Below are 452,000 nucleotides of genomic sequence, written 5' to 3'. Positions count from 1 at the left end.
GGTCAAGGTACATTTAATTAAAAAAATCCATATACGTGAGGACAGCAGCCGTATTGTGTTCCAAGAATCCAAGAATGATAGATGAAAAAAACACTGTTGTTCGGACGGTGTCGAAATCATCGCAACTAAATTTGGAGAATTAGCCGCTTTGCAGCAGATCAAACTTTGTGATTTTCTTACATTTTTCAGTTTTATACATTCCAGAAATCCTTTTCCTACTCTTTGTGATCGTCCTTCACTAGAGTACAACGTATCAACAAATTTTATTCATTTTAATTCATATTTTTACTCAATAATGTATCGTGCACTTATTTTTCAGTGTTACTAACAAGATTAATTCTCGGGTGAGTTTTAAAAAGCCGTAAGAGCCATTGTGACCTCTGACACTAATTTTCGTTTTTCTAGAAAATGAAACAAAATTTCATTTATTTTAAGTTTGGGGCACTTGAAGGACGTGTAGATGAACAATCTCGAGCATTTTGATATTGGTTTTCGTAAGTAGGTCGAATACCGATGCAAAAAGGACTTTGTTTAACAATGGCTCTTACGGCTTTTTGAAAAATAATCCGAGAATTGCATTTTCCTCTCGCTCCGTCGGAATCCAATTCTGCCCTTTACTGTGTGTCGTCATTGCTCTGTCCAGTGGGTTAACACAGAAATTCACTTCATTAATTTTTTTGAGCAGATAAACATTTGCGATTAAACTTCAGTTTCCTACAGTTTTATACAGTTAATTTTTGCTCAATTTGATGAAGATTATTTATGATGAAATATTATTTCAATAAATGGCCAGGTAGCAGTTATTGATCAGCCCGCCTGTGTGCTTCTAGCAGATGCGGCGAATGAAGCTGATGCAGGTAATCTCGAAAACACAAAACTTTAAAATTCGATATCTCTGGAACGAAACATATTCATTTCTGTCGATAGGTGATTCTTATGTAAAATTGGCCGGAGAACACGATGGTGAGGTCAAATAAAAAAAATAAGTTGGGGTGTTTTGAGATACGGCCGTTTAAAGTTTTCAATTGCGCAATACAGGTAGAAAAAATAAATTAATCAACATTTTGATCACGGAAATGGATTCTACGTCCAATTTCCTTCAAAATTGAGTCTAAGAACGACCTTCTGAGATTTGTGGTTCCTGAGCTATCGCCGTTTGAAACTAGGAGGTTTGGCCAAAAATCGTCAAAAAGTCGAATTTTTGGGGAGGTACAAAAATGGAGGGGGTGGTCCGATTTGGATGAAATTCGGGATTCTTGCATGTTTTGATAGTATCAACAGCTCTGCCAAATTTGAGCAGGATCGGAGAGGGTAATTTTCAAATGCTGTTCCGCTTCAGATGGAATGACCCATATTTAACATAATTTAATGAATTTGATTTCAAGATAAATATTAATAATTGGGCCTTTGCAAATATTTTTCATAGTTTATGTCGCCCCCCCCCCCCCTCCTTCAAAATTGATCTGAAAAATCAGGGGGCAAAAAAAATATTTTTCAAAGATCTTTAAAATTTCCATGAATATAGAAGTCTAATTAACTGAAAACAATCTAAAATGCATATATCTGCATTGATGATCATATTTAGCATGTTTGGTCTTGTTTAAAAATGTTTTGATTTTTTATGAAATTCTAAATCTGAGTTTATATGCTAAATTTGAATTATACAAAAAATCAGCTGAAATTGCAAAATAAATTTCAAACACCCTCCCACAAATTAAATCCAAACTTCGTACCCATTTTCCACAACCAAGTCACGCACATTTACGAAAAAAACGTTAAGGTCGAGCGGTTCGCCATTGTTGTTGTTGTTGTTTTAATACTCCCCTACTAAGTGGACAACACAGACATTTTGTTTATTTCCGGTTCTCACACGCAAATTCGTAAACATCAACTCGTGTTTCGGAATTCAACACGACTTCTGTTAGTCAGAATTCGACTTCGATTTCGCTTACTGGGTGCATACCTTTTTTGTTGGAAGATTGCTTTGGTTTAGGGTTCTTTACGTCTGCACCATGCAATGATGTCATCCCTTAACTTACGTCTGAAAACAACCCTAAAAAAGGTGTAACAACATCGTCAATTATCGCCGCAATTAAACTTGAAAGTGACGTCGATTGCTGGCAGGAGTTGGCGTTCGTGAGGCACGTTTTCGCCAATTTGTAACAAGTAGCAAAAAGAGGGTGACTTCAATCCCATTAAGTCTCACATGCGTCAAACGAAGCTCAAAGTCGCGTCGCGTCTTCATTTTTCATTTCAGCAAATCCCAGCTCGCTGGACGACCCTGGGTCGGTTCAAGTGTGTCATTATGGTAACCGCCTACGAAATCACCCTGGAGAGACTCACTCGACAGTCGTCACCACTTCTGTGCTCCCCATCGATTGGTGGAATGGATAGTCATTGGCCTACTCAAAGCTACTTAACCCTGTAATGACTTATTTTTAGATTTTTATTCTAATCTGGAAAAAATTATCAAGTCAACGTTGTTAAAAAAACTCAACTTATTTTCCTGAATTATGTACTTTCTTGTTAATTTTATTTATCAAACTTGAAACTGGCAGCCAAGGGTTACCCCAAAGGCTCAACGGGCTCAACGAATCTGCACGACCTCCGGAAGGCGCATTGTCCTCCCTCACCCCAGTTCTGCAGCGGGCAGGCAGCGTTGACCGATCGACTGACCGACCGAACCCGTCGCCGCTGCCGCTAGAGGCCACGAGCGGAAGTTTAGTGAACCAGGGGAACTCCGCCACGGTCAACAAGGTCTTCTCGCGCTCGCGGGATTGTGGATAAATATCACGCCCTCTCGCGCGCCAATCAGACACAGCGCCCAGTGGAATAATAACCCATAACTATAAACACAACGATGACCAAGACTCTGGTTTTTTTTTTGCTTCCTTGTGTGCAGATTGTTTGTTGCGAAATGTTCTAGAATGCAAATGGCAGATGCAGTGGCTGAGATAAGAAAGGTCACGACAAATCTAGGAGAACTGAAAAGTATTTTTAAGTTGCCGTCAATGTTCTTAAAACATTTGAACTTACTTGATATATGACTTACAGTGGACATTTAGATTTCTGAAATTTCTGATCGATGGTGTCTTTGGCAAAGTTATAGGTATTGATGAGGACTATTCAGAAAACAATAGTGCAGTTCTCTCAGATTTCGGTCATTCGATTTTTTTTTTGTATTTTTTAATCCGACTGAAACTTTTTTGGTGCCTTCGGTATGCCCAAAGAAGTCATTTTGCATCATTAGTTTGTCCATATAATTTTCCATACAAATTTAACAGCTGGCCATACAAAAATGATGTATGAAAATTCAAAAATCTGTATCTTTTGAAGGATTTTTTGATCGATTTGGTGTCTTCGGCAAAGTTGTAGGTATGGATATGGACTACACTGAAAAAAAATGATACACGGTAAAAAAAATTGGTGATTTTTTATTTAACTTTTTGTCACTAAAACTTGATTTGCAAAAAACACTATTTTTATTTTTTTTATTTTTTGATATGTTTTAGAGGACATCAAATGCCAACTATTCAGAAATTTACAGGTTGTGCAAACAATCTTTGAGCGAGTTATAAATTTTTGAATCAATACTGATTTTTTCAAAAAATCGAAAAATTGGTCGCAAAAATTTGTCGATGTAAAATCAAATTTGCAATCAAAAAGTACTTTAGAGAAATTTTGATAAAGTGCACCGTTTTCAAGTTAAATCCATTTTTAGATGACTTTTTTTGAAAATAGTCGAAGTTTTTAATTTTTTGAAATTAGTGCACATGTTTGCCCACTTTTGAAAAAATATTTTTGAAACGCTGAGAAAATTCTCTATATTTTGCAGGAAAATTGATGTTTTCTTAGTCCCACCCAAACAACACACCATTTTCTAATGTCGATATCTCAGCAACTAATGGTCCAATTTACAATGTTAAAATATGAAACATTCGTGAAATTTTCTATTTTTTTCGAAGAAATTATTTTTTCAAATAAACAACACTTCAAAAGGGCCAAACATTCAATATTACGCCCTTTTAAAATGTTAGTCTTGGTTTAAAAATCTTGAAAATATGCTTTTTTAATTTTTTGTTGAAATTCGCTTTATAAGAATGCCAAGTATCTCTGGGCCAATTTTCAGAAGGTTTGCTGATGTAGTTCTCAAGATACAGCCATTTTAAAATGTTATTTCCAACTTTTTTCTAAGAAAATCTATAAAATCAATACAATTTCAGAATTTTAAAGAATATGCAATTCGAGATAATGTCGAATTTCACTTCATAAGAATGCCAAGTATCTCTGAACCAAGTTTCAGAAGGTTTGCTGATGTAGTTCTCGAGTAACAACCATTTTAAAATGTTATTTCCGACTTTTTCTAAGAGTTTCTAAAAGTCGAAAATAACATTTTAAAATGGCTGTATCTCGAGAACTACATCAGCAAACCTTCTGAAATTTGGCCCAGAGATACTTGGCAGTCTTATGAAGCAAAATTCATCATTATCTCGAAATGCATATTCTTTAAAGTGCTGAAATTTTATAGTTTTTATAGATTTTCTTAGAAAAAGTCGGAAATAACATTTTAAAATGGCTGTATCTCGAGAACTACATCAGCAAGTCTTCTGAAACTTGGCCCAAAGATACTTTACAGTCAATTGAAGCAAAAAACATCATTATCTCGAATTGCATATTCTTTGAAATGCTAAAATTGAATAGATTGTTTTGGATTTCTTATTGAAAATCGGATGTAACATCTTTAAAGAGCTGCATCTCGAAAACTACATCAGCGAATGTTTTCATTTTCTGCACAGAGGTGCGCTATGGTGTAAGGAATGGATAGACCCCAACATCTCGGATTGCCAATTTTTTTTCATTATAACGGTATTTTGAGCACCGTGCAGCGCGTATATCGTTGGTAGTAACAGTATTCCTAATCCCAGTCATAAGCTCACCAAGTTGCGATGGCCCAGTGGTTAGCATTTTTGCTTATCAATCCAAAGGACGGGTGATCGAACCCCGACTCGAGCGACTTTGATTTTTCGTTCATGTTCAGAGTTTCAAGTTTTATATTTCCTGATCCTATACTTTCTCGTTGGGAACAGATGTGAATCGAACCCAGGACCATTCGCTTACAAAGCGAACACCGTAATCTGACAGCCACGGCCGCTCCTGCATTATAATGTTTCATTCGATTCGTCTAAAAAGACTCAGTTTAGTTTTTGGTTCTCAGATGTGTATATTTTGTTTTTTTTTGTTTCATATCAAAATAAATATTTTGAACCTTTCTTAACAAATTATTTATTATTTTTTTTATTTTAACGAAAAATAAAACAATCATATTTTTTTCTGATTCTTGGATTCTTTTTGATTATTTTTTTACTGTTTTAATTCTTAAAATTATCTGATGAAATTTGATTATTTTTTTGTGTTGATATGGTTTGGCATATGAATAAATAACATTTTATGTATTTTTATTTTTCAAGTTCCTAATTTCGTTGACGGAATGTTGTGCTTTTGCTCTGTTTGATCCGAACTTTTATATTGAACACTACTAACCTAAATATATCTACCAATCGTCAAAAAAAGAACTCAAAAAATTCCACCCATATTTCAAAACCGGATACCACCGCCTCCACCACGTGAACACTTAAAAAGTAACAAAATCGGATATTGTCGGAAGAGCAAACGACCCGACGACAGACAAAGTCGGTGGCAAAAAAACAATAAAAAAAACAGCAAAAAACAACATCAACAGGCAAAACACAGTCAGTCAGGGACGCGCACGTTCTCGTGCTATTGACACAGTCAAAATACACACACAACACATTAATACGAGCACGACTCCGAGTCTCTCTATACTGTATAGATATCTATATCTATCTGGAGGTGGTGCAGAGGTATAGCAGAGAAGACCTGCCTGGTCTGGTGGTCTGGCAGAGGTCGATGACAATGCACAATGCCAACGGTCGACACGCGCCGAGGTCGACCAGAAATGCGCCACTTCCCCCCAACCAAGTTCCAACTCTGGCGAAGAATCGGAAAGAACTCTTCATAAATCGGAGCTTGACTCCCCTTCCAGAGGGAGTCACTACACAATCGACCTACTTTAGGCCATGAACTGGTGGTTGAACGCCGCGCGTACAATTCTAAAAATATCAAGAAACGACGACGACTCCAAGTGGCCCGTGACCATCTCCCCGGGAAGAGAGGGGAGGGGGGAGCTGATAAGGACATTATTGGGCAGCAGACTCGAGAGTCTCGTGCGCAGCAGGAGAGAGTCAAAGCTGCGTCTAAGAACTCTGCACTGGACGCAGAGTACTAGCAAGAGAGATTGGAGGCCTTCGGAAGAATTGGTGATTTCTGATGCAACAGTACTTGTTTGTTTACGAAGAATTGGATTTTGTTTTTCTCGTGGGGATAAACAGGTTTTCCCGCCCTGATGCTGAGTAACCAAACTCGACCTTTCCAAATTCCGGCGAATCTCGAAAATTACCACTCTCCAACATCAGAGACAGACATTTCGCGGAATTCAACCAACGACCAAAACGATGACGCCATCGAGCAAAAACTCAAAGCAGAGCAAATTGTGCTTCAAAAAGTGCCAAAAGAAACCGCAAACAGACTCTTCGTGAGCAGTCAATATTGGCGAGGTGCAACCCGGGCGGAACAACGACGACGACCAGAAGTCCGACATCCGACTTGCATGGAAGTTTCCCAAGGCGGACACGTTGCACGTTGGTTGCATCGAATCTTGGCCGGACGGAGACAAACTTGGCAAGTCCTTGAGTCGTGGGAGTGGCAAACGTGACGCAACTGGCGTAAGCACGTTGTGGACTGACCGACCCCTCTTTGTCCGGGTTTTTGCTGCTATTATTGTTGGGCGGCGATTGAACGGATGATGAGTTGACATTATACTGGTTGAATCCCGTGGGTTTGTGAGTGTGACCGGGAGGAATTGGGTGTAAAATATCTATCGGGAAGATTCGAGGAAATGGATTACTTTACTGGTAGATTGGGCAAAAGCAACAAAATAATTGATTATGATCTGGATGTTTCAAGCGATTGACCAAATCGGAATTCAATCGTGTTGATTTTGTTGTATGGAGTTATTGCAAAAATTATTTCGAGATTTTATTTTTATATTTTTGATTTGAACAAATCTTTTTCAAATATGTGTCAAAAATGCCATTTTCATTATGTGATTTTCCATATACAAGTCTCCGTACTATTTTGCGGGCATGTCAATACATGTCACAAAATGGAAAAAAATGTATCTTGAGAAGGGATTTTTGATTGATTTGATTTGGCAAAAAAAAAACCAAAAAAAAATATAAATATTAAAATAACAAGCCATACATTCAACATTTGCATGTAAAAAGTTTTTTAAATGGGTAATTCTCTACCAACTCACACGAAATCGGGAAAAGTCGCCCCGACCCCTCTTCGATTTGCGTGAAACTTTGTCCTAAGGGGTAACTTTTGTCCCTGATCACGAAACCGAGGTCCGTTTTTTGATATCTCATGACGGAGGGGCGGTACGACCCCTTCCATTTTTGAACATGCGAAAAAAGAGGTGTTTTTCAATAATTTGCAGCCAGAAACGGTGATGAGAAAGAAATTCAAAGAAATTCAAAGGGACTTTTATGTAAAAAAAACGTATTTTTCATCGAAAAAAACACTAAAAAAGTGTTGAAAATTCTCCCATTTTCCTTTACTCGACTGTAAAATTTTTTGGAACATGTCATTTTATGGGAAATTTAATGTTCTTTTCGAATCTACATTTTGACCCAGACGGGTCATTTTTGCATTTAGAACAAAAATTTTCATTTTAAAATTTCGTGTTTTTTCTAACTTTGCAGGGTTATTTTTTAGAGTGTAACAATGTTCTACAAAGTAGTAGAACAGACAATTACAAAAATTTGAAAATATAGTCATAAGGAGTTTGCTTATAAACATCACGAGTTATTGCGATTTTACGAAAAAAAGTAAAAAAGTAAGTCGCGGGTGACCATGAACGGCCATGATCAACGACGACCAAAATTTTCAAAACTTTTTTACTTAAAATCGCCCTGCGGGCCAGATCTGATTTTTCTACAGCAGTGGCGGGCCGGAACTAATATTTGATAAAAGTTGAAAAAGTAAACAGATTTATTTCAATTGTATTTATGATTGGGTTCTTTTAAAGTAAATAAATAAAAAAACTTGTGTTGCAAATAAGATTCATATATCTTGATTTGAAGATTGGAAAACAAAGATAACTTTTAAAAATGTGTTTATTTGACTTATTTAAAATTTTGTTTGTTTAAAATTGCATAGTTATTGTTTTTGACGATTGCACTTAAATCTGTCTGTTCTACTTTTTGGCAAAAAACATTCCAATTTCAATGATCGTTGCAATTTTTTAACTTCAATTTTCTCAACACTACAATATAAAGAATCAATGAGACATGATATAATTTATTGAAACGAAATTTGCATTCGAATATCCTTTACAAAAATAACTTTTTGGGTTGTTGTTGTGCACCTTTATTCAAATTCAAATATTTCAAAACGATTTTTAACACACACTAAATTTAAAAAGTGTAAAAAATATGTATTAAATAATTTCAATTCGTTATTCTTAGAAATTTGAAGTTTATGAAAAAATATATTTTGTGTTCCCTGATATCATAACTCATTTTGAGAATCAAAATCAAATTATTCGCTCAACAGCATTGCCTTGGCGTTCTCGATTGCGAAATTCCTACTCGAAACTAGGGGAAATATACCCTTTCTAATCAAACACCTATCTTCGTCATATGGAGAGTTTGATGCTCGATTAAAGCTCAAAAAATACTGTTTAGGCTGTAAACTTACCAGCAACAGCACCGCATCGAGTAAGCACGCAAATTTATGCCATTTACTGGCCAAAAAGATCAAATTTAATGCACTTTGATCATAATTTCTATTTTGCGTGACCATTTCTCATCATTTTGGTGGCACACACATCCACTCCAAGATCAAAGGTTAACTGCTTAACGAAAGTCGCCATCAATATCTTTTCACTTGCGCTAACGATTTCAAAGCGCTTAAGATATAAAATTGCTTCCAAATACCGGCAACATGTTCTTTTGACCATTACTAAGTCACTCACTTGAAAAATAATCCCGAAACATGTAAATAATTAGCAAGCACCATCAAAAAAACAAACGCGCTAAGTCTTTTGACATTTCAATTTTGAATATCCATTCCAATCGAAGGCTGAAGAAACCGAGCGAGGAGCGAAAGCAAATAAAGAACAAAGGGTGGCCACCTACACCACCAACATGCTGGTGCAGCGCCTGTTAGAGTGAGCAAGTGATGCCAGGAAACTTTCTCAATGAATGCTACTTTTCGTGAGTGTTCACTTAAAATTTCATCATTTTTGGCAGCACTAAGCAGACCCAAAAGAGCGCTGGAAGAAAAAGAACTAAGCTGAAAATAGAAAAATGGGCGTGGCCCAATGCTCTCGACTGATTAGAATGCATTTTTGAAATATTTTTTTTAAATGCTTGTAAAAGGAATAGCATAACTTTCAATAAAAGTGAAAATAAACAGAAATGTTCACAAAAAAATGCACTACTCGTTGGTGTACTTGGTTTTAGTGAATTTCAAGGAGCAATCCAGATTATCCAGCATCATTCAAACACGACCGCTTATTAGGCTTAAAATGGGCATATTTCCCCTAAGTGTCCGAAGGCTTGATTGTTGAGGCAATTGCAAACCTCTTTTTAACACCTTAGCTTCCAACGACCTAACCTTTTTGGGTTAGTCCGGGGCCAACATTTACTTCCCGTCCGACGGAAGGCGTGATCAGACAAATCTCGTCTCAAAATTTGCCACCGGGACCTTCTGGGATCGAACCCAGGCCGACTGGGTGAGAGGCAATCACGCTTACCCCTACACCACGGTCCCGGCGACATTTTTTTAAGTTTTCTAAATATTTGCAACGATCTTTTTTCAGTATGAATATTTTGCTTTTTAAAGTTTTTTTTTCAAAATAAACTTTTTCACTGAAAAGTTGTTGTGGAAAAACACATATGTTTTTGCTTACTTGGAGCCTAACATTTCAAAAGGGCACATAACTTTTGTAAACTATAGTGTATCCCTTTTACTCAAATGACAGTTTACATAAGGTGTGAAAGGGACACACTCTTGGTTAAAAAAGTTATGTGCCCTATTGAAATGGCAATCACGACTTATTTATTTAGGAAAATCGAAAAACAACTTCATTTTGAAGTAAATACAGTTAAAACTGAAAGAAATTTAAATTTAGTGTCTTTTTGTACGTTTTGAGACAACAATCTAAGTTTTTTCATAGATTTTTCAATTTTACGAAATGGAAAATTTTGTTTTCTGGCACCATTTTCATTTAGAAAATATAAGAATTAAATTCAAACATGAAGAATATTGTTATGGTGTGTTAAAAATTGATCTGAAGCTAATTTTTTAATTCAGACAATCAATTTATTTATTTAATATTTCATGAACAGCCTTACGGGCCGGTCACTATTTTGAAAAGCCGTCGCGGGCCGGATGAAATGGCTTCACGGGCCGGACGTTGGGCAGGCCTGCTCTAAAAAATAACCCTGCAAAGTTAGAAAAATCACGAAATTTTAAAATGAAAATTTTTGTTCTAAATGAAAAAATGACCCTTCTGGGTCAATGAAGATTCCAAAAGTACATTAAATTTCCCATAAAATGACAAGTTCCAAAGTTTTTTACATTTAAGTAACGGAAAATGGGAGAATTTTTAAAACTTTTAGTGTTTTTTTCGATGAAAAATACGTTTTTTCGGAAATCTGAGTACGCCATCAAATCGAGCGTCTAATTTTACATAAAAGTCTCTTTGACACCAAATTTCCATCTCATCACCGTTTAGCTGCAAATTATTGAAAAACACCTCTTTTTTCGCATGTTCAAAAATGTTAGGGGTCGTACCGCCCCTCCGTCACGAGATATCAAAAAACGAACCTCGGATTCGTGATCAGGGACAAAAGTTACCCCTTAGGACGCAAATCGAAGAGGGGTCGGGGCAACTGCTGTGTGAGTTGGCGGAGAATTACCCAAATGCATTTCACATTAGTTCAGTTGTTTTGCAATCATAAGTTTTCAAAAAATAAAAAATTTACGAAAACAAAAATTTTAGCGAAAAACAAACTTTTTGCGATAATAAACATCGAAAATTTTCAAAAATTGAAAACATTTTCAAATCAACCCAAACATGCTAAAAATGATTCTTAATTGAGGCCGGAAGCCGGAAAATATTTTATAAAATCAAAATTGAAATAACAAGCCAGAGTTTCAACAGTTCTATGTAAAAAGGAATGGAAAAAGCGTAGTACTGCAGTACAGTCGGTTTGCAATCATTAGTTTTCAAAAATTCAAAGTTTTGAAGCATGCATTGTTTTTGCGGTGCTGGTCAACGAAAATTTACAAAAAAACTCCAAATATTGTTGAATGAACGAAACATGTTAAAATTGATTATAAATGCAGGGGAATGCACTTTACTCCGCACCATTTCAAGCGATTTTAGCTGGCTTGGGTGCAAACGAAAGGGTATTAGATAGGCTTTAAGGAAAAATAGTTCAATGATTCAAATATCTAATCTAACATTTGAAAAGGTCAAATAAAAACATAAAATGCTTTTTTGAGGGTTTCGGGACCAAAGAGCCTTTGTCTGAAAATATTTTTATCGGATTCCTCGGAGAATTTTACACAATATATTAAAAAATTGATACGATTTTTTGAAAATAAAAACTGGGGTTTTCGACGCGCCACGCGCACGAAAGGGAGAATAAAAAAGTCAACAGAAAATCGACATTTTTTACTAAAATTGCGATAACTTGAAAATTTCAGCGATAACGTATACATTTTTTGCGATTTCTTTATGCTCCATTTTGTGCGCGTGGCGCGTCGAAAAACCCAGTTTTTATTTTCAAAAATCGTTTTCCCGAAATATTAAAAACATAACTTTACAATTTTGACAAAGGACTTTTTTGATATGTTATGTAAAATTCTCCGAGGAATTCGATAAAATATGTTCAGACATAGGCTCTTTTGTCCCGAGACCCTCAAAAGAGCATTTTAAGTTTTCATTTGACCTTTTCAAATGTTAGATTAGATATTTGAATCATTGAACTATTTTTCCTCAAAGCCTATCTAATACCCTTTCGTTTGCGCCCAAGACAGCTAAAATCGGTTGAAATGGTGCGGAGTTATGATTTTTTGAAAAATGTGGTTTTTGCGAAAATCAGCGAAAATTGCCATTTTTGGACCACCCTAACATGGCGTAGGTCTTATTAATAGGCAAACAAAAAAATAAGGGTCTAATTATTTCGGCCAAAGAAACCCCAGGAAAATTTTAAGCCCGATCGGAGAACTTTTTTTAATCATACTGTTTTCGTGGGGATTTGCTGTATATTAAATCTCTCCATCCACTTCTTGATCACTGCAAAACAAATTACGCAACCCATAGATGTTGTCCAGCCAACCAAGAAAAACACATCTCAGAAGCCAGTATCTTCCAGATTGGTTCATTTATTTTCTAGTAAACAAAGAAAAGCGAAAACACTGCGTTCAAACTATTCCCCGTCCCACCCAGCCAACCCAAACCAAATCACGAGTTGTTTACTGTTTTCAATTCCTCAATAGCAGTTCCCAATCGCTGCGGCCGGGGCCAATGTTGTTGTTCAAATCATAATCGGATTCTACTCTCCGTGCTCTGGTTTGTCCAACGCCACCACTAACTGGACTGTACTGGACTCCCCGACACCACCACGCCTCGTTCACGTGATTCTCCCATCAGCACAAAATAGCAGCAGCAGCAGCAGCAGCGCAACTTTGGCGACGAACGCCGCGGACGTGGAGTTGATCGCGTAGGCCTACGACCTCGTACACGCTGGGGAGAATCTCGTGCTGGTGGATGAGCTCCCTACCCCGGCTTAAGCCATGAACATCAGCTGATAAGCGGAGCCGTGCCGCGAGCAGACGTGCCTGTTTTTGTTTACAAAACGTTGGTCGATTAGTGCCTCCCAGTGCCGCCCCCCTTTCGGATTAAGCCACCAGCGGACACGGCCGGGTTGCTGCAGCCGGTTATCGCGCGCCCAAGTCGAAGGTCGTATTGCGTTTTTAGCAAACTTTGACTCAGCTTAGCTCTGCTTGACGTCGGGATACCTCGGGGAACGTTCCAGACCTCGGAGGTGGTGGGAAAATTACGCAGTTCGAGCAAGTTACGCAATTGAACTCGTTTCGGTTCAAATCCTGCGTCCAAACCGAAGGGAGGACCGCCGTGAGGTTATCACGTAACGCAATCAAACGTACAGAACGATAGAGATAAGACGGGAGCTCGAAGGTTTGGCACGCCCTGACCGAGTGATCAGAGTTTCGCGTGACTAGCCCATTTTTTTTTTGCCCAGACTGGTTGGTTATCGAACGAGGAGGGGGAATGGTCTTATCTGGGTGGGTCATTTCGATTGCGATGCCGGGCGTCATCAGCAATATCTTTGTAAACAACTGGCGTGAAAAAGTTCACATGGCTTTTATCTGGGCAAAGACACTTACCCATTGCGTGCAAAGGCATTGATTGCGGGTTGATTGTGGTTTAATTCATAACGTGGGGTGTTATCTGGAGCTATTGTTTAAATTTTGCGTAAAAAGTACTGAATCATTTTTGAATGGGGTTCCCATATAATGGATTTTTCAATTTTATAATGGAAAAAAGCATTTATCCCTAATCTTCTATTCAAAAATAAATAAAAAAATTCGCATCAAAATATTGTTGGATTATCTTTACCTTTTGAAAAATGGTAAAGTTCCATTTTCAACTGCACAAGTTGTAGGTATTGATGAGGACTATGGAGAAAAAAATAGATACATTAAAAAAAAACTTGCAGATTTTTTAATCAACTTTTTCAGAAATGCTCAATTTCCCAAAATACGTATTTTTTTATTTAGTTTAGGGGACAAAAACCCGCAAACATTAAATATTACGCCCTTTTGAAATGTTAGTCTTGAAAAATGATATGTGAAAATTAAAAATCTGTATCTTTTGAAAGAATTTTCTGATCGATCGTGTCGTGTCTTCGGCAAAGTTGTAGGTATGGATATGAACTACACTGAAAAAAATGATGCTCGGTGATTTTTAATTTCACTTTTTGTCAATTCTATTTTTTTCTTTTTTTCTGATATTTTTTAGGGGACATAAAATTCCAACTTTTCAAAAATGATGATTGGTGATTTTTAATTTCACTTTTTATCAGTTCTTTTTTTTATTTTCTGATATTTTTTAGGAGACATAAAATACAAACTTTTCAAAAAATTCCAGAATGGGCAAAAAATCTTTGACCGAGCGCGATTAAAGTGGCTAGCCCTACTGCGTTGTGTTTACCGCAGAGAGGATTCTGAGAACTGTTCACATTTCACAGAATCTACAGGGGAGGTTTACAGTTTAATATGTGTTTTGTACTATTGATTATTGTGAGATAAAATAACGATTCTCCTTCGGTTTGATTGACAGGAGGTTAAAGCCGCCGAACTACCGCAGCGTAAAAATCTGCAAGTTGAACTAAAATTCCGTGTCAACTTGGTTTGTTTTTAATATTTTCCAAAAAGTCAGCTCAAAGCTCAAGGCAACCTTTGACAACAGTCGAAAATTTGTTCTGCGGCTGTCATGCGGTCATTCTTCTGCGGTTATATCTCCATTTGAAAAAGTGATAATTTTACATGGAAACCCAAAATATGACCAAAAATCGATTTTTCGACACTTTGGCTCAATTCTGAGGGCAGATTCAGATTCAGCGGGCAAAATTACATGGAAAAACATATATTTGGAAAAATTTCGAATTTTGTTAGGGTGGTCTCATATGGTTTTCCCTAGAAAATTAGACTTTTTCAAATGGAGATATCTCAAGTTTAAAGAAAAACACCCCTGAGATTTTTTCAGCGTTTGTAGTGCTCGATCTCTTCTTTCAAATGCAGCCTAGTGCTTAAAATTTGGCTTGCGCCTTTTCGAGATATTTAAGTTTTAAATTTGCATCTTTTTAACCTTAAAATCGCTGTAACTTTTGACCCTTAAGTCCAAATTGACTTGTCAGATAATAAAAATGTTTGTTTTTTAAAGCTCTAAAAGTGCTCCGAATACCACTTTTCTCTAAAACTTAACCCTGAATTGCTACGTTAAAAAAAACTGATTTTTGAAGGTTTGCTCAGATGCTTTTTCTAAATTTGGTCGTAGAAGGCGTAGATTGCGAGATAATTTTTTGGTGTCTTCGACAAAGTTGCTTGGATTGGTAAGCCCAACAACTTTTTAGAAGACAAAAAAATTCCCAAAAATATTCCTGAAAAGTTAGATTTTCAAAATCACCCTGATAGTGAATCACCCTAATTTTCAACCAAACCAAAAGTTGCCCCTTTCTATTTGCAACAACTCTTCTGAAGACACCAAAGCTCCAAAACTTTACCATTTTTCGGAAAATCAATTTTCCACTTAATTTTGCGATCTGGACCACTGTGCATTGGCAGTCAACCACTGAACGGGTCAAAATCTGATTTATGAGATATCATTTTCTAAAAAAAAATATTTTGAAAAATATCGGTACTGTGGGCAAAAAAATATGAACAATATTTAAAGCAAATTAATTTTACAATCAAAAAGTACATTACATTTTTTTAAATAAAATTTACCGTTTCGAGGTTGTAGCTATAAATTAGGTGTGTAATTTTTCGATTTTGTAGGTTTTTCGAGTTTAAAATAATTCTTGTAAGAAAAGCACCTCTGAAGAAAATATTTGATGTGCTGGGTCAATTTTCTAATAACCATCTCTCTGGGACTTTGAGAATTTGTCAGTTTCTTTTTCGAATCGATGAAAATTAATTTCTCTAAGTGTCACCTAATTAGCCTGCAATTTTCAGCAGACGATATATATGGTTCGGTTTGCAATGTTAAAAATTGAAACTTTTGTGAAATAATCAGTTTTTTTTTCTATAAAAGTATTAAGAAATATATTAGTTGCTCTAAAGCTCAAATTAAGGAAAATTATCTTTTTTAAGACCTTTTCAAAAGTTTCATTTTATAATATTGAAATTATTTTTATTGAGATGTTCATAAAATTTTGCATCGTTTCAATTTTTATCATTGCAAATAGGCACAATACGGAAAAAAGGACGAGAGAAGTCGAACGTGCACTACACGTCGTCGCGTTGTTCGGGAAAAAATCGCATTTATTTGGTTGAAAATTAAGTTTCAGCCAAGCCAAACTAGTGTCATTCGATTCATGACGATGGCATCTATGCAGAGATGATAAAGTTTAGTTGAAAAAAAGTGTTTTTATAGTGATTTTCGATAAAATTGTTTTCGATCATGCTCGTGGTGTTTGACGTTTCGAAGAAATTAAAGAAGAGAGTGAGAGTGAGAGCGTTGGAGTGTGTTGGTGTCTCTTGGCAAGAACGAAGAGCTGAGAATGGCACCCATTGAGTGCATATTTGGTTGGACGATGACACCGCAGGCTGGGAATTTGCATGAGTTAAAATAAGGCGTTTCGTTGTTGTTTAGAATGTGTCCAAATATGTTCTTGGTTTTTGTACTGCACCGATCATTCGATTTCGTAATTTTCCCGTCCCATCTGTATTCTGGGAACGTGTGCGGAAAAAGAGCCAAAATGTCAAAACGAACGAACGTCACAAGCGTCACTTTGACCAGTGTGTTTACCGTTGATTTGCAGACTTTTTTGTATTCGTGGCAGACTTCTGCTGTTTAGGGGAGATGAGTGTAATAATAGTCTTGGAAATTTGGTTTGGTTGATTGGACGACGGTGTATACGAAACGGGTTGAAAAACGTGAAAAATAGCGAAATTAGCGTGATCGAAGGGTGTAGCTGTTGCGCTAATTTTCCGGTGACGCAAGATAGCACTGGAAACGTCGCTTCATCTCATCTTTGAGTCTAGAGAGGAGGGACCCAAATAGGAAAAGCAGCATCATCGAGGAACTTGGTGAGGACTTTCCAATTACATTATATTATATTTTATATTATATTTATATTATATATTATTGTATAACCGCACACTAGACACACCATACACAACATGCAATCATAAATCGGAGCGTTTGGTACGGTATGTCCACGCATCCTTCCTCCCCTGTAGATTCTCTGAAATGTGATCCGTTCTCAGAATCCTCTCTGCGGTAAACACAACGTAGTAGGGCTGGCCGCTTTAATTTTTGTAATACATTTTCGGGTGTTCTCGGATGTACTTCAATTATTAATATTGACAAGAAAAGTGCTTGCGGCGTAATCTAATCACAAGACTTTCCAGCATGCTTTCATCGGACTGGCTACGTTTGTGTTAGATTAGATTAGATTAGATTAGCAAATAGGCACAATAGTATCCGAGCTATCATCAGTTGAAAATTACAGGCATATTAGGTGACATTTAAAGAAATTCATTTTGAGGCTGTATCTCAGACAGTAATTTTCATAGTTCGAGAATGAAAATTATTGGAATTTTTCTCAAATCTAGAATAATATTTTTTTTCAGAAGTGCTTCACTTACAAGATTTTTGAAAGCTACACAGCAAAAAAATGATGGTAATATTCATCAGGAAATGGTGACAGATTTTGTGGCAAAATAAATGATAAATTTTACCCCAGAAAATGATGAATTTTCATTAGTTTTTGATGAATATTCATCAGGTTCACATTTTTACACATTTTTTATGTAATATTACACAAATAAAAGGGGAATATTCAACCAACCAAATTTTCAACATTCCAAAATTCAACTTTTTTTCTGTGTAAAAAACCTATAAAACAATACACTACTTCATTAAAAAAATGTACACAGAAAAAAATGGTGGTAGTTTTCATCAGGAAATGGAGACAGATTTCGAGTTAAAAAGTGCAATATTACATTGGGAAATGATGGAGTTTCTGATGATTTTTCATCAGGTTCACATTTTTACACATGTTTTAAGTACACAGAAAAAAATTGAATTTTGGAATGTTGAAAATTTGGTAGGTTGAATATTACCTCTTTTTTTGTGTAATATTACATAAAGAATGTGTAAAAATGTAAACCTGATGAATATTCATCATTTTCTGGGGTAAAATTAATCATTTTTTTGCCACCAAATCTGTCACAATTTCCTGATGAATAGGCTTAGTGATTTTTCACTCTCGAAAATTGCAAATTTCACGGGGACCTCAATTTCAAAACACCAAATCTCACGCAAATTTCGCGGAACGTAAAACATGTGAAAAAAAATTCTGAAAATCTTATGCTTAAATCACAGAAACTATTTTTTATGCTTGATTATATAGTATTCTTCAATAAACTAAAACAAGCTTTAAAAAAATTTAACGTGACACAAGAAACAATTTCTTCTAATTAAAAAAAAAACTGGTTAATGGATGGGCTCTATATATATTTTGAATTAAAATGTAGGGCATGCGTATTCTCATTTATTGAACTGCTTTTTTGAATATTTTACTAATAAAGTTAAAAAGTTTTCGCTGATTTGCTTCATTTCAATTTGAAATTTGATTTCATATCAGAGCAAGATTTAACAATCTTGTCCAGCAAAAATTAGTGAAAAAAAAAATAATTTTTGCGACATTTAGCACATTGACATTTTTTAAGGTTTCCATCCCCCTTTTCAAAATTATAATTTTAAATCAAAAGCAAAAATAGTATAATTTGTAACGAAATCGAAATTTTTATTCAAAATGTTTTCACAACAACAAAAAAAGTAGTATTTTTTTTTTAAATTTCACAGGAATCGTCCACCCAAATATAAATTAAATATCGTTAAAATTAAACATAACTAAAAAAAGCTTGATTGTTTTAACTTTTTTTGAAAGTATATCTTTCAAATAAAATTGCCGTATTATTTTTATTACAGCGAGTGAAAAAAATACTAAAATTTGTTAGTTTCTAAAAAAACTGAAAATTCTGAACAATTCTTCAAATGGCTCATATCAAGCTTTTTAATTGAACACTAATCAAATTTACTTAAATAGTCTATATAGATGAAATATTTATCATGCTGTTATTTAAAAAAAAATATTTGAGAAAATTGATAAATTTCATGAATTCCACAAAATCCACGAAATCGGCAAAAATCACTAACCCTATGTTAGGAGTTAAACAAGGGTATTAACTCGCTTCATTCTACAGTAGTTCATAACATTATGTTTATTCCTATTTGAGTTTGATATATCATTTTGAGAAAAATCGTTTCAGTTTCACACAAATATAAAATTTCACGGAAAATTCCAAATGTCACGGAATTCACGCTGTCCGCGAAATCGTGAAATTTCACTAACCCTACTGATGAATATTACCATAATTTTTTTTTCTGTGTATTTCCAGTAAAATAACAATAAAATAATTTTCCAACATTTTTTTTTACGTTGCCTTACAAACATGGCGACTCCTCTTCCCGTCAAGGTCTTTTCCACCCTCCTCATCATCAACCATCAACCGGCAACAGGGTGGGCTGTTTGACGCCCGTTGCTGCTGCCGGCTCGTGGGGGCTGACGCAAAACCGTATTTGACCTCGATCTTGGAGTTTTGTGTGCGCGTGTTTGTGTGTGTGTGTGTGTGTGTGTGTGTGTGCGCGTGTTTGTGTGTGTGTGTATTTTTCACTCTCATTCCTCCTCCTGCCTCGCACCCCACATACTGGGCATATTTTGCGAACCCGTGCCTTACTCGCCGGCCGGTCCATCGCGAAACGTGGGCGTCGTCTCCCCGTTACAGCCTCCCGGAGAGTCCCGGAGAGCCGGCCGGAGCCTGGGTTCTAATGGCAGGCAGGTTGAACAACACGCGCCAAAAATGACTTTTCCTCAATCTCTATGCTGCTCTTTGCTCGTTCTCTCTGGATTCTGTTAGCCGGAAGAAGAACAGTATGGTGGCTCCATTCCCATGGCATGTGGGCTCGGGAACGGGTTCGAATGAGATCGGCAAAAAAAAATCCGGCCGGAATTTGGGCAGTTTATGGGCGGAAATGCAATTTTTGAGCTTGGCAATTCGCACGCTTTGAGCTGCCTGCGGGGAGAGAATTTACTTGGCGGAGGAATAATTGAAAATTGTGTGAATTTCAATCGATAAACGGTTTTTGATCAGTTGTTTGCAATAATTAAGCTCTTTCTTCACATTTGTTTTCAAGCAATCAAAATCAGGGTAAATGAATAATATAGACTTTGAAACAAGTAATTTATACATCAGGCCGGTGTAGTTGCAGATCTTTTGGGGATTGTTGAATTGGATTTGATGTAGTAGGTTTTAGGTTCCAAAGCTTTGAAAAATATTTGAACAAAATTCAAAAGTACCGACAGCTTTCAAACATTTATGTAAAACACTATATTGGTTCCTAGTAATTGCATTTTGTACAGTTGTGCTTACATATTAATTACAAACATGTTTGAAATAATTCTCTAAAAAAGTTTTTTGTTACAAAATTATAATTTATATAATATTTATCTTAGTGCATTTTGTTTTATTTTTATTCTATAGGTTTTTTTTAATAGATCAGATCTTTATGGTATTACTCAATACGGAATTGTATGCATCCTTTTCACAGAAGAGTCCTTAGCTAAAAAAAGATAAAAGTTGTTTAGAATTGTGTGGCTTGGTATTCCATTAGCGATGAGCAGCTTTTTTTTTGTTAAATTAAATAATCTGTGTGACTTTGGACTTTAGGATGTCGAAAGCAATTTAAATATTATTTGAAATTATTTAATTTCTGTGACTTTTGACTTTAGGATGTCGAAAGGAATTTAAAAAAAATATTTATCTTCAATTTTAAATTTATTGTGAATTTAAAAGTCGTCTATTTTTTTCCTTTTGAAAAAAAAACTACAAATAAATGTTTGTATTTTTAAATAAACTTTATGTAAATTTTAGGGTAGGTAAATTAAACGTTCCAACATTGATAAAAATTAAATTTTTCATAAAAATACCAATGTTTGTTGCCACCAATACCAATTTTGAAGCATACTTCAAAGGGGGGGGGGGGGGAATCGCGAAAGTCGGGAAAAAGTCGGGAATTCCCTAAAATCCACGAATAATCGGGAAAAAGTCTGGAATTTGTGATTATTTGTTAGAAACTCGGGAAAAGTCGGAAATCCCTAGCATCTTTGTTTAAAAAATATTTTCTAACTCTTGAGTAATTTTGAAATATTACGTACACCAGGCCTGCCCAACGTCCGGCCCGCGGGCCGGATCCGGCCCTTGAAGCCATTTCATCCGGCCCGCGACGGCTTTTCAAAATAATTCTATGACCGGCCCTAAGGCTCTTCATAAAATATTGAATAAATAAATTGATTGTCTGAATTAAAAAGAATAATCTTAAGATCAAATTTTACAATATTATAACAACATTCTTCATGTTTGAATTTAGTTCTTGTAATTTCTACATAGATATTTCCAAACTAGAAATTATGCAAGAAAACAAAATGATCCATTTCGTAAAATTGTGAAATTTATGAAAAAACTTGGATTGTTGTCCAAAAATGTACAAAAAGACACTAAATTTGAATTTCTTTCGGTTTTTACTGTGTTTACTTCAAATTGATTTTTTTTAAAAGGGATTTAAAAGGGATGTTTTTTAAAAGGGATATTCGAATCCAAATTTCGTTTGAATTTTTTTTATCGTGTCTCATTGATTTTTTATATCGTAGTGTTGAGGAAATTAAACTTAAAAAATTGCAACGACCATTGAAATTTGAATGTTTTTTTTTTAAATAAAAATTGCAATCGTTAAAAACAATAACTCTACAATTTTAAACAAACAAGAAATAAAATAACTCAAATAAACTCATTTTTGAATGTTATCCTTGTTTTTCATTCTTAAAATCAAGATTTAGGAATCTTATTTGCAATACTAGTTCTTTTATTTATTTTCTTTAAAAGAACCCAATAATAAAAATTTAACAAAAATGTGTTAACTTCTTCAGCTTTTATCAAATATTAGTTCTGGCCCGCCACTGCTTCAGAAACATCAGATCTGGCCCGCAGGGCCAAAAGGTTGGGCACCCCTGACGTACACCTTTGAAATTCATCTCACTCAACTCGTCTTCAGCAAATTTCAGGTTCCTTTCACTGTTTTAATCTATATAAGAATGAAATGGCTATTTAAAACCTAAGACTATACAAATCTCAATAAATATTGAATGATTATTTTGCCATGCATTTGACCCAATTTTTTATAATATTTTTTATGAATCAATAGATTGTTATTTATTTTTGACTATGTTTAACAACTAAAGGTAACTTTAAACAAAAACAAGCCAATTTAAAAAAGAGTTTAATTTGGACGATTACATCAGCGCATAGTTATGATTCATTTTGCCACATTGCTCAAATACTTCAACATCGAAAAAAAATCCAAAGGTTTTTCGTTCTGAATAAGAAAAGTTGATTTTTTTTACGCTCTGAATATATTCAAAGATTCTGAGATTGCAAACAAGGCTGGTAAAAAATTTATTCAAGTTTTTAAACCCTCAGATATCCTCAGTTTATCAATGAATTTACGAAAATATTGTTTTACTGAATTTTTACTTTTTTTTCCGATTTGTTCTCTCAAAATTCAACATTTGTTAAAAGTTTAAAAAGCCTTCATTTGATAATGCATTTATTAATAAACGTTATTTCATGTTTTCTATATAGCATGTAAAAGACAACATGTTTTTAAATGAGTTTTAAAATTTAAATACTGACACTTCGATAAATCGACATTGATTCAAAAACTTAAATATCAAAATTTTCCAAATTTTAAAGGATACATACTTAGTAAAAATATCTTTTAAACGAATTCATAGATATTTTTCAATTCTTTGAAAGAATAATAACAGTAAAGATTTGATTATAAATATAATCATAATGATGTTGTTGTATTTAATTTTGTCTTCACTGCCAGTTGAAACGAAGTTTAAAAAAAACTTTATGGTTGGTAATTTAAAAATAAACATTGAACTAACAGGTTTTGTTGAGCTTTCGGTTATTTTTCAAAGACTATTTTTTATGTTTTTAGGGGAACAGCATCTAATTCCAGCGTGCCTCTAATGTTGGCAGGTCAGAACTTTGACATTCAATTAAAGCTAATTAAAAGCGTTTTCAACTGAAATCGAGCGATAAATAGCTCGATAAGAAGTGAGCAAGCAAGTTTCTATCAAAAGTTTCGCAAAATTAGTTGGTTTAAACAGTGAAAATTGGCAAATTGCATGGAGTTAGGAGTGAGTGCTTAACCTGCCAAACATACGAGAATTTCCCCTACCCTGAAACAAAATGATGGTTTAATTTTTGAAATGAAGTTTTAAGGAATTTATAATTGAAATTCAAGTTTTTTAAATAAAACTGTTAATGATTTATTTTAGAAATTTTGTCCGATGGTTTATATTGTCTTTTTATAAAGAGTTTTTGATTTGAAATTATTCTTCAGATAAGAAATACATATTTATGAAGTCTGGAAAAGTTAGGAATTTGAAAATGGGATATGAGTGGTCATCCTGACTTCAAAAAAATAAATTACTAGAAAATTCTGAAGGTATTTTGGATTTCTGTTTCATTAGCACTTCACAACGTATTTTAAACAAACAGAATACTCATTTGAGCTGTTCTTAGCTTAGATTAAAATTGTCCAAAGAGTTTAATTTTGGAAATACAGGAAATAAAAAAAAAATATAAAAATTGAAATTACAGGCCATGGTTTCACTATATGAACGAAAAAAGTGTTTAGAAATGCAATTTATACCTGCCCAAATGTTTTGCATACTTTAGTTTTCAAAACATCTAAGTATTGACAAAATATGTTTGATCAATTTCAAACATGCTAAATATGATTTAAAACGCAGGAAAATGCATTTCACATTATTATCAGTTAATAAAACTTCTTTTTTGCAATTTCGTCGTGAAACTACTTACTTTTCCTGTCATTCTTGAACGACGAAATAGCCTACTTTTGTGTACCAAAAATAACAGAATCGAATAGCAACATTTTTCAAAATAAATGCCGAAAAGTTCTACTTTTCAGCACTCAAATGGGTGCTGAAAAGTTCAACTTTTCAGCACTTGTTTCGAAAAGTAACACTTTTCAACATTTTTTTGATTTAAACGATTTATTGACAAAATACATGAAAATTTGACTTAAAATTTCACTCAGTGTGTGTTTTTTGGAATTGCAAAAAAATGTATATGGAACTCGTTGCAAAACATGATTTTTTCAGCGCTCTTCGTATTTATCCAACTCGGTGAACCTCGTTGGATAAATGTACGCCTCGTGCTGAAAAAATCCTCTTTTTGCATAAACTACTATTACAATTAAAATTTTGAAGTTTTTTAAAAAAATATTTTTTGGGCGATATTTGCAACGGCCTTATTGAAAAAGAAATCTACTAATTTGTTTCTACAGATAAGGAAATCATAAAACAGTTTGTATTTGACCAAAAATTTAGAATGAAATAATTGACAAAGTATTTAAAATTAACTGATACACTTGTCTACTAAACGAATACGAATGATTCTAAATTCTAGTAGGTATGACCAAACTGTGTTCCATAAAGCATAAAAATATTAAACGGATTTTCAGGAAAAAAAAACAGGACATCAGCAAATATCCTGGCAAGCTCTTCCTTTTTCAATTTCCCACCCAAAATGTAACTTCCACCAGCATTCAACAAACGAAAAGCTCGCCAAACACTCACACATTCAAGCACAAACACTGACGCAAGCAGCCACTTTGTTCACAGCATTCCGTAAAATGTAAGCGAGAGAAAAAAGGAAAAATCAAAACAAAAAATTTCCCACAAACTCATTCACCAACGACCGACGACCGACGCTGTAAGAACATGTGACTCTTACTGTGTGTGTGTGTGTGTGCGCCCCAACTATCACGGCGTGGAGGCGTGTACACCCACGCGCGCGCCTGCTACGATGATATCCCGGCAATGACGTCAGCACGACGACCCTACCCCAAACCACTTCTTTTTGTCGAGAGTGGAGCGATTATTTTTAAATCGTGGCAGGCTGGAAAAGTGGAGAAAATTGCGGACACGTGTGCCAACGTGACGACCAACGGATTTTTTTTTTGATTCTTGGAAGACAGTATGGATTTTTGTGATAATTTAATCGGAATGATGAGACGAAAGATTTTTTGTTTTTAATTTGATAGTTTTTTGCTGTATTTTGCTTTTGTTTTGTAATTCTTTTCTCTTTTCGCGCTGACGCGCTTCCGCTTCGCTTAGTTGGTATGAACAAATAAAACAACTTTTTATATATATTACTAAACAGTTCAGTTTGAACAAACAGGTGAAACCTAAAACTTAAAAAGCTCGCGCGCTTCAAATAAGTTACTAAAACTTTACGCCGTTAGTATAGAACTCTCACTTTTCTCTCTCTTAATTGTAATGTAATTTTAAAACGATCACAGATGTATTTTATATTGATAATTGTTAGAAACAACAGAAACCTCAGAGAAGAAATTGTCCCTCTTGTAAACACAAACAACTCAGAGAAAACGAACGTTTTTTTTTTCTACGACACAACTTGGTACAGATAATACGATTCCTCTCTCTCACTTTTTTTCAGTGTGTAACCATTCCCTGTCCGAGAGTAAGAGTGTTTAAGTTTGTTTGCGTGTGTGTGTGTGTATTAACTTGGAATGACATCTCCGGAAAGTTTTTAAAAGGGACACCACAAACAATAGACAACACACGGTTAGTGCCAATTAACCGGCATGTTGCACAGAGGTTTTCTTTCGGAACGGCTGTGCAACATGCGGCTACTTGGATGCGTCAAAGGGGGGACGCGAAAAGGTTAAAATCTAGTCAGTTCCAGAAGTTGCGAGAAGTTGCACGGCGGTTGCACAAGCGTGCAACGCTTGTGAAACAGTTGTGCAACAAGCTGGCGCGGTTTGTATGTACAGAATCTTAAGAGCAGACTTAGTAGAGGGGCGCGGCCGTCGCGACGAACTGCACCGGAACCGGGTAGATGGGTTGGGGTTGGGCCGGTTGGACCTGCTGCTGGGACGGCTGCTGTCCCTTCTGGCTTTTGTCCTTGTTGTGACGTTTGACGTGCTTGGACAGGTGGTCCGAGCGCATGAAGCGCCGCTGGCAGACCGGGCAGACGAACTTCTTCTCGCCGGTGTGGGTGCGCTTGTGGCGGGACAGCTCGTCCGACCGGGAGAACCGGCGGCCGCAGTCGGCCCACTTGCAGATGAAGGGCCGCTCGCCGGTGTGGATGCGCTGGTGGGCCTTCAGGTGGCTGGATTTAAAGTAGTTTTTGCCACAGTTGGGATGCTCGCACTCGTAGATTCTTCGCCGCTCGGGCTTTTGGGGGGCTGGGACTGGGGCGGATTGAGCGAGGGATTGCTGGGACTGGTGTTGTACTAGGAGGGTCTTGCCGGAGGTGGTGGTCGCGCCGTTGGAGGCCAGCAGGTTTTGAGAGATTTGCGGCGGAACCAGGATGAAGCCGTTCTGGGTGGCCAGGATGATCTGGGGAATCTTAGGCGCTATCACAGGGAGCTTGGGCGCGGCCATTGGAGCAGGTACGGCGGAAGGAACGACAGGTACTGGGTACTTCTTCTGTTGCGGCTGCTGCTGCTGGGGCTGTGGCTCTAATACTCGACTAGGAATGGCGATGACCTCCTCCGGTTGCTCCGACTGTTGCTTCTCGAACGGCGAGCGCCGTCCCATCTTGTACTTGACGCACCGGAACACGTTCAGATTCGCTTCATCTTCTTTGGTTTGCTTGGGCGCGGCCGTACACGACCCGTCCTTGTTAATTCGCATAATGACCGACTCGCGCTGGGGCGGCGGAACCGCCAGTCCATTATCTTCAGCGGACTTGGTGTTCTCGTCCTCCGACCCGGACAGATCCGACGGGGGCGGGGTCATCGAGCTGGTCAACGTGTGATGGTAGTGCTGCTCCAGCTGTACCGGATCTCGCACGTACAGCCGCTTCCGCGGCGGCAGGTCAGATTCGTCCTCCGACTGATCCGAGTGAATCGGGGTCGTAAATCCTTTGGACAACATCTCCGAAGCCACCGCCGCCGCCTGGTGCTGTTCCAGTTTACGCTTAAGCGCCTGCTTAACCTCTCGCGAAGTCTGCAAAACAAACAGAAACACAAAAAAGGGCGTTAGACATTGGACTGTATCGCGGAAGCATCACACTACGCTCATCGAGGAAACAACCTTGTACAAAAAAAAAAAAAACAAATTTGAACCTACAGGGCCACCGAATGGGCAAAGTGCGCACCGCGGCCATCTTGGAAAGTGACCAAAACACGCGCTCAATCGGTCACGTACGCGCGCCCAAAGCAGGCCGCGCAAAATGGGTGTGTAACAACGCGCGCGCCAAGTCTGTTGTGTCATGGCTTACTGCGCCCCAGAGAGAGAACCGAACGCGCGCGCGACGTCATTGAGAAGGAACAGGAGAGCAGAGCTCAGCGGAGCTGAGCGCTGAAACCGCTCAGTCAACGAAACGACGACGACGACGGGTCCAAAGTACAAGTCCGCCTTTTAAACGCTCAGACTGGGGGCATGCACCGTTCACGTGAACACCAGCTGATTCCGTCCGCTCGGCTGCGTGATCCTAGCGTGATCAACGAGCGCGAACGGGACGGGTGCGGTTTGTGTTCAAACTTTGCACTGGTCAGAGCAGGCAGGCAAACAGCGACGACGACGACGACGGTTCATGGCCTGCTGCTGCCACACACCCTTCGCATTGCCAGCCTGGCCGTTTGACGTAGTTTGCCTGTGTTTGCTGGTAGTGAGGTTTGTACACACCACCACTCGCTGTGTTGTGTGTCTATTTCTGGGGTTTTTACTGTACTCTGTGCGCTTCGCGTGGATCGGGTATTGTAATTTGGGCTATTTTGCAATCTCATGGCACACTAAATTTAGCGCTGAATCGCGCCCGCACTATTTATAGCGCTGTTGAGAGAGATATTCTAGTTTCAGCGCAGCTGAAACGGTAGGGTAAAGCTGCCACCGCCGAGGTCCGACATCAGAAAAAATGTTCAAAAACTATGACTTGCACTAAGGTCTGGTGGAAAATTTTCCGTCGTGACATTCGGCGTAAAAATAGCCTACTGTGTGACGGTGCACTACTATAGTGGACACGTGAACTCCGGCTGGTCCGCGCCAACGTGTGCGGCGCAGTTGGCTGCACTTCTTCTCGAAGCTTGCGAAGTAGGCTGGGCCGCTGATCATGCTCCGGGCGGATGATATCCCGCTTGGATCTAAAGGACGCCCCGATTAATTTCGCAAGGTGACCGTCACTATTAATAGACACACCTTTTTTTGCTTGCACTTGCTGAAGTGTGAACTTTTGGGAAGATTTCTAGACTGAACGACACGTGACTACGTGTGCTCGCTGGCGATTGGCAGCGCTAGCGCAAGTCCGCCACTTCAAGTCCTAAGGCCTGCGGCTGGCAATCAGTCAAAGTTGGCAAGTGTGCAAGTCACCGTGTCCCAAGACCCCGCGCCTGCTGCTATCTCTCAGGTTGAACAATAACCTTCGCAGATAACGCGAATTCTCTCCTACGGTTCCGACGCTCTGATTAATTGTGGGAAATTTAAAATTACTCCATTCGTGGGAACCGTGGCCGTTATCTCCGGGGTTGAAGGCTGTTTCACAACTTGGCGTTGATCTCGCGAGTTCGTTCCAGAACAAATCCTTACCTTGGGGTCTTTGCCGGTGGGGTCCTGCAGGGGTGGAGTCGCCGGAGGCGACAGTAGTATTCCCGTGTCCCTCATCTTCACTGCTTCCATCACTGTCTGTGTCTTCTAAGTTTTGCTTAGTTCTTCTAGTTTATATCTCTTTCACGTAAGGATTCCCAAATCCTTTCACTGATACTCTGCTTTTTTTAGTTGCACTTGTCCGCACGGACTTCCGTTATCACTCTCGCAAGTTTTGGCGATTGCACACTTCCTCTTCCGAGCACTGAACTACAAGTGGCTTGCGCTACCACTGAACAACTTCCTTCATTCACTTTGACTTGGTACTAGTACTCTTGGCAAGGTAGCCCGAAATTTTTGCGCCACACTCACAGTTTTCACCGACTCTCGGATTTACACGTCCGCTTTCTTCGACGGCACAGAATGTTGTAAGCCTTTGTTTAGGGTTTACACTGCTCTTCATAGCTGCGGCGAGGTCCACCAACACACAGCCGAAGTGTGCACGAGCGTCGCTGTAGTGGTGGTGTGGAGTACGAATCGCGCGCCGCGCTCTTCTGCCCGAATCCCGGTGGTTCGGTGGTGTGAGTGGTAGACGCAGGGTGACTGCTCTTCGGGAGAAGCAGTAGGCGTTGGATGGTTTGTCGTGCTTTTTTGAATGACGTCATTGGAAGTTTGTTTTGAGGGTGTTTCCCGAACACGGACGTCGGAGGGGATATGCCTAGTGGTGACGTCTTGTCAGGACGAGGTGTTAAAGTGGATCCAGGTTGCTGCGATGGTGATGAATCGGTAAGTACTGTTTAGGTTTAAGTCTGTCAACTCTGTCATCTGTTTATACTGTCAATATTCATAGTTAAGTTAAGCAACCCATTTTTATGGGTTATTGTAAGATTTGCTTTAGATTAGAAACTATGCAACTTTATTGTAGTAGTTAATTCTATTGCACTTTCAACATAAGCTTCGATTGAAGATACGCTCTTCTATTACGGACATCAAAAGGAACGATCAAGGGAAGATGAAGTGATGTAATGAAAAGTTGAGGAGCCTAAGATTCAGTGTAGATTTATGTCGGTAAGTGCAATCTAAGCTTCGGATGAGCTTGTGCATCTCTATTACGGACTTCAAAAATTATATACTCAAAGGAATAAACCGGTGAAAATTGAGTGTTCAAGTGAAAAGTGATGCAGTGTAATGGTATACAGTGAAAAGTGATCCAGTGGAAAGTGATCCTGTGAATTGCTGAGTAGTGATGCCAACCCTGAGTGTTGAGAAGTTAGCAGTTTTGGTCTACGACTACCTTTGTGTACTTGGTTTTCCGTCCTGAAAAAGTAGTGAGCTAGCCCTCTTTAAATACTGAACTGTCAAAAGTGTTCAATCCTGTCAACCCTGTCACCAACATCCGACGTCAATCTGCATCGACGCCCGATTTGACTCCTTAAGCAGTCACCCTGCGCCATGTTTCACACAGCACAGGGTGCCCCACCAGTCTCAAACTGCCCACGGTTTCCACCGTACAAACCATTCGTTCGGCGATAGTGGGCTATCTTTAGGCTCCCTCCCAGCAGTGAGTACCGCAACTAAAAATACCACCAACCGAGACGGGATGAATGAGACTCCTCGTATCGCGGATCCGGATTTAGGGCGGGGTCGTGACCATCCTGCTCCCGGCCACAGGTCGCGGAATTTGACCGGATCGCGATCCCGTCGACGAGTGAATCTTGCTTACCGCGGGCAGCCATCCTGTCACGTTCGGGCCGAGTGATTCCCCGCTCAGATTCCGATTGACGTCATTTGGCGTAAACATTGGGCGGAACTTGCGAACCACCCGGTGATTCTGGTGGGCGCACAGCTTCGTGTGTGTGCGTGGCGCGCACACCCTTGGTCCACGCCATAGAACCGGCGTTGACGTCGTCTTCGTCTCTGTATTGGTCGGCATTCGGTGTTTTTATACTGATCACGCACTGAACATTCGACATCACTCGCTGTTCACGTGAACAGCGCCTGATACAAGTGCTGCCGGCCGGCCAATCAGAGGCCGGGGGCTCGCTTGCATTGGCAAATCCGTCGTCCGTCGTCGTCTTGTTGAGGCGAGGAGTCATCGATTGCGCGCGTTCCATGGCACGAAGTGGTGGAGGAGGAGGAAGTCGGACGACACGAAGCTCTCTCTCCGCTGAACAGTACTTGTTCACGTGTTCGCTGCTCGCTACCAGTTCAAGGTGACTGGCTGGCAGAGTAGAGTAGGTAGAGCAGCGTATGACGTCATTGGGTCGTCGTCGTCGTCGTCGATAGATGTGTGTTATTTGTCTGTTTCGCACTCCGGCAGCCGGCAGAGAAAGAACGGAGCGAGCAGGTCGGACTCGCGGTGGGGGTGTGTGAATGGAATCGGGGTTTTTTCTGTGACTGGATTTTCTCTGAACGCAGAGTGTTGGGAGAGAACAACGCAACGATGGGTGTGGGATGGCGCGTTGTTATCCTGTTTGAACAGGTTTGGCGCGCGTCAACAGGTTCGGGTGCGTTTGCGGGGCTGCTGATGAAATTGTTTTATTTGTTGTTCGGAACCGGCGCGAAGATCTTCTGACGTGAGTTGGTTCTTTGCGCGCTTATCGAGGGAAAGTGGCGAGATATCTGGGCGTGTGTGGCGAACAGCGCTGCGTGATATTATCGCAGACTGCTGCTGCTGCTTAAATATGTACATTCTTGATTGGTGGGGAAAGTGCTAGTAGTATCAGTAATGAGCTGAGTTACGGTCTCATCAATGACTAACTTGTTATTTTCGATATGGGTGGGTAGGTTGAACATGTTTCAACCTGTAGTGCTTCAAACTGCTTGGTTATTCTAGGAAATTTTATAGAACTGAGTGGTTGGTAGACCAGATAAGATTGATGATGAATTTCACAATGTTGTGAATATACATATATAGTGAGCTTTTCATTTGTTGGTCTAAAGTTCCTCCTACAGACCATTGTGCACAAAGCTGGTTAACACTGGAACTACAATCTCGCTGGTTCTCTGGCATATAACTCCGCGGTATTTTGAGCGATTTTTGCACTACTTTGAGTTCTGCAAAGTTGTAGTGGCATGACCAGGCACTGGCGGTATCTGTAAATGATCCCCTTACAAATCTAGAACACATTTCTGAGGCCCCCCTGGTACAGCTAGTGACTAGCAGGTAGTATTTTGTTCAGCTGCGAGCTAACCCGCGCACCAGGGCATATTTCGAGCTTCCATTTCATTAGGGAACATAACTTTTGAAAACAAGAGTTAATCCCTCTCACACCTTATGTAAACTGTAAATTGAGGGAAAAAGATGCACACTCGTTTACAAAAATTGTGTGCCCTTTTGAAATGTGAGGCTCCATTTAAAGTAATTATTAATCTCTAACATTGAAAATTCAATATCACGTAAACATATAATAATTTGGGTGTTTCTCCATACCCCTGACTCAAGCCTTTTTTTTTCAAGGCGGTTTCAAAAACACCCAAAAAGCAAAAAATAAAAAATGTATTTGACCTTAAAAAAAAACTCTTAAAACTTGCATTGGCCTGAAGATCCTAAAAAGGTTTTTGTTGAAAGTTTAAAAATTCAAACCAAGTAAGGCCACTGCAAATTTTATTCCCAGCAATTGACTGTAAAGTATATAAAATATACTATACAGCGTCTATTTTATGTATTTGTTTCAAAATGGGAACATGTGACTTTGGCGACCACACATGATATACAACTTTAGGATTTTTTTCTATTTAATAAATTCATTGATATTTAGCAAATTTCAGATGTATAAACCATTTTGTGATAGTTTTTGCGTATTTTTTTTGGAATTAGAAATCAATTTTAAATCAGTTTATTCAATTTCAATTCAATTCGGTTTTATTGGTGAATAATCATGATACAATGAGTTATTTTGCAGTGCATAACAGAGTTTTGGAGTTCCTTACAGCTGTGTGTTGCATCATAATCCATTTAGGAACAATTATTTCTTTAACTAAGGCACTAGCAAGAGTAAGAAAAAACTATAAAAAAAAAACTTACAGAAATTGCAAAGGAAAGGGGATAGAGGAAGAGAAAGCTTAAAACTAGATCACAGTTTTTTATCCTTTATAGATGTGTTTGATCATCAGTTCCCCAAGGGCCAGGAATTGTTCTGCCTTGTTCCGGCAGCTCCGAAACCGCGTCATCATCTCCCCCGCGAGAGCAAAGAACTCCGGCAGGGTGAAGAGATCTTCCCCGGTGACTTCTTGCTGGGCCGTACTGCCGCTACCGGCAGCGACCACGCTAGCGAACGAACGCCCCCAACCAGGAGGGAACGCTGAGTTTTCCGCAGGAACCGTACGCTGTCCAGCTGCAGGAACGGCTGCGCTCGTACTTCGCTGAGGAGGGTGGGACGCTTTCTTCTTCCTCTTTTCCTGCTCCTCGAGGTAGGCCTTGCGCGCGACGCATCCGCGGTAATTGCCGGTATGGTTGCCGTCACAGTTCGCGCACTTTACGCGCGGCTTGGTTTGTTCTGCCTTGTCCCCCAAGTCCGCCTTTCGTGGCAGTGCGCACGCCTCCGAGAGGTGTGACTCACCGCACTTCACGCAGCGGGGCCGGAGGTTGCAGTTCCGCGAGCCGTGGCCGAATTTCTGGCAACGGTGGCATTGCGCTACGTCCGTCGGGTTCTTGGTGTAAAACCGCCAGTTTACCCAAAAGCCGTCCAACGTCTTAGTCCGCCGCAGGTCTTGGATCTTGACGGTGCCGCGGTCGAAGTACAACAGGTACAGTGTGTGTGTACCTGTTACCGTTGTCTTGCGCGAGAGCACTTTAATCTCCCGCGGTTTTATTCCGGCGTCCGAAAGGTGACCCTTCAGGTCGGAGATCGGACGGTCTTGATAACCCTGCAAGACGACCTTAACAGGGGGCTTCTCGGGGTTGAATGTGTAGAAGTTGAAGTTGCTACGCTTCAATTCTTCAAACACCAGGTTGAAATTTTTTTTGGTCAGTGTGATCACTTGCACTGCCGACTTACCGATTTTCAGACAATATCCGAGGCCTTCCAGCAACTCGTCAACATCGTCCGCTAACGTGTCCAAAACAAAAATTGGAGGTGGTCTTCGTTCCGCTGGAGAGTTGTTCTTTTTTGACGTCGGCACTTTTTTCCGTGCACGACCATCATCGTCGTCGTCGTCGTCGGTAGTGCTGCTACCGTCAGAGTTGTTATTTTCTTCGTCGTCGCTCAGCATCTGGAACTCGTTCCTGATGGGGATGTTGGCGGATGTTGATGTGCCACTGGTCGTGGCACCGGAAGTACCGGAACGGGTTCGCACTGGTGATCTCGGAACATATCCGGGATGTAGTAACTTTTATCGATTCCATCTGCGCTGACGCTCCCTGCGCGATGGCGGCCGACACGGCGTTGGTTTGTTTACCTTTTTGCACACGGCCGGTAGACGAACTTCGCGGGTTTTCGAGGCCGCACTCGAACTGCCACGGCCACGGCCGGCCTTTGGCATGCTGGAGAAGCAAACTCGCGGGTAACCACAATCAATTACGGCGAAAAAAATCGAAAAAACGATGGAGCACTGAGCACTAGCTGCATGCTCTCGTGCGTACACGGAGGGAGCTGAATCAGTTTATTTGTAACTCAAATACTTACAAAATACAATGTTTGAGTCAAATCATTGTTGTTAAAAGTGCTAAGTTAAAAACAAAACAAGACAATTTAGATTTCGAATGGAAATAATTTAACCCTCCACAATCCAACCCTGCCTCTAGTCGGACTTCAATTTAAAAATAGCATAGCATAGCATAGCAGCATAGCATAACGGGTCTGCACCACGCTGTAGGGGGTGCCATAATGGTCAATGCAATATTCTTAGACAATTTGATTGCTGCCCGGTACAACCAAAAATATCTAAGAACGTAAAAGTCGGACTTCAATTTAAAAATACGCAAGAAAAAACAATCTTTTACGAATTTTCATTCTGCAACAAAGCAAACAGCTTGAAAAGAAAAACTTATGCTTTATAATTTGATTTGTTTTATGTTTCATTGCCAATAAACTTTGTTTTAAGTCAAAACTAGAACATTGGGTTTGTGGGTGAGATTGGGTCATACAAATTTCGCCAAATTTGTATGACCCAGTCTCACCCCCCAGACTCAATGCCATCCCTGAATGTCATTCAATAGCTAATGATAGATTTTAAAAACAAAATAGTGAAAAACACTAAAAACATTAAAAAAGTGACTAAAAAGGCGAAAACATAATATTGCGGGTCATAAAATAGGCAATATAAAAAAATGTATTTAAACTATCAGAAACAAATATAAACTATACATGATAAATGCGAATAAAAATACAAAAAGATAATACTAAATTGATTTGCGAAAAAAATAAATTTGGGCTGTAGAGGGTTGATATATTAATGGAAAAAAAAACTTTATTTCAAAAATATCTTTGTGAGTAAAATGAAGAACAAATGCTATGTGATGTTTTCGAAATTTTAAATTTTAATTCAAAATTACTGGTTTTTGCAACCAATAAACTAACCATATTTTGAATCAATGCCATTGCTGTGACATTTTGAGTTATTTAAGTTAAATTGGAATAAATTCTAGAGTTTTTTTTTTGAAAGGGTCATATAAACACTTAAAACACAATAGCTTTTACTGCCCATGTTCGCATAAATGTCCCAAATGCAAACATAGCTAACTGAGAAAAACGCATTTGAAATTTGTCTCACAAATACGTGTTAAGTTTTTGCGAAAAAAACCGGATTTTCTTCTGATTTATAGAAAAAAGTACTAGATGTTGTAGGCTCTTTTGAAAGTGCACACGATTTAGAACCAAACTGCATCAATAACTCAAAATCTATGAAAATGAATATGGGACATTTATGCGATCAGGGGCAGTATATCGAGGTTTTTAAGCGAAGATGGCGTTCGAATAGTGAACGCCCGAAATGTCAAAATCACGCAGTGGTACCAACATTACGGAACAAGTGTGCCATGGCATGACAGCCATATTTTTTTTCTGATGTTGGTGCTACTGCGCGATTTTGACATTTCGGACGTTCACCATTCGAGCGCCATCTTCGCTTAAAAACCTGGATAGGGCCTTTAAAAAACTCTAGAATTTATCATTTATTTTTGAAAAAATGTAATAATAAATAATGTACAGTATGTAAAAAAAGTATTTACGCCCCTTAGGCACTATGCACATTTTGTGATGAAACATGTAAACAATTTAATGTTGACAGAAACCTAGTACTACGTTTTGTTCAGAAACTCATGCCGAACATTTTGCTACAAATAGCTCATGAAAAGATGTTTTCTATAAAAAGTTATATAACAAATACTATTACAAAAATCAAAAAAGGTGCAAAATAAGTTTGTACACCTTTCGAAAAATTAACATAAATAAAGTTATTGTTGACAAATCACCATAAATCCAGTCTCCCAACTCCAAATAGGCATCCTTGACTAATTAAAAAATTATTTGGATTTGAATGTAAAGTTTACTAACTACTTAGTATAAAAGTTTATATAACTCTTGAAATTATATATAAAACTTATCTAAACTTAATTTTGCAAACTTTTAATTCAACTAAATGTCAATATATTACTATACAATTGCTAAATAAACGGTTAAGAGTGGGTATAACACCGTTTTGGGGTCTTTGTAACGATAGAATAGATTTTTCGTTGGAATTTCGTACCAACCCGGAATAACGTCGTCGGAAAATCCGCCGGCATCCGAACCGGTCCACAATTCACAAGTCAACCTATGTGGCATTGGAAAGGGCATAAAATTGCCGATCTTTTGATACCAATACATCTAGGGGTTCTATAAAACCCACGTTTTTAAATACCTGGGCAAAAAGTAAGTTTGATCCACGAGAACAAAAATTACGAAATTCCATACATTTTTGGCAGATTGCTCAAACGAAACCATAACAACGTTTTTGCCTAGGTATTTAAAAACGTGGGTTTTATAGAAAACCTAGATGTCTGGGTATCAAAAGATCGGAAATTTTATGCCCTTTCCGATGCCACATAGGTTGACTTGTGAATTGTGGACCGGTTCGGATACCGGCGGATTTTCCGACGACGTAATTTCGGGTTGGTACGAAATTCCAACGAAAAATCTATTCTATCGATACAAAGACCCCCGAAACGGTGTTATACCCACTCCAGAATGTTTATTTAGCATTTTTTTATATAGAATTTCCAGAGCTATATAAACTTTTATACTAAGTAATTAGTTAACTTTATATTCAATCCAAATTATTTTTTTAATCAGTCAAAGATGCCTATTTGGAGTTGGGGGACTGGATTTATGGTGATTTGTTAACAAATTTACTTTATTTATGTTAATTTTTCGAAAGGTGTACAAACTTTTTTTATTTTTGTAAAAGTATTTGTTATATAACTTTTTATAGAAAACATCTTTTCATGAGCTATTTGTAGCAAAATGAGCTTCTGAACAAAACGTAGTACTAGGTTCCTGTCAAACTTTAAATTTTTTATATGTTTCATCATAAACTGTGCATAGTACCCATGGGGTGTAAATACTTTTTTTACATACTGTAATAGGTGAGGCATAGGAGTAGTGCGGTGCCTGTGTGGACGCTCAGTCCTGTTTTTTTTTCGTGTTATTTTCCGTCTCTTTTGTGTCGCTGTTCGAGTGCATGGGGTGATTGGATTTCTTCTTCTTCTTTTTTCATTTATTTTTTGTTCGCGCGTTCGTTGGCCGATGAATTTTATTTTTGTTCTCTTTATATAGTTTTCGATAGAAACGATCCGATTTTTGTTTTTTGAGACAAGCAAGTCGTATTGCTGGATTAAGTCCTTTCCATATCATCGAGGATCGGAAGGCACGTCGACGGATATGTTTTAAGGCTTATGATATAAAATAATTTTAATGAATGAAGCCCTTCCTACATCACCGTTGATCGGAAGGCACGCCGACGGAGAATTTCTGGAGAATCGCGGTCGAATTAATACTATATTTAAATCCCTAGATAGGTATCTTTCCGCAGCCGGCTGCCTAAGATTTTTAAAATTTCAACCGATAAACAAATTGCTCATGGTCGCATCACCTACCACAGTGAATCCTGACCTCATACCCATCTTACTAACCCCTCAAAACTCATGTGATACTTTGTCGGAGACGCAGTCGATTTGGCGGTCCCATCACTCAAGTATCGGCTAACATTCCCATCCACTTCCTCGTGTCTTACCACTGGTCGTGGCCGGCGTCGGTATTGATCAGCACAATAGGGACCTTTGAAAATTGCGAAGGGGTGATGATTGGTTCCTACTTTTCATCTGTGGTCCACGGAGCAATGTTTGGGGGTCCTGGTCAATAACGAAGTAGCAGCTACGGGTAGACACCAATGCTATGCTATGCTATACTGTAATAGGTGAGGCATAGTGCTCATGTTTTTCAAAATTGTTTTTTTTTTTAATTCAAAGAGCTCATCAAGGATTTTTGAGATATTTTTTATAATAACGATATTTTTTAAAAACAAAAATGTCACTTTTTGGACCACAATGTTTCTGATAGAACCACCCTAATCGTCATACAAATAATACAAGTTCTAATTAGAAATGCAAGGAATTCCAATGCTAAATTCTAGATTAAATTTTCAAAAGGTCCTATCTGTATAGGAAACCTATGACGGATAGGTTGTTTTGAAAATTAATTTACTTTATTTTTGACTTCATGTTTTTTTTTGTTTTTATATTTATATGACATGTCATAAATGATGTTGCAGCTTGAAAAAAAAAATGTTAATAATAACGTCATGATTCGAATTCCCGGACGCTTCGAAACCCGGACACTTCATCTTGTTTTCTTAATTATTTGGATATAAGTTCGCATTATGAATGTCAAAACTGTGTTATTTGATGAATTCCAACATCATCTTTCATTTAAAGTTTGTTTGAACGCTGTAGTTAATGCCAACACAATTAAATACAATAAAATTATAAGTTTGCCAAAAATGCGAAACATTTCACTTGAAATATTTCATAGGCGTTCGTAGCACCGGGAAGGCAAAGCAGAAATTTATGGTTTCAATTTTCTTAAATTCTAGCAAATTTTTATATAAATATCGATTGTTTTGATGTAAACAGCTTATTTGAGACCTGAAGAATGACATTCACTAACATTTCAGTCCAAATTTGTGCGATTCATAAGTAAAATCGAGTGTCCGGAATTCGAAGCAAAAGTGTCCGGATTTCGAATCAGCTTTTATCAGTGTCCGGAATTCGAAGCACAACAAGTAATTTTAATTTTAAAATTCTGATGAAAAATTGTTAGAAAAGATATATTTTGCATGCATTTTCTTAAAACTGACTACATCCTCATGATACATATTTCTGCATTTGTAACTTATTACCTGATTTTTTGCCAGATATAACAAAAATGATATGCTACTAAGTGTCCGGATTTTGAATCATGACGTTACTGTTATAATTTAATCTTTTAAAGTTTTTCTGTAATGTTATATGAAAAGTTTTATTAATTTTGAAGTGTCAATTTTGTTTTTCTTGAAATATATTACATTTTGGGACATAGACAAAGTAATTGAAATGAAATGTTTCTAATTGTTATGTGTACGAATTTTTTCATGATTTGAAATAAACGATTTACAAGGACCGTCCCTTAAAATTTAATTGAAATCCAAAAGCAAACAATCTTTGCCATCATGCTACGCAGGTCCAGAAGCTTCATTCATAAATTCTCTACCAGTAGCGCCCACATCACCGATGTTCATTGACATTTCTATTCCCTGTCCTGAGAACGTCCCGCACACGGTGTGCACAAACAAAGTCAAAATGTGCAAAACAAGCAAACATTTTATGCTCGCTTTGCTTGTGTAATTAGATAAGATTAAACGGCATCTTGCTTGCGCTTTTAAAGGCAAACACATTCATTCAGAAGTCTTCGTCTTTTTTGGGTTCTTCGAAAAAATGTGCTCATTTTCAAATCAGTGATTCACGTCACCAAATCATAAACACTGTTTGATGTCCGTTGGTCCGTTAATCGCCGTGGTCTCACATGAAAATCCCACAATCAACGCGATACTCCTCTGAGTCATCACACATCGAACAGGTTGTAGCGCGGCGATAAGCTGTGTTGGTCCGATTTTCAGTGACGAAGCAAAATGAAAATTTTCATGTGTGACGAAATGCCTCTTGTAGTGGGTGGTTGTTTGATTCGATTGTTGGGTGAGTCATCGGATGTTATTTGTTTTAAAGTTGAGATATTTAGTTGTTATTGATAATTTTAGTAGTCAGTGTTGCTCAAATAACACATTATTGACTGTCAACCTGATCAAATGAGTAGACTGAATGATTTGCGTTGCACTTCCCAATCACAGACTTCAGAGTTGATATACCCAAGAGCAACCTATTATGAAAGTGAAGTGTTTGTTTTTTTATTGTTGTTGCTGTGGTAGCAGATAATCGGTAAGTATTCCTAATTTTAGTTCTGTCAATCCTGGTCAAAACAATAACAAACTTTCAATAGGGCCTAGTCTTAGTTGTAAACAAGTAGCTCACTGAATGCAAGTATTCTCAAGAGTGACTTTCTCTTATAGGCTTATTGGTTAAAAACATAGTGTACTCGTAGGTTGCTATTTTTGTCAACAGTCAATGCTGCCTAATCAGCATCAACATTCTAGTTCAGATCCTGTAAAAGCTAAAACTGGTCAGATGCCGGGGTTTCACAGAGCTCCTTTTATTAATAATTTGCGCCCCAGGTTAAAATTACAACCCCATGAATTCTTCATTTTTCGCCGGTCATCCCGGGCCGCGGCCGATTGACGTCGCTGGTAATAACGTCACCAAATGACAACGACGAGGACGAGGTTCAACCAGCAAGTTCGCACGCGGCAGGTGGCACGGTGGAATGGGTTGGAATTTCCAGCAAAATACACGTTCCGGACTCGTCTTTTTTTCTGCCTTCCAACCCAACTCCAACAGCAAACAACCTTTTTCTACCATGGAGCCCCAAAACGGCGCGGTGCTTACGTCAATGCTGAAGCCGAGAGAGAGGAGGGCGACCGCCCGGGTGAAATTGCGCTGTGCGGTTCTGTGAATGAACGGCTAGGCCGGCCGGCCGGGCCGACGACGCCGGGAGGGTGCGTAGAAGTGGCCATGACGCGAGCCCAATGTGAAGGTCGAAGTACCGAATCGACGCCGTTGACGTCATAGCCCGAGGACGACCACCGGGCTGGAGTGCGCATGTCCTCGGTTGGTCCTTCCGAGTCCTACTACGCGGCAGTCTCCATTCAGAAAAAGCAAAAGGCCGGGAATGTTCGTGAACTTGGGACGTGAAGTGGTGTGCGTAGAAACTCTGCCAAGCACCGGTTGTTTGTGTAGTCGGCGTGGGAGTCCTCCTCAGGTCCTTATTTTGGCATCGACCGGCTATGACGTCCGTCCGAGCGCCCGCCCGCAGGGAGTCACGCGCCCACGACGTGAGTTTCCGAAGAAATCCTCACGCCGATTCCCGGTAGCGAAAGCGTGATAATGCGATGCTGTAGCTTGTGTGTCTTGTACAAGTCGAGTACGGAATGCCCGGGAATTTTCATAGTACGGTCCTACACTCTTCTCGAACGAAAAAGAACAGAGAGCACAGATTGTGTGTGTGGGCCGTCGTTATCAACGACCCGCGTACACCCCAGCTACTCCGGGATTATCAACGCGCGCTCCAGCAGAGTCAGCTTCACAACTTGGTGGAGGTCGGACCGCGCCCGACGCCGGGGGGGAGGTCCTATTTTTGGCCCAGGGAGTCGTAGCCACGCCACTGCTGATTGTGATTAATTTCAAGTCCGGTTTGGACCCGGCCGGCCGGTATGAGCTGGTTCCTTCGTGGACTTACATTGTGGCAAGCTGCAGTTGCTTATCAGGGGCAGTTGAAAAATAGCGCTGCTGTGGCGTCGTAGAATTTTTTGCTTGTGGGCAGTTTGTTTCGATTTCGAGTGCATTGGGGTTTGATAGGGGGAGGTGGGAGAGCGTAGGTTATCAGCGCAGCTGATGTTTATCGCGATTCGCAGAAAAAGAAACTTCTGAGAGGGGTGTAGAATTATTGATATCATATCTGGAAATGTTTATATGGGCGTGGCAGATTAGAGAAAAACTTATCAACACGGAGAAAAAAGTGTTCATGAAAATGAGAATTTCGAACAAAGTGTTCAAACCCCATGGTACGATTTTGAAAAACGTACCATGAAATTTGAACACTTTGTTCGTGGTTCCCATTTTCATGAACGCTTGTTCACGATTTTGGGAACTCTTTTTTCTCCGTGAACAAAAATACTATAGAGTTATTCTCTGAGACTTCGGACAACGATAATAGGATCCTAAAGCACTATGTCAATTTTTATGAGCAGCGGTAAAAAATACGTTTAAAACCCATTTCTGATCACTTTTTTTATTTCAATGTATCTGTTCAATATGGGACCATCCATAAACTACGTGGACACTTTAGGGGGGGGGGGGGGGGGGTGTATGGAGATTGTCCACGCTCCATACAAAAAAGATTTTTTTTGTATGGACAATTGTCCACGAAGGGGGAGGGGGGGTTCGAGATTTCCAAAAAGTGTCCACGTGGTTTATGGATGGTCCCTATGGAAAATCTGCGATTTTGAACATGCAGTCTATCCCACTCTTATTTGACGTTAACTGTCACTTGAGCAAAAGGGACAGATTACCACGGAATTGACAAGACAACCTTTTTGCTGGATCAACTATGGTCCCCTTGGAACGAGCTGTCAAGTTGGGCCTTTTCTGTCAAGAAGGGCCGGGAAGTTGTTTTTTAAAAATTGATTTAAAAATCCATTTTAAATTCTTGGCGGTCGTACAATAAGCCATTGTACTCAGAAAAAATAGCTTTATCGGCGTGAACAATAATATCACAAATTTAAGCTTCATTTCAGGACCTCATTATTGTAGTTTTTAATTTGGATGAAACCTTGCGTGTACTTTTTTCTATTACCAAAGAATTCTTTCCACGATTATCAAAAATCATGATTTTTAAAAAAAAGAGAAATGCTGCCAAATGAGTTTTGACCAACTTGTGCCATTTAAAAAAAATACGTTCTTTAGATACAGATTTTTTTAAATATTTTTATAGCTTTTTTGTATGGATACTTTTAAAAATTGTATGGAAACTTGAAAGAAGTTTGCATACAAGTTTTCATACAAAATTGAAGAGTGGTAATTAGGGTGACAAGAAAAATTTAAAATTTCGGAAAATCGCAAGAGATACCCCCTGAATCGTTTCTTTAGGCAAAAACAAGTAACTGTGCCAATTTTGAGCCAAATCGGTTAAGGCTAAGGGGTCGCTTTTCATCGTTGAAGTTTATATGGGGAAAATCGCAAAAATGTATGGGGAAAAACATCGCTTCAGAATTTTTTGCAGCAGGTGGCGCAGTTCTCTCCCAAAATTTTCCAAGTGTGAGATTCTTGTAGGAAATTTAATTCCCTACAACTTTGTCGAAGGGTGCAAAACGATTCGAGTTGATCCTGATTTTTGGTGATTTTTCTAGAAAAAAATATTTTCTTATATACTTCCTATATACCCCTTGTATACTTTCAAGTATATAAGCCGATTTCTTTTCATCGCATTGCTAATAACTCATCAGGATCAACTCGGATCGTTTTGCACCCTTCGACAAAGTTGTAGGGAATTAAATTTCCTACAAGAATCTCACACTTGGACAATTTTGGGCGAGACCTGCGCCACCTGCTGCAAAAAATTCTGAAGCGATGTCTTTCCCCATACATTTTTGCGATTTTCCCCATATAAACTTCAACGATGAAAAGCGACCCCTTAGCCTTAACCGATTTGGCTCAAAATTGGCACTGTTACTTATTTTTGCATTAGGAATCGAGTCAGAGGGTATCTCTGATGTCGATTTTTTTATTGTCACCCTAGTGGTCATCCAAAAAATTGTGCAAAAGTCTGTATCATAAGAATAATTTTCCAATGGATATGGTTTCTTTGGCAAAAATGTAATTGGAATGTAATTGTACAGAAAAAAAAACTTTTTATCACAAAAATACAGCTTGCATAAATATTTTGTCTATATTTATTTTTTTTTTAATATTTTAGAAGAATGTAATTTTTTTAGCTCTTGAAAAAGTGAAAAAATAGTTCGCCCAAGTACCGCCAATTGGTTTGGGACGAATTGGGACTACAGTTTGACAAAAAAAATGAAACAATGAATTGTTTTAAATTTGGAAACCGATGTTCTTTTCTTCTCCTGCTGAAACCATTCCAAAGTATGAAAATATACACAGCAAATTTTGGATTGCCATTTCAGTAAAATAAATAACTGAATGCAGTTCAGTAATCACCACTTTTGCTGAAATTCGGTAATTAACAAAAACATTGCTGAAAAATCAGTAACTGCATATCTGTCAAACTGAAATGTCACTTATGACTTATTGTTTGGATGCTGCCGAGAGAAAATCCTCTTTCAAATGTGTTGTGTTTTTTTTTAAATTTTGTATTGTGATCTTGAGAAACCAATATAAGACAAATGTTAGTAAAAAATGCCTCGATGCTAACCACCTGTTTCTAAGGTTTGGCGATTGATGATATAAATGTAATAACAACAGTACTGAAACATTTTTAATGACAAGCAAAATAATATTCTGATAACTGAAATACCAGCAACGATTTCTGAATCTTCAGCAAATGATCTGTCAAACTGCCACAAGAAAATTACTGAATTTTCAACAAAATAATTTGACGTATCTTTTGCTGAAATTTCATTTGTTTTGACAACCATTTTACTGAAATTTCAGTAAATAATCTGTCAAAGTGACAAATATCAATTAACTGAGGATTCAGAAAAAAACTAAATTACTGAATCGTTTACTGAAATTTCAGTAGAGAACAATTCTCTACCAAAACCGCAAATGGATTTTATTTGTATTTTTTGTTTTGGCTCAAACTTTATGGGGGCCTTCCCTATGACCATACAACTTTGGCTGCTGTCCATACAAAAATGATACGTAAATATTCAAATAACTGTAACTTTTGAATGAATTTTCTGATTTATTTGGTGTCTTCGGCAAAGTTGTAGGTATTGTTGAGGACTATAAAAAAAGGGAATTTTTAATAAACATTTTTTTTTGATTTTTTAATAAACATTTTTTTCACAAAAACTCAATTTCCCAAAATACGCATTTTTTTTTATTTTCGAGATTTTTTGATATGTTTTAGGGGACAAAAACTCGCAACTTTTAAGCCATAGAGAAACATGGTCAAAAAATCAGCCGCCGAGTTATGAATTTTTGAAAAAAATAGTGATTTATGGAAAAAATCGAGAATTCATGCAAAAACAAATTTGATAGCCACCGAAAGTTCGATTTTAGCGAAATAATTGCAGTTTTTTTATTTTAAAAAATAGTGACCATGAGTGACCATTTCTAAAAATATTTTTTTTTTGAAAAGTTCAGAAAATTTGCTATAAAATTGTCTAAGAGACATTGAAGATTGGACCTCGGGTTGCTGAGATAGAGCCGCTTTAAGAAAAAGAAACACGAAAATTGAAGTTTTCTAAATCTCACCAAAACAACCCACCATTTTCAAATGACAATATCTCAGCAACTAATGTTCCAATTTTCAATGTTAATTCATCAAACACTCGTAAATTTTTTCGATCTTTTCGAAAAAAATATTTTGATTTTTTTAAATCAAGATAAGCATTTTAAATGGGCGTAATATTCAATGTTGGCCCTTTTAGAATGTTAGTCTTGATTAAAAAAAATATTTTTTTAAAAAAGATCGGAAAATTCGGAATCGGATCGGAATTGGTCATAGGGAAGGCCCCAACAAAGTTTGAGCCAAATAAAAAAATACAAATAAAATCCATTTCCGGTTTTGGTAGAGAATTGCCCGAATCTTTTTGAAAAAAAAAAAAAATATCCAGTTTCAAAATCATAACACTAATGACATTCACTCAGAATCATTTGATGGAATCTGCGTCATCAAAGGGGTGTGCGAGAACCGTGCTTCTGGCACATGTTCTACAGGGTGATCGTCGGCTTAATCAGCATACTCAAATGAACCGCTTGACTTTCACAAACATCAACACAAATATTTAATATTTTTTGTTTGCGCTCCCAGCCACAATTTATTGATAGGCAGTTAAAATTGTAAACAGTAAATATTGGGGTACAAAGTACGCTCCGCCAACATCGCACTTCTGCTTGATCGTATTTTTACTTTCTGCAGCTTGAATTATAATTATCAGTCAGCTGGGAAAGTTGTAAGTTCAAATGTTAAATCCCGTGAATTCCTGCTGAAATTAGAACCAATATCCGGATTTCAGCACCAAACAGCATTCGAGTGGATCACGGTATTACGAAACTTTTATTCCTGCTTTGCCGTACGTTTTAATTAGAAGCCTCCCAGAACGTGAATCCCCCGAATCATCGCCACACCTGATCACTTAATCCGCGGGGTGACGTCCTTCCACTCTCTGATATAATTACTTGTTCGTGATTCGATAGTAAACGCTCGCTACGTAAATCCGCCCCTTTGGGCTCGTTATTTACGTCGTAGTGCCAAAGGTCTGCCTGCAATCGAACGCTGACTGCACTCAGTCTGGTCGTGATCATCAATGAATCGTACGTCAACCGCGATCGAGTCGTCGTCGTCAGTCAGAGTCGGGTTCAAGACAAGACCAGGTATTGTTGTTCATGAGTCGTCGTTTGTTGATCCATTAATTGAACCCACCGAAGACGTGCGATCGCAGCGCGGTTGACGTCATGAGTTCACGGTGATGATGATCAATCGCGATCAGCTTTTTGGGGGATGATCGTTTATGCGATTTGTTGTTTATCTCCAAACAAGCGGACTGGGATTCACCGGTTGGAAGTGCGTCAACGCGATGACTGACGAGTTCCAACAAACAGCTGAAAAACACAGATTTTTGGGTGCTTCTCGAACCTGCTCGGAGTCTGTGTGCTCCACCACGCGGTAGTTGCTAGGGGGGTTCGCAGATAAACAGCTCTGTTTTTTTATAACATCCCGCACACACTCCCTCTCTTTATCATCTGTTTATCGCGGCCCCTCGGCAATGAAATAAGCAAATTGAAGCAAAAACCAAAACAACAAGAGAGCTACTGAAAATTTCCTCGATTTGTCCTATAAATACGCCCCCAAATCGGCGGTGTCGTGTCGCGTATGATCTTGTCCCACAACGCGGACGACGACGACGATCGGGATCATCCCAAGGCAACGTGCAACACCCCCCAGAAATCGCACGGTTGAGGTCGACGAAGGACGACGTCATCGTCAGCCGTTTCTGCGAATCAACGCGATGTCCGAAATTGAATTTTAGAAAAAAAAAATCCCCACCAGAAAAGTGGATGCGTCAGATGTTTTGAAGATTTGGTGAGGCTGGGCAGAGCATCTCGTAAATGTGGCTTAGCTTCCCGTAAAGTGAGCTTATCCAATGCGGTTGTCGTGTGGAGGTCGTTGGCAGGGAGTTGGTTGAGGAAGACTAACGTATGTAGACATTTATACTCATTTACATATGTAACGAATTAACGTTAAATCTAGCCTATGATGACTTCAGTTAGCTCCTTGATGGATCTTATGCAAAAAATTGTTGAGTCCAAAAACCTGTTCAAGACCTAAAAACTAAAAACTAAAATCTAAAAACTAAAAACTAAAAACTAAAAACTAAAAACTAAAAACTAAAAACTAAAAACTAAAAACTAAAAACTAAAAACAAGAAACACAAGAAACACAAGAAACACAAGAAACACAAGAAACACAAGAAACACAAGAAACACAAGAAACACAAGAAACACAAGAAACACAAAAAACACAAGAAACACAAGAAACACAAGAAACACAAGAAACACAAGAAACACAAGAAACACAAGAAACACAAGAAACACAAGAAACACAAGAAACACAAGAAACACAAGAAACACAAGAAACACAAGAAACACAAGAAACACAAGAAACACAAGAAACACAAGAAACACAAGAAACACAAGAAACACAAGAAACACAAGAAACACAAGAAACACAAGAAACACAAGAAACACAAGAAACACAAGAAACACAAGAAACACAAGAAACACAAGAAACACAAGAAACACAAGAAACACAAGAAACACAAGAAACACAAGAAACACAAGAAACACAAAAACACAAGAAACACAAGAAACACAAGAAACACAAGAAACACAAGAAACACAAGAAACACAAAAAACACAAGAAACACAAGAAACACAAAAAACACAAGAAACACAAGAAACACAAGAAACACAAGAAACACAAGAAACACAAGAAACGCAAGAAACACAAGAAACACAAGAAACACAAGAAACACAAGAAACACAAGAAACACAAGAAACACAAGAAACACAAGAAACACAAGAAACACAAGAAACACAAGAAACACAAGAAACACAAGAAACACAAGAAACACAAGAAACACAAGAAACACAAAAAACACAAGAAACACAAGTTATGTACCTTGATGAAAAAAGAAACAATGTGTTAAGTCGGCGCTTAGGAAGTTCACATTTTGCTTTGAAGTTCATTTTAAAAATATTTTAGAAACTCAGCATATTTTGGTTATCAAATAGTCTTGTCTTGAAATCACTATAATTTATGATTTCCAACTAAATTAATGTGAAGACCTTCTTCCCATGCTACGTGATCTACAGAATCTGCTAGTGACCCCTCTTTCTCGGAAGAAAACACCTCCTCTGAGAAAATCTATCCAAAGCGATAAAAACAACAGCAAAAATCTCCATTTTGCATGGCAACAGCTTCCGTTGTGTGTCGGTGATGATGTTTTTCGAGGATGGTCTCCTCACGATCCGGCTCGAACTGGTTTGACCGTCTGTTTTTGACCGCCGGTCGCCTTGACTCAATGCTCGATATCGTCGACCTACACTCGCGCCGATTGTGTCGTCTTCGAGGCATACTTTGTAGAGCGGGAGGAGTGGAGAGCAAACACTTTGTCGTTGACGTTGAAGAGTCGTGTGAAGTTCATGGTATCTTGTCTCTGAACCCTTTTGTCGATCCAGTTCGATAAACTTTGGTGCAATCTCTCTCTGATGACAAACTGACCTTAAAGATGACAAATTCTTCCACTTAATTTCCAAGAACTGCATCTTACTCATCGGTTCAACCCTGCATGCAACCAACATCTCAAACGCATTCGCCTTGTGTTCTATAAATAAACATTAGTAGTGACACACCTATTGCCGACCGTTTTTTGTTGCACTCCTCAGTGCACATTTCTTGTCCTCATCGCAGTTTATGTTCGCTCTGAACACAAAGTCCGAGCTTCTATCGCGATTCTTGCTTAGAGAGGAGGTGTGGATACCGGGACCGACTCTGACTCTGACCGACCGTCAACCCCAATCAAGTTGAACCAACCTACTCGGAAGCTACAGCGGAGAGCATAGCAACAAGTATCTGCAAAAATCTAGAAAAAAAATCAGACGAGATCACTGTTCTATCCAACCACGCTTCTTTTTATAGGTCAAGGAAGTCGAACGACCTACCCACCAGTACCTACTCTGTCTGCCTCTCTACCGCAACAGAGGCCTGAGATAAACTCAGCGGCGACGGATTGGTGATAGTGCGTAACGTTGTGGGCTGGTTTTGTTTGAGCAAAATATTCTGATGAAATTCAATTAGTCGAGCTGAGGAGGTGAAGGATATCCGATTCTCGAAAGTGGGACTATTTTTGAATCGCGCGCGCGATATGTTGCCACCGAATTGCGTCAGATTATTTCGTCGAAGAACCTTCTTTCCTCTCACCGCATCTGGGGGGTCAGTTGAGCCACAGACAATGTTGTACCCCTTTTTCCCGCCAAACGAGTACAACCGAGAATATGGTGAGAAAAGTGGGTTGGGGTGAACTCTTGTGGCGAGCACTGGTACTAAAAGGGAGGGTGAATGAAGCTTCGCTCAGTAAGCGTTGTGAATGAGAAAAAACACAGCTTCGAACTGTTGCTTTCGACATTCTCTGGTGAGAAGCTTTGAGTTTCGAATTGAATAGGAGCTTTGAAAGATTTCAAGCTTTAGTCTTTGAATGTTGGTTGAGTTTTGAAATATGTTTTGTTCGTTCGTTCGTCGTTTTTTTATTTTTGTTGTATTTTATTTGAAAAACAAAATCAAGTTATACTTTTCACACAAGTTTGTAATAACCGTCACAGAATCGAAAACTGAACAAATATCTGTTTGTCATTGATTAAAATTGACTTTTTCAAATGTTAAAGTAGATTTTTTAAACTTCTTAATATATTTCTCAAATAGCCAAACTAATCACCTTTATTTTGCGTCAAAGACAGCTAAAATCGGATGAAATGACGCGGAGATATGATTTTTGAATAAAGTGGTTTTAGGCCCTTTTCAAATAGAATTGCTGTATATTGAGAAGAGATTTTCAGGTCGTTTTGGTGTCTTCGGCAAAGATTTAAGGCGATGAAAAATAGACTCGAAAAAAAATCTACTATTTTACCGCTAAAACCTGAATTCCCAAAAAAAAAAATAACTTTTAAATTTTCAATGTTTTTTTTTTAGTGTTTTGGGGGACTTAAATGGAATCTATTATAAAAAAAAGTTTTTTGAAAAAAGAACATTTTTAAAATCACTCTTAAGGTAAAATCAACTTTCCAATCAAAGCTGAATAGGGTAGGGTAGTCATCAATGAGACACTTTTGGTTTTCAACTTTCAACGATTTTTCTAATTTTTTCATTAGCATGTTTTAATGAGCTTTTTGTTGCATTTTATTTCTTTTAGTGTGTTCAAACATTGACCAAAATATGAGATCGATCCGACATCTACAGCCAGAGTTATTCAACTATCTCATTGTAGACGCACTTGGCAGGAACAATGAGACAGCTGGGGAACAATGAGACACTCTACGAAAATCAATACTTTTCTAGTAAAACATGATGTTTTTGTATTGTTCCATTACAGGTGACTTGCCTTGAACATTTTAGAGCAATTTTGCCAACCTGAAACTTTAATCAACAAAAGTTATACTAAAAAGCATTTAAATTTTTTAAAATCCATATATTTATACCAAATAACTTTGTATGTCTGGTTAAATGGAGTTAAAACTCTATAAATATGCCAAAAATCACTTTCAATTCATGTTTTGAAAGATTTACATGGATTTTGAAATGTTTAATAAAGAAAAATCAAAGTGTCTCATTGTTACCCTTTGGCTAACATGAGTGGGGAACAATGAGACAGCCCTGGATTCTGGGTATATTCTCAATTTTGGTCAAATCTAATGAAAGGACATTGTAGCCCAACTCAATCCCTATGGAACGTCGAAAGAAATTTGAAGAAATATAAGTTTTGGTGTAAATGGCAGCCTACGAGCGAAAAAATATTTTTTGTCCATAATTTACTTTTACACCTCAGAATCAAACATTTATGAATAACTTTTCAAGGGAGCGTCCATAACCAAAGCCACTAATATTGCAGACGTGTATCCCGTGGACATACCTTTCCTCCAAATATGAGCCTGATTGGTTGAAACTACGACTTGTGAGAGCCATTTTATCATTGTTCCCCGTGTCTCATTGATGACTACTCTACCCTACACTTTTTTCATGGAAAAATGGAGGAATTTTTTTTTCACATAATATTAATTTTAGAGGACTGTATCTCGGCAGCCAGCCCTCCAATCGACAAAATCAAAAACTTTTCAGCATCTCTTCAAAAATATTTATTGGGTATTTTTCTTCATATTATCAATATAGCAAAAATAATATTTATTTATTTTTGGTTCAAACTTTTCCTATAAAATTTTGTGTCATTTGTTCACACATTCAAGTCTCCATACAATTTTTGCAGCTTTCAATACATACATGGTACGTTATTATTCGAAAGTATGCACCTTTTGAAGGAATTTTCTGATCAATTTTGTATCTTCGGCGAAGTTGTAGGTTACTTCACAAACATTTTGATAAAGTGGACCGTTTTCGTGGTATCGGATGTTAATTTGCAGTTTCAGACCATTTTTGAAAATATTACCTATTTCGAAAAAATCAGAAAGTTTCCTACAATTTCGTCTAAAAAAATTGGACCTCTGGTCCTCTGGTTCTTGAGATACAGCGAAAGGAAAAACAAACAAACAGGAAAATTTATGTTTTCAAAGAGAGTCCAAGCATCCTCTATTTTCAAATGTGAATACCTCAGCCGTTATTGGTCAATTTTTCAATGCTGAAAATGAAACATTTATGAAATGTAATGATCTTTTTGAAAACAAAAGTTTTATTATCAAGACTAACATTTTAAAAGAGCGTAATATTTAAGAAAAAAATATTAAGATGACAAAATATCAATTTTGAGATATTGTTTTTTTAAATGATTTGTTTTTTATTTATTTTTTAGTTACCTTATTTTTTTCTGAAAAGTCTTCATCAATATCCACAACATTGCTAAAGAAACAAATCAAACAGAAATTTTCTTCAAATATACAGATTATCGAACATTTACTGAAATAAATGGTCATAGGGAATGCCCCCAAAAAGTTTAAGAGCGAGTCCACGAACAGGGCATACCCCATTGTATGGGACGTCGTTTGGACCTCACCAATCTGCCTGAAATTTTCAGGGGTTGTTTGTACATATAAAACTAGCATATGGCCAAAATATGAGCACTCTAGGTCAACGGGAAGTGGGGCAAATCGGGACACAAAGTTTTAAGCTTCAAAAACGTCAAAAATCTTAAAAAGGTTATAACTCAGGCAAAATTCAATCTAATTTCAAAATTCAAAATGCCTCTGAAAGGCCTTGAAAAATGCAACAAAATGCAGGAAGAAGCATCCCAATCGGTTAAATCTAAAGGGAGTTATTGGCATTTTAGTGAAAAAATAGCATAATTTTCAAACTCAAATAAAAAAGTGTTCCATCCAGATATCAACTCGGTTCGACCTGCAGCTTGTAGAGGACATCTGGGACTACCATCTGAGACTGAGAACGCTTCGGGTAAGGCAGTTTAACATATTAAATAGACACTTTTACTTTTAGTGATTTTTTTGGTTGTAGATTTTTGCTCGGGGGACCCCTTAGATCAAATTTTCCGGTGGTAATTTTATCATATTCGTGTTTCTGAGACAATTTCACAATAGAAACATGCATACAAATATTTATTTTCATCCATTTTTACCCTTTGAAAAATAAAAGTTCAAAAAAAATCTTCGATTCACACTTATTGAAAATCAAGTTCGTTTCCAAGGATACTAGATGACACCAGAAAAAAGCAGCTTCTTAATTTTTTTAACTTTAATTTTTTAAAGGGTTAAAATTTATGAAAATAAACATTTTTAGGCATGTTTCTACTGTGAAATTGTCTCAGGAACACAAATATGATAAAATTACAACCGGAAAATTTGATCTAAGGGGTCCCCGAGCAAAAATCTACAACCAAAAAAATCACTAAAAGTAAAAGTGTCTTATTAATATGTTAAACTGCCTTACCCAAAGCGTTCTCAGTCTCAGATGGTAGTCCCAGATGTCCTCTACAAGCTGCAGGTCGAACCGAGTTGATATCTGGATGGAACACTTTTTTATTTGAGTTTGAAAATTATGCTATTTTTTCACTAAAATGCCAATAACTCCCTTTAGATTTAACCAATTGGGATGCTTCTTCCTGCATTATGTTGCATTTTTCAAGGCCTTTCAGAGGCATTTTGAATTTTGAAATTAGATTGAATTTTGCCTGAGTTATAACCTTTTTAAGATTTTTGACGTTTTTGAAGCTTAAAACTTTGTGTCCTGATTTGTTGACCTAGAGTGCTCATATTTTGGCCATATGCTAGTTTTATATGTACAAACAACCCCTGAAAATTTCAGGCAGATTGGTGAGGTCGATGTAAGATGGGTATGCTTCCATTTCCGGAATTCAGAGAGAATTGCTCATTTGTCGAAGCAATTTGCTCAAATGTATAAAATGGTTAAAAAAGGGAATAAGTAAGTGTTTCAATTCTGAAATTATATAGAAATCAAAATTGATAATAGTATTGTTTAAAGTTTTTGTTTCTCCACAAAATGCATTCCCCTGCGTTTAGAATAATTTTAAGCATGTTTGTGTAAAACTCCATAATCTTTCGAGTTTTTGAAAAAAAAATAGCTTTTACAGTCCAGACTCGGTTATCCGAAGGCTTTGGTACAATTTCACTTTGGATAATCGAATCACGAAAAAAATGTTTTTTTGTTGTCTTATTTTTGACTGCTAAGCTTTAGTACGACCCGTAAACTACTCTAAAGTGATTAAGAATTTTTAAATCCAAGATGGCGGCAATAATGGCGATGATGAAATATTGAAAAAAAAATATTTTTTTAATTTTTAATCCAAAGTTGACTAAAATGGGGTCGCAGAACTCAAATTTAATGCTTCAAGTAAGAAAATCATAAAAAAAATGGTCGTGATTCGATTATCCGAAGTCCCATTCAAACCTTCGGATAATCGAAACTTCAGGTAATCGAGGCTTCGGATGATCGAGTCTGGACTGTAATATGTTTTTATCGCTATTTTTTTAGAATTCAGATTTTTTGAAAACTAGCAGGTCCTTTTCATAGCATCTTTCCTCTAACGGCACGTCAACAGATAAAACATTATTGTTTCCATGAGTGTGAAATGTCCCGCCTGTGAACATCAAAAACGTGCTGGACGCATAATCCAGAGAAAGCTGGTTTGAATCCCGCGGTGGGCAACACAAAATTCTACGTTTAAATAGTATCCGGCGTATGCCTTGTGTCGTACTTTCGAAACATGAGAGTCTAGGACGGTAAATATTTTAATTTGTCTTTTGGTCCGACTTTTAAAAGCTTTTATAATAAAAATATACTTTCCAAATTTTAAAACAGCGATGCTCAAAGTTTTTGGAGGCTGGCCAAATTTGAAGCTCAAATGAGCTTGCGGGTCAAATTTACAAAATAGGTTGTTTAAAAAATTAACTTATGTTTCAAAAACAAAAAGAATATCTGTCAATTGAAGTTTTCTGAAAATTTTGTAATTTTTTGAACTATTTCGTTATTTAAAAATATTAGAACACAAAAAATGTCAGTATTCAATCAGTACTATTGATTTTATTGTTTAAAAAAATGTCGTCCCTCAACTCTGGCCTTGGTCGAGGGAATGCAGACAAAATAATATATAAGCTTAAAGCTTAAGCCAGAAGATCAACATTTCAATGAAAAAAAAATGTTGGAAAATGTTATATATACCCGTACAGTTGATATGCAATCATAATTCAAAAAAATGTATGATTTGACAAAAAAAATATTGTCCACATAAAATAATTGTGGTACTGTTTACCGAAAATTCACGAAAATTCAAATTGTTTTGAATAAACCCGAACATGCTCTGGTTCTAAACGCAGAGGTATTCATTTGTAATTGATTTCAACTAATAGGGAAGGTTTCTATGTGCAAAGTAAGTTTGAAGGTCAGTTCATAAAAAAGGGTAATTATTATTTTAAAATAATATGGAATACTTATATTTTTGCTATTATTACGGTAGAAACCTAAGTCAAATTTGAACGATTCTCAAACATTTTCCTAAAAGTATGATGAAAAAACGTGTGAATTTGTTTTAATTAGTAATAATTTTGTATAAAATATTTGTGTCATAAAATGAGGATCGCGGGTTATACTTAGGTCACCCCACATCTCACAATTACAGCCAAATCATTTGAATTCTCCTAACTGCAACTTTTATGTATCACTACAAAAAAAACATAACAACACAATCGTGATACATAGCTTTCGAAGCACGTGCTTTTCTCCACCACATAAGCACCGCTCCGCTGCAACATACCACCTCTTGCAACGTATCCATCACACCTACACAACCCTCCTCCCTCCACCCTTTCAACCCTTTATGTAAACCCCACACCGCCAGCGATGCATTCCGTCCCCTCCGAAAAAACCACGTGCTCGCTCGGCTCCCGTCCGCGCATGAAACAACCGACTGTTGCTTCAACCACGTTGCATCTAGTGTGCTCTGTTTCCCGTACGCTCGCAACACCCTTGCCTCACCGCTCGTCCCGCTCACTCTTTCATTTGTTTTCAAGCGGCCGCTCGCGCTCCGGTTGTCTCACTCTCGCCCATGCAACACATGATTTACGACCCGAGCTGGGCCCGAGCGCTGCTTGTTGCAATTTCCCGTGGCCGCATTCCGATGCCGAGTTCGGGGCGCGCGCGTGTTTTGATACATGTTTGCCGAAGACCGGCGTGTCGCGTGACGCGCGAGGGATGTTGCAGCAGAGTTGCACAAGTGTTGCACGGGGGGATTTGCGATTCTTTTCTTTTTTTCTGTGTGAAGATTCGTCTTTGGAGTCTGCTGCCCATCTGTTGGAGCTACCCGATTCTTGCTGTTTCCGCGTTTTATTGTCGTTTCCGACGTGTGTTGCACAAGCTGTTGTTGCGTGTTGTACAACACGACGTGTTGTGCTGCAGATCCGACCATTACGACCGCGGTGTCTCTTCTGGTGTTTTCGCCTGCCGACTCCGTCATCAGTTGTTTGGTTACGTTGGGTCAGGTTGAACGTGTCCGCTGGTGGCTCCACTGTCTCCACACTGTTGGTCTTCGGAAAGGTGGTCGTGGTCGTTTGGTTTGGTGAATGCGGTGCCGTGTTCTGACTCGACAACCTTGCCGAAAGTGTGTGTTGTACGAGGTTGCGCGAGTTTTGGCGATCGTGATCTTGCGAACCTTTTGGGTTCTTCGACTTTGCTGAATAAAGGGGGAGTTGTTCCCGGCATGGAGTTCGACTAATTGGGCGGTGATCGATGAGATTTCGGTGACAAGTGAAATTCTGAATGTTTTTAAAATAACTGTGAAGAGTTGTGAAGAATACTAAGAAAAATCGAAATTTAATGAAGATTGTTGAAAAGATCTAAAAAAATATTATCGAAGAAAAAAATCAAAAAGTGTCATAAAAGAAAAAGTGTTGATCGTGCGTGAGTGTGCTATAAGGTCAGTGTTTAGTGTTAGCGTGTTCGTGTTTGTTCCAGTAGCGTTAGCGCAGCAGAGTTGTAGCAGAGAACCCGGCAACAAGAGATTGTTTACCCGATCCGATGTGTGATTACATGACCATTCGGTGCTGAATGATAATGTCACGTAGGAAGCAGTCGAATCCAAAGCCTCTTCTTCAAAAAAGTAAGTAGTTATCCAAGTAACCGTATTCGAGCTGCGCAAAATTTAAATGTCGTCGCGTTGTTGCTGGGGTTTGCCCTCCAAGTTGAGCTGAGTCAAGTTGGCTGTTGAGGGGCAGGGCAAACCGAAAACGTGTTTGACGTTGTGGGACGTGTGGTTTTTCCAAAACACTACCTACCTGAGGGTTCAAGCACGATGATAGTTGCAGCAGCGTGTAAAGTTTCTTGCAAAAGGTGAATAAGGTGACATTTGTGTAATGTGGAGAATGTTGGTGAGTGAAAGATCGATGATCGCTTTTGTGAGTGGTTGGAAAGTTACCTGGTGTACGATCGCTGCCGACGGCAGAATGAGGTGATCGTTTCTTTAGCATTAAAATTTCGATCAGGTCTTTTTATTTAAGCCACCTCATCATATTAATTTATATCCTATCACCTTAAATCCAACTATATCTACCATGGATAGTTTGAAAAATCTTAACAAAAGAGGGCATCCATTAATTTAAATATATATTTTTTGAAATGGTTTTTATATTGATTATAAAAAAATAAAAACTGAAATAGTAGTTTATGCAACAAGTTGCAAAAAGAGGATTTTTTCAGCACGAGTCGTACATTTATCCAACGAGGTTCACCGAGTTGGATAAATACGAAGAGTTCTGAAAAAATCAAGTTTTGCAACGAGTTCCATACAACATTTTTTGAAATTCCGAAAAACACCCATTGAGTGAAATTTTAAGTCAAATTTTCATGTATTTTGTCAATAAATCGTTTAAATCAAAAAAATGTTGAAAAGTGTTACTTTTCGAAACAAGTGCTGAAAAGTTCAACTTTTCAGCACCCATTTCAGTGCTGAAAAGTAGAACTTTTCAGCATTTATTTTGAAAAGTGTTGCTATTCGATTTTGTTATTTTTGGTACAGAAAAGTAGGCTATTTCGTCGTTCAAGAATGACAGGAAAAGTGAGTAGTTTCACGACGGAATTGCAAAAAAACTATTTAAAAAACATTTAAAAAACTAATTTTAAAACTATTTAAACCATCAAAATCGAAACCAGGTCCGGAATACAAACAAAAAGTGCGAAGCTCAGCATTTTTAATTCAATTTGAAAACCATAAGTTTCGATTTTGTTGGCAAATTTGCAATAGAAACCATCATTTATCCAGCCTTTTATCGTATGTTTCATATTCTATTTTTTCAAATTTCAGTGTGTGTTAAGAAATCAAAAAAAGCATGATTTGTTTATGTAAGCTTTTTTCATCAAATCTTTCTTTCTTAAATTATTTGATCTAAAAATTACTGTTAAAAAACAGAATCAGAATATTGCAGACTCAACAAGAAAATACAAATAAGCTTAAAAGATAACTACGAAAAGCGCTATTTTCAACCATATTTATATCTATTGCACGATTTTTTGAAAATCGTTGTTTATTGCATCAAAAATGAAGGAATGGACACAAATTTACAAAAAAAAAATGACAATAGACATATGTTGGATTTTTCAATATATTGCATTTATATTTTGTTGTATTATATGTATTGAAATATTTACTGAATAAATTTTAACTGTAAAGTGACTGTAGTTTGAAAATGTTTGCTAAAGTTTTAAAAATGCAATTTTCATCTTTCTAACCATTATTTTAAGTTTTTTTTTTGTTTCAATAAAAAGCTGCTAATTTAAAAGACAATCTCTGTAAATACAAGTCGAAAGAATTTTGCAGTAATTTTTAAAAAAAAATCCAAAAATCTCATCAATGTATTCAAAGTCTTATAATCAAAACCATATTAAATCTGATTGATTTCATGATATTTTTTGGCATGATAAACAAGCTTTTGATTCAACGTCGTTTTTATCCTATGATAGGAATTTTAATTGAAAATATGAAATAAAAAAGCTCATAACATAGTTTATTTTACAGTAAGTTTTGAGCAGTTCTCTCAGATTTCGGTCATTCGATTTTTTTTTTGTATTTTTTAATCCGACTGAAACTTTTTTGGTGTTTTCGGTATGCCCAAAGAAGCCATTTTGCATCATTAGTTTGTCCATTTAATTTTCCATACAAATTTGGCAGCTGTCCATACAAAAATGATGTATGAAAATTCAAAAATCTGTATCTTTGGAAGGAATTTTTCGATCAATTTGGTGTCTTCGGCAAAGTTGTAGGTATGGATATAGACCACCACTGAAAAAAAATTATATACGGTAAAATTTTTTTTGGTGATTATTTATTTAACTTTTTGTCACTCAAACTTGATTTGCAAAAAAAAAACACTATTTTAATTTTTTTAATTTTGCAAACTTTTCAGAAATTTCCAGGTTGTGCAAAAAATCCTTGACCGAGTAATGAATTTTTTGATGACTACTGATTTTTTCAAAAAATCGAAGTATTGGTCGCAAATTTTTTTCAACTTCATTTTTCGATGTAAAATCAAATTTGCAATCATAAAGTACTTTAGTGAAATTTTGGTTAAGTGCACCGTTTTCAAGTTAAATCGATTTTTAGGTGACTTTTTTGAAAATAGTCGCAGTTTTTATTATTTTTTTGAATTAGTGCACATGTTTGTCCACTTTTAAAAAAAATATTTTTGAAAAGCTGAGAAAATTTTCTATATTTTGCATTTTCAAACTTTGTTGATACGACCCTTCGTTGCTGAGATATTGCCATGCAAAGGTTTAAGAACAGGAAAATTGATGTTTTCTAAGTCTCACCCAAACAACACACCATTTTCTAATGTCGATATCTCAGCAACTAATGGTCCGATTTTCAATGTTAAACTATGAAACATTCGTGAAATTTTCCGATCTTTTCGAAAAAAAATATTTTCAAAATTTTTAAACCAAGACTAACACTTTAAAAGGGCGTAAGATTCAAAAAAGATTTTGCTGATGAGTTTTCTTAGTTTATTTTAGTAAATTAATATTTGGACAGAAGGTAATTTATTTGATGGCTGAGTTTTTCTTATTTTTAAAACAGTTCATATTCTTAGTAAAACACAATTTTGAATTATTTATGATTGGGCTATAGCAAATTTTGTGTCTAGTTTTTGTCGCCCACCCTTTCTTCAAAAATTCCGCAAAAAATAAAGAATTTTAGTTCTTAATTGATAAAAATTAAAATTATCACTGAACATCATTGTAAACTATTTAAAATTCATTGCAGAATTATTTGTTTGTGTTTTAATCAAAGAGGTTCCTTTTTTATTTTTTTGAACCCGGTATCGGAAAAAGACATGAAAATTTTGTTTGATCAATTTATTGATATTTAGAAAATTTTCGGTAGCAGCATAACTGTGATAATACATTTTCAATTCTTGTCAATATGTCATGGTAAATATTTCTGAAATAAAATAAAACAGTATTATATTTGTGAAGAACTTATTAGTTTCCAAAATAATTCAAAAAGTAGTTAAAAATTCTAAACATAAAACAATAAAAAATATTGCGTTTCCGTATTGTTTCGCTGGAAATATACTACTATTTATTCAAGGTGTTCACTAATCAAAATCAACTTGCATTTTCGATCAAGCTGGTTCAAGCATTTTAGTGAAATGATCGTTTTTTACGTACTAGATGTGTTCACAAAAATGCTTAAAAATTATCATATTCAAAATGTTCATTTTTGAAAAACGGACAAGTACTATTGAAGGATGAGTTATTTATCCATAGTTTTTTTTTTAAAAAAAGGTCCTATAAGGTAATTGTTTCATATGTTTTAATGACCTTTTCAATCAAAAAAATGTGCCCGAAAAATAAGGCTGCAAAATTATTGTTATATTTTCAATTTTTTCTTAAATTTTAATGGAAATATTGATGCACTACTAAAAGTGCTATCAGTTTTTTTTATTTGAAAACTTATGATTGCATATCAACTGCACGGATGTTTAATACATTTTCCAGAAAAAATCGAGGTGTTGAAAGAGTGGTTATATCAATTTTTATATTTTTTTTGTTCGGATTTAAGATCATTTCTATGAACTGATTGTTCACCTCTTTTTACTCTTCCTCATTTTAATAAGAGTGTCATAATTGAAAATTTTATTTTTTTTTAAATTATTATTTCTTCTTTTCATTTAAATGTTGATAAAACTTAAACTTAAGCCCCATTTATCAAACATGCAAAATAAGGTATTAATACAGTTTACAATTGTTTGTACAAGTATGTTTTTTTTTTTTAATTTCAGCTATTAGCATTAATTTCTATTTTTGACTTCTTAAGAGTGTGCGTAAAAATCGTATTTTTTTACGAAACTGACAATAACCTTGAAACGATAGTTAGCTAAGATTTTCAAAAAGCATCTGAAAGTAGACATTCCAAAATTCTTATGCTGAAAATTTCATGAGGTTTGTTTGAAACACGAGCGAACACCAGAAATTCGAATTTGGAGTTAGGTTTGGCAAATCGTACAATGTTATATACTTTTGACCGGTACTGTACTTACTTGAATCCCGTGAATAGACTACAATTTTAATTAAATTCTTGTTAGGAATCTTTCTAGGTTTTGAGTCGAAATAAATTAAATTAAATAAAAGTTAAAAATGATGTGAATAGGCAATGTTTGAAAAAATCAACATCACGAAACATTAACACACTAAAATTCACTTTCATATTGCGTAAGATTCTTTTCCTTTATCTCACAAGCAATCGAACCAGAATTGCCATCAATGATAGCACGGAATAAAATCATTGCTAACCAATAAAATACAAGACCCATGATAATAACGCCCAACTCTCACTCTCCTGATCAACTTCCCGAGAGAGGATGGACGTATTATCGTTATCAAAACAACCTCAAACAGAGAGTGATAGATTGATGTCCACGTGCGATAACGCTTCGTCCAACGAAAACCTAGCGAAGATATCTTATCTTATCCGGTGTCTCACCTGGCAGCTTCGAGAAGAAATCAGCACAACTGGAGCACTTTTGATAAGAAACTTTGAAATGGTATGTTGTCGTGATATAATCTGATAAAGTGAGGCCCGTTATCACACACCAATTCAGTTGGATCAGTTGTAACTAATTGTTGGGATTTTATACGAATATTTAGGCTTTAAACATTTACGATGGGTTTTAATTGTTCTCATTGCTTTAACATTTGTGGGGAGAAAGTTATAAGTCTTAATTATTAAAAATGTGAGTTTTATTTTTGGCTTTTTTTAATCACTAAATAAAAAACTGGCATTGCAACCTTGCGATATCAATCAATCAGAAAAGAAAGCTCGTTTGGTTGGCAACATTTCAATTCAAGCCGCAAAAGCTCGTCCAAACACACGCCCACATGCAAATTTCGCTCAAAACCGTTTTAACGAGTCCAAAAGTCAACGGAGACAACGACACATAACACAAAAGAGGAGAAAAATAAAACCGGCTCCCAAAATCACATCATTCCGATCGCACTTGTTAATCGTTGTTGTACCATTATAGAAATATAAATATCTATCACCGGCCAACAATCAGATATTTATTTATACACGTATAAAAACATTTCGGAAAGTGGGTCCCGGCCAAACAGAAGCTCAATCGGCTGTCAAACGTCACCTTCCTTTTTTTATTCATTTTTATGTTATTTCACTCCCCTCACGCCCGTCACGAATTCTCTGTTTGGCTGTTGATTTGAAGTTCTTCATCTTTTTTCTCTCTCTCTCTGTTGATGTTGTTTCCTCAGAGTTTGAAACTGTTATTTTAGAAATTGATGCATAGATTAGCCTCGTTTTCGATTGCCTCCACCCCCCACTAAAAAACCTTCTTTCCTCCTCTCGAGAAGTTTCAGCCAAAATTCGCATCGAATGTTTTGGTTATAAATTTGGATACTTTTTTTTGCTCCTGTAAAGGAAAGAAAACAAAAATCTCACTTCCCTTCTGGTTCGGATCAGCTCTATTTGGTTTACTTTTGCATAGACTCGGGCCTTATCAGCAATCGAGAGACTCAAATTCGCCGCGAATTAAGCTGCAAGAGAGTTCTTGCGAGCAATCTGTAACAAGGTGTGTGTGTGTGTGTAAAGAGAGTAATCGCTCTAGGAGCTGTTCTTTTTATTGTGTGGCATTTAAAATTAGAATTTGATTATCGAATTGTATTCTTTTTTCTCAATTTGTAAAGATTTTTTTAAATAATATGTTTCTAATATTTACAAAAAAAAATATGACAAAAATTCTAAACTTTTTTGAAGCGATTGGAAGCGATCGATGGATAAAACTGAAGCCGTTGTAACAAATCTTTAGGAAATTCTCAAGCCATTGCAAGTAAATAGTTGTAATTATTATTGATCCATTTTGAAAAGATCTGCTATACCTGTTTTTGAAAATATTTGTTTTAAAATTATTGTACATGTTTTTTTACATCAAAATGGAGTTAAGATCGCGAAAATATTGCTCTAAATATCAACAACTTTGGGTATGAAATGCAATAATGTTGATGCAGTAGAACTTCAACTTTTAGTAAGTGTATTGCCCTGAAAGGTTTAGTTTTATTTTATAAAAAAAATTTAAACCGTTACCATTATTTTTGAAGGTTTATGCACCTTCTTCAAAATCTGGGTGAAAACTGAAAACTGTTTGAAATGCATTTTTCTTTGAACATTGAAAACAAGAAGTTATAAATTAAAAAATAAAGCTAAAAAGATTTTTAGTGATTTTTACACAAATTTGAGTGATGTCAATATTTTTTGGTAGTTATTTGTAATAGTTTACTCTTTTTTTGTTTTTTTTTTTAACTTGATTCATTTGCATTGTTAAAATTCTTTGATTTTATTCGTTATGAAACGTAATTTAAAACACAAAAAAAAAATTATCTCAGTTTGAAAATTCTAAAATAATCAATCACTGATAAGTGATTCTCAAAACATTTCATTGAATTTTTCTCACTATTAGAACTTTAAATTTAGTTTCCTTTTTCTGTGCATTTGAAGCCATCAATCCAAAAAAATAATATATATTTTTTCCCCGAAATAGAAAAATCTGTTTTTTGGTTCAAGTTTTCAACGGAATAAAACCATTGCAAATTTTATTTCAATTTTTTATACCAGTCCTTTCTCAAAAAATTGACCGAAAATTAGAGGAAAAAATAATTATTTAAGTTAAAATTGTCATTGAAAAACTGGTTAAAATCAATTTTGAACTATTCAGAATACATTTAATAATTCATGTTAATACTTTCTAGTCTTTTAACAAATTTTGAATTTTGGGATTACAGATCGGTAAAAGACGTAAAAGTTTATTAGATTTTTTTTCATTGATTCAATTCAATTGTGCAATGTGTTGAAAGAAGCACAACTGTAATAGTGTGTTTTAAAATCTCCAAAATTAGGCTTAAATTGGATTTTTATTATAAAGGCGGGCTTGATCTCGACCGTTAACGACCGAAATTTTTTAACATGATTATTATTTATTGGAAACAAACAAAAATGTATACAGCAATTGCATTTGAAAAGAGCCTAAACCGACAAAAAAGTTCTCTAATCAGGCTCAAAATTTTTCTGGGGGTTCCTTGGCCAAAATAATTAGACCCGTATTTTTTTGTTTGGCCATTAGGGTGACCTACACCGTGTTAGGGTGGTCCGAAAAATGGCAATTGTCGTCATTTTTCGCAAAAATCACTTTTTTCAAAAAATCATATCTCCGCGTCATTTCTTCCGATTTTAGCTGTAAGAGTTTTTTTTTGAAAAAAAAAAAAAATATCTAGTTTTATTTAATCTTTAAAAATAAAACAAAGTTAATCAGCAAAAAAACCTGTATTAAATTTATGTATTGCAACCTTGCTAACATTTACTTTTTCGCATTAAATACAACACGTTCTTCAGTGAGAATACCAAAAACCGACAACAAATCGCTCAAACCACCAGAGAGCAGATGCAAAATACTCCCAGCTCCCAGCTGTTATCAGTGGCTCTAGCAACAATTTTATCAAACTGACAGGATGAAGCGTTTCTGCGGGCAGTATTTTTCAAGATCTTCAGTCGACGTCGACCGGAGAGCCGGTCTGCTTTGGGGAGGTGATTGCAATTGTGAATAATTTGATAGGCCTCTCGGGTTGGGGAAGAAAAGTCGAAGGGGGAGAGGGGAGGACCAGATAGACCGCCCAGATGAAGTCATACGGCTTATTCTGGATTCGGAAAATAAGAAATTCTTATCACCTTTCCCTGTCCAGAGAGGGAGAAGGAGAGTGATGCTTTGAGTTGTTCATCTGGCTGTCTTGATGCGAAAGAAATTGGAAAGAAAGTTAAGAAATGTTGATTGTCGGAGTTCTTTTTTCACGATTTGACTGATTGTGGGCAAAGTTGAACAAAAAAATACTGGGAAGTTTGTTGCTAATCAAAATTGTTGCATAATATGATGGCGATAAGGATACTTTCAAAGACCATGCGACTCCTTGAATTCTTATTTAAAAGCATACAAATCTTAACTAAAAATTTAAACATAACTTAAATGTTGGCAGGTATTCAAAGAACAATTTGATACATGTTCTAGACCAAAGAGATAAGCAAAAAGTTCTTTTTTGTTTCCCCAAATGTTTTTAAAACTGCTGTTACTAGCCTACCTACTTCAAGCCAGCTATCAACGTCGATCCACCCAACAACGACAGAAGCTCACGAAATGTGTACAAACAACATTATAACCGTGAGTGTTGTACCACCCAACGTGTGTGTGTGTGTTCATTTGTTTCGTCGTGTATCGCGTTAAATATCTACATGTTGATAGTTTACTTTTCAAAACAATCACCTGGTCGTGTCGTGGTCGTGGTGTTTGACGGGAGGTCGTTTTTTGTATCTAGTTTTGATGAAGGGGGTTCGAGGGATTTTGCGTCATAATTTGGCCCTGAGGTGATTTGAACTATCAAATAAAAATGTTTTGTTATGACATGATTTTTAATAATTCAAGTGATCCAAAATCGATAATGTTCATTACAGGAAAATCATAATTCTGAGGCACATATTTTTTTATAATAACTGTCGTTTTACTTCAGTGTTGAAAAATAAGGAGCATAACATATATTTAATAAAATTTCAATTTTTTTTAAGTTAAAACGTTTTTTATACGTTTGGGCTATTTGTTTGTTAAGAAAGTTGCACATTATATCGATTTCGTGAGATTTCATTTTTTTTATTTGGCTAAACCTGTGACTAAAGAACATGCGACGGTTTGCCCATACAAGTTTCCATACAATTTTGCAAGCTATCCATACATAAATTTTATGTAAGTATTCGAACATCTTTATCTGATTGTCTGATCACTTTGGCGTCTTTAGCAAAGTTGTAAGCATTAGTTTGGACTATTTAAAAAAAAACAGTCGCACTCCTAAAAAATATAAATGTTTGATGATTATTTTTGAAGAAATTATTTTTTTTTTCAAAACGATTTTTATGCGAATAATTTTTTTTTCAATTTAAAGTTGAATTTTATATCGAAAAGGAGTTCACACAAAATAAAGGTAATTTCAAATCAAATTTTCTCTTTTCTGATTTTTGAAAAGATTGTTTCGAACATCTGAGATTTTTTTATAATTCGTTTTTGAATTATTAAGATTGGTCGTTTTTAAGGCGTCCAACTTTCCCGAGTTTTGGATTTTCTCGGTAATTCCCGGGATCCAGGGATATTTCAAAAAACTTAATAAAAGCCTGAAAATGGGAAGTTTAGAGTTTTACTTTCACATATTTGGTATAAAAAGCATAAAAGCGGCTAAGGAATGATTACAGAAATGATTCTGCTTAAAAAATATCAAAATATATTTTATTTAAATTTAAAATTTCTCATCTCAATCTTCAAAGTGCTACTTTTTAATTAAAAGGGAAAAATATAGGTTGAAAAAATGGTATGTATTTAGTTATTTTTAGAGTGTTCACAAAATAGCCTTCGTTTTATTATTTTTGTCAAATATTTTAAAATCGGGTTTATTAAGATAACATATTTAAAAACTACAGCGCTATTCAAAGAAAATCCAAATTTTCACATAACTACGTCTTTTCGAAAAAATACTCAAAATTTCAATTTTTACAATATGGGTATCAAACGATCGGGATTTTTTCATTCATTTCGAATGTAATAACAATATTTTTTGAAAATACTCAAAATTTTCACAAAACTACGTATTTTCGAAGAAAATACTCTAAATTTCCGTTTTTACATTGTGGGCATCAAACGATCGGAATTTTTTCATACATTTCGGATGTTATAATAAAATTTTTAGAAGATACTCCACATTTTCACTAAACTACGTTTTTTCGAAAAAATACTCAAAATTTCAATTTTTACAATATGGGTATCAAACGATCGGAAATTTTTCATACATTTCGAACGAATAACAACATATTTAGAAAATACTCAAAATTTTCACAAAACTACTTATTTTCGAAAAAAAAATACTCAAAATTTCCGTTTTGACAATGAAGGTATCGAACGATCGAGCTTTTTTCATACATTTCGAATGTAATAACAATATTCTTTGAAAATAATCCAAATTTTCACAAAACTACGTATTTTAGAAAAAATACTCAAAATTTCCGATTTTAAAAATGTGGGTATCAAGCGATCGAGATTTTTCATTCATTTCGAATGTAATAACATTTTTTTTGAAAATACTAAAAAAAATCACAAAACTACGTATTTTCGAAAAAAAAAAATTCAAAATTTCCGTTTTTACAAAGTGGGTATCAAACGATCGAAATTTTTTCATACATTTCGAATGTAATTACAGTATTTTTTGAAAATACTCAAAATTTTCACAAAACTACGTATTTTTGTAATTTTCTTCAAAACTTCATTTTTTACATTATGGGTATCAAATAATCAAATCATTTTTTTCAAAAATACGTAGTTTTGTGAAAATTTTGAGTAATTTCAAAAAATATTGTTATTACATTCGAAATGTATGAAAAAATCCCGATCGTTTGATACCCACATTGTAAAAACGGAAATTTTGAGTAATTTATTCAAAAATTCGTAGTTTTGTGAAAATTTTGAGTATTTTCTTAAAATGTTGTTATTACATTCGAAATATATGAAAAAATCCCGATCGTTTAATACCCACATTGTAAAAACGGAAATTTTGAGTTTTTTCTTCGAAAATACGTAGTTTTGTGAAAATTTTGAGTATTTTCAAAGAATATAGTTATTACATTCGAAATGTATGCAAAAATCCCGTTCGTTTGATACCCATATTGTAAAAATTGAAATGTTGAGTATTTTTTCGAAAAGACGTAGTTTTGTGAAAATTTGGAGTATTTTCTAAAAATTACATCCAAAATGTATGAAAAAACCTGATCATTTGATACCCATATTGCAATAATTATATATTTTTGGTTTCTTTAGAGAAAAAAAAACATTTACAAAATACAGGAAAAATACGTATTTTTGTGAAAATTTTAGCTGACATCATTCCGATTCCAAAACACTATAATTTTTGATGTTTGCATGATTTTTCATAAGATTAAAGCCAATGTCTCCCATATAGCCAAAATCCCATAAGCTCTGTGCCTCGCTTATGCACGCCTCGGTTTTGCATCCCCCATATGCGGTGCTAAACCGAGGCATGACTGTATTTGTTTACCAACATTTTCGTTTTTAAGTCTCAATGTTCTAAACCAAAACATTACAAAACATTCAAAATTATTTTTATTGGATTGTTCTCGATTGTACCACAATTTTTACAAAGAATTCATAAAGCATTAGAAAAAAAGTTCTTTGGGTTTTGCATTTCAATTAAAACGGGATAAAATAAGAAAAATCCCGGGAATTCTGTCCTGGGAATATTCCTGGGATATCACTTCTGAGATACAGCCACTCAAATTTACAGAAACAACAAACTGCACTCAATTTTTAAATGTTGATATCTTTGAAACTGAAAATATTCTATCCTCAGCAAAAATTGTAATTATAAAATTAGGGCTAATAAAATTACAACCTTTCGGAAAGTTGAAAGTGCTGAGTTTCAAAATTTCAAAATATGTTTTTCAAAGAGTTTGGAAAATTACACCATTGTTCCATTGATTTCCCCGATATCGTTATTTGAAGATTAATTGTTGTTTTTGAGACACTTAAAAAACTTCAATTTTATTTGTTCTATATTTTGGTTCATATTTCGAATCAACCTGATTGTTTGGAAACTATTTTTTTTAAATCGAAAAATTAATTATCTTTTTTTTCTCACAATTGAACCAAAAGTGACAATAATGTGAAAACGGTGCACTATTTTTACTGTGTAAAGTACTTTTTGATCGCAAAATCGATTTGAAACAAAACGTGAAAAAGATTGTGTGTGTAACATTCTGTTTTTAGTCGGTATTTCTTCAAATTAATTATTCGATATGACTTTAAAAAAATCGAAATCACATTTTGGGAAAGTTGAGTTTAAAATAAAAAATGGTAAATTTGTGGAGAGTTGAGCTTTTTTGTGGATAGTCCTAACCAATAACTACAACTTTGTTGAAGAACCAAATCGATTAGAAATTTCGAAAACTTAATATCTGCAAAAAAAAAATTGTATGGATGGAAAACTAATTATGTAAAATAGCTTTTTGGTCATAGCGAAGCTTACATAATGTTTAAAACAAATAAAAACAGTGTAATAATGTTGGCTTAAATGCATTTTACAACCCTTTTTGTTTTTCAAATTGTTGAAACCGCTTGAAATTTCAAAAATGTGACGTAAGTGAACCAAATCCTTTAACTGCTGATCATGAGGTATTATCCCCAACATACAGTTGTCCCAATACCAAGCTGTCCACCAGCGGTCAACCGTTTCGCTACCGTGCTTTCCCTGTCGTTCAACCAAACCTCCATCACAACAACGTTTCGGGGGCTTAGGTGATGATTGAAATCTCGCCATCTCGACACGATCCCCCCCTCGAAAATAACTCGGCCCTCCACTCCACTTTTGGTCCGAGGACCCGCCTCCTGGCCGCGATCTCTCGACGACCCGCGCGGAGGTGCCGCGATTCCGGCTCAAAAAACGGCGTGGATAGCAGGTGATTGAGAAAATTAAAATTTTGAATAATTAAATTTGAATTTTAATAACGCGATAACAGCCGCAAACTGCTACCTGATCTGGATCTCTCCGCGGCGGCGGAGAAAGCCCGGGCCTCACCTTTCTTCGAGAGTGTCGATGGCTTTTGGCTTGTGCCTTGTGCGCAGCAAGGCAAGTTTCTGGAGTCAGGTAGATCGTATCGCTGACTCTTCAAGGATTGAGGCTTTGGAATGCTGCGCGAGGCGCTTGACGCCTTTTTCGGGTTGTTATTAATCGATCTCGTTTCTTTTTGTCAGATTTTGATGGACGTATCACTCACTCCTGTATTTCTGCTTTTTTTTTAACTTGATTTGGTGCCGTTGCTTCTGGGGGAGCAAGAGGGGGAGAGCCGTTATAAGTCGTTGAGTTTTTGGTTCAAGTTGGTCAGTTTTGCTGTTCTTTTTTCTAAAGTTTAATAGTCTTGTTTTAAACTGTTCAAGTTTCTTCAAATTTATTTGTTTTATCAAACAAAACCTAGAAATTATAAATACTTTGCACAACCAACAAATATTTTTATTGGTGTGATTCACTAGGTGAATTGATCTTCTCCCCAAAAAAATATGAGTAGCAACACCAATCCTCTCTCTTTCTCTGCTCGCATGTTATGACATTTCTTCGGCTAATGTTTTCTTAACCGGTCCAAAGTGTTGTGCTGCCGAGGCAGCAGCTTTGAAAGCAGATCAGATTACAACCACGTGGGGCACCGCCACCTCTGATTGACTGACTGATGCTCAGTTGCTTCACCGCGATTTCGCTCCCTGTGTCAAAATATGTAGAACCATCAGACCTGATAGCGCGTGGTATTCTCTTCCCTCTAGCCTGGGCACTTGATAACGGCCGCCGAAGGTTTCGATGTTTCGAAATCTGTCCAGATTGTGATTGGAGCGTTGTTTGCGGGTCACTTTTTGGATGCTGGTGCGATCTTTGAGTTGTTGTCTGCCGTAAATGGGGGCGACATTGTTGGATTTTTTTTTTACAATTTGAATACCAATTATAAAAATTTTACAGATTTTTTGATTTTAGGTCGCGTTGTCCACAACTTCACAAAGAATTATACAATATAGCGAATAAAGTCACTCCAGATTACAGTTCCTCAAGCCGCAGAGATTGAGATAACCGCCGTTCCACCACCAATCCGCCAATCAGCGGCAGTGCTATTTTTGATCCACGTCGCAACAGAGCTGATGGTCGATTCTGGGATGGGAGGGAGGAAAAAAACACCCATCTCGGATCGACCGGCTCTGCTGAACTTCCCCGGAATCTTATCATCCCACTCTGACTCTGGTGGAGCATCAACGTGGCTCGCGATAGCGGAATCTGGTCCCGGTGTCAAATGTCAAGAGCGATTGGCCGCCCCATCCGATCGCGAAGAGCCACGTTCTGAAGCGCTATCAGTGGCCAACGTTGGCGATAATCGAATGTGCCGCTGGCCAAGGCACGAAATTCGTCGGAAATCTTAATTTGAAGCGTTCATTAAAAAGGGGCTTCCAAAATAACTTCATTGGTCATTAAACGGGTCGGCGTATCTTCACGATCAACAACACACAGGCCCAGCAGCCTAATCGAAACAAGAAAAACGAGAATCTCCTCCAATCGCACCTGAATCTGAACGTTTTTTATGGTTCTCCAACCCAAAACTAAAAAAAAACGAACTCGGTTGTTGGACGATGACGGAACAAATGTACGACAAAATGAACATTTTTGTTTGCGTTCTGGACAACCAAGAAAACGCAACGCACAACCGCAGATAAGCATCGAGAGAAACGATCAACGTGGGTTGAACGCCGTGGCCAGAATCATTTGTCCGCGTTGACGACCATCATCGAGATCAGGTCGTTGTGCGGAGAGAGGTGCAGATGGGTGCCAACACCTTACGGATCGTGTACGGAAGCCAACGGGGAATCAATCACTGTGGAATTTGCGTTGGGGATTTGCGCTTTAACTTTAATTTTCAAAACATTGAAAATAAAATGAGTGCAAATGTTTAAAAAAACGAGTTTACAAATGACTAAACCGAACTTGATCCTATTATAATACTGACATTTTTTCCATAAGGAAAACATTGTAGAAAAAGGCAAAAACTGCTCAAATGGAAGAAATGAAATTCCCGACTTTTGTTTTAATCTCACAAAATCGAAACTAATATTTCAACAGAGCCAAAAATTCAACAGAACCAAGTTTTAGAAAGTTAGTTTCGAGTTTGAAATCTTGAGGAAAAAAACAAAATTTAAGGGGATATGAAAATTTTACGATTGATTCATTTTTTGACATTGAAAATCGGACCATTAGTTTCAGAGATATTAAGGCATTGAAAAATTTAGTATAGTTTGGGTGACAAATCTTCAATATTTCTTTGATGATTTTCTTGGAAGTTTTCAGTTTTTTTGAAAACAATATTTTCAGACGTGGGATCTTGAGCACTTTTTTTTGGAAAAATACCAAGAAATTTCCTTTTTTTTTTCAAAATTTGAACTTAAAGTTGTTATAAATCGAAAGAGGTGCACTTTTTCGAAAAGTGTGAACAGTACTTTTCATTTATTAATTTGATTTTACATAAAAAAATTGAAAGTGATTTTTTTTTTCAAAATATCACGCTTTTTCAAAAAATTTAGCATAACTTTTCCATGGCTAAAAAGATGTCTTTGTTGATTCACATTTTGGTGACAAAGAAAAATGGAAATTGTGGAAAACCCCTTGGCCTTAATTGGCTTGATTCTTTATATAAAAATAAGTAACTTTGCCAATTTTGGGCTAATTCGGTTAAGATTTATGGGGCGCTATTGATCGTTGAAGTTTGTATGAGAAAAATCGAAAAAAATGTATGGAGAAAAGCAAACATTTTCGAGTCAGATCTTTGTTAAGTGTGAGACTCTTGAGTAAAATTGTATGACAATCAACTTTGGTCGAAGATCGCAAAGTGATCTGAGTTAACCATGACAAGTTATAAGGGATTAAAAGAAGTCGTTTTTGTATGATTTTTTTCATCAGCTTTAACGGTATATTGAAAATTTCTTCTTAAGATACAGCGACATAAACTTTGAAAAATATTTGCAATGGCATAAAAGAAAATACCAAAAATTGTTTGATAAATTTGTACACTGTCCAAAATTTGCAACATGTCAATGAATGCATGAAAACTAAATATTCCTTAAGTTTTACAAGCAATTCCAGCCCATTACAAGAATTTTTTAGGTACTTTTTTCTTGACCCTCTCCGATTTCAATGAAACTTTGTAGACAATTTCACTCGATAATGACATTTGAGAAGGGCGTAAGTGTTTTAAATATTTTTGTATTTCTTAATTTTAAAATTACTGTATCTCGAAGCCGTTGCATCAAAAAGTGGTCAAAAACAAACTTGAAGGAAATTTGACGGGCTTTCCGAAAAAAATACACTGAAGAAAAAAACACGCCACTTTTATAAGAAAAAAAAAACGGAATCGACGTAACACCTTATAATGTGGCCCTCTTAAACCTTGCGGTTTCGTCAACGGATCCACAGGCGTGTATCGTTCTTTTTGCGACAAGACTCCGCCTCCCGGGTCTCCTAAGTGTGAAGGTATGGGCACGGGGAGAGGGCACCGAATACCTTTATTTACACTTAGAATTTTTTGCGTCCGCCCCGGGATTCGAACCGGCGACCTCTGGATTGTGAGTCCAGTGCGCGGTCCGATTGATCCACACAGGCAGACACCACTTTTATAAGATGCTTTGATTTTTAAATTTAAAAGTTATTTTAAAAGTTTAAAAGCTCGTCCAATTTCCCATAACATTATTTTTGACCATTTTTCCAAATAACTCGTTTTTTTGATGATTTAAGCTAATTTACTATCCAGGTTACTACCATCCACTGAACTACACTGAAAAAAAAATTCAGTTTTCAGTTATGGGTAATTCTATACCAACTCACACGAAATCGGGAAAAGTTGCCCCGACCCCTCTTCAATTTGTGCGAAACTTTCTCCTTAGGGGTAACTTTTGTCCCTGATCACGAATCCGAGGTCCGTTTTTTGATATCTCGTGACGGAGGGGCGGTACGACCCCTTTCATTTTTGAACATTGAGGTGTTTTTCAATAATTTGCAGCCTGAAATGGTGATGAGGTAGAAATTTGGTGTCAAACGGACTTTTATGTAAAATTAAACGCCCGATTTGATGGCAAAAAACGTATTTTCCTAGAAAAAAAAAACACTAAAATTTTTTTAAAAACTTTGCCATTTTCCGTTACTCAACTGTAAAAAGTTTTGGAACATGTCATTATATGGGATATTTAATGTACTTTTCGAATCTACATTGTCCCAGAAGGGTCATTTTTTTATTAGAACAATTTTTTTCATTTTAAAATTTCGTGTTTTTTGCTTATAATTATCACGAGTTATCGCGATTCTACGAAAAAAAGTTTTGAAAAAGTTACTTTTTGCATTTCTCTTTGTTTCGTCGTCCGTGTCTGTCGCGGGTGACGATGAACGGCCATGATCGACGACGACCAACTTTTTCAAAACTTTTCTTCGTAAAATACTGCTTTTCTAAGAGTAATTACAGAAGATCTTGTCAAAAATAAAATATAACGACATTAAAAAAAATATAGATCTGAGTTTAAATTTTCAAATTTATTATTTCCAAGAGAGCAGAAAATTTTACCCAATTTTGACATTGAAGATAGGACCATTAGTTTCAAGAATATCGGCATTTAAAAATTATGTGCAGTTTGGGTGACTAAAAAAACATCATTTTTATTGTCTTTTTATATTTCAGTGGCTTCATATCAGGAATTGATAATGGATAAAAAGATGTTTTTAATGGTCTCGTTGAACACATTTTTTTGAAAATTTTATAATGACCGATTCTTCGGCTCCTTGTCAAAAAATTCCCAAGTTTTTTTCAGCGTTTTGGCTGTATTGGCACAATTAAAGAAGAAACCCCCCAATGTTATTACATATTTGAAAAGATAATTGAATTTCCAACATAGGGACCATCCATAAACCACGTGGACACTTTTTTGGGAATCTGTTACCCCCCCCCCTCGTGGACAATTGTCCATACAAAAAAAAAACTTTTTTGTATGGATCGTGGACAATCGCCATACCCCCTAAAGTGTCCACGTGGTTTATGGATGGTCCCATAGAAATGATATACATAATGAACAATATTATACCTGTGCTTCTCCTGAAATGAAAATGTAGCGTGACGGGACAACATCGTAAAACTGGAATTTTAAAAGGCACACCAAAAAAATCGACACAATTTTGCCAGATTGATATTTTAAAACTTTTGCTCTTCTACACATTATCACAAATTGAAAAACGAATCTTTTGCTCCTTGAACTGAAAGATTTGGTTGAGATTTGAGTTTTTGCCAGCCATTTCTTTTCGTGACGGGACAACGAAAGGAGCAGATTTATGAAAAAACTCCTCTCCTATTCAATGACTTGCAGACCTTATTTGGTCAATATTTTTGGCATTTCAGATAAGAAAACGCATTTAAAGCATATTGCAATTATTAGGTCAGAATTAAAATGAAATTTTTCATATAAAAAATCACATTGAAAAATTAAAAAAGTGACATTTTGGTGTAGCTTCGCTAAGAATCGGTCAAATACAGTTTCCTATCAACAAATTAAAAATCGAAAATTTTTCTTAGTCTCAATGTATTTGTTTTAGAAGAATTTTTTTTCCACCGTCTCTGTAGAATAAATCAGAATTTAATTTTTTGCTTATTTAAAAAATATTCAAAGAAAATATCACAAATTATTGTTTAATAAATGTGTAGGGGAGAGTGGGGAGACTTGATCCCCGGGGACACTTGATCCCAAGCCTGTATCTCGTCAGCATGTGGGTAAAACAATTAGCTTTGTTCTAGAAAATTGTGCGAAATTGACTAAAACTCATTGTAGAAAATAAAGAAAAAAATTAAAAAATGTTTGGATTGAGTTACACACATTTTTCTAAGAAGTGCTGCAAAAAACTTCCAAGAGATCTTTTTTCTTTGTTTTGATAAGTATAGAAAACACTCAAAAATTATTCAAGAAAATATTTTTTATACATGAATTGTTTGATAAACATATCAAATCCAAAACCCTTACGCATTTGACGTTAAATTTATCGTCATACTATTTTTACAATCAATTGTTTCAAAAAGTGCGTTAAGGGAGACTTGATCCCTGCATTTTTACAGTCACTGGAATCAGCCTCAAGATTAAATAATTTGGCTGGGTTTTCGTACATAGTTTCCTTTAGTATAGTTGTACATAACTAACTGCAGTTTGAACCATTTTTCAAAAGTTTTGTAAACAAAAATTACCAGCTTTTGTAAACATGCTCAATTTTGGTTTAAAAAAGAAAATTTTAAGTTTTTAAATATTTTACATGCTAAACTTGTTATATTTTGAACACAAACGTACAGGTTCAATTTAAAATTGCTGTATCTTATAGAAAATTAAAAGTTTGGATGATTAAGAAACATTTTGCTTAAGATTTCTTCAAAATGTTGAAAGGAGGATCAAATTACCCCCAACATTTTGAAAATGCCGGTTTAAAATATTTTTTTAAAAGGCTTGGCATTATTCGAAGAGTTTATCTGATGAAATACCCTTAACAGCCAAACATAGTTGAATGTTTAAGCTTTCAATTCATGCAAAAAGATCATAGTTTTGTGAGAAATTGACAGAGTTATGTGCGATACAAAAAAAAAGGGATCAAGTCTCCCCACTCTCCCCTACACTGTTCAAAATGTTTGAAAGTATAATTTGAGCGGAAATATAAAAATTTAAGATCTTCATTTCATTCTTAAATTATAACGACAAATTTGTGATGTTTTTGAGGGGATGTTGTAAAGGGGGATGCATGAACATTCATTTACTTTGGCTTCAATTTTTCAAATTAAATTATTATAGATTTTCAAATAAAATGTGTTTAACATGAGCTCAAATTGAAACAAATAGCACACAACTTCAAAACCAGTCAAAAGGTCAACCAGTGTTTGTACTACGCATTTAAGTGATGAATAAATCTTGTTTTTTTTTCGCTCTCTCTCCCTCGACACACGACCATTCGACACGTCAACAATCTAGTCAAATTAATCGCCATCACACACGCACAGACGTACAAACACTCACACATACACACAGAAGTGGCCTAACGCGCGCTGATCATCATCGGTGCTAGTTATAGGCACGTACGTGTACGAGCATTTGTCTAGTGTACAAGCACTAAATAAGCACGATTTTTAGTCTGTTAAGATCTGTTATCTGACTTCCGTTTACTAGAGGCAGTTTTGTGTGATTCCAACGAAGCGGGCAAGGGGTTGAAAAAAGTGTGATAAACGCTCAACTGTCCGACGTGTTGAAATTTGGCCAGGTCAAGCCTCTTCAGCAGATGCTTATCGTAATTTTGAACAAACTTTTAGGTCACTGGTTGGGGGTCATATTTCATCTGAATCGTTTAAATTTTAAGTAGTTACATGGAAAAATGAACCTTCGTGATGATGAATGATGTCACCCTGGCTGGGTGGAATCGGGTTAAAAAGGTTTGTTTGCTGGTCGCGCGCAATCCGGGCTCGGGGACTTTCCCAACCGCAGGACACAAAGATCAGCTGCTGGACACATTCCGGGTACTTCTACCGACTTCTCGTCGTACGTAACCCAGAGGGCGTTTCGGAGTGTAAAACTCGTACTGCTGCTGCGCTCTTGATTTTTATTGCAGATAAGGAAATTTATGTTAATTATTTATTGTGCACATTTTATAACCGTTCCGACGATATCATATGGGTTCGGTCGGTGGTGACCCTGGTGTGGAATCCGTAAGCCGCGGTGGAGATTGCTCGCGGATGGTGCGGTATGTCCGGTTGATTTGATGCATTGGACGCGATAAGAACCGCAGTTCAGGGTGTTGTTTCGAGCAGATTGTAGTTACTGGCGAAGTTCACGGGCAACTGCTCTTCGTTACACGCGGCAGTGACTAATTGGCGTATTATTCTTTGAGGGCACAAGTTGGTCACAGTTTGGCCGCGGTTTTGTGTGGCTCAGGGACTTCCAGAAGTTACATTTTACATTTTGGACTATTTTATGATTTTATAGATTTTTTGAATAAGAGATAATTTATTCCAAGACGTTTTCTGAACAATTGAAATCTTTTGCATTCGTCTTTTATTGAAAGAGCATCACAATTTCTGAAATTTTTTTGCTCATAATTGAAGAATTAAGGAAACTAATAAATCATAAATTTGTGTACTACTTTCTACAATCGGTACAGATCCCGATTCGGTCCAGAAGTACAATCAGATACCATCTCCTGCCATGTGGTCAACGCAATCAGAAGCTTTTTCCCCTTTGTATCAACCATTAACTGTTGTTGTCGTAGTAAGACGTTACCGGTCACTGCGGTCACTCTGCCCTCTTACAAAGAGAGAGACCTCCCCTGCAGCAGGGGGGGAAGCCAAAACAACATCCATAAAGTAACACGTTTAATTACTAATGGGTGACATTTACGACCGGCTCTCCGACACCTCTTTCTTCTCCTCCTCCGGTAGTGGGACATTCCAGCGTGGGCAGAGGCAGGTGAACCTGGTGCAGTCATAAAACTAGCGCTAACGAGCATCATCGCCTACCGTAGAGAAGGGGACAAGTCCTTTTTCAGCTCCAACATTGAATGGATATGAATGAATGAGTTGGTTCAAGAACAACACACACAAAAAAACACGTTGCGGAAACGCGGTCAACCAGGCCGGCGGTCTAGCGTAGAGTTCTGAACCCCCGCTTCCGTCGTCGTAGCGGGGATGATTCACCTTGGACAAGCTCAATTTATCATCGTAAACCGCGGAGTTGGTGCTCCAGCGCCACCACCAGCACCATCCGATTGTGAATCGATAAGGTCGGAAATATTTTCGGCGCCAAACCAATAAAATTTCCAGACAACACATCCCGAACGTCCACGGTCGAAAGGGTTAAGCAGCAGCAGCATCAGGAGGGAGGAACCACTGTCTCTTCTGGACAGAATGCCGAGAGTGAACCAGATTGATAAGCGCGCGCGCGGAGCGATTTCGAGCGGAGGTTGGCCACGCATCGAGTTTTGTGGTCGTCGATGCCACTGCCACCATGTGCCGGGGGCATTCCCCAGGCGCCGCTTTGGGATTCTCTGGGGTTTTGGAAGCTTTTTCAAAGTTACCTTCTTTCTGATAAACGCTAACTTGACGACGTTTTTATTCCCAATTTTAGTACTCGTAGATTTGGAACCACATAAACGGATTATTTTTGACACAAAAAAATATTTTGCTTTGTTTTCGAAAAACCAGATTCATATGCTTTAATTTCGAGAAAACTAAAACATCCAAATGTTCAAATTGTTGAATAAAAGTGAAATAGTTTGATATATGTTTTTTTATAAACGCTTTCAGGCCTGAATTTAAAAAAAAATCTTTTATGATGGGAAATGATTCTTACGACCATACGAAAATCATAGGCTAGTTTTGGAAATTTTTATTTTTGCCGTCAGGCCTGAAAAGGATAAGGCCCTCGGTGTTCTGGAGTTTTTTTTTTGAAAAGGTCCAATAAACCAATTTTTCAGTTTTTGCTTTTTGGGTGTTTTTTGATACCCCTGACTCAAGGCGGTTTCAAAAACACCCAAAAAGCAAAAACTGGAAATTTGGTTTATAGGACCTTTTCAAAAAAAACTTCACACATGAACATATTTTGCCTAGCATCTTTTTGTTATTCTTAACAGTTGAACAATTCTCATTTGATTTTTTTTTTGTATTTTTTAATCCGACTGAAACTTTTTTAAGTGCCTCCGGTATGCCCAAAGAAGCCATTTTGCATCATTAGTTTTTCCATATGGCAGCTGGCCATACAAAAATGATGCATGAAAATTCAAAAATCTGTATGTATTGAAGGAATTTTTTGATCTATTTGGTGTCTTCGGCAAAGTTGTAGGTATGTATATGGACTACACTGAAAAAAAAATGATACACGGTAAAAAAAATTTGGTGATTTTTTATTTATTTATTTGTCACTAAAACTTGATTTGCAAAAAAAACACTATTTTTAATTTTTTTAATTTTTTATATGTTTTAGAGGACATCAAATCGACGTCGTCGTGCTATCTTGTCGCACCCGCCATTTTGACGTTCCGAGAAAAACGCGTTTTAATGTTTGACCTTGAATATTCAAAAACGAGAGCACGCAATGTAAACAATTACAAACACGTTTTGTTTGGCTCACCATTCTGTGCATTGTCCCAAAGTTTGGTTGAAGTTGGTTGCTGGAGTCCCGAGTTATAATTACAAATGTTTACGGTAGTCTAGCTTGTACGTGCGACAAACGCATCCTGACTTTCCTGGCCTGAAATCCCTTTGGCCTTTTGTCGCACTTACATCAATTTTCATGGAGTGACAAGATAGCACGACAAGATTGAAACTACTTTCATATGTAAAGTGACAAAAATGCACGGAGTTTTTTCGGTTTTTGTTGAATATCTCAGGATTGAAATCGAATTTTGGGGATCTGTGAAGGTCAAAAGGTGAGGCATTGTGAGCTGCACAAAATGGCGTTCTTAACTCAATTTGGCCCAAAATGCACGTACGACAAGTTAGCACGATGGCGACGAAATGCCAACTTTTCAGAAATTTCCAGATTCTGCAAAAAATCTTTGAGCGAGTTATGAATTTTTGAATCAATGCTGTTTTTTTTTTTTCAAAAAATCGAAATAATGGTCGCAAAAATTTTTTCGATGTAAAATCAATTTTTTAATCAAAAAGTACTTAAACGAAATTTTATAAAGTGCACCGTTTTCAAGTTAAATCCATTTTTTGGTGACTTTTTTGAAAATAGTCGAAGTTTTTCATTTTTTTAAATAGTGCATATTTTTGAAAAGCTGAGAAAATTCTCTATATTTTACAGGAAAATTGATGTTTTCTAAGTCCCACCCAAACAACACACCATTTTCTAATGTCGATATCTCAGCAAGTAATGGTCCGATTTTCAATGTTAAAATATGAAACATTCGTGAAATTTACCGATCTTTTCGAAAAAAAAAATCATTTTTTTTAAACCAAGACTAACATTTCAAAAGGGCCAAACATTCAATATTACGCCCATACCGAAGGCACCAAAAAAGTTTCAGTCGGATTAAAAAATACAAAAATTAAAATTTAAGAAAAAAGACCGATTTTGTAGCGAATTGCCCCCCATTGCATTAGATTGCATTGAAACTCCACAAACGTTAAAGTGGCCAGGCCTACTGCGCATTTATTTTATTTTATTATGTATACAATATAACAAGATATTGTGAAACAAATTGCTAGTGAAGAACAGATACAACTAGCACATTACAACACCATCCATTTGAAAATGTCCAGTAACTTAGGGCAACTTGTTAAGATTTTTAAAAATAAAAATTTGGATTTTAAACCAAAAATTCTAAAAAGGTTGGTTACACGAAATTTGTAACCGTAAGGCCGGCACAAATTTTATTAAAAGCTTTTGTCACACCCCCTCCCCTTCCACCCCCCTCCCCTTCCTTGAAAGTTGGCCCGAAAAATCAGGGGGCAAAATAACATTTTTTTCAAAAAACTTCATAATTTCAATGGAAATTTAAGTGCAATCAGATGAAATTATTTTAAAATGCATTCCCCTGCGTTTGGGTTGATTAAAACATTTTTTGAATTTTTGCAAATTTTCGATGTTTAGTGTCGCAAAAAGTTTTTTTTTCGCTATTTTTTTCTGTTTTCGTCAAATCTTACGTTTATGAAAACTAATGATTGCAAAACAACTTAACTAGTGTAAAATGCATTTTGAAACACTTTTTGCATTCACTTGTTGAACTTTGGCTTGTTATTTCAATTTTTATATTTTTTTGTCCCCCCCCTCGACCCCGCCCAGAGCCGAGGGACAAAAATTTTGAAAAATATTTGCATTCAAAAAATGTTGAATTTTTTTTTTCAATTTTCATAAATTGCCTTTTTGGTCTATGGAATATGTTCAAACTAGAACAATTACCCTATAAATATAAATACCGTAAACTGGGGTGACTTTGATAGCCCGGGGTGACTTTGATAGGTTTTTCAAATGCCCGTCAAATAAGTATCTAAACATTTTTGAGAATTTTAAGTATGTAAGCATTAAGGGATAGCTTATTATCGAACATATATGCAAAAATGTGACTGTTACATTGGATGTATCAAAATTAGTGGCCAAATCAAATTTCTATCAATGTCACCCCGGGCTATCAAAGTCACCCCAGTTTACGGTATGTAAAATTCATTTCATTGCACTGCAATTTTGGAAAAAAGGCAATCAATAATAATAAAATGGCTAAAAAAATAAATTTAAATTTAATTTTCAAAGAAAGAATATCCAGCCAAAGAAATGTATTAAAATTCTAGAATTGTGTTTGACAATATAAATAAAATCGCTTAATTCAGGAAAAAGAATCTACCTACGATAATTCAAAATTTCACGGCTTTTCACGGGAATCGTCAAAGTAAATTTTACGGATTTCGTAGCTTTACTAGACCTAATGATCACAAATATTTTTGGCGAAAAAAAGTAGGCAATTTTGTTGTTTGAGAATTACATGAAAAGTAAGCAGTTTCACAACGAAATTATAAAAAAATAAAATACAGTCGACTCTCTGGCTGTCGATCTTCTCGATATCAATAATTCTCCATCTATCGATGAATTCTTCAGTCCCTTCAATCTGCATACTTCAATTATCTTCACTCCTCGATATTTTCCCTTGTTTGAAGGATCTTTTCCTCGAAGGTCCCTTGGATTCTGTTTGCTTTAAAAATCTCTTCCAGTTGTCAATAATTTCACTTTCTCATGCCTTGCATAGACATTTTTCTTTGCGAAACGAAGCTTTGAGGGGTGTTTGACATTAGTTTGTTTTTGTTTGATGGACGTTGCCATGATTCTCTCTCATAGCTGGGTATCAAGAAAAAAATAATTTCAATCGAGTCTTCATTTTGCATCGTTCTGTAAACTGATGATTCTCTTCCTCGACGGTCCCTTGGATATTGACAACCAGAGAGTCAAATGTAGAACAATATTTGAATGTTTTTTCAATTTTGTTTTTCACACAAAAATTTTAATGTTTATTTGTATTATAAATATATTTTAGAAAAAAATAAAACATAAAACCTCCTGAACGATTCAGGGAAATTGAATTAATTTTTCACTTTCATATGGAATTTCTCAAGACCATCATAGCCAGAAAATTGTAAACATTACACTAACCTACAAAAATTGACCAAAATTTCAGCGCAGGCTCAACTCGAGGGGAAGTGTAAAGTTTGGTGTCCCCAGAATTACGTGCACTTTGAATTTTTCAAAGTTTGTATGGATAATTAGGGTAGTTCGTCGTTGTTACATACAATACAACCAAAAAAATTGCATGCAATATGTAGGAGAACCGAACCGAAGCTTTTGAAGGCTGAATGTTGTTAATATTTGGACAAAAAAAAACTTATAGGAAGATAAAAAAGTTACTCCAAAACATTTGAGGATCTGACTATCATATGAAATGTTTTACCCAAAAATTGATGAATATTTTTAACAAACATGAATACAGCGATTCCACGTCAAATCAGCAGGACCTAAATTTAATGTTCTAAAAATTTGGAATTTTTTTTTTCAATATTTTATCTCTTAGAATTCTTAAAATAACCATCTAAGTTTAACCTTTTTTTGATACGATTTACAGCTGTGAGTTATTTGGTCTCGACCCCTTCATATCAGCAAATGCATTTTTCATTCGATCTACATATAAGCGTATTCAGCTATAATTTTAAAACTTATAAGAATTGTCCATAAAGTTCAACTTTGCACCTTCTTTTGCAACGCGTTGAGCTTGAATTGGTCCATCTGTTCTGCAGACATGATTAAAATACGCGGGAATTGTTGAAAAACGCGCTTCTTTTATCTCCCTATTGATTGTTCAAAATATTAAGATTTATGTTAGCTTAAGATTTTTTCAAATCTTGTAGTATATTTTACAATTTTAGATGTACCCAGATTGAAAAATAAATTAAAATACATCAAAATTTATACAAAGATGTTTTCTTAAGAATTTACCTCTCCGATTCTCAAATCGCACGTAAAGCACCCTTAATCAATGAATTAAATCACTTCTCTCTCGCTCACTCACTCTCCGCCGGAGAATATCGAATAAGAACATAGGTGTGCACGGCGTGTTTTCTGGGTAACCTTAAGAAGACAAAATAGTCATCGCTACTGTCAAATGTGTCTTATAGAAAATTTTCTCAGCTTTCCAATGCTTCTAAGAGCGAAATGTTTCATCGGAAAATTTCTGAGATATCCATTTTTTATGTTTTTTGTTCTAAATTCCTGTATTATTTATAGTAAACTTTATAATAACTATTCTGGAATCTTGTGAAATGATGTTTTTTATGTGTCATTTATTTATCAAAATGTGCAAAATAAGGCAAGAAACAACGTTGGAGAAATATTGCAAATCGCTAAACATTTTTAAAATTAAGTTTAATCGAGTTTTTGAATATATGGGATTTATTCTAAAATGGAAATCATTAAACCTTTTTAAAAATATTATTTAAAAGAATTAATAGATAATAATAAAATTTTTGTGCCCAAATATCACGTGTCTGCTGTTATTGAGCTGATACAATCGATTTTTTGCAGGGTTGAGATTGTTAAGTTTATTAATGGATTTTTATGAATAAATATGATACACACTTCTTAAAGCATACATGAACCGGGAACATGGATCCAAAAGATGATTTAAAATCAAAAATGTACTACCAATTACTGTTGCAAGGTTCAAAAGTCATATTCTCATGTGTATGAAATAATGAAAAAATAGTTTTAACTGTTGAAAATGCATTTAAATGTAGGAGTAAAATTTGTGTGTTTTAACTCTGAATGTTGAAAACACTGGCACATACATTTTTTTTGGTTTAAACAAAAATTAAATATTATGAAACAAAAAAATCTAACAGAGTCTTCCATTCCAAACTATTTAAACAAAATCTAAGTATTTTTAAAACGTTATAAAAAGATAAGATAAGACTTCTATAATATTACTGATTCCTTGATCATTTCATACAAAATAAAAATTATAAAAATCATTTCATACTCATGAAAAGTTTTTCTCCTGAAACTCGCCACAGTAATTTTTAGTCCAATTTTGAGTATATAACATGTTTTGTATCCATGCAATTGATTAATGTTTGGTTAAGGAAATATGTATGATATTTTTATTCATAAAAATCTAGTGATATCCTAACAAATCTCAAACTTGCAACAAAAAAATCGATTTTATCAGCTTAATTCAAGCTAAATCCGAGCAGAAACGTGATATTCGTACACAAAATTATGTTATTATCTTATGATTATTGTAAAACATATTTTTTAATACGGTTTTATGATTTTCATTTCTGAATAAATCTCATCTATTCAAAAACTCGGCTAAACTTAATTTTGAAAATATTTAGCAACTTGCAACCTTCTCCAAAGTTGTTTCTTGCATTTTTTTCAACAATTTGATGAGTAAATGACACATAAAAAACATCATTTAACAAGTTTCCAGAATAGTTATTACAAAGTTTACAATAAATAATACAGGAATTTAGAACAAATAACTTAAAAAATAGATATCTCAGAAATTTCCCGATGAAACATTTTGCTCTTAGAAGCATTGGAAAGCTGGGAAAATTTTCTATAAGACACATTTGACAGTAATGATGACTATTTTTTCTTGAAATGTTTGTTCTAGAAAACACGCCGTGTGTGGTTCCGCCGCGGCCACAAACAAAACGTTTGAAGCGCCACTCTCAACACACTAACGGCGATCGCTCAGGATCGCGGCGATAGAGAAACGTTCGCCCGCGATGATGAAAACCAGAGCAGTGCCCTTCATAATCCGGCTTCAACGAGAATCCACCGCCAAGATAATTTCCTCCAACGTCGTCCCACTCCTGTGATCTTGAAGCACAGGCTCACTTAAAAACAAAATTTATTGTACGAATGAAAATCAATGTCTGGAAGTAAAATAAATATATATAAGTTGAGAAATATGATAAGATTAAGATTTGGTTTTAATGGACGGTGGCGACGACGACGACGAGCACCAAGTCAGCGCCGGAGTAACTTTGTGTAGTTACTTCTCGAGACTTCTCGATCAGTTGAGCGAAAAAAAAAACTCGCAGATTTCGCATCGTGGTGTTTTCCCCCTCACATGCGTTCTCGGCACCGAATTTCCCCGCCTTTCTGGGAGCTGGCGCCAATTCTTTTGTTTCTAATCGAAATTTTCCCCTCATCTGGGAGGAAATTGGTGGTGACTCACTGAGGGCGACTGACTTAAGTGGGTCGATGGACTCACTACACTACTCGACAAAACAAAACTTGTGTCAAGGGATTGACGATATCTCATCGGTTCCTCAGAGAAAAGGCATCCCCGAATCCGATGCAATCGACAGAATTTGATTTTATGTCCACGCGGACTGACGAGAAGCTGGTAAATTTTTTAACATAAAAAAATCGAACAATTTAAAAAAAACTTGCGTCTCCTCCCAACTATATGAGCCATCTACAAAAATATGGAGGCGCCTGGTGCATAGCCATTTCCTTTAAGCACAACGGAAACAACCAATACAAATGTATAAAAAAGTTGTCAAGTTCGGGGGGTCCACAGCTAGCATTTTTTGTAAGATTATAAAAATAAATATTAAAAGTTTAAAATTAAAATATTTGAAAACATTTTTTTAAATATATTTGTTTACTAAAATTTTATGTTTCTCAAAGGTCTATGGGTACTTCGGGATGTCCATGGTAATCCAAGGACTCCCTAGAGTTAAGATCTATGAGTCTACCGCCGTAACAAGCAAGAGGTCGTCGGATTTTGACCCCGGATTATGTGCGTATAGCATCAGTGGATATGGTAGACTACTATATGAATGTAATGGGATGTACATGGTCATCCAAGGACTCCCTGGAGTTAAGATCTACGAGTCTACCGCCGTAACAAGCAAGAGGTCGTCGGATTTTGACCCCGGATTATGTGCGTATAGCATCAGTGGATATCGTAGACTACTATATGAATGTAATGGGATGTACATGGTCATCCAAGGACTCCCTGGAGTTAAGATCTACGAGTCTACCGCCGTAACAAGCAAGAGGTCGTCGGATTTTGACCCCGGATCATGTGCGTATAGCACCAGTGGATATGGTAGACTACTATATGAATGTAATGGGATGTACATGGTCATCCAAGGACTCCCTGGAGTTAAGATCTACGGGTCTACCGCCGTAACAAGCAAGAGGTCGTCGGATTTTGACCCCGGATTATGTGCGTATAGCATCAGTGGATATGGTAGACTACTATATGAATGTAATGGGATGTACATGGTCATCCAAGGACTCCCTGGAGTTAAGATCTACGAGTCTACCGCCGTAACAAGCAAGAGGTCGTCGGATTTTGACCCCGGATTATGTGCGTATAGCATCAGTGGATATGGTAGACTACTATATGAATGTAATGGGATGTACATGGTCATCCAAGGACTCCCTGGAGTTAAGATCTACGAGTCTACCGCCGTAACAAGCAAGAGGTCGTCGGATTTTGACCCCGGATTATGTGCGTATAGCATCAGTGGATATGGTAGACTACTATATGAATGTAATGGGATGTACATGGTCATCCAAGGACTCCTGGAGTTAAGATCTACGAGTCTACCGCCGTAACAAGCAAGAGGTCGTCGGATTTTGACCCCGGATTATGTGCGTATAGCATCAGTGGATATGGTAGACTACTATATGAATGTAATGGGATGTACATGGTCATCCAAGGACTCCCTGGAGTTAAGATCTACGAGTCTACCGCCGTAACAAGCAAGAGGTCGTCGGATTTTGACCCCGGATTATGTGCGTATAGCATCAGTGGATATGGTAGACTACTATATGAATGTAATGGGATGTACATGGTCATCCAAGGACTCCCTGGAGTTAAGATCTACGAGTCTACCGCCGTAACAAGCAAGAGGTCGTCGGATTTTGACCCCGGATTATGTGCGTATAGCATCAGTGGATATGGTAGACTACTATATGAATGTAATGGGATGTACATGGTCATCCAAGGACTCCCTGGAGTTAAGATCTACGAGTCTACCGCCGTAACAAGCAAGAGGTCGTCGGATTTTGACCCCGGATTATGTGCGTATAGCATCAGTGGATATGGTAGACTACTATATGAATGTAATGGGATGTACATGGTCATCCAAGGACTCCCTGGAGTTAAGATCTACGAGTCTACCGCCGTAACAAGCAAGAGGTCGTCGGATTTTGACCCCGGATTATGTGCGTATAGCATCAGTGGATATGGTAGACTACTATATGAATGTAATGGGATGTACATGGTCATCCAAGGACTCCCTGGAGTTAAGATCTACGAGTCTACCGCCGTAACAAGCAAGAGGTCGTCGGATTTTGACCCCGGATTATGTGCGTATAGCATCAGTGGATATGGTAGACTACTATATGAATGTAATGGGATGTCCATGGTCATCCAAGGACTCCCTGGAGTTAAGATCTACGAGTCTACCGCCGTAACAAGCAAGAGGTCGTCGGATTTTGACCCCGGATCATGTGCGTATAGCACCAGTGGATATGGTAGACTACTATATGAATGTAATGGGATGTACATGGTCATCCAAGGACTCCCTGGAGTTAAGATCTACGGGTCTACCGCCGTAACAAGCAAGAGGTCGTCGGATTTTGACCCCGGATTATGTGCGTATAGCATCAGTGGATATGGTAGACTACTATATGAATGTAATGGGATGTACATGGTCATCCAAGGACTCCCTGGAGTTAAGATCTACGAGTCTACTGCCGTAACAAGCAAGAGGTCGTCGGATTTTGACCCCGGATCATGTGCGTATAGCACCAGTGGATATGGTAGACTACTATATGAATGTAATGGGATGTACATGGTCATCCAAGGACTCCTGGAGTTAAGATCTACAATCGATGTAAAGTTATCGAAATATTTAAGTTTGAACGATGAACAAAAGTCCTTGCTTACCACTTTAGCCAAACGGCGACCTCTTTTTTGTTACGGCGGTAGACTCGTAGATCTTAACTCCAGGGAGCCCAACACATTTATATAGTAGTCTACCATATCCACTGATGCTATACGCACATAATCCGGGGTCAAAATCCGACGACCTCTTGCTTGTTACGGCGGTAGACTCGTAGATCTTAACTCCAGGGAGTCCTTGGATGACCATGGACATCCCATTACATTCATATAGTAGTCTACCATATCCACTGGTGCTATACGCACATGATTCGGGGTCAAAATCCGACGACCTCTTGCTTGTTACGGCGGTAGACTCGTAGATCTTAACTCCAGGGAGTCCTTGGATGACCATGTACATCCCATTACATTCATATAGTAGTCTACCATATCCACTGATGCTATACGCACATAATCCGGGGTCAAAATCCGACGACCTCTTGCTTGTTACGGCGGTAGACTCGTAGATCTTAACTCCAGGGAGTCCTTGGATGACCATGTACATCCCATTACATTCATATAGTAATCTACCATATCCACTGATGCTATACTCACATGATCCGGGGTCAAAATCCAACGACCTCTTGCTTGTTACGGCGGTAGACCCGTAGATCTTAACTCCAGGGAGTCCTTGGATGACCATGTACATCCCATTACATTCATATAGTAGTCTACCATATCCACTGGTGCTATACGCACATGATCCGGGGTCAAAATCCGACGACCTCTTGCTTGTTACGGCGGTAGACCCGTAGATCTTAACTCCAGGGAGTCCTTGGATGACCATGTACATCCCATTACATTCATATAGTAGTCTACCATATCCACTGGTGCTATACGCACATGATCCGGGGTCAAAATCCGACGACCTCTTGCTTGTTACGGCGGTAGACTCGTAGATCTTAACTCCAGGGAGTCCTTGGATGACCATGGACATCCCATTACATTCATATAGTAGTCTACCATATCCACTGGTGCTATACGCACATGATTCGGGGTCAAAATCCGACGACCTCTTGCTTGTTACGGCGGTAGACTCGTAGATCTTAACTCCAGGGAGTCCTTGGATGACCATGTACATCCCATTACATTCATATAGTAGTCTACCATATCCACTGATGCTATACGCACATAATCCGGGGTCAAAATCCGACGACCTCTTGCTTGTTACGGCGGTAGACTCGTAGATCTTAACTCCAGGGAGTCCTTGGATGACCATGTACATCCCATTACATTCATATAGTAGTCTACCATATCCACTGATGCTATACGCACATAATCCGGGGTCAAAATCCGACGACCTCTTGCTTGTTACGGCGGTAGACTCATAGATCTTAACTCTAGGGAGTCCTTGGATTACCATGGACATCCCGAAGTACCCATAGACCTTTGAGAAACATAAAATTTTAGTAAACAAGTATATTTAAAAAATGTTTTTCAAATATTTTAATTTTAAACTTTTAATATTTATTTTTATAATCGTACAAAAATGCTAGCTGTGGACCCCCGAACTTGACAACTTTTTATACATTTGTATTGGTTGTTTACGTTGTGCTTAAAGGAAATGGCTATGCACCAGGCGCCTCCATATTTTTGTAGATGGCTCATATAGTTGGGAGGAGACGCAAGTTTTTTTAAATTGTTCGATTTTTTATGTTAAAAATTTACCAGCTTCTCGTCAGTCCGCGTGGACATAAAATCAAATTCTGTCGATTGCATCGGATTCGGGGATGCCTTTTCTCTGAGGAACCGATGAGATATCGTCAATCCCTTGACACAAGTTTTGTTTTGTCGAGTAGTGCTATCGGTGCGGGAGATGCAGCGATTGAAGCGGTGCGTAACAGGGTTGATCAACCCGCGGTGATCATCAACAGAACTGGGAAAGTACTCTAATCAGAATAGAGCCGGTTGTTGGATGACGCAAGGGAAACACGCTGATAGACGCATTGTAATCTAAATCTGTGCACGTTGATGCTGTCTGGGTGATTCTGGTTCTAGTTGGGTAAAGTTCAACTGTGTTCTTGGCAACAGAAAAACATTTTTAATATTAGGTTAAAATATGGAAATCTCTTCATTCTACTTTATTTTTAGACTAAATTGAGAAAAAAATCGTTCCTCGTGTTCAACTCTGCTAAATCATGGACCAGCTCTCAAAATCATCACTGAAGATTTTGCTATCATGACCACCAAAACCCTCCCACCTGCTTTCAAACACTTATCTTTTGCGATATTTTCTTTATTGTTTTATTCAAATTAATCCTGAAAAATGTGCTATCATATCATATTTTGGGCTTTATAAATTCCATTTTCTTCCCTCTCTCAAAGAACCAGTCCATTCTCCACGGTCGGACTTTGCAGATTGCGCCCTCGCGATCCCCCCTCGAAAAAAAACTTATCAACTATTGATATCAACTTATTTATCATATTTATATTTCGCATTTTATTCCCCAGTGCTGAGCTCCCCCGTAAGATGAAGTGGAAGTGTGCGGGAAGGGGCAAGTGGGGTGCGATAAACAAAATTGATTTCAAACATCGGCCAAACAGCGAGCATTATCCGCCTCGCGCGAATAATTTATGCAATATTAGTATTTAATGGATGGGGCAAAACGGGACAAAGGAAGAGGGTGCGTTATCTGTTTCGCCGTCATCGTCGTCCGTCGTCCAAATCGGCGGCAACGGAAAGCCCAAAAGAGGTGATGCGATAAGCTTTTAGTTTGGCGGCAAACTTGAAAAAAAAAACGAACGCAGATCAAGATCTTGGTCCTCTTTTCGGAGCGGAGTCCGCGATTCGGTGGTTCAATTGCAGCTCGCAAGTTTTATTAATTAATTGATTAATTACCGCCGATCGGTATCAATGGTAATGCGGCACCGGCCAAAAGGGTTTTGCTTCCCCCTCGGCGGCGGGTCTGGTGTCGGTCGGTTGGACGACTCGAGGAAACGCCAAGGTCGACCAATTTGTCCGACTAAAATGCCGGCATTAAGAGGAACAAAGTTGCGGCCTGGCCACTTGGGACGCGATGGGAGAGGGAGGTTACACGGAGAAAATTGTGTTGCACTTTTTGGTTTTTTTTTCAAAATTTATCTATTTTGTTTAGCAATACATTTTTGATACCTTCATCAAAGCTATAAAAATAAGGTAGAATCATCCCGTTCTTATTTTTGAAACAAACTTTTCAAATCAATTTTTTTGAACCTTAATGCTTCTTTACTTAATAAGAAAATACTATGGAATCTATGAAATTGTTTTTCGAAACTTTTATTTCTTTTACCGATCTGTGGCCCCAAATTCAAATTTTTATAAACGTTCTGAATAGTTCACCCTCGATGTTTAATATTTTTTTCCATACGAATTTTCAAAATCGTATGGTTTTAAAAAAATTATGTTAAACAAATTTAAATTAATCGAATTGAAATGAATGTAAGTTGATAAATTAAAATATAAAAATATCTTCTTTTAATTTTTTTTTAATTTTTTTCCGCCAGTGCGGAATACGATTGCAGTAGAATGATTATAAATCTTGATAGCCGCAATATAATGTCGTATTTTTTTTATTCTTGCTTTAAAATTTATTTTGAAGGCATATTTAATTAAAAAAATAGTTTCTAATAAATTTTGATCAAGATTGGAACTTTTATTAACCTAAACTCTTTGGTCCCGAGACCTTCAAAACAGCATTTTTAGTTTTAACTTTTTTTTTAAATGTTAACCCGAGCAGGGGTAAATAACACGGGAATACCAAATTTTGGTATTACTTGGGCAAATAAAAGTAAAATACCATGAAATCATACCAAAGTCTTGTATGTGGAAGGGCACAACAATACCAAACCATGTTATTCCAAGTGTAAAATAATACCTCAAAATAAAACCATTTCAATACCAAGTAGAGGTGTTCTGGATTTTTGAACATTGCTTGAATACCAAAACTTGTTATTGCCATGGTTTTATTTTTAGATATTCCCGCGCCCTTGGAAAATCAGATTTTGGTATTCCTGTGGTCTTCCACATACATGATTTTGGTATGATTTCATGGTATTTTATCATCTATTACTGGGCAACCAAGAGCACATTTGGTCGCTGGTATTTGCACAAGTAATATCAAAATTTGGTTTATTCATACCATTTTTAGTGCAGCAGTTGCAGTTAGTGAAAAAACGGAAATGATCCAAATGCAACAGCCAAATCTACTCACCTGATGATTCCATGTTGTTATTAGTGATATTCTTCACCACACCGAATGCATTTGTCATTGATGAACGGCCTGTGCTTGAAGTTCTTGAAGCTTCTGAAAAATAACAAGATTGAAAAATAAGTATTATTAAAATGAAACTGAATTGAAATTCACCAAAATTCATTAATCTGTCGATTGACTCGTTTTTCAAAGTATTTGGTTATCCCGACTTAGAGATATTTCAACGTTTTTGAAAAAAAATATTAGTGGGTATATCACACTAATTTTTAAAATCATCTTTAACATTTTTGGGTTTCAAGTCATTTTAGCGCAAAATTAATTAACTCGTAAATTTTTTAACAAATTTCCCATAGTTTCAGAGAAAATTGATGAAACCTTTCAATATTCAAATAATACCAAAATGTGCCATCCTGACTTAGAAAATTTTCCACAATTTCAAGTCATTTCTGTAGGGGGTATATCAAAAATGTTTAAAATCATGTTTGAAATTTCCGGTTTTGAATGAAAGCATTCGCTTTGAGATACCATTTTAGCGCAAAATTAATTATTTTGTCAAAATTGGTCAAAATTTTCCCATAGTTGCAGAGGAATTTGATAAAATACTGTAATACCAAAAGAATACCAAAGTGTGGTGTTCGATCATTGACAAATTCTGCAATTTTGCAATATCAAAACAATACCTTAAATTGGTATGATACCAAATTTTGCTCTTCCATAATCCTTCAGACAAATTTTAAAGGGTCCAGGAATATCAAAATTTGGTATTGATACCAGAGAAAGGTATTATTACGCATTTCCCTTGTTATTTACCCATGCTCGGGAAGCCGTATCGCAGAGATGATTCGTAATTGGGTTGAGTTTGAGCACTGAGTGTTCGAACAACAACACAATTCTGAATCGACAGGGGAGGAAGAAGCGTGGGGACACACCACCATACGCTCCGAGATTTGGTTGTATTCAATGGGAGCACCATGCTAAGAAGGTTTGGTGCTCCGGGACCCTCTGGGATGGGACATTGTATTTCCACGAATGCCCTGGACTCTATTTGCCGTGGTTATAGCGCCACATCTCGCTCTCTGTAACAGTATCCCTAATCAGGGATTCCAGATGGTTTTTTAAAATGTCTGTAAAAAAGTCTGTGTATGTCTGTGCACTTGTCTAAAATTCAAATATATCAATTTACAGTCATTGAAATCCATCAGCAATTGCGTTTTTATGCATTTGAGAACTAACTAAATAAGTTTTGGATAAAAATTTTACAAAATATTAATTTAATGAAGTTTTTTAAAAGTCTGTGTACCTCAAAAAATGTCTGACACAAGCCCAAATGTCTGTGAAACACAGACAAATCTGTGCATCTGGCATCCTTGTCCCTAATTCCAGTCCAACTTTACCAAGTCGTCATGGCCTAGTAGTTAGCATTTTTGTTTACCAACCCAAAGGACGGGGGATCGAATCCCGCCTCGAGCGAGCGACTTTGATTTTTCGTTCATATTCATCATTTCAAATTCTGTGTACTTAACTTTCTCGTTGGGAGCAGATGGGAACCGAACCCAGAACCATTCGCTTACAAAGCAAACACCGTAACCAGTCAGCCACGGCCGCTCCTCCAAATAACAAGATTGAAAAATAAGTGTTCTTAAAATGAAACTGGATTGAAATTCACCAAAATTTTTGTATTTGGTTATCCCGACTCAGAGAAATTTCAAAGTTTTTTTTAAATCTTAGTGGGTACAAAAAAAAATTAAAAACAGCTTTAACATTTTTGGGTTTCAAGTCATTTAGCGCAAAATTAAATTAATTTATAAAAAAATTACCATAGCTTCAGAGGAATTTGATAAAACCTTTCAATACCAAAATAATACCAAAATGTGGCATCCTGCCTTAGAAAATTTTCCACAATTTCAAGTCATTTCTGTAGGGGGTATATCAAAAATGTTTAAAATCAAGTTTGAAATTTACGGTTTTCAATGAAAGCATTCGCTTTGAGACATCATTTTAGCGCAAAATTAATTTTTTTGTCAAAATTGGTCAAAAATTTTCCATAGTTTCCGAGGAATTTGATAAAACACTTTAATACCAAAAGAATACCAAAACGTGGGGTTCGACCATTGACAAATTCTGCAATATCAAAACAATACCTTTTATTTGGTATGATAGCACGTTTTGCTCTTGCATAATCCTTAAGACAAATTTTGGTATTGATACCAGAGAAAGGTATTATTACGCATTTCCCTTGTTATTTATCCATGCTCGGGAAGCTAGATTTTTGAAACTTTTTAGGCCGTTGCAAATATTTTTCAAAGCATATGTCGCCCAACCCCCCCTTCAAAATTGGCCTGAATAATCAGGGGCCGGAAAAAATTCTTCGGAAAACTTTTATGTTTTAGAAGATCAACTTTTGAGTGCAACGTTTTTCATAAAAAACTACCCAAAGTACTGCTAATGGTTATGCAACTTGAGACATATTTTTTCAATACAAAATCAAGTTTTTTTTCCGTGTCCACCTTCCAACTTGACGCGTACAAAGTGGAAGTGAAAACGCCACCAGAACCAAAAAGGGAGGTGTCGGGGAAAAGGAGCAACCAGAAGGGCGCTTAAAACAAAACTAAAAGCATCTGGTTCTGGTTGAACAACGTCGACCGAGCAACGACTTCGGTGGCAACGCAACGCACCGTGCACCGTGGATTGCACTGAAGGAAATGTGCAATCTCAGCCAGGGCCTGCGTCACTCTAGATCACGTTCCGCGCGGCACATTTCTCGGTGTGAGTGTGTTTTATGTTAATTGATGTTATTTTTCATGCTGATAAGCGTGAGAGATATATCTCACTCCACAAATATATTCGTTTATCTCGCGTATATTCCATTTCCAGTGTCCCCTTTGCCTCACCCTTTTACGCAAAGGGGTTACCTCTTCTGACGTTTTTACATACCAATTCAGCCTCAGAAGTCCACGCGTGATGTCACTCTCACGTGGTCTCTCCCCCGGCGAGGAGGAGGAGGATTTGCGGTTATCGCGGTCAGTCATCGGTTTGATTTTTGTCTAGGCCCCCTCTCTTAGTGGCACGAAATGTCAGATTTCCTGATCCCCCCTCCCCGCAAAAGCAAGAGAAGGGAGGGGAGAGGGGTCACTAATCTCCGATCGTTTAGAGCGAGAAAAAATGGGACCAAAAGAATGCTTTTTAGATAGCAATTTGTTGATGATGCCGCCCAGCCAGTTGAGGGGCCGCCACCACACACACACACACTTATCGCGGCCAGACATCGGCCGGGGCAGCATCAGTCAGCAGCTCGGAGAGAGAGGGAGAGAGAGATGAGCTGTCCTCCCAGTCCGCGATTGTGTGTGTGTCTTTGGTTGAGTGCGCAGGATTTGTTGGCGATAAGAAAGCGCGACTAATGTGAGTGCGAGAGCGATCGAATGGCACTTTTTCCCTTAACCAGGACATTGAGGATTGTCGGAAGTGGTCGGAAGGGTTCTCCAGGTAGAGAAAAGCATTCATTTTTGTACAATACACAGAAATATAGATGCGTGGAATAAAAAATTTTTACTAGCCAGTCAACCACTCAGGATTAAAAATTGTTACATCTCAACGCTGTAGTCCTATCTTGTCGCACGTCACATTTTGACATTCCGTTTCATAAAAAAATATTTTTAAACGTGCTCATACATGTAATGATTATCAATGTTGAAAAATGGATTCCAGATTGTCTTTCTTCAATGCGGGGTATGTGTCCATATTTTGGACCTAGTACCTATTTTGGACCTATTGACTTAAATTAAGTAGTTTATACCATTAAATTCACGATTTTATTCAAACTTATTAACAGAAAGTTAATTTTTTTTCAATAATTATGAATATATATATTCGCAATTCCAGCCACTTTTTCAAATTCCCTTTTGTATTTTCTTCCAATTTCCCGGCACAGCGACTTGGTCGAAAATAATCGTCTTCCTTGCTTATCGAATTTTGCGTGCAGCAACTTGTATTTGTTTCCATTATGCACTGGAACCAACCCATTTTCGTCCTATTTCCGCGCAATCAGTGTGTTGTTTATTTAACACTTGTTGGTTTCTCGTCACTAAATAATGTATAAATGTAATATATTGCTTAAAAAACTTTAATTGCGACCAGCTCAATTTATCACCATTACAGCAACAACAAGGTGTTTCCAGTTTTATTGATTTATATAATTAGTACTTTTAAGCAGTTGTAGAATTTATTTCAAAATTTTGTTGACATTATATGAACAGTTTAAATTCAATATTTCTGATAAATTAACTTAACTGTTATCATCTCAAGTAAAGCTAATATTATAAAAAGCCAATGATTAGCATGAATAACTAGAGAAATAATGATAACACTTTTTTTTAAACATAAATGCAAATAAATGCTAAAAATATCTCATGGTTTTCAGCAGGGTTGTGGAGTCGGAGTCGGAGCCGGAGTCGGTGGAGTCGGGTCTTTTTGGGGACCTGGAGTCGGAGTCGGAGTCGGAGTCATCAAAACTCGAACTGCTGGAGTCGTAGTCGGAGCCGGAGTCGGCTAAATTTTATGAGCTGGAGTCGGAGTCGGAGCCAAAAATTTCTGATAACCCGGAGTCAGAGTCGGAGTTAACTATAATTCAACAAAAAATATGTTTTGTATTGTTCTGTATTTGCTATAATACAGCTTACTTAACGAAACTTCTTTTATTTTTAAATTGTTTTTCATGTTGCTTGCGCTGCGTTGCCATTTCTTCCATTTTTTTTAATTTATCAGATACACCCAACTGGCGGTCGAATGCTTGTGATGCATGGCGGTATGAAAGTATATCAGATTATGCATGAAAACTGTTCTCATGCATTTTTTGCGTTATATAGGTATGACATTTTTGCCCGTTACCGACAATTATCCGACAAATGACCGAGCCACGTAGCCCAGTGGTAACGCTTCCGCCTCGTAAGCGGTAGATCGGGGTTCAAATCCCGGCTCGGACCAACACAACTGGTGATCTTTTCCCTTCTGGAATTGATTGCTTAGTAAAGGGAAGGTAGTGTATCGTCACAAACTGGACCTTATCACGACACCTTAGGGAGGCGACCTATGGAATGTTAACATTAACCTTAACATGTTAACATTAAGTTGAGAATGAAACTGCCACTGAATCCGCTTTGTAAATGCCGGCCCCGATACTCTTCAAGGGTGTTCCCCTCAGGAACTGGGAAAGATTTACTTACTTTACTTTACCGACAATTATCGACATTACCGACTGCTGTTTGCTGGTATTGCGAAAAAAAATCTTAACCGAACGAGGATTGAACCACCAACTTCTTGATTGATGATCTGAAACGCTACCACCGCGCCATGGACGAATGATGAATTGCGTGGGATAGATTACCAACATATTCTTTTCTCTGAAGTGCAGCATAGGATAGGATTTCAAGATCAAAAAAAATGTATGGAAAAATGATAGGATTTCAATCTATATTTTAATTTTTTTTTTGATCAAAATCAAAATGATACTCAACCGATAGGAATTTTCTCCCACGCTAATACGCAAATACGGAAGGTGATTATCATTGCAACTCAATGTACCTAAAAAATTTCTTCTTGGTAAGGTAGCTTAAGAGTCCTTTTGAAATATCCGTGACCTAGAAAATATTTGACCTGTGGATTTTTGTTTTTATGCAATTAAAAGTTTTTTTCATAAATTTCGATGGAGACGCACGATCATTCCTGAAGCTTCGTTTTAGGTGAAGATTCAAGAAGTATAGCGCACCTTCTTTTAAGAGCGAGTTTTTCACCAATGTGTAACAGGTCGTATCGAGGTGCTCCGATTTGGATGAAACTTTTAGCGTTTGTTTGTCTATGCATGAGATGAACTCATGCCAAATATGAGTCCTCTACGACAAAGGGAAGTGGGGTAAAACGGGCTTTGAAGTTTGAGGTCAAAAAAACATAAAAAATCTTAAAATTGCTCGCATTTCCGTAAAACTTCATCAATTCCAACTCTCTTAGATGCATTCGAAAGGTCTTTTGAAGCACTTCAAAATGTGCCATAGACATCCAGGATTGGTTTGACTTTTTCTCTTAGCTTTTGCAAATTACTATCAAAAATAGATTTTTTCAAAACCTTAATATCTTTTTCCAACAGCCTCCAACACCCATACTCCTATAGGTCAAAAGATAGGCAATTTCATGGACTATAAGCCTACGGAAATAACTTTTTGGCCAATCGCAGTTTTTCTCATAGTTTTTCGATTTTTCTGCAACAAACATTTTACAACGTTAGTTTTTGCCCTGTAGGCCTCCATAACGGCACTTTTTGGTCTCAATTTTGTCATATTCGGAATCCTCGGACAATTTTACGTAAACTAGAAGTATTGGAGTTGTAAATTTGATTGGAAAAATTGCCATTTAGAATGAATTAAAATATTTTTTAACAATTTGTTGGATTAGGGGTAAAACAGGTTTTCGCCTACTTGATACAGCATTTGACGTATTGATCATAGGGTAAATAAAATCTATTTCTTTTTTCAAAATGTTTTATTTAATTATTTTTAAATCAAAATTACAATTCCAATACTTTTAACTTACGTGAAATTGTCCGAGGATTCCGAATATGACAAAATTGAGACCAAAAGTGCCGCTATGGAGGCCAGCAGGATAAAAACTGACGTTGTAAATTGTTTGTTGTAGAAAAATCGAAAAACTATGAGAAAAACTGCGATTGGCCAAAAAGTTAATACCATAGGCTTATAGTCCATGAAATTGCCTATCTTTTGACCTATAGGAGTATGGGTGTTGGAGGCTGTTGGAAAAAGATATTAAGGTTTTGAAAAAATCTATTTTTGACAGTAATTTGCAAAAGCTAAGAGAAAAAGTCAAACCAATCCTGGATGCCTATGGCACATTTTGAAGTGCTTCAGAAGACCTTTCGAATGCATCTAAGAGAGTTGGAATTGATGAAGTTTTACGGAAATGCGAGCAATTTTAAGATTTTTTATGTTTTTTTTTACCTCAAACTTCAAAGCCCGTTTTACCCCACTTCCCTTTGTCGTAGAGGACTCATATTTGGCATGAGTTCATCTCATGCATAGACAAACAAACGCTGAAAGTTTCATCCAAATCGGAGCACCTCGATACGACCTCTAGAACAAACCGAGCATTTTTTACAAATACTGCCTCTTAAATATCTAGAAAATTTATAAATTAAAATTAATCAAAAAAAAATCCTAGGTAAAAAGGTAAGCGTCCTTTCCACGAAGATTTTATTAGGTACATTGATCTGCAATAATAATCTCCAACAGCCATGGCGTGATGTCCATGTACGTCCTTAAAAAAAACAAAGGAGCTTTAAAAATATTTTTGTTTAAAATTGTTATTTAAAAAAAGGTTACTTATAAGAAGCACAGTGAATATCAAACTGTGCTTCTTATAAGTGTCAGCTCAAAAGTGAACAAATAGAATGTTAAATCGATTATTAAGGCCAGCTTTCTTTTAATGATTCATTAAAAAATGACAATTCAATGTTTTAATTTATTAGCTTTTAATAAATTCAATGCAAATTTAAGGTAAGGTAAATTTACCCAAATTTATTAACAAAACTATTTTTCTGAAAATGCCTTCAAAACTAAACATATTACGTATACAACTTTTTCGTTTTTTCACTTAGAGAGTATTTAAATAATCCTATTTATCATTTTTTTAAAATAATAGTTAACTAACTTTTAAAATATTTAAAAATATGTAGAGTCGGAGTCGGAGTCAACTATTTGTTGAAAGCTGGAGTCGGAGCCGGAGTAGGCTAATCTCAGAAAGCCGGAGTCGGAGTCGGTTGGAACTGAAAGCCGGAGCCGGAGTCGGAGTCGGAGTCGGCTAATCCCAGAAAGCTGGAGTCGGAGCTGGAGTCGGAGTCGTTTGAAATTTGACCCGACTCCGCAGCCCAGAACCAATGCAAACCATCCCGTAAATTTAAACTTATGTAAATAATTTTCTCTCAATAATCATTTTTTAACAAAATATTTATTTATTGTTGTGTAGTTTCTAAACAGTTACTTACTTAATTATTATTATTATTGATTTGTTTTTGAAAAATATGTAGGTTTTTGTTGCCATCACTCTAGCGGCTTTTCCTGCCAAGAAAAACGCAATTCAATAAAAATCTAATTCAAATCCAAATATTTTCTGATTTAAAATCTTGGATAGGCCCTTTGGTATATAAAACCGAGTTTTTTTTAAGTGTGCGTGTTGCCGCCGCACGCCGCAATCCGAGTTGTCAAAATTCCAACCAACCAGAGTGTGGGTCGAAAATAGTTACAGCAATGTCTCCAAAATACAATCAATAAGTCGAAAAATGTTTTGCTTGAAATGCTTATGATATTAAAATGGTCAAATTATTTTCAACTGTCAATAGTATACTTTGTTGAGCATAAATTAAGATACAAAACAATCATGTACAGAGCCACATTAGTTTAACCGTTCCCGAGAACAAGGCGAAATATGTTGATGTTTTGCATAGTAGGTCCAGAATAGGGTCATATACTGATTTAAAAATAGTGTTAAGGGTGCACAGCAACTAAGGATGTTGTTGTCTTTTTATTACCCAATCCTAACATAATTTGTTAAGAAAAATTGACAAATTTTGTTGTAAATCGTTATGGAAAAAGTAGCTTAGGAAGTGAATACAAAAATATATCGATAGTTCCCGTAGTTTTGAAGATACTAAAATGTCTGTAACAAAAATCTGGGTGTAAAAGCTTTGGTTGATGTGCACCGTTAACGTAATTCGATAAAATGCTTCGTTATTTTTTGCAATCGCAAAATTTCTGCAATTATATTGTATTATTCTTTATAGAATTACTATTGAACTTTTCAAAATCTAAATTCCTTCCTCTCCCCAGAAACATCCTTATCACAGTTTTTTTCGAAGGCATTTTTATTTTGCACTGGCCATCACATCTCCCCCCTTTGGGGGATTCCATTCCGCAGCCAGACAAGTTTATCTATCACTCTACCTCCTCCAATCCACTCCGCTGTCAGCTGCGGTCTGATTCAAGTATCACACCAACTGACTGTTTGGTGGTTGATGGAATTTAAATTTTGCTGTCGGGACCAAATGGGAAGAAGAAGAACCGCGATTTTTAGACTCAGTGGATTGGAGCTAAAAATCTAGATGTATGATGATGAGGTTCTGGATTTCAACTTTTTTTCTACTGCTGTTGTTGAGGGGACCACCCCCGCGAGATGTCAGACTGTCTAATCTGGGCGTCCGATTGTGGCACCGTGCAATTATGACCACCCTAATGGATTGGGTTTAAGCCTTTAATGGTCGAAATAAATCATCACGGAAACCCGTAAAATCGTCAAGGAAGTGTGAGGATCAAGTTCTTTTCGGTCCAAGATTTGACACCGCCCGGCGGGACTAATTTGTTAAAAAGAAAAGTTTTCCACCCTCAAGTCGGTGGTCGTTTTTTTCCTTCCCTGGAGCCAAGTTTGGAGCGAAAATTTGTCCATCACGATGAAGAGACACGACAAAGTGTGGCGAACCGTGGAAGATAGCTTTTCCGCATGTAGTTTTTACCCACCGCACCACCCACAAGAAGTCGATAAGGAAATGTGAACCTCGGGAAGAAAGAAAAGTTTTTACTGGTTTTTCACCTCCCCTCCTTGTCTCAGCGAAAACGCTATGAATTAATCGGAAGATTAAAAGCATTCGCTCAGTCTAGGATTTTCACAATTTTTCCTCGCAAATCCCGCATGGAAATGACTCTTTCTCCTCGCGGTGCATCCAAGGAAGATAGCATCTTTCCTCCCATCCTCTGGGTTGGTGAAAAACTGATGGGGGCCAAAGTTTTGTCTCATTTTTCCCCCTTGGTCTTTTGTCATCTTCGACGACTGATTACGATGACCCGTCGCCGTCGCCGTCGTTGAGGGGACAAAGTTTGAGATTAATTAGTCCGTCGGTTTAATCCTTGGATCTCTGTGGAAAGCGGGGAGTCGCGGAGCGAACCCGTAAGACAAAGGATTTCTGGGTTGTCTCGTCAGCGTGACAGTTGAAGGGATACTTTGTTTGGAGCAGGTTGGAAGAAACATTGTTGGGAATCTGAGAAAACAATTGTTTCGTGTTTCATTAGGATACCTGCATGCACTTTTATATTGTTCACTTAGAATGCTGGTTTGCTCATGAGCTAAAAGCAATTGTTTTATCAAATTTGGTTTTGAAAAGTCTGAACATTGTACGGTTTTTCGAAAACTCAGTCCAATTTGTTGCCAAAAACAACTTCCCTCCAAAAATTCCCTCTAATCTCTGATCTCGATATCGACTTCACACAACCAAAACCAGTGTCGTTTTCGACGTGACTGGAAGCAATTCATCAAAGTGTTCACTGTCGTCGTCAGCCTATCCCCCACCCCGTAATCGTCATAGTACAATCTTCTATTATTCATTCGCACACATCACTATCGGAGGCTGAAAATCTCGTCTTCCCCAATATCTTCGCCAGGTTTCACATACATATATACACAGCATCTAATACACCTTCCCGATTCATTCAGATGGTGATAATGAATTTTCCTAGGAACGTGTTACAAAGTCACCCCAATTTGTGCCTCAGAGATTGACATGTCGTGGGCTTAGATTGTCCCTCCAGCCTTCGCAGTAAAAAATGTTAATTTGTGTGTAATTTCATCTCAACTAAAATTGTATCGATTACCATGATTTTTTTCACTGTGCACCTACTGTGCGTGTTTGAGGTTGTGTGAAGGTGTTTCGTTCGTTCGAGATCGAAATCACATCTTGTGACACGACGACGACGGTGGGGTCGATCTTTGCGACGGAGTCTTCCCGTCGCTGCGAAAGATATCGCGACGCGCGCTGTGTCAATGTCGCAGCGAAATGATCGATTACTCTTCAGCTTCTCCCGGTTTAATACGCTTTTGGGTAGTGGTGGTACACACAGAAGGGATTTTTTTTATTAATCAAAAGCATCAAAACTTGGATCAACATTATTTTACAAAAAGCCATGGTTAATTGTATTGTTTTTGAATAGATGTTTCAAGCACTGTTCATATACTAATTCACTGATTTATTCACTTATTCGTTACTCAATCGTTAATTAGATTCCTTAGTTCAATAGATTAGTTCATTAGATCACTTATTTGTTTACTCATTTACTCATTTACTCAATGGTTCATTACACCCTTACCAAAAATCATGACTTTTTGAGTTCCAAATCCCACTTTTCATACGATTTTTTGAGTTCAGGTACTACAACCATAAAAATGGTCATATGGGTTGAACTGAAAAAATCGTATGAAAAGTGGGATTTGGAACTCAAAAAGTCATGATTTTTGGTAAGGGTGTAGATGACTCACAAAACATATTCACTCAGTTTCTTATTCACTCACTCATTCAAACACTCATTCACTCACTCATTCAAACACTCATTCACTCACGCATTCACTCACTTATCACTCACTCATTCACTCTAAATTACATATTTGACCTCAAATCAATTGTTTCCAACCCAAATTTACCAGATTTCTAGCTTTCTTTGAAATAACCTCAACATCCAAACCTCAAAACAACCGAATAAAATTCTTATCTTTGTACAATTTGTCAAAAAAATAAAGCAACAGATTGCCCGTACACAAATTCGAGCTGACACCATAGCTAAACTTAAAGTATTTCATTTAAAAGCTATTTATTACACAAAGGTTCCCCATATTATTTTTTTCAATCTTCTGCCATATTACACCATAACATTTTAAAACATTTTCGAATCAATCACATTGCAGAGAATAGTTTTCTGAACAATTTCCATAAAAAATATCTATTTGGTTCAATATAAGCAGAGATATACCCAATTTCGTAAAATAAAAAGGGACTTTCTCCAAAATTTCTAAATTTTATGATTTATTTTATTTATTTAAAAAAATCAAGCGGAAGTGGACATTTTCTTAACTTTTTGGTACATGTTTTTTAAATCACAAAAAAAAAATAAAGAAAGAACTAAACATTATTTATTATCATTCAAGAATGTATCTTTTCCAAACATAAATAAAATAAAAAAAATTAAAAAAAATTTAAGCAAGCTTTTTGAACGAAAATTGTTGTTATATCGTCAAGATCATAGTTGAGTTTTTTAACGTTTTTGTTTATCATGATCAAATTGGATGAAAAAAAAATTGGTATCATTATACAGTCATGCCTCGGTTTTGCACGCCTCGGTTTTGCACTGCCCCGGTTTTGCACCGTTCAATGCATTTTTTGCAAAATGCATTTTTTTCTCTAAAGAATCCAAAAATACATTTTTATTGGAATATGGGTATCAAATGATCAGTTTTTTCATACATTTCGGATATAATAACAATTTTTTTAGAAAATACTCAAAATTTTCACAAAACTACGTTTTTTCGAAAAAAATACTCAAAATTTCAATTTATACAATATGGGTATTAAACGATCGGGATTTTTCCACACATTTCGAATGCAATAACAACATTTTTTGAAAACACTCCAAATTTTCACAAAACTACGTATTTTTGTAAAACTTTTCAAAATTTCAGTTTTTACAATATGGGTATCAAATCAATTTTTTTCAAAAACACGTATTTTTGTGAAAATTTTGATTATTTTCATTTTTTTAATAACTTTCAAAATGTATGAAAAAATCCCGATCGTTTGATACCCACATTTAAAAACAGAAATTTTTAGTATTTTTTTTCAAAAATACGTAGTTTTGTGAAAATTTTGATTATTTTCAAAAAATATTGTTATTACATTCGAAATACATGAAAAAATCCCGATCGTTCGACACCCACATCGTGAAAACGGAAATTTTGAGTATTTTTTTAAATACGTAGTTTTGTGAAAATATTTTCAAAAAATATTGTTATTACATTCGAAATGTATGAAAAAATCCCGATCGTTCGATACCCACATTGTAAAAACGGAAATTTTGAGTATTTTATTCGAAAATACTTTGTTTTGTGAACATTTTGAGTATTTTCTAAAAATGTTGTTATTACATTCGAAATGTATGAAAAAATCCCGATCGTTTGATACCCACATTGTAAAAATTGAAATATGGAGTTTTTTTTTCAAAAAGACGTACTGCCCATGTTCGCATAAATGTCCCATATGCAAAAACAGCAAGCTGAGAAAAACGCATTTGAAGTTTGTCCCATACATAAGGCTACGTGTTGAGTTTTCGCGAAAAAACTGGATTTCCTTCTGATTTCCAGAACAAAGTACTGGATGTTATAGGCTCTTTTGAAAGAGCACACGATTTTGAACCAAACTGCATCAAAAACTCGAATTCGATGAAAATGCATATGGGACATTTATGCGATCAGGGGCAGCGTAGTTTTGTGAAAATTTTGAGTATTTTCTAAAAATGTTGTTATTACATCCAAAATGTATGAAAAAAAAACCTGATCATTTGATACCCATATTGCAATAACAATATATTTATGGTTAATTCAGAGAAAAAATTTTCATGAAATAATAATTTTAATGGATAGCTGACATCATTCCGATTTCAAAACGCTATAATTTTTTGATGTTTGCATGATTTTTCGTACGATTAAAGCCAATGTCTCCCATATAGCCAAAATCCCATAAGCTCTGTGCCTCGGTTATGCACGCCTAGGTTTTGCATCCCCCATATGCGGTGCTAAACCGAGGCATGACTGTATGTGTGAAAGAGGGTTGTGTATGAAAAACTAACTTAATTTGATTGAAAGTTTCAGTTCGACGTCGTCATGCTATCTTGTCGCACCTGCCATTTTGACGTTCCGAGAAAAATGCGTTTTAATGTTTGACCTTGAATAAACAAAAACGAGAGCACGCAATGTAAACAATAACAATAACAATAATTTGATTGTTTCTTCGCATATTTATAGCCATTTTAAAATTAGAATTTGACTTGCATGCAAGTTGGAAAACTTGAATGATAACCAACTGAAAATATAATTTAAAAATGGCTATTAATATGCGTAGAAACAATCAAATTTTAAAAACCAGGGATGTTTCAGAAAGGGAAAAACGTGAACTTTAAAATACATGTATTGGTTTATTTGTTTATTCAATAGTTCTTTTGTAAAATAGTCGACAAAGTAGCTAATTTTGGCTTAAACTAACATTTCAAACGGGTGTATCTCAAAATTGGGACCATTTGGAGCAATTCGGGACCCGGATTCGGATTCAGTAGGTAAAATTCTACTAGGAACTCATATACTCGTCTCAGAGACAAAATCTTGTTGGACTGTGTAATACATACTTTTTTTTACTGAAAAATATATATACTTTCTTGATGTACTCAGGAATACACCATGGGCTCTTTATTATTTTGTTTTGATAGTTTTAAATTTTTCGATTGTTTTAAATATTTTTGAAGCGATATCAGTATCGCGAAAACTTCCAGAACATGACACTTTCTACAATCTTTCCGGAACGATACGACAAGTGGTTCCACTACCGGAGCTCACTACATAAGACGACCGGCATTATAGATAGTGATGGTGCAGTATTAAACAAATTCAATAACATTTAATACATATCTCGTGCAAGAACCAAGCGCCATGCCATGAAATGCACACACACCAAAATCTGGTCCTGGTGGAGCGGAGGAAGGTTTTCCGGATCCCGATAGCGAGTGACTGCGACTACGACAAAGACGACGCCGGCGTTATCCCGAGGAAAAATAAGAAACGACCAAGAACTTATATATATATTTCTCGATATCCTGTTTCTGCTGCAGTTTGGGCGGCGTCCCTCGAAAAGTGAGGAAAACGAAATTTATTACAATTTGATATTATTATTTGCGCTCTATCGCCCGAGCTTTTCGGTTGTTTGGCAGTGGAGCACAAACTCCGTGTTTTTTCCATTTTCAGTTATCCGGACGCGTTTCGAAACGGGTTAAATTTTACAGCAGAGTTCTGCTACACGTGTCTGCCGGAATTCATTGAATGCCAAACTACCGCTTTCGATTGTTGGTCAATATATTTGCAAATAAATGGGTTGTACCCATTCCGAGTCATGGTGCGTCCAAAATTCAGGAAGCTCTGCTGGCAGTTGCTGCCAACGGACATCATCATCATCATCTTTTGGGGTTCCTCTTCCTTCTCCAGGAGGAGACAAACATAACCGGAAAAGTTGTCGTGTGGAAAGATAAAGTTTGCCAGATTAGCCAGAGTGCAGTGTGTCCAAAGATAAGAAAGTGCTGCTTTTGCAGCCCAAGTCGATGGCCGACTTGTTTCGTCTCTGCGAGTATCGCTTTTGGCCGGATCGTTATGACCACTTAGGGTCTTTTGGGTTCGGGCAGGGAAGGGGGGAGGGAGCTACCGCAAAACATTTGCAGACAATAACGAAGCAGTGTCATCGTTCTGGGGACAGTTGTTTGGCAGTTTGTGGGATTGCTACTGCAAATTTTGGAAAGGATTGAGTACCTTATTATGAATAGAATTTCTTAATGCAAAAAACAATCAATTTATTTGTGTTTCTGGAGTTTTTTTTGAAAAGGACCAATAAACCAAATTTTCAGTTTTTGCTTTTTGGGTGTTTTTCAATACCCCTGACTCAAGGCGGTTCTAAAAACACCCAAAAAGCAAAAACTGGAAATTTGGTTTATTGGACCTTTTCAAAAAAAACTCCAGATTTGTTCCTGGAGACTCTGGGTCAAGTATTGAAACAATAACATTTTATTTATTTTGTTTTAGAATAAAAAGTGGAGCATAAACACTTCCCGTCTTCCAAATCCCTGTCCCTGGTGGAGATGGGAGCGGCCGGCAATGGACGGCTGTCATGGTGTTGAGAATTCGGTTCAGGTGGAGTTGGTTTTATTCAAAAAATTATCGATTCCTAGGCAACTTCGGCTTAGACAATCATCACATAACATGGCGAAATCCAGTCTGCAATCCGCTAAAATCACCGTCTCCTAGCGAAGCGAAAAAGAACAATACAAAATAGTTTGTTAAACTATTAGTGAAGTTTTTGTTTTTCCTTTGCGCTGTCAGTTGACGTCTAAGACCGTTTGTGATTTATCAGTGAAGTTTTGTCTAACGTACAAATCGTTTAAAATAACTGGTCACTTTTAAACTCTCAATGAATATCCGTATTCACCAAGTAGCTACTGCCAGATTTATATGAAGACTGCAGTTCCACACCTTATTAGAGCTCCAGATCCCCCTTCCCATCCACTTTCCCAAGTGGTCATAAACAAACAAACCCACTCCCCAGTGAACGCAAGGTTAGCTGCACCGTCACTTGCCAAGTTCCAGAGAACTGCTCTCGTATTAGGTATCATAACCGAGAAAAGCAGATTTCAATCTCCATCCGGCTCTCCCCCCCCAATCCCTAATCCTCTCTCTTCCTCACCAGGATTTGCGCTCCCCAGCACAAACACACATACACACTCGCGCGCGCACTTTTTAATCTATAATGAAATCTTATCTTTTGTTATATTTCGCTCTTTTTTTTTGCGCGCGCTCTCCCGTAGTCATCAACGACGCAACAACCAACACTGCGAGGTTGCGAGTTTTGCTGCTGCCTCAGCTTATCTTTCCGGCTAAATCGGCTCAGCCCCGTGGTGTACGCGGATCTCTGATGCTGGCTCTTGGTTCTGTATGTGTGCGCGACACTAGTACGCACGTAGAGAAGAGAGTAGGATGCTTGTCTGCCTGACCTTATCCAACGATCTGCGACTTGCGACTCCTTCCACCCACCCACCACCAGCTTACTGGAGATTTTCGGGGGATTGGGGAGAGATTCTGGGGAACCGGAACGGTCCAAAACGGCCAACTTTCCAATCGAAACTGCTTCCGGCTCTTGCCCATTGTTTCAGCAGCCAACCAGCCGGCAGCTGGAAAGCAAGTTCGTAATCTTGGTGCGCCATCCAATTAATCAAAAAATAAAGGAATATAAAAAAAATACCATTTAGATCCGTATCGGCCAGATTGAGCCAATATGTGGAACAAGCAGAGCCGGCGACTGTCGGATGTCTTGGTGCAATTTCTCTTCCTGTTTTTATAGTGTATGGGTTTATGGGTTTATGTGTTTGTGTGTTCTTTTGTTCAGCCAGTCTGCCACCAGCAATCAGCTGCCAGATTGCAAACGATCGATTTGTGATTAATTCATCTTGGTTGGCACGAGAGAAAAAACGATTTCTTGTGGAATTTGTCTCGTGGGGGAACAAGTATCTTTTTCATAAATAAATCAGACTAACATATCTTACTGAATTTCTTTTTGAGAGTTTGCACAGTTTAACAGTGTTGTCAAAACATTATTAAATTCAAATTAAATGTTAACTAAATGTAGAGAATACAACCATCAGGAAACTAACAATAAACAAAAACATTCGTAGCAGAATTGATGTTGATAACAAAATGGTTCTTTTGCAGACTTTTGAATTCTTTCAGGTGTTTTTGGCATCACTGCAATTGTTTACGAGAGAAAATGTTGACGTTTAGGGATAGGGAGCTGATGCGTTTGCGGCTGACGTGAGAGTGAGAGCGCGTCTCTCGCAAATGGCATTCTGTTGGAATAATTAACGGTTTACTACACTAAAATTCACATGAGCAGGTATTACGACTATTAAAAGAGGGTAAAGTAACCATTAATTGTGTTATCATTTGACGGGCTCCATACTTAAGATATAGTAAACAAATATTCTCAAAAAAATACGATTTTTTCGATACTAAAACTTACTCTAATGGTCGTTACGCTTGCTTAGGGCAGATCCTGATAAACTTTTAGCTGAGTTTTACGTTTATTTAGCAGGGAATTGTTTTAAAAATTATTAACATGTCTGAACCAAATTCAGAACTGCTCTTCGTGTTTCGTTTTTGTATTGTATTTTTTTTATTAAAACAAACCGAATTAAAATTGCTCTAAACTGTGCTTATATGTTAAAAAGATATAAGATAACTAAAAATTGTGTTACATAGTTTTAAATTAGTTGGGTTGTTATAAAAAATCATTGAATTGCTCGTTTCAAATTGTTCTAAATTATTTTGGATTGTTTAACAATGTATAAGTTGCTTTGAATTGTTTTAAATTGCTTTACTTTTTTCAAATAGTTTTAATTTGTTTTATTTTTGTTTAATTGTTTAAAATTGTTTTAATTTTTTCAAATTGTTTTAATTTTATTGATTGTGTTACATTGATTGAAATAGTTTTAAATTGTTTGAAATTGTTTTATTTTTTCAAATTGTTTTAATTATTTTTTAAATTGTTTTCAATTGATTTAAATTGCTTTAAATTGTTTTAAATTGTTTTAAATTGTTTTAAATTGTTTTAAATTGTTTTAAATTGTTTTAAATTGTTTTAAATTGTTTTAAATTGTTTTAAATTGTTTTAAATTGTTTTAAATTGTTTTAAATTGTTTTAAATTGTTTTAAATTGTTTTAAATTGTTTGAAATTGTTTGAAATTGTTTGAAATTGTTTGAAATTGTTTGAAATTGTTTGAAATTTTTTGAAATTGTTTGAAATTGTTTGAAATTGTTTTTAATTGCTTAAAACTGTTTAAAATTGTTTAAAATTGTTTAAAATTGTTTAAAATTGTTTAAAATTGTTTAAAATTGTTTAAAATTGTTTAAAATTGTTTAAAATTGTTTAAAATTGTTTAAAATTGTTTAAAATTGTTTAAAATTATTTAAAAATGTTTAAAATTGTTTAAAATTGTTGAAGTTGTTCAAAATTGTTTAAAATTGTTTAAAGTTGTTAAAAATTGTTTAAAAATGTTTTAAATTGTTTGAAATTGTTTAAAATTGTTTAAAATTGTTTAAAATTGTTTAAAATTGTTTAAAATTGTTTTAAAATGTTTAAAATTGTTTAAAATTGTTTAAAATTATTTAAAATTGTTTAAAATTGTTTAAAATTGTTTAAAATTGTTTAAAATTGTTTAATAATTATTTAAGTTGTTTAATTTTTTTTTAAATTGTTCAAAATTGTTTAAAATAATGGTTTAAAATGGTTTAAAATTGTTGAAAATGGTTTTAAATTGTTTAAAATTGTTTAAAATTGTTTAAAATTGTTTAAAATTGTTTAAAATTGTTTAAAATTGTTTAAAATTGTTTAAAATTGTTTAAAATTGTTTAAAATTGTTTAAAATTGTTTAAAATTGTTTAAAATTGTTTAAAATTGTTTAAAATTGTTTAAAATTGTTTAAAATTGTTTAAAATTGTTTAAAATTGTTTAAAATTGTTTAAAATTGTTTAAAATTGTTTAAAATTGTTTAAAATTGTTTAAAATTATTTAAAATTGTTTGAAATTATTTAAAATTGTTTGAAATTGTTTAAAATTGTTTAATTTGTTTAAATTGTTTAAAATTGGTTAAAATTGTTCTAAATTGTTTAAAATTGTTTAAAATTAGATCAATATTGTTTCAAATGGTTTTAAATAGTTTAAAATTGGTTTAAATTGTTCTAAATTGTTTAAAAAAGTTTAAAATTTTATGAAATTGTTTTAAGTTGGTTTAATTGTTTGAATTTGTTTTCAATTGTTATTATTTTTCTAAACTGTTTCATATTGTTGAAATTGTTTAAATTGTTTTAATTATTTGAAATATTTTTAAATAGTGTTACATAGTTTTAAATTGTTTATAATTGTTTTAATCTGTTTTAGACTGTTTGAAATTGTTTATAACTATTTGAATTTATTTAAAATTGTTTAAATTTGTTCTGAATTATTTAATATTGTTTTAAATTGTTCAAATCTGTTTGTAGTTGTTAAAAATAGTTTTAAACAATTTAAAATTTTTGATGTCGTTTCAAATTGTTTTAAATGATGTAAATTTGTTAAAAAAATCAAGCTTTTTTAAATTTAAAGCTTAATTTTCATTTTTTTTAAACAGAAGGTATCGCAAAATGCTTTGTTCATCGTAGCATTCATGCTATAGTTCAATAAGCAATAAATGAATAAATAAAGAAAATTCTAAGATTTAACGTATATGTTTGATGTGTAGTCCCAGATTCATAATTTGTAAAAAGCTTAAAAGTGCTCTACTCAAATAAAAATATAAAAATAAACGTTTCTCAATATGTCCAAATAGTTGACAATCGACCTGATGCCTTTGAGTAAAAACCTTAGAAATTTAAACATATTAAAAAATAACAATTTTCCCTCTGATGTTTATAGCGAATTTGAAGACAAAATCTTGAAAAAATTGCATTGAATTTAAGCTTATTTTTTAATAAGCTTTTTGCACAAGCATTTTTTTTAATCATTCGATGTAAATAAAAGTTGTATAAAATTGGTCAAATTGACTAAATTAAATTTTATTGAATTGTTGTTAACGGTTAAAGTTGTTATTCAATACATTTTTAATTAGTAATTTATTATAATTTTGTTAAACTACTCTACCACATAAATTGACCAATCAATGACACACACACCCACACGCACTCACACCCAGTTGACAAGGTGTTCAACCGTGGATAACACGATCTGACAGTGATGAGGCGCAGACCAACTCACCTGAAAAGGGGGCCTTTGATATGCCTCAGTCAATCATCGGATTACACACATCATGCCACAACCCAAACACACACAGTCTACACGTGCTGTCACTTTTTGTATGGTTGTGTGTGTGTGTTTGTTGGTACTTGTTGTAACACCAACAGAAAAAATAAATAAAAATAAAACAAGCTCATTCGACCTAGTATGCCCATATTATCTCTAATCTAGATCATCGATAAGCCGGCTCCGGTCTCCAACAAGCCAAGCTGAACCTGCTGAACACAACAGCAGCAAAAAAAAAGAACCTTAACTAGAGCGGCCCAGAGACTGGTCTTTCTCATTTAACCGCGAGCCGGATTGATTTCATCGCTCACATTTTGCATGTTTCAAATTGATTTTTATTATTTTATTGATTGTGGCTCTGATTAGGGGCTGCCCCTTTATTACTTCTTTCTTTGCGGTTTTTTTTTCTTTCAAGAATGAGGTCAGTCCCTCAACGTTGACCAATTCTACGCAACGTGATGGATTATGATTGGTGGCGACCTCGAATTAGTCGGTCCCCGACGATCGGGTCATCTTCATTACCGAAAACATGGTCCCGCACTAGAAAAACGTGACAAAACTACGCTGATTCGATTGCGATCGCTGGGTCGTTAAAATTGTGAGCGAAACTCAACGAAGCAAACTTTTTGGGAATAAATTTTGCCTTTGGTTACCGCCGAAGGTGGTCCTCCAGGCCAATGTCGTTGATTACCATCAAATTTGGTCGTTTTCGAATTTTACTACTTTCAGAAGCTGCAAATATTTTCAGTTTATTGCCATCGCGGTGATTTCGACGATCGAAGTTCGAACAACTGAGATGTCTTTAATTAATATTTCCCTTTTTTCTTTTTCTCTTTGTTTTCCAGGTGAGTTGAAACAAATGACGACACGAGAGTCGAGATTATCTCAACCAGACTAGTGAGTGGTTCGTTTTCAAAATTAACTGGTCACTTTCTAGCAAACGCAGCTTATTCTGATACGTTCCATAAATCAAATAAGCGCAAATCAACAATGAGTCGCCAGGCTTATATAATGGTCATCAATTTCCCAGCCCTATCAGCACCTCAACCCCCCCGCCTCTTATCGACAATCAATGTCCACATTTTCGTTATCAGACTATGACTCTGGCTAGTTGGGACTAACTGTTCGATAATTGTTCGTCCAGCAAACGGCCGGCGAGCTGCTCATCAATTTCGATGCGCGCGTAATCTCGATTTTGACGCGTTATCTCGCCAAGCGTTGTCTCTGCACGCGTGCAGCATCATCAGAGTGGTGGTGGTGGCGTGGGACTTGCTGGACGGTTGAGGGAATAGTTTATCTTATCAGTGCTCGGAGCTTTAGTGGAAGCGACTATGGCGGTGATAAACATGCATGCATTGATTATATAGTGGAATGGGTTCAACGATCTGGCCATGAAAGGGATGATATTCAATCTGTCGAGAATTGATTGCATAATTAACTCATTTTAGCTAGATTTGGAATTTAATATTAAAATCCAACTGACTGGTATCATTACATTAATGTCATAATTTTGACAATAATATTTTAAGATTTTTTCTTAATTCGCAACATTTTAGACGATTTTTCACTACCTGCTCATTTTCAATGGAATGCAAAACCTCAGGACATCGATTGTTAAATAATCTTTTTTGAAATGTTTCTGAATGTAGCAAATGCAAACACTTAAAGTTTTGTTATTTTTAATTATAAACATGAATCTTGACAGGAGCATTTTTTTAATAAAAAAACAAGAAAAGAGAAATTTACTTTTACAGCGAATATATTTTAAATCTCGATTATTTTTCAAATCAATAGAATTATGCTCAAAAGGATTTGCAAACTTACATAAACCGAGCAAAAAATATGTTTTTTTTTTATTTTAACAGAATTGCTCATTTTGAAAGAATATGGATACTTCTTTGAATTTAAAAAAAGTACAGCTCATTTATGATAACTGTAACAAAAAAAAATTACTTCTGCTCATGTTTCAAATAATGTAAAAAATCACGAAAATTGATTTAATTTTAATTTTTTTTCGATTTTTTTAAAATTTTTGCTTTTATCAGCATAATTTCTAAAACACCTTCAAAGATTATATTTGCCAACTCACACAGCAGTTGCCCCGACCCCTCTTCGATTCGCGTGAAACTTTTTCCTAAGGGGTAACTTTTGTCCCTGATCACGAATCCGAGGTCCGTTTTTTGAAATCTCGTGACGGAGGGGCGGTACGACCCCTTCAATTTTTGATCATGCGAAAAAAGAGGTGTTTTTCAATAATTTTCAGCCTGAAACGGTGATGAGATAGAAATGAAAAAAACGTATTTTTCATCGAAAAAAACACTAAAAAAGTTTTAAAAACTCTCCCATTTTCCGTTACTCGACTGTAAAATTTTTTGGAACATGTCATTTTATGGGAAATTTAATGTACTTTTCGAATCTACGTTGACCCAGAAGGGTCATTTTTTCATTTATAACGAAAACTTTCATTTTAAAATTTCGTGTTTTTTCTAACATTGCAGGGTTATTTTTTAGAGTGTAATAATGTTCTACAAAATTGTAGATCAGACAATTACAAAAATTTTGATATGTATACACAAGGGGTTTAGTTGCAAACTCCACGAGTTATCGCGATTTTACGAAAAAAAATTTGCGGTGCATCGAAAATTCTCTAAAACTTAAAATGATTAGCATTTAGCATTAGCATTAGCATTTTAGGACGCCCTATCCACGGATGGCTCCACAACGCTTATCCCACTGTTTGGTCTGGTTGTGTTAGACCCTCATCCGGAACAATAATCCAACACGGGAGATACCATGTCTTCATCTTTTGATGAGTGTGTAATACAGCCCAAGGCATAAGGGGGTCCTTGCCGGGTCTAAGCTATCCTTTGGGAGCGGAAGGAATGTTAGTAAACACCTATCTAAAGTGCGCAAGGATCCCTGCGTCACCTTAGGGGTATAGATGTTTGTAGGGTGGTTTTGGACTCAATGTTAGTAGAAAAGGTAGGACCCTAGGATATACCTCGAAAGGTATTGCGGGTTGATAAAAAGTGGTTTATGTTTTATGGTATTAAACTCATACAGTCGGCTGTAATGAGTAATGTGGATTATTTAAAGATTTATGATTTATAAGTTAATAATAATAGATTATTATACTCAGTCAGCCTGCTGCACTGAGGAAAATAATGATTTATATATTTTCAATTTTACGTTTAAGTAGGTTTTAAACTCATACAGCCGGCTGTATCGAGTAAATAGTAAGAGAAATTTTGTTGTTAAATTAAAATCGATTCATTCTTAGACAGCCGGCTGTGGAAAGACTGAATCGCCAGGAAAATATACTGTGCATTTATTATTTTCAGCAATATCTACATTGGTGTCTCTAGCCGAACAATTAACCGAAGAAAAGCAAACATAAAACAAATACGAGGTAAAACAAACGACAACAACGGAAACCTTCCGCGACGAACGCGACGTGAACTGTTAAAAAGCATAAAAAATACAAAAGACGCGGCGTAGTTCTACTTCAAAATACGAAAATTGAATTTGACACGGATTCGATCTGTGAGTTTGTGACCTCTACTGTGAGTCAACTGTGGTATTCGGGAAGAGAAGCACACACACATACATCCAATCACTCATTCTCTCACATCGTTATCACGATCATTCGCTTGCTCACACTAACACCATTCATGACGAGAAACAAAACAAAATATAAACATAAAAAGAACGCTCTCACCGGGTCCGGAGCAGTAGCGCCATGCGGGTTTCAAGTAGGGTTGCCACAAATAAAGATTTATCTGTATTTTACAGATTTTTGAGGTGATGAGGTCATACAGAATCTGTATATAAAGAAATACAGATTTTAAGAAAAACATACAGATTTACAGATTTTCCCGATTGTTTATGAAAATTGAATAATTTTAATTCTTTATATTTTTTTTTCAATTGCTGGATGAGCCCAAACATTAAATTTTAGATTGTATAGCATTTTTATGCATTAAAAACAATTAAGAATATTTTGTTTTTTTGAAAAATTGTTTAAAATGCCAATACAGTTTCCAAATACAGATTTTCGTCCCCCTGATACAGATATACAGATTTTTGACCCTCAAAAATACAGAATCAAATGTGGCAACCCTGGTTTCAAGCTGCAGCTTCCTCCGCAATCACGCAGCCAAGTCAAGCTGCTGTTGTTGGTCGCCTTCGTTACACCAACACCAACACTGTCATACACGCCAGCTAATAGAGTTATCTAAGCCCGCTCTCACGCACACTAGCACGCCATTTGTTTTGCTGGCCGGTACAAAATTTAACCTCAATCTTTATCGTGTACGTACACGCAATACATGCGCACGTAGATAACTCTATCTCTCGGCTCTCAAGTGCCTTCTTTTCCGGGAAGAGCGAGGAGCCAGGAACGCGCGGCAAAAAAAACTGTTTCTCTCTGTACTCTGCTTTTTCACAACCATTTTCGCGAGAGAAAATTACACTAACACCACTAAGTTTTCTCTCTCCGGATGGCGTAGCCCAACAAGTGCTAAAACATGACGCCATTTTCCTCCTGCTCCAAATTGAAACAAAAATCACAAAAAATTGCACTTTTTTTCTCAAGAATCACTTTAATTCCACATTATTCGTACGTAGAAACATTTTCCGCGACGGATGGATAACTTTTCAATGTTAAACTTAATATTTTTCACATAGAAATCGTAAAAAAAATATGCCCGTGACAGCACACACGACCGACCCGTAGCAGCGCAGCTCTCTCCACAGTCCAATTCTCTAAAAACTTAAAATGATATTAACTAAATCATGATTAAAATTTACTACTAACGCAGGGGAAGGCAATTTAAAAAGTTTTCAGTTGATTGCACTTAAAATGACAATTTTTGCCCCCTGATTTTTCGGACCGTTTTTCGAGGGGGAAGACAAACACATTCAAAAATATTTGCAATAGCTGCTAAATTAAATAAAAAAAACAGCTTTCAATAGTAAAAAAAACGCAAAAAAAGTTGAAAAAAAAAATATTTGTAATTTTATTTTAATCTTTAACTGCTGCAGTTAAAGATTAAAATAAAATTAAAAATATTTTTTTTTTCAACTTTTTTGAGTTTTTTTTTTTCTATTGAAAGCTGTTTTTTTTTATTTTAATCATTAAGTAATTTTGTTCGATGGCTTAAGTTGACTTTATAAAAAAAAAAACAGTTACGAATTCGCAATGTTTTTTGGCATGAAATTCTTATTTTTTGAGATTCTGGAAAAGCCGGGATTTTGACTATGGGATTTGAGGGGCAACTTTGTATTACAAATAAGTAGAAATTAAATTTAATTGTTTAAAAAAAGGTATTTTAATTAATATATCTCCAGTGTTAATAGAAACTACTTTCAGAGGGCATTAAGAGTGGAGCAAAATAAATCATTAGTTATTTTACCATGAATCCAATCTTAAATTTGAACTATCGACATATTTGATGTTATAAAATATTATGCAATAAGTTTGTCATCATTCTACACATTTTTTTTTTGAAACATGAGCAATCGATCGCAGCAAACTATATAGAGTTAATTGTATAACTTACTTGTAGGTTTTAACACGCTTTGATTTTTGAGGCCACAGTTTTTTTACAGTAAAACTACTGCATTTTTCGATTCTTTTCATATTTTGTAAAATCGCGATTTTAATTTAAAATGAGAATTTTAATTATTTTTCCATAGGGCGTCCAATTTTCCCGGGTTTTGAATTTCCCGGGAAACGGGAAAAATATTTTTGGAATCCCGGGAATTCCCGGGATCCCGGGAAATTTTTTAAACAGTCATAAAATACATGTTTTCATTAAATTTGTTATGTTTTTCAAGCTTACAATAATAGAATGCTCAATACTGTTAATTGGTGATAATCTTCACTTCAATCTGAACAAGAACAGCAGTTTTTAGTTAGTTTAAAAAATATTAAAAATGTTTGTTTTTTGTACTTTGTTATGCTTTGGATGTTTAATGAATCATAAATTTTAATCCAATGTGTTTCAAATTATTTCATAATAATAATCACAAAGTTCTTATTAACATATTTCTTTAGTTTTTTATATGAAATGACTACAAAAGCTAAAAAAAATTCATTGAAACTGTAAAAAAAACAAGAAACGATAATATATAAAATGTTAATGTATAATTTTAGAAAAGTTTAGAACATATTTTACAAAATATCATTAAGTAACTACCGCCAACTGGGGGAAATCGGGACTGCAGTCTGAATAGGTATAAGATTTTTTAGAGAAATAAATTTGAAAATTTGTGTACTAATTGTTTTGATATTTAAAAAATATCAGAACATTATGCTGTCTTAATTCGTTACTATCGTCCTAAATTGCCCCAGATGCCGATGCCTTTAAAAAAATAATAAAATATGATTTTTTTCAAGTTTAAAATCATAATTGAACGTAGCGCTAGGCATTTTGCGGATCCGTAAATTAAAATTTTAATCATTTTCCCTTATAAGCCAAATAAATGTTGATATATGCCGAATACAAATTTGCTAATGCTTTAAAAATGTTATCGATTACTAAGTATTCAACTGTTCATCTATTTCCACAACACCAAAAAATGATTTTTTTTTTCAATTTCGGGAATTCCCGGGACAAAATATCGGTTTACGGAAATTCCCGGGATTTTTGTCCCGGAAATTCCCGGGATGGACGCATTATTTTTCCAATTATTATCTGATTAAAATATTGCAATTGAAGTTAAGGAATACAATGAAAAATGGAGAATTTAAAATGAATTAAATGAAAATCATCAAAGTAAAGCTGCTAAAAAAGAATGAATAAAGACGAATAAAATAGAATGTTTAAAAAAAATTCACTTAGATAAAAATAATTGATTATATAATTAATTATTATGGCTTGAATTTTTTAGTAATTGAATAGCTATTAAATATATTTATAAAATATCAGAATAAAATTATGTAGAAATCAGTTATGCGGTCCTTTGCAACACAATAACATTCCACAATTTGATTAAAAAAATAATCAACACAATATTTTTGAAAATACAAATTTTACCAACTTTGTTTCTTTGAGTTTTTAGGCTCATAGGAAAAAAGAATGTTCAAATTTTTGATTTCATATGTTTAAAAAAAAATAAAGGAGCAGTTCATTGCAGATTTTTTTTCAAATTGCTCCAGCATTGCATTGCAGAACATTTCACTGAATTTGATCATCAATGTCACAACTCTAGAACAAGCATTTGAAGCCCGAATCCATTGATCGATCGCTATCAATCAAGCCGCAATCCGTGCGCCCATCATTCCATCACATTCCCTTCCCACACTATCTGGCGCGTGTTCCGTATAGTTATTTGTTGTTATTTCTATGCGTCTAAATACGGGCGTTGATTGCGCAATCGAAAGTTTTTCCGGCTGACCTGCATTTTCCGGGCCGTTGCCTCTATTAGTCGTCCGTCCGTTGGTTCGGTTCAGTTTGGTCAGCCATCGCGCTATCGCTGCTCTCCGTAAGCTTATCTCGATTAGTAGACCAATTTATATAGAAAATTACAAAACATACTCCTCTCGAAGTGCTGTGTTTATTTATTTACCTATTGGTCGCTGCTATTTATTATGACTTGAAGTACAAACTTGTTGGCGCTGCCGACGCTGGTCCGCGTGTCCGATGTTCGATTTGATTGCTGATTTGTTGCTGCCGATAAGTTTATATTGGTTCTAACTGGTGTTGTTGTTCAGCTGCTGAAACTGGTTGCAACCGCCACCCGTTGGCTGGAGTCCCTTCTTCAAGGGACTTCTTCCCCGGCCACGAGAGTTGGTACAAGTTTTTGGCGGGGAAATTTCGTGCTGGCCAGATCCAGTTACATGTGAGCAGCGCCGGGGCCCCATTCAAATTGACACTAAGCTGGCACTCGGACAGGTGCGAATCGAATTATCGACTCCATCCGATCTGGCTGGCTGATTCTCGTGTGTGTGTGCGCAGCGCAGCCATATTGAACAGCTTTGTGGGAAAATTTTCCCGTTGGCACGAACCGGCTTGCAGCCGCAGCGGCAGATTGTGCAATGTTTTGGGTTAATGTCGACAAATGGGTGGACATTCTCGGTGAAAATGGTTATTTTAGATAATTTTCTTGTTAAATTTGACATTTAAGTTTAATTTATGAAAAATTCCCAAAGACTCTAGTTTTTAAATGAGTAATGAAACTAAATTAATTAAATTTTTAAAGGTCAGCTCGACGTCGTCGTGCTATCTTGTCGCACCCGCCATTTCGACGTTCCGAGAAAAACACGTTTTTATGTTTGACCTTGAATAAACAAAAACTAGAGCACGCAATTTTAACAATAACAAACACGTTTTGTTTGGCTGACCATTCTGTGTTTGGTTGAAGTAGGTTGCCGGAGACCCGAGTTATAATTACAAATGTTTACAGTAATTTAACTTGTACGTGCGTCAAACGCGTTCTGACCTGAAATCCCTTTGGCCAGTTGTCGCACTTACATCAATTTTTAGGGAGTGACAAGATAGCACGACGAGATTGATACTTCTTTCATTTGTGAAGTGACAAAAATGCACGGAGTTTTTTCGGTTTTTATTGAATATCTCAGGATTGAAATCGATTGAAATCGGATCTGTGATGGTCAAAAGATGAGGCATTGTGAGCTGCACAAAATGGCGTTCTTAACTCAGTTTGGCCCAAAATAATTGTCCATCAGATTTGATTTTCTCCCGAGACCAGAAAGAATTTTCCCAGAATTTTTTACAGCAAATTACACTAACTCTGGAATCTGAATAATTTTTGTTTAGTCTTTTGTCAAATTTGAAAATAGAACATAAATTAAAGACAACAGATATTCATGCAGTTGACACAAAAATGATTACAAAATAGGAAAAACTTTCTAAATTCAACAATAAAATAAAATCAAAATACTTTTTCACATTTTTTCAATTTTCAATCAACTGGGACTCTTCTAAGCTTTGATTTATACTTTAAATCCTGATTTTTTTTTCTTAAAAAAAGTAAATCTTTCCCTGTTCCTATGGTAAAGTGTCTTTAACAAAACTAATAATAATTTCCCTGTTCCTGAGGGGAACATCCGTGAAGAGTATCGGAGCCGGCATTAACAAAGCGGATTCAGTGACAGTTTTTCAACACTCAAATGCTCGGGTAGTCATTTAACCCCTATTTTTTTTTTTCTTAAAAATCTCATAACTTTTGGTAGAATTGACCAAATTGGATGCTTCCGGTTGCAAAAGATCCAGATTTGTCTATATTTTGAACTGTCAGATGGGGGACAAATATGGTCCACTTTTACCGGAGATATTCCGGATTCCGTTGGGGTACCTCGACCCTCCTATTTGGAGTTTTGGTCAATAGAACAAAAACCATTGCACCCGAGCGTTTGAATGTTAATCAACTTAATGTTAACATGTTATGGTTAATGTTAACATTCCATAGGTTGTCTTCCTAAGGTGTCGTGATAAGGTCCAGTTTGTGACGATACTCTACCTTCCCTTTACTAAGCAATCGAATCCAGAAGGGAAAAGATCGCCAGTTGTGTTGGTCCGAGCCGGGATTTGAACCCCGATCTACCGCTTACGAGGCGGAAGCGTTACCACTGGGCTACGTGGCTCGGTCGGTTTTTTCTTAAAACAGATTTAAAAAAAATTAAAAGTTTTGGAAAGAATATATTTGTGAATTCTTTGATACTTTGCATATTTTTGACAGACGCATATTAGTCGATTTTTTTGTAGCTTTGTGTTACTCTTTTTGCATAAAATGTGAAATTGAATTTTGTTTTTTCCACTCAAATTAAATCAATTGTTATCTATAAATTCGTTCAACATTTACCTAGAACAAAAATTGCAGAACATGACAAAAACAGGAAAAAACACTGAAAATACAAAAATAATTTAATGCTAAGTAACATGCATGTTTTTAGTAGTCATGGTTTTTTTTCAGAATTATTCGATTATTATATTTTGATAGAAAAATTAATTTATCATTTTTATAGAGATATTCAAAGCAGAAAAAACTTTTTGAATTCGTTTAGTAGAAGTTTGAATTTGTAATTCATCTTATATTTTTTTTCCGTCTTGTTAGTCGAATTCTTTAGTCTTCCGTCTTTATCCCGGAAAATAAAATCCCCGATTTCCTCCAGATTTTCCCATTTTTCCCCGAGGTGGTCACTTTGTTTAAAATGTATTCTGAATAGTTTGCTCTTGATAATATCTACATAATTTAGCAGATTTTTTTTAGCTTTCGTTATAATAATTTTTTTAAGATGACAAAAAAAGTTATATGAAAATTTTAATGGCTTAAGTTCATTGAACATATTTCAATTCAACTTAAGAATTAAAGATGACAAATGTATTATTGCAATAATATCAAATCGAGTCTGCCTTATTGCATCAACATTTTTCTTTAAAAACGCATAAAACTTTATCTGAGCTATTTTTTTTCTTCACAACTTATTTTTTTTAGGTCCTTTTTGGTGCTGCGACCAGGTTAGGACCGAGGATCAAAAGTACAACAAATAATAAAAAATAAAATAAAAAGACCGTAACTGAATTAGATGATCATTTTCTCGTGCCATGTGTCAGCAAGTGTGCGATCACGAGTCTGAGCTATTTCTATATTGCGATAATAAGCAATTTTTTAAAAATAAGCCTAAAAATTATGTCCGTCCAAATCATATCTGATGCTGGAATAAGCTTCCATAAAAATAGCAATATATTTCAAATCCCAATTCGAATGTTTTTTGAAAATTCTGTCTCAACCTCTTAAAGTAAATCCAAAAAATTAGGAAGGCAAAAATAGTTATAAGTAGATTTGCATTGAAAAAACTTGAGCAATCAATTGGAAACTATTTGAAGCAATTTGTTAATTTTTTTCATTTTGTTATCAAATTAGGCAATTTAACCAGAACTTTTTACTTTCATGAATTCATGAATTGCAAATGTTGACAGAAAAACTGTTTTATTGTACAACACATTTTGTGATACTTTTATAGAAAATATTAACAGTTAAACTTGAAATTCAAAATTTATATGATTTTCCTGACTTCGTCGAGGCCGAGGAACAAAAACTTTTTTACAATTTGTAGAAGAATCAAATTCTTACATTTATCATATTTACCGATTTTTTCTCCACAATACTAAATATTTATAACTTATTATTATTATATGAAAAAACTGCAATAACGATGAGAATCACTCCTGCTCCAACTCGTGATAATCAACAATAATCCGGCAGCGGATTCAGGAAACATATTAGGCTTCGCCAAGTTCGTAATCACCCACATGACTACCGGCCCAGCCGCTCAAAGCCCACCAACTAAAACATCATAATAGTTGTTTATCACTTTTGCTTCGAAACTTTTGTCAACAATCGGTTCCCGAAAACTTTCGTCCTCACCCTCTCTTGGAAATTCCGGCCATACGGTCCCCCAACCAACCAAAGTGGCAAAGTTTGACAAAACTTTTCCCAGAACTTCCGCGCGATGACTCCTCTTCCCCACTCACCAACGAATAAAAGCAACAGTTTTGCTCGCGCGCGTTCGACAACACTGACGGTGCTGCCGATGTTAAGGGGAAGCACGGGGCTTAGTCCTAACCTAAAACGAGCTACCTTCCCGTCTCTCGTCGAAGAGTCGAACGAACGAACGAACCAGGCGACTTATCAGCTAATTTCGATCTCTTATTCCTACAAATTCTTGATTGAAATTTTGTGATAATTACAACATTGTTTTCCAAAGAGATATTGTTCTTGTTGTTTGGCTTGTTAGAGGTTGACTGGCTGGTTGGTTGGTTGGTTGGTGGACCGGATGGTTCGAGTTTGGGCTTAGTTGGGTTGGTTGGGAAGAGAGCCGACCGACCGACTGGCTCACCGACAGGTCACCGGTTGGTTGAGTGGTTTACTTCTGAACAGTGATTTTTGCGGAACTTGGTGGGGAGTTGAGCAGAGCTTGTAGTTTGGATAAGTTTCTGCTTTTTCCTGTTTTGAAATTAGCTCTGCACTCTGATTTTTTAAAGATGAAAAAATGACTATTAAAAACAGATCGTTCATAAATTCCCTTGAATTTTTTTTTCCCTTGATCGTTCATATTTTTCCCTTGAGTACTATACCATATTTCCATCACAAAACGGCCACTTTCCACAACTATCCTTTCTACAACAAAACACATATCATCCTTCCATCGCCAGTAAATCACGAAACTCCTAGCAGCACCTTCAGCAAACGGGGGGCCCATTTTTCCCAGTACACTTTCCCCCCCCAACCACACTAGATCGTGATTCCTTACTTTTATTAATTCCACGAGAAATGGGCACAAAATCGATGGCCACGGCAGCAGCAGCACTGTTCAATGGCTTTTTTCTCACCTTCAACTGTGTTGAATCCACGCCGCGATGATCCGCGAGCCCCAGAGGTTAACACATGTCGGTGTTTAACTCCGGACAAGCGGTCAATCTCAACCTGGGAGAACGTCGGACGGCGGACGGGGAATTTCGCGAATAACCTTTTGAACTGACATGCTGCACTTTTCTCTCTCTCTCTCTCGGTGGAAGGGCCTCGTTATGGGCTTGATTTATGCCTCGGCAGGGCACATTCTGGTCCAGGGGTTGAAGTCCCGGAGGAGATATTCCGAACGCGCGCGGGCCCCAACCAGTCTAATGGACTGCAAATGAGGCTTAAGCCGGTTACGTCCCATGAGAGCGCGCGGGATGCGGGATTCTGTGCGGGGATCTGGACCTGGAAATCGGCAGGAATGTGCTGGCTTGAGAGGTTGGTTGGTTAGGTTTGAGAAATGATGGCAGTGTCGATGATGACGAGAACGGAATCACGGGGTTGATGGTGGTGGTGGATTTATTAGGGTAACGCGCAGAAAACTAGTTTTAATTTGTTAAGGTTTAGGTTAAGAGTTTAATTTTTCAATTTCTTCTATTAAAAATAATCTAATAATCTAATAATAATCACATTAAATGTGTTTCAGTAATATTTTTTTTCGAATGAAACAACTGTAACAATTAAACTCTAAACATTTCAAAGTTCAGTAAAAATAATAAAAATCTTAATTCAAAAAGTGATTTTAAGAAAATATTGAATTGCATTGTGAAACAATTTTTTTTAAACATAAAACAAGCTCCAAACTTTTAATTGTAAAAATGCGTTCATAAAAAATCACTCTCTCCAGATATTAACTTGCTTTGCACTCTTTTGGAGAACATTTGCACTTTATTTTTTAGAGGAAACAATATTCTATTTTCTTAAGACATCTCTTAGGGGACCATCCATATACCACGTGGGCACTTTTTTTTTGGAATTGAAAAAATCCTGGAAAATTTCTAAAACAAACAATAAAATGTTCGAGATGGTATTCTAAGGGATCAACTCCTTCTGTTTCAATAATCAAAAATCAGTAAAAATTTAAAAAAAATAGCGAAAACATAAAAAATAAATAAACTCAAGCTGCAGTTAAAATAATTAACAAAAAACAAGATATCACCTAATTACAGATCATGAAAAAATTGAGCATAAGAAAACCTATTTTAAAAATAATAATTAATGCAACAAGTTGGAAAATAAAACTTTTTCAACAGAGTTTCGTTAGATAAAAATTTCCAGAAGAAACTTTCTCGTGTTTAAATCGACCAGTGCGGTAATTTACACAGACCGTGTGGTGGGATAAGATGGTTGCAGGTGCAGGACGCACGGTATGGTGGAAACAAAATGTTATAAATCGAGATGACCCATGGAAGATTTATACGTAGAAAGTTGTGTTTCACCTTCCTGATCAAGAATATATTCGATTCAAAATATTCTATCGGTGAAAATCGTATTTTTCAGAAAAATAAGGGTTTTCCTATTAATGGAAACGCCTGATTCTAAATAAAAATTAAAAATTTTGGTTAAAAAATACTTTTTTGAAAGTTTATAGCAACAAAATGTGAAGAAAATGCTAAATATTTTGAAATTCGACATATAATAAGACTTATTTACAAATTATTAAAATTTACTTGAGCCACCTTGCGCCTCCTCCCATGGTTTTTTGTCTTAAAACGTTATTTTCATCGACAGAATATTTTGAATCGAACATATTCCTAATCAGGAAGGTCAAACAAAACTTGCTACATATAAATCTCCCATGGGTCATCTCGATTTATAATATTTTGATTCGCCATACCGTGCAGCAGGGTTGAAAAAAATATTTCGGGATGTTTTCAACTCATTTTTTAAAATCTACATTTGTATCCTGAATTTATGAATTATTTTTGAAAATGGGTTAAAAATTGTTATAACTTTTTGTTTTGTAAAAATGTTACTGATTTCAAAACCAACAATCGTTTTGTTTTTTTTTTGTGCAAATTATTCAAGATCAATAAGAAAAAAAACTTCATAATTGTTAAACCAAAACTCAGTGTTAGCATCTTAAAAATAATCTTTAGAAAATAAATACTTGTTCACTATGTTTAAGGCTAGTGATTTTTCGCGATTTCACGGAAGCCGCATAATCCATGAAATTTGGTAAATACCGTGAAATGCCGCGTAATTTCAAAAATCAACTGTCAAATCACTCTTTGGCTTGCTCCTTGGTGTATTTTACCTTTGATTTATTAATTTAAACACTCCACTAGATTGTTGACAAGCATTTTTGAAGCAACTGACAAAATTAAAAAAAAAATATTGCAATGCAAATTTATACCTATATTTTTTAAATTTCCTTCGAAAAAAGTTCTTGTCAGGGATAATACAATCCAAATTTTGAAGCATTTTTACACATGATTTTTTTTCTTTATTCCTCAAAATTCACAAAAAAAAATTAAAGAACAGTATTCAAAACATAAATGAATATAAATCGTATTAAAATATCATTGTAAAAGTGACGACAGGAAAATTAGAAAAATTAATAATGTTGATACAAATGATGTTTTTTGTTCTATTTATAAATACAATTCATGATGAAATAAAATTTGTGTGGCATTTGCGATATAAATTTACAAATTAATGTTTCGGAATCATCAATAAATGTTTTAAATAAAATGCCTTTGATGAAATTTTGCCTATTATTTTTAAATTCATAAATTTTCTTATAGTAAAATTCATGAATATAATCAAAAAATGTTTACAGTTATTTCACAGATTTTATTTTGATGGCTTATTTGATTTGATGTGTTTTTTTGTGTTTTTTGGTTTTTTTTTGCTTTATTAAATTATTTGATGTGATGTTTTAGTAAAACAATGGTAAATAAAAATTTTGGAAGAAACTAATTTTTTTTTTCAGAAATCAGTTTTACTTGAACATATTTTTTTACATTTTTTAAGCTTAAATTTTGTTCAAACAGCCGCTTAAACAATATTGGTTTTCCAATTTGTGTCCTCCTTGCGGATATAAATTCAATCTAAATTCAAGATAACTTTTTCTAAACAACCTATGTGCAATGGGTTTCCTATGTACATAGGACCTCATGAAAAAGGAGACCATCCATAAACCACGTGGACACTTTTTTTTATCTTCAAAAAATTGTCCACACAAAAAAAATCTTTTATGTATGTAGCGTGGACAATCGTCAAACCCCCACCCCCCCTAAAATGTCCCCTAAAATGATTTATGGATGGCCTCAAGTAAGCGAGAATGAACATATTAATCGATTAGTATTTTACAGAAAATTGGAATGTTCACAGTTAATTTTTTATGAAATTTGGAATTTTTATCTTTTTTTTAACTGTGCTGAATTGAATGGTTGCCCAATGTTATGTTAATATTTTTGTTTTGGTCGTTCCCAAAATTTCTCTCAAATCAGTCTGAGAATCTATCAAACCTGTAAAAAAATTAGTAAAATGTCATCAAAAAGGCATTTGGCTTCCAAATGTCGATATTTTCGCATTAATTGTTTAAAATTTCATGTACAAATTCGTAAGTTTTTTTTATTTCTTAAACTAAAATTACTTGAATTGAACCGATATAACAAAACGATATTATTAATTTATAGATTATTTTAACAAATAAAACCTTTGCCCACATAGTTCACACTTTGGACTTTCTCTAGACATCACACAAAATGACTTAATCAGGAAAAAAATGAAACTTCTAAATTCCAACGATTGCCTTTTATCATATTATTTTCCTGTTTATAAACTGTGATTATTATCAATTCCTCGATAGTATAGTGGTCAGTATCCCCGCCTGTCACGCGGGAGACCGGGGTTCGATTCCCCGTCGGGGAGGTTATTTTTTACCACATATTTTTGCTCTTTTCGAAGAAAATTAGGGGAAATCTACCCTTTCCAATCAAACTCCTATCTTCGTCATATGGAGAGTTTGATGCTCGATTAAAGCTCCAAAAATACTATTTGGGCTATAAACTTACCAGCAACAGCACCGCCTCGAGTAAGCACGCAAATGTATGCCACTTACTGGCCAAAAAGATCACATTTAATGCACTTTTGATCATAATTTGTATATTGCGAGACCACTTCTCATCATTTTGTTGGCACACACAGTGACACACACGAGAATCCCTCAAACGCTTAATGAATATCGCCAAAATTACCTTTTCACTTTCGCTTACTTTTTCACGGCGCTTAAGATATGAAATTGCTTCCAACTACCGGCAACATGTTCTTTTGATCATTAGTAAGGCACTCACTTGAAGAATAATCCCGAAAAATGTAATTAATTAGCAAGCGCCATCAAAAAAACAAACGCGCCAAGTCGTTTGACGTTTCAATTTTCACTTTGCATTCCAATCGAAGGCTGAAGAAAACCGAGCGAGAGACGAAGGCAAAAAAGAACAAAGGCTGGCCGTCAACACCACCAGCAGCACAGCCAGCGATGCCAGGAAACTTTCCCTATAAATGCCACTTTTCGTGAGTGTTCGTTTGAACTGTCAGCGCAAATGGCAACACTCGACAGAGTGTTGGAAGAAAAAGAACTAAGCCGATATTAGAAAAATGGGCGTGGCCCAATGCATTCGCCTCGATTAGAATACCCTTGGGATTTTTTTGTTAAATGCTTGGTAAAGAAATAGAATAACTTTTAGTGAAAGTGAAAATAAACAGAAATGTTCACAAAAACTTGCTCTACTCGTTGGTGTACTTGGTTTTAGTAAAATTCAAGGGAGACTCTAGATTATCCAGCATCATTCAAACACGACCGCTTATTAGGATTAAAATGGGTAGATTTCCCCTACTAGTTTACGTTAAGAAACAAGTATTAAGTAAAGAATCAAATAAAAAACTATAAATAGCAATAATAAAATAAGAATTTGGTCGACCGTGACAGGACTCGAACCTGCAATCTTCGGATCCGAAGTCCGACGCCTTCTCCATTAGGCCACACGGCCGCTTGTGATATACTGATTTCTTACATCGTACAACCTTCTAGTAATATAAATCAAATTGATTCAATTCGAAAACCAAAAGTCACTCTACCCTAACCAGTATCCAAGTCAAGCATTATAATTCACACCGACAGACGATCTGTCTGTCCGGTCGGACACGATCGAAAGCGAAACGACGACGACGACGACGAGGCCAATAAAACGTAACAACAATAATGTGTTGATATTAACACCTTGTAAAAAATGTATTATTTTCCTATGAATTATGGTTTATTATTTTGAAATTAAAATTGATTAAATAATTCGATTATTGGCGGGGTGAGAAGTGCTCGTTCGGAGTTCGGACCTTCGAAGCCCCGGAGTCGGAGCCGAACGGAGATATTGATGATTCGTGGCATTGCCTGCAAGGGCTGTTATTATGTTGCCACCCTCGACCCCCTTCCTCCACTCTTCGCTTCGGGAAGATTATCAACTCAAAGGGGGAAACCTTCTCTAGAATAAGGCCCGAACGAAAAAAAAAAAGCGGGCGTCCGCGCGGCGTTGGATGTTTCGCGGATTTCGCGCGCGATTATTTATGTGTTTTTGCGCGCGCACACTCTGCATGATGCAGCTTATTTCTGTCCAGATATTACTCGGTGCTTTTTTTTTTGTTTTGTATTGTTGCACTTGCACGCGCGCAGTCGTTGCCGTTTCTTCGCGAAAACCGCAATATCTTGATCGAATTTTTGCCCAAGAATTATCGCTCGGCTGTCGATCTAGAAATGTTTTCGGATGAGTCTTCTCCACCCTCCTTTGGAGAGAGGGGGAGGTGAGAGAGGAAGGTGGATTTTGATGGGTTTGCGATTTTCTTGACTGTTGCCCGGCACGCTGTGTGACCTCTGAGCTGATGATGAAGCTGATGCAATGCAAGCTGGGGTCGATCCAGTCGTTGGAATTATTGTGCGAGAAACCAAAAAAAAAACGAAAATATTCGAAAATTATCGATTGATCTTGAAGAATTCGCGAGGCGCGAGCAGCAGATGCAATCGTGAAACTTGTTTTGGTTGCCAAAGTCCCAGAAAGGTGAAGAATTCAATGCGATCGGAATGGATCATGAGTTGTTCAATAAACTTGTTTTACTTTGTTTGACAAAATTTAAAAAAACGTTTCAAAAATCACAAACGATGCGTTTTTTTCGGAATTGATTAAAAATAGGTTTGTTTTTAGAAAAACTGTTAATGTCCTGCAAAAATTAAAAAAAACAATCAGGCAATCAATAAATAAAACAAAACATTTATAAAAGTGAAAAACAAACTCAACTCCGCCATAACTATTTAAACTGATAACAAATACCTATGCCATCAAACGCCCACGTGTCGTCGATTTCCTCTCCCCTGGACAAGATCTACCGGAAGTGTACCAAAAAAACGGTCGAGAAACCTCCCCCCAAAACAGTAGATTGCCCCAAAACACAAAACCGCTGCACCCGATGACGAATACGACAGCTTTTAATTAAAACTCGCTCAAGTGCAAAAATCATTCCTTTGTTTTTTTTCGGTCGTTTTCTTCATTTTCACCCAAATCGGCCACCGTCGTCGTCGTTTATGTCTCTCCCTCGTGTTTTTTTGTGGCCAACTTCCGGTTTTGTCGATGGTCGGATCGTCATCACCGAGTGTTGTCCCTCCGGCGGGGACCAACAGATATCACCAACTTGGTGTACCTGCATCATCGCGAAACCGACGACGGTCAGTCGATGAGGATGTGTTATTAATTCTTGTTTTTTTTTTTTTTTGGGTAGGAACTTTTGATATTTTTGAATTCAGTTACATCAGTTGAGTTAGCAACAGAAAGGACACGCCACCTAGCGTCAGATTTGTGTTCAGTCCAGTGTGTATGCGGAGATAATGGGCTGTGAGGCTGAGTTTTTGATGGTCAGTAAAAGGAAGTCGAGTTTTTTTTTCGGAATTATATCGAGGAGTTTTGCTACACCCTCTGTACTTTTAATTTTGATGGATGCACATCCTCATCGTGGAAATGTCCCTCGTCAAATTTTGTTTTTTTCCACTTGAAAAAATTCATTGAAATTTAAACTATCAAGATGTAATTGGCGGACCAACAAAAACATTTCAATTTAACGAAAAACAACCCTCAAAGTGTTCCCCTCCTGATTGAAGTGCCCACACGGGCCATAACTTCTGCGATCCAACCTTGCTTGCAACACGACCTGGAACGGTCCTAACGAGCCGTGAAAGTGTGATATGGTTTTGGAGGTCCCCCCTCGGTAAGATCGCACCCAAATGCACTGAAGAAAAAAAATACTCGGAACCTCAGCGTAAACCGAAGTCTCGTTCCGGCGAAATCTGCCAATCTTCCCGAGAGATCGTGATTGGGTCGAGTCCGCCTCAGTACCCTGGTGGTGCTGCTTAATTCCCATTCTTCGGGGGTCCTCTCGAGACGGGAGAGAAAATCGAAAACTTTGATATTATTGGTTTTGACCGAGCGCGAGGAGAAGCCTTCGTTAAATTTGCTCGCGAAGATCGTACAGGCGTGATAGCAGATTGGAATAGTGCACTCAAGTGAGAGTTGGCCAATTTTGACATAAAGTTGATAAATATGGAAATAATAAAAAAAAATCATTGAAAAAATTGCAACAGTTCGAATAGTTAAGTCCAATTTGTTGCACAAACTAAAATTCTTATGTTTTTTTAGGTCCAACTAAATTTTATTTTTCGATATTTGGGGAAAAAATGAAATTAAATATGTCTTTATTGAACTTTCCTATGATAATTTCATTCATTTTAGATGCTAAGTGGTATGGATTAATGCGCTTCATTTTTGTTGAATTTGTCGTTTTATTATTAACTGATATCATTCATTTATTTACTTCAAATTGTTTTACATTTTTGCATTGAATCGAATACATTTGGGTAAAAAAGAAAAATCACTTTAACAACTAATCCTAACTTAATCTAATCTAATCTAATCAGACCCTAGCGCAGCCAATCTTTCGAAGGGATCCTGGAGAGTGCCTTAGGTTAGATGACGCCTAGCACTCTTCTTGTCATTTATTAACATTTGCAGTGCGCCATTGCATTAGAATGCATTGAAACATCACAAGCGTTAAAGCGGCCAGGCCTACTGCGTAAAGCCGTATCGCAGAGATGATTCGTAATTGGGTTGAGTTTGAGCACTGAGTGTTCGAACAACAACACAATTCTGAATCGACAGGAGGAAGAAGCGTGGGGACACACCACCATACGCTCCGAGATTTGGTTGTATTCGTTGGGAGCACCATGCTAAGAAGGTTTGGTACTCCGGGACCCTCTGGGATGGGACATTGTATTTCCACGAATGCCCTGGACACTATTTGCCGTGGTTATAGCGCCACAACTCGCTCTCTGTATCAGTATTCCTAATTACAGTCCACGCTCACCAAGTCGTCATGGCCTAGTGGTTAGCATTTTTGCTTACCAAACCAAAGTACGGAGGATCGAACCCCGCTTCGAGCGACTTTGATTTTTCGTTCATATTCATCATTTCAAATTTATGTGTTCTTAACTTTCTCGTTGGGAGCAGATGGGAATCGAACCCAGAACCATTCGCTTACAAAGCGAACACCGTAACCAGTCAGCCACGGCCGCTCCCCTTTAACAACTAATCCTAACTTAACACTAAAAAAATAAATTCATTGAATTATTCAAAATCATTAGAACGAGTAAACTACGAACTGTATTTTAAGATAAATGCTCCAAGGGTTCTTACTTGTTCCTGGCGAGTTTTGCACCCACGCAGAGTTGTTGTCATCTCGATGAAAATGTTCAGAAGTTCTTGTGGTGAAAACAGGTTACTACTGCCTTCATCCGTTGATGTTGGTTAGTTTTCCCTCGATTGCTGACTGAAGCCAGGAGGTGTTGTATTCTCTTCAACTTTTTGCCGCTGATTCAACGGCAATGGTTGCAGATTTGGAACCACTCGAGCAGATCCCGCTTCTGGTGTTTTGCGATGATTTGGTTGGTGCCTCGTCGTCGCTTGCTGCTGAATTTCTACGAATCGGCTCGTTTTGGGCAGCTCCGATACTTGGTAGAATGGTTGCCACCGCAATTGAAGCATTTGGCTTGGATGTTCCCAACTTTCCTGGATTTTAATTTTTCTGGGAAACGTGATTTTTTTTTTATTTTAGAAATTGGCAAGATCACGGGATATTTTTCTAATCGTCTTAAAACCATTGAGCAATTCTCTACCAAAACCGGAAATGGATTTTATTTGTATTTTTTGATTTGGCTCAAACTTTGTGGGGGCCTTCCCTTTGACCAAATAAACTATTTTGTGTAATTGGTTCATCCATACAAGTCTCCATACAATTTTGGCTGCTGTCCATATAAAAATGGTATGTAAATATAAAAACAGCTGTAACTTTTGAGTGAATTTTCTGATCAATTTGGTGTCTTCGGCAAAGTTGTAGGTATTGTTGAGGACTTTTGAGAAAAAAATAGGCACACGGAAAGAAAAATTTGCAGATTTTTTTATCAAATTTTTTTTGCTAAAACTCAATTTCCCAAAATAAGTATTTTTTGATTTTCGAGATTTTTTGATATGTTTTAGGGGACAAAATCCGCAACTTTTGAGCCATAGAGAAACATGGTCAAAAAATCTTCCGCCGAGTTATGAATTTTTGAAAAAATAGCAAAAAATCGAAGTTTCATGCAAAAACAAGTTTGACACTATTTTTTAATGCAAAATTGAATTTGCAATCGAAAAGTACTTTACAGATTTTTTGATAAAGGGCTCCGTTTTCAAGATATAGCCACCGAAAGTTTTATTTTAGCGAAATATTTGCAGTTTTTCAATTTTTTAAAATAGTGACCATGAGTGACCGTTTCTAAAAATATTTTTTTTTGAAAAGTTCAAAAAATTTGCTATAAAATTGTCTAAGCGACATTGAAGATTGGACCTCGGGTTGCTGATATAGAGCCGCTTTAAGAAAAAGAAACACGAAAATTGAAGTTTTCTTAATTTCACCAAAATAACCCACCATTTTCTAATGACGATATCTCAGCAACTAATGGTCCGATTATCAATGTTGAAACATGAAACATTCGTGAAATTTTCCGATCATTTCGAAAAAAATATTTATATAGAGAGCCTAAAAATTGGAAAATTCCCGGAAATTCTGACTCCCAGGATAGATGGACTACTTTATTTGTTAGGACAATTGTCCACAAGGGGATGTGTTTGAGGTCTGAAATTTCAAAACAGTTCCAAAAGCAATGAGAATCACATTAAAAAGTTAGGCAACCAATTTTTTTCCCGAGATTTTAAAAAGATGATCTGACTGACTGTTTTATAAGCAGTAAATACACATTTCACTTATGTTTTTTCCACAACAACTGAAGCTATCTAATGAATCTTTACACTTAAACTCTTTAGTTACCGTGATCTGGGGTGAATCGGGACTACTCTTAATAGGGACAGCAGTTTTTAGAGCACTTAAAGCTTTTAAATTTGGAAATGGATGTACACATTTTGTTGGCCTGAGTCTATTCTAACCGAAACCAACCAGAAAAATCAAAATATTGTGCTCCAACATGATAAAAACTGCTGTCCCAATTCGAGCCATGTGTCCCGATTGACCCCAGTTTACGGTAACAAAGCTATTAACTTTATTGAAGTGAGAATAAACTTTTTAAACTTTTTAAGTAAACAAATGATCATTTTTCCTCGTTGATCGATTTAAAAAGGACTTGAATTGGATGTAAAATCGTTGACTACAGTAAAAAATACGATTCCAACTTTTTTGGATTGGGATTTTAGGTGTTAATGGAAGTATTCTGAACATTAGACAATAATAGACCCTGCCATGAACCAACACTTTTCACATGCTTGCGTCAAGCGTTGAAAAATATCCAATACAACACAACAAAATTATTTTTTTCATAAAAACTTTTTTTTAACCTATTTGACCCTGAAAATCTTATTTTTGCAATGCCGTCGTGAAACTACCTACTTTTCCTGTCATTCTTGAACTATGAAATAGCCTACTTTTCTGTACCAAAAATAGCAGAATCGAATAGCAACACTTTTCAAAATAAATGCAGAAAAGTTCTTCTTTTCAGCACTGAAATGAGTGCTGAAAAGTTGAACTTTTCAGCACTTGTTTCGAAAAGTAACACTTTTCAACATTTTTTTATGTAAGCGATTTATTGTAAAAAAAACATGAAAATTCGACTTTAAATTTCACTCAATGGATGTTTTTCGGAATTTCAAAAAATGTTGTATGGAACTCGTTGCAAAACTTGATTTTTTCAGCACTCTTCGTATTTATCCAACTCGGTGAACCTCGTTGGATAAATGTACGACTCGTGCTGAAAAAATCCTCTTTTTGCAACTTGTTGCATAAAAGAAAAAAAAAATTCGTGATTCGATAATCCGAAGTCCCATACAAACCTTCGGATTATCGAGACTTCCGATAATCGAGTCTGGACTGTAATATTTTAATCATATTTATACCGGACCGAAAAAAAATGTGATTCACCGGAAGTTTAAAATAGTAGTTTTTGCAATTCCGTCGTGAAACGACTTACTTTTCCTGTCATTCTTGAACGACGAAATAGCCTACTTTTCTGTACCAAAAATAACAGAATCGAATAGCAACACTTTTCAAAATAAATGTTGAAAAGTTCTACTTTTCAGCACTCAAATGGGTGCTGAAAAGTTGAACTTTTCAGCACTTGTTTCGAAAAGTAACACTTTTCAACATTTTTTTGATTTAAATGATTTATTGACAAAATACATGAAAATTTGACATAAAATTTCACTCAGTGTGTGTTTTTTGGAATTGCAAAAAATGTTGTATGGAACTCGTTGCAAAACTTGATTTTTTCAGCACTCTTCGTATTTATCCAACTCGGCGAACCTCGTTGGATAAATGTACGACTCGTGCTGAAAAAATCCTCTTTTTGCAACTTGTTGCATAAACTACTATTTTCTTTTTCTTGTTTTAAACATCAAATTCGCGTTCTGCAACCCCATTTTAGTCAAACTTTAATAGTTGATTGCCTATTAAATAATTTTTTTTTCAATTTTTCAACACCGCCATATTTGCTGCCATCTTCGATTAAATTTTTTTTAACGTAGTTTAGGGGTCATACTCAAGCTCGACATTAAAAAATTAGGCAGCGAAATAAAAAAAAAATCGTGACTCGATTATACGAAGTGAATTTTTTCCGAGGCCTTCGGATAATCGAGTCTGGACTGTATCTAAGGACAAATGGGAAAAATGATCTCCGGTGGATGAGGCTGTCAACAAATGATTTTTTTTTTACTTGAAGATTTTTCACTTTGTTTTTGTGTAAACAAACCTGCCATCTTTTTCTGTGGAAATTGATTCAGATTTTACGTTACCAATTTCTTGATTAGGCATTACGCGGAACTGTGCACTGTGTCACGATATGAGTTGGTTCACTGTAATTCACTGTCAACTCCCTTCCATTTGGGTGCACCCATCCTGGGCTGCCTGGGTGCCGTATGCGGTCCCATATCCGGCTTCGCAGCCTCCACTGCTGCAGTTGCTCCGAATCGATTCGAAGGAAACAAAACTGGTTGAAGCGCAGCACTTCTCACGATCTGTTTAATGACTAATTATTCAGCGTGAAAAGAGTGAGTTTCCACGAGCGCAGCAACAACACACGTCGACGAAACCCGCCCAAGATCTTCCGAGGAGCCCCGGAGTGTGAAAGCATAACGCATAAGGGGGGAAAAGAGAGACCTGAAGAACAGAGCAGAACTCCAAAGGAAGCAAACCCCGATAACCGCGCGCGCCGGCTACAGATGTATTAATAATGTTTTACAAATGATTTTCGCATTACGGCTTGGAGGCGGTTTGGAGCGCAAATGTGCGAAAATGCTCAATCTACCTCGAGTCTGCTGCGAGAAGGGGGGAGAGAAGAGATCATAAAAAGCGGAACAATAAAAATATATATCTGTGTGGTTGGGGCGATGTGAAGTTCTGCGGGTTTTAAAACAAGGCGTGTAGAATTGGCTCGCGAACAGGTTGCAAACGTGTGCTGTTGTTGCAAGACAGCAGGGCAACAAGTTTGAACAGCAACCGGTGGGCTGATGTTCGATGCTTGGAAGAAATTCCAGAACGTAGAGGAACATGTAAGGGTGAGAGATATTTTCAACGGATGCGGGGGAGTGTGAAACTTGATGGATGTGTGTCTGTCCATTTGTGCTTCTGCTGCTGGTGGGGCTTTAGAGCCGTGAAAGTGAGAAAAATTTAATTCAATTTGCAGAAAAATACGGGTGTTGGAGAAGTAATTGGTTGAATGTTGTTATTTGATAATCAATTTTTCTACTGCTGCTCGGTCGATTTTGATCAAACTTAACTAAACCAATATTTTAGAAAAATAACTCGTCCAACTACCAAAAATAATGTTCGGTCAAAATATTGGATTAAAACGTGTTGAACATCCCGAGCAGGGGTAAATAACACGGGAATACCAAATTTTGATATTACTCGGGCAAATAACAGAGACCAAAATGTGCCCTTGGTTGCCCAGTAATAGATGGTAAAATACCATGAAATCATACCAAAGTCTTGTATGTGGAAGGGCACAACAATGCCAAACAATGTTATTCCAAGGGTTAAATAATACCTCAAAATAAAACCATTTCAATACCAAGTTGAGGTCTTCTGGATTTTTGAACATTGCTTGAATACCAAAACTTGGTATTGCCATGTTTTTATTTTTAGGTATTCCCGCGCCCTTGGAAAATCAGATTTTGGTATTCCTGTGGTCTTCCACATACATGATTTTGGTTTGATTTGATGGTATTTTACCATCTATTACTGGGCAACCAAGAGCACATTTTGGTCGCTGGTATTTGCATAAGTAATACCAAAATTTGGTAATTTCATTCCATTTTTAGTGCAGCAGTTGCAGTTAGTGAAAAAATGGAAATGATCCATATGCAACAGCCAAATCTACTCACCTGATGATTCCATGTTGTTCTAAGTGATATTCTTCACCACATCGAATGCATTTGTCATTGATGAACGGCCTGTGCTTGAAGTTCTTGAAGATTCTGAAAAATAACAAGATTGAAAAATAAGGATTGAAATTCACCAAAACTCAATAATCTGTTTATTAACTCGTTTTTCAAAGTATTTGGTTATCCCAACTTAGAGAAATTTATACGCTTTTAAAAAAATCCTAGAAGGTATATCAAAAAATTATGAAAATCAGCTTTAACATTTTTGGATTTCAAGTCAAATAAAAATTAATTACCTCGTCAAAATTTATAAAAATTTCCGTAGTTTCAGAGGAATTTGTTTGAACCTTTCAATACCAAAATAATACCAAAATGTGCCATCCTGACTTTGAAATTTTTCCATAATTTCAAGTCATTTCTTTAGGGGGATATCAAAAATGTTTAAAATCAAGTTTGAAATTTCCGGTTTTCAATGAAGGCATTCGCTTTGAGACATCATTTTAGCGCAAAAATAATTATTTTGTCAAAATTGGTCACAACTTTCCCATAGTTTCAGAGGAATTTGAAAAAAATACTGTAATACCAAAAGAATACCAAAATGTGTTGTTCGACCATTTACAAATTCTGCAATTTTGCAATATCAAAACAATACCTTAAATTGGTATGATTGCACATTTTGCTCTTGCATAGTCCTTAAGACAAATTTTAAAGGGTCCAGGAGTACCAAAATTTGGTATTGATACCAGAGAAAGGTATTATTACGCATTTCCCTTGTTATTTACCCATGCTCGGGATGTATAAGTATATAGTAAACTGTTTTAGATTATCGTTTGAGTTCAATCTTTAATGAAATAAAAAAAAAATTAGCGCTTCACTTTCAATAGATTATGACTGTTTGGAGAATGAAATTGAGTTGGGGGTAGAAAAAAATGAATTAACTTTTTTTTGTTGTTGCGTGCTCATGAATCTGTGAGCTGGCAACGTGCAATAATGGCTTTTTTCAATTATCATTTTTCATTTCATCTTTGTTCATAAGGTATTGTTCAAATATTTGCAATTTAAATCCGCTGAGTGACCGATATCCAGTCGTTTGAATTATTTTGATTTATGAAATTTATTGATTATGACGTTTAAATTTCGTCTAAAATATTCCACTTGTCACATTGCTTAACTGATTCAGTCACTCAAAGTAGCACCATGAAGTGAGAAAGTGCCCAAAAGCTGGCATGACCGAGAAAGAAAGAGGGGCGTCACCACGACGATGAAGAGTGATTAGGTGTGTGTCGCCGATGACAGTTACAATGAGGTTCGAGAGCTGATGCCTATCGGGGTCGGGAACCAACCCCCCTGAAAATGTGGAATTCGTTCGAAATTAGCCCCGCGTTATATTCAAATGATCTCGCGCTCACGAGCACTCACTAATGAGTAATAATTTCGGCGCCCCCTCAGCCATAGAATATTCAAATGAGAGCAATTGGAAGCAAACCGAAACCGAAGAATGAGCGCCCGAAAATCCACGTAATTATGTTGTTATATGACCGATGATGGCGTAGATTTGGGAGCTGAAATTTAACACATTTTTATTTGCTGCCCGGTACACAATTTGTCTCATTAATTATTTATTAAACGACGATTTCGGATGATGATTGTGGCGCTGGCTTGATCGCATTATGGTCCCTGTTTGTTTTTCGCCTGGCGTGGCGGGGGTTTCGTGTGGTCACTACTCCAGCGTGATGGATTATGGCAGGTTCCATATATTTCCCGGGTTAGGGGTTTTGCTACACGGTTTGGTACAAGCAATTTACATCCGTAAGCTATGATTTACTGGTTAGCGGTTTTTGGTTATTTGGGAACAAAAGGGTGACGACTTGAGATTTGGTGGCTCAAATATGCATGAGTTAATCGGAATTCAACTCTGGATTAAAAGATTAGCATGAGAATAATATTTGAAGTAAACCTACAAAAATCACAATCAAAATAACGAGAAATAAATCACGCACAATACAGGGTCTACGAAAAAAAATCATAGAATTATAGTCACAAAGATTCCAAATTTGCCAATAAAACAAAATGTTTGAAAAAAAATCTATAGATTTTACTTGTAAAGGATAAATCGTTATCACTAGGGTTAGTGAATTTTCACGATTTCGCGGACTGCGTGAAATTCGTGAAATTCGAAGATTTCCGTGATTCTTTGAAATAACAGCATCATAATAAATCTTTCATCCATAAAGGCTTATGAAATAAATTTTATTAGTATGAAATTAAAAGCGTGATATAAAACATTTGAAGAGTTGTTGGCAAAACATACATTAACAAAGAAATGTTACCACATTTACGTAGAAGTGGATACTTTTATGATGTTGACAAGTCAGTAAAAACATTTTCTCGGAATCATCAATCATTTGATTGCAGTTATTCTCTTACCAAAAAGAAAATGTTTATTTTTTTACAAATTTTTGCTTTTCAACCAAAACTTGATGAAGTTGACTGAACAAGTAAATTGCGATATATTTTTTAAAATGCAAACATAATATGACTGGAAGAACAAGCAATCTGAATAAAGAATGAAAAATTAAATTCCATTGGATTAGAGAGAAATATTCTGAAAATAACTTGCTATTTAGAGAATCAATAACAGGTTTTCTTAGGAAACAAAAAATAATTAGTAATATTTTCATTCACGGTAATAAATGTTTTTAAATGAATTAAATTTTATAAGAAATAAAATTAAAAAAAACATTTCCTATTATATGAATTTTGTGCGGTGTTCCTTTTTCACGAGAGAATATTTTTGCATCATTCGTTCGTCCATACACATTTACGTAAAAATTTGGCAGCTGTGCATACAGAAGTGCTATAATTTATCCAAAAAGTGTAACTTGATAAAGATTTTGAATCTTTAGCAACATTTTATAAAAAAGAAGATCTCTAGAAAAAATGGCATTCTGAAAAAAAAAATCATTTTCTTTGTGAAAACATGCAAACGAAGTTGCATATAAATATCACTTTCAGTTGTTTCGGATGTGCTGCGATTCCGAAAATTTGAAACAAAAAAGAAAATCAACAAGAATTCAATTGTTGATTTTTGAAGTGATTGTTTGTAAAAAAAACTATTTTTTAGAGTCCATGATATTTTGTTTGAAAATATTATAAAAATTCAGAAAATGTAATTTTAAAAATCTCTTTTCTTTTTGATTTGAAGGAAAAAAATCAAAAATAATCCGACATTCGACAACTGTAAAAATTACTCAAACCTGTTTCATTTTCCATTTTTTTATTTTTTCTTAAGGATTTACCAGTAAAATTGATCAACATCATATTTGCATAGCAATTCATTAATTAATGAAATTGTTAACAAAAAAACAGCTTTCATGAAATTCTATTGAATGTTGTGAATGTTTTACATGAAATAATTTAAATATTTTTATAAATATTTTTAAGTTAATATTGAAATACATTTCAAAATTCAGGGAAAAGAAAGAAAATCTTATGGCACCGTATATCTTTTTGATTTAATCATCAGACAATTTGATAGCAAAACTAGCATCTTATAAAACATTTATTTTGAAAAATATATTCAATTCATTTCCCAAAGGTGTGTCGAATTTTGACTTAATTTAACATAACTAATATTTTCTCTTACTGTCAGTCCAATATCCGGGTTTCTTCCTAAAAATATTTGTGTTAAAGTTTTATTTACCTCTTTCGCAAGATAAGAAATGTCGAATTAGCATGATTGGTTAAGTTTTAGCTTGATTTTTTTTGTCGTGTGTAGGTACAAATTAGTGTTACATTTATTTATGAATCATTTCGAATTTAAAGTTTCTATTTATTGTTGTTGAAGATATATTTACATGATATTCAGGGTAACATAAACAAAATTTTCGGTATTTTTTTCGAAAGCTTGTTGTTGTTGTTTTTAATTTAATTCTGGTATGTTAAAGTTTTTGTTACAAGTAGCATTTGTTTGATAATTTCGAGGGATCAACCCTAGTAAATGTGACAAAAACATCGAAGCCAGATTTTATTTCCAGCGTGCCGTTAATACACACCCAGTAATAATAATAAAAAGGTCTTGACCGTGATAAAATCTACACAAACCATTCGTCGATTGTCGTCTGAACCACCCATTTGGGGCGCCACCACCACCGCGTCGTTGATTGAGCGACCTGTTTCATGATAAATACCTGCTGAAACGACTAATCAAATAACACCAGCTTGTGACCACAACCACATCATCAGAAAAAAAAGAACTGCATTATTAAACACTTAATCACTCCCACCACCGGCTCGGACCGAACTGCTTACAATATATGATCGTTAAAGTGTGGCTAGCAAACAGGCGGACACGGCAGGTTGGGGAGAACCCTAAAAATTACACATCCGCAGTCATAACTTACTTTCAGCTATCGTTTTACGAAGCTCTGCCCACGACAAAACCTTGCGCCAATCTTGAGGAATTTGCTCGCAAAAATATACATTACTTTGATTTATGACCACGTTTCGGTGGATATCTCATCTCCCGGAGTTCTGGAGTGATGCATCGCGCGTATCAAGGCTCCGCTTGGAGTCACTTGCGCAACCCTTAACCCTCAACAAGTCTGGTTGATTTGTTACAGTTTTGATTGAAAAACCAAAAAAAATTGAACCATCTTTAAAAAAAAATTAAAAATGAACAGTTGAGGGTTAACACACAGTGAAACCCTCAACTACACAACAAGTTCTTACCAAACTGCGTCTACGCGCGCAACTTTCAAAGTTCAAACCCGTTAAAGATGGCGGGTTGATGCGATAAAGTCTGCCGGCAGCTGCAGCCGCCGTTGCAGCAGAGGTGGCCAATGACCAGCCAGGAACTGCCCATAAAAACCGAAACGAAAACGCTGGTGGTGCTCGCGCAACGCTATCTAAATCTCTCACTATATAGCACCCATTAAGGGGAGACCCACGACGACGACAACGGCGCAATCCTCCGAAACCGATTGAAAGCCCATAAAATATATTTATCAATCAATTTCTTATTAAAAACATATTATTTATAAGATCAGTAATAAAACAAAAGACTCGCGCTGATAGTGAGAGTACTCGACTCAGCTGTGATGAGTTTTGGAGGCCTCTTAAGTCTGGTGGTGAAATATTTCAGGCCGGTGATTCAATTTCGCAGCCGTTGCGATTCCTCTCCGCCGGCGGAGATCGGTTCGGCTCAGCCGAGATCCATTAGCCAATCGAAACATGTGATCACGTGTCGAAAGCCGTCGCGAATGGACCCACGGTGGACGAGTGTGAAGAATTGCCGCGAGATATTGTAGTAGCTCATTGGATTAAGCATGGAGGAAAGTGTAATCTTTGTGATGCTTTATAACTTCAGCGGATTTTTAGCAATGAATTTAAAGATTCGATTTGTTTTGAATTCTCAGTTTTAATTTTTTTTTACAGAATGCGTTAAATTTCAAGCATAGTTTATTAAAAAATAAACAATATTCAGCGTTAACCTAATTTTCTCAGGCATTTCAAATCATTATTTATTTCCAATTACGGTTACATCTATAATTAAAATAAAGTTTTTAAAATTTGTGGAATACAATTATAACGGTAATTTTATTATTATTATGTATAATGATTGACTGTTATTTTTGTACAAATTTTATCAAAGTTGGGCAACTTGTGGAAAATTGGACGAGCTTTCCGAAAAAAAATTTCGAGACTAAAAAATCATGTATGAGTATGCCATAAATATAATATAATATAATATGAATGGCAAAAAACCAAAAACTATCTTAGGACAATATTGAGACTTTTATGAAAAATTGTCGGAAGAATCGACCCTCGTTTTAGGTATCTGAAAATTTTGACATTTAGAGCACTTTTAAAAAACAGTTCTAATAAATGATTCTTAGGGCAACGGTCAATATGGAGACTTTTATGAAAAAATGTCGGAAGAATCGACTCTCGCTTTTGGTATCTGAAAATTTTGACGTTAAGAGCTCTGTTAAAAAACAGTTCTAAGAAATGAAAAACAAATGTGGAATTCAATTTGTTTTGAATATTTTGTTTCGAAATTATCTTAACTGAATGCATTAAATTTCAAGAAAAATACTTATGAAACAATATTTCAGCGTTAACCCAATTTTCTCAATCATTTGAGATCATTATTAAATTCCAAGAATCTTTACAGTTTTTCTTATTTTGTGAATTACAAGAATAACAGTTTATCTTTGTCGTGATCAAATAATAAATTAATTTTATTAGAGTAATGTTAATTTATTGATTTTCTGTTAGGTTTTTACAAATTTTATTAAAGTTGGCAAACTTATTGGCAATTGTACGTGCTTTCCTATTAACATATTTTCGAGACTGGAAAATCAAGTCTGTCATAAAGAAATGGCAAAAATAAAAATAAATGCCTTAGAACAATGATCAATATGGAGACTTTTATGAAAAATTGTCTGAAGAATCTACTCCCGCGTTCGGTTTCTGAAAAACTAGGTTTAGATCACTTTTAGAAGAAAAAAACACACACAGTTTTAATATATGGTTTTTGTATTTATTTATGACAGTTGCTTTATTCTACATTTTTCTTGAGTAATTTTGTAAACCTTAGGCTATCCCCACAAAAATCTAGAACGAAAAAAAAATCGTGAGCTCACCCTCCAATTTGACTTTTAAACTTTAAAATCGTTAAATCTCATAGAAGTGGCGTGTATTTTAATTTCAGTGTATTTGTATGGCTTCGAGGTGCAGTAATTTTTAAATTACGAAATACGAAAATATTTTAAACAACTTTCGCCCTTCTCAAATGTTGTTCTCGAGTGCAACTGGCTCCATATTCACACAAATGGCTTATATAAGCCTATGTCTAACAGTTTTATTGATATCGAAGAGGGCCGAGTATAAAATTACTTTAAAAAATCTTGTTTTAGGCTTGGCGTAATACAGTTCTGCTACTATGAAAAATAAAAAAAAAACAATAAATTGATGAAAATATTTTTTTCCTGAACTTTTGAAAAATCGTTCTGTGGTAAGAAAATTTAAAATGTGTCTTCATTTGTTGAAAAATACAACGATAAACACCTGCCCAGTTGTTTTGCAATCATTAGTTTCCAAAATACCTAAGTATTGACGAAAATTTATTTTTTTGCAAACATAAACTTTGGAAAATATTTGCAACTGCCTAATTGTATTTTTTTTATTTGCGTTGTAAAAAAAAACGATTTTTCAATTGATGTCTCGAAATACAAAAAAAAGTGACTTGACTAAAATTTTTAAATTGAACATTGCATTTTGCAAAGACTAGTTACATGTTACAGCCGGCTCTCTGGCTGTCGATCTTCTCGATATCAATATTACTCCATGTACCGATGAATTTTTCAGTCCCTTCAAACTGCATACTTTGATTGTCTTTATTCCTCGATATTTTCTCTTGCTTGAAGGATCTCTTCCTCGACGGTCCCATGGATTCTGTTTGCTTAAAAAATCTCTTCCGGTTGTCAATATTGTCACTATCTCATGGCTTGCATAGACATTTTTCTTTGCGAAACGGAGCTTTGAAGGGTGTTTGACATTAGTTTGTTTTTGTTTGCTGGACGTTGCCATGATTCTCTCCCATAGCTGGGTACCATTAAAAACATATTTTCAATCGAGTCTTCATTTTGCACCGTTCTGTAAACTGATGCTTCTCTTCCTCGACGGTCCCTTGGAACTCCTAAGTCAGTTTTAACAGAATGACAACATGTACCTAGCGTACTGCTGAGTTAAAACATGTTTTTTTTCAATTCCGTTGTGAAAAAATATATATACAATTTAGCTTACACAGTCCATATTTTTGTAAGTTTATGTCGCCCCCTCTTATTCAAAATCGGTCCGAAAAATCAGGAGTGGAAATAAAATATTTTTTCAAAAGTCAAATGAACTGAAAATAATTTGAAATGCATTTTCCTGCGTTTAAAATCATATTCAGCAAATTTGAGATCGATCAACAATTTGCAAAACATCTGGGCAGGTGTGAAATGAATTTTAAAACACTTTTTTCACTGAAATGTTAAATCCTTGGCTTGTTTAATATCCATTCGCTAGAGTCATGATGGGAACTTTGAACTTAAAATATTCCAAACCATTTTTTAATATCTGATATCTACTATTTTTCGTAAAAAAAGGCTTGAAAATTAAACAAAATTTTGTAAGAGTAGGGTCTGAACCAAAGAGAGTCATATTTGGACATATTTTTTATCAGATTTCTCGGAAAATTTCTTGCAAGATGATGAAAATAAAAAAACGATCCGTATAGTATTTTTTAAAGCATTTTCTTCGATATCTTATGGTCTTACTCAAAATTGCATCTAAGATGATTCCCCGCATCGCGATGAAGATGATAATAAATTATGGTCCCACTTCATCACATTGGCACTCACAGACCAGCTTCCCAGCTCTAGATCCAGAGACCAGCGATTTGGGGCGAAAAACTTTGCCATCCGTCTAAGTCAACCCTTTTTCCGGTTTCATTACCGGGCGCAGGAAATTATGCGCAACGCTCGGAATACGGAATTAAGCTCCCGCTCCGTGTTATCCCGAGCAGACGGAAATAACTTGGGAAGGTCAGTTTTTGATATTGTGAGATGATCGAAATATGTTATTGGGATGATCGGATTAGTTGTTAAAATAACAAAAATCAATAACAAAGATTTGTTCGAAGAATAACTTAAACTGTTATTATGTTGTTATTGCAATAACAAACCCGGGCAGAAAGTTGCATCTTGGAAAAATCTACCCATGTTCGTAAAAACACGAACAAGTCAAGTTCACCCCAGGGTATGGTTAAGAGATAACCGAACATGGCCACGAACATAAATTGTTCGAGGCGTATCTGCGAAAAATCTTGTTGAGTTTATTTGACCAACAATGCCACATCAAGTTGAGTTTATAGTAGCAAACAACTGAAATCTTCCAAAATCATATCAAGTTCATAAAGTAGATTTTTATCCCAAAAATAATTTTATTGGTTTTTAATGCACCCCGCCACTATTCAGACCCCCTTCTTTCTCTTCACTAATATGAGTAATATTGCAGGAATATACGCACTTACATCAAAACAAGATTTTTCAAAGTTGAAAAATTATTTTACTTTAAAAACTCATTAAAAATTGTGGTGAAAGCGTTGAATTGCCAAAATGTCACAATAATTTTCCAGATCACGAAAATCCAAAGTCTCTATATTCCATTTTTTTTAAATTAAAAATAAAAGTCTATGAAAATATTCCTAAAATTGCATAAGTCCAAAAATCCACAGTAAAATTTTAAAAAGCCTGGTAATGTTGCTTATCAAAATAATTTTTCAAAATGTTGAAAAATATTCAACTGGCTGAGAGCAAAAATTTCGCAAAGTCCTGAAAATCAAATAAATTCTACCAAAAATCTTGTCGTGATACGGATCCCGTAAATTTTCTAAGTGCCGGAACGATTTTTGTAGGGGGTATATCAATAATTATTAAAAACCAACTTTCGAATTTCAAAATTTCAATGAAAACGTTTTGTTAGGGACATTATTTTAGGAACAAACTGATGTTTTTGTAAAAATCGGACGAAAATTTCCTGTAATTTCGACGATTTTTCCGAAATTTTGGTTCAAAGCAAAAATAAACATCAACATATTTTATCATGTTTCCAAATTCCCAGAAAATTTCTAAGTCCCAATTTTTTTTCGGTTTCCTCATCTCGAAAAATTTCTAAGTGTTGAAAATATTTTACTAGCCGAAAGCCAAAATTTTTCTAAGTCCAAAAATCAAATAAATTCTACCAAAATCTTGTCGTGATACGGATCCCGTAAATTTTCTAAGTGCCGGAACGATTTTTGTAGGGGTATATCAATAATTATTAAAAACGACTTTCGAATTTCAAAATTTCAATGAAGACGTTTTGTTAGGGACATTATTTTAGGAACAAACTGATGTTTTTGTAAAAATCGGACAAAAATTTCTAGTAATTTCGTCGATTTTTCCGAAATTTTGGTTCAAAGCAAAAATAAACATCAAAATAATTTATCATGTTTCCAAACTCCCAAAATTTTCTAAGTCCCAAAAATGCTTTTTCTGTAAAAGTAAAGAATTGAAAAATATACACAAAAATTTCAAAGTCCAGCATAAATAAAATCAAACTTTAAAATATCAGCTCATGAACATTATTCTAAGTGTCGGAAATTGAAAATTATGTCAGTGACTGATAATTTTTCTAAGTCCAGCATAAATTTGAAATAAAGTCAAAATAATCATTTCATGATGTTCGGGTAAAATTTTGGAAAAATAAAATTTTCGAAATTTTGCTAAGTCCAAAAAACTACCACTAACAGCTCAATATCAACTGTAGATAATGCAGTATGATCATGGAATATACTTTCCATGATACGCAGTCGGTTTCAAAAGTCGTCATAACTCGAGGAGTTTACAGCAAGATGCGAATAAACAAGCCAAGATAGTTCGAAGTTATATCCACCAACTCACTTTCCGCCCGGGAACCAATAACACAGAAGGAATCATGAAGGAATAACAAGATTTGTTATTTTGTGCGGAGAGGTGGAGCAGCATAATAACAAAAAATGTTATTGAACTGGTATGTCTCCATAACAAAAAAAGTTATTGTTTTGGTTTATTTGTAATTTGCAAATAAACCTGCACTGCCGTTCTACGCATAATTGTCCCATGTTCTAAAAAGTGCAACTGAGAAAAACGCGATTGAAATTTTTCGATCGATTTCTGTGTTTCTACGCATAATTGTCCCGTGGGTTCCTATTCGCCCTATGTGTCCCTAATCGCCCCAGTTAGCAGTGTTTCACTCTGTTTTGTGATTCTCTTGCTAAACAACAGGTAAACACGACATAATTTTTCATAAAACTAATGATTCCGTATGAGAAATACTTAATGGGACAATTATGCGTAGAAGTACAACGGTGGGACAAACAGGCTTGATGTTGTTTTCAATGAGTTTCCGAACAAAGTACCAGATTTTATGTGTTTTTCTCAAAGTATACGATAAACTAAACATAAAAATGTTAAAAAGTCAAAATCGTAAAAAAATGACATGGGACAATTATGCGTAGAACGGCAGTGCAGTTGCCATAACTCCTCCGAGGTCTCACTCCAGCTCGAACTTCAACGTCAGCTCCGACTTCCTGGCTCTGGGGAAATAATAACAGTTTTTGTTATTCGCACTACAAATATTCTCAATAAATAAATCAATAATCCGTTAGGGAATATAACAAAATTTAAAAAAAATGAACTCTCAAAAGTTAATTTTATCGGATTAATTTTAGCTTGAAACCCCATTTCATGGTGGAATAAATGACCCCGATAAAATTGGTCAAAATTATTTCATAGTTCTAGCCAATTTTAGTAAAATCCCTTAGGAGGTATATCAAATAATAAAAAAACCAGCTTTCGAAATTTCAACTTTTTAGAATAGTTTAAGCTTAAGGACCCCATTTTATGGCCAAAACGAAACGAAATTAGACAAAATTATCCCAAAGATCTAAACATATTTAACAAAAGAAAAAATAATAACAGATTGTGTTATGGACACTTAGAAACTTTTCCATTTGTGCGATTTATGGCATTTTTTTTTCTAAGTCAGTATACCGAACGAATAACAAATTTTGTTATTAGAAGAGTTTTTGAAATGTATAACATTTCCTCTTATTAGCGTGTTATTAAACATTTTCAATATAATATCACTTCAATACCAAATTTTGTTATTTTATCAGAAACTGTTATTATTTTTTCTTCTTGAAGTTGAACTTCAGGATATAATAATAACACTTTTTGTTATTTTAACAGGATTTGTTATTGAAATATTATTAATTTTGTTATTACCGTCTGCCCGGGATGTAGCTGAAGGGGGTTCTGTTCTGCCTTGTCATCGCAGGTTCGAAATTTTTGAGTAGGGCATTGATTTTTTTTTTTCGTTTGAAGAAATTCGACGGAACGTGTCTCTTCGATGAGTGCGATTCATAAATAATGATTACGATAAGCTTTGGGCAGGGAGAGGGAGGGAGGCGACTAATGTGTTCCACCCAGTCATAATCGATTTGTTCGATTCGATGAGTCAGGTCTTGCGGGGGGCGGGGGGAGCAGGTTATCGGAACCGGACGGAGACACGACGACTTTTAAGGTGGTGACGCCAGATGATGTGTTACAAAGTCTCAGACCCAAGTCTTGTAATAAATTCCTCGCTAAATAAGACATTACGGTTTTCCGGAGTCCACAGTCGAGTGGGTTTTTAAACATCCTGTCCATCCTGGAGGTCGGGAAGCGAAAAAACCCCTCAACCTTTTCCGCATTTAACCGGTCGTCGGGGCAAAAAACCGCAAGGAAACCGCAGAAATTATTGTAAACGGATTTTCGTCATATGTTTCCCCGCGAGGTAATTTAATTAATTCCACTACAAATGGACACTCGAGGGAAAAAGGAAAGGTTCTTGCCTCGCTATGCGGGTGTTCTGTCCCCTAACTTTTCTTCCTTTAAGGGGAAACAACAACCGTGGAATATACGACCAACGGATCTATGCCTCTTGTTTATGTCCCGGAGGAAATTAATACTGGCATTTGGCTGACCAGCACAAGTAGCAGCAGCAGCAGCAGGTTTGTTTCTTTTCCCCAACAATAATAATAATGATGACGGTGGACTGGAAAAAAACAACAGCATTTACCTACACACAGAACAGTGTGTTCTTATTATGTTAATGCATACTTTTTCGCTGCTTGAACAAGCTGGTACTTCCGGTGGGGATGTGGTCATATTTTGGATTCCAAGTGAGGGTAAAAACTGACTTTTTGGATACAGAGAGGAAAAAAGGCTGCAACTTGGCTAATGTTTATTGAACCGCGACAGCAATGCGATTGTAGACAGGAAATTGAACTAAATTCAATTCACGTATGTTTGAACAATTTTTACCTGAGAAAATAGTGTGGGAGAGATTAGGGAATGTTGATTAGTTAATGGTTGCATAGTATAGTGTTTAACAAAAGATATATTTTATATAGGAATGTTTTTTAAGCGTTTTTTCAAAGATTATGGCCAATAAAGCGGTGATGGAATATTGAAAATATTAATTTGATAAAGCAACTGGCAATACCGTTCTATTTTTCTATAGAGCAATTCTCTGAGATTTCGGTCATTCGATTTTTTTTTTGTATTTTTTTATCCGGCTGAAACTTTAGTGGTGCTTTCGGTATGCCCAAAGAAGCCATTTTGCATCGTTAGTTCGTTCATATCATTTTCCATACAAATTTGGCAGCTGTCCATACAAAAATGAGATATGAAAATTCAATAATCTGTATTTTTTGAAGGATTTTTTTTATCGATTTGGTGTCTTTGGCAAAGTTGTAGGTATGAATATGGACTACACTGAAAAAAATGATACACGGTAAAAAAAATTGGTGATTCACTTTTTGTCACTAAAACGTGATTTGCAAAAAAAGCACTATTTTTTTTATATGTTTTAGAGGACATCAAATGCCAACTTTTCAGAAATTTCCAGAATGGGTAAAAAATCTTTGAACGAGTTATGATTTTTTTGAATCAATACAGATTTTTTCAAATAATCGAAATATCTGTCACAAAAATTTTTCAACATCAGTTTTCGATGTAAAATTGAATTTGCAATCAAAAAGTACTTTAGTGAAATTTTAATAAAGTGCACCGTTTTCAAGTTATAGCCATTTTTAGGTAACTGTTTTGAAAATAGTCGCAGTTTTTCATTTTTTTGAATTAGTGCCCATGTTTGGCCCACGTTTGAAAAAAATATTTTTGTAAAGCTGAGAAAATTCTCTATATTTTGCTTTTTTGAACTTTGTTGATACGACCCTTAGTTGCTGAGATATTTCCATGCAAAGGTTAAAAACCAGGAAAATTGATGTTTTCTAAGTCCCACCCAAACAACACACCATTTTCTAATGTCGATATCTCAGCAACTAATGGTGATTTTTAATGTTAAAATATGAAACATCCGTGAAATTTTCCGATCTTTTCTAACAAAAATATTTAAAAAAATTTAAAATCAAGACTAACATTTCAAACGGGCCAAACATTCAATATTACGCCCTTTTGAAATGTTAGTCTTGATTAATTTTTTTTAAATATTGTTTTCGATCGGAAAATTTCACGAATGTTTCATACTTTAACATTGAAAATCGGACCATTAGATGCTGAGATATCGACAATAGAAAATGGTGGGTTGTTTGGGTGAGACTTAGAAAAAATCAATTTTCCTGGTTTTTAACCTTTGCATGGAAATATCTCAGCAAAATAAAGAGAATTTTCTCAGCTTTACAAAATTTTTTTTTCAAAGGTGGGCAAACATGGGCACTAATTTAAAAAAATGAAAAACTGCGACTATTTTCAAAAAAGTTACCTAAATATGGCTATAACTTGAAAACGGTGCACTTTATCAAAATTTCACTAAAGTACTTTTTGATTGCATAGAGAACTGCTCTATAGTTATAATTTTTCAAAAAGGTCAACTTCAACAAGATCGACTCATCCTCACATGATGGATGGTGCATTAAGCTCATCTTCCCTCCCCTTGAAAGAGAAGGAGGAGATCTTACGCGCAAGTTTGACGAAAATCAGCTTAAAAGCAGAAAATATCACTGCAGCAAAAGAGTTGCGATATCACAAATCCTTCACGTTTCGGCGTGCTCAGCAAAAACGGCAGCCCCCGAAAAGAAAACAAGTATTTATATATGCGCCGTTTGTTTCAAACTTCACTCGTTTCGATTTGGTTAATATTTTAAGATTAATGGTAAATAATGTTAATGGATTTTATACTCAATTTAAGATTTTAAACAAGCGTTTTTAATCTTGCTTTATGGGAGGGGAAGTTTGCCAGTCGAGGTTTTATTTTGGAGTGGATATCGTGAGTCTCGAACTCGCGCTCGAATTATCGGATAGCCATTTGCGATCTATCCAAAAAAAGATTCTGGACAAACAGTCGGGTTGGACAGATGGCGCTGATGTTGTTGAGCTTAATTTATTACTTTAAGTGGTGACGAGATAACCAATCGATATCACTCGTCGGGGGGATTTTTTTTCGAAATGGAACTAATCGAAAGTCTGAGTCCGCCGGGGAGAATGGCATTGGAGCCCCGGCAAGATTAATAGACTCATTTTGATCCAATCGAGCCGCTCGACAGCTGACCAATGTCCGGCAGTTGTTTGATCACGATCTAGGGCCGACCACTCATTACCACCCACCCAGTTGTGTTGGTTAGAATATGACTATTTACATTTTTTGACACAGATAAAATCAGTCTAGATAATTTGAATACATTAACGATGAAATTATCAGAGCAATTTTCCACAGTGTACAAGTCAATATTTCAGTAAGTAGGTGACTATTTCATTAAATGGTCATCATGAATTAGTGATGACGAGTTGCTACCCCCCTTCTAAAAAGCCTTCCCCCCGTGGGCACTTTGTAGCACCAAAAACTCACCACAAGTACATTGAATTAGTCGGCAGGTAATGTTGATTTATACCTGGCCCTTATCACATGCAAGCGATCATCGCGAGTTCGGAATCCCATTCGACACCCCTCCTCGCTTCACCCCTTTTTCCACCTGACCCCACGCAGAAAACAACAATTATTTATTCATTTACTCAATCATGGTGCCCCCCCCTCCCTATCTACCTGCTTTTTAGTGGTCAAACAGTTGAGCGCCGCCAGAAATGAGCCAAAAAATATGTTGCTGAATTAATTATTATTCAGTGGGTGTGCCCCTTTCTCACCCTGTTGGAGATTTTTTTGGGGGTGTCACCCGGCTGGTAATGATGACATCTTTCTCGCTAATTTTGATCGAAGCGACGCGACGCGTTTCCTTTTCTGAGCGTGATTTGCGTGAGCACTGGGCGGAAAGAGATTGATTTGGGAGGTGAGATTGTTGGGTTTCTTCGAGGTGAATGAAACTGATTCATTAAATTGGATATAATTGTAAACTTTAAAGAAGTTGAAAACTGTAAAAAAGTAACTATAACATGATGCAAACAAAGAAATACAAACTTTATCTTGAAGATAGATAGCAATTATTCAAGCCTTAAACAAAATTCGAAAAAGTGCTTTAAAAATCAAATGTAAAGATCAACTGAATCAAAATATCTAATCTAATCTAATCTAATCTAATCAGACCCTAGCGCAGCCAATCTTTCGAAGGGATCCTGGAGAGTGCCTTAGGTTAGATGACGCCTAGCACTCTTCTTGTCATTTATTAACATTTGTAGTGCGCCATTGCATCGGAATGCATTGAAACATCACAAGCGTTAAAGCGGCCAGGCCTACTGCGTAAAGCCGTATCGCAGAGATGACTCGTAATTGGGTTGAGTTTGAGCACTGAGTGTTCGAACAACAACACAATTCTGAATCGACAGGGGAGGAAGAAGCGTGGGGACACACCACCATACGCTCCGTGATTTGGTTGTATTCGTTGGGAGCACCATGCTAAGAAGGTTTGGTACTCCGGGACCCTCTGGGATGGGACATTGTATTTCCACGAATGCCCTGGACTCTATTTGCCGTGGTTATAGCGCCACAACTCGCTCTCTGTAACAGTATTCCTAATTCCAGTCCAAGCTTACCAAGTCGTCATGGCCTAGTGGTTAGCATTTTTGCATACCAACCCAAAGGACGAGGGATCGAACCCCGCCTCGAGCGACTTTGATTTTTCGTTCATATTCATCATTTCAAATTTATGTGTGTTCTTAACTTTCTCGTTGGGAGCAGATGGGCATCGAACCCAGAACCATTCGCTTACAAAGCGAACACCGTAACCAGTCAGCCACGGCCGCTCAAAAAAGATCAACTGAATCAAAATATTATCAGAAAGTCCAAAATTGCATGTATTCGAAAGCATATTAAAATAAAATTAAAGCAGACAATGGTCGCTTTGAAAAATTTCTCTAGAAATGTGGTGCGGTTTTTTTGCTTTTGTTTTAATTATTGCATTATTCACAACAGTTATTAGACATTTATTTTCATCAGATTGAGGTAAACAAGACATGCACAACAAACTTTCAAACATGGGAGTTTCTAAAAGTTAAACAACGTGTGGCATAGTATTTGAACGGTCCCTTATCATTTTAGAAGTCGACTGACTTTATTTGGACCCGTTGTTTAGGGACCATCCGTAAACACTTGAGAGGGGGAGGGGGTCTGAGATTTCAAAAAAAATGTCCACGCTGCATACAAAATATTGGGTGGGGAGTTATATATATTTATTTTCCGCACTCTTTAAGAATATTTCTAAAGCTTTTCATAAATTTTATTATTTAAACTGTTACAAAAGTATTGAATTCAGTAACATATAAATTCGAATTACATTTCTCGAAATAAGCAATAAATGAGTTTGTGTGTGCAATAATTAGAGTTTGTGTTGACTCCAGAAAAGTGCAGATATTTACTTTCAATCGAAAAAAATGGAAATTACAAGCCTAGGTTTCAACATTTGGATGAAAAAAGTGTTTCAAAATGCATTTTACAGGCGTACAGTTGCTTTCCAATCATTTGTTTAAAATGTTTTCAAAGGAGTTCAAAAATGCTAAATACATATCGTTATAAACGCGGGAAAATGCATTTTAACTGATTTTCAGTTTATGAAACATTAATTTTCATAAAAATTTTGAAGTTTTACGAATTTTATTTTGCCCCTGATTATTTAAGCCAACTTTGAAGGGGGCAACATAAACTTTGAAAAATATTTGCAACGGCCATACTAGAAAAATATATCGAGAGTCTGATAAAAAAATAATGTTTGGCTTTTTGAGGATATTAATATTGTAATTGAAATGAATAAAAAATTAGGGGAAGATGGGCCAAGTGTAACAAGCTAAGGAAATGCTCGTTATAACCCATTAAAAAGTTAAAAAGTCTGTCGGATTTTATAATAATTTTCTTATTCTAGGTCTTGGCTATGACTTTGTTATAACAAGTTTTAAAAAAATCCTGCTTTTTATGTAAAAAATTGATTTTAAAATTTTTGATTTTCCGTACGTTCTACTCAACTAGTGGGGCAAGACGAACAACCCTTTGGGGCAAGAGGAATAATGCATGAAACAACATGTTAATTTGCTAACAATTGATTAGATACATCAGATTAGAATGTATTTGAAAGGTTTCTTTCATTTTTAGATTAAATAATAATATTTTACTAAAAAATTTATCGTTTTTACGAAAAAAAAATTACTTCGATGGCAAATAGTAAATTTTCATAATATCACTATATGTTGTATGATATATTAAAATTTATTAACTATTAGGCATCAACTGTGTTTTAAATTATCCAAAACGGTTTCCCAAACATTTTTCTACTTCTCTTGGTCGTAAATTTCAAAAATCGTATCGTATAAGGGCCTTCCTAGGTCCACAAGAAAATGGTAGTCACTTTCCGTTCGCGACACACCGTGTCCAAATCTAGCCAATCACGACATCGAACCCCCTGAAAAAAAAAAATCCCTCACCTCATTTGGTGTCGTCGGGGCCAGTTTTTCCACCTACACTCACAATTACCACGCGATCACCTTTCGATCTGCTGCTGCTGCTTCAACTCTCAGACAAACACACACATCGGCACCGTCATGCCGGTAAGTGGCAAAATATTTCACTCGCACTTCCACAACTTCTTGGATTTTTCACCGCGTCGCCGATCTCGGGGGTCGTCAACTGGTTTTCCTCACGGGGCTTCGACGGCGGCGTTCGCCGAAAGTAGAGACACCATTTCTCATTCGTTATCCCCTCGACCGGCCGGCCGCCGACAGACGATCGTCGTCGTCGTCGAGGGGTCTCCAGACTGACTCTGTTTTGGTGAAGCTCGACAACTTTTAAACGGGGATTGGAGATAAAAAGTCGCCAGTGACGATCGGGCAGCCCCTCGGCATCGACTCCCCACCAACACAGACTCGAATCGCGCGGTCGGCCCTGGTCGGTCGGTCGCGGAGATAAATGTTCGATAAAAAAGCACTTCAAGTTGTTTAACGAGATAGGGGCGGCGCCAGATATCGCGCTCACCACCACCACCACTTGCCCCCCATCATCATCGGCGAAGACCCAAGCCAAGGTACGCGGAAAGAGTGCTCCAAAATGAGAAGGAAAAAGGCGGCAAATAAAAAGAAGAGAAAGAGGAAACACTCTTTTATAGCCAATCGCAGCCGGGTTTTATCGGAACGCGGCTGGTCGGTTGTTTGGGGCGCGCGCGCGCAAGAAAAGTCACTCTCACCAACACCATCGCAACGCGAGATGAAGAGACAAACTTGAGAGGGAGAGAGAGAGACCCCAAGATTTGCGAGCGTCTGTGAGGGGCAGCATGGTGATCTCCAGCGTGTTGGATGGACCAGAGAGTTTGGAGTTGGGTGCAACAACAAAGAACAACAATGATTTTTGAAGGCAATTGGAACACTTAATTAATATATTTTACAATGACAACTTTTGGTCATAAACTCAGCTAAATTTAAAAGTTTAAAATTGTATACACAACTGCTTATTTCGAAATATATTTGTATGAGCATACAAACCCTTACATAAAATCGATTTAAATGTATGTGACCTCTTAATTTACTGCAAAATACAATCAAGTTTATGCGGATAAAGTCTTTTTACAAATATAAAACAGCTTTTTTCTTTGAAATCTGATTATTGCCATTTATATTAAACGGAAAAGAAAGTGTGACAGACGTTATCTAGAGTTTTCGTTTGTCAGCCTTGGCTAGACATGAGATTAAACGAAGTTCGTTCATCCGAAGGTTTGTATGGGACTTCTGATAATCTAATCATTTTTTTATTCTTACTTTTAACATAAAATTCCAATTCTGCGACCCCATTTTAGTCAAATTTGTAAAAAGTTTAGCTTAACTACGACTCCAAACCTACTCTTAAGTAATTTAGAATTTTTAAATCCAACATGGCGGTCAAAATGGTGGTGATGCAATATTGAAAAATGCGTTTTTTTTTAATTTTTTAGGCAATCAACCATTCATTGCTGCCTAAAAAATTAAAAATGCATTTTTTCAATATTTCAACATTTTGGCCGCCATGTTGGATTTAAAAATTCTAAATTTATTAAGAGTAGGTTTGGAGTCGTAGTTAAGCGAAACTTTTGAAAAATTTTACAATTTGTTTATCAAATTTTAGGATCAAAAACAAAATTTAAATGAAAGAATATTTTCATAAATTCTATGATATTTTTGATGAAAGTATGATATTATCAAAAAAAAAAAAAAGCATTTTGTGATATGCGAATTTTGTAAATTGGTCTTGAATTTTATTTTCCATTTTTTGAGTACATAATCGCCACTTCATCGTTCAAATTAATGCGAAATCACATCCGCAAAATAAACGACATCTTAAAATCGGCAAAACGACGAGTAGCCCATCGGAACCCACATCCAACAACAAAATTGAGGGAAAAATATGTTGTTTACAAGCGATCGATCGGTCATAAATCTCGTGCAAGAAAATTTTCCAATATTAAGAAAAGGAAATTGGCATTTCTGCTTCCCCTCTCGTAGGTTCAACGTGATGACGACAGGCCGAAATCCTTTTCTGGGAGGACGCCGCGATTTATCTGATGCGGACATCGAAGCATCTCTTCTGGCAAGGGTGTTGAGCCGTGGATTGTTTGTCGTGTAACCCATTTCAAACGATTATTTATTGCTTAACGATATCCTTACGGTCTGTTTGATTTGTGCAAAATTTGGTTAGATTTTTAAAACAGGATTTTGCAATAAAAATACAAATTTTATCTCTTACAATTTTAAGGATTTATCAAGCCGTCTGCGGTTCCCAACAAAGCTGTCACAAGTTTTCCTGTGGAAATCCAGCTTATCCGACAAGGAAGCCCTCAGCCAACACAGTTTGTTCCCGAAGTGGAGCAAAACTTCTGCTGAGAGGCACCCAATAGTGTTGGTCCAACTGCGATAAGCTCGCACCCGGAAAAGCTCGGCACTTTGTTCGAATTGAATTTGCCGTTTGCTGCTCTCTGACCGAGGTGATATATTTATTCATAATATTCATACATACAGACACATATAAAATACAAAAGCCGTATGTTATAATAAAGCTCATCCGACCGATCAGGGAAAAAGTGTCAACCCAGTTGAAAATGTGTTGAATTGTTTTCCATGGTCGCGCGTCACGGGAAAATCATTTCACGCTTCGTGACTTCGCTTTTCCCCTCCCTTCCCTCGACCCCCTTACAAAAGCGGGAGAAGGAAATTTCTCCCCGGTGTCATCAGGAAATCTGGTCCGCCTCGACGACACCCAGACGCACGGACGGTCGTTCACGATAAAATTAATATGATTATTGTTTTGCAATTTTTATAGAGTCTACCCACGGTTGAAAAATAAAATGTTTATATTTAAAGCCACCTTTTCCTTTGTGGGTGATCTTTGGAGCGTGTGTGCGGATGGTGCTGCGTTGAGTGCTGATAGGTCCCGGTTGTGGTGGCCTCTGGCCAGGTTGACTGTCATCAGGGGGAAAACAATGAACCTAGGTGATAACGGGTTGCCACCTTGACGTGGAGCGTACTGTTCTGGAATTGGTCACAATTTGCAATTATGATATGATCCATAGAGTGTACTTGAAAATCATTTTAAACATATTTTTTTACAATAATTCAAACAGATATTAATCTTCTTCTATTTCTTATCGGATTCAGAACTAAAAATGCCTAAAATTTGACTATTTCATTGCTAGTCAACAACCTGAAAGAAGTTTTGCAGAATCGAGAATAATTAATAATCAATTGAAACAAAATTGTACAGCCATCATTCTCCCATCCAACCACCCTTTTTGGAAAATGGTTGTTTGAGGGGATGACATAATCGGCGTAGTGCCAACCGCCAATATGTGTGCAATGTGTTGATGTGCACTCGGCCGGTGGATGCCTTTTGGTGAGAAATAAAGGAGGTTGGCCGTAATTTTCATATAAAAAATATTTTGGTTTATTTTTATAATTCGGAATGTGCTTTAATGATTATACTATTTTAGATATTTTGGCATTTTGAAATTTTCTTGAAAACAAAATACGGTGAAAAATAATACTCAAGAATTTAAAATATTTTAAAATATTTCAAGAAGGCATTTTGATCATAATTTTAATATCATTTAAATGAAATTCCATTAGCATTAACATTACGTTAGCATTTTAGGACGCCCTATTCACGGATGACTCCACAACGCTTATCTAACTGTTTGGTGTGGTTGTATTAGACCCTCATCCGGAACAATAATCCAACACGGGAGATACCATTTCTTCATCTTTTGATGAGTGTGTAATACTACCCAGGACATAGGGGGTCATTGCCGGATCTAAGCTATCCTTTGAGAAACGGAAGGAATGTTAGTAAATACCTAGGACTTATGGGTATGAAATTCCAATGCCTAAAAAATATATAAATAGAATAACGCATTATGAAAACTTGCTTCAAAATAAAATTACTGCAAGTATTTAAAAATGCAATGGATCCTTGGCACTAAAGAGGGAGTTTATCATCGATTTCTGATATGTTTTAAAATTTATACTACATTCGAGCATTTGTGGTTTTGTTTTAATATGTTTCGTCTATCTCCTTTATTTGTTTTGTGAAAAATCCAGGGGCAACATGAATTTTCATTGAGAATCGTTTTAAATTGAATGTAATCTGGTTGGATTATTTTTCCAACGTTTGATTTTGTAGCTTATATATTTGTAATTCTTCATTAGCCTGTTGAAGCTTAGGTATGAAAGGTGAGAGAATTGCTATTATATTTTTTGATTTTTTGCTTGTAAAACAAATTTTTAATTTGTTTCTACATTTCCATGGCCCAACTTGATTTCATACCGTTGATGGGATTGTAAATATATTGAAAGAACCATTGTACTGATCATTTTGGAACCAAATCCGGACGATTTAAATATGAGCTTTGTTAGTGGATAAGGAAACAAAAAATGTTTACAATAAAGTTAGGCTAAGGCGTTTTTAAAATACGGACTAGCTTTAAAATTACAAAATTACAAAAAAAAATTGAAAATTAACTTAAATTCTATGCAAAAATAAAAAAAATCAAGCAAAACAGCAGAGTTTTCAATTTCAAAAATATAATGAATTTATCAAAACACATTTTAACTGACCATCCGATGTTCGGGCTATCAAACTTTCGAAACCCCCTAAAAGTAAAGATTTAATTTTGATCAGTTATATTGAAAAAAGAACAATATTTGATCAGTTTTCCAAAACATTTTTATTTTTTAGCTCTAGAACCATTAAAAAACCATGCTAAGTAAGAACAACCCTTACATGCGATTTTATTAAGCATTTTTAATTATTCTTTACTTTAAAGTTTCAGATCGAATGTCATAATTTTGTCAGCAATTTATTTGTCTTCGTTATACATATTTCAGATTTTTTTTTTCAATTTTAGTTCCAAGTCATTTTATTTAAATTTAGGTCGTTTCAAATATTTTAGTTTATGTCCCTCGACTCTGACACTTTTTGCGGTACTGTACATTGGAATTCCACAAAAATGAAAATATTTTTGATCGATCCCAGACATGCTAAATATGATTTTAAACGCAGGAAAATGCATCTCTAATTTTTTTCAGTTGGTTAAACTTCTAATCCCTTTAAAATTTTGAAGTCTTTTGAATTTTTTCTCGCCTTGATTTTTCAATCTGATTTTGAAGGGGGTATCGAAAATTATCTACAAATAATACAATTCTACTACTCGTATCATTTTTTAAAAACGTTTAATTTGAATTTGTTCGAAGTTATTTCGATTAAACAGTTTCTGATATAATTTCAAAAAATTAAAAAGTTAAGACTTGGAGAACTAAATTTTCGTAACGCTTATTTTTGAAATTACTGAAGGTATAACAGTAACTGTTTCATTGAAACGACTTCAAAAAAATTTTAGTACATATTATTAAAAAAAAATCTATCCAAGTAGTAGAATTGATGCATTTGGATTCAAGATTTATTTCAGACTGGGAAATATTGAGATGAATATTAGGCAAACTGACTACAGCATTGATGAGATGTTTTCTTTAACTATTGTTATCTATTTTGTGTTATTATTATTATAAATATTAAACGTTCAATGTCAATCAGGCTACCAATTAAAAAAAAAAGATAGATTAAAAGCTTTTTGTGTCGAAAATTTGTAGTTTTTCCGTGTTCATTTTGAGCAACTTTTGTTTTACGAAAAAAAACCTCTTTTTTTGTTCTATGTTTTGCTTGTTTTATTATAAGTACTTTAATTTGCATATATCTTGTTTAATTTATCTTTGTTTTTGGTAGGATTTGGCCTATTCGACAACCCCCTATGACTACATTTTGCCTTCTTAATTTTTTAATGTTTTTACAGTCACTTTTTTCAATTTTTGCTTGTTTTTTTTACATTTTTTGCTCTAGAATTTTACCATAATCGTTTGAACTTCAACAAAAAAAATGCTTTGAGGCATAGTCTGGAACACTACAAAGTTTACTGAATACTTCTTTTATCTTAAAATATCGGAAATGTTAGTAAATACACAGCCATAGTTGACCCCAGAAAAAATACATTTTTGAAAACATTGGCAACATCATAACAAAACGAAGCCCTTTTCTCCCTTTTTCAATAACAAATTCAACACCTGAGTCCCGCTTCCCGATAACGATCCCCACCAATAGAACAACCAATTTCCAGCAAAGCCAACCGGGCGCGAAAAACATATTGCTGCCGCGACTCGCACACATTTTCCAACGCAACGACCCCCACGTGCTGGAACTAATCGAGCCTAGCCTTACGGAGTACGACGACGACGACAGGTCGGGTAATGTTCAGAAAATTGATAACGTCCTCTGCCTGATTGGACCTCTTCCTGTGCCACCACCAAAGTTTTGGAATGTTCGCGCGGACACATTCTTTTCCCCGGGAAGTCCCCACTTTGTGACAAACACTTATCCGATTGGATGTCCGACTCTTTGACTGGTGAAGCTGAAGTCGTCTTAAGTCTTTGGAGGGGAAATCGTTTTGCATCCGAACTACACACAACCCATCCCGATTGATTCCGTCGGAGTGACGTAAGGAAAATTAAAAACTTTTTTTCCCTGCTCCCTCCCTCGCTGGTTGAACTTTGAGCCAGATCGACATCCATCGTCGTTGGACGTCGTCAAAAAGGGAGGGAGGGAGGAAGGTTCTATTGTTTCATCGTTCACACAATCCCAGCAATGGTCCTCGAGGAGGGGGTCCGTCGATTGCGTGTCAAATCAGCCGGTGTTGGCTTCGATGACAGTTTCATCTTCAACTCTTCAGTGGCTCTCCACTTTTTGTACCAGTGCGCGAGCCAGAGTCGGAGATATCGTCTATGGCAATGGCCATGGAAAATCAATGGGGGGCAGGCAGGCGAGCGACAAAGGAAAATTGCAATGTCGGCATTTGACTGCAGTTTTCTCCGCTCCGCTCTGCTCTGCCATCTTGCCACTTTCCACCGTGGAAGAGGAAGGGAACAGGGAAGGAAAATTATCGAATGGTAAAACGTGATCTAACTTCAACCGTCCGTAATTGACACATTTCGCCAACTGACTGTCTATCAGCGGCGCGGGCAGCAATGGTGGAGTACCTCGTCACGAGTGTCATTCTGTAGCAGAAGAGTAGGCTGGAGATTCTTAATGTTTTATTGTTTAGAATGTATTTTTCTGAATCTAAAACTCAAAGACATTCTTTTTTTCCATTTAGCCACTTTTCCTTGTAGTTTATAGAGACCAGTTTATCAAGCATGAAATATACTATCAGTGAATTTTTTAAATTTTGGCATCAATATCCAGTCAATTTCAACGCCAAGATAAAAATAAATAACTTTACGTTCAACCATTAAAAAAATATTGTTCATCATTCGTAAAATGTCATAATTGCTTTCCAATAATCGGACGATAGCAAACAAACTGTCAAGTTTGGAAATGTTGTAAGATCAGCGGTTCTGTTTCTTCTGAATTTAAGTATTTTTTAACCGTGATCAAATAAATGAGTGAAAAAATAAAATAATAATATCCTGAATGTCGGAGTATTTCACAATGTTTTTTTTTTACACTTTGAATCCCGAAAAAATCACAATTTAATGTTTTAAGGGGAATTGACAAAAAGAAAAAAAATATCTTCTATAGTCTATTAATTCAATCAGGCGCTTACGCCACTTTGTATCATTTTCATGTGTGTTAACCAACTAATTGATTTCCTCAAGATGTCTACTCCAAAATCACAGTGTTCTAACATTTTTTTATTTTTGTTATCTTGAGATTTTTTCATCGATGCTAAGAGGAGCTTTCAATTGCAATCAAGAGATCATTCTGTTTCCCCCCCCAAAAAAAAAAGATTACTTTTTTCGTTTTTCTTCGTTTCGTCGTCCGTGTCTGTCGCGGGTGATTATGAACGGCCATGATCGATGACGACCAACTTTTTCAAAACTTTTTTTCGTAAAATCGCGATAACTCGTGATGTTTATAAGCAAACCCCTTATGTCTATATATCATTTTTTTTGTAATTGTCTGCTCTACAACTTTGTAGAACATTGTTACACTCTAAAAAATAACCCTGCAAAGTTAGAAAAAACACGAAATTTTAAAATGAAAAATATTGTTCTAAATGAAAAAATGACCCTTCTGGGTCAATGTAGATTCGAAAAATACATTAAATTTCCCATAAAATAACATGTTCCAAAATTTTTTAGAGTCGAGTAACGGAAAATGGGAGAATTTTTAAAACTTTTTTAGTGTTTTTTTCGATGAAAAATACGTTTATTCGGAATTCTGAGTACGCCATCAAATCGGGCGTCTAATTTTACATAAAAGTCCCTTTGACACCAAATTTCTACCTCATCACCGTTTCAGGCTGCAAATTATTGAAAAACACCTCTTTTTTCGCATGTTCAAAAATGGAAGGGGTCGTACCGCCCCTCCGTCACGAGATATCAAAAAACGGACCTCGGATTCATGATCAGGGACAAAAGTTACCCCTTAGGACAAAGTTTCACGCAAATCGAAGAGGGGTCGGGGCAACTGCTGTGTGAGTTGGCGGAGAATTACCCAAATGGCTTATTGTAAACCGTATAATCGCTGTAACTTTTAAACAGAAAAAGCGAAAGCCGTCAAAATACGTGTTTTTAGTACTCCCCCAAGACTCCAAAATGGCAAAAAAATGCAAAAAAAAGATGGAATCAATACATTTTTCTTACATCTTAGGCTATTTTCACAATAATTTCTAACGAAAAAAAAACCTGGGCTAACCTTCAAATTTTACTTTTAAACTTAAAAAACGAAAAATCTCATAAAAGTGGAGTGTTTTTTTTTCTTTCAGTGTATTTTTTTCATAAAGCCCGTCAAATTTCCTACAAGTTTGACTTTGATCACTTTTTGATACGATGCAACGGCTTAGAGATATAGAAATATTCAAATCACGAATTACACAAATATTTAAAACACTCACGCCTTTCTCAAATGTCATTATGGAGTGAATCTGGCTCCATTCACACAAAAATGGCTTACATAAGCGTTGGATAATATGTCTACAGAGTTTTATTGAAATCGGAGAGGGTCGAGAAAAAAGTATCTAAAAAAATCCTGTTTTGGGCTGGAATTGCTCTTAAATTTCTTTCATTTTTGACTGTGTTTTCTTCAAATTTAAGCTTTTTTCTATTTTCTATTTTTTTTAAATAAATAAGTGAGCAATATCAAATGTATTTTTCCAAAACAACTTTGGAACAACTTTTCAGTGAATAAGTTTTTTTTAAATAAAAAAAGTTTTAAAAAAGCTTATTATTCATGCTGAAAATAAATCGCCGCAAATATTTCAAAAATATAAAAAAAATGTCTCAAAATGAGTCAAGAAATAAGTGAACATAAAATATTTTTTTTTCATAAACTTTGAATTTCGAAGAATAACGAATTGAGAATGGTTTAATATTTATTTTTGCAATTCCACTGTGAAACTGTCAACTTTTCCTGCCCTTCTGGAGAAACGAAACGGCCTACTTTTCCCTACCAAAAATAACAAAATGGAAAATTAATACCTTTCAATAACAGTGCTGAAAAGTTCTACTTTTCAGCACTGAAATGGGTGTTGAAAAGTTGAACTTTTCAGCACTAGTATTGAAAAGTAACATTTTTCAATATTGTTTTGCTTTGAACAATGAATTTACTAAACACATGAATGTTTGACATAAAATTACATTAAATAAGCGTTTTTCGGAATTGCAAAAAATGTTGTAAGCAACTCGTTGCAAAACTTGATTTTTTCAGCACTCGTCGTATTTATCCAACTCGGTAAACCTCGTTGGATAAATGTACAACTCGTGCTGAAAAAATCTTCTTTTTGCAACTTGTTACATAAACTACTATTTTTACACTTATTAAATTTTGTGTGTGTTTAAAATCATTTTAAAATATTTGAATAAAGGTGCACAACAACGCAACAAGTTTTTTTGTAAAGGATAATCGAATTCAAATGTCGTTTGAATAAATTTTATCATGTCTCACTGATTTGTCATATTGTAGTGTTGAAGAAATTAAATTTTAAAAAATGGCAGCGACCGTTGAAATTTAAATGTTTTCTATTATAAAAAAATAATGCAAGGTTTTTAATAACAACCTTAAAAAAATACTTTCCATTTTGTTACAGACATGAACATATTTTTGAAAGTTATGTTTGTTTTTTTACTTTCTCAAATCAAAATACCGATGCCTCTGTGCTCTTTTATGCTAACTAGATAGGAAAACCAGCAAATTTAGAACAAGAGAGCACAGAGGCATTGATATACAGTATGTAAAAAAAGTATTTACACCCCTTGGGCACTATGCACATTTTGTGATGAAACATGTAAAAAATGTAAAGTTTGACAGGAACCTAGTACTACGTTTTGTTCAAAAACTCATGCCAAACATTTTGCTACAAAAAGCTCATGAAAAGATGATTTCTATGAAAAGTTATATAACAAATACTATTACGAAAATAAAAAAGGTGCAAAAAAGTTTGTACACCTTTCGAAAAATTTACATAAATGGGTAATTCTCCGCCAACTCACACAGCAGTTGCCCCGACCCCTCTTCGATTTGCGTGAAACTTTGTCCTAAGGGGTAACTTTTGTCCCTGATCACGAATCCGAGGTCCGTTTTTTGATATCTCGTGACGGAGGGGCGGTACGACCCCTTCCATTTTGAACATGCGAAAAAGAGGTGTTTTCAATAATTTGCAGCCTGTAACGGTGATGAGATAGAAATTTGATGTCAAAGGGACTTTTATGTAAAATTAGACGCCCGATTTGATGGCGTACTCAGAATTCCGAAAAACGTATTTTCATCGAAAAAACACTAAAAACGTTTTAAAATTCTCCCATTTTCTGTTACTCGACTGTAAAATTTTGGAACATGTCATTTTATGGGAAATTTAATATACTTTTCGAATCTACATTGACCCAGAAGGGTCATTTTTCATTAGAACAAAATTTTTCATTTTAGAATTTCGTGTTTTTCTAACTTTGCAGGGTTATTTTTAGAGTGTTACAATGTTCTACAAAGTTGTAGAGCAGACAATTACAAAAATTTTGATATATAGACATAAGGGGTTTGCTTATAAACATCACGAGTTATCGCGATTTTACGAAAAAAAGTTTTGAAAAAGTTACTTTTTGCGTTTCTCTTTGTTTCGTCGTCCGTGTCTGTCGCGGGTGACCATGAACGGCCATGATCGGTGACGACCAACTTTTTCAAAACTTTTTTTCGTATAATCGCGATAACTCGTGATGTTTATAAGCAAACCCCTTATGTCTATATATCATTTTTTTTGTAATTGTCTGCTCTACAACTTTGTAGAACATTGTTACACTCTAAAAAATAACCCTGCAAAGTTAGAAAAAACACGAAATTTTAAAATGAAAATTTTTGTTCTAAATGAAAAAATGACCCTTCTGGGTCAATGTAGATTCGAAAAGTACATTAAATTTCCCATAAAATGACATGTTCCAAAATTTTTTACAGTCGAGTAACAGAAAATGGGAGAATTTTTAAAACGTTTTTAGTGTTTTTTTCGATGAAAAATACGTTTTTTCGGAATTCTGAGTACGCCATCAAATCGGGCGTCTAATTTTACATAAAAGTCCCTTTGACACCAAATTTCTATCTCATCACCGTTTCAGGCTGCAAATTATTGAAAAACACCTCTTTTTTCGCATGTTCAAAAATGGAAGGGGTCGTACCACCCCTCCGTCACGAGATATCAAAAAACGGACCTCGGATTCGTGATCAGGGACAAAAGTTACCCCTTAGGACAAAGTTTCACGCAAATCGAACAGGGGTCGGGGCAACTTTTCTCGATTTCGTGTGAGTTGGTAGAGAATTACCCAAATAATGTTATTTGTTGACAAATCACCATAAATCCAGTCTTTCAACTCCAAATAGGCATCCTTGACTGATTAAAAAAATAATTTGGATTGAATATAAAGTTTACTAACTACTTAGTATAAAAGTTTATATAACTCTGGAAATTCTATATAAAACTTATCTAAACTTAGTTTTGCAAACTTTCAATTTAACTAAATGTCAATATATTACCATAAAATTGCTATTTAAACATTCTGGATTGGGTATAACACCGTTTTGGGGGTCTTTGTATCGATAGAATAGATTTTTCGTTGGAATTTCGTACCAACCCGGAATTACGTCGTAGGAAAATCCGCCGGCATCCAAACCGGTCCACGATTCACAAGTCAACCTATGAGGAATCGGAAAGGGCATAAAATTTCCGATCTTTTGATACCCATACATCTAGGTTTTCTTTAAAACCTACGTTTTTAAATACCTGGGCAAAAAGTAAGTTTGATCCACGAGAACAAAAATTACGAAATTCCATACATTTTTGGCAGGTTGCTCAAACGAAACCATAACAACGTTTTTGCTTAGGTATTTAAAAACGTGGGTTTTATAGAAAACCTGGATGTATGGGTATCAAAAGATCGGAAATTTTATGCCCTTTCTGATGCCACATAGGTTGACTTGTGAATTGTGGACCGGTTCAGATGCCGGCGGATTTTCCGACGACGTAATTCCGGGTTGGTACGAAATTCCAACGAAAAATCTATTCTATCGATACAAATACCCCCAAAACGGTGTTATACCCACTCCAAAATGTTTATTTAGCAATTCTATGGTAATATATTGACACTTATTTGAATTAAAAGTTTGCAAAATTAAGTTTAAATAAGTTTTATATAGAATTTCCAGAGTTATATAAACTTTTATACTAAGTAGTTATTAAACTTTATATTCAATCCAAATTATTTTTTTAATCAGTCAAGGATGCCTATTTGAAGTTGGGAGACTGGATTTATGGTGATTTGTCAACAAATAACATTATTTATGTAAATTTTTCGAAAGGTGTACAAACTTTTTTTGCACCTTTTTTATTTTCGTAATAGTATTTGTTATATAATTTTTTATAGAAATCATCTTTTCATGAGCTTTTTGTAGCAAAATGTTTGGCATGAGTTTCTGAATAAAACGTAGTACTAGGTTCCTGTCAAACTTCAAATTTTTTACATGTTTCATCACAAAATGTGCATAGTGCCCAAGGGGTGTAAATACTTTTTTTACATACTGTATGAATCTTAGTTCTTTTATTGATTTGCTTTAAAAGAACCCATCCATAAAAAATGTGTTTACTTTTTCAACTTTTACCAAATATTACTTCCGATCCGCCACTGCTTCAGAAAAATCAGATCTGGCCCGCAGGGCCAAAAGGTTGGGCACCCCTGCCGTAGTGCTTTTCATGTGAAATGTTGTAGAATGAGCAGATTAAGAAAGAGAAATTTGGTATTTTAAGCAAAGTTGTTCAAAATGGCCAGCACTACAAAACTGCCTTTAAAACTATGTTAAGAGTTCGGAGATAGCTTTTTTTTTAATTTTAGGACCACCCTAGTACCAATATTGCCAATTGCCATAGCAGCCGTTTTTTGACACCAAAACCAGAGAGAACGTTCCTTTCTATTATAATTTATATTTTCAGTTTTGTAGCATTTTGGTATGATGGACCCTTGTTTTTGTTTAGATTTAAATAATTTACGAAGGATAATAAAACATAATTTTTTGCAATTCCGTCGTGAAACTACTTACTTTTCCTGTCATTCTTCAACGACGAAATAGCCTACTTTTCTGTACCAAAAATAACCGAAGTTGAACTTTTCAGCGCTTGTTTTGAAAAGTAACACTTTTCAACATTTTTTTGATTTAAACGATTTATTGACAAAATACATGAAAATTTTACATAAAATTTCACTCAGTGTGTGTTTTTTGGAATTGCATAAAATGTTGTATGGAACTCGATGCAAAACTTGATTTTTTCAGCACTCTTCGTATTTATCCAACTCGGTGAACCTCGTTGGATAAATGTACGACTCGTGCTGAAAAAATCCTCTTTTTGCAACTTGTTGCATAAACTACTATTATGGGCAAAAAAAAAGTTCACCGTTTTACGAAACCTCAGAAGTAAATACAACAAGCCACAATATCTAATTTACTCTTTTTTTTTCTTTCAGGTAAGTGCAACAACAGTGAAAAATTACTGTAAGTTTTATTAGCAAGAACATAGATATTATAGTTCATACAATAACGTTTGAAGAAGTCAACCAAATATCGAGCTCAAATCACTATGAAGCAAAATTTCGTTTCTATCACGCAAGCTTAAGCGATCATAAGCAAAGACCTCTTTTTTGAAACCCATCGATCTAGAACGTTTAATTTTCCGCCGTCCAAAGGCCCCCATTAATAAATTCCACTCTTTTGATTCTAAGCCACATCAGCGCGCCGCTGAGACCATCCAGCCCCAACGTCATCCTGCGTCCAAGAACCAATCTCACTCATATCGCAACCCTGACAGCAACGCAACAGCAAAACTTATTAAAACGCAACTGGGTCCTCTTCAGAGCAAGGCTTCCTTCTCGGACTCGGTCCTCCCGGACTCTGCCGGTTGTGAGGGTGGAATACATCACACAACAATATGCACACACAATGCACATGACGTTTAATGGTTTAACAGTCCACCGCCTCCTCCTTTTTCGGGGGGAAGGCCGTCGCGGAACTCTTGGAAGCTCCCCTGCAGCAGCAGCTTCCGTTCCGGTCGTCCAAGAGGATGTGGAGTTGAAAAGATTTGTGCGGACCATCCAAACGATACACGAGAGGACCAGCACGACGAATTTGTTGTGACAAGTCTCGAGGCATCAGCAGCGGAAGGAAGGGCACTGCGATGTCACCGGTAGGAGGTCTGGGAACCGCGCGTAAGAAACGGTGCTGGAGCGCTGCGAACCCGTTGGCTGGTCGTCGTAGCAAAAGATCCTGGCAGTAAAATGTTATCAGTCTTCCGCACGGTTCCGCAATAATAGTGTGACACAGGAAGAGTGGGGGTGGCCAGAACTTGGGGGGTTGGCAGCTGCTTTTAACTACTTTGTAACCGGGGAGATTCTCTGAGCTCCGCTGGGAGTGTGAATGTGTTCATGCTGTAGTTATGAAATTTTATTTTATGTGCCATTCCGCATACATACGAAGCCAACATGACGAGGACGGAGCTTTTACGGAGGACCTTCTTATGCGCGGGTTGGTTCGATTTGCTGCGAATAACCGTGGCAAGCCCCACGGTGATATTGTCCACAAGAAGTGCAACAATATATCGCTTCATAAAGCACTTGCAGCGAACCAACTTGCATGCATCACTTCAAAAGTAAAAGGGGGAAAAGCTTTTCGGACGAGAATATCGCTGGAAATATGTGTGACATGCCGGGATATTAAAATGTGGACCTGCGGCGGTTTTATGGTGGTACGAAGTTAAGGAAAATGTCGGACGCGAATTGTTTTGAAAAGGAGCGAACCATTCTAAGTTCGAGTTGTTCATGTTGAAGTTGATTGCATTTCTTATCTTACTAAACTTTTTCATGAAAGTTACGCCAAACCTAATTTTATTAGAGTTGCCCTTAATTTTATGCCCACCCACGTTCCGAAATCATGCTTCAAATGTCAACTTGCTGACAATGTAAGTTGATTGTTCATCAAGTATCCTCGAAGAAGTGCGCCCAAACTTGACGCTATCAATCATCACATTTCTGGGTGGCATTTCACCACACTCTCGTACTCCTCAAGTGACGTCGTCCTTGTCAGTTTTGCAAAACTTGAGTCCACAAAAAAAAGAAAAGAGTTCAAAATCAATGATTACAAGCACTGACTTCCCTCTTCCGAGCCGCTTTCGCTGGTTGCACTTGAAGGTCTTTGATGCAGCATCATCATCCCCTTCATTGTCCTAAGAGAGCCAAAAAGGATAACCCTTTTGCCAGTTTTTTTTTTGTCCCGAGAAGATCTCCGGCGATGATTGGTCAGATCGCGCTCAGCCACTTGATGCCGCCGACGGTTCTTTCTTTGGCTCGGAAAGCGTCCTCCCCCACCCCGAAAGACAAGGCAACGGGTCGAACCCGATCTCGACATATAATCGAACCAATTTTTCGAAACAAAGTTTTCCTCCGAGCTGGAAGAGGATGTGCGCGCGCTTATCTGCAAGGATGCAGCGAGAGCAGCAGCCGAAACGCAGCAAAACTCTCTGCACACAATTCCCATTCTTGCTGCTCCATAAAGTTCATCATCGTTTCCTCATCTAGCTTCCGTTTCCGGCGAAGTGTTATTCGCTGATACTTTTGAGTTTGGAGCTGGGAATGCAGGGGCGGTGTCTCAATGGAGAGATGTCTTGGGAAAAGTTTTGTTTGCAGGACAGTTCAAGCTTGATGTCAACTTCAGAAACGTTACAATTTAACAATAAAAAATAATTAAAATATAATTCTTTATTTTATCAAACAGCGACTGATCTTCGTTTCCTTTTCAAAAAAATTATTTAGGGGACAAAATAGATGATTTAAATGAATTTCCTGATTTGCATTTTAATAAGTCATCGCTAAAAAAACATGATTGTTGAAGGAAGTAGAAAATCCACTCTAAGGTTAGTGAATTTTCACGATTTTGCGGGCAGCGTGAAATTCGTGAAATTCCACAATTTCCGCGAATCTTCATTGATTCGATGCAAACTTTACTAATATTTTTTCTACAATCCTTTCATGTGTCTTGTTTTCAATTGAAAAACGTAAAAATTAGTTTGCTTAAAATATAAATTTTCATTGAAATTTAATTGAGTGCAGTCGATTGTAAACATTGTATTTTGATTATTTCAACGTTTTAAATTATTGTTGGCACTTTCAAGCTTTTTTCAAATTGGAAGATTTTGATCCACAGATAAGAAATACTCGTAGCACATCAGAATTTTTTTGAAGCCTTCAGTTATATTTTGTACTTTTTTTCACAGTACAAAAAAATGGAAAATGGCATAAAATAAAAAATATATTTAAATTTAATATTTTCAGTTTTTTTTTCATTTCAGGGACAAAACTATTTTTTCCGTTTTTTTTAAATAATAAGTGAATGAAGAATCGCAATCAACTGAAAACAAAAATTTCTCTAAAATTCAATAAAGTGTCACTTTTAAGCACGATTGGGTTCGTTTTAAAACATATTGAATATTAATGTAAAATGTCCATGTACACATCAGCAAATATTTGTTTTTGTTATATTTTCCGTTAAAACTCGTTTTTTTTTTAGAATTAATGATAGTGTTTCATGAACGTTTTATTTTTAAGATTGAATTCTAGAAGAAAATTGAAGTTGTAATCTAGGTTTATTCCAGATCAAAATACTTGGCCCTAGATTTTAAATTGATCTTAAAAATTAGCTCATCTGGATCATTTTTTTTCAAGACTCGCGAAAGTTTCACGAAATTTAATGAATTGATTTGATGTTCCTCGTGAAAAGGGACATTTTATGCTTGAAAAATTGCTTAGCTTAGATGCTGAATGTATGATTAAGCACACTAAAATCTTAACGGTTGCTCAACTTTAGATGTTATAGGTTATTTTGGAAATTTTCTCGCTCCATGAAATTTTGTGTTTTCGGATAGAGGTTCACATGAAAATTGCATTTTTTAGCTCTTTTTCTTTATTTCATCATAGTTTGTTTTATTTTTGAAACATTACTTTATTGGGACGAAACAGATTTTTTGATGAATTACTCGATTTGCGAACATTCTAGTTGAATGAAAAAGAAAATCCACTCAAAAATTGTATTATACAGAAAATAAAAGCTTTTTGAAAGTTGATCAAAAAGTTCAACATTATCACAAAACTTTGAACATAATTTTATTTTAATCAGGGTGCAAAGGATAACATCAAAACTGTATTATTATATTGAAACTTATTTTACAAATTTTGCACAGTGAAATTTATAACTAACTGTTGTTGATACAAAAAATATGACCTTGAAATTTTACAAATATTCAAATACCGACAACATGATAAAAAAAAAAAACAAGACAAAAAATATATATGAAAATTGGAAATTTTGCAATTGTCAAAAGAAGTCATTTTGCATTATTGTTTGTTTCCATTCATTTCTCCATACAATTTTGAGAGCTGCTCATACAAAATGGATAATTTTCTGATCGATTTGGTGTCTTCGGAAAATGTGTAGGTTTTGACTAGGACTTTTTGGAAAAATAGAGACATTTAAATATAACTGTTATTTCGTAATATTTTTTCTATTTTTTGTAGTATCCTCAAAACGTTTCCTTTTTTTATTTTCAAAGAATGCTGAGAATGTTTAAACAATTTTCGCTTTGAGACTTTGAAAACTGGACAATTAGTTTGGTTTTCAGTTTTTCTTAGTGTCCCCTAATTAGCCGGTTATTTTCAAATGACGATGTCTTGGAAAATATTGGTTCGATTTTCAATGCTGAAATTTAATATTTTTTGAAAATCTTTTCAATTAAAATAATTTCAAATTTTTAAAATCATGCAAATAAAATATTTTATTTTTACTGAAAAGTTGAGGAAATTACACAAAAGTCATACGTTTCGATAAAGAGAATGCATAAACATTTTTTTTTTTCTAATAAGGCCGATGCAAATGTTTTTCAAGTATTTCCAAAATCAATCAAAGTTTCAATGCATTTAAACGTGCAACAAACTGAAAGCAATTTAAAATGCATTTTCCAATTAAGAAAATCAGTTTGAGCATGATTGAAAAATTTCAAAGGAAAATGCAATTTTAACAGTTTTTTCATTGAAATGTTGAAATCATGTTAAGTAAAATATTTTTTATTTTTTCATTCAATACAAAGAAAATTGATTAGGTTCATCGTTTTCAAGGTTATCACTTTTTTTATTTTCCTCGCCTACCTTTGAATTACATATTTTCAAATAGCTGAGAAAATTATATATAATTTTCTTTCTCGACATTGTTGATTCGACCATTAGTTTATTTTTTTCAGAATTTCAAATAACGACTAACATTAAAAAAAAATGAAATTACAAGATTGATTAGTCCATTTCAAGGACATCAAGGAATTCACTTTGAATTCAACCAATAAAATGCAGACTATAATTAAAATTTCTTGAGAATTTTTAGCTTGTAATTTTTTTCGATCAAAGTTTTTTTGTTTAAGCAATTTAATATTTTAATCTGTTAAAAAATTTCATAAAAATATTTGATAATGTAGTTTTTTTTCGTTTTTATGTTATAAAATCTTATATTTTGTTACTCCTACTCCCATGAATTCCAATAGTTGTGTGCAGTTCTGCCGTTCAACTGGCTGTAGGTTTCGGTATCAACGCGTCGCGTCTTCGTCTTCTAGCCTGGTCTCTAGTCTCTTTGGCTTCGCTCGTCTTTGCCAGGACGCCTTTCTGATAGCAGAGCTGATGTGCACAATTTCTCGTATCTCATAGTGAGAGAAAGTGCAAAGCGGCTTGCCACAACATCCTCAGACAAGTTCCCTTCTCCGAAGCGGAAAGCAAACGAACGGAGGATGACGTTAAATATTATTTATAAAATTTCATATCACACAATTTACAACAAAACTGCATCCCGAAGATTTGCTCGACTGCGAATGCGATAAAGATGCTCTTTCCTTCTTCTTTTTGGTGGGGGTGGTGGTGGCATCCCGCAAATGCGATGCTACTCTCTTTTGCAGTGTTTGTTGTTTTTCCCCCTCGGCCGTTTTTCCCGCCAGTTGGAATAGTGTCCTTGTACTCTAGACGACTAGAAAAGGGGTTGAGAAAGAGAGGGCTTTGTGGTTCCCATAAACGACACTTTATTTCCGCTGCAGTAATAATGCAATGTGGGTGGGTGTGTGCGAGGGAAAGATTTTCTACGACAGTTTCCATTTCCGGAAAACTCCCTGAGAGATGAAGGCGGCTAGAACTGGCGTGGCAGGAAAAGATAGTGGAACGCGCGTTTAGTTTGGCCGGTTTAGCTGAACCCGATTTAGGTTAGATGAAGTGGGGAATATTTGATTTCGTAAGGAAGGAATACTTCAATACTATTAGAGGATTCCGAACATGTACTTTGTAAGAATTTTAATATTTTTTTTTTCAATTTACAACTTAATAATTACGACTTCAACATATCCTTTAATTTATGCAATTTATCAAAGATGGCGTTAAAAAAGGTTTTAAAAAAATCAAATTTCTTCTACCTAAAAAATTGTAGCATGTTTACAGAACAACTTAATCTCGTCTCAACAAGGTTACCAAAATTTTATTCTTCTTTTGAGCCATCCAACACGGCCAAACCCCTCCACATCAGTTGTCCAGATCAAACCCAACCAACCAGTCAACTCGCGGAAATTTGATTACTATTGCTCCGTCCGTCGTCGTTCCGAGCTTTTTCGGGGGTCGTTTTTCCAACCTGCTGCAATAGCTCGAATCGTGTCCGCCTGATTTGCGTTTGAGATTTCCACGTGGGTTTTGGTCCATCCTTGTTCTAGCCCAGAGTTCGCGTTCGCGTTGCGTTTTCCCAGCAAGAAGTGCATCCTCACGTTGCACGCCACGTGGTGGGTACCACCACGTGTGCCAACCTGTGTGATGAGTTGAAGAGTTGCAGCGCAGCTATTGCGCGGGTACGACGAATCGAGTGACGACAGCGGTACGTCAAAGACGTAATGACAGATATCAATTGAATTCGTTTTTTTTTTTGCCTGCACAGGTTTCGAAACTGCACTTTTTTGCACTGATAGCGCCTCGCATACCTTGTACAACAGCCACGTGTGTGGTTTGTGCGCGCGTTTTGCCGGAGATTTGTGCCCAGAAATTCGAGTCCTGCGAGGGAGTTGCATCAGATCGGTCGGTCCCCTCCCGGGGACGTTTGTTTCTTTTTACAACTCTGACGTGTGCGGTTGGGATGATTTTTCCCCGGAGAAAAGGGTTGCATTCGCTGGTGTGATGGGTGAGAGTGGGTAAAAAAAGAACAAGCTCTTCATCCCTTATCGGGGACCCAGTGAATTGGTGGATGTGTGCGGTTTGAGTTTTGGTTGGAATTGGCTTCTAGTTCCTGACGAGGCTGACTTGGCAGAGAGAAGAGTTTTTTTCCCCTCGTGGCAAGCAGACAGGATATGTGATGTGATGATTTTTTTTTATTTCACTCATCCTAAATAATAACACAGAATAGATGCACACACAGACGTAGCTGCCGGTTGTTGTCAGTCAATAGTGGATTCGATAATACTGACGTCATCGTAGAGGACGGACAGGACAGGAAAGGACAAACGAGGGGGTTCGATATCGTCGTGTTAGAGAATGTACGATTAAACAGAATGGTTGGCAGAAGTCTTTTGTGAATGGAGATACTGCTATTTCTTGTAACTGAAGTTTTAAAATGCTGAAAAAAGTCCAAAGTTTTGAAATGTTTTGCGTTATTATGAAATAGTGTAATAGTGTTATAAGTGTGTTTAATTCAAACATTTTTAATTTTGGAAATGTTGTTCAACAAATAAAAACCCAATATTTTCCTTAGTCCAATGAACTCGATCGGCACATTAATGTCTGAAACTATCGCCATAGCGTCGAATTTTGAGGGGCTATTTCTCAGCAACTACACGGACAAAAAAGAGTTCCCAAAATCGTGAACAAGCGTTCATGAAAATGGGAACCTCGAACAAAGTGTTCAAATCCCATGGTACGATTTTGAAAAACGTACCATGAAATTTGAACACTTTGTTCGTGGTTCCTATTTTCATGAACGCTTGTTCACGATTTTGGGAACTCTTTTTTCTCCGTGTATACGTCCGATTTCCTTTGTTGAAAAATGATTCCATGGTGATTTTTTCGATTTTTTCGAACAAAAATATTTGTAAAGTACAGTCCAGCCTCGATTATCCGAAGGCCTCGGAAAAATTCTTTTCGGATAATCGAATCTCGAAAAAAATATTTTTTTCCATTGCTTCATTTTTGATTGTTGAGCTTAAGTATGACCACTAAACTATGCTAACATTCAATAATTTTTAGATTCAAGATCCAAGGTTAAAAAATAACCTTGGATCTTGAATCTAAAAATTACTTCTAAACTTTTTAAAACATTTTATTTTGTTTTTGCAATAAATTATATTTACCAAGGTTGATAACGACAAAATTATCGAGGCTTGATTACGAAGACAATTATTCTATCGTTATCTTCGGGACGATAACGATAATCTATCGTTATCGTTATTCCGATAATTTTATCAGCGATAATTTTATAAACGATAACGGACGATAACTTATTTATAATATATTTCTAAAATTGACTTAATCCAACCAAATAATGTTGAATTTTCAAAGCTTTCTCTTAGAATTTTTCTTTGATGATATAAATTTCAAAATATTGATACTAAAAAAATCACAAAATACTGTTTTTTCTCGATAATACTCAAATTTTATTATTCGCAACATGGGTATCAAACAATTTGAAATTTTGCATGCATTTTCACTATTTTAGAGTTTTTTGAATGAAATAATATAATTTTACCATAATACCGTTTTTAGGTACTAAAATTTTAAGTTAATAAGCAAAAGTTCAAGTAAGTTTCAAAGCAAAAGTTCTAAAATTTATCACAAAATATAGCATTTTTTGAAAGTACACTAATTTACATAATTGGAAATATGGGTATCAAACGAAGCGAAATTTGTGGTTTGGTTGAGCGTTTTAGCAGAGTGCATTACTGTGAATACAAAGAGACGAGTTGTTCCTTTTAATTCCGCTATATATTTTTAATATCTTGACAGATACGTATTTCGTCTACTACTTGCAGACTTCATCAGTGTTCTGTTCTCGACTAAGTCGAGTCGAGAACAGAACACTGATGAAGTCTGCAAGTAGTTGACGAAATACGTATCTGTCAAGATATTAAAAATATATAGCGGAATTAAAAGGAACAACTCGTCTCTTTGTATTCAAAGCGAAATTTGTTACGCTTATTCACTTTAATAGAGTTTTATTTATAAAGACTAAAACTTTCACAAAATACCGGTTTTGTTTAAAGCACTAAAATTTTATTATTATTTTTTACCTACATGTACAATGTTTGAGAGTTCTAATTAAATACACACAGTTTCACAAAATATTTTTTTTAAGTACTCAAATTTTCATAATTTGCAATATGGGTATCAAACGATTTGAAAATTTGCATGCATTTTCACTGTTTTAGAGTTTTTTAAATGAAACTATAAAATTTTACCATAATACCGTTTTTTGGTACTCAAATTTTCATAATTTGCAACATGGGTATTAAACGAAGCGAAATTTTAAATGCTTTTCACTTTTATTTGGTTTTGGTTTTGTTAAATACTCTAATTTTTACCAAATCGACGTCGTCGTGCTATCTTGTCGCACCCGCCATTTTGACGTTCCGAGAAAAACGCGTTTTAATGTTTGACCTTGAATATACAAAAACGAGAGCACGCAATGTAAACAATAACAAACACGTTTTGTTTGGCTCACTATTCTGTGCATTGTCCCAAAGTTTGGTTGAAGTTGGTTGCTGGAGTCCCGAGTTATAATTACAAATGTCTACGGTAGTCTAGCTTGTACGTGCGACAAACGCATCCTGACTTTCCTGGCCTGAAATCCCTTTGGCCTTTTGTCGCACTTACATCAATTTTCATGGAGTGACAAGATAGCACGACAAGATTGAAACTACTTTCATATGTAAAGTGACAAAAATGCACGGAGTTTTTTCGGTTTTTGTTGAATATCTCAGGATTGAAATCGAATTTTGGGGATCTGTGAAGGTCAAAAGGTGAGGCATTGTGAGCTGCACAAAATGGCGTTCTTAACTCAATTTGGCCCAAAATGCACGTACGACAAGTTAGCACGATGGCGACGAAATACTGTATTGTGTGTGTGTGCAACCAACCAAACGGGACCACGCGGTCACTTCTAACAAATTGAGTTGTTTCTATGAGTTTTTTTTAGATCTTCATTCTATACATACAAATAACTCGCATAGGCATTTGGAAGGTGTTAGCTCTGCCGAGCTTCGGTGACCCATTTCTACGCTGGCTAGCCGAGCGCGAGGTCCCTCAGCTTTTATCGACAAGCCCCGCCCTGAAGAACGTTTGCACCAATCGGGTTCAAACGTTATTTAGAACTTCCGAACCCTTGTCAAATGGACAAGGACCCAGCGCGTATATAGTTTGATAGTAACAGTATTCCTAATTCCAGGCATCGCTCACCAAGCCGTGATGGCCTAGTGGTTAGCATTTTTCTTACCAATCCAAAGGACGGGGGATCGAACCCCGACTCGAGCGACTTTGATTTTTCGTTCATGTTCAGAGTTTCAAGATTAATTAATTTTTACCAAAAAACTGTATTGATTCGAAAATACAAAAATTTTTATAGTTTTTTAGTACAGTATGGCCCTTAAAGAAAATGTGACATTGTTATTAAGTAGTAATCGGGCCTATTTTGACTATTTACGATGTATGTAGCATGTGTACATGTTAAATAGGATCCAAATAAGCAAATAATGCATTGAAAACCTTTTCCTTAACTTTGAAAAATGTCACAGCACATTTAAACTTAAAATTCTTCAATTTGCTCCCCGCCCAGGCCATATAAAGGAAGAATGACTTTTCTTTGTTGGTCGATCTGAAGAGCCACTTGTAAATTTTTGTATGGATTAAAAGTAAACAGCCTCCAAGGTCACTGTTTTTAAGACGTGTAACAATTAATTTCATCGAATTTTTCGCATTCTATTAACTACTACTACTAAAACAGTGAAGTTTCAAAAAATATCCCGATTCTGAAAATGCTTCAATTTTAGGAGTTTTTGGAGCCTACGATGATTCAAATGATGGCAATTGACTTTAACAGATGCCCTGATATGACTTTTAACTGTATAGAGCCGTTGGGCACTCTTTAGAGCCATCGACATATGTTTTAAGTTATTGATTTATTTAGACCGAATCACTCAAGATGATAATCCAAACAGCATTTTTCTCTAAAATGACTAATTCTATCAAAATGTATGAACTTTTCCGGTTGGGCGTATTTAAGAGGGACTTGGATATTTTAAACTGTTCCATTTTTAAGATATAAGGTACGAAATTAAGGTAAATTTTGTACCAAAAATATAGCCATTATTGTAGCCCATCAATACCCAATTTTGGCGAACTGCAAAAAACTGTCATGAAAATGTCTTTAAAACATACTAAACTAACACCATGATGCATAACAAAATCAGAATGGAACATTTTTTCTGAGCAAAAATGCACATGTCGCATTTTTTATGGGCCATACTGTAATTAATAAAAAAAAACTCTGATGAAAGTGAAAAAGCATACCGAATTCCGCTTCGTTTGATACCCATATTGCAAATTATGAAAATTTGTGTAATTTCTAAAAAAAAAACGATATTTTGTGAAAATGGAGAATTTTTGAAGAAATACGGTACTTTGTGCAAACTAGAGCCATTAATTCCAAAAATAGTAGAACAGTGAAAAAGCATACCAAATTTTGCTTCGTTGGCCTAGGAAAAATTTCACTTCGGATAATCGAATTTTTTCGTTGCCTTGTTTTTGATTGTCGAGCAATATTTACAAAAACTGCCTCTTAAGTATGACCCTTAAACTATGCTAATGTGATTTAGAATTTTTAAATCCATGATGGCGGCCGAAAATTTCAATGATGCAGTAATAAAAAAATGTATTTCTGGAGTTTTTTTTAAAAGGACCAATAAACCAAATTTTCAGTTTTTGCTTTTTGGGTGTTTTTCAATACTCCTGACTCAAGGCGGTTCTAAAAACACCCAAAAAGCAAAAACTGGAAATTTGGTTTATTGGACCTTTTCAAAAAAAAACTCCAGAATTTATCATTTAATAGGCACTCTTAATCATACTCAAATTTAAGTTTAAACAAATTTAATGTTGAAAACAAGAAACGATTTTTGCTGTTCATGATTCGATTATCCGAAGTTCTTTAAAAATCTTTTGATAATCGAACTTTGGATAATTGAGTCTGGGCTGTATAGCTCATTAAATTATTTGATTGTTTTTGATTGTTAAAGAAAAAATACGGTATTTTGTGATTTTGTTTAGTATTTTTGCATTGAAACTAACAACATTATCAAAAAATATATTCCAAACGAATGCATTAAAAATTTAACATTATATTGATGGATAAAATCAATTTAAGAAAAAAATTAAAAATGAGTTACCGTCGTTATCGGCGATAATATTATCGCTAATAGAATTATAGGAATAACGATAACATCAATCATAATCATTATTGTTAGACGATAATTGAATCGAATAACAACCATGATATTTACATATTTACATATTTCCATCAACCTTCTGTTTCAAAACTCTGTTGTAGTACACTGCCGCTCTAATCGTGTCCGTCCCATATGCAAAAAGAGAGTGCTGAGATAACGCAGTGAGAAACCCAAAAAAAGTTTCACCATTTTTTTCATTCTAAACCAACATTTTCTATATAATTTTCTATACAGTTATTTCGATATCAGTCTGAAAAACACCACTATCATAAATTTGATTTAAAAAATTAACAATTAGATAGTAAATTTGTGAAATTTTCAACAAGAGACCGACTTGACTTTATTTGTTCATAAATAAAGGCAGGTCAGTCATGGTATCAAGGTAGGCTTGAACATTTACACCAGAGATTCATCCTGATTCAACTGTCATTTCCAGGTTTGTTTTGGAAGTTTTCCAAGTAATTAATGGTCACCAAATGATACAAATTTGTTTATTTCAGATTTTTATAGGATTCCAAGATACAAAAATATGACCATCAACGACACCAGAAATTTAAGAAATACAGAGGCAAATCGACGTCGTCGTGCTATCTTGTCGCACCCGCCATTTTGACGTTCCGAGAAAAACGCGTTTTAATGTTTGACCTTGAATATTCAAAAACGAGAGCACGCAATGTAAACAATAACAAACACGTTTTGTTTGGCTCACCATTCTGTGCATTGTCCCAAAGTTTGGTTGAAGTTGGTTGCTGGAGTTCCGAGTTATAATTGCAAATGTTTACGGTAGTCTAGCTTGTACGTGCGACAAACGCATCCTGACTTTCCTGGCCTGAAATCCCTTTGGCCTTTTGTCGCACTTACATCAATTTTCATGGAGTGACAAGATAGCACGACAAGATTGAAACTACACAGAAAAAAATATGTGAATTTACTCGACACGGAAAAAATGAATCACATGTAAACTGAGTTGATGTAAACTTGAGATTCGACGTAAACGGCTGAATCACATGTAAAATCATGTTTTTACGTGTAATTTGTTGCAAATTTACATTAAATTGCATTTAAATTTCAATGTTTAATGACGTGCAAAAGTGTTACATCATAAATGATGTAACATTCGGAAATATTTTTTTGTGTGTACTTTCATATGTAAAGTGACAAAAATGCACGGAGTTTTTTCGGTTTTTGTTGAATATCTCAGGATTGAAATCGAATTTTGGGGATCTGTGAAGGTCAAAAGGTGAGGCATTGTGAGCTGCACAAAATGGCGTTCTTAACTCAATTTGGCCCAAAATGCACGTACGACAAGTTAGCACGATGGCGACGAAATGACATATTGATGCAAATCTCAACTGCTTAACCGTAGGAATTAATTTCAAAAAAATCCGCTTTTCGGAGGTGGAATCTTTTCCAGAACCAGGATCAAGCCTATTAATTCAAAACAATATAGAACTAATTGTATGGTGTAGACATTAGCCATAACGGTATGCATTTTATTTTTTTCTATTCGTGGTTTTCCCTTAAAGAAGAAAAAAAAGCAAAAAAGGTTTGGATTATTTCGTTTTAAATATTCAAATATTTCATCAGAAATGAACAGATAATGATATTTTTATGCTTTACGTATTCATAAAGACATACTCTGTAAAATTTAAACAATTCTGCATCCACTCAAACGATTTGCGAGACATTTCTATATGAGAAACTGACTTGCCTTTATTTTGCATATGGGACAGCACGAAAGTCATATTTATTTTGGAATTTTTAGAACAAACATTACTTGTTCATTCAATAGGCTAAAAGAACATGTAAAAACAAGACTTTTGTGAAGTTTATCTCATTTTTGACAAAAATACATATGGGACGGACTAGATTGGAGCGGCAGTACAGTTAAAACTCTTTTTACGCGGTGGCGTTACGCTTTTTATTTCGTCGATTTCTCTGGAACGACGCAACATTTTTGTAATCTTTTAAAAGCAATTTGTAGGTTTTGTTGAGCTCTACAAATTGCTTTTTGAAGCTTGAAAAAATATTGTGTATTTTAAGAGCAATCGACGAAACAAAAGGCGTAACGCCACCGCGTAAAAAGAGGTTTCTCTGTATAGCTTCCAAACACTTTTTGCTGTTAGTATGCTCCAATCTTTCGATGCACCTCTATTCACCTTTATTCACCATTCCCTTAAAACTAGCACTCTATATCATAACCGTTATCTAGGATCGTGCAGACGCAGACTCTTCCCAACCTGGACCATCACGCCACAACCCACGTTCATCTCCGCGATATGGTCGGCGACAAACGGGTCTCCCAAATCCGTTCAACGACTGCGACGATACCGCGAAAAAGGACTTGCCCGGCTGCGTTGGAATGGGCCCACAATCTCCGCGTCCGAAAAACGTAAACAACTTCGTTACTCATCGTGGCGAGTCCATCCCACATCAGACATCGTCGTCGTTCGACATACACACACGGGAAGATTTTAAAACCCGGGTGCGTTGGCTTTTTGGACCACCGTCCCCCATGCACAGATCCGCCGGAGATAACGAGGAAAACCTCTTCTCGGATGGTCCACACTAGAAAACGTTCCAGGGCGAGCTGGTATGACGTGGTTGTGAAAGTCAGCAGTAAACAACGGAAGATACTTCCGGATTTGCGGTCCCGAAATAGTCCTGCTGACTTTGCTGAGAGGTCCGAGTACGGCCTGGTTTGGGATGAAATACTGATGGTCATCAACGGGTTTTGTTTTACGTGGTGGACGGTTATCAGTACAGGGACAGATATTCAGGTGCTTTTGGTGAGGTGGTTTGAAGGATGATGCTGCTTCTTTTCAGTAAGTTTCCAAAATTTCTTGAAAATTTCAACAATATTTTTATACATCAGTAATCAAATATCGACCTTTGAGGAATTTACAGATGAAAACGCCCCTCACGTTAAAAGGGGTTAAAACTGCTTGTCAAATATCATTCCGACAAAAACCAGCACCAGAAATCCCCACCGATAAACGGGAGCAAAGGGATTTTTAATGACGCTTCCCTTCGCCATAAAGACGGGCGCACAATGATATTAGATTAGCATATAAATGATAATAATTTGCTATTATTTCCTCGCTTCTTCCCTGGGTCAGCCAGCAAACGACGATGAATCCCCGTAAGTGGCCTCTTTATCTCCGAAGAATCCGCACCGTCTCAAGGATTATTTGACCTGCCCCCCTCGCCCCGTCTTCCAAGGGTTAAATCTCCCCCCTGAGCAAGGGTGGGGTTTGCTTTTTTAATATTTTGATAACCTCGAGTCCGGAGCGCAAATAAAAACCAGCAGATAATAACACCGAAAAAGCTTCTTTTCGTCTAAAATCCCCCCGAACCAGTCTAAAGAGGCTTCACCCACCACCCTTCTGCTACTTTTCATCATTTTGAAATCGTTTTAACAACTTGACCCTTCCTTCTTTAAATGGCTGAAGGGTGGTTGGGAGGGGGAAATTACCCTCCTGAGAGAGGCGAATCAGCAAAGCGATGACGATGATTTTCGCTTTGCTTTTCCATCGCGAGAGCAGTTTTTAATTGTCGAATGTCAACCTTTCCCTTCGTTACCTTCTTTGAAATTGGAAAAGTGTGTCTTATAATTTTTCTTCAAGGTTAAAATTTGAGGTATTAAACAAATAATAACAGAGATCTTCTATAATTTATAAGTTGAATTTTCGAAGTTTTAAACAGTGGCACTTGGCCTGGTTGAATTTGGCAAAAGAGATTCAAACGTCTAATGCTGATGTTTTGACCTATTTTTTCGATCATGATATCAAGTGATTCAATTTGGGTTTCGATCAACTTAAATGGTTTAGTTTTGTGTTTACACTCAAAATATTATAGCATTCAGTTAACGGCTTATCTTGATTGTTATCATATCTCTGATAATTTTGAACTTCTACAAAAACCTACACTTGATTTTTTAGTTTGTTTTTTATTCATATTTCTCCCTTATAGTTTTGTTTAAAATGAAAAAAAAAACATAAAAAATTCAAATAAATTTTTAAATATCGCCAAAAATGGCTTTTCTGAAAAAATTTTATCACACTCAATGATTTTTGAATAGGTCCTATAAGCTATTTCCTATGTTTATAGGATCTTTTCAAATAAAACATAATGCAAGATATTTATGTAGTATGGAGTATGGAAACCTAAAAAAAGTACCCCTAGAAGCAGTTTTTAATTATTTTTTTTTTATTTCAAAATTTGTTTGCGTTTATGATTTTGAAAGGGTGCGGGACATTTTGCCGAATGTCATTTCGCCGAAGGTCGTTTCGCCGAAGGTCATTTCCCCGAATGTCGTTTCAACGCATGAAACGTTTCGCCGATTTGACAAAAAATCGTAATAAATATATATAAAAAGGACACAAATTATATCGAAGTTTTTGAATTCTTTTGAAAAAATTGTAATTTTTTGTTTGTTGGTATGTTTTTTATATGTTTATATATTATTACATGTATAAACAATTTTTTATAAAATAATCGAATTAAAAACAATTTTGTGAGTTTTTGCATTCTTTCAAACATATGCAGTTATTCAATTTCAGCATACAATTTTAAATCATTTCTGTGAGTTATAAATTTGAATAATTTCTGATAGTTATTGCATTCTTTGTTTTTTAAGCATATAATTTGTATAATTTTTGGGAGTTTTTGCATTTTTCAAACATGAGCAGTTCTTTTAATTTTCTGCGTATGATTTTGATTATTTCTGTTTGTTTTTACATTCTTTGTTTTTTAAGCATTTTATGTATATAATTTTTGTGAGTTTTTACATTCTTTCAAACATGAGCTGTTCTTTTGATTTTTAGTTTTTGCATTCTTCGTTTTTTATGAATATTTTTCGAATTATTTCTGTATGTTTTTGCATTCTTTGAAACATGAGCAGTTCTTTTTAGTTTCAGTATATAATTTAGAATAGTTTCTGTTAGTTTTTGCATTTTTTAAGTAAATATTGTGTTTTCTCTCTGTGAGTTTTAACATACTTCCAAACCTGAGCAGTTCTTTTAATGTTGAACAAATCATTTGGATTAAAATAGTTTTTACATTCTTCATTTTTAAGCTAATTATTTGTATTATTTTTTGTGAGTTTTTGCATTTTTTTTTTCAAGCATGAGACGTTCTTCACCTTTTACATTATTATATTGTTATCTTGTCACTCCTTTTCGTTTGACTAAGTGAGTTACAAGATGGCACCGCAGCGAAAACAAAAGCATAAATTAGTCCAAATAGGTATTTTTAAAGCAATTCGGTGAAACGTCCATTCGGCGAAACGAATCATTTGGTGAAATGACAGTCGGCGAAATGTAGCAGATCCTTATGAAATACTTGATAATAGTAGTTTATGCAGCAAGTTGCAAAAAGAGGATTTTTTAAGCACGAGTCGTACATTTATCCAACGAGGTTCACCGAGTTGGATAAATACGAAGAGTGCTAAAAAAATTAAGTTTTGCAACGAGTTCCATACAACATTTTTTGCAATTCCAAAAAGCACACACCGAGTGAAATTTTATGTCAAATTTTCATGTATTTTGTCAATAAATCGTTTAAATCAAAAAAATGTTGAAAAGTGTTACTTTTCGAAACAAGTGCTGAAAAGTTTAACTTTTCAGCACCCATTTGAGTGCTGAAAAGTTGAACTTTTCAGCATTTATTTTGAAAAGTGTTGCTATTCGATTCTGTTAGTTTTTGGTACAGAAAAGTAGGCTATTTCGTCGTTCAAGAATGACAGGAAAAGTAAATAGTTTCACGACGGAATTGCAAAAATAGATTTTTTATATAATCTCAAATGTCATGTTTTTCTCAACGAAAATTAGTTCAAATTGGAAATCAGACTGGATTATCAGATTCTTTGGACTATTTAACACAAAAAAACAGATAAAATTAATTTGTATGCTAAAATCACAAAGATTTAAAGGGAATTTTCAGCAAACCAATTTTAAAAGCATAAATGAAATGTTTGTATAAATCTGCACGATTAGTTTTAGTGAGAACAAAAATTTATATGTCTATAAAAATTCAATTTCTAAATCATTGAATAATGTTGATCAAACTTTTTATCTATATGTTATGCAATTTTAAAGTTATCTAAATTATTTTATGACTTAATGAACAGAACAAAATATTTTTTTGCGATTTTTTTTTAAATTAAATTTTCTAAAAATCCTTGTTAAATGTCGATTTTACGTAATCAATTTTATTTGCACATTCCTATATTCTAGGAATTTTGCTTACTTCCCTCATTTAGTAATTGGATTTTTCGTATGACTAAATAAAGAAAGGAGGTAAAATTCCTATTCCTGTTGGAATTTTGTAGTTTTTTTTTATATTCCAGTGTATAGATCTTTATAAGAAACACAGTGAATAATTAAATATTTTAAAACACTTTTGAAAAATATCTGCTCAGTACATGTATTGAAAATATAAATCATTACAAAAGTCTTACCGGTCGAATAAAAGAAGATGTCCTCTGCTTTTTCGAAACATAAACATTGAAGCATATTTGCAACGGCCTTATCAAATTAAAAAAAAATCGAATGGCATATTGAAAGATACTGAAATTTTTGTTTTCAAAATAAAACGTTAACTTGAAGGGTATCAATCCGGATGATCCGGAAAATTCGCATTACTAGATAAGTTTTTAAACGAAAAAAAATGGTCTGTTCTTCGATAGTTTCAAAACTAATGATTGCAAAACAACTGGGCAGGTGTAAAATGCATTTTAAACCTTTTTTTTCATTCAAATGTCAATACTATGACAAAAAAAAATCAAACCATCCACATTAACGACCCCCGGGTCTTTTGTGGTCTCTATTGCAAGTTTCTGCTCGAACCTAGGAGTCCGAAGGCTTGAATGGGGAGAGCACCCAAACCTCTTTTTACTCCAAGGAACCTTCCACCCTAGTGTTTGAATTGACGACCTTTGGATTGCGATTCCAACCGCCGCCAGCGATTCCACCGGAGTAGATTTGGTTTGGTTTGTTGTTTGTACTTATGGCATGGAGACGACTCCCACACCTGGAATGACTTAACGGCTTAACTACCAAGGCCGGGACCGGCATTTTACTTCCTCAGCCGATGGAAGGGTACTATGACATTTCATTTTATTTCTATATATTTATTTTTATTTTTCCCTCCCCACCCCTCGACTTTTAATTACATTGAAATAGACGTGCATTTAACTGTAAACAATTGAAAATACATTTCCCTGTGTTGATAATTACTTTAAGCTAAATAAATTAAAAGTTTTGTAAAATACGCAGAATTTTTTTTTTTTCACAAAAAGAAGTTTTCGTCAGATTTTGGAATTTTGGAAACCTAATATTCTTAAGCAACTGTACTGATGTACAATGCATTTTACAACACTTTTTTATTGAAATTTTCAAATCCCCTTCTCGACTTTGGCCAGAGGCAATTTACATAAATTTAGAAAAATATTTGCTACGGCATTTGCTTATATGTTTCCCTTTACAATAATTTATCAAATTGTTACTTTAAATGTTCCTGTAATTGTGTTTTAAATTTATCTTAAATAATAATTAATAAAAAGCATTTCAAATTCTATTTTCAACCTTTAACGACCCACCCTCCTGAACAAAGCCGGCACCGCGACGCGTCGGTCATTTGGTCATTAAGACGTCGTTTCATTTTCCAGTTTTTCGCGTGACGAACCCGTCTCCTGGAAAGTGGGGAAACCAAAATGGTCACTTCGAATCTCACCACCGCCAGCTCAGCCATTAAACGAAACGGTGTTGGCGGGAACGAGGTTTTAATGTGCGACCAGGCGCAGGTTTGCTGCTTATCGCCCCCCTCAGAGTTAATCCTCAAACAGTCTTCATGGCTGCGTGGTTGTGGGTGGGAGCAAAACCCGGGTTAGTTTTGAATAAAAATGAGACTTGCTGACAATTAGGTTTAACGACGGTGGAATGCCTTTTTGATAGTTGTCCGACGTTTATTTTTTGAGGGGGAAGCAGGAACTAATCTTGAAATCGAGAATGCTTCCTCCAAGTATCATCCGTCCTGTAATGGTCCGGAAATGGAAAATATGATGACTTTCAGTAATGTCCAAGATGTGATGCAGAAAAGGTAACAAAACGTTTATCATTTTTACAGTCACATCCCTTTCGAAGAGGGGAGGATTACCCGCCTACACCTTCACCGGAGGGGTGGCTGGGTTGGATTTAGCATAGAACGAGGACCACCGCCATAATCACCCCGGCAAAAAAACGGGAAACCTTCAAGTGTCAGAACACACCGACGACCGAGAGTGGCGCGGCGAAAAGTGGCAGTTATACGACGGTGTTTATCTCTTTTGAAATAGCCATCTATGAAGTGGCGCGCGGCCAAGTCCTGATCCTTTTTTTTTTTGGCTTGGCTTGGCGGAGAGGTGAAGGACAACATTCAAGGGGAAGGGAAACGGGAGGAAGCGAACGAGTCAGTTATAACACAGCTCATCTTTAATGGGAAAACGGAAATTAAATTTGATCCATTTAAAAAGATTACCTCCCCCAGCGAGGTGGAGGTGATGCTGCCGGTTGCTGGACGACGATGAGTGCGAAAAAGTGAAGCGGATTATATGGACCATCATCATCTCGTCATCAAAGTAGTCTGCTGGACTGCGCTAGGTGATGGCAGGTTACGGTACCTTAAACCATCGGATCAACCGGGAATGGTTTTCTATTTACACCGAGAGGAAAAGTCAAATTTGAATGCTTTTATGTTTGCCAAATTTGTATCGGTTGAATGCGTTTTGTTTTCATGAAGTTGATAAAAATGTTTGAAAGTCATTTTTTGCAATTCCGTCGTGAAACTACTTACTTTTCCTGTCATTCTTGAACGACGAAATAGCCTACTTTTCTGTACCAAGAATAACAGAATCGAATAGCAACACTTTTCAAAATAAATGCTGAAAAGTTCTACTTTTCAGCACTGAAATGGGTGCTGAAAAGTTGATTTTTTCAGCACTTGTTTCGAAAAGTAACACTTTTCAACATTTTTTTGATTTAAACGATTTATTGACAAAAAACATGAAAATTGGACATAAAATTCCACTCAAAGGGTGTTTATCGGAATTGCAAAAAATGTTGTATGGAACTCGTTGCAAAACTTGATTTTTTCAGCACTCTTCGTATTTATCCAACTCGGTGAACCTCGTTGGATAAATGTACGACTCGTGCTGAAAAAATCCTCTTTTTGCAACTTGTTGCATAAACTACTATTTCGCAATCAAACGATTCAAATAAACTGAAAATCGATTTCAGATAAAATCTACTATTAAAAATGGCTCTATTAGTGCGTTGTATTGTAGGTAGATTACTATTGCAACCGTTAGTAAATTGCTTAGAAAAATTATCTGTGTAAATCTTAAAAAGCTGCATGCACTTGGTATTTAAAGAATTCAAAGTATAGAGAAGGATTTACATAATCATTTGATTTTTTTTTTGTTAATTTTAATCAAATTACAGTTACTAACTTCAATGTTTTTTCTTACAAAAATGTTGTTTGAAATTGAATGAATTTTTGTAATATTATTTTTAATAAAAACATTTTGTTTAAAATTAAAAAAAAATATCGAAAAAATTGTAAAAATACACAATTTGGGATTTTTTTTAATTTATCCAATTATCGGTAGCAAAGGACTAAATAAGGTAATTGTCAACAAAAAACATTGTTAGGATTGTTGATCGTTCATTTTTAAAAAGCCAGAGTAAGAATTGGAGTCAGAAAAAAAAAATCCAATTTGACAGTTTTCAATTTTATCTCCTATGAAGATAAAATGATAGATAAATTTTGTCAATGACTTTTTTTAAGTTGCAAAAATATTTTTAAAATTGTGAAAACTAAAAAAACAAATGTATTTTAATCCCAACGGAATGAAATTTAATTCTAAGATAATGGGATAAGTTTCAAAAGTTTAGCAAACTTTATCTAATTCTGTTACAATAAAACAGCCTCCAAACAGCATTAATCTTTAAAATAAACTTAAAACACATACTTCAACAGCATGTTTTTTAAACAATTTTCAGGCCATTATCAATATTTTTGACGGTTTTAATCCCTCAGATCTGTTCCTAGGCAAATTGGTTAAACAAAAAACTAGTTTTAAATTCTTTGTTTATGTTTAAATTTTTCAATAAAAGTTGTTTTTTCTACAAAAAAAAACAAATCAAATTATTCGCTCTACAGCATTGCCTTGGCGTTCTCGATTGCGAGATTCCTACTCGAAACTAGATGTCCGCAGGCTTGATTGTTGAGGCAATTGCAAACCTCTTTTTACACCTTAGCTTCCATCCACCCCGGGATTCGAACTGACGACCTTTGGATTGTTAGTCCAACTGCCTACAAGCGACTCCACCGAGACAGGACCCAGGGAGACGACTCCTACACCTGGACTGAGCTATCGACCTAACCTCTAGGTTAGACAGGGGCCAGCATTTACTTCCCCATCCGGCGGAAGGCGTGATCAGACAAATCTCGTCTCAGAATTTGCCACCGGGACCTTCTGGGATCGAACCCAGGCCGACTGGGTGAGAGGCAACCACGCTTGCCCCTACACCACGGTCCCGGTTTTTTCTACTATCTAATTGAAATTATAAAAAAAAGGAAAACAACTCGTCAAAATTGCATTTCATATATAAAACCCATTCTTTCAATAAATCTTTAATTTAAAATAAAAGGTAATAATATTTGTTTTTTTTTTTTTCACTTAACCCTCTACCAACCAACTATTTTTTCGAAGATTTTTATTTATCCCGTGTTCAGAAGGTCATTTTCTATGAAAAAATTGACATTTCTTGTTTTATGTTTATCTTGTTTTAAGTTTATTAAGTTGCATTTTATTTGTTAAGTTCAGTTGTTTTTGGTAGCATTTGGTCAATTCTACCACCTCCTATCATTACATTTTGCCTTTCTAATTTTTTCATGTTTTTACAGTCACTTTTTAAATTTTTTGCTTGTTTTTCATTTTGTACTATAGAACGATACCATTATTATTAAAATTGAAAACAAAATGCTTAGAGGCTTAGTCTGGTACACTACAAAAAATACTTTTTATTTTTTCCACATAAGGCTGGTACAAATATTTTTAAAAGTTTTTGTCACCAGGCCATGGCCGAGGGACAAAAACTTTTTTAAATATTTGCATCGGCCTAATATAGAGGAAATGTTTGCATCATTAGTTTGTCCATATTATTTTCCATACAAATTTGGCAGCTATTCATACAAATATGATTTATGAAAATACGAAAACCCTGTATCTTTTGAAGGATTTTTTTGATCGATTTGGTGTCTTCGGCAGAGCTGTAGGTATGGATATGGACTACACTGAAAAAAATGATACACGGTAAAAAATTGGTGCTTTTTTATTTAACTTTTTGTCACTAAAACTTGAATCGCAAAAAAAACTATTTTTTAATATGTTTTAGAGAACATCAAATGCCAACTTTTCAGAAATTTCCAGGTTGTGCAAAAAATCTTTGAGCGAGCCATGAATTTATGAATCAATACTGATTTTTTCAAAAAAATCGAAAAATGGGAATCAAAAAGTACTTTAGGGACCATCCATAAACCACGTGGACACTTTTGGGGGGGGCTATGGCGATTGTCCACGTTCCATATAAAAAAGATTTTTTTTGTATGGACAATTGTCCACGAAGGGGGGGGGGGGGGTAACAGATTCCCAAAAAAGTGTCCACGTGGTTTATGGATGGTCCCTTAGTGAAATTTTGATAAAGTGCACCGTTTTCAAGTTAAATCCATTTTTAGGTGACTTTTCTGAAAAAAGTCGAAGTTTTTCATTTTATAAAATAAGTGCACATGTTTGCCCACCTTTGAAAAAAATATTTTTGAAAAGCTGAGTAAATTCTCTATATTTTGCATTTTTGAACTTTGTTGGTACGACCCTTAGTTGCTGAGATATTGCCATGCAAAGGTTTAAAAACAGGAAAATTTACGTTTTCTAAGTCTCACCCAAACAACCCACCATTTTCTAATGACGATATCTCAGCAACTAGTGGTCCGATTTACAATGTTAAAATTTTAAACATTCGTAAAATTTTCTGATCTTTTCGAAAAAAATATTTTTAAAGTTTTTAAAGCAAGACTAATATTTTAAAAGGGCGTAATATTGAATTTTGAAAAAAATAAAATGAATGATACTCACAGAAAAAATGATGGTAATATTTATCAGGAAATGGTGACAGATTTTGTGGCAAAAAAATGATTAATTTAACCCCAGAAAATAATGAATTTCCATCAGTTTTTGATGAATATTAATCAGATTCACATTTTTACACATTTTTTATGTAATATTACTCAAATAAGAGGCAACTTTCAGCCTGCCAAGTTTTCAACATTCCAAAATTCAACTTTTTTTTTTTCTGTGCTGAATTCCAAACATATAATTTTGTTTATAAGAATTAGAAATAAATAAGATATTGTGAGCAACAAGTATTTTCTATAAAACGTAAAAAAGTGTCATTTGTATATTCAAATATATAAATAAGCTTTCATAACTTCACAAAACAAAATCCATTAAACACCTCTCAAATTTGTAAAAATCTCTGTCTGCTGCCCCTGCGTGTATAAATCGCTTACATGTCTGGCCCCAGTGCGATAAAAATAGCCTCTTTCCATTCCGACTCGAAACTGATTCTCCCAAATCGCTTTCCAATTCGTCTAGTCCTACCACACAATCGCAACAAAACACACACACACGCAAAAGTCCTCCGAGATCAGATCCAATTTTATGCAATCCAACCAACAGGAGGTAACAGCAACAACAAAAAATCGCACACATCCTCCACTCTCATTCGTACGCCGATAGTGTCCTTGAGTTGCAGCTCGGAGATAACACCTCAACACACCGCACACCGGAATCGACGAGACTGAAACTGAGTGTGTGTGAGAGAGAGAAGTTTGCCAAAATCCGCAAAAAAAAACATTCAAGTTGGAAAAGGAAGCAAGAAACAACAGAAGAAAAAAAAACAGTCCCAGAGATAGCCCGAATCTCTTAAAAGCATTCCAGGACTTGAGGAGTCGCATAAACTCTTCGAGCTCAAGATGGGGAAATGAGACAGAAAAAGGAAAGATAAGTAGTGAAAGAGCGAGAGAGGGAGAGACCAGCACACATAAATGTTGTTATCTCTTTATTTGGCTGATTACGAACGAAGGGAATAAAATAAAATATATATTGAATCGGAACGGTTTTTGGCTAGTCGTCGTCGTCGTCGTCGTCCTTCGGATCTTCAGATCTCTCTGTTTGAGTGTGTGGCATGCATATGTGTGTGTGCTTGTATTTTTGTACTGACGAAAAAAGAGAGATTGTCCCGCATGATGATGGTACGATCTGTTTTTGCTCAAGTCCGGTGGTACTTCGAAGGCCACCATCACCACCACCACTCAGGAATCGAATCCTTATACAATTTTTCGCTATCGCTAGTGAATGGATCTTTCGGTTCGTTGTCTGGTGTGTCTCCATCCTGAGCTGATAGCAAAGTGGATGGCACGGAGGGAAATATCGTCCGACTTCAACAATTCAGTTGATGTTACCCTAACCGTTCAAAATTCTCAGGGAACCTGCTTAAAATATCACAAAAGCTAGGTAAAATTCATACTTAAAATTGTCGATACAGTCCAGACTCGATTTTCCGAAGATTAATTATCCGAAGGTTTGTATAGGACTTCGGATAATCGAATAAAATTTTATTTTATTTTTACATCAAATTTTAGTTCTGCGATCCCATTTTAGTCAAAATTTTATAGTTGATTGCCTATAAAATTTCAAAATATATTTCTCCCATATTTCATCATCGCCTTTTTTGCAACCATCTTGGATTTAAACATTCTTAATCACTTTATCCATTCACATTTAGTAGAAATAGGGTCGCAGACCTCGAAATTAAGTTTGCGTTGGCCTTTGTAGAGAAGATATAGTTTATAAACTTTTATAAGGTGAAATCGTACCATTTTGTTTAAGTGGATTACTTTGAATTTCTTAGGAATTGTAATGGCTTATTGTTTATTTTTCAGAAGACGTGATTTTTATCGAATTTGTAGCATCTTCAAGATAGTTTTTATTGTTATTTGTAAGAAATGCTATTGTATATTAGCATTGATAACTTGTGTCTAAAATTAAAAGTTTTAACTTGAAATTATGCTTTTGAGCAAAATAAACATTTAAATTTCATGCCCAGCTTTGTCTACTGTAATTTTTAAAAGTCTGTTTTTTATTGAAATCCACTTTAACGACCCCGGGTCTTTTTTGGTCTCTGTTGCCAGTTTCTGCTCATTTATAGGCGTCCGAAGATTGTGTGTGGTGAGTCACCCAAAACCTCTTTTACGCAAATCGACTGACGTTTTACTTCTCCATTCGATAGAAGGCCAGGAGGATAAGGCGGGAATCGAACCCGCGCCCCATAGCAACTTAGGGATCAGCAGCCGAAGCCGCTAACCACCGCGCCACGAGGCCCTCACATATTTTATTGTATCTGCTGCCCAAAAATTCAAAATTAGCAATAGGCATAAAAAAACAATTGAAAAGCGTTATATAATGTATTATAAATAGTAAACAAACAATTCAAGTATCAGCTAAAATGTGTTTTCAGCTCCTTAGTTTTTGAGGATTATTATTGGAAGTACTGCCGTTCTACGCATAATTGTCCCATGTTCAAAAAAGGGAAAAACGCGATTGATTTTTTTTTTGATCGATTTCTGTGTTTCTACACAGCTAAAAAAGGAGTAATCCAGCTGCCTGTAAAAGGCCTGGTTGTAAAAAAAATATTGCATTATTTTCTGCAATTTGATGTAATTTTACACCCAAAAATATGTAGCCCATCAGTATGGGAAACCTACTTGACCGAAATGTCAAGCTCATATATGCGTTTATCCTTACAACGTTTCATCGTTCTGATGGCCGAGTGGACTAAGGCGCCAGTCCTTACTGTTGGTGCTGGGTTTGAATCCCGTCGGTTCCAACTTTTTTTTTGTTTTTGCAAAAAATGTACATGCAGTGTGTAATATGAAGTGTTTATTTTGACGAAGGTGATGTGCATGCTTTTGCATGCGATTTTACCATCGGATTTTTTTGCTGTGTACGCATAATTGTCCCGTGGGTCTCTATTCGCCCTATATGTCTCTAATCACCCCGGTTAACATTTTATCACCCTTATTTGTAATCCTCTTACAGCTAAACAGGTACACAAGATGAAATGCTTCTTAATACTCATGATTTCGTGATAGAAAATACTTGGTGGGACAATTATGCGTAGAAGTTCAACGATGGGACAAACAGACTTGGTGTTGTTTTCAATGATTTTCTGAACAAAGTACTAGATTTTATGTGTTTTTCTGAAAATATACGTAAAATTAAGCTTCAAAATGATAAAATGTCAGAATCGTCCAAAAATGACATGGGACATTTAGTTTTCATTATTCTTAATCAAAACGTATCAGAAAATTTAGAAATTTTTACCCGATCTCATCCGAGTTTTTATTGTAAAAATAAAAAAAAAATTAAAATTGAGTTTACGAGCCATGGTTTCAACATTTGAATAAAAAAATGTTTTGAAATTTTTATAACAGCCGTCCAGTTGTTTTGCAATCATTAGTTTCCAAAATATCAAAGTATTGATGATTTGTTTGGAACATTATAAAAATTCAAAATTTTTGTAATCGAGCCCAATTATTCTTAATATGATTATCGATGCCGAAAATGCATTTTAGATTGTTTTTAGCTGATTTAACTTCTATTTTCACTAAAATTTTGAAGTTTTTTGAAAAAATATATTTTCTGACCCCTGGACAAATTTTAAAAGGAAGGGGGGGGGGGGGTGGACATAAACTTTGAAAAATATTTGCCACGGCCTTATTTGAAGTATGTTGATGCGGCCTTTTGTTGTTGAAATATAGCCATGCAGAACAGATAAATGAGATATTCTTAGTGTTGCTCAATTATCCCTGGTTTTTTATCAACGATATCTCGAAAACAATTTTTTTAAATTTTGTGAAGTTTTCTGACCTTTTTAATGAAATCAATAGTAAAGAAAAGATGTCATTTAAATTAGTTTATTTTAATGCTATAGATATTACCGATTTAACTAACGTATTTCAATGATGCCGGATGAAAAAAAATATAAACGATAACCATATCGATTGAAAACGTTGGAATATCATTCTCACTAAATATTGAGTGGTTCGTCAAAACTAAATTCAAGTAGGTATGTCGAAACATATTTTCAAACTTGTTTTTCAATTGGAGGAAATATATATAAAATATATATATATTTTTTATATAAAAAAAGATTAGATACTCATTTTTCATAATTTAGGACTCCAATCCGAAAAATTGAACCTAAATAACATTAAAAAAATATATGAATTTAAAACCAGCACATTTGCTAACGTTGAAATTGAAAAAATACCGTCATTATAGGTGAAATTGGGCTATACAAATCTCAGCATTTTTGTATGACCCAATCTCACCCCCAGACTTAATGTCACCCCTGATAACGGTAGCAAATATTAGTATCATCCGGTGATGACGATGATGTTGAAATGACACCTTCGAGAATAAGACTACTATCGTCATCGTCATCAATTTTAAGATAATATATTCCTAACTTCCTCAGATTTTTTTACCTGAATTTGAATTCCCAAAAACAAAAAAATATTCAAATATTGGCCATTTAAAAGATGAGTGTCAAATCAATTGAAATTTTAAAATGATTTTATAAACATTTTTCTACCGTTATTTATCCTGGAAAAAATAAAGCAAAAAATGCGTCGTACTTATTCCAAATTTAAACATCAACTGACGTGAGCATTATTATTAAACTTGATATTATGGTTCAAATTTTGATAACTTTTTTTTACAATTACAGAAGTACAGTTTCAAGTTTGTTTAAAAAATGGTAACATTATTTACTGAATAAGAAAATTCCCTCCGTGCCTCACTACACGAACAAACCCACTCCAAGATCCTGAGCAGCATTATTGGGAAAGAGCATAGATACGACGACGAACCAAAAACTGGCATCAACATAAAAGTGAAGGAGCAGTGCGCACACTATACATAGTAGTAGTGGTAGCACGAGGTAACTCCCGCAGACCCAAAGTGCACCACTCCACTTTACACTCTACACTCTACTCTGTTGTTCACGGCCGTTATCTCCACGCTGCTATCTGCTGCTTCGTTTCCTGTGTGATGAAAAGCGATGGGCTGCGAGGAGATAACGAAAAAGAGGCGAAGGACACTCACTACCACCATCGCATCGCCAGCGAGTTCAGGACTTTGCCAAGGATATCAGCTCCGACGGATCTCCCTTTCTCGGCTAGTCGAGTCAAATTTTTGGCCAAGTCGCTATCGCTTCGAGTCCCCCCCTCGCGTGGAGCAGCAGCACTTTGGCGGGAAAATACGGAAAAGTCGATCTGATAAGGTCGAGGTTTTACTGCTTTTCGCTCGGAACGAGAGTGCACTAATACTACCAGGACCAGCTGATGGTGGCCTGTCGCTGTGTGAGTTTTGTTTGGATTTCCACGTGCCACCATCACTGCCGGAAGGAAGTTGAGGGTTGGGGGGAGGTCGGTATCGCAACGTTCATCGCTGCCAGCTGATAAGACCGAAAATATATAGGAAAATGTATAAAACTGATAAGGAGAGGAAAAAGCTTCAATTCGTTTTCATTGCTTTGGTGGTCCTTTCGCCGGTTGATGGTGGTGGTGGAGGAGGTAGTTTGAGGGGGGAGAGATGTCCTTTGGAGACAGTGAATGACTCGAGTTCTGGAAGATAGCAAAATCTTGATTTAATATTTTTTAGACATTTTTATACTTTGAAACCTTGAGTAATTTCTTGAACACAGCGACTAATACACCGCAAAAAGTAATGTCCCAATTTACCCCAAAACCTTCCCCACTTTCACACCTCCCCCAATCGGTTCACTGAACCGTTGTAAAATATAATAATATCGCTATCAGTTTCCATCAATCAGCCCCCCACGAACGCGAACTCGCCACGCCAGAGATAAACGAAATGCAGGGTGGCAATCAGGGGGTGGATGTGGGTTGTGGGTTGCGTGGAAAGGACCCTCGAATCGTTCGCCGTTGTAGTTCTTTTGACGGACTGAGTGTTGATTTGGACGGATAAGGTGAGGTAAAGTTAAAGGACGAGAGGGGGTTCTAGGACGAATGAGAGAGATAACGGCGACTTTTTTCGGCCTTTTTCGTCGAAGGTTATGTGAAAAGGCAGGGTTGTAACTAAAAAATTTATAGGGATAATTTCATTAGAATCTAGACGCAATGCTCGGAAATGATTTTCATCAAAACAAAAAAAAAACGATTCAATTAACAATTAAGCATGAATAATTTTAAATTACACATTGAATCAAAGTTAAAGTTGTTCTCTAAAATGTAGCAAATATTTTCGATTTTTTTAATTTAATATTTTTTTATGAGGATGAAAATTTGTTTAATTTTTTTTTGCATCATTAGTTTTTCATACATAATCGGTGTACAATATCGAAAATAAAAATAAAATCATTTTCGATTGCAAATTACACAATGCATTTTTTTATTTTGTCTAACAATTTTTTCGATTTTTTTTTCCAAGAATTCATATTTTTCGTACCAGATTGCAATTTTTAATAAATAAAAAAGAAGGTAACTCTTTTTCCGTGTACCTATCTTAAAAGCCTCATCAAAACCCACAACTTTGCCGAAGACATCAAATCGATCAAAAAATTCCTTCCCAAGATACAGAATCGATATTCACTTGCTCATTTTTGATACAAGTCCGCCAATTTTTAGGAGGACAACAATTGTGCGTTTACACGGAAAATATCTTCCTTTTTATCGATAAAAATTGAATATCCAAATTAGGATGGAGAAAAGAATTTGAAAAAAATCGAAATAATTACCAGGCAACACTTCAAAAAATTATGTTAAGATGCAAAACTCAATTTGTAATCAGAAATGGCTTATTTTTTTGTATGCTGCACCGGTTTTAACTTATATTCTTTTTTATGTTAAAAAATCCTTGGAAAACGTAATAAAAAAATATTTTTATGTTATTTTTTGCAATAAAAAAAAGGAAAAGCAACCTCTATTTTTTTGAATTATTTGTTTCTCCAGGAGTTCCGTTGCTGAGCTTCTTAATGTTCGATTTTTGTGAAATAGTAGTCTTCTAATCCTCTAACGTCTTACTAACCCTCATTCCTGATAACCTGATATCTCCGAATTATTGGTTCGTTTGAAATGTAAAAAATGATACTTTTGTGAAATTTACTGCTCTTTTTAAGAAAAATAATTTTGAAATTTAAAAATCTAGGTCCAAAACATGTGTTGTAGCCCTCTTTTGATGTAAGACTAGATTAGAAAATTTTGAAATAAGCTAATTTGACAGAGCAATTTATTTCACAGAAGATTTATTTTTTTAACATTGAAAATGGTACCAATAGTTTCCAAGATATCGCGATTTTAAAAATGAGCGCTCAATAGATGAAATTGAAAAAAAAAATGTTTTCACAGATTTAAACAGGTTTTTCATCAATCATCGTCAAAGTAAAAAAATAACACTTTTCGAAAAAAATAATGCCTTTTACTCGAAAACTATGCACATTATCAATCAATAATCATGAAGTCATTTACATTTGAAAATTTGTTGTTTTTAATTCTATTTAAAAAAACTTGTTTGAAAAATGCCTTTTTAGTCCCCCACAAAATTATAATAAATTTCGAGAGTTTTAGGGGAATTCAACTCTTACTGATAAAGTAAATTACAAAATCGGGATTTTTTCTCCATGTTCCTATTTTTCTAAAACGTCTACTTTGCCGAAAACACCAAGTCGATCAGAAAATATATTTTTATGTTTTGAGATCACTGCAGTTTTCAGTAACTTAACTGTAAGTTAAACATTTATTTTAATAATTTATTTAGTTCAATCAATATCAAAAACTTTTGAAAAACTATTTGAAATGGATTTTTAAAACAGTTGGATTGTTAAGATTCCAAGGCATTTTCTTGAACGAATCTTCTACAACTGCTCGATTCATAGATCAGTTAAGGGGTTACATACATGTAAATCGACAAAAAAGCCAGAGCTTGGTGTGAGCACACACTTAATTTTATTTAGAATCTGTTTTCAGGGCACTAAAATATACATTTTCATCTATTATCAAACCAAATTTGAATACATTTGGTTGCATCATTACCGAGATATAGCTATTTGAAGTTAGTAGTTTCAAAATACGGGTGCCACGATATCTCAACACTGCCTTGACCAAATCGGCTCAAAATTTTGGTGATGACTCGTTAAACCAGTTCTGTGTGCATGACGAAGGCTGATTTTCAAAAAACTTATTTAAAAAAAAGATAAAAATATTTTTGTGCTTTTCATATAAAAAATCGTCAGTTTTTGATTTTTTTATTTAAAAAAAGCAAAATTTCAAAATCGGGCTTCATCATGCACACGGGATATGTCTTGGGAGTCTTAACCCCAAATTTCAGCCAATTTGGTCCATCCCATCTCGAGATATCGTGGCACCCGTAAATCAACTCGGTGTTTAAAGAAAAACGCTCAGAAAGATTGACAGTTCGCTTTGCGCACGGCAAAATGTTGAGGTTAAAATCGTCTCTCACTCAGTTTAATCAAGTAATATCTTCATGAAACTTTAAGGAGTGATTGAAAATCATCTTTTTAGTGGATTTAATAAATTTTCTGTAATATGAAATTTTATGATTTTCTACATGTATGTAACCCCTTAACTCCTCGCAACACAGTTGAATTTTTTAGAGAAATTTAAAGGGGAAACTTTGAAAACAAAATCGCGACATTATTTAGACAAACATAAAACTGTCACATCTTCAACAAACTTGGTAATATGAGAACCTTTTTCACTATTCTTTTGGGATTAAAAAAAATATTTTTGGATCACAGAACAAAAAAAAACTCGATTAATTGATTTAAAATATTTTAAAACATATTGTAAATATATTCGAGAAATTCATAAATAAAAGATTATTACAGAAAAAGTTTATTAAAAAATAACTTGCCCAAAATCATGACCTGATTTTTTTTAAAATATAAGTTCATCTTGATGAATAAATAATTAAATTGAGTTTTAAGTAGTCACTAAAATACTATAATCTATAAACACTTGAAGGAACAAGGAATGGGTTTTAAACCGTTCTGTTGTTAAAATGTAGAATATTTTTGTGGAAAAAAAGAAATATTTACAATTGAGTTTTTATTTCTTCAATCAAAATCAAAATTTCGGTGGCCCAAAAATAGAGATTAACATCACTCAGTCGAAAATAAAAATTGAAAAATACCTGCATTTTATATTATATAACTGATAACAAAAATCATTCTTTTTTTTGCAAGGAGCCAACCCTGATTTTTACACAGCCATGAGCCAGAATTCTCCACAACACTCGCTCCTTTTCACTCTAAACAAAAGAAAAACAGCACAAACCAACACACCATCACACCGCTGGCGCGAAAAACGCACGACGAAAAAATCCACCGACCAACGCGTGGCCTAGCTCCAGCCCTTCGGTCCAGTCCGGATCACGGAGTGTGAGTGAGTGAGCGAGTGTGGGCCATTCATTGTGTATAAATTGTTGATCGGACAAATCCGATAACGGGTGGGGCCAAGTGTATGGTTCTGGTGCGATAACGAAACGTTCCGTTGGCATCTCCCGGCGTCGCGACGTAACACACACACACACACGTGTGAGCTTTAGTAGAAGTAACTAACAGGATTCGACCACCCACATCTCGAAAAATTGGAGTCCCCTCCCTGCTCCAGAAGCAACTTTTTCGGGCGAGGACTTTCTTTTGAACTCTTATCTCGCTGTAGGTCAACGCAACCGCCGCTAGCCGCTAGCTTGGCAAACAATGGACAAAGATCTGTGTGCCGAGAGTCCCCGGGACTGTCGATACGGATCACACGAACACACGAAATTCCCCAAATCTGGATTGTGTCCCAGGAGCACTCGTTCGTCCGCTGTAGTCCTGCATACGTATTATTCCCGGACCAACTCTTCAAACTCGAAGAACCGTATCGGGTCGGGAAGATCTGCTGGAGTCGGTGCCGTTTCCGCTTTTTCCAGTGTGCTCGAGGCTCCAACGACTGGGGCTGAGGATTGGAAGGACGGAGCAGACGCATTGGCCTTTCCGCGAACCAGATTAAGGATTGATAAGGGAGTGTTCTCGCTCTCTCGTGATTCAGCCATCCGGATTCGGATTGTTCCAAGTATGGTGGGTAGGGTAAAAGAACCTATTTTGGTCAAATCAAATCCGCACTGACTACAGTTGTAGGTCGCCCAAACAGCGACATAACCTCAAAGCGTCACGACCTGCTGGTTCAAGCTCAATCCATCCGTCCACGGTCTGGAACTTTTTTTCCCCCTTCTCGACTTGGATGGAACTCTTCGTCATCGCGTAATATCTTGATATGACAATCTGATTTTTATAATCTCACACCACCTTGCTGTTACTTGCTGCTTCCAGCCGACCTTCCCCAAACCAGAGCAACGAATACTTCATTAGCGCGCCAGACACTGTTGTTGGCGTGGCCGAGTTTGCGATGGACGAGATATTGATTATTCAAAGCTCTCCTCCAAAAACAGAGTCACACAACAGTGTTGTAGCGGATTGATACTTGGAAGCGATCGCATCGCCTCTATATCTGGTCTTTCATTCTTGAATCAGTGCCTCTCCTTAACATCGTGATATCCTCCACGAGAGAGCTCAACTCAGCTGGTCTGTTTTCATTAGCCTCGCACAATGCTCAAACTCGCGCTCGTTTCAACACTCTTGACGACCACGATGATGACGAAGACGGCGACGATGAGTTCTTCCAAAAAACCTTGGACAGTGCTTGAGAGGGGAGTTCTCAGGGAAATCGCAATGTTTGGCACTTTTGGCCTTACCCAGAATTTTCAGTCCAATTTTCCTTTTCAGACTCACTTATTTTTTATTTTCAATTTAAACCTATTAAATTTAGGAAGGATTTCAATTTTGAAAGTTAACACAAAATTTTGTGAAATTTTCGGCTGTTTTCAATTAAAATTATTTCAAAATCGGGCTTAACAATTGAAAATTTGAAACCTAAGTGTTTAAGCCCATTCGAAAATGTTATTACTAATTATAACATTTAACTAATTGGACAAAACTGTGAAAAAAAATCTCATTTTTCTTTTCTTCTTCTTTGCATGGCCATATCTCAGCAACCATAGGCCGTATCAACAAAGTTCATAAAAGCAAAATGTTTGAAATTTCCTCAGTTTTTCAAAATATTTTTCTTAAAAATCGGTGAACATGGGCACTGATTTTAAAAATTTGAATCTGCGTTTTTTCTAAAGTTAATTCTACTGAATGACGGTGCACTTAATTAAAATTCACATCAAAATCAAATTGCAAATTTGATTTTACATTACAAATTTGGACTAATTATTTTTTCCGAGGTATTTTATTTGAAAAAAATGCTTTTCTTTTATGAAAATCTCTGGGGACTAATTTTTGGTTCTTTCTGGAATTTTGAAAATGTCCCCTAAAATATATAAATCAAAAACATATTGCGCCATTCCCACTAACTTGGACTTCGCACTAAATTATTGCTATCGATCGCATTTTTGCGACTTTTCAAACTGCCAAGGGAAATTCAAAAATTTCTAAAAACTGATCAAAGCGAGCCGAGGTTGTCGCTTGCTTTTTAGCTGTCAATCGCAATTTTGAAGTGCGAAAGTCCAGTTTGGTGGAAACTGCGATTAGAAATGTAAATAAACAACTACTGGTTGCCTAGTTTTTCGAAATCTTTTTGTCAAAAGTGCGAGAGAAATGTGCGGGCAAAATCAAAGTTACAGTGAAAGGGTCAACAATTTTGGCTATGTTCTCAAATTTCGATAATATAATCGACAATAACTCATTTCTAGAGTTTTTGTAAAGGTCCTATAAGCTAATGTGTTTATTAAATTAAAAAAAAGTAGAGTTTTTTTAATTAGCTTATTAGAATGAATTTATTGAGACAAAATCCTTCCTGACTTAACAAGCTGCTTATAAAACATAGTTTTTGATAATGTAGCCAAGTTTACGTAAACACAGTAAATTTTTACAATTCTTTGAAAACACATTATTTTTTTTAATTTTCAATACTAATAAAAATCGACATACATTTTGTTTAGATTTTCGCTACATTAAAACTCAACTTTTCATGATATTCCGTATTTTTATAAATACACTGAAATTTACGATTTACGTCGATAACATTTTCTTAATTTTTCAAAATAGGCATTTTGCATTTTTGCAATGTATTTTTTATTTGATAAATTTGTATTTCTAATGGTAATAATTTTTTTTTCAAAAAAAATAAATTTTAAATATTTGCAGATGGGTTAAACATTTTGAATTGTTTTTTTTTACACAATACAAAAAGTCACGCCAATTGATACTGCAAAACACGACAAAAATGTAATTAACAAACAACATTTTGAGAAAATTTCAGAATTTTACACTAAAAACTCGAATGGGCCTGGGGGTGAGATTGAGCCATACAAATTTCAACATTGATTACGGTACCTTTGAACCCCGTACTGCAAATTATTTAATAAAGTTATTCAAAGCAAACCGTATTCTGAGAATGTTTTTTGTTAACAATTGGCTACATTTTCAAAAAAATATGTAGATTTTCATATACTGCTTTCGTTATCATTCTGGTGATTACGATTGAAGTATTGTTATCGTTATCAAACCACGACAAGGTTATCGTTTTAACAACCTTAGTATGCCACAAAATCGTTTTTTTTTAACTTCGAGATCTGTTTTTGGTTTCAATAAAACAAAATAAAACAAAAAAAAATTGACCTTTACACGATATTGAACCTGCTATAATTTAGATTCGTTGTCTTTAAATCTCATACGCGCATTTTTCATTTAAAACTTGATTTAAGATTTACAGTATAAATTCAAATAATTTGAGGCTTGAACATTGGTTATTCTTTTTTCAAGCAAACTTACAGAAATTTGTCTGATTCAAGAGTCTAGTTAGATTGAGTCAATATTTAAAATGTTTCACTGTAATATAGCATAATGCATATATATTTAAAGTTAAAAAAAGGTTTTTTTTTAAATGCGCAAGAAAATAAAAAAGCTTCTGAGCTTGAAAAAAAGTTGGAAATAAAAAAAAACCCATTTTGATCATTTTCAACAGGGGCTGCAAAACACCCTAGATCCCCGCCCCCTCTTTCTATTCATGGCCGTATTTTTTTAACGAACCCTTGAGCGATGAACCCTTGAGAAAATGTTTGATGAAGGGAAAACATTACCATTAAATAAAATTGGCATTAAAGGTGTTTCGATAAGATACCTTCAATGCCAATTTTATTTGATGTTAATGTCTTCCCTTTATCAATTTTTTTTTTTTTTTCAAAAAAAATAATGGGTCAAATTAAAAAAAAATCTAGTAACTATAAACTTGTATGATCAATTATAAACTATTAATAAACAATACATTAAACAACATGGATTTATGCATTTTTAATAATGTAAAGGCTTTTAATTTTACAGGTTTAGATTTTTTGACAAACAACAAAATTGGTACAAATTTTATTTAAAGGCTTTGAATTAAGATCGTTGGCTACCGGAACGTCAAAAGCTATCAATTAGGATTTAATCCGACACGATTTGGAGGTTAGAAAGGAGTGCACTGTTTACATGGACTCAGCACAGTTCGATGCGATCGTCGATTTTGTTCGGGGAAGTTCGTCGACAATCGACGAACACCATGTAAACAGCTGTCAAATGACACGAGCTGTCAAATGACGTCACGGTGTAAAACCTAATTCTGTCAAAAATCAGATGATTTAGAAAAGAGTAAAAAATATGTACAAGTGTTTAACTGTTAAATATGTTTGTTAAAACATAACTTAGATCATTGTTTTGTGGATATCTAGTGTTATCCACATTTTTCCAAAATAAATATCATTATTTTCCATAGAATTGCTTCTCGACGCTGTACTGCCCTACTGTCTGTTGTAGTGCTGGTACTTATAGCACCGATGGCAGTGCTTCCAATGCATGTGCTCTCGACACTGCTGCTGCTGCTTGCTCTTATTCACCAACACACACACTCGGGCTACGGAAAACCTTATCAACGACAAACATCTCTGTGTACACACACACACACACACACACACACATACACTTTAACTCACAGAACCAGCCAGCCTTTCAGTGCTTCGTTTGCCTCGTTCGCCTGCCAGCCTGTGCTTTGCCTGGGTATAAAAATTTTATCAATAAATAAAATCTTATCAACACTTGGAGATCATTTCCAGCCTTCTCTCTTCTGTGTTCCCCGTTCCTTCTACCTCCTTCCCATGCCACTTCCTTCTACCTTCTTGCAGCTCAGTCAGCAGAGCAGCACACTTTACTCTCCCGCCAAGCTCAGCAAAAACCGGCAGCAAAGCCAAACAAACAACAAAACGTGCTCGCAGCTCCAATTTGCTCGGCTGCTCTCTCTCTGCTCTCCTCGCGAGCCAGCAGTAGCAGTTTAGTGAGTAAATATTACAAAGTTGCTCACAGTTCTAAACGCTGACTGCATTAGAGAGAGAGCTAACGTTGTTCTAGAGTTGGCTTAACGCTCGCGGCGATCTAAAATAATGCCTTATCAGGCTGGTTTGATCGACGGCCTGGCATGGCAATGATGGCTTGGTTTTCGTGTATTAAAGTCAGTGCCCTTGTTGCACTCGCTGGGCACTTTTGGAAGAAGTGGCCCACAGCAGCAGCAGCAACGAGGCTAATCTCACTTTTATCGCGGGCATCTAACTTTTGAGTTGTGTTGTTTTAGTGCGTTTTGGATTAACATTAGATGGAATAATTTGAGATGTGTGGCGTAGAATAAAAGGATCACAATGAGTCAAATCATGATTTAAAATTTCAATAAAATCATTTGAAATATTTTGTTGGTACATTAGACGATTTATTTTTGTATAGAAAAAAATGATCATGTACTTTTATTTTGGAAAACAAATTACAAACAAAATTTCGCTGTCTTATTTATGATTGTCAAGCATGGGTATGACCCCTAAACTTCTCTAATGGGATTTGAAAAATTCAAATCCATGATTGCTGAGGTTTCTTAATAGGTTCAAGAGAAAAATGTTAATTTTTGGGTATTTTTGAAAATAATCAAAAAGCAAACAAAAAATATTTGTGGAACCATAAAAAACTCCAGATTTTGTCTCTGCCTAAAATTTGAAATAAAAAATCACAAGTTTCAAAATTTCAACTATGTAATTGTCAAAATAAAAAACTAAAAAAACAAAACTTCTACGATTTTTTTCAACTTTCTCTTAAACTCTGGGGCAAAGAATTAGATGATATTAAGTTGATAAAAAGGTAAAAGGTAAAAGGTACTAAACTGTTGAGAATGCAACAATAATAAGTATAATTCTTTTTAAAATTTTCTTCTTAATTTTTACTTTCCTAATTTTGAGTTCTGTGACCCCATTTGAGTAGATGAATTCCTCTTACATAACCATTTCTTTTTTTGACAATATTTCATCAGCGTCATTTTGGCCCCCATCTAGGATTTGAAATATTCAAATCAATATACAGCGTTTTTCAGTCATATTTGAACTCAACTACCAAAAATACGACACAAACTACAAACAATGTGATTCGATTATTCGAAGTGAATTTTTTCCGAGGACTGCATGAGTATTGTGAAATGATCGAGAGGGGAAATAATTGTCATCATGCTTTAAGAGTTCTTTGATATAATACGCCAGATTACTTTCAAAAGGCAAAACTGAAAAAAACCCTACAAATCGAGTTTTTTTAAAGGTCCTATAAACAAAAATTATTGCATATCTTATAGGATCTTTGAATAAAAATGTCTGGAAATATATCTTTTTCTTTTTAAAAAAAAACACAGTATTGAATTGTTTTTTACAAGAAATTTCGATTTTTTTTTTTTTTGCTTTTAAGGCCGTTGCAAATATTTTTTGAAGTTTAAGTCCCTCGGCTCTGACCAAAGTCGAGTGAGGGGGTGGCAAAGAAATTAAAAAATATAAAAATTGAAATTACAAGCCTAGGTTTCAACATTTTGATGAAAAAGTGTTTTAAAATGCATTTTACAGGCGTACAGTTGCTTTCCAATCATTAGTTTTAAAAATATCGAGGTATTGACGGAATTTTTTTTCGCAAAAAAACTTTCATTGGTATTTCATGAAAATTTCAAATGTTTTTAAAGGAGTTCAAACATGCTGAATTTGATTATAAACGCGGGATAAAATGCACTGGTTTTCAGTTGATTAAACCTTAATTTCCATTAAAATTTTGAAGCTTTTCGAAAAAATATTTTGTTTGCCCCCTGATTATTCAGGCCAACTTTGAAGAGGGGGGGGCATAAACTGTGAAAAATATTTGCAACGGCCTAACTTGGTTTAGAAAATTTATAGATTGTCCCGAAAAATATTATCTCCAAAAATTTCAAATAAATGAGTTAAAATATAATACTTAGTGCTTAATGAAACAGTCAACATAATAATGTATTAATTTAACTTATGAAGGTAGTGGAGAAGAAAGATTAAATTTATTGTACGGGACAATCATAAACTTTGCAAATAAAAAAAAAAAAAAATAAGTTTCATTCAGCTAAGCTGCCTTATTTTAAAATTAATATAAAATAATTTGATCGCCTTTGAAAACAAATATTAATAGTATACGATCAAGCTTACATTTATCAAAACATTAAAAATATCGACAGACAGTCTCTTTGACTCAAACTATGGAGACTGAAAAAATATGTTTGAAAAACTCAATTTACCACACCACACATAGTTCGTGGTTCCCAATTTCATGATCGTAAGTTGACGATTTGCGGAACTCATTTTTCTCCGTGTAGGAATGGATAAACACTAATTACGAAAAGCTAAAGTAGCTACAGAAGTTGCACTCTTGTGAGATTTTGCACAGTATCCCCAAATAATCGCTTAGAAATTGATAATTTTTTGAAGGTAAGTAGTCTGGAATACGCCCTAAACGAGCGCTATGACCATTGCTTTGATAGAGCACCCCAAAACATAGTTTGTACTGTAAAAGGTTTGTTAATATGGTTTCAAAAGTAACTTGAAGGTTGATCCAATAACATTAAATCAAAAATACAAAAAAATATAACCACTTACACCGTAAAAAAACATTTGCAGCGTATAATGTGTAATTTTACCTTAAAAATGTGTAATACTGCCTCTTTTTTGTGGGTGTGTGTGCACAATGTGAATATTACCATCATTTTTTTCTGTGTTTAATTTTCAACATAAATTGAAGTTATATTACATACACCATGCATTTGTTCACGTTCTAAATTTACATCATTTTTTCTGTGTAGTCCCACAGCCCTCGATAATCTCAGCTGTTCGCAAAACTCAATGATCCATCATTTGATGCACGCACCGCTCGTTTTATTATTACACCCCTATCATCATTGCGTGTGTGGTGGGAATCAACGCGACCCCGCAAATCTGATTAAAAAAAGAAGAGACAAATAAAATATCACTATCCCGGTGCAAAAGTCACGTCACTTTCCAATATTGACCGGATTTATGATTTTTATAAGAGAGGGGATTAACACTTGGTTCCTAACTCCGTATGTGTCAACCCGGTTAAGGGGACCAAATTGGACGTGCTCATGACCGATTAACTTCTGGTCTCCTTGTAAATGCACTCTCCCAGTTTGTGGGGTGTCAATTTCCCTACCTCGAAAAGTCACGTGCCGGATGAGGACGGTCGGGTGGGAACTCCGCGGTCACCGCCACAGCATCATCATCTAAACAGGCCTGGTGTGTTGATTAGAGGGGAAACTACAGAGTTGTGTCTGTGAATGATATCTCGCGCTCGATCCGCCAGACGATAAGCTGATTCTCTCGCTCAGCAGCAGCACCAGACATGCGACTGGTATAGGTCCAAGGGGAGGGAATGAATATTGTCATGAGATAGCACTGGCGACACACAGTCATTAGTGTCTACCCCCTTGCGTGCGTGCGTCCCGCAACACTCCTCGCTCTCTCGCTAGGGGGAAGCCATTGATGGCTTTTTCGGGCGCACGGTGGTATCGAAAGTGAGAGAGCGAGCGCGAGAGCGGGAGAGCGAAGCAGTACAAGAGAGAGAGCAGCCAGCATGGCCAGAATGAACGACGCGCAAGGGGCTGTAAAAAATACGAAACCCAAACGTAGGTTTAGTTTTTAGTCGCTCTCGGTGTGTGCAGCACACATAAACACAGCAGTAGGCTTCGCGTTTGCGGCGAAACGACGATTCGGAAAGCGCGACGCGTTTGACATTTACGGTCGCGTTTGACAGTTGGTGCGTAGCGTGACGTTTGGTGAATGAAACGGAGTGGTTTTGGGAGTTTTGAAGGGGGGAAACCGCTAGAAACAGTGTGTGTGCGCGTAGATTTGGGTCACGAAGAGCGGTCGTGATCACGATAAGAAGCCCGAGCTTGATTGACGTGTAATCGGCCGAAACGATCAATCGCGCAGCGTTCGCGATAGCAATCAAAACGGAAATGTCAAACTTTTATCGCAACAGTGCGATTTTCCCGTGGAGGTGTTTTTCCTTGGTTCTGTTTTGAATTGGGTTTGCTCTCTCGCTCTCGCGCAGCGTTGTGAGTGTGTATGTGTGACAAAGTTTGGATGTGTTGGTGGCGCGCAGTGGAGCAAAAAAGTGTTGCAATTTATAGCGTTCCACTGGTCGGAGTTCGCACGTGCAACCACCCGCCGACAACCTGTCAAACAAAAGTTTATTTGCGCGGAGCACATTTTTCGCCGTGTCTCTTTGTTCTGCAAGAGGAGCCGCGGTGGAGACCATGCCTGAATTTTATTCATGTTTGTAATAAATATTAAAGTTGAAATATTTTTCTGGCGATAAAAGTGAGAAGATTGTGAACAAAGTTGTTACTCAGCAGAAAGCGATAAAAAGTCCGATAGACCGGCGAGTTGGCGGCGGGCAGAGGATCTGTCAGTGAGCGCGGCGCGGAGTGAACGCTCGCGAGCAAAAACAAAATCAGCATTTCCATCACAATCTAACCGTTTGAATCTTCGCGTCTCGCGTGTTGTCGCCGTCTCCGGCATCATCGCAGTTGGCGATGAGTTTTTAACTGCACAATACCCAACCTGCAGAAAAAAGAAGAAGAAGAAAAGTGTCGAAAGCGCAGTCACCGTCCGCCGAAATTCTCGCTGCATTCAATAAATAAAAATACACATTTTATGCGATTCGCCCGTCATATCGACCAATGAGTCATAAACGCAGCAACGCGCGCGGCGAGTCATCATAAAAACATAAACGTCAAAATAAAAAAGGCAAGCTCCTGCCACCTCGCGATTTTGACCACCCCGTACGGTCCACCCGGCGATTCCCGGAGCAAGATCCGCACGCGGATCGCTTCCCGGGCCGTGAGCACACACCCCGTACCGCCGTTATCGCCGAAATGAAATAATAACAGCAAAAAAAAGAGGTGAAAACAAATTTTGTGTGCAAGTGCGCGGGCGGCCGACCGCCATCTTTGTTGTTGAGGTGAAACAATTGTCAAACGACAGTGTGACAGTGAGTGCGCGCCTGGCGGTAGAGTGTAGAATTTATATTTTTTGTCGCACAAGGAAAACAAAAACAAACGCGAACGAATCGAGTTGGCTATGACAGTCGAGCTGGGTCCCGAAGCGACCGTAATGGGTAGGTTATTGTTTTGCAATTTAGATATTTATTTATTTGCGCCGGGATACGACCAATTCGGGACACGCTAAACGAGAACGAGACACGGCACGGGGTAGAGCAAATATTTTTAGTTTTATGTTTGGCGGTTAAAAATTATTTGTTTTTCTTTCGCTGCGGCGTATTGTTTCTGGGAGGGCTCAATTTGGAAATTGAAGTTTTGCTTTTTGTGGGGGGAAGGGTTTATTTTTATAACTAAATTTCGTGAGCGCCGCTTCTGCTTTATTGTTATTGGATCAATTTATTATAAGTTTAAATGGACTTTGATTTGTTTAATGGCTGCTTTCGGCGCATTACTCGTGTAGACCTGTTTTGCCACCGGAGCGGGGATTAAGTTATTTATTGTGAAAATATGTTTATGGCAAAAATAGTGGCGGTAATTGAGGGGCACGCTGCGTGAACTCAATTGAAAACGGCGGAATGAGTTGCAAAAAAATCAATAGTCTATTATTTTTTATGACTTTAATTGTGTTTTAATTCCAGTTCACCCGCCCCTTCTCTTCTCAGCTGGCCCAAGAACCGGACCGGGTGAGCTGTGTAGCGTGTAGCGTTCTGATAAGGATGTGATGTTTTTTTTCTACGCTGGTTCTGCGCCCTCGTCTGGTGACTGGTTACTGCAGCTCCGATAACAATCGCTATATCGCAGCCAATACGGCAGTCGAACGACGATGCCGACATCCACCAACCTTGTCGATCCTTTCTTTAAGGGGTTACACCACTTGCTAGTTAAAAATCGCAATTTTCGATAAATTGAACGTTGTTGCTTACAAGCGCTTGCTGCGCGCGAAGCGCGTGTAGCGCTGTTGGTAAGGGCGCAATCCCTGCTACATTTCGCGCTCCGCTTGGGTTCGAATCTCGAAGGCGCAAACTTTGTTTCGCCCAAAACTTTTTTCCCACGCAACTCAATGTTAGGGTACCCCTTAAGCGTCACTTTCAAACAGCATTATGCGTGTCTCCGTTCCGGGGGGTGTGCTGTGGTTTCGCCGACTCACCAACACTCGCACAGCTCGGCACAGGATGTGTAAAAGGACACTCTACCCGGGCAATATTGGGTAGGCAAAGGGAAAAGGGACCCGAGATAAGGATTACTGCGGCGTTTATAATCCTTAACTACCTCCTGCTCGACGACAATCTTGGTCTGTGGGACTCCTTGGCAAATTGGAGGACGACGGCGGTGGTGGTGTTGCTGGCGCCTTTACCAATACATGGACACGAGGAATATCCAACACGCGGCACCTGTAATAACACGACGAGGCATAGAACATGAACATAAGAGCATATAGTACCAAGTCGCGGGCAATTGCCGAGAGTGTTTTCCGCGTGATAATCATGTGTTTAATTATAATTGCTTTTTGGTTTTTGCGCGCGCTCGATGGCAAGTTCTTGGCGTTGGGAATTTGCATGAATGAAACGTGCGTGTGTTCTGTTTTGAATTTTTCTTTCTTCGAGATTTTATAATGCCATTCAGCTTTCCGGTGGAACCCTGCGAGGGTTTTTTTTTCATTCCTCCTAGGACAGGAAGATAAGATTTGAGTTATACTTTTTCATTTTAATGTCTCTCGTCGGGCGGATTCTGGGGGTTGCTATCAGTAACGCATATTCCCTTACTCTGATGGGGAGTGAGGGGAACAGTCATTATCGGTCGTAAATGGTTTCTGCGGGGATTGAGATTTTTTTCCAGCGTTGAAACAAAGGAAATTTGTAAAATATTGTTCTTGAGTTTGGCAAAGTAATGATTTTGTACACCCAAAACTGGGCAGCAACGTCCTAGAGAACAATGGTCTCGAGTCGAGAGAAAAGTAATTCCATTCATGGACACAGAGAACACAGCTTGAGATGGGCGAAAGAATTATTCTCTCGAGGTTCATTTGGAAAAAAAGTTCATCCATCAAACAAAAAACCAAAAGTGTCGACTCCGGGAATCGAACCAGAGACCTTTGACAGACTAACCCAATGACTTAACTGCCTCTGTCACCACAGCTTGGTGACTAAGGAGTGGTCAGATGTCGATGTATGACACTTGTTGGAGATTTATTGTTTCAATTAACGAATGAACTTTGTTATGAATTTGTTATGATGGTGTGAGTTGGTAGCATTATTCTTTCGATTTTGGTACTGATCCCTCAATAATTTTTGAGGGAACGATTCTCACGACTCTGAATTTTGGGTGTAGGAAATCATCTTTCTGATTCAAAATTTGAAACTTTTTTTAACAATGTTTTACTAATAATCTTGAATTTTATTTTTATTAATTGTTGTTTTTTTTAATCCGCTTCTGATCAAATTTTTTTTTGAAGGTTTTATTTTGCCCGTGTTCGGGAAGTCATTTCAAACAATCATGTTAAGTTTAAATTGTTTAAATAAAAATCTAAAAAAATATGTAAAATCTTTACTTTTATTTACATTTAAGTGTTGTTTCAAATCACAGAACTAAAAACTGACATTTTAATTAACCTTCTACAAACTACAGTCCAGACTCGATTATCCGAAGGCCTCGGAAAAATTTCACTTCGGATAATCGAAACTTCGGATAACCGAATCACGAAAAAAAAATTTTATCTTAAAATTCGTCGAAAATCATTTTTTTAAACATTTTTCGATCATTAGGCTGGTACAAATATTTTTAAAAGTTTTTGTCACCCCCCCCTTCAAAATTGGCCCGAAAAATCAGGGGGCAAAATAAATATTTTTACAATAAACTTCAAAATTTTAATGAAAATTCAAGTGCAACCAGCTGAAATCCAATTAAAATACATTCTCCTGCGTTTAAAATCATTTTTAGCATTTCTGGGTTTATTAAAAAATCTTAAGATTTTTTGAAAATTTTCGATGCAAAATCTTTTTTTTCGATACATTTTTTTTATTTTTTTGCCCCCCCCCCCCCTTGACCTCGGCCAGGGCCGGGGGACAAAAACTTTTTTAAATATTTGCATCGGCCTTAACAAGCATTGGGAAGAATAACTCCTAAAATTTTGAAAATTTTAGGGTTGGAAGTTTGACATGTTTTATGTGACTTTGCCAGTGTTTTTAAAAATGTCATTTTTTTAGGGGTCAACTTTGGCTGGGTTTTTTACTAACATTTCCTGTATTCGTAGTAAAAATAAGTTTGCATTAATTTTTGTAGTGTCCCAGACTGTGCCTCTACTCATTTGTTTTACAATTTAAATGATAGCAGAAAATGTGAATAAAAAGCAAAAAATTGAAAAAGTGACAGTATAAATATTCGGTTTATAGGTTTGTGATCCCAAAATTCAAAATCTGCCAAAAACGCTATTTGATTAAAATAGAAAAATAAACATTTTAAATGGTTTACATGTTTTTTCGATGGAATTTCATTTCATTTTGATATAATTATTCGTTTTGTCTTCTGATTTTAATTTTATGAAAGTGAATATTCTAAAAAATCCAAATCAAATTTCCAAATGTTTTTCTTAATCCAATTCAATGTGTATTGTCTTCATTAAATAAAAAAAATCATTATGTCTTCAAAACAAAATTATAAAATCTGCTTTTGTACGCTATCGAAACATTATACTGGGTTAAGTGAATCATAGATTACAATAAAGACGCTACACTCTCTTTGTTCACTTAACAAACATATTTATTTCTGTGATTTTTTTTAATCTACTCAAATTTTTTTAAATCATTTTAAAATCATTAGACAGTACGAGTTTAATAAAAATATAAAGTTCATCTTTCATTACTTTCTATTTTGTATCGATTTTGAATTTTAAAATATTTAATGAATTTAATTTTTTTGATTGTTGGATGTTTTTGATTTGATTTTTGATTCCAGTCTATGCAATTTGTATAACAATTTTCTACGTTTTCATTATTTTACTGTAATTTTTACTAAATGAAACACTACGTTTGATTATGATCAAACTGTAAAAATTTTAAAACATTTAAAATTAGTTTAACGTTTTATTATTTAATTTTATATCAATTTTCAATTTTTTTTTTAATTAGGAATTTTATTGAAAATCGAATAAAAAAATCCTGTACCTGTAAAAAGATTTATGAATTTATTTTCTTTAGAAATCCTCTATTTTGATGAATACAAGTAGCCATCTTTTGAGATTTCCTAATAATTTTTTGAAGAAAAAAAACAATCATTGACAATTAAATTATATCCATCAAAAAGAAGTTAGGTTTAAAAAAAGGTTTGAATAATCCCTTCTCAATTATGTACACATCACCAAATTTGTTTCACTCAAAATCAGCCATTTAATTCATTTCTCAGACCATCGGAATTCCTCCTTCCTCTGAGTAGCGTCACCTTAGTTCACCCCACTCCAGAATGCCTAAAACTTTATCAGATTAATGGGTCTCCTCTGCGGCAACATTAGGAGCGGAAATTGCTCAAGGGCTTTTTTTTCGTCTACTCTGTTCCTGTTCCTTCCCCTTATTCTGCGTGTACTTTTCCATTTTGGAGTAGATAACACCGCCAAGGAAACGAGAAAGACGAAATCAGCTTCGATAAGATAAGGGCTCGAAAAACTGGGCGCCTCCGGAATGATCCGAAACTCGACCAATTCGAGACACGGATGACTCCGGGATGACTCATGGGAAAGGTGTTTCGAGTTGGGCTGTATGGGCTTCACTAGAGTGCAGAAGCGGAGCAAAACCATTAACATGTTGTAATGTGGCAGTAATTAACGATTAAAAAATCGTTTCTGCTGATCCAATTATCACCACCTTGAAGGGGGGGGGGGGGCGGGGTTGCTTGTGGGGTGGCTTGATCCAACTTCAGTAAAACTACAAACCAATTAACTCCTTTTACCCTTTAAGCTTTTTTTTATTTTCCTTCTCTATTCCTCGATTGTTTTTTGCACACTCTCTGTCTAGCCTTAGTCTCTCCCACACGAATAACCGATTAAATATCGCGCGACCATAAACACGATTCCGCGCACAAGCAATTATATAGTGTGGTTCATATTTTTTCTAATTTTATCTTTTTTTCTCCTCCTTTTTTCATTTCAGGTGAGTTGGCCATAGTCCGCGCCATTTTTTTCTCTCTCTCAACTTTATCAAAGTCATGAATCGTGCAGCAACCTAAATAAGGTATTTCTAACCGAGAGTAGAAAAAAGCCCTTTAAAAATGGCAATTCTACGCGAGATATCAACCGGTAGCAAAGGCACGATTAGAATTAGCCCCGGCGACCGTGTGGCGATTCGAAAGTGACTTGACCGTGATAAAAATCGTGGATAAATGAGTGCAGAAGTAAAACAATATAACATTATCAAATTAGTGGCAGATCTCATTCCAACCTTTTTAACTAGCACCCCCTTCACCTTATCGCACCAATTCAATGTGCAACCAGTGCGCTGTTATTATTACAAGCTGCAATTCACCCAACCCGCAGCAGTGCTGCCATTTCGCGGGGGGAGAAACGGCAATTGTTGCCATTTTTTCTGTTTTTTTTTTATTTTACACTCTTTTTTGTTTGAACTCATTTTTATACCACTGTTCATTTTATGCACAACTCCTGCCTGCTTGCAGCACGTTTGATAATGCAGTAAAGCACTTTAAAGCGCACACAGTTACAGAATGATACACGTGGTAGGGGGTCGGTCCATTGTTGTTGGGGGTGGCACAAAGTTATTGTCACCAGCCGTGCAGCGACAACAGCAGTACAAACACACACACAACACTGGAAGCCCTTATCAGGGTTCACCTTTCACACATGCACATTTGCAGATGATCCCCCCTCTGCTTGCAGTGGAAATAATGCGTTTATTTTTATTGCATGTTGGTAGTGTCTTCTGTATTTCAGAAGGATTTTTTGTTGCATTGTTTGAGTGGGTGTTTCTTATCGTTACTATTTTTATGATTTTGGATTTTGCCTCACACTTCACTTTTTCTTGCATATTTTCGCAAATACTTTTATCAAGACTCTAATTTTTCTGGTCTTTGCATAATACGATTGTAACTAATCAGATATTATTTTTAGAATGGTATTTTAAAGATCTTTCCAATGAGCCAATTCAATTCTGAACGTGTGATAACCCCAAGAAAAGTTATGAGCACTTAAGGGTTATTCATACCCTTTTTCCAAGCCGGTACTAAGACATTTTGATAAAAACTATGTCGTGATCTACCACGTAACCCTTCGTTGGATGAATAATCGAAAGACCATGTCAAGATTGAAAATCTGAAAACCCTATCAAATGTTATGAGCACTTAAGTGGTTATTGTACACATTAGTTTTTGTAAAAAGGGTTTTAATTTAGGAGTCAGTTATACAACATGTTTCCACCTCATCCAATCAACGCACGTCAACTCGTCAACTTGGTGGTAAGCCCTAGATAACCAATCGAATCAACTGCTGCTGGCCTGGTCGGTGCTGGCAGCTGCAAAATTTGCATAGATAAGCGCACTCAAACCCCGGTGTGGTGTTGGCAACAACAACAAAAAGCGCGAATGTTTATAAATATAAATTGTTGTCACACCTCAGCAACGTAACGTTCAAGCCAGGTATAGTGTAACCGATAACTCACTGTGTTTTTTTTTTAAACTGTTCCAGCTGGTTTTGCCTCATCATAAGTTTTGTGGCGATTGCTTATCGAGTCCGACTTATTCGTGGTCGTTTGACGAATTAGTCATCGCGTGTTCTTTGTTTCGGAGCCAAGTTGTTCTAAACTTATCTGTTCGTAACTTGAGTTGCAAACACTGAACAAAAAATAAGCATGAGGGAAACTGTCTTATCTGGTTCACAGGACGGTGGTGTGTGCACTTCAAAAAGTTTTATTGTTCTGTAGAACACCGGGAGGAGAACTTAACCTCCAAAGTAGAACACCTGCGCGATAGCGCGGAACTTGGACATAGCCGCCGCGATATATCAGGGTGGCAGTTGGGTTTGCTGCTGCAGCAACGATAATATCAAGAGAGAAACCCCGAGTGTGTAGTACACATTCCAGTCCGGTTCAGTTGGTGGGTCGATTTCGCTGGAATTACGTTTGAAAGGTTGTCGTAATGTCTTTGTTGTGGAGTAGCGTGGTTCACGGATATATGAAAAAGACAAAAGTGTTCAATTTCGTTTGCATCAACCGGAATTTTGAAGTACTATGACCCAAAAAGCTAGCCTGAAAATTTTAGCTTATTTGGTTATGGTTTAGTTGCTCCAGTTTTGATATGAAGTTAGAATGGAATTTCAATAAATTTAATTGATTTATTTTTCACCTTTTAACTCTTCTTCTAGAAAGTTTTCCTCAACCCGATAAAACTTTATCATGTAAGAGTTTTCTTATAGGTTTTGATTCGGGGAACAACTTTGTAGAACATCGCAAAGCGCTAGGAAATGATCCCGAAAAGATACAGATTATTTTTTTTAGCATATTTTGAAATTTTGCCGAAAAAAGTAAACTCTAAAAAACATCCTGTATCTTTCCAGGATCAATTCTTAGCACTTTGCGATGTTGTACAAAGTTGTTCCCCGGATCAAAACCTATAAGAAACCTATGAATAGGAAAATTTTATAGGATTTTGGGAAATTTTCTATAAGAACATGTAAAAAGTTACAATTCTCCATATTAAATTGAATCAAGTTCCATACTAACTTCAGATCAAAACTGGAGCAAATAAACCTTAACCAAATGAGCTCAAGTTTTCAGGCTAGCTTCTGGGGTCATAGAACTTTGAAATTCCGGTTGATGCAAACGAAATTGAACACTTTTGTCTTTTTCATATATCCATGAACCACCCTATTGTGGAGTCGACTGTGGTCGAAGCACCAGATGTGTCTCATGCACTTGAATCGATAAGATTTGTAGCGCAGAGATCGAGAGTTAGTCATTAGCATTACATCATCATTAGAAATAAATGTCTGTAGAGTACAGATCTCAATCTCCTCTTGGGATCTCGAACTCTCGGAAATAGAGAAGCTTGATTCTTGAAGTGATAACATATAGAGGACAAAACTTTCTGGTTGAAATTCTTATAACAGTCAATGTTTTAAGTTTTTTTCACATTTTTTTAAATTAGATTTTTAGCTTGTAAACCTCAAAAACCCTTGAAAACTCAAAACTAAAGAACATATCCAGTAAATCCACAGATTTCAACCAATAAACTCAATCTCTAGCGACAAGAGTCCATTACACTATGAATTATGAATTAATTACAGTTCCCAAACTTGCTCGGCCAACTTTGAACAATTACCGGACATCGATCCCCGCACCTTCTCTGCAACTTACTGTAAATTTGCAGCCTGAACTTTCCAACCACGACTCCAATGGATGCAGCTCAGCCAGCAACTCCCATCAGTCATCGTCAGACCTTGCCGGGCCCTGACCGACGAAAAATCCCGGTTCCCCGACTCTCTACAAGCGATCTGGCCTGTCATATCTTTACCATATCGCAAAACCCCCTTCCGACCGAACCCGGTTCTCCCCTCCATCACCCCTCTAAAAACTGAAGCTTCCGCAGATGGTAGGAGGGTTAAGCAGATAATAAATACATTTATGAAATTCCCGGCAAATACATCATATGCATAAATATTTATGTCTGTATCTCCAGCTAAGCGACCAAAAACTGAGTCTTGCACTGCAACCCCAGCCCAGTCAACGTTCTGGAAGCGTTCGCGAACGAAACCCTCTGCCCTGGCTGGCTGGCCGGCGAGAGTTGGATGAGAGATGTTCCAGCTACGATAACTACGATACGTCCTCCACGACTCCACTCCGTCCGCCCAACCGGATCCACGTCCCCGAGAGGGAGTTCACCCAGACCTAGTCGGAGCGAGCCCGCGCGGGGTTTGATGCTTATCTCCGGGACTCCATTCAGAGGCAGAGGGGAGTCACAATCACTCACGTGCAACACCGGGGACACTTTTGGGCGAATTTCTCGGAAAGTGACCGGCCGGCAGGATGGAGCCCCCGAAAATTCCGGGTGTGCGTCGAGTATCTCCGCCGGTCAATCTTGTGTCATCCGTTGTAGGTCGGTCCGGCCAAAAACAGCAGGTCCTCTTCGGGAGTTCCTTCTCCTTCAGCGCAGCGGTCGTCGTCGCTGGTCGCATACATCGCATTTCGCGCTTATCTGGCATTCTATTTCCGGATATAGAGTTTTATCTTTGCTGAAATATAAATTCAGTGCACACACTCATACAGGCACACAGCGCTACATCAGATGCCGGCGACGACGACGACGGCGATGTGGACCGGGTCGTGTAATCTACAATCGGCGGACCGGCGGCGGCCGGGCCGGACTGGACTGTAGATATGAGACCGGGCTCGCGGACTCCGGACAAGCCGGTCAAATCTGATATGGTAGAGGGGGAGCGAGAGAGACTGTGCGAACTAGGGTAGGGATGTTGGGGGACTCGTTCAAGCAGAGTGAGTTGTTCTTGACTCGGCTGACTAATGCCGATTGGATAGTAGAAAGATGAAAATAATATGAAAGAAACAGGGCATAAATGATAATTTATTTTGGAAATCTCAAAATGATTGAAAAATTTAATAATTATCTAAACTCCAAGAGAGTTACCAAAAAACAATTACAGCGAAAAAAAAATAACTTTTTGAGGATTGAAAATTTGGTTGGTTGAAAATTACCTCTTTTTTGAGTAATTTTAATTTAAAAATGAAAATTCATCAGAAACTGTAACATTACCCTTTTTTTACACAAAATCTGTCACAATTCCCTGAAAAATATTACCATTTTTTGTTTCTGTGTAATCAAACAATAGTTTAAACGGTCACACCACGTTTTTAGTAGGAACTTGTACTTAAAATTTCTAAGTTGAAATTTAAATGGGTTTGCTCAATATTGGATATTGAAAAAAAATCTTTTTTGAAACATATATTAAAATACGTTCTGTTCAGTTCTTCATTTGTTTTTAGTTTGCGTAAACATTGCGTTTTAAAACATCGACGAACATAAAAACAACTTGAAAATCTTTAATTTATGTTGGTGGCTCTTTTAACAAAAAATCAATAAGCCATAATACAACTTTTTTTAAAAGTGTTTACTATATTACTATTGGTATAAAAATCTATGGTACCAGTGGAATAAAATCCTTAATTTTCGATGTTGAATACAATGCGACACTTTTAAGCGATTCAAAACATAGAGATTACTATAGATATTCAAATTTTTTGAGTTTTAGCAAAATCCAGTTTTTGTTATTCATTTGAAGAAAAAAATTACGCAATTATTAAAGGCATATTTATAGAAATGCCATGTTTCTAAGCTGAAGCTTCTTTTTCCTCATTTTAGTCCTTGAAATTTTAGATTTTTTTAAGTTGGAAGAACAACAAATTTAGATAGAATAAAGTAAGAATCTGGACAGATTTTTAATCGAGTATTGTTATTATTAAGTTCAATAAGGTAGAATGTAGTCAATAAATCAAAAGTTCAATTATTTACGTGAGTTTTTAAATTTCTTCAAACATTAAAAGTCCTTTGGAATATTTAAAGGATATTTTTTATGCATTTCTGCAAGTTTTTACATTATGAGTAGTAGTCTAAAATAAGACTGGTTAGCCAAAAACAAATTATTCTGTATTTTTAGCATTTTTTTAAGCAAAAGCAATTATTTGAAAATATATTGGAATTTTCAAAAGCAATTTTAATTTTTTTAAATTTTTGGTTCAATAATTTGATGTTCCAATGTCGTGATAATATAATAAAAACGTTACTTAATCCACCGGAAGGTGGTTGCTGCCTTCCTCCTAAAAGCCTTGCAACCACACACTACGAAAGCTTTGGCTAACGCTTACTTAGTAAAGACACTATACATCTGAGTGCTGCCATCTAGGTATGATAAATTTCATGAACCATTTGAAAGCACTGCAGTGTTTGTGTGCGTGCACTGAGCGTAAAGTTCCGACAGCTATCCGCTGGAGCTTTCAAATTATGTAAATAATGACCCTTTTTAGTATCAACCAAAACAGTTTTTCGAACATATCTTTTAAAGTACTGCACCAAGCCGGATGAAATTTAAAAAAGACTTAAAGAACCTGAAGGCAAATCTAAAAACATAGATCCGGACAAAATCGGTCGAGCCAGTTCCGAGAAAAGTGAGTGAGAAAAAAAATTCTACGTCCATCCACACGCACAGACATTTGCTCAGAATTTGATTCTGAGTCGATATGTATACGTAAAGGTATATCTGGGAGGCTTATTTAAAAAGTTCAATTTTTGAGTGATTTTATAGCCTTGCCTCAGTGAGGTGAGGAAGGCAAAAAACGATCCAGACTCGATTATCCGAAGGCCTCGAAAAAATTTCACTTCGGATAATCGAATCTTCGGATAATTTGATTGTTCGGATTTTTTATTGAACCATAAACTACTCTAAAATGATTTAGAATTTTGTAATCCAAGATGGCGGCCAAAAATGCTGGACTGAAATATTGAAAAATGCATTTTTTTATTTAAAATCAAATCAAATATTCAAATTTGACTAAAATGGGGTCGTAGAAGTCAAATTTGAGGTTAAAAGTAAAAAAATAAAAAAAATATGAAAAAAAAATATTGGTCATGATTCAATTATCCGAAGTCCCATACAAACCTTCGGATAATCAAAACTTCGGATAATCGAGGCTTTGGATAATCGAGTCTGTATTTAAAATAATACTCAAAGGTATCAAAATTCCTGAGAATCTCGACTAAAATTCCCGGGAATAAAGAGGCCTAAAAATTGTCAAAGCTTGTGTCCCAGGTTTCGCGCTCTTCACCCTCTTTTTCGAACATCAGCAGTTCTTTTAAAACGAAAAGGTTTTAAAAAATGTTTGAGATTTTGCTTTTATTTAAATATTATTTCTTTGAATTGTACAATAAAATTTGTTTTTTGCTTATGTGTTATATATATATTTCTACTTCTTTTTTTTCTTCTTTTTTTTCTTTTTCTTCTTATATATATTTCTACTGTTATTTTATATTTCTACTGAGCACAGCAGTCTCTTGAAAAAAGCAGTTGTAATTTTTTTAAGTAGGATTTTACATTCTTCTAAACAAAATTATTTCTTTTAAAACATCTAAATAGTAGTTTATGGAACAAGTTGCAAAAAGAAGATTTTTTCAGCACGTGTCGTACATTTATCCAACGAGGTTCACCGAGTTGGATAAATACGACAAGTGCTGAAAAAATCAAGGTTTGCAACGAGTTCCATACAACATTTTTTTGCATTTCTGAAAAACAACCATTGAGTGAAATTATAAGTCGAATGTTCATGTATTTTATCAATAAATCGCTTAAATCAAAAAAATGTTGAAAAGTATTATTTTTCAAAACTAGTGCTGAAAAGTTCAACTTTTCAGCATCCATTTCAGTGCTGAAAAGTAGAACTTTTCAGCTTTTGTTTTGAAATGTGTTTCTAATCGATTCTGTTATTTTTAGTAGATAAAAGTAGGCTGTTTCGTCACGCGGAATGACAGGAAAAGTAGGAAGTTTCAAGACTGAATTGCAAAAAAATATTTTTTTTTATCTTAAAAATCACGTTTTTTGCATTCTTCAGACCATTTCTTTATTTTTGTGAGTTATTTTTCACTTAACTCTGTGAAGTTTTGTTTGTTGTGAAAAATCAAACGAACTTTTTTTTATTTAGAAAAATATTGGGATTGTATTATCAGACGTACATTAACCCTTATTGTTCTTCTTAACGGTTCTCAATTTGTTTCTATAGAATGTTCCTTGTAAATTCATAATAGAATTTTTTATTTTTTATTTTTTTTGAAAATGTCAGAAAAATTGTTGAAAAAGTTTCCAAAAGCAATAAAATAGATTATAACCAAGTTCAAACGAATTAATAATATAAATTAACCAACAACCGTTGCCATATCGATAAGTGCGCCGCTCTAAACTTTCCAAGGCACCACGCTTTGATAACGGCGGCACATAGCCAACGTGCGGGGCCATTACTGCATTTCGCGCGATATTCAAATTTCGGCGGTGGAACTCTCTCTAATCTGTTCCGTCAAACAGCAATAAAAAATTCTGGCGGCCAAACGGAACCAACCACACAAAAAAAAACGTTATACCTTTCGATAGCAGCCCGCCACTGCAAAACGATAAAGAAGTACTTAAGGTTAGTGGGAAAAGGGGGGAAACGCGGGGAGGGGTAGACTAAAGCACAAAAGAACCTGGAACCTGAAACTATAACGCTCTATACACGTCGTCGTCGTCGACAGAAAAAAAGCTGATAAAAACTCCGAACCAGCATTTCTTTATCTTTTCACCTAGGACTGGTCGGCGGCGGCGACGGCCCCCAGGTTTTGGAATAAAACATGCTGAAATGACTTTAGTTTCTGACTGTAATCTTTTGCGAGGTAGCGCGCGAGTATTGCGAATTGCGCACTAAAGTCGTCATTTTTTTAAGAGTGCGCGCTTAAAACAATAGTAAAAACATGCTGCTGATTGTTATTCGTTTTGCAGGCGAAATGTGTGTGTTTGCTTTTTTTCGGACGACGACAACGACAAAGACTTTATCAGCACGCGTTAGTTAGTTAGTCGGTTAGCATTTGCCTAGTTGTTCTGAATCGCACTCGCACACTTTTTTCTGTTGTTGTTGCTTTGCATTCGAAGTTTGTCAACTGCTTATCGGGCAGTTTAAGCGCGCTCGAAATGCGACTATCGTGCCACTTTGGGGCTGGCGCATTTTCCGCGAAATCTAGCGTTGGAATTGCGAAACCGTGCGCTATCTGCCCAGTTTTGTTTTGTTTTGTTTTTTTTTTTTGCTTGAAACACTACAAAAATAGTGCCATGATGGCACCGCGGCTTCCACGAACCCGATTGTTGTCAGCCGTAATTTTTCAACCCGTTAGTTTAGGTTGAAACCAGGTGTTTGACGCGTACGCCTCAGCGTATCGTTATCACCCTTACCTGCAACCAACGTCGAAAAAAAAGCATGTTTAAAAAGTTTTTCCACCTTATCTTATCCTTCCGAGCGATGAGATAACATGTCAATCTATTTTGCGACTTTATCAGGGCGCGTTGAATAACGCTTCAAACCCCGCTGTCCAGGTTCTCCGTTATCAGTATCCTATCAAGATAACCTAGTCCGAGCGACGCGAGCCCCAGGCAGTGATAAACAATCGTACTTTTTGTATCAGACTAATGTGGTGCTATATTACCAATAGGGATTTCCTTATCAAAGTGCAATGTCATATGGGCAAACAGAGAGATAAATTGAAATGTTATGGTGGCTCAGCAGTAACGGTAGGCGAGTCGATCCGGTTCTGGACTGATTAAAGATTTTTTCTAGAAATCGAACTTTATAAAACTAAATATTCCTATTCGTGGGTTAAAAAATTGACCTAAAAAAAGCAATTTTTTTTTATTTTAGCTTTTTTGTAAAATTTCTCTCTGATTATCAGAAAATTTCGCAAAAACTGAAAAAAATCTAGGATGCAGTAATTTGTTGGAAAAAACTAGAAGACAAAAGTTCTGGATTGAAAATGTGGTTTATAGGACCTTTTCAAAAAAAAAAAACTCAAAAAAAAACTCTCTTTAAGATTTTGTGCAGCTGCTAGTTTCAAAACTGGCTAGATTTGACGTTTTTTTTTTTTTTTTTTGACAAATATCAGCAAAAAAGCAAACAAGTAAAATCACTCCTTTTTGCGATGAAACCCCTTTAATTTTTCAACAAATCCTGTTTGAAAGAGTTCAACCAACCGCCGTCTGAAAAATTCTATAATAAAGAATAAAAATCAAATCATGTTTTGATTATTTCACCAAAAACGCTTTCCAATCTATAGTAAATTGATTTAAATAAATTTTCTAACATTATATCCACTTTCAATCAAATCAGGTTACTTTTCAATATTTGGACACCATATTCTGAGGTTTGCTTATTTACTGAAAACAGCACTTATATTTACTGGAAACAGCACTACTGAAGCTTCTAGTAATTTTCAAGCTGAACGTCAGGTAAAATTTAGTAAGTTTTAAGCTGCACTTTACATTCGGTTGTTTAAATAAAAAAAATTGTGATTTTTTATTTAACTTTTTGTCACTAAAACTTGATTTGCAAAAAACACTATTTTGATTTTTTTTTTATTTTTTGATATGTTTTAGAGGACATCAAATGCCAACTTTTCAAAAATTTCCAGGTTGTGCAAAAAATCATTGACCGAGTTATGAATTTTTGAATCAATACTGATTTTTTTCAAAAAATCGAAAAATTGGTCGCAAGCATTTTTTAACTTCATTTTTCTATGTGAAATTTTGATAAAGTGCACCGTTTTCAAGTTAAATCCATTTTTAGGTGACTTTTATGAAAATAGTCGAAGTTTTTCATTTTTTAAAATTAGTGCACATGTTTGCCCCCTTTAGAAAAAAATTTTTTGAAAAGCTGAGAAAATTCTCTATATTTTACATTTTTGAACTTTGTTGATACGACCCTTAGTTGCTGAGATATTGTCATGCAAAGGTTTAAAAACAGGAAAATTTATGTTTTCTAATTCCCACCCAAACAACACACCATTTTCTTATGTCGATATCTCAGCAACTAATGGTCCGATTTTCAAAGTTAAAATATGAAACATTCGTGAAATTTTCCGAACTTTTCGAAAAAAATATTTTCAAAATTTTTAAACCAAGAATAACATTTTTAAAGGGCGTAATATTGAATGTAGGGCTTTAAAAAACAAAAAAAATCGTATGACCGAAATCTGAGAGAACTGCTCTAATTAATAGCGTCAAATGAAAATAGAATTTTAAAAATTGATTATTTTCAACTTTTTACAAAAATCATGATTTTTTTTTTTCGAAAAATTGAGAACACTGTCATATTTTGAATTTTGACCAACTTATGCCAAACCTCAAAAAGTGTTTTTTATGATCTAAAACATGTAAAAAAATAAGAATGTTCAAAAATTGTTATTTTGGGCCATCTGTGAAAGTCCAGTAAAAAAATGAGTAAATTTAAATTTTTCTCGCAACTTTTCCGAAGACATTAAATCAAACAACCAAACCGTTCTCAAGATACAGATTTTTAAATATTTCAATATCCTTTTTGTATGGATGTACCAATGATGCAAAATTACACAAATTTCATCGAAATAAAAAAAAACAATTGCTCTATTTTGAGAGAATTGCTCTACCGCATTTTAGTAAATTTCTAACTAGCTCAATAGTTTCAGTTTATTGATCTTTAAGTTGAAAAATTGATTAAATTTTATAATTATAAATCCAGGTTTAATTTCAAAATACATTGCAATGAACTGTTTAGGCTGGTACAAATATTTTTAAAAGTTTTGTCACCCCCTTTAAAATTGGCGGGGCAAAAAAAATATTTTTACAATAAACTTCAAAATTTCAATGAAAATTCAAGTGCAACCAGCTGAAATCAAATTAAAATACATTCTTCTGCGTTTAAAATCATTTTAAGCATGTTTGGGTTTATTAAAAAATCTTAAGATTTTTGAAAATTTTCGATGCAAAATCTTTTTTCGATACAATTTTTGTTTTTGTCAGATCTTAGATTTTTGAAAACTAATGATTGCAAAACAACTGAACTAGTGTAAAATGCATTTTGAAACACTTTTTCATTTAAATGTGAAGACTATGGCTTGTTATTTAAATTTTTATATTTTTTTATTTTTGCCCCCTTGACCTCGGCCAGGGCCGAGGGACAAAAACTTTTTTAAATATTTGCATCGGCCTTATAATGCAGTAAAAATTGTCCAATAAACAACACGGAAAATCTTACCTACCAAAAACAAGCTATTTATTTAAAATTTTAAGGAAACAATAACAAAACTTTTGTTTGTTCAAATTTTATCATGTTTCAACACAGTGTTATATTTTATTTACAAAAACAGATATAAATAAAAATTTTAATCTATTTCAACAGCTCATCAGTTTCTCAATTTGCTTGAACACAAATTAAACATGATTGCTCGAAAATGTATTTGAAAAAGTTTTCCTTTGATATACTTTTCCTATGATAAAAATATATTTAGAGTTTTTTTAAAAGGTCCTATAAAGATATGAAACACAATATCTTATAGGACCTTTTCAAAAATAACTTAAGATATAATGGTTGGTCTAATTTTATTTTATTTAATATCAATGAATTATGGGTAAAAATAATATTTCAACAGAATAGTTTGAAACAAGTATTTTTTGTAGATGTTTTAGACCATCCTGATTCGTCACAATTGTTCAATAATTTCCAAAATTACGTCACACTCTTGTCCAAAGCACAACCTTCCAGAACAGTTCGAAGCAAAACAACACGCACATCTCCAATCCCATTTTCGAACATTATCGGCGCTTGTCACCGTTAATAATATTTGTTTGAACAGCGATAAAGGCCGCGACCGATGATGAATATTTTGTCCCATTATCTCCGTTCGTTCTTCCCGTTTGGGTCCGTTTGGCACGGGGCTTATCTTCGATATCTCTCCGCTTCAGCCCAACGAAGAGGCTCTTCTCAATGGCAATTCCACACGCGCCACGGCCACAGTCGTTTGAATCGTTATCTAATGCCTCATAGCCTTCACTATCTCCCCGGTGATGGTGCCCAATGGGACTCTCCCTTAACTTCTTGGTCGGACATTTACATACCGCACTTCCCCTGCTACCCTACCTCAGCCCCAAGTTCTCCAAAAATGTCTTTTCGATTCCCGATAGTTCCCAACTCTGGTCGAAGCTCTTATCTAGCACTTGGAATCGATTGTATCGCTCCCTTCTTGGTTGCCTCTCCTCTTGGTGGACGTTTAGTTCGATTCGTCGTATTTGGCAGTTTCGACTGTTTTCGAAAGTTCTTCTCGCTCCGCCGGTGGAGTTCGATCGATAAACCAAAGTGCGCGCGCGATAGCAACGAACCCTCCAGTAAGTGCTCTTTTCCAAGAATTTCCAGATTAGGCTAACCATCGTTTTGTCAAAGTGATGCACCCGAAACTGCTGAGACTTTACCACGAATCTAGTAAGTTCGCTAACTCACCTGGGAGCACAAGTCGATCAATATTTCACCGGCCTCCCTCGTCGTTATCTGTGGCCAATCCAATCCACCACCACCAACTGTCAAATGGATCCATTTTCGGACTCGGTTTCTCGATTTGTTTATCGTGATTGGCGCGCGCAAAGCCTCAAACTCAAGATCATTCACAAGAAGAGCTCTAGCGAACGAAAAAAAAAACGTGGCGCGCAAATCTTCTCTCTCTCGAGCGAGCGCGCAGTTTGCTTATCAGGCGCTTCCCATTTGGGAAAATCTCCCCTTCGAATTCAGAATATAAATTTTCGTTCCTTATCGCCATCGCTCTCCCTCTCGGTCGGTTGCCAGTGCTTTTCACGTAGAGATTGGGTGGCGATGGTGCTGATGCTGGTGGGTTGCGTTTTTTTTCCGAATGTAGCCAATGCCAATGCTGGGTTGGGAATAGGAGGAAGGTGTTAATTGTTGACAAGATTAAGGAAATTGAATTAGTCAAAAATGATTTGAAGTAACAAACCCAACTTAGGTCTGTAGGATTGACATTAAGTCTGGATAGTTTAGACCATCCATTCATTTGGGAAACTCATTTTCAGTAGGGCAAGTTTCATTATAAAAATGGAAAAATTGTTATTCGTAGTTAAAATTAGTTTCGATGCCTTGATAGTCTAAGTTTTCATTGGCTTTTTAATATATGTCTTAAAACATGTTATAAAATACATTAATAAATAGGGTCTCTTATACATTATCCAATATTGGAAAAATGTTAACGAAATAAAAATGACTGGAAATTGGCTCCTGATTAGAAATTGTCTAAAATAAGAAAAGAGCTTTATCAGATTAATTTTTTTGTAAAGAAAATCATTATATTTTTGAGATTTAAAACCAAAAAATCAAAATCAGATAAGCAACATTTTCATAGTTATGCATCACTAACTATTTAAGTTATCAAGAATTGTTCAAAAATACCTTTTTCAGGAAAATGTGGTGTTTTCATATTCGAAATTTAGTTCTATTTCTAATGATTGAAAAAGAGAATTATCAACTATTTATATTCTTTTTTGGAAACATTTTTTTAATTTTCAATCTTTTTTCACCTTTTTAACATTTGAGAATATGAAGTTTTTAGCTTTAAGACAGAAAGAGTCTTAAAACTTATCTTAAAAATATTTTTTCTTTAAAACTTTAATAAAAATTGGCATGCTAAAATTTAAAAAAATTATGTGCATTTCTTTTTCTACAGAGGTTACAAAATTCAGGTATTTTAAATTTTATTTAATATTTTATTTATTTTGGAGCGATTGTTCAATAATTTGCAAAAAAAAAAACTAACAATTAGGATCTATTTTATAGCATGACTGAAATAAAGCTAGATAAATATGAGCAATTGCAAAAAAAAACAAATATGAATCAAATATGTAGTTTTTACTAAAAAAATTGAATTTTGGTTCAAATCGATGGACAATTGATTAGACCAGTGTTTCTCAACCGGTGAGGAATTCCACCGTGAGGGGGAATTTGGCCATTCTTTGGGGGAATGACGATGTAATAGAAATTCAATGCGTTTTTGTAAAAAAAAATATATAAATCTTTGTTTGTATTTTTATAACCTTTGAAGTTCACAATATATTTGAAATATATGGGAATTTCTGTGATAAAATACAACAGCATTTCTTTAGATTTCATCTTTGCAGGTGTTTCAAAAATATTGCTGACAAAAACTAAAATTCATCAAGTTTACGAAAATGATAGAAAACTCCGTGAAATTGTTCTGAATAATACCATAATTTTTTAAAAATATTTGCATTCTCTCAAACATGAGCAATTTTTGAAGAATGGAATTTCATACATAATTTTTTTGTGAATTTTTCACAGTATTTTTTTAATAAATTCAAAATGAGAATTTTTTGAAAATATTTTTGTTTTATGTCATTTTTGCTTTGGTTTTGATAAGTTTAGGTATTTTTTTTAATCTGGGAAGTTTTTTATAAAATATATTTGTGAATTTTGTAAATAAAATTCGACGTCTTTTTTGTCTATATCTTTAAATAAAATATCATTCATGATTTCTGTCTGTGATTGATAAAAACTAAAACTGTTGGTGTTTGCAACATACAGGAACATTTATAAATAGATTATTAAAAACAAAGATTTTTTGTGAGCTTTTGCATTCCATTAAATGTGAACAGATAGTGAAAATTCGTTTCAAAAATGCTGCAAGTATGTGTGAATTGTTGCGAGTGAAGAAAAAATGTAAAGTTTCTGCAAACATTGATACCGAAATTATTACATTTGTGCAATGATACCCGTTAGTTGATGGGGAAAGATGTTCCTGAAATTCAGCCAAGGAGGGAATGGATCAATAAAGGTTGAGAACCACTGAATTAGGCTATTACAAATTAATAATTTTTGTCCCCTTACCCTGTGAACGCGCCAAGGTCAGGTCTCAACAGATTTTGTGAGCCAGTGTAGATTATGCTCTAGTACAACAGCACAAGAACAGACAGCATAATACAAACACACACAGACACAGAACATCCAGTGAGTTCCTGGAGTTCTGAGATTCAAATAAGTAGCTTTGGCCAGCAGGAACCGACTAGCGGTTGGTCATTGCTCTGCGAACCGTACTACTGACCAGTTCAGACTTTAACAGACGCAGTTTAGCTAAGTTTAAGTGTTTACAGTCCACTTTTAGTCCGTCCAAATAACTGACCGCGAATAAATCTGACGACTTTGAGAATAAATGTTTTCTGTACAACCCGCGAGTTCTGATTACAAAAGAAAGATCCGGTTTTGCAAGGCACCGGGAATCTGACGCTAGTATGTGCGCAAACACCCTGGTAATTGTTAAAAGGGAGAAAAATAACCAATTTCAAGATTTTTCTTTTGATTTTAAACTAAATGTATCACAAAATCCTTTATTTAAGACGTTAGAATTTCAATAAATTAAAATTAAAATTCAATTAAAATTTGTAAAGATCAATTTATTGATACCCGAGAAGAACTCGGTGAAAAAAATATGTGCATGCAAAAATTACATTTAAAAATCACGAATAACTTTTCAGGATCGAGTTTTAAAGCTTTGGTATGTTCTACAAAGTTGAAGAATGGGTAAATGTTGACCGATTTTGCTCATATTTAGCCCAGAGTCCTAAAATAACTCAAGAAATAATGTTCAGCACGTGGAGCGAGGTTTTGAAAAAAGTCCCATATTCTGATAATTGATAATAAATGTTATAATTTGTCTTTTCCCATCAGATTTCAACCCTGTAAAAAAAATTTGACCGTTCGATTTAAATTTTGGGAAATTTGTGAAATTCGCCGTATAGAATAATTTTGCTTAAAAATTATGATTTTGATTACAATCAATTGGAAACACCTTGATTTAAAATATTTTTTTTGCAAAAAAAAACAAAATTTTGACATGAGTAATGTTTTTGATGATTTCAGCATTGTATGGCGGTTACATTTTTTTAAGTTGTTGTCCCTCGACCCTGGTAGAAGTTGAAAGGGAGATAATTTGTCGAATTTAACACTTATTTTAACAAATTTGGAAAATATCTATTAACAAAGTTGGTAGATAATAAAAATTGCGTGGGCTCAATTGTCAGACGAGAATAGACATTGAAAACATGTTTGTAAAATGCTAAGAAAATTAATACACATTATTTTTGATATTAAATCAAATTAAACAGAAATATTCGAAAAAGCTGCTACTGGTTGGCATAATCGATTTCAGTTAATTTCAAGGAACACCCTGGATTATCGAGCATCATGGAGACACCACCGTTTAGAGTGATGGGAATGGGTATATTTTCCTACTTCTATTTCAGTGTTGTGGGCTAAGTGTTTCCAAAATTATACATTTATAACCGTCTTGAATTGCCCCATTTGATAAATAATACATTAGATGAATAATTCGTTAAACAATGTTTCCCAAATAGTTTACAATCGATTGTACAAGTTTTTTCAATAAAAAATTCAGAATTATGTAACAATTCTTTTCCCTTGAATTTTATGGAAATTTTTGGAAGGGAGAACAAATACTTTGTATTTTGTTAATTCTATAGTAAAAATAATTTCTTTTATTTTATTTGCTGATAATTTTACTAAATGTTGACCAACTTCTCCTGGTCCTTCATTCAGAGCCGGCAAGTCTACCACCACCCCCAGCAGGAGATTCCAAAACCAGTCAGTTTTACTATCAGCTTCAGTACAAAATCCCGAACCCAGGAGTGTGAGAAGAATTCCTGGCAGGGTGGGAGTTTGAGCAAGTGAGAGATACGCGCGCTAAAAAGCCGGTTGCTGTCTGGTTGGTGTATTTCCCTTTTCCTTCGATTGCATAGATTTACAATTCATCTCACCTTCGGCAGGCAGACACATTTACTGGCATTTGGGGGTGGGGGTGAAAAATTGGAATGGAAGGGAGATAAACGATGGAAGAGTGATTGTGACTGAATGAATCAATATGATTTTTTGTTATTTTCTGTTTTTGTTTATTTCAAACTAATTTTTCTAATATATTTTAAAAATCAAACTTTTTTTTCAGTTCTTTTCGTTAAATGAAGAACGCCAACAACCTCGTTGACTGACTAGGGCGGCACCTGATAAAGTTCCCCAGATAAATCTACCTATCTCGCAACCATACATTACTGCCACGATTTATGTGTGCGATTTTCCCTGCCCTGCCTCAACCATTTTCCTCTCTGATGGAAAATCATTCACTGAGAGAAGCACACTAGCAGTAGTGATGACTTTTAGTGCTGCTTTAGTGCTAGACGGAGCTGCTTGCTTGGAAAGCTTATCAAAGTGAGATTTTTTTTCGTTCGTTTCGAGAGTATGTGTGTGTGAGTGTGAAACGCAAATACCTTCGTTCAAACAAGAGTCGAGAGATTTTCCTTTGCTGCCACGTTTCGTTTTTCTATTTGACTTTGCTTTTTTTTGTTTTTTATGGCACTCACACTCTCTGTGCAATGAATATTTTATTGCAGTTTTTCACCGTCCCTCCCCCCGTCTCCTTGAGGAGGGGGTGGAAAATTCACAGATGAAGATTGCGTTTTGGAATGCTTTTGTTGGTGTCGTCGCAAGCCAGCCAGCCATCGCCGGGAGGAAAATGGACGGTGTGTGATAAATGACACTGATGTGTTTTAAATAATCATAATTAAAAATGCTGCCTCTTTTTTTATGGTTTCACTTTCCGGCTGGTGGCAGGATGACCTGATGTGACGGCACTGGTGTGGTTTATGTTACTCGGGTTTTTTTTCTCGTTTTGCTACACTGCTTATCGAAATTACGATCTCTTGGTGGTCGTTGTTTGAGCAAACAACCATCACCCAGCAGCAGCAGCACAAATCGCAAGTGGTCAAGATGATGAAGAACTGTCCTGGTGCGTGTTTGATTGGGGCAGAAATGACACGTTTTTGTTGTGTGTGCAATTGTGACTCCACTGAAAAATTCATCTAATGGTAATGAAGTGAGGTTGAAGACTCAAGTTGGATCTTCTCTTAGGAAAATCATAAAATAAGTCGTAAATTTGAAACGCATTGTCTTTGCTATTTTGAAAGTAGTTCAAACCGATTTCATGTTTATAAATTCTGTATTTTTTTTATTTTCTTTATTCTTTACTCTTTACTCTTTACTCTTTACTCTTTACTCTTTACTCTTTACTCTTTACTCTTTACTCTTTACTCTTTACTCTTTACTCTTTACTCTTTACTCTTTACTCTTTACTCTTTACTCTTTACTCTTTACTCTTTACTCTTTACTCTTTACTCTTTACTCTTTACTCTTTACTCTTTACTCTTTACTCTTTACTCTTTACTCTTTACTCTTTACTCTTTACTCTTTACTCTTTACTCTTTACTCTTTACTCTTTACTCTTTACTCTTTACTCTTTACTCTTTACTCTTTACTCTTTACTCTTTACTCTTTACTCTTTACTCTTTACTCTTTACTCTTTACTCTTTACTCTTTACTCTTTACTCTTTACTCTTTACTCTTTACTCTTTACTCTTTACTCTTTACTCTTTACTCTTTACTCTTTGCTCTTTACTCTTTACTCTTTACTCTTTACTCTTTACTCTTTACTCTTTACTCTTTACTCTTTACTCTTTACTCTTTACTCTTTACTCTTTACTCTTTACTCTTTACTCTTTACTCTTTACTCTTTACTCTTTACTCTTTACTCTTTACTCTTTACTCTTTACTCTTTACTCTTTACTCTTTACTCTTTACTCTTTACTCTTTACTCTTTACACTCTTTACTTGTTATTTTTGTTTTTTTGCCTTCCTCACCTTACTGAGGAAAGGCTATAAAATCACTCGGAAAATGAACTTTTTTATTAGACCTCCTAGACCTACCTTCATTTGTACATATCGACTCAGAATCACCAGCTAAGCAAATGTCTGTGTGTTTGGCTGTATGTAGACATGTGTACCAAATCAATGTCACTGGAATATCTCGTCACAGGCTCAATCGATTTTGGCCGGAATGGTTTTAATCGATCCGTCTTAACGTCCCCTAAATTGCTATTTAAATTTATGCAGTTTTATCATGTATTTAAAAAGTTATGTTAAAAAAACTGTTTCATATTAAATTAAAATTATGGTAAAAGGGTGATTTTTCATGAAACCCTCACATGTTATATATTTTTAGAAAGCATATGAGAAGACCATTTAGATGGAGTAAGAATTTTCAAGATTTGACTTACCTATCTTAAACTACAAGCAGTTTAAAAAATGGTCTGATTCACATAACCTCAACTGGTCGAGTCTGATCGCCACGAAAAAGCCGTGTAGAGGGATGCCATTTTCCTCAAAGGCCGTGTCTGTATAATCTTGACAAAAAGTCTGTAAGTAGTCTGTTTTTTTACTCATCACTTATTTTTATTAGGACCTCTTAGGTGCTGCGAACGTTAGGGGACGTTTTTTTGTTAATTTGTTCATTTTGTTCATTTTGTTCATTTTGTTCATTTTGTTAATTTTGTTAACTTTGTTAATTTTGTTAATTTTGTTAATTTTGTTAATTTTGTTAATTTTGTTAATTTTGTTAATTTTGTTAATTTTGTTAATTTTGTTGATTTTGTAAATTTTGTTAATTTTGTTAATTTTGTTTATTTTGTTCATTTTGTTCATTTTGTTCATTTTGTTCATTTTGTTCATTTTGTTCATTTTGTTCATTTTGTTCATTTTGTTCATTTTGTTCATTTTGTTCATTTTGTTCATTTTGTTCATTTTGTTCATTTTGTTCATTTTGTTCATTTTGTTCATTTTGTTCATTTTGTTCATTTTGTTCATTTTGTTCTGTGTTGTCTCTTCTATACTATTTTTTTGTTTTCTTTATTTATAAATCATTTTAGTTTTCACTTCGATTGCTTCGCATTATTTTTTCTGTCTTACTCTTTGTTGTAAATTTTTACTTTTATTTCTTTTTGTTCGTTCTTCTTTTCTTTTCTTTCTTGTGTTTTTAAATTGTTTGCTTTGAAATTTTGTTTGACAAAAAGAAAGTTATTCCAAATTTTCAGGATTTTTTTTTTCACGTTGCCTAGTTTGTTTGTTTTATTATTGTTTTTTTAAATCTCGTCAAGCAACGAACTTCCACCTGCACGAACGTCTGGCTGCGATAGGGGCAAAAATCGTGTTCCTACTGATACGCTTGTTTCCAAACAAAACTTTTTAAACTGAAATCGCAAACCCCCTCAGCTCAGAGCTCCTCCAGGGTTCTTAATCCTGAGCCAGAACTTGGGAGGCAACCTTATCGTGCACAATTCCGTTCTTTTTTCTTTGTCCATTTCTTCTTCTTTTTCTTGATAGTGCAAAACGACCAACTGGGCACTTTTCCGCATATCGACGCTCGTGGAAAAAGGAAAATTCGGAAAACTACACCCGGCAGCAGCAGCATCGCACGCGGCCAATCTGCCCAAGTGTTGAGAGATGCTGAAGAGGAAAATCTGCCACTGCATACCAAAGCCAAGACCAAAAAGGTCCAACTCTGGCGAATAGTTGCGGGGAAAATTTCGGGAAAAGCGGAAGGTGAAAATTTTCTTATCGCTTCTCACTTGGAGAAAAAAAAATACCGGGAAGAGGGAAAAACTTCCAGGTGGATTAAATAATAGTTGAAATGTTTTCCCGCCGTCTCCGTCGACCTTGCGCGATTCGAAGGGATATCCGAGCGAGAAAACTTTCCAAAAACTGCTGTTCCTTAATCGCTACAAAGCGGTTCCGACCGACCCCGTCGTTCCCAGCGCAAGGCCGGGCCCGGCACGGACATGGGCTCCAGATAAAGATGATTAAAGCGAATGCAATTTTTCTTGGTACGGTTCCGGCGAGATAAGCTTTTTATAGGGGGATTTGAAGGTTTTATTTTGGGGCGGAAAAAGTTTGACTGCCAAAAGCTAAATTGAATCAGAAATTAAGAAATTAAATTAAAACTACAAAAAGTGCACCTTTAACCTTCCCTAAAATTGTCCATTTCCAAGCGAAACTTACTTGGGGTCACCGTGGAGAATTTCCCTTATCCCATTAAAAAAGTGTTGAGGGTCTGTTCTATCAAATCACCTTGATGGTTGCTTAGACTTTATCCTAGACCACTCTCTCTAAAATTGTTCAACTCCATGCGAAACTTACTTGGAGACACCGTGGAGAATTTCCCATGTGCTCTTAAAATGGTGTCGAGGATCTATTGGCTCATAATCTCATTCTAGCATCAGTTCAAATATAGACAAAAGTTTGCTTTTAAGGTCATGTTCAATGAACGACCTGAGGTGTTACCAGATTATACGTAGTGATCTCAGCCGCCGACGTGCCAGCAGATTTTTTTTTTTTTTTTTTTTTTTAATTTATATTTATTCAAATTTCTTTTCCATGTACATTCATTCAGTTAAAATAATATTGAGTGTCCAATCACAAACGATGACTTTTCACCTCAATTTTAAATACTAGCAACTTTCATTTATTCATGAAATATTGTAACTTTCGCTATTCAGTGATTTCAAATGTAGGAGGTCCTACATGTACAAAAGGAAAAGGGATACCTTAAAACTAACTTATAAACTATATAAAGAGCGGATCAATGCAGCTGAAGACTGCAATGATTTTTGTCGAAATGCATCAATTATCTTATTGGACATAACATCCAAAGTGTCAACTTCGGCTAATTGATGAAGTTCACTGGTGCTGAACCAGGGAGGAAGTTTCAGAATCATTTTCAGAATTTTGTTCTGAATCCTCTGAAGTTTTTTCTTCCTGGTTAAGCAACAGCTTGTCCAGATCGGCACAGCATAGAGCATGGCAGGTCTGAAAATTTGTTTATAAATTAACAGTTTATTCTTGAGACAAAGTCTAGAATTCCTGTTTATAAGTGGATACAAACATTTAATATATTTGTTACATTTAACCTGGATACTTTCAATGTGATCCTTGTAAGTAAGGTTTTTGTCAAAACCAAGTCCAAGATATTTCACTTGATCCTCCCACTTTAAATTTACCTCATTCATCTTTATAATGTGATGACTTTTGGTTTAAGAAAATCAGCCCTTGGTTTGTGAGGGAAAATAATAAGTTGAGTTTTGCAGCATTTGGAGTAATTTTCCATTCTTTCAAATAAGAATTGAAAATATCCAAGCTTTTTTGTAATCTTCTTGTGATGACACGAAGGCTTCTGCCTTTGGCGGAGATGCTTGTGTCATCAGCAAAAAGTGATTTCTGACACCCTGGGGGCAAATCAGGCAAGTCAGAAGTAAAAATATTGTATAAAATTGGACCCAAAATGCTTCCTTGAGGGACGCCAGCACGTACAGGTAGTTGATCAGATTTGCTATTCTGATAACATACCTGCAGAGTACGATCCGTCAAATAATTTTGAATAATTTTCACGATATAAATCGGAAAATTAAACCTTTTCAATTTCGCAATCAAACCTTTATGCCAAACACTGTCAAATGCTTTTTCTATGTCTAGAAGAGCAGCGCCAGTAGAATAGCCCTCAGATTTGTTGCTTCGAATTAAATTTGAAACTCTCAACAACTGATGAGTAGTTGAATGCCCAAGGCGAAATCCAAACTGCTCATCAGCGAAAATTGAATTTTCATTAATGTGCGTCATCATTCTATTAAGAATTATTCTTTCAAATAATTTACTAATAGATGAAAGCAAACTAATGGGCCGATAGCTTGAGGCTTCAGCAGGATTTTATCCGGTTTCAAAATCGGAATTACTTTGGCATTTTTCCAACTACTGGGAAAATATGCCAAATCAAAACATTTGTTGAAAATTTTGACCAAGCAACTTAAAGTTGCTTCTGGTAATTTTTAATTAAAATGTAAAAATGCCATCCTCACCAGGGGCTTTCATATTTTTAAATTTTTGATAATAGATTTTATTTCATTCAGATCCGTATTAAAAACTTCATCTGATGAAAATTCTTGTTCAACGATATTCTGAAATTCTATTGAAATTTGATTTTCAATAGGACTCAAAACATTCAAGTTGAAATTATGAGCACTCTCAAACTGCTGAGCAAGTTTTGAGCTTTTTCCCCATTAGTTAATAGAATATTATCACCATCCTTTAAAGAAGGGATGGGTTTTGAGGTTTCTTAAGAACCTTTGAAAGTTTCCAAAAGGTTTGGAATAAGGTTTAATTTGTTCGACATCTCTTGCGAACTTTTCATTTCGCAGGAGAGTGAATCTGTGGTCAATAACCTTTTGCAAATCTTTTGAATTCGCTTCAGTGCAGGATCACGAGAACGTTGATACTGTCTTCGGCGAACATTTTCAGACGAATCAGAAGCTGAAGATCGTCATCAATAATGGGAGAATCAAATTTGACTTGGACTTTAGGAATAGCAATATTCCTAGCATCCAAAATTGCATTAGTTAAAGATTCCAAGGCTGAATCAATATCAGCTTTGGTTTCTAAAACAAAATCATGATTTAAATTATTCTCAATATGATGCTGATACCTGTCCCAATTAGCTTTGTGGTAATTAAACACAGAACTATTGGGTCTGGTAACTGCTTCATGAGAAAGTGAAAAAGTTACTGGAAGATGATCAGAATCAAAATCAGCATGAGTCACTAAAGGACCACAATACTGACTTTGATTTGTCAACACCAAATCAATTGTTGATGGATTTCTAACAGAAGAAAAGCAAGTTGGCCCATTTGGGTATAAAACCGAATAAAGACCAGAAGTGCAATCTCTGAACAGAATTTTACCATTGGAATTTACTTTTGAATTATTCCAAGATTGGTGTTTGGCATTAAAATCACCGATGATCAAAAATCGAGATCTATGCCGAGTAAGTTTATTCAAATCCCCTTTGAAATAATTTTTATTTTCCCCAGTGCATTGGAATGGCAAATATGCAGCTGCAATCATAATTTTCCCAAAAGAAGTTTCAAGTTCAATGCCCAAACTTTCAATAACTTTTAACTTAAAGTCACGTAACGTGCTATAAGTCATACTACGGTGGATAACTATTGCAACTCCACCGCCATTTCGATTCATTCGGTTATTAGTTATAACTTTATAATCTGGATCATTTTTCAAATAAGTGCCAGTTTTTAAAAATGTTTCGGTTATAACAGCAACATGCACGTTATGAACTCGTAAAAAGTTGAAAAATTCATTTTCTTTCGCTTTTAAAGAGCGAGCATTAAAATTCATAATATTGATGGAATTACTTAGATCCATGATTAAACTTCAGGGTAAGAACAACATCATTCGCAAATTTTAATCCAATCTGGATTGCTTCCATCATGGATGTAGCATTACTCATTGTTTGAATCAAACCAAACAGTGAGTTTTGCAAAAAAGTCATTTTTTCAAACGTAACATCGCCGAGATCAGAAGATCCCAAAGCGTTGCCAGCAGAAATATTTTCAAATGAAATTTGAGGTACCTGCCCAATTTCAGAAAGATTGGTAGAGGATTTGAAATTCGTGGATGAACCCGAAACGACGTTAGCATAAGAAATGCCATTGTTGTTACCTAACTTTTCCACGGTAGGGGTATTTCTAGAATTGTTCGAGTGAGACAGCACGAACGTTTGATTTAAAGATGCAGGTACAACCTGACTTTGAGAAAATTTCGGTTTGGATTTCGGCTGATGCTTAGCACGAGAATCCAAAACCTTTTTCTGATGGGGCAATCCCAGAAATTTGATTTGTGATTTCCACCACAATTTGCACATTTAAATTGGGTGACTTCTTTCACGGGACAATTGTCCTTGTCGTGAGAAGAATCCCCGCAAACCATGCATTTTGGAACCATGGCGCAATGATCAGTACCGTGACCGAATGCCTGGCAACGCCGGCACTGGGTCAGATTCTGGCCATTACCGCCATGTTTCTTAAAATGCTCCCACTTTACCCGTACATGGAACAAAAACTGAACTTTGTCCAAAAGTTTCAAATTGTTGATTTCATTTCTGTTGAAATGAATCAGATAAAATTGTGAAGTCAAACCAAAGCGAGAAATATTCCCGTTTGATTTTTTCTTCATTGGTATTACTTGGGATGGGGCAAAGCCAAGCAACATCTTAAGTTCGTTTTTGATCTCATCCACCGACAAGTCGTTTGAGAGACCTTTCAAGACCGCCTTGAATGGCCGAGCATTCTTGGTCTCATACGTGTAGAAATTGTGTTTGTGGTTTTTCAAATAACCAACAAAAGTTTGGTGATCTTGTAAAGATTCCGTCAACAAGCGACATTCTCCTCTTCGACCAAGCTGGAACGAAACTTTCAAATTGCAAGTTTCCTTGCAATTCTTCAGTTGCGTTCGAAAGCTGGCCAAATCGGAGACGGAAGTCACTACAATTGGCGGAGCCTTTACTCGTTTCTCGACGGCAGAAGGCTCAGTACGAGGAGAAGGTTCCTTGTCTTCAGTTTCGGATAAAACATCGAAACTGTTTGTCAATGGAATTGGAGGATTGACCTCACATTCAGAATCAGAATCAGACCTCAGAAGAGGCTGTTTTCTTTTTCTGTTTCCGTTAGCCGGTTTAGCGTTCAAACGCTTCACCGACGTAACGACCAAATCTTCAGAAGATTTGCGTTTACCTTTGTTTTGACGCATTTTGCAAGCAAAGTTCTCTTAAAAGATGGCTTCGTTTGTAAAATACAACAAAATTTCAGGTGGGGTTAGTCTTGAAAAGACTGTTTAGAATTTTGGAAAATAACTCAGGTAGTCTTTAAAAAGACTGTGAATTTTGTTTTGAAATAACTCTGAGCTTAGGTAGTAAAAAATACCGCAGCTCTAGTGTCCGTTCACCACGAAGGTTCGCAAGACACTGACGTGCCAGCAGATCGGCAATGATATTAAAAGGACAACATTACATTGCTTAACGCTCACGTCCAACGAAGAAATCTCCCGCACCATCCACACCTCATCGCGTCATCGGGTCCCGTAATCAGACACATCATCACCTCTACCAGAGATGCGAATAAGGAAGGGATTAGCCCACCTTGGGGGGGGCTTTTTCGCGCAAAACGTGTCGCGATATCACACCTTTCGCATCAAATTAACGTTAATTGGTTTTTAATTTCGTCGTCGTCGTCGTCACCTTCTCGAGGTGAAGATTTATGATTATTGTGTGCGCTGTTGTTGAAAGTTTTAAGTGTTTTCGCGTCAGATCTTCACGGCGGAGAGCGCAAAAGTAACAACCAAAAAGCTTATCAGATCTTCAGAAATGGAAATTGTTATCCACGTGCTTGCAGCAAGCTCTTCCAGAAGAAGCTTTCTTTTTTCACACTTTGGTGTTTGAAGAGAGGGTTGCTATCAATCCTTTCCAAGGAATTCCGGAAGTGACTCCCGGAGCGGGGGGTTTGGGCTGGCATTCCCGCGGGTTTAATTTATTACACAAATCCTTCAACGCCGTGATTAATACGCTTCAGCGACGGGGAAGGTTGGCTTTTGCCAGGTCTTTTGCTCGCTTATCTGCTCTGTGGCACAACAACCGAAACACTGGCACCCAAGGATAGTGTCAGCAGGTTGGTTGGTTGCACGATGTGACACTATCGTGACATGAGAAGGAGTTTATTATGGTGAGACATAATTTTCTTCAACTTTTAATAGTCGTCGTGCCTTCCGAGCTGTGATGCTAAAGAAATGTTGTTTGGGTTCTGTTCAGCAAAATAGCTCGAACTCGTTAGATTTGTCTAAATCGAATGTCAACTTGCCCTTTACAAGAGCAAATGTAACAAACTTGCCCGACGACGTGCCTTCTGATCAACAATGATACCGAAAGGGCTATTTTAGACGATTGTATCTATTTAATTTTTTGATTTTCTTCAATGTTTTGGATCTCTTTCAACTTATTTTGTATTCCAAAACAATCGAAAAACCACCCCTTTTTCGCAAACTATCATTATTGATCCGACAATCACTGCCAGCTCAAGATTGAGTATCTTTCCAAAGTGGCTTCTTCTCCAAACCGATATGCACTTTTTTGCTGCCGCAATCCATCATTTGCCTCCTCGGCACCACCCTCCAACTGCACTTCCTTGCATTCTTGATGGCAGGAAGTTTTCCGAACGAAACTTCAACCCCCCTCCCCCCTCTTAGTTGGTGATTCCAGTGCCACACTATCATCTCACTTTCTCGCATGGAAGGAAGCTGATAAGAGTTTTGCGCTTTTCCTCCCCCACCAACCACCGACGTTTTTATAGATCGCATTAGCATAAAAATTGAATTTTTCACAAAAAATAAAAGAATAAATATACAGATACTGGTGTGGCGCAGCGAGCTCAGAGACAGACATATCAGCTGGCGCGGCTGGTGCCCACCAGCCATGGACACTGGCCCCAATCTCCCCTAGTCGACCACCCTGAACACCAACCCAGTATGGAAATCACGACGTCGACGACGACGTCGTTCCGGAATGCAGCGTCAAGTCAGCGTCAGCACTGTGCTGTGCTGTATTTCTTTTCCAACAAACTCAACTCCAACAGCAGCTTTGAGGAGGATGCTGCACCAGTCGAGATATGCAACATCATCTTCTTGCGCGCGAGCACGTGTATGTCACTCCACGTGTCTCTCCGAGAAAGCTGCTCGATTTTTTTTTGTTGAATATGTGTGTACAGAGTGTCCGCTTCTTGATAAAAGCATCCTGGCTCACACGATGCTAGACGGGATGAGGACAGAGAACCAAATGGCGTGAAGATAAGCATTTGAACATGGTGGCACTGTAAATTTACGACCTCAAAATCAAAAATGTAACAAAACGCATCGCTTAAAGTTGTCCTTTTCATATCATTGCTGATCAGAAGGCACATCGACGAGAAACTTTGCTCTTTATAGTCGCAAGTTGATTCGATTACGAACTTCCCATAACATCGCAGCTTGGAGGGCACGACAACTTGACAAAATTCAAAACGGTCGTTTTGTTCCTCTCAATAACATGGATTTAAAAGCTTCTAGTTTTGTATTCAAAACAGTTAAAGTTGCCTTAAAAACGCGTCATTTATTCTATGTACAATTGGGTCAAATCAATAAAATAACAAAACAAACCGTCCAAAAAAGATTACTCATCAGTCGTCACGCTGCACCCGCTCCTGCACATCAACCTCCAGTCGTTGTGCATCTGCTGGCGGTGCTGCCGCAAGCCCTTGAACCGATTAAAGATCAGCGGACAGAAGCTGCACGCGTACTTCATCCGCGTGCGCTCGTGCCGCTGCTCGTGAACCACCCTACAGCTCCCTCCAAAACTCTCGTCACAAAGTGCGCACTGCGTCCGCCGAATCGCAGCATGCTGTCGCGTCACGTGCCTTAGGTACACGCTCACCTTGGCCAGCTTCTGCGGACACAGCCGGCATCGCAGCAGGCCACGACCGGTGTGGACGCGCGTGTGCCAGCCCACCTGTTGACCGGTGGCGAACAGCAGACGGCAGTGCGGGCACGGGTTGCTCGGATCCAGCAAACTGATTGGGAAGTCTTCCTCCGAGTTTGTCCTCGCGACTGAACAAGCTGACATTTGCTCCTCCTGGGACAGCGTCTTGGTCAGGTTGTCCGGAACTCGCTTGTCGTCAATAATTTCGTCCAAATCCTCCGCACAATCCTTCCTAACCGGCGTCAAAACGCATGAACTGAAGCTCAACCGCTGCTTCGTCGCCTTCCTCCCAACCGGAGTCGGAACGACCGTCGCCATATCCACCGATCGCTTCCGCACCGTCTCCCCCTTGTCCACCTTCAGCTGCGAGAAAACCGCCCGTTTTTGCAGCTTCTTTGAAGAATTGAGCGATCTCCGACAAACGCCGCAGAACCAGTCGGGCAGTTCCTCCTCCGTCAACCCGTACAGCGATGGCGGGAACATCTCGTGCACGGCGTCCCGCAGCGGCGAATCGCTGATGCGGCTCAGCTTGGCTTCGGGTCCCTCGCGGAAGCAGAAGCGGCACATCGGAGTCAGGTGTAGTGCCCGGATATAGTTCCGGGCTAGGGCGGCGTTGTCGTGTTTTAGGTTGACGGGGGATGACATCATTTGGAGAAGTTTTGATTTGTTTATGGTAGATTAACAACGCGGACACAACGGTACGAATACACTGAATACACTGTTGGAGGAAGACAACAGAAGGCAAGGGAACAATAGTTGGGATAATACAAAGGAGAGAATGACCGGAGAATCTTGAAAGTAGCTCAAATTGAGCATTACTTGTGAAATTGTTTATTGGGCGATTTTATCCTTCAACAAACTATTATTATTTAATTTGAATTGGATTGTGACAAGCTTTAAAACATTTACATTTTCTGACATACAAAATCCTAAAAGAGGTTACTTTTTTATACTAACAATTCCAACAAATCCTTCGAAAAGTACTTTTTTCCGGTGCAAATATTTTAATTATCAAACGCAAACCAAAAAACGTTTCTTAATCCACCATTATGTGGTTGGTGCCTTCCTCACATCAACAATTTAATTAAATTCCAAAGTTTGCATTGTTTCCAAATCAAGTTCCAGCACCGAAAAAGACTTGATGAAAATAAGTTTATGAGTAAAAAAATCCTATACAGACTTTTCCAGAAAACATGCAGACTATCATTTGAAGCAATGTGGCAACCGGGCGTTTCACATCTGGCGCGACTCTCGCACGTAAACAAAAAGACCCGGCCTTTTGAGGTTATGCAAAAATCACCTTTTTTGTATCTACAAAAAAACTTTTTCATGGCATAACTTTAAAAGTACTTCACTAAACAGAATAAAATTTAATAGGGTCTTAGGGGACCCCAAAACGAACAGAATAAGGCGGATCCGGCCAAATTTGGTTCAGCCAGTTCTGAGAAAATCGTGTGGAAAAAAATCATGTCTACACACATCCCCACAGACATTTGTTCAGAATTTGATTCTGAGTCGATAGGTATACGTGAAGGTATATCTAGGAGGTGTATTTAAGAAGTTCATTTTTCGAGTGATTTTATAGCCTTGCCTCAGTGAGGAAGGCAAAAAAATCCATCATTTTATCAATTTAGAAATTTTGGAATATTGCAGAGTGGTCCAGATTTCAAAATTAATTGAAAATGGGTTTTCTAAAAAATGTGACGTTTTTGAGCTTTGGTATCTTCAGACGAGTTGTTGGTTTGGCTTTGTTGAAAATTAGGGTGTTTCATGAAAATCAAACTTTCGATGAATATGTTTGGGGTTTTTTTTAAGAAAGTTGTAGGCAATGCCAATACAAGTATCTTTGCCGATAACACAAGCGATAACACCAACATTTTATCTTGCAATCTTTGCCTTCTCCGTTCAATTTTAAAGCTCTAAAAACAAACAGGGGGAGGGAAGGGGAGTCTCAAACCAGAAAATCTCTGGACGTAATATTTGAACAAACCCAAACTAGAGATATTTTCATATAAAAACGTTTTAAAAAGTGTATGGAACCACCCTAACGATATTAACAGCTTAACAAGATTAATGCATTTAAAAACACAACAAATATATTGAAAAAAAAATAAAGCAAAAGATTTTTTAGAACAAAGTTGCTTAAAACGTGGTAATATTGATGTTACACGAGAAATTTTAAAAAAAATGGGCGGTACAAGAAATTTTATTTCAATTTTACAGGTTTAGTTATTTCATGAGTCCATATAAAAAAATCAAGCAAAATAAATAAATAAATACTGGGCAGTATGAAAAAATTAAACACAATAATGTTTAAAGTTTGTACAGTCCAGACTCTATTATCCGAAGCCTCGATTATCGGAAGTATCGATTATACGATGTTCGATTATCCGAAGGTTTGTATGGGATAATCGGATAATCGAATCACGCACAAAAAAATCGCATTTTTTCATTTTGTTGTTTTTAACATAAAATTTGAGTTCACGACACCATTTAGTCAAATTTGAATAGTTGATTGCTTTTTACAAAATAAAATGCATTTTTTCAATATTGCATCACCGCCATTTTGGCCGCCATATTGGATTTAAAAATTCTAAATAATTTAAGCGTAGTTTAGGGGTCATACCTATGCTCAACAACCAAAATTAGACAACGAAAAAAAAATTTTTTCGTTATTCGATTATCCGAATCATTTTGGCCGATTTTTGCGTGACATTCTTTATGGATGACGCCTAAAACATTCAGACTCTCAAAAAAATTGAGGTTTTAAATAAACGTTCAACTGGTTAAAATGATTAATTTCTTTGTGTTTAGGTTTGTAAGGGCACTTCTATAAATTATTATGAAAAAATAAAAGATGCCTAGTTTTTCTTTTATTGCACAATTACTGTAATCTTACTGTTACTGTAAGCAAATCAAACTTTTTTCAGATTTTATAAAAATTATCTAATTTGGAAAACAACATTAATAAAACAAAAATATTCTTTATATAATTGAAAAATATCCAATCTGGTTAAGGGACCATCCACAAACCACGGTACACTTTTTTGGGAATCGCAAACCCCCATCGTGAACAATTTCCATACAAATAAAATCTTTTTGTATGGAGCGTGGACAATCGGCAACCCCCTAAGTTGTCCACGTGGTTTATGGATGGTCCCTAATCAAATCAAATCAAATCAAATTATTCGCTCTACAGCATTGCCTTGGCGTTCTCGATTGCGAGATTCCTACTCGAAACTAGGTATCCGAAGGCTTGATTGTTGAGGCAATTGCAAACCTCTTTTTATACCTTAGCTTCTATCCACCCCGGGATTCGAACTGACGACCTTTGGATTGTTAGTCCAACTGCCTACCAGCGACTCCACCAGGACAGGACCCAGGGAGACGACTCCTACACCTGGACTGAGCTAACGACCTAACCTTTTTTAGGTTAGTCCGGGGCCAACATTTACTTCCCGTCCGACGGAAGGCGTGATCAGACAAATCTCGTCTCAAAATTTGCCACCGGGACCTTCTGGGATCGAACCCAGGCCGACTGGGTGAGAGGCAATCACGCTAACCCCTACACCACGGTCCCAATCTGGTTAACATAATATAAATTGCCATGTCAATTTATGTCAATCACGATTATTTGCTGCGTTTGAATTACGGGAAATGAATGAGGGTTAGTTGTTTTCAAATGAAAGTTTTCAACCAAGAGCGCAGCCATTAAATCTCAATTACTAATTTGTGTTTCTTTCTTTTCCATTGCAGGTATGTTTGACATTGTACAACTTTTTCAAATCATCAGAATCCTGACTGCGAAACAGAGAATAATTTGTGAGTGATAGCTCGGTTTTCAATAATTTTGAAAGGAGAAGGGTACAACGATAAAAAACACGATAGAAATCAATTTCTGTTATTTTATTTATTTTAATTTTGTTGATAAAAAAATCAATTTATATTGATATTGTTATTTCCTCTGCGAAGGTAATTTTTATAAAAATAGTTTAAAATTATTATTGTGAACAATAGTTTCAAGTGCTCAATTTTCACTGCTTCTTTAATTTTTCGACGACAGTCAAATGTGTTTTGGTTTTTGGTGTGCTGCTAACACACTCAGTTGCGACCGTTTCAAATAACACAATTTGCAAGTAAGTCCAAATTCCTCATCACTTGCCATCCACTGTCGTCGTCACGACCACATGTGGCAAGTGAAACTGATACACAAAAAAAAAATCTCCAGCTAGCACTTTCCCAATGTACATAAGGCACACACAGTCGAAGAATGCAAACCAAAACAAAAATGCTTCGTTTTGTTATTGCTGTATATACAAACAAATGAACAGTCCTGGGCGTTGGAAAGGGATCGCACACACTTCTTCCCCCTCTCCCTCACACCCTCATTTGCTGGGGATGTCCCTTCGCCAGTTCTGTGTTCAAAATTGTCGATACGATCTACGCGCGGCCTAGAACTCCGCTCAGTTTGCGCCTGTACTCTATCGGCGATGGATGGTCCAGAGTTTGAGATTAGGATTTGTAGATTTTGTCTACGGTCCTCGGCGGAGGAGGAGGAGTTGGTGAACGTTTGTGAGGATGTGGAGTTGGCGTTCAAGATCATGGCGTGTTTGAGTTTGGAGGTCGATCCCGAGGACGGACTTCCGGCGACGATCTGCGCCGAGTGTTTGAAGTTGATGGAGAAGTTGGCGCTGTTCAGGGATCAGTGTGGAAGGGCGGAGCTGTTGTTGAGGGCCTCAAAGCATAGTAAGGTGCCGCTGTTGGAAAAGTTTGAGCGGGTGAGATTTGATAGTGAGGAGCGACGGGCTGTTGGAGTTGATGTGGGTGTTCAAGTGGAGGAGTTGGTGTGTGAAGAACCCGTGGCGAGTGATGCTGGTGGTGTTGATGATGTCTTTTCGGTGGAGCAGTTCCGTTTGGATCTGGATGACGAAGGTTGGCAACTGGCGGATGAACCTGACGACGAGCTGTTGGTTGACTTGACGCGGGACTTGTACGGTGAAGAAGATGCTGGTGGTACTAAGGTTTGTGAAGATGTGCACAAGAACGAGGAGCAGGTTCAACCTGAAGAGGAGCCAATCAGCATTCAGGAGAATACTGTATCAAATTCTGAAATATTGGACATCTCCGACGAAAGTCGATCGACAAGTCCAAGTCCAAGTGAGCACTCGGATTCTTCTTCCCTGGACACGTGCAGTTTTGTGTCGAACAAAGAACTTCGCGAACGAATGGAAGAAATGCTACTAGCTGACGATCTTGAGCAAGCTCAATCTATCGATGGAAGCGAAACGCGTAGTTTGGTGACTGGCTTCGACGTAGACAGTCCACGGAAGTCGCCATCATTGGAAATCTTCGATCTAACGAGCTCACCAGAACCAGCACGAATCGACTCTCCTAGGCCAAAGACACCCCAGCCAAGCTTCGCGGAAGCGATGCGAATGCTGGCAGTATCTCCCGAAACACCCAGCAAGTCCGCTTCATCCAAGCATAACTGGAGCACAATCCTCAACCGGAACAAGGTAGTTCCACAAACCCCAAGAGCCGAAGACGATGAAGACCCCCTCGAATCCCAGCTTCGCCAAATCGCTGGAATGCCGGACACCCCCGCTTCCCCCGATCCGGATACCCCCGCCTCTCCAGATCTGGACACCATCTTCGGCGAGTACGACCCAATATCCGACGGCGAAGATCAACCGCTGGACATCTACGCGGGATGCGAACCAATTTCGGACGAAGACACCGTAGTGGCAGATCGCAACATGGCGACGACCCCCAAGAAACCCATCGCGATCCCGGATGATGCCGCCACCCCGGAGGAGATCTTCGACTGCGACCTGTGCGACAAGTTCTACCCGAGGTTGACGCTGCTGGAGACGCACTACCGGACGTACCACACGTCGCCGCAGAATCGAAGTGGTGGCGCTAGGATGTCCATCGTGATCGATAACCCCACGCGGAAGTGTCCCAAGTGCGGCGAGATGGTGCACAAGGCGTCGTTTTGGGCGCACAAGAAGTCGCACAATGGTGGGGAGCGGCAGCTGATTAATTACGATAGGGCGGATGTGACGATTTGATTGAGATGTGTGCCATTTTTGGAAAATTTTAAGTATATTTTTGAAGAAGAATATTCATTAAAATAACATTGATAATCTAATTTTCATTCTTTTAGATTTTCCGGAAGCCACATTTTAAATGACGAAGGACAATTTTCCATCAATTTATTGTAGATTGTAAGCAATACAAACGCATATTTAGTATTTATTTCAAACGTCAATATACATTTTAACTCTTGCTGGCTTCTTTGTACTTCTTGAATAATGTGAAATCTGGTACTTTGTTTCCTCTTCATAATTTGAATTAATTTAAATTACATTTTTGAACAAACACATATCAAGTGTTGTACAGGCATTTAACAATTTTTAAGTTAGGATTTCATCTAGAAACATTTCTAAAAAGGAGCATGGATGCTCTGTACTGAAACCAATCGTGTATAATTTTTTCACAGATTTTTATTTTCCGGAATATTTGGACCCATTTTAAAAAACGAATTACGCGCAGGCTTAACGCGTTTAAATGAGTTAAACATTTCAAAATGGTACAGTTATATTGTGATATTTTAACGAAATATGTAGATTACAACAATTTCTAATTTCTATGCTTAAACGTTGTAACATTGTCTAAAGCATTTATAAAACGTGAAGATGAATAGTTTTAAGCATTTTTTGAATTCGTTTCTTCGATATCGGATTTTATTTTAAAAGGATCAAAAAAACTTAAATTTGACAAATTTTGACCCTTTCTTCATATAAGTTGAGTTTCAGGTTTCATAATTTTAACTTCAAGCAGTTGTAGAAAAATATTTGATTTGGATTTAAAATAAATATCCATATTTCTATATTTTTTTATCCTCGAGAAATCAGCAAAAAAATGTTTGGGTAAATTTAATTTCTATCTGACAATCTGTTATTTTTCATACAAAATTAATTATTGCAGTCAATTAAAGATACAATTCGGAATTCTATAAACAATTTTCAACGGTTTTTATTAAAAAATATTTACTGGACAAAAATCATTAAAAAAAAATAAAAGCTAAACAATACAAAAAAGGAATTGCCTTTTCAGGTATAACTTAGGGTTAATGCATCTATAATTAATCTACTTCTGAAAATTTGCCTTAAACATATATTTTAAGCTGTATTTCCATCTTTTAGACCCACTTGGGGGGGTCAAAGATTACATTTTTTTTAATCAGATTTTTTGCTTTTTGCTATCAAGAAATAAAATGTTTATGATAGTTTTTGACTACAGAGAAATCGACGAAATACAAAGCGTAAGCCGATCAAAACATAGTTGTGTAAGACCTTTGAACAAGTAAAACTGGATTTCAAGAATAAATATTTTTCAAATTTTAAACCTGATTTTCAAAAAAATAGACCAAGAGTAACACTAAATGTTTTATAAATTACTACAGTTATGCGACAGTCAAATATTTGCATAACATCAAAACCTTCACGAAAAAAACAATTCCTAAAGTATATGTCTGATAAAAAAATGCTAAATAAGGCATGCATATTGCATATATGCTGTATTTCATTCTAAATATGTAGCAGCCAAGTGAAAAAAGAAGATAATTTTTGTAGTTTAATCATTAATTTTCGATTCTTCCAAGCATATAACTACAACTTTGCCGAAAACACCAGGTCGATCGGAAATGTTTCTCAAGCATTACATTTTCAATATTAATCCCTCTTATGGAAAAATTTTGCGCACGCTACAGACAAAACCGTAAGAAAATTGGGATTTTCATATTTTTTTCGATTTTTTCTTTAAAAAATTCACCATTCAGTATCAATAGGTAAATGGTGACCGTATAGCTCAAGGAACAATATTCAGCTTGTGGAGCGAGGTTTTGAAAAAAAAGTCCCATAATATGGGCACCCTAATTTTTATGGAAACTTGTATGAACGAAAGGATGATGGAAATTTGCTTCTTTATTTATACGACTATTCATCGTCTACCGAAGTTCCTGAGAATTGCTTCAAAGTAAACTATCTACCTTCTTCCTTCCCATTTTTCCTCGAAGAAAAAGGGATGACATTAATGAATTATGCATCTACGCAATCGAATCAGTATGCTTACCTGTCCCTGGCTGCAATATTCACTGTTTGTCAAATCTTTTTCTTGTCCCAGCTAGATTCAGAAACTATCGTCATAAATTAGTTTTATGGCTTTTGTTTGGGTTTTCAACATGCTACCAGCTTGAAGATGGATAGGAAAAAACACAGTTCTTGGATGTCGGACTCTCAATCCTGCATGCAACTTGCATGCAATTTCTTATTCGAAAATTTTGTTTGCAGAGATTTAGTGTTATTGTTACATTACTACATTGATCATGGGAAGTTTAGAGGATGTGCTTTTTGAGGCTGTCAATAATAGTCAGTCAATTGGTATGCAATATTTCAAGCTGAACATTGTAAATAGACCAATACGGATTTGTAAATAAAACGACCATCTTGCGCAATCTTAATGAATTAATTGTTCTGTTTTTTGGCCCATTTACATTGTTTTGCTTGATTTTCAAAATTTTCTTTGGCTTAGTTCTTTCCTATTGTTTAATAAGACTTGGGGAATTGTGATATAGAATAAGTGCGACATCTTTAAATCATCAAATAAAGTCATAATATATTATTTAAAATTATAATACTTCAATCACCTAACATAATATCACATTTTCACTCAAAACAAATCTCTTCACACTGATTCACTGATCATTCAGCCGCAACGTCTGCCGCACCACGTCCGCATGGTCCTTGCTGTAGTGTTCGTTGCGGCGCTCCTCGTCGGCAAAGTACTTGGCGCAAAAGTCGCACGCCTTCGTCAGGCCGACCCGCTCGTGCAGCTTCAGGTGCTGCACCAGGTCACCCTGGGTCGGGAACTTTGGGGCGGTACAAAACCGGCAGGTCCTGAGGCGGCCGGGCAGCCCGCCGGTAAGGTTACCAAGCGGCCTCGTACTGTGCTTGCGGATATGGAATTGGTAGTGGTCCTCGGTAAGGAATTTGAAGTTACATACGTGACACCAGAGATTGACCGGATTGTTGGGCGGCTGTTGTGGTTGTTGGGGTTGTTGATTTGGTGAGGGATGTTTTTGTTGTTGGTTTTGATAGAGGGTAGAATTTCTGGACGGTGTCATGGGCGCTGAAGGTTGATGGTAGTTCAGGCTCATGGAAGGTGCCATGGGAAGCGATGGTTGTTGATGGATTGCCGGCGTGATTTGTCTTCTGACTGGAGTTATGGAAAGCGACTCTGGTGGAACTTGACATCTAGTAGGCGTCATGGGAATCGATTGTTGATTGAAATTCTGACTTCTGGTTAGAGTCATGGTAATCGACGGTTGTTGTTGATGGTTCATAGATGTTGACAGAAGTTGTTGGCTTTGGTGGTAAAGTGGAGGTCTTTGAAGCTGATTTACCAATTCGGAGTAAGACAATTGTGCCTGGTGTTGTTGTTGTTGTTGTTGCTGAACTACAGGTTGTGGATAGCTGGACAACTGCGCCAGCATATTGTTCATGTTGTTCAAGTTAGTGTTGCAGGATTGAATTTGAGGTTGGTTCAGCAGCTGCGGTTTGTGCTGTTGCATTGTGTAACCGGGATGAAGGATTAGTTGAGGCACGTTTTGAATACTGTTGGTTCGCTGGATCTTTTGGGGTGGTTGATTAACTGGCGTGATGTTTTGGGCGCGATGGCTGAACTGGGATGGCGAATTGTAGGGTAGCATACTTGACGGGTATTGAGGACTCACTGGTTGACTCTGAATAACTGGGATTGCGTAAGTTGCGGTTGGCGTAACTGATGGAAACGAATCAATCACTTCTTGGCGGGGCCGTAAGTCAACCATCATCTCCTGCATAGTTTGCTCTACCGTTCCGGGAGTAATCGTAGGAGATTGCAGCGACATCGATTCGTGGGATCGCACTCGAACACTACCAACCTGCGGTACTACCAGCTCCTCAACAGCTTTCCGTTTCTTGCTAACTTGAACCTGCTCGAAATGATCTTTGTCGTGCAGCCACCGCGGAATCACAAGTTCCCCGGACCAACCTCCGGTCAACGGGTACGAAACCAACAACTGTTCCGCCTTCTTGCACAACTGCCTAAACTCGAAGCACTTCTTCACGAACTTTCCACAGGGTTCACATATGAACTTGGGCAATTTATCACTGCCGATCGTCACCAACGGGATACAACTCAGGATTTTCATCTTCCACACCACATCGATGTCCACCAAAGCGTCCTCTTCGCTCAAACATAACCGACAAATCCGGCGCACACTCAACTCCTTGGCCTTCTCCAGAATGGCCGGATCGCTCGCTAGAACTTCCGCGGGAATCATGTCGACCCTGCTCTGATACTCACTTCAAACTGAACTAAAAATAGTTTCTCGCATAATCTTTTATTCTGTGGACGCGCCACAGATGCGAGATCCAGAGATCCTGGAGGTCGTAAAATTTACGACTTTTCTACACGCTCCCTCTTCCACGATCCTTCTACACCACTCCTCGTCCTTATGTAAAACCCCGTTCGTTGCGTCGTGGGTGAACCTTCAAACAATTCAACAAAAAAAAAGTACTAAATTAAATTTTCGGACAGGCGCCTCCACTGGAGGCCGCACCAGAACTGAACGAATCGCTGGGAACGCGACGCAATTTTGTCGAGAATTTCTTGCCTGATCAGCATCAGTCAGTCAGTCAGTATCGTCAGCTAGGGCCACTCTGTGTGTAGTTATGTATTGAATTATTATTTACATAAGAATGCGGCCCGAAATGAAACACTTGGGCGCGAAGGAAGAAAAAACTGTGAGCTGTTTGTGCGAGCATTTCTTGGGCGTCCTCCGCGTGTGTGGACTTTGGAGGGACACTTGACGAAAGTTGGCACTCTGATCTGGAACTCGATTGATTTTACCTTTTTTATTCAAACCAAATTTCTTAAATTTCTTAAATTTCTTAAATTTCTTAAATTTCTTAAATTTCCTAAATTTCTTAAATTTCTTAAATTTCTTAAATTTCTTAAATTTCTTAAATTTCTTAAATTTCTTAAATTTCTTAAATTTCTTAAATTTCATAAATTTCTTAAATTTCTTAAATTTCTTAAATTTCTTAAATTTCTTAAATTTCTTAAATTTCTTAAATTTCTTAAATTTCTTAAATTTCTTAAATTTCTTAAATTTCTTAAATTTCTTAAATTTCTTAAATTTCTTAAATTTCTTAAATTTCTTAAATTTCTTAAATTTCTTAAATTTCTTAAATTTCTTAAATTTCTTAAATTTCTTAAATTTCTTAAATTTCTTAAATTTCTTAAATTTCTTAAATTTCTTAAATTTCTTGAATTCCTTAAATTTCTTAAATTTCTTAAATTTCTTAAATTTCTTAAATTTCTTAAATTTCTTAAATTTCTTAAATTTCTTAAATTTCTTAAATTTCTTAAATTTCTTAAATTTCTTAAATTTCTTAAATTTCTTAAATTTCTTAAATTTCTTAAATTTCTTAAATTTCTTAAATTTCTTAAATTTCTTAAATTTCTTAAATTTCTTAAATTTCTTAAATTTCTTAAATTTCTTAAATTTCTTAAATTTCTTAAATTTCTTAAATTTCTTAAATTTCTTAAATTTCTTAAATTTCTTAAATTTCTTAAATTTCTTAAATTTCTTAAATTTCTTAAATTTCTTAAGTTCTGTTTTTTTTACTTCAACTCAAATTCTGAGTGCATCATTGCCGACACTTGTGCCTGTTTGTGCATATTAGTTGCTGTAGCTAGAAAACATAAGCCTTCATACCCCAACCCACGTAGAGTGCTGAGGGCATAGTTTACATGCTTTTCGTGTCTGTGCTGCTTGCTCTGCTGTTAATCGTCGTGGTTGTCGGTCGCAGGGGAAAAAGTTTCCCAACTGAGTCATCATTTTGAGTGGCGCGCAAAATAAAAATTTGCACTTTGGGTTTCCAAGACGCGATCAAGTTGCTGCTATTTAGGGGGAAGAGTCAATTTCGCGTTTGACGGATATGGTGCCTTTTTGGGGGTAGTTTTTATCAAGAACGTGATCTAATTCTGTTGGTGTTATCTGCTGCTTTCACCTGATGATTTTATTGCCGGGGACACGTTAATGAATTTGTTGTTCTGATGCTCATTTTGACGAAATGGGTTTATTTCCATTTTTTTGCAATTTATTCAGAAACAAATTGAATTGCTTTGCACCAATTCATTTGTAGATTTTATCACAAATTTAATTTATTTTATCACAAATGTAGATTTTATCACAAATCACAAATAAACGTTAATATGTTCCTTCGTTTGAGAACCACGATTCATGAACACAATTCACGATTTTGAGAATTGATTTTCTTTCCGTGTTGTTTTGCTTTTCCCAGGAAATGGTTTTGTTGTTCTTTGTCTTCATTTCTTCTACATGACAATTAGCAAAATCATAAATCAGCGCCATACCCTCCAATAGCAATCTTACAAATGTTGGACAGCTGTTTTCATTGCAAATTGATCGGGGGGCTTTCCCAGTCATAAAACAATTTCGGGATTTATCCTTGCAATTTAAGTATGCTTTTTGTTTTTTGCCTGTGAAAACACAGATTAGAGGTAAACTGACGCCTCTTTTAAGTGCAATAAAAATTTGTCTCAAATAATCATGTGGCAGTAAATCTCACTCTTCTGCTTTGGTAATTTCTTCAATGCAAGAAAATGGATAGGTATCTGGAATAAAAGAGAGTAAAACTTCAATATATTTTAAACAATGAATTTTAAAGATAAGATGTAGTTAACCAACCATTGACGCTTCACTGATTTGAAACTCATGGTTGAAGGTTTTAAATAGGGCGTCCAAATTTCCCGGGTTTTGAATTTCCCGGGAAACGGGAAAAATATTTTTGGAATCCCGGGAAATCTTTTAAACAGATTTAAAATCTAAGTTTTCATTATATTTGTTATGTTTTCAAGCATACAATCATAGAATTAGCTCAATCATATAAATTGCTGATAATCTAAACTTCAATCTATACAAGGACGACAGTTTTTAAAAATCCTATATAAAATTAAAATAAGTTTTTTTGTTCTTTGTTTCTCGATTACTTTTTCAAAAGGTCCTATGTACAAAGGAAACTCTTGGCGCATTTGTTGTTTTGAAAAAGTTATCTAGACGACGTGCTGGAAAAATCAAGTTTTACAATAAGTTGCTTACAACATCTTTTGCATTTGCCTTTCGAATGATATTTTTGCAAACATCCATGTGTTAAATAAATTCACCGTTAAAATTAAAAATAATTTGGAAATTTTACTTATTGATATAAGTGCTAAAATGTTTAACTTTCACAAAAAAACATTTGCAAAAAACATATTTTACAAATTATTTTTCAGTTACTACCACCAACTAGGAAAAAACAGTTGAAATAGGTAAGGAGATTTTAGAACAATAAATTAAAAAAATCGGTGTTCTGTGAAATTGTTTTGGTCTGTTGTTTTAACCAAAGTAATTTAAAACATCATGCAAAAAAATACTAATCAGCTGTCTTAATTCGTTTCATTTATCCTGAATTGCCCCACATACCAGTGCCTGATGAAACATAATTTGATTTGATTTTTTTTTTTTTTTCAACTTTTAAATCTTAAATATAAGTAGATATATCAATCTTTTAAAAATATATAAAATCAAATATGAAATATTTAAAGCGCTAGGCATTTTGCAGATGGGTGAACTAAAATTTAAACAGTTTGCCCTAATAAACTAAATTAATGCGGATATATGCCGAATACAAATTATAGGGGAAGGTGGGGCAAGAGGAACAATCGCTCGTACGGCCGTAATTTTTACAATCTTGATTATTTCCAGTATGAGGAATTGTTGCTAACAATGCAATTAGCTGATTCTACTACCACATAACCGCCAAAACGACGTAAACGCCATGGAGCATAAGATTTAATGAAGTTTTTTTCAAAGCCTTTGTTTTCTTCTAATATTTGGAAAGTACAAAATAAGGCTTAGGGTTCGTTTTAAGGATCATTTTATCAAAATGCAATTTTTCCTAGATCAGTAGTGTCCCTACCAATGACTTGCACCTATTTTAAAGTATGATTTAACTTTTGGTTATTTTTGTTGAGAGTTTTAAAAAAATCTTTTACAGGTGGGGCAAGTGTACCATATGCACTTTTAGTATGGAAAAAATACGAATTGCTGCAACAACATATTTAATTGGAAAATAAATACATAAACGTACTTAAAAACTGGTAAACAATTGTTAAAAAAATTGTCCATGCAAAATATAGTGATATTATGAAAATTTCCCTTTTTTCATCAAAATAATATTTTTTTTCGTAAAAGCGATCAAATTTTAAGTAACATACTATTATTTAATCTAAAAATGAAAGAAATGTTTCAAATACATCCTAATCTGATGTATCTAAGTGATAACAGTTCAATTGTTAGCAAATTAACATGTTTTTTTCATGCATTGCTCCTCTTGCCCCAACGGGTTGTTCGTCTTGCCCCACCAGTTGAGTAGAACGTACGGAAATTCATTTTTTTAAATCATTTTTTTTGCATTAAAAAACAGGATTTTTTTAAAACTTGTTCTATCAAAGTCTCAGTCAAGACCTGGAATAAGATGATTCTGATAAATCTGACAGATTTTTTAACGTTTTTAATGGGTTATAACCAGCATTTCCTTAGCTTGTTATACTTGCCCCACTTTCCCCTAATGCTTTAAAATTATTATCGATTCTGAGGTATTCAACTGTTCATATATTTCCACAACCAAATCAGAATTTCCAGACCAAAATTTGTTTGTTTTTTGTCTGGAATTCCCGAGACAAATTATAAAAAATCCCGGGATTCGGAAATTCCCGGTTCTGGAAAAATCCCGGGATTTTTGTCCCGGGAATTCCCGGGATGGACGCACTAGTTTCAAAATATAATTTTGTTACACCCCAATGTGCAGTGCTATCACAGAAATATTTAATTGAAAAATGCGTTAGCATTCAAAAATCAAGTTTTCTGTTAATAAAAATGTGTTTGAAATACAATTAGTGTATTTTCTTCTTCGCAGTTTCAAATCAAATAGATAATTAACATTTAAATGAGCAAAGACATGCGAAGAAGAATGTTAGTGAATTAATGTTTCTTCTCAATATACATTGTGTTCAAATAACTCAAATTCTTCCGTTTGGCTACAATCTTCTTACTTACAAATTTGAACATAAACATGATAATCTCCTCCAAATTGAGTGAGCTCACGTTAGATAAACTCTTCATTACCGCGCCGCCGATGACGGCAACACCTCACAATATTACACACTCGTGTTGCCTGTTTACGACCCCCCTCCAAACTTTTCTCAACTCAACGCAATATCAGCAATTTAACCGGAAAAAATAATGCCCCAAACCCTAAACAACATCCCGGCGTTGTCCTTGCCTGCAAAGAAGCTGATTTTTCTTATATTTTCACACTTCATTATGCATGTTTATATATTTTATATTCAAGATTAACCCTTTCCCTAGGACTATGGCGACGTCGGTCTCGTTTTTGCTGACTCTGCCAACCTGAAAGAACACATCCTTTTCTTGGAGCGTCTGCTGCTCTCGTGAGCTCTCTCATGTGGTGTGCCGGAGTGAGATAACGACGCCCCGATAAGCGCCTTATATTTTCCAAAAACTTTATAAACCATTAATTTTATATTTTTGAATGCTCATCTGGGCGTGTGGTTTGGTGAGGAAAACCCCATCATCGTCCTCGTCCTCCTCGACGATGTGTCTTTTTCGGCGGGAGGTTGGGTTAAGGCCACAGGACTCATAGATTATAGTTGGTTGGAGCAACATCAGCAGCACACATTACCTCGAGGAACCTCGCGCCTTCTCGGTCGTTGTCGTCCTGTGTGGAAAGAAGAGGGCCTTCCCGTCTTATCTCATCTAGGCCAAGCCTGAGCGCGCTAGTGAGCCTCACATCCTTGGAGTAGCTTCTTCCTCATATCGCACCAGCAGACTGTCGTTCGACAAACACCCTGCCGCCGGAGATGTTAGCCGGTGATTGCCGGTGTGTGTGTGTGTGTTCGCGTCCGAGATTCCCAACTTCCCGAACATATCCTGGCGGAGTAGAATACGCCTCGGCTTCCTTTCGGTATAAATTATGTTTACTTTCTATCGTCTTTATCTCTGGAAAGTCGCCTTCGCACACACAATCACACCTACTACCCAGCAAAAGTGACTTAGTCTAACTGTCTGTGTGTGTGTGTGACGTTGACTCAGCAGCAATATCCTTTCCCGAAGGAGTCGCGCTTCTCGCGCTAATCCTGTCCGCCAAAGAGGCAGGAGGACCAAACTCACTCTCATTCACACGATTATAATAATTATGGCTGCGAGATAAGCTTCGAAGGAGGAAGCTGGCTGTTGTTTTGGAATATTGTGTTGAATCTGGAATCCTACCTACGTGCGAGAGGTTGTCCTTAAGGAAGGACTTGTGGCGTGCCATCGAGAAAAGATGCCGAGGAAGCGATTAGGTGAATTGTGCAAATAACGGGCAAAACTGAAAGTGTTTCCTCTCGTTTCCTTCGTCCACCCTGTATTTGCATAGGTGTTGCAGGATATCTTTGTTTGGATAGGATGAGGAGCGAAGGATGTCGGATCATTGGAATAGTAAACTTATTTTGTTATCGCTGTTTTTTTTCTCTTATTGTTTACTTACTGAAAAAAGTTCTAATTCTAGTCTAAAACTTTTATGGTATCTAAAAAAAACTTAGACTCATGTATAGATAATAGATTGTTTCATATATGTCTGACAGTCTGATCGCTGAAGGGCATTTGTGTACCAAATTGTCCGTTTTCTTTAATTTTTTTTTTTTATACATGGATAATTCTCCGCAAACTCACACAGCAGTTGCCCCGACCCCTCTTCGAGGTCAATTTTTTGATATCTCGTGACGGAGGGGCGGTACGACTTCTTTCATTTTTGAACATGCGAAAAAAACGGTGTTTTTCAATAATTTGCAGCCTGAAACGGTGATGAGATAGAAATTTGGTGTCAAAGGGACTTTCATGTAAAATTAGACGCCCTATTTGATGGCGTACTCAGAGTTCCGAAAAAACGTATTTTCATCGAAAAAAACCCTAAAAAGTTTTTTTCCGTTACTCGACTGCAAATTTTTTTGGAACATGTCATTTTATGGGAAATTTAATGTACTTTTCGAATCTACATTAACCCAGAAGGGCCAGCAAGCTTCTATCAAAAGTTTTGTAAAATTAGTTTTTTAAATAGTAAAAATCAGCTAATTGGATAGAATTAGGAGCGAGTGCTTTATCCTGCGAAACATACGAGAATTTCCCTTAGTTTTTAAATGCAAATTTGATTATGCTTCTGAAAATCAGCTCTGAAATTTTTTAGTACATTTTTAAAATTATAATTTCATTTGATGTAAAATTACATTAAATTTGATGCTCCTATTACTTGCATCAAATAAATCTTAACAATAGGTTATTTGTCATGTAATTTTAGGTTTCACATAATGTAGATGTGTGCCCTTGAGAATTTAATCAATTTACGTCAGAATATACATAATATTACAGCGAAAATACGTTTACATGATTCAATAATAGGTTAATTCAATGATTACGTCAAATGTAATATTCCAATTTTTTTAGTGTGTATTTAAAAAAATCATGAATTGTTTAAAAAACTTATCTCTGAGAAATGTTATCTATCCATACTTCTAAGTGGCTTTTTGTCCACCAGAACACATAAAAAATAAGTTTTTTAGAATGTCATTTGTGTGAAAAAGTAAATTGAACAGATGGGTAAATTTAGTTTAGAGTGTAACTATTTGTTTTCTGAATCTAATAATAATCTACAACTTTTCTGCTGATACTATGTAATTCGATTAGAAAATTCCTTCCTGAGTTACTTACTTACGAATATTCACACGCCAATTTTTTTTTTTTTTTTTTGAGAGCTGAAGATAATTGTTTTCTCTGGTCATAGCGAAAATCCTCAAAAAATTTAACAAAATAAAAAATATCTGTATATTTAAACGTTGCATTGTACTAATACAGGCCAGCCCAACGTCCGGCCCGCGGGCCAGATTCGGCCCTTGAAGCCATTTCATCCGGCCCGCGACGGCTTTTCAAAATAATTCTATGACCGGCCCTTAAGGCTGTTCATAAAATATTGAATAAATAAATTGATTGTCTGAATTTAAAAAAATAATCTGAACATCAAATTTTATAATATTATAGCAACATTCTTCATGTTTGAGTTTAATTCTTGTACTTTCTACATAGATATTTCCAAACTGAAAAAATTTGCAAGAAAACAAAATGATCCATTTCGTAAAATTGTTAAATTTATGAAAAAACTTGGATTGTTGTCCATAAATGTACAAAAAGACACTAAATTTGAATTTCTTTCGGTTTTAACTGTGTTTATAAATAAGTAAGCAAAAGCTAATGAATTTTTCCAGAACAACTTTTCAGTGATAAAGATTTTTTTAATGAAGCTTAAAAAGGCAAATTATTCATACTGAGGATAGATCGCGCCAATATTTTAAAAATATAAAAATTATGTCTCAATGGGGCATGAAATAAGGGCAAAATATATTTTTTCATAAACCTTAAATTTGGAAAATAACGAATTAAAAATGATTTAATACATATTTTTTACACTTTTTAAATTTAGCTTGTTTAAACACATTAAAATATTTGAATAAAGGTGCACAAAAACGCAAAAAAGTTTGGTTTTTAAAAGGGAGATTCGAATACACATTTCGTTTGAAATTTTTTTTTTTTCATGTCTCATTGATTTGTTATATCGTAGTGTTGAGGAAATTAAACTTAAAAAATTGCAACGACCATTGAAAAATGAATGTTTTTTTTTTTTTTTTTTAAATAAAAATTGCAATCGTTAAAAACAATAACTCTACAATTTTAAACAAACAAAAAATAAAATAACTCAAATAAACTCATTTTTGAATGTTATCCTTGTTTTTCATTCTTAAAATCAAGATCTAGGAATCTTATTTGCAACACTATTTAGTTCTTTGATTTATTTTCTTTAAAAGAACCCAATAATAAAAATTTAACAAAAATGTTTTATCTTCTTCAACTTCTATCAAATATGAGTTCTGGCCCGCCACTGCTTCAGAAACATCGGATCTGGCCCGCAGGACCAAAAGGTTGGGCACCCCTGTACTAATATATTTTAAGATAATCAATAATACATACTAAATAAATTGTAGATTTCATGTGCTCATAAAAGGTAATTACAATCATAAATTTAATTACAGTCCGCCCACAATTGCCACCACAGTGATTGATCAAATCCCCTTTAATTAAGAGAAAATTTATGACAGTTTCCACCAAGGAAAAAAAACAGCAAATCCCCCAGATCACTTTTTTCCACCACACGCCTCGTTTGACACGCCTTTGTTGGAGCATTCAGAACAAGGCATTATCTCTCTCTCTCACTCATGGTGCGGGGGCGGTGCGCGCATTCAAAGTGTTTCCCTTAATCAATTTTAACGATTCACTCAACTGCAGCTCATCGACATAGTATAGTACTAAAAAAAGTGTCTTCCCCCCGTCAAACCGCGTGAAATTGGTCGAAATGAGATTATATTTTACGACCTTTTGGGTGGGCGCGAGCGAAGTTTCTTTTTTTTTTGCGATCCGGAAATTTGCATTTGATGAGTGAGTGTGGGTGATTATTGAAACTCGTGTCATTTTTTTATGCGATTTGGACGTGACATTTTTTTATGCTTGGAGAACTTTGAGGCGGGGTGGTGGCGATGATAAAGCTATTAAAAATTGAGAGATTTTTTGGGTTTTTTTTTCTCGGAGGGTCGGAAATCAATAATTGGCTTTTAAACCGTTTGAAACAAGCGAATTTTGGTGGGAGGATCTGCCGGAAGGATGTTGTCAAGAAGCGTAGTTATCTTCGTGGCGGGAGTCCCGAAAGTTGTGCGTTGGCACAGCAGTTGGGGATTTGCAGATTAATCTGTGTTCGTTGCAGGAGCAGGGGAGCTACTAACGATCTACTCTGACGACGCTGTCACGTACCCGAGACAGGATAAACAGGTGCTTTTGCATCGTTCTCACCGCTTGTTTGAGGATGCTGCAGATGACTTTCTTGCGTCTTTGTTTGGGGATAAATCTTCGTTTCTAAATATTGATTTTTGAGAAGTCGAGCTCGTCAGTTGAACTATCGTTGTCCGCACATTCGCACCAAATGTTTGTCAAAACAATGAAATGCAAATAAATACGGACTTATCTGGGTGAGGTATAAAACTTGCTGTTTTGCAATTTCAACGCAGTTTGACCAAGATTATCGTTTGGAGTTGTCGTAACCGGAGTCCAGGATAAGCAATGCTCGCCATATCTCACCGGATTTCTCCTATGGGACGATCCCTGCCCGTGTCCGAGCCACTTGGTCCAAGGTGGTGATGGTATATTTTTGCTTATCAGAAGACCCGCAGCCAAGCATTCCCACATCCTCACACGTGTGTATGTGGTGGATTCATCTGCAAAAACTAGAGAGTCTGCAGCTTTCTTATCTTTTGCAACACCCCCACACACAGATGTGATGTGTACTCCCCGCTCTCCAAAGAAGGACCCGGACTCGCAAACTGCTGAGAAATAGCACAAAAACAGCAATCGTCAGACAAATTCTCAGTCATAAAGAAATGTTTAAACGACTGAACCCCTTTCGTTCCAACGGGATATCTTGTACTGGATACGTCTCAAACCTTAAAGTTTCTAATTGAAATGGAAAATATCAGCAAATGAATGATTTCTATCGCCGGACTACTTCCCAAACCAAAGTGTGATTTAGGCCAGGCTAAGCCGGTGTTTTCTTAAATTTCCCACCCACTTTTAGTTAAAACTAAAACGTCTTTGCCAAGAAGTTGCTTGTGTTGCTATCGCAAAACGAAGCTCCGACATTTCTCAGAAATTGTTTACCATATCGTGTATCCTGCCCGGGCTCATAAGAAGAACTCGACCACCACAAGAAGGGCACACACCGCACACTGACAAAACGCTTATCTCAGCATTAAAATTCTAATTAAATTATGGATTCAGCTATCGTGTGTTTATCTTTCCCCATATCGTTCAATGGCCACACGCTCGAGTCTTGGAACTGGCAGGAAGGAGCTTTTCCCTGGGCTTCGGATCAAATGAGGAAGAAAATTCTTGCCTTCTAGTTCTGAGGACAAACAACAACAACAGGATCTCGGACCTCAAGAAGGATGACCTGAACGTCTTCCAGGGTGTCGAGATTAGACGTTGACCCAGAAGAGTTGGAAGCTTCTGCAAAAGCAGCTTTTCTATCGCCAAGATGTGGTGCAGATTCTTTGCAAAAGCCGGCTGACTTTTCGTGAAGGACTACCTACACATTGGGCCGGGCAATCAAACGAATATGAAATTAATAATAAACAAATCCGGCATTGTCTGAACCTTTTAATGCTCTGAAAGCTTGGCAAGGGACATGAGATAATCTCTCGTCTTAGGAGGAAATTTCTTGACTGGTTGTGCAAAAGTGTGTATTTTTCATTTGCTGGGATTTGGTTTTGCAGTTCTGGTAACAATTTTGTAAATTTGGAATGAAATATTGTCTAAATTGAAAAAAAATCCAAATACGTAAATGCAGATAAAAAAAACTCTAAGACATGGTGTCGATTTCTGTAAAAGTCAGGGAAAACCTGGAATTGTCAGGGAATTTTATTTGACCTGGAAAAGTCAGGGAAAGTCAGGGAATTTTAAGCTGGGTCAGGGAATTTTGATGATCTTAAAAATATTACTACAAAATTTCATTTCTTCTTGAAAATTCGCCCTTGATGATGTATTTGAATGTCTTCCAGGCCAAACTTTGCAACATTAATAATATTTAATTTTTGATATTGGTCAGTCCGGAAGGAACGCAAAACTCTATATAAAAAATGCTTAAGAAAAGGGTCACGAAGAAAAGGCATTTCTTCGAGCGTTGCTTGTTTGCAATATGTTTAGGTTTAAAATTCAAATAATTTGGATTTGTTTTGTTGAAAATTACAAATTACTGGCGCACACAGGGTGGGACAATACGAGGCAGTTGCCCCACCATCCTCAGAGATTTTTTCTAAAATTGGTAGTTTGCTCTGCATATAGGAACCACTGAGAAAATCATACATTTTGTCAGAAAGATTAAATGATTTAAAAATTCTAAAGATAAACAATTCGAACTTTTGAAAGTTAAAAAAAATCTGAAATTCTAAAGCTCAAAGATTCTAAATTTTAAAAAATTCTGAAATTCTGATATTTTGGAATTGTTGATTTCTTATTTTTTTAAATTCTTATTCTATAATTCTGAAAAAAAATGTAAGGTTAGATTTTTTTTGCAAAATTTCACGTTTGTATTCGTTATCTTGCAGCGACCTCAAACTTAAATCATTAAATTTGTCCATTTTTCGAACCTCACCACAGTTCTGACCATGCGCGCTTACGCAAGCATAAATAATTTTACCCGTCGACTCGCGTTGCGCGACAAATAATTAAGCTTATGTACAGGTGTGGATCATCCTCACCTGAAAAGCCCTTTATTAGTTTTCGCCAATTGTTAGGCAATCAAAAAAATGGTTAAGCTTTCAATTATGAATGTGCGATGTTATTCCACAGGGGAAATTGAAGGTGTGGCTTAACCAAATTCATTGGCATGTTTGTTCAATGGAGAATTCGACCTTCTCATTATTGACTTACATTTTTGAGAATATTTGGCCCCATAATTTTGATATTCCAATAACATAATTTAAAGTTTCCCGACAAGGGTTCGAACTCATGACTTCCGATTTTGAGGTGTACTCACGACACCATACGGAAAGTCATGAAGAATTGCAGAGGTCTGCATAATTTAATTCATGAGGTTCATCGATGCTTCTCATCAAAACGGACCACTTTTAGTAGAACAAAATTTAGTAGAGTTTTCGGGGACTGACTATAAAAACCCCAAAATTCTTGAGGAGGGCAGTTAGTTCCAGAATTAGTTCCAGTCAGTTCCAGCCAGCTCCACTCCAGTCCAGTTCCAGATCCTGAAGAAGCCTAAGACCAGCCGGACCCGCCAGCAGCCACCAGTAGCAGAGGCCCCAGTCCAGCCGGACTTAGCGGTGGAGGCCGCAGTCCGCCGGGACTTAGCCGCTGTGAAGAGTCCGCCGGGACTTAGCCGCTGTGAAGAGTCCACCCGGGACTTAGGAGTTCGGGGTCTGGCATGGCTCGGCGCAGATGTCTGGAGGACAAGTCTTGCTTCAACATAGAGAACTGGCTCGACGAAGAGCTTAATGCAAAGTGATGTGATCGTGCGCGTAAAAGTCAAGAGTGTTACCGAAAAAAATGTAATCTTTAAAAAGTGTAATATACAAATAAATGAAGTTTACTGATCTGTTTTGACTCTGCAAGTAAATATCACAAAAATCCTGAAAGCCTAAACCGCTCGGGCCGTTCAATCTGAATTTATATTTTTCTCAAAATTAAACTGAACAATGATTTAAAAATGATCCAAAGTAATCTAAAAATAGTGATGGTGAAATGGAATTAAAAATTCAAAAATAAATTCAAGAATTAAAGAAATAAAACAAAAATTTATGGAATAAACAGAGTTGTTACGGACGGCGCGAAGTTGGCGCGGATTTCGCGCGGTAGCAATTTTGATAAAAAAATATTGGGAGAAATAAAATTACTTTCAACTTTAAAAGAAAAATATTATTAACAATCAGGATAATTTTCTGTTTTTTTTTTCGTTAAGTGCAAAAACTTCGATTTCTTTTTAATTGAATTTTCTTCCTTGTTTTTATTTTCTCAATAAGAAACGTCGAAAGATGAAGATGAAAATTATGAAGAGATTTTTTTTTCAAATGTGTTGTTGAGGATTTCTTAAATAAATGTTTCACTACACTCAACTTATTTTTAAACATACTGACTCTGAATATTGAATATCTTTTAAGTTTTGAGCATTTTTTTACCCTTATTTAGTGTTCTTTTATACTGGATACATTCAATTTGCATCTTGTGAATCTTAATCATGTTTTAAACTTTTCTCGAAGATACAGACATTAGGATGTGGGACCCACACACATTGTGGGTGTACTGTGCTTATATCCAAAATATGAGCTTGATTGGACGTAACAGAAGCTGGCCTTTGAATTTTAGATAGGATTCAACCAGTAGAAATATTTTTTTAAAAATTTAAACATTCTAGAAGAAAAAATGTCTGCCGGTGTGGATCAATCGGACTGCGCACTGGACTCACAATCCAGACGTCGCCGGTTCGAATCCCGAGGCGGACGCAAAAAATTCTCAGTGTAAAATAGCTAGTCGGTGCCCTCTCCCCGTGCCATACATTCACACTTAGGAGACCCGGGAGGCGGAGTCTTGTCGCAAAAAGAACGATACACGCCTGTGGATCCGGTGACGAAACCGAATGTTTTAAGAGGGCCACATTAAAAGGTGTTACGTCGATTCCGTTGAAGAAAAATAAAAAAATCAAAACATTAAAAAAAAAATCAGCTCCAACATTCAAAATTGAATCATTCAGAAATTTGGAAATAAAATTAGAAAAATAGTATTAAAAAACCCAAAAAATATATTAAAAAAAATTTAAAAGATCAAAAGTTTTTAAATTTAAATTTAAAAAATCTGAACAAAAAAAAACAATGAAAGGAACAAAAAAATATTGTTATTATTATTATTATTTATCTTTATTAATGAGCTAACAGCCGGAGGTTCAAGGAACAAAAGAAAAAACTCTTATTTTCTTAAATTTTTAAATTCTTAAATTCTTAAATTCTTAAATTCTTAAATTCTTAAATTCTTAAATTCTTAAATTCTTAAATTCTTAAATTCTTAAATTCTTAAATTCTTAAATTCTTAAATTCTTAAATTCTTAAATTCTTAAATTCTTAAATTCTTAAATTCTTAAATTCTTAAATTCTTAAATTCTTAAATTCTTAAATTCTTAAATTCTTAAATTCTTAAATTCTTAAATTCTTAAATTCTTAAATTCTTGAATTTTTAAATTCTTGATTTTTGTTACCATCTCAGATTACAGAAAACCTGATAAAATTTGAAGTATTTTTGGAGTTATTTTTTTCGGTTAGAGACATTTTGAGAAGAAGATGTAGGAAAATTTTCTTCGATTTTTCTAAGTGACGCTTTGGCAAGATTATCAAGTTTGAACTGTATCTTAAATTCTCAAGATCGAGGATTTATTATAATTTTTAATTTTTATTATTTTTCTTTATTTAGATTTTTAGATCTGAACTTCTTAATGTTGATTTTTTTTTTGCCAAAATGTTTGTTTTGGCTTTTCCTTCTAGTTTACCTTATCCTAGCAAAAATACATTTTCAGCGTTTCAAGATTCTGTGTTCTGAGTTACAAAATTGAATTTATTATGATACTCTTTTGTATGTTTGTCGCAAAATTATTTTTCTTAAAATGACGCAAATTTTGCGCGGATTGGGGTGGCGCGGATTATTTTTTTTTGCTTTCGTAACAACCCTGAATAAAGAAATTTGAGAGTTCAAGAATTTATAAAATATGGTCTCTTCGGAAAAGTAGTTTCAACTGTAATTAAGATCCAGCATCCGAGATTTCATAGGGATTGTACAACTACATTTTACATATTTTTCCCAAACAACATTCAAGGGTTTACAAGGAGGAGTTCCCGTGGTCAGATTGAACTTAAATTTGAAATCTATTCCAATACACCCAAATATCTAAGTTTGATAAATAATGACTTTTTGAAAAGCTCGAGCAGGTTGTATTTTAGGCTCTAGTCAAGGTAGACATTTTTTTTTAATTTCATAGCAAAAATATTTAAAAAATATTTAAGAAGATGTTTTCTTCAAATATCCAGAAAACCGTTAACTTTAAATACAAACATTGTTGAAAAAGACCTAGATCTTTTTGAAAACCGTAAACATGTACTTGAAAAATTCACATTTAATTGTAGATTTTTTTTAGTTTTTTAGTTTTTTAAAATCTTAAGGTTCGGCAAAATTACATATTTTTTCAAGTGGAGACCAAAACTTTGAGTTTATTTTTTATAAAAATACAATCAAAAATGGCATCGACCTAATTCGTTTGAAAATTCGGCAAAAGGCATCAATTTTGAAATTAAACATGACTTCTTAGCTTACATTAATTCAATTTTTTGAAAACTCCCATAAGCTAATAAGTGTTTCATATCTCGACTTTTTTTTATTAGGTCCTATAAACATATGAAAGACAATAGCTTTAGGACCTTTTCAAAAAAAACTCGGGATATTTTAATAGGACCTACTAAAAAAATCTCTAGATTTTTTGGTAAAGGGCAACATTTAAAATTACATCACAAGATAAAAAATAGGACATTATTATGGTTGCTCATTTTGGATGTTCAATAAAAAAAAATGATTGAAAACATAAAAAAACGTTTTTAAATTTTTGCAGAATCCATCTTTAAAAAAATAAAATAAAAGAGTCATTGAAGTTTTTCAATATCTTATACTTCCAATATTCAAAAAGGAAAATGCATGAAACCATAAAAACGCTCCAAACAATATGTTAGTAAAAAATAGAAAAAAAATGATGGTCTGGAGAGGTCAGGGAAAAGTCAGGGAATTTTATTTTGGGATTTGGATCGACACCATGTAATAGAACCCTTTAAAAAAAATGTAGTACTTTCTTATCCTGCAGATAAGCCTTCTCTTTTCAGCTCAACAAAACGCAGTGCATTTCTTCTAAAATGAACCCCGACTGTGATAGGCACTTAACATGACATACTGGGATCAGTAGACAAGTTTTTTTATGTCCAAAAATTAGGGCATTATGACATTTTTTTCTAATTTGTGTAATCATTTGTCCCTTCATTTTATTGCATTTTGTCTACTTTTTACGGTTTTTTGCCTTTCTTACTAAAGAAAGGTATAGGGTTTGCTTTTTTTTGTATATACTCGTCTAGTTCTAACTTTATCTTTAGACGTTATTTGAAACAGCGCGAGGGCTAACACCACCTAAAACCTGATTCCGAGATATGCTGTATCAGCATAACCCAAGTGTGACACGGACTATACTTTTGCCATAATTTCGCAGCCGGCTAGCGGGTTTGATACAGATTTGAGATGTAAATCTGTATATACAACAATTCCATTTGAAAAGAGCCTAAACCGAAAAAAAAGTTCTCCAATCGGGCTCAAATTTTTTCTGGGGGTTCCTTGGCCAAAATAATTAGACCCGTATTTTTTTGTTTGGCCATTAGGGTGACCTACATCTTGCTAGGGTGGTTCGAAAAATGGCAATTTTCGTCATTTTTCGCAAAAATCACTTTTTTCGAAAAATCATATCTCCGCGCCATTTTATCCTATTTTAGCTGTCTTAGACGCAAAAGAAAGGTGATGAGTTTGGCTATTTGAGAAAAATAGTAAGAAGTTCCAAAAATCTAGCTTAACAAGTGAAAAAGTCGTATGAAAACTTAAAATTGCGTTTTGACCGTGTCTGGACCAAAGAGCCTATGCCTGAAAATGTTTTTATCGGATTCCTCGGAAAATTTCACATAACATATCAAAAAATTGGCGATGTCAAACCGTACGTTTCCAAGATATGATTTTTTGAAAATAAAAACTGAGTTTTTCGACGCGCCGCGCGCAAAAACAGGAAAATTACGAAATCGGCAAAAAATCAACTTTTTTCACTAAAACTGCGATAACTTAAAAATTTCATCGATGACCTGTACATACAGTATGTAAAAAAAGTATTTACACCCCTTGGGCACTATGCACATTTTGTGATGAAACATGTAAACAATTTAATGTTGACATAAACCTAGTACTACGTTTTGTTCAGAAACTCATGCCGAAAATTTTGCTGCAAAAAGCTCATGAAAAGATGTTTTCTATAAAAAGTTATATAACAAATACTATTACAAAAATAAAAATGGTGCAAAAAAAGTTTGTACACCTTTCGAAAAATTAACATAAATAAAGTTATTTGTTGACAAATCACCATAAATCCTGTCTCCCAACTCCAAATAGGCATCCTTGACTGATTAAAAAAATAATTTGGATTGATTATAAAGTTTACTAATTACTTAGTATAAAAGTTTATATAACTCTGGAAATTCTATATAAAACTTATCTAAACTTTATTTTGCAAACTTTCAATTTAACTAAATGTCAATATATTACCATAGAATTGCTAAATAAACATTTTGGAGTGGGTATAACACCATTTTGGGGTCTTTGTATCGCTAGAATAGATTTTTCGTTGGAATTTCGTACCAACCCGGAATTACGTCGTCGAAAAATCCGCCGGCATCCGAACCGGTCCACAATTCACAAGTTAACCTATGTGGCATCGGAAAAGGCATAAAATTTCCGATCTTTTGATACCCATACATCTAGGTTTTCTATAAAACCCACGTTTTTAAATACCTAGGCAAAAAGTAAGTTTGATCCACGAGAACAAAAATTACGAAATTCCATACATTTTTGGCAGATTGCTCAAACGAAACCATAACAACGTTTTTGCCTAGGTATTTAAAAACGTGGGTTTTATAGAATGGTAATATATTGACATTTTGTTAAATTGAAAGTTTGCAAAATTAAGTTTAGATAAGTTTTATTTAGAATTTCCAGAGTTATATAAACTTTTATACTAAGTAATTAGTAAACTTTATATTCAATCCAAATTATATTTTTAATCAGTCAAGGATGCCTATTTGGAGTTGGGAGACTAGATTTATGGTGATTTGTCAACAAATAACTTTATTTATGTTGATTTTTCGAAAGGTGTACAAACTTTTTTTGCACCTTTTTTATTTTTGTAATAGTATTTGTTATATAACTTTTTATAGAAAACATATTTTCATGAGCTTTTTGCAGCAAAATGTTCGGCATGAGTTTCTGAACAAAACGTAGTACTAGGTTTATGTCAACATTAAATTGTTTACATGTTTCATCACAAAATGTGCATAGTGCCCAAGGGGTGTAAATACTGTTTTTACATACTGTATCTGGGTACCAAAAGTTGCGTCTTTCAATTACGAAAATTTTGATACCCAGACATGTAGGTCATCGCTGATTTTTTTAAGTTATCGCAGATTTAGAGAAAAAAGTTGATTTTTTGCCGATTTCGTCATTTTCCTGTTTTTGCGCGTGGCGCGTCAAAAAACGTAGTTTTTATTTTCAAAAATCATATCTCGGAAACGTACGGTTCGACATCGCCAATTTTTTGATATGTTATGTGAAATTTTCCGAGGAATCCGATAAATTATTTCAGACATAGGCTCTTTGGTCCAGACACGGTCAAAACGCCATTTTAAGTTTTCATACGACTTTTTCAATTGTTAAGCTAGATTTTTGGAACTTCTTACTATTTTTCTCAAATAGCCAAACTCATCACATTTCTTTTGCGTCTTTTGCAGCTAAAATCGGATGAAATGGCGCGGATATATGATTTTTCGAAAAAAGTGGTTTTTGCGAAAAATGACGAAAATTGCATTTTTCGAACCACGCTAGCACGATGTAGGTCACCCTAATGGCCAAACAAAAAAATACGGGTCGAATTATTTTGGCCAAGGAACCCCCAGAAAAAATTTGAGCCCGATCGGAGAACTTTTTTTTCGGTTTAGGCTCTTTTCAAATGGAATTGCTGTATAAATATGTTTTATTTTTTGTTGTCTTAATAGTCTCGCATCGTATCCTTAAAACTCCTTTCTGTGGATCCTTTTTCATCCAAACTCTGTTTATTTTCAAAACACGATAAATAAATACCCTGTTGCTCTAATGCCAACCTGCACCAATCACCCAAACACGTGTTTATATTTAGTCTACATCAACAAATAGAAGAGAAGAGAAAACGCAACCTCACCACGCTCTCTTTCTCTATTTATTATGCATTTATTTTATCAAGATTGCAGAATTTATGATTTATTGCATGTCTGGAGCTCGCGCCAACAACCGGTCGTTCCGAGGTATGTTATCTTTTGCTCATGGTGGTGTTGGTGATGCACCGACACCAACATGTCCAACCTTTTTTTCCAACATCCGCGTGAGGGGGGCTAAAAGCATCAGGGTCAGGACGAAATATGGTGCGATAACGGCTGTGAAAAGAAAAGTTTGCACCCTTATCTTCTTCCAAGCCACTTTTTAACCATCATTAAATTTGTTGTGTTTTCTTGGAGTTGGAAAAAAAAACCTCCCTGCATCTCCTTTAAAGCGAAATCCCACCAGGAAAATATCGCGTCAATTTTATGCAAGCTCATGGTCTTTATCCCGGCCCCATCTTCGACCATCGTCGTCACCGTCGTCATCCCTCGCAAAGTCCACAAGAAAAAAAAAGTTGATCCGTGGAAAATGATTTTTCCTTCTTCGCTTCTCAATCCTTCCTTTTTTTCGCGGACATTTTTGCTATCCTCCCCCTCACATTAGAATATTATCATAATCTTCGGTTTTTCCCCGGACGCCAACCACGTGCGCGTCCAACCCTTAAACATGTCCAAAAAAAAAATATGGAAGGAAGGAGGTGTACCATAATTTTTATTTTTATACGCCATCCACTCGATTTTCGGAAGCGCCTTATCGGCCATTTTTGGGTCCACAAATTCCTCACACTCGCATAAGCCATTTTCCATCCATCCCTCATATTTATGACAGTTTTCTGATTGAATTTTGTTTATCACCGGTCGATGAATAAATAAATCTAATCGGCTGCCCGAAAGAAGCTTGTCTTTGTCCGCGGAAGGGTGTCCTTTTTTTGGATTGTGGTGGGCGAACGGATATAAAATTTAATACTTTTCGATACTTTTATATTTATATTTGTTTGGCGAAGACCATCAACGGAAAATCCGTCCTGTTGAGCTGCGTGACATAAATCACATTTTGAGACTGTTCAACTGGTTGTTTGCAGATTGTTTGCATATCGAGATTTTGAGTACTGACGGAAAAAAAATCGTCTCAAAGAAGAAAAACACCCATTTCACGCCAGTTATGTTTCGTCCCTTTTGAACAAGGACGATGCACTTTCAAGTGTTGCATTCCCTTGCCATGTTGAGATGTCAAGTGGTGAACTCCAGCTTAAGTAAGGTTCCCAGCGGGGCATTATCTTTCAAACGCGATAACGGGAAATGGGTTTGATTTTAACGGAAGGATAGCGTTTGACGTTTTAAGCTAAAACAGATATTTGTCTGATGTTTTTACGATTCTTTTCGATATTTAGGACAACTTTTTTTAATAGTTTGGCGCCCAAGTCTTTCACCGGCATCAAATCCCTGCTGAGAAATGGACCGGTGCGAAAAAATAACTGAGTTCAATGATTGGAGTTCATAAAAAACCAACACCAACCTTACCTAATTTGATTTTTTTCAAATTCACCACTCTTATCGCAAGCCTTTGCATTTGTCCCTGCTGTGAAAGTATCTCAAAATGAAAGATTAAGGTGCTTTTCATAGTCGGGGCTCGTTTTATGGTTGATGTCGTATTCAATTTTCTATTCCACTTTTGTATCAGGAATGTGACAAAAACTTTTTTCCTAGCCAGATGCATTATAGATAGTGTTCTATATGGAGGTAATCATTTCCCTACAGATTTGTTTAATGTGCTGTACAGAGTTTATTTTTTATTATTTATCGAAGTAAAACAACCATTCAAATTTAGTTTTCCCCAATTATTCAGAATAACGTTTCTTAAAACAGACTATTTTCAAGAATACTATTTCTTGAAAATCCATTCGCCAGAAATGTTTAATGTTATTGTTTTGACAAAATATGGTTCAATGTGTTTAAGAATCGTGGAATTCTTAGAGTTCTAAGCTTTTTGATAGCTTAAAACCTCCAAATCATCAAATCTTCAAAATTTATTTTTTTTAAGTATTTAAAAAAAATAAATTATATTTAAAAATTTTAATCTATCAAATTTAATTGACATCACAAAATCTTCAGATATTTTTTGATTTTGGTTACCTTCAAACAGTTGAATCTTTAAAAAATATTTAAAATTCTCAAAATATAAAATGTAATTCCAATCATCAAGTCTCTACGCCATCAAATCTTTAAATATTTGAAATTCTCAAAATATCGAATATAGATCAAATATTTAAATCTTTGCATCTTTATGTATTCAAAATTCTTAAAATTTCAAATCTGATTCGTATCTTCAAATCTTCAAATATTTGAAACTTTGAATCATTAAATATTCAATATTCTCAAAATATCAAATCTAATGAAAATTGTCGAATCTTCAAATCATTAAATGAGAAAATGTTTTAAAATATTCAAATCCTTGCATATTCTTATACTCATAGGCTGCCCCCCCTTCAAAATTGGCTCGAAAAATCAGAGGGCAAAAAAAAATTATTTTCAAAAAACATTAAAATTTCAAAGGAAATTTGAGTGCAACCAGCAGAAACCAATTTAAATTGCATTCCCCTGCATTTAGAATTATTTATAGCATATTTGGTTTGATTTAAAAATCATTTGAATTTTTGAAAATTTTCGATGATTAGATCGCAAAAATTATGTTTTCGCTAAAAATTTTGTTTTTTTCAATTCTTATTTTTTTGGATACTAATGATTGCAAAACAACTATTCTAAAATGCTACAAAAAATATTTGCATCGGCCGAATCCTCCAAATATCAAATCTATTTTTTTTTAATCTGTGAATCTCTATTAATTTCATAATTCTTTTTTTAATATGCATTTCTAATAAATGGTTTACTCAGTCGTCTTATATTTAAATGAAAATGTTCAATATATATTCGGGAAACATTTAATTGAAGAAATTGTTTACTAGATATTGCATTTTGTAAAAATGGATGACACTGGGATTTTTTTTAAATAAATGTCTTAGATTTTGAATTAAAAATCTGGAGGGCTTTTCCTTCATAAAATATAAAAAAAACATGTTTAATTGGTGATTTATTTTAGTAATAAAAAGTTAAATAAAAAATCTATATTATTTTCCGTGTAGGGGAAATATATCCTTTCTCAGCCCATTTCTGTTGTCGGCTTATCATCATATTGACCTTTAACTACTGCTAACATTAGGTGTTTTGACTATTTCTTAGTGATAAAAAAACTCAAATAAAAGCATCCCACCTTAGTTGACTTCTCTAAAAATTTGGTTTTGGTTGCGGAACACTACAAAAATCATGATATTTGGTCGGAATGCTTAGTGTGCCGAAAATGAGTATTTTTTCCCGGCCATTTTTTCCAAAAAGTCCTTATCTACACCTACGAAGGGATAGTCCTCACGAAAAGAAACGTGAGGAAAGTGCTATTTTGCGAGGGCATAGTCCTCTCTCGTGTTTATTCGTTCATTGGAACAGTTCATCCTATTGAGTGGCTTATATGGACAAATGACCGTCACTTAGTCACCAAATCGTGGTGGCCCATACGGCAAAGGCACGGTTCAATATGCCGAAGGTGTTGGGTTCAAGTCTCGGTACCGGTACTTTTTTTTTTGATAGATGAAATTTTTTTGAAGATGAATCCATGGGTAAGGGACCATCCATAAACCACGTGGACACTTTTTTGAGAATCTGTTACCCCCTTCGTGGACAATTGTCCATACAAAAAATAACTGTTCAAACTCTCTCTTGATTTTCTTCAGCAAATCTGCATCTGATAAATGTCTAAACAGAACAAATCATAAAGTGTCCCTTCCAGGCTAGTGACAAATCCCTAGAAAAAAAACTCTTTCAGACAAAAAAAAACCGCCCGAGAAAAAAAAACTCCCACTCGCCAGATAAACACAGCGTACAGCCAGCCAAACAATCCGGAAAGCCGTAAGGAAAATGCATAAAATATCGCGTCTTTGATAGTGTGACGCTCGCTCGCCACCACCCTTGAAGCGCATCATACCCCGGCACTATTCCTCCCAGTGTACAGTGCGGGGAGATGGAGGTGGCCTGGGCAGTGCATGTTTCCCAGCGATAAGACTTCAACCCCCTCCCCCTTAATGCAGAGGGGGGGGGGGCATCGGAAAAGCTCACCAAAGCTGCGCGCGCGCTCGCACACTATTATCTCTCTTTCTCGCTTGTTTCATATTATTTTCTTTTTTTTTTTCGAGAGTTTTTCCTAGGACTTGTGGGTGGTGGGTGGTATTTTTATTCGCCCCACTTGGCGCTCGATAACAACAGCTTCCAGGCGGCGAGGATTCGCCTTTATTTGCGCAAAGAACGAGAGCGTGAGGGTGCTGCAACTGCAGTTTGTCCGGAAAAGTGCGATATGCATTTGCCATTGCTGGAAGCTTCAAGATTTCTATTTCTCGGATTTTACAAAAGCTTTCGCCCCCTACCCCGCTTTCAATTCGGACTTTGTGGAAAAAAGGTGAGGGTGAGGGGGATGAGGAAAGAGTTGGTAGGATAACGATGGACTTTTATGCAAAATTTGTTTCCTTACCATGGCTCTCTCGCTCTCGTTCTGCTAGAGAAGAGGTTCGAGTGTGAAGATGTTTATGCATCTGTGCAGTGGCTGATAAGGACCAGAAGTGCAGCTTCTCCAACTTGGTCTTCTTCTGCGTTTTTCCTTCGACTTCCGACTTGGTCCAGCACGGATGTTTCGCAGGAATCGTTTCTGCCACCCTAGTTTGGGAACTTGAGACACTCTCTGGAAAAAACGCTTATCGGAAGCTGCGGGCGAAGAAAAGCATACATCATCATAAAATAATAAATGCTAATAAAAGTCAATAAAGAACGAAATATGACATGTGCAAATTCCCCTCCCCTGAAGGGGAGAGGTGGGTGCTCCGCGGGGAGCCCAAACTTACCCTCATAAATGTTGTGCAAGGCGAAAAGAGCTAAATGTCAAAAATTGTAGCTTCAACATATCCTAACCGCACACACACTCACAGACAGACAGACAACCACTCACCCACGTGGTTGGAGAGGGTGGCTTGAAAGAGTTTTTCCAAGCGACCCCTCTTTTCCTTCCTTGGGCACAAAGTGACGAAGACCAGCGTCACTTGGTTTCATAAATTTAAACATAAAACGAAAAACTCCTTATTCTTGCGTGTGTATGTGTGTGTTTGTACGTGTGAGTTTCAGAGTGGTTAGATGCGCGAAGAAGGGGTTTTGCAGGGGAAGTGGAAGGGGGTTGGGGCACCCATATAGTTTCTTATCAGTGCTGGCCAGTCGCTTATATGTGTTTTATCCTATTTCCTTCCACGATGACGACGACGACGAGCGTCTTTCGGAATAAGGAAGAGAAGACTAGACGCCACCATCCCCCTTTATCTTGGTGGAGCGGTGGTAATGTTTTTGATTATTTTAGAATATTTTGTCGAGTTATGAAAAAAAGAAAACAGCAATCATGTTAGCATAGCTTTGATTTTATTTATTTCAAAATTCATATATTTTTTGGGATATTTTTCAATATTTTTAAACATTTAATTTGAAAAAAACGAGAATTCCAATACTAATTTTTAAATTATAATTGCTTAGAAAATTAAAAAAAACTGCAAATATTTTAAAATACATTCATGATTTCTATACTTTTCCTGTCATTCTAGAATTACAAAACGGGACTACTTTTCTTCATCAAAAAAAAACCTTTCAAAACAAGAGCTAAAAAAATTAACATTTCAACACTCAAACGAATTAACTTTTCAGCACTTGTATCTTAAAATAAAATATTTCAAAAAAGTTTTGATTTTTGACACGGTAAACAGAGTACTGAAAAGCTAAACTTTCAGCACTACACAGAAAAAAATTATTGTAATATTAATCAGGGAATGGTGACAGATTTATGTAAAAAGCAGTTCAAAATTACATCAGGAACCAATGAATTTTCATCAGTTTTTGGTGAATATTGATCAGGGTCAAATTTAAACACATATTTTAGGTAAAATGGCTTTTTTACTTTTTTTAATAAACTTCATAACTTCAAAATATGTTGATTTTCTACTGAAAAAACATGATAATTTCAATAACAAAAATATTTTAGATTTTAAATTTTAGAAGAAATAATGTCTAAAAGCCTTTTTCCATATTTATAAATTTTGTTTTATTTATTTTTTTATAATTTTTCATAAGTTTAGAGTATAGAGATGTTATTTGATTTATTTGATATTTGGCATTTATTTTTTAAGGCAAATATTTAAAAAATGTCTTTTAAAAATATTCCACAAAAATAACGTTGTTCCCGAGCAGACGGAAATAACTTGGGAAGGTCAGTTTTTGATATTGTGAGAAGATCGAAATATGTTATTGGGATGATCGGATTAGTTGTTAAAATAACAAAAATCAATAACAAAGATTTGTTCGAAGAATAACTTAAACTGTTATTATGTTGTTATTTCAATAACAAATCAATAACACAGAAGGAATAATGAAGGAATAACAAGATTTGTTATTTTGTGCGGAGAGGTGGAGCAGCATAATAACAAAAAATGTTATTGAACTGGTATGTCTCCATAACAAAAAAAAGTTATTGTTTTGGTTTATTTGTAATTTGCAAATAAACCTGAAGTTTGCCATAACTCCTCTGTACTAGTCAGGGCTGCAGAGTCGGGTACCTCTAAGCGACATTGAATCCATACTTTGAAGACAACTCCGACTCTGGATGCAGGATATGACGTCAACGACGACTTCAGCTCTCCAAAAATACCCGACTTCACAGATTCCGACTCCAAGTAAAAGTTGCTGAATCCGATGCAGGCTCCGAGGTCTCACTCCAGCTCGAACTTCAACGTCAGCTCCGACTTCCTGGCTCTGTGGAAAAATAACAGTTTTTGTTATTCACACTTCAAATAAATCAATTCCGTTAGGGAATATAACAAAATTAAAAAAAAAATGAACTCTCAAAAGTTAATTTTATAGGATTAATTTCAGCTTAAAACCCCATTTCATGGGGAAATAAATGACCCCGATAAAATTGGTCAAAATTATTTCATAGTTTTAGCCAATTTTAGTAAAATTCCTTAGGGGGTATATCAAATAATTAAAAAAATCAACTTTCAAAATTTCAACTTTTTAGAATAATTTTATCTTAAGGACGCCATTTCATGGCCACAATAATGACCCCGACGAAATTGGTCAAAATTATCCCATAGTTCTAACCATTTTAAACAAAGTCCTTTAGGGGGTATATCAAATAATTAAAAAAATCAACATTCAAAATTTCAACTTTTTAGAATAATTTTAGCTTAAGGACCCCATTTCATGGCCAAAATAATGACCCCGACGAAATTAGACAAAATTATCTCAAAGATCTAAACATATGTATTTAACAAAAGAAAAAATAATAACAGATTGTGTTATGGACACTTAGAAACTTTTCCATTTGGGCGATTTACGGTAATTTTATTTCTAAGTCAGTATACCGAACGAATAACAAATTTTGTTATTAGGAAAGTTTTTGAAATGTATAACATTTCCTCTTATTAGCGTGTTATTAAACATTTTCAATATAATATCACTTCAATACCAAATTTTGTTATTTTATCAGAAACTGTTATTATTTTTTCTTCTTGAAGTTGAACTTCAGGATAAAATAATAACAATTTTTGTTATTTTAACAGGATTTGTTATTGAAATATTATTAATTTTGTTATTATCGTCTGCCCGGGATTTTACATGCTTGCACCAAAAACTATTCCAAATAAATTTCAATCATTATTTTGTTTGGAATTGGCATATTTTGAAATATTTAAAATAATTTTCTGAAATGAAAATATGTGAAGTACCCGAGCACGAATATCTTTGAATATTAAGTTTTAGGCCATTGCAGATATTATTTCAAATTTTTGTCCTACAAAATTTTCCCAAAAATTAGCTAAAATTGAAGCTTTCATTGAAAAAATCGATTGTAAATCATGCAGAATATATTGTATAACGCTTATTTATGCATTTTTATTCAAAAAGGATTTTCATTCTCATTGCAAATTTTTAATTTATAGTTAAAAACGTAAAAAATTAGGGGAAAAATATTTCCATAAAATATTTGATGTTTTGGTTATTTTATATAGAGGCATAACTGTATGATTTTTAAAGCATTTTGTGATACTTTTTGTTACAAAATTTCGAAAATCATTATTCCATTTTTTTACATTTTATTTTTTTTTTGTCACACTTGTAACAGCCATATTACACGACAGTAATCGAATAAAATGCATTTAACAAAACTTTTTGCTTGTTTTTGTTTGTTTGAATTTATTTAAAGGTATAAGGCATACATGGTAAATATCAATTACATCGAAAAAGATGCAAATTTGCATTTTGGAAAAATTATCCAAAAGTATCAGATGAGTCAATCCTTGGTTTTTTAGGTTTCAAAAACTTCATGATAAAATTTATTGAAGGAATTTAGAAAGTTTTTGTTCAAAAAAAAAACATTATTTTACCTCAGTGCGTAAATTTGAATATTTTTTGGGTGATTTCACTTTTTTCAAATTCATTTATGTCAAACATCATCAAATAGTGTATAAGTAATTTACCCCTTTATTTCTTTACTTTTTCCTGAAAAAATCAGATTTTAACCTAATTTTTGAGTCATTTTACCTAAAATAATTATAAAAATGTGAAATTCAACAGAAACTTTACCGGTTCCTGATGTAAAATTACACACTAAGACCTCTCTTAGAAAAGGCAGAATTATTTGTTCCCAGCTGTTTAAATTTTAAAATAGTTTTTGAAATAGTTTTTAAAATAGTTCACAAATCCCTTTTCGTCAAACAAGCAAATCTTATCAAAGATTGCCTCGTAATATCACTATTTTGTTTTTAGTTTTCTAGTTATTTTTTATGTTTTGAAATTTTGTTAGTGTCTTTCAGCTGAAAATCTTTATTTTAAAAAACACTTTATCATTATTTCCTGAATATTTTACCTGAGAAATAAAGATAATTCAGCCTTGAAAGATTTATCGTATCGATAAGCGACGAACCTCAATTCCAGTAATTCCAGCAGTGCACTTATGTCAAATTTTATTTAATTCACAATAATTTTGTCTATTTTTCAAACTTAATTTTTTCAATAAATTCCATGTCAACACGCCGCTCAACTCTTTCAAAACAAGGAACAAGCTAGAAAATGCCCTTTCCAAGTCTTCCACGACACAGCACAGGTTCGGTCCAAAATTCTGCCATCATCTTTTTCTCCGACCTCAAGTCCAAGTCTGGGCAAGACCACCTTCCGGTAACGGGGTTCCTCTTGCCTTTGCACCGATAAGCTGCTGCTGCTGACTTTTATTCAAAACTCTGGCCATACTTGCTGGTTGCGGTGCCAAATGTGATGTTTATTTAAAAAGTCAGATTTACATATCGGACGGCGAGATTAGGTGTGAATTCTTGTGGGGGATGGTTAGAAAAAATTGAAATGTTACTGCAGGAAGAGGGTGGGACAAGGTGGCGTCCCGTTGATAACGGGTTGTGGGACAGTCGTAATCTTCCGTCATAATGGATTGGGGGGTTTTGAGGGTTTCCTTTACGAGGGGTTTAGGGAGATTTGAACTTTTTTATTGGCGAGTGTAAATTTTGAAATCATCAAATTGAATCTCTTAAGATTTCACAAGTTCATTTGCACAACATTCATCAAATTGCACAATAACGTCTGAAATTACATATATTAAGCCTCCCCCGCAAACTCACACAAACACGTGTGGACCAGGGCGGCCATATTTCACATATAAAGTTTATCTCGATGACTTGAACCGCTGAAGCGTGGGAGGAACACAACAACAACAACATCCAGAGCCGCGAACGGAAGCCCGTTTGCCATTTCCCCTTCAAAGTCAACGACGATGATGTCGCGCGACGCCCAGGACACGTGGCCAGGTCGTCCTTCCCATTCCCGGGGCGCACCCCGGACCTGTCGGAATTTGCAGCACAACTTCGTCGTCGTCGGCGCCCAAAGATAGGCAAAAGTTAACAATAAACCGTTTGGGAATAATGGGCGTAGAGGAGAGAGGGGCTTGTGGGAGGTTGAAAATGAACTGTTATTTTGATCTTTTAAATTTCATTTTTAATTCAAACTTCAAACATGTCTCTGGTTGTGTGTGTGTGTGTGTTCATTTCATTATTTTCTTTTAATTTTTTAAATTTTATTTCATTTATTCAAAAATCTTAGTTTTATAGCAATTTTGCTTTCAATGATTGGGTTATTTTGTATGTTTTTCTGAAACTGATTTAAATTCTATAATTAATCTGTGTTAAGCTATTTTCATGTACCCTGCTCTCCTCTACAATCCTTACACACGTGTCCTGAAGGAGATGATATATTTGCAGTCCGCGTTCGCACACTTCCACACAAGTCACACACACACGCACACACCAACGACGACGACGACCGACAATCGGCGTCTTATTATGTCATTATGATTCTTAGCACACACACACACACCGGGGTTCGAAGTGTGTACCAACATTTAATTTATCACGTTTCGTGTTTCGCGCCGATGTCGGTGTGTGTGTGTGTGTTCGCACTTGATTGTGTGATGCAGTACCACCACCACCACCACCACCACAACAAGCAATTGGATGCTGCTGCTGTGATATGTGTTTTGCCTACAGAATTGTAAGAGGAAGCAGGAGGTCGGGGGGCTCGCAAACCAGAGATATGATTACATTAACGTTTATGATTGTTATTGTTATTATCATATTAACTGCTGCTGGTGATGGTGTTGTGTTGTTGGTGCTTGGAGGCTTCTTGGTACATGATAATTTTCAGAAATTTCAGTATGCTGCTTTTGGGAAGAAGTTGAACGGGAAGTCACTCTTGGGATATGGTGCGAGGAGCAAGGGGGAGGTAACAACAAGAAACATTATCGTATTCATTTCGGGCTGATGATGCACACTGGGGAGGTTCTTTTGATTATGGGAGCAGGGTTATCTCGGAAGGAGGAGACCAACTTAGCCAGATTGATTAAAAAGTCATAAAGCTTCCTTTATGTGCGATTTTTATGAGTTTTTGGGAAGAAGATTGATAACGGAAGGAGAATATTTATAAATTTCAAAGCATTTTCATCTACGCATTTTTCTTTTTTTCGAATCACCGTAAATCATATCAAATAATTCGAACTTATTATGAATAATAATACATTATCTCTTGATTTTTTTTTATGTTTTCAAAGGTCCAATAAGGTGATTAATAACATTTTTGAGAAGCAGTGCTCGCTTTTACTGATTTTTGCATTTCGGCTTTAATTTGCTTCGTATGAAAAAAAAAAGTTAATAATTTGTTTCAATGATAATTCCAGATAAGGTAATATGTTATTCAAAAAGAAGATTCATTGTTATTTATTGAAAAACTGATTTAAGAATAAAATCAATATTCTACTTAGGAGCAAACAAGAAAGTCCTGAAATTTTTTTTAATGTTTATGTATAGAAATTACCATAAATTTTTCTTTAAATAATGTTTATTACTTGGCAAATTTTGTCACATCAAAAAACGTTGAATATTCGTCATTTTAAAAAAGGAAAACAGGCACCAAAGCGTGAACTTCTTAATTAAAATTCAATGAATAAATTAACTGTTATAATTTCATTAAAAAATAATACCACACTCTATATTTTAGTTGAGAAACCCAAAGTAGAATTGTAATCTAAATTTTCTCTGCTTTAGCAATGCAAGCTCCAATTAATTCAGAAAAAGAATCTTAAAATCAGAAAAAGATAAAAAAAATCTTTTTTTATTTTTTGAGCCAGAAAATAAAACAAAATCCTTTATTTATAATAACTAGGGTTAGTGATTTTTTCACGATTTCGCGGAGAGCGTGAAAATCGTAAAATTTGAAGATTTCCGTGGAATTCCGTGAAATTTATCAATTTTCTCAAATCAATTCATTAAAATAACAACATAATAAATATTTCATTCATAAAGACCTTTAAAGTAAATTTCTTTGGATTTCAATTGAAAAGCATTTGAAGAATTGTTAGTTAAACAAATATCAACATGAAATTGATACAACATTCACTGATAAGTGAATATTTAAACAATGTTGACGAAAGTTATTTAAAGAAAACAACATTCTCGGATTTTTTTTTTATTTTGTCTCTTTCAACCAAAACTTGTTAGTCACTGTGATTTTTTTAAAGGTTGCACAGATTTTTTAAAGTTGTATTGAATTATTTTTAGAAAGTCCTTTAAAAGTTACAATCAGTGAAAATAGTCGTCTTTCCCTTTTTTCCGGTCAATGATATAACCAGAGGAGCAAAAAAAATAGATTGATAAATGTAATTCCATCAGAGAAGAGGAAGAAAATATTGAAAAAATAGATCGCTATTTTTTAGATACAATAAACAATAGTTTGTCAGCTTTCCTTAGGAAACTAACTAAATTTAACATTTTTGTCATTCGCCGTTATAAAAATTTAACTATAATTTAATTTGAATTTTGAAAGATATAATATTAAAGGAAGTTGAAAGGTTCAAGCTTGGCTTATTCAAGATTTGAAAAAATGTTTTTTATCTTTAAAGTCACATTTTAAGAACATTTCAGATTTTTTCTTAGGCTGTTTGATTTTCGCAATATTTGATTATTTGGGTGAAAATTTCCGTGGAAGTTGTTTTTTTCGTTTTCTGATTTTGAATAAAATTTTTTAAGATTTCGTTACGAAAATCAAAAAGTTAGCTCAATAAAGACAATACGCATGCCTATCATTTCTTTTCAATTTTTTTTTTATTAGTTTTCTTAACGTGGCATGATTTTTTTTAGTTTATTGAAAAATAATATGCAATAGAGCATAAAGTGTACTTTTTGTAAGTCTAACATAAAATTTTCATAGTTATTTTAATATTTTTCACGCTACGCGAAATTTCCGTGAAATTTGGCGTTTTGAAATTAAGGCCCCCGTGAAATTTGCAATTTTTGAGCGTGAAAAATCACTGAGCCTAATAATAACAAAAGCACGACAAAAAGTATCTAAATTTCAATAAATTCATGAAAACTTTGTTTTTGTTCTTAATTTATCATGTGTGGTCCCAATATTAAAAAAAATGTGAAAAGTCTAAAATGCTCCACACAATTAAAAAAGAACAAAATACACCTTATTGATTGAATCCTTAAAACACACTCTGATCTTAGCCTTTAGGCCGAGAAGCGATTACATCCTTAATAGTTTACAATCGATTGTACCAATTTTTTTCCATGGAAATTTTAATATTGTGCATTTATTTTTATTTTTTTGACATTGTATTTTTTGGGGAAATTTCGATGGGAATACAAACTTGAAATAAAATAAATTTAACAATAAATAAAAACAAAAAAGCATTGAAGTTTTATTTTATCAATAATTAGATTATCAACACCTACCAGGAACATATAAATAATTGGTTTTTTGCTGATAAAACCATGAATGTATGTAGTTTTTGAAATTTATTATAAATTATTCAATCTTGTTTTTTTATCGATATTAGTCAATAATTTGAATGACAATTGTCGAAATTTTAAGATTATTTAAACTCTCTCTCTCCGGCTTATGATTGATTTAAACTTAAACAACTCATCTTCTCACAGTGAAAAATTGATAAATCTGCTTGCAATCATAATTTTTTAAGAAGTTTCAGCAAGTTATGAAATACTAATAACATTATACAATTATCGATTTATATGTCAAGCTATTAATCTTGGAAAACTATGTCGACTCCAGTCGAATATCCAGTCTTACTTTTTGTGATTGCTAAATAAACATAAATCGCTCCAGTTTTAATCCAACGAACAAACAAGCCATTTTTTCGGTCAGTTAATCCAAAGCTACTTGATTTTGTTTACTCAACAATTCCTTCTCGCCGTCAAACTTCCACCGTGCGCCAAAAGCCTCATTTCGTTCGGCAAACAAAATTCGCCACTTGTTTGATAAATGAGCAAAAAATTACCCTTCCACACAAAAAACGGCACCACGTAGCGCACAATTTAAATATCACGATCGCTGATTGTCGCCGCGGCCAAATCGGGCAAGTTACTTTCCGCACATAATCAACCCCCTAATAAACATCACCCAAACACACATTCACACACACACACGGAGGTTTGAATTTGAAGCCACCCAGAAACAGGGCGGTACTGCCGTTTTACGGCGATATGATGTATACGCCATTGAGGTGATTTTGCTGTAGACACGATTTTCTGTTTTTGTTCATATTTTCAATTTTAAATGACTAATTTAAGGTCTGCTCTGTAGAAACTGTTAAAAAGTACATTAAAAATGTGGCCCCTACAAAATTTCTTGTTTTTTCCTATTCTCTACGATTTTAAACCACAAACATCATTTGGCCGAAAAAATAGCAATAAAAAATCACTACTTTTCCTTCCCAGTGATGTATGTATACATTGCTCGCTCAAAGCTGGCTATATTTTTTGTGCCAGCTATTTTGACAGCTGAGCGGATCCCTTAATGAATTGTCCACGTGGATACTTTAAAGGGGAGGAGAGTATTAGGGAGCGTTCTTGTATTACGTAACGCAGCTGGAGGGGGGAGGGGGCGTCGGAGGCAGTGTTACGCTACATACATTTTTTTTAAATTTGTAAGGACATTTTGGGGAGAGGGTCTAAAAATACGATTTTTTGTGTTACGTAATAAAAGAACGCTCCCTTCGTGATTGTCTACGCTACATAAACACATTTTTTGCATGAACAATTGTCCGCAAGGGAGGTGGGTGGGTATAGAAATTTCAAAAAAAGTGTCTACGTGGATGTGGATAAGGTGTCATCCATTAAGTACGTCACAGTTAGTACGTCAGCCGAAATTTACTCCACCCCCCTTTGTCACGATTTCCCTATGGTTTTAACACGCAATGTCACGCTTACTCAAAACCCTCCTCTTCCCTCAGAACGTGACGTACTTTATGGATGACGCCTAATGGGCGTCCCCTTAAGAATTAAGTCGAAATAATGTAATAAAATATTGCCCAGTCTTGATTTGGTCCAACATTTCAACATTCAATCAGTATTGAAATTGACTTCTATCAATTCTCAATGTATACATACATCATGGTGAGTAAAATTGGCGTATACATCATTGTTTGTTTGCTTAATAAAATGGGACCCAGAGCAGTTATTTGAAAAATTCTTTCGTCAGGAGGTAGCTTTTAAGATTATTTATCAGACTGTACAATAAAATTGAAAATGTCCAAAATGGCGTATACATCATATCGCCGTAAAACGGCAGGGTAGGGCTCGAGGAAATTGGCGGGAAAAACGAGACCAATTCTTCTGCGGTGTGTGGAGTTTAAGATCTCACCGACTGATAGCAAACACAACCAACGAAGACGACGACGACGACGACGATGTGTGTTTGTTGTGAGTTTTCCCGACGTAAAGAACAAAAGAAGGTGAGGGGTGGGAGTAAAATCCCGATCTTCCTTGAAGGACGAAAACCAACCTGAGAGTGTTTTGCTGATAATAGTAAAGGAGGAAAAGTTATTCATTCTTGCTTTTCCGGCAGTCGGGAGTTTTCCTCCAACACACACACAAATACACATCCTCTAGCTAGATTTTTCTCGCCGGAAAAACCAAAGGCAACAGGAGTGATGCTGATAAAAGCTCCGAGCATGAGGAGACGAACGATGTTTCCTCTCTCTATTTCTTTTCCACCAACGTCTTGCTTGTTCTATCTGTCGCTGGTGGTGTGTGATTTGTAGACAATTTGCACCCACATTTCCCCCCTCACCACCCACCCGTAAAAGGCGACTTCCTGAGCAAGAAGAAAGAACTGCGCGAAACTTGACTCGGAAGTAGGCGAACGAGCTGGGCGACGACAAACCCCCGGCAGTTGATTCACTTTACTCGTCATTATCAAATTAGGTGGAAGCATTTTTCACACCCTCTCGAAGGTTCTGTGACCAAGTTGTGAGACAGTGATGGAGTTGGGTGCGAGTGGTGCGATGATCTGTGGACTATTAGTTGTAGTGAATTTAGTGGTGAGGTGACGCAAGGTATTAATATTATGCATTTTTCTTGTCTATTTTCAGGTGAGTTTTGCGATATTTTGGATTACGGAAATTGTGGATAATAATAGTAACTGAGTTCAAGTGAGTACTGCTTGGTAAATGGTAAATAACCCGGATGCGAGGAATTTTTTAACAAAGAAGAATTTCAATCAATTTATTTACCAAAATTAAAAAATCAGAGGGTTCTTTTTGAAGTTATTTTACAAAAAATAGAGTAAATTTTGCTTAACCACCTAGTAAGACCGAGGATAAAATCATTTAGACAAGAATAATTTCAATTATTTATTTTAATCTTTCTCTTAAATAAAATCATTAACTGTTCATAAAATGTTTAGAATCAACAATGTGGAAAACTGTGGAATAAACGGTTATTTAGCTAGCTTAACTTATTTTTTTGAATAACTCAACAGTGTTAGACATAAAAGTGGAACCACTTCAAAGCAAACATGTAAGATAAAAAATATTCAAAATATATTCTCAACTTGTGATAATTGAACAACTCCAAAAACAAATTTCTTATTGTGTTAAAAGGACAAAATAATTTTTTTTTAATTGTAGTAGAAAGCAAAATTATAAATTTTCGTGAATAATTTTGTTAAGTTTAATCGAATATATGTTTACTACTGAATTATTCAGTAAATGAAAATATGCATTAATTCCATCAAGTTTGCTAGCTCCATATAAATATTTACTGAAAACGAACCTCAGAATTATCACATTTTTAATCTAATCAGGACATAAAGAGAGCATAAAGTTTGTTTTAACAAATATTGCTAAAAATAAAAAAATCAAATTAAAATTTTCGCCACGATTTCATCATTTCAATGAAAAAAGTGATATAAAATGCAATGTGTATCAGTATACTTATTTTCCAATCATTTATTTAAAAAAAAACTTAAAACGATTTTTTTGGCAAAAAACAAAAACTGTTTCAATCATGCTAAAGATGATTATCAACGCAGGAAACTGCATTGAGTGAAAAGCAGATTTTCCCCGATTTCATCTTTTTTTCCGTTTCACGCGTGGCGATTTCGTTAAAAATATTTATTATTAGTGGTAACATCTGTTAAAGAATTCCGATTTTTTCATACTGAAATAAAAGCAAAAGGTTACAAAAAAATCAATAAGAGTAAATGGGTACAGACCAAACGATGTTTATCAAATTGGATGAATACGAAGAGTGTTGAAAATATCATGTTTCGCAACGAGTTGAATACATTTTTGCGAATTCGGAACTACCCTTCGAATTGGATTTATACAGTGGGAATTTTGTTTATTGAGCAGTTCTCTCAGATTTCGGTCATTCGATTTTTTTTTTGTATTTTTTAATCCAACTGAAACTTTTTTGAAGCTTTCGGTATGCCCAAAGAAGTCGTTTTGCATCAATAGTTTGTCCATTAAATTTTCCATACAAATTTGACAGCTGGCCATACAACAATGACGTATGAAAATTCAAAAATCTGTATCTTTTGAAGGAATTTTTAGATCGATTTGAAGTCTTCGGCAAAGTTGTAGGTATGGATATGGACTACACTGGAAAAAATGATACAAGGTAAAAAAAATTTTGGTGATTTTTTATTTATTTTTTTGTCACTTAAACTTGATTTGCAAAAAAAACACTATTTTTATTTTTTTTTATTTTTTTTATATGTTTTAGAGGACATCAAATGCCAACTTTTCAGAAATTTCCAGGTTGTGCAAAAAATCTTTTACCGAGTTATGAATTTTTGAATCAATACTGATTTTTTTCATAAAATCGAAAAATTGGTCGCAAAAATTTTTCAACTTCATTTTTCGATATAAAATCAAATTTGCAATCAAAAAGTACTTCAGTCAAATTTTGATAAAGTGCATCGTTTTCAAGTTAAATCCATTTTTAGGTGACTTTTTTGAAAATAGTCGAAGTTTTTCTGAGAAAAGCTGAGAAAATACTCTATTTTTTGCAATTTAGAACTTTGTTGATACGACCTTTAGTTGCTGAGATATTGCCCTGCTAAACCAAGACTAACATTTGAAAAGGTCAAAACATTCAATATTTCGCCTTTTTAAAATGTTAGTCTTGGTTTAAAAATTTAGAAAATATTTTTTTCGAAAAGATCGGAAAATTTCACGAATGTTTCATGTTTTAACTTTGAAAATCGGACCATTAGTTGCTGAGATATCGACATTAGTAAATGGTGTGTTGTTTGGGTGGGACTTAGAAAACATCAATTTTCCTGTTTCTAAACCTTAGCATGCCAATATCTCAGCAACTATAGGTCGTATCAACAAAGTTCAAAAATGCGAAATAGAGAGAATTTTCTCAGCTTTTCAAAAATATTTTTTTCAAAGGTGGGCAAACATGTGACTAATTTTAAAAAATGAAAAACTGCGACTATTTTCAAAAAAGTCACCTAAAAATGGATTTAACTTGAAAACGGTGCACTTTATCAAAATTTCACTCAAGTACTTTTTGATTGAAAATTTGATTTTACATCTAAAATGAAGTTGAAAAATTTTTGCGACCAATTTTTCGATTTTTTTGAAAAAATCAGTATTGATTCAAAAATTTATAACTCGCTCAAAGATTTTGTGCACAAACTGGAAATTTCTGAAAAGTTGGCATTTAATGTCCTCTAAAACATATCAAAAAATAAAAAAAATAAAAATAGTGTTTTTTTGCAAATCAAGTTTTAGTGACGAAAAGTTTAATAAGAAAACCTACAACTTTGCCGAAGACACCAAATCGATCAAAAATTTCCTTCAAAAGATACAGATTTTTGAATTTCATACATCATTTTTATATGGCCAGCTGCCAAATTTGTATGGAAAATAATATGGACAATCTAATGATGCAAAATGGCTTCTTTGGGCACACCAAAGGCACCAAAAAAGTTTCAGTCGGATTAAAAAATACAAAAATTAAAATTTAAGAAAAAAGACCGATTTTGTAGAGAATTGCTCTATTAGCAGATTCTCACAATATCCAAAATAATAATTGCAAAATTTTTATAGAAACTTGCTCGCTTGATATCAGTTGAAAAAGTTTTTTAGAAGCAATAATCGAACGTCAAAGTGCTGATATGCCAACATTAGGTGCCCAATGGAAAAATCTGCCGTTTCCCCATGTGATCTGGTTAAACAAATGTATGTTTGCTTTAAGTATAAACTGCTGAGCCCAATCAAAACCAAATTTAATTCGCAAGCTCATCGAACATTTTTATTACCTCAACCAGAACACGACAACCGACAAACCGCCGAAATAAAAACACTCAACATTCCTTCAAATATAAACTGACAAACAAGTGCCACGAAGAATGCAATCAATTAGTGCTTTTTGCCCGGTATCGTTTCCGTCCGATCTCTGGTGTGCCATTTTCCCCTGGCTGGTTCGCCAGAGACAAAGAGTCTAACACGGCCCTTTTGCCCGAAGATGCTGGTCTGGCCCGAAGATTCCCCCGAAAACGACCGCGACCGCAAAACAATGCGATTTTCAAATCAAGCCTGCCGGGAGAGGAGATCTTCGTCGCTTCTTCATGGTCCTTTCGCGCGCGCGCAAGTGTGACCGCGACTCTACGCAAGAAAGGCACGGGGGAAAAAACAAAAGATCGACCGATTCTTCCACTTCTTCTTCTTCTTCGACTCCGAGGATGTGTCCACGAAACGGTATGTTCACGTACGGCCCAAGCCGACCCCGGACCAAGTCGATAAATATAAATTTGTAGCCGGCTATAAAAATGCACAAAATGTACATTTCCACAATTATGTAGCTACATCGTGGCGGAATGTCCCGTGACCCCGCTCCCTCGCTGGTCAGCGGCAATATCAGCGGCAGCATCCTCCCCCTCCACAATCCTTTTGCGATTGGTCGTTCTCTAGAAAATTAAACATGAATGATTTTTTTTTTAGAAATCCACACTCGATTATACAAAGGCCTTAGAAAAATCACTTCGAATAATCATCTTATTTTTTTACTGTTGGGCTTAAGTATGACGCCTAGACTACTCTAAAGTGATTTAGAATTTTTAAATCCAAGATGGCGACCAAAATGGCGGCGTATTAAAATCAACATTAAATTATCAGAAATAATTATTTCTAACAAATCAGTGATAGCAAAAAAAACTATCAAATGAAAACTATCATTTCTGATATTTTCCAGAGAATCGCTCTGCGATTCGCTCTCTCTCGAAGGAGATCCAATCCCGAAGAAGGGAGAAAATGTGCGAATCGCACCGAGTCCCCACCACCCCACACCCACCTCATACACAAGTGAGAAGCTGCAGAAGATCAGCAACGGCAGCCACGAAACGCAGCTGAAAATGCGGACGCGCGAAAAGATCGCTGGCCGGTGATAAAGTTCTCGAAACAAACGATTGCACCAATTGAAAACCGATATCGCGGGCCGACGATCGAAGGGCAATAAATATCTCACGATTGTTTTGCTCGGTTCGCGCGTTCGGCCCGGGAAAATTGAAGAAACGAAAAGGATGTGATGCTGCTTCTTCTTCTCGGTTTTTTTTTCTCTGCGCATAAGGATCACTATCTCCGAGAGAAGTGATGCTCGTTTTTGGTGCGCTATTGTTTCTCTTCGTTGTCTTCGGGATTGATGTTGACGGTTGGCAATTGTTTTACGCAGAAGAAAGTCACACATAGTTTGCATAAATTGCATAGAAAATAGACAGTACCCTCCTTCGGTAATTTCCCAATTTATTACGCAATCTACCTCGTTTTCCGTTTGCCCTCCTCCAACTTTCAGAGATTCCATAGTGCACCACAACGAGGAGATGAGAAGCAGCAAAACAAGAGAGAGAAGACAAACAAGCATGAGAAAGCATAACAATCGATCGAGATGAATCTGCATCCGATAACGAGGCTGGCAAGGCAAGCAAAAGGTTCAGGCTCTGGAACGCATTTATCCAGCAACAACAACGGCGACCGGCCAGAAGTGCAGCGCAGAAGGCCCTTTTGCATCGGCCCTGAAGAGTAACTTGCAGCCAACACACACACTTCTCAATGGGCACTCTTTTTCTCCTTTTTTGATGCGTTTTAACAAGTAGGTAGAGAAGGTGAAAATTAGCTCTCTACAATGATGTGGAGCTTCTTGAAATGAAGAATGATGAAAAAGTTGAAAATAAATTTTATTTAGTTCATCTTTTAGAGGTAAAAATCTTCCTCAAGATTTTAGTTTTTGTCTAAACATAGTTTATGAACCAATTTTTGATTTCCCGATGAAATATATGGTGTAAGAATTAACCTAAAAAAGGTGCAGTGGTAATGCTATAGGCATAACCATCATGACGAAGAACTTCGGACACAAAAGTTAATGATTTTTTTTATAGTTTTATTATTTGCGTTTCTTGGCCACAAAATCAATCACGAAACGGTTATTTCTTAAGATCTATTTATTTCTGCTCTAAGATCTTATGGTATTTCTGCTCTAAGATCTTATGGTATTTTGACGTTGGATAACGTCTAAAGTTTTGAAACGCTTCACAGCTAATCGTAATGTCAAGATTGTCGTGCCAGTTGATTTGAAATCATTTCATCAATTAAACTTTTGGCATTGAACAATGTTTTAAAAATATTTTGAAATAATAAAAAGCCATTATCAGGACTCCAATTCATTACAAAGAGCCAGTCTGAACCATGTGTTAAAGATTTTCTTTGCGTCACAACAAATTTGAATCACATTAAACGATTTATTCCCACACATTACAAGACTTTTTTCTCGTTTTGACGATTCTACGGCGTTCTCTCTGCCTTCCTACGGCATTCGCCACCTAGATTTCTTCGTTCCACGAAATCCCAAAACGAAAATCTATTTCATTTGCGTACTCAAATCACTCTCGACAGTCTACGAGGAAGGGACGACACAGCGGCAACAAAGATAGCTGAAGGCGGAGAAGCATCGTGGCGAAGGGGCAGACCGAACCTGGAAGGGTTCAATGTTGTTCGCGATGGGGAAATGTTTTGGCAAGGCTCTTGCCAGCCATCGGCGACAGCCAAGTAAATTTCAACAGCAAGCATTAAAAAGCCCTTTTAGGGCTCAAATTGATTACGAAAGAGTTATTCTCAATTTCAATAATTTCGCAATTATCGATTTATTACCCCCAGCGATTTATTACTCATATTGCCAAAAAGTTCAAGATGGTATGTCAGAGACATAACCGAAAGACATAGGACCAAACATTTTGAATGAGTTTTTGGATTGCTAGTGAAATCTGGGATAAGATTATTGTATTTTGTTTCATAGATTTGTCGGCAAAATTGTCCTAAATGTTCCCCCAATGTGAACTTTCCATGAGGGCACCGGCAACTCCAGGTTGTGGCCACTACTGTCGAAATGGCCATTTGCAGGTTCAATATCAAAACAATGAATTTTGATACCCATATTGCAACAACCCGTATGTTTCGGTTAATGTTACTCGGGCCCAAGAGGAACCTGCTTTGAGGGCACCGGCCACTCCAGGTTTTAGCCACCACTGCCGAAATGGCCATTATCATGTTCAGTATCAAAAACCATGAATTTTGATACCCATATTGCCAAAACTCAAATGGTTCTGTAAAAGGCCCTCCGGGCCCCGGGGGAACCTTCTTTGAGGGCACCGGCCACTCCAGGTTTTGGCCACCACTGCCGAAATGGCCATTTTCATGTTCAGTATCAAAAACCATGAATTTTGATACCCATATTGCCACAACTCGTATGGTTCTGTAAAAGGCCCTCCGGGCCCCGGGGGAACCTTCTTTGAGGGCACCGGCCACTCTAGGTTTTGGCCACCACTGTCGAAATGGCCATTTTCATGTTCAGTATCAAAAACCATGAATTTTGATACCCATATTACCACAACTCATATGGTTCTGTAAATGTCCCCCCAGGCCCCGGGGGAACCTGCTTTGAGATCACCGGCCACTCCAGGTTTTGGCCACCACTGTCGAAATGGCCATTTTCATGTTCAGTATCAAAAACCATAAATTTTGATACCCATATTGCCAAAACTCGTATGGTTCTGTAAAAGGCCCTCCGGGCCCCGGGGGAACCTTATTTGAGGGCACCGGCCACTCTAGGTTTTGGCCACCACTGTCGAAATGGCCATTTTCATGTTCAGTATCAAAAACCATAAATTTTGATACCCATATGTGTGTGTGTGTGCAACCAACCAAACGGGACCACGCGGTCGCTTCTTACAAATTGAGTTGTTTCCATGTAACCATAAATTTTGATACCCATATTGCCAAAACTCGTATGGTTCTGTAAATGTCCCCCCAGGCCCCGGGGGAACCTGCTTTGAGATCACCGGCCACTCCAGGTTTTGGCCACCACTGTCGAAATGGCCATTTTCATGTTCAGTATCAAAAACCATAAATTTTGATACCCATATTGCCACAACACATATGGTTCTGTAAAAGGCCCTCCGGGCCCCGGGGGAACCTTCTTTGAGGGCACCGGCCACTCTAGGTTTTGGCCACCACTGTCGAAATGGCCATTTTCATGTTCAGTATCAAAAACCATGAATTTTGATACCCATATTGCCACAACTCGTATGGTTCTATAAATGTCCCCCCAGGCCCCGGGGGAACCTTCTTTGAGGGCACCGGCCACTCCAGGTTTTGGCCACCACTGGCATAAACAAAATCTTTGAACGAATTGGGGGAAGCTTCCTGACTGACCCGGCTGTGCATCCCGGGGCCGTGACCAATTACACGAGCTCGTAGTAGATTCGTTGTACTAACCCATACAACAGGGCTACAACAATTTTCACACAGTCTACTAGTTGTTGTTGTTAATTTATTTATTTCTGGCAGCTTTAACCTTCTTGGTCATTCGCTGCCCTACACAGTCTACTAGGTTAAACGATTTTACTCCACTGCCTAAAAGTTGCCTCCGCTGGCGGTTTTGCTCGTCCCCGGGTGTATCTGTAGTTGGTCGCAGTCTTTGATGGCCTTTTCAGGTGACGAATTTAGATACATCAATCGAACATCCGTGGAAGGGAAACTCGACGCATCGAACCCAATCAGCGTGTACCATGAAACGGGAGTGTGTATGTATGGTGTGTCATTCTACGGCATTCGCACACAATTTGCCCTCTTCGGTGCTGCTCTCCGATTCTCTCTCTCTCTCTCTAGAAAATAAAGGTAATTTTTCAGAAGAAATCCTTCTCCGGAAGAGAGAATTTGGGGCTCTCTCTCTCCCTGCTGCTGCTGCTTCACCCGTCTGCGGCTCAGATATTATGAGCCGACCCGACTTGTTCAGCATCTCGGTGGCAACTAAGTGGAGTGGAAAGGGTAGAACGCATTTTTATACTTCTACTTCGCTATTAATTCCCCTCTTTTCACAAGCACGCAAGATTTTTTCCTCATTTTGCCGTTCCTACTGCATTCTCTCTGCCTTCCTACTGCATTCGCCACCAAGATTTTATCGTTCCGCGATATGCCAAAACAAAAATCTATAAATATAGGTCGATTTGTCATTTTCGAAATCATTTCACTCTCGACTTTCAAAGAGGAAGGGACGACGCGTCAGCAAATGAGGAAAGGTGAAGGCGAGAAACAGACACGGTAGTCTCGAGCTGGGCCGCAGTTCCCGGTCGGACGAGTCAACCAAACCGGGAATACCTGACGGCGGAGATGCTTGAGCTGAGGATAAAGTTGAAGCGTTCAACGTCGTTTCGATGGGGCTTTTTCCGAGCCAGTGTTTTTTGAAGGCTGTTGCCAGCAATCGGCGACGGCTCCAAATTTTCGAAAAAGTTATTCTGACTTGTGCATTTTTGCAGCAGGCGATTTTTCCCTCTCCGTGATCACACACACACACACACACACACACACACACACACACACACACACACACACACACACAGCGCGTATGACATTCTACCACACAGAAACAGTGGTTTCATGCTAACTCTGTGGTGAAATGATTTTTATTCGATCTTTTTTAAATTTTTAGGGAACATTCTTAGAGGGAAATTTTGAAGGAACAACTCTTTCGTGAGATATTTGGTGGCCCTGAAAAGGGCCGTTTGTTTATCAAATCTTCCGCGAGGTGTAGTGCTTCATTCGGGCCGCTTCTCCGGTCAACGTTGAGGAAGATGTCCATGGCTTTGGTCTGGGTCAACCTGCATCAGCACCACGTTCCTAAGTGCTACTTGCGGCGGGGCTTTTGCTTCTTGTCCGTTACACTTGCGATGGTGGAGGAGCTGCTCTTCTTCTTTCCCGATGGTCTGCAGTGGCGATTCGTTCCGAAGTTCCGATCCTTCGGGGTGATGGCGGCCAGATTCGTTTCGTCAACCAGCGGACGGGCCGCGGGCTTGGCCGGTTTCCTCTCTCCTTCGGAACCTTGGCCTGTGGTTTGCTTCTCCTGCGGTACAGCGGTTGTTCTTCGTTGTTTGTCCGTTAGCCTGCCTAGGGAAATTTTCGCCTTCTGCGCCCTCTTCTGCTGCAGCTGATGTGGCCTCGACGACGATCCAAAAATTATGAGCTGAAGTGGGGCGCAGCAGGCTGAGATTTTTGGACTGCACGCGCTTACACTCACACACACACATATGTAACCGCTCGTAAATTTCGAGGTGATTCTGATAGAGTTATCTAAGCCCGCTCTCACGCACACTAGCACGCCATTTGTTTTGCTGGACTGTACAAAATTTAACCTCAATCTTTTTCGTGTTCGTACACGCAATACATACGCACGTAGATAACTCTATTCCGAGGCTGGATTTAATTTCATTTCCGTATTGCGTAACCGTGCAGCAACATCACAGAGGAGCAGCTACATTTTGATACCTTTATTGCCCCAACTCTTATGGTTCCGCCAATTTCAAATTTCATGTCCAGTATCAAAAACCCTGAAGTTTGATACCCATATTGCCCCAACTCTTATGGTTCCGCAAATTTCCCTTCTTCGGAACACCCCCGAGGGCTCCGGTCACTCCGGATTGCGGCCACTACAAATTTCATGTCCAGTATCAAAAACCCTGAAGTTTGATACTTATATTGCCCCAACTCTTATGGTTCCGCAAATGTTCCCTTATCGGAACATCCCCGGGGCCTCCAGGTGGTGGCCACTACTACCAAGCGCTTGGTGGCGCTTGCGAGAGGAGCTGAGCTCCTCTCGCTTCGGTGGTAGACCACCGACTGAAGCCAGCATTCCGATTTCCCATGGTTTTGTAGGGAAGCGGGAAGGCTAGTTCCTGAAGACGCCACCTAGTGGCGCTTGCGAGAGGAGCTGGGCTCCTCTCGCTTCGGTGGTAGACCACCGACTGAAGTCAGCTTTCAAATTTCCCGTGGTTTTGTAGGAAGAGAGAAGGCTGGCGCTCGCGAGAAGAGCTGAACTCCTCTCGCTTCGGTGGTAGACCACCGACTGAAGCCAGCCTTCCGATTTCCCATGGTTTTGTAGGGAAGCGGGAAGGCTAGTTCTGAAGACGCCACCTAGTGGCGCTTGCGAGAGGAGCTGGGCTCCTCTCGCTTCGGTGGTAGACCACCGACTGAAGCCAGCTTTCAAATTTCCCGTGGTTTTGTAGGGAAGAGAAGGCTGGCACTCGCGAGAAGAGCTGAACTCCTCTCGCTTCGGTGGTAGACCACCGACTGAAGCCAGCCTTCCGATTTCCCATGGTTTTGTAGGGAAGCGGGAAGGCTAGTTCCTGAAGACGCCACCTAGTGGCGCTTGCGAGAGGAGCTGAGCTCCTCTCGCTTCGGTGGTAGACCACCGACTGAAGCCAGCTTTCAAATTTCCCGTGGTTTTGTAGGGAAGAGAGAAGGCTGGCGCTCGCGAGAAGAGCTGAACTCCTCTCGCTTCGGTGGTAGACCACCGACTGAAGCCAGCCTTCCGATTTCCCATGGTTTTGTAGGGAAGCGGGAAGGCTAGTTCCTGAAGACGCCACCTAGTGGCGCTTGCGAGAGGAGCTGGGCTCTCTCGCTTCGGTGGTAGACCACCGACTGAAGTCAGCTTTCAAATTTCCCGTGGTTTTGTAGGGAAGAGAGAAGGCTGGCGCTCGCGAGAAGAGCTGAACTCCTCTCGCTTCGGTGGTAGACCACCGACTGAAGCCAGCCTTCCGATTTCCCATGGTTTTGTAGGGAAGCGGGAAGGCTAGTTCCTGAAGACGCCACCTAGTGGCGCTTGCGAGAGGAGCTGGGCTCCTCTCGCTTCGGTGGTAGACCACCGACTGAAGCCAGCTTTCAAATTTCCCGTGGTTTTGTAGGGAAGAGAGAAGGCTGGCACTCGCGAGAAGAGCTGAACTCCTCTCGCTTCGGTGGTAGACCACCGACTGAAGCCAGCCTTCCGATTTCCCATGGTTTTGTAGGGAAGCGGGAAGGCTAGTTCCTGAAGACGCCACCTAGTGGCGCTTGCGAGAGGAGCTGAGCTCCTCTCGCTTCGGTGGTAGACCACCGACTGAAGCCAGCTTTCAAATTTCCCGTGGTTTTGTAGGGAAGAGAGAAGGCTGGCGCTCGCGAGAAGAGCTGAACTCCTCTCGCTTCGGTGGTAGACCACCGACTGAAGCCAGCCTTCCGATTTCCCATGGTTTTGTAGGGAAGCGGGAAGGCTAGTTCCTGAAGACGCCACCTAGTGGCGCTTGCGAGAGGAGCTGGGCTCCTCTCGCTTCGGTGGTAGACCACCGACTGAAGTCAGCTTTCAAATTTCCCGTGGTTTTGTAGGGAAGAGAGAAGGCTGGCGCTCGCGAGAAGAGCTGAACTCCTCTCGCTTCGGTGGTAGACCACCGACTGAAGCCAGCCTTCCGATTTCCCATGGTTTTGTAGGGAAGCGGGAAGGCTAGTTCCTGAAGACGCCACCTAGTGGCGCTTGCGAGAGGAGCTGGGCTCCTCTCGCTTCGGTGGTAGACCACCGACTGAAGCCAGCTTTCAAATTTCCCGTGGTTTTGTAGGGAAGAGAGAAGGCTGGCGCTCGCGAGAAGAGCTGAACTCCTCTCGCTTCGGTGGTAGACCACCGACTGAAGCCAGCCTTCCGATTTCCCATGGTTTTGTAGGGAAGCGGGAAGGCTAGTTCCTGAAGACGCCACCTAGTGGCGCTTGCGAGAGGAGCTGGGCTCCTCTCGCTTCGGTGGTAGACCACCGACTGAAGCCAGCTTTCAAATTTCCCGTGGTTTTGTAGGGAAGAGAGAAGGCTGGCGCTCGCGAGAAGAGCTGAACTCCTCTCGCTTCGGTGGTAGACCACCGACTGAAGCCAGCCTTCCGATTTCCCATGGTTTTGTAGGGAAGCGGGAAGGCTAGTTCCTGAAGACGCCACCTAGTGGCGCTTGCGAGAGGAGCTGGGCTCCTCTCGCTTCGGTGGTAGACCACCGACTGAAGCCAGCTTTCAAATTTCCCGTGGTTTTGTAGGGAAGAGAGAAGGCTGGCGCTCGCGAGAAGAGCTGAACTCCTCTCGCTTCGGTGGTAGACCACCGACTGAAGCCAGCCTTCCGATTTCCCATGGTTTTGTAGGGAAGCGGGAAGGCTAGTTCCTGAAGACGCCACCTAGTGGCGCTTGCGAGAGGAGCTGAGCTCCTCTCGCTTCGGTGGTAGACCACCGACTGAAGCCAGCTTTCAAATTTCCCGTGGTTTTGTAGGGAAGAGAGAAGGCTGGCGCTCGCGAGAAGAGCTGAGCTCCTCTCGCTTCGGTGGTAGACCTCCGACTAAACTAATGCTGTGGAGGGGGTGGCGTTTATATTTATATCAAAACCGTCGGCCGCGCTGCTTCTGTGATTTTCCCCTCTGCTTGGGGAAGGCGTTTCATTTTTCGGTTTCATTTGGAAATTTTGGATTGCTACCCTGTATAGAGCCCTAAGACGAAGTTCTTCGTCAAAAATTCTTCAATATTAATTTTTTTGCTTGAATTCATAAAATTATAAAATGAAAAAAGGTTGAAATACGATTGACTCAAAATGTAACCTTTTTGTGTTAAAATATTATTTTTTTATGTTGAATGTCATGTTGAATGGTTTTCCAAGCATTCAATTCAATGAAAAGTCATAAAAAAAACTTCGTAAGTTATCATTAGTTATGTGCTATCTCGTGACAACGACCATTTTTTTCGAATATGAGTTAATAATGACATTTTGTTAAACTCAACATGCGCTACAAGATGCTTTGACCCGCTTCGCTTCCTTTTCCCGGCTATCTATTGACATGTCATACAAATTGTTTGAAAATGCGGAAAATTTATCTCAGTTTTGACAAATTTGTTTTGATACACATTTTTCAATAGCAATGACATCTTTTGTTTTTAAAAATTCCGATTATTCGATGATTTGTATGGGACTTTATTTTCTTACATTTTACATAAAACTTTAATTCTCCTAACCCATTTTAGTGTAATTTGATTAGTTGATTAGCTGTTAAATTGCGACATGCATTTATCAATTATTTCATTACTGCCATTTTGGAATTATGGAATTAAAAATTATAAATCACTTAGGCTTAGTTAAGGGGTCATACTTAAGCTCAACAATCAAAAATACGACAACGAAAAATAATGTGATTCGTTTATCCGAAGATTCGATTATCAAAAGTGACATTCTTCAAGATCTTTGGATAATCGAGTCTGGACTGTATTGCAAAAACTTCAATTAAAACTGCATATTGGAATTATCTTATTCACAAATCTAGAGCGTCCAATTTCCCGGGGTTACAAATTTCCCGGGAAATTTTCAACCAATTTTCCGGGAATTCCCGGGAATTTTTAAATATATTGAAAATTGTTTCTTAACTTGTTTCTGATTAATATTATGATTTAGAATTGTCAATGACAGTGTTAAACGGTTGAAATAAGTGTGAAAATCAATTAACTGCTTCACTGTATGTAAATAATCATATAGCTACATGAAAATGTTTTTTTTTTTTTTCAAATTACAATAAATCAAGTACAATAAATCAAAAAATGTCTCAGGTATTTTTTAATGGGAATATTTTTTTATCAAGTGAGTAAAATGAATCCATGCTCAATAATCACAATTCTTTTAAACTCGTTTGAGAGAGTGTGGTTTGACCCATACATTTGAAATGAAAAAAAAGAAAAACCTGCAGAAATTATGTTTTTCATGACAAATATCTTTTCTCGAACAAGTCATACTGGTTTCAGCCCTCGAACAAAATGGTACAACTTTTTATTATTTACTTAAAACCCACTTCTGGTATTTGTTTTACTTCAAGTTTTGAATAAATATCTTTTTTCATTTTTTGAGCACCACTCAAACCATACAAAGTAGTTTTTAATAATTTTCAGGTTTATAATTGACTTCGTTTGAAAGTTTTTTCATGGCACAAAAACATGATTCAAATTGTACGTACATCTCATCTGATCATGATAAACAAAAAATGTTAAGCAAACTCTCTATCTTACTTTGGCAGTAAGAGGTTCATATATTTTTTAAACGAAATAACACCAGCAATTTTATAAAAATCATATCTACATTGTAGTAAAACATTTTCATTATGCAAGATCTTTTTCCAGTTGCTTCAGAAATTAATATCATCAGAAACAAATGTTGAATTCAAAATTTCTGATAATGTGATGCATATATGAACTAAACAATGAATATAATTGGACAAAATAATGATAAGTTTTCTCATTAAATATTTTTTATCCAAGCAATTTCAAAATATTTGTCTCAAAATGTTAAGAAATTGTATGCTTTCGCTTGAATTTGGGTAATTCTCTACCAACTCACACGAAATCGGGAAAAGTTGCCCCGACCCCTCTTCGATTTGCGTGAAACTTTGTCCTAAGGGGTAACTTTTGTCCCTGATCACGAATCCGAGGTCCATTTTTGATATCTCGTGACGGAGGGCGGTACGACCCTTCCATTTTGAACATGCGAAAAAGAGGTGTTTTTCAATAATTTGCAGCCTGAAACGGTGATGAGATAGAAATTTGGTGTCAAAGGGACTTTTATGTAAAATTAGACGCCCGATTTGATGGCGTACTCAGAATTCCGAAAAACGTATTTTCATCGAAAAAACAAAAGTTTTAAAATTCTCCCATTTTCCGTTACTCGACTGTAAAAAATTTTGGAACATGTCATTTTATGGGAAATTTAATTTACTTTTCGAATCTACATTGTCCCAGAAGGGTCATTTTTTCATTTAGAACAAAATTTTTCATTTTAAAATTTCGTGTTTTTACTAACTTTGCAGGGTTATTTTTTAGAGTGTAACAATGTTCTACAAAGTTGTAGAACAGACAATTACAAAAAAAATGATATATAGGCATAAGGGGTTTGCTTATAAACATCACAAGTTATCGCGATTTTACGAAAAAAAGTTTTGAAAAAGTTACTTTTTGCGTTTCTCTTTGTTTCGTCGTCCGTGTCTGTCGCGGGTGACCATGAACGGCCATGATCGATGACGACCAACTTTTTCAAAACTTTTTTCGTAAAATCACGATAACTCGTGATGTTTATAAGCAAACCCCTTATGTCTATATATCAAATTTTTGTAATTGTCTGCTCTACAACTTTGTAGAACATTGTTACACTCTAAAAAATAACCCTGCAAAGTTAGAAAAACACGAAATTTTAAAATGAAAAATTTTGTTCTAAATGAAAAATGACCCTTCTGGGACAATGTAGATTCGAAAAGTACATTAAATTTCCCATAAAATGACATGTTCCAAAATTTTACAGTCGAGTAACGGAAAATGGGAGAATTTTTAAAACTTTTTAGTGTTTTTTCGATGAAAATACGTTTTTCGGAATTCTGAGTACGCCATCAAATCGGGCGTCTAATTTTACATAAAAGTTCCTTTGACACCAAATTTCTATCTCATCACCGTTTCAGGCTGCAAATTATTGAAAAACACCTCTTTTTTCGCATGTTCAAAAATGGAAGGGGTCGTACCGCCCCTCCGTCACGAGATATCAAAAAACGGACCTCGGATTCGTGATCAGGGACAAAAGTTACCCCTTAGGACAAAGTTTCACGCAAATCGAAGAGGGGTCGGGGCAACTGCTGTGTGAGTTGGCGGAGAATTACCCATTTCGGAAATTCCCGGGAAAAATAAACAAATTCCCGGGATACGGAAAATATTTTTTTCCGGGAATTCCCGGAATTTTTTTTTCCCGGAACGGGAAATTGGACGCTCTATACAAATCGAATCTGAGCTTCATCTAAATCCAATTTTCATCTTCCAACCTTAAAAGATATATAGATGGTGGTGTTCAAGCTAAATTTTAAGATAACATGTTAAGATTTTTTTAAATGTCTTTTTTAGTCTGTCTGGGCAGTGTTGTCAGACAATAACGTTCATTGGTAAATCATTGATAAGCTTCTTCTAATATCTTGCACAACAAAGTGGTCCTGGATGTCAATCGGTCTTGCAAATGTTGTATATCTTGGAATGTGTCGTCAGATCTAGCCGAGATGGTTTGTTAGCAAAACTGTTACAGTATTTTATAAATCATAATAATTCTGAATACGAGTTTTTGGATCTTAATTGACATTTTTAAAAGCAGTTCTGAGAAGAAAAAAAACAAATCCAGATCTGAACTAGCAAATGTACTCCCAAACGTTGTATCAAAAAGTCTCTGCCAAGTGAAGACACAAACAACGATTTCCATTCTTATAATTCTTTATTTACTACTTGTTCCCCATAGTCACTCAGTCTGGATGTTCGTGCATACTTTGGGATAAACCATAAATTGACGACTTTATGACTTTTGACACTTCAGTTATAGCGATTTTGAAGGAAAGCAGAGGTTTGAGCAAACCGATCATCTTGCGGGCTCAAATTTAATGCGCCGAATTCCAAGCAATTTGTTCCAGAACCAAACCACAAAAAACAGACTAGTTCAAACACTGATTAGTTTTCATTATTACCGGATTAGACCGAGTCGGTGCTCGTGTTTCCCATCAAGTAGCTGCCTTTCTCAAAATTCAAAGCTAATCGAGCACCACCACTCTCCAGAAGAGGTGTTGAGTGGTCGTGATCGAGCGATTGCGTCTGGCGTTTATTAAAACTCTCCCGCCGCCTTCTTCATCGAGTCCGATCAATTCGATCAATTTTTCAAGCTTAGAGACTCCACCGGCGTGATCGTCTGGTCGCAAGACGGATCAATCACTTCCCGAAGCCCTCCCAGAAGAGATACTTGGGTAGGGAGGAGGTCGTCGACGGAGGACGGTGTATTACTTTCATTCCACGATAAGCCGAGCACGCGAGAGTCTCCATTTCGGAGATAAATATTCCATTAAACTTTAGGTCCACTCGTGAGGTAACCGTGGTAGGATCGAGGATCGAGTAAAAGGCTTGTCGAGGTGGCCCCCTTTTCGGCGCGGGGACCTTTCATAATTGCGTATCGGTGGGCCCGATCTTGCAGACTGTACAGTGCCGTGGCGTGATGGCGGCATGTTTGCATTCGGCGTGCAGCAGTTGCATTCAACCAAAACAGAACTGCAACTCCCGAGGATCATCTTCCGCGTGGTGTCCTCCCCCGAAAAGAAGTGGGACATTTGCATACAATGGGGAACGCATGAAAGGGCCCTCGCGCGCGTATAATGCTACCGGAATCCGTCGAAATTTGCAAGTGATTAGTATCTCTGCGGTGGTCTGCTCTTTGTGCCGGGCCCCGAGAACGTTGTCTACCGTTTGGTGAAGATCGATCGCCAGCGATTACGTGGCCGCGCGTTTCGCGTTTGAAGAGCATTGCGGCAATTCTTCGCGCGTTGACCACTTCAACAGTACTGCTTCTGCTAACCCTAGTTGAACTCTCTCTCTCTAGACACTTTGTTGCACAACGACGATCACGTCCAGGACCTACACCGTTCCAGGTGAATGTTTTTGACCATCGGGCCAAGATAAGACTCTCCCCGGTGGTTGTTGTTGTAGCGATCCCCAAGTCACCACCATCTCATAAAACAGCGAATGCGTGTGGCCGCCCAGAACCACCCCCGCCGCCGTGGCGATCAACGATCACGTTTAATTTGAAAATATCTCTTTGCGCGAGGTTTACCTTACGACGGGAGCCACCGAGACCTTAATTAGGTAATGTTTTATTATCGTCGTTGTAGTTCTCTGCCCCTGGCTGGCTGGTTGTTGTTGTTCGTCGGCGGGGGAGTTGCGCGGACAAGATCGCGAATGGAAATCGCGCGGCGCGCAAAATGGTTTTCGTGATATGTTTCTGGAATCACACAATCCTTGCCCTGGCGATGAAGCGCAACAGGGCACCGCCGACCTTTTGGAGCTGATGGTGGTAGGTGGCCTAATGAAAAAAAAGGAACTTTCTCGGAAATGGAATCGAGGGATCGTAACAGTTCGTATAGCAGATCGCTGTGCGATATTTTACCTACTGGTTTTGTAAGGAGATTCAGATAGTATATGCACACATCTTCAAATCAACTTTTTAAAATAATTTTTGAATTTCGTCAGCTGTGTGCTATTTTGTGACAACGACCATTTAGTACTTTTCGAGAAAATCGATTTTTAAAGTTTGATGATAAATATTTTCAAAACTATGAATGGTATAGCCAAACCTTTGGAAGCAATCGGTTCGTATACTATCGCTTAGCAAACGCTCCAAGTTTCAACTGATTTGGTTACACCAGTTAAAAGATACAGTAAATTATGTAATCAAAAATCTGAAAAGCACGTGTCACAAGTGTGTTTCGAAAGTAAAACTGTACTACGTGTCACAAGTGTGCACAGAATTCCCATACAAACTAAAATAAGCTCAAATCAATAGTTTAACCGACTTAAGGGTTTACATACATGTAGAAAATCACAAAATTTCATATTACAGAAAATTTATTAAATCCACTTAAAAGATGATTTCCAATCAATCCTGAATGTTTAATGAAGATATTTCATGATTAAACTGAGTTAGAGACGATTTAAGCTCAGAATTTTGCCATGCGCAAAGCCAACTGTCTAACTTTCTGAGCGTTTTTCTCTGAACACCAAGTTGAATTACGGGTGCCACGATATCTCGAGATGGGACGGACCAAATTGGCTGAAATTTTGGGTGAAGACTCTCAAGACATATCCCATGTGCATGACGAAGCCCGATTTTGAAATTTTTAAATTTTCAAAAAATACAAAAATCAAAAACTGGCGATTTTTAATATGAAAAACAGAAAAAAAAAATTTATCTTTTTTTTTCAATAAAGTTTTTGAAAATTGGCCTTCGTCATGCACACGGGACTGGTTTACCAAAATTTTGAGCCGATTTGGTCGAAACACTGTTGAGATATCGTGGCACCCGTTTTTTGAAACTGCTAACATCAAATAGCTATATCTCGGCAATGATACAACCGAATGTCGTCAAATTTGTTTTGGTAATAGATGAAAATGTATATGTTAATGCCCTGAAAACATGTCAATCCATCCAGCAGGGCAATCTGGCCAAATCAAAAATCCGAACATGGTTTTAGCATGTACCAAAGTGGTACATATGTGTACCTTTAAGGATTTTTGATGTACTTCAAAGGTTCGATAAGTAGCCTTGCCCTGCTGGAAAGATAGCTGTTTTTTAGAAAACGTCACCAAATCAACTTCTTTTTACAGGAAAGTTATGTACCATCGATGTACCTAACGAATCTGTGTTCAGATTTTACCTAAACTTCTTATAAGTAGTACTTCCCTTTATACTTAACTTTTGAAATACTTTATATATTGATTTTGACAACGGGATCGTGTTCCTTGGAAAATTTTAAGTAAGTTTGAGTATAAAAAGTCCATACTTAAGTTGATTTAGGCCAACTCTGGAACAATTTATCGATTTTTTGAATATAAAGTACCATGCGCCTCCTTTACAATGAAATTACACTGAATAATAATAAAACCAACATGTATTACAATAAAAACTAAAAAAGAAAATGTTTTTCTAACGCTTTTGCAAGTATTTGAACATAAATCAATATGTGCATACATACAAATAAGGATTTATAAAACAATAAATTTAAAACTTGGAAAAGTTGAAAGAAATATTAAAAATAAACATCAAAACTAAAATAAAAGTTGCCCGCTGTCATCACAGACAATTGTACCAATAGAAAAGTGTGTTTCTGTTGTCTGTGAACAATGTACATCGCATGTACCAACTTGTATCTGCATGGAAATAATTATTTTCTAATAAAACAATTCGAATATTTGTGAAATTTGATGAAAATCCAAAATAAATCAAATATACTCAAATAGCAGCTGCCAGTTGTTATCACAGACAATTAAATCAATAGAAAAGTGTGTTTCTGTTGTCTGTAAACAATGTACAACACATGTACCAACTTGTACTTGCATGGAAATAATTATTTTCTAATAAAACAATTCGAATATTTGTGAAATTTGATGAAAATCCAAAATAAATCAAATAAACTCAAATAGCAGCTGCCCGTTGTTATCACAGACAATTGTACCAATAGAAAAATGTGTTTCTGTTGTCTGTGAACAATGTACATCGCATGTACCAACTTGTATCTGCATGGAAATAATTATTTTCTAATAAAACAATTCGAATATTTGTGAAATTTGATGAAAATCCAAAATAAATCAAATATACTCAAATAGCAGCTGCCAGTTGTTATCACAGACAATTAAATCAATAGAAAAGTGTGTTTCTGTTGTCTGTAAACAATGTACAACACATGTACCAACTTGTACTTGCATGGAAATAATTATTTTCTAATAAAACAATTCGAATATTTGTGAAATTTGATGAAAATCCAAAATAAATCAAATATACTCAAATAGCAGCTGCCAGTTGTTATCACAGACAATTAAATCAATAGAAAAGTGTGTTTCTGTTGTCTGTAAACAATGTACAACACATGTACCAACTTGTACTTGCATGGAAATAATTGTTTTCTAATAAAACAATTCGAATATTTGTGAAATTTGATGAAAATCCAAAATAAATCAAATATACTCAAATAGCAGCTGCCAGTTGTTATCACAGACAATTAAATCAATAGAAAAGTGTGTTTCTGTTGTCTGTAAACAATGTACAACACATGTACCAACTTGTACTTGCATGGAAATAATTATTTTCTAATAAAACAATTCGAATATTTGTGAAATTTGATGAAAATCCAAAATAAATCAAATATACTCAAATAGCAGCTGCCCGTTGTTATCACAGACAATTGTACCAATAAAAAAGTGTGTTTCTGTTGTCTGTGAACAATGTACATCGCATGTACCAACTTGTATCTGCATGGAAATAATTATTTTCTAATAAAACAATTCGAATATTTGTGAAATTTGATGAAAATTCAAAATAAATCAAATAAACTCAAATAGCAGCTGCCCGTTGTTATCACAGACAATTGTACCAATAGAAAAATGTGTTTCTGTTGTCTGTGAACAATGTACATCGCATGTACCAACTTGTATCTGCATGGAAATAATTATTTTCTAATAAAACAATTCGAATATTTGTGAAATTTGATGAAAATCCAAAATAAATCAAATATACTCAAATAGCAGCTGCCAGTTGTTATCACAGACAATTAAATCAATAGAAAAGTGTGTTTCTGTTGTCTGTAAACAATGTACAACACATGTACCAACTTGTACTTGCATGGAAATAATTGTTTTCTAATAAAACAATTCGAATATTTGAGAAATTTGATGAAAATTCAAAATAAATCAAATAAACTCAAATAGCAGCTGCCCGTTGTTATCACAGACAATTGTACCAATAAAAAAGTGTGTTTCTGTTGTCTGTGAACAATGTACATCGCATGTACCAACTTGTATCTGCATGGAAATAATTATTTTCTAATAAAACAATTCGAATATTTGTGAAATTTGATGAAAATCCAAAATAAATCAAATATACTCAAATAGCAGCTGCCAGTTGTTATCACAGACAATTAAATCAATAGAAAAGTGTGTTTATGTTGTCTGTAAACAATGTACAACACATGTACCAACTTGTACTTGCATGGAAATAATTATTTTCTAATAAAACAATTCGAATATTTGTGAAATTTGATGAAAATCCAAAATAAATCAAATAAACTCAAATAGCAGCTGCCCGTTGTTATCACAGACAATTGTACCAATAGAAAAATGTGTTTCTGTTGTCTGTGAACAATGTACATCGCATGTACCAACTTGTATCTGCATGGAAATAATTATTTTCTAATAAAACAATTCGAATATTTGTGAAATTTGATGAAAATCCAAAATAAATCAAATATACTCAAATAGCAGCTGCCAGTTGTTATCACAGACAATTAAATCAATAGAAAAGTGTGTTTTTGTTGTCTGTAAACAATGTACAACACATGTACCAACTTGTACTTGCATGGAAATAATTATTTTCTAATAAAACAATTCGAATATTTGTGAAATTTGATGAAAATCCAAAATAAATCAAATAAACTCAAATAGCAGCTGCCCGTTGTTATCACAGACAATTGTACCAATAGAAAAGTGTGTTTCTGTTGTCTGTGAACAATGTACAACACATGTACCAACTTGTACTTGCATGGAAATAATTATTTTCTAATAAAAAAAATCGAATATTCTCTCAAATTTCTCAAATATTCGAATTGTTTTATTAGAAAATAATTATTTCCATGCAAGTACAAGTTGGTACATGCGATGTACATTGTTCACAGACAACAGAAACACACTTTTCTATTGGTACAATTGGCTGTGATGTCAACGGGCAGCTGCTATTTGAGTTTATTTGATTTATTTTGGATTTTCATCAAATTACACAAATATTTCAATTGTTTTATTAGAAAACAATTATTTCCATGCAAGTACAAGTTGGTACATGCGATGTACATTATTCACAGACACCAAAAACATACTTTTCTTTTGATTTAATTGTCTGTGATAACAACGGGCAGCTACTATTTGAGTTTATTTGATTTATTTTGAATTTTCATCAAATTTCTCAAATATTCGAAATGTTTAATTAGAAAATAATTATTTCCATGCAAGTACAAGTTGGTACATGCGATGTACATTGTTCACAGACAACAGAAACACACTTTTCTATCGGTACAATTGTCTGTGATAACAACGGGCAGCTGCTATTTGAGTTTATTTGATTTATTTTGGTTTTTCATCAAATTTCACAAATATTCGAATTGTTTTATTAGAAAACAATTATTTCCATGCAAGTACAAGTTGGTACATGCGATGTACATTGTTCACAGACAACAGTAACACACTTTTCTATTGGTACAATTGTCTGTGATGTCAACGAGCAGCTGCTATTTGAGTTTATTTGATTTATTTTGGATTTTCATCAAATTTCACAAATATTTCAATTGTTTTATTAGAAAACAATTATTTCCATGCAAGTACAAGTTGGTACATGCGATGTACATTATTCACAGACACCAAAAACACACTTTTCCTTTGATTTAATTGTCTGTGATAACAACGGGCAGCTGCTATTTGAGTTTATTTGATTTATTTTGGATTTTCATCAAATTTCACAAATATTTCAATTGTTTTATTAGAAAACAATTATTTCCATGCAAGTACAAGTTGGTACATGCGATGTACATTATTCACAGACACCAAAAACACACTTTTCCTTTGATTTAATTGTCTGTGATAACAACGGGCAGCTGCTATTTGAGTTTATTTGATTTATTTTGGATTTTCATCAAATTTCACAAATATTTCAATTGTTTTATTAGAAAACAATTATTTCCATGCAAGTACAAGTTGGTACATGCGATGTACATTATTCACAGACACCAAAAACATACTTTTCTTTTGATTTAATTGTCTGTGATAACAACGGGCAGCTACTATTTGAGTTTATTTGATTTATTTTGAATTTTCATCAAATTTCTCAAATATTCGAAATGTTTAATTAGAAAATAATTATTTCCATGCAAGTACAAGTTGGTACATGCGATGTACATTGTTCACAGACAACAGAAACACACTTTTCTATCGGTACAATTGTCTGTGATAACAACGGGCAGCTGCTATTTGAGTTTATTTGATTTATTTTGGTTTTTCATCAAATTTCACAAATATTCGAATTGTTTTATTAGAAAACAATTATTTCCATGCAAGTACAAGTTGGTACATGCGATGTACATTATTCACAGACACCAAAAACACACTTTTCCTTTGATTTAATTGTCTGTGATAACAACGGGCAGCTGCTATTTGAGTTTATTTGATTTATTTTGGATTTTCATCAAATTTCACAAATATTTCAATTGTTTTATTAGAAAACAATTATTTCCATGCAAGTACAAGTTGGTACATGCGATGTACATTATTCACAGACACCAAAAACATACTTTTCTTTTGATTTAATTGTCTGTGATAACAACGGGCAGCTACTATTTGAGTTTATTTGATTTATTTTGAATTTTCATCAAATTTCTCAAATATTCGAAATGTTTAATTAGAAAATAATTATTTCCATGCAAGTACAAGTTGGTACATGCGATGTACATTGTTCACAGACAACAGAAACACACTTTTCTATCGGTACAATTGTCTGTGATAACAACGGGCAGCTGCTATTTGAGTTTATTTGATTTATTTTGGTTTTTCATCAAATTTCACAAATATTCGAATTGTTTTATTAGAAAACAATTATTTCCATGCAAGTACAAGTTGGTACATGCGATGTACATTGTTCACAGACAACAGTAACACACTTTTCTATTGGTACAATTGTCTGTGATGTCAACGAGCAGCTGCTATTTGAGTTTATTTGATTTATTTTGGATTTTCATCAAATTTCACAAATATTTCAATTGTTTTATTAGAAAACAATTATTTCCATGCAAGTACAAGTTGGTACATGCGATGTACATTATTCACAGACACCAAAAACATACTTTTCTTTTGATTTAATTGTCTGTGATAACAACGGGCAGCTACTATTTGAGTTTATTTGATTTATTTTGAATTTTCATCAAATTTCTCAAATATTCGAAATGTTTAATTAGAAAATAATTATTTCCATGCAAGTACAAGTTGGTACATGCGATGTACATTGTTCACAGACAACAGAAACACACTTTTCTATCGGTACAATTGTCTGTGATAACAACGGGCAGCTGCTATTTGAGTTTATTTGATTTATTTTGGTTTTTCATCAAATTTCACAAATATTCGAATTGTTTTATTAGAAAACAATTATTTCCATGCAAGTACAAGTTGGTACATGCGATGTACATTGTTCACAGACAACAGTAACACACTTTTCTATTGGTACAATTGTCTGTGATGTCAACGGGCAGCTGCTATTTGAGTTTATTTGATTTATTTTGGATTTTCATCAAATTACACAAATATTTCAATTGTTTTATTAGAAAACAATTATTTCCATGCAAGTACAAGTTGGTACATGCGATGTACATTATTCACAGACACCAAAAACACACTTTTCTTTTGATTTAATTGTCTGTGATAACAACGGGCAGCTGCTATTTGAGTTTATTTGATTTATTTTGAATTTTCATCAAATTTCTCAAATATTCGAAATGTTTAATTAGAAAATAATTATTTCCATGCAAGTACAAGTTGGTACATGCGATTTACATTGTTCACAGACAACAGAAACACACTTTTCTTTTGATTTAATTGTCTGTGATAACAACGGGCAGCTGCTATTTGAGTTTATTTGATTTATTTTGGTTTTTCATCAAATTTCACAAATATTCGAATTGTTTTATTAGAATATAATTATTTCCATGCAAGTACAAGTTGGTACATGCGATGTACATTGTTCACAGACAACAGAAACACACTTTTCTATTGGTACAATTGTCTGTGATGACAGCGGGCAACTTTTATTTTAGTTTTGATGTTTATTTTTAATATTTCTTTCAACTTTTCCAAGTTTTAAATTTATTGTTTTATAAATCCTTATTTGTATGTATGCACATATTGATTTATGTTCAAATACTTGCAAAAGCGTTAGAAAAACATTTTCTTTTTAGTTTTTTTGTAATACATGTTGGTTTTATTATTATTCAGTGTAATTTCATTGTAAAGGAGGCGCATGGTACTTTATATTCAAAAATCGATAAATTGTTCCAGAGTTGGCCTAAATCAACTTAAGTATGGACTTTTTATACTCAAACTTACTTAAAATTTTCCAAGGAACACGATCCCGTTGTCAAAATCAATATATAAAGTATTTCAAAAGTTAAGTATAAAGGGAAGTACTACTTATAAGAAGTTTAGGTAAAATCTGAACACAGATTCGTTAGGTACATCGATGGTACATAACTTTCCTGTAATAAAGAAGTTGATTTGGTGACGTTTTCTAAAAAACAGCTATCTTTCCAGCAGGGCAAGGCTACTTATCGAACCTTTGAAGTACATCAAAAATCCTTAAAGGTACACATATGTACCACTTTGGTACATGCTAAAACCATGTTCGGATTTTTGATTTGGCCAGATTGCCCTGCTGGATGGATTGACATCCTGAAAACATGTATGTAACTCCTTAATCAGTATATTTTCAAAAACTAAAGATTGCATTGCTTTTAAAAGTGTGTATCAACATAAATTTGTGAAAAACAAGACAAATTTTCCACATTTTCCAACAACATGTAAGACGTGTCACAAGTGTGCACGATCATTTTGATGATAAACTGGTCTATGTCACAAGTGTGTATTGCGATATCCTTGAAACGGAAGCGAGTTTCCAAAATCGGGTTAAAGCATCTTGTAGAGTTTGTTAAGTATAGCAAATCGTCTATGTCACAAGATATCACACAGTTGACGATTTGTTATTTTATAATAATTCTTCTTTTGGCAATGTTGCAAGCAGGGCTGCGGAGTCGGGTCATATATTAAGCGACTCCGACTCCGACTCCGGCTTTCTGGGATTAGCCGACTCCGACTCCGACTCCGACTCCGGCTTTCAGATCCAACCGACTCCCACTCCGACTCCAACTCCGGCCCACCAACTCTAGCCGACTCCGACTCCGACTCCGACTCCAGCTTTCAAAAAATTGTTGGCTCCGACTCCGACTCCGACTCCACATATTTTTAAATATTTCAAAAGCTAGTTTACTATTAATTCGAAAACATTGATAAATAGGATTATTTAAAAACTCTTTAAGTGGAAAAAACCGGAAAAAAGTTTCTAGTTTTACAAGTTTTAGACGTTATTGAAACAGAAATAAAAAAAACACCTGTTTTGAAGGCATTTTCAGAAGAAAAGTTTGGTAAGTAAATTTGGATTTATTTACTTAACCTCAAATTTTCATTAAATTGATCCAAAGCTAAAATATTAAATTGTTATTTTTTTATGATCATCAAAAGAAAGCTGGCCTTAATGATTGATTCAACAAATAATTTCAATTTGCTCACTTTTGAGTTGACATTTATATGAAGCACAGTGACTATCATAGTCACCTTGTATTTATAAATAACAATTTTAAACGAAACTATTTTTTTAAGCTCCGTTGAATTTTTTAAGACGTACATGGACATCACGCCAAGGCTGATGAAGTTTATTATCACAAATCAATGTATCTAAAAAAATCTTCGGGGGTAGAACGCTTAAGGGGTCCTTTTCAAATATCCGTGACCTAGAAAATAATTTACCTCGGAATTTTGGATTTATTTGAATTTTTAATTTGTTTTATATGCTTAAAATGAGGCGCGCGATACTTCTTGCATCTTCACCTAAAACGAAGCTTTATGAATGGTCGTGCGCCTGCATGAAAATATATGAAAAAAACTTAGAATTGGATAAAAAGCAAAAATCCACAGGATAAATACTTTCTAGGTCACGGATATTTTTTTAATCTTGAAATCCTGTCCTATCCTGAAATCTTGAGTTTTGTTCAACGATAATTTGCAACAATATCAAAATAGTTTGCCTAAGGATCAACATTCTCAGACACTTTTATTTTTTTGTACAAAGTTATAAACAAAATGCGCATGTTGACTTCCAAGTAATAGATTGTTAAAATCGTTGAATATTTGTTGGAAGAGTTATCCTGTCAGTGATTTTTTTGTTTTCGATTTCCATAAATAGTGATTATTATTTATATTTTTTTATGTACCTCGTAACTATTTTCCTGAACATTAATTTACTTAAAACCACCATGACATTTGCTATCGGGGTATAAGATGACTGTGTGTGTACTTTTTTCAGAAAGAACTAGATTAAATTTGGTCAAATTTGAGTTTAAAGGGTACATAAATATTGGCAAAAGGATGCGGTCAAAAATTAATTCAATATTTCTGACTACAAAACCAATATTTTTTATTTTGTGTTATGGTGATACTACATACTTGGGTAAAATCTGATTACCAGGTTATCATTTAGTGATCTCTAAAAAAAATAAAAATGGCAACTTGGCGCATGCAACTTGAAAAAAATAATTAAAAATATAAGAAGTTTTGTAAATTAATCTGTTTTATAGCAAATACTAAAAAATATAAAATAAACATAATTTTTGTTGAATTTAAGATAACTCCGACTCCGACTCCAACTCCGGGTAATCAAACATTTTTGGCTCCGACTCCGACTCCAGCTAATAAAATTTAGCCGACTCCGGCTCCGACTCCGACTCCAGCTGTTCGAGTTTTTACGACTCCGACTCCGACTCCGACTCCAGGCTTCCCAAAAAGAACCGACTCCACCGACTCCGGCTCCGACTCCGACTCCACAGCCCTGGTTGCAAGGACATGATTTCAACGCTGATTATCAATTTGGAAAAAAATTAGCAAATATAACGTCAGAAAGAGGCAGTGGCAGTGCGTGGCCGAATGGTTACGCTGTCCGCTTTGTAAGCGGATGATTCTGGGTTCGATTCCCATCTGCTGCAACCTTCCATCGGATGAGGAAGTAAAATGTCGGTCCCGGCCTTGGTTGTTAGGCCGTTAAGTCATTCCAGGTGTAGGAGTCGTCTCCATGCCATAAGTACAAACAACACACCAAACTAAGCCTTCTCCGGTGGAATCGCTGGCGGCGGTTGGACTCGCAATCCAAAGGTCGTCAGTTCAAAATACTGGGGTGGAAGGTTCCTTGGAGTAAAAAGAGGTTTGGGTGCTCTCCCCATTCAAGCCATCGGACTCCTAGGTTCGAGCAGAAACTTGCAATAGAGACCACAAAAGACCCGGGGGTCGTTAATGTGGATGGTTTGATTGATTGATGAACGTCAGAAAGAAAAAAACTAGGTTCAACCTTATTCGAAGTCATACGATCCTGATCGATCTCAAGAGTAACTCAGACATTTTATTTTTCAGTTCACTCACACAGAGAAAGGGCATCCGACAAAGTAAAAAAAATCGCCAGATAAAATTTCATACCTCAACCAAAAATCTGTTCAACCTGCACTCCCCATCCAAGTTATTACAAGCTTTTAGTGTGCTCGCGATTTTCTGTCCGTTATCAGCTGGCGAGAGAGAAGCGAAAAAAAGCCATCATAAAAGATCGACCAGCGAAATAAAAATTTGTCTAACGACCCCGTTGGGCGCGTAAAGTTGACCACTTAATCGCATGCTCTTTTTTTTTGTTCGACGTTAGTTTTCCTCCCACCCACAACCCCCCGTTCTTCTGAAGGGGGTGGGGGGAGGGGGGTAGGTCGAGGCAAAGATAGTGACCGCGCGCTCTAACCAAAATCATGATTCATGGCAATAACAAGGTTATAATTGCTATCTATATCGCGCCTTGGACCTCTTGCTCTCTTGCGGCTTTGTTTCATATTTTTATGACCTGCCGAGGGGTTTTTACGGAAACTCTCCGCCGCCCAAAGTTATAATTTTCGGCGTGGGTTCACATTGTGTTGCCGATGCTTATCGGCGCGGTTCCGTGGCCACGAAGAGAGTTATTGGGAAAAATTTGGTGCGATTTGAGGGGGAAGAGAGGTCGGCTTAATGTGTTCTAAGAGGTGATAATCGGGAGATTACCCCAAGCGAGAGTAGTCGTATAACTATAGTTGAGCAGTTAAAAAATATGAATTTTTAATCTTCAAAAATGCTTTTAAAAGTTGGCACGGCAACAAAAGAACAGTTTGGCAGTATCGATCACGCCCAGGTTAACCAGCGGAGAAGAGCCAGGTGGATCTTCTGGAAGACCTGATCTTCAACGCCAACGCTTGGATAACCACCGAGAGCAGACCCGGAGAGTCCTCTCACGTCCTCAGGGGTACCATATGCGTTTCTGCAACGAGTGGTCTTGTTTGCAATTAGGGTGGCCAAAAAAAAGTAGAAAACTTAAAGATCTGCTGATGAAAACTGTTTAAACACGACTCAAACAAATTCTAAAGAAATATCTTTAAATAAGGAAAAATCATTCAAAATTTTCTCGAATTGACCACCCTACTCCCACCGCGATGCGTGTTCCGAGCTGATGATGCAGCAGTTGCAACATCGAGACTGCTACTTTTTCTTTGTTTCCCAACATGTTCTGCAGCACAACCCGACCCGGCTTCGCGGTTTCCCAAACCAACCAAGCAAACGAGCACAAGCAAAAAAAAGGGTGTTATCTTGTTAAATCGCTAAATCGTTCGCATTTTAATTTTATTTTGATCTTTTGCATTGATTTGCCTCGTGCTGCGGCGGCGGTGGTGGTGGTCGAGGTTTCGAGTAAGAGTTCATTGGAGGAACGAGAGGATGCGACCTCGATCCGGGATGGTCACTTTGGGTTCGACGGGGTCGGGGTTGGTTGGTGAAGGAGGTGATTTCTCGGTATTGTTGTTTTATGCGCATTGTGCATATGCAGCGAACGAGATGAGAACTGATTTGGGCGGAACGATTCACCTTTTGGGAAAGTGGGAACTTACTCAGCCAAAAAACACTTAGTAACAACTTCAAAACAATGTTCTTCCAAATATTGGAAAATTGAATAGCATACCAAACATCGACACTTGAAGCAAATTCGTCGAACAAAGGTGTCACTTACGTTCTAGGAGCCGGCCAACAAAAATGTGCTGAGGTCCAAAGTAAATCGGTTGCGCATGTGGAGCGAGGTTCAACGATCGTGTTTGTCCTTCTCGCATTCCAGACACTTGATCAGCACTTCAAACGTTTTAAGTGTACGAAAAAAAATGTCAGTGATTTGAGTTGTGGTTGAAGGTATGTGGCAAGACGATTTTTGTCGTTGATTTTGGAGGTTTTTCAAAAATGATTTCCAACAAACCTAATTATTTCAGATCTTGAATTTGTATATACAGGTTCAAAAAGGAGTTGAAACAATTTTTCAATAGCAATTTGAAAATATAATGCAATTTTGAGGCAACTAAGGACCTGACATTGTTGAATGTTTTTCCACTCAGAACCAACGTTAATGCCATATTATGTTTCTGAAAATGTTTCTATACCAACTCACACGAAATCGGATTTTTTAATAATTGAGTTACGAAAAAGTGCAGACCACCTTAGGATGCAATTTATTGAAAAACACATATTTAAAAAAAATGGGGTCGCACCGCCAAACTATCACCAGATATCGACCAATCGTGATCAGTGACCAACATTAACCCGCAGGACAAAATTTTACGCAAATCGGAAAAAGTTTAGGGCAACTGCTCTGTAATTAGACGTGCAATGACTATTATATGAATGAATATTATTATTTAAATCTTGTTACCAAAAAGGTTTTTTATCCTGTTTTATCGTGCAGAAATTCAGGATATTTTATTTAAAAAAAAACGATATTTTTATTTTATTTGATAGAAATTATCTAAATTTAATGACAAATTTATTATTATTATTTGTTGGTTGCAACAAAATTATTCATGAGCCACAACTTATTTTGTAGTAACCGCAAACATGGTAAATCATTCTATAAATGAAATATTATCATATATTTAACAAAAAATCCATTAATTTTTTAAATTTAAACTATATTATAACAAAATTAAAAAATCTAAAATGATGGTGTATTCAAAACAATTTATTGTTTTATCAAAATAATATATTTTGTTTAATTAAAAAAGATTCATAAGTAATCTAAATTTAAAATTGCAAATACAAGCTGATCATTTTCAAATAGCTCCAAAATCTTTTTTCTAGAGTACCTACCTATTTAATTATTTTCCAAAAACAATTGATGGACCAAAGCGGATGCTAAAAAGTCTAAATTTCAGAAATGCTTCAAAACTTTTGTATGTCTGTGTGTGTTTTTCTTTGAAATTTTGAACTTTTCAAATCACTGAATTTCGCTATTAAGTGAAACATCTTCAGAGCAATTCTCTGAGACTTCGAACAACGATTATGTTTTGCTTTTTTTTTGTTTGGATATAACTTTGTGTATAATTTTCTTGGATAAAAATAAGTAATAAGGCTATTAAAATATGCAAAATCTATATCTTGTGAACGATTTTTTGGATTGTTTACACTCTAAAAAAAGTTTTTTTTAATTGGACTTTTTACACAAAAATAATGATTGCGCAAAATATACATTTTTTTAATTTCCATTCATGGATATGCTTAAGATGATAAAAAAAACATTTTTTAGCTCACAAGTTGATCAAAATTCATTTATCAGTGATGCCAATTTTTTGAAAAAATTCATGATTTTTTAAAAACGTAAAATAAACCTTCTTGATTTTTTAAAGATGTAAAATAAAATTTACAATCGTTAATTACTTTACTTAAATTTCGATATCGTGCACCGTTTTCAAGTGGGAGTCATCTAGAATTTCTTTTTTGCAAATACCGTAACTTTTTTTCATGTAGAATTGATGCTTGACCATATTTGCATTTATTTATTTTTTTTCCAAAATATAAAAAAGATACAGCCTCTGAAAGAAAAGCAAACAGGAAAAATAAAATTTTATCTACATTACCAAAATAGCGTCAAAAATTAAAAAAGGCGAGAGCTCAGCAAATAAAACGAAATTATTGTGTAAAGTTTCATTTCACAAATAAAAAAAAAACTTAAAAAAACAAATCAGCTTTATCAATTGATATGGTCAAAAAAATGTGTTTTTGAAGCTTTATGAATTTGGAGTATAATTTCTGGATTTATTTTTAAAAGTACGATAAACATTTTTTTTTTTTTTTTGCTTTTTGGGTGTTTTTGAATACTCCTGACTCATGAAGGTTATAAAAACATCCATGAAGCAAAAAAATATATTTTAATGAGATCTCTGAAGAAACAAATTTTAGATTTCAATATTTTGAAAATCATGTTTTTATCCATAAATTGGCAACAGAGCCAAATGAATTTTGACCAACTTGTGCCATTGCTCAAAAGATGGCATTTTTAGTCAACTATAAAACATATCCAAAAATGAAAATGTTCAAAATGGTTATTTTGCGCAGTTCTATTTCTTGTGTGAAAAGAAAAGTTCAATTCAAAAAATTGATTATTAAATTTTTGAGTTTAACTATTTCTTTTATATGGATAATTTAACTTTAGAGTGTAACTATTCTTTGCCCAAGACACCAAATCGATCAGATAATCCGTTCTGAAGGTACACATTTTTAACATTTTATTAGCTTTTTTTTATGAACGGTTGATAAAATTTATGGAGACTTGTATGAACGAATCGATGATGTAAGGACATACACACAAAGTTTCATCAAAATCAAAAATACAAAAAGTAAAATTTCAAAAATATTCAATTCAAATTCAAGAAGCAGAATTTCTCAAAAAAAATGTTTATAATTTTTTGCACAAAATGTTCAGTTTTGCTTCAGCTTAAAAATGACTGTTCAAAAATTCATATATTTTACAATATCACATATTTTTTTCCAAAAATATATCAGGATTTAAAAAAAACAGTTCCAAGAAAAAATCCGTTCAATTTTATGGTATGAACTGTGCATTATCCGTGAAAACATGATTATGTTTATTTTGAAGTTATTTTGGTTGATAATTTTGTGATTTAAAACTAATATTTACAAAGTAATTCATCAACTAACACAATTAACTATAAAATCAATTTTTATTATCAATATTTTCAAAATTAAATTACAATACTTATCCCAACTCCCGTCCTGCATCATCATTATTTACCAACACCACACCGCACCGCATACGATCGCGTTTGCAATAAGTTTGGTGTGTACACACACGAACACCCAGGTCCCGGCCGTGCGCGCGAAGCCACCACCGTCTCGTAATCACCTGATCTTATAGCACCGGACCGATCTCCGGGCCGAGCGCGCCTGGTAACGTCCCCGAGGGTCGGTTCGACGATGATCATGAGAGTTGAGCAGGACGAGACGAGGTCGTGAAAGTGTTTGGGTATATTGTAAATTTTTGCAAATTTATTTCATCAGGTCGTGACGAGCCTGCGAGTGTCTTCAAGGGTGACCTTTTCCCTGGCTGAGATTTTGGCTTCTTCTTAGGGGGAGGGGTAGGAAAATCCTTTCATGCTTTCTATTTTTCTCCCTCAAGGTGTGAAAATTGTGCACGCCTCATTTGTGCCACCCTATACTTAACACCTCCGCGAGATCACGACGGGGGGTTCCTCCTTAAGTCTGCCGTCGCAGATTTTCTCCCTCGACTTAGTAGAAGCTTAAACCGCGAATTAATATGTACATACGTCGCGCGATAACCATCGAGGCATATATTAAAATGATACTCAATAAAATTTTAAACTCTTTCCCGCTCGCTCTCTCGCACTCTCGTGCGCATGTAGACACCTTAAGCATTAAGCTTAAGCACCAGCCAAGCCGGGATTTGCATGCTGTGAGTCGGGGAGATAAAATAAGTACTTGCGCGAGAGAGAGCATGAGACAAGGTGCTGGTGGTTATGCAAAAAGGGCCCATCGTCATCGTCGTCGCCGAGAGGTGTGATTTTCAGATGGCGATTAAGGCGCATAAATTACGCTAATAAACATTAATTAACACACTCTGGTGGTGGTGTGAGGAAATAATAAGGAAAACGCGCGGCGTAAATCGCGGGGTGCGATATGCTAGAGTAAACGTACTAGTTAAGTTGCTTACGGGGATTAAAATGAGAACTTTGCTCTGTTTTAGATTTCAAGTGATTGATATTTTGAAGACTTTTGTTTTGCAATTTTAAGTTCAACCTAAAAAATCTGTGGGAAATCAACCTAAACCTTTCAAGATCTCAAAAGGGCACTACCTGAATCCCTTTACTTCCAAGAATGTGCTTATTATTCAATAGAGTCCTTGTTTATGCCTGTGTTACGCCACTTTTCTGTCCCACCCATTTAAGTGACAGATCATAAAAAAGGTTAATGTATGGCTTAAAATCAGTATGAACAAGTGTGCCAAGGGCTCTCCCGCTGTGTGTGGCGTCTCAAACAAGAGAAGGTGTGATTGAAAAAGAAAGGAGGATAGTAACGGTTAATGTATCCCAGAAGGACTTTCTTTTGCTAGTTGGTGACACTTCAACCAAACTTTTCATTTTCCTTCATTAGGACTTTTAGGGTGTTATTTAGTGAATTTTCAAAAAATAGAAAAGAATCTTTTGAATATGATTCTAGATTGATCTTGTTAAAAATTTAGATGTTTTTCAAATGTTCATTATTTTGTTGCAAATTAAGCTAGTCTAATGCAGATTTTATTTTTCCATAATTTCTTAGCCGGCCTACGATAGTCAGAATGGTTTAATGAATATAGTCCAAACTAGATTCTTCGGATCTTCGAATAATATAATCAGAAAAAAATCGTGTTCTTGTTTTTGATTGTCGAGCTCAACTATGACCGCTAACTATTCTTAAAAAGTAATTTAGATTGTTTTAATCCAAGATGGCTGCTTAAATGGCGGAGATCATATAAATATTGATAAAAAAATATTTTGTAATTCAGTAGGCATTCAATATTAAAATTTGACTAAAAAAGAGTCGCAAAACTCGAATTTGATGCTAAAATTAAGAAAATAAAACAATACAAAAAAATTGCAAATGATTAATTTGTTCGAAGTCCTGTAATCGAGGCTTCGGACAATCGAGTCTGGACTCTACAAATATTCATAAAGTCGGTGGACACCAAACTGCTCATGTTAAATGGCTCATGTTAAGTTCTCTTGAAAAAAAGATGAACAAGTTTTCTTTTATATTTTTTCTTATATAAATTCAATAAAAAATTAAACTTTAAATTCACTATTATTACCTACAATATTTATTCGGATTTGGGTTATTCTCTACCAACTCACACGAAATCGGGAAAAGTTGCCCCGATCCCTCTTAGATTTACGTGAACTTTGTCCTAAGAGGTAACTTTTGTCTCTGATCATGGATCCGAGGTCCGTTTTTTGATATCTCGTGACGGAAGGGCGGTACGACCCCTTCCATTTTTGAACATGCGAAAAAAGGGGTTTTTTTTCAATAATTTGCAGCCTGAAACGGTGATGCGATAGAATTTTGTTGTCAAAGAGACTTTTATGTAAAATTGTACGCCCGATTTGATGGCGTACTCAGAATTCCAAAAAAACGTATTTTTCATCGAAAAAATCACTAAAAAGTTTTAAAAACTATGCCATTTTCCGTTACACGACTGTAAAGTTGTTTGGAACAAGTTACCCCTTAGGACAAAGTTTCACGCAAATCGAAGAGGGGTCGGGGCAACTGCTGTGTGAGTTGGCGGAGAATTACCCAAGTTTTTAAAATATTGAAAATCTTTCATTTTTTTTGTTAAAATTTAAAAATTCATTCTTTGTAAAATATTGTTTTTTTTTGCTTTTTGGATGTTCTTGAAACCGCGTTGAGTCAGGGGTATTCAAAAACACCCAAAAAGCAAAAAAAAATGACCCCTTTGAAAAATTGATTCCAGATATTTCAACGTTCATTCCTTTGTAAAATTTAGATTACAACTTTTATTTATTAGAAAACCACGATGCAGAAAATGCCAGAAAAAATCAACATAAACATCAGGTAGGATTATGTGGACCACTTCAGACCAATTTCAAAATTAAACTCAGATCAAGTTATCAATCCTGGACCAAATTGAAGCGTGATAGGTATAGGGAAAATTTGACATAACTTTATTTTTCTTCATTTTTAAAGAATTCTTCGATTCACAAGTTCGTTTCCAAGGATACTAGATGACACCTGAAAAAAGCAGCATCTCAATTTTTTTAACTTTCATTTTTTAAAGGGTTTAAATGAATGAAAATAAACATTTTTATGCATGTTTCTATTGTGAAATTGTCTCAGGAGCACGAATATGATAAAATTATCATCAGAAAATGGAATCTAAGGGGTCCCCCGAGCAAAAATTTACAGCCAAAAAATTCACTAAAGTAAAAGTATCTTTTTGATGTGTTAAACTGCCTTACCCAAAGCGTTCTCAGTCTCAGATGGTAGTCCCAGATGTCCCCTACAAGCTGCAGGTCGAACCGAGTTGATATCTGGATGGAACACTTTTTTATTTGAGTTTGAAAATTGTGCTATTTTTTCACTAAAATGCCAATAACTCCCTTTAGATTCAACCAATTGGGGTGCTCTACCCTGCATTTTGTTGCATTTTTTAAGCCCTTTCAGATGCATCTTGAATTTTGAAATTCAATTGAATTTTGCAGAAGTTACAGCCTTTTTACGATTTTTGACGTTTTCAAACCTTCAAACTTTGTGTCCCGATTTGCCCCACTTCCCGTTGACCTAGAGTGCTCATATTTTGGCCAGATGCTAGTTTTATATGTGCAAACAACCCCTGAAATTTTCAGGCAGATTGGTGAGGTCCAAACGACGTCCCATACAAAGGGGTATGCCCTGTTCGTGGACTCGCTCTTAAAGCATAAATTAATTACTAAATTGTTGAAACTCTCAAATGTAACCATTTTGAAAAAATCTGTATATACAGATTTTTGGGATTTTTGGGATCGAAAAATCTGTATAATACAGATTAATCTGTATATCTGGCATGGCTGCTGACACCAACTTCAAAAATCTCGAGTTGTGTTATTAGAGCAACCTAAATCTTTAACTATTTCTTTAAAATATTTTCCCAAGGCAAATCCATCTTCCGGAGGCGTGTATCCAAGAACACGAAATGCTTACACGATTCTTCAATGCCAGTGATTTGCCTCCCGTGTGTACCTTAAACCGGCGAAATTCCGCTCGCTCCACGACAAACTATCGATAATGTGGTTTCATTTCCTCGAACTACCAGCACCAGCTGATGAGCGCAAGATGATTGGTTGGTATTCCGAGGGAGAAGTTCTTCAGCTCGGTTCCGTTTCGGCAATCGGACGCAACTCTTTCTCACTCCCCGGGAGAAGACTCGATTTGTCGTCTTCCTTGAAGGTTACGGGTTTTTTTTCGCGATGCCGGGATTTTGAGGTTAGGTTGGTGGTGTGGCGGCGGCACGAGGAAGATTGAAAACATAATTCAGATATGCAAATCTCGCACAAATGTTCATCGGAAATGGAATGCGATGTAACACCACACTCTCGAGGAGAAGGATGCTGCTGCTGGAAATCGTCGTCGTCGTCGGTATTGCGCTTCTGCAGTGTGCAAATGGGGAAGAAAAAAATGATGTTCGGAAAAGGATTCGCGCCGGAAATTCGTCTCTCTTCGTTGTCAGTATCGGTTGAGTTCTTAATTAAGATTTCGTTGGCCATTAATCAAAGATGATGGATATTCTGGGTTACAGTCTTTCCAACGAAGAAGAACTTCTAGAGCACGATCAATATGGAAGACGTACAACCCACTTAGAACACGTGCTCCAGCGAAACGTGTACTCTTTCAACCCGCGCTGATTGAATCTCAACGGGCTACTTCAAAGAACTTTTAAGGTCATTCGGCAAACCCGCGGGGTCCCAGGCCAAAACTGTCAGTTTTATGTCCGGACCTGCAGGTTTACGACACCGCGCCCGGGCAATGCAACCTTATCGGGCCAGAATCGTTAAACCGCACTACTTTTCGGCGGCAGCGCCGCCATATCTGCGTGCCAACTGCTTTTTATTTTTATGTGCACCTCATGGGGCTTCGTGATTCGTTCGAATTTTTAACGGAAGCAAAATTTATCACACCCAAAATCACGCGCTGCTGCACTGCGCCACCGCTTGGGGTCCCCGAAAACTGTAATAATCATCATATTTCGCGCCATAAAATCACCCAGAAGAACCGAAAGCGACGACGGGACAACCTTTCATCAAGCAACCAGCCACTTGGAAGTTGCGCTCAAATTACGTCTATGACTTTATTTCCAGCACGCCGACTTCGAACACGAGAGGGGTAGGACAGCCCTCCCGGGGAGCGCTTCACCAGGAGGCGGGGGGTAGGATGGCAATAAAAAACGATACATTTTAATTGCTTGCAACACCACGCGGTCTGACTAACTAGCTGGGCTGGTTCCGTACGGCCTTTATTTGGAAGTCGCCACGTAGAAGGTGCCGTTCCGGAGGACATTTTTGGGGGGGTCTTATCGGAAGCGAGCGATCGGCTATGGCAGCAGCGCGTTGACCGTTTACTGTGCTGGGGCTGCGACAAAATTGAATCTCTGTGTGTGAGCGATAGAGTGAGTTGAGTTGTTTGTTTACAGTTGTTTTCTGGTTTGGGTTTGATGGAATTGAGTCAATTCATCAAGATATTTAGCGTTACTTGAAGCTTTGAGAATAAATTGAACGCTTTTGGAAGTGTTCCCAGGATTTTTTTTTAGAAAATGAGTCTAATTTTATTTAACAAGGTCTGAAGATAATTTCCATCAAACTGTCCACATCTGTATATAAAATGTCTAAAAATGGCAAAATAAGTTGGCAGGGTTGCTAGATCTTCAAAGTTTTTTACATTTCGAAAAGATTTTCCAAAATAAATTGGAGTAGAACAAACAACGGGTTTGGAAGTCATTTTCCATTGATTTCTCTCAAGTATTCATAAGATTAGACAGTGTTGCCAAAATCTTTTCAGCGACTGAAAATTCTTCACAAAGTGTATGCCAAATGAAGAAATTCAAATCAATTCTCGAAAACAAAATTGTTTTGGGAAAAATCACTTATTTACAATTATTCCACAAAAATTACACTTTATGAGGTTTCATACGTTTTTTAACGAATTTTCATTCCATTTCATTACAGGTAAGCATCGAAACCAATTTCAAGGATTTCCCATATGGTTATATTGTAATCTCCTGAAGCATCAATCACCAAGTTCAGTATCCAGATGCAGATAAGTGCATGTACTCTCACTCCCATTTTTTCCTCACCACAAAAATTTAATACACCCTTGATAAAGCTCCAAAAAATGACCACACACTCATACATCCCAGCACTGGAGGCTGTAGTAATTTTAATAAATTACAAATATTTTCGAAACTGGCACTTACTCAGATCACACACATGCTCACAAAATCACACACAAGGAAAAAAAGGCAAAAAAAAACTGAGATATGTTACCCAGTTACGAACATTTCACCACACAAACACACAAGTGCAACACAATCAAGCGACAAAAAGTGTTGTGCCATAAATGTTGGTGTGTGTGTCGCAAAGCTGTGATAATATTTTTATAAATTATTTGATTTTTCTCCGCGGGTTTCCCCCCTCCTTTTTCCCACAAAACCGCACGCTCGCTCAAAATGCCGAAAAAATTGTGATAAATGTTGTAGCTCTCTCTCTCTTTTTTTTTTGCTCCAATTTTGGGGATAAACTTGAATTTGTTGATGTTGTGCGCCTATTTTGATGGCAACAGGAAGAGCTAGAGGGGCTGGGGGTAGATTAAGGTATTTTCGATATAAATATAAAAATATACATTTCGGGAGAGGGGACACTTATTGGCAAGTGATGATCATGAGTAGTAGCTCACCGCGGGCGAATTGTTTATGTTTCGACAATGTTTGGGGTTTTAGAGATGTTCGTGTTTATTTTTGAACAAAATTCAAAATTAATTTAAATTTCTTAAATTTCTTAGATTTCTAAAATTTCTAAAATTTCTAAAATTTCTTAAATTTCTTAAATTTCTTAAATTTTTTAAATTTTTTAAATTTCTTAAATTTCTTAAATTTCTTAAATTTCTTAAATTTCTTAAATTTCTTAAATTTCTTAAATTTCTTAAATTTCTTAAATTTCTTAAATTTCTTAAATTTCTTAAATTTCTTAAATTTCTTAAATTTCTTAAATTTCTTAAATTTCTTAAATTTCTTAAATTTCTTAAATTTCTTAAATTTCTTAAATTTCTTAAATTTCTTAAATTTCTTAAATTTCTTAAATTTCTTAAATTTCTTAAATTTCTTAAATTTCTTAAATTTTTAAAATTTTTAAATTTCTTAAATTTCTTAAATTTCTTAAATTTCTTAAATTTCTTAAATTTCTTAAATTTCTTAAATTTCTTAAATTTCTTAAATTTCTTAAATTTCTTAAATTTCTTAAATTTCTTAAATTTCTTAAATTTCTTAAATTTCTTAAATTTCTTAAATTTCTTAAATTTCTTAAATTTCTTAAATTTCTTAAATTTCTTAAATTTCTTAAATTTCTTAAATTTCTTAAATTTCTTAAATTTCTTAAATTTCTTAAATTTCTTAAATTTCTTAAATTTCTTAAATTTCTTAAATTTCTTAAATTTCTTAAATTTCTTAAATTTCTTAAATTTCTTAAATTTCTTAAATTTCTTAAATTTCTTAAATTTCTTAAATTTCTTAAATTTCTTAAATTTCTTAAATTTCTTAAATTTCTTAAATTTCTTAAATTTCTTAAATTTCTTAAATTTCTTAAATTTCTTAAATTTCTTAAATTTCTTAAATTTCTTAAATTTCTTAAATTTCTTAAATTTCTTAAATTTCTTAAATTTCTTAAATTTCTTAAATTTCTTAAATTTCTTAAATTTCTTAAATTTCTTAAATTTCTTAAATTTCTTAAATTTCTTAAATTTCTTAAATTTCTTAAATTTCTTAAATTTCTTAAATTTCTTAAATTCCTTAAATTTTTTAAATTTTTTCAAACGTAGACATCCCTACCACAAATCGGCCCAGTTCTTCCAGGGGACATTTATATCCCTCCAGCGCCATTACAAAGCATAATACTTTAATGTGTCGTATTGTTTTTATCTCGCCCTAGCGCGAGCCTGTGCCTGAGATAACACCCACTGGAACCACCACGCACACACACTCGTAACATGTAGCCATTTTTGTCCTCCTCTTCCGTATCGCTGTGACCACCCAAAAAAAGGGGTCCAACATTTTTTTTTTCTGGCTTTTCCGTTGATTTTCCGACCAAACACGTGTGTGCAGCTCCCGGTTGACCACACGATAGGGTGATACTTTTGGATGGCCCCCTTTTTGTGGGTGGCACTCGGTATCAGTGGGTGAATCTCGGACATCAGAAATTATAACTATACCACGTGGCACCAGCGCTATCACGCGACATTTCGAGGGTTGGTCCCCGGAACAGGCCTTGGAGATGGATGTATCAACTCCCTTAAGAGAGCGGGGCGAGAGATAGCGAGAGAGTTGATGAACGTAACTATGAAACTGCGCCGAACAAGTCCTGTTATTCTAAATTGTGAACAAATTTATTCGTTCCAGCAATTCTAGTTAGTTTCGCATCGGAATGACAGAATGTCTCCGGCGTTCTTTCAAAGTCCCAATTTGCATCCCAACGAATCGAACCAGGTTGTCCGCTTTGGGCAGATCCAAAAGCCATGCCGCCGCCAAGTGCGATGATCTTCGCGGAAAGAGGTCCCGATCCAACAACCTAGGGACTACTCCGAAAAGAGCGCGGAGAGAGATGTGAATCAGATTGCAGCGAAACGACGAAAACCAACGCACCTCTCCAGAGGGCCACCATTGAAATGACAATTATGAATTGGAAACAAATTCGCGGGACCGGCTCAGACTTGGCGGGGACTGGACTTGGCTTGGTAGCCGCCGGCCGGCCGGCGTTCGGAGCGGATTGTTAGTCGCCGGTTCGTCTTGCGTGGAATCGGGGCATGGACAGACGGCCTGGGATTATAGGACACTTATTGTTGAAAAAATATGATTCCTCAGTTGTTTAAATTACAGAACTGTTATTATTTTACATAAAAAATTTCCGAGACCAGAAAAAAATAATTTCAATTTCTCAATATTGATGATATTTGACCAAAAAAAAGTGTTTTAAGAATTTTTATGGTGATATTTTGGTCAATTGAAAAATCCTACATATTATGATATTATGATATTGGCTACTTCGAAGGTTCCCCGGGGGGAATCCAAAACCGATTCCGGAGTGGTCAGTGACCAGAAAAATATTATGGAGGACCATTTTTGAGATGTGTTGACAAAATGAAAAATTTTAATACCCATATTGATGAGCTGCTCTGATATAATTTTGGCCACTCCAAGATTTATCCGAAGGGAAATCCGGAACCGTTTCCGGAGTGGCCAGTGGCCAGAAAAATATTTTAGAAGACCATTTTTGAGATGTATTGACAAAATGAAGATATCCATATTCATGGGTTTTGCTCTGATATGATATTGGCCACTTCAAAGGTTCCCTGGAGGGAAATCCGGAACCGGTTCCGGAGTGGCCAATGGCTAGAAAAACATTTTAGAATACCATTTTTGAAATGTTCTGAAAAAATGAAGAATTTTGATACCCATATTCATGGGCTTTGCTCTGATATGATATTGGCCACTTCGAAGGTTCCCTGGCGGGCAATCCGGAACTGGTTCCGGTGGTCAGAAAAACATTTTAGAATACCATTTTTGAATTGTTCTGACAAAATGAAGAATTTTGATACTCATATTGATGGGCTTTACTCTGATATGATATCGGCCACTTCGAAGGTTCCCTGGGGGGAAATCCGGAACCGGTTCCGGAGTGGCCAGTGGCCAGAAAAATATTTTGGTAGACCATTTCTAAAATGTTCTGACAAAATGAAGAATTTTGATACCCATATTCATGGGCTATGCTCTGATATGATATTGGCCATTTCGAAGGTTCCCTGGAGGGAAATCCGGAACCGGTTCCGGAGTGGCTAGTGGCCAGAAAAATATTTTGGAAGACCATTTTTTGAGATGTATTGACAAAATGAAGAATTTTGATACACATATTGATGGGTTTCGCTTTGATATGATATTGGCCACTTCATAGGTTCCCCGGGGGTACCAAGACAGGAATAGGGATTTGGAAGACGGAAATCGTTCATGCTCCACTTTATTTAAGGGGATAAGAGAAAATCTCCACGGTATCTCCAAACAAGTTCAACTTGGAGTTGGATGGTTTTTGGGAGTTGAACTTAGTTATATTTTTTGACGAATAAATAGTGTTGAATTTTTGAAGTCTTTGAATCTGATCTATAACTCAACCCTCACTGTACCATCACAAACCCATACCCGAGGAAGGAAACAAAACATAAATAATAATCTTAATCTGGTAGAAAAAATCGACAAACCTATCGGTCGGGGTATATCTTGTACTTTTTTCTTCACTTTAAACAGACAGTGTGTGCCTTCTGCCTTCAGTGGTACTCATCGGACAGTCAGTCCTCGGACCATATTCAAACCTCAAGATTGGCTTATTCCTGGAAAAAATAAGCTACCCAAGATATATCCAAATGTGCGAATGCCCATGCGCAAGTGTGTGCGTGTCCTTATCTTGGTGTTACTATTATTGTTTCCCTTCATATATTATGATTCAAAGTGCACATCTTTGACCAGAGGAGGGAGAAACTTGTTTTTCTTCTCATTTCTGGACCGCGCAAGCTGCAGATCGTGTAACTTTACGATCCAAGCTGCGGTCAGTATCAATTGATCACACGTGGAGCGGAAGTGCACCCCCTTCCCCCCTTGGAGCACCACCCCATTATATCAGTGTGATGATGGTGGAACAAACCAACAAAAAAAAATAAACCAAGAGTGAGTCCAATCGCGGGAAAACAAATTCGCAACAAGCAAATAAGTGGAAACTAAAAAAAATGAACAAACGTTGGTTGGTTTGGTGGAGAGGTTGGTGATCAAAGCCAGCCAACAGCTAATAGACATTTCAATGCGGCCGGGTTGGCGTTTTACAGGATGAGTTTTTCAATTCTTGGGGTGGTCACCGCCAGCCGTTGAGTTCTGCTGCTGCTGCCAGTGGATTTGCGGGAAAAGAAAAAAAAACGCCTAACTTTGTCAGTTGGATGTGTGTTTTACAAGCGTTGCAAGTTGTGAATTGGCACACCGCTTTTTGTGTGGCTTTGGAGGGAAGGCGCTTTTTTTCTGCTGAACTTTCGGAGAAGATTTGTTTGAAGAAAAAAGCTGTTGGTAAGGTGTGAAGAATAATTAGTTGTACAAGATGAGGCTGATTTATTCATCAGTTGTAGCAATCTTGATAGCTGATTGTTTTAACTTATCGCTTTTTTCCCGAGTCAGTCGAGTGATTTGTTTTAGTGTAAGTATTTATAAAAAAAATAAGATTATTGCGTAAGGGGCCATCCACAGGCCACGTGGACACTTAATTGTTGTTGTATTGTATGGACACTATTGTTAACCACAATTTTTGTTTACAGGGAAAGAAAGGGGTTTCCAAAATTTGGAAAAATTTGGTTTGTCGATTTTAAAGCAAAAATATGATGAGCAAGAACAACTACATTCCAGACTCGATTATCCGAAGGCCTCGGAAAAAATTTAACCTCGGATAATCGAATCACGAACAACATTGTTTTTTTCGTTGTCCCTTAAACTCCTCTAAAATAATTTAGAATTTTTAAATTCAAGATGGCGGCCAATATGGCGGTGATAAAATATTGAAAAAATGCATTTTTTTAGAAAATCATTAAAAAAAATCATAATTAACTAAAATTGGGTAGCAAAACTCGAACTTGATGCTAAAAGTAAGAAAACAAAAAAATACAAATAATATTGTCATGATTCTATAATCCGAAATCCCATACAAACATTCGGATAATCTAAATTTTAAATAATTGAGGCTTCGGATAATCGAGTCTGGACTGCATTCAACATTAGACATTGTGATATTGAAAAAAGAAAAACTTGTTTTTCGAAAATATTTTATTCAACAAAACTTAATAAAAATAATTTGTTTTTTTTTTCAATAACTTAACCATTGCTATTTTTAATCATTTTTAAAATTGAACCAACAATTAAAACCTTGAGATTTGTAATAATCGCTTTATCAACCTTTCGTTTCATTGAAAAGGATATACATAATTAATATTTCATTAAGTAAACTGCAAAACTTCGCTTATGTTTATTTTGAAATTTTGATAAATAATGATTCAAATATATATTTACGCAATTCTATTATTTTAAAGTTTGAATCCGATCGTACGGTGGTTTAATATTTAAAATAAACAAAGATTCAGAAAAATTGGTTCTATTTTTTTATTTTTCATTACATTTGATTTCCTTATGAAAACAATCAGGGTGACTTTAATGCCGTCTTGTGACCACGGAATATTAACTACACTTCCAAGAAGTAAGAAACCGTAAAACATAAAAAACACCATAGAAATAAGGCAAAAATTCAATTATTTTTTTTAAATAAATACAAAACTATGGAAATATTTCTAAAATATATATTTTTTTATTAATTTTAAACTCAGATTTTAAAACTTATTCGATTTTTCCTGCTGAGTTATTCGCTAAAAATCACTTTTTTTTCGAGAATTCAAATTTTGCGTGTTTTTATTAATAAAATAAAATTTGACATGAAAACAATTTAAAAAAAATGTATTGAAAGGAGCAGAAAATCAAACCAATAGATTTCAAGAAATCACTAATTAAAAGGTAAATCACTAAGTTTTTTTTTTCACAAAATTTAAACATGAAGATACTGTTTCTCAGCTTCCGCCAGTCTTATGGAAAAACTAAAATAAAAAATGATTGCAATTTTCCCAGCTTCTTGCATATATTTTTCGCAGGAATGCATATTATCTTTGCTATATGTTTGCCAAAAAATGCATATAATTCGAAAACTTGAACTTTAAAAATAGATTTTGCCTCTAGAAATGATTTTATCAATTTTGTATGAAAATATGTTCGGTTTTTCCCTAAAATAATTACTTTTCAAAAAATCATAACTATGCTACCGGCCTTTTCACCTTCCTAAAGTCTGACGCTATAGAAGCATTTCTGAAGTCTCCTAAAACATATCAAAACGAATCGATAATTACAAAATCCGTATTTTGGACATTCAACTTTAAGAGATAAAAGGTTAAATAAAAAGATTGAGAGTTTTACCGTGTTCCTGTTTTTTTTTTATGAAAAGCCTCAATCATAACTTAAAATTCTATCACATACACCAAATCGTTAAATTTGTATGACCAATACGCAAAATTGTATGGAAACTTGAATGAAAAATCACGAATGATGCAAAAAGGCTTCTTTTAAAATTATGTTTTTTATCGTTAAATTTGACAAATGGTTTTCCGACTTTAAAAACAAACAAAAAAATCAACTAACAAATTTTGCTAACCAAATTGATTGAAAATTGATAAATAAACATATTGTATAAATAAGTGTATGATAAACTTTCATGATAAAAGATTCATTAGGCCTAAACATTTGTTGTAATGCCATCCATTTCGAAGATTTAGTGATGATTTAAAGTAATCAAAATAGAAACAAATATAAAATGTCTAATTGCAGTCAGTCAAACATTCACCCTTGTGAAAACAAATAATTTCGAAAAATTGAATAGATTTCAATTATTTTTTTCAACCAGACACTATTCCTTTTGCTGATTAAAATTCACTTAGTTGTAATTTTCACCTCAAAAGAGTATGAACCTAATATTCCTCCAAAAAAAAATATCATTTACTTTTCCTCATCCACCAACCCGTTCAAATCACGATCTTTCATAACGGTTCACGATCACCTTTTTCCCTCGTTCTGATCCCCTTCCAACCAAAGAGCACCAGTGTGAACCCTCTCGCCAACGGAATGCACCATCGTCCCGAGAGGTGCGGGGTGGTATATCAATCCCGAAAAATCAATGTCCTCCCCAAGAGACCGGCTCTACCAGCTAGCGATCCAACCAACCAACCAGAAGGAATGCCTCAATCTGTCATGAGATCCTTCGCGCGCCCACTTAATTATTGGAGGCTTTCTTCTCTCAAACTCACGAATCACCAGCACCACCACCAGCAAGGCAACCCCGTTCAACCAACAACGACATGCAAAACATGAAAGCACAACATGTGTACCTACAAGACACACAGCGTTGCTCCTCTCTTTTTCCGTCCGGGTTCGGGTCGTTGTTCATTTGCATGTCTCCACCGACGACAGCATGTTTAATTCAAACTAACAACCAGTCACCACCGCCGAGCCCGTCCTCTTTCGGCTTGATTTTCTGCACTCCTTCGGGGGTTCGTCGCTTGCACCAGCCCAAGTCTCCCGAGCCTCCCCCCTCCGCCCGGCGGCCAGTTGGACAGAACATAATGATGATGAGGTGTACCAGTTTTGTACGACGATCGCTTCTGCACTGGTCTTCGTCTGCTCTGTTGATCTCGCAGCATCTTTATCCCGCGAGGTCTCTTCATCATCGTCGACTTGGTGTCCTCCACCTTGGTCCGCTTCATCAACACCGGTAGCCGCGCGGTCGTCGTCGTTGTCCACCGTCGTCGGCTCATTATTTATGGCCCCTCTTCCGTTCGCAACGGGGGGGCGGGGGAGCAGCGCACCTTATTACTTTCAATTATCCCAATTTATCCAGACCCGGGTCGGACGTCGAGCTTTGGGGCCGAGGGCGCTTCCTTATAAAGCGCCTCTGGTATGTCATATTTGCATACGCGGCTTCATGCCACTCAGGTGGACACGTGCCGCCGGTTTTCCACACATCATAAAGTTATTTATTATTGTGGTTTCTCGCTGGTCCGGGAATACGCTTCGTCATCCTGGGATGGTATTGATGTCCCGTGTAGGGAAAAATAGTTGAAGGGAAATGTGAAAAAAAGATTTGTTTTGTTATTTGAACTATTACAAACACTGTTTTTTTTTTTTGCAAATGTGGTAGAATTTTAAATTTCTCAGTATGTTGGTAGCTCTTTTTAGTTTTCTTAAAAGGACATGGGATAGCCTTCTTAACACCACCTTCCCTATAATTATTTTAAATTTATTTCAGTAAGCGGTTTGCCAATACAAGTAGTACTCTTGTAAAATGTTGTTTAATTAATTTAAGACCATTAACAAATTTTGAAAACTTTTTGTAAACATTAAAACTGTCGTCTTTTTGTGAACATTCTGAGGCACTTCTAGTTTCGGATTCCTCAAGGATTAAGAATGTGCAGATAAATTGTTGGTTGGTATTATTTATTGAATGAAAATAATTAAAATAAACAAAAAAATCCAGAGCAATAAATCAATCAATAGGAAGGTTTCAGTGATTTTCTTTTTTCAACATATTTTGATGTGACTTTTATCCATGTTGATTTTTTCCAATTGTTATTAAAAAAAATAAATTTGATTTTCAGTTTTCACCTCCTCAGTTGAAGCAAAAATTTTGAAATAATATGTTTAAACTTCGAACGCTGGGTACAAAAATTTATGCAAATGAGACACCTTTTTAAATTGCCGCCATTTGCCTGAAAATCAACAGAGAATTGAGTTTTATTTTTAATTTTTTTATGTGTTTGCTTTGGACATGGATGCTGTTACTTCTATCGAGTAATTTTTAACCTAAAATACACATTGCAGATTTGATATTATAAATTCGACCAAATTACATCAAGATTGATCCAAATTCCAAGCTTTCAAAGCTACTGATCAAAATTTATTGCATTCTTGAACTGTCCTATCGATTGTTCCGAAATTTCAACCCAATTGATTGGAAATCAACACCAGCATCAGCATATAATAAGTCTATCCGAGTCAGAGCACGAAACTGAACGCAATTTCAAAAATTTTGCTCCTCTCACTGAAAGCTTGAACTGCTCGTTCTATGCGATGTCGCTGTTTTTTAACAGATCATCACTCTGAGCTGCACGCAACTAGCAATTTATTGGCCAAATAGTCCGACATGGGATAGTGGGGTTATGATGAGTTGACAAAATATTAAATAAATTTATACTCAGTATTAATAATGAAAATTTTTCATGATGAAACGATTTGCTCCATGCAATTGGATTTTTGATTAAATTCGTGATTTATGGACTGACCTTGGCACAGTGGATTTAGCAGGATCTTTTCTGCAGAGTTTTTTTTTTTTTTTTGAAATATTGATTTTTAATCAAGTTAAATTCATTTGCGTTTTTGTGATGTGCCCGAATATTTGCAAAATCTGGCGTGCCTGAGCTAGATGGCCACCTTGTCTCACTGTGGTTGAACAAGTTTAAATGCTAGGTAGTTCCCCCTGGGAGCATTCAGTCAAAGAGCAAACAGAGAACCGCAACATTATGACCAGTGAAGCGTGCGGCCGGTCCAAGGCACTGCGACTGGATATTTCGGATGTACACAATTAAACACTTTCAATCTCGTGCCTTTTCAAAGATACTATTTGATTTTTTTTATTCAGTTATCTTAGCTTAGGATTACAATTTGTAACCTAATGAGCTAAACTGAAATCAAGTTCTCTAGGAAAAGGTCAAAAGTTGATAACTCCCCGAGCATGGGTAAATAACAAGGGAAATGCGTAATAATACCTTTCTCTGGTATCAGTACCAAATTTTGGTATTCCTGGACCCTTTAAAATTTGTCTTGAGGATTATGCAAGAGCAAAATGTGGTATCATACCAATTTAAGGTATTGTTTTGATATTGCAAAATTGCAGAATTTGTCAATGGTCGAACACCACATATTGGTATTCTTTTGGTATTACAGTGCTTTATCAAATTCCTCTGAAACTATGGGAAAATTTTGACCAATTTTGTAAAAATAATTAATTTTGCACTAAAATGATGTCTCAAAGCGAATGCTTTCATTGAAAACCGAAAATTTCGAACTTGATTTTAAACATTTTTGATATACCCCCTACAGAAATGACTTGAAATTGTGGAAAATTTTCTAAGTCAGGATGGCACATTTTGGTATTATTTTGGTATTGAAAGGTTTCATCAATTTTCTCTGAAACTATGGGATTTTTTTTACCAATTTGGACAAGATTATAAATTTTGCGCTAAAATGACTTGAAAAAAAACCAAATACTTTGAAAAACGAGTCAATCGAAAGATTATTGAATTTTGGTGAATTTCAATCCAGTTTTATTTTAATAACACTTATTTTTCAATTTTGTTATTTTTCAGAATCTTCAAGAACTTCATGCACAGGCCGTTCATCAATGACAAATGCATTCTGTGTGGTGAAGAATATCACTAAGAACAACATGGAATCATCAGGTGAGTAGATTTGGCTGTTGCATATGGATCATTTCCGTTTTTTCACTAACTGCAACTGCTGCACTAAAAATGGTATGAAAATACCAAATTTTGGTATTTTTTTTTTCATAAAATTATTTTTATTAGGTCCTTTTCGGTACTGGGACCTGGTTAGGACCGAGTCGGCTTTTGTAATTACATTTGACTTAATAATTACAGAGGATCTTGTGTGTAAATGTTAGTGGGAGGGGAGCCGATAAATTTTGGTATTACTTGTGCAAATATCAGCGACCAAAATGTGATCTTGGTTGCCCAGTAATAGATGATAAAATACCATCAAATCATACCAAAATCATGTATGTGGAAGACCACAGGAATACCAAAATATGATTTTCCAAGGGCGCGGGAATACCTAAAATTAAAACCATGGCAATACCAAGTTTTGGTATTCAAGCAATGTTCAAAAATTCAGAAGACCTCAACTTGGTATTGAAATGGTTCTATTTTGAGGTATTATTTTACCCTTGGAATAACATGGTTTGGTATTGTTGTGTTCTTCCACATACAAGACTTTGGTATGATTTCATGGTATTTTACCATCTATTACTGGGCAACCAAGGGCACATTTTGGTCGCTGTTATTTGCTCAAGTAATACCAAAATTTGGTATTCCCGTGTTATTTACCCCTGCTCGGGATCACTGACTTGTCTCCGACTCCGACTGGACCTGGACTTCACTCCACTCCGCACTTCAACTTCCGACTTCACTTCACTCCTCCCAACTTGATTTCAGCTTGGCTTTTATACTAAATCTAGTTATTTACTTAATTATATAATATCTTATATTTTTACCCCCACTCTAGTTTTTGATGTTGCATAATATATCCGTCCTTTTCGGTTTCTCTCCAAAAATTCTTCCTCTAACTTATATAATATATTTTGTCTCATTTACAACCCCCACTCCAACCTGTATTTTTCTTGATATAATGAAAAGTTTCCTTAATTCTCTCTTTTTCCCAGAATTCTCTTTTTTTCAACAATATATAACTTTTTTTTTCCCCCCACTCTAAAAATCCTTCCAAGTTATACATGATATCCTGGCCTATTTTATTACTCCCACTCTTAATTTTATAAAATCCTAATATAAATGTTCTATTCCTTTCCACCATGCTCTAATTCTCAGATTTTTCTCAGAAATTAGTCGCGGTCCTTTTATGACTATAGATAATGTAATCTTTATTTATTTTCCAGTCGTGCCTGTCCTTTTTCACAGATATTGTTATTTGTTTGTTTCTCGTCGGGCACCTTTCTGCGCGTGCCACTTAAGTGGGTCATAAAAGTGTTGTCGGTTTTTCCCGTCCTACACATCATCCATATACACTCCTAATTGATTTTTATTTGTCTTCCCTTTTCTTACATCTCTCCTGATTCGTCTTTCAGGTAGTTATACAAAACCTAATATTTTCGTTTTTAATAAAACAGAGAAAATCTACTGTGAATTTTTCTGGTAAGGCGAGGGTCGCTTCACCAGAACAGCAAACGCCGACTTTGATAGGCTAGAATTTCGCCCAATTGTAGCAAGAAATGGAAACGAAAATCTCGGACGTCAAAATACGCGCCCTAGCGGATAAACTTCTTGATCCCGCGGTAATGAATGACGTGAGACTGTTTTTGGAAACGTTGTTTTCCTCTATCATATATTCAGTCCACGCATTTTACATCAGCGATGAAAACCAAATTCACATCTGTGCCGAAAACACAAGTGCTAATTGAATCAATTATCCTGTCTGAACCAAAAAAATACTGGAAAATGAATAAATAAAAGCTGTGCCAATATTTTGGAATGATTTTTAATTGCCCTTTTGAAGAATTAAAAAAAAAATAAAATCAAGATTATCATAATTTAGGAGATAAATTTGGTCTAATTTTTCGCAGTAGCAACTATGAATGTCACATGTTCTGCTCCTCCACTATTTTCCACTTTCCCATCATGAACTCTCGAATCAGGGCACACTATTTTCACAACAGCGGCAAATTGAATCAACTTATCGCTCACAAAGTCGTATGACTCAACAGGCAACCGTTGCTGCGTTGGTAATGTGTGTTTCAAATTTTATTACTGTGTACAGTTTATTTTTATTGAATTGAGTGTTTTTTTTACGCTAACAAATAACGTACTTTTGCCCTTCATTATTTTTTGTCAACAATTCTAAGGTTCACTCACTCGAAATTAGAGTTTCAATATCTAAAAAGATGTATTGCCTCCAATCTATAAATTATGGTAAAAACAGAAAATATGCTAGTGATTGATATTTTCAAGAATTTGTGCATTTCGTGTTATTTTCCTTCAATGTTAGCAGTTTTCAAAACTCAGGTGAAACTATAAATTATAATCAAAATTCGCAAAGATCGATGCAAGGTGGGATAGAGCTTTAAACCCTGATTTGGCTGACTTGTAGCAGTCGTGCTTTCTTGCCATAATGTATTACAGCAAATAAAAAAAAAACTTGTTTGACTGTACAAATTACTTTTACCATAATTGAAAATGCACTGTATCGATGAAATTTACATCAGATTAATCTTCTGTATGTATAAAAAAATTGACGGTTTTGTTCGAACGCGAATCAGTCCAATACGGAGCGTCGGATCGAGGTGCTCTTTTTTGCGTTGGGTTCGTATAAGTCCAAGGAAGGTTCTTACGCCAAAAAGTGACAACTTTGGCCCCTCTGGAACAGATTGTATGGGAAAAGTTGCGTAAAATCAAATTTTGATCACAGGAGGCTGAATAAGCAAATAAGCTAAAAACTTCAAATAACCAAAAAAGGGCAGGACGAAGTTTGCCGGGAAAAGCTTGTTTTCTATATTTTTTTTAATTGCTTTTGCCGCAAGATGGCACACCAATCACGATCCGCAGGATCACCTGGGCTTGCGATTAGCGAGATTTTACCAAGCCCTATTAATGTGTACACGGTGGAACAGGTGTTCGCGTGCGTGTGTATGTATGTTCAATTTATGGCCGTTTAAGCGTTACGCGCGCGCTCATATGTATGCAGGTGTTGACGAGCGAGTTGGTTTCTATGCTCACCACTCGATTATGATGATATGGTGGCGAAGCTCAACGACAACGAAAGTGCTAATAGAATGAACGCGCACACCGTTGATGGTGATGATGATATACAGGCTCATCATAATTAGGTCTAAATGAGTTAATCCCTACTGTTGAGTTTAGATTGAACGATGTTTAGCAAATTATACAAAATTTTCTGAATTTGCAATTGTTACTAATGCCTTTAACTACTTTTCAAAACATTAATCAATTTAAAAGTTTTATTTTCAAACACTTATTCCATTCGTGTAGAAATTGAGTAATGCCTCAATCAAATCGCCTCCGACTTGTGTCTCCCTACACAAAATGATAATGTAATAATAATGTTTGTGTTGTCAAACTGGGAAGCAAACGGTCGGGACAAAACTCAGACGGTTTTTTTGGTTGTCTCATATGTGAAGTTCTAATGTTTTTTTTCCCAAACATTGTAATTCTGAATACTTTTCCAATACGCATAAACCAGCATGAAAAATGTCCTCATGTTTTGTGGATGCTCCTTTGTTAAACGACCAATATAAAGATTTCAATGACTTTGCTCATAATTTGAATTCAGTTTAGTCCAATGAATTGTTTTTAATTTTTTGTTTCATTTTTTATTTAAGTTGATAAAAGTTTTCTTGTGACCTTAAATATTTTATATATGTATTACCTATCCAAAACCAAAGTTTAATATTATCCAAATCCATTAGCTATTGGATACTTAACATACCTTAGTAAAAAGAACTTAATTTCCAATCTCGCGCTTTCCAGGGACGAGACACCGTTAAAGTGGTCAGCAAGAACTTCGGGTATAGTCGCACAATTTCCGTGGTCATCGAATTCTTCTTCTGGGAACGGCTTTGTTGAAGAAAATTCGAATGGTTAAATTCCCAAAATGGTTTCTCACCACTTTTGGTGTGTCGGTGTCGTTTTTTCGTGAATTAGCCACTTTTTTCTAATTTTTAAAAACATCACTCAATATCACTTTCGTAAGAATTTGAAACGTCACTTAATAGAAAACAGAATGATGTGTAAGATACAATATTTCCAACAAAAAAAAAACTCTGTTTTTGTTCAATCATGCTACTTTATTTGGTATAAATTAGTCGATTCCATGAATTGTTATATATTTTACACATATTAGAATTAACATCCAATTTCTACTGGCAAAAACAAGTTCAACTCACAATTTAATCTCGAATTTCTTCAAACCACAAACTTCCCCACAATCAGGAATAGTAAAAGTTTGAAATAAAACCAAGCACAAACCAATTCAAAATCGCCTCCGGGGAGTCACTAATAACCATCTGATGGACTTCGCTAAAACCCCACATTTCACTCAAACACTGAAAGTCCTGTGAAGCTTCATCCACAAACCCACTCTGAACTCTGTGACGGACAGGAAAAAGAGGGTTGCCAAATTTACATTTTGTGTTTGTTATTCAGATTTGTGAAAAAAAATCTTGTTTGAATTTTTTGAAGTTTCAGAAATATAATCCGAATGGCTTTATCATAATTTAAAACTAAACATCAGTGAAGATGGCAACAATTTCCAAGTTCTAAAATTCACCTGGCAACCCTGCCCCGAAAACGACTCCGCCGTCGTCGACGACGGGTGCGACAAACTGTCTTATCTGCTCGTTCGCTTTTATTCGCCATCAAAATTATTATATAGCCCCGGAAAAATCCTAGCCCTTCTCATGTCCTAGCGCGAGAGAGAAAGAGAGCACTGCATGCGGCCACATTTCCGCGGCGGCGGTCCGGAAAAATCGGTATCTTCCAGTCCGGCGGCCACCACTCCAATGGACACACACCCGAAACCCCAGCAAAAAAAAAAGCGCAAAGCCGGCCAAAATGAGGGTTGCAACTCTCATAAAAATTAAAGATAACGTCCCGATAGCGCAGGTAGCGGTTTTAAAATTACATCAATCATAAAAGTGAGCGCGCCAACGCCACGCCTGCAGGGTAGGCAACGCGCGAAGCGCAAAAAAACAAGCGCTGCATTGGGCGTCGCGCGCGCTCTACCGGTTGCATAAAAACGGGGCAGTTTCCCACGTGGAAGGTGGGGGGGGGGAGGAAAACCTCCAAAGCGGAGAGATAACCGAAAAAAATATGATGAAGCAGCGACAAAAACAACTTTCCCGGTGGCAAATGCAGCGGAAAAATGAGAAGGTTTTTTTTGTTGCGGGACTTCTTTTTCCACGTGGTACACTAAAACAGGGTGGGGGGGGGGGGAATCGCGGGTTCTGCGCGGAAGATATGGACCCAACAAATATCACCGCGGCAAAAGTTTGCCGCAGGCAGTGCAAAAGAGCAGAGTGTTGGGACAAAAAATTAGCAACTGATTTGTCAAACTGCCTAACGATTGGCGATTTCCGATTGCTTCTTGCGTGCAACGCGTGGCGCGCAAGAAAGCGAGCTTGCATGCAAGCTTAACCCTAAAGCGCAGAGACATCTGGTGGTTGAACGCAACAACGCGACAATCTTGCCTCCAAATCTCAAACAAATTCGCTCAAAATGACCAACCAGCAATTGCGGAGATTCCTCGTCCAACTCACTTCGAATTCAGCATATGCCTGGCAGCTTATCGTCGGCTGCCAATCGCAAATCGGACGCGTTGAAAATTTATGTTATGTGTGATGCTGCCGCCGTGCCAACTCGTGTTTCCTCCCGCCCCAAAAAGTGTCGTCGCCCCGAAATTTCGACCCGCCTATCAACGCGATGCCATCGCTTTTCGGTTTTTTGGTGGTGGTCTCGTTAACAAGAACAAGTCGAACATTGCGACGCTTGTCGATTTCAGCGAAATCAGGTATGAATTTTCCCTGCCTGGGTCACGCCGCGCGAGATTTGAATCTTCGGTCGGTCGAATTTGTGTGTGGTCCCCCCCTGCCCTGAACATGATGTCGTGGCGATGATTTGTATTCCCAGCTTCAAACCAACAACTAACAGACAAAATTGCTGACCATCAAGCATCATTATCGGGCCACTATATGGCCGCTCGATAAGCGAGGGTCATCAATAATATAATCGTACTTTGGCTTGGCGGTTCAACTTCCTTCCAAAACTCGAAACCGGTACCGTGTTGCAAGAGGGGAGAGGATGCTGGAATATCTCAATTCTCGAGACGCTCTGTGTCCACGATAAATCTTAATCTTCCCCCGGATCGATTCCGCTGGACTCAAGCAACGGTATTGTCCACCATAATTCCGAGAGGGGCCGCCGGCAGATTTGTGCAAACACTTCCTCGTCGTAAAGCACGCACCAAAACCGGACTCCAAAATGAAACATTGCATCGAACATATTAATGCTCGTTCAACGAACGCGCGCGCCACACGATCCTGGTGGTCAGATAAAGACGTAATAATTACTAGATTTATATAATCATATAATAATATTTTATTAGCCGCTAGCCCGGCGGGTCGGTGTCGCGCGACTGGATCTATCACTTCTGGGGTTCCAGACTCTGCTGTCAGGGACAAGCAACGGAGTCGTGGATATCAGAGGCCTGGTAGAGCTGTTAGGCGAGCTGCACATTCACTCTGTGTTAGCGAAAGGCCAAAGGACGAAGCGCGTTGGACGTGCCGGATTGTGATAAGTAGAGTTCGGCTTGTTGGGTTGGCATTTATTGATTGTTACAGAAAAGGGTGAGGCGTCCTAATTTTGGCAGGACATCAACGTTGAGACACTTCAACAACTAAAAAAATACCAGAGCATCACGAAGCACAACTATGCATGTATGAACAAAAATTTAAAACAAAAATCTAAAATTCCGGAAAACAACAAAATACTAAAATACTAAAATATTAAAATACTTAAATACTAAAATACTAAAATACTAAAATACTAAAATACTAAAATACTAAAATATTAAAATACTAAAATACTAAAATACTAAAATACTAAAATACTAAAATACTAAAATACTAAAATACTAAAATACTAAAATACTAAAATACTAAAATACTAAAATACTAAAATACTAAAATACTAAAATACTAAAATACTAAAATACTAAAATAATAAAATACTAAAATACTAAAATACTAAAATACTAAAATACTAAAATACTAAAATACTAAAATACTAAAATACTAAAATACTAAAATGCTAAAATACTAAAATACTAAAATACTAAAATACTAAAATACTAAAATACTAAAATACTAAAATACTAAAATACTAAAATACTAAAATACTAAAATACTAAAATACTAAAATACTAAAATACTAAAATACTAAAATACTAAAATACTAAAATACTAAAATACTAAAATACTAAAATACTAAAATACTAAAATACTAAAATACTAAAATACTAAAATACTAAAATACTAAAATACTAAAATACTAAAATACTAAAATACTAAAATACTAAAATACTAAAATACTAAAATACTAAAATACTAAAATACTAAAATACTAAAATACTAAAATACTAAATTCTAAAATACTACCTGCATATCATGCTTTTTTCAATAATTTTTGTACTCGTTTAAACGTATTTTTTTTTGTAAAATCGCAATGTATCGTAAACCAGGGTACCAATGATAGAATTCAAATTTATTTTTGGAATATTTTCCAACTCTGGTAAGGTTTTTCTCAAGAATATTATTTTTAAAACATTTACTGGGGTAAGCCAAACAAAGTCTATTTTTGAAAAAGTGTTATTTCAGTTGAGTTAAAAAAATAGTTACGTTAAAAATTCTTAGTTTTAATTCCGGGGTGACTTCAAAGTCATATTTTGTTAAAATCAGATTTAAAGTGTTCACCATCACAGTGTTTAAGAAAAAAAGAAATGTTTTTATTTTTTTAACTTGCTTTAAAAGCTTTCAACAACTTTATTAACTTTAAAAGCTTTCAAAATGTAAATTTTAGGCAAAATTGCTAAATAGTCAAAATTTTGCCTAAAATTCGTCAAAACTAGTTTTTTTAAATAATGTTATCGATTCAAATTGCATGCAATTGAACTGAATTCTAAGTACGAATCATAAATTTTTACACTTTATATGAATTTTGTTCTACTGAACCTTTAAATTTGAAGATTTTTTTGAATATTGATTTAAAAACAAATAATATTTGTTATTATCAAACCTATTTTACCTAGCGGAAAATTGTCCGAAAAATCCGAAAATACATTCCGTTTTCCGATTCAAAATCTGTTCATTGAGAAATCATGACACTTTGAGAAGATTAAAATAATGCTATTCACTAACATTTTTTTAATTTTAGTAAACTAACTTTTTTAACTTTTCAAAATTTTATGAGAAGTTCTGCTTAAAGAACTTTGAACACTTCTCTACCATGCACAGTGGTCCAGATCGCAAAATCAAGTGGAAAATTGAAGTGCGTCCATCCCGAAAATTCCCAGGACAAAATTCCCGGGATTTTTCCAAAACCGTAAATTCCCGAATCCCGGGATTTTTTATAATTTGTCCCGGGAATTCCCAAAATTGAAAAAAAACAATTTTGATCTGTAAATTCAGATTTGGCTGTGGAAAAAGATTAACAGTTGAATACTTGTTAATCGATAGTAATTTTAAAGCATTAAAATTTGCATTCTGCATATATCAGCATACATTTGGCTTGTTAGGAAAAATTGTTACAAATTTAGTTTGCAGATCCGCAAAATGCCTTGTGCTTTAAATATGATCTTTTATTTTATTTGTTTTTTTTTTCAAGACCGGTTATTTTTTAAAATTTTGAAAAAAATATCATATAAAGTTGCTTTTTATAAAACACAGACATAAATATGGACAAATGTCACGAATTAAGACAGCAATTTATGTCAATTTGTTTGCATAATGATATGATTGACTTTTGTTAAAACAAGAACAGAACAAAACAAAAATATTACCCTGATTTCCAAATTTATTGCTCTAAAATTTCTTGTACTTATTCAAACTGTAGCCTCCATTTTCCCCAGTTTTTACATTGACTGGTATTATTTTATTTGCTGTCGCTTCTTGCACAACAAGAACAAAACAAAAAATTTCATACTATCTAAAATCAGTCGTTCTTGTTTATATTGAAGTGTAGATTATCACCAATTATTAATATTAAACTAATTGTATGATCTTAAACTTGAAAAACATCAAAAATATAATAAAAACATAAATTTATGAATGTTTAAAAAAATTCCCGGGATTTCTAAAATATTTTTCCCGTTTCCCGGGAAATTCTAAACCCGGGAAAATTGGACGCCCTAGAAAATTGATTTTCCGAAAAATTGTGAAGTTTTGAAGCTTTGGTGTATTGAGAAGAGTTGTTGCAAATGGTAAGGGTAACTTTTGGTTTGGTTGAAAATTAGGGTGGTTCACGATTAGGTTGATTTTGAAAATCTAATTTTTCAGGAATATTTTTGGGAATTTTGTTGTCTTCTAGAAAGTTGGTGACCGAGCCACGAAGCCCAGTGGTAACGCTTCCGCCTCGTAAGCGGTAGATCGGGGTTCAAATACCGGCTCGGACCAACACAACTGGTGATCGTTTCTCTTCTGGAATCGATTGCTTAGTAAAGGGAAGGTAGTGTATCGTCACAAACTGGACCTTATCAACGACACCATAGGAATGCGACCTATGGAATGTTCACATTAACATTAACATGTTAACATCAGTTGAGTGAAAAACTGCCACTGAATCCGCTTTGTAAATGCCGGCCCTGATACTCTTCAAGGGTGTTCCCCTCAGGAACTGGGAAAGATTTACTTCTAGAAAGTTGTTGGGCTTGCCAATCCAAGCAACTTTGTCCAAGACACCATTAGTTTATTCCGCAATCTACGCCTTCTGAGCAAACCTTCAAAAATCAGTTTTTTGAACGTAGCAATTCAGGGTTAAGTTTTAGAGGAAAGCGAAATTCGAGGCACTTTTAGACTCATTTGAAAATGTCTAATTTTCAAGGGAAAAGTGCACTCACAATTGAGCCAAAGTGTCAAAAAAACGATTTTTGGTCATATTTTGGGTTTCTATGTAAAATTGTCATATAAAGCCAAAGATTGATGGCAACCAACACCTAATTATCACGGCCAACAATAGAACCCTTTCCCCTGACTTTCGCCACCACCATTGACGAATTGCGCACCGTACGGTTGGCGGCGGCAGCAGCACAGTTTATGTTTATGAGCTGGTCATCCATCAATGAGATGCGTCGAACGCGCGCGCTGGAAGGATGGATGTGGAGCGACACAAAGGAGCCCCATCATTGTCTAATGGGGTTTATTAATTATGGTGTACACTTCTCCGCGATGTGTCCTGCGGCTTTCGAGGACCCCTTTGGGCCATTTGATGAGTTAGTAAGCGCGCAGATGGTCGATATCAGGCCTGGTAGCAATTAATAGTAGCGCAATTCTTGTTTGTGTGTGTCGAACGAGTAAAAAAAGGTGGAAATGGAAGCTCCGTGAAATATTTACGACTTTTCTCGAACCCTTTGGCGGAACAAATGTCCCTTCTATGAATTTGCAGGGGGTGGAGATGGGGGAGGGAAGGACATTTCTGATGAAAGTCCTCGTCCGTTTTCTCATCCGCAAATCGAAGCCCGGGTGATTCATTACCCTCCGGAAAGAAGAGAAGAGAAAAAAAACCCATTTGGTTAGAAACGCGCAATGCAGACACACCGGATGGAATTCCGAAAGGATTTTCTTCCACTGCATCGCTTTCGATCATTTTCTTTCTCCACACTTTTGTCGGCGGAACCGTCCCCGAACACTTACAGTTTTCCACTTTTTTTTTGCTGGCCTCAACTAGAATAACACCAAACCATCAGGGAGAAGCCGGCTTTGGCGCAAAAAAAAATCCGAACGAACTATTACAGAAAACGTTCTGTACAGCAGCAGGTCCGAAGACGGCATCGAGGCGAGAAAATGTATAAATTTTGTTATCAAAAATAGATTTGCATATATTTTATTGGCAAGTTTTCGGCAAGTCGTCGTCGACGACGACGACGGCGAGAAAAGCGCTTTTGCACTAAATTATCGAATTATCGAAGGGAGATCCGTTAAATAATGATTTTCGAAACTATCGCGAAACCCAGCCAGTTTCTTCGCCAGTTTAGAGCCCATAAGTTTGGTGCTTTTAAAACCAAATTACCATCAATTACGGTGGTCGTACTTTTTTTTCTGCAAAAGGAACGTTGATTTAGGGTTTTTTCGCCGAAGAGGAAAAAAAGTCGCTCAGAAATGCAAATTGATGTGCCACTTTTGCACGCTTGAAAGAAATCGCGTAAAAGTTGCCACCCCTTAATCAGATGTTGCAATCATCACTCGCTCGTCAGTCAGTCAGGCTGACCAGGTTGGTCAACTCGAAACCTGTTGAGACGGGCGGTGGTCACTTGACAGGACAGCATTCCTGGGCAATCATTTCGATTTGTGAAGAGAAATGTTAGATTTGATTATAAATTTATATTTTTATAGAACATAGATGATTTTTTTCCATAGAGTCGTGTGGTGTTCGTCGGGGGGATCGGTGTGTGACGTCGCGCGCGAGAATCCGCGAGAAAGTGGTGGAGATTTCTGGATTTCATTGAAAAAGGGATTCACGTCGTCGTGTGTATATTCACTTTCATTTAGTTTTGGAAGCCCTTCCCATAGCATCGTTGCTCGGATGGCACGACGGCGGTAGAAGTGAAAAATCGCGATTGAGGAATTGATAAGTCCTTCTCATAGCGTCGTAGCTCGGAAGGCAACGATTATGTTTCCCTGATCTATTTAAAATTGCACGTCGCCGAATAAATCGATAAATACAATAACATTTAATTTTGAAAGTCCTTCCCATAGCATCGTTGCTCGGATGGCACGCCGGCTGTAGAAGTGAAAAATCGCGATTGAGGAATTGATAAGTCCTTCTCATAGCGTCGTAGCTCGGAAGGCAACGATTATGTTTCCCTGATCTATTTAAAATTGCACGTCGCCGAATAAATCGATAAATACAATAACATTTAATTTTGAAAGTCCTTCCCATAGCATCGTTGCTCGGATGGCACGACGGCGGTAGATGTGAAAAATCGCGATTGAGGAATTGATAAGTCCTTCTCATAGCGTCGTAGCTCAGAAGGCAACGATTATGTTTCCTGATCTATTTAAAATTGCACGTCGCCGAATAAATCGATAAATACAATAACATTTAATTTTGAAAGTCCTTCCCATAGCATCGTTGCTCGGATGGCACGCCGGCGGTAAGATGTGAAAAGTCCTTCTTATAGCGTCGTAGCTCGGAAGGCAACGATTATGTTTCACTTTCTGGTCATATCATCTACCAAGATGAATCCTGACCTTCCCTTTCCTTCCCCTACTAACACAATTCCCCACTTCCCGTGATGCTTGAAGGAGATGCTGTGGATTCAACGGTCTCATGCGGTGTCAACAGGTATAGAGCGACAAACTCTGTGTCTGATGAGTCTGCAACTTCAACTATCGGACTAACATTCCTACCTTTGTTGAACTGCATCTCCTTGGGGGGGCGCCGGTATTGACTTGAAGCAGAGATCTTCAGGGGTTATACAGTGAGGATGATTAGCTCCCACTAATCATCTGTTGGTTCATTGTGTAACTTCAGCTGATCCGTCAATAACGGAGTAGCAGCTCATTGGCAGTCAACCATGCTCATGCTCATGCTCAACATAGATGATTTTTTTCCATAATTTTGCAGGCAGATTAAAATTTTTCGTAACTTCTTAGCCGGCCTACATATCTCAACTGATTTTGACTTCCAGTAATATCATAGGCGGTCAACAACTTTCAAGTTGATCGGATTCAGACTAGATTTGTTAGGTAATTTCGAGACTTTTTCTAACTTGAATAAAGATTACAATTTTCAGTAACTTCTAAGCCGGTCTCGTCTTTTTCCAAATTTTGAAGACAAATTTTAATTATTGAAAATTTTGCAGACATTTTGATTTTTGAACTTTTTGGATAGAAATATATCAAAATTCATAGATTGTGTCAAAGTATAGCAATGTCGTAGCCATTCACCTGCTTTTTGACTTTTATTGAAGACTTTTTCCAACTTGGATACAGAGTATTTCCGTTTGTTTGGATTGGCCTATTTAATTATTAATTTTTATATTGATAAAGCATAGATACTAATTTTTCCATAATTTCGTAGACAGATTATATTATTCCGTAACTTCTTAGACGGTCTACTTCTCTTAACTAATTTTGATAAGGATAATAACTTCCTGCAACTTCATGGTTGGCCTTCAAATTTAAGTTTATGGATTCAGAATTTTAAGTTTATTAGATTCAGAATATATTTTTCCATAATTTCGTAGCCTGTCGGAATTTTTGATAATTTGGATACAAATTGTATTTTTTCAAAATTTTGCAGCCGACCGGCAACTTTTTATTTTTTAAATATTTCGATACAGATTATAAAGAAAATTATAACTTCGTAGCCGGCCTGCTAATTTTGCTTTCATTTATTGATCTACGATTTTTTTCTATCTTGGATACAGATTATAATTTTCCGTAACTTCTTAGTCGGCCTACGTCTAATTTATAACTTTCTGTAATTTCTTGGCCGGCCAACGACTTTTAGGTTTATTATCAGAATATCTTTTTCCGTAATTTCGTAACCGGTTGGCATTTTTTATGAATATTTTGAGACGACCTGCATTTTTCCGGTCAAACTATTTTGATATAGATTCTATCAAAATTCATGGATTGCGGGAAAATATCATAATTTTACTTATCTTTATAGACTTACAACTTTTCTGACTTGGAAACAGATTGTAATTTTCCGTAACATTTTCTACTTACTGTGTTAATTATTCCCCTCGAATATTTTTCAACAAAAAACAACCAAATTTGCTTGATTCACGCTTCAATTCCTACTATCCTGCACGCTTTTGATAGCACAATTGATTATTTTAATAAGAGCATATCCCATTATTATGTTTTATTTATTTTTATTGCTATCGACAATCGTGCACCTCCACAAAGCAGGCTGGGTGTTGGTGTTGGTCCCTCCTTATCGCTGGTGGATCCTTTCCGCACACACACACACTCACACAGCGCTAAGCAAATCCAACCTCTTCTGGAGGAGGATCTCCGTTTCTTTTGCCCTGACCTGAACACCGGACATCACCACCACCGCATCAGGCGCGAATCTGGTTGGCGTAATGCTGCCACACATTCGCGCCAGCGAGAAGAACCATGTGGTCAGCGTCAACTTTTACAGTGCGGTTCGAAAAAAAATTGTCAAGTTTCTTTTAAAGACAATTATAAGAGTGTTTCATCCCTTGAAGACGTTGATGTCAATTCTTAAAATTCGATAATCGACGATATACCGTTGTTTTAAAACTTAATTTCGTTTCAAGCCCTCACCATAGTATCGTTGCTCGGGTGGCACATCGACAGAATCACCGAACAAAACTAACCATGCAAATTTTCGACTGATGGAAACGCATGATATTTGATAATTTTGGTACTCGAAAAAATATTCGCAGAGATATCACCGTTATCCCCAGTAGCATCGTAGCTCGTGTGGCACATCGACAACTTGAAAGAATTGTGACGAAAAAAGCAGAACAGAATCTTCAAAATCGGTAAAAACGTATAGTATTTGGTTATTTTGCTTAGAAGATTCGCAATTTAAGATTGAAGGAAGGAAACGCATGGTGATAAGTCTGCTCCATAAATTCTTATTTGCAGATAACGTGATTGTTCATGTGTCGTTCATAACGGTATAGCTCCGAAGGCACATCGACGAATCGACCGGTTTCTCGAGCTATGTAACTACACCAGAACAGAACGTTTGTTCTACGATACATTAAGTTGCTCACAAAACGCAATGATAACTCCTCGTCGATGTGCCACCCAAGCAACGATGCTATGGGGAAAGGAAAAAAATGTCTGTTGTCCATCGATGTGCCTTCCAAGCAACGCTGCCATGAAAAGTGTCATTTTTTTAGTTTTCCTTAAATTGAGCCGAATTTGAAACCAGAGCTTCCAAATCAATCCGCCCGCAACTTTCGACCTTCACTGCCACCTCTTCCTTTCGCATGCAATATATGCAATCGGATCCGGGAGGATCCGATGCGCGCTCGGGCTGCTGGCCTAATAATGTTGCCACAATATACCACCACCCCCTCCAATAGTCGCGGGTCTACACGAGATGGCCCTGTTGAACGCGGTCCGGCTGCGATCTGCCAAAACTGATACCGCCCGAGTGGCCGAGCTCGGTGGCCATGGACCCCGCGCGCGAGATTGCTCGGAACCGATTTGGCGCGAAAGGTTGTGGTGGCCGGCCCCACTCACACTCGAAACAAACTCGAACTCGGACATTGCACATATGTTTTGTGTGATTTTTCGGGGGAAAAGGTGTCCCTCGGGGGAGGACACACGGATTCTTGCAACGGTTATCCCGGATCAGCGCGCTGTTGTGTGCACTTCGACCTCCAACAGCAGCAGCAGCTTTTCGAAGAATGGGGACTTTTGGGACCAGATTTGTGCCACGATTGTGGAATTCTTTGCGAATTCCTGAAAGTGAGGAGAATTCTCTCAAAACATGACTATCAATTTTTGCGAAAGAGTGTTATCGTCTTTGGAGACTTTCTTGACACACATCTACGCCCCGAAAAAAGGAAGAACCTTGAGGTCGATATAATTTATGAGCTCACCGCGAAGGTTGCAACTTGCATGACGTGCAGCTCTCTTATCTTCTGCTGAAACTTGCTCGGAAGAAGTTTTCTTTTTTTGCCAGGGCGGATAGACCAACGCCGGCAGCGAGGCCAAAGACTCTTCCACGCTATCTTCACTTCCTGCGAGAGGTGCCTTTTCCGGGTGTCCAGGAGGGGAGGTGGGAAGAAAAAATATTCATATTTTTGCAGGTGCAAAGATAGGCTAGATAAGCTTGCAGTCACTCCCAGCGGGGTTCATATTTTAAGCAACTCTATCGTTTTTTGCTCCAATAGAAGAGTCCAAAAGTTCGGTTACATACCTTGAGGAGTAAAATTATAACTCTTGATCAAATTTTTCTATTGGTCACATCGCTTGCTTAGAGCGTATCCTAGTCCTAGTTTTTGAGAATACTTTGGAGAATTTCCCGTGTCATCTTAAAAAAGTGGAGCATCAACTATTTCCCCTCTTCCAAATCTAATTCGTGTTAAATTAAATCAGCGTGCTAAAATTTATATCTTCATATGTGTAACACCATTTTTATCACATCATATAAATCAACATTTCATTTAAAAATTTTAAGCATTCAATATTTACACTTTTTTACCTTTTTAAACTGAAATCGCCTAACCTGACCTAAGACCTGTTAAAAAGCACATTCCCGGTCGAATTCGTCTGCGATAGTGGCAGAAGTATTCTTCCCGAAAAAATCCTGCAACGAAAAGAAATAACTGCCGGCTGCAGCGAAGCTGCTTGAGATAACCCCACTTTTTCTTTGCTTTGCCAATCTAACTACACCCAAAGAAGAATTATCTTATTTTGAGACGAATTTTCTAAAAATGTTAATCAAATAAGGGCTTTTCAAATTTTATTTCAAGTTTTTTTAGGGTCTTCAGCAATTTTTACTTATACTTTTAAATTTAGTTTTTTTCAACTTGTGGTGGCTCAATCTAAATTATTTTCACTTTTTTTTTTAAATTGAATTTGTACAATCTTTCAGATCTTTTGTTTTTTTTTTTATTTGGAAAATAGTGCAAAATTGAGGAACCTTTAAAAAATGTTATGTTAAATTTCCGATATTTCAGAAGCTTAAGGAGAAACGGGAAGACCACGCCATATTGAAACCATGAATCGAGTTTTTGGAAGCACCTTTAAGGAAAACGCCGTAATTTTAGCAATTTCTGTATGTTGCAGACGATAAATCGTTCAGAAATTGATTTAAGTTGTACAGAGATTGTCCAAGAACTGGCGTCCCGTTTCACCTTAACATGTTTCCAAACTCAATTTTTGAAGAGTTTTGAGACTTTTTAGTATTTAAAAAACGATTTGAATATTTAATTTTAATAAAAGGTTGTTGAACTTAAAAGAACTTAACATAAAATAAAAAGAGAATTTCAGTATATATTTTTTTAAACTTTGTACAACTTCAAAATTGATCCATTGCAAATTTTATTTCAACTTTTTGTATACATCTCTTCAAAAAAAATCAAGAAATTTATTTAAGTTAATGATTTTTCGTACAAAGATATAAATTTTGCGTCCGCATCAATATTTTGACAAAATTCCTTCTACAAGTTGTTAAGAATAGTGCCCTACATGCTGATACTTTTTGGTAACGATTATCCTTGCTAAGTTACGGAAATCGTCATTAATCAATGATTGCCAACTAGGACGATAATGACTGTGCCACAAATATAAATTTTTACGCACAATTGATTTAGATCAATAATTCCTTCAGTTGCTTCAAGAAGGCAACAATCCGGCACATGCTGGTTCATTTTGGTGCAGAAATTCGTTAAATTGAATTCAATACAGAGAATTTTGAAGTGATGATCAATTTTCTTTGAAAATGATCAACAGCTTCACCTTAAACAGAGGTTGTCCAAGAACTGGCGTCCCGTTTCACCTTAGTATGTTTTCAAACTCAAGATTTTTGAAGAGTTGAGGCTTTTTAGTCTTTAAAAATGTGTTTTTCTCTCAAATATGTAGTTTTAATATAATATTTGAAATTAAAAGAACTTAAGAGACCTGATAAAACAAAAAAAATATTTCAGATCATTTGATTTTCTGAACTTTGTACAATTTTGAAATTGATCCAGTTCAGATTTTATTTCAAGTTTTTTTTCCCTCTTAAAAAAATCAGGGGGCAAAAAAATATTGCTGAAAATTCTAATTTCCTTTCAAAAACCATGTACAAACTATTTCAAATAAATTACTTAAAGTTATTTTTTAAGTATTTTTAATCAAATAGGACACTATTAGACTTTTTACAAATCAATAATTGTGGGATCACAGATCGAAAAAGAAGTAAAACTCTTGGTAAACAAATTTTCATAAATTCATTGATATTTTGCTAATTATTAATAGTAGCATAACTGTAATAATGTTCATAGATTTTGTGAAACTTTTCCCTTAATTTTTTTGAAAATTTGACGTTAAGTTTTTGTTATTTTTTGGGACAAAAACATTTGATAAAATTTGAACCAGCCTATCAAAAAAAGTCAAACTGACATTAAATTGTGTTTAGTTAAGACCCGAAGCCAAGCTCTTTGATTAGTAATCCAACGCTTTACCACTACGCCACGACGATATGGTTTCGATAGATAAGCAGAAACCAGTCATACAATCTCAGATAGTCAAAAACGAAGCTGTTTAATTTCGTTGCGCACTTCAAGAATGTGGTGACAATTTTGCTCGCAACTTTTTCTGTCAGAATTCTTTCATTTGGGTGCATCCCCCTTCCTAGGTGAGAGAGCGCAGCAGCGCACTCCCGACAAATATTATGCAAATTAATATTGCATCCTGGACACGTAATAGCGGCATATTTTTCATTCATGTTTATTTTAATTATATTTTGTAGTATTTCTACCTGCGGACGTCCACCACCACCGTCGTCGAAGCTTCACAACTCCAACCAACTGCAGATATCTGCACACGGACGAACAATTTTGGCACTTTTTACACGAGGCGTCGGCCGTCGTCTATCTCTAGCCAAGAGTTCGCAACTGGGGTACTTTTTAATGGGTCTGAAATTTATTTTTCGGCTAATTTTATTACTTAGCTACAACAACAACAACAAAGTCGGAACGCTCAAGAGTTGGAGCAATTACCAAAAACAAAACCGACTGGCAAAGTCACGCGAACGAGGCTTTTTCTCCCGAAAAAGCTTGCCTAGCTAAGCTAGGTAGAGGAGGGATATAGTTTTAGCACAGATAAACGGTCGTAAAAGCAGCATAATGCAATTTGATTACGAGATACGAGGTCCGTTTTGTGGCAAATGGATGTAACTATACGGCGGTGGAAGCTTTTTGCCGGGATGATTTGTTTGGTTGGTTTAGTGGAACTTTGTCGAGGGGAAAGGTTACTTTAATGGTTTATTTGTGGGTAAATCTTGACGATGATTTAAGTTGTGGAACAACGTTGCTCAAATATTGTTTATTATTTAATCCTTGTCCAGAGTCACATAAGAGTTAACAAATTTTGAATAATTTACTTATAACAATTTTGTTTACAAAATCATGTCTCGCAGAGGTGTTAGACCTTTCTCTTCAGTATATCGAACCACTCTGAACCTGTTAAAATTTAAATTCTTCTCCTCTTCTCCAAAAAAGAAATATTCACGACATAAATTGACACCCATGAAGTTGCCGTTTCCATTCCGCGACGACAATGTCGACGTTCTGCGCGTGTCGAAATTTGTCACTCAAGTCTTCGCGTCGTCCATCAGCAGCCCCTTCCCATCATTGTGGTCCATCAACCTGGGAGGTATCTCTCGAGTTACGGCGTTGAACGACGTTGCGAGTGACAAGAGCCTAATCCATTCGAACAACCAAAACCAAACCGCCGACCTGCCTGGCCTGCCTCTATCCACAATAATATACGTGATACGCGTCGAGATCTCGTCACCCGATTTCCGAGGAAATCGGTCCACACCACTACCCCAGCATCATCCCAGCAACGGTAGACATCAGCATCCGACGATCTTCGTCGGGGTCGTCCATCGCTGCGCAGCGCCGAGCTAGTGGTTAGCCAAGGCTCCAAAGATTGCACCTCCGATAGTGATCTCATTTAAATTTATAACGAGAATCGATCTCCGGGCAGCGATAGTGTAGTGCTCGTTGGAGGAGAGACCCTCCAAGTTCAAGAGTTGCAAGAGGGTGCATCCGAAGCGCGACTCGACTCGACGATGAAGTTGGAAAAGACAAAACAGCTCATTCAACGATCGAACTCAGATCATAAAATCAGACCCCATCCCCCCACCTCCTTCCCGCACACTTGAGGAGCTCGCCAGTAAAGAAGCAGCTACCTTAATGAGTGTGAAACTAATTTATGGGTACCATTTGGACCACGGGTTGGTTGGTGAACGTTCGGTTCAGGCAGAAGGCTCGATTTTATTCGCGTTAATTTTTAGTGGGTCTGTTTTGGACGGCAGCCAGAAGTCAGTGTTTTTGTGGCTGACTTCCCAAACCTACATCTGTGGACAGCAATCTCACGGCCTGGATGTTACGAGGATGGGAATGGAGCTTGGGGATCGAGGGCCGTATGCACCTGGTGGTTTGGAATTATGTTTAATAATGATTTTGTTGTGCTTTACGAAATTTGAATGTCTTCAACATTATATATTTCAGACCAGAAGCATGTTAAGCTTCTTATAAATTAAGCTTACTCAGCTTATTATTGTACATAAGCTGAAAATATCGTGAGTAATTGACTTTTATTCAAAAAATAGGTGCATGACTTTAAGATTTTCATATTTTAACATTTTCAAATGTCATTCCGAAATTAATTATTTTATAAGTAACAGAACCGATCGGGACTGGCAACACCAGCCAGCAACAGTCAACTGTTCGGAGCTCCTCAAACTTTTCGATTTTTTCGCCGTAATTAACAGTGTTTACCCGCGAGTTTGCTGCTCCAGCATGCCAAGGGCCGGCCGTGGCCGTGGCAGTTCGAGTGCGGCCTCGAAAAACCCGCGAAGTTCATCTACCGGCAGAGTGCAGAAAGGTAAACATACCAACGCCGCATCGACCGCCATCGCGCACGGGAGCGTGCCCGGTGACGTCACCGATCCTTCTTTTTTTACACGTGTCATACCGTCCACGTGAGTCCCCAGTACGGACGAGACAATCGACCCGGGCATCCGGAAGTACTTCCGACCAGCAGCAGCAGCAGCAGTCCACCAGCACTACGACAACAACCACTTCCAACGTTCCCACCAGCAACGAATTTGAGATGCTGAGTGGAGAAGAAAACAACACCGCCAGTGACAGCAGCAGTGCTGGCGACGACGATGACGATGATGAACTTGCGCGCAAGCAAGGAAAGCAGAAAAAGTGTAACTCTCCGAAGGAACGACGACCACCTCCAATTTTTGTTTTGGATACGTTGGCGGACGATGTTGACGAGTTGCTTGAGGGACTCCAATATTGTCTCAAAACTAGCAAAACTTCTGTGCAAGTGATTACGCATAAAAAACAGAATTTCGACTTGGTAGTGAAGAAGTTGAAGTTGCGAAACTTCAAATTCTTCACATTTGACCCAGCAGAGAAGGTCCCAGTGAAGATCGTCCTTCAGGGATATCCGGACCGCCCGATCTCCGACCTGGAAGAACACCTGTCGGGCGTCAAGGTTAAGCCTCGAGAGGTTAAGGTGCTCTCGAAATCGACAACGGTGACAGGTACGTACACATTGTACCTCCTGTACTTCGATCGTGGGTCGGTCAAAATCCAGGACCTACGGCAGATCAAAGCACTGGACGGCTTCTTCGTGACGTGGCGATTCTACACGAAGAATCCGACCGACGCAGCGCAATGCCACCGCTGTCAAAAATTCGGACACGGTTCAAGAAACTGTAATCTTCCGCCCCGGTGCGTTAAGTGCGGTGAGACCCACTTCACCGAAAGGTGCAATCTTCCGCGGAAAGACCAGCTGGGGGAAAACGCCCAGCAGCACAAAGCGCGCGTCAAGTGCGCGAACTGTGGTGGAAACCACACGGTGAATTTCCGTGGCTGTGCCGCGCGGAAAAAGTACCTCGAGGAGCAGGACAAGAAGAAGAAAGCGCCAGCGTCCCGCCAACCTCCAAAGACTTCGAGCACGAACGCTGCAGCAGCTGGCGGCGGAGCGGTTCCATCGACCAACCCAGCGTTCCCTCCCGGTTGGGGAGGTTCGTACGCTAGAGTAGCCGCTTCTGGGAGCGGTACTTCACCGGGACAAGCAGACGTTACCGGAGATGATCTCTTCACGCTTCCCGAGTTTTTCGCTCTTGCTGGAGAGATGCTCACGCGCTTTCGTGCCTGCCGGAACAAGGCAGAACAATTCCAAGCTCTGAGTGAGCTTATGATGAAGTATATCTACAACGGATAAGCTGCCTTGTGCAGCGAAGTTTTTCGACGTCAAAAGACAAAACTAACTGTGATCTAGTTTTAAGCTTTTCTATCTCTATCCTTTTCCTTAGCAAATTTAGAAGGTTTTTTTAAAATAATTTTTCCTTCTGTTGGCAAATCCATTGTTAGAATATCCAATTACATCAAAATGAACTATAGTACAAATCATAGTTGAAAGATACTCCAAAACTCTATTAGGTTATAAGAATTACGAAATTGTGAATTGATTATTTACTAATAAAAACTAATTGAATTGAATAAGTAACAGAAAGATTATATAATGACAATTAAATCAAGATCAGTCTTATATCATTGAAATATCAGTATTTGAACAGTGGTTTTAAACTTGAGCAACCATGTGTACTATTGAAAAAACAGCAATGATTTGATTACATTTTTTCCATTCTGAAACGTCCTTGAAAAATAATATTTTTTAAATAATTGGAAGTACTATATGTTTATGCCCTTACTGGGCCATAGCGCAAAAGTTGTATTTTGTATAATCTTAAACTTTCTAAAAAAAATATTTTATTTTTTAAAGTGTGTTTGCTTAAAAAGTTTTTTTATGTAACAAAGAGAAATTTGAAAAAAAAATTAATAAAGTGTATTACACGGAGAAAAATGAGTTGAAAATCGTACCATGGGATTTGAACACTTTGCTCGTGGTTCCGACTTTCATGAACGCTTGTTCACGATTTTGGGAACACTTTTTTTCTCCATGTAGCCAATAATACAAAATGGCTTCTTGGGTCATGAATACGATTTGTGAATTTTGACGATTTCAAAAACAGCATAAAATTCGCAAAATTGTAAAATTTCGTGAAATTTTTCAATTTTTCATATCAATCCTTAAACACAAAAAGATTTAAAAAATATGTCATCCATTTATTCCATTAAATTAGATTTCAATTGAAATGCATAAAAATGAATATTCAAACACTTGAAATTATTCAAAAGAAGAATTGATAGAAAAACAAACATTTAAATATAACTGTTACAATCTACTGAGCAATTCTGTGAGATTTCGGTCATTTGATTTTTTTTTTTTTGTATTTTTTAATACGGCTGAACTTTTTTGGTGCCTTCGGTATGCCCAAAGAAGCCATTTTGCATCAGAAGCAAATTTGGCAGCTGTCCATACAAAAATGAATTATGAAAATTTGAAAATCTGTATCTTTGGAAGGAATTATTTTATCGATTTGGTGACTTCGGCAAAGTTGTAGGTATGGATAAAAACTACACTGAAAAAATATGATACAGGGGGGAAAAATTGATGGTTTTTAATTTCACTTTTTGTCACTAAAACTTGATTTGCAAAAAAACACTATTTTTTATTTTCTGGTATGTTTTAGGGGACATCAAATGCCAGAAATTTCCAGAATGGGCAAAAACTCTTTGACCGAAATATGAATTTTTGAATAAATACTGATTTAAAAATATATATATATATATTGGTCGCAAAAAAATATCAGCTTCATTTTTCGATGTAAAATCAAATTTGCAATCAAAAATTACTTTAGTGAAATTTTGATAATGTGCACCGTTTTCAAGTTATAGCCATTTTCAGGTAACTTTTTTGAAAATAGTAGCAGTTATTCATTTTTTTAAATTAGTGCCCATGTTTGAAAAGCTGAGAAAATTCTCTATGTTTTGCATTTTTGAACTTTGTTGATACGACCCTTAGTTGCTGCCATGCAAAGATTTAAAAACAGGAAAATTGTGTTTTCTAAGTCTCACTCAAACAACCCACCATTTTGTAATGTCTATATCTCAGCATAAAATGGTCCGATTTTCAATGTTAAAGTATGAAACATTCGTGAAATTTTCTGATCTCTTCGAAAAAAAACTAACATTTTAAAAGGGACAAACTTTCAATTTTACGCCTGGAAATTTCTGAAAAGTTGGCATTTTATGTCCCCAAAAACATATCAGACAATAACAAAAATAAAAACAAAGTGTTTTTTCGCAAATCAAGTTTTAGTGACAAAAAGTGAAATTAAAAATCACCATTTTTTAACGTGTATCATATTTTTTCAGTGTGGCCCTTATCCATACCTACAACTTTGCCGAAGACACCAAATCGATCAAAAAATTCATTCCAGAGATACAGATTTTCGAATTTTCATAGATCTTTTTTGTATGGACAGCTGCCAAATTTGTATGGAAAATTATATGGACAAACTAATGATGCAAAATGGCTTCTTTGGGCATACCGAAGGCACCAAAAAAGTTTTAGCCGGAAAAAAATTAAAATCGAAGGAAAATACCGATATTGAAGAGAATTGCTCTGCTATTAAATTAATTTCTGTTATATTTTTTGCCAAAAGTCACTTTCAAATTTATTTTCTGATCTTTGTTTTATCGGCCCCTGATTTTTCTGGCCGGGGTGGGGGTCGGTGACAAAAACTTGTGAAAATATTTGTACCAGCCTTAAAAGTTCTGCAAAATGTCAAAAATAATTATAGTTTTATTATGCATTTTAACTTAACAAGACTGCAAATCTTGCTTTTGATTTTAATTCAATAATAAAAAAAAAGATAAAGTAGAAGCGAATCAGAGTAAACTTTAAATCTTAATTTGGTAGATATAATGTCAAGTTAAAAACATTTATTTGTTTCTGAAAAAAAAAGAAATTTAGTAAAGATAATTTTGAGTTGATTGAAGAAAACTGTGAAGTAAATAAGTGCTTTCTATAATTTTAACAAAAGATTGTCACGTTTTGTTAAATATCGATGAAATTTTATGTTTTGGAATAATGGTCCTCGTGGAAATTAAATTTTTTGTGTTTTAGAATTTTGGTCCCTGTGGAAATGATTTTTTTAAACGTGAGAAATCACTAAGTTTAGTTATAGGAAAGTTCCCTAAAAGTTTGAGACAAACCAAAAACAGACCTCTTGTCTTTAAAAATAAGCACTTAATTCAAAGTATGAAATATCAAACAAATTGAAAAATAATTTCTTGTTTGATTTTGGAGTAGTTTTGCGACATTTTTTTCAAGGCTTCTCAAATGAGAACAAAATTAAATTATTTAATGTTAGTTCTGAAAAATATTGCAGTAACTTAATTGTTTTTTTTTTTTTTTCGTGTAGTGCATACCACCCTCGCATGAGCTTCCCTTGTCGAACGGCGATGCGATGCGATCTCTATCAGCCTCAACCAGCAGGCAGCAAACACAGATTTGGACCACCGACAGTCACGACGATGTCGCGCAAGGGAGGACAACATCAACCCCCTTCTACACAACACAACACAACCATACAACTTCTAGTAGTGTTCGACATGTCCTCCCCTTAAGGTTTTTTTTTCCGCGCTCACAACTCTCATTTTGGAACTCCGCGCACTGCACTTCCCGTATCGCGTTGATGTCTTCCTTGATGTAGTTTGGCAGATGCACGGAGGGAAAACGGGGTGGGGAGAAGGTTGCTGATGCTGCATGTTCGTTATCTGATGAGCACGACTATCCAGATGGCTAGGATGTGACGATGAGCCTACCCCCAACTCTCTTGGTCACGGGAGCTCATTTGCATTAATTCTTCGGGGCTGGTCGAAGAGTAATTAAGCTTCGGTGTTACCTGGCTAGGCAGCACAATTTCCCATGCAGTGTTTAATAGATTCCTTGTTTTATATACAATGTAGCGGGTGAGAAATTAGGGCTAATGAATTTAATATGAGGTCCGAGCGAGAGGTGACAAACTAATTAGGTGTTCAACAGATTGAATATTTTATTACGTTCTTTGAATGGTTTCAAAGCAATTCTTACTAAATTTGTCAACAGAAAACTTTTTTGCGTCCTTCAAATTCTTTGGATTGGTATGTAGCGTTTGTTATGTTAAGTGCTTAAAGAAAAAAGTCCTTCCTACAACATCCTTGATTGGAAGGCACGTCGTCGAGTGAACATAGTAATGTGCACAGTTTTTTGAGTTAATTTAAGTTTTTTTTAGGTTTCCAAGGCAAAAATATTGAAACAATAATAATGCTGGAAGAGGGTTTGCGTACACGGGAAAAAATCTGTTTATCAAAACGTGAATAAAAGTTTATGAAATTGGGAACCAAGTCAAAATCTTATAATTTTGAGGTAGATTTTCTTGAAAATTTAACAAGAATTATTTGGCTCTCACGATTAGCAGAAAAGACCATTGAATGTTATCTAAACAAGCTTAAATTATTATATATGTGGGTCATTCGAGGTCAACTGAGTACACTTTTGGACTTGACCTTCACCGATTTGGACCAAACATAGATGGAACGCTCATCTATTGATAGTTAACAGAAATCCCAAGTTTGGTGCTGATTGGACCATCCCTCTATTTTTGGCACCGCCCTCGTTTTTGACGATTTCTAAAAAAACATTTTTTTCTTTTAACCCTCTACTGCCCAATTTTTTTTTTTTTTTCCCCGTGTTCAGGAGGTCATTTTGAGCAACTTTTGTTCTACGAAAAACTTTACTTCTCTTGTTTTATGTTTTTCTTGTTTCATTTTAAGTATTTTTATTTGCATTTATCTTGTTTAGTTTATGTTTGTTTTTCGTAGTATTTGGCCTATTCTACCACCTCCTATCATTACATTTTGCCTTTCTAATTTTTTCATGTTTTTATAGCCACTTTTTCATTTTTTTGCTTGTTTTTCATATTTTCTGCTATAAAATGGCACCATTATCATTTAAATTGTACATAAATGCGTAGAGGCATAGTCTGAGACACTAGAAAAATTACTGCATACTTCTTTTTACTTAAAATATAGGAAAAGTTAGTAAAAAATACAGCCAAAGTTGACACCTAAAAAAATGACATTTTTGAAAACATTGGCAAAGTCACATAAAACAAGTAAAACTTCCAACCCATAAATTTTCTAAAATTTTAAGAGTTCTTCTTTCCAATGTTTTTTAAAGATCAAAAATTGGTTGAAAAATGGATTTTTTCAAATCGAAGCCCGTCTAAAGGCGGGGTTGGGTTGTAGAGGGTTAATCATAACTTTACAACTATTTGAGCAAAAGTCTTTCTACAGGTTGTATTTTATAGAAAATTGTCCAAGGAATTCGATAAAAACAAAATTTCAAGCCTTAACTGCCCACTAATATTATATTTTAACGTTTTAAGTATTAAATTTCAGTTTTGACCAATTCCGGAAAATCAAACTTTTTTTAGTAAAATCGCTGTATATTGCCAAGAGTTCATTTTAGTTTGAGGTCTACATTGATTATTATGTAAAATTTGTTCTCCGGACAATGGTGATAAAATAAAACAAATAAAAATATAAGGATTTGGTCATAACTGAATTCTAATACATAAAACGTTAAAATATAATATTTGTCAATTTTTATAACTTGGACCATTTTCTATCAAACGCATCCTGTAAAAAGTATTTTGCTCAAGTATTTGCAAAGTTATGATTAAAAGAAATTTTTTTTTTTTAGAAAATCGTAAAAAAGCGGTGCCAAAAAAAGAGGGATGGTCCAATCAGCACCAAACTTGGGATTTCTGTTAATTATCGATAGATGAACGTTCCCTCTATGTTTGGTCCAAATCGGTGAAAGTTGAGTCCAAAAGTGTACTCAGTTGACCTGGAATGACCCATATATTATTTTTTTTTTTCTAAAATGAACATTGTTTATTCATCATACAAAAATTCAGCCATTTCTCGTACACTTTTCGTTCGCCATCTGGCTCAGCTATTCATCGAGCAATCACTTACCAAAGTCCGTCCAGCTCAACCCCCTGCTCGGTGGACCGGTTGTCTAAATTAAGTCATCAATATGGAAAGTAAACCTTCGAAAGCCCGTGTACCACATCCACCTCCTTTTTCCAGCGAAGAGGACCGAAGCTGTGGACAATGTTGGCCCAGCTGGAGAAGAACTTCGGAGTGCAGTTGATGACGATGCTGACGTGCGATTAAGGTCGAGGGACGTTCGGTGAAAATTAGTGCCCGTCGACGGTCGCAAAGTATGACCAAAGAATATATTGATCTCTTTGGAACGGGGAAGAAGGACTTCATGGACTCCATGGTTCGCGTTGACGGTCGATGATGATGCGGGAGCAATCTCTTGTTTGGTCGTGGACGACGACGACGACGAAGCTGGGATTGCATGATTTGTGCTCGGAGAGTTTGAGCAGAGTTGGGGGGGGGGGACCTTCTTTTTCAATATTGTGTACGGCTCAGGGAAGAAGCTCTGGCTGGCAATATCTGATTGTGGTGGAGCGAGCAAGAATGTGTACCAACTGAGTCGGGGGAATTGCCGCAAACAGATGGGGGCTGAGCTCGATCTTTCGTGGAAAAAGCTCCAAAGTGTCATTGATTGGAGGGTTTTGGGGGGGGAGGGTCAGTGAAAATGCAGTGGTTCAGGTTGGAAAGATAAGGTACCTGGAAGTAGAGAAAATTTGCCTAATCAGTAAGTCAGTGATGGCTATTTTTATAATTTAACCAAAGTTCAAACTTCACTTAAAAACATAAATTCCCTGACACACCCACAGAAAAGAAATGCTGCAGAAATTGTCATCATGAACTCGCTACATCAAATGATAGTTTTTCTGTCAAAATATGCATAGACATGAAGCGATCTACAGTCCCTGCTTTGTTGTGTTGTCTTCTCACTCTTATCATTAAGCGTCCTACAGTTCGGTGGTAACGTGTAGGATTATCAACCCAAAGGTAGCTGGATCAATCACAGATCAGCTTTTTTTAATTGTTATTATTATTCATACCAATAATATTGAAAAAAACATAAAACAGTTAAAAATGTAACAAAATCATGCTTTAACCATGTTTTTCCCCAGTTGGGTGTAGTAAGTACTTAAATGACTCCACGAAAACCTTGGAACCACTGCCATCCTATGATGAATTCTCCATTCACCTCAAGACAAAAATAAAGCAGAAGTGTCGCTGCTAGGTCCTAGTCCCCAGTACAAAAAGGTCACCGCCGATTTGACTCGAACCGATATCCCGTGAATCCTCCAACTCCAACTCCTAGAAATTAGTTCTTGAACACCTCGCCCACCCTTTCCTACCTGCCCCTGGAAATCGTGGGGGCTCATTTCACAGTCCAGTACCAAATAGCATCGGAAAAGTGACTAATTAAGGACCAAGCCAAACGGGAAGCAACAAATTGCTTTGCACTTTCTTGTAGGTTTGTTGTGGAGCTGGTTGGCAGGCCGAGACTTGGTGGCGCAAAATCGCGAGATCGTGGACTCATTATTTTATTTGTCCTTTTGTTCTCCGGAGTTTCGCGCGCGCAAAATCGCATTTTAATTCATTCAAATTGGGTATCGCTGGTGGGGGACGATTTGGAATATTGGGGGTTTTCACTGCAAATGGGGGTGATTTCGTGCCTGGGCCGTAGGACAGTTCATTAATCGCGCGAGATGGAAGCGAATCGATTGTGGTGGTTCAGTTCTGTTTTGTTTATTTCTGTTTTTGTGGAGGAAGTCTGGATTGGAAAGTGATTACTGTGAAGGTTGGGGAACCTTGTGATCTGAAGATTTCGTGGAAAACATGGATTATTTAAAGTATGTTTAATTCAGAAATATTCAATTTATTAGAATTAACGCCACAAATTGCAAATTTTAAAATTAAAACTAGTTTTTTTACGAAAACAAAAAGATTAGCAAAAATTGTTTTTTGCGATAATGTACATCGAAATTTATAAAAATTCTAAAGATTTTTGAATCAACACAAATGTTATTATGTTATTATTGTATGCAAAAAAAAACCTAATCGATTGCAAACATATTTAAATATATATTTTCCATCGTTTAATACCACATTTTAATACAAATTCAAACAATAAGCTTAAAAAAAAGCATATCGAAAAAAATTGAAAAAAAACATGACAGAAATATTTCCAATATTTTTATATGCCTTGAAAAACCGGCAAAACAAACATACTATTTTTAATTGCTTAACCCTCTACAACCCAACTCCGCCTTTAGACAGGCTTCGATTTGAAAAATCGCCAAAAATCCATTTTTCAACCAATTCTTGATCATTAAAATGCATTGTAAAGAAGAACTCTTAAAATTTCAGAAAATTTATGGGTTTGAAGTTTTACTTGTTTTATGTGGCTTTGCCAATGTTTTTAAAAAATGTCATTTTTTAGGGGTCAATTTTAGCTGTGTTTTTACTAACATGTCCTATGTTTTAAGTAAAAAGAAGTATGCAGTAATTTTTCTAGTGTCCTAGGCTACTTTTTTACGCATTTTTTTTTTTATTTAAATGATAATGGTGCCATTCTATAGCAGAAAATGTGATAAACAAGCAAAAAATTGGAAAAGTGACTGTAAAAACATGCAAAAATTAGATAGGCAAAATGTAATGATAGGAGGTGGAAGAATAGGCCAAATACTACCAAAAACAAACATAAATTAAACAAGATAAATACAAATTAAAATACTAAAAATAAAAGAAGAAAAACATAAAACAAGAGAAGTAAAGTTTTTAGTAGAACAAAAGTTGCTCAAAAATTGGGCAGTAGAGGGTTAAAAAGGATTCCAATTATTTATCAATATTGAAAATTGTTTTTACTTTTGAAAAAAATCGTTTTGAATTTAATAAAATGTTAAAATTGTTAAAAATCAAAATATATATAAAATGGTGTAGCTTTTAAATAGTTTAAAAAAATTTAAATCGTTAAAAAATGGTCAAAAAATCTAATTTTTTTGAAAGTTGTTCAAAATAGTTTAAAATTGTTTAAAATTGTTTAAAATTGTTTAAAATTGTTTAAAATTGTTTAAATTGTTTAAAATTGTTTAAAATTGTTTAAAATTGTTCAAAATAGTTTAAAATTGTTTAAAATTGTTTAAAATTGTTTAAAATTGTTTAAAATTGTTTAAAATTGTTTAAAATTGTTTAAAATTGTTTAAAATTGTTTAAAATTGTTTAAAATTGTTTAAAATTGTTTAAAATTGTTTAAAATTGTTTAAAATTGTTTAAAATTGTTTAAAATTGTTTAAAATTGTTTAAAATTGTTTAAAATTGTTTAAAATTGTTTAAAATTGTTTAAAATTGTTTAAAAATTGTTTAAAATTGTTTAAAATTGTTTAAAATTGTTTAAAATTGTTTAAAATTGTTTAAAATTGTTTAAAATTGTTTAAAATTGTTTAAAATTGTTTAAAATTGTTTAAAATTGTTTAAAATTGTTTAAAATTGCTTAAAATTGTTTAAAATTGTTTAAAATTGTTTAAAATTGTTTAAAATTGTTTAAAATTGTTTAGCATTGTTTAAAATTGTTTAAAATTGTTTAAAATTGTTGAAAATTGTTTAAAATTGTTTAAAATTGTTTAAAATTGTATAATATTGTTTAAAATTGATTAAAACTGTTTAAAATTGTTTAAAATTGTTTGAAATTATTTAAAATTGCTTAAAATTCTTTAAAATTCTTTAAAATTCTTTAAAATTCTTTAAAATTGTTCAAAATTGTTTAAAGTTGTTTAAAATTGTTTGAAATTGTTTAAAATTGCTTAAAATTGTTTAAAATTGCTTAAAATTATTTAAAATTGTTTGAAATTGTTTGAAATTGTTTGAATTTGTTTAAAATTTGTTTAAATTGTTTAAAATTGTTTAAAATTGTTTAAAATTGTTTAAAATTGTTTAAAATTGTTTAAAATTGTTTGAAATTATTAAAAATTGTTTAAAATTGTTTGAAATTGTTTAAAATTGTTTAAAATTATTTAAAATTGTTTAAAATTGTTTAAAATTGTTTAAAATTGTTTAAAATTGTTTAAAGTTGTTTAAAATTGTTTAAAATTGTTTAAAATTGTTTAAAATTGTTTAAAATTGTTTAAAATTGTTTAAAATTGTTTAAAATTGTTTGAAATTGTTTAAAGTCGTTTAAAATTGCTTTGAATTGTTTGAAATTGTGTAAAATTGTTTGAAGTTGTTTAAAATTATTTTAAATTGATTAAAATTGTATGAAATCGTCCGAAACGGTTTAAAAAATCAATTAATTCGAATGGTTTATTTTCATTTATGGTTTGACAAAAAAACGTCAGCCACAGATCAAACTGTGTTTGAAGGTAAAAATCATAACCATAAATTTTTGCCCCTTCTCTGATTGAAACTACAACAAAAACCCCATCTTTCCATCGCATGCACAGAACTTGCCGCCAGAGCCTGGACAAGACAATTGATGGAATTTCTTTCCACATTTTCTCTGAACACGCGCGCAACATTCCATCGTCCGTCCTGAAGATGGAATTGCGGGAAAGAAAGAAGCAAAAAATCCGGTCAACATCCAACCAATCAACCTCGGATCACACGTTCTGGACATTCGTTTCGATGTGATTTGTAGTCTTGCAAGGATGCAAAACCATGTTCTCACTATGTGTCTTGTGGGTGCACTTTTGCTAGCTTCTTCTTGTAACAGGGAGCATATTTTTTTCAATCAAGGGAAAATGCGAGTTGTGATGTATGAATCCATTTTACTTCTTTGTTCAATTTATCGGTTTACACCACCAACGAAAAAAACGAAACGAAACGCATTAATCAAAACCGCTTTTTCCCATTCAAAGCTAATGTTCCATTTTTCTCCCCCCTTTTTCCCGATTTCCGCAGGAGACGATGAGGAAGCTGCTGATGAGCAGCAGTCGTTACCACAGCAAGAACAGCCAGAAAACTCCTCCAACAGCTTAACCGCCACCTCTTCAGCCAACAACAGTCCCGCAGCAGCCGCCAACGGCGATTCCGAAATGATCAACTCGCGACCTCCGTCAACGCAAAACCCGGACGAAGATCCGGCGTCCCCCGCACCTTCCACAGCCCGTAGCAGTAGAACCCCTTCGGTGGCATCGCCACCACCACCCCCGTCTCAACCAATGGAAGACGATCGGGAACGATCGCCCGAGCGGGTCGAGATCAAGATCGAGCCCGACCTGCTGGTCGACGAGCCCGAAGAGAACTGCAAATCTCCCCCGGAGCCAAGTCCGCCCCTTCCCATGCTCAGACTGAACATCGCGTTAGCCTCCGACCCAGCCGCCAATCCGGACGCAAAAGATCTTAAGAACATCACCGCCGCGAACGATAGTCAGTTCGAGAAGAGCATCGAAGTTCCGCCGGTGCCGTCGCAGGCGGCCGTCATCCGAAAGCCGGGCAAAGCCAACGCCAGCAGTGAACCCGCCATCACCATCCCGATCAACGTGGACCTCCCCCCGCGGATACCGATGTTCATGTGCGGCCCATGCGGAATCCGCTTCTCATCGGCATCCACCCTGGAAGCTCACCAGACCTACTACTGCTCCCATCGGAAGGACGCCGACGTCGACAACGGCGCCGGAGGTGGCACCAAAAACGCCAACTCAAACGACCCCAACTCGGGCGAACCCCCGGCCAAGGCGGCCAAAACCGGCAAGCAGTACGCGTGCACCCAGTGTTCGTACAGTGCGGACAAGAAGGTCTCTCTAAACCGGCACATGCGAATGCACCAGTCCTCGCCGGCGCCAAGTTCCAACGCGTCCAACGGGGACGACTCCGCTAGTCAGCAGCAACTTCAGCTGCAGTTTCAGGCCCAAGCGGCGGCGGCGGCAGCTGCGGCCGCGGCAGCCGCAGCAGTTATGCAGCAGCAGCAACAACAACAGCAGCAGCAGCAGCCACCGCCCCAGGTTGATCGGTACTGTTCCGACTGTGATATACGGTTCTCCAGCACGAAGACGTACCGGGCGCACAAGCAGCACTACTGCAGCTCGAGGCATCGGGATGGGTAAGCTATTCTCCTTAAAATTACCTCGTTTTAACTTTTTAGATCATAGGTTCAACTTTTATCGCAAAGTGTTTGCTCGAAAAGATATTTATTTTTCTATGAAATTATTTAACTTTTTATGGTTTGTACCTACATAATGAGTTAAATTAATTTCAGCTTCACATTTCGGTAATTTTGTGTGTTATAATAACATTTGTTATGGAATATGTTTCCCGCATTGCTACGAATTGCCCACACCAGCTATCCAAAGTGCAAACAACGCAAAACTTCATTCACCCCGCCGCGAGCAAAGCTGAGCTCGCTAAGTGTGGGGACTCTGTGAGACATTTTCGATAGCAATAAAGTCATTACGTTCTGGATAACTGAACTCAACGATTCAGGAATCCCCCTTCAAATAATGGACCTTTTATAACTATTTTGTACCAAAAATGTTCAGAAACAAACAGTCCGTACTAGATTATCCCAAAGATCTCCAAAACAATTCAAAAAGCACCGACAAACTTGAATTTTACAGAATTTTTGGAAGGCCGAATGTTTTTCACCAAAATTTTGTATGGAAAATCAGTGCAGTTCGCATGCAATTTCTAGGTCGAATGCAACAACAGAGAATCGCCCTAACGCCCTGAAATTGTAGTGAAAACCATTCGAAAAAATAGGAAAAAATGAAAGGTCCAATAAACTATTGAGTTTCATATGTTTATAGGACCTAATCAAAAAAAAATCTATAGTTCTTCTAAATTTTTAAAATTTGACTGGTTGATTACCTGAAATCACCAATGGAGCAACCGATTCGAGTGGTAGAAATGACAGTTCTCCCATGTAAAAAAAAATTACATCACCGCCATCTTGGATGACGCATTATCAAACCATTTTTTAAACATTCCTGAACGTTGAAATACGTTCTTATCTATAAAAGCACAGTAGTCCGGATCGCAAAATTAAGTGAAAAATTGATTTTCCGACAAATTGTGAAGTTTTGGAGCTTGTTGCAAATGGGAAGAGGCAACTTTTGCCCTAATTGAAACCCAAAATATGACGAAAAATCGATATTTTGACACAATTGACACAAAAAATAACATGGAAAATATATAGTTGGACAGTTATCGAGTTTCGTTAGAGTGGTCCCATACACTTTTCTCTTGGAAATATTTTTTTTTTTTAATTAAATACCTCGAGTTTTAAGAAAAATATTCCCGAGATTTTTTAGGCGTTTGCAGTGCCAAATCTCCCCTTTTGGAAGGTAACCTGACGCATTCAAATTTGGCCTGTGCTTTTTCGAGATATTTTGATTTTGAAATGAATCATTTTGGCTTTGGCTGTAACTTGACCCAAAAAATAACTTTTCCCTGAATTGCTTCGTTCAAAATTTGTAGCGTCTACTCTTATGCCCTTGACGAAATTGATCGTGGATGGCGTAGATTACGTGGTAAAAGTTTTTTAAGGTCCAAAAGACCTAATTTTCAATTTTTGCTTTTTGGGTATTTTTGAATACCTTGACTAAAAGTGGTCTTAAAAACACCTAGAAAGCAAAAATTTAAAACTTGGTATACTGCCCATACATACTGAAAAAAACGAGATATTAGCACCAGTTGGTAGAGGATATTTCAATAGGGTGGAATCTAGTTATATGGGAAAATTGAAAATGATGAAAATCCAATCAGCAACACATTTTTTGGGTCCCTTTTAGGGTCCCAAACAACCCCCCAAAATTTGGTAGCGATTGGTTAATTCCACGATTGGTGCAAAGCGAATGAATTTTGTATGGAAATTACTATGGGGAAACTAGCATTTTCACATTTTTGAATTTATAAAATTCATGTTCTATTATTTTATGAAACCAACACCTTAGCAGTGTAGCCCTGGATGTCCTGAACAACTCTCCCGAAAACAGTATGGTGCTAAAGTGCGTCATAAAAAAGCTATAGAATTTTCATAAATAGTGTATTGAAATAATCAGTGAAACTCAAATATTCTGCCAACATTGCCTAAGGAACCATGACATACAAAATAATTTATTTTTTTATTCTTATATTTTGATGAACCTTACTTGACATCGACGTGAAGAAGTGTTCAGAAGCCATTATTTTGTTTAGTTGCACCTCAAATCCGCAAATATATTATAGTTTTCGAAAGATTCCGCATGACTTGGCAGTGTTGGCAAAAAGTATGATTTTTACCGAGTGTTTCGAAATGTCTCTCTTGAACGCTCTGTAACTTTTGTTAGAAGCAATTTGGCACCATACTGTCTTCGGGGCAGTTGTTCAAGACATTCAGGGCTGTACTGCCCATGATCGCATAAATGTCCTACATGCATTTTCATCGTTTTTGAGTTATTTTTAAATTTTGGTTTAAAATCGTGTGCTCTTTCAGAAAAGTCTATGACATCCGAGACTTAGTTCTAGAAATCAGGAGAAAATCTATTTTTTCGCGAAAACCTCACACGTAGCCTTATGTGTGGAACAAACTTCAAATGCGTTTTTCTCAGGTTGCTGTTTTTGCATATGGGACATCTAAGCGAACATGGGCAGTATACTTCTACGGTGTTAGTTTCATGAAATAATAAAACATGGATTTTGTAAATTTAAAAATCTAAAAATGCATGTTTCCCCATAGTAATTTTCATACAAATTTCAATTGCTTTGCGCCAATCGTGGGCTTAACCAATCGCTCCCAAATTTTAAGAGGTTGTTTGGGACCCCAAAAAGGACCCAAAACATGGGTTGCTGACAAAAAACAATTATCGATTCCACCCTAATGTTCCAACGCATCTTCTGAATCTTGGATTTCACTAAAATAGTGTTTAGATGGCTGCCGATGCGAAAAAAAACAAAACGGCTAATATGCCACTGTTATGGAAAATTGCCTTGACGGAGATTTGGTGACAATCACTGAAACGCGTTTTTCTCGTAATACTTGATTTGGCATAATAGCCAAATTTTCAATTATATTGGACCTTTCAAAAAACTCCAAAAATGTTGGCATCTTCGAAAAAGTTGCTTGAAATGGCATGCCCAACAACTTCTTACAAGAGAACAAATATTTCTGAATAGTTAATTTTTATTAAACACTCCTAATCGTGAACCACCCCAATTTTCAACCAAACCACCCTTTTGCAACAACTTTTCTGAAGACACCAAAGTTCCAACACTTCACCATAATTTGAAAAATCAATTTCCCACCTAATTTTGCCAACCAGACCACTGTGCAATCTTTGAATCTTTTTTGCCTCTTGGCTCTGTTCAAGTTCAATGCAGTGATAGTTAAATAGTAAAATTTTCAAAATTATTTATTAGGCAAAATCACTCATAGTGCATAAGATAAGAGGACGAGTGTTTTTCCTTTTTTTTTCATTAGTAATAATTGTTTCTTTTTTATCGGAATGTTTTACAATATACTCTCATCAGTTAAAAATCTACAAGATAAGTTCTCTAATCTGCATAAGAAACTAGAAACTAGATACTCTAGATTTGTTTGTGATTGATATTTGTTCAAACACAGATGTTTAGGCAAATTTTGAATTAATGCTAACATCGCAGTTTTTTTAATAGTAAAAAAAAGTTTGTTCATGATCAATTTGAATTTATTACAAATTTTGATGTTTTCGGATTTTCGATAAAATGTACAGATTTGTAGAATATTTTTACAACATTTGTATGTGGACTGTTCTCAAATTTGCATGGAGAATTGTATGACTTACAACTAAAATCTATTTGCAAAAAAGGAGCAAATTGCCCACAACAAATTATCGGTTTCTTAACTCAAAAATCGTTCAAAGACTTACAGGTTATGAGATTTTTTCATAATGATTGCACAAAAAAAACGGCTAAACTCTAGAGAACCGTGGAAAAACAAACATGTGTTACTATTAGGCATACAACGTGTTTGCATTTTCAAACACCAAAATCTCTTTCAAGGACTTCAACCTTTAAATCGGTGCACCGTATGTGGTCTGTTGCATAGACGAAGGTCAATGTGAAGCAAGGTTTCATATTGCATAAACTAAAGTGTATCCATATGCAACAGATTTCAAGATGACTTTTCAACATTTCTCGTTTCTGCTAAAGTCTTGAATCAACATGGAATGTCAAACTGTTTGCATTTCTCAGTGGACTACAGTCGTGACGAGAGCGCAACTTTTCATGAGCCTTGAAAGAAAACCATTTTTGGTTGCAACTTTCTAGCAATCACACTATCATTATTTAGATGCGTCGAATATTATCACCAAATTGAAAAGCTTAGAATTGTAAAGAACTTAATTTAGTTTGCTGAAGATTTTATTTCATGAATTTTATAATAAATATTATCGCAAATAAATTTTTATGTAACCATCATAATCGTTTCTCCTGCTAGGTCTGAAGTTATTATATAAAAAATATGTTTTATCATATTGTAAATTCGGGTTAAGATCGATGAAATGCACTGATTATTTAAATTAATTTAAAATTTTGCTTCATTTTCACTTTCAGCCAATCCAACAACAGCACACCAAAACCCCAGCAAAAGTCGGGCTCGCAGAGCCCACCGGACGTCCCAAAAACCCCGCCGGTGGCCCCACAGCAGCCCTTCCTGGCCCTTCCCACAAACCCAATCATCGTGATTCCGTACTCGCTTATCCGGAGTGCGAGCGTCATCCCTGGGTTATTGTAAGAATTTTCAACTATTTTCGAAAAAAAACTCAAAATTTTAACATTTCTGACATTTTTTCTCCTAGATCATCGTTGGCACCCGGCATCACCAACCCGGAATCGGCGTGCTTCTTCTTCCAGAACGGCACGCTGCAACCGATCGCCGTCTCGTTGGCCTCGGCCGCGGCAGCCGCCGTCGGCAACGTGGTACCCCAACCTGGTCCAGGTTCTCACCAGCAGCAACTCCATCACCAAAACTCTCAGCCCAACTCGGGCAGTTCCGGTTCGCGCGTCCAAACGCCGAACGTGGCCAGCGAGAACAGCAGTTCCAACTCGGGGACCGGTGAGGTTCTCAAGGCCATCAACAAGCGGGAAAATGTCAAGTGAGGACATAATTCGGGATTCATGTGGAAGATCTTTCTTAACACCTTTTAAATTTGTCTTTTCGCAGGGAATCTTCAACGCCGCTGGATCTGTCCGTGCGCCGGCTATCTCCCGGCGGGCGCGAACGCTCCCTCTCCCTCTCCTCGGCCATCTCCGTCGACCAGCTCCGGATGGACTTTGACAGTCTGATGGAGGGCAAAGAGAATCTCTCCGTGAGCGGTGACTCGATCACGCCGGAACAGATCGTGTGCGCCCCATCGCTCCCAGGAAGTCCTCCCCTCACCCCCTCCCCCAAACGCCGATCCAACAGCCCTCGCGGAGGTGGCGGTGGAACCGGTTCCGGATCGCGCAGCGATCGCGACGGATCCGTCTCAATTTCCCCACTCACACTCCAACAGCAGCAGCAACTCCTGATGCGTCCCCTGCTCCCCGCGGACATTGCCCTACGCCTCTCGGCCGCCGATCCAACGCTCAATCTGAACCTCAACATCCTGCCCAACTCGCAACTCTTTACCAAGCAGGGAGTTGAGCTGGCGCTACGACTGTCTTCCGGGATGAACAACGTGGGCGTAGATGGGAAGGGTCTGCAGCAGCCGCAGATGTCCCCGCTGATGAACAGTATCTCGCCGGGGGCGGTCAACAGTCAGGGGCCGGTTCCGCCGCCGCCGCAGGTGGTCATGCCGGTTACTGGAGGCAGTACCGGTACGCCGCAGATCTTCGTCAAGCAGGGCGATTCCAAGTGCAAGGAGTGCAAGTGAGTAACTGCGATTTATGCCCTTATAATTCTAAACACACCCTTTTTTTTTTTTTGCTGAAATTCAGTAAAGTTTTACTGAATTTTCATCTACTGAAATTTCAGTAAACGATTCAGTAATTCAGATTTTACTGCATTCTCAGTTAATTGATTTGTGTCACTTTGACAGATGATTTACTGAAATTTCAGCAAAAGAAACGTCAAATTATTTTGTTGAAAATTCGGTAATTTTCTTGTGGAAGTTTGACAGATCATTTGCTGAAGATTCAGCAATCATTGCTGGTATTTCAGTTATCATAATTTTATTTCGGTTGTCATTAACGTGAAGACTTCCATCATTGCCATGATTTTTCGTTCAAAGATATAAAATTTGCGTCGCTATCAATATTTTGACAAAATTGCTTCTACAAGTTGTTTTGAGTAGTGCCCTACACATGCTGATTCCTTTTGGTAACGATTATCCCATTCCTTGCAAAGTTATGGAAATCGTCATTAATCAATGATTGCCAACTAGGACGTCAATGACTGTGCCACAAAATTATATAAATTTTGAAGCACATTTGATTTAGCTCAAAAATTCTCTCAGTGGCTTCAAGAAGGCAACAACCAGCATTTGCTGATTTAATTTGGTGCAGAAATTCGTTAAATTGAATTCAATACAGAGAATTTTAGAGTGATGATCAATTTCTTCGAATATGATCAACGGCTTCACCTTAAAATACTGTTATTTATTCATTTATTTCATCAATCGTCCAAACATAAAAAACAGGTGGTTAGCATCGAGGCATTTGTTATTGACATTTTTCTTACCTTTGTTTCTAAAGATCACAATACAAAAACACATTTGAAAGGGGTTTTTCTCTCGGCAGCATCCAAAAAATAAGTCAGAAGTGACGTTTCAGTTTGACAGATAGCCAATTACTGATTTTTCAGTAAGGGAGCGTTCTTTTATTACGTAACGCAGTAGGGGGGGAGGGGGGGTCGGAGGCCGTGTTAAGCTCCACACAAAATTTTTAAAATTTGTATGGAAATTTTGTTACGAGGGGGGGGAGGGGGTCTAAAAGTCCGATTTTTCGCGTTACGTAATAAAAGAACGCTCCCTAATGTTATTGTTTATTACCGAATTTCAGTAAATGTGATGATTACTGAATCGCATTCAGTTAATTATTTTACTGAAATTGCAACCCAAAATTAGCTGTGAACATTTGATTATATTTCTCTTTTTTCAACATTTTATTTGAAAACCGGTCTTATAAGAAACATTGAATTTTTTAGTTAAAATTTTAAGTAAAATATAAACAAAATCTTAATTACAATTTTTTTAAGAAAAACTTTCAATTTTCTCTCAAAAAATAACATGTTTATAAAGGATCTTTAATGAGGATTAACTTATGTTTTTAAAATTGCAATTTTACCTCTTCTACGTGTAATTTTAACTTAATTAATATTACATAAAAATAGATGTGAATTTCCACCTTCCAGATTACACATTTTTTACTTGTAAGAAGTGCACAGTTTAATTAAGTGGAGGGTAATCTCGCATATTTTGATTCACAAAAAAGTTTGATTATACCTAACAAATGTGTATAATTACATATTTTTGTCTGTACCTTCAGTTTTCAACATAAATTTACTTGAAATCCCACCAAATCAGAGGTAAATTCACACCGAATTTCGGAAATGGATTTTAGTGTATTTTTTTATTTTGCTCAAACTTTGTGGGACAAAAAAGCCATTTTGTGTCATTGGTTCACCCATACAAGGTTCCATACAATGTTTGCAGCTGGCAGCTTTTGGGCCAAAAAATTAAAAAAAAATATATAAAAAATGTTATTACAAGCCATGGTATTAGAAAATAAATGAAAAAAGTATTTTAAAATGCATTTTTATTTTAATATCTATGTACTGAATAGATTTTTTTTTCGCCAAAAAAAAATTTTTTTCGGTGCTGTACATTGGAATTCCTCAAAAAATGAAAATAATTTTGATTTCACTCATGTTAAAAAAGATTTAAAACGCGGGAAAATGCATTCAAAATAGTTTTCAGTTGATTAGATATCAGTTTCGTTTAAATATTTTATGTTTTGTTTAATTGTTTGCCCCTCGATTTTTTGGAGCGATTTAGAAGGGGGGGGGGCGACAAAAAAATTTTAAAATATTTGCAACGGTCTTATAATTTTAAAAAAAAGGCTTTTTTCAGGAAAAAAAATATTTTTTTCTCAAAATTATAATTCTAGATGAGAATTTTCAAAGCAGTGTTTACATGGTTTATGTATGGCCCCAAAATTAAAAAAATATAATATAATAAATCATATTACATTAAATAAAAATGTAAAAAATTAGCCAAATGCGTGGATAATTTCTCTTTTTAAAATGTGAAGATTTGCAATGTTTAAAAAGTGGTAAATTAAGTATTATTGTAAAGTAAAATTATACTTTTTATTAATACTTCAGATTTTATGGTGTCATTTTACCTATTTTGTGTTGGAGGCAATGCATTGCAATGTAATACATTTTCTGAAGTAAACTTTCTTTTTTTCTACACAAAATGTTTTTGTTTACTTTTTTATGTAACACATCAGAAAACTAAATTATTTTAAACAAGTTTTTGATTTTTTTTTTTTTGATGGTTTTGATTTTGAAAGATTCTGAAAAAAACACTTTTTTCTTTTCTAAGTTTTATTAATTTAATGAGATAAAGGATTAAGTCAATGCAAATTAGATTAATAAGTTTCTTTCTCCCCCTTAATCCTTTGAAAATGTAAAAAATGGTTTTATACTGGTTTGTGTGTATTTTCAATCAAATGGAGCACTTTCTGTTTTTTACACATTTATAAAAAATTGAAAAAATGTATGAAAAAAATGATTTTGTTATATTTAATGGACATCAAACAATTTTTAACAATAGCAAAACTGTAATTATGCATTTTGTGATAATTTTTGTTTTTACCTGTTTTGAAAATTGAGCTGGTATTTAAAAACATATTCGATGGACAACAACTTCAAAATACAATTTTTAATAGCCTTATTTTAGTTAAGAGTTTTTGTCCCGATAATTTTATTCGATTTTGCAATTTTGTTTGGCATATAAAAATTCGCAAGTTTTTTAAAGCTATTCAAGAAAAATTTGGAAACATCTTTAGTTATCAACACTTTTATTTAAAAAAAAATGGGTTTCTTGTGTTTATAGAACTTAAAAAACTCTAGATATTTTTATCAGTCCGAATGGTTGCTTTATGTATCTAAAAGCAAATATTACGATACGATTGGAGCAAATATCCTTTCATCAAAATTATATCAATTTATTTTAAAGCTTTAAATTTATTCAATTTTCAGATGTTTTTTTTATATATTAACAAAAACTTTGATGTTAATCATAAAAATTACAATTTAATTTGATTTTTAATCAAATTTTCAACCCTTTTCCCCCGCAGCATCGTCTTCTGCAAGTACGAAAACTATCTCGCCCACAAGAAGCACTACTGCTCGGCCCGGAATCTCGACGGAGCGGACGGTGAAAACGCCAAGGTCAGTCCCCCGATCTCACCCCGTACGGCGGCCAGCCCGTCCAGCTCCAACCCGAACTCCGTCAACTCCGGCGGTGGACCGCAGCGATCCTCGGGTGGTGGACCCGCTCCGGTCGCCTACCAGCAGCTGATTTGCGCCGCCTGCGGTATCAAGTTCACCTCGCTGGACAATCTGAGCGCCCACCAGATGTACTACTGCCCGAAGCGGGTCGACGTCCAGATGCCGGTAAGTTATCCGGACTAACGTGAGGTTTGAGGGAGTTGGGTTTTTGATCGTTTCTTTCTATAACTCGACAGACGACGACGGCTCCGGCTCAGAAGGAACGCTGCTCCAAGTGCAAAAGCATGCACGAACCGGGTCAACCGTGTACGGTTGCCGGTCAGGGTGCGTACAAGTGTCCGATCTGCGAGGTCATCAGTCCCAACTCGACGGAAGCCCGACGCCACATGGACACCCACGGTGGTGTGAAGGCGTTCCGTTGTACGATCTGCCGGTACAAGGGCAATACCCTGCGGTAAGTTTGAAGTTCTGATCATTCCAAAACAATATCTGACTCTTCTACTTCTTGAACAGTGGCATGAGAACCCACATCCGGATGCACTTTGACAAGAAAACGAACGACTTCAACGAGGAGAACTACATCACCTGCATTTTGGAAGAGGACGGAATCGAGATTCCGCCTGCGGCGGCCGTTGCGGCCGCGGCAGCTCAGCTGATGAACCAGGCTGCGGCGGCGCAGGCAGCCGCCAATCAGCAGCAGCAACAGCAGATTGAGTCCGGAAACGGCTCGGGCCAGGTTCACTTTTGTGAGCTGTGTCCGTACTACTCCACTTACAAAATCAATGTGGTAAGTGAAATATCTTTTATCAAAATTGAAAGTCAGACTTTAATCAAATCTTACAATTTTCCTCAGGCAAGACATATCAAGCTGATCCACGGACGGGAACGGCCCCCGAGCAACTCCCCGCTGATTGGAGAGGGTGGTGAATCGCTTATCGCCAATGGTACCGGCGAACGAGGACAGGACAGTGGCAGTTCGACGCCGCGGCCACCGGTCAGCAGCACGCCGGGGCCAGGGCCGGTGACGGCGACGGGAAATAGGTAAGTTTTTTTATTAAATGATAATTAAAAAAAATTAATATAAAAGAAATTAAATTTAAATAAAACATAAATTTGCAAAAAAAAAATAACAAAGCTTGAACTTGGAAAAATACACTTTTTGATACTTTTTAATTAAGGATCTGTCAAACATCTGATGATTTTTTTACATTTTTTGTTATTTTTTGCAAACAAAGTTTCCCACAGTAGAATACCACCTTAATAAAACTTAAAAATCAAAAGATGGTTAAAAGAACATCTTTAAACCGTTCTTCTATTTAAACTCAGAAAATGAGACAAAATAGTAGTTTATGCAACAAGTTGCAAAAAGAGGATTTTTTCAGCACGAGTCGTACATTTATCCAACGAGGTTTACCGAGTTGGATAAATACGAAGAGTGCTGAAAAATCAAGTTTTGCAACGAGTTCCATACAACATTTTTTGCAATTCCAAAAAACACACACTGAGTGAAATTTTATGTCAAATTTTCATGTATTTTATCAATAAATCGTTTAAATCAAAAAATGTTGAAAAGTGTTACTTTTCAAAACAAGTGCTGAAAAGTTCAACTTTTCAGCACCCATTTGAGTGCTGAAAAGTGTTACTTTTCAGCATTTATTTTGAAAAGTTTTGCTATTCGATTCTGTTATTTTTGGTACAGAAAAGTAGGCTATTTCGTCGTTCAAGAATGACAGGAAAAGTAAGTAGTTTCACGACGGAATTGCAAAAATACTATTTTCGATTATTATCAAAGTAACAAAGTAAACGTCAAATCAGCCACATACTTACTGCCAGATTTTTTCCGGATTTGTTCCAAAATTAAGTCCAGAAAAAAAACAATAAAGTCAAAGAAATTAGTCGCTGCAGAAAATATTAAACTTAACAATGGAATGTAGAATGGATCAATAATTTTTAAAGCAAATAAAAAAAAATAAAGTTTATAATTTAATTCACTTTAGTATAGTTTCAATTGACTAAAGTGAGTATTAGACTATGGCAGCAAACTAGCAAACAACTCAAAATAGACAGGAAAGGTAAAAAAGTTTCACAACAGAATTGCAAAAAAATATATATAAAAAATTGTAAACATTTGTTGAATTTCAAAAATGGCTAAAAATATTAAAAACGTGTCTTGAATTTTTTTACAAATAAGGAAAATATACCTTTTCTCAGCCTATTTCTATTATCGGCCTATTAGCACTTTGATCATGAATTACAGCTTTCATAGAGTGTTTATAATGGGTTTATTTCCCCTAGTTATAATTTGTTAAAAATTGCTGAAAATTGATGAAATTTTTTTTAAAAATGTTGATTGCTAAAAGTCTTAAAACTTGCCTAAAAAATGTAAAAAAAGTAAAATAAAATGTAAAAACTTGTCAAAAATTGTTAAAAAATTGCAAAAAAAAATGTAAAGAATTGTTAAAAGTTGCTAAAAAATTGTTAACAATTGTTAAACATTCTAATTTTCTAATTTAAATTGTTAAAATTTGGTATTTTTTTAAATATTGCTGAAAATTGTTAAAAATTGTTAAAAAATTACCAAAATTCTTAAAAATTGGTAAAAATTGTTGATAGTTTGTTAAATTTTATTGAAAATGGTTAACAATGGTTACAAATTGTTAAAATGGTTCAACATTGTAAAAAATGTATTTTTTAGCGTTAAAAATTGTAAAAAAAAAAACAAAATTATTAAATAGTATTAAAATGGTTTAAAACTGTTTAAAATTGTTATTTTTTTTTAAATTGTTTAAAATTGATTGAAATTGTTTAAAATTGTTTAAAATTGTTTAAAATTGTTTAAAATTGTTTAAAATTGTTTAAAATTGTTTAAAATTGTTTAAAATTGTTAAAAATTGCTTAAAATTGTTTAAAATTGTTTTAAATTGTTTAAAATTGTTTAAAATTGCTTAAAATTGTTTGAAATTGTTTAAAATTGTTTAAACTTGCTTTAAATTGTTTAAAATTGTTTAAAATTGTTTAAAATTGTTTAAAATTGTTTAACATTGTTTAAAATTGTGAAAAATTGTTTCAAATTGTTTAAAATTGTTTAAAATTGTTTAAAATTGTTTAAAATTTTTCAAAATTGTTTAAAATTGTTTAAAATTGTTTAAAATTGTTTAAAATTGTTTAAAATTGTTTAAAATTGTTTAAAATTGTTTAAAATTGTTTAAAATTGTTTAAAATTGTTTAAAATTGTTTAAAATTATTTAAAATTGTTTAAAATTGTTTAAAATTGTTTAAAATTGTATAAAATTGTTTAAAATTGTTTAAAATTGTTCAAAATTGTTTAAAATTGTTTAAAATTGTTTAAAATTGTTTAAAATTGTTTAAAATTGTTTAAAATGTTTAAAATTGATTAAAATTGTTTAAAATTGTTTAAAATTGTTTAAAATTTTTCAAAATTGTTTAAAATTGTTTAAAATTGTTCAAAATTGTTTAAAATTGTTTAAAATTGTTTAAAATTGTTTAAAATTGTTTAAAATTGTTTAAAATTGTTTAAAATTGTTTAAAATTGTTTAAAATTGCTTAAAATTGTTTAAAATTGTTTAAAATTGTTTTAAATTGTTTTAAATTGTTTAAAATTGTTTAAAATTGTTTAAAAATGCTTAAAATTGTTTAAAATTGTTGAAAATTGTTTAAAATTGTTTAAAATTGTTAAAAAGTGTTTAAAATAGTTTAAAATTGTTTAAAAATGCTTAAAATTGTTTAAAATTGTTTAAAATTGTTTAAAATTGTTTAAAATTGTTTAAAATTGCTTAAAATTGTTTAAAATTGTTTAAAATTGTTTTAAATTGTTTTAAATTGTTTAAAATTGTTTAAAATTGTTTAAAAATGCTTAAAATTGTTTAAAATTGTTGAAAATTGTTTAAAATTGTTTTAAATTGTTTTAAATTGTTTAAAATTGTTTAAAATTGTTTAAAAATGCTTAAAATTGTTTAAAATTGTTTAAAATTGTTTAAAATTGTTTAAAATTGTTTAAAATAGTTTAAAATTGTTTAAAATTGTTTAAAATTGTTTAAAATTGTTTAAAATTGTTTAAAATTGTTTAAAATTGTTTAAAATTGTTTAAAATTGTTTAAAATTGTTTAAAGTTGTTTAAAATTGTTAGAATTGTAAGAATGTTTAAAGGCTTTAAAAAATGATAAAAATTGCAGAAATTCAAAAAAATTAACATAGAACTGTTAAATGTTTCAAAATTAAAACAAAAATAATATTCAAATTTGTGTTTCTTTCTCTTCCAGCATCATCAAAAGCGAACCGGAGGACGACCCCCGCCCCGACGAACCCGACGTCGACGTGGACGTCGTCATGGAGGAACCGGAAGTCATCATCAAAACCGAAGCCCCTGAATTAGCTCCCACCATCACCTCCCACTCCCCGATGGCCTCCCCGCCTCCCCCTTCCCCAAACCAGCCTCAACCGGCGGGCAAAGTCAAACCTTCGTTTGTCGCTCCACCGGCGATCAAGAGCTCCAAAACCCCCTCGCCACCCTCGACCTTCGAGATCAACCACTCCGGTCCGAACTACTGCGACACGTGCGACATCACCTTCAACTACGTCAACACGTTCATTGCTCATAAAAAGTTTTACTGCAAAAATACGCCCCAGGAGGGGGGCGGTGGCGGCGGCGGAGCTGGTACGACACCGGGGGGAGGGGCTCCGGCCAGTTTGCGAGCGGCCACGACCGGGTCGCCGAACAGCGTTGCCGCGGCGGTCTCCGTCACGCGGGCCACGGAGACGTCGGTCTAGCCGAGGAGGCGGCGCCGGAAGCCGTCGGCAAATGGGACGAGAGGCAATTGTATACGGAATGGAAAGGATTTTATGTGAATTGTTTTTTTGGGAGAAAAAGCACGCAAAATGTATACGTTTTTATCGGAACTTAATCATTGTCCTCCCTCTGGAAGGCGTTGAAACAAGAAGAGAATGAACATTTCTGTGTTAACTGTAGAATCGGAATCTTATTACTGTAGTTGTGTAAGTCTAATGGAAGCATAATCTTAAGCGCAAATCCTACGAAAAATCGACGTTAAACACAAGTCCCAATTTCCCCCCTCTAGAGAAGCTCAAACGCTGGCATAATTATTACTATTACCGTTAGGAAGTGTAACTCTGTACATGTTGTAACGTAACGTAAGGATTAGAATTTGTTATTTTCTCCCCTTTCCCTTAAAAACTTAGTTAAATCTATATTTCAGTTCAAAAACCTTTAAACTTTAAACGCATGTTTTACCAAAGTTAGCGCGAGTTGTTTTCCAATTTGTTTTAAGTTTAAAAGTTTCCTTCGAACCGATACGTATGTAACTTCCAATATTTGAATCAAGACTTGAGCGATTATTGCATTTAGTAGCGATTAATTTGTAATGAATTATAGAGAAAGAAAGAGAGAGAGAGAGAGTTGTAAAAATCTGTGTAAAGCAAAAAAGCAGTCGTCGTAAAACATAAGCTCGAATTTAATCTTACAAAGTAAACATCTTATCAACCTATAATAGAACCTATTCCACTTAACAATTACACAAACTCACACAAACAATCTTATAAAAAGCATAAAATTAGTAAAATCTGCAGATTTCCGTTGCATACACTGTAATGCTGCTTGGTCTGAATTGAAAACGCAGAAAACAACCACACAATTGCCATACAAACAAATAAAAAAAACACGCAGCAAAATCATAATTACCACACCGCGATTACCACTTTCTTGTGAATGAAACTGCAAAAATATTCGTAACTTCCAGCAAAAAATGTGTAAAACTCAATGTGAAACCAAAACTTTTCGGCGTTTGTTATGAAATCTGAAATAATGAAAACTTAATCGTAGAAGAGAAAACAAGCAAAAGAAGAACATAGAATCAAATGACAATAAATTATTATTTATCGATTGAGAGCGAAACAAAAAGAAACACGCAGAGAACCACACGATGTGAGGGTAAAAATTGTAGTTGCACGATAATTAAAGCAAACCGGATGGAAGTGAAAAGAACCAATTGAGTATGATTCAATAAAAGTTCGCAAGAAATATCAAAATAATTCAAAAATCGTCTTTTTCTTTCAACCCAAATTGGTATCACACCCACCAACCCTTCAAGGGTTAATCAAAGGAGGCCTGCATTGCCGACGCGATTCCCCCGCTCGCGCGCCTTCTTCGTCCAGCAGCATGTTTCTATTCATAGCCCTTTGCAACCACGTGGCACGCAAATTGCACATGCGCGCAAATCAAGCGAAACAAAAAATCTCTCTCTCGTTTGCACTTCTTGTTGAGTTATCCACCTAGCGGAGCTTGTGCGTTCTTCAAACTAATTCAAAGACTAAGAAACTCGCTAAGGAGGTTTGATGTCCCTTGAGTTTACCATGGGCCGAGAACACGTGGCGATTCGGGGGCCCAGAACAATAAGCAAGGGGGGTTGTTTTCTTTCTCCCTTCGGCGGCGTCGCGCGCGTTCCGGTGTTTGCTTTTTTATTATACCTATATGTTAATGGAGGGGAAATTTGGCGAGCAACGAGGACTCTCTCGCAGAACAAAAGTGTGCTGGGTGTTCTGGACAGGATTCGAACTTGGGAAGGGCTCTAGGGCGAGAGAACTGGAGAACTAAGTTCGTACTTGAGGATATCTAAATGATAAAGTGGAGCAAACTGGCACCGCGCGCTAACCGTTAGAGCAAACAATCGTACTGCACTTTGCGCTACGATAAAATTGCATGTAGTGTAGCGGATTCTGATTTGAAGCCTCGACTGGTGAGTGGAAGATTTAAGTTGTGTTTTTTCAAATCGTTTCATATAATATTTTTTAGGAAAAAAATATAAGTGCATAAGTTCATAAAATAAATTGATGCAAGGCTGGTACACATTTTATTTAAAGTGTTTGTCAAACCCTTTCAAAGTTAGCCCGAAAAAATCAAGGGGCAAAACATTTTTTTAAGCCCCGAATTTAAAAGAAAGGAGAATGGGCGAACTTGGTCCAAGGATGTACACGAACGGGACCAACTTTTTTCGAAAGATCTCGCCGAGACATGAAAAAAAGTCTTCTGGACCAACTCTCTAAACCCCGGGGTTCAAAAGTTACATGCTGTTGAAGTTTGAGCATTTTGAGTAAAAATATACAAAAAATCGGATTTTTGCTATTTCTAAAATCATTTATAAAATCTCTGTTTCATTATGGATTTCGTTTTTCTTGACTTCATTCAGAATTCATAGTTTTTGCTGATAACTATGAATTCTGATATATCTTAGCATGATTGAAACATGATTTCACTTGTTTTTATCCGTTTGAACCGTTTGTGCAAGAGGCATCCCATAGATACAAGTCGAAACTTCAAGGTTTTGAAAACGGATCCGACCCAAACTGCTTCAGTGAGTATGAAAGGCTTCAATGCAATGTTGTAACAACTTATTGGGATGGTCTGAGTCATCCGAAAACTCCTTGGAGTTAAGACCGGGGAGTCTACCGCCTTAACAAGCAAGATGTCGGCGGTTTTTGACCACTGATCATACCCGCATAGCTTCAGTGAGTGTGGTAGACTACTTTGCTAATGTGTTAGGATGTCCTGGGTCATCCTAGGACTCCCTGGAGTTATGATCTGTAGGTCTACGGCTGTTACAAGGACTCCCTGGAATGGTCCAAAACATCCCAACATAACAGCAATACAGTCTGCCATACTCACTCAATCTTTGCGGTTATGATGCGTTACAGTGACCCAAATATCTTAACTCCAGGGAGTCCTAGGATGACCAAAGACATCTTAACACATTAAGAAAGCAGTCTACCATACTGACTGAAGCTATGCGGGTATGTTCCGGGGTCAAAAACAGTCGACCTCTTGCTTATTACGGCTGTAGCTCCACAGATCATAACTCCAGGGAGTCCTTGGATGACCCAGGACACTCCAACACATCAGCATAGTAGTCTACCATACTCACTGAAGCCATGCGGGTATGATCAGTGATTAAAAACCGCCGACATCTTGCTTGTTAAGGCGGTAGACTCGCCGGGCTTAACTCCAAGGAATTCTTGGATGATTCAGACCATCCCAATAAGTTGTTACAACATTGCACTGAAGCCTTCCATACTCACTGAAGCAGTCTGGGTCGGATCCGGTTTCAATACCTTGAAGTTTCGACTTTTTTCTATGGGATGCCTCTTGTACAAACGGTTCAAACGTATAAAAACAAGAGAAATCATGTTTCAATCATGCTAAGACATATTAGAACTCATAGTTTTTGCTGATACGCGTCGAATGAAGTCAAGATGAGCAAATTCCATAATAAAATGGAGATTTTATAAATGATTTTAGAATTAGCAAAAATACGATTTTTTGTACATTTTTACCCAAAATGCTCAAACTTCAACAACATGTAACTTTTGAACCCCGGGGTTTAGAGAGTTGGTCCAGAAGACTTTTTTTCATGTCTCAGTGAGATCTTTTGAAAAAAGTTGGTCCCGTTCGTGTACGTCCTTGGACCAGCTCCCATACAAATTTGCCCATTCTCCTTTAAATGCAAACAGTTGAAATCAATTAAAAATACATTACCAATCATTTCTAGCATGTTTGGTTTGATTAAAAAATCTTTAGAATTTTTCGATGTTTAGTGTTATTATTTTATTTTCTTACTTTAAATATCAAATGCGAGTTCTATGAAACCATTTTAGATACATTTGAATGGTTGGTTGCCTACCAAATTAGCATTTTCTCAATAATCCATCATCGCCATTTCTATCGTCATCTTGGATCTAAAAATTCTAAATCATCTTAAAGAAGTTTAGGGGTCATACCTGTCGTGAGCTTAACAATCGAAAATAAGACAGCTAATACATTTCTTTCTTGGTTCGATTTTCCGAAGATTTGAGGGCTTTTGTTAATTTGATTTGGTTAACCGTGGTGGATTTTCTTGAAATAATTCGAACTGTCAAAAATCCACCAAAGCATCTACCACATTGATCGCACAAAAATCTGTGGTAGAAAAGTATCCACCGGTAGATGCTTTGGTGGATTTTTGACAGTTCGAATTATTTCAAGAAAATCCACAGCGGTTAACCAAATCAAATTAGGGGAAATATACCCTTTCTAATCAAACACCTATCTTCGTCATATGGAGAGTTTGATGCTCGATTTAAGCTCCAAAAATACTATTTAGGCTATAAACTTACCAGCAACAGCACCGCCTCGAGTAAGCGCGCAAATTTATGCCATTTACTGGCCAAAAAGGTCAAATGTAATGCACTTTTGATCATAATTTCTATTTTGCGAGACCATTTCTCATCATTTTGGTGGCACACACATCCACACGCAAGATCAGAGCTTAACTGCTTAACGAAAGTCGCCATCAATATCTTTTCACATGCGCTAACGATTTCAAAGCACTTCAGATATAAAATTGCTTCCAACTACCGGCAACATGTTCTTTTGTCCATTACTTACTCACTTGAAAAATAATCCCGAAAAATGTAAATAATTAGCAAGCACCATCAAAAAAACAAACGCACTAAGTCTTTTGACGTTTCAATTTTGACTACCCATTCCAATCGAAGGCTGAAGAAAACCGAGCGAGAAGCGAAGGCAAATAAAGAACAAAGGGTGGCCACCAACACCACCAACATGCTGGTGCAGCGTCTGTTAGAGTGAGCAAGTGCTGCCAGGAAACTTTCGCTATGAATGCTACTTTTCGTGAGTGTTCGCTTAAAATTTCATCAATATTGGCAGCACTAAGCAGACCCAAGAGAGCGCTGGAAGAAAAAAAGAACTAAGCTGAAAATAGAAAAATGAGCGTGGCCCAATGCACTCGACTGATTAGAATGCATTTTTGAAATATTTTTTTTTTAAATGCTTGTAAAAGGAATAGCATAACCTTTAATAAAAGTGAAAATAAACAGAAAAGTTCACAAAAAGTTGCTCTACTCGTTGGTGTACTTGGTTTTAGTGAATTTCAAGGAACAATCCAGATTATCCAGCATCATTCAAACACGACCGCTTATTAGGCTTAAAATGGGCATATTTCCCCTAACAAAAGCCCTTTGGTTACCCGCACTGAAATTTTTCCAAGGCCTTCGGATGATCGAGTCTGGAGTGTTCTTTTTAAAGAAACGGACGAAACAAACAAACAAATATTAGTGTACTCTCTTGTACTAAGCTTGCCGGTTTTCATATCTAGTTAGCATAAGAGAGCACAGAGGCATCGAACTATTGATCAAAAAAATAACTCAAGACAAACATTTAAAAAGGTCAAAATTTCACAACTTAAGCCCTTTTGAAATGTTAAGGAGATATTACGCTACGTCAAACAAACGTCCACTTTTGTGTTTTTGACATGCATTTGAAAATAGAGTGCTATTTGGATTATAACTTAAAACCCCATTTCTCAAACAATTTTTCAGGAAGTTTTTCTGGAGGGAGGGGGGTCAGGGCTTTATGACAGTCCATGTTAAAGGAATTGGAAATTAACAGGGGTAGAAGGAGGGGGGGGATTCTTTATTCCCTAAAATCTCTGGACGTAATATTTAAACAAACCCAAAATACATTTTGATTTCAAATCCGATTTTGCATCAAAAAATGAAACGAAAACGAGACATTTTTTTATTTTTTATTTGGATAAAACTTTGTGTGTAACTTTTCTGTGACCAAAGAAGACATCTCTATCTTTAGAACGGATTTTCTAATCAATACAAAAATAAAGTATAAAACTTCTCATAAAAAAAACGGTTTGTGAGATTTTTCTCAGTTTTAGATAACAAAAATTACCTCTTTTGAGCTAATGCACAAGTTGATCATAATTCATTTGGAAGTGCTGACATTGTCATTGAGAAACGTGAAAAAATTTCCATAAACTTTTAGGAATTTGTTTTAGGATGTAATTTTTTTTTTTTTTTCAATCATAAAGTAGTTTGAAAATTGCAGTCATGACCAGGCTTGACCATCCCTGACAAAATAGTTTTCTAAAACATAAGAAAATGTCATACAAATTTTCAAAAAAGACATTGAAGATTGTAGTAACAGAAAAAAATATTTTTTCATACTTTACCAAAATTGTGTCGATTTTTTAAAATCAGGAGCAAAAAAAATATTTTTTCAAAAAACTTTAAAATTTCAATGGAAATTTTAGTGTAATCAGCTGAAATCAATTAAAAATGCATTTTTCTGCATTTAGAATCATTTTTAGCATGCTTAAGGGAAATTCTCGTATGTTTGGCAGGTTAAGCTCTCGCTCCTAACTTCATCCAATTTGCTGATTTTCACTATTCAAACAACTAATTTTGCAAAACTTTTGATAGAAACTTGCTTGCTCACTTCTTTTTGAGCTATTTATCACTCGAGTTCAGTTGAAAACGCTTTTAATTAGCTTTAATTGAATGTCAAAGCTCTGACCTGCCAACATTAGAGGCATGCTGGGATTAGATGCTGTTCCCCTAAGTTAATTTTAAAATCCATGGATTTTTTTTTAATTTTTGATGTTTAGTATCACAAAAAGTTTTTTTTTTTTTTGCTGAAATTTTTGTTTTTGTCAAATTCGAGCCAAACATTTCATTAGGGCACAAAACCAAAAAGTAAACATTCGGGATTATTCCACTATTCCATTCATTAGTACACTCCCTACATGCCCTCCAAGAATCTGATTGATAACAAACAATCTCCTATTGAAAAAATCAAAAACACAAAAGGGCACATAACCATTTTCACTGCAAACCAAAAAAAAGTTCAAATGTGCCCTTTTATTTTTCGTTAGGTTCTCGTAATTGAGGAACTTTTTGTGTTATAAAGTGAACTTTTCATACATTCTTAACACTAATTCACTTCAAAAAAAAGTTTCGTTTATTTTTCTCCAAGGATTTCTGCAGAGAAAAACTTCGTCAAAAAACAATATTTAATACCGTCCCGCGGCTGCTGTTCAGTAAACTTTTGAAGAATTTTTATGTTTCACATACATTATCTACACCATTCAATCACAAAACTTCACCAATAATCAAAATTTCTACTAAATTACTCATTATTTCTAACTAAACAAAAGGGCCCGTAAACATCATTCAAAACAACAATCCGGTGACAGCGCTTTAGTGCCCTTTCAGCTCTCTTCGAAATTGCATTTAGAAAGGGCCCATTTTGAACAACAGTTGGAAAGTTAAAAGGGCCCAATAACGAAATTTTTTTTAAATTGTGCTAAAAACAACAAAAATTAAAAAGCATTTAAGCAGAGTTGAGGATAATGATGTGTTTTATCATATCATCAGTAAAAATACCATCAGTCAAGCTTCTTTTTTAAATAGGATTTGAAACAAGTTGTCCACTTTTTGCAAGCGATTTTCTCGAATCGTGGTTTTTGGTTTTGTGCCCTAATGAAATGTTTGGCTCGAAATCTTACATTTTTTAAAACTAGTGATTGCAAAACAACTGAACTAGTGTAAAATGCATTGTAAACACTTTTTCTATGCAAATGCTGAAACTATAGTCATGCACACGGAACCGGTTAAACCAGGGGTGACCAAAGTATGGCCCGCGGGCCAAACGTGGCCCGCGAGATGATATTTTATGGCCCGCGGACCCATTTTGAATGATCATGTAAAATGGCCCGTTGACTACTTGTAAAGTGATTTTTACTTTTTAAAAATTTAGGTTTATTTTAAACTGTTATGTGCTAATCTTTTTTATTTTTTGTTAATAAAAAAACTTATCAATTTATCAATATTTTGATGCCTTCTTTAGGATACAAATAATTTATTCAAAAAATCTTATAATTTAAACAATTTTACACGTTTCAATGTTAGTTAAACTAGTAAATATCGTCAAAACTTTCATCAAATATTTTTGGAAATATTAAAAAAATGTTCAAGTTTATTAATTTGCAAATCATAACGACCCTTTCATGAACTGACTCACAAACTTACATTGCACTTTCTTCGGGATTCGAACTCATTACAGTTAGATAACGAATCTGATTGACTACCAACTGATTCAGGCAAACTAAATGTGGAAATCAGAGGATCAAGTTTGTTGCAAATATTTTACAAAGCTTTCGTAGATCAACCCACCCCTCCCCCATTATTAAAAAATTGGCTCTAAAAACCAGAAGCAAAATTATATTTTCAAAAAACTTCAAAACCTCAAAAAATAAAATTTAAGTGCAATCAGCTGAAATTAATGAAATATGCATTCCTTTGAATTTAGAATCATTTGAGCATGTTTGTGTTTATTAAAAATAATTCGAATTTTAATGAATTTTCGATTAAATAAATAAATGTTTTTTTATCGCTAATATGTTTTTTTGTCAAATCTTATTTTTTTTAAATATTGCGTACAGTTTAACTATACGGAAGCTTAAAACATTTTCTTAAATTTTTTTCATAGAAATGTTAAGATGAATTGTTTAACATGTAATGTCACCATTTTCGAAATATAAAAACAAAACTTTATTTTTGAAAACACAAGTACATTCAGCTAAAAAAAATTTCTTCAAATACCTGAAACAATAAAATCAACAATACCGATAGAAAACCGTTATTTTTAATTGAGTTTTTTTTAATAACAGAAATTAAAACATTTAAATTAAAATAGCGATATTTATTTTTTTTTTATTTAGAATTTTCTGTAAATTTGGCCCGCAAGCTCATTTGAGTTTCAAATTTGGCCCGGCCTCCAAAAACTTTGAGCACCCCTGGGTTAAACGAATCTTCACCAAAATTTGAGCCGATTTGGTAAAAGCAGTATTGAGGTTGAGATATCGTGGCACCCGTTTTTTTGAAAATGCAAACTTCAAATTGCTATATCTCGGCAATCACACAACCACACACACATTGTTTTTGTTAATAGATGAAAATGTATATTTTAATGCCCTGAAAACAGACTTAAAATAAGTTTAAGTGTGTGTTCATACCAACCCTTGAAACTTCTGCCTTAATCATAAATTCAACCTAAACATCTTTAAAAAGAATGTTGTCGAGTGATTTGTCTTTTTGTTAGTACGGAGCAGAATTGAGGGATCGAACATCAGTCCGTGTGGAATTTGACATTTTCTGTGCCTTGCCTTTGACCAACCAGAACCATTGAGATGGCTAAAATTGAACACTTATTAGCAAGGGGTGAAATATTACAACACACTTTTTCTTTAAAAGTTGAGTGGGAATCGAACCCAGACCTGACGAGGAGATTACAAGAGCGACGCGCGAACAAGCTCGCACACCAAACCGAATGCCACTTTGTGTTAAGGTCAAGCTTAGCGCCGGTTTGGTTCGAGATCTCGAACGATCAAACCGTAGACGAAAATAGAATCGAAAGAAGGGGAAGGGCGAGAACAGAAAAAGCAAAAAAGTGTACCCACATTCGGAATCGTAATTCGAATAAGATTCAGTCAAGTTACGAATGGATTGTAGTGGCTCTCATCTGCCTGGAGGTACTAGGTCCGGAAGCAATTAAAGTGTGCTATCCAAACAGGAAACCTATCCAGGGAAATAATGGTTGGGATCGAGATTCGAACACAGACCACACTTGGATTGTGAAATCGTCGACCGATCTAATGTTGTCATCGAACGTATTCTTCAACTTGAATTGAAATCGCTTCATAAGCGTGCTTTATTTTAGATTCAAGCTTACAGCTAGGAAATTAACAAATTTAATCGTACAAATCAAAGTTCTCGTTGTCACTGTCACTGGTGCCGGATGATTTACTATCGTCATCACACTCAATCTCCGAATCGTATTCATCCGAGTCACGATCACCGTTCGACTCTTTTGCTTTCATATCTTTCAGAATGCGTGCTTTGTAGCGAGCATAAGCCGTTCCGTACAGCTCCACGTCTTGTTTGTTCAGACGTCCGGAGCCCTCCTCAGCATCACATTCTCCGTCATCATCTGCCGGGTAGGCAAACCCACTGTTTTCGGCCTCGTAATAATCCTCGTCCGACGACAGTTCACGATCTCCGTCTGGAAATGTATCAAATTTATGTTGAACTAATTAAATTACATAAAAAGCGAGATCCCACCCAAATCAAACTCCTCGACGGCGCGCCGGATGTCGTCCTCGTCCACGCTGGCCGCCTCCCCAAATACGTCCTCGTCCTCGTCCGGGTAATCATTGCGCCAGTTGTTCTCGTCGTTCGAATCTTCCGACTCGCCTCCGTCACTGTCGGACCGGTCGCCCAGCCCGCGGTGACTAGAGTACAGCGGGTCGTCGTAGATGGCAACGCTATATCGAAAAATGCAATGAAAAATATCCGAAATTAAAAAAATATATATTTCAAAAAATGTTCCAATTAGATAGTAGGGCCAACATGTGACAAACTACCCTTTGAAGGAGTTAAAAATAAGTCTAGGTCTACTTTACCGACATGATCTTTGAGACATTGCGCACTATGAGCAAATGCAACGCAATTTTTGGACAAAATTGATAAAGTTTTTTTATTATTTTACATTTTTTGATTATTTCAAGAATCGAAATTTAAAAGCAAAATGGAAAAAAAATTCTGGAAATGAAAAATGTATGAATTCAACAATGATTGAATAAAAAACAAAGTGGAAAGATGCAGTCATGGAATGACCTCGGTTCGAATCCCGTCGACAACACAAGTTTTTTTTTCAAGAATTGAATCTTTTCAATCTCCAACCAAGAGACAACACAATTCAATACTTTTCCCGGCCCTCGAGCAAGGCATTTTTCTCAACTTTCCAAATAAAAAGAATAGTGGTATTTCAGTTTTGAATCAGATACTTCTCCAAGCACAGACGAAAAGTATTGAATTATCTTTCTCTATATTTCATGTTATTTTGACAACTATTTATAGGATTCTATGTATGTATCTCTCGCTAAGCCTACCTTAAAGTATTTTTATAAAAAATAGCTTCTACATAAAACAGATGATTGGTTGAAAACTGAGAGATAAAAAACTACCTAAACTTCTAAATCTCAAAAAAAAATCTACAGCTCTAGTCTTGTGTGTGTTTGTTGAATTTTGTTCGCAATTGGCATTTATGGCTCAGCTCGCGGTGGAAGCTTCAAATGAACGAGAAGAATGTGTAGTACAAATCTTCCACCAGCACCAACCTGATATCGTCCAGATTCTCCGGAATGTAGGGGACGTGCTGGCTCTGCTGCTGACTCTCGTCAACCACGTACAAATCGTACACGAAGCCAGGCTCCTGTTCCTGGGCCGGCGCTCCAGCGACCTGATCCCGCTCAACGTCTACAATCGTCGTTCCACCACCCACTTCCTCACCCTCGACCTGACTCAGCGAGCGGGTGCAGTTCACGATGCGGAAGCGACTGTTTTGCGTCGTTTGCCGAGATGCCAACCGGTTCCGGGACGCGATCGTGGGACGATGCACGCGCGATATCGCTTCCTTGGCTTCCTCCTTCGAGAGACGGCTCTGCAGGTGTGCTGGAATGTTGTCGGCCTAAAAACAAATCAAACCTCAGCATCCAACAATTTCAAACCCGAAATTCCCACCCGAACAAACCTTTGTGAACGTCCCGGCAAACTTCAGCACCGTCGAGGTCTCCGCGGGGGTGGCAACTCCATTGGCAGTAGCAGCATCAGGCTCCACCTGATCCGTCCGCTGGCGTTTGCAGTTGAGCACGAAGGCGTTCAGCGGATCTTCGTCCACGCGCCGTTTGAGCCGGATTACTGCGGCCATCACTCTGCTCTGCTCAGAAACTCTTTGTTGTTGTTTGAAAGTTGAGGTTAGAATCACGTCTTGACTGTGGTGTAGAACTTTGGGTGACACTTTTGGCTTAAATATAAGGAACTTTTGCGAAACGGTGGTGCTTAAGTTAAGTCGTCACTAATTTTGATGATAACTTAAAGATTTTTGATTTATTTGAACTAGAAAATCAAACAAATTTAGGGGAAAATGCAGCTTCTGATTCAACTGTTTGGTTTTGCGTTCTGTGTGTGTATATGTGCTTTCTGAGGTCTGACAGTTTCGCACACGCTTACCAAATAAAACCAAAAAAATGGTAATTATCATGATTTTTCGAGTTCAACTCGGATAACACTTTTTTTGGTAAAGTGGGTCGAACTGGCAAAATCATGATTTTCATGATTTGCCGAGTTCGAGCGTGAGGAAATATTTCACTGGATCAAATCTGTTCGGATGTTGCCTATTTTCGGGCCCTTTCTGGTTTTTCTTGAGGGATTGGAATTGAAATAATTTTAATTATAAACTAAAATAAAATCACAACGGTATAATTATTTATTAATGTGTAAAATAGTACAACAATAAAAACAAAAACCTTTCCTCTTGCAAAACTTTGTACCGTAATCCGTCCACCGGTGGACCGAACCTTTTCGCCATTATTGGCAGGCAATCCGTCCACCGGTGGACGGATTCCTCTTGCAAAACTTTGTGCCGTAATCCGTCCACCGGTGGACCCAACCTTTTCGCCATTATTGGCAGGCAATCCGTTCCCCGAAGGACGGATTCTTTTTGTAAAAGACTGTCTAAAAATCTGTCCACCGGTGGACCGAATCTTTTGCCATCTCTTGAAGACAATCCGTTCCCCGGAGGACGGAACATTGTTAAGAAATCCGTCACCGGTGGACCGAATCTTTTGCTGACTCTTGGAGGCAATCCGTCTCCCGTCCTTTTGCAAAAGGCTGTCAAAAAATCCGTCCACTGGTAGAACGAGTCTTTTGCCAACTCATGCAGACAGTCCGTCCACCGGGGGACGGAACATTGCCACGAAATCCGGCCACCGGTGGACCGAATCTATTGCCAACTCTTGCAGATAATCTGTCCACCGGGACGGACGAAATTGTCCAGAAAAAGGCCACCGCTGGACCTAATCCTTTTGCAAACGTTGGCAAGTAATCCATCCAACGGTGGACCATTTTTTTAATAACCTACTCCGTTCTTATTACCTAAATCCAATCCGGAACTCCGGAACACAACAACAACTGTCTGCAACAAATGACAACACTTCGAATGAAACGTTTCAATTTTTTTCCTAAAATTTCGCTTAGTCCAAAATCACACTTTTGGGAGTTCGCTTAACTGAACTTGTTTTTTGGTAATTTTTACCATTTTACGAGTTCGCAAAATCGCACTTTTTTCAGTTCGCTTAAGCGAACTGTCAAAAGTGTGATTTCTGAACTCCCAAAAGTGCGATTTTCAGTAACCGTGCACAAGACATTTAAATCTGGTATAAAGCTGCGAAACCCGTATAAGTAGAGTACGCAAGTTCTTAAATTCTAAAATCCTTAAATTCTTAAATTCTTAAATTCTTAAATTCTTAAATTCTTAAATTCTTAAATTCTTAAATTCTTAAATTCTTAAATTCTTAAATTCTTAAATTCTTAAATTCTTAAATTCTTAAATTCTTAAATTCTTAAATTCTTAAATTCTTAAATTCTTAAATTCTTAAATTGTTAAATTCTTAAATTCTTAAATTCTTAAATTCTTAAATTCTTAAATTCTTAAATTCTTAAATTCTTAAATTCTTAAATTCTTAAATTCTTAAATTCTTAAATTCTTAAATTCTTAAATTCTTAAATTCTTAAATTCTTAAATTCTTAAATTCTTAAATTCTTAAATTCTTAAATTCTTAAACTCTTAAACTCTTAAATTCTTAAATTCTTAAATTCTTAAATTCTTAAATTCTTAAATTCTTAAATTCTTAAATTCTTAAATTCTTAAATTCTTAAATTCTTAAATTCTTAAATTCTTAAATTCTTAAATTCTTAAATTCTTAAATTCTTAAATTCTTAAATTCTTAAATTCTTAAATTCTTAAATTCTTAAATTCTTAAATTCTTAAATTCTTAAATTCTTAAATTCTTAAATTCTTAAATTCTTAAATTCTTAAATTCTTAAATTCTTAAATTCTTAAATTCTTAAATTCTTAAATTCTTAAATTCTTAAATTCTTAAATTCTTAAATTCTTAAATTCTTAAATTCTTAAATTCTTAAATTCTTAAATTCTTAAATTCTTAAATTCTTAAATTCTTAAATTCTTAAATTCTTAAATTCTTAAATTCTTAAATTCTTAAATTCTTAAATTCTTAAATTCTTAAATTCTTAAATTCTTAAATTCTTAAATTCTTAAATTCTTAAATTCTTAAATTCTTAAATTCTTAAATTCTTAAATTCTTAAATTCTTAAATTCTTAAATTCTTAAATTCTTAAATTCTTAAATTCTTAAATTCTTAAATTCTTAAATTCCTATTGCTTAACATATGATTCTGTTTGCCGGTAAATTAATTGATTATTGTTACGACTATTTTTCCTCTTCCTCTTCAGAGTGCGAAGAAACGTCAAACGCAACAGCTACAACTTTGCTGCAGACAGCAAATCGATCAGAAAATTTCTTCCCGAACTCATCTAGCGTGTGCAGGATGCACCATGGATTGTTTACACATCTTGTTTTTCGATTTTTGTTTTTTAGGTGCAGCAATTTGAATATTACCCCAATATTATACCAGTTTGCCCTGATGATTTTGTTATCCAATTCGGCAACACTGCACCCAATCTGTCAACCGCACGAATCGATATGTAAACAAAAAGCAACAAAAACATCCACATCAGTAAAAAAAATCGCAAGGAAAAAACTCAACTCAAATTTTACGATCCCATTTTTCAATACCCCTGTTATCAGTGCGGTTCTTTGCGAAATAAAATGTAATCAGCAGCAAGAGGAAACTCCACCCGACATCACCAAGCAGCCAGTCCCACAATACCTTCAAGAAGAGAACGAACGCGCAGCTTCTAGGTGCGGCAGCAATGCTGACAACAAAGTATTTTTTCCTCCTGATATTGATTGCCGCGAGCCTGATATTCGTCGTTCTGTTCCACTGGTTTTCGTCGAACGATCCGGAAGATCGGATACTGGTCCGATATGATACAGGTTTGTTGGGTAGGTGCTTTTGGGTTGAATTGTTACTGATTTATTTATTTCTTCTCAGTCAACAATGACCGGTTTCAGCAGGTTCGCCACTGGCAAACCATGACCAACTCGGAAGCTTTGCAGGCCGATTTTGACGAACGGTTGGTGGTCATCTACAACAGGGTTCCGAAGACCGGCAGCACCAGCTTCGTAAACCTCACGTACGATCTCTGCCGGAAGAATGCATTCCACGTTTTGCACATTAACATCACCGCAAACATGCACGTTTTTTCGCTGCCGAACCAGATTCGGTTTGTCCGCAACGTGACCGCATGGGAAGCGATGAAGCCGGCGTTCTACCATGGCCATTTGGCGTATCTGGACTTTTCAAAGATGGGCGTTCCGGCGGCAAAGCCGCTGTACATAAATCTGGTTCGAAAGCCGCTGGATCGACTGGTGTCGTACTACTACTTCCTGCGCTACGGTGACGATTATCGGCCACACTTGGTGCGGCATCGTGCCGGCGACACCATGACGTTTGACGAGTGTGTCGCAAAGCAAAAGCAGGACTGCGATCCGAACAACATGTGGCTGCAAATTCCATTTTTCTGTGGTCACGCGGCAGAATGTTGGAAACCGGGCAGCGCCTGGGCCCTGCAAGAGGCCAAACGGAACCTGGTGAACGAGTATTTCCTCGTTGGGGTCACGGAAGAGATGACCGAGTTTGTTGAGCTGCTGGAAATGGCCTTACCGAGGTTAGCATGAAAATTGTTTTAGCTGCAAAGCAATTACCAGATAAACCCTTTATTTCTTATCTTATCCAGACTGTTTAGGGGCGCATCGGACCACTTTGCCAAGTCCAACAAGTCGCACCTGCGTAAAACGAAATCCAAGGTGGAACCGCTGCCGGAAACCGTGGCGAAAATTCAGCAATCGCTCGTGTGGCAGATGGAAAACGAGCTGTACCAGTACGCGCTGGAGCAGTTTCACTTTGCCCAGATGAAACTGCACGCCCCAGGTAAGAACGCGCTCCCGCAGGACTTTTTCTACGAAAAAATCAAACCAAATCAAAACGTCCCTGTCCGCAACTAGTTGTAACTGAGGGTGAGGAAGAGGAGGAGGGTGAAAACGGAATGCGAAATCTCAGTCAGGAAAGAGAAACAAAGTGTGAGCGAGAGATATTGATGAAACGCAAGGATATTGAAAGTGAGTCTAGAAACTAGTGCTGTTGATTAATTGTAATAATTTTGTCTTAAAATTGTAATAGAATTCACCAAGCTTTGTAGGGGTAAGAGGGAAAAAGGTACCATTTTAATTGGAAAATTAGAGGGAAATTTGTACCTTTTGGTTTTAAACACTTAGTCTGCTTTAGTTCATTCCATTTCGTGATGATTGGATCGTTTATTAAGAAGGGGGAAAGAATTAACTGCTCCGTTTTAGTAGATACGGTTTACCCAAATGACGACACATACAATAATGCTAAACAATACTTAAATAAAAAGACAATTTTCTAACATGGTATTCGGTGGGTTTTTTATGGGTTATGATGAAAGAAACTTCCATAAATCTGTATTTTAAAGCTTTCAAATTCTTATTTTTTTACATTTTAATTTTGAATTTTTTTTTTCTTAAATCACGGTACTTAAAATATATTCCAGACTCGATTGTTCAAAGCCCTAAACTAAAATTCATTTCGGATAATCGAATCACAAAAATTAACGTTGTCTTTTTTAAGATTTTTTTTATAAAATATAGTTTTATTTGTCGTGAAAAATACAAGTAAATGGATAGATACAAGCGATCTTCTTCTAGTCGTCGTAGTATTTGTAGGGATTGCGGTAGTTATTTCTGCTTGATGAACACCGCGACGCCATATGTCAGACAGCTACCACGTGGTTGAAATATTGGCAAAAAATACAAATTTGCTATGCAAAGATTTTGAATTTGAATCCATATGCTCTCTTCGGAAAAAGGGTTCTCCAGACCATTCCCTTCAGGCCTGACCATACCAGAAGTTGGCGCGTGATTTCCCCAGACCTGTAGGAGCGTTTGAACAAAAAGTTCCAATTTCCCATAGTAATTCCCATGTAAACTTTAACCCTGATGCGCGCAGCCAGTTTACAACCCATTGAGCTGGGCAATGCCCTACAAGGGGAACCATACTAAAACTTGATCCGAGAACTTTTTGAAAAACGTACCCACCCTAGTTCACACATACTTTCTAAAGGCAATGCAACCTTTTGTTTATAAAAATATACTGATTAAGTCAGTTAAAACATTGATTTGAGCTTATTTCAGTTTGTATGGGAATTCTGTGCACACTTGTGACACGTAGTACAATTTTACTTTCGAACAACACTTGTGACACGTGCTTTTCAGATTTTTGTTTACATTATTTACTGTATCTTTTAACTGGTGTCACCAAATTAGTTGAAACTTGAAGCGTTTGTTAAACGATAGTATACGAACCGATTGCTTCAAAAAGTTTGGCTCTATCAATCATTGTTTTGAAATTATTTACCAACAAACTTTAAAAATCGATTTTCTCGAAAAGTACTAAATGGTCGTTATCACAAGATAGCACACAACTGACGAGATAGTGACTTAGGAGACCCCAAGACGGAACGAATGAGACCAAAACGGTCGAAATCCGTTCACCCTGTCTGGACATAATCGAGTGACATTTTCGCATAAATGATCCATATGGGACATCATAAACATCTAAATCTAAAAACCTTATTTTTCTGTGTTTATATTCAAATTTATTAAACATTCAGGCAGAAAAAAAATCAGGGCTGCTGAGTCGGGTCATATATCAAGCGATTTCGACTCCGACTCCGGCTTTCTTGGATTAGCCGACTCCGACTCCGGTTCCGGCTTTCAGATCCAACCAACTCCGACTCCGACTCCAACTCCGGCCCATCAACTCTTGCCGACTCCGACTCCGACTCCAGCTTTCAAAAAATGGTTGGCTCCGACTCCATATATTTTTAAATATTTCAAAAGTTAGTTTTCCATTATTTCGAAAACATTGATAAATTGGATTATTTAAAAACTCTTTAAGTGGAAAAACCGGAAAAAAGTTTCTAGTTTTACAAGTTTTAGACGTTATTGAAACAGAAATAAAAAACGCCAGTTTTGAAGGCATTTTCAGAAGAACAGTTTGGTAAGTAAATTTGGATTTATTTACTTAACCTCTTATTTTCATTAAATTGATTCAAAGCTAAAATATTAAATTGTTATTTTTTTAATGGTCATTAAAAGAAAGCTGGCCAAATGTTTGATTTAACATATAAATTCCATTTGCTTGCTTTTAAGTTGACATTTATAAGAAGCACAGTGACTATCTTAGTCACCTTGTATTTTTAAATAACAATTTTAAACGAAACTATTTTTTAAAGCACCATTGAATTTTTTAAGACGTACATGGACATCATGCCAAGGCTGAGGAAGTTTATCATTACAAATCAATGTATATAAAAAAATCTTCGTGGTAAGAACGCTAAGGAGTCCTTTTCAAATATCCGTGAGTTTTGTAAACATTATGTGTTAGTACACACACAACAGTCGTTTGATCACTTGTACTGCCATCTTAAAAAGTTGGCGCGCCGAATGAGAAGTGTGATAATTTTCTGGTGCTACCGTTTTGTGGTTCAAGTCGAAATCTCCATGGGACGAGCGAATCTCGGAGAGTGGCCAGACTCGTAAGCGTGCGAGTACACGGAAACAAAAGATATGCAAATTTTGGCTAATTAAAATATACCCTTTATTAGTATTTCCCCACCACCTGACAGTTGAGTGCTTGGAAAAGCACCTTCTTTTCGGTAAGATTCTTTGTAATTATGTTGTGCCCAATTTTACCACCAAATAAATTTTAGATTCCTTGAAAAAGGTTCTATATGAACCGAAACGTCGAAGAAGAAAGCAAACTGGTGTTTGATTTTACCAAGTGACCGAAAGCCGAAACTGTAAAGGGTACATAAATATTGGCAAAAGGATGCAGTCAAAAATCAATTAAATATTTCTGACTACATAACCAATATTTATTTTTTTTTGAGTTATGATTATACTACAAACTTGGGAAAGAGTTGATTAACAGGTCATCATTTAGTGATCTCTAAAAAAATAAAAATGGCAGCGCAGCGCATGCAACTGGAAAAAAAAATTAAAAATATAAGAAGTTTTGTAAATTAATCTGTTTTATAGCAAAGACTAAAAAATAAAAACTAAACATAATTTTGGTTGAATTTAAGATAACTCCGACTCTAACTCCGGGTAATCAGAAATTTTCGGCTCCGACTCCGACGCCAGCTAATAAAATTTAGCCGACTCCGGCTCCGACTCCGACCCGACTCCACCGACACCGGCTCCGACTCCACAGCCCTGAAAAAAAAATATTTCAAATTTAAAGCTATGTAACCTCAACTCAAACTGAAATTTCACTTAGCATAATTTTAAAAGTTTTAAAAGTTAATTCTAATAATATTTAAGGGTGCACAGCAACCAAGGAAGTTGTTGTCTTCTTTTTCCAAAATTGCCAAACTTACGGACAAAATCCTGCTACAATTTGAGTGTAAAAATAGTCAAATTTGGTCGTAAATTAAGTAGTTAACAGTACTTTAGGGGATGAATAAAAAATTATATCGATAGTTCCCGTAGTTTTGAAGATACCAAAATGTCTGTAACACTAATCTTACGATATAAAATCAACATTTTATTTTGCTTGTAATTTTCTTTCTAAATTCAAATATTTTTTGCCAACTTGTTTGAGGTAAAGACTAGTACGGAGTTCGGAAGGAAAGGGGTCAAGAAACAGTTTTACGAACAGCAGAACAAAGCAGAGGAAGCGATTTCTTGGGGCATTTCTTCACCCTCTCTGGCTTGCTCTCGCCGTCGCTGCTGTCCATTTGATTTTTTCTTGACCGGTTCCTTCCGAAGTGCATATACAGCTTAAACCCGAACCTCTGCTAAGTACAGTCATCCCTCATATTCGGAACAGTTTACATAGCAAAGGGACCATCCATAAACCACGAGGACACTTTTTTGGAAAAGCAGTATCTTGCATCCTATTGAAAAATTACCAAAACGTGTTCCGAACAACTGTGATGAATGTATAACTGTATTGAAAATGTACAGGAACAGAAATGTCCTCATAGTTCTTGATCACCATTTACATCACCCCATTCTACAACACCACGTACATCGATGACGCCCAACTTGCGAAATTCCGTCCCACTTCCACGCGCGTCTCGCCGCGTCGCACTGCTGCATTAATTGGCCACCACCACTTCTTGCAGAACGGAAGCGCTCAGACAAGCAGCGCACAAAGTTCATGGCCCGCACGCGGACTTGGTGGTGTTTGTGCAAAGTTTTGCATTCTGCAGCTCAAGTCGACTCGACTTGGACTCTGGTTGGTGGATTGATGGATTGAAAAGCTACACCGGACCAGCCTCAACAGCAGCAGCAATGCAACAATGGTGACTAACCCTAACGCTACTTCCAAGGGTAGTTAGTGATGGTGGTGTGATGAAGGTGGCGGTGTTTAGCAGCTTCAGCTCCGGTAGCATGACCTTTTCCAGCAAATTAAACCACTCAACACACAATACCTTCTGAGCTAGACCTGTAGACCGAGCCCGATCTTCTACAAGTCAATTTCTAACCAACTTTGCACAGGTAGGTACGGACTGTTTTTCGAAATTTGAATTCGACCTTTGGCGCGATTCTTCGCGCTTTACCCAAGTAGGCGAGGTACCTAGGCGCTTAGTAGTTAAGGCCACGTTCGCTCGCTTTGCTAGTAAACTTCGACGCTGCTGGGTTGTGTGCCGAACGATGGTCAGTTTCTAGTGAGCGTTTGAACCGCGTGCGTGCGGGATTCGTGACCGCGCCTTAAACCCGGGCTAACCAAATAGAGAAGATAACGCTAAAAAAAAGGTACTCGGATGTTTACAACCGCTTTGCGCGACGACGGAGATTGGTTAATGGTCATTAGGTGCTTTCCGGACATGCCCATCCGTGTGGTTAATTAAGCTAAGAGGCAGTTACGGAGCAGTCCTTAACGACCGTTTAAAGTGCGCGAACTTGTGCAACTTCAAGAGTGCGTTCTAAAGTAATCATCTCGTCTCAGTTCTATTTCACGCCGTTTTAACAAACGATGTTCCGCGCGATTGGGTTCTAACTCAAGCAACAATTCCACCTAGAATATGACGACAGCCGCGGGGAGAAAATCAAAGTTCATCGCGACACAGCAAAAGCTGTCGCTATTGATCGCCCAAGTAAACGATGACCCAACCCGCTGTACTCAATAGTGGGGAAATTACGTTAAAACACCGCTGCTGCCGCGGCTGATTGTGTTCTAGAACCAGGTCAGCGACGACTTTCTCGACTGGGTTGAATTATTTATTACGAAATGGAGCGCGGTGCTACTGTTTTGTTGTGCAGGGTCCCGTTATGAACGCAATGAAAATGTTGATGAATCGGAAGCTTTTCGCAGGCAAATCAATTGATTCACTGCGCGGAAGATCCCACAGTCTTGAGACGGTGGGGATGCGATGATGCATCTAACGGAATGTATAGGCACGTGGTAATAGTGCGTCGTTGCCACCCGAACCTATCTTGGGGGACAGGAGCGTTGCAGGGGTTTTTAAATAACATTATTTATTTGATTCTTTCAAATATCGCAGTAGAGAAACCGCACGGTCATTTTACACAACTTACATACACTTATAAAATTAAATACTGGAACTATTGGTACGGTATGTCCACGCATCCTTCCACCTCTGTAGATTCTTTGAAAAAATGTGGTCCGTTCACAGAATCCACACTGCGGCGAATACATTGCTGTAGGGCTGGCCGCTTTTTTTTGTATTTCAAATATCAAATCACAAAAAAATAATGCAAAGTGTACTCACACGCTTCGAGCGTCTAATTTCCCGTCCCGGGGAAAACATCCCGTTTTCCTAGTTTTTTTTTTTTGTCATTTTCCGGGAATTCCCGATATTGGCAACAGTTTTTTTTTTAATTTACAAAAAAAATAATGAGAGAACTTATTGATTTTATTCATTTCAATCTACTGTTCATATTGAACCGAACTAAAAATTTCACGTCAAGATTTATTTCAGATAATATTAATTTCTGAAGCATTCACCTGGGATTAGATTTTGCTTATTTGTTGGTTAACAAAAATTATGCAATAGAAAAAAAATCATTTGAAAATAAGATATCAACTCCTTCCGGCCAAGATCAAAATTGATTTTTTTTAGTTTGTGTTTACAGTGACCAAATTAGATGAAAATTGAATTGGAATCATTAAATGTTTCAAATAGGTTGTGTAAGAAGAATTTGTTTAATAGTTTTTTTTTAATCTAATCTAACACAAGAAGAATTTGTTTAGTAGTATTCGAGAGATAACACCAATTTTTGAAAACTTTGAGTAGTTTCATGAAATAGTTTTTCAAATAGAAAAGCGCGCATGAATTTTTTACGCATTTTTCTGCATCATTTAGTACCATATTGAAAATGATGACAACTTTGGTATTTCCATGAAACACGGTATTTTGTGAAAATTTGAGTACTTTACAAAAAAGAACCAATAAAGTGAAAATCTAAAGTTAAAGTTAAAACAAAATTTCGCATCGTTCAACACTCATATTCCAAATTATTAAAATATAGGTATTTTTAATAAATACAGTATTCTTTGAAAATTAGTGAAAGCTTTAAAAGTTTGACAGAATGTTGTTTCAATAAGTTAATTTTAGAAAGATATGAATTATGAACGATAAAGTTATCGATATAATAATCGTATTTTGAATCGATTTTATTTTTTCCGTGTGCTTATTTTTTCCTGAAAGTTACAACCTTCAATATTGCTGAAAACACCAAATCGATTAGAAAATCTCTTCTACAGATACAAATTTTCGAACTCAAAGTTGGTTGGAGACTAGGGTGACAAAAAAATGGATTTGGGGAAACCCCTTGGCTCGATTCTTAAGAGCAACTCTCTACGAAATCGGCCGATTTCGACCATTTTTATTTTTTGTATGACCAAATAAGCTATTTTGCGTCATTGGTTCACCCATACAAGTCTCCATACAATTTTGGCTGCTGTCCATACAAAAATTGTATGTAAATATTCAAACAGCTGTAACTTTTGAGTGAATTTTCTGATCAATTTGGTGTCTTCGGCAAAGTTGTAGGTATTGTGGAGGACTTTTGAGAAAAAAAAGGTACACGGAAAAAAAATTGCAGATTTTTTAATCAACTTTTTTTTCACTAAAACTCAATTTCCCAAAATACATATTTTTTGATTTTCGAGATTTTTTGATATGTTTTAGGGGACAAAAATCCGCAACTTTTGAGCCATAGAGAAACATGGTCCAAAAATCTGCCGCCGAGTTATGAATTTTTGAAAAAAATAGTGATTTTTGGAAAAAATCGAAGTTTCATGCAAAAACAAGTTAGACATTATTTTTTAATGCAAAATTGAATTTGCAATCGAAAAGTACTTAATAGATTTTTTGCAATTCCGTCGTGAAACTACTTACTTTTCCTGTCATTCTTGAACGACGAAATAGCCTACTTTTCTGTACCAAAAATAACAGAATCGAATAGCAACACTTTTCAAAATAAATGCTGAAAAGTTCTACTTTTCAGCACTGAAATGGGTGTTGAAAAGTTGAACTTTTCAGCACTTGTTTCGAAAAGTAACACTTTTCAACATTTTTTTTGATTTAAACGTTTTATAGACAAAATACATGAAAATTTGACTTAAAATTTCACTCAATGGGTGTTTTTCGGAATTGCAAAAAATGTTGTATGGAACTCGTTGCAAAACTTGATTATTTCAGCACTCGTCGTATTTATCCAACTCGGTGAACCACGTTGAATAAATGTACGACTCGTGCTGAAAAATCCTCTTTTTGCAACTTGTTGCATAAACTACTATTTTGATAAAGGGCTCCGTTATCAAAATGTAACCACCGAAAGTTTGATTTCAGCGATTTTTTTGCAGTTTTTCGATTTTTAAAATGGAGACCATGAGTGACCATTTCTAAAAATATTTTTTTTGAAAAGTTCAGAAAATTTGCTATAAAATTGTCCAAGAGACATTGAAGATTGGACCTCGGGTTGCTGAGATAGAGCCGCTTTAAGATAAAGAAACACGAAAATTGAAGTTTTCTAAATCTCACCAAAACAACCCACCATTTTCTAATGACGATATCTCAGCAATTAATGGTCCGATTATCAATGTTAATACATGAAACATTCGTAAAATTTTCCGATCTTTTCGAAAAAAATATTTTGAATTTTTTTAAATCAAGACTAACATTTTAAAAGGGCCAAACATTGAATATTACGCCCCCGTTGTCTGATCAAAAAAATCACTCAAAAGTTACAGCTGTTTCAATATTTACATAACATTTTTGTATGGACAGCAGCCAAAATTGTATGGAGACTTGTATGGATGAGCCAATCACACAAAATAGTTTATTTGGTCATAGGGAAGGCCCTCACAAAGTTTAAGTCAAATAAAAAATACAAATAAAATCCATTTCCGGTTTTGGTAGAGAATTGCTCTTAAGCAAAATTAACCATCTGTGTCAATTCTGAGAAAAAAAATCGGTTATGGTTTAAAAGTCACTGCCAAATTTGATGAAAAAATCTTTTCTTTCAAAAAAGACTTTTTTTTATCTCTAATAACTTTTCAAGATCAACTCAGATCGCTTTGCACGCTTCGGCAATATTGTAGATCGTTAAATTTTACATTATAATCTTTCTCTATACAAAATTTCCTCACAATTAACACCACCTTCCAAGGAAAAATCGAAAATTTTGTTTTTCTCCATATACATTGAAAAAAATCCCGCGCAAGCTTCAATTTTTAACAGCGACCCCTTAACCTTACTTAATTTTTCCTACGGAATCAAGCCAGGGGGTATCGAAACTTTGTAAAATTTGACAGCTTTTCCGAGATTTTATAATTTTTGGTTTTAATGAAACTTTGTCCATACATTTCTTATGTCACAAGAAGCCATTTTGCATTATCAGTTTTCCCATACAATTTTGCGTGCTGATCATATAAAATGGGCATGTGAATTTTCTAAATTTCAGTTCCGTGATTGCAAAGTAACTTAAAGCTCTGAAAGACATCATTCCAGATCGGCCATTTGGCTGCCATGTTTGTTTTAGAAAAAACATTCAATCAAAAAATGGTTTTCTTTGTACTTTTTGTAGAAGCATTTTACATATAGTGATTATATTTTCTTTTAAATTTACTATTTCTTGACCCTGAATTCATAACCATTATTGACAGTTATTGCCTCAAACGTGAAATACACCATCTACCACCTTAAAAGTTTTTATCATTATAAGGTGATTTCTAAAAAATCTTTGTTTTTAGTTTTCAAAACTATTTGATATATTTTAGGGGACATAAAAGCTATGTTTTGTTATAGAGTTTAGTATACAACAGGATGGTGCAAAATCTAGTTCCGGAGAAATGATTTTTTTAATTGTGATCTTAGAAAAAAAATCCGAATTTCAACATACATTTTTAAAATTATTTTAAAATACAGAATCAAATTTATAAGGGACCATCCTTGAACCACGTAGACACTATTGTGGAATTTCTAGACCCCCGCTCCATCCACTTACTTAGACAATTGTCCATACAAAAAATAATCATTTATCATTTTTGTATGGAGCCCCCTCCCCCCAAATGGGCTATTTTTTACTTATGAATTTCAGGAAATCGACAGTCAGTTCTCGTTGAATTTAAATCCTCGCTACGGGTCTGCTCTAAGCTCTAAGAAAACCAGTTTGCGTGCAGAAGTTTTTTTTTTCTCAGGCGCGGATTGCGCGATCGCGATGCGCGCTTTGAGTAATCACTCACTTACGCTTAGTGAGCACAAAAAGGGTAGCAGAGGAGGATTTTGACAATGTTTTTACATTGATTTTTTTAAAGTGTGGATTCAAATATCATAAAACAATATTGGTGTTTAATATCATAAAAATGGCAAATATTGGATCCCTTACCCTAGCTATCTGACTAGCGTGATCGCGGGGGGTTTATTCTGAGCTTTCTAACACTTTGCCACCGAAGCTCCGATACAGGGGTTGGTAGTCAGAATGGAAAAGAACCCTGATGAACTGCTAGTGTTTCGCGATTGCAAAGTGGGAAAGACCTTTTCAAGTACACACGCAACACCACCCTGGCACCTGTCTCATTCATTGTTGGGACCAATTGTCGAAGCTCATTCGCTATACTGTCTGTGAGTAAGTCTCGTTTAAAGCTAATTTGACGCTGTGAAAAATGAGCAAAAAATGGAAACATTTGCATCTAAATAGCCCTCCTCGCCGGGGTTAGAGTAATAAGAGTCGGAAGGTATGACGAGGTGAGAGAACTGTGTTGCAAATCAGCTGTAAAACTGTTTTGCGTGACTCTCTCTGACTCTATAGCACGGGGTGATGGGGGTGCACCTTAACCCCGCGGGAATTGGTCAGCATCATCATCATCATCACCATCACTCACGAAACTGTGTATATCAGCGATTGGGGTTGTGATTCTGGCCGCCAGTTGTACGCGATATTTCGACGAGTGTCATTCGAAAGTTCGTGCGGGTTGAGTTCGGTTGGAAAGTGAGACAATTACTTTGTGAGTAGATTTTAATTGTCATTTAGTGAATTGTGAGGAGCAATAGTTTAGTGAAAATTGACCTATGGGTACAAAACATGTCACGACAAACCAGCAGAATAAAAAAATCAAAGTGTGCCGATTCGGCTCACATTTGGGAAGGGAGTTTCTTGACCAACGTAATAGGACCCTTTTTTTTGGTGGTTAGGGTGGTCCTATCTGAAATATCTGAAATCGTATCCCCGAAAAGGTTGAACCAGTTTAAACTCGCATCGTTTTAAAAGAAAAGTGATTAAATAAGATTTTATTGAAAATTAATAATAAGACATTATGAAAACCTAGCTGAAAACACTTATGGACCAAATGAAAACTTTATTTGTTGATTTGAAGATTCGGGACCAAAGCGCAAATTGTCGAAAAAAATAATTAAAAATAAAATATAATAATAATTTAAAAATAAATTAAAAATAATTTTTCAGAATGTTTTAAGTAACAATTTAACAGGATTCTGAGATAAAACTTTTGAAAAAATATTGGGTTTCGGTACATTAAAGCGCCGTGCGTATCCACCAAAAATTATTGGGAACTTGTTCCTATTGTAAAACATTTACTAATAATAATTAAAAGCCAAATTATCACCTACCTCTAGACACTCGACGAGCTTAAAATTGGTTAAGCCATCCAAGTTTTTTTTTAATTAGGTGGTTTTTACTCATTCTAATCGTCAAACAAACAAAATACGGATCTAACTATTTTGGCCGAGGAACTCCCTTACCGTAGAAGCGCTGACTTCAATTGTTAATAATAAAGCAAGAAATAATAATTTCATCTAGAATGCGTAATATATCTGTCCAAGAGGTTACTAATTTAAGAAAAATAAATCGAAGAAGAAGTCCCATTTAATTATAAATCGATTAATTGTTCAATTCAGACATAACGGCAAGATGAAGCGAGCTTCTACAGTTGATTCAAACTTGCAAAGCTTTTTCTGGAAAACCATAATTTATGTAACGGTGCACATCAACCAGAGCTTTTGCACCCAGATTTTTGTTGCAGAAATTTTAATATCTTCAAAACTACGGGAACTATCGATATACGATATCGATGAGCTTCTATTTCCGTAAAGATTTACAACAATTTTAGAATAATAAGACAGCCACTTCCTTGGTTGCTGTGTACCCTTAATACCAGCATTTCTTTAGGGTGCTGCTATCATTTTTTTTTTAATTTTTCTTCTACATTTAAGAATAGAAAAACTAAGTAATTCTCTGCTCAAACTTTTTAAGGGGGCGTTCCCTATGACCAAAGAAGCCATTTGACGTCACTTCACTCATTCAAGGCACCATACAATTTTGGCACGGTTTAGTGTCTTCGATTTTTAAATTAACTTTTTTCACAAAAAAATTATTTTGCAAAATCCCTATGTTTTAATTTTTTATATATGTTTTAGGGTACAAAATCCGCAACTTTTGAGTCATAGAGAAGTTGGGATAAAAATGTTGCCGCCGAGTTATGATTAAAAAAATGCTATTGGAAAAAATGAAAAATAAATTTTCTTTTTTAACTTCAGTTGTTTAATGAAAAATGAAATTAATAATGGAAGATTTCCGTTTTTAAGACATAGCCACAAATAATTTAATTTTACCTGAAACATCCCGTTTTTCGTTTTTTATAGTGTCCATAACTGTCCATTCCTAAAAATATTTTAATTCAGAAAATTTCCAATAATATTGCCTAAGAGACATTGAAGATTGGAACTCTGGTGGCTGGAAAACAGCGAATAAATGAAAAAAATCAAGAAAATTTAAGTATTTTAAGTCTCATCGAAACTTTCCCACACGGTGTGTTTCCTAGAACAAACTTAAGATAAAAAAAATCGGCAAGTCTGATCTTTGGCACCATGAATGAAGGGCACTTTCCCGGCATTTTGCGGGGTCCGGCGAAATATTCCGTCGGGAGGTCTGGAGTAACTTTTTTTTTAAAGATTTTTTTTTCAATTCCTTAGGATTTTTCTTTAGAAAAGTCGATGAAATGGAATCTCTTGAGGCATATTCTTTAGAAATTTGATGGGTGTGAGCATGAATCCATCGATTTTCATCGACATTTCTGAAGAAAATACTAAAAAATCGAAAAAAAAATCATCGAAAAAAATTAAACTTTAGACCCCCCGACGGAATATTTCGCCGAACCCGCAAAATATCCGGAAAGAGCCCTCTTTTCATGGTGCCAAATATCATCAGACTAATAGTCCAATTTTCACTGTTGAAAAATGAAACACTTGCAAAATTTTATAATCATTTCGAAAAACATATTTTGCAAATATTTGAATCAAAACTAACATTTTAAACGGGTGTAATATTGAATTTTTGGACTATTTGGATTTTTTGAGAAATTTTAACCGAAAAATTGCTGTAAGTGCAGTTTTTAATGGTAGTCAAATTTGCAATCTAAAAATACTTTACAGATTTCTTTTTTATAAAGTGCTTGGTGTAAGATATACTTACTTAACGTTTAATTTTAACTGAAAAATCCGGCTTTTCGATTTTTCAAATAGCTTTCAATAAAATTACCTAAAATACATTGAGATTCAACCTCTGATTGCTAAAAAATACCGAATAATAGAAAAAAACAACAAAGTATATTTATGTTTTTGAAGTCACAAATGAAACACTTGTGAAAATATCTGATGTCATCTGAAAAAATATTTTTATAATTCTGGAAACAACTCAAACATTTAAAAAGTGCGTAATATTGAATATTTGACCATGACAGAATGATATTGTGGCTGATGGGCAGGGTTATCAGATAAATCAGAAAATGCTTATTGCCTTCCTTACCTTACTGAGGAAAGGCTATAAAATCACAAGAAAAATAAACTTATTAATTTGACCTCGTAGACCCACCTTCACGTATACATATCGACTCAGAATCATGTCTTGAGCAAATGTCTGTGTGGATGTGTGTAGGTGGGTGAACAAAAAAAAATGTCACTAGATTTTCTCCGGACTGGATGCACGGATTTTGACCGTATTAGTCTCATTCGATCCGTCTTGGGGTCCCATAGGTCTCTATTTAAAATCAGCAAGTTTAGTTAAGTACTTCAAAAGTTATGCTAAAAAACGATTTTGGCATATGTCCGGAAGATTGTAAAAGAGTGGTTTTTCAAGAAAACCTATCATGTTATACAAAGGTATTAAAAAGACCTTTCAAATGAGCCTAAAACATCGAGGATCTGACAATCCTATCAAAAGTTATCAGCACTTAAGTGTTATTTATACCCTTTTTGGAGGCCGGATCTCAGATATTTCAATGAAACTGATGTCCAGGTCCATGAAACGACCAGTCGTTAGTTGAATAATTGAAAGACCTTCCAAATGAGCCTAGAACATCGAGGATCTGACAACCCTATCAAAAGTTATTAGCACTTAAGTGTTATTAATACACTTTTTGGAGGCCGGATTTCAGATATTGTGATAGAAATAGGTTTTTATCAGATCTTGCCGATGAGCCAGAAATATTGAAGGTCTGCGAACCCTATCAAAAGAAATGAGTAATAAAGTTGATTTGCTAAACATGTTAAGGGGGAATGTTGCTATTTTTACTGAATGTATTGACTTTATGAATGTGAGGAAGGCACCAACCACCTAAAGGTGGATTAAGTAACGTTTTTTTTAATGCTAGCCAGAATAAACATTACTACAGTCTACTCTCTGGTTTACAGAACGATGCAAAATGAAGACTTGATTGTAAATATTTTTTTCTTGATACCCAGCTATGGGAGAGAATCATGGCAACGCCCATCAAACAAAAAAAAACTAATGTCAAACACCCTTCAATGCTTCGTTTCGCCAAGAAAAATGTCTATGCAAGCCATGAAAAAGTGAAATTATTGACAACCGGAAGAGATTTTTAAAGCAAACATAATCCAAGGGACCGTCGAGGAAGAGATCCTTCAAGCAAGAGAAAATATCGAGGAATAAAGCCAATCGAAGTATGCAGTTTGAAGGGACTGAAGAATTCATCGATAGATGGAGCAATATTGATATCGAGAAGATCGACAGCCAGAGAGTCGACTGTAGTTGTTTTCTGCCAATTTTGAACAACTTTTTGATTAAAATGAATGAGTTCAATACAAAGAGACGAGTTGTTCCTTTTAATTCCGCTATATATTTTAATATCTTGACAGATACGTATTTCGTCTACTACTTGCAGACTTCATCAGTGTTCTGTTCTCGACTAAAGGTTCATCGCTGGTGTATCCATATTTGTAGTTACTGTAGGTACTACCTCCTCGTTCTTCTTTTGTGCCTGTATAGGTAACAGCTTAAACAGCCACGTTGAGCCGTTACCTGAATCCTTGTTGAGTAAACGTTTGTTGCCTGCCTTGAAGATTTCCAAACTTTCAGCGACAGCCAGCTTCGATGGGTTAGTGATGTGTCTTAAGATGACCGCGTCGCTAGCTGTGATGTTATGTTTTCCTCGATGATGTGTTCGGTTACTGCTGACTTGAAATGGGGACAAATCCTTTCCGTTTTTCCTCCATGGCAATTTTGACATATGTGTATATGCTCATCCAACCTGGTTTGCAGCAATCTCTTAGTTTGTCCAATGTAGCTCATATCACAGTGGCCGCAGGATACCTCGTAGATGCCGGGTTTGCCTAAAGTCGGTATGGGGTCTTTCGTTGAACCTAAGATGGATTCCAACTGGCTGTTTCTACTGCTGAACACTAAATCGATGCCAAATTTAGCCAGTTTTTGTCGTAATGGGCGTGTTATCCTGTAGTCGAATTCTACTGCTGCTCTTCGTAGTGGCTCTGCTGATGGCGTAAGGGTTGTGAGTGAAGTTCTGTGCAGTTTTCTTTCCTTCTTATCGATGATTGCTTGGATAGTTGTTCTGCTGTAACCGTTGATTTCCGCTGTTTCAAATATGTACTCAATTCTTTCTGTTTTCCTGCTTCGCTGAGGGTAAAGTTGTCATCCTATGTATAAAATAATGATATGCTGCCATCTTATGTTGGAATGAATGGTTTGACGTGGCTGGGATTGTTCTTCTGGTGTTTGTTGGCTTCCTGTAGATCTCGAAAGAAAACGAAGATGGGCAACCTGGTTCTCTTAGGATCAGGATGTCTAAGAAAGGTAACTTTCCTTCGACTTCCATTTCGTAAGTGAACTTGATGCTCCTGCGTGCACTGTTTATGGTGTCCAGTACCGTTGTTAGTGAGTCCCTTTTGATGATGCAGAAGATGTCATCTACGTATCTCCACCAACGTTCTGGTAGTAGGTTTTGGTTTGTAGTTCGTGTTCCAAAGCTGCCATATAAACATCGCTCATGAACGGTGACAGTGGGTTACCCATCGATGCTCCCATCCTCTGTTGGTAGATGCAATCCCTGAACTGGAAGTAGCTCTGTTCCATGCATAATTTGACGAATGTTATATACTGGATCGTTTTTGTCTCCATGGTTCTCCCTCGTATTGTGATTGCAGCCAATCCCGTAGAGTTCCTATTGCGTTTTTACTGGTATGCTTGGGAACAGTGCTGTTACGTCGAAGGAAACCATTATTTCATCCTCAGCTATCGGTCCCGACTCTAAGAGCTCCTTTGTGAACACCTGCGAACTGATGATCGAACGGCTCGGGAAGGGTTTCGGCATACTCTTGAATTCCTCGACAAGCCACTTTGCGATCCGACTGGTTGGGGCATCCACTGCTGAAATGATTTCTCGCATCTCGTTGCCTGGTTTATGCACTTTAGGTAGTGCTTTAATCCTTGGTAGACTCTACCAAGGATTAAAGCACTACCTAAAGTGCATAAACCAGGCAACGAGATGCGAGAAATCATTTCAGCAGTGGATGCCCCAACCAGTCGGATCGCAAAGTGGCTTGTCGAGGAATTCAAGAGTATGCCGAAACCCTTCCCGAGCCGTTCGATCATCAGTTCGCAGGTGTTCACAAAGGAGCTCTTAGAGTCGGGACCGATAGCTGAGGATGAAATAATGGTTTCCTTCGACGTAACAGCACTGTTCCCAAGCATACCAGTAAAAACGCAATAGGAACTCTACGGGATTGGCTGCAATCACAATACGAGGGAGAACCATGGAGACAAAAACGATCCAGTATATAACATTCGTCAAATTATGCATGGAACAGAGCTACTTCCAGTTCAGGGATTGCATCTACCAACAGAGGATGGGAGCATCGATGGGTAACCCACTGTCACCGTTCATGAGCGATGTTTATATGGCAGCTTTGGAACACGAACTACAAACCAAAACCTACTACCAGAACGTTGGTGGAGATACGTAGATGACATCTTCTGCATCATCAAAAGGACTCACTAACAACGGTACTGGAAACCAGTGCACGCAGGAGCATCAAGTTCACTTACGAAATGGAAGTCGAAGGAAAGTTACCTTTCTTAGACATCCTGATCCTAAGAGAACCAGGTTGCCCATCTTCGTTTTCTTTCGAGATCTACAGGAAGCCAACAAACACCAGAAGAACAATCCCAGCCACGTCAAACCATTCATTCCAACATAAGATGGCAGCATATCATTATTTTATACATAGGATGACAACTTTACCCTCAGCGAAGCAGGAAAACAGAAAGAATTGGAGTACATATTTGAAACAGCGGAAATCAACGGTTACAGCAGAACAACTATCCAAGCAATCATCGATAAGAAGGAAAGAAAACTGCACAGAACTTCACTCACAACCCTTACGCCATCAGCAGAGCCACTACGAAGAGCAGCAGTAGAATTCGACTACAGGATAACACGCCCATTACGACAAAAACTGGCTAAATTTGGCATCGATTTAGTGTTCAGCAGTAGAAACAGCCAGTTGGAATCCATCTTAGGTTTAACGAAAGACCCCATACCGACTTTAGGCAAACCCGGCATCTACGAGGTATCCTGCGGCCACTGTGATATGAGCTACATTGGACAAACTAAGAGATTGCTGCAAACCAGGTTGGATGAGCATATACACACATATGTCAAAATTGCCATGGAGGAAAAACGGAAAGGATTTGTCCCCATTTCAAGTCAGCAGTAACCGAACACATCATCGAGGAAAACATAACATCACAGCTAGCGACGCGGTCATCTTAAGACACATCACTAACCCATCGAAGCTGGCTGTCGCTGAAAGTTTGGAAATCTTCAAGGCAGGCAACAAACGTTTACTCAACAAGGATTCAGGTAACGGCTCAACGTGGCTGTTTAAGCTGTTACCTATACAGGCACAAAAGAACGAGGAGGTAGTACCTACAGTAACTACAAATATGGATACACCAGCGATGAACCTTTAGTCGAGAACAGAACACTGATGAAGTCTGCAAGTAGTAGACGAAATACGTATCTGTCAAGATATTAAAATATATAGCGGAATTAAAAGGAACAACTCGTCTCTTTGTATTCACAGTAATGCATTCTGCTAAAACGCTCAACCAAACCACAATGAGTTCAAGTAAAAATCGATTTTCCACATTTTGTATCGTGACTTAACCACTTTTTTCAATTTTGACCTGGCAACCCTGCCCATTTTTTGTTAAGTTTTCGAAAATTATGGCTACAAAGGACTTCTCATCTAGAGATCTAGTTGACATCCATCGGAAATGAATCAGTTTAGGCTACTTTAGCACTGTAAACTAGACTTCGTGACGAGCTTGTTATGACTGGGTTGTTTAGTAGCTTCCTTTTTGTGGTTATATGGGTTGCACCAGGTCAAGATCATCTTTATTTTATTTCAAAAGTTTACTATCCAATCCGTTTTGCTCAAATACCTACAATTCAGTACAATAAATTTTATAATCTTTGAATGAGTACTCCACACCCAAGACAGCAACAGGTCGATGCGCAAAACCTCTCCCCTCCAAGTAGGCGCGCCAAACTTCGTCTAACCAAGGCCACGTGTTTTTTGGCCAGCATGCTCTTTAGACGCCGCCGTGCTCAGACGCCACCTGGGTTTTTATTTTTTCGGAGAAAGAGAGATTAACTGCGCCAGTATGCTCTCTAGTTTTCCACGAGAACAGACGCGTTCGGTCGGTCAGCTGGGTTGGTGGAGAAAATCCAGGTCGTGGTGGAAATTGTTTTGTTTGAAGTTTTGATGTGATGTGATTTGTGAGTTTTGTTTTCGATTTGTCTGAAAAACTAGTTGTAATAAGTATGCGTCAAGTGTAAGTTTGTTTCATAACTTTTCCATATGAATCATTCGCCCACTCATTCATGTTCTGTTGGATGAGCTCTCGCTCTTCTCAAAAGTTGCAAATTCTCTCAGTACTGGCGTCGACTAGCTTCTGGGTGGCAAGCAAAAAACTGCAGAGCACATCAATTTCATCTATATCGATAGAGTTGTATAGCGGAATAGTTCAGCTCAGCACAAAGGAAGGGGGAGTTAACCAGGGTTCATTAGTTCAAAGTCATCTTGTTTTATCTCTCCAATCCATCGGGTTTGTAATCAATAGTTGTGCGGTTGTTGGTGCGATGCGACCAGGAAGTTTTCCATCGAGGAAGTCTCAACTCAACTAGGGTGAGATTCTCCCTCCCAACCCATCTAGATGATGCAGCTCACTACAGTCGAATTACATAAACGAAAGTCGTTCTAACTCGGCACAGTTAGTTTAGTGCTTGGGAGTGGAGTGAGCAGTACATCAAAGTGCAACAGATAACGAACAAAAAAACTTGTGATCTTTTGATGTTGGGAAAGTGCAAACGGTTCTAGGGTAAAGTGACCGATTTTCAACCTGTTTAGACTTGGTTATTTTTTCGCAAAGTTCAAATAAGGTCAACCGTAATACTGGAAACGCTTACAATGGAAGATATTTTTAGAACTATGCTCGGAATCTGTTCCTCGTTCATTCCACTGCGCGAATCTGTTCGTTCCAAAAGTGCGATAGAGACTTCTGGCGATGTGTGTAGTGAAGGCACCGTTGACTAACTGACGACTAGTGTAGATTGGCTTGCAAAAACTCGCAGGCGGATACAACCCAGAAGAGGTCAGTTAGTCATTCATTGTGTCTGTACAAAGAGTTCAATTCTGACTGAAGTGCTAGTTGGTACACTTATCATTTTCTTTCTGTGCAACAACTTTTTGTTCACTTTGCCTTTTTTCGCCATTATTAAGAACAATCTGCTTCTGGTTCCGATGTGCACCCTTCTTCACACACAAGCCCGAGTTCTGGACTTTAAACTGCACACTAGGGCTAAAGTGACTAAAGTGAACTGCGCGTTGATATGACTTTGTTTTTACATTCTCTACTCTTGATACAGTTCCATTGGGAGGCCATCGGCATCGTGTACTGATTTTGCATCGACGCAGTTAAGAAAGAATTGCTCGAGTGATTAAAAGTTAGTTCCAAGCCGGACGTAGCACAGTGAGGAGGAATATATAGTTTGCCGATAAGAAGTGAACAGTGGAAAAGAGTCGAAATTTTACAAACAAAAAGTGCTTGTGATTATCCAGCTGGGATAGTGATTGAACAGTCGTCGTCTTCGTTCGATCTACGAGGAATAACAAGGTGAGTCACAGATGTGTAAACACAACATGTCGTACGATTTGGGAAAATATGGTAGTTGCTCAGTTTGATAGAACCGTTTCAAAATCATTTTTAGAGACTTCGAAGATTCAGTTTAGTAAATAGTGATTTTTAAAGCATGTTTTATTCTGTTTATTCACATGTTTAAAAATCAAGGTACTTGCCTTCTCCTTTCATTTCTCGTCTAGATTTGATAATACAGACAGTGTGTTAAAGTTGGATGGTTAAATCATGAAAAAATACATTTAGATTTGTTTGATTAAATGAGTATGAATGCTGAAATTGTAGGAATGTTTGTTCAATGTATCTTCAACAGGTTTCCTTAAAACTTTCTAGTTATTCTCGTGGTAAAAATATTTTGAATTCTCAAACTCAAAGCAATATTTACAAAAAAAAAAAATGCAATCTGAGGTTTGATGAAAATAAATTTGAGCCAAAAAGTTTATGCTGCAACTTAAATAAAAATTAAAATATTATAAATAATGTTTAAAAAAAAGCATTGGTAAACTTGGTGAACACGTTTGGTATGAGGAAATCTCTTTAAAATCGACCGATTTCATGAAATTTCTTTTTGAATTTTTGACTTAGGCTTTTTGGGGTACTTCCCTATGGCCAAAGAAAGCATTTTACATCATTGTTTCGTCCAAACAAGTCTTCATAGCATTTTGGCAGCTGTCCATACAAAAATGTAATATAAATAATTCTAAATTCTGTACCTCGCGAAGGGATTTACATATCGATTTGCTGTCATCAACAAAGTTGTGGGTGGTTGACGACAATAAATTAGAAAAAAAATTACACTCTTACAATAATTTACTCATTTTTTATAAACTTTTTTTCCGAAATAGCTAAAATTCCTCAAACTATTATTTTATTTTTTGATCATTTTTTTTCTTCTAGAAAAACATTTTTAAATGCTCAATCAAATTTAAAAAAATCGAAAGAAAAAAACCGTAATTGTTTAAGGCCATTTTAGGAACAATTGAAGAAAGAAGAAAGCATGTTTATAATTTTTGAAATAGTACGTATGTCCATGTCTGAAGATATATAAAAATTTCTCTTTTTTGAAGATCAAGAATACAAAAATGTAATATAAATATTTCGAAATTCTGTACCTCGCGAAGGGATTTACTTATCGATTTGCTGTCTTCAGCAAAGTTGTGGGTGGTTGACGATAATAAATTAGAAAAAAAAACACTCTTACAATAATTTACTCATTTTTTATAAAAAAAATTTCCGAAATAGGTAAAATTCCCAAAACTCTTATTTTATTTTTTTGATCATTTTTATTCTCCTTGAAAAACATTTTTAAAAGCCCAATCAAATTTAAAAAAAAATCGAAAGAAAAAAACCGTTATTGTTTAAAGCCTTTTTAGGGTTAATTGAAGAAAGAAGAAAGCATGTTTATAATTTTTTGAAATAGTGCGTATGCCCATTTCTGAAGATATATCAGAATTTCTCTTTTTTGAAGATCAAGAATATCGTTTAAAAAGGGCGAAACAATTTGTTCCATTTTGAAAGTCCAAAATGATTTTTTTTTTTGAGAATTTTCTCAGGTACCAAATTTTTAGACATTAACCTACGTGAAAACTATTTTAATGAGTTAAAAAATAATTTGTTCTACCCTCAAATTGCTATTATTTGAAAACGGCACGTTTTAACGAAAACTGTGTTAACAACTATTAATTTTCAAATTTGCCTCCATAAAGGTTTTTGTTTTCAAGTTTTGAATAAAATGAAATTGGGAGGAGCAACACAAATTATTCTTCACTGAAAAACCTTGAAAAAATATTGTAAACTATTTAGAATACATTGCATAATGCTTATTTATTTATTTATTTATTTTTAACCAAAAATTTGTTTAAAACAAATTTTTGCAATTCCGTCGTGAAACTACTTACTTTTCCTGTCATTCTTGAACGACGAAATAGCCTACTTTTCTGTACCAAAAATAACAGAATCGAATAGACACACTTTTCAAAATAAATGCTGAAAAGTTCTACTTTTCAGCACTCAAATGGGTGCTGAAAAGTTGAACTTTTCAGCACTTGTTTCGAAAAGTAACATTTTTCAGCATTTTTTTGATTTAAGTGATTTATTGACCAAATACATGAAAATTTGACTTAAAATTTCACTCAGTGTGTGTTTTTGGAATTGCAAAAAATGTTGTATTTATCGTATTTATCCAACTCGGTGAACCTCGTTGGATAAACGTACGACTCGTGCTGAAAAAATCCTCTTTTTGCAACTTGTTGCATAAACTACTATTTGAATATTGAGACCACATATTGGTAAAAGACGTAAAAGTTTAGGAAATTTTTTTTTTTCATTGATATTTTGGATTTTGTTTTATCATAGAATAAACTGTATACACCTTAAAATAAAAAAAGGTTGAAATTTTGTTTTGATTAAAAATATACACACTTACATTTGTTTACCAAATTTGGTAAAGTTTACCGAATTTTTGACTGCAGAACAGTTTCGAATTCGGTAAAAACATACTGAAATATGGTAATGCCGTTCATTATTGTTCATCGTGCAACCAGTATTCGGTAAAAATTTGTTTATTTTGACAGATGGTTTACCGATCTAAACTTCACCGGTATTCCAATTACCGAATTCGGTAAAAAAATTAAGTGTCTTTTTGAAAAGGTCCTATAAGCTATTGTGCTTCATATGTTTAAAGCACCTTTTACGGTAAGCTGGACTAAAAAAATATAAAAATTTACATCACAATTTTGTCATGCTACTTTCTGTTTTTTCTTTGTATTTTGATTAATCTTTTCAGAAATATGTCTAAATTTGAAGCAAAAGGGTGATCTATTATAAAATATCTCAACAATGTTTCAAAACTTTTTACAAATTGCAGAATTTAGTCAATTTATAAAATGGTAAATTTTCGGGGTTTTCGCATAAAATAAAATCTTTTAATTAGCCATTTAGAGGAAATCTTACAATTTCTTATAATAAATTATAATTTAACAAGATAAAGTGTTGAGTGCTTTGAGTTGAGTTTGATAAAAAAATCCCTGTTTATTTTTCTTGATCTAATCAGGTTGTAAAGAAAAGTCTAAACACAAAAGGTTTTCCATCAACCAGAAATCCAACAACCGCAAAACCGGATCGAAATTACTTTCGTTCTCGTTAAATCCACCGCCAGCGCGGATTGCATAGCACATTTTTTTTCAATCCACCGCCCCTCCTCAAGAACCCAACCATCAACGAACGGATCTCGCGCGAGGAACGAAGAGGACAGTGCCTTTTCACACACTGGTCTACAGGCGAAGCCGCGTTGCAATATTGACTGTGAACTAGCCCACAGTCGCTAAACTTCCTAATTAATAATGCATAAAAGTGCCTGGTGTGAGTGCACGAGCGCCCGAGTAGAAGTCCGTACTGTTGGCTTATGGTTGTTTTATGGTAACACGGAAAAACAATGCAAAGGCGTTTGAATTTTTTGAACTTTTAAGTACCCAAATGTCCCACACTTATGCTAAAATATGTGTAAATTTTTCTCAGAGCCACTTTTCGCGTGTATTGCCTCTAGCTCAGAAATAACATCCCCCCGCCGGAGTTGTACGCCACAGTCTGACTTTGAGCGTTGAACAGAGACCTGATGTGGCCGGTGTAAAGCCGGTTTTCTATGTGAACTTAGTAGACACTTCTTGGCTGTACCGTCAGCTGTGGACCAAGGGTACAACGTACCGGAAAGTATAGGCGTCGTCACTTGGTTGGTTCGCTCAAACTGGCGGAGGGTGTTGCAATTACTTGACCCGCGCACGTATTTATCATAAGTGCATTGGACGGACGGTGGCGGTCCAGTTCTGTGTCGTAGACTTCCATTCGCAATTAGGAGTGAGGGGGTTAGACTGAGTTTACTGTTGGTAACAGCTTAGGCTGTGAATATTAATAGCAAGAGAGGAAAGTATTTTTTCCTAGCCCTAAATGGTTGGAGAACTTTGAGACGATTTACATTACCATCCGGCATTCCATAAATTACTAAAGTGGTTTGCATTAATGTCAACAAACTACTGATTTTCTTACAAAAAGGCTGGTGTTGACTTGTTACTATAAAAAACTTAAGTGTAGTTCGGTTGATATTATCCCATAATTTCATAGCCGGCTGCACTGAAAAAAGAAACCACTTTGAACTGTACCAAAAATTAACCTGCCCGACAATACGACATACATTGTCCACGGCGTGACTCCAGCCGCCCCGAAGATCACGGCCACGATCAGTCATCTTTCACCCGAGCAGTACCTCAAGGTCTTTGGACGTCACACACAAATGACTGAGTTGTAGGTAATTTTAATTTACCATTGCGGCGCAGTTGACGCAAATCAAAGTCAGGCAAAACAACAACTCTCAGTCAAACTTGACCCCGACGGTCGTCGGTGGGCCACCGCGGGTTGATCTCGGTCCGCGAGACAATTAGTTGAGTATCTGTACGCGCAGACAGTTAATGATCAACGCTCTAAGGTGCAAACATTTCCACTTCATTCTCTCCTGTGATGGACGGTCGCCGTCGGGTGTCGTCACCAGTCACCAGAAAGGTGATGAATAGGTTAATTTCAGTGCAGGCACCAACCACAGACAATGATTACTGCACACTAAGTGAGCTCTAAGTACACACATTGTGTGATCATTAAGCTACTAATCGGGCACGTGTGATCGCGATTAGAGGCTTTTCATGGAAATTCCCAGAAAAGTTCACACCATTCACGTTTCGTTTTTCTCGGCAAACTGTGGATTGTAATCGGAAGTTATTAACGTTCTGTTCTTCCATTGCAAGTTGTTCTGGCGAAACTAGTTGTAAAAATGTTAACTTTGTTGAAAAATAAAAAAATAAAAAAACATCGTTCGGGCCAACATCCTGGCGAAGACGAAGGACAAAGAGTCACTCGATCGACAAAGGGAATCTTTAAATGGTTTTGTTGTGCCGGGCTATTTTCCGCGTGACCGGTTTTCTGAAGCGTGGTGCTACAACGCATGTTCTTCAACATGGGCAGTGCGTGTGAAGCTTTATTGCCTTTATTACTTAAAAACAAAGGTTTTTTATCAAAAAGTTATTTTAAAGTTACGAAATAACTTTTATTGAATAAAGCCGAAAACTATACAAATTTATATTTTTAACATTAGAAATCGGACCGAGATCCTGGTAACCTATATCTCAGCAGCAGAGATCGTATCAATTAAGTTAAAAATGCAAAATATCAGCCTTTCTTAAATATTTTAATCAAAAATTATACCTGAAAATAACTATAACTTAAAAACGACATGGAAAGGGGATCCATCGTCAATTCGAATAATGTTCGTTAAAACTAGCGAAAAAAAATATCAACCTGGAACCGTTTTTTTAACTAGTTTGGAAGCCGGTAAAATTTGACCAAACCAGTAAAAAAATCAATTGGTATTTGCTGTGTGGGAAATCAGCTTTGCTAGAATCATCGATTTCGATGGATCTGAAAAAGTAGCTCTACCGCTTCACTAAACAAAATTGACACTTTAATTGTTTAGTAAAAAATTTCACTGGTTCAGCGAAAAATTACCCTCTGAAAATGCAGCTTCATCAGTGCATAATTGACAAAGGGAGCGCGTGGTCGTAAAAAATATCCGGAGTGAAAAGTGATTTTTTTGTGTGTGCCTTTTGTTTCGCATTCTTGTCGTGTATTGTGTGCTGCGAGGAGAAGATTGCCCTCTGAAAATGCAGCGTCATCAGTGCATAATTGGCAAAGGGAGCGCGTGGTCGTAAAAAATATTCGGAGCGAAAAGTGATTTATTTGTGATTTTCAAAGCCCTTCCTATATCATCGTTGATCGGAAGGCATGGCGTCGTGTGGATTGTGTTTACATTTTTCGAATAAGGTTTTATTTTTTTGTGGTGAAACAGCCATTTCTATATAATGATCGAAAGACGCACTGACAATTTGGATCGTTGAGTTAATAGTGGAGCAAAATAACTGTGTGTGAGTGATTTTGTGTGTTAACCAGAAAGACCTTCCCATAGCATCGTTGCTCGGAAGGCTCGCCGACGGGTCTGTTATGAAAGTCCTCCCCATGGCGTCGTAGCTCGGGAGGCATCGAAAAGCCAATACCTTATCCTACTAACCCAAAAAAATATTAATCACGTGATGCTTGAAGGAGATGCTGTGGATTCAACGGTCTCAAGCGGTATCAACAGGTATATAGCGAAAAGCTGTATGCTTGATGAGTCTGCAACTTCAACTATCGGACTAACATTCCTCCCTTTCGTTGAACTGCAGGCTTCTTGGGAGGGCGCCGGTATTGACTAATAAAGTAGGGATCTTCAGAGGTTAAACAGTGAACGGATGGTTGGCTCCCACTGATCATTTTTGATTCATTGTTTAACTTCAGCTGATCTGTCAATAACGGAGTAGCAGCTCATTGGCAGTCAACCATGCTCATGCTCATGCTCAATTTCACTGGTTCAGCGAAAAAAATCAAATCGGCAAAATTAAACTAGGAAAATCTCTCTGCTGATTTGGCGATGTATCTCTTTTGCATGGATACACTTCAGCAAAATATCACTAAAGTAATTTTTATTGCCTATTCGATTTTAGATTAAAAAATAAAGTCGAACAAATGTTTCACCAAAAATTGGCAAAAAAAATCAGATGATAATTTTAATTTTCATTGAAAAAGCTTTTACAATTGATTGTTAATTGCCCGTGAAGCCATTTTATCCGACCCGCGACGGCTCCTAAAAATTGTTCAGCGATTGGCCCTTCAGACTCTTCTTAATATTTGAAAAAATCTTTTCCGTAGATATATCTACACAGCAAAATATCCGATGGTAAAATCGCATGCAAAAGCATGCACATAACCTTCGTCAAAATAAACACTTAATATTACACACTGCATGTACAATTTTTGCAAACACAAAAAAAAGTTGCAACCGACGGGATTCAAACCCAGCACCAACAGTAAAGACTGGCGCCTTAGCCCACTCGGCCATCAGACCGATGAAAAGTTGTAAGGATAAACGCATATATGAGCTTGACATTTCGGTCAAGTAGGTTTTCCATACTGATGGGCTACATATTTCAGGGTGTAAAATCACATAAAATTGCATAAAATAATGCAATATTTATTTTACACCCAGGTCTTTTACACGCAGCTGGATTACTACTTTTTTAGCGAAAAAGGGCCCACGTGGTTTATGGATGGTCCCTTACTTTATCATTGTATTGAAAAATTAAGTCAACAAGTTTTTTTAAGTTATTCCCTTTCAATATTATTTAAAAATCCAGAGTAAAAACCAAAAATCAAAGTACAGTTGACTCTCTGGTTGTCAATATCCAAGGAGCCTTCGAGGAAGAGAATCATCAGTTTACAGAACGATGCAAAATGAAGACTCGATTGAAAATATTGTTTTCTTGATACCCAGCTATGGGAGAGAATCATGGCAACGTCCAGCAAATAAAAACAAACTAATGTCAAACACCCTTCAAAGCTTCGTTTCGCAAAGTAAAATGTCTATGCAAGCCATGAAAAAGTGAAATTATTGACAACCGGAACAGATTTTTAAAGCAAACAGAATCCAAGGGACCGTTGAGGAAGAGATCCTTCAAGCAAGAGAAAATATCGAGGAATGAAGAGAATTGAAGTATGCAGATTGAAGGGACTGAAGAATTCATCGAAAGATGGACCAATATTGATATCGAGAAGATCGACAGCCAGAGAGTCGACTGTATTTCAATTTTTTATCTGAAATTCTAAAACAATAAATTTGCAAAAAAAAAAATTGATTATATTTGAAAATTATATTTTTTCCAAATGTGATATTTTTTGTATCATTCACATTATTTTCCTTTCTAAATTAGTTTTCAAGGAGCAGTTTTTGACATATGTGATTATACCAGTTTCAACTTCGTCGAAAACTGAATTATTTGAAACCTAATACAGACCTTCTTAAACAAACTGAAGAATTTTTTTTATTTTTTTAACTCTAGTTGTATTAAACTAAAAGTGGTGTTTTAAAAAAAAATTAAAAAAATATGATTTCAAAGTTAAAAGTTTGTAAGACGGCAAATTTTTGGAGAGGTTTTTATTAACCCTTATCTGATAAAGATTCATTTTTTTAATGGTTTGCTGTTTATTTTTTCTTTAGTTGTTAATTCGAAATAAAATGCAGCTTTAAATGTTAATAATGAAAATTAAAAAGTTTAATTAACCATGTTTGAATAAAATTTTGCAGTTTTTAAATTTTCGTCATCAAAAAATATTTTTAAAAACATATTCGGCCTGCCATCGCTTAAAAAAATCAGGCCTGAAAAATTGTCATATAAGTTGCTGTCCTATTATTATATAATTAAAACAATTTAGTTTATTACAATTAAGTTTCAATAAAATCATCAGAATCTGGATCAGAACCATTTACAGAAAAAAAAATCATGGTAATATTACATCTGGGAAGGGGTACATCTTTTATGTCAGAAAAAAGGTGTAATTTTACCTCTGGAAATGTGTAATTTTACCACTTTTCTGGTGTAATGTCACTTTTTCAGTCTAAATTGAGGTAAAATTACATCATAAAAGAGGTAATATTATAGGTAATATTCAACCTTCCAAAATTACAGCTTCCAAATTTACATTATTTTTTTTTTCTGTGTTTTAAAATAAATTTTAAATTTCCTGGAAATTCCCGGAATTTTTGTGGAAATTTGTTGAAATATTCACATTTTCAAATTGGACGCAAACTGATGATGCAAAATTACTTCTTTGAGCATACTGAAGGTACAGTCCATCATATTCGGAACAGTTTAATGATTTGCTTTTAACTTCATGTGAAAGTTTATCTTGTAATCTTTCGATTGATGTATTGACCGACTGTAAATTTTTACGTTTAATATCAAGTTTTCAAAGAAAAACATTGACCCTTGAAATCCACAAATTCGGAACATTTTTTTTCTTTCGGATGTAAACAAACTTTGGTTCTCTCCAGGAGAACATTTTTTTACAAAATAATGTCTTCGCACACTGAAATCAATGTTAGTTATGGTTGATGAATGGTTTTATAACTTTTTTTTTGTGAAAATATCAGTAAAATTTAGGAATTCCACAATTGTGGGAGGCACATTAACATCACACAGTTATGGAACAGACAATTTGGAAGCAGTGTTTTACTGCTCGGGATAAAATAGTCTTGAAATGCATTTTGTTGTTTTGTTTTAAAAGTACTACTTTTACTAGTGAAATAGCAAGATAATGATTGAATAAAGGTCCTAAAAATAATAGGGTTGCCAAAAAAGATGCATTTGGCATGCTATTGACAAATTATCACAAAAGTGTTCCGAATATGTGGGATGACTGTACCCAAAAAGTTACAGCCAGATTAAAAAATGCAAAAACAAAGCTCAAGAAGTAATCGCACCAACCTGCTCTAGGATAAATCCGAATGAGTGGGCGAAAGGATCAAGAATTGCTGAACTATTCATATTTTGCAGCACACTTAAAAGTAGGAATGAAGTTTTTTTATTCGAGCCAATTAAATTTCTTGTTGAAAGTTTTTGTCACTCAATTCTGGCAAAAAAAACTAATATTAACCTTTATTCAAAACAATATTTTGATGCATCAAAAATATCATTTGCGATTTATTGCAAAGGTCATGATTTCAGAGAAAATATCAAATTTTGTTCCGTATTTTACATCGAATCTTATCAACTGGTTACTAAAATGTTTCTCAAACTTGTGTAAAATTCTGATTACGTTAAAATTGATACAGTGCCAATTTCCAAAGAAACCATTTTGTATTATTTGTTTTTTTTATAATACATGCAGTACATTTTTGAAAATCTTATCGTGAGAAAGGAATTTTCGGATCAATTTGATGTCTTTGGTAAAGTTGTTAATCACTTGCATAATAATTTTGTTAAATATGATTTTGTTAGATTGAAATTCCACGCAAAAATCTAATGTAAAAATGTTTTCGAAATTGAACGCAAATTAGTAACATAGAATATTCCTCAGACAAATGCTAAAATTCAGTCGGCCGATATCTCTAGCTCCTCTTAGCACATATGCTAAGAATCAAAACAACCAAAACAAAACACGCTACTCACCTGTTATTTCCATACTCAGCAAATCACCCGCCTCTCAGCTCAGGTGCAAAACGGCGTCGCGACGCCACCGCCTGACTGCAGTCTCTCTTGCTCGCTCTCACACACAAGCACGCGAGAGAGAACTTTTCGCAATAAAACATTAGCGCTGATCAATATTCTATGCTAGTCTACGGTTAACGGTCTCCGGTATTGGTTCGTGTGTGATTTTACACCGGGCTGTGATCGTCGTTTGAAATTGTGCAATTTCACAAACATACACCACTACCAAGTGTATGCCAAACTAATAAAGATTGTACCGGTTTGAGATTTTATTCGTGCCCTTCTCAAGTGGGTTTGTTTTATGTTCGGCGAGTGTTGTGAGAGGAAAAATTTCGCAAATTCCATGTAGGTGGAAAAATTCCACCCCGCTGTGGTGTTTTTGGTTCAGTTTAGTGAATGTTTTTAGAACGTGATGAAATTGAGTGTTTTTTCAAGAAAATTAGAAACATTAGAAAGGCACACTATTTTTTAGCTGTGAAATGCAAAAGAGCAGTGATAAATGTCTAGAGAACTTAATAAAAATGAATTATGGTGCAAACATCAAACTTGACTGCTCGACGTATAGTTTTAATGTCAATTGTGTAAAAAGAAAACGAGTCACAAGTCGTAACCAAAACAGTTTGACCTTTGCGCTCGGTGTGGCCAAGAAGCAAGCAAACGCCGCCGGTCCCTTCGTGTCTCTTTTTTTTCTCGGCTAATGAGAAATAATGTTTTCTCATTCGCAGCTAATTTTTCCGTTCAAATTAGTATGTTCATTAGGGTGATTAGATTTTTTGTTCACATAAGAATCTGTTAATAATTAACATGTCATCAAGCTTTGTCCAAAGTATAAAACGTGGTCCAAGCCAAATAACAAATTTCACCTTGTCACCCTAATGCACTTGAATCGTTGCATGTCACAAAACTCTTGGGTGACACCAGTTGCACTTGGCATTGGGCAATTATTTGGTGGCCTAACATGATTGCTTTAGATTAATTTAAATAGATGATTGGGAAGCAATCTGCTTTAAATCTGCTTGTTCCAAAGAATGATTTTGATGATCTTCCTAATTTTATGTCCCAGAACGTAGTCAAAAATTCAAATTGCGTGCCCCAACCATTAGGTGACCAAAATCTTTCAATGAACAATATGTTAATTCACGAAAGGAAGATGCCACGGTGATTATCTGCCAACAAGGTTAGTAAACTGTCTGGCCGTCTCAAGTTCAGCGTTGACGCAAGAGATTCTAACTCCTTTTAGGAGGAACCTCAATTCGGTGCAGTGCTGTGATTCTGCAAGGCGTGACGAATCATCGAAATTGCTGATTCATTTGGGGCAAATTTGTGCCGCTAGCAGTCTGACGAGCAGAGTTAATTTGACCCAGTAAAATAGATCAAACCGCCTTTCAGGGCAAGGTCAGGTTTTAATTGTTTTTATGTCTGCTTTTTTCATGCCATTTTCGATTAATTTAACGAGTGCAAAAATCAAATATCCATTTTATTTTTTTGAATCAAGTAGAATCATCAAAATGTATGAAGAATTTATTTTTGCTGATTTTTCCTTTCGAAGGAGAATTTAAATAAATCTTCAGTTCCCTTCAGTTTAGTTCAGTTTTTCTCACAGAAAGGGCACGAATTATAACATATTTGTCATTTTCAAATGTAAGTCTTGGTTTTCCAAATTTTGAATACATGTTTTGGTGAGATAAAAAAATCATTTGAAAATTTCGTTGATGGGTAACATAACAAAACAGAAAAATTATTTTAAAACAAATCTGAACCATTCCATTTTTCTTTTGCTTGAATGGTTGCTTTCTTAAATTTTAAAATATATATTTTTGTAATCTAGCCCAATACACTATCAAAATTGCACTACACTGTAACTGAAAATCGCACTTTGCTGAGTTCGTTTTCGCACTTTTTCATACGATTTTTTCAGTTCGACTGCGATTACACTTTTTTGTGTTATCGCAGTCGAGCTGAAAAAATCGTATGAAAAAGTCCGAAAACGAACTCAGCAAAGTGCGATTTTCAGTTACAGTGTAAAGTTCAGTTCAAATTACATTATGAATAGTAGTTTATGTAAGAAGTTGTAAAAAGAAGATTTTTTCAGCATGACTTTGAATGAGCATGACAGAATTGGACTGTGAATTGGATTTGTTTTTCCAGTAAAACATTTGTTTCTTCGCTTGAATGCTATTTGCCCCCCTCCCCCTTCCGTTCCCTTCCTCAAAGTGTCTACGTGGTTTATGGATGGTCCCATATCAATAGGGCTATTGATTTTTCACGGCAAAAAAATCGAAATTACGCGGTACAAAACATTGAAATTTCACGGCCAATTTAACGGTACTCTAAAAACTGCTCAAAATAAACGTATTCTTTTAGCAAAATCATTAACAGAAAAGTGTCTTAAAAGTAAGCAGTAGTTCTAGATACAACATAAAACCCCCTGACACAAATTATTTATTTAAAAAAAAGGAGCATTGAATTAGTCTTGGGAAATTTTGAAGAATTCCCGCCAGTTGAATTCAAGATTATTTTATAAGATTTTACAAACAAATGTAAACATTGAGTGTATCCCGCTTACTCCAATGACATAAGGTGTTTACATTTGTCTATAGGACCTTATAAAAAAGGCAAGAATTTATTATTCAGCTGTTTCAGTTTTGTTGAGATTTTACAAATTAATTTGCTTAAATACCTCCGAAAGAAGCATGTCCTGGACTTCTAATTCATCCAAACTAGAATCATTAAATTAAGTGCAACACATATTTTTTATAATTTCCTTAATTTCAGCAATACGGAAATTTTAGTTTTTAATAAAGTTTACGCAATACTTCATTAATAGCAGTTTATTCAAAAAGTTGCAAAAAGAGGATTTTTTCAGCACGAGTCGTACATTTATCCAACAAGGTTCACCGAGTTGGATAAATACGGAGAGTGCTGAAAAAATCTAGTTTTGCAACGAGTTCCATACAACAATTTTTTGCAATTCCAAAAAACACAAACTGAGTGAAATTTCATGTCAAATTTTCATGTATTTTGTCAATAAATCGTTTAAATCAAAAAAAAAAATGTTGAAAAGTGTTACTTTTCGAAACAAGTGCTGAAAAGTTCAAAGTAGAACTTTTCAGCATTTATTTTGAAAAGTGTTGCTATTCAATTCTGTTATTTTTGGTACAGAAAAGTAGGCTATTTTGTCGTTCAAGAATGACAGGAAAAGTAAGTAGTTTCACGACGGAATTGCACAAAAGCAGTTTTTACATGTATTGATAGTCCAAGAAAAAATATAATACATTGCAAAATTTCCAGAGTTATATAAAACTTACTTAGTATAATTAGTAAACTTTATATTCAATCCAAATTATTTTTTTAATCAGTCAAGGATGCCTATTTGGAGTTGGGAGACTGGATTTATGGTTATTTATCAACAAATAACATTATTTTTGTTAATTTTTCGAAAGGTGTACAAACTTTTTTTGCACCTTTTTTGATTTATGTAATAGTATTTGTTATATAACTTTTTATAGAAATAATCTTTTCATGAGCTTTTTATAGCAAAATGTTCGGTAGGCATGAGTTTCTGAAAAAAACGTAGTATCAGATTTCTGTCAAACTTTAAATTGTTTACATGTTTCATAACAAATTGTGCATAGTGCCCAAGGGGTGTAAATACTTTTTTTACATACTGTATATTTTCAATATTTATTATTTTACATACTAATCAATTGAATCAAAACACTCAACTTATATTCAAAATTTGTAAATGCAATTTGTTCATCGTTGTATTATATAGTTGATTGAATAAAATTATTTTATAAAAATTTAAAAAAGGTAATTTTTGCGTTTTCTTTAAAAGAAGAATTGATTTACGTTCTTTTAAAATCTTCTGGAATCGAATCCAGGCCGACTGGTCGAGAGGCAATCACGCTTACCCCTAAACCACGGATCCCTATTTAATTTGTAAACTGCTTTTAAAATGCTTGTTAAAAATCTTTGAAAATGTTTGAATGAAAAACAATGCTTAAATGCGATTTATCAATTGAATATTTCAAATTTTGCGGCATTTCACGGTTTTTCTTAAATTTTACTGCCAGGGGCGAATTTCACGGATTACGCGGCTTCCGTGAAATCGCGAAAAATCACTAGCCCTACATATCAATATAAAATTTAATAAAATTATGTAAAAAATAAACAAATATTATTTTCTACAAACCTCTTAACAGAAGAACTATAAGCAAACACCAGCATTATTTATATATGTTTTGGATCATATGAATTTGTTTTTTCCTTATCTTAATCCTGACCTACGCCAGATATTCGGAGTGGACCACCGTGGCAACCCCCCTCGCCTCGTATCAAATCACTAGATTCTCACGTGTCCGATAAGAAGTAATCGCACCACTTAATGTGGGAAAAGATTCCCGATTGCATCTGATATAATAATCGAATCTCCAACACTCTCAGAGACGCGCGCGCGCGTCAGCGAATGAAAGTGTTATTACCGCCAGAGTAGTACCGAGTACCTACTCGTCACCTGTTAGGCACACGCGGAAATGATCCGCTTTCTCTAGTAGTGTGGTGTGTATAGAACCCGCTAGATAATCACCCACTGTAGACAATCTAATTACAGCTGGTCATTACGGTGTGCCGTGATATCAGCCACACGTATGAATATAATGTTCGATGCTTTGGCCGCACCGTTCAAAACATCCTGAACCACTGCTTTGAGCAGATCTGTTGTTGAAAACACTCAATTTCATTGCATCTTCGTTATTTTTTAATTTTAATAATTTTGACTTTTCGTAACCACTTAACAGCTTGTGTGCAATAGTGAACATAATTTAATCAAAATGAGTAAGTGTCCTTCTTCCCTCCCAAATCGAACCACATTTCCGGCTGTCCCATTCCCCCGTAATCAAATCAACTAATTGCTTTCTTCTCAACCTTCTCCAACCGCAGGAGTTCCAACGATGCTGTCCGAGGTGGACGAACTACCTTCGATCCAGCTGGGCGATTATTTGCTCAGGTTCGAGCTCGAAGATCTGACCCCGTTTGGCAAGGAGGTGGCCCTCAACGAGCTGCGTGAAACGCCCGAAATTAAGGAGCAAGCCGTAGCCGAACTGAAGGCCATGTTTGAGGGTGAGTAATTCATAGGGCAGCACTTGAATATCCGTAGAAAATATTGTCCTTTGTTGTACAAAATCTCAAGCAGAGATAAGAAAAAAAACAAGTTCGTCACTTGCCTTCGAGCAAGTCTCCCACTCTTGCGGTTGATCTGTTGACGTCGATCGGAGAGTCGTGACTCATTTCGGTTCGTAAAACGCCCCCAGCTGTATCTCCGCCACAGTTTATGGGCGTGAAGAGTACGAGTACTCGCGCAAGACCTGTTTGTACTTTGCACGCGCAGTTTACTTTCTTTCGCTATTCGTCTTCATATTCCTTGTACTGCACAAGTTCACGGTCGAACGCAGTCAAGTTCAATGGGTGTTCCGTACGTTTATTGCAACGCAAAGTTCTTATTGACTTTGCAGCGAGACAACCTTGAAAAATTGCAAGGAATTGGACAATTCGATGCCAACATTTCAAAAAGCATCATGTACAAACCATGCGTTTTGAGAAAAACGCATTTGAATGTTGAGCATCCATTTTCAATTACCATTTTTATATAAAAGCAAAATAAGATGTTCTCATAATAACAAACGATAAAAAACGTTGCTTTTGTTGATACTTGATCATCCATATTCAATAAAACATTATTTCCGTAATTTTATTTGAGAAAAACAAACATAACTTCTTTTGAAATCACCAACGTCGATATCACCCTGCTGTCACTGAGGGGGGCGCTTTGTTATGATTCGTTTTTCTTCGCCGAATGTACATGGCGCTTTTTCATGTTGCTTTTTTCGTCACGAGGTTTATGTAGCCTTTTGTTTGACAGGTTGACAGGGCTATATAAACAGGGACTGCTGATGGCAGAGATTTTGTTTATGTTACTTTATTTAAAATCATGATTAAACAGACTTTACTGAAGTAACTTTTGCTCATTTTTGGTGGAGAGGTAGCTTATTAGAAGTACTTTCAGAATATACAATAACCCAGAAAGTGTCAAAATGTACATGATGCCTTTTGAAATGTTACCGTCGAATTCGCTTAAAGTAGTTTTGCCAAATTAGTTTAAAAAATATAGAAAATAAAAAATCAATATAGTACAAACTATAAAAAATGGCTGCCTGCTCATTAATAAAGATAAATAATAATAATAATAATACTAACAATAAATAATGACAAAAAGAAGTAACTTTCGAAGGCTTCTGAAGAGTATGCACATCAAGATGCATACTAGTTTTTAAAATGTCAAATGGATCTTTATTAAGATTATTAGGCTGGTACAAATATTTTTAAAAGTTTTTGTCCCCCCCCCCCCCCCCCCTTCAAAATTGGCCCGAAAAATCAGGGGGCAAAAAAAATATTTTTACAATAAACTTCAAAATTTCAATGAAAATTCAAGTGCAACCAGCTGAAATCAAACTAAAATACATTCTCCTGCGTTTAAAATCATTTTTAGCATGTTTGGGTTTATTAAAAAATCTTAAGATTTTTTGAAAATTTTCGATGTAAAATCTTTTTTTTCGATACAATTTTTGTTTTTGTCAGATCTTAAATTTTTTGAAAACTAATGATTGCAAAACAACTGAACTAGTGTAAAATGCATTTTAAAACACTTTTTTCATTTAAATGTGAAGATTATGGCTTGTTATTTAAATTTTTATATTTTTTTATTTTTTTGCCCCCCCCCTTGACCTCGGCCAGGGCCGAGGGACAAAAACTTTTTTAAATATTTGCATCGGCCTTATTTGTTGAACAAAATCATATTAAAATGTTCCTCTTACCTTTCACAAATATTAAAGAATTTGAGTTAAGCTAAATTAAACAGCTTTTTCCTAAAGAAATCTCATTTTGAAGTACAAATTTCAATTTTCAGATTTTACCATAAAAAAAATTGAAAACAATGTGATTTTTTTATGTAATTTAACCATAAAAACATGAAATTTAAAAACTTATTGTTTGTTTATTTATTTGAGGTCGAAAATTCCTTTGGAAAAGAAGTGATTTAGATATTTTTAGAGGTGTAATATTACCATGATTGTTTAACAGAGTGAAGTGTGAAAACATCTTTTATTTTGCATTCTAGAATAATAGAGCATAAATTGATTTTATTAGCTAATAAAATCAATTCTCGAAATGTTTAAAGCAAATTTTTCATTGTTTTATAATTTTTTTTTTGGGTTTTCCAGTTTTCTGAAACATGAATTGTCTAAATATTATATATTTTTTTATGTTTACATTTGTTATAGGACCTAATAAAAAATCCAGAAATTAAGGGGAAGTTTGACCCTATGTCTCGGGAATAACATTTTAAAAGGGCGTAATATTCAATGTTTGGCCCTTTTGAAATGTTAGTCTCGATTTAAAAAAAATATAAAAAAAATCGAAAAGATCGTAAAATTTCACGAATTTTTCATGTTTTAACATTGAAAATCGGACCATTAGTTACTGAGATATCGACATAATTAAATGGTGGGTTGTTTGGGTGAGTCTTAGAAAACATCAATTTTCCTGTTTTAATCACTTGCATTGCATGGCAATATCTCAGCAACTAAGGGTCGTATCAACAAAGTTCAAAAAGCAAAATATAGAGAATTTTCTCAACTTTTCAAAAATATTTTTTTTACTAAAGTACTTTTTGATTGCAAATTTGATTTTACATCGGAAAATGAAGTTGCAATTTTTTTGCGACCAATATCTCGATTTAAAAAAAAAAGTATCGATTAAAAAAATCATAACTCGGTCAACGATTTTTTGCACAACCTAGAAATTTGTCCCCTAAAAATTAAAAAAAGTTTTTTTTTAAATCAAGTTTTAGTGACAAAAAGTTAAATAAAAAATCACCAAAAATTTGTTTACCCTATATCATTTCTTTTCAGTGTAGTCCATATCCATACCTACAACTTTGCCCAAGACACCAAATCGATCCTAAAATGCCTTCAAAAGATACAGATTTTTGAATTTTCCTACATCAATATTGTATGGATAGCTGCCAAATTTGTATGGGAAATTATATGGACAAACTAATGATGCAAAATGGCTTTTTTGGGCATTCCAAAGGTACCAAAAAAATTTCAGCCGGATTAAAAAATACAAAAATTAAAATTCTTTAAAAAAGACCGATTTTGTAGCGAATTGCTCACGAGTCAAATTATTTTGGCCAAGGAACTCCCATGCCAATTATGAGCCAAATCGCATCATTTTTGATCTAGATGGATAGAATCGCTGTATGATGAGCCCATTTCCTGCAAAGTGTGCCTAAGATTAGTTTACTTTATCAAGAAACAATCTATTAGAATTCGTCATTTATAGTCTGAGCCAAAAAGTGCTCGTCACGATGAGGTCTTTCCAAAGCGCAGGTTATCGTCACTCGCCAATGTTGACAATGTCGAGTCACATCAAAGCTTAACAGCAAAATCCAGAAAAACTGGAATCGACAAAAAATGTGCGCAAATAGCGCGTAACTACCGGCGGCTAACTGACAAAGGCGGACGACTCAAGTCAAACAAATCTCCAAAGACGATCGTGAGTAAATTGTTTGATTTTCTCATGATGGCTGATGAACGGCTACACACTTGTTAGTTCGTGAAGTCGACAGCATAGAAAAATGCAAGCATTGAACATCTTGTTTGGCTTGTTTATTCTTGTTGTGCATTGAATAGCAATAATTTTGATACGGATCTGTTCCAGAAATTGATCAACAGTGCGTCTCCATTGAATTTAATGGAGTCGCATGGTTAATCAACTAACTTTAAATTTAACAATGAAATCATAATATTATTTCTCATTTTCAGGCGTTGAAGATTTGGTGGTCCCCCTGGACAATGACGACTGGATGGTTCGATTCCTTCGACCGTGCAAATTCTACCCCAAGAGCGCCTTTGAACTTGTAAGTTTGATCCGCCGAATCTCACCCCCTAATCAAAGTCTAATCACACCTCCTCCCCCCAGATTCAACGCTACTACCAGTTCAAGGTCAAACACGCCGACATGTACCTGGATCTGAGTCCCTCTCGGGAGGCGAACATTTTCAAGCAGAACATCCTGGCCGTATTTCCGAACCGAGACCAGCTCGGTCGTCGTATTCTTCTGCTTGAGCTGGGCAAACACTGGCGCCACAAGGAGGTCAGCCTGGACGAGGTCTACAAAGGTTGCGTGCTGTTCCTGGAAGCGGCCATGCTCGAACCGGAAACCCAAGTTCACGGCGCCGTCGTAATCTTCGACATGGACGGCCTCACGATGCAACAGGCCTGGCAGTTTACGCCACCCTTTGCCAAGCGGATCGTCGACTGGCTCCAGGACGCTGTCCCGCTCCGGATCAAGGGAATCCACATCATCAACCAGCCGAAAATATTCAACATCGTGTTTGCCCTGTTCAAGCCAATTCTGCGCGAGAAGCTGCGCAACCGAATCGTTTTCCACGGCACGGACCGCGAATCGCTCTACAAACATATCTCGCAAGAGTGCCTTCCGCCGTGCTACGGTGGAACCGTTGACGCCCCCCGAGTTCAGGGAGAACAATGGTACGAACTGCTCATCAAGTGTGACGATGAGTACACCGCGATCAACAAGTACGGCTACCTGAAGCAGATGGACGAAATTAGAATCAAGAAGAGCAAGAAAAAGTGAGCAAATCCACCTAGAATCAAATGAGGGAACACAAACACAAAAAAAAACAGTAACGGAAATGTGATCAAAAAACCAGACTAAATTGATCGAGACCTAAGTTATCAAGTAACAAACACACACAAAAAACACACTAGCTTTATTGTTTTATTACATCGTAATTTTAGTGGAGCTCAGCCATTCCTACTACTTAAAAAACAATCAAAATATCTCACCGCGCAGAATGTTAGTTTTTTAGTATTTATATTTATTAACATTCTGTACATGCCAGAAGAACAATGGAAAAAGACAACTCTCTGTTGGTATAAAGTGCTTAATCGTAATCGGAGAATAAGGTTAAGGTTTTCTAGTTTGTAGCGTGTAAATAATCAACTTTATATTCCAGTGAAATTAACGCGTTCGAAACTGTTCAAATCATAGGTAGAATGTTTTAGTTATTTTTATTAAAAAGATCGTATTGGAAATGAAAATGAAAAATTTAGCTTAGCAAAAATAAAAGCGATTTGATCTTGTTATCAAAATATACATTTTGTTTTTTTTTAAGCTGGTGACAACCCTAATTCTGGTTCAAATAAGTGATAAATGAAAAAAAAACCCACACAAAAATAATTGCTTACTTTAAAAAAACTTTTTTAAATTTATGAATTATTTAAAATAACTTGTTTTTTTCAATATTTATTTCAAATTTCTTATATTTCTTAAATTTTTTAAATTTCTTAAATTTTTTAAATTTCTTAAATTTCTTAAATTTCTTAATTTTTTAAATTTCTTAAGTTTCTTAAATTTCTTAAATTTCTTAAATTTCTTAAATTTCTTAAATTTCTTAAATTTCTTAAATTTCTTAAATTTCCTAAATTTCTTAAATTTCTTAAATTTCTTAAATTTCTTAAATTTCTTAAATTTCTTAAATTTCTTAAATTTCTTAAATTTCTTAAATTTCTTAAATTTCTTTAATTTTTTAAATTTCTTAAATTTCTTAAATTTCTTAAATTTCTTAAATTTCTTAAATTTCTTAAATTTCTTAAATTTCTTAAATTTCTTAAATTTCTTAAATTTCTTAAATTTCTTAAATTTCTTAAATTTCTTAAATTTCTTAAATTTCTTAAATTTCTTAAATTTCTTAAATTTCTTAAATTTCTTAAATTTCTTAAATTTCTTAAATTTCTTAAATTTTTTCAAATTTTTTAAATTTCTTGAATTTTACAAATTTCTTGAATTTTACAAATTTCTTAAATTTCATAAAT

The 452,000-nt window shown here is 36.0% G+C and overlaps 7 protein-coding genes and 2 non-coding genes across 15 annotated transcripts; 5 read left to right on the top strand and 4 right to left on the bottom strand.

Moving 5' to 3' along the window:
- Positions 1 to 25,146: 25,146 nt before the first annotated feature.
- On the bottom strand, positions 25,147 to 29,119 carry LOC6049405 (Krueppel-like factor 10). 2 transcript variants are annotated; one of them, XM_038254330.1, is made up of 2 exons: positions 28,680 to 29,119; positions 25,147 to 27,101 (listed from the first exon to the last, which is right to left on the bottom strand). In XM_038254330.1, exons 1-2 carry the CDS (start codon positions 28,767 to 28,769, stop codon positions 25,938 to 25,940), a joined length of 1,254 nt encoding a protein of 417 aa, XP_038110258.1. In that variant the 5' UTR covers positions 28,770 to 29,119; the 3' UTR covers positions 25,147 to 25,937. The 2 variants fall into 2 exon arrangements, with proteins under 2 accessions (XP_038110258.1, XP_038110257.1); XM_038254329.1 differs by lacking the exon at positions 28,680 to 29,119 and adding an exon at positions 27,225 to 28,657.
- A 27,064-nt stretch (positions 29,120 to 56,183) lies between these two features.
- Positions 56,184 to 395,987, top strand: LOC6037987 (zinc finger protein ush). Of its 3 annotated transcripts, XM_038254326.1 has the most exons (11): positions 214,741 to 214,849; positions 215,795 to 216,214; positions 379,428 to 380,568; positions 385,035 to 385,211; positions 385,280 to 385,576; positions 385,645 to 386,331; positions 389,766 to 390,084; positions 390,156 to 390,373; positions 390,433 to 390,706; positions 390,773 to 390,960; positions 394,200 to 395,987. In XM_038254326.1, exons 2-11 carry the CDS (start codon positions 216,178 to 216,180, stop codon positions 394,705 to 394,707), a joined length of 3,846 nt encoding a protein of 1,281 aa, XP_038110254.1. In that variant the 5' UTR covers positions 214,741 to 214,849; positions 215,795 to 216,177; the 3' UTR covers positions 394,708 to 395,987. The 3 variants fall into 3 exon arrangements, with proteins under 3 accessions (XP_038110252.1, XP_038110254.1, XP_038110253.1); XM_038254324.1 differs by lacking the exons at positions 214,741 to 214,849; positions 215,795 to 216,214 and adding an exon at positions 56,184 to 56,834; XM_038254325.1 differs by having other exon boundaries at positions 214,741 to 216,214.
- Trnad-guc lies at positions 129,690 to 129,761 on the top strand. The gene has a single exon. It is a non-coding gene; the product is annotated as a tRNA-Asp (tRNA).
- Trnar-ucg lies at positions 130,807 to 130,879 on the bottom strand. The gene has a single exon. It is a non-coding gene; the product is annotated as a tRNA-Arg (tRNA).
- On the top strand, positions 254,331 to 256,238 carry LOC6037985. Its single transcript, XM_001847779.2, has 2 exons — positions 254,331 to 256,053; positions 256,117 to 256,238. Exon 1 carries the CDS (start codon positions 254,441 to 254,443, stop codon positions 256,019 to 256,021), a length of 1,581 nt encoding a protein of 526 aa, XP_001847831.2. The 5' UTR covers positions 254,331 to 254,440; the 3' UTR covers positions 256,022 to 256,053; positions 256,117 to 256,238.
- LOC6037986 (putative mediator of RNA polymerase II transcription subunit 12) lies at positions 258,846 to 260,638 on the bottom strand. Its single transcript, XM_038254328.1, has 2 exons — positions 259,018 to 260,638; positions 258,846 to 258,958 (listed from the first exon to the last, which is right to left on the bottom strand). Exons 1-2 carry the CDS (start codon positions 260,335 to 260,337, stop codon positions 258,941 to 258,943), a joined length of 1,338 nt encoding a protein of 445 aa, XP_038110256.1. The 5' UTR covers positions 260,338 to 260,638; the 3' UTR covers positions 258,846 to 258,940.
- Positions 395,988 to 404,481: 8,494 nt separating the features above from the next.
- LOC6037988 (probable RNA polymerase II nuclear localization protein SLC7A6OS) lies at positions 404,482 to 406,836 on the bottom strand. The gene is made up of 4 exons (XM_001847783.2): positions 406,388 to 406,836; positions 405,975 to 406,324; positions 404,917 to 405,119; positions 404,482 to 404,857 (listed from the first exon to the last, which is right to left on the bottom strand). Exons 1-4 carry the CDS (start codon positions 406,562 to 406,564, stop codon positions 404,547 to 404,549), a joined length of 1,041 nt encoding a protein of 346 aa, XP_001847835.2. The 5' UTR covers positions 406,565 to 406,836; the 3' UTR covers positions 404,482 to 404,546.
- A 2,586-nt stretch (positions 406,837 to 409,422) lies between these two features.
- LOC6037989 (heparin sulfate O-sulfotransferase) lies at positions 409,423 to 411,271 on the top strand. Its single transcript, XM_001847784.2, has 3 exons — positions 409,423 to 409,771; positions 409,830 to 410,505; positions 410,575 to 411,271. The coding sequence occupies exons 1-3, from the start codon at positions 409,648 to 409,650 to the stop codon at positions 410,840 to 410,842; spliced, it is 1,068 nt and encodes a 355-aa protein (XP_001847836.1). The 5' UTR covers positions 409,423 to 409,647; the 3' UTR covers positions 410,843 to 411,271.
- A 10,023-nt stretch (positions 411,272 to 421,294) lies between these two features.
- Positions 421,295 to 451,273, top strand: LOC6037990 (alpha-tocopherol transfer protein). 4 transcript variants are annotated; one of them, XM_038253794.1, is made up of 5 exons: positions 421,295 to 421,400; positions 430,656 to 430,903; positions 445,984 to 446,163; positions 449,925 to 450,019; positions 450,082 to 451,273. In XM_038253794.1, exons 3-5 carry the CDS (start codon positions 445,995 to 445,997, stop codon positions 450,757 to 450,759), a joined length of 942 nt encoding a protein of 313 aa, XP_038109722.1. In that variant the 5' UTR covers positions 421,295 to 421,400; positions 430,656 to 430,903; positions 445,984 to 445,994; the 3' UTR covers positions 450,760 to 451,273. The 4 variants fall into 4 exon arrangements, with proteins under 4 accessions (XP_038109722.1, XP_038109723.1, XP_038109724.1 ...); XM_038253795.1 differs by lacking the exon at positions 421,295 to 421,400 and adding an exon at positions 429,412 to 429,562; XM_038253796.1 differs by lacking the exon at positions 421,295 to 421,400 and adding an exon at positions 430,151 to 430,381.
- Positions 451,274 to 452,000: the final 727 nt, after the last annotated feature.

Source organism: Culex quinquefasciatus, chromosome 2 (genome assembly GCF_015732765.1).
Source record: "Culex quinquefasciatus strain JHB chromosome 2, VPISU_Cqui_1.0_pri_paternal, whole genome shotgun sequence".
In the NCBI taxonomy this organism is placed as follows: domain Eukaryota; kingdom Metazoa; phylum Arthropoda; class Insecta; order Diptera; family Culicidae; genus Culex; species Culex quinquefasciatus.
The sequence above is the reverse complement of the archived record's forward strand: the minus strand, read 5'-3'. Positions and strand labels throughout refer to the sequence as shown.

Excerpts from the sequence above, each read along its gene's own strand:
- LOC6049405 (XM_038254329.1), bottom strand. The coding sequence starts at position 27,368 with ATGACACAACAGACTTGGCGCGCGCGTTGTTACACACCCATTTTGCGC. Across the intron at positions 27,102-27,224 it reads TTTGCCCATTCGGTGGCCCT|ACTTCGCGAGAGGTTAAGCA; the intron begins GTAGGTTCAAAT and ends TTTGTTTTGCAG.
- LOC6037987 (XM_038254324.1), top strand. The coding sequence starts at position 56,783 with ATGATAATGTCACGTAGGAAGCAGTCGAATCCAAAGCCTCTTCTTCAA. Across the intron at positions 56,835-379,427 it reads AAAGCCTCTTCTTCAAAAAA|GAGACGATGAGGAAGCTGCT; the intron begins GTAAGTAGTTAT and ends CGATTTCCGCAG. Across the intron at positions 390,374-390,432 it reads TACAAGGGCAATACCCTGCG|TGGCATGAGAACCCACATCC; the intron begins GTAAGTTTGAAG and ends CTTCTTGAACAG.
- LOC6037985 (XM_001847779.2), top strand. The coding sequence starts at position 254,441 with ATGGATGGTCCAGAGTTTGAGATTAGGATTTGTAGATTTTGTCTACGG.
- LOC6037986 (XM_038254328.1), bottom strand. The coding sequence starts at position 260,337 with ATGATTCCCGCGGAAGTTCTAGCGAGCGATCCGGCCATTCTGGAGAAG.
- LOC6037988 (XM_001847783.2), bottom strand. The coding sequence starts at position 406,564 with ATGGCCGCAGTAATCCGGCTCAAACGGCGCGTGGACGAAGATCCGCTG. Across the intron at positions 406,325-406,387 it reads TTGCCGGGACGTTCACAAAG|GCCGACAACATTCCAGCACA; the intron begins GTTTGTTCGGGT and ends ATTTGTTTTTAG. Across the intron at positions 405,120-405,974 it reads GAGAATCTGGACGATATCAG|CGTTGCCATCTACGACGACC; the intron begins GTTGGTGCTGGT and ends TTTTCGATATAG.
- LOC6037989 (XM_001847784.2), top strand. The coding sequence starts at position 409,648 with ATGCTGACAACAAAGTATTTTTTCCTCCTGATATTGATTGCCGCGAGC. Across the intron at positions 409,772-409,829 it reads ACTGGTCCGATATGATACAG|TCAACAATGACCGGTTTCAG; the intron begins GTTTGTTGGGTA and ends ATTTCTTCTCAG. Across the intron at positions 410,506-410,574 it reads CTGGAAATGGCCTTACCGAG|ACTGTTTAGGGGCGCATCGG; the intron begins GTTAGCATGAAA and ends TATCTTATCCAG.
- LOC6037990 (XM_038253793.1), top strand. Across the intron at positions 446,164-449,924 it reads ACTGAAGGCCATGTTTGAGG|GCGTTGAAGATTTGGTGGTC; the intron begins GTGAGTAATTCA and ends TCTCATTTTCAG. Across the intron at positions 450,020-450,081 it reads CCAAGAGCGCCTTTGAACTT|ATTCAACGCTACTACCAGTT; the intron begins GTAAGTTTGATC and ends TCCTCCCCCCAG.